This window comes from Canis lupus, chromosome 3, assembly GCF_048164855.1.
Source record: "Canis lupus baileyi chromosome 3, mCanLup2.hap1, whole genome shotgun sequence".
NCBI classification, from domain to species: Eukaryota; Metazoa; Chordata; class Mammalia; order Carnivora; family Canidae; genus Canis; species Canis lupus.
This window is the reverse complement of record NC_132840.1, coordinates 30,865,782-31,429,429: the sequence shown is the minus strand read 5'-3', so window position 1 is coordinate 31,429,429 and position 563,648 is coordinate 30,865,782. Positions and strand designations below refer to the sequence as shown.

At 57.8% G+C, this 563,648-nt stretch overlaps 4 protein-coding genes and 4 long non-coding RNA genes across 18 annotated transcripts; 4 read left to right on the top strand and 4 right to left on the bottom strand.

The window, feature by feature from the left end:
* Positions 1 to 128,167: 128,167 nt before the first annotated feature.
* Positions 128,168 to 129,586, top strand: ACTRT2 (actin related protein T2). Its single transcript, XM_072819977.1, has one exon. The coding sequence runs from the start codon at positions 128,369 to 128,371 to the stop codon at positions 129,500 to 129,502; it is 1,134 nt and encodes a 377-aa protein (XP_072676078.1). The 5' UTR covers positions 128,168 to 128,368; the 3' UTR covers positions 129,503 to 129,586.
* A 29,846-nt stretch (positions 129,587 to 159,432) lies between these two features.
* On the bottom strand, positions 159,433 to 172,149 carry LOC140630220 (uncharacterized). 3 transcript variants are annotated; one of them, XR_012028030.1, is made up of 3 exons: positions 171,229 to 171,984; positions 166,919 to 168,189; positions 159,433 to 166,375 (listed from the first exon to the last, which is right to left on the bottom strand). It is a non-coding gene; the product is annotated as an uncharacterized lncRNA (long non-coding RNA). The 3 variants fall into 3 exon arrangements; XR_012028029.1 differs by adding an exon at positions 172,008 to 172,149 and having other exon boundaries at positions 162,989 to 168,189; positions 171,229 to 171,510; XR_012028028.1 differs by having other exon boundaries at positions 159,433 to 168,189; positions 171,229 to 171,997.
* A 588-nt stretch (positions 172,150 to 172,737) lies between these two features.
* PRDM16 (PR/SET domain 16) lies at positions 172,738 to 486,975 on the top strand. 6 transcript variants are annotated; one of them, XM_072819974.1, is made up of 17 exons: positions 172,738 to 173,018; positions 274,434 to 274,783; positions 324,374 to 324,424; positions 437,444 to 437,578; positions 447,775 to 447,877; positions 453,948 to 454,158; positions 455,951 to 456,098; positions 456,582 to 456,735; positions 462,026 to 463,439; positions 466,213 to 466,297; positions 468,854 to 469,023; positions 469,579 to 469,656; positions 474,819 to 474,988; positions 475,162 to 475,336; positions 479,860 to 480,096; positions 480,963 to 481,137; positions 482,298 to 486,975. In XM_072819974.1, the coding sequence occupies exons 1-17, from the start codon at positions 172,982 to 172,984 to the stop codon at positions 482,430 to 482,432; spliced, it is 3,828 nt and encodes a 1,275-aa protein (XP_072676075.1). In that variant the 5' UTR covers positions 172,738 to 172,981; the 3' UTR covers positions 482,433 to 486,975. The 6 variants fall into 6 exon arrangements, with proteins under 6 accessions (XP_072676075.1, XP_072676073.1, XP_072676074.1 ...); XM_072819972.1 differs by having other exon boundaries at positions 466,210 to 466,297; XM_072819973.1 differs by having other exon boundaries at positions 453,945 to 454,158.
* Positions 271,751 to 273,789, bottom strand: LOC140624638 (uncharacterized). Its single transcript, XR_012024099.1, has 4 exons — positions 273,680 to 273,789; positions 272,914 to 273,049; positions 272,645 to 272,766; positions 271,751 to 272,142 (listed from the first exon to the last, which is right to left on the bottom strand). It is a non-coding gene; the product is annotated as an uncharacterized lncRNA (long non-coding RNA).
* LOC140630218 (uncharacterized) lies at positions 274,790 to 277,090 on the top strand. Its single transcript, XR_012028027.1, has 2 exons — positions 274,790 to 275,971; positions 276,581 to 277,090. It is a non-coding gene; the product is annotated as an uncharacterized lncRNA (long non-coding RNA).
* LOC140630217 (uncharacterized) lies at positions 444,059 to 451,428 on the bottom strand. The gene is made up of 2 exons (XR_012028026.1): positions 450,522 to 451,428; positions 444,059 to 444,458 (listed from the first exon to the last, which is right to left on the bottom strand). It is a non-coding gene; the product is annotated as an uncharacterized lncRNA (long non-coding RNA).
* A 12,640-nt stretch (positions 486,976 to 499,615) lies between the features above and the next one.
* ARHGEF16 (Rho guanine nucleotide exchange factor 16) lies at positions 499,616 to 520,524 on the top strand. Of its 4 annotated transcripts, XM_072819967.1 has the most exons (16): positions 499,748 to 499,770; positions 506,548 to 506,656; positions 506,950 to 507,554; positions 509,308 to 509,362; positions 510,272 to 510,441; positions 511,330 to 511,386; positions 511,776 to 511,936; positions 514,338 to 514,490; positions 514,613 to 514,742; positions 515,569 to 515,643; positions 516,133 to 516,225; positions 517,197 to 517,348; positions 517,673 to 517,861; positions 518,697 to 518,770; positions 519,246 to 519,347; positions 519,911 to 520,524. In XM_072819967.1, the coding sequence occupies exons 2-16, from the start codon at positions 506,605 to 506,607 to the stop codon at positions 520,048 to 520,050; spliced, it is 2,208 nt and encodes a 735-aa protein (XP_072676068.1). In that variant the 5' UTR covers positions 499,748 to 499,770; positions 506,548 to 506,604; the 3' UTR covers positions 520,051 to 520,524. The 4 variants fall into 4 exon arrangements, with proteins under 4 accessions (XP_072676069.1, XP_072676070.1, XP_072676068.1 ...); XM_072819968.1 differs by lacking the exon at positions 506,548 to 506,656 and having other exon boundaries at positions 499,616 to 499,770; XM_072819969.1 differs by lacking the exon at positions 506,548 to 506,656 and having other exon boundaries at positions 499,630 to 499,785.
* A 6,420-nt stretch (positions 520,525 to 526,944) lies between these two features.
* MEGF6 (multiple EGF like domains 6) lies at positions 526,945 to 560,961 on the bottom strand. The gene is made up of 34 exons (XM_072819966.1): positions 560,778 to 560,961; positions 555,166 to 555,288; positions 547,155 to 547,280; positions 546,478 to 546,600; positions 545,128 to 545,250; positions 544,644 to 544,781; positions 544,064 to 544,183; positions 543,587 to 543,709; positions 542,909 to 543,085; positions 542,548 to 542,679; positions 541,770 to 541,898; positions 540,109 to 540,237; positions 539,303 to 539,437; positions 539,085 to 539,219; positions 536,480 to 536,605; positions 535,794 to 535,925; positions 535,574 to 535,702; positions 535,346 to 535,477; positions 534,675 to 534,803; positions 534,467 to 534,595; positions 534,057 to 534,185; positions 533,540 to 533,668; positions 533,126 to 533,254; positions 532,755 to 532,883; positions 532,508 to 532,636; positions 532,221 to 532,352; positions 531,962 to 532,090; positions 531,542 to 531,670; positions 530,454 to 530,582; positions 530,159 to 530,287; positions 529,765 to 529,893; positions 529,546 to 529,674; positions 528,852 to 528,980; positions 526,945 to 527,587 (listed from the first exon to the last, which is right to left on the bottom strand). The coding sequence occupies exons 1-34, from the start codon at positions 560,938 to 560,940 to the stop codon at positions 527,526 to 527,528; spliced, it is 4,395 nt and encodes a 1,464-aa protein (XP_072676067.1). The 5' UTR covers positions 560,941 to 560,961; the 3' UTR covers positions 526,945 to 527,525.
* Positions 560,962 to 563,648: the final 2,687 nt, after the last annotated feature.

Below are 563,648 nucleotides of genomic sequence, written 5' to 3'. Positions count from 1 at the left end.
ATGCCAGAAGACACGGCAGGGCATGCCGAGGGCCTGCACTCCTCACTCTGTTCCGATGCACCTGTTAATGTCCTTCTGTTCCCGGAGCCCATCCTGGGACCACATGGCCTGCTCTCTGGTCTCTTTTGGGCTGTGGCTGCCTCTGTCTCTCCTTGTTTCTTATAACCCTGGCAGTCTGGTGAGGAATGGCCAGGAGGATGTCCTGGAGGACGTCCCCATTCTGGGTCCGTCTGAAGTTTTTCTCGTGGTTAGACTTGTGGTGTGGGTTTGGGAAGAACACTCTTGGGGTGAGGTTCCCCTCTGTCACATCGCCTGGGGGCTCCTGAGGTCTGCGTGACATCACAGAGGATGTGGCACTGGGTCCCTGGTGAGGGTGGTGTCCACCAGCTGTCTCCTCTGTAAGTTACTTGAGGGTGGAAAGATTCAGTGACATAGCCCACAGGTGGTGTCTACACAGCTGTTTCTCAACAAGGAAGATCTGTCACTCCTCCTTCCCGGCCTCCTGCCCAGGCTTCATTCATTGATACCTGCATGGACTACGGATGTTTATTTTACACTTTTGAGTTATAATCCCCATATTATGTTGTTTATATTTGGTTACATGTCACGCTGGCTCCGTGTCCCTTTGACATACCCCGTCCTTCCTTGGGAGCACTTTCTTACTCTTTGGTACCTAGAGATGCTCCAGGCACACCTGTGTTTCCCATTGCAGCCCCAGAATCAACCATTCCTCCAAGGATTCCTGGCTCCTTTACTGGGAAATGGAATTACAAATAAGATCTGGGTGCCAGGTGTGCTCGTTGCTGCTGGGGTGTCACAGCTGTGCCTCTCAGCAGACAGACAAGGTGAAATCTAGGTGTATATGACTACGTGTACAAGTATATATATGTGTAGTAAGTCACATATGTGTACATGTGTTGATCAACTCGTGTAAACATATTCATGTAGTGACCTGTGTATACCCACACACGTGCATGGACAGATATACGTGCATCTAGCAATTCATGCACGTACATGTGTGTATGTGAACCATGTATACACACATATGCACACTAATCCATGTGTACATGTGTGCACTAACATGCATGCAGGTGTGTGCACACTACCTGTGAACACACACATATCCATAGCTGCCTGGGTGAGGTTTAAAGGCCCATGAGAAGGCACTGGGGCAAAGACACAGGTGGGTGTAATGGGGTACCTGGGGTGGGAAGGCCCGTGGTGTTGGGGAGCCAGTGGCGACTTTGCAGGTGGTGGGTTTAAGTGGACCCTCAGGGATGGGTGGGGTGGGTAAGGTGTGTATGATGGGGAATCCTGGGGCCAGGGAGGGCCAGGACTGGGAAGACCATCGGGGGTGGTGAGTGGACCATCATGGGACATGAACTAGATGTGGATCCAGCCAGAGTGTGGGGGTTGAAGACGCTGGTGCAGGAAGCTGTCCTGTGGCCTTGTCAGCATGTTCCATGCCAGCCATTGCCCCTAGTCCTGGGGGAGAGCTGGGGAGGGGGTGGTGAGGGGCTTTCCACAGGACGAGAGAAGGGAGGAACAGGCTTCCTACAGAGGCAAAGCCCTCAGCCCCCAGGCTGCCTGGAGGTTGGGGGCCAGGTCCTGGGGCCTGGAGATCCCTGGGGCCCCACAACTGGCAGAGGGACAAGGGACAACAGCCTCTGCTTCTGCTGGCCTTCTCTGTTGGTTCAGGAGCTGCTTGGGCCTCTGCCTTCCCCCCACGGCCACCTCACCTGCCACACCAGGACCCCCCCCCCCCACCAAGGATAGCAGGGACTTCCAGACTGCAGTGTGGCTCCTGAGCACCCCAGGGGCGCTGTCAGTGGCAGTGCCCCATCTGACAATGGGCAGTGCCACACTGCCACCAGGCCACAGGTGGGACAGCGAGGAACCCAGAGACAGAGCCACCTGGCTGGGGTCACAGGGCAGGGGGTCTGGCAGTCTCTCTGCCCCCATCCTGCCACTGACCACAAGGCTCTGGCTCTTTACTCCAACAAAACCTTGAACTTTAGTGTCTGTGACTTGCAGCTTTCCTGTGTGAGGGGGGTGCGGTCCTGGGCCAGCTGGGACAAGTGCCCCCAGAGCCCAGGGACAACATGATTGCAGGGCTGGGGGGCACGGTCCTGAGTTGAGGTTCTCCCCTGGGGTCCTGGCTTGACCCCTTGCTCCCTAGGAAGCCTTGGGTGTGCTGTGGGAGGTGTATTTGCCTGGTTTCCTCATCCACGCGGTGGGATGATGTTGCTGGTCCCACAGCTGGCAAGGCCACCATGATCGGAGCAGGGGGTGAAGCAGGGGACACAGCAGGGAGCAGAGCAGGGCGCCTTGGGTCATTGGAAAGTGGTGACTGCGCTTATGTTGATGCAAAGTAAAAGAATCAACAGCCATTTTGCAAAGGGGGTAAGGGTGTCTCCTCCTCTGTCTGTCTGGAGAGGGAGCAGGTCTGTACAGTGACCGGGTCCTGGAAAGCCTGGTCCCCACTGGCCACACTGTCCAGCCGTGGGAAGGTCCCAGAGATGGCAGCCACACAGCTGGAGACAGGGCCACTGGAGCCTGGGTCCCGAAACCCCCAGCGGCTGCCTGTCTCCCAGGATGAGCTGGGGACCGAGGGGACACAGTCAGATGCACACATTTACTCCTGTGTCTGGGAAATCATGAGAACCACGTTTTCCATCCCAGACCAGCATGGACACGGCTTCCTCAGGGTCTCCCTGGTGCTGAGGCCAGGACGGTCAGGGACAGCTGCCCGCTGACACCTGGGTCCGCCTCTGGAGCTCCCCGAGGCCCCAGGTGCCAGTGCCCAGGGCGGGGCAGGCCCCTGCTGAGAGTGCGCTGCCCTCTTCTAGCTGACCACAGAAGCGCTTTCTCCAGGTGTCGCTTCTTCCTCAGAGATCTAGAAGCTTAACTAAACCAAACCAGCTTGAGGCTTTCTGTGTTTGGGACATGGATGGCTGCCGAGTTTTCACTGTCTCTGGGTATCAAAAAGCACGGCTTTCCTGTTTTCTTTTCTGTGCTCCCCTGTGGCCGTGGGCAGCGTTTTTTGTTCCTGGGGCTGGTTCCCATCCTGAGGGGAGTGGGAGGATGTGGATGCCCAGGTGCGGGAGTCCAGGCACGGCTGCCCACTGCGGCCTTCTGGAGTGGCTGCCTAGGGGGACAGGCAGGTGGCCCCGGAGTGCTGATGGGGAACTTCCAGCCCTGGCAGGGTCTGGGGAAGGCTCCTGAGGTGACCACCCCTGGTCTAGGGTGAGGTCTCCCTGGAAGGAGGTGTGGGGTTTCCAGAAATGGGCTCTGTGAGGCCCAGACCCCTTGGTATTTAGTGACGGTGGCCCATGCTTCTGGGGGTCACATCCAGGCCTAAGAAGACCCTTCCCTGTCTGGATGCTGGTGCTCGCTCAGGGGCCCTGGCTCCCAAGAGACCCTTCTCGGGCAGAGACATCCTAGTCCTTCTGAAAGTCAACGCTGAAGGGGCAGACAGCATCTGAAAGTCCCCAGCCTCCCAGGGAGCTGGTGGAAGGGCTGCTGGCCGTCCTGCCAGGGGGGTTCCCTGGGCCAGTCTGGAGCCCTTGGCTTGGCCTCTGCATGTCGGTTCTCCTTCCCCAAAGGCCAGCACTGCTGCCAGGCAGGCAGGGTCCATCCTCTGACCCACCTGCCCGGCCTCCACTGACCACCCTGTTCCATGGCCGTCAAGGTCCATCTCGTTGGAGCTGGGGGCCAGCTGGAGAGGGGGTGAGCCCAGGTGAAGACCCATGCACCTGCTCCTCCCACGTGGAGCTCAGTCAGAGGCAGTCTGGGCGTGGGCCGCAGGGAGCCGGGGGCCTGCCCGTATCTGCGTACGGGTCAGAGGACGCGGCTGAGAGCCTGCAGGACAGATGTTTTCTGGGGCAACAGACCCATGTTCATTTACTCTCCATAAATGTGGGCTGGAGAGGTTGGAGCTGCCTCGTCTGTGAGCTCCATCCAGTGTCCAAATGGAGGGACATTGATTTCTTTATCAGGTAGAAACGAGATACGAGTGCCTCCCAGTGGGGCAATTTGCACTCTGCTAGGTGCCCCGATCCGCACCCGGAGACGCCTAAGCACAGGGCTGACCCCGATACACTTCGGGAGCCACTTGTGGAGCCCCGCCAATGCCGGTGCCCGGGGGGTCCTGGCTGTCCTTGGTGCACTGGACCGGCACGGATTTCATTTGTTAAATTTAGTGTCAACTTTCAAGAGCGATCGATCCATGATTTTAAAGGTTCTGTTTGTTGGAGGCCGAAACAACAGCGTGTCAAGCTCTGAGCTGCAAATTCTTGAAAGTATATGCAGTAATGTTCACTTTGTTAGTGGTAGCTGGAAGGAGCTGCCCACGCCCCCAACCTGAGGTCAGGCCTCCCCGCTGCCACCAGCACCCATATGGTACATCTCCCAGTGATGAGATGTCCGAGGCCCACAGGGTGTCTGAGAAGGTGGTTTCCCGTCAGGCTGGGGCCCAGACCCGTTGTGGGAGGCCTACCCTTAGGGACCTGTCCCCCAAGGATGCCTCTTCCCTGAGCTGGGGCTTGGCCCTGGCAAGGTCTGTGGCCCCTAGGACGGGGGTGGGTGGGAGTGGGGTGGGAAGGGTGTGTGGGAAGCCAGGACACAGTGGAGGGTATGGGGCTCCCTCAGGTCGGGGCAGGACTGCAAAAAAGCAGGATCCAGGTCCTGGAGGCAACAGACAGTGGCTCTGAACCGGTTTGAAAATAAAATGCTGACTTATAAGAGTGGCAGTAGGAGTGTGTGCCCCATTCAGGGCCAGGGTGCCTGGAGGTGATGGGCTTTAGCTTGGCGTGGGGTGGCCGGGGGAGGGGGTGGGGCACATCCCCACTGATGCCTAATTGGGCCGCTGAGGTGGGCAAAGGCTCCGGGGGGCTTGTAGAGGGGCCTCTCTGCTTGGCACCCGAAGCCCTACCACCTCAGCTTTGAACCACGTGGGGGGGCGGGGGCCGCACTGCTGATTCCAGCCTGTTTCCCTGGATTCAGAGGGACTGCAGCTTCTCCAGGAAGGGAAATGGATATATCAACAAACTTCACCTGAAGATCAAACTGCTTCCTCCCGCCGCCCCGGATCTCACGTCCTCTCGGCCCCTGCCCCCAGCCCTGTGTGTGGTGGCAGGTGAGGGAGCCGGCCCAGCCTGCCTTTGTAACACCCCCGGTCCACGGGGTCCAGGCAAGGGGGACACTTGAGCCAGGGCCTTGTCCACTGGTGCAGGGTTGGGGGGATTCTGAAAACCCAGCCTGGGGAGCGCCTGGCCGACACAGCTAGGATCCTGCATCTCGGCCCTGGGCACCGGCTGCCCCGGGGGCGCTGCCTTCTGGGCAGCGGCAGGCCTGCCCCCCCCGCGAGTGGCTCCCCAGGGTCCAGGCGGCTCTGCACAGTCAGGCCGGGCTCCAAAGGCATTCTCCCCCTCACGTCAGCTTCCAGACACACTCGTCTCCGCTGGGGCTGCAGGGCAGAGCGCTGGCCTCATGCATTAGGGCCTCGTCCAGAAAGTGGGCGAGTGTGCCGTGTGGGAGGTGCAGCCAGCCTGCAAGGCTCCTGTTGTGACAGGTCCCTAGGGGCTGAGGGACATGCCCAACACAAGTCAGGTAGGGTGCTGGTGCAGTCCTGGTGGAGTGTGGGCCTGGCTCAAGACTCCCACCCACTCACAGTCCCCCCCTTGGCCTGGACGGAGGGCTCCTTGGGGCCTAGGTGCGTGTGGCAGACCAGGCCTGTCTCTGGAGCTCCAGTGGAGCTCAGGGCAGGGCAGGGGGCAGCGTGGGTTCTGAGCAGGAGAGGTGGCCCTGGACCCCAGTCAGTGTGGGCAGAGGGCTTGCGTGTCCCACTGGGGGAGGCCCTAGGGACAGGCCCTGCTGAGGGAGGGACCCATGGGAGGACCCAGAGGATGAGGGACAGTGGTGGCCCTCCCTGACCAGCCCTGGGAGTGCTGGGTGCCTGGGAGACTGCGAGGGGCTCCTTCTCACAGCTCATGCGGTGCTTGCAAGGAAGAGGGGCGCCCCAAGACCAGGTGGGAGTGCTGCCAGGCTGGCCTTCTACCACGTATGCCCGATAGTGGGGAGAGATAGAGATGTGGGGAGAGACAAGACAGGAGGAGAGAGAGAGAGACATGGGGAGACACAGAGATATGGTGAGAGACAGAGACATGGGGAGAGCCAGAGATACAAGGAGAGACAGAGATGTGGGGAGAGACAGAGACACAGGGAGACAGAGACACGGGGAGAGACAGAGACATGGAGAGACAGAGATGTGGGGAGAGACAGAGACACGGGGAGAGACAGAGTACAGGGAGAGACAGAGATGTGAGGAGAGACAGAGACATGGGGACAGACAGAGACATGGGGACAGACAGAGGAAGGGGAGGGAATGACGCTGCCCCAGATGGTGGTTCTCAGACCTGGCTCAGGGTGGCCCAGTCCCTGGGGTTCTCCCGACACATTGGGGGTTGCGGCTGGGGCTCCTGTCAGGCTTCCCCAGGAGATGGCAGGACCCAGACCCCCCACCCGTATCTGAGTGCTGGGAGGGCTGCTGTGGAGATGGGATGGGGTCTGAAGACCTTGGCCATATTCACCCAGCCCAGGCCTGGGTCCCGCTGGCCGCCTGGCTGGGGGCGGGGTCACGCGGGTTCTCTAATGCAGTGCTGGGACTGGTGACCATTGTGATGGTGACTGTGGCCAAGCGGCCTTAGAGGGAGGGCCCACTGAGAGCCTGGGCTGCACCCTGATCCCACCGCCCTGCACGTGCACTCGCAGAGAGGAAGGTGGCAGCTCCGCGAGGCACTATGATGCGCTTGGGGGGGTCACCGGATGCACCCCCAGGGGGTGGGCTCCCCCGAGTGGGCGCCTCCGGTCCTCTGGGCCAAGGCCGCCCGCCCGCAGGTTGACGGATTAGCTGGGCTGCCCGGCCTGGCTCGGTGTCCTCGCCCCTTCCTACGCCGGGGAGAGACGGCAAGCTCTGTTTATTTAGACTTTTCCTAAAGCTGACAGCTTGAATCAGGCTAATTTACCTGAAGTATACCAACCGTCCTTGTATTTATTTTACGATACTTCACCGGCGTAACCCAATCCCCGCCCTCTCCTGCCTTGTTTACGGGGGCCGCGCGCACATCTGTCTCCCGCAGCACTGCCGCCACTGCCCTTTGGTTCAAGGACAACAGAGAGGTTTCCAAAGGGGGGGGCCCGGGGTTGAGCTTGGCTGGAGCTGCACATGTGGGCCCCCTTCTGGATTTGGGGTGTGACCAGGCCTCGGGGTGCCCCGTGAGCAGCAGGAGGGGATTGGCACCTGCATGGCCTTCCTAGCCTCACCTGGCAGGGGAAGAACTGCAGGTGGGGGCCCAGCAAGGGAGGGTGGCGGCAGCCTCCCTGCAACACACTGCCGAGTGTCCCCCATGCCCAACGATTCCTCCGTGCTCAGCAGTGCAGGGTTGTCAGCTCCTTTTGCAGAAAGAAAAACCCTCCCCAGAGTCACACGTTAGAGTTGGATTCCAGCCCAGGCCGGGTGCTCAGAAGGCCTGGCCAGCATACAGGGTCATGCCCCTCAGGCGCAGGAGGCAGGTAATAAGTGGGACAGGGAGCGATGGCACAGTGGAGCCGAGGGAAGGCCTCACCCTTGGGCCAGGAGCTCCGGTTCAGGAGACGCTGCGGCACCCACCAGGAACACGCTGCTCAGCCACCTGAGCACAGTGATGCCTCCCCTGCTGCCACGGGGCCTGGGCATCAGCTGGGCATCAGAGGGGCCCTAAAGTAGCATGTGGACACACTTTTAGGCCCATGGACCCAACACTGGTGCTGGTCCTGACACAGGGGCGCAGCGACTACTGGGGCACCCCGTGCCTTGTACTGGGCCTGACCTGGGGGCAAGGCAAGCAAAAAACATGCCAATGATAGGCGGGCACACACTTTTCTAAGGGTGGTTAAAGGAAACAAAATGCTGGGGCCTAGGTTGGTGGTAGTCAGGAAGGCTTCCTGGAAGAGGTAACATTTGTGCATGGGTAGGTCTGGGCAGTTCTAGGCAGAGGTACAAAGGCCTTGGGTGGGACTCATCTTGGCATTGGAGGAAGAGAAGCTTGTTTCCCCTAAAGTATTAAAAACACACAAACCCTAGAGCCACCTGTTCCCAGATCCTGAAGTCGGAGCCCTGGCAGGGTGGGTGTTCCAGCTGGGGTGCTCGTCTGTGGGTGGCAGGGTCCAGGCTGCCTCTGGGGTCCCCAAGAACTCCCTCAGACCCTTGGCTGCCCTGGTCAGGCCCCCTCAGGGTCTGGCCAGGAAGGAAGATGGGCTTTCACTACCTCTCAGGTGCTGTGGATACCCTGAAAGACCCAAGGTTCCATGCCTCCCCCACCCAGGCCCCGGGGGCTGACCGAGGACTGCAAGGGGCTCCATAGTGGCTCTCGGATCACAAGCAGGGGTGGAAGCCTCCAACCCTCCCACCCTTCACTCCCTGCCCCCCACTGGGCCTGGCTTTCTACATTGGGGGATGTTGAGCGAGCCCCTCCCCCTGATGGGGTGGGGACCAGCAAGTGAACAGGGAGGTCCAGCCATGCCAGGGTGGGTGGGAGGGGGCCAGCCCCGGTGGACGCCATCCGGCCTGCCCGCACGCCCGCTCCCCTGCTCTGCAGCGCACTCCCCCCGGGAAGGGGCCAGGGCTGCACTGTGCCATACATCTCTGTCAAAATCTCTATGAATAAATTAACCTTTTTAAAGATTAGTGCACTCTAATACCTCAGGGTTTTTAAACAGAACAAATGCTAAAAATATTTTGACAGAGCTTGCCGAGTTTACGGAGCGGCTCATCGACAAAGCCTCGGACCCCTGCCCTGCTGGCCGGCGCTCGTGGGTGGGGGCGTAGGCCTGGACGCTGACCTGCCCAGCCCCAGCCCCGGGGAGAAGGCGCCCTGCGGAGGGGAGCGGGGTGCGAGGGAGGGAGGGATCATGGCTGTGGTGTCTCTGCCTCTGGGTCTCCACGTGGACCCGCCTCGCTGGTCCTGGCCAGCTGTCCCCGTCAGTCGTGGGCCGGGCGCCCGAGGAGCCTGCTTCTCCCCAGGGCCGGGGAAGGCAGGGTGTCCCAGGCAGGGGCTCAGTGTGGACTAAGGCCTAGACTCAGGAAACAGGGTGGGACTCCGGGGAGCTTGGGGAGGGGAGGCTATGCCTGGGGTGTCTGTGAGCCGCAGGGTGTGGGGGTCTCTGAGCAGTGGGACAGGAGGACAGGATGCAGGGGGAGTAGCTGGACTCTCTGCTTGAGCCCAAGGGAGCTGGTGAGGGCTCTGGAAGAGGGGGTGTGGGGAGAGTGGGGAGAAGGCATGGGAAGAGCAGGGGTGGTGTGGGCCCCTGGACCCCCGGGTCTCCCCCTTCCCCATAGACAGCTGACTTGTGCCTTTGTGGGTTCTCAGCACCCCCTGGTGCAGAGAGCTGAGTGTGCCCTGGGGCCTGAGGTCCTCCCTCTGTCTCCAAACCACCCATGTTCCTGGGGCTGGGGTTAACTCCCGGGGGTCCAAGTTCCTGGGGTCCTGGGTGGCCTGGGGGGCGACAGTGCTAACCCCCCTCTGCTCATGAGCTATCTGCTGAGAACCTTCCATGAACCATCACCTTAGCTCTTGCCCTGGTGCCCCCACCACAGGGACATGGCAGTGGGGGGCGATTCAGAGGAGTGGGGGTTCTGAGGAGCTCAGGGCCCATCAGCGGGACGTCCCAGGGTCCTCTCCTTGCTGCCAAGAATAGTGTCCAAGGGGTGGCCACAGGGGCCGCTGGGGGCTCTATCCTCAGAGCCCACGGGGGTGGGGGGGCAGGGTGCTTGGCCTACCAGAGGGCGCTCCTACTATCCTAGGGAAAAGGCCGACCCTGGGGGGAAAGGGAGGGACACAGGGCAGGAGGAGGGGCCTTGGGAACATTGGGGAGCTGGAGCCCCCCTCTCATGTGTGTGAAGCCTCCGGACTGTACCCTAGAGGGCCTCTACTGCCCACCTTTGACAAATGTTCTCTGCTGCCTGCTGGGCTCAGCTCTGCTCCTCCTGGGGTGGTGTCAGGACCCCTTTCTAGAGGAAGTGAGGCCCCGCCCCTCACTGCTGGAGGCCGTAGGGCCTGGCTTGGACCCCTACCTGTCCCCCACCTCGCACGGCCAGGTGCAGGCCCTCTCTGGGGTTTCCCATCTTCTGGATGTTGACTATCCTCCTCCCCACCTCCCCTGCTCCTATGTACCCAGCCAGCTATTCTCTTGCTTCCACCAAAATGCCTCTTCCTCCAAGAAGACTTCCCTGATCCCATGGGGCTGAGTTAGCTCCCGCGACATCTCCAAGAAATTACAGGGTCTTCTTTTAGAAGACTCCTGTCCTGGACAAGCTTTTCTGGGGTGGGGGCCTTGATTCACTGCCTTGATTTGAGGCCTTGATTCACGGCCTGGGGTTCCTCTGTGAGGCTGGCTGAGACCGTGCAAGGAGGCTTTCCTCTGTGTGTGTCAGGCATCTAGGAACAAGGCCCAGGCAGCCAGACAGAGGTGGGGCGATGGGAGAGCATTGCCCCAATGGGTTCTCCCAGGGAAGCTTCTCCGGGGAGCCTGCGGCCAGGCAGGGAGGGGCAGGGATTTGGAGGGGGTGAAGCTACGTGCACAGGTACCTCTTAGGCCATTATCCACCTGCAAATCTGGGACCCGGGAGCCAGCCTGCCCCTGATGCTGAGCTTGTGTTTCCTTGGGTGCTAGGGCGTGATGGCTGGCCTGGCCCTGCTGCCCGGGGCTGGTCTCCGGGCAGTTGGCGGCTAGCAGCCTGGGCACCCCCTTGTCCTTGGTGAAGCTCCTTCCCCTTAGGTCATGTGACTTCTGCCAGGTGGGGAGGTGGCATAGTGGGGGAGGGCCACAGCCTTCCTCCTCAGGCCCTGGGAGCCCAGCCTGGCCAGAGGGAGAGGTCAAGGTCAAGCCCAACCATCCTCATGTTTGCTTTGGAAGCCTTCCTGTCTACTCCCAGACACAGGGGCAGTCCCTGGAGCTGCGTCCACAGGCCACCCTTGCCCTTCTGGGTGCTGAGATACCTGCCCTCCCTGTGACATTCCCCAGCTGGCCACCCTGGGGAGGCTTTTAGTTCCTGAAAAATGTCCCAAATCGCAGCTTTAGTTAAAAGATGGCATGAATTTAGGGAACTTGGCATCTAGGCTGCAGCTCCACCTTGGGACCTCCCCATTCCCCCATCCCCCCTATCCTCCTCATTCTCCCCATCGCAGGCAGGCCTTGGCCCAGCCTCCCTCTGGTGGCCCAGCCACACCCTGGCCTACTCCTTGCTGTCTGTGTGTCCATCTGACTGCAGGTCCCTCTGTGTGTGTCAGAGCCTGGGGTTAGAGGCTCTCCCTGTCCTAAATTTGTCTGGGGTAGGTGCTCAGGGATTCCTCCCCCTGTGGGCATTGTCTCTATGGGGACATCCCCTCCAGGAAGCCCTCCTGGAAGCCCTGGGACTGGATCAGCCCTCCTCTTCGAGTCTCTGTGGACTGTGAGCTCCCTTGGGTGTGAGAGGGCCACCACCTTGCCGTGCCCCTCCCAGGCTGCCCTGGGGAGGACAGGGGCCACCACCACTCACATCCTGTCCACCAGGCCTGGGTATAAGGGCAGAGGGTGACTTGTGGATTGTGAGCTTGTGGGTTCACGGGACAGCCATGGGGCTGATAACAAGGGGGCTCACGACACCTGCCATTCCCTGTTCAATCTTGAAGAGCCTACCAGGCAGGTGCCATCACCCAATTGTCATGGAGGGGGACATATCTCCTATCCCAGCCCTGACTGTCCTGGGAGGGCCATGCTGGGGCAACTCTAACAATCCACACAGGGGGCAGATGAAGCCCCCAAAACCGTCAGAAAATGAAAATAGAGGTAGTCCCTGCTGGCAAGTTTGCTAGAGTTACTGGGAGTTGGGACCCAGATGCCAGGTGTGGTTCTCTGAGCTCCGTACAGGGGTGACGTCTGTCTATGTTGGGTGATGTAGGCTCGGCAGGACACGGGTACAGGGTCAGGACAGAGCTTCATTTGTGACAAAGGCAAAAATGTTTCATCCTGAGTTATTTTATTCTAAAAATGCATCAAACACTTTGATTTGGAAAAAGACAAGGCCCCTTGCGGTGTACCTTCTGTGTGCCAGGAGCTGGGTATGGGGGTGTGTGGTGACGGTGGCAGGGCTGTAAGAGGAATGAGGGACAAAAGCACAGAGCGGCTTGGAGTAGGAGGGGTGGTCAGGATTAGGGGTGTGAAATCAGGGAGGCTTCTTGGAGGAGGTGGCATTTGAGCGTAGGAGCAGCCTAGGCTTTTACTTCTCAGTGTTCATTGCCTCTCCTTCCTCAGGCTGTTTAAGCCCAGGGTAGAGAGGGAGGGTCCTTTGCTACCCACACGGTCAATGCTCAGATGTGCAGGGGAGGTGGGCAGGGGGAGATGCACTTCTGGACGTTCTGTTGGAGCAGGCACCATGGTGGGGCCGCACGGACGTCCTGGGCCCCACAGGTCAGGGTTTAGGACCAGGGTGAGGGAATGATGTGGGTGTTTGGGGGAGTGGGCGAGGGCTTCCTGAGTCCTCAGTTTTCTGTGGCATCGTGGTGTTGGCCCCTCCAGCTGGTCCTGGAGTGACCCGTCAGCGACGGCCACCTGCCAGCACATTGTCCTATAGACCCAACATTGCAGCGGGGGGGGGGGGGGGCTGGGCTCGGCCCACCAGGGGATGGAGAGACTTTCTGCTCCTGGGGAACTGCCCCCCCCCCCGTCCCCCGCCCCCACCCCTGCCAGAGATTTTCCGTCATTCACATCTGTGGGACAGCCAGATGGGGCACCGCCCCCCCCTCCCCGCCGCTGGCTCGGGCCAGGCGCCCTGGAGGGTCCCTCCAGTGTCCACCCCAGGCTGGTGGCAGCAGCCCATCTCACGGCTGCAGGCAGGACAGCGCTTTCCTGACCAGCTGGCTCCCGTCTGTCGACTGCCCTCTGTGCCTCGTGCCCCCATCCCTGCCTTTTGTCGCGCCGAAGAAAGAGATCCATGTGGGCTCTGGGCCTCCTGTGTGTCTGTGCTGGGGCGGGAACCCCCTGGGAGGGACGGCCCGGCGGGTCCCGTGGGGTGGGGCTGCTCTGGGGGGGGGCTGGCCGGCGTCCCCCGGCCCCACCCGTGACCGACACACACACAGGGAGTTCTCACAAAAGGTAATTCAACAAGCTCTGGACCGAATCCCGAAATTTGCTTACAAGGACCTCTATTTATAGAGCCTCCCTCTTCTCTCTGGGGTCGGTCAGCCATCCATACACTTTCAAGAGTTTATAACTCTATTATTAAATTTAAAGTTGGCTGCGGTTTTAATTCAGAGTGAAAACTGCATTCTGTGGGGGACTCACGGAATGTGTTTTAGGGTGGCTGCCAGCAAGTGTGTTTCCAGCGGTCCCTCCCCTGGAGGCGGCCCAGGTGGGTCCGGAGCCCCCGACCACGGGCTTTCCGGAACCCCCTGCCCGGTGGTGTTCCAGCAGCTTTTCTGACTAGGGCGTCTGCCGCCGCGGGCAGCCGGGAGGGTTTACGAGCCCGAGTCTGGTAGCTGCCGCTCTCAGGGAAGTTCCAGCCTGGACACTGGCTGCTTTCCTCTGCTTTGAAGGGAGCCTGAGAGCTTGTCACCGCTGGCTGGGGACAGGGGAAGCCGGCGGGCTCCGGCCGCTTTAGCGCCCGCTGTCTCCTTAGGGCCAAGCCGGGGGCGCGGGCCAGGCCCTGTGCGTGCTGGGTGTCGGGATGGGGCTCAGACTCTGCACCCGGGCCGAGGGAGTCCCTTCGGGTTCCCCCGGCCTCTGGTTCTTTGGGTGGTCACGGCACACCGCGTATGCTCTTGAGACCTCAGGACAGCCGTGAGGGGCTCCTCGGGCTGCCGCGGCCTGGGGTGGCCGGAGAGGCCGGCTGGCAGCAGCGAGGAGCCCTGACCTGGCACACAGTGGCCTGCTCCGGCCCCTGTCCTGGGCGGTGTGGATGGAGGCCGTCCTGCAGCCCCGACCCGACCCGACCCGACCCGGAGCCGCCTGGCTGTGGAGCCGCGGCTGCAGCTGCCGCGGGAGGGAGCCGAGGGACCGCTCCAGGCCGCCAGTAGGTGGTGTTCCCGGCCTGCTTTCGGGCGCCACTGCCTGCAGCCCGCCAGCCGGCACCTCCGAGCAAGCTGGGCACATCTGGAAATGTTTGATTTGATAGAGTGTCGCTTTACATTGCAGAAATGAGCGTAAGCGGTTTTTTGACCCACCAAGTGAGAAATGTGATCTGGGTTTTACTGCCGACCCTTTAAATAAAAAACAGATCGCTTATTAAACCATTATCTATCAAGGGTGGGGAGGGGCCCGAGTGGACCCGGACGGGCGCAGATGGAAGTGGACGTGGGCCTGTCTCCCGGTGAGGCGGGTAGGCGGGGGCGCAGGTCAGCCGGGTCGCTCCTCCGGAACGAGGGGACGAGGAAGGGGGCTGGCACCCAGCGGCCACCCTGTCGCCCCTCTGTCAGCCTCCCGGGGACGTTTGTCACTCCCCTGCCGGAAAGTGGCTATCACCACCCTGCTCACGGGTCCCTGGATCTGGTGCTCCGTTAGGGAGGCTGGACAGCCCTACCTGGCCTCGGTGGCTGGGGCCAGTGCCAGGGTCCCCACAGGCCCTGGAGCTGGGGGCTCACTCCTGGCCGTGCCTGCGGGTTTCCCGTGCCAGGCCTTCCTGATACCTCTGACCTCAGCCCTTGTGCACTTGTTCTCGGGGAACAGCAGGGTCTGGGTTGTGTGGACGGGCCCAGGTGGCCAAAGTGCTGGACCCCTCCGTGGCTGCAGGCACACCTTTGTGGGGGGGGGGACTGCTCTCCTGTGGCCTCCCCGCCCCGTCCCGGGGGTCCTGACTACTGAGAACCGGAGGTGGGTGATTGGCCCTTACTCTGTGGGGTGGCTCCCATTCTGAGCTGTTTTGCCTGATGAATTGGGTGTCACTTTCTCGTTTTACAGCACACTCTAAACGTGGTTCCTATATTACCTCCCCTTTTCCTGCAGCATTTTTGGTGAATGAGTCTCAATCTTGACTCTGTGGATATGTCCTGAGTCAGCTGACTGGAAGGCCACCTGCTGTCCTCCTTGGGCACATGGCAGGTGTGCCATGTTGTGGCCTGAGCAGACCCCACCCGGCACACCACGGTCCTCCCTGAGGGGACCTGGGGGTTTCTCGAGCTGGACCCAGAGGCGATGTGGCCAGCGTGGTCAGGCTAACCAGGCCAGGGACAGAGTTGGGTGACACAGAGACGGCAGCGTGGGGGCCTGTCCAGGAGGACAGACACAGAGTGGGTGGGAGAAGATGGGTCCAGGGACACCGGTGACACATGGAGGTGTGATAGTGTCGTTGAGGGAGCTGGGGACACATTCTGAGGACGGAGGCCTCAGGAAACATCGAAGGGACAGAGCCAAGCCAGCCAGGCATGACCCAGGTCTGCTCTGCTGCCCTGCCGGGGGCATGGCGGGTCCTTCATGTCCCATGATGACTGCTAGGGAGGGAGGAACCCCTGAGCTAAGGAGTGCCAGCAGGATGCCTGGCACTACAAGCTGCCTGGGAAGGACTCACTGGGAGGCTGGGTGACCCCAGGACTGGGCAGTGTGGCTTGGGGCACATGGCTACATCTCAATGCTTTGTTTTCAGCAAAGCCCTGTGGGGGTGGGGAGCCCTGAACTTGGTAGTCTTGGGGATGTTGAGGGAACCCAGGGCGCTGATCATCAAATGGCCCCTTTCCGGTGGGGACAATTTGTAGCTGCCCAGCCTGGCAGTTTGGGCCCATCTCTGGCTGGCTGGGCCTGGGTGCTGGTATTGGGGCTCCAGACATGGTGAGTGCTGCTGCTCAGGGGTCAGTCAGGGGCAGTTGGGCAGGAAAGGAAGTAGACCAAGGGGTGGGAGGAGACCCTATGGTGGGGGGGGGAACCAGTGGAGGCTGGCCTTCACTGGCCTCTGGAGAGATTTATGGAGTTCACATGTGGGGTGTAACTGCATTCAGTCTGACAGCAACAGTGTGGGGGGTCAACACCCCACCGTGAGGAGGAAGGAAATGTGGCCCAGAGAGAGTCAGTGACTGGCCCAAGGTCATACAGCCATTCTTAGCTGTTTGGGACAACTATAAGACAGGACCCCAGGGGTTGGGCACCCTGGTCAGGGACCTGAGTCCCACTCCAAAAAGGCATCACTGCTGGGACAGGACAGGCAGTGGGGAGAAAGTGGCCTCCATCAATGACACTGGCCACAAGGTCACGCCCCCACAGCCTCCCTATCCTGGGGGTCTTCGGCTTGCTAGCACCCACCTCAGGTGGCCACCACCTTCTCCGACACGGCCCGCTGCCCACGGTGGATTGGCCAGGGCAGATTTATCTCCGCTGTCATGACCAATAGAAATACGGCCCTGCCCGAGTCACTGTAGTTCCTGTGACAGCCGTGATAGGAACATGCGTGATGTATGGGCTGACACTCATGTGCCCAGATGCACCATGGTCCCCGCTTAGCAGACCTCACGGGGCTGCACTTGACCTTGAGCGGGGCCTGCAACCACGGCAGGGACTCTGGAGGGCAGGTGGGGCTGGCTGGTGCTCCCACACCAGCAGGGGCTGCTTCCGGTGGAGCTGTGGGGCATCCAGGCCCAGGGTGGCCAGAATGCGGGGTCTCCAGGGGGTGGCCTGGTCACGGATCTGCTCTGCTCAGCTAGGCACAGTCCCCGGGCTCCAGGTCTGGGTTTGCGTCAAGACAGGGGTTCCCCAATCCTGCCCCCTGTCTGGGATGCCCCCCTTGCTCCTCTGGCCCATTATTTCCAGCCACATGTCTATCTTAATTTGGGGGGTGCACAATGAGGGTCTCTCAGCTCACGGCCACACTACTGCTGTTCATCTGTCCCTGTCACCGAGGATGGTGGACCTTGGCCCAGGTGTGTCCTGCTGTATTGGCTAATCTGCACGGTGGCGGTGGCTGGTCGGTAACTCAGGCCAGTCAGGGGGCTTCCGGGCTCCAGGAGCACAGAATCCCATCAAAGCCTGTCTGGAGCCACACCGATTTGCTCCCTGGAGAATAAAACCCTGAGTGGTACTGGCTGCTCTGGGACAAGGCTGAGGAGTGTGGGTCCCCCGAAGGCCACGCTGCTGAGAACTGGGTGGGCTGGCAGGTGGCTGGGTGAGTGCTCCACAGGGCACTGGGAGGTGTGGAGAGGTCATGCCTTGCCCAGGAGGTCCCCTCTGCCTTCTGTGCCCCCATGGGACTTAGGGGGAGACATCCCAGCTGGGGCCTGGAGGCAGGCAGCCCCCTTCCCTGGTAGGTTTACCTCACCCACTGTGCAGATTGGGAAGCAGGATCAGGACCCCTCCCCACCCCCTGACCCCCAATGGCTGCTGTGGAGGGAAGAGGTCAGGAAGCCAGCATAATGGGGTCGGGTCCAGGCCTAAGTGGAAGCCCTGCCAGGGGAGCCATGGGGCTGGCACCCAAGCTATGCCAGGTGGGGCAGGGGCAGAGAGTGTCCAGGGGAGGTGGAGTGATCCCTGTCCCCGGAGCAGTGTGGACAATGTGGAGCCTGATGCTCAGTCACAGGGGAGACCCCAGGGAATGCCTCCCCCAATCCCCCTGCCCATGGCTCCTTGTGGATGGAGCAGCACCTGCCATGGCCTTGAGGTCCAGAGAACACAGGCACAGAAGGACACTTGAGCCCCAGGGCAGCCCCCCCAGGCAGAAGGGCAGTGAGGCCTCGGAGCGGGGGCGGGGGTGGGGGTGCTGCACAGTGGAGCCACCGCCTCTCAGGTTCCGAGGGAGAAGGGAATTTGATGTGGTGGGTGAAGCAGGTGATGGAGGGCATCCAGGGCTGAGGGGCAGTGGAGGCAAGAGTGGCCTCATGCACCACTGTGATGCCAGGCGGAGCTTGGGAGTGGCCAGTGGGTGGGCCAGCCAGAGCTGTGAGCTGGGGGGGCAGGGCTCACAGAGGGGCATGCTGCCCCTCAGGTTAGACGGTCACACTGGTGAATCATTCGCTGCTATGAGAAACTCTCCAGTGGGGTCCCAGAGAGGCCGTGACCGATATGCTCACTCACTAGGGACACCCTGGAGCTACAATAGGTGCTCAATGAGTGTTTTCTGGAAGCACCAATGGAATGGGATAAGGCAGCTGTCTTGGGGAGCCATGTGAGCACCTCAGTATCCTGCACAGATTCCCGAAGCCAGGGCTCTGGGGTATCAAGCCCCAGACTCCAGGTCAGCAGACATGGACATGGATACACACGCTGTGCACGTAGCACACTCATGCTATTCTTGCATGTGCACACACACTGTGAGGGCGTGCACACTCACACACCCTTGTATGAGCACACACAAACACTAGTGACTGCTCACGACCCACATGAATGCACACTTGTGCACATGGCACACTCATCACCATACCTGTGCATGCATGTGCTCGTGAGGGGATGCACGCTCAAGCAGTTGGGTGAGCACACATAACCATGTGCACCCTTGTACATGTGCACACTCACACACAATCTGGAAGCACACACACTCACATGTGCATGCTTTGTAAGCACAAGAGGCCTGGCTCGGACCCTCCCGCCACCGGCACATCTGTCTCTCTTACAGCAACCCCCCCACCGCCCCCATTCTGGCTCCAGCCAGTGTGCCTGGGTTAAAAACCGGAGAATATTCGGGACGAATGATTCTAGTGGGAAGAGCCTATGTCTATATGGGGAGACACCGCACCCAGAGGGTTACCAGGCAGTTCTGCTCCTCAATGATGGGGAACAGAAGAGATCAAGCTATTTCAGTGGCCAGACCCCGGGTGGGGCTAAGACTGCTGGAACGTCCCCCAGGGAATCTATGTGATGACTTGTGTCTGGGGGGAGGGCGGCTGTGGCAGGCAGTGATTGGGCAGGGGCTGTACTGTAGGCTCCTGGCCTGGCCAGAAACAAGGACACCCACCCTCTCAGGCCTCCCCCTGCATCCAGGGAGCAGGGGGGGAAAGTAGGTGAGGGGGACAGATCAGAGTGTCCGCAGTGGATCTGTGGCTGGACAGCAGGGCCAGCTGGAGAGGCCGGGCACCCCAGCCAGTCCCATTGCTTGGGCCTGAGGAGGTCAAGCCCCTCAGTGGGGAGACCCTGGCCATCCCTGAGAGACCCTCTCTATCCCAGGCTGAGCACGAGCCAGGCCCAGAGACCAGGAGGCTCCAGGACACCCAGCAGGGACTTGGCCTCCACCCTGCTTGCCGACCTCAGGGGAGGTCTGTGCTGAAACCACATTGTTGGGGCCTCTGGGGAGGGTGCCTCACCCTCCTTACTGCTGTGGCTGGGTAGCAAGGACCTGGGATGCACTGGCCAGTGCCAGGCTCTTGCTGGGCAGCCTGAGCGGTGTAGCCTTAGAGCAGGGTCCCCCCAGCCCCCGCTGTGTTCCTGGCCTGGTCACTGCTGTTGCCAGAGAGTGTTTGTTGAATGAAAGCACCATGAACAGTGTGTCTTCATCCCACCAAGATGTGGAGGGCAGAGCGAGCCCTGTGGGTCCACAGGGACAGGAGTGCATAGGGTCTTCAACATCCAGGCACCATGGAGCTGCGTGGGAGGTACATCATGGTCGCTCCTGTACCCCATCTCACTGAAGGGCTCCGGGAGCCCATGGGGGCTACGTGGGGCCCGCTAGCTCTGCTCCATCCTTCAGGGGCCAGGGTGGGCCACCCCGTGGAGGACTGGGACAGTGTGGGCGCCTGCTCCAAATGCATGTCCTGGCCTCCCCAGTCAGCAGCCCTGTGTTTCATTACTCCTGAGTGCCCCTCAGCCCCGGGAAATATCCCAAATGTAACCCATCCCTGCAGTGTGATCATATCGGGCCTCCGCAGGGCTGAAAACATGCTTCCTTCATCTGGTTTCCATACTTCACAGCTGTGTGGACGTGAGCAGGAGTCAGGTGGATGAGGTCTGGACACAGAACCTGGTCAGTGCCGTCCAGCCCGACCCTCCTCTGGCCACAGCAGAGGCAGCCAGCGGGGCGCTGTGGCAGGAGGCAGCTCAGGGCTCCCCCTTGGACTCAGGGCACAGAAGGAGAGAGCCCTGACAGGGTCGGGGTGTCCTCCTTGAGCCCCTCTTTCTGGCTGGGTGTCCTGTTTAGCTGAAAGTATATCTCCGGCTGGTGTGAACGGGCCTCCTGGAGAGCCTGGGTCGCAGACCCCTGTCACCCCAGAGGAGGGGGACACCTCGGGTCCGGAGTGGGTGTGTGGGTCACAGCCCGCGGCTGTCCCAGCCGCCCCCCGTGGGCACCTTGATTTACCGTCCCTGCCCCTTTAACGGCCTCCTCCGGGCGCGGGCTGCGAGCCCCTCCCGGCCGGGCTGCCCCGTGTGGCTGAGCTGGGAAAATCTATTACCGCCGAGTCATTAATCTGGGGCTGCCGCCGCGGGCGCTCAGGGCCCTCTGTTTAATGGGCTGCTTCCTGAGCTCCGGAGCCGTGCCGCTCGCCTCCCTTGATCAGCTTTGTTTAATTATCAAAATATTTGATGCAGAAAATTGACATTAGTTCTGAAGGTTCTGCCCTGCTCCCCCCGCCTGGCTCCTGGTGACATTGAGTGCCTCAGCCACTGCGCCCCTCACCTCGAAATAGCAAGTGGGCCGCCCAGCCTGCGCCCCGCCAGGCCACACGGCAGCTGCCCGCCCGCCCGCCCAGTGTGTGGCCGCGGGGACCCCGACCCGGGCTGCAGTACTCAGCCACACCCCACGAGCATCCCCCGTCTCTGTGTTGTCCTGGGGCCTCTCCCATGGTCGAGGCGGCCACTGGGGTGGCTGCAGCCAGGACGTGGCTTTGCCGGGCTGTCGTGGGAGCTCCCGTCCTTCTCTGGGCCTGCTCTCCCGAGCCAGAGCCCTGCCCGGGCTGCTCCTGGCGGTGGGCACTGGGCTCCCAGCTCGTGGCTGGCGGCAATGCCGGGTGCCAGCCTGTGTCCTGCTGTCTGGTTGTTGTCAGGACCTCACCCGTCTGCAGAGGCCCTGAGGGGCCCTCCCTGGCAGGGGCCAGGCCGCCCCTGATAGCTGAGCCCCTCCTTGTGGGACAGGACAGGCCCTCTTGGCCAGACACGTGGCCGATGCCCAAGTGGAGGCAAGGTAGACCCGTGAGAACCTGGCTGTGTTGTTCCAGGTCTTCAAGGCTCAAGCGGTTCCCTTCTGTTTGCTGAGCCTGGAGCCCCGAAGGCTTCAGCACCTGGGCTTGGACTGTGGACAGACAAGCGGCCCTCTTTGCATTCTGGTCTGTGGTGGGGGCTGCTCACCAGGCAACTCTGTGCTGGTCTTGGAGCCCTCTCTGTGTGCGTGCATGTACACGCGTGTGCATGGGTGTACATGCATGTGCATCTACATGTCCTGTGTGTACCCACTCATGTGGGCTCCATGTGTGTGCTGGTGGGTCCCGTATGTATGCACATGTATGTGGGAGACCACACCTGCATATATGAGCATGTGCAAGCCTGCACGTGCCCTGTGTGTCCTGGACACATACTCATATGTGTGCACACATGTGCCCATCACAGGACAGTTAATATCAGCCTCAGGGGGGCACTTGATGGGATGAGCACTGGGTGTTATTCTATATGTTGGCAAATTGAACACCAATAAAAAATAAATTAAAAAAAAATCTGCCTCAGGGAAGCCTGCTTCCGCTGCCTGATTCCTGATCTGGGGCCATCTGTCTGGGGGGTCAGTCTTTGCTTCCAGAGGTCAGTGGCCCCCAGTGGCTTCCCGGTGTACCTGGTGCACCTGGTCCAGGTGGGGGCAGTGGGAGCCACGACGGGCTTTTGAGTGGGGGCGGGCACACCAGAGCACCTGGAGAGACGTATTAGTCCAGTCTCACAAACAGCCAGATCAGCAGACCCGAAACTCATTTATTTGCTCATGGTTCCTCGGTCTTGGGTACACTGGCCAGCGTTTGTCCTCAAACGCAGATTATTTTTAGATGTCAGATAATTTTCAAAACAGAAAGTAGTTTCAAGGTTGAGAAGAGGCCATTATGGAAAACAAATAGTGCTCAAGCTCAGACTTGCGGGTTTCACTTGCACTCAGTGTCCCCCAGCAAGGGACAGGACTCAGGACGTTCTTGTGTTCAGGGAGGCAGAGCTGGGTGGCGACTTCAGGTCCACCTGTGGGAAAAGCAAAATAAGTAATGCACGTACCGTGGGCCACTGGAGGTGAGGGGCGGCCGCTGCAGTGGGCACTGGGGTCCCTCTGGGAAACCACACGGGCCTGTCTTTACCCCCATGCATGCTGTGCATTCGTGAGTCCAGGCATAGGAGACCCTGACCCTGTCTCCTTTCAGGAGCTGGAGTGACACTGTTTTGTTCCTGCCCCGTTGCTGGCTGGTGGCACCCACTGCCTGTCTCTGGTGGCAATGGACACACCAGCCTTCCCACTGCTACAGCAGCTCCGCCAGCCCCATTGGGTTGAGACCAACTGCCATGTCTGCCCAGACACCTCCACATCAGGGGCCCTCCCAGGTGCAGTGGCAGCAGACTGGGGCCTAGGAAGTGGGGGCCCTGTATTCTGGGGAGCAGGGTCCTGGGGCCCGGGAATGGGAGCTGGAGGGGGGGGGTCTGTTTTCTGCATCGAGTGGGTGATGTTCAGTCACAACGATTCCACAGGGCTGTGCTGACTTCTGTACAGCCTGTGGTGGGGTGGGGGGCTTGGGCAACCCGATGCTGGCAGAAATTCAGAAGGCAGGGACAGGCTTGACTCGGGCCACGCAGGTGCACAGGTAGGCCTGGCTGCGTCCTGTGCTGCCCTGGCTACGACCGTCCTGGGCTGCTGTCACAGAGTCATGAAGTGGGGACTTAAAACCTTCTCAGTCTGCAGGCCAGAAGTCCCAAATCCGGATGTCATCCCTCCAGAGGCTCAGGGGGGCTCCAGTGTCCCTCTGACCTCTGCTCCATGGTCACGTGGCCTTTTCCCGGTCTCCCCCTCCTCCATGACACCGGCCGTTGGATTAGGACCCACCCTAAATCCAGGATGATTTCACCTTGGGATTCTTAACTAACTACACCTGTAGGACCCTATTCCCAAATAAGATCTTATTGTGGAATTTGAAGTAGACTTGAGTCTGGGGGACCCTGGTCAACCCACTGCCCTGTGGGAAGTGGTTTCCCTGTGTTCCGGTGCTGACCCAGGGAGGCAGTCTGGGTGACGGATGGGGAAGCCACGGCTCTCTCTGTAGAGAAATGTGGGTACCGAGTGGCGTGCAGAAGGGAGCTCCCCCCGGAGTCGCGGGCCTGCACAGGGGTGCACGTGGGCTGCATCTATTATGGATACCCGTGCACGCATGGTGGCCACTCTCTTCAGTCCTGGTGGGACGGAGCAGGGGGTAAATGAACAAACTAATAAATAACCATGGTAGCGACCTGCCATCCCGCCCCTGGCTGAGGGGTCTTTGATCTCATTATTCTGGATGTGGCTCGGAGGCCATGGGCAGCTGACCTTTGTTAACACTCACTGAGGCCTCTGCATTTTCCCAGTGAAGGTACAGTCTGCTTGCCGTGTCGGGGCGTCTCAGTGGGTGTAAGGGGGGAGCATCTCCACACCCCCAATCCCTGCATCACTTGTATTCCTGACTCCCGAGTGACACTTCCAGCTGCCTGCATAGCCTGGCCCCTTCTGGGAGCGGAGCCCAGGGGTGCTGTGTCTGGGAGCCAGGCACTGCCCTGGGCAGTGGGGGGCATTTGGGAGGCTGCGCTCTTGTGGCCCTGGAGGGACAGCCTCTGTAGCTGTCTCCGGGAGGGCTGGTGCTCTGGGCCCCATTGCACTGGCCACCCGGACACTCGGGGGTTAAGCTCCTCGTGCATCAGCGCTGGCGCCCCGGGCTATCGTTTCCATATATATTTGTTTGTGGTCAGAAGTTGTCACAGACCAGGGCTACGGAGACCTTGACTTTTCCCTGACACTTACAATTACTGCCGCCCCGGGGACTCATTTTCTGTGCGGCCACCTGCTGACCCGGCCAAATGCAGGCCGTCCTGTTGCCCATAAGCCCCATCCTGTACTCTCCCCGTTGTCCCTCACCCTCAGGCCTGTCACAGCGGCTGGCGGCCTTGAGCCCCCACTACAGCATCTGCCCCTAAGATCCGCCCCTCAGGTACTGTGTCCCCCTCATTCCTGTTGCAGGATATGAGGAGACCCCTGCCCCCAGAACCTAACTGGGTCCCTGGGCCCCTTGGGCACCTCTGCAGCCTTTTCTAGCTGGTGTCACCCTGGTGTGGGGGGAGGAAGGGCAGGAAGGGGAGGAGAGTGTGCGGGATAGAGTGGGAGAGGGGGTCCTTCTCATCACCCCATTGTGCTGGTTCCTGGCAGCGACATGTACCCCTGCCTGGCCCCCGCTGTGGCACCCCTTCCCTGACACACCCGGTCACTGAGGTCCTGCCCATCCACACATCCAGGTTCCCCAGGATCCCAGTCAGATGTCGGGCACCCCCAAGGGCACCCCCAAGGCCAGCTCGGGGAAGACGGGTGCTGGGGGGCCAGGGCCTTGTGCCCAGGCATATGGTGGCCTAGCCTCCCTTTGGAGTTCATGTCTGTGGTCCCAAGATCCTTGCTGACCTCAGTCCCTGTGGGCTCTCTGCCTGGGAGAGCTCCTGCCCGCTTCCCCTCAGGGCTGCTGACAGTCCGTGGACAGACGGCCCCAAACCCCTGCCTGTGCCTGGGGCAGCCCCGTGTGGGGGACATGTGGAGAGGCTCTTTGAGGAGTGGCCCTCTGGGAAGGAGGGACAGCCGGGGCCTCAGCCTGACTCCAGGGATGTTCAGATACATCCTGTCTGTAGAGTGTCCTGTTCCCTCCACGGAAGGGGTGCCATGGCCTCTGCTTGGGCTAATGGGTGACCCTGGTGAGGGGCAAGAGAGTGACCCCCTGGGAGCCTGGCTCCCAGCACCCTGGCCACTCCTGTGATGTTTCTTTACCAGAAGTGCCAGCACGATTCACCAGAGACCATAGCTCTGCCAATAACCTCTTCCCAATGTCCCCCATGAGGCCCGAAACACCCCACGTCTCAGGCTGAGCTCGTCCCCGCCCCAAATGCCCTCCTGACCGACCTGAACCCTTGCAATGCCCTCCCTCCTGGTGCCCGGAGGGGGTGGGTGGTCGCCGTTCCTCTCCCCTCCCCTGTCATGTTGGGTTGGCTGCAGAGTTCTGACGTCCCCTTGGCTGCTTGTCCCCAGTCCAGCCGTCATTCCTGCAGGCTACACCTGGCTCGTCTGCCCAGAGTCCTGCTGCCCTCAGTTCAGCTGGCTTCCGTGTGTCACCCCTGCCCCACCCTGGCCAGACCCTCAGCTGTCCTCAGAAACTGGCAGGGCCCAGGGACACCCCAGGCCTCAGGCTTTAGCTGGCTTCCAGGGCCTCAGAGGTTGCCCAATCCCTGTCGTAGCCTTCTGCCCACTGTGTCCAATGGGCCTGATGGCCCAGCCTGGCCGATGGCTCTGTGTCTCCTGTGTCCCCACAGGGGTCATTCACTCGCTCTGGGCATGCCCAGCTGGCTAGCCTTTGCTCCCTATTCAAACGCTGCCCCAGAGCCCCCTGCCCCCCTCGCTGTGCATGTGGGAGCAAGGTCTCCCCCCCATGAGGGTGGGACTGACTTGTCCACTCTGATAGTTTCGTTAATCCACCCACTCATGTTTCTCCACAAGCACATACTGATGCCCCGTGTGTGCTGGGCGCACCCAGCCACTGGGGCCATGCGGTGTGTGATGAAGACTCCAGGGTCTGGGCCCGGGATCCCCCAGGCTCTCTGGGGAGGCCAGAGAGGGTCCAGAGATGAGGCAGCATTTAGGGGGAACTTGCAAGAGGAGCAGCCCTTTGGTATGGGCTGGGGGAGGATAGGTGTCCCTGAGGAAGGGACAGTAGGAGCAAAGCCACAGGCTGCAAGCCAAAGTGAGAACAGGATGGCTGCAGTGATGGTGTCACCCAGGCTGTGTTCTCATCTGTGAGCTGGGCCAGGGAGGATTCCACTTCCAAGCTCACCAACACACGGGCAGCACTCATTTCTTCATGATTATAGGACAATTGTCCTCATTTTCTTGCTGGCTGTCAACCAGGGGTCACTGTCAGCTCAGGGAGGCCACCTATAGCCCCTGCCCATGGGGCTCTCCCAACACAGCAGCTCGCTCCTCGGAGGCCCGCAGGAGACCACCCCTCAGGATCAAATGAGTCCTTCTTACCTAAGGGAACTACTGTCCCCTTTGCCATATTCCATCGGCCAGAAATGAGGCAAAGCTATGTGTGCATTCCAGAGGAGGAGGGCTCCTGTAAGGCCGTGACTCGTGGCGGGGGGTCACCTTGGGTGTGTCAACCACACCCAGTAGCACCCCCAGATTCCAGACTTGGGGAAGCACTGCCAGCACTGGAGCTGGGGTGGGGAGCCTGGTCCGAGGGTCTAGATGTACATAGGACTGGAAGCTGTAGTGACCTTGAGGATGGAGGCAGGAGAACAGTCCCCAGACTCTTGTATCCCCCCCTACTCTGGATGCCACCTCCCCCGAAGGCAGACAATGCCCAGGAACATGGTTGGGCACAGTCAGTATGCAGTGGGGACAGGGCCAGGGGCTGTTCCAGGTGGAATAGTCATGGCGCCCCGAGGCACAGTCTCCAAAGAGGCCAGCAGCGTGGTGAGGACCTGGCTCTGCAGACAGAGGCCCAGAGCTGGGCAGTGGCTGGGATGTTCCCCTGGCCCCCATACTCTGAGGCAGGGTGGGAAGCAATGTGGGGGCCTGTCTGCACCCAGTGTGAGAGGGAGGGCTTCCTGTCCTCACCCCAACTTCTCTCTCTGGTCCCAAGCCACTTCCTGATATAGATGGGGTTAGGCCCCATGGGGTCTCAGAGGGCTATGGGGTTCAGGTCCTGAGAGTTCTTTGGGGACATGTGTGGGGAGGAAGACATGGTGGGGAGACTCCTTTGGGGGCCCCAAATCAGGCAAACAGTAGAGGAGCCCCTCCTGTCCCCTGTCCCTGCCCTGAGGGCAGTGTTGGGGTGAACCCTGGCTAGGTGTGGACAATGGTGGCCAAAGCCCTGACACAGGCCCAACTGGTAACCCAGTGCTGGGGTGACACAGGCCATGGGGGCTCAGGTAGGGAGGTTGGCCCCTGAAATTAGGGGTCATGCTCATGGATGGGCTATGGAATTGGGCCGGGATGAGGCTGTGTGGACAGAGATGGTACAAATCTGGGTTCTGGGGACCCTACCAGAAGAGGTTGGGGAGATAAGAGCCCAGACCCAGGAGGTGGGGGAGGGGGTGGGGGGGCGTGTAAGCCATGGGAGGCTGTGTCAGATGTCACTGTGAGGTGACCAAGGAGAAATGGACATTGATTTGTGTGTGGAGGCCCCCACTGACCCTGCAAGGGTTGGGGGCCAAGGGGCTGGATCCCCAGGGACCAGGAGTGCCTTGTGGTATCTTCCCGGGGTGTTGGGGTGCCCAAGAACAAGACCTCATAGAGCCCAGGGGCCGGTGAGGCTCAAGGTGCAGGGAGATGGAGGGGCCCCAGCCAACCCCCTGTGGACTGGGCCCTCTGCGGGGACATCAGGGCCGTGGTGGGGCAGCTCCCTGGGAGGGCACTTCTGGCTCTTGGCGGAGCCTTCACCAGCCGGTCCAGCCCAGGCTGGTCCCTGTGGGTCACTCTCAGAGAAGGTTCTGATTTCTGTTTAAAGTTTCACAGGGTGGAGCCTTGGGCCGGCTCCTGGTACGCTAATCGAGCTGTGGGTATTCGCTGAGTGTGTTGGTGTGAGGCCGCAGGCAGGCCCACGCTGGCTGGCGGGTAATGGGCCCGGTGGGGGTCCCAGGCCTCATCCATCCGTGCCCAGACGCACCCCCACTGGGAGGCCTGTGCATGCACCAGCCCCCAGAGGCGAGAGGACTCACCTCACCCACATGGTGTTGGGAAGGGCCTTGGTCCTGGAAGCAGACCTGGTTCAGCTCCCTGTCTGGCCTTCATGGCTGTGTGACTCTGGCCCCACCACTCAACCTCTCTGAGCCTCCATGCCCTGAGCTCTGTTAGGGGGCCTTTTTTTTTTTTTTTTTACATATATTTTTTTTAATTGGAGTTCAATTTGTCAACATATAGCATAACACCCAGTGCTCATCCCGTCAAGTGCCCCCCTCAGTGCCTGTCACCCAGTCACCCCCACTCCCCACCCCCCTGCCTTTCCACCACCCCCTGTTCTTTTCCCAGAGTTAGGAGTCTCATATTTTGTCTCCCTTTCTGATATTTCCCACTCATTTTTTCTCCTTTTCCCTTTATTCCCTTTCACTATTTTTTATATTCCCCAAATGAATGAGACCATATAATGTTTGTGCTTCTCCAATCGACTTCCTTCACTCAGCATAATACCCTCCAGTTCCATCCACGTTGAAGCGAATGGTGGGTATTTGTCGTTTCTAATGGCTGAGGAATATTCCATTGTATACATAAACCACATCTTCTTTATCCATTCATCTTTCGATGGACACCGAGGCTCCTTCCACAGTTTGGCTATTGTGGACATTGCTGCTATAGACATCGGGGTGCAGGTGTCTGCTATGGGGCCTTTAACAGTACTTGCCTTCCAGCCTCACTGTGAGAAGAAGATCAGAGAATCCACATCCAGCCTCAGTCCAGCCCTAACACGCAGACTGGGGAACAAATGGTGCTGTTTTTACAGCTCGTGGAGCCCCTTGGTGTTCCATGGGACATAGTTTGGGAAGCACTGTCCAAACATGTGATTCCTTGCAAAGCAGAGAAGAAATGGCCTCCCTCACAGGTGGGCTTGGTGCTGCAGGGGCGCATGGCCACCAGCGTTGGGGGACCGTCCTCTCTGTGCATCTGGGACTTTCCGGAGGCTCCCCAAGGAAGCAAGCATGGGCTGGTCCTTTCCTGCAGTGTGGGTGCCTCTCCTCAGAGAAGGTCAGGTCTGTCCTGCAGCCCGAGAGTGCAGGTGGCTGGAGCAGGGGCACAGGCCCAGTGGGGGGTCAGCGGGGGCGCTGGCTGAGAGGCTGTTCCGTGGGGAGGGTCCAGGGCTGGGTCCTGCTTTTCCTCCATCCAGGCTTCATTCAAGGGCAATGGGTCCCTCCAGGTCAGCCTGGCACCACCGAGGAGTGTCTGCCCCTCCGGCCCAGCAGAAGGTCCGACGGCTTTGGAGGGAGGCCCTTAGCCTCTGTCCAGTCTGGTCACAGCACCCAGGACCCTCCATTAACATCTTCAGCTCCTGCTTTGGGGAAAATGTGAATCCTTGACATTTTTACACCCCCTAAGCACATTCTGCTATGTCTCCCGGGGTCTCCCCTGAAGGCGGCATTGTGGATTACTAGAACGCCCCCCACATGGGATTCATGTGCTAGTGCTGTCTGGACGTATGGCCTTGAGGAGGGATGGGAGATGGCCAGGTCCATGTCCCCGGCAACCCCTGGGTCCAGCAGTGGCCACATGGGCCTGGGCTCCTCCCTGCTTGCACCTGACCCGGGGGCTGTGCCTTGCGCTCCCCTCCTGTACCCTCCGTACCTGACCAATGTTTGTGGGGCAAATGCAAATATGAGCCTGAGGGATGAAATCTGTCAGGGCCTGGGATGCGGTGGGGTCCTTTCTCTGTCTTTTTATGGCCAAAGGACCTTAGGGTTCGGAATCCAGAGAGAACACCAGGCCACTGGGTCCAGGCTTTTCCCATATGGGGAGGAAGTAGGCCCTGTCCCACCAGGGTCACAGAGCAATGTGGGTGCCACTTGTTGTTCCAGAGGAAGTGTCTGATGGGGGCAGGTGTTGCTGAGCCTCCGGGAGCTACAGGCTCTCAGTGCCCAGCGTGAGGGGTTTGGGGCTGGGGGGGTGGGCCCTGGGAACCCGCCCTATTGGGCCCCGGTCATGGCTATGCTATCCTCCTGACAAGGGCTTTCCCCTCTGGTCAGCACAGCCCTGGGCAAGGGGACCCAGGGACCCCCATGTTGGGGAGTGGTCCCCACACCACGACAGCCTGAGGACATCTGTGATGGCTCTATGTAACAGAAGTCGGGACCCAGGCTGGGGAGTGTCTGAAACAGGATAGGCCAAAGCTTGGCCTTGGGGTCCAAGTGTCCTGCCCGTGGGTCCTGGGGGCTGGGGGTCCATCAGAACCCACCCGGAACAGAGTCTTTGGCGCAGGGAGGCTGCTACCCACCCCGGCATCCTCTGAGGGTGTCCCCCAGACCTGCCCTGAGATGGCCCCGAGCCCTTGCTTGCCCTGCTTTCAGCCTGTCTCCAGGACAAGTGAGTTCAGTCTTGTCTGGTGCGCTGGAGGGGACCCCCTGGGGGGGCCCTCTGGGGGCCAATGTAGTGGCTTACAACAGTGCAAATGTGTCTGCTCGCGGGAGGTCAGGAGCTAGACATCAGGGTGTAGGCAGGTCTCAGTTTCTCCAAAGGCTCCAGGGGGGATCTTTCCAGCTACTGTGGTCACATGGCTGCAGGGTCTGCCTCTCTCTACTTGTGTCTGCGTGTCTTCTTTAGGGAGGGCGTGAGCATAGGATGGGGACCTAGTGTGACCCCACCTTCACTCGATCACATCATGTTCACAGGTGCTGGGGTGGGGGCTCTAGTGGGTCTTTCTAGGAGATACAATTCAGCCCAGAGCAGGGAGTTCACTGTGTCCTCAGCACACAGCTCTGCGAGGGGTCCCAGGGGAGGGCTGCCCCCGTTAGAAGAAGAAACGGGGGCCTTTTGGGGCAGAGTGTACATGGGGGGCCCCAGGGGTGGCTGGGCAGCAGGAAGGGTGGTGTGCCTGGGTGCTCCTGGGCCCCAGGCATCTATGGAGAGAGGGGGCACAGCCCTGACTTCCTGCAGGTGGGGTGAGGTTGGCGGCCACGTGTCCACACAGGCCCCGTTCTTGGGAGGAGAAGCCAGCTCTCCAAGAGCATCCGGGGGCTCGTGTCCTCACCTCCTTCCAGACATCCTGGCTGGAGGAGGGTGGCGGCAGATCCAGGGAAATAAGATGCAGGATGCCCACTTGGATTTCTTGAGTAGAAGGACACCCTGATGTAGCACAGGACATACTTATGCTCCAATTCAGTGTCTCTTTGAGCTCCACACGTGCTGGTGTCCGGGGTGTTCTCTGGTAGCCCCGATTTGGACCTCACAGCTCTCCCAGGGCTCAGACCCGCTCCTGATCCTGCGACCCCCACCCCCCGCCCCAACTTCAGGCACGGGCCTGGGTCCCCACAGGCCTGGGGCTTCAGGTGGGGGCGCTGTCCCCCCTCCAGGGCTCCCAGCCAGAGCTCCGGGGCCGCGGCCCTGCCGTGTGGACCGAGGCCGTCCAGGTCGGGGTGGTGCCCGCCCGCCTGTCCTGTGGGCCTGAGGGCTCGCCCGGGCCCCACTCCTGACCCAGCACCCGTGTGGCCAGGACAGGGCAGGCCCCTGCGGCAGGTTCGGCGCAGGCGCCAGGCAAGTGCTCTGCTGCTGCCCAGGGGCCGCGCTGCTTCCTAAGCCACTGCGGCTGCTCCGTGGAGGCCGGACCGTCTCCGGGAGAGAAATGTGGAAGCAATTACTCTGAGAGCCGTCGTTTGAGTAATTCCCAAAGAGACACCAGGGCCGGTCCTTTCGAAGCCTGGTGCACGGCGCCCTAATGAAGCAATTAAGGCAAGGATCCTCCGACTTTGATCTCGATGGGGTAATTTTTACAAAAACATCACGGAGTGATAGATACCCATAACTCAGAGTCTTTAATTGTACTTAATTTGTTTGGAATACGAATGTGCATTTAATTAAAGCCCAGCTCGGCCCGCAAGCTTCAAGCAGGGCTGTCAAGGAAAATTAAGACCTAGTTTGCTTTCAAAGTTACTGGTTTTTATCAGGCAAGGACAGCGGTCTTCGAACAGAAGGTTAGAGATAATTAGGCTGAGAGCTCCAGCCGAGGAAAGTGGGGAGAAGGCACCGCAGCGAGGAGGGGGTGGGGAGATGGGAGACTCTGGCAGGGGGACTGGGGGGTGGGCTGGAGCTGGGGGGCCGTGTCCACGGCCGGGGGGCTGCCCAAGGCCAGGCCTTCAGGGCATCCACCCTCGGCGCCCCCATCACGTGGGACCTGATTCCCTGCCCGTTGGCCTGGGAGGGGGCACTCAGCCACCGAACCATTGCTCTGGGAGGGCTGTGATGACCCAGGCTGCTCCTCAGATAAGAGATGGGGAAGTTGAGGCATAAGCCAGAGCCTGAACTCACCCAGCTCACACGGGCCTTCCCCTCTGTCCGGCATCTGCCATCACCAGTATGTGTCCCAGAGCCGGCATCTTGCCTGGCCTTGGATGCTGGGCCGCAGTTGGTTGATCTCTGGGGAGAGTTGTGGGGTGGTTCTGAGCACAGGCAAGGGCCTGGGTTTACAAGGGACCTGTGGGGATGATGTCCCCACTCTGCTGGGAGAACCCAGGCCCGCTCGCCCCAGAGCCCAGTGGGGTGAGGATAGGGAGCCAGGTCCATGGGGGCAGGGGGATTTCTCTCCTCCCTCATCCCAGAATTCTGACAATGCCCCAGGCACCCCCGGCCCTGGAGGGGGGATGGTCCCACCCCAGGCTGGCCCTGGCAGGGTCTGCACGCCCGGCACCAGCTTGGGTTCTCCAGCAGTGCTGTCTCCACTCCAACCACTGCCCCCTTGTCCTTGTGATGTCATGCATCTTTGCTCCATGATGTCCCTCTCGAGCAACGATTCACAGGCCTGTTAGGAACCGTCTCCTCCAAGTGTCAGGAGGTTAAGTAACTGCCCAAAGACCCAGCTAGTGACCAGAGGAGACCCATTCCAACTCCAAATCCAGGGCCCCGCATTGCTCAAACTCCTCGTGTCACTGCCTCAGCGGGAAAGGGCTGGTCCTGAGGCCAGGACCATGGGGGGATGCTGTGCTTTGTAGGCCAGGCAGTTCCTGTCACTGTGACCCCTGAGTGCTGGCTCACCCCCACCCCCCCCATGGGAACCCACTGCCTTGTCTGTCTGTCTGTCCTTGGGGGCTGCTGCTTTGTTGGGGATGTTGTTAGCTGACCACCAGGGACATCAGTGCGTACCTGCTGACCTGTAGTACACAGCAAGCTCTGGGGTATGGAGAAGCTGCCAGTATCTAAGGGCACCAAGCACCGCGCACCTGGCTGCCCACCCTGGGCACTCTCTTGCTGTCCTAGAGGCTGAAGCCTGAGATCCAGGTATGGGTGGGCCTCCCCCAGCTGCTGGCGGTGTGCCTGCCATCCTTGGTCATCGTTGGCGATAGATGTGTCACCCCACCTCTGCTTCATCACATGGAGTTCTTCCCATGTGTGTATCTGTGTCCACATTTCCTCTTTTAGAAGGACACCAGTGATGCAGGATTAGGGACCCCTCAACCCCGTGTGACCTCATCTCAACTAATGACATCAGCAAGGACCCAATTCCCAAATAGGGTCCTGTCCTGGGTCCTGGAGGTTAGGGCTTGACTGTGTGGACTTGGGGGACGTGATTCAGCCTCTGACAGGATTCCTGGGCTGCTGGGAGGATTGAGTGAGGGGCGTGTGTCAGGGAGGCACACGGAGCAGTTGCTGATACAGGGACAGAGGCCATCAGTGTGTCTCCGAATTGCAATGTCCAAGGAGTGGGGCCTTCCCTGGTTGGCACCTGGCACAGTGGTCTGTGCAAGCACTGGCTTCCTCAGCACTTGAGCGGGGTCTGCTTGGCTGGGGTCCTGCCAGGAGCTCGGGAGCACCAGGTGCTCCAGCTGAGGGGTTCGGAGTGCTGGAGGGCGGGAAGGGCCCGGGGGTGGGGACAGACGGCCTGGGGATAGGAAGTGCAGGGAGTTACAGAGGACCCAAGGGGGCACCTCTTTCCTGAGCAGGAGTGCTGGTGCCTCTGAGAGGGCACCTAGGCTGGTTCTGGGAGCACCAGCAAAGCTGGAGGCCAGAATCAACTCTGCCACCAGGACAGGGCCCCTGCTGAGGCAAAGGTAACAGGATCCACACACAAATGTCCTCCTCCCACCGCCTGCCCTCCCTCCTCCCACGAACTATGTCCCTCCTCCCACCAACTATGTCCCTCCTCCCACTGACTGTGTAGCCTCCTCCCAACAAATGTGTACTTCCTCCTATTGCCTGCCATCCCTCCTCCCACCACCTGACCTCCCTCCTCCCCCTGCCTGCCATCCCTACTCCCTCTGCTCCTCCCTCCTTCTAGCAGAGCATAACCAGAAGCCAGCTGACAAGGGAGAAGCAGCACAAAGTACAGAAGGCTGGGCTCGGGGCTGAGGGACGGTGGATTGCATGGCAGCACCATCTACCTCCACGGCGGCCGTTTGTCTGTGCGTACCTTGTGTCTGCGTGCCAGGCTCCAGACCACACCAGCAACTTGTTCGTACCACTGCCTGACATGGTGCAATTACCGGTCAGAAAAACAGGCACCTTCCCCCTCTCCTGAAAGGGCATGAAATCACAGTCGTGGAACCATTTCCTGGTGACCGGGTGGCTCTTGTGTTGGGGTATGTCAGTTTCTCTTTTGGTTGGGCTATGAGGTGAATTCTGTATCTTTCTGAGTGAATATTTGCACATGAATATTTTGTAGAACACAGAATAAATTGCCAAGCTAAGCACTGCCAACAGCTCATTGGTTAAATAATAATGGAAGAGGAAATGGGAGGAAGAAAGCAATCCATGTGTACACATGTACACGCATATACACGCACACACAGAAGCATATGCACGCACACACACGCACGTGTATACACACAGATGCACACTGCCCACATGCATGCACATAGATGTGCACATGCATACACACATGTACATGCACACAGGTGTGCACCCACACACAGAGATGCACACATGCACACAGATATGCACACATGTGCACATGCACAACATACGTACAGGCCCTCCCCACACACACACGTACACAGAACAGTATGAACATGCACAGGTAGTTGTCGCCATGGTTTCCATCACAGGCTTGAGGCACAGCCCATATTTATGGAATTCCCACATCCTGCGACTCACTCTGTTCCCTTTGCCCTCCCCCGGCTTTCCCCTGTGGGGTGACTTGAGACTCGAGCTAACATTGCTAATGTGTCTGAGTCCTCAGGGGCCCTCCTTTTGCCTCCTCCTGGCTGCTGTGGTTCCCCGCTGATTTTCACCCCCCTGCATAGAAGGGCCAGCAAGCACAAGGCCTGCCCTGGGCTCTAGCCCCATCTCCCCCCCACACCCTAGTGTCCCAGAGGTGGCATGTCCAGGAGGTGGCATCAGTGGCCCCTGCTGGGACATGTGGGCTGGGTGGCATGCAGAGCCACGAACGGCCAGCTCTTTGTCTGGACCGTAGTTCAGAGGAAGCATCGGAACCAGCAGCTTCCAAGCAGCAGGGACAGAAAGTGAAGGCTCTGGAGGCGGGTTAGCAGGTGTCCGGGTGAGAGGAGCTGTTGGTTCTACGACCCGGAACTGTCCCTTCGAGACTGGGTCACACCTGATGATGGAGGCCCAACCTTCCGGGGAGTGACAGCCCAGCGGGTGCTGAAGCTCAGCCTTCCTGGGCCCGACAGGCAGTGGGGATGCAGCAGACTGGGGACCTGCAGGGGAAGAGCATGCTCCGGCTCCACGACTCCTGTGCTCACGTCCTTGGTCAGAAGCAGCGTGTGTGAAGCACCTCAATGGGGTTGAGGCTCAGTGCTCGTCCGTGGATGCGGAACACAGCGGGTGGGGAAGGCCGTTGCGGGTCCTGGAAGGACCACCATCACCAGCGGGTGGCCACGGTTCTCAGGAATACATGCCCCACGGTTGCCCGGTGGTGGCCTCTGCTTTGAGCAAGCAAGGCACATGGCAGTGGTCGTAGGAATCACCTGGGACAGACGTGAGGCCACGCATAAGCCTGGTCTTGGCTGCGATGGCAAAGCACCACAAGCCAGTGGCTCAGAACCACACAGATGGATCCTCTGACATTCTGGAGGCAAGAGGTCACTTCCAGCCTCTTGTGGCCCCGGGCTTCGGGCCACATCATCCTGTGTCTGCCTCTGTCATCACGAGGTGTTTTCCCTTCTCACAGGGTCCCTGGTCATGTCAGCTGAGGGCCCAGCCTGACAAGCTGCCTTCCCTGCTTACATCTGCAAAGACCCCACGTCACACCTGATTGTGCTGATGGGTGCTGGTAGTTAGAACTGGCCCGTATCTGTGCTGGGGACACAGATGAGTCCCTGGCAGCCACCATCCTTGCCACCACGGCCACCTTGTGAGGCGCCCTTGAGCAACCACCGGGGTAGCTGAGGGTTAGTGGCACTCCCTCCGAGTAACTTTGTCTGCCTGGATTTTGACAGCACTCTGGACCCGGGATGTCCTTTGGTGTCCTCCCACGGGGCGTCAACCTCTTCATGCCTGTGCTCTGCCCACAAGGCCCAGCCCACATCCTTCCCTCCTGCCCACCCCTGCCCCCAACCTCTTTCTAAGGCCCAGATCGTTGGGGCAACCAATGGTGCATCTCCTGACTGGTGTCCATCCACACCACTGTGCACCTCTCTGTCTGGACAGAGTGTACACCCAGGCTGGAGCTGGCCGTTTGCCTGGTGACAGAAACAGTTCAGAGTCATCTATAAACCAGGCCTGAGACTTTTGTCTTCGGTCCAAGGTCATCGGGGAATTCCCATGGGCCTGTGAGCATACGTGGGACGCTGAGGAGTGGCAATGTGTCAGGAACAGGGGTTGCAGGTGCCCTGGCACCTCCCCAGCCAGCATGTCTGCGCCTTCTGGGCCAGCTTGAGCTCCAGGTCACCGTTCCTGATGAAGAGGGACTGCTGTCACCATGCCCACCTGGGGCTTCCTGCCCCAAACACCACCGCTGGACAGGGAGCACTTGGTGGACAGGGAGCACATCGGGTGGAGGCCACCTGGTGTCCCCTGTTGGCATTTGATCCTGAGCACCATAGGAAGCCAGGAGTGTGTCCTCCAGAGAAGAACCTGGCTCTTTGGCCTGCTGGCCTCCTGGCTCTCTGGTTCCTGCTCCAGCTTCTTCAGGATTCCAAGCAGCATCTGCTGATGTGAGTGCTGGTCATGAAGTCAGCAGAGCGGGGTGCACGCAGCCCAGAGCCCCCCTCAGCTGGACTCTGGAGCTGCCAGGCTGGGTGTGGGATGCTTTTCTCTTATGGCGTGCCAGGCCTCCGCTTTGGAGAACCTGTGCTCTAGACCATGGGCCCCGGAACCCTCGCCCCTGCATCTGGGTTTTCATGGGTTTATCGCCCACCTCTGGTGCACGTGAGTCTTACTAAGTCATCCGAGACATTTGCCGGTTCCGATCACCAGCATCAGCCCATGGAATGTCGTGGCCGGATAGAGCAGGCCGTGCCCTCAGGGACCCCGGGTGGCTGAGGTCTTCACAGGTAAGAGTGCAGCAGCAGCAGGAGTTCATGAAGGTCCAGGGCAGGACGGCGGTGGTGGGCGTTCCGTGTTCTGGGTGGAAGTGAAGTCTCCACACAGGCGGGGGATAGCCGCCTCGCCAGGGCACTCGTGGGCCATCCACAGGGCTTTCGGGGGTTTTCTCCATAGAGCTTCCAGCTCGGGAGCAGCACCTACCTTGGTCACCACCTGATTGAGTGTAGAACAATCCAAAGCAGCGTTCCTGACTGGGAATGGCTCCCCCCGCAAGAGGGCACGAGGCAGTGTCGGGAGATTTAGTTGGTTGTCACTGACATTTAGTGGGGTTGGGGCCACGATGCTGCTGAACACCCCACAGTGCAGGGCATGGCCCCCACCACATGTCCATAGTGACACCTGTCAGTCATTGTCCCAGGCCTGTCTGCCTTCTGCATGCCCAGGCCACAGGGGTCACCACCTGTCTATGCAGAGAGTGGTTCTTTTTTTTTTTTTTTTTGATTTAAAAAAATTTTTTTATTTATTTATGATAGTCACACAGAGAGAGGGAGAGAGAGGCAGAGACACAGGCAGAGGGAGAAGCAGGCTCCATGCACCAGGAGCCCGAGGTGGGATTCGATCCCGGGTCTCCAGGATCGCGCCCTGGGCCAAAGGCAGGCGCCAAACCGCTGTGCCACCCAGGGATCCCCGCAGAGAGTGGTCCTAATTGGTCACTCTGGGTTCACGCTCGTGGGGACAGAGGAGTCCCAGGGCTTCCAGAGGCTCTTCCGGCGGTGAGACACGTGTCTCTGGACAGGTGCAGATGACAGTTCTGAGAGTGTCTGGGGGACGGTGGTTCAGGGTCCTCCCTTAGGGTACCCATCTTCTCTTAAGCTGGGGCTCAGACTGTCAATGGCCCCGGGGGCCTGAGTGGGAGATGGGACTCTCGATGGTGATGGTCAAGGCAGAGAGGTGTCCTGTGGTGTGCATCGGGTTGTGTTTTGCTCGGCCATCATTTTATCCCCAGAGACGTTGCCATCGACTAGCCTTGACAAAGGGCACTGAATGTTCAACTGTCACTCACTCACAGCTCAGGGAAGCTTTCCTTAAATGCCACCACGTGTCTTGTAAGAGGGGAGGGACAGTATAGAGGAGGGGCCACATGGACATGGAGCAGACGCAGGAAGTCAAGGCTGGGTGACGTGGCCACAAGCCACGGGATGCTGGCAGCACCAGGAGTGGGAATGGGGGACAAAGACTCTCCTCTCGAGTGTCTGGAGGGAGGGTGGCCCCACTGACACCTTGATGGTGGCCCAGTGACACCGACTTCAGACACCTGGCCTCCAGAGCTCGGTGAGAGTTTCTGTTGCTTTAGGTGGCCAGCAAATGGTCCCGTGTTACCGCAGCCCCAGGAGACCAGCTCAGGGAGGCCTGTCCCATGGTCCTGGCCTGCAGAGGATGGCAGTGACAGGCTGGCAGCCACACTGGGATCCCTCATGGATGTGTTTCCTTGACGGCCAAGGGCAGGCACTCCAAGCCCTTCCCCAGAGTAGGGATGCGGGATGCACGATAAATGCACTGCCTCCTCCTCCTCCGCATCCTCCTGCCTCTGCTGCAGAGTGTGGACACGTGGGCCAGCCAGTCAACTCACACAGCTGCTCCAGCCTCTCCAACGAGACCACCGTGTCTAGTGGGTAAACCCCGTCAGCAGGCTCGGGGGGAGTCAGTACCATGGCTGCAAGGCTCGGAAACCAGCTTCGAGGATTTCCCTAAAGTCTTTGTAGCAAAAAAAAAAAAAAAAAATGCCCTTCTTAGGGCATTTAGGCTGTGTCCTCCAGGTCAGCACCCCCTGTCCCTTGTGCCAGCTGAGTTGGGGGCCAGGGACAAGACAGCTGTGGCTGGGGCTTGGGGCAGCTGGGAATCCCACCCCAGAGCAACTGCCCAGATGAGGTTGGCACAGGATCTTCCATGAGGGAAGAAGAGTTTCCCAGACACGGGGCGGCTTCTCTTCCCGGCCAGAGCCGCAGAGACACTCAGAGCGCCAGGACTTCCGTCTCTGCCCACGGCTGTCCAGCGGTCCCGGCTCTACCCCAAGGCCCTGCCCCTTCGTCCAGGACGCCCTCATCTTCTTTAGGCTGAGAGTTTCAGGGAGGTTGTCCTGGGGACTGAGAGAAATGAGATTATTTGGTGCTGATGCGGGTGTCTGTCTGGGTCCCTGGTGGTGCCTGGAGCACATCAAATCCTTGGAGATGGAAGGCAGCTCCGCCTTCGTGCGGCCGTGTCCACTCCCACGTCACAGTGGAGTGCGGCCACCACGTGGTCCCCAAGGCATGTGCTTTGTGAGAACTTGATCACCGTCAAACAAAGGTAGACAAGTGCATTTGTTGCAACACCACCTTGTGGCACAGACGGCTAGTGTCCTGTGTCTCCTCGGCAAGGACGCCCTGAGCTACTGGGGCCCCGGCTCTGATTGTTTGGATCCTCGGGGAGGCACCAGCCAGCCCCCACTCTGTGCTTCTGTAGACCTCCCCCAGGACCACCTCTGCTCTGTTGCTGCCCTGGCTCCTTGTCCTTGAGCGTCACGCTTGAGGGTCCTGCAGGATGCACTTGCCCCTCATGGTGTGTAGGACTCGGCTTCACCCTGTCTGCCCCATACTAACCACTCTCTGGCGTGTCTCTCCTTTGTTTGCTGACCCTCTGTGTCTCCACACCTGCCTGGCTATGCCCCCAGAAGTGGCCCCGATCCCTGGGGCCCGGCAGGTGCTCAGACACATGTCTGCTGCTTGAACACGTGAATGAACAGATGAAGGGGTACAGGTACACACATGGTGGATCAGGGGACGCCCAGAAGGCCCTGCTGGAGGGACATGGCCTTGCTCTCCCCACTCCCGCTGCAATTCCCAGCTGCAGTCCTTGCTGACAGTCACTCACGCTGGGCACAGCAGGTCCCAGAGCAATGTGGCAAGTGGGTGACAGCCTCCAGAGCTGGCAAGCCCCCACCATGGACACACTGCAGCCGGACATTGCCCCTGGCTCTCCTCCTCCCCTGCCTGACCCCGTGTCCCCAAGGACATTGTGTCACAGGGATGCCTCTGGTTGTCCTGCCCTCGGTGTCCTACGGGGACTGGCTAGGGAGAGGCTCCAGCAGGCAGTCAGATGCAGGACAGAGGCTTGGGGTTGGGGGTGGACATGGCTGTCACTGAGTCCTCATCCCTCAACCTTGCTGCACCCATATAAGGGACCCTCACAACCTGCCTGGGCCTTCTCTTTCTTGTGAGGACCTTGACTCGTCAAGACGGGTTTGAAGGTTGTGCCCAGGCCATGGCTGACCCTCAAGGCCTGGGCATCCATTCTCTTCTCTTGATGGCAGCTCAAAGACGAGGCAGTTGGGGGGCTGCCCAGGGGCTGCTGAGGGCCCTCACAGGGATGGAGATGCAGGGCCGTAGCCCCTACCTGGAGCCAAGTGCCACTGGGCCACTTCCTCCTCTGCAGACACGTGGCCCTGAATCCACGGAGTGCACCTGAGCTCCCCGCTGGGGCTCATCTGCTGCTGTCAGTGCAAATGCTCGCCTGCACATTCACTTGGCTGTGGGGAGGGGCGGCCGGGGCGTGTGGGAGGGTCTGTCCCCACAGAGGGGCTCTTCCGGGGCACAGCCCCTAGTCCTGTCATCTGGGGATTTTCCTGGTGTGCCGCTTTTAATAGATGTTATTATCCTTTGGAGTCTGATATTCGGGCAATTATCTTCCTAGGCTCCATCCTGTGCCCTAATAATGCCATTAGGGGCTCAATGGGAGAGTCTTAAAATAGTGATTATTTATAGTGTGTGCTGTTCCATCTTGAACAATCCTGACTTCAGTGGCGCTGGGTCCCAGGGTGAGGCTGGGGCCCACGGTGGCTGTAGGAATCCTGCTCTAGCTCTGAAGCCTCGGTCAGGCCTCCGTGAGGCCGTGTTCACACAGATCCGTGCCCGAGCCGCTGAGACAGAGCCGTTTGTGGCCGGGCCCGGGGGTGCTGTGCGCTGCTTCCCCCAGAGGCCACGGGCCGCAGAGAGATCCAAAGCGGGGCATCCGCTGGCTGCACCCAGGCCCCCCGTGTCAGCTTAGCTGGCTGCTTTTCCTGTCCGAGTCTGTAGAATGGGCATAACCAGAACATCTTTAAAACTTAGATGCGTATGGCTGAGGGACAGGCCAGTCTGCCAAGGCTGCACGCCTCCAGCGATAAGGCATTCTGGAGAAGTCTGATCTCCGGAGATGGTAAAGAAACGAGGGGTGGTCAGAGGTTGGAAGGGGGAGGGATGGGATGCACAGGGAACCCCAGAGGACTTCGGAGGCAGGAGTCTGTTCTGCATGATCTCTGATGATGGGTGCATGTCCTTACACGCTTGTCCAAACCCACACACTGTAGGTTGCCACGACTGACCCCAGTGTCAACTGCGGGCGCTGGGGAATGGGGACGCGTCACCGCAGGCTCATGGACTGCCACAAACACCCTCTGCGGGGTGCAGATCATGGGGCAGGCTGAGCGCTCAGGCAGGGCGCACGGGGGCGTGCTCACATTGGCTCTGAACTTCGGACTGCCCGAAAACATAAAGTCTATGAAGAATAAAACCTACCTTGTCGGGGGTGGAGGAGGCCTGTGTGAGATGGTGTGTGCCTAGGTTATGTCACGGTGAGTCTCAAGGGCAGCGGCCGAGTGGTAGCTTGGCCCAGAAATCATTGCCTGTGGAAGCTGAGCAGGGGGTGGGGGGCGGGGACGTAGACCCAGTTGTCCATCAGGAGGCTCGCAGCATGGGGCCAGTGGTGATGCTCAGACCCTGAGGGCCGGGAGGGGCACACTGGCCCCCCCAGTCTCGCCCCCTCCTCTGCGCTCTGCACCAGGGTGACAGGCTGCAGAAAGGAGTCCCCAGGGGCCGTGGCACTTGGCGGCTCTCAGAATCCGGAGCTGGTTGTGGAATCTTTGTTAGCAGCTTGGACATACATCTTTTAAATTATAAATCGATAAATAGTTAATTCAATAATAGAACTCTCCTGAATATTTCATGCTGCCCGTGCACCACGGAGCTCAGCCTGGATGTTGATGGAGCAGGAGCAGCAAAGGGATTCAAGGCAAACTTCCCCCAAACTCCCATTAGAGGCTGGGACTCGGCGAGGGGCAGGTATGCAGCCCCTCCGCTCCCCCGGGTCCCGCCGGCATTTGTGCGGTGCCCAGGAGATGACTCTCGGGAAGCTCGGCATCTTCCCCATAAACCACTGCTGCTCAGAGGACAGACAGAGGTTTGATGAAATGAGGTGTTTGGGGGCTTCCATCCCCCAAATTTGCATGTTGAGGCACTCAGTCCCAGTACCCCAGGATAGGTGGTATCTGGGGCTTTAAAGAGGTGATCAAGGTGCACGAGATCTGCTGGGTGAGCCCTGATTCAATTTGATTGGCGTCCTATAGGAAGAGGAGGTCAGGGCACAGACACAGAGGGACAGCCATGGGGGGACACAGGGGGACACGGGGGGACCACAGAGGCCTCAGGAGAACCTGACCATCCCACACACAGCTCTTAGCCCCCAGTCTCCAGGACAGGGGAGAAAAAACTCGTGACGTGGGAGCTCACTGGTCTGCAGTGCAGTGTGGCCTCCGCCCCAGGACACGGATCCTGCGCCCCTCTCCCCGACCCTGCATCTGTCCATAGGCCTCGGCCAAGGTGGTGTCTGTCTCCCTCCCTCTTGGAGACCAGGCAGGAGACCAGGCCCAGACCCAGCAGAGGGGTCATGGCATCCAGGGAGTCCTGTCCCTGGGGACAGGTGGATCGACCAGAGTCTCCATTCCCGTCTGTCTCCATCACAGTCCCCAGGCCATCTGGCCCTGCCAAGGTCAACGTGTGGCCACAGGGAGAGAGAAAACCAGTGCTGGTGTCAGCACATCTGTGTGAACCATGCTCCCCTCCGTCCCTGCTCCAGGCTGTGTGGCTTGGGGTCACCTAGGAACCTCAGGTTCCTCATCACTTTCAACACATGCGACTCTGAGCTTGAGTTGAGAGGGAGCCTGAGGCCATCCGGGGCCTTCAGCCTGGACCGTGGTCCAGGAGTGGGCTCTGGTCAGGAAGGATAGGACCCGCGTGTATCTGCTGGGTGCCCATCCTGTGAGTCTGTGGAAGCCCTGGTACCAACTTGCCCCTATGGACCCAGGCTTTGCCCCGAGGAGGGTCCTCGGGGGAAGCCGCCATGACACGGGGATGGCCCCCAGGGATGGAGGGATTGGCGGTGTGGTTTGATTGAGCCTGGTGATTTTCTAGAAAGTCAGTGGGCCTGGGTCAGAGATCAGGCCCCTCATAGCTGCATGTGATTCTTGCTGGTGTACAGGGTACCTTGTAATGAGCTGTTTGCTGCTCACACACCTGCTTATTGCCTACGTCCCCAGCACACTCAAGGCCCCCTGGGGGTGCACCTGGCTGGTGGTAGGCATGGAGCACCTGGAAGGTGGTAGGCTTGGAGCACCAGGGTCAGTCCGGAGGTAGGTGCTGTGGGACTGGCCTATTGGTGGGGGATCATGCCAGGAGTTGCTTTCCTGTCTAGTCAACCTTTCTGGCAACCAGTCTTCATGGAGTTTTTGTCCACGTGGTTTGGATGGGGCTGCAGAAGCTCCCAGTTCGGGGCAAGTCACCCTCCTGCCAGCATGCCCCCAGGGTGGCCTACTGTCATCGGTCCCCCCAACTGACTCTGCTGCTTGTGTGGAGAGAGGGAAGGAAGTGACATTTGGAGGCTTCTGGTGGGCAGAGTGGACCCTGGCCTGGCACATGCGCCTGGGGTGGCCTCAGGTGGTGTCTGATGGCTGAAGAAGCCATGGAATGCAGGGTGCTGCCCAGGGTGGCTTGGCGGGTCATGCTAGGCTTGGGCTGCTGGTGTGGGAAACAAGGCCTGGCCCCTGGCCGTAGGACATGGGGTAGAGGAGCATCAGTCCAGGTGGGGGAGGGACAACCAGCACCAGGCTCCCAAACCTTTCACTGGGCCCATCAGGCTGGCCTATGCACCCCTTCACTGCCTGACCTCTCCCCTTCCCCCCAAAAAAAAACTTGAGAAGGATGTGCCCCCCGGACTCCTGACCACGGGAGGCACTCCCAGGGGAGCTCGGTTGGCGAGATATTCAGTCAGTACCACGTCACGGCCCCACATGTCACCTGCAGAGCACTCTGCATTGGGGATGCTCAGGGATGAGTGTCCAGACAGAAGCACCTGCCCCAAGGCTGGCAGGGGTGAGGATGCTGCAGGTGAGGGCCTCTGAGGCAGTCTGAGCCCCCAGGGGCCCACAGGTCCACTCCTGCCAAACTACCCTGGGTTTGCTCAGCCTCTTGCCCCTGTGGCCGGTTTGGATGCAGGTCTGGGATCGTGTGTGCGGGGATGCAGGGCGGTCCCTGGGTGAGCGCTACAGTCCGGGAGGGGCAGGCACCACCCCCAGAGACAGAGGGACCTGGGACCTGCAGTACTTCCTCTGCACCCTCAAGGCTGAGAAGGATGCACATGATGGCTGAGGGCGGCCTCGTCCCCGCGCAGGTATCCTCGGAGCAGAGCGTGCACCGTGTCGCCTCTGTGCGCCGCCGTCCCCACAGCAGCCCCGCCTCCCCGGCCTGTTAGCTCTGCTGCCAGCGCTGTGACACTGACAGTAGATTAATGTCTCTTTAATCAGCCAAAATGAACGCGGCACGCTGCTGACAGTCCAATTTTCTGCTAACAGATTGTAGCCTAGCGAAGCCCAGTGCTCAGCTGATTTTTATTTCTGCCAGAGATAATTCAGCAGGAGGACCAGCCACCGTCAGCCCATCCGCCGCCTCGCCGTTCAATAAATCTTGCCACTGAGGCGTTTCTTACCCACCTGTCAGGCGCCGGCTGCCGGGGACGGATCGAGACTCCGCAGGCTGGTGGCATTTAGAGGCTGCGGTGGAGCCGGGAGGCACGCGGTCTTGGCCGCCCACGCTGGGTCTTGCCCCGCCAGGGGTTGTGCTGCTGAGGATGTCACGGGGCACCGGGGCCTATGTGAGCATGGGCATGTACCTGTGTGTCTGTGCACATGTGGGTGTGCGTGCATGTTAGTGCACACGTGAGCATGTGTGAGCATGTACCTGTATGTCAGTGTGCTTGCGAGTGTGTGCATGTTAGTACACATTCGAGTGTGTTGTGAGGGTGTGTATATAACTGTGTATCTGTGCGTGTGTGAGTGTATGTTAGTGTACACTCACATGTGTGTACCTGAGAGTCAGTGTGTACATGCATGTCAGTGTACATTCAAGTGTGTGTGTGTGAGTGTAACTGTGTGTCAGTGTATAGTTGTGCGTGTACATGTGTGTTAGTGTACACTCGAGTGTGCATGTGTGAGTTTGTGTGTATAACTATGTGTCTGAGTGCATGTGAATGTGCGGGGTGTGTGTGATGTGTGTGTCAGCATGCATGTGCGTATTTGTGTGAGTGTGTGTGGCGTGTGTCAGTGTGCACCCCAGTGTGTGCATGTGAGTGTGTGTGCATGTGCCTGTGCACATGTGTGGGGCCAAGGCCCTCCCAGGTTTCATGTGGCTCTGTGGCCACCTCTCCCAGCTGTCACCTCTTGTTCCTGTTTTCTGTGGGGAGAGTGACCCTTGGTCCACCTGCTCCAAGAGGAGCGTCCAGTGATATGGGAGGTGGATGCTGGGCGTACAGCTGGGCAGGGCGTCTTGCCCGATGACAGACTCCCCAGGGGCCTTCTGGGTGCTTCTAGGAGGCGCTTCCCAGCAGCGGCCTTCACGCTGTGCCTCCAAATGAGACCATGTCACCAGCATGGCCCCTATATCTGCCTGCTGCTCCCCCCAGGGTGGTCTGGGCGCCCACAGTGTGCCAGCAGCCCGTCCTCTGAAGGCCCCTCCCAGAGGCTGCACCCCACCCGGCTTTGCCTCGGGACCTGGTTCCTGGCGAGTCAGTGGGCAGCTGGGGCCTCTGCCTTTGATCCTCCCCAGAGTCTGAGCCCTAATTCCCTGCTGTCTTTGCTGTGTGGGGTCTGGGCAGGGAGGGGCGCTCTGGGAACTGGGCCCAGGACCAAGTCATGAGAGCCCTTCGATGGGCCTGGTTCCCTGGGGAACTCAGGGAGCTTCCCTTCGGATCCTTGCCACTATAAATTCTTAAAAAAAAAAAAAAAAAGGAAATGATTGAGCACAAGAAACAACTTCGGAGGCCATGCTTCCAGCGTCTCTCCTCTGCAAGCTGACGTGTGAGATGCTGGTGCCAGCCTCTGGCTAGGCTGCAGGCAGTCGGGGAGACATGTGTGCCGCCTCTGTGCCCAGGGGCTCTGTCTTTCCCACCTGGAACAATCCCGAGCCCAGGCCTTGGGCCTGCCCTGGCTGACCTAGGGGGGCATCCACGGCAGCTCTGCTCTCCTTGCTCCAGCTTTGCCCTATTCCTCTGGGGCTGACAACCTGGAGGTGTCCCATCCCTTGTTCCACGGTTGCTCTGCCCACCCCCAGCGCTGCTGGACCTCCGCAGGTGGAACCCTCCAGAGAGGGGGGTACGGGACTGCTGGGGTGCTCAGCTGCCTCCCCACACACTGTCGATGGGCAGCTTCGCTCATTCGCTTGGCAGACTTCCCCTGAACACTCTGTGCTGGTGTCTCTGACCAGGTCAGGGTCCTGGGTGTGTTCATAGCCCGGCAGGGGGACAACACAGAAAAAGTGACTTCTCAGCAAACTGTCCCCTGCAGGGCTGCACAATTAGGGCAGGAAAGACTAGTAGGTAGAACTCATTATCATCTCTGCCAGAGAACCCGGCTGTGTGCTGTCCTTGCACTGGGGCAGCTCACCCTCCTTCAGAAGCCCAGAGCTTTGTGCCCCAGCTCGGTCCCCTCTGCCCGGTCAGTCCACGGGTCTCCACTGGGCAAGCATGATGCCCAGTCAAACCCAAACCTTGGTGGGGTGTGCACCATTCAGAACGTCTATGCTGCATACCTGCTGGCTGACAGCAGTGCTGCATCATGCTGGGCTCACCACAGCCCTCCCACCACCCCTGGAGATGTGACCTCTCACCCCAAAGGGGTCATGGGCCTTGCTAAGGTCACTCAGCTGGCACATGTGGCTGTGTGCCGAGGGCCAGGGCCAGGGACCTGGTGACAGCCTCTCTGGCCTCCTCCTCCCTTGGGCTCCTAGAGGGTGGGAGGGCTTCCCCAGTCAGTCCTGCAGGGGGCGTGAACTTTCTGGCCTCCCACCTCCCCTGGACACAGATTTCTGCCTCTGGTGCCAGGGGTCAGCAGCTCTCAGGGCCCATTTTCAGAGCTGGTCCAATCTCACTCTCAGCCACCAAGGGGACAGAGTTGGCTCTGCCCATTGGTGAGTCTGACGGCAGTCAGGCCCCTTTTGGGGGATTCCAGGGTAGGACAGCTTCACCAGGGCTCGCTGGGGCTGGACCAGGGGAGAGGAGAGCTGGGGTCCTTGGCCACTTGCGCTCTGGCTCCAGAGCCAGCTCTTGGGGACACCGGACTCCCCAGCCTCCTGGGACCACTGACCTCCTCTGAACCAAGTTTGGCAAGCCCTGCCTGCAGGGGTGTGGACCAGGGCTGCAGCGTCCTGGGTTAGGATTGGCAGGATTTAATGCAGATGACGCAGGACTTGGCTGACCACTGGTACCTGAGCTGTCCATGGAACTGGATCAGGGGCACCCCCAGCTGGAGACAATGACAGCTCCCCAGTTCATGTGCCCTCCTGTTACCTCCTCCACAGGCTCCTATTGGATGGAAAACTTCTGGAAACCATAGGACACAGGTGCCACTGCAGCCCCCACCAGGCAGGGGGCAGGAGTGGCCAGAGCACAGGTGTGAGGGGCAGAGGAGCAGATGTGCCCATGGTGAGGGGGGCTAGTGATGGAGTACAGGCCTCCTTCTGCCCCCAGGAGCATCTCCCATGGGCACACTGACCTTTGGACCCCCGCTCTGCAACTGTCCCCCCCATGAGGGTCCCACCACCTGCCCCAGGGACACCTGGGCTGTCCTCCTTCTGGGTCAGCAAAGCCTCTTGTCCTGCTCCTTCTCCCAGTGACCTCTCCTGAGCCCCAGCGGGGAGACCCTAAGTGGGTGATTCCAGTCCTGAAGGGCCTCCCTTCTGCATGCTGGCACTTGAGTGGACCCTGAACAGCTGGGCAGTGGGGGAGTCTACTAGCCACTTTATCCCCCCTGAGGACTCGTGCCAGGAACAAGGTGATGTGTCTGATAGGGACAATGCAGGCCCAGCTCTGAGCAGGGTGGAGAGGCAGGGCTGTGGGCAGCGATTCTCCATGAGGCTTGGCCCCCACCTACCCTGCCCACGGCCCTACAGACAGCAGCCAGCTGGCAGGACCCTCCAGAGTTCCGGTGTGAGAAAGAACACTGTTTCTCCAGAAAGATGAATGTTCAGGCCCAGCCCCCCACCCCTCCATGAAGGCCCCGTGGCCCGCCCAGCCCCCCAGGACTGCAAGGACACCTGCGGTGTGTGCCAGAAAGGCTGGGCCATGCTCCCTGTGGAGTCCTGAGTGCGGCCTTGGCTGGGCCACAGGCGAGAGGCCTTTCCAGGAGGGCTGCAGGCTGTGCCAGACCCTATGAGGGCGGGGGGCAGCCTGGAGCGGGCAGGGTGGGGTGGGGACCGGGTGGCATAGACAGACCACGTGATCGTCCTCACTTATTCTCTGGGACCCAAGTACCTGAGTTGCCAACTGGGAGCCCTTTGGGCGAGAAGCACCAGGTCTATTCTGGGATGTCTCCACCACATTTAGGTCCTTGGAGGGCCCGTCAGGTTTCTGGTTTGGGAAGCGCTAGAGGGGAGCACTGGCTTTTTTTTTTTTTTTTTTTAAGGGGATGACAGTTTTAATGACACAGCACGCACTCGCAGTCATGGCGGCTCCTCAGACAACCTGATCTTTGGGATAAGACTGTGCAGAGTCACGCTGTACACAGAAGCACCAGCAACGGAGGTGTTGTTCCAGCTTCTCGTGCGGGTGTGAGATAGCTACGATGTGTGATGCAAGTACCTGTTTATTCTTCTTAAATGAAAATCTTACTTGTTCTGGCCTCCGAAGGGGATCTAATCCCAGGCCCCCAAAGTCGTGTCAGACACTGTGTGTGTAATATTTAAACAACTCCGACTCTGGCCTGCGCTGCTCAAAGCTGTCTGCAGCCTAGGAGGCCTTCCTGCTCGGGTCCCAGCCCCGGACATGTTGCCGGCCCAGGGCCTGAGAGGCAGCGGCTGCAGAGGCTGGGGTCCGTCCACCCCTAGATTCACCTGTCCACACATGCACATGCACATGCACATGAGCAGCACACACCTGTACATACATACAAATGCACACACACACGCAGGTATGCAGGCAACACAGAGATGCACACTTGCACAGTACACACACACGTGGTCTCACATGCACACATACACACACACTCCTGAAGACCTCACCCAGGGCTCAGAGCCCCTCCAAGCCTCCCACAGATCACAGGCACAGATCCTCCGGGGGGCTGAGCACCGCAGGCCCCGCAGCGGGCAATGCTGCCAGAGGGCGTGGGTGTGCGAGACTGTAGGTCTGCGCGTGTATAAGTGCAGAAGGCAGGGACAAGCACACCATGGTGAGTCTATATCACTACAGGCGTGCACCCACGCGGCCTATCCTCACACACCTGCCGTGTCACTTCTACATGTCCTCATCCTGGACTTGTGCTCAGGTGCCCGGGCATGGGGCCGAGGCCAGTAGCCATTCCAGGCTGGGGGACAGCTGCCTGGGGCCCTCCAGGCCTGCGTCCACTCCACGGCCACAGTTCTGAGTCACCAAGGACGCGGGGCAGCCTCCCCTGCTCCCCCTGGGCTCTGAGCTGGCTGCCACCCAACCCAGGGTCGGGGGCCTGGTCCCCACGGCAGGTCTTGACCCCGAGCGGCACCCCGCCCCCACGGCCCCATCTCGACTGACAGGTTGGCATTTCCCTTCCTGTTTGCTCTTTCTTCTCCCTGACATGTCGACAAGCACAGCCGTGTTCCCTGACAGACGGAAATATCAGACCCCAAGTACGAGGACAAAGCAGGCTTTAAACTTTAACGAGTGGCCGTAATGGAAATAAAATGTAAAACTCCCCTTCAAATGTGGGGAGTTTTCCGTTTTATCAGAGAAAAAGTGCCCTAAATAATAAATAAACTACGAGTGTTTTGGTTCTTTTACATGCGTGAATATTTAAAACATGCAAAAATGTGGAAGACGCATTTGCTGGGAACACAAGGAAACGCTTATTTAACTCCAAAAATGAATAAATAAAGGAAGGTGTGGGGTGGGAGATGGAGAAAACAGAGCAGATCGTCCTTAGCGGGGTGGAAGGGCGAGGATGGTGGGAGCACCAGTTTGGGGACCTCCATGGCATGTCTCTGGGGTCCGTCTGCACCCCTCCAGCTGCTCCCCAGGCCTGGCTCTCCTGCCCATGGTCTGCTCATCTGTTGGCCACACATATGCCCATCCTGACTCTCTGATCTGCTTTGTTTTCTGTGTCCTGAGGCTGAGCAAGTTCCTATAACAGGAACAAAGCCCCACAAACCGGGAAACCGGGACTCCAAACAACAGAAGTGGACCCCCCAGTCTGGAGGCCAGAAGCCTGAAATCTGGGTGTCGGTCTCTCTGCAGGTTGGAGGGCTCCAGGTCCTGGAGCCCTCCAACCTCTGACCCATGGTCACGTGGCTGCCTTCCCCTCATGCCTCCTCCTCCAGGACACTTTGCACCCTGAGGACATCCATCCACAAAGACCCCATATCCAAACAAGGCCGAGTTCCCAGGTACCCAGGGTGAAGACATGGACACCTCTTTCAATTCACCATAGCACCGATACACCAGGAAGCTGCCTGGGACCTTCTCGGGTCAGGCTCCCTCTGCCTGTGGGTGGACTGGGGGGCAGAGAGCCGAGGTCCTCTGTGGGGTTCAGCTGGGGAGGCCCCGGGCCTCCACCTGCCCACCTCCCATCAGCCACGGGGCCCCTGAAATTAACTGGCATTTGCTGTCCCTTGGACACCTGGCATTCCACACCTCGGAATCTGGAGGAGAAGCTGTGGGGTCTGAGGACACTTGGGAACTGATTTTCAAAACCCTGTTAGAAGGAAGGTCATGGGGTATGGACGGAAGGCCCCCCTGCTCAGGGCCCTGTGCCAGCATCTGTAAGCACTTCAGAGTGGGCGTGTGGTGCATGGATGCTCTGTCCACACCCGTTCTTCGCAGTGCCCCAGGGCAGGTGTGAGAGCAGGAGGGGTAGTGGAGCCAGAAGCCCTTCTGGGGGGTGGGTGGCCAGCGGGGTCACCACGTTAACCACCTGCACCTGCCCTTTCCTCATCCCATGGCCACGGCCTGGCATCACTGCCTGCCATCCACCATGTCCTTGGTTAAAGGGAAGGCAGGTCGGCCAACGGAACCTGTGTTCTGAAATCCAGGTGGGCCTTGTCAGGTGTCCTGCAGAGCTTCCTACAGGTTTGCAAGGAGATGCCCCCGAAGGGAGTGATCATCCTGCTGCCTGATAAGCGGGTTCCCTACGGACGCTGGTGTTCTAGTTTTTTGTGGTTCCCGTGGCACGTGTGTGCAACGGTCCTCGACGTCCCCATCCTGCAGAAGAGGAAGTGGCGCCATGAGGCTGAGCAGGAGGGCAGAGCTGGGACGGAGAGCCGGTTGGGCCAGGTGTGTGCCTGGGGTCAGCAGGGCCCAGTAACCTGGCAATCCGCTCTGCTCCATTACCCCGCAATCCTGGAAACCCACTATTGCTTTTAATGATAATTCCTTTTGCTCACCCACCTGAGAGTTTTCACAGAGTCACCGGTCAATTATTCATCGCCTCGCCCTCCCCGTGATGGGAAGGCGGCGGAAAGGCTCCTAGTCTGCAGAGGGCTTTCTGATGTCGCTGCATTAAATTTTAAACTCCAGCGCGTCCGTGGCTGGCCCCTTCCAGACATCAGGGAGGTCAGGCCAGAGGGACTGCGTGCACTTGAGTCTTTGTGGCAAGGACGGCCCAGGAGGGGAGGAAGGTTCCAGGCCTGCGAGCATGCTGTTCAGCTAGAGAGGGAGCTCCCGCAGGCCGGGCCAGCAGGCTGTCCTCGGGATTATCGCATTTGTTCCTGCTCCCCTCGGAGGTCCGGAGGGAGCAGCCCCAGAGCCAGAAGCGGCCAGTTTGCCAGTGGGGGAGCCGAGGTGTGGCTTCCTTTGGAAAGTCCCCGGGGGCCCAGGTGGGGTGTTTGCAGGGGCCCCTGTTCCCACTCGCAGGCAGCGGACACTCCTCCGCGGTTCCGCGCAGACAGACGGGAGGCTCCGGCGGCCGGCCCAGCCCGTTCTCATTACGGCCGGATAGAAGCCCGTGAAATTCTAACACTAACAACATCATTTCTTTCAGCAGCATCGCGGCAGAACAGCTTTACAATGGTGTTTTACGCGCTACATGTGCACCATAAATATTTCCATAAAAACATGCATTAAAATATAAAAGTGGGCCCCTGAATATCAGAAGTTGGGAGGGAGAAAACCCACAGCCAAGCCATGTGGCGGCCTGCTTGGCGGGAGCAGCTGCACAGGGGCTTCTCTGTGGGTGGGGGGCTGAGTGGCGCCCCTTCCCCTCCCCCGCCCGGCCTCTGCTCTGCTGGGTGGCTGTGTCCACTCACTCCAGGGGCTGCCCCTCCCTGGACCCACATCTGGGGGGGTCCTGCCAAGCTTCTGCTCGAAGCAGCCCCTCCTTGGCCCCCAATAACCTACTCCCCCAGGTGAATGCTTCCCGGCCAAGCCCCCTGTCAAGGTGGCCCTGTGTGGCAGGGTTGGTGTCCCAGACCATGCTTGCTCGCCCAGGTGCCCTCCTCAGAGCCTGGGCTGTAGAACAGGGTGGTCAATCCTTTCACTGCACCCATGTGCATGTAGTTGACTCATCCATGCTCTATAGCTGCCCCATGTGGGAGGCTGGCACAGAGAAGTTAAGCAACTTGCCCAGGGTCACACAGCCAGGAAATGGGGGATTTGGAATTTGAACCCAGCCACCTGGTCCAGACCCCTCAGGCCCCTGAGGACCCCATATGCCCGGAGGCTCCTTCTCTCTGGCCACACCATGCTTCATCATTGCCGCCCCTCTGGGGGTCTCAGGCCAGGGCGTGGGACTTTGCTGCAGATTTGGTACCCTGAGGTCTCCCGGCAGCTGAAGGTTTTGGTGCACGGATGTCCATCTCTGCCTATTCCTCGGGGAAGGGGGAGCATCCTCACGGTGGCCCGGGCAAAGCCCCCCCTGCCCATAGCCTTACCCAGTGCTCCAGCCTCCCCTCCCACAAGTGCCAACCGGCCCCTCACACCCCTCCTTCCAGGCCTGGATGGTGTCCCCGACATAGCCTCTGAGACCCGCCCGTCCCCTCACACCGTCCCACTGCAACCCTCCCTGCCTCTTCCCAGCCAGGGCTGCAGCCAGAGACCCCACATGGGATGACGGGTCTGACCATCTGTCCTGTTGCCCCAGCCCCTCCTTTCTGTCCACACTTGCAGGACACTTCTCTGGGTCCCCAGAGGCCATGCTGTCGAGCTCACTGCAGACAAGGTTGGGTGCTGACTTGAGGAAACAAGGGGGAGGCGGCTGGAGGAAAGGCAGCTGGACCCCACCCCCACCCCCCTGGAGCCCCAAAGTGGACTGGAGAGCTGAGGACAATGGGTTTCCTGCTGGAGCCCAGCCAGGGGCAGGATAGCCTGGCACTCAGGCAGGAGTGGGGGGAGCTGAGCCTGGGTGGAGCAATGGTGCTGCAGGGGTGCTGACTGGGCATGCCGATGTCGCCGGGATCCTGGGATGACACAATGAAACCCACTTGGAAGACAAGTCAGAAGTCAGAAGACCAGGGAGCGCCCTTGGCACCCCTGGCACCCCGTTCCGCCTGCCGCAGGAACTTCGACCCCAGCCTTGCAGCTGAGTGCGGGATCGCTGGGGTCCAGGGGAGCATCCCCCACCCGGATCTCCTGGAGAGCAGCGCTGGGCTCCCAGCTGCAAATGCCAGAGAAAAGCTGGCACCTTGGCGGAAGCCACTGCCCCATCGCCCAGGCCTTACTGGGGACATGCGCCCAGGAAGCCTCGCTCCCGGAGCCCCCTGGTGGTGTGTGGCCGCCAATGCAGCGGGCTGTCGGGCCCAGACCCCAGTCTCAGGTCCACAGACCTCTGATCTCTGGTGTCTGCCTTCCCTGCGTCCTGGGACCTGAGCCCGTGGCCCAGGGCCGGGCTCCAGGCAGGACAGCTGGAGTTAGCAAATAAGAATCCGGGAAGCCAGCTAAATTTGAACAAGAAATGGCGGTTCCTTGTAGGCTGGTCCCTGCAGCATTCAGGACAAACACTGGGCAACTCCGCACCTGGCCATCCTGGACGTTAGCTGGCTGCAGTACAGAGGGTATGTGGAGAGGACAGGAGGAAGAGCCTGGGCAGTATGGGAGGTGTGTGAGCCCGAGCGGGAGCCAACCTCCCTGATTGAGGCCCTGGTGGGGGGCATGGGGTGGGGGGACGAGGAGGCTGCTGGGCTCTGTGCCCTGGAGCAGGTGTGAGCCTACGGGGGGGGGGGGGGCTTGTCCTGGCTTCTCTGGGCAGGGTCACAGCACAAATGCAGCTCTCCATCCTCGGGGGCATCTTCCTGAGCAGCTGGGTCATCATAAGTGGCACAGCACACTACACCCGGTCACGAGTATGCTTCAGAGCTTCCAGGACATTCATGGGTCTGCCCAACCATCACCACAGACAGTGTGCCAACGTGTTCGTCATCAGAAAGAAACCCGCTCCCCTCGCCCCCACCTGCCAGCCCCCGACGCCCGTGGCTTTACTCCCCGGAGCTCCATGGATCTGGAATCATACGGTGCTCAGCCTTGCAGAGCGGCCTGGTACTCATCTGCAAACACGGAGGCCATGGCCCTACCTGAGTGGACGAGGATGGGACACGCTAAGGCTCAAGGCCTCTTATGTTTGGGGGCAGATCCTTCTGTCCAGCCAGGAATCTCTTTCTAAGGTAAGAAAGTCATACAGGACCTTATGTATATACTATTACCATTTATAGGATTATTTACTGTGCTGCTTTGCTGGGGACAATTGATAGCTAAACCATGTGACACATGGGAGTTGGGGATCATGTCTGAGCTTCGAGAAGCCCCTGTGGACCCCACCTCACGCATGTCCCTTTTTACTGGGGGGAGGCATGAGGAGCCACATTTCCTTGCAGGGGACCCCCAGTCCTGTGCAGCCGGCTTCATGGAGCCCGTGTCTAGGCACAACTCCAACAGTGGGGGGACACCATGGAATTGTGCGGCTACCACTCCCAGGGGACCCAATGCGTCTGCAGGCAGGAGGGCTGGATGCCCCTCCTGTGGGTGCAGGAAATGGGAAGCAAGTCTCCCCCTGGCTGCTGGTGGGCTGCGGTCCTCGGGGGCCTGCTTCTGGGGGTCTGGGGTCTCAGGCTGGACAGTCTGCTCTGAGATTTTCCACAGCTACTTCCCTGGAGCCTCTCCAGCGTCCGGAGTGCACTCACCGGGATGGGCCTCAGACGGTGGGCGGGGTTGTATCTTTTGGGTCTTTTCTCTGCTAGGAAGAATTAGGCCTGACATGGCTTCGGAGCAGCCCCTCCCTCCTGGGGGCAGTGGGGCATCCCGGCAGTGGCTGGTGTGTGACCCAGGCCTCGGGGACCCCTGGCAGTCTGCCCTTCCTGCCGCTCACAGAAAGGACGGTCCTGCCTCGACAACTGTGTCCAGGAAGGTGCCTCGGCCTACGGCAAATGAAGGGCAGAGAAGAGCCCCGTGATCCAGCCTGAGAAAGACTCACTCCGTCTCTGGGGAGCAGGCACGGTCTCACAGGCCCTGGGGTTCCAGGGTGCCCACCCACCGTCCCATCAGCTCCGGACGAGAAGTAAGTGTCCTGGTGCACAGGGATCGTGGTTCTGTGACCCCTGCCCCTTCTAAGGAGAGTGCCAAACCAGCACCGATGCCCTGGCGTCTGTCATCAATCATCTAATTTAAGAAAGCGAACCCCCAAGAAGATGCCACACACCATCCTGGGGCCCCAGGGTACCCAGAGCCCCGCTGGCCCTCCCGGTGAGCACTGTGACCCGCTGGAGCCCGGTGCTGAGCGCCCCGCGCGCCCGGTGTCGGCAGCGATTCGCCACGCCGTGTAAAACCTCTTAGGGCCGTTAAGTTTCCCAGATTGTTTTACAGCGAAACTCGGTGTCAATGTTATGCTTTGAAACATTTAAGAAACAACAGTTTATGGTCTCAGATCTTTACGGTTTGGAAGACCAAACACCCCGCTCGCCTTGGCCCAACGGGTGTTTGAAATCCAGGAGGAGCGCCATCGTGTTACAATGGGGAGAATGTCCCGTGAAGAAAGCGCCCAAATCACTCCAACATGTTTCTGGTTTCACATCCCCGCCCTGAGGAAACATGTTTGTGTTCTCAGGCGTGGAGTCGAAATACATGGGAAGGGGATATTTTCAGATAAGCACAGTTGGAATATAATCTCGCAGGGCAGAGACCATGGAGGGTCCCATACGAGGATGCGCAGGGCAGCGCCCCCGAAGTGGACGGAGCCAGGCGGGTCAGCTCCCGTGTGGACAAGGTGTCCTCCCTGGCGGGGGGCTTGGGAGACAGGCCTCCTGGTGTGTGTGGCCGTTGCCCACTTGCACGGCCAGGCCTCCCCGCGTAGGGCTGCCGGCTTGCTTGGGTGGGGGTGGGCTAAGGACCCAGCTGAGTCCCCTGCCCGCTCCCCAGCTTCCCTTGCGTGGCCGTAGGTTCCTCGTGCCGTGTGGGGAACATGCCAGCAGACATCTCTGTGGGCTGGATCGTGCTGGATCGTGGCTCAGAGCAGTTGCCTGGTGTCCAAACTGGACATTCTCAGAAACTGTGAGCCCCTGGCCAGCCAGCATCTGTTTTCCTCAGCTCAGGAAATACCTGGAATATCATGGAGCATCCCAAGACTGGCACCTCTGCCGCAGAGCTGCAGGGCTGGACCTTTGTCTCCCACCAAGGTGGCTGGGGATGGCCCACGGCCAGCCGGGAACAGACCATGTGTGAGCCTCTGTCTCCAAACCCAAGCATGGCCTGCCCAAGACTGGCGCTGGGCACTGGGGGCCGTGTCTCTTGCCAAAGCGGCAGAGGTGGCTTGCGACTCTACCCTCCAGAGCAGGAGAGTGGGGCCGGCAGGGTGTGCACACTGGCAAAATGTGGATCCAAATAGGTAGCTGTTTAGCATAACTATGCGTGTTAGTTTGCTGGGGTCCTAATGGACACCGCAGATGGGGCCCACTGACGCGTGCCCCCTCCCTGTCCTGGACACTGGGGCCGAGGGGTGTGTGGGGTGGTTCCGTCCGAGGCCTCTCTCCCTGGCTGTGGGTGGCCGTCCTCTCCCCGTGTCCCCGCCTGGTCATCCCTCCGTGGGTGTCTGTGTTCCCACCCCCTTCCTCCTGAGGATTTGGGTCAGATTGGACCAGAGCCCATGCCAACAACCTCACTTTCCTTGGTGACCCCTGTAAGAACTCTGCTTCCAAAAACTCACACTCTCGGGTCCTGGTGGCGAGGGCTCCCACGTATCTTTTTTGGGGGAAACAATTCATTGGATAACAATGTGTCCTGTGCAATATTTTGGGCATCTTGGGGCTAAAATGCTCTTCGTTGCTTAAGTAAATTTCAAGAGTAACTGCCTCCTGTGTGTAGCTTTGCTAAGGCTGCCCACGGCCCTCACTGCCGTCGGTGACGGTGCCCGACGCACATCACGCCCTGAGGGGCCTCAGGGCTCAGACCCAGAAAACCCTGTGACCAGCCGGGCCAGCACTGGGCTTCCCCGGGGGTCAGCGAGCCTCTTAGTCAGAAAGGAGTTGTAGCTGGACAAGGAGAAAGTGGGTTCTGCAGGCCCACCCCTGAGCGCACGCACCCCGTGTTGGCACGCGGACGCACTCCGTGTCCTCGCACAGGGACCTGGGAGCCGCCGGGAGGTTCTCCTGGGCGCTAATGAGCTGCTCCGAGGCCCCAGGAGATCGGCCCACGCAGGTCGGATTTCGGATGGTTGATGAAGGGAGCGAGGGCCAGGACGGCCTCTGGTTACAGTTTAGGAAAAACATAGGGTGAGTCTCCAGTTCAAAAGGCAGAAACATGAAGGCGGCAGGGAACAGGCGGGCAGCCAGAGGGGTTTACAGTTTGGCTCCGCGTCCGGATGTTCCTCCTGGGAACCCCAGCCCGGCGTAGACCGGGGGGCCACTTAGAGGCTGGGCCCCCCACACGGCACGGTGGGGGTAGGGGGTCCCTGGGGGCCCGGAGCCTGAGCTGTAAGTGGGTGCTTGGGCTGGTGGGTCCCGGGCTGCGCCCCCAGCTGCAGCCGCCGCTCCCCGGTCTCAGCCAGAAGGTTGGAAAGGTCAATGCGAGCACGGTTTTCAGCTAAAAAACCTCCGATTTATTAACTTTGCTCCAGAAGCGAGCACGTCTGTTATTTATGCTACTTTGATCTAAAAAGCTGTTTGTTTACATTTTATTACGTTATAAATCCCCGGAGAGCAGGCATGATATTTTTATGATGCCCAATAAGGATCCTCTTGTGAACGCGTCCAGGGGTGGGGAGGGTCTTTCCTGCCCAGCTACCAGGGTCTTCCCTCCCACGGTCCTGCTTCTGCTGACCATCTGTCCACACACGGCTCACAGATGTGTCTCCTGAGGAACATCTGGGGTCGGGGGCGCAGCTGCAGAGCGTGGTGTGGCCTCGAGGACCACAGGGGCCCGCGGGCAGCCCCGGGCAGGCCTGGGAAGGGATGTCGGTCCCTAGTGTGGCCCGGTGGCCCCTTGCAGGTCCAGGGAAGGCTTCTGTGTGGCTGGGGAGGGGTCATCCTTTTGTCTCATGCAGGTGCGGAGCAGGGAAATCGGTCACTCCCGGGACTTCCGGCTCCAGGTCCAGGGGGCCCTTCACTAGACACAGAGACAGGTCAGTGGGGCAGGCCGGGGCAGCCACCCCTGTTTCTGTCTCCCCCGGGGACGCTGACTGTGCACCAGCCCTGGCTCTCCAGGTCTTGCAGACCAGTGTGGGAGGTGCCGAGCTGCTTAGGGCCCGCCGGCTGATGCTGATTTGTGGCCAGAGAAGACCCCGCCAGGGGCAGGGTGACTGGGATCAGAGGAGTAGTCAGACATTGTCCAAGCCGAGATGCCTAGGTGTGTGGGGCACGGGGGTCCGGGAAGGTCAGGGCCCCCTGAGGCAGGGAAGTTAGGGGGTGGGCACCTAGGTCCCTTCTGGGTCCCTCTGTTTTGGAGGAGTCACTTTAATCTGGGAAGTTTGTGACCAAGGAGCCACCAGGCTGTGGTGTGGTGCTGGCCTTGGGTTTGGGTTCTTCACGCTCCTACACCTATCATTCCTCACGGGACGGCTGTCGTTGCTGCCAGACCACACGTTCCTTGAGCACGGGGACGCGTTTTATTACCACGGCATCCTCAGGACTTAGCAATCAGCCATGCACAGAGTCAAGTAACCCTTTAGAGCCGGGAGGAAACCCTCTCTGGGCCAGGCGGTCAGTGTGAACATGGGGAGTGGTGCGCACAGGCAATGGGCATTCTGGGGACCACCGCGACCAATGGGGAGTGAAGGCAATCAGACGACCCCCAGTCTGTGAAACTGCTGACCCCATGGGGCCAGGGCACGGGCTGCACGTCGGGGACCTCCATCCCAGAGACGGCCGCTTCCACTGTCAGAGCCCCATGTGGCTCCACAGCCTGAGTGCCCCATCTTCCTGTGGGTGCACAGTAGGGTCTTCCAGACACCTCCTGCCCAGCCCTAGCTTTGCCACACATGGGCCTGGCCTCTGAGGGCTCCTCCCCACCATTCCACATGCATCCTTCTCAAGGGTGGGTGCACCATGTTTTTTGAACCCATCCTGCTGGGAAGCAGGAGCGAAAGTTCTGAAGGTCAGGAGTCCGAGATCAGGGCATCAGCAGGGCTGGTTTCCTCTGAGACCTCCCTCTTGGCATCACAGGGCTGTGTCCTCCTTGTCTTCACAGGCCTGCCCTGTGTGTCCCTGCTGGTCCTTAGGAAAGGCCCAGACTTCACTGTGTTTACCACGGCCAGGTGGTGTGGGGCATCATCATAGGACAGGGACCGTTGGACATGGGACAGGATCCCAGGATGTAGGACAGGGGCTACGCGGGGCACAGGATGGGGTGGCAGGCTGGCGGGGTGTCCTGTGACATGGGTGGGAGCCCCAAGTGGGTGTGAGGTGGCACCTGCCAGGGTTGTGGGGGACAGCGTCCCAGGCTGGGGACCAATGGGACCCCAGACGTGTGATGTGCTCTAGAGATAGCAGGGGTGGAGTAGCTGGCGCCTCAAGGGGCAGCATGAGGGGGCTGGGGAGCGCTGTGAGCACCATGGGGGACTCAGCACTGCCTCAGTGAGGGCAGGACCACAGCAGGGCCCAGCACGACTCTGCGGGCGTGGGAGACTCAAGCGTGGGGGCTGTGGCATGGGTCCCGGGGGAGGTGGGCAGAGGTGGGCTGGTCCAGATGTTGGCGGAAACAACCTGTGCTATGGGCTGTGCTTCCCACCACGGACGGGCAGTCCTGCTTCACGATGACGGAGCCATGGTTGTGAAGGTCACTCTGGGCGTTCTAGTCCATGCGTCTGGACAAAGGTCCCATGTCCACCATCACAGCATCGTACAGAACAGTCTCTCCCCTAAAAACAGGCGCCTACCTGTTGTTGGTCCCTCATCTGCCCAGCAGCCCCTGCTGCCGTCCCTGGGAATGCCTGGTGTGGAGCAGAGCCTGGGCTTGGCCTGGTCACCCTCCAACCCGGACAGGAGCACTGGGGTCCCCGCTGTGCCGACTCCACTATGCACACTTGCCAGAGCTTCCCAGGTGTACTTGAGGCTGAGGCCACCCTCAGAGCTGCTCTGCGGCCTCCAGCTGGGAGGGATGTGCCAGGCCCCCCGCCCCCATCTCCCAAGACTTGCTTGTGGCCGCCGCGGCATCAGAGGGTGAGTCGGACAAACACGAGCCCAGCAGAGGGTCCGGGTCATGGGAGGCCCTCAACACAAGTCCATTCTCTTCTTGCTCCCCATCTGCCTCTCTGTTCTCACTTCCCCAGAGCCACAGATCGGCTTGTCAAAACCAGGGAGCCCCGCTGTGGGCTCTGGGGTCTCTGGTGCCTGCCGACTGTGCCTGCAGGGGCTGTGGCCCGGAGCCCCTGGGGAAGGATGAACAAAGCAGATTCGGAGTGGGCACGGCATCCTCCGTCCAGGGGAGGAGTGGAGCCTGGTGCCCATTTATGGGCTCCATATGCAGTGGGGTCTATGGTGCTCTTGACCCTCCACAGCGAGGTTAAACCGTGGCGAGCCCGCGGAGAACCCTCTCTTCATCTTTTATGCTGGAAGATTTGCAGACAGAAAAGGATAAACCCAATACGGCGGGTAAGGAAAGCAGTGAGCGTGCACATCTGCGTCTGTGATCTCCAGGGCCGGAGCCGTGTGCACACACGCAATTATACACGGGCTCGACGGCCGGCCGTGGCTCCGGCGGGCCACCGACTTTCAGGAAACTGGAACCTTGGAGTAAGTATCAGATGAGTTGCTAATGTTGGAAAACAAGCAAAAACCATGTTTAGAGGCTCTGTTTTATGGCTGCTCTTGAAGTCAGAATTTGCGACTGTAACCCAACGCCACCTGACCGGCGCGTTGGCAGCATTGTCGGGGAAATTGAAAGTCCAGATGACTGTGGCCATTATCTCACGGAGCAGCTGATCCCACGTTGGCCCCAACGGCAGGAGCAGGGGGAGCTGCCTCAGGCGGGCTGTGGAGCTGTGCTGCCTCCCCCGCCCCCCACCCTGAGGTGCCGCGGCCTGGGCCCCCCACTGGCCTGGCGACCAGGACAGTGTGCACACAGAAGGTCCTCTCCCGTCCATGTGGAGGAAGCCTCGTGACTCTGTGGTGGGCCTGGCTGGCTTTGCAGCGGGACCCTTGGAAGGGGAGTTGGCCTGGCCTCCGTCTGGGTTTGCTCCTGCCTAGGAGGCCAGTGTCCCGACCCGCATGCTCCTCGCACTGGGCAGGGCCTTCAGTGCTCTGGGAGCCCTGGCTTCTGCTATGGGCTGAATCATGTCCCCTCAAAATTCTTACCTCGACGTCCAACGCCTCGTGCCTTGGAGCATGACCTTATTTGAAATCGATTCGTTGTCAATGAGGAAAACTGAGGCCACCAGGGAAGCCCCCGATCCCACACGATGTCACAAGGGGAGAGTAGGATGCAGACACATGTGGAGAAACGTGTGAAGGTGAAGCAGAGTCAGGGCGACGTGAGACGCCCCTACAGCCGAGGGGCGCTAAGGATTGCTGGCCACTGTCAGCGGCTGTGGGAGCCTGGAACACCTCTCCCGCGGCCTCAGAAGGAACCAGGCCCACCCACGCCGGGATCTTGGGCTCCAGCCTCCAAAACCAGGAGAGACTGGGTCCCTGTGCTTTAAGCCTGGCCCCGGTGCAGGGTCACAGCAGCTGCGGGGCATCACACAGTAGCCAGGTGCTGCTCAGAGCCGAGTGCACTTGGTCCGCGCTGGCAGACACAACCCCATGAACCCGCACCAGCCCGGCAGACATGCAGGCTGCATGCACCCCCCCCCACCCCCCACTCTGGGGGACACGGCCCACAGTCAGGCTGTGGGTAGTGCCTGGCCGGGGCGGGGGCAGGGGCAGGGGCAGATATGTGCTCCATTTGTTGAGATGCCTTTGCCACCTTGCTGACTTGCAGCCGCACCTTGTGGTTGTGTGGACACCTGACCCAGACCCCAGGGTCAGGCTGCATCTTCAAATCACATGATTGGGATTGAACAAACCCCTGTCTGTGCCTGCCTGCCTTCCCTGGTAGAATGAGAACGGCCCTTGAGACAACAGGAGGGGTGGACACCCTGGCACCCAGGCCCACTTGCTCGTTTACAGTGGTGGGCAGGCAGGGGAGGGCCATGGGGCCAACTCCACGGTTAGGGAGTCACCGGTGGCCTTAGCTTCTGTGCTAGAGCATGGCAGCTGCAGTGTGCTCCCCACACAATCCTCGGGTCCTCGCCCTGTAATCCCTGCCAGCCCTGCCCATGTCTTTTGTACAACCCCCTGGCTAGTCTTCCCTAACTTACCCCGCAGAGTGACCTGTCAGCACGCCAGGGCGCCCCCCATGCCTGCCCCACCACCCCAATCTCTGTCCTTCAGCTGCAAACCTCGTGGGACATTGCAGGACCTGCCTACCTCTCCTCTTCTTTCTCCAGACTGCTTCACCCCACAGACAGTCCGTGGGACTGAGGGCCACTGTGATGTGCTCACTGATGGGACCCCTGCCTCCCACCTCCAGTCTTTGTGGCCATCTAGGTGGCAGGACACGAGTGCACAGCCAAGGAGATGTCTCAGAGTGAGCCTGGAGAACCAAGGACGATCATGGTGGCAGATCTTGGCTTCTCTGTTGGAGGCCGACTGTGTGGAGGATGCCTGTCCCCTACCTTGCTGTGCTAGATGTGGCAGCAGAGGTGCTCCTGGAGGCCGGGCCATGGGCGCCCTGGGAGCCAGAAGAAATCAGACCCTCCCCAGGCAGTCTGCCTCTGTCTTGGAGGGAGCAGCTATGCCGCCTGCTGGGGGGCAGGCAGGACAGACGGCAGAGGGAGGCAGGAGTGGAGTGTGTGGGGTGGGGAGGGCATCCTCAAAGTTCCAGAAGCCTGAAGCGATGGGCAGGAGGGGGTGGGCTGCTGCTAAGAGGGGACACCACCCAAGGGTGCATCTCAGTGCCGGGAACCAAGGCATCTAACGGCACCAGCCTGAGGCCAGGGTTGCCCCACAACCCCTCCCTCCTGGGTCCTGGGACTACCCTGGAGATGTGGCCTAGGTATGGCAGGGAGGGGACGCCTCTCCAGACCCGGAGACAGCCAAATCTGTGCAGAATTGACCAAGATAAAACACACTTTACATGACTGGAGAGACTCAGGTGAAGCTCCGCCCGTGCTCTCTGCCCACGATGTTTGGTGGCCTAAGGTTCTCCTGCCCAATGGTCTAGGTGCATTTTCTGATGGGGGAGGGCGGGGGCAAACGCAATCTCTGAATCTGAGCAGAACCGCACACCGGGGTGCAAACCTAAGAGGAAGATTAAGTGGCCCGGAGCCTGTTTTCGAGGGGACGGAACCCCTCTGCTGCCTGCCCCCAGCACTGTGTGCTGGCATCTCCCTCGTGCCTGGATTCATTACCCCAGAAATGTGCCACGCTGGAGGGGCCGGCCCCTGTCACACCATTTAACAATTAGCTGTTCTGTGCACACCTGGCCTGGAATTCCAGAGAGGCAGGGAGGCTAGGAGACAGATGGGGGACTCGTGGGGTGACGGTGCACCTCCTGTGTGGATAAGAAGGCAGGGAGGACAGATATGCCTCTGGGGGGCAGTAGGGCCAAGCCCTGTCCACATGCACCCCAGCCTCCACCCCCAGCCTCCACCCCCAGCTGCGGTGGGTAAATCCCAAGGGGGCCGGTCGGAGGCGCAATGTGTGGTGTGAATCGCACCTTTATGAGCCTGCGGCACTTGCCTGGGAGATTCCTGGGCCCGGCGCCCTGGCCTCTGGGTTATGAATGGGGCCCTCAGCCATTTCCTCTCATTTAATTTATCATTTGTGCCATCTTTCAACACCAGGCCTCGGCTAGCAGTGCTGGAATGCGGGCCTGCCCAGAGTGCTCCTGCAGCAGCCGGGAGTGGGGAGAGGAAGCAGGGCTCGGGGCTGCCCTTCCCCCAGGGCTGGGCTGCCGCGTGGGTCCCCTCCAAGCCCACCCGTCGTGCGGGAGCCAGGCTCTCAGAGGCCGAGGTGGCGCCAGGGCCAGATTCTTCGCGCTTGGAGCCAAGACCCACAAGCGCAAGTTTCCAGGTGACATCACCGTCCTCCTTTCCCGTGCCAGTCACACCCACAGCGACCTCAGGACGGGCGTCTCCTCTGTTTGAGTGTTTTGTCATTTTTGGTTTAGGAAGTCAGGATTCCAGGGGTGCCTCGGTGGCTCCCTCGGGGAAGTGTCTGCCTTCAGCTCAGATCGTGGTCCCCAGGTCCTGGGATTGAGTCCTGGGTCGGGCTCCCTGCTCAGCGGGGAGTCTGCTTCTCCGTCTCCTCCCCCAGCTCATGCTCTCTCTCTGTCAAATAAATAAAATATTAAAAAAAAAAAAAAAGAAGTCAGAATTCCCCACTGTCGTGAGAAGTGCATGAAGAAGAAGGGGCCCAGCTTCCCGAGGCAGCGGGAGGACCTTGGCCCTGAGGAGAGATAGGAGGTCCGTGCAGAGGCCCTACCAGGAGGTCCCAGCTCGCTGCCTGCCCTCGTGGACCTCAGGGTGCTGCGGATGGCACCTCAGCTGAAGGACAGACGAACCCGTTCTCTGTCCTCTGTGTCCCTGTACCTTGTTTCCTGACACCTCACTTAGCATAAGTATGCACACCTATGCACACTCGCACCTATGCACACTTGCAATTATGTACAGGCGAACCTATGTGCATGCGCACCTATGCATGCACACCTATGCACACACATCCGAATACACAGGTGCACACACATCTACCCACACACATACGAACACATGTCAGCAGGAGGCCCAGCCTCTCCCAGAGGGAACCCCATTGCTAAGGAGGGTGGGAAATCAGTGCTAACCGTGGAAATGGGGGCTGGATACCCTGCAAGCTGGTAGTCGGTCCCCACGGGCTGCTGGAGGGTCTCTGTGGACATCAGGACCAAAGGCTCAGCTGAGCCCACTCGTGGTCCACACAGACCTGGCCTCACGACAAGTGAGGATGACGCAGGGCTCTGATGGTGTGAGGCTCTGACTTATCTCTGTGGCCTGACCTGCCGGCCTCTGGTGTCCCAGGAAGACCCTCTACATCCCCTCCTTCTGGAGTTTACGGTGGAGTTGACTCCACACCAGGACCAGCTCAGCAAGGACAGCGGCTCCTCGGTGTGGGTGGTGAGGGTAGAGCCCGAAGAGGAGGCTGGAGGGCAGGTGATGGAGGCCTGAGGTCTGAAATCGGCCCCATGTGCCCGGCTTAGTGTCACAGATGGTGGGCCCGCGAGAGGCTCTGTCCCCTCAGCGTGTTCCTGGGAGGCCAGCTGTTGGGGACCTTTTGGAAGCTCTGTCCGACCTGCCAGCGACCTGGCCTGGTTTTCCGCTCCTTCACCTTCTGGTCAGGGGGTGGGGGTGGGGGCTCTGGGGGCGGCAGAAGCTCCCTGTAGCATGGGGCATGTCTATGCTTCCCAGGGTGGGACCCAGGCGGGTGGGGACGCCCACAGTACGTCAGTTACACGTCGAAGTGTGTGTGGTATGACATGCTAGTGAGGACAGCAGGTGGCTACTTGCTCCTCTTGCAGTTTTCTCCATGCTCATCTTCGGAGTTTCCAGTGACGGCCTCACACCCCTCATCACCAACACATCACTTCAGGTTCAAAGCTTTCCTCTCCACTTGGCACTGCCGGAGGGGAAGCTCCAACCCTCTGGATGCTCGCCTGCCAATTCAATCACTTTGTTGGTCGGTCCATTTTCGGGTTTGATTTTCTACGAATATGCAGATAACATGGGCGGCCAGGGCACATGAAGAATGGATTTCGTTTCATCTCTGAAGCAGCTCCTTAGTCGGCCAGCATTAACTGTGGCCTTATATTCTCATTTACATTGGTTTCTACGCAGCTGCTATTGATTGATCCTTAACTACCCTACAAAACTAACATTTCTCACAACTCGGCTAAATGCATCTGCTTTCTGTTTCTCTCATTTACTTATTTTTTTTTTCTGGTGCTGTCCTTCCTTCTCTCTACACTGTTTTGAGTGCTCATTGAGTGTTATCCTACTCAGGACACATTTGGGAGCAAAAAGGGTGCTCATCAACATTCCGCTGGGGGAGACTCACAGCAGGGCAGTCCTGATTCCCCCATGCACAAGGGCCCCTGTTGGTCAGCCACCTGCCTTGTGGTTATCTTGGGAACTCCTCTGTGTCTTGTGTTTTGGATTCCTTGTTTCCTAAATGTTCCATTTCATTTATTTTAAGAAAAAAAAAAAACCCACATTGCTCGTTTGTTTGTTTATGCCCTTAGTTTCCTGGAGCACATGCTCAAGTAGCTTTCTGAGAGAGGGTTGGTGGGAAGGAAACTTTGAAGCTGCTTGATCTGTGTCCTCCCAACACTTCTGGTTGTGCATTTGCCAGCACACTGGACCCAAGAGTGCAAATCACCTCCCGTCAGAGCTCAAAGAGGGCTGCGCCCCGTGGTCCTCTCACTGTCAGGTGCTGTGAGGTCTGATGCAATCTCATCCTTGGTCTTTTGTTTATGAGCTGCTTTCTCCCAAGGATGGGGGTTGGCAATGCTGCATTAGGCAGGTGGGGGGGGGGTAAATTCTCATGCCTAAGTCTTACTTGTCTTTGTTCTCCCTTTCTGTTTGCTCTTCTGATTTTAGTCCCAGTCCCTGTTCTCAGAGAAGTTTGAGCAGCAGGTGCAGGGGATGGTGGGCTCCTGGGTGTGATGCCAATCCTGCCACCGGTTGAGTCACGTGGCATTTGGCAAGTTGCTTACATTCTTTGCCTTAGTTTCCTCATCTGTAAAATGGGCTCAGCCCATGGTCTTCCTTCACAGCGTTCTTGGGGTTTAAATGGAACTAATTCATGATGGTGATGATGATTTAAAGCAGACCCATCAGGGGCTTTAGAATTTTAAGACCATAAGGGTGAGATGCTCTGGGAAGACAGTGACCTTCGTGCCGCTGCGTCACTGTCTCTGCAATCCCCGATGCGGTGGGAGAGAGTGTGTGGCCCTACGGGCCCTGGTCTGATAGAGGGTTGTTTAGCCTTGTCCCCATTGCCAGGGGTTCACCCTAGACACATGGCCGTGACCTGTGACCTAGCAGTCATGCTGGGCAGCTTTGTCTGTCTGGGTCTTACATGTGGGTGTGCCTCTGTTCAGGCTCCCTGGGTGGGTGCAGGTGCCCACCCACCCTAGGTAGTGCGGGGGCTGAGTCTAGTCCTGGGGCTGCCCAGTGACATTTGTGTCACCTCTTGGTTGGCCTCAGTTTCTCCCATGTGTAACCAGAAAGGCCCAGACTTGCTGACCCCAGAGGGTCTTCTCACCTCTGCCTCCTGGATCCATGTTCACAGCCAGGGGACCCCAAACCCAGCAGCCCTCAATGTAGACATTCCCTTCGCTGATGGCACATTCCTTCCTTATAAACTTCCCACCCCAAGCTGACCACAAATTCTGGTCAGAGACAAATCTAATATGTTTCTCCCCTCGTCCCACCACCACCAGCTCCCGAGCCACTGTGGACACGGGGCTGCCGTGGCTCCTGTTGTCCTCAGCCCCTCTCTCCACCTTGGCAGGGCGCCAGTCTGCAAAGTTCCTGATTTATTGTCTTTGAAACGACCCGCAGATGTGGCTGCGTCTGCTGGCTGTTGGCAATTAAAGCGCTGGAGGGCACTGGCCTGCTTGCTGGATGGGCCTCCCCCCCCCCCCCGAGGGCCTGGGACTGGGCCCATCGTGAGCACCGGGTGGGCCCTGCAGGAGCTCCTGGGGGGTGCTGAACCCTCAGCCCTCAGTGGGATCACCTGCTGCCAGGGAGCCGTGATGATGGGACGATCCCATCATTGGAAGGAGGCCCCAGTGGTCTGCCACTGACCTGTGCCACCTGGACAGAGCCCCCTGAGGGTCCCCCTTGCTCTGGACACCTGCTTCCACAGGTCCACCAGACACTGGGTTTGATTTGGTGGTATGATTCCAACTCTGGAGAGAAAATGCAATCCCCGATGCGGTGGGAGAGAGCACACAGCATCTCTGTGCACCTATGATAACCCTGAGCCGTCGCCGGGACCGTGGCCATGGACCTCACATGCTAGGGCACTTGATGCCCTGCCGCAGGTGCAGTGCAGCTCCTCCAGGCCAGCGCCACCAGCCAGAGACACGCTGCAGACCTCCCACGCTGTCAATGTACCTACACACATGCTTGAAAGTAAGTGACCCATGAGACACAAGAATGCTTATTATGATGAAATCTAGTCGACTCTTCATGTTAATAAATCTGCTTGTTGGGAAAACCATCTACCAGGTGTGTGTCCCCTTGGGTTGACAGTCTGGGCGTCTGGAGAGGCAGCTGTGTGGATTTGGCCCCTAGGGCAGGTCCTAGAGCAGCTGTGTGCTCCCACGTTTACTCTAATCCTTCGGGAGAAGGGTCAGTTCCGCAGAGTGCAAGCGACCCAGGGCCCTCCCGCTCACCTCTGCCCTGGCCCTTGTCCCACTGTCCAGTGAGACAGCAGGTCTCCACTCACTCCTCTGTCCCTCGGGGAACACCATGGGGTGGCTTGTCCTCCATCAGCCCCTGGAGGAGAGCAGACCCCATGCTACTCCCTCTGCCCCTTGCCTGGACAGCAGCATGGAGGCTCAGGTCAGAGCGTGAGTGTGCTGTCGGCCTGGCTGCCCACCCACCGGGTGGCCGAGGGCTGGGATCGCAGGTGGTGCTCAGAGTTAAAGCTGAGCGTGGCCCCTGGTCTTCAGGATGGGATAACTCAACAGACTTTAAAATTCTCTTTTACTAAAAAAAATAAAAATAAAAATAAATAAAATAAAATTCTCTTTTACTAACAAGGGTGTGTGTGTGCATGAACACAGGTGTGCATGAACACGGGTGTGCATGTCAGTTGTGTGTGTGTCTGAACATGGCTGTGCATGTGAACATGGGTGTGTGTGAACACAGGTGTGCGTGTCAGTTGTGTGTGTGTGTGGCACTTGGCTGGCCCCGTGGGCTTCACCAGGTGCTCTCTGCAGGACAGGGGAGTCGGGGTTTATCCCAGTGGCAATCTGGGGTAAGAGTCTTCGCTGACAGATATATGACATTTGAGAACTTGGCTGAAATCCTAATAGCCACATAAAAGACTTTTTAATTTTTCTCTCCTGATTTAGCTAGTATTTTGTTATGAAAGTGTGCTCATGCACTTCCACACATGTACAAGGAGGCGTGAGCCTACAGTACCGAGGGGCTGTAGTAAGGGCTGGCCTGGGGGTGGGGGGCACGTGGGGGCTCAGGGGCGGGCTGGGCGTGATTTCAGTCCCTGTGCATCACAGAGTGCCGGCTGGTGCTCATCCAGAGTCCATGTGGGAAAGGCCCTGGTGCCCACCTCGCCCCTGGCCCCAGGAGCCCCCAGCCCCTCCCCCAGCTTGGCTCTGGGTCCAGCCTGGCTGCAGGTTGGGACGTAATGGGCACCCTGCCCCTTCCCAATGGGACCTTGTTGGGGAGGCAGGTCATCCCAGGGGAATCATCCCCCAAAGTACACGCCTGGAGCGTTGGAGCTTGTTACCCATGGAAGGGTCATTTGTAACCCACGGGCGGGTTGGCTGTACTTCAGGGTGGCAGGCGGGAGTCTTGGCTCTGGCCTTGCCCGCCGGGGAGCCCTCTGCTCTGGCTCCATGGGCACCAGTGTTGGCAGGGCCAACACCACAGGACCAAAGCGAAAGCGCCCTCAGCAGCCTCTTCATCTTGTCTGTGACCACAGAGTGGTCCACCTGGCTGTGTGGCTAGAAATGTTCAAAAATTGAATTCATGAAGAATTTGTCTACATGCAGAAGGACCCCAGACAACCAAAATGAAATAAAATTATCAGAAAACTGTGGCCACAGGTGCAAAACAGCGTGGATGAGGCCACCAGACAACACCCACAGGGTTGCATGTGTGGTGATGCTTTCGAGACTAAGCTGTTCTGCTCTTTTTTTCTTAAAGCACGTCCCCCAGCTGTATACACCGCCGGCCCCCAAGCCCTGGATCCATCCAGCTGACGGGGGTCTGCTTTGCTCAGGTGCCCAGGGCGTGATTGACCACAGGCTATTATTTTCTCGGCTTCAGGTGGAAGAGATCCACCGGACCTGGGAGCCGGTGGGTCCTGGCCGAGGGTGCAGCCTCAGGCACCCATGTCCCGGGCTCCCCCACATGGGGATGGCCAGGGTGGATGGAGAGGGATGAGCGGCCCCCAGGGCCAGGGGCGGCGAGGATGAGCACAGGGCCCCGGCCACCCCAGGACAGGCTCTAACTACCTAGGTCACTGCTTGGGGTGTTTGAATAATTCAAGGAGGTGGAGGTGCGGGGCGGCCGCAGCTTCTGTTTCTGATAGAGCCCTGGGCACCACGATTTAATGGATTAGTTAAAATGATGTGAAAAAATGGATCTCTGATTTATGACCTGCAATTTTTTGCTGACTGCGGCATGTTTTTTCCAAGCCCTGCGTTTTAAGGTCTTGGGCACATAAGGCCTTTTTTGTTTGCCTGGCTTTGCCCTCAGGGCTCATCCGCGGACCCTTTGCCCAAGGCCCCTCCAGACCTTTAAAACAGGAAGTTTAATTTTATAGAATTAAAAAAGAGAAAACGGTACTTAATTATCTGGCCGTGAAACAGCACTGCCCTTTCTTAATTTTAGTAGCTAATAAAATGTCGTTCCTGGAGTTAACTACTTCTGGTCCAAACGCCCTACAATTTTGGCTATTTGGATAGAATATTTTATGAACTGTTATATATTGCACTACGGTTTTTAAGCTCTGCTATGACATATTTCTCTCAAGATTTATTAGGAATTTTTATTTAAAACAATATATTAAATAGAGGGGAAAAAGTAATCTTAGGTAAAACTCAAATATTAGAGAAACGTAACAGGGACGAAAACCTCTTTTATTTGAAGTCGCCCCTCGGCCCCGCTGCCGCTCTAACAGCACCTGGGGAGCAGCGGCCCGCAGCTGCATCATTAATTCAACATGGCTTCCAACCCGACTCCAATCAGGAATCAATTTCAAGGCCAGTTGCCACTTAAGTGACTTTATGGAAACCGAACGGTGCGCAGCGCCCACCGAGACCGGATGCCTTCCTGGTTCGCACTGGCCGCTGAGGCTGCGCACGCAGGCCCACGGCCCTGGGGCTGCCTCCTCGGCCCACCTCCCCGGGGTGCCAGGATCCGTGGGACCCCCGCCCCCCTGCTCTGCTGCAATCCCGCTGCACATATTCTGTGTCCTTTGGGACACACGTTCTATTGTCCCCTGAGCGCTGGCCCTCATCTATGGAGGCGCCCCTGGGTGCCCGCGCAGGAGACCGGGGCTTGGTGAGATCCAGCCTTGGAGGCAGGGAAGGAGCTGAGGCCAAGACCCCTCGGGAATGACGGCTGGAACTCCAGGGATCCCCTCCTGCGTCGGGCACTGAGGCAGCACTAACGCAGACGGCGTTGTGGGAACTTCAAGCCGCCAACAGTGGGGCCCCATCCAGCTGAGGCTCTTCTGAGGGCCCTTCGTGTCGTGCTGTGACCCCGACCCTGCACGGGTCCTGTTGTGCCGGGGACAGAGGCGCTGAAGGAAGGCTTAGAACAGAGCCTGGGACATGGGGGTCCAGGTGGGGACATGCCCAGAGCCCCCCACCTGTGCCTCTGCTCTCCCAAGAGCCATCTGTTCTGCACCAGCCAGGTGCACAGGCTTGAGGGTGGGCCAGGGACCCTCCCTCGTGGGCTGGTGAGTGCGAGATGCAGCCTGTGGTCACTCATGGCGAAGGAAACCAACAGGCCAGTGACAGAGGGGCTGTTGGCGGGGGACGGTCCTTGACCCTCCAAGGAATTAGTATTTCTGCTGAGACCCCACAGGTTGGCCCAGGCAGGAGGTGTCCAAGGTGCGGGGAGGCAAGTGTGAACACTTGGCCCAGGCGGGGGGCAGGGGGCCGGGGGGAGGAAGGTGTGTGACAGAGGTGAGAGGTGGCGGCCTTGGGAGCTGGGTCAGGATCTTCGTTTGGACGAGGTGCTGATGCTTCTGCCAGGCGGGCCCCGTGCGGGGCAGGCGACCCTGTTTGCAGACGGGCCGCCCTAGAGGCCATCTCTAGGGTCACTAGGCGATGGGGCGGGCCCGGGGCCTCTGCTCCACTGCCTACGAGCCGGCAATTAGAAAGGAAATCATCCTCGTAAGCTGTGGCGATCGATGCTTCCGAGGAGTCCTCCTTCCCAGCTGTGTGCCGACCAGTTAGTCGTGTGTGGTTAGTTAATTGTTGGGCATTCAGGAGTTGGAGCATGTAGCGATCTTCTGAGCCGAATGGGCCCCCCAAATCTCTCTGCAGGGTTTTATTGGGCTCTCACCAGGCCTGCTCAGGTCAGCCCGGTGCAACATCTGTGTGCTGCGTGTTTAATAAATAGCAACAAGGCCATCTTTGTATGGCAGTGGGCGTGACACCCACTTGGAGGTGGCTGCAGGGCTGGGCTGATTCCCCCCGGGGTTGGCACTGGTGGGCATGTGAGTGGGTTTCACGGTGCTGGGGGGGGGGTTTCAGGAGCTCCGCCCATACAGAGGCTGGCGTCCGTCGTTATATGCATATTCTGGCCAGCCAGGAGCACTGAGGCCCCAAGGAAAGAGGGGTGCCCTGGTTCCAGGCCCCTGCCAGGCATCCTCGGCCAGTGGCCCTGTCACTTGTGATCCTGGAAGCCCCCTGCCTCTTGTGCCCACACTTAGGACATCCCTCCGCTGGGAAGGAGTCCAGCAGCAATAGGCCTGTGCTGCCTCTGGGTTCCAAGGTGTAGCTACGGGGTTTCAGCGCATGCCCTGGGGCTGCAGGCTGGATCAGAGCAGAGTGCTTTTGTCTTAGGGTGAACAGCCCCACCCCCTGAATTCATGTCCACCCTGAACGTCAGAGTGTGACCTTATTTTACTTGGAAAGCAAGTCTGTGCAGGTGTAACTAGTTAGGATGACATCATATTGGATTAGCGAGCCCGTGTCCTCTCATGATGAGACACAAGGGAGAGAGCGGCATGTGACGACGGAGGTGGAGGTTGGAGTCATGGAATGCACAGGCTCACCGCAGCCACTGGAAGCAGGACGGGACACCGCAGGGACCCCCTCAAGCCTCCCCAGGGAGTGTGGCCCTGCAGGTACCTTGACTTGGGGCATTTTGCTTGCAGAACATGAGAGAATAAATTTCTGTTGTTTTCAATCACTACATTTGTGACACTTTGTTACAGCAGCTCCAGGAAACAAATACAGCTCCAAACAGGCTCTGCTGACAGCTTTCAAAACCATCTCACAAGTTCTTGGGATTTTTAAAAATTATCAGATCACATGTCTATTTTATTATAAAAGAAACGGGGGGTGTGCTCCCTGGACTGCAATAGAACACTTGCTGTCTCTGTTCTGGATTCACTGGTGTCCTGGGCTGTTACCTCGTGCCCCAGTGCTGTCTGGGACCAGCAGATTCTCCTCTGCTGGCCTGGCTGAGCTCAAACCCCAGCTACGGTTTCAGCCATTGACAGAGCCTGCTGACCACGTAGACCTCAGCCTAGATCTCAGCCACTCCCCAGGCTGCTGGGGACATTCAACTCGAGAATACCTGATGTGGAGCCCGGTACCCTGTAGGGCCCAGGAAGCCTTGGCTCCAAACACTACACAGATGGCACCTGTTCTCTCATGGGCTGCTATGGGGGTGTGGGGGTGGAGAAATGCAAGGTGCTCATAAGGGGCTGAGTTGGAGAGGCCACATGCGTGGCACCCCATGGATATAAGCAGTTTCTTGCATCATATAATGCACAGGCCTTGGGGCTCAGGGGACAGGGGTTTTATCTGAGCTGGACTAGTCAGTGGGGTGAGGGTGTGAGCTTGTCCTGGGGAAGAGCTCAGTTGTACAGGGATGGGGGAGGAAGAGCAGGACCAAGGGCCCGGGGAGACAACTACTTGTGGGATGATACAAGCCTCTTGGCGATGTGCTAAATGCTACCTTAGAAGGTGGGCTTGGAGCAGGAACAGGACCCATGCCCAGGACAAGGTGGGTGGCAGGTGCTGGATTTGGTGTGATCACAGACCTCAGGCAAGGGGTGAGGAAGGTTGGTTGAGCAGCCGTGTGGGCTGGAATTTGTGCATATAGAGAAGCCCAAGTTTCCAGGGTGTCACCCAAGGTTAGCAACTTGCCCAGGAAATCACGGGCAGCTAGGGAAAAAGTGTGCTTGGCTGGTTCTTGCTTGCTTCTTGAGGCTGCATGCTGCCCAGCCCTGCAGAGATCAAACCCATGTGGGTGGGAGGGGCTGGAGATGCCCCAGAGCCGAGCCTGCACAGACACGGATGCTTGGAGATGCTGGGAACACGTGTCTGAGTGGAGCTCTCTGTAGCTCTGAGTGGCAGACACGGACCAGGAGGAAGAGCTTCTGGGCATCCCCCCACCTTCCAACCCCCACCCCCACCAAGCTCCCAGGATCCTCCCACTCCCCCACCCAATCCCAGGCATCTGGAATGTTCTCTATGGTCAAGCACATTGCAGTTGAGATGGTAGTTGGTCAAATGCCATATGGAGATCGTTACTGGTCTCAGGGAAGCTCGTTTGGGGCTCGAGTGTCCAAGGCACAGCCTGTACCACTGAGCATGTGGGGGACAGTGGGGAAGGGTGAGACTGGTCAGGAGCCCCAACAACACCTATGTAGAGACCTGGGCTTAGGGGAGAGCTTCCAGGCTGCGAGGTCAGTGACATGAGCAGGAGGAAAACAAGAGGCATTTGAAAGTGGAGAAGTGTGCAGGTGGGAAGTCAGGCCAGCCCAAGTACATGGGGCACACGTGGCTTTTCTCCATCCCTCGGCTCCTCTTCGTTCTGGCTGTCCTGTCTCTGCCTATACCTCTCCCACTCTGTGCTTCTTCCCCCCGATCTGCCTGCCTGACCAACCTGTGTCCTCCCTACTCTCCACTTCTGTCTCTGCCCATTTTCTCCCTCCTCTCTGCCTCTCTCCCTTTCTCTCACTCCACCTGCCCCTTACTGATGTCTCTCCCCTTTGCCATGAGGTTTGGTCTGATAGCGTCCAAAGTAGGTGACCAGGAACCATGAGCAGGTGGCCCTGGTCAGCCAGCGATGCTGGAGCTGTGGCAGGCTAGGTAGGGTGGAGTGAAGCTCCTGAGGGGCAGACGTGAGGATTTCTTCCCTCTACTGTTTCTTGTCATGGGAATACTTGCATCTAAATTCACTGAATTCCACAGTGTGGTTGTCTCCAGGCCACATTGGCCCTCCCAGTGGTGCAAGCAATGTCTGGACATAATGGGAGATCTCTCTTCATCATCCAGTCTCCCTCTGGCCTACAGCCAATGCCTTAGACTTCACAGCTTTTGTGTCTGTGCCTCAGAAAGTGAAATGCGGATGATAAGAGAAGGGCTTCTATGCATGGGGAATACACAAATAGATTATTCAGACTGACCATCCCACCAAGGACAACCATGGAAGACTGACAATCAGCTTGAATCAGAGTCAAGAAGGTAGTAGAGAATTTGAGGAACATGATGTAAGACAGACTCAGGGAGCTTAGCAATTGAAGCTACTTCTCTGCTAAGGGGATCTACCAACTCTGGAAGAAGCAGCTGGGAGACTGGGAGTCTTTATCTCAACCAGAGATTAGGTGAAGGTGATCCTGGATTACTAGTCTCTCCTTCTGCTTGTCAGAAATGAACATACGTCCTTGCTGGAGAAAGATGATACAATACTAAGCCTCAGATTTATAAATATATTTTTAAAAATATACAATGTCTGTCACTCAACAAAACATAACTAGGTGTATGAGGAGATAAGATGACGTAAGTGAAAACCAAGAAAACAACAAAAGATGAAAACAGATGCACAGAAGTCCAGACATAGACATTGAACTATCTATGCTTACTATGTTTTAGGGGTTAAAACAAATACATTAGAATTTTATCAGAAAGCCGAAAACTATAAAAAAGAACCAAACGGAGAAATTAAGAACTGAAAAATATAATATCAAAATAAGAAGCCAGTGGATAGGAATGCCTGGGTGGCTCAGTGATTGAGCATCTGCCTTTGGCTCAGGGCATGATCCAGGGGTCCTGGGATCGAGTCCCACATGAGACTCCCCGCAGGGAGCCTGCTTTTCCCTCTGCCTATGTCTCTGCCTCTCTCTCTGTGAATAAATAAATAAAATCTAAAAAAAAAAGAAGTCACTGGATATATTAGACAACAAATTAGACACACAGAGAGAATTAAAAATGAGAAGACTGATCAGAAAAGAAAATCCAGACTGCAACATGCAGAAAACAAACAAAAACAACTATGGAAAATACAGATGAAAATTTAAAAATTTTAAAAATATTTTGTTTATTTGAGAGAGAGAAAGAGGGAGAACACAAACAGGAGGAGGGACAGATGGAGAGGGAGAAGCAGGCTCCCCACTGAGCAGGGAGCCTGATGCGGGGCTTGATTCCAGGACCCTGAGACCAGACCCAAGCCAAAGGCAGATGCCTACCTGACTGAGTCACCCATGCGCCCCTTAAATTTTTTTTTTAAAGAGAGAGAGAGAGAGAAAGAGCAAGTGAGGGGGAGGGGCAGAGGGGGGACAAGAAAGAGAGAGAGAGAGAGTGAGAGAGAATCTAAAGCAGGCTCCATGCCCAGTGCAGAGCCCAGCATGAGGCTCCATCCCACACCCCTGAGATCATGACTTGAGCCAAAATCAAGAGTCAGATCTTAACCGAATGAAACACCCAGGTGCCCCAGATGAGAACTTAAGATTTACAGAAGTTCTACAGACTTCTCAATGGATCCAAGAAGAGAAGAGAGAGCACAGAAGAAGCAATATTGGCATAGATAATAATATCTGGGTGAAATTTTTCTAAAATTGACAAAATATGTTCACCACAGATTCAGGAAGTCCTATCACCCTGAGCAGATCTGTGAAAGTGGGCTATAAATGTGAGGAGGTCCATAGAAAGATGGCAGGAAGAGTCATCACATGGAAGGACTTTCTCCCATCCACGTTCATTGGGCAAATGTTGCCTTTCTGTTTCTCTGTGCCTGTCTGCCTGCTCTATGTCTGTCTTTACTAGGGCATTTCAGTAAACCGATGAAACCCTAAGAACAAAATAAATCCTAGAAAAAAACAGAAAAGGAGACCCCTTACTTTCAAAGGAGACACAACAAGGCCTAAAGCTAGCCAACAGACACAACAGAAGCCAGGAGACAGTGAAATAATGTTTTAGCACTCTGAAATAATATAATTGTCTATCTGGAATTCTACTTACTGCAAAAGTATATTTTAAGGAGGATATACATATATATACATACATGTATATATACATACATATATATATATATGATACATCATATCAAGACATATAAGTTGTAGGGAGTAAAATGGAATTAAAATCTTTTCATTGTTCTAGAAGATTGTAACAGTACCAAGTACCCTTACACTCTGCTAAGTCAAGGACAGATGCTGTAATCTTTAGAATAATCGCTAAATACATAGAAATAAATGTATAACTGATGAGATAGTGGGGGAATGGAGTAATAAAAAAATCTGAATTGACTCAAAAGTAGCAAGAAAGGAGAAGTAAAGGAGCATAGAGTATTCAGGGAAAATAGAAAGTAAGTGGAAAGGTATATTTAAGTCCAAATATATCATCAATCCCATTAAATACAAATAAATGCTCTGATGAAAAAACAAAGATTTATTTGCTCAGTAAAAGCAAAATCCAAATACATTTTGTTTATAAAATCTACACAAAGTCTGGGACATCTGGGTGGCTCAGTGGTTGGGTATCTGCTTTCGGCTTGGGGCATGATCCCAGGTTTCTGGGATGGAGTCCCACATTGGTCTCCCTGCAGGGAGCCTGCTTCTCCCTATGCCTATGTCTCTACCTCTCTCTCTGTGAATAAATAAATAGAATCTTTAAAAAAATCTACACAAAATCCAAGCATATGTTGTTTATAAGAGCTACAATCTAAATATAAGGACACAGACAAGCTAAAATAAAAAGTTGAAAAAAGACGTAGTAGGAAAGATTAAAATTAGAAAGTTGATATCATATAAATACTGAGATCGTCATATAAATAAACTTATGGCAAATAAATTCAAAGCAAACAAGCTTCAAGGCAAAAAGCATCACCACAGGGAAAGATAGACACTTCATGCTGATAAAGTGTTCAATTCACATGAAGATATATGCCTTTCCACACTAATACATAATCTTGAAATAAATAAAGCAAGAATTGATAGAATCAAATGAAGAAATTGACAGATCCGCAAATACAGTGGGAAATTTTAACCCAGATTTTTCAGTAACAAGTAGACAAACTATCATGAAGGGTATAGAAGATATAAATAATGTGATTGACAACTTAATCAAATGGACATAGATAAAGCATGTACCCCCTACCCCCATGACAACACATTATTTTTAAATTACATGTAGAACATTTAAAAATTAAATGTATACAGGGCCATAAATCAAGTTTCAAAAAATTTCAGAGGATTGAAATCATTTGGAATTAAATAAGAAATAAAATATACCAACAAAAAAATCTTGCAAGTATGGGAATTAAGAAAGATATTATAAAATAACATAGAAGTAAAAGAAAATAATCACTTTGGAAATAAAAATATTTAAAATTTAATGATGACAAAATATTTAAAAATGCATCCATGAAGCAAAAATCCTCTTTGAAGATGCATTTATATTGTTAAATGCATTAAAGAAGGACAGAAGAAAAATGGAAATATCCATTACATAAACCATTTTAAGACATTATTATAAAAAGCTCCATAGGAAATACAATTTTTTAGAAGATTTTATCTATTTGTTCAAAGAGAGAGAGAGAGAGAGAGAACACAAGTAGGGGGAGCAGGAGAGAGAGAAGCATGAACCAGGAGCCTGATATGGGGTTTGATCCCAGGGCCCTGGGATCATGACCTGCAGTGAAGACAGACGCTTAGATGCTTAACTGACTGAGCCACCCAGGCTCCAACTCCAACTCGAAGAAGAAGAAGAAGAAGAAGAAGAAGAAGAAGGAGGAGGAGGAGGAGGAGGAGGAGGAGGAGGAGGAGGAGGAGAAGAAGAAGAAGAAGAAGAAGAAGAAGAAGAAGAAGAAGAAGAAGAAGAAGAAGAAGAAGAAGAAGAAGAAGAAGAAGAAGAAGAAAATGTTAGCAGGAACACAGAAAGTACAAATGGGCAATTTCAGGAAGGAATTATTAGATCCTGAAGGCATTAAAAGAAAACTATCTTAATCAATTAGGAAATGTGAACAAAATGGACACATTTCTTGAAAAATAAAAGTTAAGACCATTGTAAGAACAAATAAAAATCTAAATGAATTGCACAACTGTTAAAGAATTTGGCTCTGGAATTAAAATTCTTCCCATAAAAAAAAAAAATTCTTCCCATAAAGAAAACTCTAGGTCCAGATTCACTTCCCTGTTCAATTCTATCAACAGTTAAGAAATTATGTCCACCTTACATAAACTCTTTTGGAAACTAGAAAAAAAGACTACTCTCCTCAGCTTGTTTATGAAGCTAACATAGTCTTGATACCAAAACCCGACATAGGAGTTACAGGACACTCCATGAAGATCAATCTATCCACCATTTCTGTTCTTGTAGGCAAAGACATTAAACAGATTTTAATAAAGTCAAAGTCATTGATATATAAAAATATTATAAGCTGACTATATTAGGTTTATTCTAGGAACAAAAGGTTGGGTTAACATTCTTAAAATTAATCAGTGTATTTAAGTACATAAATGGAATAGAGTGAAAAATTATATGATAATCTCAATAGATTCAGCAAAAACATTTGATAAAATTTAGTATTTGTTCATAATTTTTAAAAAACGTAGCAAACTAGGAATAGAAAGCAGATTCCTGAATATGAAAAAGTAAATATTAAAAAACCTATAGCAGATATTATCCCCAAAAGTGTATTGTTGAAAGCTCTCCAAGAATGCCTGTTACTATAAGTCCTATTAAATGCTGGACTAGAGATCCTAGCCAATGCAATAATGCAAGAAAAAGTGGTAAAAATTGTTAACTATTGAAGTAAAAGGTATAAAAGCTAACTTTTAGAAAACAGGGTACACTGTTGTTATAATTTGCAGGTGATATATGATCATGTCAGTAGAAAATTCAATTTTAGCAGATATTTCTTTACATATAAGCACTAAATAAAAAAATAAAAAACTGAACTGTCCTAATATCATCAGTAATATCAAATGCAGAGTAATGAGTCTGGTTAAAGGTATGCAAACTTCATCACAGAAAGCCTTCAGGAACATTAAAGAAAACATGAGTAAATTGAGGGGTATATCACATCTGTTGATTGGAAAACCCAGCTGGGTAAAGATGTTGGTCTTTGCAGAGTGATCTTACAGATTTAACACAAGCCTAATCACAATCTTACCCATTTTACTGTGGAAAATTATAGGATAATTTTAAAATATACATGAAAAACCAATGAATTTGCAAGAGCCAAATCATCCTCAAAGAACAAAGAGGACTGTTGCTCCATGAATGATGAAGTCTTATTACCCTGCAGTAACAGACCATGTGGTATCAGCACAGGGATGGAGACATGTCAGTGAAGACATGGGGCCACCCACAAGTGGACAATCACGTATGGTGCAGTTCTGGTGCCCTGGGCCCTGCTCAGGAGAGAGGTCCTGGTCTATCAAGGCCATCGGATGGGGACAGAGAGCCCATATCCCCCAGACTGCATCTGTGGATGGTGGGGTGACAGGCTAGACATGGCACGGCTGCTTCACACTGACCTCGTTGGCCAGAAGCCCTGCAATGAATAGGCATGTTTGATGACCAGGATGTGTGTGGTGACCTCAAGAGTTGTACCCCAGCCAGGAGGGCAGGGGAATGATCCTCCTTCCTCCCCAGGAGGAAGGTGAAATTACCTAGTAGGGCTGTGGGCTACCTTCTGCCCTACCCTGGCCAAGCAGTAGACTCCTAACAGAATGCTGGGTTGAGAGGGATCTTGGGGACCCACAGGGGCAGGCAGCAGTGGTTGGAGTGTCCCAGATGACAAGTGTGTCACAGCTGCACCCTGGGTGAGTAAGAAGGGTCTGTCATAAGGGTGCAGACTGGATGTACGTGACTGAGGTGTGGGCCTGAAGGACTGCCCAGAGGGTGGACAGGGATGTACAGGAGAAGAGAAATTTCAGAAATGTCCAGCAGCCCATCTCACTTAACTTTATCTTTGTGCTTTAACATGAGATAATATGGGAAATCAGCAGAGAAGATGCAAATATGGGCTAGTGAGACATTCCAGAAAACTCAGTCTTCCCTAGCTGGGAGGAGCAAAGCCCCCAGCCTGGGGTTCCATGCACGTGATGCCCTGCGCTCCACCTGCCCTGCACCTCTCACCTGCCCGGTGCTCCACCTGCCTGTGCTCCAGCAAAGCCTGGTGCCATGAGACCAGCTTCCAGAGTACCAGGCCTGGACAAGCCCTGACCACCCACATAGGGAGGCATGGACATTGTACATGGGCATTTTCATTTGTTTGCATTTTGCTCTAAATTACAGACATCAGATGGGACATTTTATTAGATATCATTGAGCCAAAATATATTTAGCTAACCAAAGTATTCAGCTAAAAACATCAAGGAACATGATCAATTTTTTTACCTACAATGTAAAGCCCCTAATCTTACCTTCCTTGACCAAGCCTCAGAGGACATCTTATTCTCTGAGGCTGCCCCAGTGACCATACACCAGGAGTCCTCACAGCCCCACCTGGTGACTGAGTCTCAGGCCGGTCATCTGTGAGTGGAGAGACTTGCACATGGGTTCCTGCATGAACTCTCCCTTCCCTGTGCTAGGGAAGCATGTGGTGGACACAGAGCAGCGGGGGGTTAAACCCTGGCCCTGCTCTCCCCACCTGGGAGGCTTTGGGCAGATTATACATTTTCTACCAGGACACCCAGGGCAGGGTGGGAAGGAAAACCACTTGGCCCCTGAAATTGTTGCAAGCAGCAAGGCTAGCTCACTACGAGGAGTTATACAGTAGGAGCCAAGTAAGTGCCACTTCCTTCTCACCAGCCACCTCACCCAGCTTCGTGGGTCCTAGGCTGGTCACCCCACCTCCCTGCAAGCAGGAAGGGACATCACCAAGGGGACAGATGGTCTGGAGTGGACTCAGTGAGGACCTCCTTGAAAGGACCCACAGCATGTGAGTCACGCAGGCCTACAACCCGGGGATGTCCTTCCCTCCTGGAATCCTCCTCTTTCTGTGTGGCTTGAGCAGGTGTGGCCATTGGCCTTGCGGCTTCCCATGGGGTCCCGGGGTGAGCAGACGTCAGACCCTTTGTTCTCAGCTTTGTGTGACAGAATCAGAAGAAGGGGGTTAGCCAGGTGAGTGAGGGGGCTCCGGAGGGCTGAGTTTGCCTGTCCTGCGAGCCCTCCTCTGGGCCAGCCCTGTTTGGTATAAACGAAGTTCCTAGAAAGATCCAACTTCAATCAACACCTTTCCAAACACAAGCCATGTTTTATGCCACATAGCGTGAAACAAGGCCTCATTAGCATGAGGCGTGATGCCCCCGGTGTGGAGCGTTCATGCTGGGAGCTTTCCCTCTCGTGGGGTGTCGGGAAGATCCAATTTGGGGCCCATGTGCTCTCTGAATGTCTTCCTTCCTGATCCCTGTTTCTGGGCAACGCTCCCCATGGAGGGCAGGGCTGCGGGTGCCCTCCTCAATCAGGCAGGTCTTTAAGGACCTGTCCACCTGCCTCTGAACTTGCGTATGTTGGTGTGTGAGTGTTTATTTCTTCCAAGCAACCGTGCTGACCAAGAAATGCAAATAATCAATACAGGGATGACAGCTGGCATTTTAAAGATTACACGATATTATAGTGACGGGTAAAAAGCAGCACGCTCGGTCCCCAGCTCTTTTCCGCTTCTCACAAACGGTGAGAACACTTTCCTCACTTTCCTCCCCAGGCTGAGAAGTCTCGACAAACTCTCGGGTGGCTGTGGGATTGTGCAGACCTCCTCCACCTCCATCTCTGCAGAAAGCCCCTGTGCCATGGGCTGGATGGTGTCACCCCGGCCACCCCCAAATTCACATGTTGGAGTCCTAACCTCCAGGACCTCTGAATGGGACAGTATTTGGAAATGGGGTCTTCAGGGAGATGATTAAGGTTACATGAGACCACAGGATGGCCCTAATCTGATGTGATCAGTGTCCCTAGAAGCAGAGGAGGTGGGGACACACACAGAGGGACAGCTATGTGAGGACTCAGGGTAAGGAGGTCCACGTGCCAGGGAGAGAGCCCTCGGAAGAAAGCAGCCCAGCACACGGCTTCCCCATGGATGTCCAGCCTCGGGGACTGGGAGACAGTGAATGACCGCTGAGCCGCCCGGTCCCTGGTGCTGTGTTTGGCCAGGCCCCGGGGCCTGGTGCCAGGTGGGACAGTGGTCATTCCTCCTCCAGCCCAGCTGCTGGGGGGACCCCAGGGAGAAATGGGGGTGGGCCATAATGTCATGTAAATGGGATCATAGACATCTGTGTGTCAGTCTCTTGTCAAACAAATATTTGCTCAGTGCTTTCTGGAGGCAAACAGCAGAGCCCACAGGCTATTAATGGAATTAATAGTCACTTAGAGAAACTAACAAGAACATATGTGATAGTTTGAATTGTTGCTCAGCAAACACTCACCCCCCTTCAGGGTGGGTGGGGTCGCGGCCGCTGTGAACTTTGGGTTGGACCCTGGGGCTTCTGCAGGTGGCAGTGGTATGGTGTCACGAACCCTGAGGAGTGCTGGCCCCGGGGACCACGCTGCCCTGTCCCAGGCCCTGGAGCATCCTGGGCAGGGCAGCCCGGGGAGCTGGCCCAGATTGGCCTCCTGACCGTGGCAGTGAGGGCCACGCCCACGGGTGGAATAGCCCAGCTCTAGGGAGCCCTGTCACAGGCCGAGCTTGCTAGCTGAATGCCACACGGAAGTGACTTTCACTTGAGTCGGGAGCAGTGAAGGGGGGAGTATGGCTGTGGTCAGTCAAGTCCTGAAAGTCGCTTATGGACTGAGTACGCACTTCTTTCCCAGACTGTAGATCATCAAGGGCAAGGGCATCGCCTTACTCTGGGGTAGAGGCGAATTCCATCCTGCAGACCTGGTCTGGCCAGCCATCTGCTTCGGGAGAGACTGTGACCTCAAGATGGTTCTCATATTTTTAAATGGTTGGAAATGACAAAAAGTAATATTTAATGATGTGGGCGCTTTATCCGAAATCTGTGTTTCAGTGTCCGTAAATAAAGTTTAAATAAATAAATAAATAAATAAATAAATAAATAAATAAGCCACACACACTCCTATGTGTTACCCACGGCTGTTTTCATGTTGCTGCAGCCACAGGGGTAAGTTGTTCAGGCTCATGGAGCCTACGCTCTTCCCTTTGTGGCTCTTCAACACGAGAACTGCATTAACCCCCCAAAAAGGAAGTCGTAGGGCAAAACTCAAAAAGTGTCAGCTTCCATATGGGAAGCACAACTGCAACATGGCCCTGGAGAAAGTGAAAACAGCCTCAAGGGCATCTTTCACAAACTTGCTCAGAGAGCCAGTGCCTGAGACCTGTGATGTGTTCAGCTCCAGGAGAGGAAGCCTGAGGAAGCAGGGGTGGGGGTAGGATGCCCTGCGCTTACTTCTGTAACCTTGACTTGAGAGTCCAAAGCCTCACTACTTACTTGTGTTTCTTCCTTCTATCATTCACTTCTGAAAATCTTCCATGTGTAGTGACCTGTGTTGGACCTGAAGATGCGACATTGAGTAAAGCATCTGTTCACTCATACACCTATCTCTCCATCCATCCATCCATCCATCCATCCACTCATCCATCCATCTCCCCATCCATCCTCTATCCATCTATCCATCCATCCTTCTATCCACCCATCCATCCATCCCGCTGCTCATCCATCTATCCATTCATCCTTCCACTCATCCATCCATCTCCCCATCCATCTATCCATCATACATCCACACATTCATTCAATAATTATTTCCCAATTGGCCATTAACCAAGTGCCATGTTGACTCAGGGATATGGTGATGAACAAACAGATAAGCCCGTGCCTTTGTGGAGCTCATGTGTTGCAGGAACAGGAACAGCCTAATCTATTATGACAAGTTATGATGAAAGTAATAGAGAAAATGAGTGGGAGGTTCTGGAGGGAGCATTGGGAAGAGGCCTTTTGGAGAGGGGATATTATGCTAAGGCTTTGCAGTTGAGGAGTTAGAAGATATTTTGAGAACAGGTGGTCTGAGCCTGGACTAAGATGCCTCTAAGGGCTTGGGGAGGGCCAAAGTGAGTGGAGGGACCCTGGAGAGATCAGGGGACCTGAACTTCTGGGGAGTGAAAGATGGGAGGAGTCACTTCCCTAGAAGACTGTGTTGACTCCCTGTAATGGGTTAAATAGTGTTCCCCCCAAATTCACATCCACTGGAAGCTAAGAATGCAGCCTTACTTGGAAGTAGGGTCTTCGCAGGTACACATCTACTTAAGATGAGGCCACAGCAGCTTAGGGTGGGCTGTAATGCAGTGACGGTATTTGTATAAGATAGAAATTCAGACCCACAGAGGAGGCACATATAGACCCACACACAGATGAAGAGGGATCTTTCCTCGCATCTTTGGAAGGAGTGAGGCCCTACTGATGCTTGCTTTTGGGCTTCTGGCCTCCGGAATCACAAGAGAAAATATTTCCAGTTTGTGGCATTTGTTATGTGTCCCAAGACACCCCCATCCAAACTAGGCTCTCCTCTTTCAAGCTCCAGGTCCTTCTTCCTATGCTGTCCTTTGTTGCTTGCTCAGGACACTGGCTGCAGCGCCCAGGCCTTTCTGACATTCTTGTGTCCTCATTTCATCCCTGCGGCATAGAGGGCCTCCTTGGGGGTCCCCACACATTTACACCTGGTTACTTCATTTACTGTAAGCATGTCTAGCTCCCAACCTCCGACCCTCTAGGAGAATCTGCCCCTTAACCTGTCCCCCATCTTGAATTGAGCTCTACCCTTGCCACTTCGCCAGGCCAGACCAGGTGGTAGAGTCTGATGAGAAATCTCCCTCATTGTCTGTAAAAAGGAGAAATTCCCTAATGAAGAAATTCACCCACTTGGGAGCCGAAATGTGGGTGGAATCCGGGTTTCCACTCCTGGAGAAAGGATTTATATGAGGCCTGGAGACCAAACAGGTCTCTGGATAAACAGACAATGGACAAAATCATCATCAGAAAATTCCAAGTGGGGCATCTTTGAGGGCATTCTGCACACAGCCTGGCCCTTCCCAGCCCAGGGACGGTGCTGGTGCTGCTCCTGCAGCCTGAAACTCCTGCCTGACCCCACCTGGCCACTACCAGCTTCGGCCGCTACCAGCTCCAGCTTTGGTGAAGGGCGGTTTGGTCACTATCACAGAGCTGTGACCTTCTCTCCAGAGGCAGCACTGTTCCCACTGTTCCCAAGCAGACACTTGATATTCCAGGTGGATGTTTGGCTCAGCGGTCCCATCTCCCAGGGCCCATGTACTGTAGACACCAGGCAGGCGAGGAGTCCAGTGTGACCAGGTGAGAAGAAGTAGGCTTACAGGTGAAATGATTCCCCCTCCTGGAGGGCAGTCAGGGAAGCCTGGAGTTTGGGGGAAATCAAGGCTGCATCTCCAGTGGGCAGTGGGGTGACTTCCGGGCCGTCCTGGGCCAGGCCCTCAGGTACGGGACGCCCAGGTGGAGCCTGCCCCTCCCGCATAGGCTGTGTCCAGACATCAGCCAGGGGGACTCACATGCCACTTGCAGAGTGGGTCCTCCATGACCAGCCATGCAGCTGAGGTGGCTGGAGTACACGGGGCCCCCATGTACCGCTGTGGAGTGACCGTCTCCAGGTTTGAGAGTAGCAGCCTAGCTCTGGGGGCTCCCTCTTCCTGCCTCCCCCGCCAAGCCAGCCCAGTCACAACAAGAATTAGTGCTTTCAGACCCTCTGGGGGTCCAGACTAGGCTCAGGCTTAGAAGAGGTCGCAGGTAAGTGCAGTGGTGCTCAGCCTGGGTTGAGCCAATGGGGCTTTGCCCCTGGAGCCCGGGGTGGGGGTTCCTGACACACGGGGCAGCATGGGGTTCACCAGGGTGTCTTGGCGCGCTCAGATGCCCCGTGCGGCCCGGGGGAGCCCTGACCGCCACGACGCCCGCCAGTTTGCGCTGCTACCGTTTCGAGGGCTCCATGCTTGACCTCCCGGCAGAAATGCTTCAATATGTCACCCGTGTCACACTCGATATTCCAGAATGGATGCTGATTTGGAAACCACTCCCCCAGACCCCAGTCTGCCGGGTGAAAGTTTCAATTTGGGAAAGAGGATTTTTTTTTTTCTCTGCATGAGTCACTTTGTCAGAGCGTGGAGAGATGGCCCGGCAGTCCTTATCTGTGAGCTCCATGTACTTAACGCTTATTAAAATCAATACCGTCCATTAGCCAGCCACGTTTCCATTTTTAATCATCTATTGATATACGGCCTGTGCTTTTATAGGACTAAACAAATTTCCGCTCTCCATGCCCCTTTGTAGCCTGGGGGCAGGCGGGTGCGCGCGGCCGCGGGACGTAAATGTTTATTTACTGCCTGCTTCCTGATTGAGAACATGCCTGGTCCGCGGGCTTCAGATGGCTTTTACACGGGAGACTTACGGCCACTTCCTGTTTTCCAGACACAGCACACCGTTTTTAAGGAGCGTAATGAATGCGAGGTATTGTGGACGTAATCGTCGGGCCGTGCCCAGCCCTATCGGGCAGGCAGCGCGGGATCGGTGGCTTTATTATTTATTTATCCCTTCGCTCATTTCGGGGGGCGGAGGGAGCTTGTCCCAGCTGGAGCCACATCCCCGCTCTGTCCCGGCTTCCACAGGGCATTTGTCCAGGGAAGGATCCAGGTAACCTCGGGGAAGGTTTTCACACCTGGGGATCCTTCCAGAATAAGGGGCCACACGGTGTGCTCCCCACCCTGCACCCCCCTGCACCCCAGAGGCCAGGAGCATTAGCGTCCAGGGGCCTCGCTTGACCCCTTCCTGCCCTGGCCCCACTGCTGACGTCTTTGAGCTTCTTTAGACGTTAACTGCTTATAAACATCTTTAGAACCAGTCCTATACTGGGTGCAAGAGAGTGAGAGACCCGCAGACCCCACTCTGGCCGCTCACCATTGTGGTGTAGACAGGAGGGATCTACATGTGGAGGCCACAGAGGAGCCCTGGCCGTGTGGGGGTCCCCGAGTCCCTGGAGCCTGCTGCCATTGTGGGCTTGGGTGGTCCATCAGGACAGCTGATAGCCTGTTGTCCGTGCCTGAGGGGTGTGTGGTCATGGAACTAGAGGGTCGGGGTTCCATGCCCGTCAGTGGCCCATTCACCCAGCTCCTTCTGAAGTTTCTGGTGTGCTTGCCTCCATTCACTCCCCAGGGAGGCCATGCCTTCCGCATTTGTAAACTCTAGCTTCCCAGACAGGTGTCACGATGGCCAGAGCACATGCTCCAAAGGCCAAGGAGGGCAGCTTGAGCAGAGAGCTCAGAAGATACATTTCAGGGTCGGGATGGAGGTGTATCTCAGAAATGGAGGCTTGGCTCTGGAATTAGCTACTCTTCCTGTGGCCGCCTGCCCCCCTGCCCATGACCTGCCCCTGGGCCCCCGGAGAGCTGAGCCGGCTGGTCCTGCTTGCTGGCTATCAGGGCAAGGCGGCCACCCCATTAGCATGGTCAGTGCGATGCTCAGAGCTCAAGTCTTGGAGCTGGGGCGTCACAGGCCTCAGCCACCAAGCGACATCCTAGCCACAAGGAGTCCAGGCATTCGGGGGCAATCCAGGGTGACCAAGTTCTGCTTTTGCAGAATCAGCTTCATTTCTGCCTTTTTCATTTTGTTTTTACACTATTCGGTGGTTTGTGGGCAAATGGAATCCTGCTGCTAAAATACGTTGAAAGTCACTCATCTGCTCAGACACCTGAGTCAAACGTGAGGACACTGACTCACCCGGGATTCTGTAGTAGAGGGAGCAGGAACCCTGGCCCCCATCCGGGGTCTGTCCGTGAGTTATACCCCTGGCTGAGAGTGCCAGGGAGGGGGGGTGGGGTCCGGGTGCAGGGGGGCTCCTCTCTGTGCAGACAGACCCGCAAGGCACCACCAGGCCACCCAGTGCACGACACCAGGCCCTGGCAAGCCAAGGCTGCGGGCTGGGTGTGCATCTGTGATCGGTGGCTTCATAAAACGCCTGCTAATGAAAGTCACACACGGCAGAGGGAGAGGACAGCCCTCACGTGGGGCTGTGTCGTGGAGAAATGTGCTTGTTAAAACGTGTAATGAGAGACATAACAAATCCCCAATATTGGGCAAAGCTGTCGTTAAATCCCTTAATGATAGCGATATTTTCTCTGGTGCACCGCACAGGTCTTTATAAACCCCTTTGGTGAAGGAGGTGTGTGGGGGGGCAGAGCCTCTCCTGGAGGCCAAGGCCTGGGACCCTGACCTGCCCCCCTACCTTCTCCCCTTCCCTCCTGAAGCCCGGGTGTGCACTGGGCAGGCAGAGGCACACCCTCCGTTGGTTGCCCTGGTCTCGATGAGCTCCTGCAGGGGGCAGGGCATTGGGTGAGGGGCCCTTCTCTTATGGCCTCCTCAGCAGATGTCCTCGGGCCAGGCACACAGAGAGCCTGCCCTAGCCCCTCCGCTTTCCAGCCGTCCTGCTCCAGGGCTGTTTGGGTGTGCAGGGGGCTGGGGGCAGGAGGGCTGTGGCCAGGCTCCTGGACTGTGTGTTGGAAGGCCCAGGGCTCCAGGGAGTGACTCTGGTCTCCCTGGGTATCCTTCCTATCTGGTGACAGGCTCCAAGAGCCATGTGAAGAGGAGGAGGGGAAGGAGGAAGAGGAGGGTGAGGAGGGAGAGGAGGGGGGAGGAAGGAGGGAGGAAGAGGAGGAGGCAGATTAGGGGGAAGAGGGGGAGGAGGGGTCTTAATCACAAGGGTCTTAATTAAGGCTTCAGGAGCCTCAGTTTCCCCATCCCCAGGGGGGACGTCCCAAGCGGAGGCAGCACCAGAAGGCAGGCCTGGTCAGGCATCCTGCCACACACAGCAGACTGGACCGGACTTTGAAGGGCTGTGTGTCAGGGAAGGAGTGCTAGGGGTACCCCTCCTTCAGGGGAGGCTGTCTGAGGCCCTCAGCCCCACACATCTCCACTGTGCCGGTTACTGGGGGCTCTACTGTGTGCAGCCCAGCACTGGGGGGCTGGAGGGCCAGGGGCCGAGAGAGGAGAGCTCACACACCCTAGGGCTCTCACACAGGAGAGCTCTCGGGCGGCAAGTCTTCATCAGCACGTTCTCATCCTTCCAATGCCTGGAAAGGAAGGCCTCCCACAGGGCTCCAGAGACTGGGCACAAATGCTTACTGGTGGCCCAACAGGAAGGGGGTCTCTCTTGGGACTGGGAGGGCCCTGGACCCATTGGCTGGCACTGTTAGGGATGCAGCTAGCCAGGTGAGGTGAGAGTCATGGGTTCTTGGGCTTCCTGATCCCCCAAGTGCAAGTGTCCAGGTGAGTACCTCGAACACTGCTGCATGTGGTCCCACAGAGTGGCCCCAGGACATTTGTTCCTCCCAGTGGAACTGCCAGAAAGCATCTGTGCTCTGGGCCCAGGGCGGGCTCCGCTACACACTTGAGGGCCAAGCCCCAGTGAGAGGTCAGGGCTGGGCTCACTGCCCCATCCCTCTCCAAGGCTTGCTTAGGCTTTGCTCTTACCTGTAAAGTGAGCCTTGAGCAGCACGCGGAATGACCCCGGTAAGGAGGTGGGCTCGCAGGTGCGGGTAGCAGCTCTGCCCTGTGCTGTTCTCATCAGGGAGGAGCTCACAGGAAACAGGCCTTTATGGCTGCCACTCCCAGGGGCTCTCAGCATCCATGGCCACCATCCTTCCAGAAAGACCGACCCATGCCATGCCTTGTCACCGGGCCCCAAAGGACCCCCCAAAGGACGGGGTTGCTACCCCCATCCCTCTTGGGATGAGGCCATGCCGCTGGCCAGGAGGAGGGTGGTGTGAGGGTAAGCAGTGGGCAGCTCCGGGGCCCCTCGTCTTCCTCGGGCCCACTGACCGAGCACACGCAGGCTTCACTGGCCTCCCCGCGGGCAGTGGTTTCCAGGCCGATGGAGGACCCAGGTGTGGGAAGTTTAATTGTCTGCGACCTGCCGTCCACTCTTGCCTGGGTGTTAATGGCCAAATGTTTTGCAAGTAAATTACCAGAAAGAGCTATTCCTGAGGGGGGCAGAGGCTTGTGGGAAGGTGTCAGGACACGGGACAAACGGCTACCCTTCCAGGCAGAGAGCCAGGCAGGGAGTGGTGGGGAGAGGATGGTGAATCTCCCCAGACAGACGGCCCCAGCAGCCTCTCCCACCGACGGAGGGACAGCAGCGAGCAGCAAAGGGGGAGCAGAGCTCTTGGGGGCTCCTTCCTCCAGTGCTGGGTGAACTGACCCTCTGGGCTTCCTTCAGAGGTGGTCCAGGCACAGCCAGGCACTGGGGGCAGGGGGGTCCGGACTGCCCATCTTGCCCATCATACGTGCTCTGACCGCATCTCAGGATCTCTGGTGGGAAGGAGGGTGTGGTATGTTTGTCCCCTCCTCGTCCCCGGGGGCAAGGGCATCTTCTCCCTGGCTGCCCGTCCTCGGAGGTGGTCGACAACTTTTGCCCCCAGCCAGAGAGGAGGACTCGGGCCTTTCAGCTGTGGTGACAACACGTGGCACCAGCCAGGACCCGCACAGAGGCTCCCAGTGGGGCTCGGAGCCCAGTGCGCAGGTGGCACAGCAAATAGCGTCCGCTGAACTCCCGCCCCATGACGTAGGGCATGGCCATGGGCAGACCGTGTGAGTGGCCGGAATGCTGTCTAGGAAGCGGTAGGCAGCCCCCAGCCGGCGAGCACTGTCACAGGGAGGCCCCTTGCCGTTATTGATCCCACCTCCACTGTGTGGGATCGCCGCTGCCCAGGGGTGATGTCACCAGCCTGACGTTTTCTGCCCAGAGCTCTGTGCCCCAGACCACACTCAGCCCACCTGCCGCCCGCACCCGGGTCCATGGAGACCCTGCTGGAGGCCACCCCAGGTGCGGGGAGAGGCAGCCACAGAGGGAGCACCGGCTGGGCACTACAGGCTCGGCTTCCCGGTTCCAGAGCCGCTTCCGGCCCCCAGGCAGCACTTGGTCTTGCCGTCCCGTCAGGGAAATGGGAAGGCGCTCACGTCGAGGTTTGGTGGGCAGCAACTGAAATGGGATGAAAGCGCCTCCCACAGCATCCTGGCAGGACGTGTGCTGAGGTAGAGCCAAGTGTGAATCCCAGGTCCTGCAGCCCCTGCACAGCTCGCACGGGCCCGTCCCTCCCGGGAACACCGTTGGGACCTGGATGGTGGACATGGCCACTGCGCCTCGAGGAGCAGGTGTTGCAGGCGCCGGCGCATCCGGGCTCACCAGGCAATGTCTGGCCTCCTGCAAGGGGCACAGCCTTCCATGAGCCCAGAAGAGGGCCAGGGCGGCGCAGGACAGGCTGCAGGTGAGCTGTGCTCGGGGCCGACCCTCTGCCCTCCTTGAAGGCCTCAGCCTGCGTCTTTAAGACGCTAATGGGCCCTCTTAAAAAAAAAAAAATGACAGTTTGCTTGCACACTAGCAGGTTCTCGTCTGACATCAGCAGGGAATCAAAGATATTTTATTATTTGGAGACCCCGTATAGGGAAGGCAGCCTTGGAAGTCTGTCATGCCTCCAAAACCCACACCTCCCCTGGGAGTTAATTATTTTCTTAAAATGCAACTTGTACTGTTAGTTTAAAACATTCCAACTGTGTTCACACTCTTTAAATCTTCAGTAAACCTTAGAGTTTAAATCACTTGCAGATAAGAGTAATTCTATTAGGGAGGGAGGGGGCAGCACTCAGAGGAGGTGAAATCAGATGGAATGAAAAGGCCATTGAGTGTGGGGTCCTCGGGCACCTCCTGCCCTCGCCCCTTGGGGCAGGCCGGCCATGCACTGCAGTCCACGAGGGCCCGGTCCCCGGGTGCCCCAGCCGGAGCGGCCCACCGTCCCTGTCTGAGGGCCAGACATGGGTCCTGGAGGCTGGACTGAGGGTAGCTGCATAATGGCCGAGGCGGGCAGCTCCTGGGGTGACCTGGGACCCTTGGCTTCGTTGGGGGCAAGCTCTGGATCTTGGGGCAGGAAGGCTCCTGGGGCTTGCACATCCACCTGAACCCAGCGATCTGGGGTGGGCAGCCTTGAGGGTCTGCCAGTTTCCCTGTCCTGGCCCACCAACACCCTCTGGTTAGTGGTGCTTCTGCTGCCCCCCTGAGCACAGCCCGTTTGCATTATCACTTGGGGGCTGGTGCTCCTTCCAAAGGGCCTCCCTTAAGCCAGAGAATCAGGTGGTAACAAACCTGGGAGCCAGCCTGCCAAAGGGAACTGGACAGGTAGCTCTCTGGTCTGCAGGCTCTGGGTTCCCAAGGGGCCCCAGGGGCCCCTGAGCTCTTGGTGACCACCCTGCCCCCACCCCTCTTAGACCCTACCTCCAGCTCTGAGGCCATCTCTTGCTCTCAGGGTGACGTCCAGGTCATTCTGCTCAGCTGCAGGCATTACCACCTCTCCTTGAGACAGTCTTGTCCCCTCTAGCTTTGTTCACCACATGGGTCCTCTGGCCATGGAACATGCTGTCCTGGCTGGATTGCACTCACCGCAGGGACAGCCAAGCCACCAACCCCTCCTGTCCTCCTTTTTTCTCTGCAGGACCCTGCCCCGGGGGCATGTGGGGGTGCTTCTTCCTCCCAAGCCCTCTGTGTCTGTCTGTCCCCTGTCTGGCCATGCTGGACTTGGACTGCCAGGCCACCAGGTTCCCCCACCCCCGGCAGGACTTGGGTCCCCAGACCCCACTCAAAAGAGGCCCTGAGAAGGGGCTCAGCACATGCTAGTGGAGGAAGAGCACTGGGAGCCGGAGGGGATAGTGGCCTGGGGGTGAAGACATGTGGCCTTCCACATGCAGATAAGAGTAATTCTATTAGGGAGGGAGGGGGCAGCACTCAGAGGAGGTGAAATCCTCTGCACTCAGACTCCCTTGTGCTGCGCAAGGAAGGCAGGGAGGACAGCCCAGGGATGGCCAGAGTGAGCAATAGGCTCGGTGGTGGGGAAGGAACCAAGAGCCTTGGTAGGCGGCTCCCCCATCACACACCTGTCCACACTGGTGGGAGTGGGAGCTGGTGCCATGGGGTCTCAGCTGCACATTGGGAGAGCGTGTTGAATGTCTGAGTGTGAGTGTGAAATGGAGTGTAGAGCCTGGCAGTGCCACTGTGCCGGAGCCTGTCCTCACGGGCGTCTGGGTTTCCAGCCAGGCCAGTGGGCAGGAGAGATGGGCTGTGTGTGGAGTATGAGGGGGCCACTCCTACCTTCCCACAGCCCTTGGCTGGGGGTCTGGCCACAGCCCTCTGAGCCCATGGTGCCCACACGCTGTCCTGGGAGCTGTTTCTACTGACTCCTTGACTGCCCTGCCTGCCTTGCAAATGCTTCACGCCCCATTTCTAGCAGCTTTGCAGCTACTTCAGGGTGGGGCGTGTTGATGCCTGCTGACCTGGGTCATGCTTCATTCATCCATTGGTGTCCCCCACTGTCTCCTCCCCATCCCACCATGACCAGCTGGACCTCTCTCTGCAGAAGGAAGGTCAAGCCAGGCAGAAGTCTCACACGCTGCCCAGAGCATGTCCCTGGACAGATGCTGCATTTTGGGTGCACGGCTGGGGACCGGCAGGGATGGCCATCCATAGACAGCAGAGATGCCTGCCCACTGGGATGCGTCTATTGGGTCCAGAGGCCAGGCTCACATTGGGACACCATGGACACCACCTCCCCTCCTTTCTGGGGACTACCCCCTGGGGGGCTGTTGGACACATACGTCCAGCCTGTGTCCTTGGACCGCCTCGCCTCTGAGCTGTGGGTCAGGCTGGCCTCAGGCTGCATCGGGGGTGCAAGATCCAATTTCCAAGTTCCCCAGACTTGCCGGGAAGAGGAACTTGTGCCGGCTGGGAAAGGCCGGAGCCCCGCACCCGGGGAATGCACCCAGGACACGGGGAAGGAGACAGCCATGCGGAGCGAGCATCCTCCCAGGGCGACTGGCTGTTGGCTGAGCCCTGAGCAGCCTCTGAACGTGGGCTCCGCAGGCACCCTCAGCCTGGTCTTGCTCTTACCAAATAGCATTTTGATGAGTTAAGTGTGAGAGAATTAAAAACAACCCGATTAAATTTCCTTTATAAATACACGTGGGTTTGCAAATCAAGGGAGACCCAGCTCTAGGCTAATAAAGTGCCGCGTGCGTTTTCCCTGCAAGTGTTGGGGGACGTTAGCTGACAGGCCCTCGGAGCAGTGTCCCCAGGCCGCGGGTCTGAGGCCAGTGAGCTCTAATCCCCAACCTCTAGCTCCTGGCCTGGTCTGGGGCAGGCAAGGCGCAGACCCACTGCCACGGTGCTGTAACCAATCCTGCTGCTCAAGAGAGTAAACTGAGGCAGGGAGTGTTGATCAGGCTGGCTGAGCTGGTGAGGAGCAGGGCCCCTTCCCATACTGGGACATCACTCTGATGGGGCTGCAGAGGTCCCCCCCCTCTGCCTGGAGAGGGAGGGAAGGAGGGGGCAGCTGGGCATAGGCGGCAGGGGGCGGGGTCCATGGCAGTGGAAGGTTTGAGGTCATTGGAAAGGCAAACAGAATCATTAACAGCTTCCCAAAATAACCCAGCGAGAGTAAGATTCCCGGGGGGTTCCTCCAGGCGGTGGAGCTCAGACCGGGGGCACACCTGTACCGGAGTGTGGCGGGCAGGGGTGGGGCTGGCCTTGGGCTGGGCCAGGCTCCAGCCAGTGTCCTGAGCCCCACAGAGCGCTGGTGAGGCCCTCAGCCTTCTGGGCTTCATCTGCAAAATGGGCGGGCTCGAGATCTTGCGGAGGATGGGTCGCCTATTCATCCATTTGGACAGGGCAGCGTTTGCTGGCTACACGACAGTATGGCAGGCACCACCCGGGTTCTTCTAATGCAGCTTTATTGGGATCTAGTCGAATATGGGAAACTGCTCTGCTTACATTGTGCAGTTTGAAAAGTGTCGGCACACATGGGTATGCCTGGGAAGCTGTCACTGTAACGGGGACAGTGAGCGTATCCAGGGCTCCCCAAAGACCCCGTGCCCCTTGGTGACCATGCCATCCTTCCAACCCGGCCCCAGGCACTGCTGACCCACTTCCCGTCCCTACAGGGTAGGCGGTGCATGTGTCCCAGTGCGTTATATGAACACAGTCCCACAGGACGGGCCCTTCTGAGCTTTACCGGCCCCTGCATCCGTCCATCAACAGCTGTGTCCTGCACTTTCTGGTTGTACGGCTGGCCAGCTGGTGCCAGATTCTGAAAAAGTCTGTGTTTCACTTTGTCCTCACAAAGACATTTTCCCTGGGCACAGAATTCTAAGTTCACAGGGCTTTAAATTTTTTCTTGTAGGATTTACCCTCCTGGCCGGCATGCTTCCTGACAGGAGCTCTGCTGTCACCCTGATTGCTGTGTGTTTTCCGTGTGTGATGTAGCTGCTTTTACCACGTCTCTGTGTTGCTAGTCTGAGCAACTTGATGGTGAACATATTCTCTTTACGTGTGTTAAATTATTAAACTTTGCAACCATCCTTTCAGATAAAAAATAAACACGGGTGCAGGGAAGTGAGGTGGCTCTTCTGGTGTTGTGCAGCTGGCCACTGGTCAACACGGACAGAATCTGGGTCACATCCTCCCGACTCAGGCTCCTAAGCCCCAGCTGGCAGCAGGGTCCACCTGGGGGTGTGGGTCAGTGGGACCCCAGGGCTGGAGGGAAGGACCCCTGGGAACCTCTATGCTCTTCCCATCTCGAGGCAGCAGGGCCCCAGACCAGTGGTCCCACGGCCCCATCGGCCCTTGGGGTCCTCGCACCTGCTCGGCAGACGCCTTGCAGACACTCTCTGCGTTTTATGGCCATGTCTTCTTTCCTCAAAATCATCTTCTCTGCTACCTTGTCAGACTGAGTCAGGCCAATGCTGCTGGCTTGCTGCCGTGATGGCTATCTCTGAGGGACCAGAGTGAGCCCAGTGGCCAGCACTCCCCCACAAAGCCATTCAGACTGCCCTCCTCAGCCCCTGCCCAGCTTCCTGTGGGCCATCAGGTTGGGGGAGGTGAGCTGACAGCTGTCCTCCTGGGAGAGGAGCGCGTGGGGAGTCCTCTCCCTGCAAGGGAAGCCCGGGGTCAGGCATGCCCAGGTCTGCCCTCTGGCCTGTACCCCCCGGCTGAGACCTCGCCCCTCATGCACCCCTGCACTCATGCAGGTGGGCGGCAGTAAGCAGCCCCTGGATGCTGTTGGGATGCAGGTGGAGCTATGAACTATCTAAAGGAACTTTAGATTCCTTACCATGTCCTTTGGGGCAGGGCAGCCCCAGTCTGGGGGACACACAGGGTCTGAGCCCAGAGGGGTGGTGGTCCGAGGCACCTGGGGGGAGGCCTGGCAGAAAGAAGGCCACAGGGAGTGTAGCCCTGAGGCTGGGGGAGTCATCCTGGCCTCCCTGTGGCCTCTGTCACTGATGTATCACTTACCTGGGCGGACAGGCTTCAGGCTCTGGAGACAGTCTGCCCCCTGCCAACTTCCAAGGGCAGCCTCTGTGCGAGTGCCTGAGAAGTCTTTTTTTGGGGCTGAATTGCCTGGGTTTTCCCTTCTCTGCTGGGCCTGCTCCAGGGCTGCATGCACACGAGTGAAGAGGCATCTTTGTTTCATTAATTTTGCCCGTTGGAAAACTGCGGTATTAATATTTATGAGAAATGACCTAATATCCACACTGCCTGCCGTGTGTTTGCTTAACATATTTAACGTGATTTGGGGGCTGTTTACTTTTTAACTGCCTCGGCGAGGGGGCCTGACCTGCGTCCCCCCCACCGTGGAGAAGAGGCAACATGCCCTCTATGGCCACCAGGGCTCCCCTTTCCGACGGCTCCGGGGAGGGGCCTGGAACCCCCACCCGGCTGGCCTGGCCCTGAGGAGGGAGTCCGGGAGGAACAGGCGGGCTGGCAGGGGGTCCGCTGAGCTCCGCAGATGTGTGCCATCCCGGGCCGCGCCTGGCACACTTGGGGCAGAAGGAAGGTGGGTTTCTCCAGGAAAAGAAGAAAAAACATTTGAATGGTTTCTGAAAATAGCTCCTTAGGCTGTTATAAGACAGCAATTTAAATAAGTGCTTTCTCCCTGTTTCTCCTGAACATAAAGGTAATTGTTTTTGCCCTGAAATAGATGGCCAGTTTTACTATAAATTGATTCTTTTCTTTAACATCCCTTTGTGCACTGCATTAGCTAATGTGGTGCGGCAGGCCAGCCCCCCGGGGGTGGTGGGGACCGTGTGCGCCCTGGCCTGGGCCTCCCAGCCTGATGCCGGGAGGATGTGTTGCAGGAAGACCCTGGGCCTGGGTGGCAGGGCAATGTCAGCTCAGACGCCTGCTCGGCTGCTTCACACACACCCCCCCACCCCCGCCCCGAGAGGGGGTCAAGCCGGTATGGGAATGAGGAGCCTCTCTGGACCGAGCCGTTGTCATAAGGGTTAGAAATCTGCCTGGTCCGCCCTGGCCCTTCTGCTGGGTGGTCAGATACACTTTTGGGTGGGTGTGGGGACTTGGGTCCAGTTTCTCCTACATGGCTAGGAACCTCCAGAGGGTGCGCCCAGGTACTCCATGGCAGGCCTTCCATCCTCCCCAGCGAGCCCGGAATGTAACCCATCAAAGCAGAGGCCACCTCTTGGACTCAGTCAGCCTGTGACCTTGGAGACCCCGAGGAGAATAAAGTTGGGGGTCTGGCAGGGAGGGGCCATGCCCGGCCCAGGGGTCACCATGCAGAGGTGGTTACACCCCATACGTTTGCCACGTGCCATCTTGAGCACTCCCAGCAGTGGGGTCCCCACAAAGTGTCCAGCAACATTCTAACTGTCCTGAGTACTCACCTAATGAGGAATGGAAGGGGCCATCAGGAGCGACCCCTCCTGACGTCACGAAGTGCCCTTTCCTGGGCATGAGACAAGCACTATGCATCCCCTGCTAGGGGCACGGAGATGACGTGGGAGGGGGAGGGGCACTCCAGCGGCCGGTGTGGGACGTCCACGTGATCCTCCAAACTCATCAGAGGCGACCAGGCTGAAGCACTGGCTGGCCATTTCCTGGGTCCAATTATCAAGCTGAATGCCTGTTGGACCTGTAGCACCCTTTGGGGTGGACACTGTTCCCATTTTAGGCCTTGGCATGGAGGCTTCAAGGAGATTCAAAGCCGGAGACCAGAGCTTCCTGGGCCTCTCAAATGCACCTGTTCGCTTGTGGTACAGCCTCAGACATAAACTGCTGCCCCTGTTCGAGAGTGTGGGTCAGCCACCTGACCCTCCTGACCCAGCCGCCAGCCTCAGCTCCCTCAGAGGCCCCGGGACAGCCTCCCCCAGCCTTCTCCATCATCTGTCTTCTCTTGCTTGGGGAGGGAGTAACACCCGCAGCCCACCCAGGGAGCAAGCTGGGTAGGGCAGGCAGTGGGGGCTTACAAGGAGAGGGGTGGGGGGCCTGGCAGGGGACCCTGCATGTGTGCCCTGTGGAATGAAAATGTAACTCCCAGCACTGATCGCTGGGGAGAGACACAACAAGCTGCCCACTGAGCCTGGCCCCAGGCTCCCAGGAGAGGACACCAGCGCATGATCGATCAGCCCCAACGCTTCCCAACATGCTTCTCGAGTTACACGCCATAGGGATGATGTCATAGCGGCTGCCAGCCCGAGCCAGAGAAGAAAGAGGCCCCTCTTTTTCAAACCAAGGGCCAGGACAGGCTAGTTTTGCAATGTCTCAGAATCCTTTCCCTCATGGCTTCAGGAAGGGGAGGGCTAGTGCTGAATCTTTGTTTCAGGTCATGGAAGCAACATATGCTCACTGCAGAGGACTGGGAAGATCTAGAAAGCAAGAGGAAGAAATAGAAAACATTCAGAATCTCACTCCATTACATTGCCTTCTAGTATTTTCCATCACATGGCTTTACTTCTTACTGACCTACCTACTACTCAACCGTCTATGCATCCACCCATTTTTACATCCATCCATCCACACACCCATCCATCCATTCATTTCTACATACATACATTGGTTCATTCGTCTACTTACACTTCCTTCCATCCAACTATCCAACCATCCATCCATCCATCCATCCATCCATCCATCCATCCATCCATCCATTTATCCATCCCTCATCTTTTCAAACATCCTTTTTTCTCGATCAGACCCCTAAATTTTCCCAGACGTATTTCCTAGATTCAGCATGTATGGAGAAAAAAAGCAGGCCATAAAATAATGTGCTGGTCACAGAAAGCGTGGGGGTGGGAGTGGTGGTAGCGTGATACCTTGTTTTGTACGTATGAGTAGGAGGGTGTGTGAGCGTGCGTGTGAGTGTGTGAATGAGAATGTGAACATGCATGTGTGTGTCTGAGTGTGTGCAAATGCGTATGTGTGCCCCCACAGAGAAGGAGGGGGGCCTGGAGGACTTGGCTGCTGGGTACGGTGTGAACTCTTCCTGGCTCTCCCATGACAACTCTCTCGGCCCTACCGTCACCCCAGACATCCATTCCTCAGGCTCCGGGGAGCTGCCTGCTTCGTCTGGCTACCTTGTTCGGACACGGGGCACAATCCGAAGTCAAGATGGATGAACATGTCTTTGCTTGTCACGGAGCCGGGTGTGCATGCTGGAGCCCGCTCTCCCACACATGGTCCACGTTAGCTGCCTCCCCTGACTTGTGTCCATGTAGCGCCTGGCCCTGGTGGTCAGTCCCCGCCCCCACCGCCAGCCCACCTCCACTTCTAATTGGGCCGCAAAGCTGTTTAATGGTGTCTGTGAGGCTGCAGGGCTGCTCCGGGCAGAACAATGCGCTATTCATGTCCAAACAGAACACTAGTGATCGGGCTAATATCTTTAAGCTAAAAAGCAAGGCTTAATTGGAACAGATGCTGCAAATTCCAGTGCAAAAGGCCAGCTCCTATGTGATCTAAACCAGGTATGTGCCAGGGGTTCATTTTAATAGTGGCTTTTATTTTTTTTATTGGCATATGCAAAAACTCACTAATACTTTGCACAACAGACCGGCAACAGTCTCTCAGAAAACCTCCCCAGGTAAGATCCCTGCAGATCTCAGTTGCCATGTGCGGGTTACAGTAAAGACCTCTTACCATTTGGCAGGCTGTGTCCTGGTGGACAATGGTCTCTCCTCTTCCCTGGGCCAAGACACGGGGCCTTTCTAGACCACTGCAGCCACTAGGGCATTAGTCCTCAGGGCTAACCTCCCTCCCCTGGTCCATCTGCCAAACCTGCTCAGAGGCTGTGGGTCCTCGCAGATGTGGCGTCCCCTTTGCTAGGCAGTCTCCTGCCCCCCCCCCCCCCCGACATCCACTGAGCTCCTCCTGCTGATGTGCTCCTGACCTGCAAACACCTGGCTTTACCCTAAAACTGCAGCTATTGGACAGAGCACTTTTGTTTTTAATATCTTAGCCTATCCTTCCATCTAGAAGGACAGTTCCTGAAGTTCCTGAAGGGCTGCTTGTGGTTTATACACAACTTCCAGGACCTTGCTGAGCAGAATGGGCTTCAGTTTTCATGACTTCCACTTTTTCAGAAAAAGATTCAAATCCCAAAGCCCCAGGCTCTTCTTGGGACTTAGGAAGAGCCTGTCTTCTTGTGTTCTGACAGGGCCCTCTCCTTGCCTGCCTCATCTGTCCAGAGAGGACTCAGAATATTCCTAAAAGCAAGCCTGAGACTGAGGTCTTGGAAGCCCCATCCAAAGCATGCTTCCACTCAGACAACTGAAGCTGTGACCTCCTGACTCACTTATCAATGTGTGGAAACTGCTTTAGATTCCTTACAAAATGATTTCTGTTGTAAAAGTTAAAATTAGTGTGGCTTCCTGGCTAGTGAGGACTGTTACTCCACATGCTGAAGCTCCTGAGACCCCAAAGGATCTATTGGTGGGATTTATCTGAACAAATGCCCCAGGAGGGAACCTCAGCTTCAGGTAGAGTCAAAAGCTGCAGAGACTCCCATCAATTTATTCAGCTATTAACCCTTTACTCATTCATTCATCCAGCCATCCTTCTATCACCCACTCATCCACCCATCCATCCGTGTGTCCACCTGCCCACCCATTCATCCATCCATCCATCCACCCATCATTCCAAACATTCACTCACTCATCCATTCATCCATCCACTCATCCACCCATCCCCTCATCCATCCATTCATCTACATACCCATCCATTCAACCATCTGTCCACCCACACACCCATCCACTCATCTATCCATCCATCTAAGAAGTATTTACTCAGTCCCTACTAAGTGTCTAGCTGATGCATGCATTCCCTCCCTCCTAGCAAGCACACAATACCACACTCTCTCTCAGGCTATAGGGTGGGCTGGGGGTGCCTGTGCTAGAGGCTGGTGGTTCAGTGGAGGCCAGAACAACCAGGAAGCCAGTGAATAAACTTTGCATGTGCGCAGAGGCAAGATGAAGAAGGAGTCCTCTGTCTGGGTCTGAGGCCTGGCACCTGGAGGCCCTTCCTGCAGGAAGGCTCTCCCTGTCCAACCCAAATCCCCCAAGAAATCCCTTTTTGGGCCTAGGCTCTGGAAAACCTCCAGATAATTAGTGGGCAGAGAGGAGGGGGGCTTAACACGGGGAAGTGAGAGTCAGGGGCCATTAACTAGGGGTGGCCCAGGCTCCACAGTCTTCCTCTCCTGCCCTCTACAGTGCCCCAGGCCAGAGAAATGTAGGCCAAGTGGGGTAATGGCCCTCCTGTGACCCCCATCTGAGGTCCTGCTATAGAAACCCAGGCCCAGCATCTCACGAACTTCAGGGTCCTACTACCAGAGCCTCCTTTGAATGGCAGCAGAACATAGTCACAATGGGGATGGTCAGTGCAGGCCATGACATGGCCCAGCTGGCCTGACCCTTGGGCTGACTGAGTGAGATATCAGCCCTTCAGATTGTCACCACTCTGGTAGAGTGGCAGGCTGTTGGGGTCAGCAGCCTGGGGACAGCCTCCCCGTACTAACACACATTTTGTGTGCTGCCATCGTGGTATCTTCTGGGTGGGGATGATGAGAGGGACTGGGAACATCACTGGGGCCAGGGAGCTGGTACCTTGCAGAGCTGGGACCAAAACCCAGTCCTGGTCCTTGCAGGGCCCTTAGGAAGACACAGGGCAGCATATCCCCCCACCCCCCCCAGGAAAGGGAGAGCCAACCTCCCACAGATGGAAAAGGTGGACAGACAGGGGGCCTCTCTCAGGAGAAGGGGTCAGGCTTAGTTCCCACTCCTGTTGGCTTCTTTGCAGGGTGTTTCGTCATGGAATCTTTCAAGCGTAGAGAAAAGTACAGAGAAAAATAGGCAGACACCCTACTCACACTCACACCCGCCTTTGTCAGATTTATCTCGTTGGACAGCCCTTGATTCTGTTCTGTTTCCACCTGGAATCTCTCAGACTTGGTATTTATCATTGCCAGGCCTGGTTTGTTCTCTTTCACTGGGCATTACACGTTTAGCCCTTCTTTGCATGTGGTCTGAACAGGATGTCAGTGGTTTCTGCACAGTGCACTGCCCCATGGAGCCCCTGTTTGGAGGCATGAGCGTCCACCCTGCAGTACCCACCCGCTCTCCCGGTGATGACATTTGGGGCCAGCGCTTAAACGGGCATGCTTGCACACACAATTCCTGTGTGCACACCAGTGAGCTTTGTTTCGGAAAAGTGCTTAATTTTGGAATTGCTGGCAGAGGATGTGTCTTTACTGACAAAACCTGCCAAATGACACGGGAAGTTGTTGCACCAACTTGGGGGTCTCTGACCTTAGCAGTGGGGGTGAGGTCACCCACGCCTGGTGCCTCAGACCACGAGTTGCTACCCGTCTGGCATCTGGGGAGTGGACTGTCATTCCAGCCTTAGTTAGCATCTCCCTCCACTGTTGGCGTGGAGCATCTCTGCCTCGTTGCTCAGAGATTTGTCTCTGCATCTATAAAATGGCCCTCTACGTAGCCCATTTATTACTCTTTTTCTTATGGTTAGTACTCTGAATGCTGTTTAAAATCCTGGCCTGCCCACGGTCATGAACACATTCCATGATATCCTCTGGAAGCTTTATGTTAGGGAGTGTGAGATGTCACTGTATCTTACAATGGTGATGTTAACCCTAATCTTTCGGGTACTATGCTCTTTGTCAGGGTTTACACTGCAAAATTATTTTTCCACTCAGATTTGAAGAGAAATACTTTAAAGCTCTACAAATAGCCTCTTTCTTCTTAAATTTTCACCTATTGGTTTTAGCTGCCATGGGTAGATCTTGCCTGCAGCAGTTATTAATATGGCTTTGTAAAGGTGATTTTAAAGTTTCCGTCCATCCAGTTGTTTTACATGTATTAATTGAGATGTTACTGTAAGGAAAAGTTGCCCATTTTCCCACATTTATTTATTTATTTAATCATTTGTTTATGGACTTGTAGGTATTTTCCCCTCTGGGTTTTAATCTAATATTACTATTATTTATTATATTATTCAAAATGTTTCAGCTTTGGCCATTGAGAGTTCTTTAGGATTGGTTCCTATGTCCTTGAGATATGCCTTGCTCAAATTTTTCCTTTTCTTTTCAAGATTGTGTAGACTATTCTTGGACTTTTGCATTTTCATGTGACTTTTAGGATCAATGATCAGTTCCTGTTGTTTGTTTGTTTTTAAAGAGAATTGATAATTTGGCAGGGATTTCACCGAATCTGCAGATCAATTAAGCAATAGTGCTTTTTGCAGGATTACAGCTCTGATCCTTGAACACAGGTGTCTTTCCATTTATTTATGTCCTTAATTTCTTCCATTTCACCCTGGTGTTTTATAATTCTCAGTGTGCAAGTAATAAATATCTTTTGTTGCATTTATTCCTGAGGATTTCATTCTTTTTGAAGACGTTATAAATCAAATGGTTGGGATGCCTGGGGGCTCAACTGGTCTGCTTTTAGCTCAGGTCACGGCCTCGGGGTCCTGGGATCGAGCCCCAAACCCCGAGCCCCGCATCAGGCTCTCTGCTCAGCGGGAAATCTGCTTCTCCCTCTCCTTCTCCCTCTGCCACTCCCCGTGATTGTGCTCTCTGTCAAATAAATAAAATATTTTTTAAAAATAGTTCTCTTAATTTCATTTTCAGACAGTTGGAGTGTACAGAAATATAATCACTTTGTGTATGTTGATCAGTGTTCTGAGATTACAGGTTTTTCTTTCTTAGGATTTTCTGTATACAAGATTATGTTATCTGTGAATAAATGTAGTTTTGCCTCCCCTCCAACCTGAATGCCTTTCATTTCTTTTTCTTGCCTATTTTCCCTAGCTAGACCACCCAGTACAATGCTGAATAGAAATGATGAGAACAAACATCCTTGTCTTGTTCTTAGTATTAAAGGGAAAACTTCCAGTGTTTTGTCATTACATATGATACCAGCTGTGGATTATTCATAGATGTCCATCAGGTGGGGAAGTTACTTGCATTCCTAATATGTTGAGTGTTTTCACCATGAAAGGGTATTGGATTTTGTAAAATGCTTTTTTTATGCATTTATTAAGATGGTCATGTTGGCTCATATCCTTTATTCTACTTTAATTTGGTATATTAGATCGTTTTTCATATGTTGAACAAGCCTTACTTTCTTGGCATAAATTCCACTTGACCATATAAGCTTTTTTTTATATCCTTAGATTCAAATTGCTAGGGGTCTTTTTGATGATATTTTTAAATTTAAAAAAATCATTTAAATTTAATTAATTTACATATAATGTATTATTGGTTTCAGAGGTAGAGGTCAGTTACTTACTCATCAGTCTTATATACCCAGTGATCATTATATCATGTGCCCATCACCCCGTTAACCTATCCCCCAACCCCTTCTCCCCAGACAACCCTCAGTTTGTTTCCTATGATTAAGAGTCTCCTGTGGTTTGTCTCCCTCTCTGATTTCATCTTTTTACTTTTCCCTCTCTTCCCCTATGACTTCTGTTTTGTTTCTTAAATTTACATATGAGTGTGATCATATGATAATTGTCTTTCTCTGATTGATTTATTTCACTCAGCATAATAGCCTCTAGTTCAATCCATGTCATTGCAAATGGCAAGTTTTCATTTTTTGATGGCCGAGTAATATTCCGTTGTATATATTCTGTATATACCACATCTCTTTAACCATTCATCTGTCGATGGACATCTGGGCTCTTTCCATAGTTTGACTATTGTGGACAATGCTGCTGTGAACATTGAGGTGCAGGTGTCCCATCGTTTCACTACATCAGCATCTTTGGGGTAAATACGCAGTAGTGCAATTACTAGGTTGGTAATTGCACTAGGTAGCTTTATTTTCAACTTTTTTGAGCACCCTCCACACTGTTTTCCAGAGTGGCTGCACCAGCTTGCATTCCTACCAGCAGTGCAGGAGGGCTCCCCTTTCTCCACATCCTCGCCAACACCTGTTGTTTCCTGACTTGTTAATTTAAGCCATTCTCACTAGTGTGAGGTGGTATCTCCTTGTGGTTTTGATGTGTATTTCCTGATGACAAGTTATGTGGAGCATTTTTGTGTGTGCTTGTTGGCCATGTGTAGGTCTTATTTGGAGAAATGTCTGTTCATGTCTTCTGCCCATTTCTTGGCTGGATTGTTTGTTTTTTTGGATGTTGAGTTTGATAAGTTCTTTATAGATCTTGGATACTAGCCCTTTATTTGATATGTCATTTGCAAATATCTTCTCCCTTTCTGTAGGTTGCCTTTTGGATTTGTTGACTGTTCCCTTTGTTGTGCAAAGGCTTTTTATCTTGATGAAGCCTCAATAGTTCATTTTTGCCTTTGTTTCCCTTGCCTTTATAGATGTGTCTAGCAAGAAGTTGCTGCCGCTGAGGTCAAAGAGGTTGCTGCCTGTGTTCTCCTCTAGGATTTTGATGGATTCTTGTCTCACATTTAGGCCTTTAGTCCATCCTGAATCTATTTTTGCGTGTGGTGTAAGAGAATGGTCTAGTTTCATTCTTCTGCACGTGGCTGTCCAATTTTCCCAGCACCATTTATTGAAGAGACTGTCTTTTTTTCCATTAGATATCCTTTCCTTTGTCAAAGATGAGTTGACTATAGAGTTGAGGGTCCATTTCTGGGTTCTCTATTCTGTTCCATTGATCTGTGTGTTTGTTTTTGTGCCAGTACCACACTGTCTTGATGACTACAGCTTTGTAATTCTGACATCCAGAATTGTGATGCCTCCAGCTTTGGTTTTCTTTTTCAACATTCCTCTGGCTATTGGGGGATCTTTTATGATTCCATACAAATTTTAGGATTATCTGTTCCAGCTCTGTGAAGAAAATCCATGGTATTTTGATAGGGATTGCATTGAATGTGTAAATTGCTCTGGGTAGCATAGACATTTTTAACAATATTTATTCTTCCAATCTATGAATGTTTTCCCATCTTTTTGCGTCTTCCTCAATTGCGTCTTCCTCAACATTTCCTTCATAAATGTTCTGTAGTTGAGTATAGATCTTTTGCATCTTTGGTTAGGTTTATTCCTAGGTATCTTATGGTTTTGGTGGAATTGTAAATGGGATCGTTTCCTTAATTTTTCTTTCTTTGATCTCATTGTTAGTGCATAGAAATGCTGTATGAGTTCTAGCAATTTTGGGGTAGAGTCTCTATACAGTATCATGTCATCTGTGAAGAGGGAGAGTTTGACTTCTTCTTTGCCAGTCTGAATGCCTTTTAGTTCTGATTGATTGTTGTTGTCTGATTTTTTGTTTGTTGTCTGATTGCTCAGGCTTGGACTTCTAGTTCTATGTTGAACAATAGTGGCGAGAGTGGGCATCCCAGTCATATTCCTGACCTTAGGGGGAAAGCTCTCAGTTTTTCCCCATTGAGAATGATATTCTCTGTGGGCTTTTCACATACGGCTTTTATGATATTGAGATATGTTCCCTCTATCTCTACACTTTGAAGAGTTTTAATCAAGAAATGAGGCTGTATTTTGTCAAATGCTTTCTCTGCATCAATTGAGAGGATCATATGGTTCTTGTCTTTTCTTTTATTAATGTAGTGTGTCACATTGATTGATTTATAAATGTTATGTTCATGTTTTTCTTGAAGATTTTTGCCTCAGTGTCAATGTTCATGAGGGATTCTGGCTGTCTTCCTAGATGGTAGTTTTCTTACCTTCAGATGTCTTTGTCTGGCTTTGTTATCAGGACATCATTGACTTCACAGAATGAGTTAGAAAATATTCCTTTTTTTTCTACTTTTGTAAGATTTTGGTGAAAGATTGATGTTAATTAATTAATTTTCTATTTATTTATTTTGAGAGACAGCAAGGGCAAGAGGAGGAGGGAGGATCAGAGGGAGAGGGAGAGAGAATCTCAAGCAGACTCTGCACTGAGTGTGGAGCCAAGTGCAGGGCTTGATCCTAGGACTCTGAGATAATGACCTGAGCCAAAAGCAGGAGTCAGATGCTTAACTGACTGAATCACGCAGGTGCCCTGATGGGTGTTAGTTATTTTTGAAATGTTTGGTAGAAACTGGAGAACCAGGAGAGCCAATAGAATAGTTCCATTCCAGAAACTGGCAGACCCAAGACCCAAAAAGAGCTGATTCTTTCAATTCAAGCCTGAAGGTAAGAAAACACCCATGTCCCATCTTATAGGCAGTCAGACAGGAATAATTATCTCTTGCTCCTGGAAAGGTCAGCCTTTTTGTTCTAGTTAGGCTTTCAATTGATTGAATGAGGCCCACCTACATTAGAGAAGGCAATCTGCTTTACCAAGTCTACTGATTCCAGTAATGATGTCATCCAGAAACACACTCATTGACACACACAGAATAATGTTTCATGGGATCTCTTGGCACCTTGTAGCCCAGTTGGGTTAATAAAAAGGTGGCTGTCATACCTTCCTTCTGTTCGTTTTGGGGTTTGTTTGCTCTTCTTTCACTAGTGTTTTAAGATGGAAGACTATGATATTACTTTGTGATCTTCTTTTTTAATGTAGTCGTTTTCAACTGGAACTTTCTTGCTGAGCATTGCATTAGCTATGTCCTGTAAGTTTTAGTATGCTATGCTTTCATTTTAACTCATTTCAAAGTTTAGTTTCTAATTTCCCTTGTGATTTCTTCATCAATTCATCAGTTATTGATGAGTGTGTTATTTAATTTCCACACATTTGTGAATTTCCCAAATGTTCTTTTTTTAAAGATTTATTTATTTATTCATGAGAGACACACAGAGAGAGAGAGAGGGAGAGGCAGAGATACAAGCAGAGGGAGAAGCAGACCCCTTGCAGGGAGCCTGATGAGGGACTCGATCCTGGATCCCAGGATCACTACCTGAGCCAAAGGCAAGCGCCCAACCGCCGAGCCACCCAGGTGTTCTGCAAATATTCTTTCCTTACTTTTATTCCACTGTGGTCAGAGATCACACTTTGTATAATTTCTATTCTTTTATATTTTGAGGTTTGTGTTATAGTCTAACATATGGTCTATGGGAGAATGTTAGCAGAGCATGTATCTTACTGTTGTTGGGTGGAGTGTTCCATAGATGTCTATTGGGTATAGTTGGCTCACTGTATTTTCAAAATCTTCCATTTCCTTTATGATATTCTTCCTAGTTGTTCTATTCATTATTAAAACTGGGGTATCGGAGTCTCCAACTATTCTTATAAATTGTTTATTTCTTCCTTCAGTTCTATCAGTTTTTGCTTCATGTATTTTTGGGGCCTACTTTTAGATACTTACATATTTATAACTGTTATGTAATTTTCTTTGTTTCTCATACAGTTTTTATCTTAAAATTTATTTTATCTGATATTAATATAGCTATTCCAACTTTCTTCTGGTTTCTGTTTGCATGGTACATTTTTTTATCCTTTTAGTTTCAAACCATATGTGTCTTTGAATCTAAAGTGTGTCTTCTGTGAAGAGCATGATTTAAAATTTTTATTCTGCCAATATCTGCTTTTTGATAGAAGGAGTTAATCCATTTACATTTAATGTAATCACTTATAAGGTAAGATTTATGTGTGCAATTTTGCTATTTGTTTTCTATATGTCTTATATATATTTTTTGTTCTTATGTTCCTGCATTAATTATCACTGTTTTGTGTAAAATAGGTATTTTCTAGGGTGCCAATTTAATTCTATTGTTGCTTTTTGCTATATTTTTTTTGTGGTTGCCCTGGGGATTACAGTTAATATCTTAAATGATTACAACCCAGTTAAGATTAATATCAACTCAATTTTAATAATATACACAAACTTTGCTCTCATATAGCTCCATTCTCCCCACCTTTGTGCTATGTTGTTATATCTTTATCTTTATACATTCTAAGCCCATCAACAGTTTTATAAATGGTTGTGTACAATTGTCTTTCATATCAAATGAAATAAGAAAAGAATTACAAACAAAAAACCACATTTATACTACCTTGCATATTTACCTTTGTAGTTCTTTCTATAGGTCGTTTTTATTTCTTTGCTTTATTTTTTGCTGACTTCTTTTTTTTAAAGATTCCATTAATTTATTTGAGAGAGAGACACAATGCAAGATAGAGAGAAAGATAGAGAGCACAAGCGGAGGGGAGGGGCAGTGGGAGAGGGAGAAGCAGACTCCCCACTGAGCAGGGGACCCCCCACCCCCAAGACAGGGCTCAATTCCAGGACCCTGGGATCACAACCTGAGCTGAAGACAAACTACTGAGCCACGCAGATGCCCTGCTTTATTTACTGCTGACTTCTGACTGATGAAGTTTATGATGAAAAGTCAGATGTAATCTCATTTCTAGGATGAGTTGCTTTTCTGTTGCCATTTTAATTTCATCTCTTTGTGTTTATCTTTTGACAGTTTGTCTAGCTATAGATCTCTTAGAGTTTATTCTACATGGAGTTCATTGATCCTCTTGGATAAGGAGATTGATGTTTTTCACCAAATTTGGGAGATTTGGGCCATTATTTCTTTCTGCCTCTTTATCCCTCTCATTCTCAGATTCCCATTATATGTATGCTGCCCCACAGATCTCCGAGGCTTTATTCATTCTTTTCAGTCTCATTTCTTTCTGTTTCTCAGAATGGATTATCTCAATTTACCTAGCTTCAAGTTCACTGATTCTTTCTTCTTCCAGCTTATATCTGTTGTTGATCTCAGCTGGTGATTTATTTTCATTTCAGTTATTGTAATTTTCAACCGCAGAATTTCTATTTGATGATTCTTTTTTAAGTTTATTTTAGAAAGAGAGCATTAGCACATGAGTGAGAGGGACAGAGGGAAAGAATCTCAAGTTGGCTCCATGCCCAGTGTGGAACTGAACACGAGACTTGATTTCGTGACCCTGAGATCATGACCTGAACCAAAACCAAGAGTCAGATGCTTAACTAACTGCACCACCTACATGCCTCTCTATTGGATTCTTTCTTAAATAATTTTTATCCCTATTGACATTCTCTATTTGGTGAGACATCATTCTCATACTGTCCTTTAGTTCTTTAGACATAATTTCCTTTAGTTCTTTTAACATATTTAGAATAGCTGATTTATTTATTTGATCATAGTTGGCACACAATATGATAGATGATTTAAATCTTTGTCTAGTAAGTCCAACACTTGGGCTTCCTCAGAATCAGTTTCTATTGATTATTTGTTTTCATGGTGTGGGCCACATTGTCCTCTTTGTGTGGTGTTTGATAATTTTTTGTTGAAAAATGGACATTTTAGGTAATAACATGGCAACTCTGGAAATCAGATTCCCCCCTCCCTAGAGCTTCTATCGTTGCTCCTGTTTACATAGTGACTTTCCTAAAACAATTCTGTAAGGTAGACTTCATTTATGTTTGTCATGGTAGCCACGGAAATCTCTGCCTGGTTGATTAGCAGTTGTCTTATGTTTTTGAAAGAGATTTCCTTATATATCTTGAGCCAATAAGGGCTCCAGACTTGGCTGAGGGGGATGTCAATGCCCCAGGAGGCAGGTTACAGTTCCGCCTTCACCTTCTATTCCTCCTTGTACAGGGTCTCAAGGTCAGCAGGGGTGAGAGATTGGGGCCCTCTCAGGTCCTTCCTGGGCATGTGTGTGGCCCTGCACATGCACATGGCTTTCTAACATCTCAGAAACATGCTGAGACTCCCTGCTTCCAGTCTGTAGGCTACTCTTGTTCACTGCCATTGTGGCTGACATCCTGTTGGTTTTCAGACCGATTCTCTGCCGGGGAGAGGGAATGAGTGGGAGAGGGGGAGTGACAATGCCACAAAACTCCCTGTTCTTACCAGGACTCAACCATTTTATGAGCAAATGCTCTCTTAATTGTTGGAGGCATTAGAGGAATTTCTAGAGTTTTAAAAAGTTGATTTTGTTCATTTTTTGAGTGTTCTCTTTGCTTTTATGGAGGAGCATCATTCTGGAAATGCATCTGCTCAGGAGGAGCTTCTATACTTCCTCAGTCCAGGTAAAGACTGGTAAGTTTCCTAGTAATATCCGTGTGCTGCTGGGTGGATTTTGTTAATGGATTCTTTCCACTGAGGTTGTAACAGGGACTGTGACTTTGTACAGAAGCTGATTCCTCTGCTAGGCCCCTTGGTGTCAAGGGGCCTCGTGCCCTGTCCTGGGAAGACATTTCAAGCCCCTCTATATCACGATCAGCATCTGGGAGCCAGCCTCCAGGCAGCCACAGCATTAGCTCACCTCAATTACTATTTTGGGTCATGTTATTCATTTTTGGGCCCCTGAAAATTCCATTACTCTTTTGCAAGCTCAGCTCTCTCTCTAAGAGATGTGGATCACATTTTATCTGACAACCCTAAGCTGTTTTGTAAACAGGACTGTTCTCAGGTTATCTTGATTGGAATATTCCTGGAAAGGAGAGCTCCATGTCTCTGTTTTAACACTCAAACAAACATACACATACACAGCTACCAAAATGCCACAAGCAGAAGCAGGACACATCAAGCTGCAATGGGGACAGTGAATGTGATTCTTCCGCATGCAGACAGGTAAGGGAGTCTGACCTGCATCCAGGGGTCTTAAGTACTACCTGCACCACCTGTGGCTTCCACCAGGTGTTAATATGAAGGGCATGAGGTTTCTAGGGTGTGTCAACAGTCAGGGCTCCACTCACCCAGACAGGGGCATGCCTGTCCTGCTCCAGGACTAAAGCTATGGGGGCTTCAGGAGCCTCCTCCACCAACCTTCAGAGATAGCAAAAGGTTCACTGAACCCCAGTTCAACGGAGAGCGTGCCAGCTCACCCCAGCAGATGCCAGGAGATATGAGAAGGGCAAAGTTATGGACTGAATGTTGTCCCCCCCCAATTCATATGTGGAAACCCTGACCCCTGAGGTGATAATGTTAGGAGGCGGGGCTATGGGAAGTAATTGGATTTGAAGGGTGGAGCCCCACCATGGGGGTTGGGGGTTAGTGCCCTCATGAGAGACCCAAGGCTCTCCCTTGGCCCTTCCTCCAAGTAGGGACACCTAGAGAAGATGCTCTCTGTGAACCAGGAGGAGGATCCTCACCAGACCCTGAATCTGCCAATGTCTTGACTCTGGGCTTTCAGCCTCTGGACTGTGAGGGGTAACATCTGCTGTTGATAAGCTCCCGTCTGTGGTGCTCTGCAGAGCAGCCCCAGCAGACACAGAGGGTATGTCCTGGGAGGAGCCAAGACAAAGCTGGTATTCCTGGAAGTTGACCCATTTTTTTATTTTTTACTTATTTTTTTTATTTTTTATTTTTAAGAAACTATTTTTTTTAAGTTCTATTTATTTATGATAGTCACAGAGAGAGAGAGAGAGAGAGAGGCAGAGACACAGGCAGAGGGAGAAGCAGGCTCCATGCACCAGGAGCCTGACGTGGGATTCGATCCCGGGTCTCCAGGATCGCGCCCTGGGCCAAAGGCAGGCGCCAAACCGCTGCGCCACCCAGGGATCCCTGACCCATTTTTTTAAAAGATTTTATTTATTTATTCATGAGAGACATAGAGAGAGACAGAGACATAGGCAGTAGGAGAAGAAGGACCCATGCAGGGAGCCTGAAGAGAGACTCAATCCCAGGACCCCAGGATCACGACCTGAGCCGAAGACAGACGTTCAACCACTGAGCCACCCAGGTGCCCCAAATCAACCCATTTGTATAAGAGAACTTTCTGAGCTGGGGATGGTGGTGATGAGGAAGGGGTAGCCAAGGACCCCTAGATGTGGGGAAAGAATGCATCTATCTTGTGGGGTTCAAATTCAGCAGGGAGAGATGTGTAGATCGAGGACAGAGGGTGGTGGAGTCATTCAGACAGTTGATGTTTTCTTAGAAGAAGTGTTTGGGGATATCCCAGTCACCAGGATATAAATACCACATCTCCCTCACCCCCAGCACTGGAACATATATACATATATGGTCACACAATTCTACTTTTCTTTTTTCCCGGCTTTCCAACCATTTAGTGATTTTATAAGCTCTAAATTTAGAAAGCAACAGAGTGTCTGGGATCAAGCCACAGGCACCGAGGTGACTGGGGCCCTGTTTCTGCTATAGTGGTTGTCTGAGCAATGGCTGAAGGATGAGGCCTGGGGTGGTGGGGCCAGATCTCATCCTCCTCCTCAGCATTGCTGCCCTCAGGGGCCACTGCTTCCCAAGCACGAACCGCATGGTGTCACTCAGACTTTCTGGCTCTAGGGCTTCCCAGTGCTCCCAACCCACTGCAGGGATGAAGGTCAGAGAGGGCAGAGGAGCTGGCTAATCGGGACCCCAGAGCCATGGTGATGAAGATCTGGGATTAGCACCAGGCTTTCCTTGCTCTGGAGGACATGCTGTAATTATAATAGTTTCTCATGGCACTTCTTTGAAGGGAAAATTCTGGTCATTCCACCCACAAGGCTCTGCCAGTGTGCCTTCCTTGAGCCCAGTGTCCCAGCCATGGGCACAGCTGTGGGTGCTCTCTCGGGGAAGAAAGGGTGGGGGACTGTCCTTTGACACCGGCACCATGAATCAGGGCCATATGCCTCCCCAAGGGATACCTGACTTTTGGGGCAATTCTGGAGGAGAAGTACAAGCCATCAGCGTCTGATGCTTGAGCAGCAGGGAGATAGAACACTCGGGAGATTATGGAGCAGTGTGGAAATGATGGAGCAGCGGGGAGACCAGGGAGCAGCGAGGAGATGAGGGAGCAGCAGGCAGATGAGGGAGCAGCAGGGAGACAAGGGAGCATCAGGGAGACGAGGGAGCAGCAGGGAGACGAGGGAGCGTCAGGGAGACTAGGGAGCAGGGGGGAGATGAGGGAGCAGCAGGGAGACTAGGGAGCAGGGGGGGAGATGAGGGAGCAGCAGGGAGACTAGGGAGCGGGGGGAGATAATGGAGCAGCAGGGAGATGAGGGAGCAGTGAGGAGATGAGGGAGCAGTAGGGAGACTAGGGAGCAGGGGGGAGATGAGGGAGCAGCAGGGAGATGAGGGAGCAGTGAGGAGATGAGGGAGCAGTAGGGAGACTAGGGAGCAGGGGGGAGATGAGGGAACAGCAGGGAGATGAGGGAGCAGTGAGGAGATGAGGGAGCAGCAGGGAGACAAGGGAGCAGCGGGGAGACTAGGGAGCAGGGGGGAGATGAGGGAACAGCGGGGACATGAGGGAGCAGTGAGGAGATGAGGGAGCAGCGGGGAGACGAGGGGGCAGTGGGGAGACGAGGGAGCAGTGAGGAGATGAGGGAGCAGCGGGGAGACGAGGGAGCAGTGGGGACTAGGGAGCAGCGGGGAGATGAGGGAGCAGCGAGGACACGAGGGAGCAGTGAGGAGATGAGGGAGCAGCGGGGAGATGAGGGAGCAGCGGGGAGACTACAGAGCAGCGGGGACACGAGGGAGCAGTGGGAAGATGGCCCAGCATCATCGGGCAGGGTGCCCCACACCTTCTTGCCTACATATTGTCTGGGTAAGTGTGTCTTCTGAGTCACAGGTGGGGTGTCTGTGGTCTCCATTCCTGGAGTGTCCTACAGAAAAGGGCTGAGCGGGACTGACGGCAGCCCCGCAGCACTGCAGGTGAAGGCCGTGACAGGCTCTCACCACGGAGCCTCCAGGCCGGGACTCCTCCTGGTCTCACTGAGGTGACCATCTGAGTCCAGGCTTCTGGGCTTTTTCAGGTTGTAAATACTAGCTTCCCCGTTGACAGCTCAATCCGGGTGCTGGAGTAGCAGCAGGTACCCGTGCAGTGGATGGGGTGAGCATGGGTGTACCCCAGCCCCCGTATCCCGCCACCCCCCTCAGGATCAGTCGCCGCTGCCAGAGCCCTGGCTCTTTCGCACCTGCTGTTCTGCTGGTCCAGTCAGGTGAGAGTGACCAGATCAACTGTTTTGTATTCATGGGGACTCTTCCTACTGTGACTCTGGTGGAAGCTCGTCCTCTGGGGACCAGAACCTCTAAACCCACACAGCTGAAGGCATGAGGACAGGAAGCTCACACTCCCAAAGTGACCACCTGCATGCCCGCTCGGTCCCCCAATCCCTGCATTCTGCTAACTGTGGCCCTGGCACCACATGCCTGCGGCAGGAGCATACTGCGAACGCAGGAGTGGCTCCGCATTCACAAACCACCATTTCCTTGCGACATCTCTAGGAGCGCGTCCTGGCGCTCTAGCAGGCTGGCCAGTGCTGGCTGGTGCGGCGGGCGGAGGGCCTGTGGGTCTGCAGTCAGGGGCCCCTTGTTAGGGAATCAGACTCTGAGTTCCCACGGGTGGTGCTGGAGGGGACGCCCACTTGTGGGAACAGCAGACCCGCGCCTGGAGCACATGCCCGCCTACTGGGATGAATCCTTGCTCTTCCCAGCCCAGAAATAGTCCCACACGACAGCTGGCCACCAAGCGGCTTGTTGGTATGTTTGAGGGGCGGTGTCATGGCAGGGACCTGGGAGTGAGAGGTTGGACACCCACAACAGCGGGGATCGCACCAAACTCAGGTCCATATTACTGAGCCACCAGGTGCCCTTCGTCCTCAAATCCTGGCTTAGACACAGGGGAAGCTAAGGGCGGAGGCCAGCGGAGCCCTGGTCCAGGCATCTGTCCACTTGGCTACGCGGTGCCCCTGGTGCAGAGGGGGCTCCCCAGTGTAAGCCGACATGTGACTTCGTGCCCATGCTCAGAGGCCCAAGCCAGGGCATGGGGACCACTTGACAAAGCTGCAGGCCATCAGTCAACCCAATGGTCCCCTCGGGCCTCTCCATGGGGGTTACAGCTCTCCTGAGAGTGTCTATCTCCAGAAGCCCACACCATGAGACCACGTCCTGGGGGAGGACCTGGCTGTGGCTGCCTTCACAAGGAGCACAGAAAGGGGTTGAAGATCAGGGTACCTGAGCCTGGGGCTTGGCCCACTGTGTCGGTTCCCAGCTACCCCAAACCCAGCCTGGCCCTAACGCCAGGCCTGGACACCCAGCCTGGCTGGGCCTAACAGCAGTGCCTCCCCTAGCAGGGACCTCTTTAATATGCCTGGTTGGGGCTGGTTAAAAAAGTACCCTAAACCAGAAAGCCAGTGCTCGGGACCAGCAAACAGCCAGGGAGGGTGATGTGATTCCTGCCACAGGGCCTTTGCACACCCCATGCTCTCCCTGGCCAGGCCAGAACGCTCTGTTTCCAGTCCCCCATGAACCCTTGGGTTTGGACTTGGGTTTGGGGTCTCAGCTCAGTGGGGACACCCCTTCCCACCTGGTTTAACTTATCCCTAGCCTAGCCTGTTCCTGACCAGGTTTGGTGTTATTTTGTTCACAGCGTCTATTCTACTCCGACACCATCTGGATGTGCATTTGTGAGCTCACCTCTGCCCCACCTCACCACCTCCAGACCAGCTCAGCTCCTACGGAGGGCAGGCAGCAGGTGGATAGGGTGCAGGGACCCCAGCCTCGTCCGCACTGAACCATTTCCACGATGTCCGCTGAGGGTCTGTGACTGGGGGGAGTGGACAGGGAAGGCCATCTGCATTTTGCTCCTGTCGTGGCGAGTGCATGGGAACCACAGCCAGTGTGGCCGACTGTGTCTCCTGTCCCCGGTGACCACCAAGCTCCCGCTCCTCGAGGGTTTGGCCGCTTCTGGCTCACCAAGCTGGCGGATATCTTGGGAACTCGGTGATAAGACCCGAGCGGGTAACGGTTACCTCCTGGCTGTCGTGAGAATCACTCAGGAGCAGGGTGGACGTTTCAAGTCTCTGCTGGCTGAGTCCAGCGCCCCTCTCTTGGGAGTCTGGGCAGTCGGCAGGGGCACGGGGAGAAGGGGCCGGTTTCTATTCTTAGGTTGAATTCCCTTTTGGAAAGCTCCAGGCATGTCTCTGGCACAGATGCCCGGGGCGCAGAGCTCCCTGGCTCACGTTCCCTTCCTCATGGGTCTCCTTCGTCCCAGGTCCAAGGGCCAGAGCTGCACTCTCGTGCCTCAGCGTGAGTGTTTCTCTGTGTTTACGGCTCCCGCGTGGAAAATACTGAGCACGCGCACACCCATTGCCACGGAGCTTATGGCGTGAGGCTGGTGACTGTGAGCGTCGCAACTGCAAACACAGGCTGGCCACACCTGAATTTCAGATAACTAAGAAAAATGTGCAGTGCGGACCTGTTGTCAGGGGGTCAGTGAGCCCACATATATCCAGCCAGGGAGAGCTTCAGAAATGCACGCACACGCCCTGACCAACTGGCCATGTCAGGGGCACTGCTGTCAGGCGAGGCCCTGGAACCCATGGAATATGAGCAGAGGTGACACATGTCCCTGCCATGTGGACAGAAGGCACGCGGACAGCAAGGAGGCCCCCCAGTGCCTGGGTCCCCGAGGGTCCATGTGGAGCTAAGCCTGCAGACTCAGGATGCTGAGAAGCATCCCGGGGCTGCTGCTGCCCGGAGCTGGGCCCAGCCTTTCCACACCATGTCCATTGCGATGGGAGCCCCCACTAGTTGCTCGGCACCTGTCCTGGGTAGAGGCCCCTCGAGGGAAGGGAAGAGAGAAGAAAGAAGTCACTGCTGTCCTGGGAGGACTGAGGGCTGAGCCACTCGACCCTGACAGAGCAGACTGGCTCTGCTGTTGCTCCTCCCCTGGGGTGAGCACCCCAACTGCCGCCAGCTGTCCTGCCAGGGGGTCCCCAAGCCCTGCCCTGGAGGGAGCCGCCTCCTCCTCAGAGGTTGGAAACTGTGTCTCTGGGAAGGGCCCACCGTCAGGACCCAGGGGCTGCCCAGGCACCCTGTTCTCACTCATCGTCCATTTGTCCATCCCAACGCTGCTCTCAGGGCAGGTGCTGGGCTGGGTGGACAACCATGCTCCCGGAGCACAGCCCTGGCCTTCCAGAAGCGTGAGCCCTGGCAGGAGAGACAGGCCTGGTCACGGTCAGAGACTGTAGCTAGAGGTGCTCGTAATTGCAAGGGCAGGCGTGGGATGCAGGAGTACAGCACTTCCCCTGTGGTGCGACCGCTGAGCCCTGGGCCCCGGGGCCCTGGTGGGCAGGCCTGCACCTGTGCGTCCAGCCTGGCAGCCGCCAGCCACATGTGGCTACTGTCCAGTGCTCTGGAGCACTGAGCATTTCATTCTAACAGACGCTGGTGTTCTGTGGTCGCAAGTGGCTGTGGGCACCTCCCAAGCTGAGGGTGTGGACACCTGGAAATTTGGAGGAAAACCTCTCCAGGTAGAGAGACCAGCCTCTGAACTCTAAGGAGCAGGGTGGGGGAGCAGGGTGGGGTTGGGGGAGGGCATATCAGGACTGGACAGCTCATCTTGGGCCCCTGGACAGGCAGGATGTGGATTTTATTCAGCCTGCAGAAGACACTGTAGCAGGTGGTACTGGCTAGTGACGCCAGCCGACTGGCACGCTTTCAGGATCCTTCTGACCGTGACTCCTCATCCCCCCGGGGCAGTGGATCGACCTCAGCACTTGGCGGCCCCTGCCCTGAGCAGGAGACAGTCATCAGCCCAAGGGAGCAGCATTGAGCAACTCAGGGGATGGGGACGTGGGACAGAAGCCGGCAGGTCAGGAAACCCCGGTGGTGGCTCCAGGGGCTGGGCTCCTGGCTTAGGTCCACCGACCCTCCCACACGCACCACCAGACCTCAAGTCCCATCCCACTGGGGATGCTTCCCCTGAGTGCCACGGGATGTCTCACTGTGTCACTCTTGAAAAGCAAGATGGACGTTTGTTTCTAGAGAGATCTTGCCCACACGCATCCTAGAACTGTGTCCAGTGGCCCAGAATCTGACAGCGACCCTGGCTGACATGAGACACGCATGGAGACATCCTAGAGATGCAGGGCATCATGGGTATGCGGCCTGGTGCCAGGACCTGGGTTGGGGGGTCTCCCAACCGAGAGGGGGTTGGGGGTCTCCCTCTCTGAGAGCTTTTCTGGTCTCCACTTCAGGGCCTCCATCGTTCAAACCAGGAATAAACTCTGTGACCATAGGTGGCTTCTTTGGTACCTTCTAAGGAGAAGTCCCATGGATTCTCTGACATAGAAAAAGCCAGAAGGAAAAACAGATCATTTTAGAAGATGAGCTGGGGATGCATTTCATCTCCCCGATAGTCAGAGGCTGCAGGGAAAGCTGCCGCAGGAGTGGGTCCGGGGCCTCAGAGCACCAGGGGCCCCCTCAAAGCAGCCTCCGTGAAGGGTGATGCTCTTGGTCGCTGTCACGTGAGCCCGGTGGATGCACATCATGGCACAGAGCACCCCCGGCTGAGGGTTCCTCTGCGAACCCTCCTGGGCTGTCCACCGGCACAGCAGATGTGCAGGGCTTGAGGCGACAGTAGGGGACTCTCCCGCGGTGTGGGGGCCAGGTGTGGGCAGGGCCGGCCACCTCCGGGGGCGCCGACGGAGGCTCGGCTCCAACCGTTGCGGGCATTGGCACGTGGTCCTTTCCCATGTCCGCTCCTCTTCTGATACACCAGTCCTCACGCTGGGGGCCCCTCCTAATCCAACACGACCTCGGTGTATCTGAGGGCATTTCCAAACGAGGCCAGGCTCTGAGGTTTCAGGTGGCCGTGACTCTTCGGGGGACGCGGTCACCCAGGGCACTCAGCTCTGCAAACCCTTCAAAACTGAGCAGGACCCTCAGGCCTGCACCACCCGCACCCCTGTTCTGCTGGGACCAGCTCCTGTGGCTGCCCGGGGGCTCCCTCCTCGGATGGGCCGTGGCCTTGCCCCGTCCTGCCCCGTCCACCCCCGTGACGGCCCACAGCATGTCCACGTGGAGACACCTCCGCCCTGAAACGAGCGCGTCTCCCCTGAGCCATCTGAGGGGCGGGCACCCGTGGAGAAGGAGCGGCCTCCTCTGCTCCCCTTGGCGGCCCCGCTGTGGACAAAAATCCTTTCACCCGGAGCAAAGTCCACGGAGATGATAAATCCTCTTCCCCCCCATGTCCGGCTTTCTGAAACGACGCCCGCCACTTACAGCATGAAAAATGCCGGCGAGCTGGCGGGAAGCAGCACATGGTAAAGAGGTTAGTTCCCGGACTGCGGGCTCGCCCCTGTCACCCCGCCCCCACCCCGAACACAAAGCCTTTTCTTTCTCCGGCTGGAAACACGACGGCACATGAATGCAAAGAGCTCTTTCAACATTAGATTTTAAATTATTTGAATTAAATCTGGGATCCTTCCGGGCCTTGCGCTTTCCTGGTTATTTATCACTGGCTAAATGTACAGGTCTGCTGAGCATCTCCAGGGACTGCCCTCACTTAGACGCTGCCCCTGAAATGTTATAAACTATTTAAAACCGAAAGCTTGGCCGTGTCCGGCTGAAGGGAGGGCGTGCACGCTCTGCTCGTCGGAAGCTCTTTGGGAAAACGGACGACTCACCGCCCCGCACGCCTGTTCATTTGCTTTGGCTTTCCTCTGGGTAATCTCTTTAATACACTTGAAAATAAGCCTTTTCCCCACCGAGGCAGGGTGATTTTTTTCCCTATTTAGCAAACATTGATTTTTTTCTTCCTCCCCCAGTGTCCTGCCTCATCTGAAGCTAACAAGCCTCCTTTTGTTCCAGGGACAGCCCCTGGCCACCCTGATCTTTGACACTTCCGCTGGGCGCCAGCAGGGGGCGTGAGACCCTCTTTTTTTGAGGGCCACAGCGCAGTGAGGCCACTGGACTGGCCACGGGGCTGGGGCAGGTGGGGTGACGTCCGCAAGGACACTCGGTGGCCAGGGAGGCCTAGATGGTTCATCCGGGAGCCTGCGGGGAGGACATCTCTTGTTTGGGACAGTTTCAGGTCAGGATGTGACATTCAAAGCGATGAGAATTGGCAGCAGTGATGGTTCAAATAAAAGAGGCAGCTGGAGAGCCCCCGGCTGATCTCTCGGGGTTGCAGCAGAGGCGGGGGGTGCCCAGCTAGCCAACTGGCCCTCGTTTGAGGTGCTGCAGCTTCTGGGCCACGCTCCTCTGGCAGCCACGATGCCCCCTTCTCCGTAGATGCCAGCAGTGCCAGAGCGTGGTGTCTTTGCTGAAGGCTAGGGAAACTGAGGCCAGACAGGGCAAGCAGGGGTGGCCCTCGGTCCCCATCCCAGCACTGCTCCATGGCCCCCATGGGGAGCCTCCGGGGCAGCCCCTGATAATCCAACCTCGCTGCACGTGCCCCTTCATGTAGCCCGCTCCCCACTCCCCGTAGTCTGGGCGGGCAGCCTGGCTCCTGGACCACAGAAAGCAGCAGAAGTGATGGCATGTCTTCCTGCGATTAGATAGAAGGGCTGTGGCTTCCGATCTTGGTGCTGGTGCTCAGGTGGTCGCTCACTCACTCTCTCTAAGGGAAGTGAGCTGCACAGTTGTGAGGCCCCAGGGTGGTGAGAGACCGAGGGAAGCTGACCCCTGCCCCGGCCTCCCCAAGGAGCCTTCAGATGACCCGATTTCCATGAGTGTGGGAGACAAAAAGCAGGAGGGGTTAGGTGGTGGTCTGGCTGCAGACCAGGTGACGGTCTCTCCCAAACAAGCCTGCCTCACCTTACCCATTCAGCAGTGTCTCCACAGAGCCACACTCAACTATGGGAGGCTCTGCCGAGGGCTCCCCAAGGCATGTCGGCTCAGCACCAATTCTTTCTTTCTGCCCCATGAACACTGACTCGGTGTTGTGTTGGCTGCAGCGAGCCAGACCTGCCCATCAAAGCCAGGTTAGTGAGTCAGGCTCATGAGAGACCAAGAGAGGAGCCACCTACGGATGTCATTCCTGACCCAGCTAGCTGGAAGAGAACAACAGCAGGCAGGACTCATGGGTGCTGTGCTCTCAGCTCTAGGGACCCCATAGGCTCTGTGGAAGCCTGAAGGCCACCATAAGTGAGGATGCTCACTTTAGCTACTAAGAGAAGAAAGGGGGATGGAAGGGAGGGAGAATAACTGAACAGGAGGTTGGATGGATAGATGGGTGGGGACAAATGAGTGGGTGAGTGGATGGATGGGTGGATAGGTGGATGGATGAGTGGAAAGATGGGTGGGTGGATGGATGGATGGATGTCTGGATAGATAGGTGAATGGATGGATGGATAGACGGATAGATGGGTGGATGGATGGATAGATGGGTGGATGGATGGATGGATGGATGGATAAATGGATGGATGGTGGATGGAAAATCAAAGAGTAGGTATATGACACAAGCTCCATCCCAGAAATCCAAAAGGGCTGGAACACTATGAAGACTGATCAGGGCTTTGGGCTCACCTGGGGATGACTGAGGCAAAAAGGTGGAAGATAAGACGTTTGGAGGCACCCTGCAAGGACCTGTAGCCCCTGGACTCCCATATTCTCCATGGACATGTGCACATTTCTCTCTCGGAAGAGGGATGCCCATCCTGCCACCTGTCGAGTTGCCCTGTTCCTTCAGGCTGCCGGCCCACACTGGACCAGACCCTATCAAACAGGATCTGGCCGCCAGATGTCAGCCACAACTAATGAGCCCGGTCTGCTGGTCACTAATTGGCTGAGGGTCTGGGCACCAGTGGCAGATGGAACCAGGGACGACGGGACGGCTAGGGCGGCCCCCAGCCCAGGGCTTGGGTGGCCTAGTCACGCTGCACCAGGGACCTATGAAGCAGGGGTGCCCAGCAGATCCAGGGCTGCCCACTGCTGTCTAAATGCCTGGCAGCTTTCCAAGGCTGCCTAGGGGCTGTGCACCTCCCACCACGGGCTGGGGCTCCTCCAAGGGCGTGGGAGGTGGCATCATGCAGGGGCTGAGGGGGGTGCTGGTGTTGGGCATGACCGCTGGACCAGAAATAAGTGAGTCTTCCTGTGTAAGACGGAAACGAGTGCCCTCTAGAACGATCACGGTGGCGAGCCGTGCCCTGCGGAGGGAGATGGAGTTACAGCCAGTTCGCCCATAAACTTATTCAAGCGATTGACGATTTACGAGGCATGGCCGGCACGGGCTGGGGGCAGGGCAGCCTCCAAACGCTGGCTTCCGACTGGAGTCCGAAGAGGGGTTCCGTCCTGGTGCTAATAGCAAACACAGCCTTCGCAGCCAGGGCTCAGCTACCTGGAGCGTCGCATCCACCCCAGTGCAAGGGCGTGGGTGGGCACCAACGTGGACCCCCGCGCACATGCTGTCCCTCCCAGACGTGCAGAGCCAGGTGGTGGGAGGCGTGGGGCTGTTTCCACGATGGCCACAGACGCAGGGAGGCAGCCGGGCCGGGACAAGGTTCCCAGGCACCTGAGCACCACGGGTAGCATTTCTGCCCCCGGCTGGGAGCTCGAAACCAACACAACATCACGTAGTTTGTGGCTCATAAACCCACTGGTTCTTCTCAGTGGCCACATGGTGTGGCCCCCAGAGAATACCCCACTTCTCGGTGGTGAGTCTTCTCTCCACTTCATGGGGGGGACAGAGACCCCCGCCTCAACCAGGGCCAGACTCCGACAGCGCCCCCACAAATGACAAGCAGTGGGGGTGTGCACTCGGGCTCTGGGCTGGGGCTGCTGGGGGGTATTGGGGGGCTTTGGGGAGCACTGGGGGGCGCTTCCCTGGAGCAGGAAGAGCAACAAGGTGACAACAGCTTCAGGCTTCTGGGCCACTCTGCAGGGCACACGGGTCCCCACGGCCATGACTGGCATCTGGTGTCGGGCAGGGCTGGCAGGTGCCAGACCCACGGCAAAGGGCAGCACGTCTCCCAGGCTCAGCAGGGAGAGTGAAAACACTTGGAAAAGGCGTCCTGGGAAGACTCCAGTGGCTTTACTCAGAGCCGCTGCCCCTGACGATGGCCGTGCTTTCCCAGCTCCTTGCAGGACAGCGTCAGCTTGTACGGGTCGGCAAGGGTCACAGAGGAGCAGAGAGCTGCCAAGGAACAGGCAACAGGTAGAGGTGTCCCAGACCTAAGTAGGGGGCCGGTGAGGAAGATGAGCCTAGGGAGCTCAGGGACAGGTAGGAGGGGCCGGGGGGTGTTTGTGTGACCTCGTGTGGGTCAGAGGCCGCTGGCCTATGGGGCGAGGCTATTGCATGTTGTTATAGCAACAGGGTGCCCAGTGGCCACAGAGTGCTCCTTCGTCTGCTGGGGCGTCACCCTTGGTCCTTTTCTCCTCTGACCCTGCTGCAAATGGCCAATGCCTCTGCCAGCCCCGGCCCCCTGGGACACACCCATATGTCACCCATGTGTCACCCATGTGCCTCCACCTGGCGTTTGAAACTGATGTGCATTGTTATATCACCTCCCACGTGGGCCCCTTTGGGTGCCAAAATTTGGAAACCCTAAGAGCACATTCCTTCCGATTCAGCTTGGAATGTTGGGCAACAATCAGAAAATTCTATCAAAGCCAGAGTCCCCAAGTACACAGGCTTTTTGTGATGTAAGCGGGCAGGAACCCCCAACACAACCTCCTGCTGACCGTCTCCTCACCCGCAGTGGCAGCCCACCACAAACATATACTCCCCTAATGTTGGACCCCACAAATAGTGGGATCCCCACGGGAGCAGTTGACAATGGCTGTGGGTGGTGCAAACTCTATCTGGGGCCATCCTATGGCACCAACCCCATCCTGTATGTGACTCAGTTTCTACCTGGAGGCGTCTTTTGGGGGAAATGTCCAATAAGACCAAGTTCTTATTGATTCTCCCCCGGGGCTTAGCCCCTAAGGGTGCCCACAAAGTCATGTTATCTGCCATTTGTCTACACCACAGACACACACCACACATCTATACCACACGACTAACATGTACTTTTTTAACTGGTAGGTTTAGAAGGGTGGGCAGGGCACACAGGAGCACCAGCAGAGGCAGCTGGGGGTTCTGGAGGGGAGGTGGTCCCCCGGGGGAGCTCTTTGGATTAGAAGTGCCGGGCGGGGAAGGATGGTCGGGTATGCTCATGTTCCACGACCGGCCTCCACCCTCTGGCACTCAGTGCAGCTGGCACGGGCCCTCTGGGAGTCCCCAGCAGGGGCCCTCCGCCTGGACTCTCAGGAAGGGCAGGACTGGAGCTGGACTTGCAGCCCAGCCACCTCCAGCCTTGGTGCCAGCCATGAATCTGATGACCTGGTCATTTTTGAGCATGTTCTCATCCATGTGGCCAACCACATGATGGTCCATAGACTCAGGTGTCCCCCACTCTGGGAACCTGAGAAGCACTGGCACAGAGTAACAGTCAGTGATCCACAGGGTTGGGAACAATGAGAGCAATGAGGGGCCCTGACCTCTGGCCAGAGCAGGGACATGCAGGCCTGGAGAGACAGCCAGCAGGGTGCATCTGTGGGACAGAGAGCTAGGGCTCGTGGGGGTAAAGGAAAAACAAATCTCTGAGGGCTTCCTGGAGGGGTCTACACATTCTGAGTGCCTGCTGTGATGGGTTGTGGACACTCTTCCTCCAACCTGTACCTGTACCTGGGGCTTGGCCATCTCCTTAGCAGAGGGGAGTGTGTCTTTGTCACCCCACAAATAGCAGCTCTGTGGGAGAGAGACCTCAGTCCCCTGGGTGGGCCCAGGCTGGGCTGCTTCCCTGGGTTCCAAGGCTGGGCCCCAGTTCACAGGTCCATCACCACCACCAGTGGGTCTGGCTTGCCCTATGCCAGGAGGAGTCTCACCAGGGAGGGAGCACTGGGGGCTCTGGGGTGCCACCCCCTGAAGGCCCTCAGCCACTGGCCCAAGACAATTGTTGCCTGGGCTGGATTGTTACACATGACACTGTCATCCCTGAAAAGGCGGTGGCCTCCCCGGCTGCCTGAAAGCAGAGCAGATCTGCGGCGAAGATGGAGGACTCTCAGGGCCCAGCCACCTGCTAGCCCCCCGCCCGGAGTCACTGCAGAGCTGTGGAATCCTGTGCCCTTAAACTTCCATAGGGGCCTCTTGCGTCACAAAGTGGCTGAGAGAGTTCTGTCTTTATTTTGGTGAAGCACAGAAGAGGATGCTGCAGACATGTTTAATCCACATGTATTAGATTCTCCAGCTGTGATTTTTGACAATGGCTCTGGACTCTGCAAAGCAGGCTTGTCTGGAGAGATTGGGCCCCGCCATGTCATCAGCTCTGTCATAGGGCACCCTAAGTTCAAGACCCCTTCGGCAGGAGCCAATCAGAAGAAGTACTTTGTGGGCGAGGAGGCTCTGCACAAGCAGGAGGTCCTACAGATGCACTACCCCATCGAGCGGGGCCTGGTCACCGGCTGGGAGGACATGGAGAGACTCTGCAAGCACCTGTTCGAGTGGGAGCTGGGGGTGAAGGCCAGCGACAGGCCTGTGCTCATGACGGAGCCCTCACTGAACCCCAGGGAGGCTCGGGAGAAGATGGCCGAGATGATGTTTGAGAACTTCAATGTGCCTGCCTTCTACCTGTCGGACCAGGCCGTGCTGGCCCTCTACGCCTCGGCCTGCGTCACAGGCCTGGTGGTGGACAGCGGGGATGGGGTCACCTGCACTGTCCCCATCTTTGAAGGGTACTCCCTGCCCCATGCAGTCACCAAGCTCTACGTGGCAGGAAGGGACATCACAGAGCACCTCACCCGGCTGCTGCTGGCTAGTGGGCGGTCCTTCCCGTGTGTGCTGGACAAAGCCCTGGTGGATGACATCAAGGAAAAGCTGTGCTACGTGGCCGTGGAGCCTGAGAAGGAGCTATCCCGGAAGCCAGAGGAGGTCCTGAGAGAGTACAAGCTGCCAGACGGGAACGTCATCTGTGTCGGGGAGCAGCTGTACCAGGCGCCTGAGGCCCTGTTCGCACCCGACCAGTTGGGCATCCAGAACCCAGGCCTCTCGAAAATGGTCTCCTGCAGCATCAGCAAGTGTGATGCAGACATCCAGAAGACCCTTTTTGGGGAGATTGTGCTGTCCGGGGGCACCACTCTGTTCCAGGGCCTCGATGACCGTCTCCTGAAGGAGCTGGAGCAGCTGGCTTCCAAGGGGACCCCCATCAAGATCACTGCTCCCCCTGACAGGTGGTTCTCCACTTGGATTGGGGCTTCCATTGTCACCTCTCTGAGCAGCTTCAAGCAGATGTGGGTCACCTCCGCAGATTTCAAGGAGTTTGGGACATCCGTGGTTCAGAGAAGGTGCTTCTGAAGGGCTCTGGGCAAGGGGTAGGAGTGGGCAGTGAGCTTGCCCCTTGGCATCAGCAGGATGTTCAATAAAAGACAAAACAGTGCAGCCTCCGGTCATGTCGGGCTGTTTATTCTAGGTGGCACCAGAATAATTTCTGACCCTGGTGGTGATTCCCTTCTAAGTGGCCACCCCCGCGCCTTTGAGGGGTTGAGGCTTTGTCCATCTGCAGAGTTTGTACCAAAGGTGGGGCCCTGGTTTCTCCATTTTAAATGTGTCTTGGATGGTCTGAGATAGTCCGCCCTGATTGGGGGCAGGAACACATGGGAATGCTGCCCTGTTCTGGGGGCCAACAGAGTCACCTGCTGGGTCCTTAGTACAGTAGGGCTTTCTCACTGCTTTAATGAGGTCAGCAGCTGAAGCAGGAGGGAGCCCTTATCCTGGGCAGACGGGGTTGGGCAGGAGCCGAAACTGCCATCTGTTTCGGACCCTCTAGCAGGGCCCCCGCTCTGAGCATCACATAGGCATCAACACCCCGACTCGGTGATTGTGATGTTTCTGCTTGTTTTTACTTCCAAAGACGTTGCTAGCATCGTTGGGGAGTGAAATCCTGGAGACCAAGTTAACAGCCATCAATAAAGTAATGGTTGAATAAATTATGCATAAAGAGAATTTTTCCACATTGATTTGGTGGAATTCTCCCAAAATAATATTGGGAGAGAAACAAAATACAGAGAAGCCTTTATAAAATGATTCCCCCCTTCTCTTCTGTTAAAGAAAACAGTGGCACTTTCCCACGCATATCTGTGCACATTTCGTGTAAGGCAACATGTGGTTTTTTTATAGGATTATAAGCACATGGAAAAAGAACAGAAGGGTAGACACTGCAGGCTGGTGGAGGCAGGAGAGAATGGGAAGGGATGCAGGGGAGGGGGAGAGGGAGGGAGAAGCCCTGACGGACTACGTGGAAGTTCAGCCCACATGGGATGCTCCCATCTATCGACACGTGTGTGCATGCTCCTCTCCTTTTGCTGTCAAACCACCTATGTCGTATCTCAGGTGAGCACACAGTGTCTATGAAGACAGCAGGTGTGTCAAGTCCGTGGTACCAATCTCTGCCTTTCAGTCGGCATGTTTGGATGCTTTACATTTAGAGCAATGTGTTCCATCTTGACTCTGCCACCATATTATCCTGTCTCCTGTTCCTATTCTTTCCCCGTCCCATGGCTTGTTGAACATCTTTTGGAATTTCATCTTGATTTATTGATAAGGATTTTCTACATATTGTGTTGTATTGATTTCTTGGGATTGCCCCAGGTGGACAGCATAATCTACCAGTAGTGACATCTTCCCACTTGGAGTGAAATGCAGAAAACTTCTGTTTAGGTCCCTTCAGCCTCCCAAATTTTAAAATAGAACTGTCCTGTTGCTTCTAACACATTGAGAACAACCTCAGACGGTATTACGATTTTTCCTTCCACCATCAAGTGATTTAAGAAACTATTAGAATACCCTATAATATGGTTACCCGTATTTTTACCCAACCTGAGGTTTTTCTGTGCTTCTGGGGTTCCAAGTCCTCTTCCGTCATTTCCTTTCTGTTCAGAGAACTTCCTTTAGTCTTAAGGGGAGTTTCATTTTTTTTAAAGATATTATTTATTTATTCATGAGAGACACAGAGAGAGAGAAAAGAGGCAGAGACACAGGCAGAGGGAGAAGCAGGCCCCCTGTGGGGAGCCCGACATGGGACACGATCCCGGGTCTCCAGGATCACGCCCTGGGCTGAAGGCAATGCTAAACCGCCGAGCCACCCGGGCTGCCCTCATTTTCTATCATCTAAAGGTGACTTTCTTTCTCCCTCATCCCTGAAGGATATTTTCTCTGGACATAGAATCCATAGTTAACCATTCCCTTTCAGCAGCTACCATGTTGTGAGTCACTTCTCCATGGCTCCTGTGGCTACGGATCAGACTCTGGATCAGTTATGCGATTGCTGCTCCCTTAAAGGTTAATGAACCATTTCTCTCTGCTTTTTAAAAAGATTTTTAAAAATGTATTTATTCATGAGAGACACAGAAAGAGAGGTGGGGACATAGGCAGAAGGAGAAGCAAGCTCCCTACAGGAAGCCCGGTGAGGGACTCGATCTCCCGACCTGGGACCATGCCCTGAGCCAAAGGCAGACACCCAACCACCGAGCCACCTAGGTGTCCCTCTCTGGCTGCTTTTGAGAGTTTTCATTGTCTGCAGTTCCCAGAAGCTTTATTATGTGTCTTGGTGTGGATTTCTATAGGTTTATCCTTCGGGATTTATGCAGCCTCTTCAATCTGTAGATTTATGTCTTTTGCTGAATTTGGGGATTTTGTACTATTATTTCTTGTAATACTTTTTTAAAAAGGTTTATTTATTTATTTATTTCAGAGAGAGTGAGTGGAGGGAGGGGCAGAGAGAGAGAGAATCTCTAGCAGAATCCCTGCTGAGTGTGGAGCCCAACATGAGGGCTCAATTCCAGGACCCTGACATCGTGACCTGAGCTGAAACCAAGAGTTGGATGCTTAACCGATGGAGCCACCCAGCTGCCCCTCTTGTAATAGTTTTTAAAGTTCTACTCTTTTCTCTCCTCCTGCATCTCTGAGGATACAAAAGCCAGCAATCTTGTCATTGTCACACAGGCTCCTGTGAATTTGTTTATCATTTTTTTGGTCTATTTTCTCAGTTGTTCAGATTGGGTAAATTCCACTTGCCTGTCCGGAAATTCACCAGAGCTGTCTCCTCCTACTGGGCCCCTCCAGCACATTTTCAATTTCAGTTATATTTTTCAGTTTGATAATTTGTTCTTTTTTTGTAAATTCTAATTCTTTGCTGGGATTTTCTGTTTTTGCATTTGTTTCAAGGGAATTCATAATTGCTTGCTGAAACATTTTTGTGATGGTTGCTTTAAAACCGTTGGCAGATAACTCCAGCATCCGATTCATCTCAATCTGCTTCAACAATCATGCCTGTTCATTGTCGTTTCTCATGCAGTCTAGGATTTTCATGGTTCTTGGTATGATGAGCGATTTTCTTTTGTACTCTGGACTCAATGTCCTGAGATTCTGGACACTCATCTTTTTTTGTAATAGTCAGTCCCCGTGTTGAGATGTAGCATGAGGGCTAGATAGGCAGTGTGGTGAGTTTTCTGAGGGGCCTCACAGCCAGCGCCCCAGAACATGGGCCCTGACTCACATGGCCTTGTGGTAGACAGGTGGGGTGCGGGTTCAGATCCCTCCTTAGCCCTACTGGCCAACTAACAATGCCTCACTGCTTCTGAGTGGGGGTGAATGCTTAACCTCCCCATTGAGTCCCACAGACACCAGGGAAGGGAGAGGCAGGGGGTCAGCTAAGTTACCTCCCACACTTCCTTCCACCATCTTATTAATGCCAGGTGGGCCTGGGGTCTCAGCTCATCCCTGGATGCCAAAACCACCCTGAAAGGGGACTGGAGCTCCTAGAGGTGAGCAGTTGGGTGAGGTGAGGTGGGGCTGGGATGGAGTGGTATCATTGAATCAACTCCCATTCTGCCTGCTGAAGCCCCAGAGGCAGCATGCATTTTTTCCATTGGTGTTTGGCTGGAGTAGGGAGGATATTCTCTAAAAGGTTCTCTGTCATTAGGTCATACTTTTCTCAGTGGCAACAGGCTTCCCTAGAGCTATTTTAGTCTGTGCCCATTGAGATTTTGTGTTGGAGGCTTCACAGCACCTGCTGGGGATCATATGGGAGACAACATGGAAGCTCAGGGAGCTCCCCACATCCCAAGGCCCCTTGCAGCCTGTCTTCTTCTTGCCTTTCAGAGCCCCCCATGTCTGCTTGTTGCATTACAATTAGGGATTTTTGTCATGAAAGGGACCGTCTGGAAAGAATGGGGCTCCTCAGGTGTGTTTTTATCTCTTTCCATCATACCTAAAAGTCACAAGGGAACTTGCAGAGGGCCACTGTCCCCTGCTCTCAACATCCTCCCTGTCAGTGTCACTGTTTTATAACTGAGAATGTCAAGCTTAGGACCTGCGACTTTCCAAAGCCATATAAGAAGTTAAGAGTATTGCTCAGCCCAGACGTCAGGGCTCTTCCCCTTGGTACACTCTTTCACCACCCTTCTCTGCCCAAGATTATCATCCTATTACCAAACCATACCTCAAAATAACTCAAACAAAGCCCCATTTTCTATTCAAGATGTTTTGCTTCTCTTATGATGGCCTCTGCTACTACTGCTACTGCTAAAGTGGTAATGATGGTGATGGTGGTAATGATGATGATGGTGTTGATGATAATGGTGGATGGTGATGATGGTGATGGCCATGGTGGTGTTGATGGTAATGATAGTGGTTTTCTGACATCTATGTCATCTTCAGCACTTTGTCCCTGGGCTGCTATAGTCATGGAAAGGGAAAGGGACTCTCCAATCCCTGGTAGAGTCCATAGCAGGAGATTTGTGCCAGGTCTGGATTCTAATTCTGACTTTCTTGAGGGAATGAGGGCCCGGGTGGGGGGGGGGTGTCAGGCAGGCTCTGCTACTGAAGGAAGCAGAGTGGAAGTAGCTGCGGTTTCAGCCTTCCCATCTGCAATTTGACTCTTGTGTCAGTCTGGAGTTGTCTAATGCAAAAGATCAGGGCTTGGGGCTGAGGTGGCCTCGGTCCTGGAGGAGGGAGAAAGACCTTCCTCTGGCTTTGGGCTCCTCAGCTCTAGCTTGCCAGGAGACCAAGCAATGAATCTGAGCCTGTTTTCCTATTTCTAAGATATAGTTCCCACTCCCTACATCTTGACAGAGGCCTCTTCAAACCCCTTCCCATCCCTTCCCATCTCTTCCCATTCCTTAGTCCCTTTGGTCCCAAACAAAATCCCTCTATGAAGCAACATTTGGCTGCAAAACGTAATGGAAACACTGGAGGCCGGCCAGCTCTGCTTGAGAGGAGGATGTGGAGCACAGAGGCCAAGTGTGCCCAAGTGTGGCCCTCCTTCTGGCCTGCCGTGTCTCTGGCAGAGCCCAGATGATGTCAGCTCTCTGCCTCCCACCTCCCATAGGACCTCTGCTGGTCCTGCCATACTGGTCATTCATGTTCAGAAGGTCAGCCCATGTGACTCCGGAGTCCAGGCTCCTCTGTGTTCTAGGGTGGATAGTGTCACTGATGCCTGCACTCTGCGGTGTCCCCACCACAGTGCTCAGCCCTGCTGGCCCTAAATCTCAGCTGCCATTCTAGGTGATAGTGCAGGCTTTGCAGAGCAGGACTGAGAAGCAGAGTCCACAAGAGATCCTGGCCACGACCACGCCTGACTCCTGAAGCTCTGTCTTATGATGGAAACTAGCCACAGAGAGTCAGTGTGAGGTGGACCTCAGGTAGGGCAGCAGAATATTCGCAGAAAAAACCTTTGTGCTCCTATCACCTGCCTGTCCCCTAGATCCCATGATCTCTGCTCTGGGGGTGTAACAAGACCTAGATATCCCCAATGGGGCCATGGGGTGTCAGCCAGTCACAGGGTCACCCTTTGAAGGTGTGGTCTGCGTGCCAGCCCTCTCCATGTCACTGTCTGGGCACAACACTGACCCTCCATAAATGGCTGTGGCTACTGCACAGCTCTTTCCTCCCACCTGGGTCTGGGGCCACTGGCCTGGGAGGCCAGAGTGTAGCTCCAAGGCCACGGCCAATCTCCCATCTCCTGCCTGGCTGCAGTGGGTGGGCCGAATTCTGCTTGGCCCCAGGAAAGCCATGTGGTTGCTCAGAGCCTCAGCTCTCTCATCTATAATGGGGTGATCGTCACCCCTTCTCCTAGGAGTCATAGCTTCTGCATCAGCCTCAACACAGGAATGGTGGGAAACATGGAACCAGTTCTGACGCCAGCTCCCAGGGAGCAGCCTGTTCTTGCAGGGATGGGGCAGGAGCTCCTACTCACAGATGCAGGGCAGCCCAGCCCAGCCACTGGGAGGAGTGGAGAGCCTTAGAGAGCCAGTGGTTTCTGTGTTGCTCCAGACCCTGTGTCTGCCATCTCCACGGCCTCCTGAGACCCTGGCCTCAACCCCAGGTCCAGGAGAGTGGGAGACCTCCCTCCCTCCGTTGGGCAGGCCTGGGAGCCAGGCTTCAGGGGAGGCCCTGTCACACAGACCCACAGCAAAAGGGCTCCCCACCTGGTCACTCTCTGCCCAGGATCATGGCCTCTGCCGAAAGGAGCTGTAGCCTGACGTGGCGGTGACAGCAGCACTCATTCATTCATTCACTCACTTACTCATTGGCTCATTCATCTCGCAGGCGCTGCTGGGAGGCCCACCCAGTTCTGGTGCTGCTTGGTGTGCTGTGGGTCCCACAGGGGAGCAGAGGATGCTGTTCCATCCCTCACGGGTCCACATGACTGCCCAGGAATGGGAAGGGACAGTGAGAAAAGGGATGTGCACATGGATCGAAGTGACAGTCCTGGTGCGTGTGGTGAAGACCCACTTGCTCCCCAGGCAACAGCACAGGACCCTAGGACTTATGGGTCTGGACCTCCTGGTCCTGCACCAGCTCACACTCTTCTCGGAGCACAGCACCAGACACGGAGCACAGCACTAGGGCTGTGAGCCACTGCCCAGACTAGAAGCTGCCAGTGGAGCTGTGGGCACCAAAGAGCCTCAGCCACCCAGAGGTCCCTGGCCCAGCACTCCCCTCCACCCTCAGCCCTGAGGTTTGAAGACTGGATGGGGCCCTGGAGGCCTCAGGGCTCACGAGGGCTGCAGGCTCCCTGCCCAGGTTGGAGGGGAACATGAGGACAGGACGGGCTGAGCTGCCACACTGTCCTTCCCCCAGACAGAGCTGGCGGCCCAATGCTGAACTCTCTTCTTCTGCTCCCCTGGTGTCAGTGGGCTGGGCCCTGAACCCATGCTCGCACCCCTCCCCCGTGATCCTGCACCCCTGCCCTTCCCTGAATGTGGGGGCAGGGTTCCTTGCCCCAGGGCTGGGCCTTACGGGCTTGTTGGGAAACCTGGCTTAGGGATCCAAGGCCCTGGTGCCAGCAGGGAAAACTTGTAAACAAATGGAGTACGAGTGTGGACAGTTTAAATATTACATGGCTCGCTGACTTCCATATGAGAGGGGATTTACAGGAGCTTAAGAGTTTAGACTCCAGGAATCCAAGGCAGATAACAAGAGAACCAGGGGCGGCTGGTGGAGTCGGTGCCACCCGGGAGAGGCCCTGGGCTGACACCCTCCCCCAGGGTGGCCCCAGCCTGGCCCCTGCTCCCTCTGCACTGACTCAGGGGGGCTGTTGTCCCCTCCAAAGCCTTGAGAGGTGGACTGTTCACCGGGGGGCGGGCGGGGCGGGGGGGCTGGCTGCATTCTGAACACAGGGCCTGAGGGGTGGCTTAGACACCTGTGAGCAAAGTAGCCTGATGGCCTCGACCCCTGAAAGGGATAAATCTGACTCTGCAGCCCCCAAAAGGCCCCATGGAAAAGGATTATGTGGTGCCGCTACTTCTGGACCTCTGAGCCTATATCCCGGGGCCTCCATCCCGGCAGTGGAGGCCCATGCATATGGCCTCGGCATCCTAGGCCTGAAGGGATGGCCACATAGAAGCGTGCAACAGAGGGGCCTCACAGGGTCGATGGGTCTCCTGGGGTGCAGGACGTGGGCTGCACAAGCCCAGCACATCAGGAAAGCAATGTGAGAGCCTGAGGCCCCAGGGGCAGGCACAGGCTGGCCAGAGCTCAGCCCTGCATCAGGGGTCAGGCCTGTTTCCTCGCTCAAACGCCAAGTGCCGGCGCAGAGGGCCAGTGCTCCCAGGAGCAATGGTCCCTGCAGGCCCATTTCTCTGTGGGGCTTGCCCCGGGCGCTGGGCAGAGTGGCACCCGCCCCTGGGTAAGCAGGTGTCTGAGAGGCCCGGCAAGGACTGAGACATGGGCTTCCCTGCCCACCAGACCTGGAGCAGGGGACAGAGGGAGGCAGGACAAGGGGGACAAGACTCAGCTCAGTGCTGCTGACTCTCTACTGCTCTTAGAAGGTTCCTGGGGGCGCCTACCCATCCCTGCCCGGCCCAGCATGATCGTTGCCTGGATTCTTGGAACATTTTTATCCTTAGCTCCTATGGTGCGGGACCTGCCCTGTGCTGGCTGTTGTCCCAAGAGGTGACCTCCTACAGCACGTCCACAGCTCTTGGGGCTCACAAGAGAGCCTGAGCTGGTTCCATCCTCATAGCTTCGCTGAGCCCCCACATGGGGTACCCACGATCCCTCCCACGGGCGCCTGTCCCTCTGCAGGTGGACCTGTCATGAGGCCATGATGCCCGGAGTCAGCAGCAGGTGGCGTGTCCCTTGCCCTCTTCCTGGTCAGTGTCCAGGGCCTCACCGTCCCGGTTTCCTCGTGCGTGCTGATCCCGTGTGTCTGGGGCTCTGTCACCAGACAGACAATGCCCAACGCGGGGAACAATATGCTCATTGTCACAGCTGGCCCTGGCTCAGAGCGTGGAAATGTAAGACGCTGTGCCCCCAGTTATCATGGGGAACGGGGCTGGGCTCCAGCTCACACGAAGACATAATAATTCTCGCCCATTATTCGGATCTCCTGTTTCCCTCGCTCCACCTTCTGGCGGCGGCAGCCAAAGGGAGAGGGTGGCTGGGCCGTAAGGGTGCAGGGCCGTGGACGTCTTGACACGGGGGCATCTGGCCACATCCAGGCCCTCGGGCCACGGCCAGGGTGCTGGACGCTGCCCTCCAGGGGGCCCGGCTGGCGGCAAGGACGTCCGGCAGAGCACTCCCGGGACCTGCTCCTCTCAACAGTTGTCTCTTGAGCCGCGGCCCGCAGTGCTGGCAGGGCCGGGGATGACGCGGGCAGGGACGCCTCAGAGGGTGGGGGCAGCCGCGGCCCGTGCCGGCCAGCTTGGTCAGAGGCCGCTGCTCCCGGCTCCCGGAGGCCCAGGGCGCCTTTGGCCACTAGCAGCCCGCCCACGGTCGGGGGCCTCCGCGAGAGACCCCCGAGCCCGGGCCAGGGAGTGTTGGAGGCTGGCCCGCCCGCCCAGGGCCATTTCAGGCCTCGCTTGAGGCGTCAGCCGAGAAAGCAGATACCTCACGGTTGTGCAAGCCGGGCTGCGAGGATGGCCGCTGTCGGCAGCCAAGACAAGCAGGGCCCGCTCCAGAGTGTGGGCCTGTGGGGCCGATGGAAGGAGGCGCGGGGAGCGGGGAGCGGGCGGAGCGCAGATCCCAGCCCCGTGGGGCAGGCCGTGTGCCGCCCCGGGGGAGGTGGGGGCGTCCAGCATCGGCTCCTTTCCCCCCAGTGAGACCTGCACACAGGCCTGTGTCTGGGTCTGGGCCGGGCCGGGATGGAGAGGCTTCCGTCTGCCCCCCCTGCCCCTGAGGGGCGCTCAGAGCAGGCGGTTTACTGGCGGATGCTGCTCCAGTGGACCCTGGGCTGGCCGTCAGGAGCCGCTCACAGCCTGGCCGCACGGGAAGCCCACTGTGAGGTGTCAGGTGCCACCTGCAGTTCAGGAAAGTCGGCGACCCGCCGTCCCTCGCACCAGGGTGCCATGGTGACTGTCTGTAGGGCCTGGAGCACGGCAGACACCCGCGCCATGGGGGCCGAGACGGGGCCGAGCCAGCGGCACAGGAGGAGCCGGGCCTGGCCATGAGCTGGAGGACGCAGGAGAAGGCTCAGGGAGGAGGAAGGTTATCTCTCTGCGGGGACCCCGCTTATATAGAGGCAGCCCCCCCACTTTCCAGCCAACGTGTCTGCAGAGCCAATGATATGCAGCAAGGGCTGCACGTCTAGGTGGAGACATTGCCCACCGGGGGTGGCCACACCACTGCACGGTCAGCAGGTGGAGGGGAACTCCATGGCCCCTTGTGTGGGTGCCCCAGGCCGGCAGCCTGCAGAGCAGGACGGTCCCAGCAGTGAGCAGACACCCCCCGCACCCTCAAAGGAGTCCAGCAGGGCCCAGAAGTACAGCTTTAGAAAGACATATGAGCCGAGGGAGGAGACTCTCCATCCCCGGAGTGGGGGGGTGTGAGCCTTTTATCTCAGAGGTGCTCAGAGCATGTTTCACATAAAACTCATCCCAGGACCATCAGTCAGAAAGTGGAAGTAAGCTCTGTAAAGACCTAAAAATATTGGCTTTGGCCTATGCACGTGGGAGGTAAGGGTCTTAACCAGAAAAACCTGTGAGTCCAGGAGAGGCACACTTGCAAAGCCCTGGGCACCATGGGAGCAGCGTCCCCTGCAGACACTCTCCCGTGCTGGCCATTGGGTCCACATGGACCAGCAAGGGGGCCCTGGGGTTCCTCCTCACCCCGAGGTCAGAAGCTTGGCGGGAGGGGCGGGCTTCAGAGAGAGCCAGGACAGAGCCGCAGCCATCCCTGTCAGAGCCCCCCAGCAGCCAGGGGCAGCACCCCCGCTCCAGCTCTGCTGGCAGGGCCCCCAGGGTGGGCTGGGCTGCGTGGCTTCTGTGCTGTGAGTATGGCCACTGAGGAATGGGACGAGCACAGCTGGCCTCCTGAATCTTCACAGCTTCCTTTCTCTTCTGGAGAGCAGACTGGGGGCAAGTGGCCTCTTTTATCAGAAAAAGGGCTACTCAGGCCAGCAGCTATGTGCAGGGGGCAGAAACACACCCCGCGGCCGTGCAACACTGGGCCAGCACTGAAGCTTCCCGCAGCAGAGACGTGGCTCCTGGGCTGGAGGGCAGGTGCACACCTGCGGGCCGCACAGACCTCCCAAGCAAGGCCCGGTCCTCTTTGGGTCCAGGTGTGTCCCTTGATGGACAGCCCGTCACAGAGGTGGTTGCTCACAGGCCTCGGTCCAGGGACCCATCCCTTTCCCTACATATCCACGGGCAGCAGCTTGGCCTTCGCCGGGGCTTCTACAATCCCAGAAGGCTCTGTGGACCCCACAAAGCACTGTGGGTGCCCGTGACCTCGGAGCAGGAGGATGTCACTCTCCAGGCCGGGCTCCTAGCCCCCATGTCCCTGGCTGTCCAACCAGGAGTCCTTGCTTTCCATTGGCAGAAGCACGGAGCAGAAAAGCACCGTGTGGTGGAGACTGCAGGGTTAGGGGTGGGCGTCCGGCAGCAGACACCAAAGAGTTTTCACCCTGGACAGACACGTGTTGGTGATAAGTGTGCCGGACATTTCCGCGGGCCTCCACGCACAGGGCCCAAGCCTCCCCATGTGACTCAAGCCTCCTTCCCGTAATTCTGGGTGGGTTTGCTTGGAAGAAGCGGTGCGGGGAGAGCCAGGAGAAGACGGACCCCTGCGAGGCTTTCCCAGAACCTCCAAGGAGCAAGAGCCAGGGTCCTTCTCCCTGCTGGGGACATTCTCGTGGCCTCAGGTCCAGGCAGTTGGGCTGACCCAGCCCGGTGAGCGCGTGGAAATGAGCCCTCGCCTCCCTCGCCCTCGTTCACATCCTGCCTCTGCTTTCTCTGAGAACTCCGTGCTGACTTCACCTCCACGGAAACTTGTGGGCATCGTTGTAAACAGGAGTGGCCTTATATGTAAGTAACCAACCTGCATGTCATGAATTCCCTTCCTCGACTCCACCGTCAGGACTCTGGACAACAGCCCCTACCGCGGGGTCTCTGGACAGGCAGGGCGTCCTGTCATGGTTCTCACAAGCCTGCAAGGGGCATGTGATGGCTAGGCTTGTGTGTCAGCTTGACAGGGCCACAGGGCCAGATGAGTCAAACACTGGTCTAGGTGTGGCTGCGAAGATGTTTTTAGATGAGATGAACGTCTGAGTCGGTAGACTGAGTAAAGCATACCTCCCGCACGCTGTGGTGGGCCTCATCCAATCAGATGAAGGCCTGAATAGAACAGATTGTGTTCCGCAGAGGAAGGAGCTCTGCCAATAGACAACCTTTGGGTTCAAGCTGCTTCAGTTCTCTGGGTGCCCCTCGCTCTGCATGTGCACTGACATGCTCACATACGTACACACACACACACACACACACACACACAACATCCTATTTCTTCTGTTTCTCTGAAGGACCCTGGCCAACCCAGATCACAGGGGAAAATGTTTACAACATTTGGTGCAAGATGCCTTCTGCTCAAAATACCCCTTGCCGCCAAGCACTTCCCATGGTGCACGGGTGCCGGGGACGAGCTTGGAGAGCCCCGAGGCCAAGCTGGGCAGAGCCGGGCTGGAGGCTGGCATCCTCTGGGTTGGCAGGTGGAAGGGCATGCTCCTTCGCTAGGGGTACCTTGCTCAAACCCAGCTCACCACATGCCACCAAGACTGCCTGACAGGTGCCTCTGAAGGGTCAGCTCTGCTTGGCACTTTGGGGTTGCATCTTTGCTGGGGACATTTTGGATATCTGGCCCCGTTGCCTGCACTGGCCATGTTCTGTTCTCTCACACGCAAATCTGTGTGGGCCCCAGCAGTGCTCAGGCCCAAACATGAGATGCAGAAGAGTGACATTTACCTGCTGAGGAGCCTGCGAGCCTGGACCTCAGGCAGGACTGATGGCAACACATGCAGCTCCTCCAGGCCCTTCCATCCCGAGCCCCCAGTGACGCTGACACAGACATCACACACGGCAGCTCAGGCCCCCCTGTGGGATATTAGGAAACCAACTCACTCTTCTGAGAACTGGTGAATAAAATATTGGAGCCAAGCTTTCAGAACAGAAATACAAATTCAAACTTCCTGCAACAAAACCACAGCAAAACCCAGATTTAGGGGGAAAAGTCACTCTAATGCTGTTGAAACCAGTCCATGTAACATAAGTTACCATGAGACTGATGAGCAGTTAGCGGAAAGGGTTGAGTGACCATTTGGCCCATGTATTGTCAGTGACTCAGTCTCTGGGCTGCGACTCTGGCCCTGAAGCACAGCTCTGAGGGAGCAGGCTCCTGGTCCTGCCTGCGTCAGCCTCCTGCATCTTGGGGGCCCTCTGAGGTAGTGGATGTGCCTAGTAGGCTGTGAGGATGCACACACACACACACACACACACATGCATGACATTTCCGACATGACAGAGGTACACATGCACATACATGTGTGCATGCACGCAGCACACATACACATATGAGAATGCATGCAGAGATGTGTGCACATAGACACAAATGCATACAGGTGCACACGCAGGGAGAGGCTCCACAGCTACAACCAGGTCCATGTCCACGTTGGCCCTCATTCCACACTGGCGCTGTGACAGCGATTCCCCTGCTGAGCAGATGAAGTGTCAGAGATTTGCAGAAAGATGCACGTGACCATCCAGTGACAGTGAAAACATGGACTCCTTGTCCTGAGTGTCCTGCAGAGGTGGGGTCTCCTGGACAAGCCCAGGCATGGTGGGAGCCTCAGGTCCTGCTTCGTCCCTGTAGCACGTTGGGCCACCAGCCACTGTGCACACATTCCCCTGCCATGTGGAACCGAGTGTGCTGTGAGGGTCCCAAGGGCCAGCAGGTCAGGGACGCCCAGGCAGCAGGAGCCTGCAGAGCGGACACCCAGGACAGAATGAAGGGAGGTTGGTACTGAGCCTGAGCACAGCATGAGGTGCTCTCTCCCACCAACCCTCTGCCCCTCACAGACGGACACTGGCATGAGGCTGGAGTCTGACACGACTGCAGCATCTCTGCTGGGGTCACACAAAACCAGAATCATTCTCTCCATAGGATTACACAATCGCCTTTATTCTGATGACAAGGAGCGAAACTTTCTGTTCCAAAACTTTGGCCTGAAGACAGGCTTAGGCCAAGGCCAAGAGGACAGATGAAGACCTGGTCCCTTCAGGCTCTGGTCTCCCAAGCCGGGTCCTCACCTCCGGGTACAGGATGCTGGGAGGCAGGGGAGTGATCTTCTCTGCAAGCACAGAGGTGTCATGGAAAGGGAGTGGGTTATCTGCCCACTGATGAGCTGCAAGATATGTGTCCCTTATGGAGGATGTGTTCCAAGTCCCAGGGTGTGCTTTGGGACGCTTCTGCACCGCTTGGGAGGTGGAAGCAGGGGGGCCATTGGAAAACATGCGGGTGAGAGCCAAGCATGGTGGAGGCATTGATGGAGGGCTGGGTGGGGTTTGCTGTCACCGCCTGTGGGGCTGTGGCTGGCTGTGCCGGGGCTCTGAGTCCCTTCATCTCCGAGGACGTCACAAAGATGTGGGACTCGAGGGTGGTGCTTCCTCGGGCAGCCTGGTGGGGTGCCTGCAGTCATCAGGGGCCTAAGGGATGCTACGGGCTCTTGGGGGAACATGGCAGCTCTGCGTGGGGGGGCCTGTGTCTGTGGAAAGCCACGGGACCAGCCCACCCCTGGGCCTGGGGCTCAGCAGGACCAATCCCGAGAGTGGGGGGGCATGAGTAGGAGGGGTATCAGTCCACTGCCAGCCGCCCCCACCGTGTCCAGAGTCGACCCGATTCTGCTCTGGGGTCCCCCTCCCAGGCTGCAAGGGCTCCAGCAAACCTGTGCTGCTGACTCCTGTCTGGGACAATTTCTCTGCGACACCCTCAAAACATGGGACCGGCATCAGGTCCCTCCCCCGAGGGGCCGGGCCTCAGGAGCACTCCTGGCTCTCCCTGCAGGATGGGGTCTTAGCTCCCAGGGTACCTATAACCTGTGGGCTCCCCATCCAGCCTGATACACCTCCTCACAGAGGCTCTTCTGGACGGGCAGCAGCTTATTCCTTCACTGGGTGCCAGCTGGAAGCACCCGAGCGCCGGGGTCAGGAGCCCAGACTCCAGGGCCAACCTGCTCAGCTCAGAGTCTCCTGCACTAATGCAGAAGTAGGCTGGGCTCCTCTGCTTGAGGACAGGTCGGGGAAGTGCAGGCCCTGCCCCCAGGTCTCCCTGAGGTTTCCGCAAGGCCAAGCAGAGAGCTGCTGTGGCAGGTGTGGTGGGCAGAGGCAAGGGGGCCTGACCCCATCGGGAAGACCATAGCCGGAAGCCAGGTGTCCCTTCTGGCAGTCCCCTCCTGGCTCACCTGAACTACAGGGTCTGTGCCTTCCATGGTCTCAGAGCCACCTTCCAACCACATACGCTGTGGGAGTGAGCATCTGTGCAGAGCTCTTGCCCGAGGAGAGGCAACACTGACTCTGCCCTGCTGAACATGGGCACATGAGGCATCTGCAGGCGGCCAGGGATGCGCAGACCAGCCTGCAGATGCCTGCGCTCTCACTGGCTTTGAGCCATTTTTACACCTTGTTGATTCCCTCATTAATTGGTGAACTAAGTCAGTTGATGCACATTGATTGAATATTTGTTTCGGAGCCACAGTTTTAATCCTTTTAAAAGATTGTACTTTAACTCCTCTCAGAGAGAGCTATCAGAGAAGACTTCTCCAAGGCAGTGACACTGAGCAGAGATGGGAAGGAAACCCACGTGCAAAGGTCCTGAGGTTGGGAACACAGGAACAGTCCAGGGATCCTGCCCGGCCCTGTGTTCCAGCTGGCAGCTGGCCAGGCCCGGGCACGTGTGCCTTTCCATCAGGCCGCACGCCATGACACCTGCCCCCAACGTCTTCAGATGGCCCTGCTTTCTTCACCTGCCTCCAGCAGCTGTGGAGGTGCGGCAGCCAGCCAGCCTTGGTTCAAAACTCAGCTCAACACTCACCAGCTTCGTGACCGTGCGAATGTCATCTAGCCTTTCTGTGACTCAGTTTCCTCATGTGAAAAATGTGGAAAATGTGAACAACCTACAAAGTGCAGGAAAGCTGCTGAGAGTCTGACAAATGGGTGACCCAGGTGGGGAGGAGAGTGGGAGCTGATTGCCAGGACATGTGGGGGGCTAGCCTCGCCTCCTGGGGTCTGGACTGCCCAGAGGAACACCAATGCGAGCCAGAGTTCACGCCGTGCTGCAGCAGGGGCTTCGTGTGGCCCAAATCTCTCCCCTGTCAGTGGCCCGCATACCTGAAGCCCGCAGCAGGTTAGACACTTGGTGGTAAGCCCTCAGGACTTGGGGGCTCTGGCCTTCCAGGGGAGTCAGGGCTGGAGTAGAGGCAGGAGGGCTGAGAGAAAGCCCATAGCCTGTGACGCCAGCGGGCACCGATGGCCATGCCCCTGAGCCCAGCTTGTCCCTTTGTGCATCTGCAGCTAAACTCTGAGGCCCCCAGGGGGCATCCTTGATGGCAGCTCCAGGGCCTGGATCCCAGGTGCCCTCCGATCTTGGTGGCATGGGGGCTGGAGGGAGCAGCTGGCTTCAGGGCTCTGGACTCCATGTCATGTGCACGCGTGTCGTGTGCATTGCTGCATGGACACCTGGGCGGCTGCCCCTCGCTGTTGTGTGGCTTCCCAAAGTGTGCATCCCCCACCCCATCCGCCCACCTCCCCAGGCCCGCACACAACACTCCCCATGGCCAGATTCCTTGCCTGATGCCCGAACTGTGGACACATCGCCTTCGAAGATGAGGCTCCTGTCCCCATGCACTCACCCGCACTCGGTGTTCTTTCACATTTCTGCAAATGTGGGGGGTGCAAGTGGAAAGTCTTTTCCTTTTCCTTGGCATGTCTCGGACTCCTATGGAGTCACACTCTGGGGCTTCAGCCAGTGTCTCGGCCCCTTCTCCTGGGGGTCTGGTGGACGAGGTCCCCTAACCGGACCACATCTCCAGTCAGCTGCTTCTGGGTCTGGCACACACTTTCTCTGCCTTGTAACTCTCCTGGTGTCCCTCATCCAACAGCCACTCTTATCTGTTCTATATATTTTTATGCCTGCTCATATTTTTAATTTGGATGCAGCCAAATCCCTTTGATCCCCAGCTACAGGGTAAGGATGTTAGGTCTAATTAGAGAAGTATTGGCTGACCCAAGTGACAGATACCTGTGCATTTTCTTTTGTGAGTGAAGCTCTCTTGCACCTGGGCCTTTCCCCCGCCCCATGCACACCTATGTGAAGAACTGACTTCTTTCCCTGCCTAGTGGGTCAGTTTTCCAAGCAGGTCCACAGAACTTCCCATCTTCTCTGCAGAGGGAAACCTGGTAGGAGCTGGGCCTCCAAGCAGGTCCCCACGGCCCCTCCGTGGTCCCTCTGCCACCATCGGGTCCCTCTGCCCTCCTCCCACCCTTCCTCCAGCTGTTTTGTCCCCACAGAGAGTGACTTCATCCCGTAAGTCTGGTGGGTCCTGGGATGGGTCCTGGGCTCCTGGGAGATTCTGTGGTTGGCGTGAAGAGCACCACACTCCCTCCCACTTCTTGCTGATGGCAGCTGATGGCTGAGTGAGCTGGCTTCTTTGTAATCTAGAATCTCACCCAACTCTCTTACTACTTTGTTGCTGTTGATGCTGTTTGTCTATTAGCCACTTGGGATCTCTACATAGTTGACAGGTAGATAGACGGGCATTCTTCTTTTCATCTTCATTCCCATTTTATTCCTTTTGTATTTGTATTCTTATGAGTAAAGATAGGTTCATTCTTTCCTTCCAACTGTTAGATGCTTTATTTCCTGTCTCCTTCTGATTGAGGAGACAGGACCATCCAGCTCCACTGACTGGCGAGGAGGGCGGGTGTCCTCATCGTGTCATCTGCCATGGACAGAATCCTTCTAAACCTCCCATCAAGCCAGAAACCTGCTGCTGGTGTTTTGAAGACCACCTTTGGCAAGTCAAGAAAGCTTCCTGTGCTCCTAGTCTTCAGAAAGACTGGAAACGCTAACCTTTATCTAATACTTCGTCTGTACTGTTAACTTTTCCCTTAGTCCATTAATATAATTGATCATTTTCTCTCTTTTTTTAAAGATTTTATTTATTCATAAGACACACAAAGAGAAGCAGAGACATAGGCAGAGAGAGAAGCAGGCTTCCCGCGCGGAGCCCCAATCCCGGGACCCTGGTATCATGCCCTGAGCCGAAGGCAGATGCTCAACCCTAGAGCCATCTAGGTGCCCCTATAATTGATCATTTTCTAAATTGAAACTGCCTTGCATCCCTGGGATGAACCATTTTTGATCATGCTGCATCTTTTCCAACATTTCATTATGAAAAACTTCAAGCAGATAGAAGAGTTGAATTTTACAATGAATTCCTATATACCCACCATTTAGATCACTATATTACTAATAAAATTTACTCATGTTTTACACCACTTATATTAACACTTTGCTAAACAGGCTTGATCACCTCTCTATCCACTCATCCATCCCTCTCCCTATCCGTCAGTTCATTTAATTTTAACTTGTAAAGGTAATTAATTTATTTTTATTGAGCTGTAATTGGCATGCAACATGATGAGTTTAAAGTTAGTACCACATTGAGTTGATGTATTTGCATATTGCAGTATGATTAGTTAGCATCCGCATTACCTCACTTAATTATCGTTTTCTTTTTGTGGTGACAGCAATTAGTACCTCGTCTCTTAGAGACGCTGAATTGTGTGATGCAGTGTTGTCCACAATCACTGAGATGTGCACATTTTATTTCTGATCCACATCAAGGTGAGTTGTGATTCTTAACTCACTTTCCTCTGAACGCTTCAGCAGGTTAAGTCATTCACAAGAGTTCAGTATTTCTGCCTGGTTCTTTTTGTTTGTTTGTTTCTTTTGAAATAAAATTTACATACAACAACTTTGCCAAATGCATACACCTGTGTGACCCAGACCCCACTGGAGATGCAGAACAGTCACCCTAGAACACTTCCTTATGCTCCCCCCGTGCTCCCTCATGCGCCACCCAGGGGTAAGCTCTGGTCTTTTCCCACCATAAATTAGTTTTGCCGGTTTTAGAACTTCACATAAACCAAATGACATGGTATGGTGTCTGGCTTCTTTCAAAAAGGGGCACCAGGGTGGCTCAGTCAGTTAAGTATCTGATCTTAGTTTCATCTCAGGTCATGATCTCAGGGTCATGGGGTCATGGGATCTAGCCCTGCACTGGGCTCTGTGCTGCATGTGGAGTCTGCTCGAGATTCCTGCCCCTCTCTGCCCTTCCCTGCACACACACTCTCTCTGAAATAAATAAATACATCTTTTTAAAAAAACAAACAGACATAGGATTTTGAGACTCGCCATGTCTCTGAGTGGACTGGTGGCTTATCTGTTGGTAGTCCATCCTCCAACTACATGCCAGCTTGATGATTGATCCTCCTGGTCATGGACTCATGGGATGTGTCCATTTCTTGGATACTATGAATAAAATTGCTATGAACATTCTGTACAAGTCGTTTTGTAGACATATGTTGCATTTCTCTTGGGTAAATGTCTTTTGTGGGGGCTGCTGCGTTGTGGGTTGGGTGTGTGTTTAGATTTATAAGCAACTACAAGATCTTCTCCCCAAATGCCCCATCAATGTTCCATGAGAGCCCTGGCACCTCCACATTTTTGTCAACATTTGGAGTTATCTGTCTTCAACTTTAGCCATCTTGGTGAGTGTGTATTTTAAAACCGTGGGATCCACTTAGCTAATACTTCATTCAAGATTTCCCTACCTGTGTGTATAAGGAAAATTGATCTTGTGTTGCCTTTACCCAGATTTGGAACAAATGGTCCCTAGTCTCTTAAAATGGAACATGTTCTTTTACCTCTATTACTGTTTTCTGGAAAAGTTTATGTAAGATAAGTATTATCTGTCATGGAAAAGAGGCTGCAAACTGTTTTGGCATAAGGCTCTTTTTAATGAGAAAGGTGAAAACTTTGATTCCCATTTTAAGTCTATTTAGTTTTTTTATTTCTTTTTGGGCCAGGCTTGGCACTTTGTATTTTCCCAGAAATGTGCTCATTTTCTCTCAAAGTCTTCCTTAAATATCCTTATCTCAATCTCAGCTGGGCATAAAGAGAGACCTGGGAACCCACGGGGGCCAGGAGACCAGAGGGAACTGCTCCCTGAGGTCAGAGCGGTGCAGCAACCATGGGAGGCTTCCAAGAAAAGGTGAGTTCTGGGGTGGACTCTGAGCTCCAGGACCCCACCACCCTCCAGACGTCCCTCCCTCTTCCCAACCTTGGAAGAGCTGATGTGATATATGAAGGGAGAGCAATTTTCCCTGGAGGGGGAGCCAGAAAGTTGCCTGCACTTAGAAGCTTTAAAGTCTGCAGGAATTTCTGGAGGCTCCTCAGGGTCCTCACCTGGGGAATGGGTGTGGTGATACCTGCCTCAGGTGTGTGCAGGGGATAGGATGAGGATTATGACACCTGCCCCAGGAGTGTTCAAGAGACAAGGTGGATTGTGGTGTCTGCCTCAGGTGTATACCAAACCCAGGTAAATTCATTGGGGAGTAGGTGAAAGCACATCTCACAGCAGGTGTATATTCCATCCACATTTGTTTCCTGTCTTCTCAGGAAATAGAGCAGTAGTGAGGTCGTGAAGGCTTTCTTTCTTCTTTTTAAAGTACAAAAGGGTAAGTCTCTGATAACACAATTCGAAGCCATGTGATCCGGAGTTGGAAGTCACTAGAAGCTTCTCGACGCTCTTCAAAACCACACTTATGTACCACCTGCCCCAGGCAAGTGTGAAGCACTGTGTCTCTCGGAGTGTGTCATCCATGTATAACTCCTCCTTCTGCACGATGGGCCCCAGATCACTGTTCAAAGAGTTTCCAGGCTATGTGCAGGGAGGGAAACCTAAACTGAAGTTCTTGGCGAGTTGAAATGAATTCAGTCTCCTAGACATTTCCAGTTGGTGAAACTCAAATGGAATCTGTGATAAGTTGATAGTATTGTATCAGTGTGAATCCCTTGGCTTGCATAATTGTACGAGGATTATGTAAGATGTTGGCATTAGGACAAGTTGAGCAGAGTATATTGGAACTCTGTGTCCTCCTGTGAAACTTCATAAAGAGTGAAATTATAAAACAAATCATTGTTTTAATTACCAGGCATGAAAATAAAAAACAGGAATATATGTCTCATGACCAAGAGATGGACCAATAATTTGAAATAGACTCAGAGGTGCCTGGGTGGCTCAGTCAGTTAAGCATCCAACTCTTGGTTTCAGCTCAGGTCATGATCTCAGGGTCTTAAGATTGAGCCCTGCATTGGGATCCACACTCAATGCAGAGTCCACTTGAGATTCTCTCTCTTCTTCTGCCCCTCCCCCCCGATCTCTCTCTCTCAAATAAATAAATAAATAAATATTTTTTAAAAAAGAAATAGACCCAGAAATGAAATAATAGAAATATAATAAATGAACATTAAAATAATTCTTACAAGCCAAATCTATGTTATCAAAACGGTAGAAGAAAACATAAATAGGATGGAGGAACAGAAGAGAAAAGACTCAAAATGAACTAGAGATGAAAAAATGCATCATCTGAGATGGGAAAACACACAGAATGGGATCCGCAGTGGATTAGATACTGAAGAACAATTTTTTAAAAAATCAGTGGGATCTTTTATGAGAGCAATATACGTTTTCCAAAATGATATGTGCAAAGAAAAATGAATGAAAAAAAACAAACAGAGCAACAGGGATCAGTGGGATAACAGGAAGCAATCTAATAGACATATCATTGGGATCTCTGATGGGGGGAAGAGATGGAGGACAGAGAAGTATCTGAAGAAATGGTTGCTGAAAATATTCAAAATTCCATTCAAAAAGTGCTATAAACTCAAATATCTAGTATCTCAATGAACTCCAAACAGAAAAAAAGCAAGAAGAAATTCATACCAAAATATATCATAATCAAATTGCTAAGGTGATAAAGGGAAAATCTGACAAGTAGCCAGAAAATAAAAAACATATTATACACAGACGAAATAAGTTTCTCATCAGAAACTATGCACATCAGAAGACAATGGACAGGCTTCTTTAAGGTACTAAGGGAAGAAAACTGTCAGCCTAGAATTCTATACTCAGCAAAAATATGTTTCAAATGAAGGCAAAATAAATAATATTTTAGCCAAAATGAAAGTTGAGAGAATTTATAGTCAGCAGACCAACATTACAATAAACATTGAATAACATTTTTTACACAGAAGAAAAATTATATCAGATGGAAATGTGGACTTATACAGAGAAATGAAGAATCCTGGAAGTGACAAATATGTGGGTAAATATAACAACATTTAAATTAATTTTTAAATTTAAAATAGAATGAACTTCTCAAAGGAAAATAACAATATATTAAAAGGTTAATAAAGTGAAGAAACAAAATGTATGAGCAGAGCACAGGACAGAAGAAGAGAAATGGAAGCATACTATTGTAAAGTTCTGCACTATATATAAAGGGGAATAACATTATTTGGAGGCACTTTGATGAGTTAAAAATGTATATTGTAAACTAGAAGAATCACTAAAGTGGAAAGATAAAGCTAATAAACCCAAAATGGAGGTAAAATGGATATTTGATAACATTCATTTAGTTCAAGAGGACAGAAAAACAAGAACAACAAAGAAATGAGACAAATAGGAAAAGTTAAGATGCCATATTTAACCCCAGTCATTTATATAATCACATTAAATGTAAATGGCCTAAACTTCCAATTTATTTTATTATTATTATTATTATTATTATTATTATTATTTATTCATGAGAGAGGCAGTAACATAAGCAGAGGGAGAAGCAGGTTCCTTGCGGGGGGAGCCTGATGCAGGACTTTATCCCAGGACCCTGAGATCACACCCTGAGCCAGAGGCAGATGTTCAATCACTGAGCCACCCAGATGTCCCTAAACTTCCAATTTAAAAGCCAAAATTTTCAGATTGAATTAAAAAATAATACAGAAGAATCAATAAAACCAAAACCTGTTCCTAAACAGGTTTATTGATAAACCTCAAGCCAGATTGATCAGAAAGAACAGAAGACACACATTATCAAAGTAAGAAATGAAAGGGTCACTATCAAGCCTATATACAGTAAAAGGGCAATAAGGGAATGTTATGAACAACTGTATGCTTTTACATTTGAAAACTAAGATGAAAAAAAAAAAAAGAAAACTAAGATGAAGGAAATAAATTTCTTGTAAACCACAAACTACCAGGGTTTACTCAGGGAAGAAATAGGTACAGATAACATATTTGTCTGTGTGTAAAATTCAAAGGAAACTACAAAAAAAAGCTATAAGTACTCATAAGTGAATTCATCAAGAGCACAAAAGGTCAAATGTACAAAAGGTCAATGTACAAATATTCATTGGATTTTACATGCTGGCAATGAACAATTGAAAACTGAAATTAAAAAATTTACAATGGAATAAAAATTATGATATACTTAGCAATCAATTTAACCAAAATTGTATAAGGCTCGTAAACTGAAAACAACCAAATATTGCTGGAACAAATTAGAGATCTAAATAAATGAGGGAGGGGCACCTGGGTGGCTCAGTCACCTAAGCATCAAAATCTTGGTTTCAGCTAAGGTCATGATCTCAGGGTCATGAGATTGAGTCCCACGTCAGGCTCTTTGCTCAGTTGGGAGTCTGCTTGAGATTCTCTCTCTCCCTATGCTACTCCCCCCATCTCTCTCTCTCTCTCTCTCTCTCACTCTCTCTCAAATAAATAAATAAATAAATAAATAAATAAATAAATAAATGGGAGAGATATATCATGTTCATGGAAGTTTCAGTATTGTTAGAATGACAATTTTCCTGAAGTTGATCTATAGATTCAATACAATAACAGCAACAAAAAATCCCAGAATGCTTTCTTATAGAAATTGACAAACTAGTCTTAGTATTTATGTGAAAGTATAAAGGCGCTAAAATAGCCTAACCAACTTTGAAAACGAAGAAAATGGTTGGAAGGCATACTGTATCTTAAAGTTTATCATAAAGCGAAAGTAATCAAGACAGTGTGGTCTTGGTGAAATAATAAAAACATAGATCACCAGAACCGAGAGTCCACAAATAGACCAACACATATTTGGTCAATTAATTTTTGACAAGGTTGCCAAGGCAATTCAAGGGGGGAAATCATCGACTTTTCAATAAATCATGCAGGAAAAATTGGACACTCACATGCAAAAAAATAAACTTCAACATTTACTTCACACCACACAAACAAACTCAAAATCGATCCTAGATCTAGATATAAGAACTAAACCCATAAAACTTTAAGAGGAAAGATGGTAGAGAACCTTGGGTTAGGCAAAACAGGACAGAAACAAAAACACTAAATATAAATAAACTGAAAAAAAAAAGCACATGGCTAAAATTTTAAAGTTTCCTTTTCAAAAGACACTATTGAGAAAATGAAAGGGAAAACCAAAGACTGAGAGGACATATCTACAAATCTTAGATCTGGGGAGGAGACATTGGATGAGAACATGTCTGGGGAACAGTAGGGAAACACTTCTGCCTAAGGCACCCATGCTCCCTGCACTCAGTGGCTGCGCTGGCACCAAAGCCAGGGGTCCCGACCCAGTGTGGTGGAGTGCTTTGACGTCATACCGAGCAGAATTGAATCTTCTAGTGGATTTGCATGTTCCAAGCAGCCAAGCCTCTCCTTAGGCATGCTCACTAGCCAGAGGGTCCTACCTGAGCTAAGGCTGCCCTCTCTCTGGGCTACATTCATCACAGTTGGCAAGGGCCCTAACCATCGCTGAGACAAAGAGGGCAGGTGGACCAGGGTCCCCTTCTTCCACCCAGCCAAGTTGTGTGGTCATCAGCTTGTCTGTCGGCATGTGGACCTCCATCATGCTGGACACTTGTCCCCCTGGCTGGACATTAGGAAATGGCACTCATCCTTTGCGTCTCTGGGAGGGGCATCACTGCCCTTGCTGGCCAAGGCTGGGGTGAGGGGCAGCTGGACAAACGCTTGAGGCGCTTTTGGAAGAAATCCACCTTCAAGGCAAGAGGGTAAATGATCATGATGTGGTTATTCTGGCAGAATTTAGAGAGAAAAAAATAATGTCGCCTTTATAAGGGAGTCAGCTGACTATTTTACAATTTTTCCCCAAATCGACCAAGCCATTTTCACAACATAAAACAAGCAAAAAAATGTAATTATTTCAAGGTGTCCCTTTCTGTACATCCTCCCTCTGCTCCAACCTTTACATGGCCACATGTTTCACACAACTGAGGACATTGCCAGACCCCAGCTCTTTCCAGCCCCAAGCTGGCCTGTTTTCTCTTGGGTGGGTCACTGAAGCTGACCCAACAGGGTCTAGCTGAGACTCTGAGCTCACCCTGCAGCAGGAGTGATAACCTGTGCCAGGGTCCCTCCTGAAGGAGAACCCATAGATTATCATTCCAGTCGGATATAAACCGGGACCCTGGTGTGGGCTGGAGCTGTCCTTGGCTAAAGATTTGCTGAGCATAGCACAGCCTCCTTCAGGGTCTTTGACCCTATATAGAGGACTCTGTGACCCATCAAGTTCCCCTGTGGGGCAGCTCTGGGCTCTACATAAATGAGGTACCGCAAGAACAGCTGCCCTGAGCTCCAGGGTTTTTATGGGTTTGCCTTAAAGATTTTATTTCCAGAAAAAACCAAAAGCAATTAATCCAAATTACAGAGTAGTCATTTGCAATAATATTTGCTTTAAATATATGTATTTTTTAAAACCCCTAAGCTGTGAGCCTCCAGTGAGTTCGAGGTGAAGGACACCTTGAAATAATTACATTTTTTTGCTTGTTTTATGTTGTGAAAATGGCTTGGTCGATTTGGGGAAAAATTGTAAAATAGTCAGCTGACTCCCTTATAAAGGCGACATTATTTTTTTCTCTCTAAATTCTGCCAGAATAACCACATCATGATCATTTACCCTCTTGCCTTGAAGGTGGATTTCTTCCAAAAGCGCCTCAAGCGTTTGTCCAGCTGCCCCTCACCCCAGCCTTGGCCAGCAAGGGCAGTGATGCCCCTCCCAGAGACGCAAAGGATGAGTGCCATTTCCTAATGTCCAGCCAGGGGGACAAGTGTCCAGCATGATGGAGGTCCACATGCCGACAGACAAGCTGATGACCACACAACTTGGCTGGGTGGAAGAAGGGGACCCTGGTCCACCTGCCCTCTTTGTCTCAGCGATGGTTAGGGCCCTTGCCAACTGTGATGAATGTAGCCCAGAGAGAGGGCAGCCTTAGCTCAGGTAGGACCCTCTGGCTAGTGAGCATGCCTAAGGAGAGGCTTGGCTGCTTGGAACATGCAAATCCACTAGAAGATTCAATTCTGCTCGGTATGACGTCAAAGCACTCCACCACACTGGGTCAGGACCCCTGGCTTTGGTGCCAGCGCAGCCACTGAGTGCAGGGAGCATGGGTGCCTTAGGCAGAAGCGTTTCCCTACTGTTCCCCAGACATGTTCTCATCCAATGTCTCCTCCCCAGATCTAAGATTTGTAGATATGTCCTCTCAGTCTTTGGCTTTCCCTTTCATTTTCTCAATAGTGTCTTTTGAAAAGGAAACTTTAAAATTTTAGCCATGTGCTTTTTTTTTTCAGTTTATTTATATTTAGTGTTTTTGTTTCTGTCCTGTTTTGCCTAACCTAAGGTCACCAAAACTTTCTACCATCTTTTCTCTTAAATTTTTATAGATGGATGAAACCTGTGCTCCAGAGCACCTCCTCTGAGCCTTCCTACTGACCTTGAAACATCCTGGATTTGAGGTTTTTCCTGACACAGGAGTCTGGTAAGACCCTATCCCAGGGAGGGGTCTGAGCATGGTCAGGTGGGAGGCAGATTTTTAGGAATTTTTAGGAATGAGTTGGAGGGGCATATGCAGTGCTGCAGGAGGCACAAGAAAGAGATGGAGCAGGGCCCATGCAGAGGTCTCTGGACACCTTGAGAGTAATTTCAGCAGAAGGAGGGGTAAAGAGCAGACTATCTGGCAGGGGCAGGGTATTGATGTCACATGACTACCATTCACCTGGTATGAAGGTATCATTTTATTTGCTCTGAGCAGCAGCCCTGAGAAGTGGGCATCATCTTATCATCTTTCCTTTCCTGGGTCCTGAGCCCAGGGTCTCACAGTTAAGAAGGACAGACAGGGGTACTGGGTTTCCTACAGGTGCACATGAACAGAAATAAGGAGGAGCATATCCTGGGGCCTGGAGGGCTCCACCTTGGGACCAACAATAGATCCTGACTGCTTGTCAATGTGAAACTCATAGTGCAAGCAGCTAGAGGGGGAGAACAGAGCTCTGGGGTCCTGGGGCAATTCTGTGGCCAATGTGTGCCATGATGTTGAACAAATTCTACCCCTTCCTCTCTGCTAGGCTTCAGTTTCCCAGTTCATTTCCAGTTTCATCATGAAACTCAATTTCTTTGGTTCATTGGGCATGGGGTTCATCTATCCACCTGGCCATCCAACCCCTGTGTATTTATCCTTCCATCCACCCATCCATCCAACCTTCCTCCCTTCCATCCATTCTTCCATCCATCCATCCATCTATCCAAAACCATTGTTCATCTCCCATGTACCACACTCTACTAGACCCTGGAGAATAAGAAGAAATAAAACAGGCAAGAAGTTGACTCCCTTGGCCCTGTGGACTGCATGGGAGGATAGACTATGATTTTAGGACCAGCAAGGAAGCTTTTGCAGTAAGGGAGCAGAGAGAGATGGATGTGGCCTGAAAGAGGTCAATGGCAAACAGCCCAGAAAGCAGCCAGTGCCTGGGAGTAGAAAACAGCTGCCCTCATTGGTGTGGAGTCAGTCAATCTATGTCCTGGGTCAGGCTGGGACCCCCCCCCCCACCAGACCACCCCTCGCATTGTGGCCATGGCCCTCTCCTGGATAGCTACTTCTGAGCAGACTCCAAAGTCCTCAAATACCCATGAGCAGGAGACATGGGGGCAGTCCACCCCAGGCTGTGCCTGCAGAGAAGGGTCAGGATGACCTTACCTTATTTTTTTTTAAGATTTTTATTTATTTATTCATAGAGACAGAGAGAGAAAGGCAGAGACACAGGCAGAGGGAGAAGCAGGCTCTATGCAGGGAGCCTGATGTGGGACTCGATCCAGGGTCTCCAGGATCATGCCCGGGGCTGCAGGCAGTGCTAAACCGCTGTGCCACCGGGGCTGCCCCAGGATGACCTTACCTTATCCTTATCCCTGCCACAGGGAGGGGAGATGTGTAGAAAACTCATCTAGCCGTCAGGCCCCTGGACCCCAGAGGAGGCTCAATGTGAGGCAGGGTTCCAGGTACTTCCTCCAGGTACTTCTCTATACAGATCCATCCTAACCACAGAGCCTTATACCCCTGCTCTGTGTCAGTAGAGGGTGGCTGTCAGCCTATGATCTCCTCCTGTGGGAACCCAGCTGTGCCTTGGCATGTAACAGAAGTCCACATGGGTCCTGGGGGACATGGAATGAGAGGCAATCCCATAGGGTTGGAGGGCTTCCTGGAGGAGATGACCTTGCAACTCTGGTAAACTCCCTGTCTGCAGTGCTCGAAGGGCTGCATCCTCCATGTCTGTGTGCAGGGTGGGTTCTACTGGTGGAATGGAAAAGCTGAACCACTGGTTGGGTTTGTGCAGAGGCCCCCGATGGTGGCTAAGTGATGCCTTTGAAGCCTGGGCTGCTTCTACAGTAAGGGCCTCCCTGTTGGTGCTCTCCTGCCTGAGTTTACAAACCCCTCTTTATCCCAGAGAGCATGCGGTCCTGTGGGTTTGTGTCTGTAATGCCTGCACCACCAATCTCAGGCAGTTATGTCTCCCTGAGGAGCAGAGCAAAAACTCTTGGAGCTCCTCTTATCACTTCTAAACAGTGCGATTCTTATGCCAGGAGGGAGCATTGTTCAAGGAGGTATTCTTTCCAGGGAAGGCTGGGTTCACTCCCCAGAGCCTACCTGAGTCTGAGGAGCTGGCCTGAGGTTAAGAGTGGGGGCTGGTGCTGGGTTCCTGTTGCCCGGGGGTCTCCCTGGGAGGAAATGTCAGGAACCCTGGAACCCTGGCTCTGGCTAGCCTGGCCATCTTTGGGGAACCACACCTGATTCTAAGGGTGTGGGAGGAGGCTAGTCTCTGCCTTCAAGCACTTGGATGGCATTCTGCTCCAGCCCCTGTGTCCTCCTGGGGTCCAGGACTAGGGAAAGTCAAGGACCTGGGAACAACTGGGGCCCCAGCAACCCTCAGGGTTCAGCCTCAGGTAAAAAGTGAGTAAGATCTCAAATAAAAAGCAAATTGTCTGCATTGTGATGAGTGGGGTCTTCTGAGGAGGCACCCATGCCACACCCATGGGGGCGGGGGGAATTAGATCAGACTCATGTGGCCTCGGGGAGGTCAGTGTCAGGAGGGAGAGGGCAGAAATATGAGAGGGAGAACCTGTCCCCCCAGAGAGGTCCTCCAAGGAGGCCCCCTGCTGAAGAAGTCCACAGCTTTCTATGCAGGGAAGCCTGGGGCAGAGGAGCAAAAGCAATCCCATTCCAACAAGGGATGAGAAAACACCACTGAGAACAACCTGGCGAGGTGGAAGCAATCAGGCATCCAGTGTGATTGGATGGATGAATGATGTGGGATAGTAGTCAGCTTTAGGAAGGAATGAAGCTGGGCACATGCTACCCTGGGGATGGACCCTCCCAAGGACATTGTGCTGAGAGATATCAGCCACACACAGGACAAGTTCCATGTCCTCACGCTCCTTGGAGATCCCCAGAGAAGGAAGGTGGGAAGGTGGGCACCAGGAGCTTGGGAGGCAGCTGGGAATTCAAGGTTTCATGGGGACAGAGTTATGATTTAGAGAAACAAAAAGGGTTTGTGGATGGGTGATGGTGGCTGCACAGCAGTGTGAATGTGCTTAATGTCCCAAACTGGACACCTGAAAATGGTTAAGATGGTCAATTCTACGTGTATTGTACCACAATTATGAATGAAACTAACAAAAAGCCTAGCCTGGCAGGGGTTTGGCTCCGTGCTCTGCACCCCACTCCAGTCCTCCTCAGGCATCAGGACCTTTGGGCACAGCAGCCCAGAGGCAGGCAAGTTTCTCACATCTGCAGTGGGGAGACTAGGGCCCAAGCAGGTGTGACTAGCCCCCGTGCACAGGGAGGCTGTGATGCACCCAGGCCATAGTGATGCTCACCCCAGAGCTGGCGTTCCTACATACCCTGTCACCTCAGGCTTGAAGCCTGGGGCCAGATGCCCCACCCCCATCAGAACAACTTGGGAAACTGAGTCCTAAGTTCATAGCATGTCCCCAGTCATCCATAGAGAAAAGAGTCGTCCTGAGAGAAAAGAGGCTTAAATTCAGAAATTAAATTGATATTTGGAAAATAAGGTTTTATTTAATGCCCGTCTCACATGTGGGGTGAGGGGAGCATTACCAACAGTGAGATCAAGAGAAGTTTCTGGGAGGTAATGACATCTAAGCCAGCTCTTGAAGGACAGGAAACATTTTGTTCTTAATTTTAAACATTGTAACAATTACATAATTAACATATAGTCACTGGAGAAAAACTGAAATTTACCTAAGTATAATAAAGAAAAAAGTTATAGTACCCTGAAATCTCATTGCTCAGTATAGATCACTGTTAATATTTAAATTCATATTCCTAAAGGTACCTCCCCATCCCATGTTTCAGGGACACATCAGTATGGGCAACACACACACATCTACATCATGTCATTGTCTACATGGCAGTCCACGCCACATCTGGACCAACAGATGTGGCTGGAATGTTCCATAGTGATGGGATCTCCAGGGAATTTGCTGGTCAGGACCCAGAAAACCTCACTCTGAGCCTCTGGACCCCACACAGCAAATGGACACAGCCTTTCTAAAATAGCCACACAGAAACTAAGAGAGGGAGTGGGAATGACACAGAAGCCCTGAAAGGTGCCGGGTGCAGATGGTGGATTAAACACAACACATATGCTCCTTCTGCAAAGCCCACTCCAACCACAGAAAAGAGATTTTAAGAGACATTTACCCATGAGGGTGGAGAGGACAGGCAAGGGCAGATCAGCCACAGATTTTTGAAAGCCCACTCGCAGATGGACCCACGGTGACTGGCTCACAGACCAGAGTGACAGCTCTGAACAGAGAGTGTGGAAGGTAGGATTTTACTGTATTTAATACAAGAGCATCCCAAACTCAGGACTGGCCATGAAAGCAAGCCTGAGACGAGGGATGCAATGGCTGCCATCAGGAAGACAGCATGAAATGAGGTCATGAGGAGACAGATGCCTAGATGCTCCCTGCCCCCTTCTCAGGTCCGCAAAAGTCTAAAGGCCTATTCCCCAGAGTGCAGGCAGCCATGACCTGATACTGACTGCAGGGATCTCAACTTGGCCCCCAGAGTGCCAGCAATTGGACCCGCCTCACTCCCCGGAGGAATGCCTGGGCCTCAGAGTGGTCCCTAAGGATGCCGATGCCCAGCGCTTCCAGAATCACCCTCCTGTGGGTGTCAAAGGCAGCAAGCTCTCCCTTACCTCAGATCTTCCAACCAACTCTATCCTCCCCACTTCAGATCATGAACAGGTGACCAAGGATCCACAGGAGACTAAAAGGAATAGAGCGAAGCCATCTGGAGCGTACACAGAGCACGTGAACAGAAGGAAACGTCATAGTAACCATCAGCTTCCAAAAACAAAGAGCAGAGCAAATAGGGGGCAGGAAATATGTAACAAAATATTTCCAGAAAACTTCCCAGAACCGAAAGACATAAGCTCCCAGATTGAAAGAACCCACAGTGGAGGAAACCAGACACACACCAGAGCGCAGCACTGGACACAGCAGAATGCTTGGGACACAGAGGATTCTGTAGGATTCCCAAGACGAAAACGCAGGTAGCACACAAGCCACAAGGGAATGGGTTCTCCTCACTTTTCATTGGCTACTCTGGAAGCAAGAAGACAAGGGGCGATGTTCTTATGGTTCTGGATGAAAAGCATCTATAGTCTAGAATTCCACACCCAGCCAAACTATCACTCCGGGGCGGGGGTGGGGGGTGGGGGAGGAATAAATGCACTTTCAGACATGCATGCTCCTAAAAAATATATCTCCTGGTTTATGAGAAGTTCCTAGAGGATGTGCTCCACAGACAGGAGAGTAAGCCAAGATAACGTGGGCACGGGGGAGTGAATGAGCCAGGGGAAGCCCACATGGGGTGGCAGCTTCGGCTCCTGGAGTGATGACCATGGCTGGGATGAGAAGGACAGGAGGGATGCAGAGGACAGCCGGTCCCCATCGGAGCAGCGTCAGATGTGAGGACAGCCACTGCCAATGTCCCTGCAGTGACTGACCCTAGCTTGTCTTGACCACGTGTGGATGAAGTCTCTGTCTCCCCTGCTGCCTGTGTGAATTTTCTCGTGGCTGCTGTGACAAATTGCCACAAACTCATTGGCCGAACTCAGCACACTTTACCATTTTGCAGTTCTGCAGATGGAAAATCTGGGCAAAAATCGAAAGATTTGCAGGGCTGGCTTCCTGTGTGGAGGGTCTAGCACACATTTGTTGTCTTTTCTGGCTTCAGAAAGCCACCTGCATTCCTTGGCTTGGGACTCTCATCCAATTCAAAGCCAGTTGACTCTTTTTGCCTCCCTGTACCACATGTCATGTCCCTTGTGACTCTATCGAGCCCACCAGGATCATACCGGATGAACTCCCTACCTCAAGGTTGGCTCATTGACTGTCTTAACTCCATCTTCAGGCTTCATCTGCACCACCTCACCCCCACCCCCCTGCACTGATTTCCTGCCCCCCTTCCCTCCCTCCTTCTGCTCCAGCCACCTGGCCACTTGTGCCTCAGGGCCTCAGCACTGGATGTTCCCTATGCCCAAATGCTGTTCCCTAGACACGCCCAGTGTTCTTGTCTTAGTTTGCCACGTCTCTGCTCAAATGTCACCACCACCCCAGAGATGTCTTTCTTGGCCATGCTCCTCACCTCGTCTCCCTCCTAAATTATCCCCAGCAGCATGCAGAGACTTTGCACCTGCCCTGCAGAGTCCTCAAGTATCCTGCTCACTGCTGCCTCCCCTGTGAGAACATGAGCTCCGTGGGGAGGATGCCTGTGTCTGTTTTGGCCACGGCTTCTTCCCTGGGGCTCTGGCCATGCTGGCACATGCTAGGTGTGCAGGGAATGTATGCTGCTTGAACTAATAAAAGGTCCAGGCTGTAACTGGTCAGCCCAAATTCACCCTGGCTTCCAACTGAGGGTCTTCTGTTAAAATCCAGGGGCTGGAGAGCTAGACTCTGATCTGGCTCATCCCTTGAAACCTTCACCTGCCCAAGCCACCACCACCTTTCCTTCCACAGCTAGGCAGACAACCAGCAACCTGCTTGCTCTTTCTCAGATCTGGACACTTCATATAAATAGAGTCGTACAACACATGGCCTTTTGTGACTGGGTTCTCTCACTAAGCACCACGTTTGCAGATGTCTCAGTGTCCCATTCTTTCCAGTGGTCAAATGACAATCCACAGGTGTGAATGGACCACATCTCACCTACCCTTTGCCATGATTTTAATGCTCCTGACTCATTTCAGCCTGATTAAACTCTGCAGCCAGACTCACGTTTCCAGGGATCTGTATTAGGTGGTGAAGCTTAAACCGAGTCAAGGAGATGGTTAACACAAAAAGCCGGGTAACACTTACCCCTGGGCTGGTGGGAAGGGGATGCAATTGTGGGGTGGGGGTGATGCACAGATAGGAATATGGTCATGTATTTGGACTTCCCCAAGGTGCTGGGCCAGCACTCACGTGATCCCTTTCACGCTGCACACAGACATCTTGTACACTCCTCTCCCTATATGCTCAGTTCCAAATCCAATAAGGATTTAAAGTTGAGCACGAAGCTTTTAAACAAATATGCTCAGGGGTGATCTTTTAATGCCAGGTGTATTGAGATACAATTCACATATCACAACATTGACCATTTTAAAGTGAACGTCTCAGTAGTATTTATACATCCACAGTGTTGTACAACCATCTCAACCAGCTGGTTCCAGAGCATCTTCATCACATGTAGAAGGAGCCCCATATCTATTATGAGCAGTCACCCCCCAACACACACTTACTCCTGCCCCAGCGTCTGGCAACCACTCATCCAACTTCTCTCCCTATGGATTTGCCCATCCTGGATATTTCATATAAATGGACTCATATAGCACGTGGCCTTTCATGACCAGCTCCTGTCACTGAGAATGATGTTGAGTTCATTCAAGTTGCAGCGTGTGGCAGGACTTTGTTCCTTTTTATGACCATAGATTCCTCCATGGTAAGGGTAAACCATATCTCATTCCCCCATTAATGGTGTTTTTTTTCTGTTCCTCATTCATTTCAAAGTGATTCCTCTGTAGCCAGCGTCACTGGAGACTCTGGAGAAGCCAAAGGACCTTCAGCTCCTGCTGGGGTCTGCAGAAATTCCCCGGGAAGCTTGAACAGTCTTCCAGCCTCCGAACTTACTGTTCAGAAGCAAAGCTTTACAGCGATTCATGGGGTTGAAATGGTAAGAACCTGGGCGAATGTAGGCAGGCCTTGCTGGAGTCCTGGGCTGAGCAGAGAGACAGGAGTGTTGAGGCCGAGGCCAGCACTGCCTCCCTTGTTTTGCAGAAAGCGCGGGCGCGCACACACACAAGGAAATCGGTAGAGGCTGATCTGATCGGGAAGGCAGCCTTCAATGAATGACATCATTCGGAGAACATAAATCTTGGTTTGTATGATTTATTTATGTTAAGAAATCCACATACGATGCTGAGTTCTCAATGGCTTTGTTTAAGCGATGGTTTTTCCTTTTTAGTGAAAGTTGGAAGATGGTAAACAGCTCCAGCTGTAAAAATTAAAGGCGGAGGTGAAGCCAAGGTGATTATTACACAAAAATGCTGAGTGGGGAGGGTATTTGGCCCTTCCATCCTCTAAAATGGAAATTACTCTCTGCCACAATGTGCCACGAACAATTACCTGCTGTTTATTAATTAACCCCTTTTAACAGCACCACATTTCTGCTAGAAACCGTTATTTCTCTAATGTGAAAACTGGCTTACTCGTGTTTATTAGAACAACTATGTCCCATGTGGTCCAGGCTCAACACACACTTAACTGACACATATTTTTTTATGATTGGAAATGCCTTGGTAGAAGCCTCGACACTGAGCATCACTTGCTTGGCATGTTAGCCTTGAACTGAGCCTGTGAAGCCACCGGCTGAGGAGGGGGCATGGTGGAGCCTGTCCCAGTGAGGGCCAAAGAACAGTTCTGGGGTGTCTGCCCTTGAAGGTATGTGTTGGGAAGGAGAAGGGGACCTGGACTTCCCAGCAAGGGCTGGACTCAGAGGAAATACGTATCGCAAGTGGCTCAGTCTTTCTGGACACCCACAAACAAATATCCTGGCGGTTGTCGGGAGCAAGTGGGTGACTGCGATGCCAGCACACCCTCTGGGGCTCACACTCCTGGCACTGCCAAGAAACTCAAGAAGGCACTCCAAACACAGATCCCTCTGCAGCAGTGGCTCTGTTGTGCACACACCCTGGAGCCCATCACTTGGCTGTGCATGTCACTGGAGGAGGGCTTTGTGGTCAGACAGATGGATCTCACTCTCCTGCCTTGATGACATGTCCCTGTACCTCTAAGCACCAGTTTTCCATTTGTAAGGTGCAAACCATTATAGTTCCTACCACACGGGATCATTGTGAGGGCCACACAGTGCCGTGACACAGCAGAGGCCAGCTGTGGGGCAGAGGCCAGCATCCTGCCTGGCACGGGAGCCCAGACCACCTGTGTTCCACCACTGCAAGCCAGAGAGCCCCACAGATAGACCAAGTTTCTCTTTCTGCCATCACCCTCTGCCCCCATCATCCCGCAGAGGCCCCCTTGAGCAAGCTAGCTGCCTTTTCCAGCATGCAGCTAGGGACCTGGGTGGCTTGCTCACTGCTGTGTCCCCATCACGTGGGACTGGATCAGGCTGCTGAAGCAGGGCAGCCCTTTGCAAGTCGGGATAGGTGAAGGACAGGTCACTAAGACTCAGGTGCTCAGTGCAGGGCTGCTGCCTCCACTGTGATGTCCAGTAAGATCACCGCTCCCCCCATTGCCTCTGGTCTTCGGGGCTGAAATCAGATCTAAAGATCACTTCCTTCTCACTCAGTGCTCTTCATTCATTACTGACTCATTCTTTTATTCATGAAGGCTCCCAAACTTGGGCCAGCCCTGTGGCTTTGTAGAGGCACAAGATGCCCTGGAACTGCAGGTCTGCTGAGGGGAAATAGGCCCTGTATTTACCAGTACTACAGGACAGCCAGTTCCAGGAGCACTCCACCTTATAGAGGGGCCTCTGGCCATATGTCAGTGTATACAAGATTGCTGCAGTGTGATCCCAGAGCCTCGGCCTCCTGGAGAGGAGGAGTAGACCTGGGGGGAGGGGGGAAGCACTGATCACCAATGCTAGGAGACCAGGTGAGACTAGGGCAGGTCAAGATTGAGAGGGTGGGGCCTGGCTCTGGGAGCCCAATAAGACCTGCATGGGTGATGGGATCTGAAGTCCCCAGGAGCCCTGTTCTTCCTGGTCTGACTTGCCCTCTGTGTCTAGCCAGGGAGTGAGCAGCTGCTTTCTGTGACCCCAACTCAGAGCTCCTAGACTGACCTGGGTTCTGGATGAGGAGGAGTTAGAGGGCGCAGGGATCCCTACCAATGACAGCTCCAACAACCGAGATCCCCCCCAGGAAGTGCCAGCCCTCATCTGCATGCAGTTGTCTCCACAATACCCTGCTTGTTTTCCCCCATACTACACATTATGAATTCAGGGTGCTCAGTAAGCTGGGGGCTGATAGCAGGGAAGGACCGGAAGGAGGGAGTCAGGAAGAAGTTGGGTCTGACTCCCTAAAGTTTTGTCTTCACCCTCCACCTGGACTGTCTTCTAGATCTAGGCCTGGAGGGGAACAGGGAAGGCCATGTGCCCAAACCCTTTGGAGCTCTCCACCCTGAACTCCCATCCTAATTCTGTGGCTCTCCTGGGGGTGAGGGGGTCTGTCCCATAAATGAAGAGCTGCTCACAGCCAGGACCCTGCCCTCTTCACCCTAGCACAGGCCTGGCACACAGTGGATCCTCAGTGAGGTCTCTTCACTGGCCTGGGCTGCAGTGGGTGCATGGGTCTGTGCTGGGTGCAGGTGTGTTCCTGCCATCTGGGCCTCCGGCGTTCCTTCACTGTAGCTTCGTCCAGGATGCAGAAGGGAAGGAGGGCTGGGGAGCTGGACACTGCAAGCCCTGCAGGTGTTAAAGTTTAGGCATCAGGCACCAGAGCCAAGAGAGGCTGGGCCCTGCTCCATTCCTAGAGCCTGAGGGTCATGGGCGCCTGGGGCAGGGGCAGGAGGCCGGGTCCTGGGAGACAGGGAGGGTGGGGCTCCCTGATTCCGGTTATTCTGCAGGAGAGGTAAGTTTTCCCTCCCCCAGAGGCAATCCTGGTCGTCATCAGCTCCGCTCCCCTCAGTACTAGTTTAGAATGGCGGCAGGGGAGAGGGTGTCCCTCCGGGCATCCCCTTGGCCACCGCATTTCCCTTCCCCTGCCTCCCTCCCTCGGACCTGCCCAGGGTAGAGCGCAGTCGGCCGGGCCCTCCCGTTGGGTCCCTACCCCCAGCCCCGCAGTCACCCTTAGGCGGGGTGGAGTGCGGCGACCGCAAGCCCAAGGTCACGCCTTCTTGGCCCCGCCCAGACGGGCCGGGACTAGCCTGCTCAGGCGCCCGGAACCTCCCGCCGCCCCAGCGTGGGGAGGAGGAGGGAGAGGGCGAGGACTCCCTTCTGGGAGCTCACCTGGGACTAAGGCCTCTGCCGCCCGTCCTCGCCCCTGCAGCCCCGGATCCGCCCTCCACGGGGTTTGGGGAGCCCGGTGGTACGGCCCGACAGTAGGGCGGCTGGGGTGTTCAGCCTCCCTGCATCGCGGCGCGGAGGAACGTGCAGGGGTGGAGAGGGGCCGCCCAGCCGGCGGGGCTGGATCCTCACCCCCTCCACCGAGCCCTGGAGGGGACGCGGGATGCACCGCGGGACAGGCCGGGGCCCTTCCAGTCTGGGTACCGCCTCGGGGCCTCGGCCGGCAAACGGCCCCAGGGGGTGGGCTGCGCTAGTCCCGCCGGGGTTCCCAACAGTCCGTCGGGTCTCCGACCCACCCGCTGAAGCCAGCGAGAGGGGCGCGGGGAAGTGGGGCGCCACTTCACAGATGCTGCAGCCGAGGCGGGAAGCAATCCCTGCAGGGCATTTGCAGGGTTACGTCTGCGTCCTGTCGGCCCGCAGGACGCAAGGCGAAATTCGGTTTCCAAACTAAGAGGGTGGCCGGTGTGGGAGCAGGGACCAGAGCCGAGAGAGGACAGAGAGGAGGGGCTTTGCAAGCCGGCCTGTGGATCGCGGCGCAGGCCGACCCTGAGCGTCTGCGAAGTTACCAGGAGTCTGGGCCGTGTCTCGGGATCTGGGGCGTTTGGGGAGGCGGAGGGCAGACTCCCCCGCAGCGGCCCCGGGACTCGGGCGCCGGGATAGCGACCCGGCTTGCCTTTTCCGTGGCCGCCACGGCCCTGCCGGAGCTCAGCGGGAACCGGGGCAGGAGGCGGCCGCGTCCACGCGGGTAGCGTCCTTCGGAGCCACGGCACCACCTCCGCGGCGCGAAGCTCCGCGGCGCTGCTGGGCCGGGCGCTCGGGGGAACGCGGTGGCTCCCGGCGCGCAGGCGGGCGGCCCGAGCGTGAGCGCCGCGCGAAGTCCCCGCTCCGGGCGGCGCAGGACCCGCGCAGGGGTCGGCGTCGGCGCAAACCGGCTGCGGCATTCGTTGGCGGGTGTTGAGAGGTCCGGGATGGAGAGGAAGCGTGGGAACGATTCGGTTCGCTACTCCCGCAGTAGAAGCCGGAGCCCGCGCGCAGCTGCAGGAGCCCCGCTGCGGAGCCGCCGCGTAGTCCCGGCCACCGTGCGCTCAGCGGGGGAAGCAGCATTCGGGGGCTTCCTGCACTTCGTGACAGCCGGCTTGGGCCCGGGATCCTGGCTGGAGCCAACCTCCTCCCCGGGAATTCAAATGGGGAGCTCAGGCCCACAGCTTCGATCTCTTAAATTAAAAACAAAACAAACAAAAATATTCCTGATTACGCCCCCAACTGCACGTGGCAGGCCCCAGGTGCCGTCGCGCACGCATCTGCGCGCTCTGGAGAGATAGTTGCCCCACCCAGGACTCGGGGATGTAGATTAGGGACGAGAAATCTTTTGGGGCCCTCCCAAGAGGCTGTCCATCTGCAAGGAACCATGTCCTCCTGCCTGTGAAGGAAGTAGGTTTCCAAACATCTGGGGTTTGTTCGAAATCGACTACATGGTTCGCATTCCTGGGACGTCTTGGTTGAGAGTGCCCCGACGCTCTCAGGACCCGCTCCAGAGCAGGGAGTGGTCGTGGGCACCCGGAGACCTTGACTGTGAGCAGCACAGGGAACAAACAGCCTTGCCACACCACTCTGTGAACTCGCTGGGCCAGAAATCAGAGCCTGTGGGCCCCGTTGTCCTCCAAAGTTAGCTGGGTCACAGCCAGCTTCCCTGGGCTCTGCGTAGGAAGAAAGGCAAAAGGGGGCCTGGAATATTAACCCCAGAGCCTTGGGGGTGGTTGTGGTGGCCCCGGTCTGGAGCTGAGGCACCCACTCTGGAACAGTGTGGAGGCCACCCTGGGGAGGACAAATTCTCCCAGAGACAGTCCATGCCCCAACCCTTCCCCCTTTCTAGACCAAACACTCAAGCTAGCTATTGGCCCCAGGGCTGGAAGGCAGGGCATCCAGTCCGCACTGAGCCCCCTGCTGGGTGCCAGGACCACCTCCGTTTCCGTGGAGTGGGAACCAAACCAGATTGTCCCCAAGCATCCCTGGTGGTCTCTAAGCCTTCTGTTGCTCAAATCTGGGAGACATTTCCACCTAACATAGGGCAGGAGAATGTGCCTAGAGAGGGAGACCCCCATCTCAGCCTGTGATGGGGGTGGGCTGAGGACTGGTAGTCTGGACCCTTTCAGGGCAGCAGATCTCCAGGGAGAGCCCATATGTAAACTAAGGGTGGTGTGCTGTTATTCTTTTAGCTACTCACTTTTTCTGAGCAGGAACTGGAGGGTGAGCAAAGCCTGACCTGGAATCCAATTGAGGCCAGAGACTGAGTGCCTGGAAGCCTTTGGCCAAATTTCAGGGGCACAGATAGGGCTAGGGGCCAGGGAGAGGGGGCAGTGAGAATCTGTCTGGGTCAGTGCATCTGGCCTACGGGGACTTCCCATTCCCACCTGCCCGTGCACAAGCTGAAGCTGGGCTCTGCGTGGACAGGTGACGGGGCTGGTTAGGACCCTGCACCTTCCGGTACACACAGGCCACAATGCAGACCTCTCCAGAGTCCAAGCCTTTCGAGTTGGCAGGGGGTGTGAGTCCTAGCCAAGCAAAGGGACCCTCTCACCCAAGACACTAAGCTCTGGGAGTCCACAGTATCGTTGGGAGTTCAGGCAGTATCATTACTCAAGGCTTCCGGGGCGTCCTGGAGTTGGTGACCTGCTTCCTGGCTGCCTGCTATAATGCTTACTGCAGCACTGAGGGCCAGCTTGCTCATGGTCCCAAACCCAGCCCCTTCCCAAAAGAGTTTAAATGGTCTTGGGTCTCCATCAGCACCTCCCTGCTGGCCGGAAAGGCTGTGTAGGCAGAGCTCCTGTCTCAAGTGGGACTCCAGGCTGTGGCAAAGGCAGGGGGAAAGTCCTCTGTCCAGTACCCTGGACCCCAGCAACAAAGTCGGTTCCAAAACCTAATAGCCTGAAGGATGTGTCCCTGTAGCCCACACCTCACGGGCCTCTGGACTGTGGACCACTCGGCCCACAGTAGGAAGCCAAGGTTAGTGGCAGCACTCCCACACCCCAGTGCCAGGTCCCCTAAGCCAGTCACAAGACTCCCTGAAGCTTGGCAAGGTTTGAAAAGTGCCCTCCAACCTTTCAGTATCAACAAGCTGAAAAGCACTCCTCTTCCTGTTTCACCCTCACCGGGCCCATACCTGTTCCCCCATGTCCCAGTCCCCAAATGTCTGCAACGTTGGGCTGCGGTCTGGACCCATGTCTGGTTCCCTCTTCTTCACCCTTCTCTCTGCGGACTCTGCATAGCCTGACCTGTTCTCGGTTCTAAATCCGGCCACGCGGGGGCAGGGCCCGGCCAGGCCAGGGCCGTGGCCTTGGGGACAGTCTGCCCAGGCTCCTGCAACAGCCTGGGGCTGATGGGAGTGAGTGCGCTGCCCGAGCGGCACCTGGGGATGTCAGCAGCTAGGTCATCTCCTGTCATTTCTGAGCCCTGGTTCTTTCTCCCCAGGCAGACCCGGAGCTGCAGCCCCTACCCCCGCCCCAGGGCCCTGGCAGGGGGCAGAGAAGAGACAGTGCAGCCTCCCACCTGCCCTCCTTCCCCAGGCCCTGGAAAGGGGTGCAGTCCCAGAGTCTAGAGAGTGTCCTGGCACAGCTTGGCCAGGATCCAGAAGATTTTAATCACCTTCTGAGCTGAGAGAGAGGGCCAGAGTGAGCTGGGGTGCCCCCAGAAGAAGATTGGGTCTTCTGAACCTTGGAGTCTACAGGGCTGCCTCCAGGCCAGAGGGAAAGGAAGCCTGAACTTGGGTGGGGAGTGGAGGATAGGGTAGGACCTTCTGTGCAGGTGGGAGTACTTCGAAGGCACCACCCTATTCCCCCCAGGTCTCCTACCCAAACTTGCTAGGAGGCTCCCAGCAAGGAGGACGAGGGAGGCTGAGATAGGAGGATGACCTTGTGTTGTTTCTGGCCAGTGGCGCGACAGCCAGGTGAGGTCCATGGGCTGAAGCCTGCCCTGGCTGGGGTAAGCAGAACAACTCCCAGTTCTGAGCTCCAGGTTCCTTCCTTCCTCTCCCAGTGACCCCTCACCTTGAGACTGAGTGGGTTCTGCTAGGGGTGGCCCACCCAAACCCCAGAACCTGGCAGCAAGGCCCAAGGAGCCTCTGACCGGGCAGTTCTCCACGAAGCCCACGGGGACAGGCAGAGCGAGGGGTGCGGGGGACAGACCCTCAGAAGGACGCAGGCAAGGGGACTGAGCTGCCCCTGGAGCCCCTGTTGGTGCCGGTGGTCAACACTCACCTAGGGCCGGAAACAGTGGAGGCTGCATTCAGTTCAGGGAGAAACAGAGCAGGGCGGAGAGTGCCTTCTCCGTCTGGGGCTGCAAGCAGAGTGCAAGGCTGGGCACCCCTGAAACCGTGGACGCTCCGGCCAGTTGAATTCAGACAGGAAGGCAGCTGTGAAGTGCGGAGGCGGGAAGGCCCGGCGCACCGCCGCTTCTGGCTCCCGCCAAGCCCTGTTCTGTGGAGCTCTTCCTCGGGGGTAGCACCGGCCACACACCCCTCGCCATCCTGAGCGCCTCGGCTAGGACCCCAGGGTCTCCGTGTTAGTCCTTCCGCCCTTACCCGTTCACCTCTCCCGTGGTGAGGGCTCGGGTGCCACTCGTCTCACGGCACGACAAATGGGGCACACGGGGAGTGGCGCACAGCCAGGAGCCCACCCGCGGCTGCAGAGACCCCAGCAAAGGCTCGACCTCTGCCCCGCTCAGGCTGACTCCGGGGAAGCTTTAGGTCCCTAAGCCCGCAGAGCCCGCGTCCCCGGCAGGGCCGGGGTCAGCGCCTGCGTCGGCCCCCATGTCCCTCTCCAATCTCAGACACACGGGAGGAGTTCCCAGGCCCCTGGCCCGGACGTTTCGAGTTCCCCTCCGCGTCGGAGGGCTGCGAGGTAGAAGCACCCGGTCAGCTCCCGCCCTCGCACTGCCACCTGCTCCGCCGGCCCTCCCGCCCGCTCCTCACCTGGGCCGCGAGCGGCCACTTCCCCGAGGGTGGCCCAGCTCGGGGGCTCGCGCGGCGGGTACTCACCTGGGGCCCGCCCCCGCGGTGGCCGGGTTCGGACGCCGGCCCCCCGCGCAGCCTCCCCGGTGCCCGCGCGCGCGGCTCTCCGCGGTTCCGCGCGGACGGAGCGCGGCGGGTCCGAGTGTCCCCGGCCGCCGGGATTGTGGCGGAGCGCGGAGCTGGCGGCGCCACCGCTGTTGTTTTTGAGCCGCGGAGCCCGGAGCCGCAGCGCTGGGGTGGGGGCGAAGGGGAGGGGCGGGAGCCGGGCAGGCCGAGGGGGGCGGCGGGGCCCGGAGGGGGCTCCGGAGGAGGCTTCGGCGGAGCCGGGATCGGCGCGCGCGGCTGGGACACCCCCTCGGGCGGGGGCGGGGCGGGGCGGGGGCCGCGGGGAGACGCGGGGAGAAGAGCAGGCCGGGGCGACGCGGGACGCAAAGCTTTTTAATTAGGAATAAAATGCCATAAAACGGAGCCAACCCAGCCAGACCCGCGTCCGAACTGTGGGCGCGTCCCCCCCCCGCCCCCGTCCTGGGAAGGGGCGCGGACCCGCGCCGCCGCCACTCCGCCCGCGGCCGGCGCAGGGGCAGGGTGGGGGCATCGTCACCTCGCCTCCGGGGCCACCTGGGTCCTTTTAAAGTGTCCGGGGTGCGGGCCCCGGGCGGGAGCGCAGAGCACGGAATGTGTTCTTAAAGGGCCAGTTCCGAGCTGCGCTGGAAAGGGGAGGGGGGAGAGGGGGCGGGGGGGGGAGAGATAAGTGAGAGGAAGACCGGGAAGGCCGAGGAGAGCCCCCCAATCCCGCGCCGAGGCGGCGGCGGCGACGGCGGCGCGACGATGAGGATGATGAATACATTGCAAAGTTTTTTTGGCCCCGGCAAGGGGTGTCAGATTGAGTGCTGTGTGCGCATGTGCGAAGGTGTCCAAACTGACAATGCTGGGGAGATGAAGATAGTGTGTAGCTGCTTCTGGACTCAAGGAGGAGGAGAGAGATTCCGCGAGCCGACACCATGCGATCCAAGGCGAGGGCGAGGAAGCTAGCCAAAAGTAAGTCTCCCGCGCTCGGCCGCGCCGCGCCGCCGGGTCCGGGCCGCGGGGCCGGGGCGCCCGGGCCAGGGGTGCGCGTCGGGGCGCGGCCGGCGCGCCCTGGGCTCCCGGCCCTCCGGTCGGCCGCGCGGCCCGGGGGCTGCTCCGCCTCCCGCGCTCCGGGGCGGCCGGGCTCGGCGCAGAGGCTCGGGGCGCCCGGGCCGCGCGCTCCCCGAAGGCGCCGGCCCCCTCCTCGCGAACCCCCTCCCCCCCCCAGTGTCAGGCGCTCGGGCCCGGGAACCCGAGGCGCGCGGTGGGGGCCGGGGAGGGGGGCGGAGGGGGAGGGCTGGGGGTGGAGGGGAGCGAAAAGCGAAAGTTAGCGAAAAGTTGACGAAAGGGGAGAGCAACTTTTTCCTCCTCGCTCGCTCTCTCCCTCTCTCTCTCGGAGTGGCTCTCAGTCCTGGTCAAATCATATTCCGGGCTTTTGAAATAGTGGGCGCTAGAGCACCGCCTTTGGCGTCCGCCAGCTGGGCGCAGAGGAGGGAGACCCCGAGCCGGGGAGGGGGCGGAGGAGGGGGCGCGGGCCGGCGTCCACCGCGCCTCGCGGGCGCAGGGCAGGGGCGGCGGCACGACAGCCCGGCCGCCGGGGCGGCAACACGGACACGTCCTCCGGGGCCGGCCCCGCGGCCGCCAAGTGTATTCCCGCCCCGTGCCCCGCGCGGCGGCGGGCGCTCCTCCGGGACTCCGGGACCCCGGCACCCGCGCGGCCGGCCCGGGAGGGAGCCCGTGCCTCCGGCGGGAGGGTCCCCGCCCGGCCGCCCCCGCCTCCCGCCGCCGCCGCCGCCCCCCTCGCCCCGGCCGCACGCGCAGCCCCGAGGCCCGGAGGGGACGGAGCTGCCCGCGGCGACGCTGCCCGGTCCCCGCTCTTACTTTCTCTTTCGCTCCGTCTCGGGCCGAGCCCCGAGCTCCGCGCGCCCGGCCCGCCGCCCGCCGGGTCCGCGCCGCCGGCCCGGTGCGCCCGCCGCTCGCCCCGCCGCCTGCCGCCGCGCCCGGGCCCCCGCGCTCCCTCCACTCCCGGACCGCTGGCGCCATCGGCGGGGAGGCCCGCGGGCCCGGGACCGCGGCCCCGGCGGAGGGCAGGTGGGAGCGGCGGAGCCGCGGCGGGGAGAGCGCGGCTCCCGAAGCCCCGGCCGAGGCCCGGCTGCAGCGAAGCGGGAGCGCCGCGCGGGGACGAACCGGCGCCGCGGTGCCAGCCGCCCGCTCCTCCGCCGGCCGCCCGCCCACCCACGCCGGGGGCGCCAGGCCAGCTCCCCTGGGATCCCCGCGCGACCACCAGGCCGCTCCGCCCGCCCCTCTCCCGCCTGACCCTGGCCGGCCGAGCCTCCGCACCGGGGCTGAGCCCCCGAGCACGAGCCTGGTGGGCTGGGAACTCCGACACTTTCCGAAGAAGTTGTGCTGTCGTGGTTGGGTCGGCCTGGCTCCCGGGACAGCGGCCCCGCGGGGCTAGGCCCGGCGCGCGCCATGGAGCACCGGGGAAAAGCAGCTCCCGGCGCAGGCAGGACGGCCCGGAGCCCCCGAGTTGTGTGGGGCTCCTCCTGGAGGCGCACCTTTCCGGCGCGTCTCCCTTGCCCGGTGCTCGGGGCCTCGGCCTCCTCCGTCTCCCCTGACCTCTGGCCCCTCTTGGTGCGAACAAGGCCCCAGTGTTTTGTGGCTGGTGCGCCAGGGCTGGGTGCCCGCTACCTGTGGGCCCGCAGGCCTGGGGGTGTGGGTGTTGGTGTGTGAGCACGGCGGCTTCCTGAGTCTCATTCCTGGGCTGCAGGCTGCCCCGGTCAGGCTCGGGCCGAGGAAGGACCTGCGGCTGGAGCCCTACGGTGGGACGTGCAGCCGCGCTCTGGCTGGGCCTTCGCTGTAAGCGAGAGGCGGCTCAGAGCCCCCAGCGCAGCCCTGGAAACAGCAAAGCGTCCTGCACTCGGCTCCCTGCCTGCTCCACCCCAACAGGTGGGGAAGGGGGCCCTGTTGGCTCTTCTCACCACTTGGAATGGGTGCCTGGCCCTGAGGCCAGGGGACCAGAATCGAAGATAGGGCAGAGCACAGGTCTCCCTGTCCTGGGAGTCCATGGTGAGAAGGAGCCAAAGCGGGGCAAGTGTGTCCGGCCCAGACCCCGCTGGAGCCCGCAGGAGCAAGCGCTGGAAACCCCTCACAGCCGGGACAGCTGTCCCCAGCCCTGCCCGAAGAGGTGGCCGAGGCCGGCACAGGGCCACAGCTGCCTGCCCGATACGGAGCACAGGATCCGCTGAGGAATTTCATTTCATAGGACAATATTTTAAGCAGATGTGGAGGTCCCTGGGGACCTGCCTCCATAACCTGAATCTGAGGCAGCAGGGCAGCCCCAGTGCCGCCAGGAGAACCTCCTCCTGCAAGCCACATCGCGGCCAGGGGCAGGGGGCTGGGGGAAGAAAGAGAGGTCACAGTTATAGGCCTGGGTGCAGGGCTGGGCTGTGCCTGAAGCCATGTGTGGGGAGCAGAAGGACAACCTGGTCAGTGAGTGAGTGAGTGTCACCCCTGAGTCAGAGCTTGAGGGCTGCCCCGGAGGCTGCATCTGTGGCTGTAATTTCGTTTGTGTTTCACTAGGACCCCACTCCAGGGGTCTCCCTGCGGGGCTTGCATGCAGACTGAGCTGGTGGCACTTCTGGGGCCCACCCTGGGGGCTGTGAGTTGAGCTTTCCAAGGACAGAGGGCCCTGAGGTGCTCACCACCTCACAGAGGGAGCCTAGGCAGCTGGGGACAGAGTGAAGGCAGGTAGGTCCAGGTCCCCTCACACAGGCCAGGGCGCTTGCTGGCCCGTGGGGAATCGGGGCTGTCCCTGCCCTACATTTAAACACAAAACGCCTAACAAAAGCTTTGTGTTTCTGCCGCTGTTGTGAACCAGATGGGCAGGTATGGGGGTCTACGCAGCCCAGGTGCCCTCCTGCCCTTGTAGCACAGCTGGGGGGCCCTGTGCACGAGAAGATGTGCTCTCAGAGAGCCCCCATCAGAGCCGCCCCGAGACCTGATCACCATGGACGTGCTAAGACAACTAGACATGACATAGTCCAGGCCTGGGGATAGTGTCCTGGGGACAACTGCCGCCTGGCCCCCTGGGGTGGAGGTGGGAGTGCTACCTCTGCTTGATGCCGGACATGGTGTGTCCTGTGTGTGCATCTTCAGGGTGACGTGTATGTGACAGGGTGTGGGGAGCCTGGCTGGAGGCTGAGCTCCTAGCCGGTTCCTTCTCCGAAGTAGAAAGCAGCGGGGCTCGGGCTCTGCTGGGCCCTGCCCTTCTCCCGCCGGCCAGGGAAAGCCTGCCCCTTCCACCACTTCTCTCCCCGCAGCCAGGACGGCAGCCTCCTGTCTGGACGCCTAGAAGGGCAGCAGTGCCAGGAAATGTCCGGCAGGAGTCGAGCGACTCGCCCCGCTTCGGGCGAAAACGCCGAGGCCACGGAGGAGGGGCGGGGTGCAGGGCTGGCGGCCAAGGCCAGGTGCCCTGCGGCAGTGCGCTGAGTGCCTGCAGGCTCTGGCTCCACCACTGGCCCCGCGGGTGTGCCTGGGCGCCCAGGCCTGTGGGCGGGGGCGGGTGCCAAGTCCTGTTGGTCGGGTGACCTCCGAGCGGGCTCCCAGGGGAAGGTCCTCACCACCGGACACCCACCGGGCCACCCTGCACATACTATTGGCCGTGGGCAGGGAGCAGGTGCGGGCTGAGCCGCGCCCCCCGCCCCCCTCCGGGGCCCGTGGCTCCTGAGAACCCTGAGTTACAGCACGGGGCTGCGGACCCGGTCCCGGTCCCGACGTTTCTGTTGGGAGGCCGGGTGCTGGCGGTGGGGCCGGCGGGAGGCTCCCCCCACTGGGCCCCTAGGGGGAGGCCGTCAGCTCACAGGGCCGCTGTAGGCTCGATTAGCCCCCTGTTTTATTCAATTAGGAGGCAATTAGGGATCCTTGGGGGGCTGGGGCTGGTAATTAAGGTGATGTATAATTAGAGTTTCAACAAAAATTATCCAGGATTAAAAATCTTTTGAATAATTTCGTTTAAAAATTTCAAATAGCGTTAAAGACAATTTATCAGGTTTTGAATCAAACCCGTGTAACAAGTCTTGGACGCTACAGCGGGAGGAGCGGGCGCGGGAGGACTAGGGACAGCTCGAGCACTGTCCCCCTGCGGGAAAGAAACTTGGCGAAGGGACAGAAGAGCCGGGCCTTGCTGCGCGGTACAGTGGCTGTCGCGCGCTGGGACGCGGGCTGCCTAGGGCTGCGGACGGCGTGGGCCAGCCTGGCCTTGGGGCCTGGGGACCCCGTGCTGAGCCAGCGTCGCTGCAGCCCCCTGTTCTCCGCGTACAAAGTCCCAGTAACTACCGCGCCGCCACGTGAACAGCGCTGCCCGTCTACACAGCGCTGCCGGTTCGTGGCAGAGGCTGCCGCCCCGGGAGCCCTGCACCCCAGCCCAGCCAGCGGGAGCAGCACCCTCCTCTTCCAGGGCCAAAATCGGCCCCAAGGGTCTCCGCCTCTTGGTTTCCTGAACGGAGAAGGGCAGACTCGGACTCCCAGCTCCGGGACTCTTGACCCTGACCCAGACTCTGCGGGCGGGAAGCCCGCGCCCCCATCCCAGTGGCTTTGCAGGTTTGGGCGCAGAGAGTCGGGAGAGTGCTCCCGGAGCCCGGGTCAAAGTCAGGGTGGCGTGGGGAGGAAGGAGATGGTGAGGGGATCCGAAGCGCCGCTGGGTGCTGGAGGTCGGGCTTTGCGGGATCAATCCTGCCTTCCAGGATGCGTGGAGGTGGAGTATTCGCCCCGTGCATTTGCCCCAGGCACCTGCCCACTGAGAGGTCCTACCAAAGTCGCAGCCCAGCCTCCGAGCCTCCCGAGCCTCCAGGAAACAGGAGGGGCCAGGGTCCCGTAAAGGCATTCCTCGACCACTTGCTCAGGCTGACCCCACTTCCCTTCATTGATCCTGGGGATGGAATTTGGCCTCCTGGGCACCACTTTTAGCGGCAAAATCTCCCAAACACAGAGAGGTTGAGTACCCAGTGGAAGTCACACAGCAGTTAGGAATGAAACTGAATGACACCGAAGTAAAGTTCCCCAAGCTTTCGTATTTCACACCATCACCCCCCCACCCCTTCCTTAGGGTTCCGCGGGTTGTAGTTAGTTCCATAGAATTTTCTTTTTTTATGTGTCAAGGTTTAAGCATTTTCCCCAAGGACAGTGCTATGCTTGTAACAGGTCTGGTGTTTAAAAGCAAATAAGACATCAGTGTTCTTACAGCTTTTGAATGCCACCAGCTAACTGTCCTCAGCCTCCTCCGGACCCGGTGTTTTTTGCTGGGATCTGGACTCTCCTGCTGCCCTTCCACCCCAGGCCGCACAGGACGCTCTGCCATGAGCTTTTCCAGCCTCTGGCTCTGGGTGTCCTCTCCCCAGGTCAGGTGCAGAATGGCGGGCTGTTGACCTGGGTCAGCCTCATCTGCAACCCCTCCCGTGTACTATCTTTTTTTGTGAGCAAAGGCAGGAGGTGTAGGGCTAGCCTGCTCACCCTCCCGCTGCCACCCCAAATCTGGAGGGAAATAATCAGCGCCCCTCCCCCAAGGCAATCAAGGAGAGGTGGAGCCGCCGCTGTGTGGACATGAGCCACCCTGAGCCACGGGGAAAGGAGCCGGCCGCTGTAGTCGCAGGTCTAGCCCCAAATCGGCTGCTGTTCCCTAAGCCTGGGCACCTCGCAGGCTACTGTGAGGGCCGGGGTGCTCCCTGTAGGCTGGCCAGTGCTCCTGAGCTCTGCTGGGCCCCAGGGCGATGGGGAGGGCCTCTTCCTGCCCTACCACTCTCTCTTGGGGTTTCTGCCATCAAATCCTTGGCTGGCCTGCCCGGCTGGCCTCTCCCGAGAGTCAGGAACAATGCCCCGGAGCTCGCAGAGAGCGGTGCCTCGGCTCCGAAATACATATTTGTTTAATAGTTAACATTCTGTGCAAAAAAGGAGGGAAGTCAGATTCTGGTGAAGGCTTTGCTTATTTTATATCCACTATAACTATTTCTGTCCATGAAAATTGGCTTAATTATATCAATGGAATGTTTCTTTTTCAATTCTGTATGCAATTAGTCCATCTTGCTGGCTGCAATTTATTTTAATAAAAAAATAAACCAGTGGTGTGTTCAGTTCCTCGTCCCCTGGGGACAAATGCGATTGGTGTGTTTAATTTCATTAACTACAATGCGGCCTACTGGAAAAATGTATAAAATCAGCTTTATACAGCTTAAACACTGGCATTTGAAACAAATCATTATTGCATTAGCTGTCACACTGGTAATTCTAGAATCTAAGGAAAAAAATATATTATGGCTGTTTTTATAACCCTTTGCAAATGCACTGTTAAAATAATTTATAATCATTTTAAAACATGGCTGGGTCCTAGCGAATATTTTACCTCCTCTAAATCAGGTTCTGCATTATCCCGTGCCCATTTTACTTACTGATGCTTGTGTCATTTCCAGCCCCAAATATGCATCTTTCAGGGTGGAGACGGTGCAGTCTGTCTTTAAGCAAAGGTGATAACATGGGTCACCTTTTCATTCTGGTCTGACCTGGGTCTCAGGTGGGTCTCAAGGTGAAATATTTGGTGTGACGTTTTACTCATCTGAAATGTGCCTGAGGCCAGGGGGGGACGGGGGGGGGGGAGGGAGGGGGGCGGGGGCAGAGCGGGTGCTTGCAGAGCCTTCCCCTTCACCACAACCCCCTCACCCCCAGTGGTGGGCGGAGGGATCTGGGAGCAGACCGGCTTTAGGGCTTTACTGACTTGGGAGCAAAAACATCCCAGGGCGGGTGTTCCCCCGCTCAAACTCGGGGACGTGAGGAGCAACATTTGCTCTGCTTACCCCGGAGACCCTGCTCAGGAAAGAGAACCGGTGACCCTTTCGCACATGCTTTCTGAACCTGACGTGAGAGTTCTCTGCAAAATTCACCAGACTCATGCTGCCTTTCGGTGGCAGCACACTTCCGGGAAGGGGGAAGGGCTTGTGCCTTCAGTCCGCATCCCTGGGGGAGCTAGGGGTGGAAGCAGGATCCACCTTATCCAAGGGAGGAGGGAGTCTGGGCCCAGCCTGACCTGGCTCTGCAGGTGAGGCAGGTGATGGGGTACTGGCGGGTGCTGGCCCCCAACTCCCTCCCATGGCCATGTGCCTAGAGGTGCTCAGCGGGATCTGGGAGCAGGGTGCTGAGAGAAGCCCAGGGCTTCTCGGATAGCCAGCTCCTGGCTGTCTTGTGCACTTTGGGGGTGACCTGAAGGCCCTGTGGAGTGGGCGCTGGCCCTTCCCAGCATGGAGGTGGATGGGCAGGCGTCTGGCTGGGAACAAGCAGAGACTCGGGGGCTCAGCCTGGCCTTGGGCTTCTTCCAGGCCCCTGGCCCCTCCCACCCCCAGGTAGCACCACTGGACGTTGAGAGGAGGAAGGCCACAGTCAAGCGTAGTTTGAGGTGGGGATCTGGCTGCTGCACAACTCAGGGCTTCCCAGTCCTGCAGGTGGATTCTTGGGGAGTTCCGAGAGATGCACTTGGGCATTTCTGGCCCTACCAAGGGTGAACCCCTAGCCCTGCCCCTTCACCTCCTGACTCACCCGATGGAATTACGCGGACTCTATCCTCTCCTTCTGATACAGTTCTATTCTCTAATGGATGCTACTGCGGGTGATGGTAGGGCACGAAGGGGGCCCCAGGCACACAGCGTCCTTGCGTCTGAAGCCCCTTCCTGCTCCTCAGGACCCTGCACGGTGGGGCTGGGTCTCCTGGATCCCTAACTCCATCTGTCCCAAAGTGGGTCCCCAGACCTGTGGGTTGCTTTCCATTCAGCATGCTGCCGAGTGGAGGAAGAATTGGCTTTGTCTACTTTCCTACTTTAGAAAGAATAACAAAGCCGAATGCTTGGTGCAAATATGAAGCCCTGGACCTGGATGCTTGGGGCCTGTGGCTAGGGGCTTCCTGTCCGGCCCCAGAACCCAGCAACCCCCACTCCACCTTCATACTGTATGTGTCCCACCGTTGCTGCCGGCAAGGCACCCCACCTTCTGCCACCAGATTGGTTCCCCTTACGCCTTTTGCCTCAGCAAGGGCAGGTATAGGGCCTGCTGCTCACCCTCCCACCACCCCAAATACCTGTGTGCATCTAGCTTCCACAGGTGTGACTGCATGGAAGTTTCTGGAAGGGTGCAGCGTGGTGTTTGGTGGGGCCCTGGGGCCAGGGGGATGTGAGTGAGGCCGAATTCTTCCTCCATCCGGACAGGCAGTGAAAGTTTGGGCTTTATCCCCTTGGTCTGCTTGGGGAAATGTTGTGTTGGTCCTCAGCATCCCAAGCCTCCCTGGGGCTCTTCAGGGTGGGGGTGGGGGTGGGGGCATAAGGATGGTGTGCAGGCCTGTAGGGGTGCGCCAGCCAGCCCCATGGTGTAGCCCCCAGCACGTGGAGCTGCTGTGCTTACCGCAGGGTGCCCATCATGCAGCCCTAGGGCTCAGCTGGACTGCCCAGCTCCAGCCAAGGGCTCACTCTGGTTCTTTCCCTACAGCTCGGTCAGGAAGTAAAACACTCACACAAGATGCTTAGGTCGTGGTTTTATTTTCAAACTGAGAAGCTCTGGTGCCCGGGTCGGATTTGGCCCCTCTGACATGCTGCCCAATGCCAGCCTGCTCTGAAGCTAGCCACCCCCTCCTGTAGCCTCCCCGGACCTTGTCCATCCTTCTATCACTCTCTGGGGTTTCAACAGCTCTTGGCATTTGCCAGGTCTTCTCTCCTCAGAGGTTGCCAGCTTCTGCAGTAGGTCAGGGTCTTTGGTGTGTTTCGGGGGCTCCATTCCATCTATCCATTCCTTCCTGCCCCTGGAGTGGAGCAGGCTGTCCTTGGGCCTACTGTATGGAGTGCTCTGAGACATGCCCGAGGTTCCCCACATGGCTACCCAGCTATGGGCCAGCCCTCCAGAAACAGACGTGGTCAGGTCACCAAGCTCGGGGCAGTGTGACGAGTTGGGGGCTCACAGGTCCTTGCTCTGAGATCTAGGCTTCTGTGTCCAAGCTGTTTGGATGGGCAGAAAGCCAGACCAACGGGCTAACCCCCCAACCTCATGACTTCTGGGGGCAACCCCCTCTCTGGTGTCCCTGGCCTTGGGTCTGTGTTGGCAGGGTGGCTGGACCCCTAGCTCTATTTCAAATTAGAAAGGCCAAAGAGAGGGAGAGGAGGGAACGGTGCTCAGAGAGGAGCTTTGCTCATTTGTCTTTGCTTCTGTGAGTCTCTGTGTTTTAGATTCAGTGGCTCACTTGAAACATGTGTGAGTCTCTGGCACCTACGGTAGGCAGGGCACCCCCGACGCTTGGGCGCAGCGAGGCAGGGATAAAGTGCTTGGGTCGCCGCATGATGAATGAGGACTTGCTATGGCTGGGAACTCTTTCCTGTGACATAGTTTAATCCCCGTATCTATATTCAGAAGCTGGCAGTCAATATTATGCCGAAATATGGATTTACATAATAGACTCCCATTGCTCCTTCTGGTTGCGTCTCTGAGGGAAAGGGGCATGCATTTAAAAGCGCTCAGACATTTGTATCTGCTCAATGGGCTGTAACAGCCTCTTCAGAAAGGCCGGGCCACATCGGTCCATAAAACACTTAAACAAAGACCGGAAATTATGCTCACGGGAGGAGCCCAAACGGTGGCCACAGGAAAGCCGGGCTGGCCCCAGGCAATCACGGGGTGTCGACCCTCGTGCGCCCCCCGCGCCTCCTCCCTCCTGCTGCAAAGCCTCTGTCACCCCTGGCACTAATGGCCCTTGATGACGACGCTGCTCCTTCGGCAGGTCAGGCGAAGGTCCAGACTCAGGCCATTTCTCAGCATCCACATCTGCGCCGAGCGGCCGTGATCCCCTCATACCCGCTTAGGTCTTTACCGCATTGGAAATGAGCATCTCTGGCTTGTGCTGACCTAACAGCCGTTTCCAGCCCCCTATTCAGAAGTGGCTGTGGGTCACTTCTGCTGGCCCAGCTACCATGAATGTGCCGGTGTCATCGGGGTCAGATCCCAGAGTGGTTCTGGGCACTGTTTCTGGGGCTTTGATGTGGAGAAGGGCACCATGCTGCCAGAAGACCCCAGGTCCCTTTCAGAGGAGAGCTCATGAGAAGGTCTAGGATGTCAGTTTTTAGGGAGCTGCTTTAGGCCGTGGTGGTACCCAGCATGGGGCACCGCGTATCCAGGGGGCTGTGCCACCTGCATCCAGGCTGCCACCTGCTCACTCCCAGATGCTTCCCTAAGGGGTCTGGCCCTCCTTGCAAACTTCTCCCAGGTCTTATTCTTGGGAAAGCCAGGGTGTTCTTGAGCTGTCTGAAAACCGGGGGGGGCGTTTCTATTAGCCAGAGCCGCTGCTGCTAGAGGGAGGAGCGGCCCCTGGTGTAGCCCCTGCATTGGTCTGTGTGTGGAGCTGGTCTTGGTCAGTGTGGATCTGTCCATCTGTGTGCAGGTGTACTATGCATGCATGCACAGGTGCGCACCTGTGTGCAAGTGTGGGTGTGACGTCTGAGTGAGGCTTACCCTCAGGCTGTTCTTTTTGTTTTGCCGATAATGACGTTGTACCATCCTTGCTCACTTATGCTTTGCACGGTTCCCCCCTACCAAACACACACTGCTTAGTTCTCTGCAGGGTCTGAAAGGCTGGCTGTGGGGCGGCCGGGCCCAGAGCCCTCCGTAGCTGGCCTTTGTGGAAGAAGGGAACGGAGAAGTTCAAAGGTGGAGGCAGGCGATCTGCGAGCATTTGCCCACACGTTTATAACCCCCGGAAGACACGAAGAGGAGAGGGAGCTGTTTGGATAATCCTGCCCTAGCGCTCACATCTAGAAAAATTAGGCCCTCTTGAAAAATTATAGAATTATGCCGAAGTGTCAAGTTCCAAGATAATGATGTGTCTGTGCGCGAAAATATTAAATTGCAATAACACGCCTGTGAGTACCTCTCTGAATAGGGTATTCAGTTCCCAGCTCGGGCTGAGCTTACAGCCAGTGACGGATAGAATACAAATGGTGCCGTAAAATGTGGGGGGCAACCGCCGGACGCTGTCTTTCCGACCGGGCTCTCCATCTCGGCCCATCCAGCCATCCTTTTCTTTTAATGAAACAGCCCGACGACGTGGCTAATTATTTATTTATCACGTTAGCAGGAGGAAAAGCTGTCAGAGACAGATCGATTTTTCCCAGGAAGTGATTTGACATTACTTTAGAAATCAGACCATGGGGCGATGCCGGGTGCTGCCCTCAGACCTCCCAAAGTTCATCTGCGGACCGTGCCGAAGGTCCGTGCTTCCAGACGCGGGTCGGAGGCCGGCGCTGACCGTGCACCTCGGCAGGGCAAGCTGTCTTTCCCACCAGGGAGGACGTATCGTGGGTTTGTGTTCGGAGGAGTGCATTTGACGTCTTCTTCCAGACCAATGAAATCCCAGCAGCAACAAGTCAGTCAAGGGACAGGGACGAGGGGAGACGTCTTGCGTCTCCACCAAGCCCTGGGAGACGTGGCATTTTTCATAAGACGCCGGTGAGATGGGGGCCCCTGTCCCGCTCTGGGCGCAGCTCTCAGTCCTGTTTGGGGAGCCAGCGTGTGCCTGCGTGTGCGTGTGACAGGCGACGGTGCAGTGCTGTGGCCTCACGCTCGCTGCCGGTGAACAAAAGGACTATACAGGCCGGTGGAAAGCAAGTCCTCAGAAACCCTGGGGGCAGAGCGCGGGCCCAAGAGGGGGCTCTCGTTTCTCGGCTGGGAGTCAGAAACGCGGAGCAAAGCCCCCGTGCCCCCCGCCCCGGTCTTAACTTTCTCTACATCGAAGGTGTTAATCTTACCTTCCGAAGGTTAGATAAAGCCGCTTGAGGCTGTTTGTTATTGAATCTCATCTGCTAATTATGGTGGTGGACTTGGTTCGAGGCCCGAGGCCTGTCCCGGCCACCCCGCCGGCCCTGGGGCTGGCAGCCCGCAGAGGGGCCCTTCTTTGCTGTAACTCAAGTGCTCCCTCACCAGGGTTTCAGGTTGCCTCCAGAAGCTGACAGACGACCCTCGCTGGAGGGGAGGGGCCGTGGCCACGGGGGTGAGAAGCCTGCTGCTGCTGCTGCTGCTGCTGCTGCTGCTGGTCCTGGCTGCTCCTGGGGGGGCGGGGGGCTTGACCCACAGCCTCTGCCTGTCTGGGTGCAGGAGAGGGCTAGGGCGGGAGGAGTGCAGCCTTGCCTTTCCTTACAAAGAACCCCCTGACTCTTTATTCACTGGGCCGTAGAAGAATACTCAGCCTCATGCACAAGGCCCATGGCTGGCTGCTGGGGTGGGGGGTGGGGGGTGCAGGAGGTCTCCCACAGCTCAGGAGGGCCTGCAGTGGGCTCTGCAGGACATCGGGACCTCCCGGTGGGATCCGAACCTCTTGGGAAACCGGGCCCGTGATGCTGATCCCCATCAAACAGTGGTAGTCGCCAGCAAATGGGCACAGTCTGGCCCAGGGTGCTTGGGAGGGTCACCGCTGGGACCTGGCCATGCAAGGCTGGGCCAGGAGGGCCACCTGGGGGCCACGATGACCTCTCACCTCCAAGTCCCTGACACTAACCGAATCTGTAAAAGCAATACCAGACCTTGGGTCGGCAGGCAGAGTGGGGGGCAATGGAGCCATGGCACCGCAGTAATGGTGGTGAGCACCCCTGTGAGCATCACCGCTGGGCCCCTCCCACTAGTTCCCAAGGCTTCTCAGGTCAGAGGGCCACCAGCCCCAGGCTTCAGAGTTGGCTCTCCATCTTCTCTTCCCAAATTTCAAATGGGAGATGCGGCTCCATCATCTCGCTGATCTTGGATGGAGCAGAGGAACTTGACAGGCCACCTGTTGGCCACTTGTTGCTGCCCCCAGGGTGGGAGGCTGGCCCTAGGGCCCCCAAGGCAGCCAGTGGAGTGCCCCAGGGAGACCTCCTGCCCCTTGCAATTTTCAGGAGCAAGCAGGCCCCCTAGAGGGCCAGGAAGAACACCTCCAGGCCAGCCTGACACTCTCCCTTTGCAGTCATCGTTGGCTCAGGCTGAGAGAGACAGGACAGCTGCTGGTAAGCAGGAACCTCAAAGGTGACCGGACTCCAACCTGCTGGGCTCCAAGGACCGTCCCCCCAAGGAAGGCCTGAGTTTAGCTTTAGAGAAGCTGAGGTGGGGACCCTGTGGAAGCATCCTTCATCCTTACCACGGCTGGGTTAGGACACACACACCAGGCACAGCCATGGTGCCCTGTCCCCGCAGGTCAGCTTCTGGGCTCCCTGACCTATCCCGTCTCTGCTGGGCCAGGATAGAGTTGGGGCTGATGGTTGGTGCCACATGCCCTCCTTCCCCAACACCTATGGCCTGTCCTGCAGGGCTGGGGGTGCCTCTCCAGACCCAGCGAGGCAGACATGGGTATCCAGTCCACCTCTGTCCCTTCCAAGCCTGGGAAGAGCCAACCAGATTGGAAGGAGGAAACTCCATCCTAGTGTCCAAGGGTGGGGAGCCCCACCCCTCCATCCTCTCCAGGGCAGGATGCCCACAGTGACCCCTTGCCCGACAGTTCTGCCTGGTTCAGATGGGATGTGGGGCAAGAGGCAGCAGGCATGTGATTGTGGTGTTATTATTGCTATGTCAGCAGCTATTTGAGGTTTCTGGAATTTTCTTGCACCTGGCTGAAAGCAGGTTCATATGTGAGTGTGGAGTAGTCTCGCGGGAGCCTCTGGATATGGCCTGCAGACTGTGAAGCTCCTCTGAATAATGTGATGAGGGGGACGTGATACGGGTCAGGCGGCTTTGCAGGGCTACACCATCCTGGCTGGAGGCACCTGGCCCGAGGCACTGCCTGCCGTCGTGGGGGAGGGCCGGTGATTGTCAGGGTGCCTTGGGCTCCTGAGCCCTCAGTGTCTTTACTGGATTTGGAGGCTCCAGGAGAAGAAGAGCTGGAGGCCCTGGTGAGCTGCCCTGCACGTCCCGGGGCACAGCACTGTCCAGGGAAGGGGTTAGAGTCTGTGGTGAGCCCTGTCCTCTGGGGTCCTTTGCTTAGCTTTGTGCTGGAGGAATTGGGGTACTGAGTGGCAGGTCCCAAACCTACAAGGGAGGAATCTGCTTTTCCTCTCTGCTGTTGTCTTGCTGACACTTGCACTTCTGAGTCTGTCTGCACATCTAGAGGGTCAAGCTTAGGACTTGCTCAGAGGACCACAGGATAGTGGGGCTTTCTGGCAATAGGTTTGTGTCTGCACTGCCACACACATGCCTGCCCACAGGTATGCAGGAGTGCATTCCCACACGTGTGATGCACACACATGCACACAAACTGACCTATGCACAGGCTCACACTGGGACAGGTCACTCCATGCAGTGTGTATACGTGTAACACGTACACACACATGCACTTGTGTACACATGTGCAGACTGCTCTGTGTACACACGCGCACACATACACATGCACAACTACATGAGCTGGACTCTGGGCTTAGCCTGGACAGCTCAGGAGATCCATCTGTAGACATCAAAGCAGAGCACATTTTTGGTGGGTGAAGGGACCCTCCTCCAGGGAGCTGTCACTGGGTTCCTTGGCCCCAAAAGAAGAGGAGAGGAAGGCTGGGACCTCTGAGTCCAAGCACTAGCCTGTGGGCCCCTGCAAGAAAGAGCGTCTTGGCATCTCCGGGGCTGGGGGGGGGGGCCTGTCCCTCCTCCCTTGCCGGGGTCAGCAGTCCTAGAAGGCCCTGGGGTGTTGGGGGGTGTGTCTCTCTAGGGTGGGGCAGGGGGTGGCCTCCAAAAGCACCACAGGACGGGCTGGATCTGGTGTCATGCAGACGCAGGAGAAGGGGCACAGGGTCCCCTCTGGCCCTTTCAAAGGGACATTTGATCTGAATGCTGGGGCCCAGTAAGGAGATTCCCGAGAACCAGTGCTGACTGAGTCAAAGCTCTCAGCGCTGGAGAAAGCGTAGGGACTCTGGCATGAGGCCCTTTGTGGGATTATCTGCCCCCCTGGGAGGCGTGGAATGCTGGGGGTGAGAGGCCATGGCGATATAGAGCTCACGCAGCCCACCGATAAAGAGGGATGCTTTCTGTGGCCGCTCCATCTCCGAAATTTGAGGTGTGGGCCCAGAGTGGAGGCCGCTGGCCCGGGACATTTGAGCCAGGGAGGCACCGTCCGCTCTGCCTTTGCCCTGGAGAATTTGAGTCAAGGCTGCGTCTGCCAGTGCGGAGACTCAGGGCTCCTGCCCACTTTGAGAACACAACGTTTGGAGAGACGGAGCAGACCAGGCTGTTGGGGGGGCAGGCGATGTCTTGGCGGGTCTCAGCTGCTGTCGGGATGTCAGGCAGAGAGGCTGACAGCTCCGGGTGCCTGGCTGTGAGCTGCAGGTGGGAAGTGCAGGTGCACCCTTGCACATCCGGCTGCAGGTGCTGGGGGGGGGGCGGCGGTGCTTCGGAGCGCTTGGAGTTTGTTTCCATTGGGCATCCGGGTCCCTTTACCCGCCACCCCCACCCCCAGTCCTCAATTCATTCCTGTGCCAGTGGACATAGGCACATCTAAATGTTCCAGGGTCAGTGGGACGTGAGCATAAACCATGCACGTGTGGGCGGCATTGTCGCCTTGAAAAGATGCAGACAGGAACAGGCCACCTGCCTTCTTGAGGGGGTTGCTGCAGAGGGCCCGAGGGTCTTCAGGAGCCTCGGGGGCGGGTGTGTGTGTGTGTGTGTGTGTGTGTGTGTGAGTGGGTGGGTGGTATCTGCCTCACAGGGTTGGAATTGCCCTGCAGCCCAAGGATGAAGCTTTGTCTTGCTATGTGCCTGAGCCTGGGAGGACTACGGATATGTCAGGTTCAGCTCGTGAGCATGACTCCAGGATGGGGGAGGGAGGTACCACAGCCCCAGGACCACAGCCGGATGTTCCCCCCACAGGGAGTTGGGTGCATCCTGACACTCCGTCCAGCAGGGATGGCCTCTGTGCTCGCAGTCTGCCCACTGGTCAGTGGCACAGGCTTGATGCTCGGCAGACCCCCATGGAACCCTGTGCCCACCACACGCGCTGTGTGATAGGCCTCCCTCAGCAATCTAAGCTCGGTGTCCCCATTGGAGAAACAGGAGATCCAGACAGAACTCGTAGGCTCATGACTGACTCAAGAACGGGCTTGCCTGTCCCTCCTGGAAGTCAGCATCCTGCTCCCATGCCAAATGGCTTTCTGGATCTGTGGAAGGGAGCCGTGGCTGGTCCCTCTGGGTGCCTGGGGTGACCTGCCTGCTTCATAGGGCAGGCAGGAGGCCCTTGGTTAGGATCTCCCCCCGGGTCTTTAGGGCTTCCAGGGGGCCCTGGCCTGCCCTGAGCTTCTCGAGGCCCAGAGTATGTCTGGTCCTGAGAGCCGGTGCTCTGTGCACATGGGTTGACCAGCAGGTCAGCTTCTCTGGAGCTGGAGCTCTGAGACTGTCTGCACCTGACCGCAAACGTGCTGGTTGGCATGCACCTGGCATCTCCTGTGTGTTCAGGGGCACCACTGCAGGCCACGGTGGCCTGGGGTGGCTGGACAGTCACCTCCCACTGGGTCCTTTTCTATTTCTACACCTCAGATCCCTTCGTTTCAAGAAGCAGGACAGACAGGGAAACTGAGGCACACTTAAGGCACACACCAGCATGAGGAAGTCTTTGTAAAGTTTGACATTTGCCTGGCAAGGTCCACGTGTAGGTCCTCCCAGCCAGGCCAGGCAGCCTGGACTCCAGGGTCCCGGGCTTAAACCACTTGGCTCAGTGGACTTCCGGCCTGGAGTTGGAATACCCAGGGTGCAGGGCTCTGGCTCTCCCTGCTCTGACCAGATGGCTCCCCATGCCCCTTGCCCTGTGTACCCTTAGTGCAGAGACACCTGGAGCCAGAGCTTGGCCTGGGCTTCCTCCCGCTGGGCCACTGCCTGGCCCCCTTGCCCAGGGGGCACTTGCCTCTGGACACCAGTCCTGTTTGGGCACAAGAATGCCAAGAGGGAGTCTTGGGGGCTTATTCATCAAACCCCGGCAGTGCCGACTGGGGCCTGGGCTGAGCAGACCCTCCTCCCTCGGGGCTCCTGGACCCCTGACCTCGCTCCTTCTGCTGTGGGGGCTTCCTTTCTGAGCTAAGGAAGGATTCCTGGCTTCATCTGTCCATGCTTGCCTATTTATTTATTTATTTTTATGGAGTGTGCTTTTAATTCGGCAAAAGATCTGCAGAAATGAGCCCACGCCTGGAATTTTCTGTGAAAAATGAGAACCACTTCCCCCCTCCCATGAAATTTCCAGTAGTGAAGCAATTAAGTGATGGCATTTGGCAATTGAAACATAGTATCATTCACCTCCAATGAAAGTTTAAAAAAAAATGAAGAGGAGACAAATCCAAGTGAGCGTCGCCCTCAGCCCATGGCCTCGCATGTGGAGTAGCCACAGGGCCACCGTCACTGTTGCTGTCACCGCCTCGGCCACTGCCTCGGCCACCGGAGACTCCGCGCGCCTGAGCCTCCCCTGGAAGCTCCGGTTCCTTGGAGGTGAAGGGTGAGGTGAGGCTTGCTTCTGAAAGGGGACCTCGGATGCCCCACCTGGGAAAGCTGGGCAGTGGGGCAGATCGCTGGCTGGAGGGGAGGGGGCTTCCCGCCTGCGCATCCAGTCTGGGGCAGGAGCCCCTTGGGTTGTAGTTCCCGTGGCACCCGCCGTGTCCAGGAGCCCAGAGCACCCCCAGGGCTGTGCTGTCCCCGCCAACCCGCCACCCCCGGCCTGGGGCTCCGCCAGGGAACCACTGTCCACATCGGGGTCAGGTCAAGGGTCCTTCCTTGTGCTTGGCAGGCAACTCAACCCCAAATGAGGAAATTCACATTTCTTGGGTTTGTGGGAGGGAGTTTTTTAGCTCATCAGAGATTTAAACCAACTTTGATTTTTTTTTTCAAATGAATTCTTAGCCAAGAATGCCCACTGTGTGCCGTTCCCTCGGACATTGCAAATCCCACACTTCCAGACTGTCAGCCCAGAGGGGCCCTCCTAGTAACCCTCAAAGTTGCAAGACTCTCCACTCTCCAAAAGCGTTTCTTGGGCGTGCGTGCCATTGTCGAGGTTTTTGTATTTTCTTAAAAAAAAAAAAAGCAGCAACAACCTTGAGATGCCTTTGGACGAGTCTCTGGTTGTTGACAAATCAATTTTCCAGGGAGGGAGACGCATTTCTGCTAGTGGCACTGGGGTCTGGCCTCCTGCTTGTGGTTGAGCAAAGATTGGACTGAATTTCCCGGCGAGCTGTGTTTCCTCCTCCCCCGTGGCTTCCCTGCTCTTTGGCCTTCATGCTACATTCTTCTTGCTCTCCTCATTTTGCTTTGTAATATTATTTCTCTCACCTTCTAGAGCTGGCCGGCATGCGCAGGGATTTATGAGCCCTAAATGCCCAACAGGATCATCTCTTTCCTATGTTCTCTGTACCACCCTGGCCGCATGACCTCGGCCGCCGCTCTCAGTATGAGGTGTATGTGCAGGGCTCCTGTGCGGTGGCGGGGAGGTCTCCTGGCGGAAGACAAGGGGGCTGGGTGCTGGGGTGCTGGCTGCATTAAATCAGGGCGCTAGGGCCTGACTCACGGAGAACAATCCAGAAACCAGTCACAACCCCGTGTGTTCCATGTGCCTGAGGAAGCTTGAAGCCAGACCCTTGGCAGGGGTGGGAACCCGTGTATGTCCAGGAACATCCCCAGCAACTCCTGCCCACTCCACATGCCCCATCCTTCCTGGGGTGCCTTCTGCTCTGGGTGAGCATGGACTCAGGCAGCTGTCCCTGCAGGAACGGAGGCCGTGTTCAGTGATGTCCCGCCACCTCCCATGTCTCTGGGCAGCTCACGGCGCTGCTGTCACTCACCCCCCGGGAGTGTCCATTTGGAGGCTGTGGCTGTCCCCTGAGCCCCCACCCCCAGTTGTCTCCTGCCTCTTCCTATTGGTGTGGGATTGACTTTTAGATTAGAACCCACTCCTGCTCTGGAAGGACCAGGGGCCCCCTCCCCTTGTGTGCTCAGAAGCTGCAGGTATTTCTAGGGTTGGCTGGCGCTCAGCCACTCTCACCCCATCCGTCCTGCCCTGGGAGATGCTGTGGCGTGAGGGAATTCTGTAGGCGTGGCACTGTCATGGGTGACACAGGGGGCACCTGTGCCTGCATTGCCCCTGGAGAAGATGTAGGGTGTCCCCCTAACTCCTCATACCCACCTGCCGGCACAGCAGTACTGCTGACACCTTGGCCAGGCATTGTCTTCTGAAAGGTGCAGACTCTGGGCCTCCCTCACTGGCCCTGGGTCTCTGCAGCCGAAGGCGCCTCCGCCTGGGCCTGCGCTCCCCACGGAGCTGGCGGGAGAGGAGCCCGTTCACCTACTTGGAGCTCAGGGGGTCTGTGAGCTCATCTAAGGCAGCAGGAGGGGACAGGAGGCTCTGAGCCCAGCAGCCTGCCCGTGTTCCTGTACAGGAAAAATAAAACATCCCCAGGCCATAAAACGCACATTGTTCAATCGGCCTTTTTATAGGACAGAGTTTACTCATTGAAACACAAGTGCCCCTGCCAGGCATGGGGCCAAACGCCGCTTTCTCGGGGCGGCTTTGCTCCCCGAGTGCCTTCTTCCCGGGGCAGCCACAGCAGCAGAGGAAATTCAAGGGAGCTGCATGTCTGGTGCCTGCAAGTTCCCCTTTTATTGCCTGTCCTCTGGGCCCTGCCTGATGCCAGGATGTCGAACCCGGCCCCCGTTGGCTCCCCATAGCCGTTTCTTTTGGTTTAATGGAAACGGGAGCATGGTATGGTACTTGTTGACTTTGCCACGACATCCGCGGGAGGCCAGGCTCCTCTGAAGTCACTTCATCCATTCACATCTGCTCACCCCCTCATTTGTTCAGTGGCCCTAGCAGGCGGGGTGCCCCGCTGCCCTTTACCCAGACCCCTAAGGAGTTCTGTCCCAGCCCCAGTGTGCACAGCCTACGTAGGCAAGTGAAATTAGAGCATTCCCCCCACTCCCGTTAGGCCTGGATACAGGGACATGAGGGCTGCCTCCTCCTGTGGCAGGTCCTCGGGACCCAGACCTTGCACCAACTGGGCCTGGGCCACAACCCCACCTCTTCTACTCCTCCACCACCCCTGGAACACTTGTCCTCAGTTCTCAAGTGGGGATTGCAAGGCCCACCCCGCAGGCCCCCGGGGAACTGAGAGGAGCATGTGGAGGAGCTTCTTGGCATATAGGAAGCGGCCCAGAGATATCACTGTCCTGAGGGGACTTTGGGGCCCCGACTGCCAGGGGTGCCAGGCTGGGTGGGGTGATGCCAGGGGCTGCAGCCACCACATCCCCAGGGGCTGCCTGTCTGCTTCCCCCCACCCTGCCCCCAGCAGATGCTGCTGTGCACCTGCTTGGTCCTGGGCAGGGATAGTCTCCATGCACAGCAAGGCTATGTGGGGCTCCTCTGGGCCTGTGCAGGGCCTGTGGACCTGGCCCCTGGAGAGGTGCCTGGTTTCCCTGGAGTGGCCCACCCAGTGGTGCAGTCAGTCATCAAGTGGTCGCTCTTGCCCAAAGAAGCTGGGCCAGCCCCTGTGTCCCTTCCAGGAGTGTGTCCCTCTCTGGAGGCCAGCCATGCTGGTGGGCTTCCTGCAACCGTGACCCTCATCCCAGGCTATGCCAGAGGGTGGCCTCTGGTGATCCCTTGTGTGTGGGGGGATTCCCAGATGAGGCCTGGCCACACCTGTCTCCCATTGAAACCCCAGCGCTTCCCCACCTTTGGCCTCTGGCTGAGTGAGGCACCTCAGTTGCAGATCTGTCTGTAGCCATGTGCCCTGAAAGCAAGCAGGACCTCTGATTTGGGTTTCCTGAAGCAGTGATGACATTCCTGCTGGACCTGGGGGCCTCAAGACAGCAGGATCTCCAGGACTGGACTCTGAGGGCCACGGGGTTGAAGTGCCTGTCTCTGTGTTCCCGAGTCCTGCACGTGGTCTGTGGGGAGTCCTGAGGACCAGGGGGGCAGCTCCTCTGGCTCCTGAGACATCCACAGCTGTGGCTCTCCAGTGTAGGCACTGGGCAGCCCCTGCCAGTCCCTGGGGGCCCAGGAGCAGGGCAGGGTCTGGCCACATGCAAGGGTGCTCGGCTCTCTCCCAAAGCCTGCACTGCAGTTGTGCATTGGGCTTAGGATGGAGCTGCTCCTCTTCAAAAGCTCAGACTCCAAGAAGCCTGGGGAGCAGAGAGAAATGGTGTCGCCAAGGGGTACACACTCTGCCTGAGGCTTCAGAACAGTTGGATCTCAGGCGCACAGGACATCTGTGCTTTCTGACACCTGTGCTGTGTGGATGGGGAAACTGAGGCCCACAGGAAGCAGAGATCACTGTGGACATGGCCAGAGCAGACCATCACCCGGAGGCATACAGCCAACGTGCCAGCTTCTCTTCTGCCTCCCAGAGATCATCTTCCTGGCTCTCTCCTCAAGGAGCCAGACAAGTCTGATTTCTCCGAAATTCTCAGATCCCCATGGGAGTTGGTGGGGAAGCCAGAGTCAGGGCCAAGGCCATTCATCCCCCTGCTCGTCCACCTGCTGGCCCCCAGGCAATGTCCCAGCCTTCCTGACATCCCAACCGGCAGCAAGGAGCAGGCCACCCCCCTGGGGCGTAGGGGACACAGCCACCCATGGAAGTGGCCCTGGGAGGCTCCTGGGATATGCCTGCAGTGGACTGTCCCTGAGTGGACACTGTTCCTGGAGTCCTAGGGAGCTCTGGCCCTGTTGTCCTACAGCCCCAGGAGCAGGAAAACAGTGTTGTCTCCATAGACACACAAGATCATATCATCTGTACTGCAGAGAGAGGGCGAGAGCTTAGGGCCAGAGCGCCTGCCGTCGGTGGACACGAGTTTATGGAGAGGCCCCCATGTATCACCGCAGAGTGAGCCACAGGGTCAAGGCAAGAACAAGGCGAGGCCCAACCTAGGGCCCTTCCTTCCAGGGTTGCACACCAACAAGCAGTGGGATATGGGACATCTCGGGTGCTAAGGTGATAAGGGTGGGAGAGCTGCTTTCCATGGCCTTGGGGCCTCCTGGGGAGGCTCGTGAACCAGGACTGGAAAGGACAAGACTGAGGCTGCTGCAGGTGACTGTTGACCACAGGTACTCCCTTTGCCCCCGTAGGGCAGGGGGCAGTGCCCTGGCAACCAAGGATGTGTAGGCCTGGATGATGCAGCACACAGCCACGGGTGGGTCCAAGCCTCTGACTTGTGGCTCCGCAGCTGGCCCCATACCTGTGGGGGGCATGAAGTCATGGCAGAGGGTGCTGTGTGCTCCCCAAGGGCTTCAGCCACCAGAAATAGGGGTGACCCGTCTTGCCACATCTCGAGGGCTCCTGCCCTGTGCCCCCAAAGTAGCCACCAGCCCTCCAGGCCCATGGATCAGGTCCAGGGAGAGGGCTTTGTGGTCATAGCTCCAAGGACAGGCCGAGGAGCATGGGAATGGGTGTGCTGGGCGAGTTCCCTTTCCATCCCAGGATAAAAGGTGCCACGTGCTTACAAAAAGCCCTACACTCACCACCTATGGTCCGTGAGCCAGAAACGGAAAGTGAGCGCAGGTCAGGGCTTCCGTGGATGGTTCCGTCTGCCCCGTGTGCTGGCGCCACCGACACGGGGCCCTCCTCCCTCTGGCTGGACGGTCCCTGCCTGAGCTCTGTGCCGCGATGTGGGCGCCCATGCACTGCGGGGTCGACCCGCTGCTCCACAACTGAGCACCTAGACTGGGGTTGCTGTCTCCTCTTGTCTCGACGCGACCGTGACATCTTAAGACAAAACCTTTAAAATCAGGGACGATGGGAAAGGATTGCAGCTGCCGCCCATCAGCATTTTTGAGGCAGGTGATCAGAAGAAGGCAGCAGCCCTGTGGGCAGGTCTGGCTGAGTGGGTCTCTGCGGATTGTGTGGAGGAATGTTCTCACCTCTGGAAACCTCTGCCCAGCTCTGCGATGGACAAGAAACAACAGGGAGCTGAGGCTGGTGACCTTGCTGGTAACCTCCCTGATTCTCCCCACCCAGAACCCACTCGCAGGACCCAGACTAGCCCGATGTCACTCGCAGACAACATTAATGTGCCTGTGAAATTGTGGGCGAAGTTCAACTCCCACCTGAGCCATAGGCTAGTAACATCCAGTGTGGATAGGCTCCAAAGTGTGGGGAAGGATCCAGAATGTTTACGGGTGGACTGGGTTATGGGGTCAGGCCTGTGCACCCCAAACAGGCCTAACTGGCAGCAGGTAGGACAAGGAAGGAGTTCTGGTAAATTCCCCCGAGTGCTGAGAATTTTTTAGTCACCGCAGCATTTGGACTTCTGTGATTCTGTGGTTGGGCTGCTGTGTTCCAGGAAGCACCAAACAGAAGTGGTGACTCTCTCTGTCCAGTCACCTTGGTCTGGGGAAAGCAGTGGGCACAGTCGGTGTGGTCTGTGGCTGCTGGTGACCTAGAAACCAATGCCCGGGTGCTCAGGGCGGGGTGCAGGCAGCCAGTGCAGCAGAGCCGGGAGGGAAGGGGTACTCACGGGGCCAGGGCAGGAGTGGCAGGGGCGCAGGGGTGGGGCGGGGTGGGCAGCAGGCTCCTGAGGCCCCCAGCCTGCTCCTTGCTCCCCAGGGCTTCGAAGCATCCCCAGGGAGGCAGGGGAATTCTCAGAAGAGAGGGACACACGCTCGTGTTACATCGGTGGTGGGCGACCCCTCCAGGATTAGAACCATGGGTCAGAGGGCAGTCGGGGCAAGTGAGAGCGGCCCTGGGGGGCAGCAGGGCTTCTGAGCTCCTTGGAGGGTCAGCATCAGGCTGGTGACCCTGTAGAGTGTGGCCATCACTTCCACTGGGCTCCGGGGAGCAGTGATGGGGAGGTGACTTTCACACTGGTGGCCCTTCTTGCTGTGAACAGACTGTTTTGGTGGCGCCTCTCCCGAATGTGGCTCTCCTGTCGCAGGAGTCTGTGCTGGACACAGCTGGCTGATGTTTCCTCCTGTCCTGCTGAAGTGATCAGGGACCCGGTACGGGAAGCCCGGACCTGGGGCCCTGCCCTGGTGACATCACCAAGTGATGCTGCTGAGCCCAGGCGGGGAATCCATTGGGTGTGTGCTACGCTGGGGGCTTCCCTTCGGGAGTGCTGCTGCAGAACCCCTGGGACCCGGCCGCCCAGCACTCATCTCTTCTACAGCAGCATGAGGGGATTTTCCGTGTTCAGCAAGAAAAGCCAGCTGGGGGTGAGGCTGGGGGCTGGGGCGCCTGGGACACCTGTGCTACTCTAGGCCCCTAGACGTCCCCACCTTGACATATGTGCACCAATGGCCAGCCTGCAGGTCTGCTGCCCCTGCCAGTGGGGGGCATGATGACCCGGGGTCCCAGGCTTGTCCTTCCTGGGTGCTGTCTGGGTGCTGGTGGGGTGGTTGGGGTCTCCCGCTGCCCTGTGTGCCTGCCTGTGAGCAGGAGCCCTGAGAACCCAAGGCAGCTGAGGATGGGGAGCCCCTCACAGAATAGGCCTCGGCTCTGCCTCTAGGGTTTGGGAAGAAAGTAGAATAAGGCAGGTGGATTTAGAGCAGTGTGGGATGTGGCAATGTGTGCAGCTGACCCCCCCCCCATGACTATAGTGGGGAGTCAGCCTCTAAGCGAGAGGACCCTGAGCAAGTAAGGTGATAGCGTATGGGGAGGGGGGAAGTGGGAGCGGGCAGGCCCCCAGACTCTGGAAAGCATGGAGGTTGGTTCTGGAAAGTGGAGTGAGGCCCTGAGGCCAGGCAGGGAGCTGCAGGAGGGGAGGCTGGGGTTCTGGTCCTGCTTGGGGCCTCCCTGGATGTGGCCTCTGCGCTGGCCAGTGGCCAGCAGGTCAGCCCCAAAGGCTGCCAGGGCCCCAGCTGCTGGGGTCCTCAAGGTTCTCAGTCAGCAGGTGGATTGTGAACAAACCTGGGTTCAGCATCCTTGTCCAGACAGCTTCTGGGGACCGTGTGCCCACTGGAGACGGCTGGCCCTGCAGGGTCTGTGCACAGCCCTGGGGTAGGGCTGGGAGAGCAGGGCCGAGGGGTGCGAGGGTCAGTGCTGGGCATCCTCACAGGGCCGGAGTGACGAGCAGGGGTGCTCAGGGCTGGGCCTGGAGTGCCTGTGGGTTGGGGACTGCCTCATACCGTTTCCCGACTGCACAGTTGGTCCCTGGTTTAAAAGCGAAGGTCCATTTCTTCACAGCAGAGTGGGCTTGATGTCAGGCACAAGGCGTCAGATTGGACCCCAGGTCAGGAGAATAATCACCCTCCCTCCCACACACCCCAGCGCCCTCTGTCCTGGGATGTCCCAGCTCCCGGACAAGCCCTAGGACCTGCCCTCCTGCTCGGCCTGGGTTAGAGGGGGCTGCAAGCCCTCATGCCACTGTGCTCTGCTGCCCGTGCTCTGTAGGCATGCGGCCGACCCCAGGCTTACAATGCCCCAGACCCAGAGGAGGGCACAGCACCAGAGTCATCCCCCCCGCCCCCCACATCCCCCTTCCCCTGGCCCCACATGGCGGGGGGTTCCCTCCGTGGCACCAACCCCAGACCCCCAGACCTCCTGCCCTTTTTCCTGCTCTGAGCCCCGGCCACCCTCCCTGCCTGAGGTGGGCCTCCAGGTGGGAAGGATTGAGGTCATGGAGGGGTGGGTCACGTGCTTAGGAAGGAGAGGGTCTGTTTTTAGAGCCCATACCTCACAGCTGAGGTCAGAACCCGTTGCGGAGCCCATGCTTCCCCTCCCGGCCTGGCTCTTCCTCTTCTGCCGGCATAGGTATCTTCCTGGCCGGCCCGAGGCCTCCATCAGCCCCACTGAAGGCGTCGTGGGCGCTGGATGTCAAGGCCTCCTTCTGCTCCCGGACAGGCGTGGAGGGCAGCCCGGGGCTCGGGGCTGGCAGCTTGGGAAGCTTCTGGAGAAGGCAGCTTTGCCTCTGAGCAGGGGCAGACGGTGAGTAGGCTGTGGCTCTGCCAGGGGAGTGGCGGGTGTGGGTGCAGGGCCCTGGTCCCCCATGCTGGCCTGGCTGTGGCACAGCCAGGAGGGCTGCCCACCCAGATGCCTAGCAAGGAGGCCACTGTCCTCTGCGGGACCGGTGGGACCATTTGCTGATTGCTTGGTGCCAGGCCATTCTCTACCATCAGCCTCCTCCTGCCTGCTGAGCCTTCACATTTTCCCTCAGGGAAACTGCCCTGCTGCCACCTCCAAGTGAGGCTCAACCTGTGTGCTGCAGACCTGCCCCTGGACGCCTGTGGTGTGTGTGTCCCTGGGGACCGTGAGCCTAGGGCTGGGGTCAGAGATGCCCCTTCCTGCTTCCTGGGTTCAAGAAGCTGCCTGTGGTTGCTGGGTCACAAGGAAGGTCCAGGGCAGGGTATGGACGCTCTCAATAAGCCAAAGGACAAGTTTTGGCTCTGTTGGAAAATCTTCAGATTCCAATAGTTGCTTTGCTTTTGTGGGGCCTGGGGTCTATGTCCTGATGGACAGGATAGGTGTGAGACTGTTTGCACAGCAGGGTGGCCTCAAGCAGCACCTCCTGCGCCTCGCAGTGCCCGGATATCACCTCTGGGGATGGCATCCCGGGCCATCCTGTTGTCCTGGTGTCTTCCCAGGGTTTACAGTGCAGGAAGCTGCTGCCCAGGGCCCGGGCATCCAGCAGAAGCTGGAAGCCGGCACTGTCCCCGGCACTGCAGCTGAAATGACCTTGAAACCACATCGCACCCTCCCCGAGCCCCCCTGAATGCTTGGTCCTGGCCGGCTGGCCTCCTGGTGCCACTGTCTGGTCCCTGGTGGGGGTCCCTGGGGGCCTGGGGGTCTGGCTGCTGAGCCCAGCTGCTCTGCCTTCGCGATGGAGGGCAGGAGGGGGCTGCCACAGGCCCGGCTGGGAGGGTGCTCCCCAGTGGCCTGACCCCATGCTCACAGGGCCGGAGGCCATGGGGGAGCCGTGGCCGCCCCTGCACGAGGTGTGAGCAGACAGGCAAGGGTGGTGAATGGGGTGGGGGAGGACAGTGGTTCTGCTACACCAGCCCAGGTGCCCATCACTGAGGCACGCAGGAGGGCCCCACCTGCAACGGTGTCCCCCCCTCCCCTCCCCTCCCTCTGCCCTGGTCCAGGCAGCACCACTTGGGCCCCAAGCTCTGGGCAGGGGACATGATCTGGTCCCCCTGGTGCAGGCTCTGGGTAATGATCCCCACCCCAGCCAGGGCCTCCTTCATCACCCACGCCCACCTGGTGGCCAGGGAGGGGTCTTCACCGAAACTTGGAGTCTCTCAGTTTGTACAGTGGTGCACCCAGCCCAGGATGTGATCCCTGGGGGGTGATTCTGCGCCGAGTCTCACTGACCTCCCCTGACCATAGAAGGAGCAGCCCCCGAGCCGCCCACCAAACCCCCTTCTGGTGGGAAGGGAGGGATTTTCCAGGAGGATGAGGAGTTAGGTCGTGGGAGCAGAAACCTTCTCCGTGAGCCAGGACCACTCACGAGCTTCTCAATCAGTTGCGACAATTTAGGGGAAGCCCCCGGCTGCTGGTCTACCTCGCCAGTGGCTGGGCTTCTCCCGGGGGCTGCCGGGCGTGCGCTGAGCCACACGGGAGGGTCCTGTCCAGGGCAGAAGCCAGCACCTGTGTCCACAGGAGGGTTCTCCTGACCTGGAAGAGACCAGGGAGGCTCCAGGGCAGAGAAGGGGCCCCGTGGGGATTTGTGCAGGAGAGGCGTCTCAGTCTCGGTTAGGGAGGTGCCCCTGGGAGGAGCCAGAGGGACAGGTAGGCCTGTGAGAGCCAGGGGTGCACAGGGGCGCCTCTCAAAGCCTCGTCCTGTGCCTGACCCTGGCAGACCCTGCCTCTAGAAAATCTGCCCCACTGGCTGTGTGTGGCCCTGAAAGGCAGTGGCCACGTCCCATTGCGGCTAATCTGCCAATTTCCCACAGGTGCTTGGTGCTTGGCACGGGCTTGTTGAGTGACCAGAACCCAACCAAGGAGGGTGGCAAAGGGAAGCTGTCTCCTCCTTGCTCCCCAAGCCCCGATGGGCCCACTTTCCCAGAAAGGCTGTGGGCATGGGAACATGCAGGTGCCCCCTGGAGCCCCGTTTGCATGGCACCGGGCCACCAGTGTCACAGGTGGGCTGAAGGGATGGCTTGGACATTGACCAAAGCGGGGGCTGAGGGGTGGCCTGTGGGTTCCTGGCACTGGTGCCGTATTGGTGCCCAAGCTAGCAGTTCCACTTGTCTCTGTTCCCATGGGGTTGTGGGGATGTTGGGCAGTACTCCCTGAGCACCACAGGGAGAGGGGCTCTCCAAACCCTGGGTCTGCTAGAGCCCCACATGTGTAGCTGGGGCCCAGAGACAGTCCCAAGGGTACATCCAGAACTGGGGGACACAATTGTTGCTGCCTTCTGCGCTGAGCCATGGGGCCGCTGCGTACCACAGGCATGTCAGGAAATGGGCATCAGAGGTTGTTTAAAAGGGAGAAATGCTCACTGCCCTCAAATGGGGAGGAAGGGTGGCCGCGGAGGTGTGAACAGTTGTGGGGATGTGAGCTGGTGAGGCCACCTTTCCCACATATCCTTCCCAGCTGTGGCCAAGGAGCCACCAGGTACCCTGGAATGAGGGTGGGCACACGGCTGAGATGAGGGGCTTCCTGGGCGCAGAGGGCTCCCGTACCTGGAGGCAGAGCAGTGGATACACCTGGAAGGGCCATCGTCAGCGATGGATGCCCACCAGGCATGGGGCCATGGAGGCCACGGGTAGAAGGGGCTTTCCTGAGTCCCCAGGGAGGCTTGGGGAGCTGGTCTCCTGGGCTCTGTCCTGTGTCCCTGACGTTGGCCGAGCATCTGCTCTGTAACCTGGTCCCCACACCTGTTCTGTGGGGAAGGGGCAGGTGGACATGCTCAGTTGGCTTCTCTACCTGATCATCTTCACAGGGAAATTTCAGGAATCGGCTCAGGTTTGGCTGATGTTGGGAAGGAGCCCTCTGCAGGGTGGAGCACTTATGTCTTCCTGCCTGTTGTGGCTTTGGGTGGGGGGGTGCTGCCTTGGGATGGCTGGCTTTACTCTTCAGTGCCAGACACCCCATTTCTTCTGCCCCTCCTTCGTCTGCATGGACTGAAAGTCAGCCACTGCGCTGGCATTTGTGGGCTTACATGGCTGGCTCACTGTGTGCTGGGCACGAGCCAGGGTGTCCTTGGCCCAGACATCCCACTCGAGGAGGCTGGGAACACCTGGACCCCAGCTCAGAGGGACAGGAGGATGTTGGGGGTGAAGCCGAGCTGGTTCTGTAGGGTGGACTGGCCGGGTGGGTGGCGGGCCGGAGAGGCTGGCACCTTGATCAAGTTTACGGCCACCTCTTCTGCATGACAAACCTGGAGTCATCACCAGCTCATCATCAGTCACCATCAGTGCTTTCTCGATTCTGTAGCTTTAACAAACCTTATGAAAGAAGGAACTCCCACTTCACTAAAATCTACACTCACCAGACAAAGCTACTACCTACCCTTTGCAGTTCTGTGGTTTCTCAGTTCTAGATCCTAAACCCAAGACCCCCACGCGGCAGGTGTACAGGCAGGATGGCAGGGCCTCGGTGACCAGCGGCAACCTTCCCTCTATGTTCAGGCAGGGGGGTGGGGGTATGAACTCCCTCAACAGATCCCCCGACCCCCCTACCATGGAACTTGCCCTCTGAAGCGCTTTGCAGGGCAGGGCTCACTCCAGGTGGAGCAGAGGTTGGAGAGAAGGGGGCACGGGCCAGGGTGAAGCTTCCAAGTGCATCTGGCTGACTCTGGTGGCTGCAGGAGTTGCTGGGACCATCGTGCACCAGTGAGTGCCCACAGGAAGGGCCTTCGATCCCTGGTGGAGGTTGGGGATGCCCGGCACATGTGGTGGTGACAGAGAACAGGTAGTCAGTTGCTTCTGTTGCTGCTTGAAAAGCTCTGCCTGGGTGCCCCTATGTAGCACCTCGGGCTGGACCACCCCCACCTCCCTGGCCTTGGGTCGTGGGCAGGGGGGTATGTGTCTGTGTCCAGGAGGCAGAAGCAGGCTGAATGGGAGCATAGAGTATGTGCTGAGTGCACTGAGGGTAGAGGTGCTGCTAGGGGAGGGGGTTGGTGAGTGTTGGGCCATCTCTGCAAAGCCAGACTCTCTGGGGTGACCTGTCGGTCTAGATAAACCCCTCTCTTCTGGAAGAAGACAGGGGATATGAAGGGACAGGGAGAAGGTTCTGTGTAGCCCTTTGGGGCCTGGTCCTGGGACATCCCAGGATTTGCGGTTGTGCAGGCTGGGCTGGTTCCCGGGGCTCCTGCCTGAGTGGGGGGCAGAGGTGGTGGTGGCCATGGAGGCCGTGGGCACAGTCAGCACCTGGCACGTAGTAGGTGCTGGAGCAATAAGCAGAAGCCCACACTGTACCTGCTCCAGCTTTGCGGTGATGGGTGATAGGCAGGTGACTCCCCCTAAGGGTGTAGGGACACCTTCTATGGGTGGACCAGGCTCTTCCAGGTGCCTCTGGCTGGCATCCTGTGGGTCCAGTCGGGCCAGGTGTCCTGGAGCCTTCCATTTACCCATGTGCTTAGGTCCCTCGACGGAGGCAGAAGACCCAGTCCCGGTCAGTGTTGAGGGCCCCTTGGTCATTTGGGGCGGGCGAGGGGACAAAGAGGAAGATGTTGGCCAGCTCTGTGCCTCTGAGGATTGACCTGGGCTCGGACTTTCAGGGGTGGATCAGGGATAAAAGTGGCCTGGGTCCTCAGAGGGGCGAGGCCGGCAAGGGGAGCTGTGACAAGTGCTCCTGACACTGGGCTGGAGCCCCTCCAAGAGGGAGAGAGCCAGGCTGGGCCGTCGCGGAGGGAGGAGCTCTGTCAAGGTGACCTCTGTCTCTGTCATGTGCTGAGGTTCTGGCCAGAGCCTGCAGGAGGAGGAGGGAGAGGGCCGGGACCTGGGCAGGTGTCCCGCTGGAGAGTGGGGCGGTCCCGCACTGTGGGCCGTGTCTGTGGGGGATGGGAAGGCTCGGGCGGCCCACCTGGCCTGGGGCACCCGGGAGGGCGGGCGCGGGAAGCCTCCTGGCGGTGCCCCCTTGGCAGGGCAGCGGAGATGGGCTCAACTTCCTTCCCCCACCCTGGCCCCGGGCAGACGCGCAAACACTCTTCCTTGAGAGATAGTGGCTCGCATCCAGTGCACCTCGGCTAATCACCAGCCATCGTGGGAACAGCCCAAGACGAGGGCCGAGAGGCAGCTCATTGTCTGGGGGAGATTAAAGCCCTAGCGCTGCATTGTCTGGGCAGGGGATAAATCTTGGTGCTGTCACTCAGACGCTGAATTAAATCCCTCCTCGTTTCTGAAGGGGCTTATCTGTGCTGAATGGGCGGCCACACCGCAGCATGAGCCGACGTGTTTGGGAGTGGCCGTCCCGGGCACCTCTGGAGCAGAAGCCATCTGGGGAGGGGGGCGTCATCTGTGAGAGGTGGCACCTGTCGCGCGGCAGGGAGGGTGGGCTCCACCTGGGGAGCAGAGAGGCTCTGGGGCTCCCTGGAAGAGCCATCCAAGGCAGGGGCCAGGTCAACCGGTGAGCTGGCGGCGTGAGAGGAGCTGCAGGGAGTCCTTAGGGTCGCTTGACGCTGAGAAGGAAGGCGGTGACGTCGGCGATCCAGAACTTTCCAGAGAAGCCACCCCATGCCTATCCTTTCCAAGCCTCCACAGCCTGGACAGTGCTGGAGGCCTGGGGTTGGGGTGGGGTCCCACCTGGCTGGGTGCCACTGGCGAAGCACAGCTGCCCTCAGCCACTGCCCCTCAGCCACCGCTGCCACCTAAGGCAGGAGGCAGTCTCCAGGGGTGGTTTGCTAACACTTTTAGCAACAGGCTTCCTTTTAACCTGAACCTCATGCTCGACCTTAGTTTATAGGGCAGGCAGTTCTCAGGACCCCAGAGCTCTTGGGGATCCTCAGGCCACAGCAATACCTTGTTCCATGCTATAGGCTCCCAATATACAGACAGAGGACCGCAGTGCAGAGAGGGTGAGCAGTCTTACTTTGGGGCTGGGCCAGGGGTCCAGGGGGGACGGCTGTCACTTGCAAGGCCACTTGGGCCTGGCAGGGCAGGGGCACCACAGGGTTGGTGCACTGGGTGCGGTGCTGGCTGAGACATCTGGTCCCCAGCTCTGACTGGCAGGTAGGGGAACCTCGGCACCCCTCCCTGAAGGCACCTGCATTTCTGCCTTTGGACGTTTGAGGAAGTACCAACTGGGGCTTTCTGTGACTTGTGCCAAGTTTCCCTGGTTCGTGAACATGGATGCTCCTTCCTAGAAATTCCTGGCTGTGGACATAGCTCCCATCTCCCCTCAGAAGGAAGCCCCGGCCGTTGCTGAATGAGCGAACTTGCTCCTGTTGTGACTTTCATGAGCCGAATGGGAGGCAAGAAGCTGTGGGTACAGAAGGCGGGGAGCCCACCCGCCCGGACCCTGCAGAGCTGCACCTGACATGGCCTGGTTGAGAACCTGTGGCCTCCTGTCTGGCTCTGCCCCTTCCCTTTACTTGAGATGCGCTTGTGCCTGGCTGGCCGATGACGCTCTTTCAGACATCAGTAACACGTTATGTTTCTGAACATCACAGTTGCATAATAGTAATCCCATGCATGTGCTGAATGTGTGAATTCCTTCGGAACTTCCTGGACCCAGATGCCATCGGTTGTGTCTGTGGGGTGGAGAGATGAAGTTGGGCTCGTCTGCACCTGTGCCTGAGCAGTTTCAACACGACCTCCCTAAGCCCAGCACCTCAGGACTGCAGTGGGCACTGGTGGGGAAGGTGAGGCTCAGTAGATGCCGGGACTGCCGCGGCCAAGGCCCTCCACCTTGGAGGCTGGGGGTCTGAGATCCAGGGTTGGCAGGGCTGGCTCCCCGCAAGCCTCTCTTCTGGCATGTTGACGGCTGTCCTTGTGCCGTTGTCCCTATGTGTGCCTGTGTCCCCATCCACCCTTCCTATAAGGACACTGGTCTTAGTGACCTTAATTTACCTCAGCGACCTCTGTAAATGTCCTGCCTCAAACGTAGTCCCATTCTGAGGTCCTGGGGGGGGGTCAGAACTCCAACATACAAATTTTGAGGACACATTTCACCCCAAGACCAAGCCTCTGCCACCATCTGTGTCCACCTGGAGCAGCGTGACGATGTGCCATGTTATTCCCACGCCCCGCCAGAAACCAGATTGCCCAGAGGCCCCCAGGAAAGCCCAGGCCTTGGGGGGGGGGGGACAGGCAGAAACACCTCGTGTGGGGGAGTCCTGAGTGCAGGGCCGGGAGGATGGAGGGGTCGGGCAGCGCTGCCAGCAGATGCACCGAGAGGGGCAGGAAATCTGCAATTAGCACAGGCTCCTTTCTGAAAAGCCAAATGGGCTTAAAAGAGAGGCCTTGAACCTGAGAAGCGTCCGTGAAAATCAGGGCTTGACTGGAGAGGACAATTTTTCTCATTTTTGTGGGGTTGAGCCTTTTCAATAAGATTCAAGAGCGTAAAATCAACAGGCCCCAGGAAATTTGCATACGGCTACTTAACATCAATTCTGTGTGTTTTTTTTAAAAAGAAGGAATAAACACCTCCTCAAAGTTCCCCATCCGCAGGGCGGGACTACCCTGGGAGTTAACGGTTCAAACCTTTACAATTTTTTAAAACCCAGCAGCTTTCCATAACAAAGGGCAAAATTCACAAACAAATTGCCTTCCTCCTCCCAGGTCTGCTCCTTGGCCGGGGGAAGGCGTGTTGACAACACACAGCCCCTTGGGTCACTGCTGAATGGCGGATCCCACGGAGACGAGGTCCCCCAGGGTCTGCTGAGAACAGCGTGGTGCGGGACCAGAGTGCAGGCTCTCCCCTTCCAGGCTTTTCAGAACACCAGCTAACGAGCCAGCGAGAGGCGTTGTGGGGACCCAGGGGGCGGCTCCCGGAAGGCCTGAGCTTTCTGGAAGGCACTGGAAAGCGTGATCCTCCTCCGGGCACTGGGACTTGCCCTTCTAGAGGCACGTGTGGGTAAAGCCCACCCCAGGACTGGGAGGGGGTCTGATGGACCGCTCTGCAGGGGCTGGGACAGTGTGGGACCCCTGCCAGCCAGGAGCCTCCCCCTCCCCCTGTGCAGGGGCCTGAGACACAGCACTGAGGACACCGGAGAGCTGCCTTCTCTGTGCTGGTCCACCTGCCCCGGGCTGTGCCTCCCTCAGGGGCCCAGGATGGAGAGAGGGAGGGAGGGAGGGAGTCCTGGGTGGACACCCAGCAGCCCTCCGCCTAGCGGGGAGGAGGGACCTGGCCTGGTAGACGAGGAGTGTTCCACGCGGCCCCGCCGGTCCCTGCTGCACACTCGGGACACCCATTCAGCATCGCTGGCCCTGACCCCTCTCCTCTCTACTCCTGAGCTCGTGGTGTGTGCTCTTCCTGGGAGACTCACAGCTCCTGCTCCTGTGAAGCCTCACCGGAGCCACATGGCCCCCCTGTGGTAGTATCACCTGGAACTTGCCATGCCCTTTGAGATGTGGCTGCCCTCCCGGAATATCATGACTCTGGGACACGGATGATCTTCTCCTCCTGCCAGCTCTTAGGAGGCACTCGATAAATGTTCCCTGGAGACATGGGTGAGAGAGTCCATCAGAAGGAAGGCGCCGATCATGCGGGGCAGAGGGCAGGGCAGCTCTGAAGTGGCTAGAACCCAGGTGTGCTCAGGAGAGCCCAGGCACCACCTTCCCCGATGCCCCCACCCCACAGAGTTGGGAAGGGTGTGGTGGGGGCCATTGGCTCTCCACTGATAAGCGGAGGACTTCCAGGGCCAGTGTCCTAGAGGCTCCTCCCTGGAGAAGGCCTCTTTCCTGCCTGCCCTACCCCCGGGCATCAACCGTGTCCACATGCCTCTGTGTGCTGATGGCCTAGTGTCCCTTTTGTGCTATCCACCTCTCTGGGCTCTTGTGGCTGTCCTGCCTCGCCCACAGCCAGGCCCAGAGCAGCACCCTGGCTGCTTATCTCTGGCCTAACCCTCCCCTTGTTCCCAGTATCCATTCCAAGGTGGACAGGAGCTCTGCAGGGTGGTGCATCCTAGGTGGCTGGGCGCCCTCCAGGCCAGCGGCCATCCAGAGCGCAGTAGTACACACGACGCTTAGACCTGGCTCGGTGGGAACAGGCCCTCCCGTGGTCACCAGTCTGGACCCCAAAGGGTTAAGGAGTGAGTGCGGGGGCTTTGTTCAGGCGGCTCCCCAGCTAACCTGCAGAGCCCCCAATCCCTTCCTCATGACCATGATTAGCACCGTACTGCACGATGAATAGGCCAGGCTGATTCCTATGGTAACCTTCAAAATGCATTCCTTGGGCAGGCTGGCCCCCTCAGTAATTACATTCCTAGCTGGGCCCACAGACAGCATGCTAATTAGCCCCGAGAGAGGGGGCTCTAGTTCCTCCCTGAGAAAGGGGCTGGAGGAGGTGCCTTCTGTTTACAGCCCACCCCTTCCCCTCCTCTTCCTCACACCGGATAGAAACTGGTGAGGTGCCTGGAGCAGCCAGGCCAAGCCAGCCACAGAACACAGAGGGGGCTCTGAAAGCCTCTCTCCTCTCCCTTGCCAGCCGGAGTGTCCCCTAGGGTTCACCTCTGCCCCTACTTGAGGTGTGTGTCCTGTAAGGCTGGCCCAGCCCCAGCCCCTGGGAGCCGCTATCCCCTATTGCCCATTGGGCAAGGCTGGAATAGGACCATGGCGCCTGTGGACGAGCCCTCCTGGGGTGGGCAGCAGACAGGGCCAATCCTGCACAGAGAGCTGTTACTCTTTTGTGCAACAGGACATCCAGTATGGAACCAGAAGACCCCAACAGGGAGAAGAGTCAGCCTTCAGAGGGGATGGGCAACGCTCAGCCCTGAGGCTTGGTGCACTGGAGAAGTTGGCTGCTGGCTACTGGGGTGTGAAAGGGGCCAGAGAGTGAGGGGCCAGCTCAGAGGCCAGCCTGTGGCCAGCATGAGGCGGGTGGGCTTTGCTCACGGTGTTGTGGGCGGCCACAGGAAGGGCTTTCAGCAGAAAGGTAACCTGAGCCTCATCCCATCTGCCAAAGGTCACTGAGGCTCCGGAACAGAGTGGAACAGAGTGTAGACTCAAGAGGAGCCTGACTGGGTGCAGGTGAGGGGGTGGGTTCCAAGGCCAGGGAGGTGCAGAAGCATCGGAGCATGTGGGGCTCAGGAAAGGAGGATACCCCCGGTTTCTGTCCTTGCCAGGTGGGCTATGCAGCCACCTGGCTGGGGCCTCACGGAGCCAGAGCCGTCCCTAAACTGGCACCAGCGGGCAGCAGTGGGGCTGAGGCTGCAGGTTGGAGGTGGCAGGGTGCTGCCTCCCACCAGCACACACGTCTGCTGAGGTGATACTTCCTATCCTGCCATGGTCAGAGGGGCAGGAGGCCAAGGGGTCTTCGGTGGCAGGTCCTGGGTCAGGTTGCGTGGGGTCATGCCTGGTGGTATGGCTTTGGGTGGGCAGCTTGGTCTTCATCAGAGCAGGGACAGTAGCTGCCCTATGAGGCTGGGTGCACTCTGTGGCTCTGGCCTTGGGGGTGAAGGGCCCAGGAACCAGGGCTAGTCACCTCCCAGGGCCATGGGGAAGGAGCCTTGTGCCCAAGAACAAAGCTGCTCTGTGTCAGGGTGGGTGGTCCTGCAGGGCTCCCAAAGCCCACCCTTGGGAGTATCCCTACTCTGCTGGTCTTGCAGGGCCCGGTCTGAGGGTTGCAGGCTGCATCCCTAGCCGGGTCATGCAGAGCCGTGGCAGAGGGCTGGGTGCAGGCGGCTGGCAGGGCTGGCTGGCTCAGAGGAGCCGCCAGCGCCTGGTTCTGCACCCAGGTGGTTTAGGCTCACAGAGGGATTACCGGCCCTAGGATTTGGAAGCCAGCAGCTCCTTGGTGTCAGTCTGCTCAACTAATTCTAATGTAAATAGACCAATCCTTTAAGTATATACCATTTAATGCTCAACAGGGAGCCCGCAGATCTTCTTAACACCAGCCGGCTCAAAATACCTGCCAGGTAACTTCTGTGCTCTCAGCCCATTTCCCTGATGGGCTGTGCTTGTGGTAATCCCCGGTAGAGTATCACACTAATTATGGGAATCGGCCCTGGTGGATTTTTACCCCCATTGTCCTCCCTGCTGGGCTGACACACCTCAGAACCACCTTCCCTTGTAAGGGGCACACATGATCCTGGGGGCTCCACTGGCCAAACCCAGACTCCTCCCCAAAGGCCCTGCTCATCGTCCACCCCAACCATCAGCCAAGACCCAGACCCCCATGGACAAGCCGTGTGGCCAGCCTGGGGCTGGGCACTCCTGAGAGTGCGTAAGCAGGACACATGAGACTCCAGCATGCAGGGGGACGGATGGCCAGGGAGAAGAAACCACAGAGGCACCGTGTGATCCCTGTGCCACAAGGAGTCTTACTCCATGCTGGGCCCTGCCAAGCTCTCTCCTCGCTCAGGACAAGCCAATTGCACAGCTTGGGAATGTGCCCATGGCACACAGAGCTTGAAATCTTCCATCTGTGGGCTGAGGGAGTGAGCATGTGGAGCTTGCAGCAATGGGGGTTGTCTTTTGTCCTCAGTGCTTTTGTGTCTTAGTTAATAAATCCTTTCCCATCCCCAGGTCAGATTCTGTTCTACTTCCTTCTGGATGTTTTGGAGTTTTGCTTTTCCAGATTTAAATCCCTCCGTCCTTCTAGTGGGAGCTGTGTACGGTGTGAGGTAGGGATCAGACTTTATTTATGGGCCACCTAGGCAGCCACAATCCCAGCCTGGCTCAAGGAGTGGTGGTGGTGGTCTCGGTGACCTGTGATGCCACCAGATAACCTGCAGCATCAATGTATGATAGGTCAGAGTTTCACACGCATGTGCGGGTCCGTTTCAGGGGTCCATCAGTTCATGCCTGGGCCGATGCTTGGTGCCTGATGGAATTCTGATGATAACCATGGTGAAGTAATAACAGGCATGCTGGCGGGAGTCTGTAGGGTACCAGGTACCCATGCTGCCCTGAGGGGTCGGGAGGGTGGGGCGTGGCCCCATGGGGCTTGAACCTGCGTCTGTCTGTACCACCTCACTCTGCACTCGCATATCTGGAAGCCCTGAGGCCTCTAGGGCAGGTGTCTGAGGAACTCCTTGCCCCCACCTCATCACTCCAAGAGGGCCATGGATTGTTCCAAAAGGTGTGATAAATTTTTTAAAAAGAGTATAACAAAGTCCTGCATATTAAAGATATAGGTGCATGCCGTGTGGTGCCCTCAGAAGGCCGTGGGTGTTGTCCTCTCTGAGTGCTGTGGGCTTTGTGGGTCCTGGGGCTCAGAGTTCTCTTTATCTTGACAACGGCTCACAGGGAGGGAGGCTGCCAGGTTCTTAGCTGTGACTGAGCTGGATGGACACTGATTTGTATTTTTATTATTAATTAGTATTATTATCTTTACCATAAGTCAAGAGGTGGCACTGTCTGGGGAGCAGGTGCATCCGCACAGCCCAAGGGACGCAGTCCATGCTCTCTGGCATTCTTGATCTGGTGCTCAGAGGACTCCAGTGTGCTGCGCAGCCAGAAGTCAACTATCTTTTAATAACTGTCTGATACTTAATGTACCCGAGGGGCCTGGGGAAGCATCACAAGCCATTAGACCAGGCGTTTCAGCTGAAGATTAATTGTGCGGTATTGGGAAATGGCTTCATAGCAGGGCAGGGAACCAGCGTTGTCAGTGAACAGCATGGAATCATCACAGGGGAGTGGGGGTAGCCGGGGGCGGGGGGGAGATGGTCTGTCCGGCGTCTGTGTGTGCGAAACCCAAAGCTCTGAAGTTACCTTGAGTCTCAAAAGTCTGATTTCCCCCAACCCTCCCAGGAGCAAACAGGTGTATCTGATCAGTGACGTGTGTGATTTGGGGGGAGGCTCATAAACTATCCAACTCACGGTGGCATCATCGCTTTGGGATGTAGGTGTAGTGCATGGGCTGGTGTATCCTGCGGTGGGAGATGGTGGAGGGTTGCGGTGGTGAGGGCTGCAGGGCTAGTGACTGCTTGTTCTCCATATAGACAACATGATGGTGGCATGAATGTTAATGGGGCGCCACGTCATACCCGGACCCTCCCTTGCCATATTTGCTCATCACCCACTATACACCAGGGTGCAGGATCAGCTGGGGGAGGGCATGCACATGGTTTGGGCAGGGTAGGGGCAGGTGTGAACTCGGTTTGTCCAACTCTGGGTCCCATGTCCTCTCTGGAGCCCATGGATGCTCTGGTGGACACCTTCTTCCATCTCACCTCTTCCTCCACTCTGCTCTTGCCAGGAAGGACCCCACATGCCAGGAAGACCTGGTGAGAAGTGGGAGCCAGAACAGAGGAGGGAGGGACCTACAATCCAAAATCTGCAGCTAAACCTGGCCCTAGGAGCCGTTAGGTGACCCCAGTGCAGTGCACGTGACAGCACCAGGACAGCCCTTGGAAAGGCCTGGGTGGCGACTTGTGGCTTTGGGGTACAGGACACATTTCCCTTTAAATCTGGTGCTGCTCTGACAAGCTCCACAGTCTGTCCATGCTGAGCGGAGAGGAGGCCACCTCCCTGGTCCCATTTCCTGGTCTGGCTTCCCCAGTGTCTCCTGGGCCGGCTCCATGGGCAGGCGTGTGGGTGGGCAGGGACCGGAGCTCAGGGGCCCTGTGGCCTTGGGAGGTGGGGAGGCAGTTTGTGCTGGGTGCTGGGAGGCAGCAGACAGCAGGCGGCAGGACCTGGAGGCGGCCTCTAGTAGGCCCCAGGCTCCACCTACAGGGCCACCTGCTCCAGGGGCCCAGGCCAAGCTGATGAGGGTGAGGTCCTCCACCAGGAGCTCCTCTATGTCCTACCGCAGGCCTTTACTGACTCCCTAACATCCGAATTAGCATTAGATGTGGGTGATTAAAGGTGGCCTCTTCTCAAGATGTCGTGACATCCAAACAGATGGCTTTTTTCCATGTGGGACTTCAGTCTCTGTGTGGCATGGCTGAGCAGTGGGCTCCCCGGGTTCCCCACGGTCCTGAAGAGAAGGTTCTGGACAGAAAAGTGCTTCTGTGTTGCTCTGGCTGCGAGATCTGGGCCCCAGGGTCGGGGAGGGGGTGTCCATGCCCTCCTGAGGCTCCCGGTGAAGCGGGGGGGGGGCAGTGCCACCATCGGAACAGCCAAGGACTGGCCTTGAGCCGCAGGGACGCCGGCCACCCCGGCCCACCCGCTGGCCCAGCTGGAGCCCCACGCCCATGGCCGCTGCCCGCCCTGTTGGACCCCCAGGGACGGGCAGACACAAGAGAAAGGGACTTGCCCTTTGCCACCCTTCGTGGGGGCGGTTCTGCACAGGCCTCTATGTGTTCTCTGAGCCGGAATGGGGGGCATGGACAAGATTCTCCCTCTTGGAGGGGGTGCTGACAGGAGGAATCTGCACACAGAGGCGGGATTCTTGTCCAGAGGGCTGCGAGCCAGACGATGACCTGTGTGCAGGACCCGGGACCCGAGGGGTTTCGGGGCGGGGGGTGGCGGGGTGGCGGGAAGGGGTGGAGGGGGAGCAGGAGGAAGGCAGGAGTGAGGCGGGGTGTGGGCGCCGCGTGGCCTGGGCACATGCAAAGGAGGCGGGTCGGGGGCGCACACACCCCCTCGGGGGACGGGGCGCGGGTCCGGCTTTCAGGTACCCGCCTTTTGTCTGCTGCCCTGAGCTCGCCTGTCAGCCCCGCCGTCAGAGGCCTAATCTTTTTTTCTTCGCAGGCTGAAAAGGCTCAGCATCACATCAGGCAACACACTGCTGCCTATTCTCCTTCCCCACGGAACCCAATCACTGGACAGCGTCGCTATAATTCACTCCCCTGCCCGCCCTTTGAAAAGGTGGGCGCCTCGGCGCTGCTCACCCAGCAAGATAAATCATGTACTCGAAATTAACTTCCATTGAAAGGCAGGGCGGGAAGAAAGGCTGATGGCCGTCGCGGGCGGGAGCGGCGGACGGGCCTTGATAAATGTCAGCGCGGATAATTTGGGGGCTGTGATTAAGATCTTATCTAGGTGGGAAGTAAATAGAAACGACTTTAATAAAACTCCGGCCCCATCCAGGCTTCCAACTCGGGAAGTTCCTTTTTCCCTTTGTCTTCCCTGTGTTTTGGGGCGGATATGCCCCACTCCAGAAAGCTCCCATGTAGGGGAAAAGTTGGATCTGGTGCATCACCTGAAAGGAGGAAACAGGCTCGGAGGAGCCACGGCGTGTCCCCCCTGGTGAGAGGGCAGAGGGAGCAGAACGGGGAGCTGCTTTGTCTGTGGGTTCCCCGCTCGGGAGAAATCCCGAACACACAGCGGGTGAGCATCCACACCGTCCTCGGGGATCAGACCTTGGGCCTCGGAGCTTTGCTTTTCTTGGTCACAAACGTCACTTGGGTGCAGGACAGGCTTTCCTCTGACGAACAAAATCGAACCCCTGTGTGCAGACGGGCTGGAGGCGTGCACGCGGCGCTTTTCCAGGGCTGCAGGCCACCCCGCCCTTGGGTGTTTGTGTTTGCTCCTGGCGGCTTTGCTAACCCACAGCTCGGACCCCTCACCGTGCAGCCCCCTTCCTGAGGCAGGCCCTTCCCTGCTGCTGACCTGGCTGCCGCATCTGGGCTCCTGCTGCCTAAGGAGGACGTCACGTTATTGACAGACCAATCTGAGGTCTGCGACACCCAGGCTGGCCCGGGGGGCATGGGGTCTCCTGGTGGGAAGGAGGTCAAATCTGTAAGGGCTGAGTCCGGGACCCCGCTAGTTCCAGACCCAGTAAAGCGTTACAAGGATCAGCATGTATCCTCAGCACCATGGGGACTTCCAGAGCTGGGGCAGCACCAGCCCTGGGCACGGGACCCCCAAGCCCCCCTCCAGAACTGATTCAGGGCAGCTTGGATCCTCTACAACTCGAGGCCAGAGACCCCCCCAGAAAAGGAGCTCCACAGTGGGTGGAAGAGGAGGGCTCTCCTCTGAGTTCTTCCGTGGTCCTGCTGGGGCAGGAGGAAGTGGAGGGTCCTGGAGGAGGGAGAACAGTGCAGGAGAGCAGAGCAGAGCCTGGGCACTGCGTCCCTGTCCTCTCAGCCACCCTCCAACCCAGGTCCCAGCGGGAGAGAGACCAGCCCCCAGCTCATGGTTGAGGCTCAGTGAAGGTGTGCAGGAAGGAAGAAACACAGGAGGGAGGCCGAGGTGGGGAGCCTGAGGCAGGAGGGGCAGCAGCCCAGGAGGGGTCGAGGGACGGCAGGGGTTCCCAGCCACTGGACGCTTTGTTCCCGGCCTCTGCCCCCGATGGCACCCGGCCGTGGGGACACCCCGCGATGCCTCCTGGCGTGGCCGCCGGGCACGGCGGGGGCGGGGGGCAGGGGGCTGCTGGGGGGCTGCACTCTGAGCCACAGCCCCGAGCTCAGGAGTTGTATTTTGACTTGATGATAGCGCCTATTTCTGTCTTTTATTCTACACACTTGGGATGTAAAGGGACAAATGCCGGAGCCATTTGAGGCACCTGCCAACATTTTGTTTGATTTTGTTTTTAAACCCACGGGTATCATGAGGAGGACTTTACGCGGCAAAGTTGCCAGGTTCTAAATTGTAGAGTGGCGTTTGGATGTTCGTTTAAATGCCACCGCGTGTCTTGAGACAGCAGCATTCCCCCCTGCACGCACATTCGCATGTTCACACATGCACTCACCTTGCTCACGTGCCACACACGTGCATGCACATACTAACACACTGAAATGTGCTCGTGCAAGTATGTACATGCTAACACTCATGTGCGCTCACACACATGCAAATACACATTAAGACACAGACATGTTCACAGTGTACTCACTCCTGCTCATGGTGCCACACACTAGCATGTACACATGAACACACTTGCACATGTGCTCATACTCTTGCATACACGCTATCACATGTGCACATGATCACACGCTTGTATATACATGCTAACACTCACACATATTCACACACATGCACACTCACTAACACAGCGATCACACTTGCATGCAAATACTAACACGTGTACAACCCTTACACACATACACTAACTCACACACATGGTTACACACACTAACATACATGTCCACACCTGCATCTTTGCACTAACACACACTGATCACACCCTTGCACACACACATGAACATACATAGTAACAAACTCACACGTGCTCACACATATCTGAGAGCAGGCTCATAGGGCTCCCATACTTGCACATGCTCACATGTGCTCACATAGGTACGTGCATACTCACACATGTGTTCGCACACGCACACTTGGAAAGCCAGCCGCCCCTGCTGCCAGGTGACTGTGGGAACCCCGACGAGGACCCCATGACAGGTGTGCCCCCTTGTGTCCATCCCTGAAGCTTCACCAACAAGGCGATGCTCTTCCTGCTGAATTAACCCCATGAGGGGCCCTAGGGGTGACTAGCAGAGTCCCAAATGTCAGGGATGGGGAGAGCAAGAGTTCTGTAGATGCTGAGATGCCCGCTGGACAGCATGGTCTCAGGTGTGAGGGCAGAGCCCCTACCTGCACGGCCGGCCCTGGCCCTGACTCCTCCAGGCACACCCCTACCCTGCACCAGCCCCTGCTGGGTGATGGCGTCTCCTGTGCCTGGGGACGCAGCCTTTGGCATCCACGGTAGTGGGTTCCGAACCTCAGCTGGGCCCTGGCTAGCTGTGTGACCCTGAACCAAGGGCTGCCCCTCTCTGGGCCTCATCATTGTCCTGGTGGTTGAGGGGGGATGGTGGCACCAGCTTCTCAGCGTGGCTAGGGAGACGTTTGCCATGGGATGACGTGGGCTGGGTCAGCACTAACGGGACCTGGTGTAAAGGTGTCAGACCGCAGACCTCTGTCCCGGTGGTGGGGGCGGGGGCCTGTGGGAACACGGCAGCTCTGTACGTGCCCGTCAGGGAAGGAGTGCCGTGGGGAAGCTTTGAAAGTGGCAGATAGAGCAAATACCCCCGCGCTCCTAAGCAAACCCAGCAGGACAGGACAGATGACAAACGATGGGATCCTGTCAGCTTGAGAGCAGATTGGACTAATGGCTCGCTGGACTTTGCACTCCCGGGATCAATATTCCATCAGGCAGGCCTGGGAGCCTGGCTCCCGAGGACAAAGGGGGATCCGGCGACGGTCCTGCGCACATGCACTGCCCACAGGGCTGACTTCGCTGTGAGCCATGTGTGGGCAAATGGGGGCAGGGCGATCCCACCAGAGCAAGGCCAGCAGCCTGAGGGCTGCACCCGGCCACCAAAGCTGTGTCACCTATGGCTGCAGTCGGCATGCCAGGGGGTGTCCGGCAGCTGACACCCAAGTCCAGGGGATGGTGCCCAGAAGCTCCACCTGGCTCTCCTCTGGCCTCCCTGGTGGCCGTGCTACAGAGTCTCAGGCATCTCGGGGCCAGCACTATGGCCTTTCTACCCTGTGCAGGCAAGCTGCAGCCCCCCGCCTTCCAGCCCCCCTGGAAGCTGAGTTCAGCAGCAAGTGCCACGTCCAGACAGGGGTGTGGCCAAGTCCTTGGGCCACGGAGGGGCTGCCCCAGACCTCAGGGCACCCTGTCTTCTAGCGGGTTACCCGAGAGAGGCTCCCCTCCCTGCATCTGTTCCCTGGAGTGTGCATTCCATCCGGTGTGAGTACCTACTGTTTACAAAAGTGCGAACCAGAGCCAAGGACAGAAGTATGTATGAGCGGTACAGGATGGAGGTGCCACGGGTGGTCCTATTCCATTTCCTTGCTTCTGTGGGAATTTTAAGGCATCTAGGCCTGAATGTCACTGACTCTTCCTGGGAGGGCAGCAGCCCTGCTCTGGGCTCGGTCACTCGGGGACGTGGGCCTTCCTCTTTCCCTGGTCATGCAGTCCCACCAGGCCTCTGTCTCTCTGCCTTGGACAGAGCCTGCCCGTGGGTCCAATCACAGACACCATGGGACCCATCTGCCCTCAGTCTGCCCAGCCAAGGCCAGGTGTGGAGAGGGTCTCCATGGCTAACAGGCTGACCTGGGGTGGGGTAAGAGGCAGGTCAGAGCCACCCCTTGCTGGCCTGGTCATCTGGGCCTTGGGACCCAGGTCGGCTCTGTCCAGTGGACCCGACCCTGGCTGGTGAGCCTGCCTGGGCTGTGAGCCTCCAAGGGCTTGAGTTTCTCAGCCCTAGGACAGGCCACCGTTGCTGCTTCTTCTTTTTTTTTTTCTTTTTCACTGTTGCTTCTGATGGGGTCTCACACAGCAGTGCCAGGCTCTCCACACCTGTATTTCAGAATAAACTTGCAAAAAAAAAAAAAAAAAGAATAAACTTGTGGTAGAGCACGGCCAGGTGCCCTTCGATGGGTCACCCCCAGCCGTCACTCGTGATCTTGATGGCACTCACACACAGCTGCGAGTTTGCAAGGCTGCACAGGGGAGGAGTTGCTGTCCTGTCGAGGTCCACCGGGGCTCAGGGCCCCATACAGGCTAGTGGCTCTGGGCAGGGCAGGCCACCCCCTACACACTCTCTGCCCCAAGATTTCTAGCCACTGTTTCCTCAGTTACCATCCACTTGGAACAATTAATTCCCGGTTTCTCCATCTCCATGCCCGCCTCTGTGAATGCTGCCCGAAGCCAGCCCAGGTTTAAGGGCATTGCAAGTACAAATATGGGCTCTGCCTTCTTTAGAGGCAGGAAATTGGATTAGATCATGCGGGGTCCTGCCAATTGAAACCAGGGGCTCAGAGAACACGTGCAAGGGTGGGTGGAAGCCCAGCGGTGGGGTGAGGCTGCAGCGTGCATGCACATCCCTCTTGCTCCTGTATGACCAGTCCTCCTGGGACAGGAGCAGGAGCTTTTGGTCTAGGGAAGAGTCCAGAGGCACTGGCGGTACGGGGTGCCCGGTGCCAGTGTGCACCTGCCACCGTGCACGCCCATCTACTCTGTGTTCTCGTATGTTCCAGCCTTTCCTAGGTGATTGGTTAAGTCACCCAGCCTGGAAAAGGACCCATTGCCTGGTGCTGCCCATCTCCAGCATGAGGAGCAGGGCATGGGGTGGAGGGCTCCTGAACATGGGTGTCGTCTGGTCAGTGTTGGCTAGCCTTGTGCTGGCTGGGGAGCTGGAGCCACAGATCCAGGTGGCTGCCCAGTGTGGCTGAGTTCTTGCCTGTCCCTCCAGCCTGGCCAGAAAACCTGAGCTCGCTCATCCTAGCGGAGCTATAAGCATGTTCATCTGCTTTGCCTTACCTTCCTGGTGTGGCTTTTGTCCCATGGGAGGCATTTGCCAAGGCCTCCAGTCAGACAGCAAACGGGATCCTGAGGACCTGGCTCCAGGTCAATGTCCAGGTCAATGGACTTGTGGCTCCAAGTCCAGGGTGGACTTCACGGAGAGACAAGAGCACGGGGAGAACCACGCCCACAAGCAGGGCTTTATGTGGGGGTACCAGCAATGCCTCTGTGGCTGGGGCTGCAGAGACGACTCGGGACTCCCACCAGAGGGGCGTCTGCCCAGCCTGCTCAGGTGCTTTGGAAGAGGGGACCGCTAGGCAGCCCGTCTGTGGGGTGGGGGCCTGGCTGCATGTCTTGGTGGGCCTGGGAAGCTGGGGACAGACGGCAAGTGCCCAGGACAGCCCTCAGCCACCCCAGCCCACCTCCACCCTGCTCCCGGTCCTTCTCTAGGGCCGAGGGCCGTTGTAGGCAAACGCACTGGCCTTGTGACTTCCTCCTGGATGCCCATCGATCCGCAGGGCTCTCGTGGACGCCCCCTGCCCAGCAGAGTCCCGCTGTTCCCTTTCATGAGCAGCCGGGCGCCTCTCTGGGCTGTAGGGGGCTTCCTTTCGAGGCGCGGGTGGAGGAGAGTGAGCCGCCACCCACCTCTCAGCCACGCAGGAGCACGGAGGCCAGGCCGTCACGGTGGTGGCTCTTTGTATGACCAGGCGGGGTGACTCAACGCAGGCTTGGCCTCTGGGGTCCGGTTAATTACCTTTCTCTGGACCCCGGCATGGAAAGTCATTTTCCTGAAAGGGCACGGAGAGGGGGCTGTCAGCTGGCCTCGGCGTCCCCAGCAGCCTGGGCCAGGCCGGGGACGTGGGCGAGTCTCCCCAGTGCTGCCTGGTGGCTCCGAGGCCTTGGCTCTGGTGGCTGGGGGGAGTTGGTGGGGGCTGCTGGTTTCCCCGGGCTCCCCTGTGCGTGCTCTGGGTTGGCCTGGGGGACCAGTCTGGGATGTGTATTGGGGAGAGGGTTCTAGAAGCCTGGGGTGCAGCCTGGCTGGCAGGGAACCCAGGCCCAGGGCTCGGGAACGTGGGAGAGTGAGAGTGGTGGGGGTACCGCGTTTTTGTGCCGGCACAATGAGATTTTGATGACTGATCCTTTTTCTTAATGTAAGCCATGGAGTTAAGTGTTTGAAAATTGTTCCAGAAGCTGAGAAAGGCCTGCCCTTCTGGTCACGCTGGATTGTCTCTTACTTAGCAGCTGACAGGCCCATCTGCAGAGTGCGGGGGAGGGCAGGGCTGGGGGCAGGGCAGCACCCCGATCCCTGGGGCCCCCAGAGCTAAGGGTAGGAAGGAGCCCCTGCCCCGCCACACAGGTCGCAGTTCCCATCTCGGGGGGAGGAAAGGGCAGCCCACCTTCCTGGCCCACCCACCCATCTGCCCTGTCGGAGCCCCCCGGGCAGTGGGTGCTGCTCGTCCTGCCTGAAGCTGAGGGGCCCGGGGAGAGGCCAGGGCAAGGCCCTTCGCATGGGTAGGACGACGGCCACCCATTGCCCGTCCTGGCCTGAGCCCACAGGTGGCTCCCTGAGCCGGTGTGGGAGGCCTGGAGCGGGCCATCCCCTGCCGCCCGGGCAGAGTTCTCAGTCCACAGCTTGAAATCCAAGTAATTAAGGGGACGGATTAAATCTGTAGGATGTCTCCTCCTGGCCCCATATCATGTTGTTCCGCAAATATCATGTGTCCCTTGCAGTCTGGCTGCCACCCCTCCCCAGGCGCGGGAAGGTTCCGGGGATGCGTCTTGGCCCGGCCCCTGCAGTGGCCGTCCACCCTAAGTGCCAGAAAAAGGACGAGGCCTCAAGGCAGCAGAGGAGCGACGCAAACCCCCACAGCACAGAAAGGGCACCCACGCTGGCCCTGGGCGGGGCCCGAGGACAGGAGTGGACAGGAGCTGAAGGGTGGCTTTGTTCATGGACTGGAGGGGGGGTAGCAAAGATCAACCCAACTTTCTTTGAATGGTCCCAAAGGGTCTGCCCCCACTCCTTCCCCGCAGCCCAAGGAAGGGGAGCTGGCTGTCAGCTGGACACGGTACCGTGGATGGCCCGTGTAAGGGCAGCCGCTGCTCCTGGTGCCCTGGGGACCCTGGGCGGGGGGGGGGGGGGGTCAACTACCCTTAGGGCTGAGGGCTGGAGCTTCTGCAGCTCTCACTCGTAAAAGCGGGGGTGGATACTGGGGGGTCTGGGAGCCAGGGAACCAGGGGTGGCAGGGAAGCCCAGGTCTGGCGCATAGGGAGGCCGCCGGCCCCAGGGAGGACCGTTGGAGGCTGACTTCCCACTTCTGCAGAGAACCCGTTCTGTGTTTAGATTAGAAACAGGATATAATAAACTTGTTAACATGTCAAAATCTTGTGTTGGGACAACATAAGTGGGTGTTTTCTCCTCTTTTCTTTCTGTTGTGCAGGAAAATGCTGCAATTAGTGCCTGGCTCTTGAGGCAGGGCCGGGGGAGGTGGTGGAGGCTTTGCGCAAAAGGCCGCGCGGTGGCGGTGGGCCCGGGGCCTGGTCCCCGGAAGCCCACAGCCACGGCCATGGGCCCAGCGCTCTGGGTGCTGGGGTAGGCAGGCCTGGGTCCCCGGAGCACTCTTTCCCGGTGACGCCCAGGGCACGGCAGCCCCTGGCTCCAGCTCCAGCCTCTGCTCACGGAAACGACCCCCGGGCGGGGGTGGAGGCTGGGGGGCCACAACGTTGTTTGTTTTTAAGAAAGTCTTTTATTTTAAAAGCCTTATGTCCTGGAGGAAAGCAACATGGAGCTATTTTCAGGAATGGGCTCAAAAAAAGATCAGCTCTTAATTAAAACAAAACACAGTGAGATCAAGCCGTAGCCCAGAGGCCCCGACCGGAACAAAACCGTTTCTGTCGAGGCCAGCAGGAGCCTGGCCCGCTCGCCCGCTCCGCTCGCGGTCACGGCTCCAGGCTGCGGCCAGGACCGCGAGGCGCAGGATATGGCGCGGCCGCGCGACACGGCCTCGGCCTCCAAGCCCGTGGAAACAGATGTGAGTCTGGAGCAGGATGGGGGAGGACGGGGCCCACGCGGGGACCAGGGGCCGGACCAAGGACAGCCCCCGGCCTCGGGCGCGGGGCGCGGGGCCTAGATGGCCGGCCCGGGCGGGCCTCCCCGCGGTGGCCGGAGACCCTGGAATGCGGGGGCCAGGGGGGCTGCGGAAGGAAGGAGGGGCGGCAGCCACGTCAATAACCTCGGTGATGTAGTGAGTGAAACGTCGTGAAAACTGAAAGCAAATCCCGCTGTAATCTCCCCGAACAAAGGCCTTTCAGTGGGACCAGAGCTGTGCGGGCGGTGGGTATCGCCAGATCTTTTATATTAAATGTGCACCCAGCGGAATATGGATCCTATTAGGGGAGCCGTGCTCACCGCAAGCCCCTTTACTGCACATGGTGTCTGAGGGGGTCAGGGGGACGCGATGCAGCTACACGGCGGCCCAGCCGGGACCTCCCGCCCGCCCGCCCGCCTGCAGGACGCGCCCGCGCCCTCCTGTTTGCTGTGGGGCATTCAGATCACCCAATCTCACTGCATCTAATTCCGAGATAGCCCGGCCCTGACACTCTCTGCTAACAATCCTTTGTGTCGCCGTGTGGCCCCCTGGCCCTGCGGGGAAGGCAGAGGTGGTCGTGGGGTGCGCGAGCCCTCACATGGACCAACCCCCCAAAACCCAGCGTCCTTGGGATTCTGCGGAAGGCTCGCACGTCTGACGGGGGACTTGCGCTGTCTCGTCCTTACATGCGTCACAGACTCAAAGCCTTGCCTTTCCCCAGCTCTGCCCCCATGGCCCGCATGGCCTCGTGGAGGCGCCCTGGGTGGCTCTGAGCAGCTTTGTGCAGGGGCTTCAGGTTTGGCGTAATAAACAGAACTCATTCTAAGAGGGGAAGAAGTGAACTTCTGGACCTAATAAGACCTCAGCGCTGCTCCTTCCCGAGGAGTCAGCCCTTGCCTCCAAAATCAGCCCCAAAATGGAAATCGAGTTTAGGGGTTTCCCCCACTGGCCAGATTGTTAATTCAATAAGGGGTGCAGGGATGCTGCAGTCCTGTCCCCCGGGGCCTGCTTCCAGCAGGTTGCATCTATCTTCCTGCAGGACTCTAGGCACGGCTGCCGGGAATGGAAACCAGCCCCGGCCCCACAAATTCAAACCAGCACTGCCTCCTGTCGTGCCGGGGACCATGGGGCCCACGTGAGGGAGGGTGGAAAAGCGAGCCCCCACCCCCACCCCAAGCCTGGCCTGGGGAGGGGACAGGGTGGGGGGCAGGGCAGAGGGTTAAGATGGGCCGGGGGAGACCTCAGGTTTCAGCAAGGATTTCAGGAAGGAGAAGTCAATCCCTCTGGGCCCCTGCGTACCTGGGTGCCCTGGCCCAGACCCTCAGGCTTCGTGGCCTCTGTACACAGTCAGGGGCCCCCGGTGCTCAGAGCCTCCTTCTCTGCAGCCACCTGGCTTCCGTCACCCACCTCGAACCATTGGCCTCCCCTTGCAGGTGGGACCAGAGGCTGCAGGGTCTTGGGCCACGATCAGGGAATGCATCTGTCTCTGCCGCAGAGGAGCTGGAAGGCTGACAAGCCTGCCCTTGGAGACCACCTCTGACTGGGTGGTGAGAGCAGTGTATCTCGAGGCATCTGTCGAATCTGTAAACCCCTAATCGAGGTGTGGGAGGCGGAGATAAAATGCTTTCCCCAGGTGTGGCTGGAGAGTGGTGGGAGTCCACGGGGACTTGCCGGAGGAGGCGCCGCTCTGTGACTCAGGTGTTCCCATCCACCTCGTGTGCTGTTTCCTGGGTCAGGGAGTAGAAGCTCCCAGGTGAAGGAGGCCCAGGGTGTTTCCGGGGGATATGGGTGTGCCTAGAGCTGGGGTGGCCCATGCCAGCCCCTTCCGTGCGTGCACTCTTATGGGTGTTGACAGCCATGGCTCCCATTCTGCTGGGATCTGGGAGAGGAAGCCAGGATGGGTTCATCCTATTGGCTTCTCAGGTGGTCAGACATCCTACCCAGATGGTCACTCTGTGTCTCCTCCTCTGGAAATGAAACTCATGTCTTCGTCAAGACTGATGAGGTGGTGGGATCCCTGGGTGGCGCAGCGGTTTGGCGCCTGCCTTTGGCCCAGGGCGCAATCCTGGAGACCCAGGATCGAATCCCACGTCGGGCTCCCGGTGCATGGAGCCTGCTTCTCCCTCTGCCTATGTCTCTGCCTCTCTCTCTCTCTCTCTGTGACTATCATGAATAAAAATTTTTTAAAAACATATATCTTTAAAAAAAAAAAAAAAGACTGATGAGGTGGTGGCTCACCCAGGGTGGGGGGGTGGTGGTGGAGTGGGTCACGGCCCTGGTGGCAGCCGTAGCAGGAATTGTTTCTGTCCCGAAGCAGGACATGGGGACACCTGCGGAGTTCTCCTGACTCCCTCTCAGGACTCTGTCTTTCTGGGGACTGCTGGGCACTTGTACAGGGTGGTGGGCTGGCTGCAGGGCCCCCAGGGAGGTCCAATTTCTTCTGGGGCCCACAGGCTTCTCTGCGTTGCTGTTGGCCTGGTGGGCTGGCTGCAGCCTTCATCCGGGGCCGGTCAGTAGAACAGTGGGTGGACCGGGCAGGATAGAGGTGGAAGCCTTTGGGCAAAGGCCAACCCCCCTTATTGGGAACTAGCCACCAGCAGCACCGATGTTTCCCAGGCCCAGCCTGGCCTCTCGGCCATGACGCCATCCTGCCAGGCCCCCGGGCAGGAAGGACAGTGAAGACCGGAACCTGGCGGACCCAGGCTTGTGACCCTGCGTGGCCCGGGACACCGTCGTGCCGGCCTTGGAGGGGGCAGGGGCCTCTCCTCACTGGCTGACTCATTCCCGCCCAGGGCCCAGCAGTGTTAGGAATCTGCAAGGTCCTGGAGGGGTCTCGGGGCGCTACGAGGAGGCAGTGGTGGTTTGGCTGTGCAAGGCAGCCCCGTACCAGCGCCCACCCTGCCAGTGTGCAGATTCCGGACGGCACCGCCTCCGCTGGGCTCTGGGCCCCTGGCATTCTCCGTGGCTCTCTCTGTGCCTCTGGAACCCGACGGCAATGCCTCACCCAGGCCGGCAGCAGCCGCGCCTCATGGGCTGCGCCCATTCTCCTTGGGCCAGCGGGCATCAGGCACCCTCAGATCACTCCTGCAGGTCCAGGCTCTTACTGTACAGCCCCAGCGTGGGCTCTGTGCCCAAGAGGCCACTGCGCTGACCGGGAGTGCGGGCCTGAGCCTGCCGTGAGGATGGAAGGACAGGATGGTGACCAGGTGGACGCTGTCACCCCTCACGTCTCCTGTGATGCCCTGAGGTATGCACTGTTAGCGCCAGGCCTCGAAGGTAAACCGAGGCCCCAGAGGCTGCTCAGCTGCTGCCCGGCTGAGCAGGTGCGCGCTTGGAATCTGGGCTGCAGGCCTGGACTGCACTGGCGGCTGGTGCTTGGAAAGGGTTCAGGGAGGTTGTGAGTTCTAGGGAGCGACTGCGGTCTCTGGGCCAGGCAGGGCTTTTCTGAAAGGAAGAAAGAACACGGTCTCCTGGCACCTCTCCTCGGCCACCGGTTGGTCCTGGCGGGTTCCGGCATTTGTAATGCATTTGGTTGGCGTGAGGGGCGCTGACCCCGGCGTGCCTGGCCCCTGGAGTGGCGCGGACACGGTGCGGACGCAGCGCGGGCTGATGGCGTCGGGGGTCCCAGCGCCGGCCGATTCATTACGGCCGCTCCTTTGTGGGCAGCGAGCCCCAGGCCCGGTGCTGTCAGGCGGGCTGTTACAGGCATAATGATGGGCATTAGAGCCCGGGAGCAATTAACAGGCTGCTTAATTAGCAAGAGGAATTAGCGTTTGAGTGGCTGATCTTCCGTGAAGACTTGTCGAGAGCGGGCAGTTATCTGATTAAGCATTGATCGCAGGGCTCGCCCCCTTAGGTCATCCCCTCCCCTCCTCGAGGTCTGTGAATATACAACTGTTTAAATATTCCGAACTGAACTGTCTCAATCAGCAAGGGGAGAAAGGGGCCCATTGTGGGCGCGGGCGCTGCCGGCCTCCCATCCCCGGCCCGGCTTCTCTGGCCGGGCGGGGGCGGCAGCTGGTCCCCAGGCCCGAGCCCGGCCAGCCCGGCTGCGCCTGGGAACAATGTCCATGGGGCCGGCCCCCAGCTGCCCACGGGTACCCTCCTCCCCAGGCTCCCTCAGCTCCTGGCGGCTGGGTCCCTCCCTGCAAGGTGGGGGCCAGGCACGGGCACACCCATTGTACAGGTGCATACAGTGAGGCCTGAGGGTGTGGTGGCAGCTGCATGGCAAGTTTCAGGTTTCGCTGCCTGTGGACAGGGTCTGGGTTCTCCCGAGCTTGTCAAGGGGGCATGCTGACTGTCGGCCTTTTCAGAAACCCGTCAATCTGACACCTGGTGTGGCTGTGAAACCCCCAGGTGGGCTCTGGAAGCCCCAGGGTGCTGGGCAATGCCAGGCAGCAGCCTCCTCCGGTGTGTGAGCTCGCTGGGAGATGAAGGCTGGCAGGGCTGGACCAGGAGCCCCCAGGCCAGGACTCTGCAGGGAAAATGCTTTCAGAGGGTGGGGAAGGATGGAGGGTCCAGCCCAGCCTGGACAGAAGGGTGCCCCTGGTGATGGAGAAAACCTCCTGCTTCTGCGTGACTGGAGCTCAGGGTAAGGCGGGGCCCAGATTCTCTGACGTCCGGCCCCACGCTTGCTTGGGGACCCCAGATGCCCTGGCTGTGTACACTGGTGAACCGAGGCGGGCTGGGCGCACCGAGTCCCCTGAGCCAGGGGCGGGCAGGACAGTGAGTGCACACGTGGGCTGGGGTCCGTCCTGACACCACGGCCCCACCCCACCAGGGCCTGGAGCTGGAGGCAGCGGTGGGAATTAGGCTGGGACGCTGGTTTTGAAACGAAAGGGAGAGTTCAGAGAGAGAAGATGGAGAGAGAGAGAGAGAGAGGCCCAGACGGCCTCTTGTTTTGCAAAACTCAAAATAGATTTCAGCACCGTGCTTTTTAAAGACAAATCTCTGCACTCTGCTGCGATCCTCGCTTGACCTCTCATGGTTTCTGGCAAAGGGAGCCTGTTACGATCTGGCATTGAGCGATTTAAAATGCACAACAGCGGTACGCAAACCTTGCCAAAAGCTGATCCGTGTTGGTTTCTTGAACTTTGCTTTTCTTGTTTGCTACATCAGATATCATCTTACCCAGACGATGCCCTCACGAGATAGACCCCCCCACCCCTCAACTTTGGGGGTGCAGCCAGCGCGTTCCATTTTGCTGCTCGCACCATCTCCGTGCCTGGGGAGAACTAACGCTGGTTATGCGCGGTGCAGTCTGGCTTCCTGGGCACTCGGGGAGTCTTTATCGAGCTCAAATGATTAGACCTGGTTTCTGGTTTCATTTTGGAAGACTTGCCGCTAAACAGATCCATCCTGCCTGGTAAAATGATGCAGACGCTCTGGGCCACCGCGCTCCCTCTGCCCCTTCTCCACAGGGCAGGGGACAGTAGGACCTGGGTCGGGGCCCACAGGGTGGAGGCCTGTGGCCTCTGTGAGTGGAAGCAGGGCACGCCTGGGGCAGAGCAGCAGTGGGGAAGCGAGCCAACCTGCAGCCCCTGGGTTGGGGAGGCCGGTAGGCCGGCCGCTCACCCGGGAGCCCGGGTGCCTGGGGCAGAGAGCTGGACGGGGTGATCGCGGGGAGGGGCTCAGAGCTGGGATCCGCACGCACGGCGAGCCCTCCCTGGAAGGCTCCTGGCATCCAGGACACTTCCTGCCTAAATTGCTAATCCCTGAGAAAAGCGCCAACATGTTTTCATCCACTTGAGACCGTGCTTGAATGGAAACCCCTGTCTTCCTGCTCAGCCTCACTGCTGAGGACTCAGCCTCTCACTGCAGCAGAGAACCAGTCCTCCTGAGTGTTTTTAAAATGGAGAGGAGGCTCCGGATCTGTCTTCCATTCATATTCTTCATCACGGTGGGCAAATAACTTTCAGGAAAAGGGAAGCAGGATGGGTCAGGTGTGGTAGGCAGCGGCAAGAGTTCCTGGGGAACTCAGGGGCCAGAGAATCCACTTGGATTCCTCTTATCCCCGGTGAAATGGACGTTAGAATGTACTGGAGCTGCTTCTTTTATCCCTTTATCCTGATCATGAAGCCACAGGCACAGCTCTGGAAAATGAGACATCAGAAAAGGACTCCATGGACCCGGATGCGGGTGGCCCACCTTGGGGACCTTCTTCCCCAGAGTGGTGGCCTGCAGACTCATGCCTGGGGCGGTCCAGACACAGAGGCATTGGCTGCATAGCTTGGGGGTGAGCACCCAGCCGTACAAGGAAGGGTCCTGGGAGGCGGAGGACGTTGGTGTGTTTTAGAACTCGTGGGTTAAGATGGAGGGCTGATGTGATGCCAGGCACTGTGTGTGCCCATATATGTGTGTGTGCAAGTATGAGGCAGGCCTCGTGTGCACACCTGCAGGTACAGGGCCATCTCCCCCACCTGGGGCTCTGCTCTGAGGGACTCTGCTCCTGGCTTGGACGTCCTACATGTTCTCTACCCCAGCAGGAGTCTTGCATGGAGTCATTACCTGATTCTGAAGGCTGCGCGTCCAAGGTGGAGGGAACACCTGGTGCTTCTCAGTCCTAGAGTGACAGTCATTCTGGGACACCAGGGCCCCGGGTCGGGTGTCAGCTCCCCTGCCCACTTCCTTCTCCCCACAGCAGCCACCGGAACAGGGCAGCAGCCACAGGGGAACCACATGTAACAAACACACAAATGCAGAGGGCAGTGTCCAGGGCAGTTATGTTCTTGAGACCCACGCAGACCCATCCCAGTGCTCATGTTCAGGGCCGGCAGATTCTCTGGTTTCTTCCAGGCTCTGTGGGAGGGCCCCGAGGGGCGTGGGTACCACGGGTTGGGGGGACAGACACTCCTGGAGGACGAAACAGGACTCGGTGCAGACTCCCCTGCCCCCATCCGACAACTCCTTTCTCATTTTGTTCCTCTCCTTGTTCTGCGCACACACGTATGCATGTACGCACAAGAATAACGTGCAGCATGCGGGGGAAGGCCTAACTTGTCTAGCCTCTATGACTTACCTAACAGAAGCTAATTTACATTGTAGTTCTGGCCATTTTGTCTTCATGAGGTGAGGGATCCTCTTTCTATAGAAAGCAGTAAGGGAGGGAAAAGAGAAAAGCTGGCCGGTGGAAGGAAGCCAGGTCCCCAGGAGCTATGAGGAGCCTCCTCCCCACCCTGGACCTGGGAGGGTCACACTCATTTGTATCCACCTAGGGGGCAGTGGGGGGCGGCCTCCTGGTGCAAGGGCCCTGCTCTGGCCCAGACTTTTTCTTACAGAATGAGTTGGAGAAAGATTTAAGGCACCGAGACTCCTGAGACATGCTAATTGGTTCACTGGAAGGCCCGGCAGTGTGCACGGGGTGGTGGGCCGACAGATCCTTCTGGCCCGGGCTCCCGGGGCCTGTGGGCAGCTGAGTTCATGCCTAGAGGCCACAAAGGGTTTGTCCAACCCCATGTGTGAGTCCCATATCCCATGTGCCCAAGCGTCACGGCTACTGTCACAGCTGCAGGACGAGGCCGAGTCCTCACGTGGTCAGCATTCAGGTACTTCCTGAGGCTGGGTACCCTTGCTGGGTGGCCTCCCTAAGCCGCACCAATTGCCACTGGGCAGTAGAGGGTGCTCCCTGCGCCCAGGCCTGGTCACTGCCCTGTCCCTGCGGGTCAGCGTGGCTGGGACCTCAGGGAGGCAGTGATTTTTCCCACTCACTGTACACTCCACCACTTGTCATAGGCAGTTTGACTTGTGATTTGCAGTGATGATGTGAATATTCCTGTGTGCTTCTTTCTAGCCATTTCCTGGACTCCCTAGGGGTGCTAGGGACTTGCCCCCCACCCCCGAGGGGGGTGCTGGTGTAGGGAGGGGAGCTCTTTCAGAGGCCCTGCTGGGGGCTGTGAAGATGCCCTTTCTTCTGGAGCATTCCATCCTGCTGGCGGGCTCTGCCCTCTGAGGCCCTCGGGCCCGCGTCTCTCCCCCAGGCTTCAGCAGCTCCAATTTTGTCTCTACCGTCTGTGCCATCCGCCATCCGCCATCCAAGAACACTTAAATTCACCGAGAAGCAGCATTCCCCTTCGATTTTCAGTGGTTCTCGTCCTTGTCAATGTTTACTTCTCTCCTTCAAGAAGAACACAGTCATTTTCCCAGTTAAAAAGATTTATTTTGCAACCATATTCCATCCTTAGGTTAAAGGTGAGGGACAGAAGTCTTCGTGATTTTTCACGCTTCCCATTTAGGAATTGGAGTGGTCTGTCCATTCAGTCAGGGTCTTTACCAAAATGGTTTTCACCAAACTTCCACAGCTGGGTTCGTAGACTCTCCAACATATTCGATTTACCTCTGAGGATTCTTTTAGCATGAAAAACAATTTTTAAAAAAGATTTTATTTATTTATTCATGAGAGACCCACAAAGAGGCAGAGACACAGGCAGAGGGAGAAGCAGGGTCCCTGTGGGAGCCTGATGCGGAACTCAATTCCAGGCCCCGGGATCACGCCCTGAGCCAAAGGCAGACGCTCAACCCATGAGCCACCCAGGTGTCCCGGAAAAAAATTTTCAAAGCAGAAATAATTCAAACTTTTACACCTTTTCCTGCTGCATCCACTTTGGAAAATAAATGGGAAAGAGAGAGCTCCAAAAACAGTAGGTACACCTTGGTGTGCCCTTGGGAAAGTAGCGGCTTTCCACTCTGGTGATAGGAGGGCGCCCGCGATGTGAGCGCCGTGGGCTGTGGGTGCCAGGGTGGCTCCCCAGTCAGCAGGGGGCACAAAGTGGCCGCGGCCCTGAGCTCCGACCTTCCCAGGGTGGCTGGTCTGCCCGGGGGGCGGGGGGGTGGGGTCCCACTGCCTCCCCTACGCAAGCGGGCACCCGTGTGGCCTTTCCTCCGCTGGATGCCGCTCTGGAGAAGGCCCGTCCTTCCCTCCTGGCCCTGCCCCTGTGGCCCGCGTCCTAGATAAGCCTGTTAAATTAGCCCCATAATACTTAAAATGCTAGTCCGTTTAATATGTAAACAATGACAATTTTTTTTTCAAAGGGTTTAGGATTTAAATTAGTTTTTTAAAAACCCAATTACTGCCATTTAATTCGGAGGCGAGCGTTCTTTATGTGCTAATTATATAGCTGGGAAATGAGCAATCAAGGGCACAATGGAGCATTACGGGCAGTTTTTAAAGGTTTGAACTTATTTATCCGAGTTTGGGGTTGGGTCTCGGCAGCGTGAGCAGCCTGGATGGCGGGTGCGGCAGAGGGTGGATCGGGGGCTGGATGGAGGGCGACGCGGCTGCGCGGCAGAAATCCATGTGGCCGCCGTTATGTCGTCTTATTATGTCGATGATGTTTACAAAGTGTTAGAACCTGGACACGGGCCCTGCTCTCTGCCCAGTTACCCTCTGCCCAGCAGGCAGGGAGGAGGGGCTGCCGGGTGGACGCTGCATAGGAAATCCCAGCCAGTCAGAGCAGTGCCTTGGGCCACTGAGGGTCCTTTCCTCATAGAACCGTCTAGAACTTTCCAGAACCTTCCAGAGGGACCCATGTACCCCAGGAGCCTGATAGGCTGCAGCACACGTCGCGCACCATCTCAGACCTTGGATGCTCGGTAAGCGTGGGAGGAAACTTCTCTGTTTCCATCATGCCCTCCTTCCTCCAACATGTGACTGGAATGTTCTAGAACCATCCTGTTCATACTCCTGCCTCGATGAGTCAAACCTCTGCTTCCTAAGAGAGAGGATGATTCATTTTAAACAGAGCTTATCTCTGAAGCAAGGTGACCCTTCTTTTGGACCAATGATCCCTGAGGAGCTGCCTGGGGGAGCAGCAGGCACATCCGGATAGGAATCATCTCCTTCCTAGGCCGGGTTGGAGACAAAGGCCCAGCCAAGTCCACACACCCAGGAGCCTGGCCCCTTGCAGACACAAATATTGAGCTTCTGCCTAATTTATGGAAAAATAGGCTTGTGATGAACACCAAGCCATGTGTAACACCCTGCGTGGTGCATGTTTACAGAAGACAGAACAGCGAGCTGCAGAGGACCTTACACACTGGCTGTCTACACTGATACTCAGAGGCCCTCAGGCATCCCGCTGCATGGCTGTGAGGCCCCAGTATGGTAGCCACACCTGCCCGTCCTGGCACAGACCAGAGGGATGGCCTTGACCGGGTGTTGGAGTTGAAACCACCGGAGCTCTTCGTGGGGCTGACTTTTAGTGGCTCCAGAAACTTGTTCCTTGGGTTGGAGCAGCTGGGTCTTCCCCAGAGGTTGGCTTGGCTGAAGTTGGAGCCTGTGGTCATGCAGGCAGGACCCTGCGGAGCTTACCAGGCCCTTAGCAAGACCCTGCCGGCCGGCCCGCAGCCCCTGCTTGGCATACCATCTAACTTTGGGGAAAGCCCACAACACCAGGCGGCTGTTCACCCATTTGCAGAGAGGCTAATGGCTCAATGATCCAGCATCCAGGAAGCCAGACCTCAGGCTCATGTCGGGCTGGGTCAGTGCCAGAGACTGGAGATGAGTGAGTCCCAGGCCTGGTCCCTCAGAGTTGGTGGCCAAGGGGAAGGAAAACCCCAAATCATGGGGTTTGCATGGAAAGGACCAGGGAGGCAGCGGCTGGTGGAAGAACATGGATGTCAAGAGGGTCCTGGAACATGGCTCTCATCTTGAGGCTTCAAGACAAGGAGCTGGCCAAGGGGCTGACAGGAGGGGAGGGGCTGCAAGGCAGAGGGCACGGCTGGGAGGCGGAAGATGGGTCCCAGCAGGCCCAGAGGGGCAACGCTGTATGTGGCCTCGGTGGCATCAGAACCCGCGACCATACCCGCCTGCAAGGCCGTCTGGGGCCTGTGCAGCCGGCCGCCTCCCCGCAGAGGGCGGGGGTCCGAAAAGACCGGGGAGCAGCAGGGGCCGTGACCTAATTGGTCCAGGAAGGTCAGCGTCGGCACCCAGAGTGTTCAAAAACAGTGAAGATTAATCTTAAAGCGATTAGACAACTTATTTTCTTTTTCAAGACATTAGCTGGTGAAAAATGACAAAAATGTCCTTAAGCCGCGTCGAGGCAGAGGCAGCGAACAGGCAGCCTTTTGTTCGGCAGCGGGGCTGCCCGCGGAGCCTGCGTGGGGCACCCGGGAGCCCACCTCCCCGCACGCTGGCGGAGGGGACCGGTGCGCATTAGCCGGGGATTAGCCGCTGGGCTGCCGGGTGGCAGGGGGGCTGCCGGCCACCCACAGCCCGGGGCCGGGGGTCCCGTGTCCACACACCGGCCGCCCGCAGGGTCGGGGCGGCCAAGGACAGGTGTCCTCCTGGCACGGCGGGGCCACCCTTCCGGCCCAGCAGCCAGGGAAGAGCCCCAGAGCCCGGGCCCAGCTTGGAGGGAGGCTGTGAGGCCAGGCGGGGCCCAGGGGCACCCATGGTCCTCGGTCCTTGGCGTGGGCGTGGGTGGGAAGGGTGGGCCCAGCGAGCCCTTTCCCCTGCGCCCGGCTCTTCCTGTCCTGCAGACAGCAGCCTTGGGCCGACATTTTCTCAAGAAAAGAAAACATATGAGCCCATATTTCTTATCTGAGGGCAAACAATGAGATTGCCGCCAGCCCGGGAAGGGGCTTTCATAGCAAATCCAGTGGACGGGGCCCCTGGGCGGCCCCTGCCAAGGCGGCGGGCCCAGCGTGGCGGGCTCTGCCCTCAGCCGTGGTTGTGCCCCCTTCCCCCTCCCAGGTGGCAGGTGACACGCCAGCTGTGAGCGAGGTAACTGGAGCCTGCCTGACGCAATGCGTGGCAATGACAATTGAAGGGTCTCTTCACCGGCTTCCTTCCGAGCACTTGCATTGTGGCCCTGAGCACCCCCCACCCCCAGGGCTTAGGTATAATTATAGGGTCGGGTTACCCCGAGAAACAGGTATTGGCATTGTTTGGTCCAGAGCTGGACCCTGGCCGCACCCCCCACCCCCCACCCCGCTGGTCCCCAAGTGCCGTCCCCTGGGACCCCTCCTTGGTGCCCTTCACCCGCCCCCGGATGGTGAGACTGGGGAGGGGGCTGGGGTACCTCTCGGGGTGCTGGGGAGCAAGCTGGGAGACTGAGCACGGGCGGCTCCTTTTACTTTTCCAGTAGTTGAAATTAAACGTCCAGGTGCAGCGAGACTGTTCTTCTTGCCATTGTCCAGAGCCACAGGACACCGGGCAGGCGGGGGCCAGGGTGGGGCCCAAGAGCGGCCACCAGGGAGGGCCCATGGGTGTTGGCCTCGCACTGGGCCCAGCTGCAGGGGGGATGGGGGGGCGCAGTGCCTGGGGGCACCATGAAAGCAGAAGGCCTCTGTGCCCCCACCCACCCGCCCTGGGCCAGGAGCTGCCGGCGGGGGCCAAGAGTGAGCCTTTGCGTGGGGACGCCCTGGCTCGCCCGCCGAGTGCTTACCACGTGCCAGTGAGGTTGGCTCTGGGGTCCTCAGTTTTACAGGCGAAGGAAAGGGGAAGCAGGGTCCCTTCTCCAAGGGTGGGTGGTCTCGGATGTAGTGAAGCGGGATTTAAAACCAGGCAGGGTCACGTCCGGGACCTGCCCCCACTGTTTTACTGACCTTGTCTTGCTGAGTGGTAGAGTGGGGAAAAGCCAGTCCCTGGATTTTGGGTGCCGTGGTCCCCAAATCCCTGTGTCCACAAACCCCAGTGGGTGAGTTCTGAGGACCCCTGAGCTTTCTGAGGGACAGGCTGGTTTCTCTGGCTGGACAGAGTGTGGAACAGCCTCCCGCACCCCGCCTCTGGGTTCTGGCGAGCACACGACTCTGTAGATGACTTCAGGCCCCACTCCCAACACATAAACCGCCTCCCTGGGGCAGCCGGCCATCCCCGTCCCCCCATTTTGTCCCGTGCTGGGTTCTGGGGCAGCCCCAGGTGCTCTGGGATGTTGGGAACTGGTTTGCAGAGTTCTTAGGTATAGATGGTGACCTGCAGCAGGGGCAGAACAGACCAGCTCCCCTGCTCCTGGCTCTGGGCTAGACATGGGCTGGTGCAGAGGGGGGGCCTCATCCCCAGAGGTGGGTTGTCAGGCAAACGGGGTGGACACGAGGACAAGCAAAGAAGTCTTATCCCATTTTACAGATGAGGAAACAGAGTCAGAGCAAGGCCACAGATGCAGGCAGGAGCCCAGCCCCAGCCTGGGATGTGCAGATAAGCCCTGGGACACCACCCCGGTTCTCACCCCTTGTCGGACGTGCTGGGAGCACCAAGGACGGGGCGGCTTCGGCCACAGCACCCTCGCATGGCCCCCAGGCCCCCTCTCCTCTCTCTCTGACCTCCCAGCTTCCAGCCTGAGAGCTGGCATGTGAGGCAGGTCACACGGTGCAGATTTAGATGCGTGCCTGTCGTGCAGGGAGCAAGGAATGCAAAGCTGCCCTCCTCCTTCCTGCAAAGCCCCATCATGTGTGAGAGATAAGTGCTGGGGACAGTGGTCGCTGCCAGGGGGACGCCACCGGTGCTGTCCCAAGCCCCTCAGGCAACATCCGTAGGATGCTTCTCTCCAAGATCCCAGAATGTTCTGCAGCAGCCCTTCTCCCTGGACTGCCCAGGTCCTGCTAGCTGGGGAGGTGCCCCAAGTCAGACCAGATGAGGCTGGGTCCAGAGGGGCCATCCTGGAGGGCTCCCTGGAGGAAGTGGCTTTGTGTGGATGGAGGAGGGTGGAGAGTTCTCCAACATGAACAAAGAAAGGCCTGAAAAGTCTTCCTTGTTGGTGCATAAACCCCGAGGTAGCTGCTCATCCCCACGCAGCAGCTGGGAATCAAGTTTCCTCCAAAGTGGGCTCATGGGAAGTATCCCTGACACTAGAGGAAAACCCTGCTTGTGGGAGCGCGCCTCCAGTGTTCCTGCCAAGGAGCAGAGCCGCCTGCCCGCCCCGGCACCGGCACCGCGGCACCAGCCGCTTGGACCTTGCACTTCCAGGAGCACCAGGCCAGCCCCTCCCCTGCAGCGTCAGTGGCTCCTGGTGGATCGGGGCCCAGGCCCCCACCAGTACTGAGATGTCACAGGAACTTGGTGGGCCGGGGCGCGGGCTGCAGTGGCCGTCCCTGAGTGGATGGGCAGGTGGGAGGACCAGAGCCCCTCAGACCTTGGCTCTTTGATGCTGTTCACAACGGGTTTACGTTCTCGGGACTGAAGCCCCCAAAGCCCTCTTCAAAGAACCATGTCGCCTGCCCATACCTGTTCTGCGTCATCACAGGAGCGGGAGGGGAAAGGGAGTGGGGCCACTTCCATCCCAATCAGACAGTGCAGCAGAACCCCAGCTGACGTCCAAGCTTCTCTGCGTCCACCTCTTACGGAACCGAGAGGAAAACCATTTGGCCATGACAAAGCACTTCCCAGGACCCACCACCAGGGCTACATTCAGGGCGCTCAGTCCACACCCTGGGTGTCCTCAGCATCATGCTGTTCACGTGCCTGTGTCCACTTCCCAGAGCGCCACATCCTGTGTTCCCATGTGGGCACAGCATCCTCCGCTACCCCTTGAGATGCCCTGATCCGAACCAGCCAATAAACCACATTTGCCTCTGGGGCCGAATTTCCCTCTTGCTCTGCTGCCTGCCCCAGGACTCGTAGGCAAAGCTCAAGTGAAAGACGACTGCCAGGGCCTGACTGCTTGTCACAGACTCTTTCTTTCAGAATATGGTGCTGGCATGTTAGGAGGTTTGAAATCTGTGGCCCAAAATGTTCCGGAAAGTTCCAGAAGGCTTCCCTGCTCTGGCCTCGCAGATGTCAGGACATGGACCTCCCAGCCATGTGGGGGGGGTGAGGGGTGGGCGTGGCCTCAGGGTCACTGCATGGTCCTTCTGTGGGCATGAGGAGGAGGAGGAGGTCTCACAGGACCCCGGGCCATGAGCCTTGTGTCCAGGCTTGGCCTGGCTGCTGGAATCAAAATTTCTCTAGTTTGGTTGCTGTTTTCATAATCCTTTGGTAAGAAGGAGGAGGAACGAGGATCGTTCCCTGTGCTGCCCTCTTACCTCCCCCTCGACTGGTTTTCCTGGGTGCCGTGGGCGGTCAACTCTGACCTTTGGGCGGAGAGAATGAGGCTTCTGTTCCCAGGAGAGGCCCTGGCCTGGTGCTCGGAGCTCCCGTGGTCTCGGGTGCTTATCCTCCCGGCAAATCTAAACACCGACACGTTTGCGCTTTTCTGCTCTCTCATTCCGGAGGGGCTGGCTGGCTGGCCCACGCTCCCGCCCTGCCTGGCTCTGGCTGCCCGTGCTTTCCCTCCCGGTGGAAACGGTACTCAGGAATCCTGCCCCCAACCCCCGGCCCCCAGGGCACAGCCATAGGTTTCAGGAGGGCTGCGGAGAAGCAGGGCTGGGCGCCCTTGGTGACCTGGGGGGTGGCGTGGGGTGGGGTGGGGTGGGGCTGGTGTTTAAATAATGGATCACGTGCCCCTTTGCCCAAAGCGGGCAGCAGATCGATTGCGGATAACTTGTTCCCTGGATGCCAGTCACCAGGCATGAGAGCGAGGGGACTGTGCCGCTAGTGGGGCGGGCGGGCATCCTGCTGGGGCTCCTGCAGCGCCACACAGGGGACGTCCTGCTACTGTCCCTGATGCCAGCGTGAATAATCGTCAGCATCCTTGGCCGGGTCTGGCTGCGGCTCACACTCTCTCTGCCCTGCTGCCCTGAGTCTCCTCACTGCTGAGAAGAGAGGTCTCAGAACGCGAGGGGCCTGCCTTGGAAACCGCGCACGTGTCCCTGTCCTGTTAACAAGAGAGGGAGCTGCTCCTGTTGCGGGTGGAAGAGTTCCGGGCTGAGAGTGATTTGGGGGCAGGGATGGACGCAGGGACGCCGCCATGGCCTCCGCAGGAAACGTGCCAGGACGCCAGCCACCTCCCATTCCTCATCCCTAGCTGTGACCTTGCACCCTGACCTTGGGCCCCGACAGCCCACCTTTAATTGCCCCTGCCAGACGAGCCCGCCCGCTCTGCATCCTCCGTCCGCAGTGGCCACGGGTCTCCCAGTGAGAGGGACTGTCGGCTTCTGGTTCTTGACAAAGTCATTAGCGCGACTAGCGTTTTAGAGCAGCGCATTAGAAAAGAGGCTCCGGGAGGTGATTATTTCTTTTATTTTAAACCCGACATCGGCAGCACCCAAAGTGGTCTCTCGCGGGGCGGATGCAGTCTCCGGATGGCCGCACTGGCCATATATCTTTGTTTAGGAACCTGGTTTTTATTAAATTTAATTGCTTCCTTTTCTGGCCTTAAATCAAGGGTGGCCTCAAAGCAGGGACAGCATCAATTTAATTTAATTACTCTGCACTGCAGCCTTCCGAGGAGAACGCGGCTACCGGGGGCTCACACAGGCCCCCGATCCGGGATGAGCCCCGCAGCCTCGGGAGGGTCCGGGCCCAGGGGCAGAACTCAGTCCTGCCCTCCCTGACTGGTGCTCCTCTCTGCTGAGACTCGGGCCCCAGACCGTGGCGCCCACTCACTCACTGGGGTGCTTATTTTCCATTTGCCATTAAAAGCATGTGGGGTTCTCTAACTCAGGGGCGATTCATTGAGGGTCATTTGTCTTTTGCAGCGATATTTCCCTGCGCTGCCCAGCTCAGGGCTACAGACGCTCATGGGCACCCACTCCGTCCCTGCGTGCCAGGTCATGGGGGGAACCCCAGCCCGGTGGCCCCTCCCTGCACCCCAGAGCCCCCTGCAGCCCATCCGTGTCCTCGCCTTAGTTTGCAGAGCGTGTGTGTGTGGTTGTGCCGTGGGCTTGGCCTGAGCCAGCCTGCACTGGATGTCCATCCCCACAGGGGAAGGCACACCGCTGTGCGTGCTCCAGCCACACCGGCATCTCCACGCCTCCGTGTCTCCAGCCTGCCCCACGAGGCATCACCGGCGATGGCGGGAGGGCACCGCAGTCTGGGCTCCCCGGAACTCCCAGCAAAAACACTGGAAATTATTAAGATGATTTGTTAAATAGTAGAAAATGTTTTTCATTTCCCAATTTCCAGCTCTTGCTAAAGCCATCCTCCAGCTGCCTGCTTCTCATTCCTTAATATTTAGACTTATGGGCCAATTTGAGGGTATTTTCTCTTTCTGCCATGATTAATGCTTCTATGGGAACAATGTCATCACAAGTCACCTACCTGCCCTGTCAGCTCGGCATCAATCTCGCTGGGCTGGGCGGTAATTTATGACTGGTGCCGGCAATTTGCAAACCTAATGGGGAGCAGGGGATGAGGAGCGGGCTCCCGGCTCTGTCTGCGCTGTCTGCGGCCTCGTCAGCCCCCCCCATTAGCAGAACAAATGGTGCGGAGATCAGACATCATCTCCAAGGCTCGATAAATATTTTATCAGCCATAATGGAAATTGTCAAATTGATCTAATTGTACAATACGTTATCAGTGAGCTATCAAAGCCGGGCCTGGCCTCGGCCGGGACCCTCCCGGCCTCCCCAGCTGCTGAGGATGGGAGTCTGGGGTGCAGAGCAGGGCCTGACGTGGTGTAAATAATAGCCTGGGCATGGGAGCCCGTTAAGGGGATGATAAATTTTGTGAAAACAAATGGCCTTATTCTGTTGTGCTTTGCTAGTCCTGATTTTTGAGAACCACAGGGGAACAGTGAGAAATAGGCAGAAAGACAGAGACGATGAACGGATTCTGAACTTTCCTGAAACGGGGGATTCGTCCTCACCCTCTTGGCTCCGGGAGTGGCGATGGTGCTTGGAAATCGGTCATTCAGACAACGAGTGAAAACCCAGGATGGCCCAAGCACCCTGTGATGGGGGTGTGTGCCGCTGTGCAAGGGGACTTTTTTTTTTTTTTTTTTTTACCCTCGGGAGCCAGTCCTGCTTGGGCTCACCTGGGGCAGGAGCGTGCATTATGCATGATGCTTCTTTAAGATTCGGGGTCATGCCGTGCATTTGCCACCCACGGGCGCGGACGCTGTGTGCTGAGCCAAGTGAAAACTTCAGCCCGCAGGAGCTGGGAGCATGTTCCAAAACTAAGCTCCTAAGGAACGGAAAGCTGTGTCGGCGTCCCCTCCCCCGGGTGCATTCACTGGGGGTCTGGTCCTGCAGGAAGGGACGGGGGAGGGACTCAGGGCGGTGGTGGTCAGGCATCTTTCACAGCCAGGCCAGACCTTTTGATTTCTAGAACAAACAGTGATGTTTTAGGCCTGGAGCACATTTGCAAAATCGAGTGGAAACATCTGTGAACAAGCTAAGACGAGCTGCCTGGCTGAGCGTGGGGAGCCCTGCCCCGGGCGCTGGGGGGAGCCGGGGCGGCCTTCGCAGCTCCAGCCGGGGTCCTGCTCACACCCTGCCCATGCCCTCACGCCCCTCCAGAGAAGCCTTCATGCCAGGGCAGGCATCTTCTAGGAGACACACAGGAGCGAGGGCTGCGTCCAGCTGGTACAGACGCAAAGGGCTGAGGCCCGAACGCATGCATATCCCGGGCATCGGGTAGCCCCAGGCGTTTGTCCCAAGCAGGGACTCCCAAGCCACACGCTCTTTGGAGAGTGGATGTTTGTCTTGAAGAGCCCTGCAGGGGCGGGAGGACGGGGCGGTTCCTGGATTGTCTGCCGCCGGCCCTGGCGACGAGCGTCCGAAAGGGCAAAGGGCCACAGCGAGAGGACGTCGCTGCCACAGCTGGGCCTGGGTGTCCTCCGGGAGGGTTAACTCCGGGCGTGGGCTCTGGTGGCCGCGGGGACCCCAGCTCATTGGCTCCCTCGGGGGCACGGTGCCCCGAGGCAGGATGTGGACCTGTCCGTGGCAGCTCTCGGCAGGGAGCCCTAACATTTCCCTGGACGCAGGCTGCTGCTGTGGTTCTCATTAGGTCACCGGGCTGCTGAACACGCGCGCACAGAAGCCTGTACTGTGTCTCCTTGGTCTCCTGTCGCTCCCAATAGAAATAAGAAGGGAGAGCACAGTGGTGAATGGGGGTGTCTTGTCTCCGACCTCCTTCCAGAGGGACCGAGCGGCCCACCGGCCCTGTGTTCTGTCTGCCCCACTGTGCCCGGGAGGCACATGGCGATGCTGGCACTTTGTGGCCCGCCAGTTGGGGTGTGAGGACGGGGCACAGGACCCCCACAGCGGCCTCCTGTGCCGAGCTCGTGTGAGTGCAGCCTTTTTGTTTCTCTCTCTTGCTCCCTTTCTTTTTATGGAAGAAACGGCCACAGTGCTTGAAACGATTTCTTATCCTTTTTCTTGAAAAGTGAGGCCCAGGGGAGGATGGTGTCCCCTGCGTGACTGTAACCCAATGTCAGTGTCGTGTCTGCAGCACCGAGGGAGGGAGCTCCCTGGGGTCTGTGCAGGGACAGCGGGAGATGGGGGGACCATGGACCTGGGTCATTGTGGCAGATGCTCCACGAGGTACTTTAGTTGAAGTGGAGAGCATGATGCTCCTCTGCTGGCACCAAGATGTTCGCTTGCCAGCCCCGTGCACCATTGCCCTGGCCCTCTGTGTCCCCTTCCTCTCGGGTCTCCTCTCCCAGCTCCCTGGGACCGCCCCCAGACCTCTGTGGACCTGGTGCTGGGTACATGGACTCCTCCTACTATCTGGGCCCTGTCTCTCTGTGAGGAGGTCAGAGAATACTGGCCACTGGTCCTGCCTTCACGTGACCAGCTGGCAAAGCCCGGCCTTCAGCGACAGGCCCGGTGTGTGGGTGAACCATCAAGGTGCTGGGTCCCACAGAAGCGCAGCTGCTTGTTGGTGCTCTGGGGTGTCCTGAGAAAGCCATCTCCTGCTGGGGCCTGGGCCAGGCACAGGGCTGGATTCAAGATCCCCCTGGGGGTGGGGGCAACCTGCTCCAGCCAGAACCTTGAGAGGTCACTGTTTATGCCTCGGGGTCGAGTCATAGGATTCTTCTGTTCAGATGTGAATTCTGGGCCTGATCTGGTCGAAAGCTCCCACCGCCCTGAGGCTCTCTGGTTCTGGGTGGACCACACACCTGTTCTGTGAGCCCTGTCCTGTGAGTTCTGCTCCCTTCTGAGCAGCAGCTGGGGGCACTGAGAGGAGAGGCCTTGCTCTGGGCTCTGGGGAGCTTCTCTCCAGTGCCCCGGTGCTCCTTCTGTTCCATGTGCCCGCACGCTGGCCCTGACGACTGCTCACGGATCCTGTAGCCACGGGATGGTGGGATGGTGTTGGGGTGTCAGGTCAGGACAGTGCCATGGAGGGGGCCCCCGATGGAGGGGAGGCAGGAGCCCCCAGGAAGTTAAGGAGTGCCCGATGGGAGCTGTCCAGGGGCCAGAGCAGAGTAGTCTCGCAGACGGATGTCCCAGTGGGGCCTGACTCTGTCTGGCAGGTGTCCCTCACCAGGCAACTCTGCACACTCCACAGCAGGGGATGCGGAGCAGGGCACATCAGCAGGGCATCAGAGTGGCTGTCCCACCTGGGGGCTGCGGTGGGCCATGTCCAGTCCTATCTCAGGGCTCCTTTTGCCCAAGTGTTCAGAAGTCCCTCTCCGCCTCAGTGTCCTTCTCTGCAAACTGCTCGGTGACCCCGCGTTCCCCAGGACAAGACAGAAGGCGAAGGGGCAGCCACCAGACAGGGTCTGCTGGCACAGCTGGATGGATGCACCACACATGTGCTAGTGGTCAGGGTCAGCGGTCCTCCATCCAGCCTGGGCCAGCCACCGCCAAGGAACCTGAAGCCTCCTTACACCAATTTGTCCCGAGGCTCCTCTGGACTCCAGGGTTGCCCAGGAAGCCCACTGCATGGTGTGGAAGCAGCTCCCAATCCTTGCGATCCCTAGAGAGTGCCCAGGGCGCCATCCCCCCCCCCCCGCCCCCGCCCCGGCACACAGGCTTTGCACATTGGCAGGAAAGCCGACAGGGCAGGGAGGGCCTGGGGGTGGGGTTTGCAGTCTGTGATGTGCTGTGTGTGCGCGTGGCTGCTGCTGTGGGCATTTCTGTCTGGAGTTCCAAATGTTCAGGGGCTGTGGCCAGGCCATGCCCAGACCCAGGGGCCCTCTATCGGCATCGAGATGGCTACACAGGTGTGTCCCACACTCTCCCACCTGCTGGAGGGTGCCCACGCCGGCCCCAAGGCGTGCTGCGGACTCCTCCGCCCAGCTGTGGCTCTCCCGCCCTGTAGCCTGCATGGGCTGTGCCCCCCAGGCCTCAGAGTTCAGGGGAACAGATTGACTAAGGTTCCTCGTAGGTTTAAAATTCTGCAAAAGCCGAGGAGGTGCCTTCTGAGGCTGTTCATAAATGCTGGATCAGTTGGAATAGCTTGAAAAGGTGTGTTCTATTGATCTGAACTCAGAAAGCACCCTCCCTCTGGTTCCTCATCTGGCCAAGTACCTGAGCAGCGGCTGGGGGCACTGAGAGGAGAGGCCTCGCTCTGGGCTCTGGGGAGCTTCTCCCCAGTCCCCTCGGTGCTCCTGCTCCATGTGCCCACACGCCGGCCCTGACGACTGCTCACGGATCCTGTAGCCATGGGATGGTGGGATGGGCAGCTCACGAGAAAAGCGGGACCCGTGGGGGCCCAGTGATGACTATGGTTAGCTAGAATATTGTTCCCCGGAGTGTCCACGGCAGCCCCTCTGGCTCCCAGGGGTGGCTGGGGCAGTTGAGGGCCACCAGGGGCAGCAACCCCCTTGCCGTCAGGGCAGCGGGGTTGGCTTGTGGTCACGGCTGCTGAGTGCCATGACTTTGAATGACCTTGAAAGCACTGGGCTTCAGTGGAAAGGTCATTCTGTCTAGGTCAACGGCATCACTCACGCGACGGAATTTGCCAGGAGAATGTTGAGGGCGTCCTTCACGGGCAGCAGAGCAGGCTTCCAGAACGAGGTGGCCAAGGGTCCAGGGGCCGCCCAGGCATGCCTGTTCCCTGCTCGGCCAAGCTTGGCCCTGCCCGGGGCTGCACAACGTGGCTTCCTGACCTCAGCCACCTGCTTCTCTGGATTCCTTCCTCCTCCAGACACCGTACCTACTTCGCAGAGTCCTGGCTCCAGGGGATCGGAGCAACGAGTGGCTTTTTAAGAGCTTCCGTTTAACTTCGGGTCTCTGTAAAATGAACCTAGATTTGGCCCCCTGGACCTTCCAGCTCTGCTGTGGCCATGCCTGGCGGGCCTGTATCTGTGAATGGTTCTGGTGTTTGCAGCAGGAAGAGATGACCCCTAAGAAAAGATCAGGGGTAGGAAGGGGGTGTCGACACCATTTCCTGGATGGGAGGCCAAGAAGATGAGAAGTCCACACCAGTTGGGGTTGAGCCATTAGGAGAAGCTGTTCTGCCCCAAGTCTGAACCCCTGAGTGTTATTGGCAGGGAGCTGAGCCAGTGGCAGGGTCGGGGGGTGTTCTCTGGGGCTGTGCCTGGGGGCCTTGGTGGCTCTGGTTCCCCGCAGCATCCTGCAGTCAGCACCCCTCCATCCACCCTGCATGTCAGAGTGGAAGACACCTGGATACCATGTTATCTGGCACCACTGCCTGTTGGCAGAGCAGAGCCTGGGGGGTGTGCCCTGGGGCACAAGCAGGACAGGGTTCCTGTGCCCTCCTGGCCCAGCAGCCCTCAGCATCCGACCCTTAGTCCAGCTGGACTCACCCTGCATGGGTGCATAGAGGAGTCTGGGCCTGGGGGCCAGCTGCTCCCAGGACACCATGGTCCCTCACCCCTGCCCTGCTTCCCCTAGGCACCGCCACATCTCGTGGATATCTTCAAATCCATTCCTTTTATTTATCAGTGTCCAAAGAATTAAAAGCCACTCGTGACTACCTTTTACTCAGGACCAGGTTCTTGTGGTTTGCCCTCGTGGAAAACATGTTGGCTCCAAGGCCGTAAGAAAGAACACTGTTGAAGCTCTGTGGGCTCTGGAGAAGCCCATAAGCCTCTGCCCCAGGGCTCCTTCAGGCTGATGGGTCATCCAGCACGGCAAGACTTAAGGCCCCGTCAGCGGTCCTGGGGCCACTTGTCTGCATCCTTGATCCCATGTCGCAGGGACGGGGAAGGGGGGGTCCATGCTGTCTGGGGTTTGCTCCAACGGCCAAGCCACTGTTTATGGGGCCTCAGGAGGCCACCTGCCCACTGGCACAGAACACCATTAAACACCAACACCCTACTGGATCTTTTCTTCCTTCCTTCCTTCCTTCCTTCCTTCCTTCCTTCCTTCCTTCCTTCCTTCCTTCCTTCCTTCCTTCCTTCCTTCCTTCCTTCCTTCCTTCCTTTCTTTCTTTCTTTCTTTCTTTCTTTCTTTCTTTCTTTCTTTCTTTCTTTCTTTTCTCTTTCTTTGTTTCTCTCTCCTCCCTCCCTCCCTCCCTCCCTCCCTCCCTCCCTTCCTTCCTTCCTTCCTTCCTTCCTGGTTTTATTTATTTAGAGAGAGGGAAGGGGCAGAGGGACAAAGAGAATCTCAAGCAGACTCCACCCTGAGCACAGAGCCCAATCCGAGTTTCGATCTCACAACCCTGAGACCATGACCTGAGCCAAAATCAAGAGTCAGATGTAGGCAGCCCCGGTGGCCCAACGGTATAGTGCTGCCTTCAGCTCGGGATGTGATTCTGGAGTTCCGGGATCGAGTCCCACGTCAGGCTCCCTGCACAGAGCCTGCTTCTCTCTCTGCCTGACTCTCTCTCTCTCTGTCATGAATAAATAAATAAAATCTTAAAAAAAAAAAAAAAAAAAAGAGTCAGATGCCTAACTGAATGAGCCCCCCAGGTGCCCCTGGACCTTAACATAATTTCTGCATTCAACTTAATTGCTCAAGAGGGAGGGTCTGGCCTGGGCAGCGGGGCTGACTCCGGCTCCAGTGCGGGGAATTGCATTTTCTGAGATGTGCTCAGGCCTACCGCCATCCTAGAAGCTAATGCCAGTTCCCTGGCCCAGGGCCCAGGAACAGGCTCCTCTTCCCATACTGGCTGGTGGCAACCCTGGATGTTGACATTCAGCCCTCTAGGGAGCCAGAGCCTAGGAGCTCTCTAGGCTCAGTCACCAATAGATGAGAGACCCATCTGAGTGCCCACTGTGGCTGGGATGTGTCAACTCTCAGCATTTGGTGCTGGGGTCCCCCAGCATGGTTCCTCCTCAAGATTGGCAGCTTCTAAAAGGAGAAGACACACCCCAGACAACCAGGTTGGGTATAGACAGCCCTTCCCAAATTGGCACAATCCAGCATCTAAACACAAGTGCAGGGACACTTGGGTGGCTCAGCGGTTCAGCATCTGCCTTCAGCCCAGGCCGTGATCCTGGAGTCCCGGGATTGAGTCCCAAATCGGGTTTTCTGCATGGCGCCTGCTTCTCTCTCTGCCTATGTCTCTGCCTCTCTCTCTGTATGTCTTTTATTAATAAATAAATAAAATGTTTTAAAAAATTAAAAAAAATAAACATAAGTGCAAGTTCTGCAAGTCTCAGCTGTCCACACTGATTAGGGAGAGGGCTTGGACTGGCCATAAAACCTCTCCATGCTTGTGAAGTCTGTAGACCTGGACATGTGGCCCCAGGCATTCCGTGAAGGGAGGCATTTACCCTCTGATCCCACACAGGCACCCCTTCTAGCACACAGCAAGTGCACTCTCTCTTGAAAGAGTGTGTTGTACACTCACCCTCCTGTCCCAAGGAATGGGGGCATCACCCCATCTCTGGACTTGACCTTCAAACAAATGGTAGAAAGGAAAGATTCTCAGGAAAGGCCAGTTCACAACCATGACATTTTAGCTGAGGCTGAACCTTTCTCTTTAACCTCTGGGGTGTGTGAGGATGTGGGAGATTGAGTGCAAAAGCCTCAGCTGGGCTGCCCTTGGGTGGCAATCAACCCCCAGCCTCCTGCCCTGTGCCACCATCCAGCAACACAGATGCCTTTGTGGACACAGGTGATTATGCTGGTATCTGTGGGAAAGGTGGAGGGTCTCTGAGAACTCTTGAGTCAGAATCAGGGGGGCAAGGCCACTTTAGGCACCATTTGAAACTTAGCACATGAGGCCCTGAGCCATAGACAGTGTTTACCCATCCACCTATCTGTCCATCAATCCATCCCTCACCCATTCATGTACCCACTCATGTACCTACCTACCCATTCATCCACCTACTCATCCAGTGATCCATACCCCACCCATCCATCCATCTCCCCACTTACCCATCCATCCACCTATCCATTCATCCATTTAGCCATCTCTCCGTCCATCTAACCATCCACCCCCATCTATCCATCCATCTATACATTCATTCATTTATCCATCTCTCCAACCATCCACCCATCCATCCATCCATTCATCCATCCATCCATCCATCCATCCATCCATTCATCCATTCATCCATCCTCCTGGCCAGTCATAGCCATCCATCCATTCGTCCACGGAGATGTACTGAGTGCCTTAACCTGCCACGCACTGTCTATGCTCTGCCTTGTTCATCCTCTCAACAGGGAGTATTATATCCCATCTCTGATAAGAAATAGACTCAAAGAAGCTATGGATCATCTCAGGCTACACAGGCTTTTCCCAGAGGTTCACACCTGGCCTTTTCTGAGCAGCTAGGAGGTGCCCCCAGAAGAACACATAACACTGGCCATTTATAAAGGGCCCTTAGTCAGCAGGTGTCCAGAAAATGCCAGGCCAGAGGAGTTAACCAGATGGCCTGTGGCTGGTGGTTAGTCCAGGCCAGACCTGGCCCCTGGGCAGTACTGGTGCTCATGTTTGCCCCTCTCTCCTTCTGAGTGGGAGACGGCCTTCACTGTGGGGTCTGCCAATGCCATGTTCTCTTTCTCCCTCTCCAGATCTGTCCTGCAGCCTCCCTGCTTGTCTGCGCATTTCTGTGCTCATGGGCAACACCGGGTGTGGGGCGGGTAGTGCCGAGGAGGGTAAAATTTGTGGGTGGGCTGGGCAAGGAGGGGTTAGAAGGGAATTATGAGCATGGGGCTAGAAACAGGGTGGGGCCCACAGTGATTTTGGGGGTTTTGGGCTATGTGTGCACATGTGTGCGTGCGTGTATATGCATTTGTGGAGGCTACCCTGTCTGTGCTAGGAACATGGCTGAATTTAGTGGAATGGAATGGACAGCTGTCACCCAGCCCATGGACAGTCAGCTCTCCCGGATGGAAGGTGATGCCCTTGACGACTGGCCTGCTCATATAGGAATGGCCAGCGGGCTGGGGCAGGGCACAGCTCCTGTGGACATAGCCCATGGTTCACCGTAGGAAAAACAGTGCTGTGTCTCTTTGGAGGCTGCTCCTCAACACTGGCAACAGCTTCTCTCCCTAATATTTGGTCCCGGAGAGCCCCGATTCACCCTTCCGGAAAAGGCAGTCCTGTTTGGATCAAAAAATAATTAGCAGGGCTTTAAGTGGGGGTTTGAAGTACACATTTAATTTACGCTGATTAACAGTCATATGCTAAGTAAACACCAGCTGAATTTCAAATTCGCACCATTGAGATGCAGCGAATGCACGGTTACATAGAAAACTCAGTAAATGTACCGTTTCTATAACCAGCAATTATATTAATAACATGCCACACTCCTAAAAATTCAAACGGATGTGTGCACATCTACACGGAGATCCACGCTCGGGAAATTCTGATTTGACGCATTGTCGGGGAGACGTCCTTTACAGGCTCCACTTGAAAGAAAGTCACAGCTTCTGAAGCCATTAGGCTGATGAACACAACATAAAGTCAGATCCACCTTGGGGTTTCTGGCCCCTGCAACCAGCCTCTCGATCTGCGAGCTCCTCCGTGAGTTTCTGATTTTAGAGCTTCTGTGCCCCACTGGGCCCTGCTGCAGCTTTCCCACGTGTGCCGCTGCGTCCTGTCACAGGGACCTGCCAGGGTCTTGCCTGTGATGAGTCATTAGGGTCTGCGGCGGCGATCCACCACCGGGTCCCTAAATGGGCTGATGAGGGCTGTCACCGCAGGCCAGAGCACTCTCCTGGGGGAGGGGGCACTTTCCAGTGGGGGCTCTCGTCCCAACTGGGAGGGCCGTTTCAGGGGGGGACAGAGCTGTCTGTGCCACCACCGAGGGCTTTTCATTGTGCAAGAGCAGCTGAAATCTGCGGGGAAGGGGATGCCACCAGGGGCTTTGTCAGGATGGCCTGCAGCCCAGGGCCTGAGCCACTCAGCCTCCTGAACCCCACGATCCCGTGGGTGGCTTGGGGGGCTTTGCCCTCACTTCCCATGTTGGTTTCCCCACGGCCCCAGTGGAGTCCCTGTGTTTTTTGTTCCTCCTGGAGGGCACACCAGCTGCAGCCTTGTGCTGATGGCTGGGCTTGTCCCCGGCCTGAAGGGGAAGATCTCAGTGTCCACTGTGGCTGAGAAAGGCACAGAGCTCTGACTAGGATTTCACCTCCCCTGCTGACCCCTGAGGCCACCATCACCTCCTGACACCAGGACCCCGGGTGTGAAGCATAGGTGAGGCCTGCTGCATGAGTAGCATGTATGAAAACTGCTGGAAAAATCAGCCTAAACAAAAAAAAAAAAAAAGAAAGAAAGAAAGAAAGAAAGAAAGAAAGAAAGAAAGAAAGAAAGAAAGAAAGAAAGAAAAAAAAAAGAAAAAAAGAAACCCAAATTCTGTAGTTAAAAATACCCACATGCACCACAAACAAGCTGATGTGGGTGAACAGAGGTCCTGTGTGATGTGGCCCCTCCATCGGTGCTGGAGATAAACTCTGCTCCTTCCTGACCTCCTGGCCCCCTGCCCCTACCCTAGGGCCCCCAGATCCGAGGGCTGCTGCTGCCCCTGTGGGGAACCCGAAGACAGGGGAAGCAGATCGCCGCCGTTGTCGGCCACGGCAGGTGGGGAGACCAGGCACTCGCAGCTTCTTTCTTGGAGCATTTCAAAAGAAGATTAAAATGGAGAGCAGAGTGGCTGCCGGGTTCGGCTGTGGCTGTGGCCCCTCAACTCAGGAAGAGCCCCAGCTTGGGCTACGACACGCTTGCTCCGGCATCCGTGTCCTGGCAGGTCGCTGTCCCTGATTCCCGGGCCGAGCGTTGGGGACCCGCCTGGGCCTCGCCTGTGCCACTCCTGAAACCCGAGACCTCTGCAAGCTGAGTCTTTCCCACTTCGCCAAGCCTGTTTGAGTTTGCGGGGAGCAAAGGATTCGTCTTTTATTTTAACAAAACCACAAACCTCGGTGGCAGGGAGGCAGCAGGGGCTCGGTGAGCACGCAGCCCGACCTCAGCTCAGGGACAGAGCTGGCTTTTTTCTCCCTCCCTCTGACCCTCACGTGCCGAAGCCATTCCTCCCTCACCCTGTCTTCCTCTTCAGAGCTGTTCGCTGTAATGGACTTCCTTAAATTAATAATGCGTAGAAGGAGATTTACAACACGTCGCTAAAATATTGTCTCTGCCTTTTATTCATGCGTTTGTCACTGTGGTCTCTAATCGAGGTGCTCAGGGAAGGGATAAATAATGAAGAGAGAAACGCTCTGTCATAATCCAGGACCATTTGCAAATTCATCACCGATATTCTGGGAGAAGGAAAGACAGAAGAGATGACAAATATCCCGCAGCACTAATATATCTCGTTGATTCCCTCTCCGTTTATTCAGATAACCTACTTGGGCCGTGATAGAATGAGGAGCTCCGGCAGCCCCAGCAACAGATGGGGCTGCCGGCTGCTCGGAGCCCGGGCCGCACGCGCAGCAGCCCTGACGCCTGTCCCAGGGGCTGGGTGCGGGGTCCATTGTCATCAGCCTGATTTTGGGTGACTTTCGGGGGAGCTCCTCTCAGAAGGAAGCAATGGGAGGCGACTCTCTCTGCGGGAGGAAAAGGAGCCGTCGCTCCTGTTTCTGTGGCTGGGTTTCATGAGGTCGATGACCAGTATTAAAGAGAAGAATTGGCCCAAACTCAAATCAATACCCCCCACCCCCCAAAGAAGCACAGTGTTTTTCTGGTTCAGCGGGATTTTGTTTGCTGGTGTCTCCCTCCTCTGGGTGAGGGCATGAGCCGCGCATTTGGAGGCTTTCTCTCCAGATGGGTTTTAAGTGACAGGGATCGGGAGACGGGAAGAAATAGGCTTGGGGAGATTTCTCTCCACTCCCAGCAGGGTCGGGAGCCTCTAGCTGCCCCTAGCCCAGGGAGAGCGGGCAAGAGCTGCAGGTCGGACCCCCAGGCCTGCTCCTTCCAGAGTGCTTTCTTCACAGGGTGGGAAGCAGAGGCGGAAGGCGCATCCTCTGGGCACCCAGGGGTGGGGGTCAGCTGGCAGGGCAGCCTCCAGCTGCTTCGGGGGGGGGGGCTCCCAGAGTGTCCCCGGTGCCGTGTGGTTTTTGTGGGTCCTGGGCAGTGCCTGGGTGGACAGGAGCCTAGTCCCCCTGGGCTGAGGTCCCAGGATGGGGGTCTAGCACCTACCTGGCCACCTGCTTGGCTCACAGGGCCAGAAGAGCAAAAGGGAGGTCCCTCAGCTCTGGGTGAGCCCAAGCGAATGTTCAGCCCCACGGGGAGGGTGGCTGGGTTTTGCAAATGGAAAATGGGGGATCCCTCTGTTAACTGGAATTCTAGATCAACAGCACAGAATCCTTCAGTAGAGGGACATCCCCCCGTACGGCGTGTGTTTTATTATTTATTATTGTACTCACTGTGTTTGCTGTATTGTATTTGTTGTCCTTACTGTATTTAACCTGGCTGCCCTGTCGCCACATCAAAACCAGATTCAGCTGCATCCAGTCGTTCGGTAGGGGAAGGCCCAGGGGGTCAGGAAAGACCCCCACATGGCAGGAAAGAGGGTGGCTCCTGGGCTGTGGCAACCGGCGGAGTCCTGACACTGTTCCGTGGACAGGCAGCGTGGCCCCGACGCGCCTTTCCCGAGAAGTCTGTAGATTGGATGGTGCTGGGGAGGGGGTCCTCAGATCTGGCAGCTGGATGTTGGGCCACCTGAGAGGACACCCATATGGCGATGCCCCCAGACACCACAGGGTCACCGTGGGACCCAGTACCCTCCCCTCAGCCTGCCGGGGTGGGCCCAGCAGCCTTGGCTTCTGGGACTCCTTACCCACCTAAACTTTTCATATAAATTACAGCATATATGATAAAAAGTATGCAGTCCTACAGAGGATGCTTGCTTACTGTTGAAAATACAGACACGTGGTTTTGAAATTAAAATCTCATGCCTCATCGTAGAGATAATGTGTGGTGGGCGCTCCCAGTCCAGTGTGTTTCACCTCTTATGTATCGATGCGCGTATATAATTAGATGATACGTGAATTACATAATCCTACATGTACGTTATTTTGTGTGCGTAGCAGGTGATGTGAGACGATAATTCCGCCAGACTTTGCCGCCTACACTTGGCTGTTTGCGTGAGCTGTCGCCACCAAGCGGGGTCCCCAAATCCTGGCAAAGTGAATTCTCCTCGGGTCACCCACACACTCCATGAACATGCGCATGAGTGCATGGCCCAGGGGTGCCCTGATGGTGCAGGGGAGGGCACGGGGCTTGTCCTCATGGGGGTTCTCTTCCAGGGCTAGAAACCGGACTTTAAAACTTGTTTTCTGTCAAAAGTGTACTATCATTATTTAAGTGGGAGGCATTCACATTTTTTTTAATGATTTTATTTATTTAGTCATGAGAGACAGAGAGAGAGAGAGGCAGAGACACAGGCAGAGGGAGAAGCAGGCTCCATGCAGGGAGCCTGACGTGGGACTTGATCCCGGGTCTCCAGGATCACGCCCTGGGCCGAAGGCGGCACTAAGCCGCTGAGCCACCCAGGCTGCCGCATTCACATTTTAAAAAAAACATTTTTCTAAAATTATTTTACCTATACCTAAGCCACTGATATTTGGGGGTTTTTGCTGAGTTGGTTCAATTTTAAAACTGGTATTTTCTTGAAGAGCTAAGCAGGCTGCTTTCTCTCTCCTGTGGCCCGGGGAAACGTGGGACTTCACAGTCGGATCAGTACAGGCGCGACCAGCGTTTGTGGGGCGGGGGGAGCGCAGAGGAATCTGAGCGTCAGGGTTTGTTAAATATTCTTCTTTACTAAGTGCAGGAATCTAGCCCCCTGGGTCTGCAGGAGGGTCCTGGGCACAGCCCAGGGTAAGCAGGTGCGCGAGGTGGGGGTGGGGGTGTCTCAAACGTGGCACAGACTTGCAGTCAGAATTCAGCCGTTGCGTCTCTGAAACTGAAGACCGGCGGGGTGTGCTGCGTTTTTGTCTGCCCACCCTGGCTGCGGGGCTCACACACTCGGCCCGGTGTGCAGCATCGCAGGCTGCTGCCGGCAGGCTGCCGGGGGTCCCAGCATGGCCCACAGAGCGGGGGTCCTGGGGGGACCCCAGGCTGAGACTGTAAGCCCTGCCCTTGGCCTCGGGGTGGGCTGGAAGGCAGACCCTCCTTCCAGGACCCCCGGTCCGGGTCCCCCCGCCCAGCCCGCTTCCACATCAGCTGCTCACGGGCTGTGCTGGGCACTGTCATGTCACACCCCAGTGTTCACGCGCTGCCTTCTGTGTGCGCAGCAGGTGCTTGGTGTCACAGTGGGCAGGAGGGGGCGAGGACCTGGAGTGCAGAGGGCTCCAGGGAAGACGATTAAGAACCTCCCGGGGCCCATGGAGCAAACGGGGTCCAGCTCTCCTGTGTGTCACCAGCATCAGGAGGCTGCTGTCGGCCAGGGTCCCGGAGCTGCCCCCGTGGCTGCCGACCAAGGACACCCTGCTGCAGACAGCTCGCTAAGAGACCGGCAGGGATTGTCCGGGTTATTTCTCTCACAGGTGGGGTGGTGAGGCTCAGAGAGGTCCAGCGCCCTCCCTGAGGCCACACAGCCAGGAGGAGGCCGGCCAGGTCTGAGCCCCTGTGCTACAACTCAGACAGAGCTCGCCCGTGGGCCTGTGGCTCTCCTTCCCTTCTTTTCCCGTGTGCCCACCACCGCGCTGTCCCTCTGTTTAACGAGACCCTGGACGGGAGATGCGACTCGTAGCAGCTTCTCCCCTGCCCACCGCTGATGATCCGGAGAGGGCACCCCGTCACCTCCCCGATGCTTTTCTGTCCCAAGAAACACAGGGGTTGCCAGGGAGCAGCCGACAGGTGAGGGAGGCCAGCCAGGAATGTTCCAGAAGAAAAAGACGGTTTTCAAAGTCTCTCAAAAGATGGCAGAGGAGCGCTTCAGATCTCAGCAGAAAACGCACCCAGAAACGCGCTGGAAAGTGGTCAGGGAAAAGTTTATTGGAAACTTGGCCCCTGGAGCCGGTGAGGGTTCTTTGTTTGCTGGTCACAGCCACACCAAGTGCAACGAGGTGCTTTCCCACATCTTGTCAAAGGACAGCATTTCCTCCCTCCTTTTTCCTCGGGCTGATTAGCGGGTCGGGCAGTGGCGTGAGGACATGTTGGGGGAAGGAGAGTGAGGGTCATTTTGGAAAACCTCTTTGTGGATGGGTCGGGAATGGGGAGAAAATGAATAGTTATAAGCTCATTTCCATAGAAACTGTCTCATTATCATGCTGGCTGCCCGCTGGACGAGGCAGGGCTTCCTGCCAGCAAACGGTCTCCACAATTAAGTGTCCCCTGCCCGCCCGGCTGCCAGAGAAGCCGCTCAGGAAAGATGGCTCTCGAGCCCCGCCAGCCCGCACAGAGGGACTGTCAGACTCCCTGTGTGCTCCAACAGCAGACATCTGGGGGGGCTGCTGGGCGCATAACAAAACACAAGCTCGCCCCGCCAACGACCAGGCCAGGGCCGTCAGGAGGCAGCTCCCGTTGCAAAATCGGGCGCTCGGCTCCCGCTGCCGATTTTGCTGGAAGCACACGGCCAGGTCTCCTGGGCACCCCGAAGACGACTGACAAAAGAAATTGGAACAATTAGGTGTAAAATCACTTCCTGGGCCGTGCCCTGTGTGCTCCGCGTGACACGGCCCGGTTCCCTCGAGCGCAGACGAGGCGCTTTGTCACCGAGCTTCGGGGCCGGCAGACTCATCGGGGGCCTCCCGCGGGGCCGCCCCCGGTCCCCGAGCTCGCGCGTGCCAGCCTCGCCCCGTCCCATCCTGAGCGGAGCCGCACCGCGCCGGCTTCGTCGCCGCCAGCCAGCGTGGCTAGGTCTGGAAGAGGGGACACACGTGTCACAGAAGAAACAGGATTTCTTCCAGAGAAGATGCAAATGAGCGGCCCGGAGGAGGCCACGGCATCCCGGAGAACCTTCTCTCCGAGAACCGGCCGGGTTGCTCGCCTCATGTGTGATAAAACAGACTCCAGGTAATATTTGTCAGGTCGGCTCCGGGGCAGCGCGCCGGTCCACCGCGTGGATGCATTCGTGTGTTGTGTGGCCGTCACCAGTCCCTGCCCCAAACTTTTTCATCCTCTGCAACAAAACTCCGTCCCCATTGAGCACCGAGCCCCCGCCCCCCTCCCTCCCGCCCCTGGCAACCTCTTCTTTTTTCTGTCTTTATGGATTTGCTGGCTTATCTTTTTAAGATGGAACAGCTTATCCCGGGGAAGCAAAGATTACCTAAGCTCCTCCAAGCTCTGCAGCACTCGGGAGCCGGGCTGGAGCAGCCTCTCCCTTGGCCGGGGTCGTCCTCTGTATGCATTTATTAATCACCCGTTTATCCTGGTTTTGTGAGAGGCCTGTTGGGACAGAAGTGACCCTGCCCCTGGGAAGTGAATAATTGGGGATTGACAGCAGTGAGATGCATGCCCACCGCAGAGGCGCTAAACCCCGATGGGCGCAGGGAACACCGGACCGTGCATCGAGAATAAGGCAGTGACACGGGACGCGTTGGAGGCATCACGCACAGGTCTGAGCTCTGCTGTCCTGAACCTTCAGAGTCGCGGACGAGGTAGGGACCAGATCGTTCCTGTTTTACAGCCTCTGACATGCAGGCAGCGGGAGGCCCAAGGTCAAGGGTCAGTGAGGCTCCGGTTCAAGAGCGGGAGCAGAGCCTCGGATCTGTAAATGCAGCTTCTAGAACGCTTTAGGAGCGGGGCGTGTGTGGAGACTCCAGCAGGTACCGTGGGGGCAGGTTTTCAGAAATGTAGTGCTGCTCCATGTCCAGCCGAGCATCCCACCGAGGTAAGAATGAGCTCTCTGGACTGTCTGCACCTAGTGGGCGCTTCGTCGGAACCTACAAAGTCTGTCAGTTAAGTTAATGGACGTCTTAGCCTCCTGGCACTGTCGTAATGAAGCGCCGGCGACTCCGGACTCCAACAACAGAAGTGTTACCTCCCACTGTGCCAGAGGCCAGCGCTCTGACGTCAGTGTGTCTGTGGGCAGGCTGTTCCCTGCTCAGGCCAGGGCAGAGTGGCCCCACACCCGCCCCCCCGGCCCCTGGGGTCTGTTGGTGAGTCTGCCTGCGTGCGTCCGTGTCTGGGTCTCCCCTGTCACAAGGACACAAGTCGTGTGGAATCGAGACCCACCTTAAAGAACTCCTCTCACTGGTTGCAGCCACAATGGCCCTATTTCCAAATAAGGCCATCTCCTGGGGTGCTGGGAGTTGTGGTTCAACCCACAACAGTGACTATTTCCCTACTTCATCCCACATGACACCATTTTCCCAAGGGGCCTCTGGGGACAGGTCCCAGGGTGCTGGGACTCGCCCCCCTCTGTCTGGCCAGCCTCAACATCCCCTCTAGAACAATCGTGGGGTGCAGGTCATCTGTGGTTGTGACCCCAAAACTCGTGTCTGCCACAGACCTTGGAGGCCTCTGACCTGTGGACTCCTTGCCACTCAGATGGTGACCAACAGCTTAAGTGGAATGTGTGATAAACACAGGAGATCACTCCCTTTTCGTGGTTTTCTAAGGTTTGAAAAGTGATTTGGAATAATTTTAGGTTGTCCTGGGGTTGGCAGACAGTGTGATAGGCAATTCGAGAAGACAAAGTCTTTAAACGGAAGCATTTTGCTTCCTTGTTTCTAATTTCTAGAAACATGATAAGTGTCAGCCGGCGAGGTCAGGCGACAGCCTCTGGGAGCCATTTGCTCGCACGTGGCCGGCCTGGGCCTGCGGGTGTCGGGGCATGGAGGCCGCAGCCCTTGTGCCGATGGAGAGCGGAGCCCGCCCCTGCACCCCACTAGCCGCCTGCAATCCTGTAAGCAATCTGTTGACCAGACAGGAAACTTCACTGTGTCCCTGCTGCGCGCGTCTGGAAGGGCCGGGTGTGAAGTGTGAGGAATTGGTACCTAAGTGCCAGCGGCAGCGGGTGGCCTGCAAGGCGCATGGGTGAGCGAGGTCACCTGCACGAGAATGAGGTCTCTGCTGTGTTGCTGGCACCAACAGGCCTTGCCACATTGACGGGATAAGACACCAGGGAGGCAGGCAGTTCCAGGGGAGAGGCTGTTTGGGGGTCCCCAGGGAAAAGGGGTGGGCCCTCTGGCTCCTACGGGGGCCTGTGAGCTGGGGCCGGCCCGTCAGACACCAGGTCAGCTGCTGCATCAGGAGCCCAGAGTTCCCTTTCCCCACCCCCTGGTGTTTTAGGGCCTGTGCCTGTGCCCCAGCATTCAGGGTAGGGCTCCTGCCCTCCAGAGGCTCCCCGACCTCCTGACTTCACATGTCTCTGATTGCTTGACTGGCCCTTGTATCTGTGACACCATGGGGAGGATTTGTGCCTCTGTGCCTGCTGGCCCAGTGAGTGAGAAAATGCTCGAGACCAGTGCGGTCGATGGACGGTCCAGGGTTGTCCTCCAGACGGTCCCTCCTATAGGGACTGGTGTCATGGGCCAGCAGCCTCCCAGGATGAGGTCCCACCTGGGTTCAGGGGCTGACTCACCCAGACTCAGGGGTGGGGACCCACCAAGACCCAGGAACAGGGGTTCACCTGGCTGGGCTTGGGGACCCATGTGGACCCAGGAACGGGGGTTCACTGGGGCTCCCCTTTTCCCCGTGACTGCACCACCCACATTACAGAACGCTTAGCAAAATGCAAGTTAAGAAGGGCCCCAGAGAGGGCCTTTGTGGTCATGGAAGGGGGTGTTGGAATGGCAGGGTGGAGCCCCCGTCGCCCCTGGCCCTTCCTGCGTCTGGGTCTGAGGGCTACGCTGGAACCTCACCTTGCTTTCCGTTTGGCTGAAATTCATTAACTGCCAGGAAATCATGGCTTTCCAAGCCCAGCTTTTCCCATAGCCTTCCACTTAAGCAGAGAAAATCAAATTGATGCAAGTAAGTAACAAGAAACAGCTCCCGGAGAACCCTGCTAGGAAGCCAGGCCGCAGCCCCTCCCGGCATGGCTAGTGGCAGACACCAGGCAGAGGTTACCGCGCCGGCAGCCACGGCCAGGTGTCCAGCTGTGACGAGCACACTCCGGGGGTGTGTAAGAGCACCTGGATAATTCTGGAAAGGAGAATGACCCCCCCACACCCCGCCCCAGGCCCACGGCAGCCCAGTTGGTCAGGGTTAGATGGGGCATTTACCAGGGTTCAGCCCTGGGACAGCGTTTCATGGATGGCCTGTGGCCTCCTCCTTAAGTGAGAAAATGCTGTTGGAGCGAAGCCCTGTGTGCATGGCTAGTGTGCATGGCAAGTGTGCATGGCAAGGCCCTGCTGGCCCCTCTCAAGGCCCGGCCCTGGCCAGAGCCTCCCTGCAGTTGTTGGGAGGTGGGTACAGAGTGGACGTTCAGCTCTGGCCACCTCCTTGGCCTTTCAGTGAGCTCAGGTCTTAGCTGTGACATGGGATGGTCACCAAGCCAAACGTTTTAGGTGCTGACTATGGTGCTTAGAAGCCCACCATCTGTGTTAGCTCACTTCAGGCTCCTGGCAGCACTACGAAGCAGGCGCACTTGTCACCCCACTGTGCAGATGCTGCCGGGAGGCCCAGAGACCTCAAGGCACTTGCCTGGGAACACACAGCAACACACAACCATACACTGTCGAGTACAACTGAACACTGTCCTCTAAACCATCCCTCAGTCCTGTGTCCCCGGTCGGCAGGGCTCCCAGGGATTTATAGTGAGCTGCTGGCAGCCAGTGAGGGCTCAGTCAGTGCTGGTCTACACCCCCCTGCTACCACCACCAGCAGCAAGCTTGAGAAGGTGATGTTCAAGGGTGTCATCAACAGAAAAGAAGGCGGAGATGAAAGCCTCTGTCCCTGGCCCCCATTCCGCATGAGAAGCTGTGATGTGAGAGGAATTTCTAACATGGGCCCTGTCCATGCCCAGCCCGCCAGTTAGCCATCAGCGGAACTTGAGGTTCCCAGTTCTCAGGGAGTCAGTGCCTGGGCTGTGGATCAGGCCACGGCCCGTGTTGGGAGTGCGTTTAAGGTCTGGCCCCACCTGGAGGCAGAAGGAGGTCGGGTGCCGTGCTTGTCACCAGGGGCATGAGAACGCTCAGGGGTGGCAAGGGGGACAATCTCCCCACCCTGATGGAGACAGGGAGGGGGTCCTGCCTCCACCCCCTGCCCCCCCCACATCCGCCACAGGCCACGGCCATTTCCAGTCCCACTGACGCGCCACAGCCATGTGCATGGTGTGTGAACAGGTGGGAAGTTGGTGAGACTTGTAAATTAGTTGCTAATGAGGAAGTTAGGAGATTTGCTGAGGCATAAACAATAAGAAGCCCCGAGAAAGAAGATAAATGGGTCCAGAGCTCTTCCCTCCCCACCCCCAGCCACCTGCCTTCAAACTCTGGGTTAGACGGGCCTGAGATACAGATCTGAAGGCTGGGTTAATAGGAAGAAATTGGTTGGAAATGTAGAGACAATTAATTGAATTAATATGCCAAAGTGATGAAGGTGGTGTCAGGGTACCGGGGGTGTGACTGGGCTACCTGCCGCCTACCCGACTCCAGGTCCAGGGCTCTGCAGATGACCTGTCCCTGGGCCCCGTGAGGACCTGACGGGAGCCCCATGGTTCTCCTCTGCAGAGAAGCTACATAAGCTGGTGTGTCATCCAGCTGACGCAGAGCCCGGGAAGCCCTCCTGATGACTGACCCCTCAGGTTCCAGAACCAGCAATGAGACGTCTGGGGGGAGCACGAGGTGGCTGCCCGGGCCACTCTGACCACAAGAGATGAGCTGTTCTCTTGAGACAAAGCCCTGAGGCCCGGCCTACTGTGTCCAGCCCAGGGAGTCTCCCAAACCCACCTGCAGTGAGTGTAGGTCCTGTCCCTAACACTGCGCGGGGCCATCTCGGGCAGATTTTCAGCTTGCCCTATAACAAAACCTGCAGATTAGGGAACTCAAGAGAAGCTGAACTTGAGGATGAGATCTGCCCACATAGGCCTAGCATCCTGAGTTTGTACGGCTAGAAAATATTCTCATAAAGCTGGTCAAGAGCCAAAGGAAACACTCTGTTTACTTGACTGAAGCCGACTTGCGACGGCGACTTTCTTGGGGACGTCGGGGCCAGGAGACATTTGCACGGGGCTCAGAGCCTGGAGCAGGGGCCTGGCAGACCAGAATCCAGTCCGGGCACTGTCGTCACCAGAGTACGGCCTGGGGCAGGTCAGACTTGTCTGTGCCTCGGTTTCCTGATCCATGCGATGGGGGGTAATATTGGGCCTTGCTCCTGCAGTGAATGGTAAGATCATTGGCGGGTCTTCCTGGTCGGCTCATGGATGTTGGTCGCTACCTGGATAAAGCACCAGGCAGGGTGCAAACCAGCGTGCCCACCTCGCCCACCGCACCCACCGTACCCACCGTGCCCGTCCCGGTAGCCCCTGTGTCGCCGCAGCAGCTCTTGGCGCCCTCTGGCCGGCGTCAGGTTCTTGGGGGGAAGGAAGGGAAGAAACCGGCGTCGGCTCCAGCCCCTGGCGCCTCTCGGAGCAGCGGGCCTCTCCTCTGGCTCCCGGTCCCGGGCCGGCCGCGCTCGGGTCAGCAGCAAGCTAACGCCTTTGTCAGGGTGATTAATAGTGCTGGGGATTGTCGTTAATTCACTGCCTAATGACTGCGGCCGGCGCGCTCCGAGTAATCGGGTGATGTATGTGGGGAGCGCCCACCTCATGGCAGAGGTGAAAATCATTTCGACAAGTCAAATATTGTCACAGGGAGCAAATGGCTCTCCCTGTTAATAAAAATTAATGAATTTTTTTCTTTCTTTCTTTCTTTTTTTTCTCTCGCCACTGGCCTGCTAAATGAAGCTGCAGAGTGGCTGAGCCGGGACGAGCTTGGCGGACTTAAGCACTTTATTTGATGGTTAAAACTATAAACGTCTTTATTAGGGAAAAATGCAGCCAGAGGGCCAGGATGGGTGTCAGCCACCGGTGGCCGAAGCTGGTGGCTGCTCGGGTGTGGGAGCCAGTGAGAGGCTCCCCCAAGTCTGCGGAGGGGGGAGGTGAGGGCAGGCAGTGAGGCTTCCGCTGGCTCTCTGGCATAGAGAGTGGGGGTCCTCCAGCTGATTGCTCATCCCTCCTGTCTGCAGCCCCGTATCTATGCAGTATCAGGAGGGAGCAGGTGCCTGGGCAGTGCAGCAACGCTGAAGGATCTTCCTGGCTCCCTGAGAACCGAGACACGAGAAGGCACCACTGTCCTGTAGGGTAGCAGGTGGCTCTGGCTCTCAGGGGACTGCACAGCTCTCAGGGTCCCAGGGAGCCGAGGGGGCCTCCAGGGAGGGCAAGGAGTGGGGAGGACCCATGACTGCCTCTAGCAGCAAGACATCTCGGACCACCGGTCTCCAGGGCTGGGGGGTGAGGGGATGCAGCTGACCCTCGGCCACTGTGTGCAAACACATTTTCATTGTGAGCAGCCACGGCCGTGGGGGTGCACCTGCCCTGCCTGGAGTGGAGGTCCGTGAGGAAGATGCTGCACCTCCTGAAGCTCTGGCTGGTGATGCCTCCACAGCAGGGCCACCTCTCCTCCCCTGCTTCCCCTATCCAAGGGCACCCTGGGCCTTCTGGGACCCTGCACCTCACACCACCCCGAGGAAACCTGACCTTCTAGGTGGAGGGGCAGGCGTTCTGGAGTGGCTTTATTCCTCTTGCGATTTTTATTTCAGGGCAACATTTGTTTACGTGCGATGTGGCTCGCTCTGGCCTGTGAATGGCAGCCATAGGCCCAGTTGGTAGGAACTAAAGAGATAAATATATCTATAAATAGTTTGGTGGCGGTTGTCGGGGGTGTTGTCTCAGGGTTAACCCGTTCCTTCTCTGCAGCGGGGCCCACAAAGCACAGAACAGAAATGGCAGGACGTGTCCTGTCCCTGCCATGAACCTGTGGGGTGTCCCCTGGGGGGGTGGGGGCTGTTCCTGGGCTGGGCCTGCAGAACCACCTAGGGGCCCTCAGCCACTGTCCCCCAAGCCCTCTGCACCCATGGCCTGCCACCGGGCACACCTGTCCCCTCCCAACACCCGGTTACAGCTCTTGGGTCTGTCAAGCAGTGTGCATCTGTGAGTGTTGGGAATCCTGGGCAGACCTTGCTCCTGGGTGCCTCCACTCCGTCCTCCATTGGGTGGAGGGAGGTCCAGAAATCCACGGTACCCTCGGGCCCGGGCCTCTGTGTCCCTGGCTGAGTGTGGAAAGAGCCTGAAGTAGCTTCCAGGAGAGGGAATAGCCACCAGGTCCTGCGACCAGCACAACCACCCAGAGCCCAGCTTGGAGGGGCACTCGGTGAGGACAGAGCCCCAGGGGCCCACAGGGAGGCACACTGGAGGCTGCTGTGGCCACAGCGCCAGGAGCAGTGTCCTCACACGTGGGTGCATTGTTGCTTTGAAACACCCACAGGTTGGGTGTGCCTCTCTTATACAGATAGGGAACCACATCCAGACAGCCTCTGTGAGCCAAAGGAAGAGCATGCCGTGTGTAGAGGCGTGGAGACTCAGCGGGGACGATGAGGGAGAGATCGCTGGACCTGGCCAGGGGCGGGGGTGCCGTAGACGGGGCCTCCTTCACTTTGGTGGGATAGCCAGTCTCGGGTTCCACTGCTGACGAAAGCCTCCTGTGGTCTCAGAGACGGGCACACCCACATTCATGGTAGCGTTACCCACGAGAGCTGAGAGCGGGATGCAGCCCAGGTGTCCGGCAACACACGGCTGGATGTGCAAACATGACCCGTCCATGTGACGGAAGTTTCCTCAACCTTACAAAGGAAGAGAATGCTGGCACCTGTGACGGCGCAGGGGGACTTTGAAGACAAAATATTCAGTGAAATAAGCCAGAAACAAAGGGACAAACCCTACAGGATTCCACTTGCAGGAAGTCCCTAAGGAAGTCCGGTGCAAGGACGGAAGGAGGAGGTAGGCCCCGGGGGCCGGGGCAGGAATGGGGGGCACATGTTCCATCAGAACAGAATCTTGGTTTGGGAAGAAGGAAAGGTTCTGGAGATGGACCATGGTGACGGTGGCCCAACAGTGTGGATGCACTTAATGCCCATGAACTGTGCACTAAAATGGTTAAAATGGTCAGTGTTATGTGTCCCTTACCACGATTTTTAAAAAGCCCACTCAGTTGTTGGAGGATGTCAGGGTACACACGGAGCCAGGGCCCGGGGCCTACCTCCCTCGATACCCGAGGGGTCCTGCTGGCTGGGCCTCCTCTGAGGATGGGACGGCTCTGGTTGGGGGGCACCCCGGTGCGGCCTCCAGCTCACACAGGACAGGCACGGGGGCCAGGGAGAGTTGGCTGTGATTGAGAAGAAAAACAGACAGATTTGAGCAATCCGTGGGCTACCTCGCTGCCCCCAGGGCTCGGGCAAGTGGTGTATTAACCAAGGAATAAAGGAGAGGAAGAAAAAAGGCCAAATCACATCTCTCTGAAACAAAGAGGCTTCGTACCAGGAACGAGCCTTGATAGAAATTGCAGTGGCATCGTGAGCCATTCAGCGCCTGCCCGGGGCGATGGAGGCAGTGAGCAAATAGGGATGGGGGCTCGGAACGGGAGCTCGCCGTCCCTGGAGCTTTGCGCGGATAAATAATCGTCCTAGAATAATGCACTCGCCGTCAGCGGGGGCCAGGTGGTCTGGGCTGCGGGCGGAGCCCCTCGCGGCCCCGGGTCAGCACAGCTGGAGCGGGGGCTTGGGCGCCAGCGCGGGGCATAGAGGCCAGTGGGCTCCCAGCTCTCCATCTCAGAGGGCAGCCCCTGGGCACCCGGCCTATCCGTGGGTCCACGCAGACGACAGGCCAGGACGGGGGCAGGTAGTATGTTGGGTGAAGCATGAGCACAGCCCCGTCGGCTCCTGTGCATGGTGGTGTGGCAAGGCAGGGGGAGCCCCTCAGCCCCCCCCTTCTGGATCCACAAGGCTCTCTGGCAGCCACAGGCGGCCCCAGGGGAGGCAGGCTGACCTGGGGGCTCAGCTGGGCCCTGGGTCACCCTAGTGTGTCGGTTTCTTCACTGGCAGGAGGGGCAGGTCAGCATGGAGCTGTGGCAGAGGAAGGACACAGGGGGCCTGGGAGAGAGGACAGCGGCCCCCAGGCCACCCCCTGGCCCTGCTGTTACAAAGTACCAGAAATGGGCTTAAAGCAATAGAGGTGGATTCTTTCACCTTCTGGGGGTGTCTGTGATCACTTGGCTGCCTCCCCCGTGTATCTCCCCATGTCTCTTCATCTAAGGACACTGGTCATGTTGACGAGAACCCATCCAATGCCCTCATGCTAACCTGCTGCATCTGCAGATGAGGCTGCTATCTCTAGATGAGACAGCTTTCATGGGACCGGGGTGATAGGACAAAACATATCTTTGGGGACACCCATTTCAACTCACATAGTCGGGAGCTGCTCCATCTTAGTGACGTCCTGGGTGACCGTCCTGGGTGGGATGTGGGAGGCAGTGGAGATCATTGCAACCAGAGTCAGAAGGCCTGGACCTGCCACCGTGGGTGCCGGACAGGCTGCTGGGTTGTTCGGACCTCACTCCAAAGAGGAGGCAGCCCCGTGGGCCGCCCCTGCCTCGCTCAGTGTTTGAGATGAAAGAAGAGCCTGCGTGAATGTGGCCGGGTCAAGAGGTCACCAGGCCTCTGGACCGGGGAGCTGTGGGAGGAAGCCCTACCTCTGTGGGGAGATTTCCGTCCAGGCGCCATCCCCGGTCTCGTGGGCCCTAATGATAATTCCGCCATCCGCCCTGCAGCTGGGGCTCGTCGCCCTCCGGTCCCTGTGGGCAAGGTCCCGGGCGTGGGATTGAGAATATAAATGACAATTGATTATTATTAATATTTAGCATGTTTGCAGAAACGTCTCTTCTCGGTGCTATTAATCTGTCGTGTTAATAGCAGCCGCGCTCCTGCTCTTGCGCTCGGCGGCTGTGCGGCGAGGGGAATGCCAATGAGCTGTGGGCCCGAGGTGGTGATGGAGGCCGGGAGGTGGCCCCGGGTGGCAGTGGCTCCCGGCGGGGAGGTGAGGCTGCTTTGCTGTCGTTCTAACGCCGAGGCCCAGGGCTGCGGGGACAGCCACCACGTTTGCTGTGGCAGATGAAAGCCTAAGAACACCAGTGAGACAGAACCCTCAGTTCCCACTCCCCTTTCTAGCAAACCATTCCTGGAGGCAGGTCTGCAGTCCCAAGACCCCTTCCACTGATGAGGGGGCCTCTCCTTTTTTTTTTTTTTTTAATTTATTTTTTATTGGTGTTCAATTTACTAACATACAGAATAACCCCCAGTGCCCGTCACCCATTCACTCCCACCCCCCGCCCTCCTCCCCTTCTACCACCCCTAGTTCGTTTCCCAGAGTTCGCAGTCTTTCCGTTCTGTCTCCCTTTCTGGAGGGGGCTTCTCCTGAACGGCTGTCCTCGACAGACGAACCCGTACCAAGATCCTCCACTAGAAATAAAAACATCCCTGTGGGCTCACCTAGAGCCAACCTGACAGATGGGCATCTCTCCACCCCTCCTCCCTTGAGCAGCAGACTGGAGGGTGGATGACCTGACAGCTCCTGTGGACTTACAGGCTCTGAACCTGGGGGTGCTTTCTGGGGTCTATGGGGGGCCCAGTGCACAGTACTCCTCCCTGCTTGGTCGGAGATGTGAGAGTCAGAAGATGAGCACTAAAGTCTCACCTTATGTCTCCAGAAAGGCTCAGGTGGACCATGCAGCTTAGCGAGAGGGCCAGGTATGCTTGGGCCGAGCCCCAGAATCAAAGAATGGTCGCCCCACCCCTGGAATGCTAGGCCAGGCAGGCCACTTCATGTTGGGTGGAGGGAGGGCAGCCCTGAAGGAGCAATGGAGAAACTGTCCCTTTCCAAGATGGGGGGTGGGTAGAGCAAACCCAGGTACTCATCCCAGATGAACTAATCAGGCAAGTGGGGTAAGAAGAGCCAGGGACTCTTGTTAATAGGGGTCTATTCTCAGGGAAGGAAGCACTGAGAATTCCTGCCTTCTACATTTCCTGTTAAGAATCATCCTCAAGATGATCCTCACATCCACTCACCCACCCACCATCCATCCATCTACCCATCCATCCATCCAACCAACCATCTACTCACCAACCACTCATCCACCCATTTTTCCATCTGTCCAGCCACCCATCTGTCCATCCACCCATCCATCCATCCACCCATCCACTCATCCACTTATTCACTCATCTAACCATCCATCATCTGCCCACTCATCTTTCTACACACCAACCCATTCATTCCTCCATCCATTAGTTTATCCATTCATTTCCTGTATGTCTTCTATGGAACATGAAGAAGGCCACCACTAAATGCCAGGACACTTTTCCAGGTGTGTTCTCACTGCATCTAGAACCTTAGAGGCAGGTGGTGTGGTGTCTGAGAGCTTTAGAATCAGGACTGAGATGTCCCCTGTTGGGCCCCTGCTGTTATGTGGCCATGAGCAAGTACTTACTCCCTGAACTTCCCTGCCCTGATGTAGGAAGTGGATGATATCTCCATTCTGTCCCCCCCCAAATCGAGGGCCCTGTTGGCTGCATGCTCCCTGGGCCCAGTCAGCACCAAGCAGCCTGTGGGACCCCAAGGGGCAAGTTGCCTCTGGTGTTCACAGCTGCACACAGCTGCCCACAGGCCATGGGCCACAGAACCAAGGAGAACTCAGTACTCTGAGCAGGTCCATCTGCAGTTCCCCAGCTGCTTCCAGAGCCCATCTTGGGTGGTTCTAGAATTGAGTGGAGGGCTTCTCCATGGTCTCAGGGCTCTGGCAGGGACATTTTGTTCCCTACATCCCCTCCCCTCTGTTGCCACATCCCTTTCATAAATTGACCCTTTCGAAGCAGTAACTTTAAATGCTTCTCCTGGGAGCCCCGCTGAAATGTCTCTTTACCCGAGGCCTGGAAACCTTGAGTTGGCCTTGGTGGAGGTGCTGTCCCTGCTCCTCTGGCATCGCCCTGACAGACACCCTGGTCTGAGGGTGCTGCAGCGCAGGGGTCTGGAGTTGATGCCGTGTGAGGCCCTTGTGCGGGCAGGGCAAGGGGAGCCTTCAACACTGCTCTTGGGCATCTATCTTGTGCATGGGGCTAGCCTTGTGGTGACCCCATGAGCCGACCTGTGGGGTTCTGCGGGGATGCAGGGAGGCTTCGTCGACTGCCGCTTCCTCCTTAAGTGTCTCCACAGGCTGTATCCCTCCTTTTGGGGCTGTACAGGCTACCAGAAACGTGAGCACCCTCCCAAACTAGCGTGGCAAGTTTGTAGGCTGGCTGGAGGGGAGTGAGGGGTAAGTCAGGGACCCACGGATGGGCACTGGTCTGGATTTCTGGAAACCTGGTCATTTTAAGGAGATGTGACTCCCCTCGTGTTAAACCCTATCTGCCCACGAATGTGTTCCTGCTGTTTCAGCCCTTCTGGGCTGATTCCCCACTTGCTAGAGCCACAGCAGGGGTTCTCATAGGCCTCTTTGCCTGCCCCGTTTCAGGCTGAGTGGGTCTGGAGAGGGGCCTGAGGGCTGCTGGGGCTGCTGGCCTGGGGACTCCGATCTGAGGACCCCTGAGCTACATAGGCAGGACTCCCCCAGAATATCCAGCAGCTGGGTCCACCTTACCTGATGTGGCAGGCCCGTCACCATCACTGGGAAACCTGCAGGGTTTGCCCAGAGTTAATGCCCTGTAGCCGGTCCCCTGCTGCTGCGGAGACTTGCCTTGGCACTCTCAGCGCCCTGGCCTGCTGGTGGCCACTGGAGGGCACAGGTTCCTTCTCTGGGTGCAGGGCTCCTTGAGCACCTGAGCCTGGCCCACAGCAGGATGCCAGCCTCCTATCTTGTCTGCAGTGACATTTAGGTCTGCCCTTGCCTCCTAAATACAACGGGGCTTCTTCAGACCAGGGGCAAGATCTTAGCTTCATTTCCAGTTCAAGACGTTGAATGTTAACTGAATTCTTTGATTCAAGTGTCCACTCAGCCCCAGCCCCATGTGTCCTCGTGTCTGACCCTGTCAGATCCAGGTTACACAGCTCTGCCAGGAGGCCCAGTCTGCCCACAAGAGACCACTGCTCTTCTGGGTCCAGACTCCCTTGGGGAGGGCCCACTGCTGTGCCTCTCGGGGCTCCAGGGTGTTCAAGAGCATCTTGACTGAGTGGCACATCCAGCAGAGGAGGAGGTCTGTCACCATGTTTAGCCCCAAAAGTGTTCCTGAAGAGACCCTGGGGTGGCTGGGAGCTTTGAGGAGCCTGCGGGGCTTGGATGTCATACCACTCCCCTTTAGCATCATTGTCACCTGCTACAGGAGGGCATGTTTATTCCACTTTACATCTCAGCTTCAACGGAGTGGGGGGTGGCTGATGAGTGGAGGGGCTGCCCAGGCCAGGCTGTTGGGGGTCCTCCTCTGAGGAGGAGGGCTGAGCAGGCCACAGGGCTTCTTGGGGCTCGGTTCTGTGGGATGACTAGGATGGTTCCCTGTATGGGCTCTGTGGGCTCTATGAGCCAGCTGCAGGGTGTAGGGTGGACCCCAGGTGGCAGCCAGGAAGCGGGTGGCACCCCAGGGCAAGGCTGAGGTCAGCCTGCATGTCCTCGCTGGGCAGGGCCATCTACCCCAGATCTGCGGGGCAGATGACATGCTGACTCTGCAAGGCCTGGATGGGGTTTGCTGCAGTTTTCCCTGGCCATCAGAGGAGGTCAGCACACTGAGGTCCAGTCCTGAGCAGCTTGGCTCCTGGGGTCGTGGCAACCTCTCCCCTTTCTCATGATCTGTTCCCCTCTGTTGGGGGACCTTGGTGCCCACCTGATGGTCATCATCAAATCAGCTGAGAACATCTTGCTTTTGACCCACAGACCCTGAGGTGATCACCAGATGGGCTCTCACTGGGTGGGGGTGCATGGGATGAGCTGCTGGTCTCCCGAGGCTGGGCCCACCCCAGGCCACCTGCCAGCCTGTCCTCATGTCAGACCCTCCTCAGGGCATTCTCACCTCTCCCGAAGTATGGCATGTCCACTCTTGCTTCTAACCCCAAATGATGGGGATGAAATGCAATTAAGCAGAAAAGAAAGCCAGACAAGGATGCGCTTCCCGTTTTACTACAGGTCACCCACCCGTTTGGCTTCTGAACAGAACTTGTTTCTTCTTCCGAGGAGGAAAGGCGACATCCCAGTGTGCGTGTTCAGGGGGACGGAAGCTCTGTGCCGGTGGCGCTTTGGGGTGAAGCCCAGCCAACACTGGAATGGTGGGAACTCAGCTGCCAGGCCCGACTTTGAAAGGAACCAGCTAGACTCCTGCAAGCACATTCTCCCCTGTTCTTAGGGTTCCTGCCCTGGTGGCTGTGGGGTGACCTATAGGGCTGGGGTGGGTGTGAGGGGCATAGCCGCTCCATCTCCCACTGTGGGACTATAGGCAAGCCACCTCACCGCTGTGTTCCTCTGTTTCCCCCTCTGTAAAGCAGGCAGCTCAGCAGCGAGAAGGTCGTACCCGGGGTAGGTGTGGGGGGATGCCCATTCTCCCATTGCCGATGGGGCTACCTTCAGGGCACTGACAAGAGGGTCAGGAGGTGTGGGGGTCCCATTTCTATTTCCCACACTCCGCCTACACTCTTCCATCCATGCTGCTGGGGGTGGGCCCATCTCAGGACTACGCTGGCCTGCCTGCCCCCCTTGGCCCCTCCTGAGACACCACGAAGGACCCCCATCAGAATTTCAGGGACCAAGAAGTCCAAGTGAAAGCCTCCCAGGAAAGCTCAGATTTGGGGGGGATCCGGTGACTGCCTTCAGCCCCCACTCCTCGCTGGGGTGTGCCAACCCCTGGGGACCTCCTAAAGGTAGGGTCAGCACTCCTGACCTAAACTAGAATGGCGGTATCACATGATTTTGTAAGAATTAACATTTTCACATCACTGTGGCATCTCGTTCAGATAACGCCCAGCCTCCTGGGACCGACGTGGACACAGTGTAGGATGCTGATTCACCCTTCCCCAGGGGCACTGACGTGGACACGGTGTAGGATGCTGATACACTGCTGCCCTCGGCTGTACACTAGGCTCTGTAACCACAGCTCTGTAACCTGGTGCCTGGTCCTCCGGTACCTCACGGCTGCCCACTCCTCCCATGAGTGCCTGGGGACCTGTATCCAGCGGTGGTGGGAGCACACCGCCCCATGGGTGGGCCAGGTCACATCAGGTGTCCAGAGGCAGAAAGCCCTGGAGCAAAGAAGCAGTGCTCTGGAGGGCCTGAGCCCAAGGAGAGTTGTCCCAGGAACTGGGCAGAGAGCTGGTCCTGGATAGGGCATGTGGGCAGGGCTCCATAATCCCTCGCTGGGCCTGTGGGCAATGGGCTGTGTCATCTGTCTCAAGATGACAGTGACATTGCAAGCTGGCATCAGGATGCCTCTGTGGGGTTCTTTTGGGACCACAATGGGGGCCACCCCAGTCCCTGAGCTGTGTCCCTCTGTCCTGAAGGAGCCAGGGCAAGGTAGCTCCTAGTTCTGCCACGCCCCAAACCCCGTGTAGAAGTTTTCTCACTCTCAGAGGTCTCCCGACAGAGGACAGCTGCACCCTCCCACCCAGAGGGCATGTGGAGGCAGGGGCTGGCCGACGAGCCTCCCTTGCACACCCCATACACACACACTCCCACTCACCCCCAGGCCTTAGCCTTGCCAGGCCCTGCACAGCACAGTGCTCCTGCCAGACGCGCCAGCAGGTCTCGGGGCATCTCCTCAAAACACAGTAGAGGCAGGACTGGAGCAAACCACATATGGACCTAGAGAAATTGTCCCCACCCCAAGCCTGCCGAGGTCAGGGCTCCAGTCCACCGACTCCGTGTAAGAGCAGCCAGGAGCTTCGGCTTCAGGGGCCGCTGGTCCTTACCCTGCTGATCACCGCCCTCCCAGCTCCTGCTTGTATGGCCAAGGGGACACCCTGCAAGGGACCCGCTGATCTGGGGCCGTCTCTCCTATCTCTCTCTCTCTCTCTCTCCAGACCCCTACCTCCTGGCTGCTGTTTTGATGTTTAGATGGGGTTGTCCGGGGAGAGGCTGGGGGTAGCTTCCCATCAGGGATTATTTGCTACCATTAGGGCAGGAGGGGGCACAAGGCTCCCATTGTGGGATCGGAAAAGACCAAGCCCTAAACTAAGGGTTCAGGGTGGGACCCAGGGCAGGATGGGATTGAGGATGTGGTGGCTCTCAGCCGGTGTGGTCCAGACCCAGGAAGCAGCTAGGTTTCTTCACTTCTCTGACCTGTTTTCTGAGACCGAATGTCCATTGTTCCTACATTGAGCAGCAGGTGACCAAGTCTCCAAGTGCAGTTTCAGCATCAAGTCCCCAAGAGCTCCGTGACCTGGCTGGGACCCTGGCCTACAGCAGGTGCCTTGGGGCCGTGGCTCAGGATGGCCCCGCTGGCTCACCAGCTCCTCCCCTCTGCTCCCTGCTTTTATTATTTTTTAGTCAGTCTCCCAAAAGAATTTTTAGGAATGATGGACTGAGTCATGAATCCTTAGCCTGAAATTACCACAAAACCCAAATAAAGGACCTCAGCTCTCCCAACGAGTAAACAACACACAATTGCACAGCCTATATTTCCAAAGTCATAAAACGCTCCCGTTCTTGGCTCTGCATCCTGACTTTTGAGAGAGTGCCTGCCGGCTGGAATGTGCCAACGGTCCTGGGGGTCTGGGGAACATGATGCCCACCCCCTGTCCGTGCCCGCCTCACCCAGGGCAGAGGGGCTCCTGGCTGGAGCTCCGACTGAGGAAGGATGCTCTTTCGATGCAGCCTCTCCGGTTATGCGAGGACCTGGGAAGCTGGGCAATTTGTGCCGGCCTGCCCCGAAGGCTCCGGCGGCCCAGAGCGGCTTACTGCCTTCCCCAGGGCCTGGGGCTGTTTCTGCACTTCATTTTCTCCAGATGTCTCCTGCACACTGATGAGGTCTCCTCACGCCACCTGTGAAAGAAGAGCTCCCTCACCCCCAGCATCAGGGGCCGTGGGATGGAGACCTGGCTTCTCCTGGTGGCTTCAGGCAATCACTTAACCCCTGTGCCCGCCGGGGGTGGGAGGCCAGCCTCGCGCTGCCTGCCTTTAATCAGCAGGAAACACCACCTTTCTCTCCCAAACTGTTTGCTCGGCCAGTAAATTAAACATGCCCTTACAGCACTGGTTTTCCTCCAGTAGGTGAGGAGTTTTGGGAAGTAGAATTCAAACAGAAAAAAAAAAAAAAAAGGCCAAGAAAGAGCCCTGAGATGAATATATATACAAGGGGATGGGGACCCCTCCCCACTTTCTGCCCCAGCAGATCCTAATTGTCCTGGAAGGCGAAGGCATCGCACCCCGAGGCGCATGGGGAGGGGGGCCCGGGGCTCCCAACCTGATTTTGTTTGTGAGCCTCGTGCAGTCACCAGTTCCAGATAATGAGGTGGCATGTTAATTACCCCCCCTTTTAATTTACCTTTATGCTGCACACAGTCACCGGGAAGGCTTATGGGGGTGTTCTTTCAAACCTAACGACTTGGATCTTTCTGGCGGAGGGACCAATAGCTGCCCTTCTGTTGTTGCATTTTTGAAAGGAGCCTACGAGTCAATTAGAAGGGAACCGTTGGCCACTTAAAACATAATAATTACTTCTGTGAATGCTGCTAAATTAAATAAGTGTTATCCCCGTGATTTTTTTTTTTTCTTCAAGACTTTGGTTTCTTTTGAAAGAAAACATTTTCTTACTTCTCAGCAGATCTGTTTGCAACCGGCGTGAGGATTCTGAAGTCACTTCTGTGCTGGAGAGGCTGTGGCCCCAGGGCGCAGGGGGGGCCCCGAGGCAGGGTCCCTGTGGCAGGGTTTCAGGCCAGCACACAAGGGGCTTGGGCAGAAACATTCAGGCCGGAGGTCAGCAGGCGCTCCCATCCCCCAGCCTCCCCTGACCTCCCCGTTTCCTCACTGTGCGATTCACGTTCACAAAACATACAGGTTCGGCCTTTGAACTGAGTGGTTCATTTGGAAGGTTTACCCAGGTGTGTGATCACTCCCTCCATGTCAGTCCTCCCCAGAGGGGACCCCGTGCCCATGACCTGCCACTCCCGGGGCTTCTCTCTCCCAGCCCCCAGCCCCCAGCAACCACTAGCATGAGCTCTGTCTCATGGACTTGCTTTTCTGGACACTTCCCGTAAACGGATCATGCTGTGTGGGCCTCTGCCGGCACCCTCCACTGAGTGTTGTGTTTGCCAGGTGCATCCCCGCTGCAGTGGGGGGAGAAGGAGGGGGGGGGTTGTCAGTGCTCCATCCCTCCTATGGCTGAGCACCATTCTGCTGTGGACCTGTTCACCTATGGATGGACAGGGGGCAGTCATGCCCTTGGGGATTCTGGACATATGGTTGTGGGCACCCAGCTGTCAGGGTCCCCACTTCCCATTCCTCTGGGCAGAGCCACTTTCCTGACTGAGCAGCTAGCTACTCCTTGCTCTTCCTATGCCTCCCTCAGCCCACAACTCACGATCCCCTCTGTGTCTCAGGCCTGGTGCACGTCCAGGTGGCACTATCTTGGCACCTACAGTCTCCTAGGATGGACCCCAAAGACAGGCCTGCAGTGGATGTCAAACTTGGTGGCCTGCAGCACCACAAACCCCTCATTTGTGACCTCAGCAGACCTCTGTCCTAACTGGCCCTTAGGCCACCAGGAGCTCGGGAACCCATCCCCAGGGCCTCTGGCCCCACCAAGGTGCCCTGAGCTGCCCAGGTTTTAGAGCAAATGTCATAGTGATCCAAATTCTGAGTCCCCCTGAGAGTCTGAAACATGTCCCTGACCCCTACTTTCCAAGGCTAGACACAAACCACAACGGTTCTGGAAAGAATATTTCACCACCAGCCCTGGGTTGGGTGTCCTCTCTGACGGCTTTCCCCAGGTTCGCAAACTCGTGGAGCGTGGGCAGCTCCTCTCTTTGCTTCCCTAAAGCAGAAGAGGCAGATGACGGGCCCTCGGGTGTCTGCATTGGGCCACGCACAACTCTGTGGGGGTTCTGAACCCCGGTTCCCAAAGGAGTATGGCAAAACCACGTCCCCGGAGTGAGGGCCACTTTGCTCGGGACAGAGCAAAGGGGACGTCTCCTGGGCAGGGGGTGGCGGTCGACCATGTCTGGGCCTCTGGGCACCCTCGGGTCCCGTTGTGCCCTGTTTCCCAGGTGGTCCCCGAGTGTCACGCACAGGGAGAGGGCGTGCCGCAGAGCCTGACGCTGCATTGTCTCCTTCAGGTGACGGCGACATTGTAAATAACATGCATGAGCCTGACCCGGACCTGCTGGCCGGCGAGAGCGCGGAGTACGAGACTGAGGACAGCGTGGTGTCCCCGATCCCCATGGGGCCGCCGTCCCCCTTCCCCACCAGCGAGGACTTCACCCCCAAGGAGGGCTCGCCGTACGAAGCCCCTGTCTACATTCCCGAGGACATTCCCATCCCGCCAGACTTTGAGCTGCGAGAGTCCTCCATCCCAGGGGCCGGCCTGGGGATCTGGGCCAAGAAGAGGATGGAAATCGGGGCGAGGTTTGGCCCTTACATGGGGGCGCCCCGGGCCACGTGGAAGGAGGCAGACTTTGGATGGGAGGTGAGCATTCCCGTGTGAGCGTGATTGATCACGGCCATTTATCTTGTGTTCAATCTATTTATAAAGCCGGGCTGAGCAGTGCTGCCCGAGGCGGGAGGCTCGGTCGGAGAGAGCGCTCGAATGTCACATTTCCCAGGCTTATTTGGTCCTGCAGCTTGCATGACGCGACTCAGCAAACATCAGAGGTCCTCGTGGGCGCCTGTCAGCCCCCATAGGCTATGCTTGCTCTCTTCCCGGAAATGTGTCTTTAATGAGCTCATGTCTTAAAACACTCCGTGCTCCGTGTCTGGATCTTAGGTGCTAAGGCTGCAGTCTCTGCAGAACCGAGCAGATTAATGGAATGTCCCGGAACAGGAGTCTCTACTCTGGGGAATGCTCCTGCAGATGGGGGGCAGCCCGAAAAACACGCCTGGTGGCCGTGCTGCCCCCAGCGTTCCCTACATGTCCATGCCAGAGCCCCCTACCCACTGGACTCTGGTCAGCGGGCTCCCGGGGAGGAGCCCCCACTTCTCTGATAGCGGGGGGAGCAAGCCTCCCTGCCAGGGAGGGGCATCTTGCAGTTTAGATTTCCCTAACAATCTGGGCCTGGACTGACAGTTCTGGGGGCTGCGTGTGGTCAGGAGAGGGAGGCCCGTCAGGTGAGGGTGCTGCTATCCCCAAAAGCATCCCTCCAGGGCTTGGGATCTTTCGAGGTGGTGTTGGTGGGGACCACAAGGCCCACAGAAGTGTTCTCCTTGCTGGCCCTGGCTGCTCTCCCAGCCTCACATGGCCGGTGCTTGGTGGTATTTCTGGCAGAGACCCTGCCTGGGCGGAAAATGCAGATGCAAACCCAGATTCCTTCTGGGTGCTTCACGACTTCCAAAAGTGCTTGCAGGAGGTCAGCTCTAGGAAGGGGCGAATAGTCCAAGGAGGGAAGAGGACCCTGTGTGGCAGGGGCCAGGGTGTGAGGGCCAGGGCAGGCCGTGCTCCCCACCTCAGGTGCCTCTGGGAAAGCCCCCACTGTTCATGCTTCAGCACGCTGCGTGGAGGGCAGGAGGAGCTTAGGTTTGTATTTGCTCTCACATGGGAGGCTTTACAATCTCTAAACCCTGCCCTCCTTCCTCAGCCCTGAGCACATCCCAGGTGCATGCTTCCCAAGGATTCCCAGGAGGCTGGGTGTGCTGACGGATGCTGCCCACCACCGAAGAAGTAAGATCTTTGCTCCCTCTCTGAGCACCAGCCACCTCGACTTTCCAGCAGGCAGGGGGATGTGGCCCGTGGTGACACATGGGGCATGGGCCCTGGGGACATGGGGTGCCAGCCGGAAGCCCTGATCTCCGTTGAGTGCTTTGAGGGTCTAGGCAAGAGGTGGGTTGACCAGACAGATGAAGGAATGGGAAGGCCAGAACCCCCCGTGGTGGGAGCATGTCCTGCTGTCCAGAGGCAGCAGACAGGGTGTGTGTCACTCAAGGACGGGGTTGCCTTCAGAGCAGACCAGCCAGGGGCCGGGGAGCAGGGTAGGGCTGGTAGTGAAGGAGTTTGAAATCCCAGTGGTTTGTGGCTTGTGGGGTCACCCCTCAGGGGACGGAGGGGAGCCTTGGGAGACTTGGCCTGTCCTGTCCTTCCTATGCAGCGATTCAGGAGGTGGACTTAAGGGTGTTTATTGGATACGCTCAGGAAGACGTGCGCTGTTTGGTTAGGAGGCTGCTTCCAGAGGGCAGAGGCAGACAGACCCTACAGGTGGCGCTTGGTGTGACCTTGAGGCAACTTCGCGCTTGTCTGCTTTGATACAAGTTTCTGTTTGCTCCTTTTCTAAAGAAATGGCCCATATCGCTTGTGCTCGCTCGGTGCCAGGCCTGGTACCGGCTGTCCCTGGGATCTGCCCGGTGCCTGTTGACTTTGCGACATTGTTTATTCTCCGTGTACGTGAGGGAACGTTCTCCACGGCGCGCCTCCTGTTCCTGCAGCGGGCTTTGTTCTGCGGTTGTGACCTGACAGCTGCCTTTCATGCCAGCACTTAGGGATATTTGCCCACAACCCAATGTCCTCAAATACTGTTCCAGACGCGCCCTGACACTATCTCAGCTGACCTTGCTTCCCTTGCAAGCTCGGGCGCCGGCTACCTGCCTTTATGATCTCTTTGGGCTCCGTGGCCTTCCATCACATGGGGTCTGAGCCACTGTTGTGTTGTCCTTGCATCTTAAGGACCAATGATGGGACGGGGCAGGAAGCCTCCGCCTCCCCGGATGCAGGAGAGAGGGGAGGAGGTGGGAACCCCGAAAACTCAGGGCAAACCCCGCTGTGCCTGAAATAAATAAAATCTATTTTTGTTTTGTTTTGTTTTTTTCTGGCTCCACAGACCTCAGTTTGGGCCTTTAGGGCAGGAGAACCAACCATCGATCCTCGTAGGGGAGTCTCCTTGCTGAATTTCCCACCTGTCCACATAGATAGTGTGGTTTCACATTGTTTTGGGTCTTCCTCTGGCAGGACCGGTGGCTCGGCCGCACCTTCACAGTTAGGCCCTGTCCTGGCCTCTGTAAACAGAGCCCAAGCCTGGGGTGGGGGTCCTGGGCTCCAGAGCCTAGATCTTCCTGTGGTTCTTGACGAGACAGGGGCCACCAGGGAGGTCCCTAGTCATGAACACTAACAAGGCACTGTGACGACCGCGGATGCCTGGGCCACTGTCCCACAAACATGCCGCCTGTGGGCTGGTGGGACCCTCACAGACAGCGGGATGCAGAGAACGTTAGTGCTGAAGTGTCACGTCGCCAGGGGATGCCAGCCAGACCCAGGATGGTCAGAGGCAGCGCCCAGGGGCAGTGCAAGTGTGCGCGTCACCTTGCGACATGCTGAGTCTCGGATGTGTAATTACCAGCTCACTCCTCACGCTGGTAATTAACTTTTATAAATCAGGACAATTTGATTTTACTGCAACTGACATGGTATTCGTCTACGGAGGAAGAACCAGTGAGGACAAAGGAGATGCACGGAGGGTCTGTACCCCTGGGTGGGCGGCAGTGGTCCATGGTGGGTCCAAACTTAGCAGTGTGGCCTCTCCTGGATGGCTGGGTTGAGGGTCCAGCATGGGAGGGAGAAACCAGATGCTGGTCAGGCGTCTCTTGGAGGACTGGTTTAAAATCAAGGTCAAATAGATTATTCTTACCGTCATCTTGGGACACCACAGAAATAATTTTCTTTCTACTCTGAGAACGAAATTCTTGCTCTGGACCATTCCAGAGAAATGGTTCTGTTTTCTTTTTTCTTTTTGTAATGGACAATGGTGCCTGACCACCACGTGGTTTCTGGTGACGGGACCCCTCTTGCAAAAGTGCCTCCACGTGACCTAGGACCTTAGGGTTCCAGGCCAGGGGGGCATCTTTGTTTCAGTAAAATGGGGATGCGTGCGAAGCTCCCTGCGTCCGTTCACTCACCACACATCCTTCAAGCCTCCCACACATGGCCTCTCCCACCCACGTGTACATCAGACAGTGACTCGAGGCCTCCCTTCTCTGCTCTTCAGGGCACATAAGAAGTGACTCCCAAGTCAGGCCTGTCCCCCTGCACCCCGGGCCTGGCCAGCCCTGTGTCCAGATGAGAGAGTGGGCCGCGTGGAAAAGGACCCCCAGGATCCACCTCAGAGGATGGTGATCTGCCTTCCTGCCTGCAAAGATGCCCAGACTCCCAGCCCCCCTGCCCAGATGCAGCCTGCCGGCTGACGCAGCCACCACTCACTCTACCCAGAATAAATCACCCCATGATTGCACTTGATTGCCCTGGGGTCTGAAAAAACAATGATTTTGATCATTTGTTGAGTAAATCATGACATTTATCATCGTGCTACTTATTTTGCTAATTAAGAGCTGGCTGCGAGTGACAGCCCAGAGGGAGCGGGCTCCTCGGAGGTGCCACCTGCCCCCGGGCAGGGCCTGCAGCAGGTGGGTAGCATCCTGCAGGACCCCAGAGGGCAGCAGCAGGAACAGTTGTCACCTTGACAGTGCTCACGTTTGGCCTGCTTCCTCCTTGTGAGCACATCTCCCCCAGAGAGCCCGCTGGAGGCTGCTTCTCCAGTGCCCAGCCATGGCCTGGCCGGTAACAGGCACTCTGACATGAGCCGTTGAATGAATGTGCCTGTCTCTGTTTGAGAAGCTGGTGGAAAATGTTAACGTGAATTGATGGGGTTTCATTTATCTGCAGAATTCACTCAAGTGGATGACCTCATCCCTTGGCTTTCATTTCTGAATAGTAATAAACGTGTTCATTTGTTCAATCAACAAACAGGCTGTGTCTGGACCAGGCGGGATGGGAAGCTCTGGGGTCACGGGGGAAAGCAGCCCTGAGGCTCAGGCTGCCCTGATGGCCGCTCTTCAATCACACAGCCCCCAAGCCCACTCCTCCTGGGTGTCCCCCGGGGCCTGCTGGAGGGGTTTGCTGGGGGTAGGACCCTCTGGCTCCTGTGGACCACAGGACACCCAGAGACTCCAGGCTAGGGGGGGTTGCTGGCAAAAGCCCCCCGCCCCCAGCCCTACAGTCTTGGATGCTAAGAGATTTTTGTTAATTTAAGATTATGTTATGATCCAGAATGTATGCCCTTGAGAAGGGCCTGGGGTTCAGAGGAAGCTAACTCTCTGGGTGTCCAAGCCTGTCCACCCACATGTATTTTAGAAAAGCAATGCTTTCTTTTCCAAGGTTGCTGCTGAGCATCCTTAAAATGAGAAGAGGTTTGGAGGTCTAATTTTGGTCCAGAGTGTAGGCTGGCACTGAGGCTGAGTGGGCACTGGGCTGGCTCCCTGGGCCCCGGGCTGTCCACTGTGGTGGCCATCCAGCCTATCACATCGCCAGGGTGGAAGTCTCCTGGAGGGCTTTTGGAGACACCGTGACACATACACAATAGCACAGTGCCAAGAACTCACTTCTCCAAGAACACAGAAAGGTTTCCTGGGGCCCCAGGCCTGAGGCCAAGAGTCCTGGGATCAGTGGCCTCTGCACCTTGGCTTCTCACTGGCCCTGCAGGGAGTGGCTGGGGAGTCACACCCCCCCACAAGGCTGCAATTATGTGGCCCCCAACCTGAGGCCTCCACCTCTTCCTGAGGTCCAAGCTCTCTGAAGGAAACCTCTCTGACATTCACCTTTGCCTCAAACACACTTATCTCTTTCCTCCACATCCAGATGCTAGCTTAGACTTGCTCCTGAGTGGTCGTGTGGGAGTGTGCACACGCATGCACACACACACAAGCACACACGTGCACATGTGCACATGAACACACATGCACAGACATGTACATACATGTACACGCACACAAATACATGTACCCACACACATGCACACACCTTTTTTTTAAGACTTTATTTATTCATGAGAGACACAGAGAAAGAGAGGCAGAGACACAGGCAGAGGGAGAAGCAGGCTCCATGCAGGGAGCCTGATGTGGGACTCGATCCTAGGACCTCAGGATCACACCCTGAGCCAAAGGCAGGTGCTCAACCACTGAGCCAGCCAGGTGACCCACACCTTTGGTTTTTGCTGAAAAACCTAGACTGGGCTCCCTGCTTCCAAGGGCAGGAGGTTCCCTGTCCACCCTGCCTGGATTTGGCAACTCTGGAAGAGCAGAGGGGATTGAAAACCGCCACCCCATTGCCCAGCGTCTTCAGTTCATGGGGGGTGGGGGTGGGTCCAGAGAGCATGGAGGGGGTGCTGCAGATGGGTGATCAGGGGCACGCAGGTATTGAGCAGATGCCACCTGCCGCTGCTCCTAAGGTCAGCGCTCACCGGGGGCCACCTCCTGCCCATAGAGGGAGGCACTCATGCTCCCTGTGGCCCATAGGCACTCACTTGTGCCCATACACAGTTGCTCACATGCCCCCATGCAGAGCCCATGCCTGAGCCTCCTCTGTGCGGCTCCCACCCTAGAGCCGACGCAGATGCGTGCTCTTGCTGGGGTGGCTCTTAGGCTGTCTCACTGTGTGTTACTCTTGTCGTTCCGGCCGTGGGGTAAGAGCTGTGGCGGTGTGCGTGCCGGGAGAGGGGTGGGCACCCATCCTGTACACACTCCACTCCGTGGCTTCCTGCCACTCTGATAGCCCCACGGGTTAAATATCTGAATGTGGTATTCTCGGGCCCAGATCTTGGCTGTCCTTTCTCTCTGCCCACTGGGGACTGTCGGGCGCAGCATCCCTTCCCCCCAGCCCCAGGAGTCTCAGAATCTCTCTGCTTTGCTGTCCTTGCCTGGCACTGACTCACCCCTGACGCTTTCCATTCTCTGTCTGGGCGGCCTGGAGTTTTATTTTAGGCCGAGATACACTGCAGGGCCCGCCCCCCACTCCCCCCCTCTCCCCCCCTTCCCCCGCTCCCCCGCCCAGTGACTTTCTGAATGTGCTTAGTGCTTAGGAGGCACACCATACATTCTGGAAGGCATCAGTGTGTGGTTCAGTGGGTGTTCACACCCCTTGGAAACACCTGGACAGGAGTGCGTTTAGGGCCAGTCCCCATGCCAGCTGATGGGTGCCCAGATCCAAGGGAATGGGCCCAGGTCTCGCTGTGCCCATGGAGGCTGTGGGGAGGCGCAGAGCCTCATGCATGGACTCCTTGCTCCTCAGGAACCACTAGGCACAGGCCCTGTGCTGTCACCCTCGAGTGCCGTGACACGGGGTCCAGACGTTTCTAGCCCAGGAATGCCATGAGATCCTGCACTATCTTAGGCCTGGCTCTGAAGCACGGGTATATAAGGAATTTCAGAAAAAAGGGGAGAGAATGACTAAGAATACCTCCTTGATAGCGCTCTCCTTTATTTCCTTAAGGGGTAATAACTCAGCCACAACCAGCAGAGGGTACTTTCTTTAAATAGAGCATTCTGATTCACAAGCGAAAAAGGAAATAAATATTTTCTTTTCATATTCGAGAGACGTCCCCGAATACCAACTTCTTAAATGGTATTTTACCCTGTGCACCCCCGTCTCTCTCTCACCAGCGACAACCAAGTCCACCCCTGCTCTGCAAAGGGCTGCTGGGGAGGCCGCACCGTGGAAAATCCTGACGGGTTGTCAGAAGGAAGCGGGCGGGAGCCGTGGTGGAGGGGAGGGTGGCTTCCCTTCTGCTCAGCTCAGCAGCCGTTCCCGTGGGGCCCTGGTCAGCCCCTCCTGCGGGCTCCAGAGGCCGCGGGAGAGCACAGTGCCTCTTCCCTCCGTCCTTTCTGTCTTTCCGTTGTCCTCCAGGCACATTGAGAGAATGTGACGAAGGCCCCTGGCGCCTGTGTTGGGCAGGACTGGCCATGCCGCGGCAGTGCGGCCCTGGAGCACAGACCCAGGGGCAGGTCTGTGTGAACTGGGCACCTGCTTTGTGCCACCCACGGTCCATGCGTCCTCTTTCTACTCCTGGTCCTCATGCTGCCATTGGTAAATGGATCCTACGTCCCAGCCCGTGGGCTGCAGGGGGCCTGGCAGGGTGTGAGCTCCCACCCCACAGTGGTCCCTGATGCTTGTGATGTGAGAGCTGGAGGGTCAGGATTTGCTGTGGCCCCTGAGTGCCCGGGGCCCCACTAGGGGGCTGACTCACACCCTCACACTAGGGGGCTGAGACATGTCCAGGCAGGAGCTGTGTGCAGGGTCTGCCCAGCTGGTCAGCCTCTGATGCACCATCTGGATTGCCCTTTACACACGAGGTCTTGTTCTGGCCCTGACAGGGTCCAAGGAGGGCAACCTCTTCCCCTTGCCACCTCTGAAGTCCCAGAACTTCATGCTGAGCATCCCCCTGTGCACTTTCCAAATGCAGATTTGGAGCAAATCTTCTGGATCAGAGTTCAGGTGCAAGTCCCCAGGAATGTGCACCCTAATGAGCCGTGGGAGCCTGGGCACTTGGAGGAGTCCGTTCCAGACCCAAGTCTTGGGGAAGGGGCTTAGCTTGAATTTCCCACCCCTGCCTATAATTGCCTTCCTCAACCCTGGGACCCCAGAGAGACATTTTCCTGTTGCCATGAGGACAGGTAGTAACAAAGCCTTTCTAACCACAGAGCTTGTCAGGGCCAGGTAGACAGAGTCGGAGTGGGGGCACCCAGGGGGGCTGACCCTGTGGGCAGGGGATGGAGGGGAGCTGAGGGTGCCGGGATAGCCTGGCCACCCACCATCACCAGGCTGAGCTCTGGGCCAGGGGCTCCCGGGGCTCTCAGCCTGCAGAGCAGGCCCCTCCTGAGGACATGGCTGCGACAAAACTTGGAGCATCGCTGTTCTTGCTCTCCCGGTTCAGGCAGGAGTCTGAAGCCCTACAGAGGGAGGGGTCACACACGGTCACACAGCAGATCGGCGCAGGGGCCCTTGATCAGATCCTGCCGAGCGCCCTGCAGTTCACGTAACCAGCTCATGCCTAGAGCAGCGACTCAGCCAACCCCTTCCCCCGTGCCCCTGGCCTGTGTGGACACTCCATCCTGCCCACCATGCACAGTGGGTGATGGCCAGGCCACGGCTCCCCCAGAGAAAGTGTGCAGTGCCCCTTCGTCTGCTCCCACCCAGCAGAACTCAGGCTTCCTGGTGCTGCTGGTGGCGCCCTCTGGGCTGACCCCATCTGCCCGAGGCACAGGCAGTGGTGCAGACCCACCTGCCAGGATGAACCAGCTGCAACATCCTCATGTATACAGAACTCTTTCCATTTCAGATACTCCCCGGCAACAGACCTCCCAGGGAGAAGAGTGGGCAGCTGCTGGCCAGGGGGCTCCCTGGGAAACCCCGTCATGACCTTGGCCGGCATACATCCGGCCTCTCCGCGGGCCTCCCTCCCGCTGGGTTGGACGAGAATCCCAGGCGTTGCAGGCCATAAAAGGTCTCTGGGTCATGGGACAAGGGCGTGAACCTCCCAGCCAGGCCTGGCCTGCTTATCAGAGCTTCTCTCCCAATTGAGAATTTCTGTGACCAGTCACCCCTGGGTTAGGAATGTGTTCTCAGCACGTCATGGGCCACCTCGGGCTCCGCCAAACCCGAGGGCAATGCAGCCACTCGCACTGCTGAGAGAAGCCACAGGTGTCTGCCCCTGCTGGGCTCAGGGCTGGGCTGGGGCGGGCCTCCATCCGTCCCGCAGAGTGCTGGGCACTTGACATGGCTGGGTGTGCCCTGACCGAGGGGCCGGTCAGCCCAGGGTGGCCTGTCTGTGGGGGGTGGTTAGTGTGGGCACGGGGCTGCACGCCACGGAGGGTGTGCTCCTTGCAGGCCCTCGCGCCTTCCGTACCGGTTAGAACACAGTGCATGAAACAGCTAAGAGGGACGTTGAGTCAGTCCTCGGGCTGCATGTTGGTGTATCTGGGGGCACCTCCTCCTCCTCCAGAAGAAAGATGTTGAGAGTAGTGCATCTGCGCGGCATCCTTGGGGGTGCCGGTGGCTCATCATGTGTGCGACTGTTTCCCAGGGAGGAGCTTCAGCAGCAGCCCCCGGGGCCTCCAAGGTCCAGTCTGTGTGTCCTTCTGCGGCGGGAGGGGCATCTCTGGGCTGGGCCCCCCACCCGCTGCACGTCTCAGCACCTCCTGCTCTCCTGCGAGTCAGGTGGCCCTTGGGACACAGTCCCTGACTGGGTCTGCACCCCGCTGCTTACAACCAGGGCATCCACACCAACGGCAGGGCCGTGGGCTCAAGGTTCCTTGCCAACCTGAGGGTGGTGGTCTCTGCTCTTACCACTCCCCCACCCCCTGACGCAGGTCCCAGCTCCCAGATGTCAGCTGAGCCAGAGCCCATGGCCTGTGTCTGGCTGGCGGCTGCGCTTCCCTGTCTGGGCGAATGCCCGGGGTAATTGCACATCCCATTGTGTGCTCTCCGCTCCGTCATGTTCTAGATACCCACATCACTCCTTGCCCATTTAGATCTTTCTAAAGTCCGCCGGGCTTATCAGCACAGCCATTTCACGAGGAGCTAAGATTTCTGCCGTTTAGGCCTGCGGCATTGTCTGTCCCTGCGGCAGCCGAGATAAACCCTCACCCAGAACAAAGTCGCCGTGACCTTTTACAAGTAGGAGCGGCCTTGTTTCCCTCTAGACTAATTTATCAGCCTGCCTTTCAGCCAGGCCCTCAGAGGAGGCCCCGGAGGCGGCTGCCAGGAGGGGGACAGGGATTAAGACGCCTGGCAGGTCCTCGTCTTCCACGGGCACCTTCAGGCTGGGGTGGAAGCGCAAGGGATGGCCCGGGACTTGTGGCCAGATGTTCACCAAAGAGGGTGGGGTCTGCGGATGGCCAAGCCTCCTCCTCACCTTCTGGGTCAGAGGGGATCCAGACTGCAAATAACAATGAGGATATGAAATGGCTTACTGGCCCCGGTGCCCCCAGGAGTGGCCACTGAGGTCCAGGATGGCAGCCACAGCCCCACCCCACTGCCCCACGGAGCAGGGGCCTCTCCTGGGCCAGACTTCACAAGAGCCACATAGGCAGCTCTTTGGGGTGAGGGCCTTCCCAAGAGCACATTTCTAGAAAGTTCCAGCTGCTCTGGCAACTGAAATTTGGATCACACGGGAGCGTCCCATGGTGTGAACTTGTAATAAGCCTCATGTGTGTGAAGAATCATGGGGACTGAGAAGCATGAGAATGGCCCTGCCCCAACTGGGCGTTCTTTGAGCCCTGAAGCACCCTGGGTGGAGCCTGTCAACCTCATGGACTTGCCAATCGGGGAAGAGTCAAAGGACATACCACTGTGGGTCCTGACCACCATCCGGGCTGCCACCGCCCTGCACAGTCTGGGGGCCCTGGACCACCATTTCTCAAATCCGAGCTTTCCAGGCTGACTCTGACCCCCGCAGGGCTCAGGGCTGCAGCTCCACCTTCTCTCTGCCTCTTTCTCTGTCTCCGGGGAAATTGGAGTCTCAGGCCTGCATCTCCTGGGCGCACACAGTGGCTGTGATGTCAGGCCGCCTGCCAATGTATCAAGGGAACCCTGTTGAGCCTGTCTCTTCACTGAAGCTGAGGGCTTGCCTCCGTTCTCCAGCAGGGAGACCCCACGGTGGTGGTTGCCGAGGTTCCCAGGGGCCCCTTTGTCATCCAGCTGCCCAGCCAGCATCCCCAGTCCCCAGTGAGGCCTGGCTTCAGAGGTGGTGAGCCCCCTAGTGCGTCACGGCACCAAGGTCTGGCGCACCTGTGGGACGTCGCCATGGATATGGCCCGTGCTGATGGCATCCTTTAGACTCAAGTGCAAGAGACCTCAGAGCCATTAGTGGGATCTGAAGCCTGAGTTCAGGACGTGGGGTGCTTGCCCTACACTCAGCGAGCCTGGTCGGGGCTCTGTGGGGAGAAGCCTGTGGGAGATGCCACCATGCCTCTGTTCCCCTGTTCCCCTGCTTTCCTTGAACATCCTCCCAGAGGACATCTTCCCGCCCCTAGCAGGGCAGGCAGTACACAGACCAGCAGGGAAGGGGAGACCCAAGCCTGGGCGGGGACCCGTGGGAAGCAGCTTGCCTTGGTGATGCATGTCCCTCTGGTAGATGGGGGACCACGAGCTCTGCACCTTCACATGGGTTGGAGAGGGTAGAAAAGGGACCTGGTCCTCATTTTGATGAAAGCCCCCCAACTCCATTCACATTATAGGTGCTGCTGCACAGAAAAAGACAAAATTTCCCTGTGTGTACAGTTGGCATTGTTGTGGGGGGTTACTTTCACGGAGCAGACGTGGAAGCCCGTCCAGGGGTAGATGCACAGCACAGTGGCCAGGAGGGGCATCTCTGGGCTGGGCCCCCCACCCGCTGCACGTTTCAGTACCTCCTGCTCTCCCGGGAATCAGGTGGCCCTTGGGACACAGTCCCTGACTGGGTCTGCACCCCGCTGCTTACAACCAGGGCATCCACACCAACGGCAGGGCCATGGGCTCAAGGCTCCTTGCCAACCTGAGGGTGGTGGTCTCTGCTCTTACCACTCCCCTACCCCCTGACGCAGGTCCCAGCTCCCAGATGTCAGCTGAGCCAGAGCCCATGGCTAAGGCCTGTCTGGAGATGTGAGGCTCTCCCCAAAACCGGGGCCACTCACAGCCTGAGAGATGAAACAAGAGCTCCTGACGCCTTGGGGTCTGTCTGTCTTGGATTGACTCTCTTGTTTAATCCTACTCGGAATTTAAAATACAAGGACCCTCAAAGCAGCAGGTGCCAGGTAACCCTAAGGTCTCCCTGGGCCTGACCTGCCTGCTGCATCAGGACAGTGGCACTGGAGCCCATAAGGGTGACATCTCCCACCCTCCCTGTCCAGCGCGCTGACCTGTAGCCTGCAGAGGACTCCCCTCCTCTGCGGCCTTCACAGGCACACCCAGCCCCTCTGTCTCCCTTGCTTTAGCGGTGCCTGTTCATAACACAGATGCTGTATGTCCGGTTGCACCATGTGCCCTCCGGGACAAAGGTCAGGAGGTCTTTGCAGCTGCCCCTGGCTTTAGGAGTACAGCACTTCCCTGGAGCAGGCACCTGCTCCAGGGCTATCCTTATGGTCCCTGGCATCCAGGCATAGTGAGGCCGAGGCCAATCTGCTCTTGCCTGCCCCCTCTCTAGGTGTGGCTGTCTGCACACTGCTGTCTGAGGGTCCCCAGGCTGCACAGATTAGCGGCCCCCACTGATCTCGGGGTGACGGCCCTGGGGGTGGCTCACTGGGGGGTGTCATCATGCCCCCCCACATTACCTCCAGGTGAATTTTTATCCTCTCCATTGCACTAGGGGAAACTGAGTCTCAGGAAGGGTGACTGATGCTGCTAACTGACCAGGTAGCCCAGGACATCGGGTCCAGCCCAAACCTGAGGTCTCTTCACTTTGCTTCACCTGTTTCCAGTAAACGCTGGGACACGTGGGAACATGGAGAAGCCTGCCAGGATGGCTCATTGGTGTGGCAGGGGTCTGGGCACTGCCATTGCACCCCTGTTCTGGGAGTGCAAAGGTCTAGCTCCACGGCCTCCTGTGTGTGGATCACTCAGCCTGCGTCACGCCCTCTAGTGCCCAGCAGTCAGGGGACCGAACGGCCATTTGAAGACTTTTTGTTTGTCCCTTGTCAGCATCAGACAGTTTGTAGGGTTTCCCGAGATGATGTGGGAGATGGAGGATTCTGCTGAGACTCAAGCCATTCCCTCCATCTGGCCTCATGGACTAGAGCATGGAGTCCAGTCGTCCCGAAGGCACCTCCCATCTGCAGCTTGTCCCCCAAATGCGCTGATCTCTTCAAGGCGGGGGACAGAAGAGCTGGGGAGAGTTTTCTCTGATGGACTGTGGACACGCAGGCAGTGCCCCTCCAAGCTCCAGGCCGTGGTCTCTCTCTGCACTGGCATTCTGTCCTCGATGAGTGAGTTGACCCTGTGGTTCCTGCTGGCGTCCTCCAGATGGATGCAGAAGAGCTGCTCCCCGAAACCAAGTGTTTCTCCAGGCCCTTGTGCAGAAGGGGGCACACTGCATCATCAGAAGTGACCCCCGGGTGGTTCCATGCACCCCCACCTGCCACTGAAGGCCCTTGGTCGGGGGTCCGGTTCAAAAAGAAATGGTTAAAAGTGGGCAGGCAGCAGGAAAGCAGGGCAGAGGGACAGAGGCTCAGCGGTTAGCTAATTGGAGTCCAGGACAGTGCAGGGGGCGGGCTGCACACCCAGAGTAAATGACGAGGCACCTCAGAAAAGATGACTTTGCTGCGCAAAATGTCTTGGCGAGCCTTCCTTCTATGGCGCTTTCCGAATATGACACCTGATGGGAAAGAGCTGAGAGGATAACAGAAGGTCCTGGGATGCGGCGTGCCCGACAGCGAGGAGGGTGGCTGGTGAGGGGCCCGCACTGTCCCTGGGCTGCCGCAGCCTAGTGCCCCTCAGGATCTGCCCCGTGCCTCCCCCAAAAGCAGCCCCTGGTGTGCAGACACACCACCCTGGGATCTCTGGCTTCATCTGTACTTGGCGTTGCCAGTGTGCACACTGTGTTCCTTTCTCTAGGGGTGCCTGTCAGGCTGGACCAGGCTGCTCCCCACCCCAGTGTGACCTCTTCTTCACCAATTCCATCTGCAGTGACCCTATCTCCACATAAGGCCCTGTTCCGAGGTCTCTGGGGTTAGAACTTTAACATGTGAGTTTTGGGGGAACAGAATTCACCCCATAGAGACAGACCCCTTAGAGATTAAACACTTGGGCCGGGTCATTCCCAGGTAGCTTAGGGGATAGGAGATGCTGCTGGTACACATCTGGTCCTGGGTGTCCCTGCATGCAGCACACGTGCCCAAGACCCATGGCCGGGGCAGGCCGTGCCTGACATGGAGCATGGTGGGGACAAACCCAGGAGGGTTTTGGTGAATCACAGCATAGATCCTAACTGTAGGATACTTTCTCAGGGTTAGCATTTGTAGCCAATCCCAGCATTTTCCATGTGGGGATAATGACAGTGGAACCAATGTGGGGACTGGGGTGGCCTCACAGACACACCACGTTCACCTGCGCCCCTGGCTTGTGTGTGCACGCACCCCGGCCAGCCTGCGACATTGCCCACAGGGCTCTGGAAAAGGTTTTCCTCAGGCAGGAGTGGCTGATTTTAGGGGTGAAGAGACATGGCATCTATATCTGAGAGGGGAGTGGTCGTCGAGACCAGAGCAGTGCGAGACCCCCACCTGCCTGCAACGCCCTGTGACCAGCTGGTCAAAGGGGAACACCAACCGTGGGGAGACAGGCCCCTGGAACCAGCCAGTGGGGATACCTGGACCCCCCCAACACCGCCTGTCCCCAGGAATCTCTCGGCTCCTTCCAGGATCAGCTCTGGGTGAGGCCGGGGGGTCAGAGGCCATGCAGACCTTGGGCGGGGGTGTGGACCAGCCTCGGAGGGGCCGAGCGGGCGCGTGTCTTTGCTCTGCCCGAGCCTGGGTCTCCTGACCCCGGCACCGGGGGTGCGCGCCCCCGAAGGTCCTCGGGGTCTGGTTCAAAAAGAAATGGTTAAAAGTGGGCGGGCGGCAGGAAAGCAGGGCAGAGGGACAGAGGCCCAGCGGTCGGCTAATTGGAGCCCAGGACGGCGCGGGGGGCAGGCCGCGCACCCAGACAATGTCCTCCCGAGCCGGGGGCTGGGAAGGCCCGGCGGGATTGTTATCGAATTAGCTGAAGTCAGAGCCCCCCTGAATGAGGCAAAGCAGGAAAGGGGAAATGAAGGCCCGGGTATAATGCGGCCTAAATGAGCGGCCCCATTCACTGCCCATGAAAAGGCTCGGCTGCTTTTCTCGGGAAAGGGGCGGCGAGCTCACTTTTGTTCGGCTGGGGGCGGGGGCTGCCCCGGAGGAGATACTTACCTACAGCCAGTGACAAGACAGAGGGCGGGAGAGGGGCATTGGGAGGGTCCCCGCGCCCGCGGAGCGGCAGCGCACGGTCACACGCACACGGCGAGGGCGTGCCACGGAGCCCCGTTGCCCCGGCCCGCACGCCGCCCAGGAGGCCGTGGCCAGGTCACCCGTGTCAGCGGAGCTTGCCCGCCAAGGATGCCTGACCCCCGGCCCTCAGTCGGGCCAGGCGATTTCTGTCCACCCCGAGCATGGGGATTTCGTACGCGCTCACGTGGTAGGGTTCAGGTGAAAGAACGTGTCTTCCTAGTTGACTCAGAGGACAATGCTATGGGAAGGGGCACCTGAACCCGTGGGACCAAGTGGGGCTGGTGGGCAGGGGAGGGGGGTACATGAAACATAAATGCCTAACAAAGTGCTATGCTCACAAAATATTTGTTGAGTTCACACATTAATTAATTTTCCAGATGAGATTTTCCTAATCCATTTTTTAAAGGAAATAAGGATTAAGCACAACGTGCAGTCTGGCTGTTAGGCCGGCCTGTGAAGGTGAAAAGCATCGTGGGGTGCAGGGCTGTGGCGGGACACGCAGCAGTGGGGCAGGGGGCCAAGGATGACGGCCTTCCCTGCCTCGTCCTCAGAGATGCTGATTTGCTGTTGGAAGCCCACCCATAGCGGGTGGCCACCTGCCCCTTGGCCCACTTGTGCCCCCTGACCGCGCATGGCATGTGCTGGGGTTAATGGCTGGCACCTCCACATCTGGCCTGCTTCACCCCCTCATGGAGTTCTGGGTGTCAAGGGGACCCAGGGGACCCCAACTCTAGAACTTGCCACAGAGCGGTGGTGAGGCACCCCTCCCACCTCACCCCACAAACTCCAGTGAGTCCTGCTCAGCCCTGACCCACTATTTCCTTAGTGCCCATCTGAGTTATGGACAGGTGAATGCCCCACCTCATTCCCCTTTGCCAGTAGCCCCAAGTAGCACCCTTGTCCTGGTTTGATTGGCAAGGGCCCTTGCCCAGGGTCACAGAGCTGGTTTGGGGTGGCCTTCTAGGGCCCGCTGACCCACACTAACCTGGGCCCAGTCACCCCTCTCCTGCAAGCACCTCCGCAGAACAGTTGCGAGCATGTCATGAGGTCCAAGTGTCGACCCCCCCAGTAAGTGAACATCTTGGAATGGAAACGGGCTTTACTGGTGCTGGGGGTCTGCTTCTGGGTGTCACCAGCCAGCCTGGCTCGGCCACTGCCTGCTAGGGCTGCAATGTCCCTCTTGCCCACACAGGAGAGCACAGCCTGTACAGGTGGCATGTTCTGGACCCTGATGAGGTGTCCTGTGGGTGAGTGTCACAGGCTCTATTCAGAAACCTCCGTGAACTCCTCACCACTGGGAAGAGCAGAACTCTGAGGGTTTTCGATTGTATCCAATTCTCCGGAATAGATTTATTCAGTTGCTAGAGGGAGAGAACACCCGTGTGTGCCCCAGGCTCGGTGGGCGCAAGTCTGACTCCTTGGGAGTCAGCAAATACACATTTATTTGCAACAAGGAGTTCCTTTTGAGCACCTGGGGGTCCCCTGGGATGACCCCGACCCCCATCGGGGGACGGGGACCCAGATGTTTAACGAAATGGCAGGTGTGCGTTTTACTTTTTCTGCAGACCATAAATCTGTTCCTGAGTAGCGTGAAGAAATCACTGGCAGGAAAGTGAGGTGATTGGTGTCAGAGGCGAGGTCCTGGCGCCCCATCAGAGGGGCGTGCCTTCTCAAAGGTCTGCAGTGACCATGGTTTGTGAGTGGGTCCAAGACGCCTGCTGGTCTCACACACCCATCGTGGTCACTGAGGAGGAGGGAAAAGGCAACAGCTCACACAGGGCACGCAGAGGAGGTCCGCGCTGCCCGTGAATCCCACTGTGTGCCAGCTCCCAGGGAAGCGGAGGTGGCCCCCAGAGCACAAAAGACCAGGGACAGGAGCCAGACCTTGGAGGAAGATGGTCTCGGGGTGGGGGGCTCCCAGGCAGGTGGACATGTCCACATGGGGGGTGGCACACCAGCTCTGCAATCTTCATCTCCAAAGTAATAATGTCCGGGAAAGACTTCTTGCTCAACGCCACTTATCCCTTTTTTATGATTTGGAAAGAAATCCGCAAGGTCATTTAATTATACCTCTCACAGCACCCCACCGTGCACGCTTCCCTGCCACAGGGGCCCAAACGGGTCTCTTCCTAACAGCAAACTTTATGACGTCAATGCCTCTGGCATCTGTGTGTGGCGAGGACACATGAAGTTGTGCTTCCCCAGGACGCAGGGCATTGCCAGGGACAGTTTGAAGCAGCCAAGCGCGTTTGTAACGCAGAGTTGTGGGCCAGCGCTAAGGCAGGAGAGGACTTTGCTCTAAGGTTTATTTTTAAGTCATGCTTGTGGGTGGTGGCAGCTGGAAGTCCCTTTGCCCAACGTTGTGGCCTACGGCAGGGTGGTCCTGAGACCAGTATCGACAGCCTGGGATTTGGATTGCAGCTCTGCCACCTGTTCGGGTGGTGGCCCTCCGTGTTGGGCCTTGGTGCACCTGCCTGTAAGGTGGTCTCGGCCTCTCCAGCTGTTGCGATGGTGGAGGCTGCCCAGATGGTGGGTCCATCTGCAGCATGTGAGCATGCCTGGCCCGCGAGCAGGCCACAAAGTCACCTCCAAGTGGAGTGACCTGCACAAAGGCCTCTCGTGTTCTTCATTCAAAGTACGTTTCTCCCACTGCCTTGACCTCCTCATAGGCCCAGGGAGTCTGAGCTCTAGGTGCTGTCTTGGGCACGCAGGGTGTGAGCACCACCAGTTGCCCGCAGCAGCCCCCATCTGGAGTCCTGATGACCAGACCATTTCCAGACATTGCCTACAGTCCTCTGGGCTACAGAACTGCCCTCGATTGAGAACCAGGAAGCATCGACCCCGGCCTCTTTCAGCTTCCTCTTGTCCATCCCGTAGGTGTCTTCACCGTCCGCCAGTACCAGGTGCCCACAGGGAAGTGCTGAGGGCATGGCAATGTCCAGTTCTACCTCTGATTGCATCCTGTGTCCAGCCCTCGGCAGCTTTTCTGCTGCCCATGCCCCTCGGTGCCAGTGAGCTTGGGACACAGCCTCCAGCCTGGGCACCACTCATTCTTGTCGGGGGGATCTGGCCTGAGCCCTGAGTTGGGCCCCTCCCCAGACTTGGAAAAGGTGGGTCTTTCTTCCTCTTGCCTGAAGCTGCTGGGCAGGTATGCAGGAGAGCCCAGGGGTCAGGGAGAGAGTGGGCGGAGAGGTCATTGTGTCCAGCCCTATGTGGGGACAAGCATGTCACCCACTTGCTGGATGGCAGCCGCCAGCAGGCCCTTGCAATGTGCCGGGGGAGTGGTGGTGGTGGTGGTGGTATGACAAGGCCGATGAGGGGGCAGAGGGCTTGAGAGCTCAGGGTGCAGCAGTCCTGGTTTGGCCAAACTCTGCTATGCCCCCCCACGAAGCCCCATACCCAAGTGGAAAGTCAGTGAGCAGAGAGGAGACCCCGGTGCACTGTTCAGGATCAGGCTTTCCTCTTTCCTTTTAGGGTTCTAGTCTTGATCTGTTGTTTAATGTGAGGGTCATCACGTCCACAGTTAGACACCTACTCCTCCTGCAGCCACGTCTGCTCCGGGGAGGGGTTAGGCAGTGGCCACGGGCCAGCTAGCTAGGAGCTCACACCGACCAGGCCACCTTGGCACTGAGCTCTGTGGGGAACTCCGGGCAGCGTTGCTGGGTGGGGCAGACCGGGCATCAGGCAGCCTTTGACTGTCTTCATCAAAAATAAGGGAAAATTCTGGTTCCAGTGACAAGAAAAATTAATCATTGATCCGGTAAAGGTTCATGCCTGAGCAGGAAAGCATTAAGATAAGGATACAAAATCCATCTTAGGCTGGGAGTTAGCAAACGTGGCCACGCTTAACGTCCGTGGGTGTCCAGGAAAGGTATCGAGATAGAGAGCAGAGGGTAGCCGCTCTGCGGGGGTCCCCAGGTCCTGACCCCTATGCCTGCCCTGTAGTGACCCTGGACACACCAGATTGGGCTGGGCTGCTGTTTCCTGGTGAGGTCCATGAAGGTCACGTCCATGCGCGTGCTCCCCGGAGAGAGCCAGGCAGGCGGCCAGAGCCAGGCATGGAAGTTGCTTTGCTGGGAGGCCTGGGCTCCCCTCCCGCACGTTCCAGTGGGAAGTGATGCAGGTGCACGTGGAGACGGAGCACCCAGGTGGAATGTCCTAGAACCCCAAGCACGGATACTTTAGGAGACTGAATTAGTGCATATGTGCCCCTGCTTTGGGGGGTCGTCCTGGTGATGAACACCTGGAGCCTCACAGCACCACCACCCACTTTGGGCGGGGCCCTCCTTGAGCTCTGGGCCATGGCTCTTGGCCTCCTCCTGGGTGCTGCCGCCAAGGACTGTCTCCAGAATATTCCAAACTGGGAGAGTAAGAGGACCTGGCTGAGGCTGATGCTCTGGGAAGATAGTGCAACCGTCTGCGTTCTGATCCCCAACGATCAAGGAGGGTTTTCCCTTTGTTCTCCAGCAAGTGCCTTCACGGGATCCTCCCACAGAAGCCCTACAGTACTTTCTAGACACAGTTGTAAGAAGATATTCGGCCCTGTGAGCCACTTTTCTTTCTCAACTACAGAAAATCAGTGACTATCAGTATATCTTCACTTTGAGAAGTAGCCCAGGCATGAATGTCCAGAACATGAATATATTGAATAAATCAACCTGCATTTGAAATTCCTCTATGGGAAAATAGTGTTCTGGATGCTGGATATGTTTCCACAGTAAAGTTTTGCTGTAGGTTTTGTAGGTTTATTGGGGTATCCAGACCACGGCAAGGGCAGCACTGGCTTCCAGGTGCTTCCCTGAGGTTTCAGGCACCATCCCTGGCACCATCATCTGGCTCTGAAATGTTGTGGCCAGGAATGTCCTTCCAGCGACAGACAGAGAAACTGAGGTCCAGGAAGGTGGTACATCCTGCAGACTCAGGAAGGGGCCTGGGTGGACTTGGCATCCAGGTGCCCACTAGAGCCTGGACCTCGGTCAGGCTTGCCACAGGCGTCGGGGAGGACTCTTGGAGGCGTGCGGGTGTTGTGGGTCCAGTAGCTCAGGCCCCAAGGGAAGGCTGACAGCACGCCCCCAAGACAACCTCTCAAGAGCAGACACCACAGTGTATGTTGAAGGGATCAAACATTAGAGAGTTTGCAGCTAGGTGTCTGCCCTGATTCGTGGGGCTGGAGCAGGCTCGTTCTTCAACTCCAGGTAGATACTATTCGTCAGAGCATTAGCCATTTATGTATTTATTTGCTCTGTTAGGCATTTACTCATTAGATATGTATTTATTTGTTTATTCACTCAGTAGATATTTGCGTTTTCCCCCATTAGAGATATATTTCCTTTTTCCCTTATTCGAGACTCATTTACTCACTCCTGGGATGTGCATACTGGGCACAGCCTGCCGTCGGCTGGTTCCCCGGAGGCTTGCTCTGAGCTATCAGGGCTGAGCAGCCCCTGGTACCTTTCTCCCTTTCCAAGCAGACAGGTCAAAACCATGTGAATCGTGTCCTCGAACGTCTTCCACCTCAAGGCTGAGATGAGTAGGGGATGGGCTGTTGTGGTGTCTGGACTTGCCGACAAGGGGGCGGTGGGCGGGCTCTGGGGAATGATGGCCTGGCATTAAATGAAGGCTCTTTGGTTGAGTTGAGGGCTTCCGTGGATTCGCGTCTCCAAAACAAGCCAGGCTTCCCTCGTCCTCCTGCCCCGCGATTGTGGGGACCTGGTCCCCGAGGGCCCCGGTCAGGCTGAGGTTTTCAGGGGAGTGCCTCAAGGCCACCCAGCTCTGCCTCACTGCACCCTGCACAGCCTCTGGCTGCAGGGTCCCAGCCGCCTGCCAGCCTGGGTGCATGCAGGAAACAGAGCAGGGTGCGTCTGTGGGACGCGTGCAAGCATGAGCGCGGGCGTGAGCGCGGGCGCGGGCCGGCGTGTGTGCCTGGCGCCCGGTGGCTGCGGAGAGCCTCATGGCCGTGAGCAACATGGGCGAACATGAAAGGGAGGCAATAAATAGTTTCCTACCTTGCTCCGATAATGGGCGCGTTCTTTACATTGATTAATCCTCACGTGGCCTCTGGACGTTAGTTTGGGAGTGACAGTAACAAGCCTCCCGAGGGCTCCGCTAATTTGCACTCCATTCACCCTCCCGTGAAAACCCGTCAGAGCCGCCGAGGACCTGCGCAGCGCCCGGCCTCATTCATTGGGGGCGCGATTCGGTGGGAAAGGGGCCAGTTTCCACAATGCCCAAAAGAGCAAATTGGCGGAAGCTTTGTTCCTCCTTTTTCCCCTTCCCTTTTATGTGGTCCTGCACTAGTTAAGCTCTCATTTGTCCCCGCCAGGGGCTCGGGGCTCGGGTCACCCTCGGGGCTGCCTTTCAGGTGATCTCGGCGCCCCCAGCCCGCCCTGGGGGGTGGGGGGGTGCAGGGAGGCCTGAGGTGGGGGCCTCTGCGGACACTCGGGGCATCCCCGCCGGAGTGGGGGCACCAGAGGCAGCCTGAGGCTCATCCATCCATCCACTCCTGGGCCTCGGGGCCTCTCTGAGGTCCTAGCTGGACATCCTGGTGCTTCCGGAGTCTCGGAGGCGGGAGGGGAAGTCCCAGCCTGTCCTCTGCTTCCCCACCTTGCTGCTGCCCAACTTGCCACAAAATACGGGTGCACCACAAATTAAAATTAACGAGGCAGTGTCCCTTTGGCTCCTACCCAACATTTGCTGGCTCCGTTCCCCCCACCCACCGCCCGCAATCTGTCCTCTCCTTGAAGCTCAGTATCAAAGGAGCACAGTTTCTGAGTCTCCCGCCTGGTAAGGAATCCTCTTCCTCGTTCTGGGGTTAGGGACCCTGCGCATTTTCTTTATTTCATTTCTTGGGGAGCCCCCACCCCCACCCCAAGCCTCCTTCCATCAGGGCAGCGTGCAGGGATCGTCCCGGCAACAGGATGCATGTCACCTGCAGAAGAAGGATGCTCCCCTCCTTCACAGGCCACCTGCTTCCTTGGAAGGCCTCAGTGTTAGGAGCTGCTGCAAATCACATCCTGTGCACCGCCAGCAGCCCTTCGTTTGCCAGAAAGGAGTCACCATCACTAACAGCGCAGTGCATGCGGACTCCCAGATCCCCAAATGAGCGAACCAGTACTGCTCATTCAGTGAGAGGGAGGGAAAAAGAAACCCACCTTCCCAAATCTTCATGAATTAAAAAGATGGGAAGCCCATTGGGTCATAGATAACAACCTTTCCTGCCTACTTTGCCGCCACAAAGGCGGCATTCTGCTGGGGAGAGGGTCGTGTGGGACAGGGTGGTGGGACCCCCATCGTCCCCGCTCAGCCATTGTGATTATAGAATTGTGATGACTTGTCATTTGCCACTGAAGCTTGTCATTGGCTGGGAAGCCGCAAGTGTTGTGGGCGGTGGTGCCCAGCATCCCAATGTTGGGGGGCTCACTGTGCGCGCTCTGTTCTAGAGAGCCTGTTTTTACTTCTGTTGGGGTACAGGCATGTGAAAGTCATCGGCTGGGGCACCTGTCCTCTGAGGAAGGGACTGTGCCAGCCAGAGCAAGAACCCATAGATCCCGGTGTCCTCTGGACTCCAGGAGGCTGAGCAGCACCTTGGAGGTCCCGCCCTCTCTACCTAAGGAAGCAGGGTTTCCGGGACGCCGTGTGCACCCGAGGTCAAGCACAGACAAGGTCACAGCCAGGGTTGGAACTGACGACTGGCAAGGCCACAGGGGTGCCCTCCCTGAGGCCTCCCTGTCCCCCATTAATCCTGCAGTTCCAGATCATTATCAAGGCTGCTCAGCCTGGTACATTAATTCGGAAGCACGCGGGGCAGAGGTAGCAGCCAGTGCACCACATGGAACAGCCAGGTGAGCTGCCTGGATGCATGTGGCCCCTCGGTCAGACTCGTCTGGAACCCTGGTTCTTACTCCATCACCCCCTTCTCTGGAGGGTGTACGGCAGGCGTCCGGCCTTCAACACTGCCTGGTGAAAATGTGCTTCTCCATAAACAGTTTATTACCAAAGGGGGAGAAATAAGAAAGAGGGATCACAGTCTCCCTGTTCAGATAAGTGCCTTCTTACTCCGTTCTGTTGGACACAAACCAGAAACTTCTGGTTTCTGACAAACCTGCCAACTTCCAACCCCACGTATTCTTTTTTTTTTTTTTTCAACCCCACGTATTCTGAGCAAAAATAATGCCTTTTCCATCCAAATGGTCCTAGGAGCCTAGAGCAAAGGCAGCTTCAAGGAACTGATTTCCAAAGTGAGGGTGCTGGTCCTGGAGCCTCGGGTCGGGGCAGGAGCACAAACTCCCCGGAGTGGCAGTGCCAGTGGAGGTGGCCACCCTGCCCTCTGAGCTGGCTGCATCCACATCAGACAGGGGAGAAATACTTGACCTTGGCCAGGCAGGCCATAGTGTACGTGTGCTTTGCTGGTGGACACTCGTCCTCTCACTGAGCAGGGCCTGGGCCCCTGGGGGAGTTGCCCTGGGCCTCCATCACCCCCCAGCCTTCTCTCGGGGGTCCTCTGACTCAAGATCTGCAGCAGCAGGCCTGATGGTGGGGGGGGGAGGAGGTGGGCATGGAGGGCATTCCTTTCACCCAGCTGGGCTGTTGTCACTGGACTGTTGGAAGACACCATCCCGTCTGCTCACCCATCGTGGATCCGCCCTGACAATCAGTCGTGAGCCTTAGGTTGAGAACTCGATGGCAATCAAAGGGATGTCCAAAGGCATTCTCTTCTGCTACTAAAAAGAAGTAGGTGAAAAGTGGAGTGTAACGGGAGGGGACACAGTAGGGTAGGATGAGGTGGGATGGACCTGACCCTTTTTTGGGTTGGCAGGTAACTTCGGGCCACATCGGGAAGAGCGTGTCCATCTGCAGATGCGAAGCAGTGCCCCAGCAGTAGGCAGGGTCTGCCATGCTCCCTTGGGACAGTCATCCTGGGTCAGGCCCTGTTGGATGGGGGACGGCACCTTGGGGAGGGTAGGAGCATGCAGGTGAGCTGCAGCGCCAGGGTCCCCAGCATGGTGGTCATGGCCTGCTGTCCGTCCGCCCAGCAGACCAGGGACCTGGGCCCCCTCCCAGTGCCCTGTTCTTGGAGGACCCGTCGGCGTGCCCGTCCCTGGGCGCCTGAGGCTTCCGCGCCGCGCGTCCCCCTCTGCCCTTTCCCGCTGGGCGTGGAGGGCTGGCTGTGGCCCTCTCCCTGCCATCCCCTGCCCTCGCCTCGGGGTGCCCTCGGGCCCTCTGATTTCCCCTTGGCTCTCACAGATTCTGCCCGTGTCTGCTCCCTCATTAATCAATGTCAGGCACGGCATCGCCAACAAGGCCTGCATTCTTCCGCGGCCCCCTCCGCCTCATACATCCCATTGTTCCAGGCCGATTCAGATGGCAAGAAAACAGCCCATGCAGCACATAAAAGAGATGAGACAAAAATGAAAAGAATCGAGGAGAAAAAAGAGGAGGCATTTTTCCCCCTGAAACACTCGAATAAATACTCGGCAATGATAATTTAAATTATTCATACATTTATGAAAACAGCCATTGAAAAGTGAAGTGTATGATGCTCTTTGTCTATTTTTCTTGTCTGTTGTTTGGGATTAATCTTTACTGTAATCCGGGCTGGCCATGCCCCCCTCACAAAGGCCACACTCTCTTTCCATGGGAAAAATGTTTCCGCATATCCCAGTGAAAAGTTGGGGGTGGGGGGTCGTTTGTGCTGATGTGGCAGTTGCCGGCCTCAAGACGCTGGACGGGCTGTGTCCAAATAGTGTCCGATGAACAAAAAGCACACAGTGGTTCTCACGTCTGCGTCAGCGCAGCGACACGTCAGTGCCAGGGGGCTGGGGCGTGGGGTAGCCATGGAGCATGCGTGCGGCCCCTGCCCTCCCCCTATCCCCCGTCCACGTGATGGCCCGCCCAGAGGGGACGCACGGCCGCCCCCTCCCTGGGTTTCCGCGGGATCCAGCTCCGATGGTCCATCTCCAGGCCCACAGGAGGGGCCTCTGGTCACACTGTCCGTGGGCCGCAGCTACTCCCAGGAAAGGGGGGCCCAGGCTCCAACCTGAGGTTGGAAACCTTGAGACCATTCCTGATGTCTAGGAGGGTGGACTCTGGCCAGCCCATCCTGCCTGCCCCGTCTCACTCCTGGGGTGTCCACTGCCCCCGCCCACGTCGTCCCACTCCGGGCTGTCCACTACCCCCGCACAACCCGTCTCACTCCAGGGGGAGCACTGCCGCCCCCGCAACCCTGTCCCACTCCCTATGGTAGGGAGGGTCCACCGCCCCACTGCCCCCAATGGCTCGAAGCCCCTGCTGGGGATGGCGCTGTGCTCCTCCATGTGACCAGCTCTGTTCGAGGCTGGAATGTTGTGAGGACAGAGGGAGAGGGAGAGCCTAGCCCCAAGCCAGAAATGTCGCGTTTACGTAACACCCTCCAGGGGCTTTCTGATCCAAGTTCTGGTGTTTTCAAAGCTCTTTCCAAAATGGGATAAAGAGCCCCAAAGTGGAATTCGCCCCCACGCGGGATTTCACTAGGAAGCTGTGGTTTCCAGTGTGTGTGACTTGTCCGGCAGCGATTTCTTTTCACTGGAAGGGACCCAGAATCCCCTTGGCTCGGTGGCCGGCGTGCCAGATGGCCAGCACGGGCCCTGCGCGGGCAGTTCGGTGCACGTAGTGGTGGCGAGGCAGCCGTGGCCCAGAGACCCTCTGGGTTCTGACTGCTGGGTGGGGCGGGGCGTCAGGCTGCCCGTGCCTGCAGCTGGTTCCAGGTCTGGCCCGCCTGGGAACGGCCCTCCTGGTTGGGGTTATGGCCTCTCTGGCTTGGGCCAGGTCAGGGAACCAGAGGAAAACCACTCCTTTCTGCTCCTCACTCGGAAGAAAAACCTTCCCTTGAGTGGCCAGAAGCGCAAATGAGCCACTGGGGAACTTGGCAAGGAGGCCAGGGGAAGGACTCAGGGCCTCCCAGCACGGCGGCCAAGCAATGACTTCTGAGGGCAAACAGTTGTCACCTGGGGTCACCAGGTCGCTGTGCAGCCCATCCTGGTACTTCCTTTGTTGTTGGGTTGTAGACCTGGGGATGCTCTTGAGGGGCTCAGAGCAGTTCCCTTGCCTTCCCCCCAGGTCCCGGTTCTGACTGGCTGCTGTGCCCTGTCTTCTGCCCCAGAGCATCCCGGGTGCTGCTTGTACACTGCCCTACCCCCACCGCCGTCCCCCCAAACAAGGTGTTAGGGCCCCTCGGTGATGCAGCCCTGCCCCCCCACCATCTCCCTCCCTCCTCTGCCACTGATGTTGGGGTCTGGGAAGGTGGCCAAGTGCCACCGAGGACACTGGAGCAATAAATCATCCCTGGTCCAACATCTGCAGGCCCCGGGGGCTAGCCCCTTGCTGCTGCCTATCCCCCCCACCCCGGCCCCCTCTGACAAAACACCTATTGTCGTGGGGAGTGAAGAAGACTCGTTTCCACTTACAAAGGGCCTCTGAAGCCAAGTCGTGGACGCCAAAGGAGATGCCTGGCTCTCGGCAGGGAGCCTACAGCACACTCTTTCTTCCTCCCTGGTTCATACTTTTCCTCTCTCGTGGGGGTCCCCCAAAGCCTTTCATTCCGGCTTCATATTCACATAAAGACATCAAGAAAAAAACCCAGCAGAAAGAATTATTAGGCAGGGCTGTCAAATGCTTTATCAGAAAAACAGGGAGGGGGAGCAGGGTAACCCTTTCCTTGCTGGCCCGATGGCCCTGATTCCTGAGAGACCCCGGACGTCCCAAGGAGGAACCAAGGCCACCGAGGAGCCACCGGTCAACACCACGCCCTCGTGCACATGCTCTCTCAGACACTTGCACGCGCGCATGCATGCACATGTGCGTGCACAGGTGGGTGTGCATGGGTCTATTTATAAGCAGATTTCCAAATCACTGCACTCTGTGGAAAGGTCCTGGCCCGCTTTCCTCAGGGAGGGATGCTCTGGGCCTTGCACGTGGTTCTTTGTTCCAATCAGGAGAAGACGCTGCATTCCCTTCTCCACCCCGGCAGGGGCCTCTACCCCCTGCTACCCGGGCACTGGGGTCTTTCCCACCCTCAAGGCCGGAGGATGTCCCTTCCAGGGTGCGCGCCAGGACGAGAATGGATGAGGGTGGGCAATCCTCAGTGCACAGATTCAGAAACAGATAACCCAGCTGTTTTTTGTTTTTTTTTCCGAGAGAGTGTTCTGTGCTTAGGAAAGGTGTGGGATGCCCCCAGCCATTAACCCCTGATTTTCTGCTTCCCTCCTGGTATGGGGCTCTCTCACGGGCTCGCCCCAGTTTCACCACCCACCCGACCCTAAGTGTTTCCCGAAGGTGCGCGGTAGCTGTGAGGCCCCGGGACTCAAGGGAGGCCCAGGTCCCAGGTGAGCCGCGAGGGAGGGGCGTGCCCGGCACGCTGCCACCACGAAGCCCCTTAGAATTTGTGTTGAGGGGCACCCCAGGGTGGGCAGCGCCTCGGGACGCATTTTCAACACAGCCTCCCGGTGCACAGAAACCGAAAACCGCATGCCGACAAACGGCTCCCTCGGCAAACATTTTTATTTCCAATTAGCAAAAGAAAAATTGCTAATTTGCTGCAGTTGGGCCAGGCTGACGTCTCAATCTGCAGAGTGTCAGTGCAGTGAAAGAAAATGTTTCACACTGTGCCGGCGAGAGTGAGCCTCTCTAAAGAGGGTCAGGGCAGCGGGCCCAGAAACCAGATTGACTGGCCACAGTGCTAAATTACTCACACAAGACACACATTGTCTGCCGTGCCAGCTCCCGGAGGACCTGCTTTCTCTTCCTTTCCCCTCGGAGCTGGGGCGGGGGAAGGGGTCCGAGCGTGGGAGGAGAGGGCAGGGGCTGGCGTGCCTTTGGTAGGGGCAGGATCATCTTCCGAACGGAGAGAGGCAGGAGCCGGGTTAATTATTACCCAGGGCTGTCTGCGGTGTTCGGGAACAGGACGATAAAATTCTCCCAGAGCCCGGCCACAGCCTTGCACCTAGGAGATCCAGTGCAAGATAATGTCCGATGGGAGTTAATGACTGAACAGGCCCAGGAGAGTGGCCGGCTCTGACACTGCTTTTCAAGGCGACCATAACCAACTGCCATCGCCTGTGACTGCGCCGCGGATGTGCGTGTGCTGGGGGGCGTCCTCTCTCCGCCGAGGGCAAGCCTTCGGCGGGTCTCCCAGGAAAGCCAGATCTCCTCCGGGCTTAAGGACCTCAGATCCACAGGGTCAGGGTAGAATGAGGATTCGGCCGATGGGGGCTCCTTGGGGGAATGAGGAGGCAGTCATGCTGGCCACAGATGTTTGGCGCTGAGGTAATAATGAACCTCTCCTGAAAACCATTGACCACGTAACCTCAGACAATAAAAGCCTCCGGGTAGCTCTTGGAGGACAGGTTTGCCTACATCTCCAGACATGAGCCTCATTTTGAACAGACATTCATTATGTGCCCACAGGAACTGGGGATGCAAGCACACTGTTCCTTGAGCTCAGCCCACGCCAGCTTCCCATCTACAGGGCCTTCCTCCACGTGGCTCTGTGGTTCTCCCAGCCTGTTCAGATGGGACCCCTCCCAAGAAGTGTCCTCAATGCTGTGGCACCGTAGCAGTTGTCTGGGGTAGCCCCAGAAACCGTGGTCCGACCTCGCTCAGATGCACCTGTAAGCCGGTCCAGAAGGTTCCTATGGGCATCCTCCATGTCCCCTGCCTCTGGTCAGCTCAGTGGGCCTTAGGGCAGCTCACGCAGAACCTGGAACAGCCCAGGGAGCAGCAGTGGGGCTGAGCAAGCTGGGACCAGCTGTAGATACCAGGGCCCAGGCCTCAGGAGCACCTGGCCCCACAGTGTTCAGGTCCTGCTGCCCAGCTGGGCTGGTTCTCTGCCGCCTGAGGGGCAAGGGTGATCTTTGGAGTGGTCTGAAAGGCCCAGCCCTGGAAGCAGTTCTTGTCAGTGCCAGATGGGGACGCTACTCAGTCCCCTGGTGGCCCCCCGGGGTGTCCAGGACCAGGGAAGCTCTGCAGTGCTGGCGATGGATAGAGCTCCACGGAAGCCGGGCAGACAGTGATGCCATGACAGAAGCGATGTGGAGGCTCAGAGGCCAATGCTCCATCTACACAGGGAAGGGCCTTGCCATCCTCTCAGAGACAGGCTGCCTGGGCAGGAAAGGGCAGCCAGCTTGGGACCGGCACGGGTCAGCCTATCAGCACTCTGTGCCAGGACGCTGGACATGGCTTGTCCGGGGAGCCGGCAACATTTCCCACCCCTCAGGGGCCAGTTAGGTGAGCGACCATGGCCATCGGGTCGGGCTCAGCCCCGGGATCGATGTCAGCAGCGGCTGACATCTTCGTCGGACCCACCATATGCAAATCTGGCGTAGAAGGAGACACTGGAGAAAGCTCGGGCAGGGCCCCATCACCTCTGTCACACTCTAGCTGTAGGCAGACGGATCCTCCGGGCCTCAGACAAGTCACTCAGCCTCTCTGAGCGTCTGCCTCGAATCGTAAGGGAGATGATCGACCCAGATAATGTATGTGGGACTTTTTGTGCAAGATGTGAAGCGCTGCCTGGATGCGTTGTCTTTGTGCAAATAACGGAAGAATGCTGAGCCTGCATCATGGGGAACCCTTTGTCCCGAGTGGACCCAGTCTAGGAACACTGTATTTTCTTCAGTAAAAATAAAGAGTTACTGCCAGGCCATCAATCATGGAAAAGTCTGGGCTCAGATGTACAATGCTCACAGCGCTGTTCCCAAGGCACAGCAGCAAGACAGGTGCTTGGCATTGGTCTCCTTCCTGCTCAGCCATGAGTTGTACAGAGCCTGAGCCCTGTGGGACATACAAACACACACACACACACACACACACACACGTGCATGCACATGCATGCACACACACCAGCACACATAGACATGTGTGCACAGATTGCATGTGCATGCATGCACACATAGATGCACTCTCATTCAGAGTCCCAGGACCTGGGAGCCCCGCTTGGGGTTGGCCTGGTGTGGATAAGTATGCATAGGAGATGCCTGAGGGTAGAACGTGGCACAGGAAACCTCTGTTCCCCGGCCCTCAGAGTATCCACTGCTTCCTGAGTCCTGCAGACCTGGTGCTTACAGCGAAGGAGGGAAAAGAAAGGTGGTCGCCGGTGCAGCCACAGGGCTGGGCATCATGGCAGGCCCATGACCTTGGGCTCAAGTCCCACTGGGCCCATTCCTCAACAGAGCAGTTAGCCCAGAGGAAGAGACCTGACTGCCTGCAGGAGGCAGGCTGACCCTGCCCTACCCCAGGTGTGCTGGCCCCTCCCCGGGAGGCCGGGCCCTGAGGTGTGTTTTTGTAGGTTCCTGATAGGGCCAGGCACTGGAGTTCCTCTTTTCCCTGAGGAAAGCAACCCTCCCCCATGATGGTTGAGGTTCTCAGTCCCTGGTCAACAGTCCATCTATCCTCTCTGGGCTGCGGGGGCTGGTAGCTGCTGGGTCCTGTCTAGAGAGAGAGCCCGCACATCCTCATGCCCCATGGGCAGGGCAGGGCCTGCTCAGTGCCCTGGCCATCCTCCAAGGTCACTGGGAGATTTCAGCAGCACAGAAGCTGGGGCCCTGGCTCAAATCCTCGACAGCCGGCAGGCCTGGACGTTGGCATTTGGCAAAGCCCCCCTGGGTGTTTTCTGTGGGCCACCGGAGCCAGGGACAGGAACCAGCATTCTCCCCATAAGCACTGTGGCTGCACTCCGTCCTCTGCCTCTTCTGCACATGTCTGCAATCACTTGGCTGATAGGTCCTACATCTGGAATTTTGGGCATTTTGTCTCCAAAGGTGACTAGGAAAAGTGTGCAGCCCAAGAACAACTGCTCTCAGCTTGAGCAGGGGGTAGCAATCGGACAGGCCATCGAAGCCGCAGCCCCAAGTGTTCCTGGGAGCTGGAATGTGCTGGGGTCAGGTGCCCTGGACCCTCTACCCGGGCATGCACCCTGTCTTTGGAGTGACCAGATGAAGCCAAGATGACCCTTCCTGCCTCTGCTGCTGCCAAAAGAAAGGCCTCTTTCTACAGTTAGGGAGTTACCACCTGGCGGTAGCTAGGGTACAGCTAATCACCGCGCGGATTACGGAGCCCTATCGATCCTCCTGGTGAGCAAACACTTCTGAGCTGGAGCTCCTGTTATCTTCTCACTGATGCAAGAGGCGCTGATGAGCCGAAGTTCACCCTTTGTCCCTGCTCCGTCCCCAGCCCGTGGGGTGGCACTTCCCATCACAGCTGTGCCAACACCGCTCTCCAGCACACGCTTTCCTTTAATGGTGACAAAAGGGAAAAGGACTTTCTGGCCATCTAAGTTTGCCATAGTGAATCTGGGGTAAAATTCCTTGGGTTTTTTTGTTTTTTGTTTTTTTCCCTTTATATCAAATTAAATTCACCCAAAGCCTGCTTCCTGTCTCACGGGTTGCCGGGGAAATACCCATCAATTTGAATATCTGGACCACATACTAATAATCACAGCCTTAGGAACAAATTCCCCAGTCAATCACAAACATGGTGCAGAGCATCGCACAGGCCCCGGCGCCTGGTGCACTCAGCCGTGGCCGCAGGCGCGGACCTGCCACCAGAGCGAGGAGCTGTCCGGCCTCTCGGCTCTGGGCTTTCCATCCCGCAGCTTTTCTCAAGATGCAAGCGGATGAAAGAGAATCCTTGATTTCCATCCGCATCCCCTTTCTCAAATATTAAGATAAACGGGTATCGCTTTCGAAAATTTAAAATATAATAGGAAATCCATTTCACCAATTCACCAATCAAGGGACTTGTCTTTCGGGGAAGCCCTTGTGTCAGAGAGAAAGGCAGCCATACATCAGCTTGCTCTGCCCCTCAAATAGATAATCAATTTCCCTGAAAGCATCAATAATCAGAGTGGACATTTATTGCACCTCGGATGGTTTATCTTTGGGGCTGGGGACAGCAGGGCCATGATGAATACCAAATCTGCCAGGGAACACAATTAAGTGCTGGAAGGGTAAAGGATTTTATATTGTGCACAAAAAAAAAAAGCAATCAAATTCATAATTGAACTCCATTGCATGAAATCAGCCAGAAATAAATATAACACCCCAAAGCGTATCACTTGAGTCCCTGTGTTATAGGTCAGGCAGTGGTGTTGCCGAGACTCTGTTTCTTTATCCCTCTGGAGGCCAGAGCCTGCCCTTTTTCCAAGTGACCCAGCCTGCAAGTGGCCTGCGGTCCCCCTCCAACCTGCCCATGCTCAGGCAGCTAATGCCACTTCTCTTCCTCACTGGACAGAACACACGTTCCCTGTCTGAGTTGGCTTCCCTGGCATCAGAACTGTGTGTACTTGCCCAGCACCTGCATGAGCCCGTCCTCAGGGGACCGTGAGGCAGGGGAGCTGAGCTGATGGGTGGAGTGAGAGGCGCTGCAGGCTCCGTGGGACCAGAGTGAGCCCCTGCCACCCTCTTGGGGAGAGAGAGCCCCTCCCGCCAGGGACAAGCAAGAGGCGGAGGTGGGGGGACATTTGGGGGGGGGGGAAGCTGCCCCCGAGGTGACCCTGAGCTGGTCCAGCAAGAGCGCTGGGAGACAGTAAAATCACATCTGGGGGTTCTCGTCCCTGGAAAATATGCTCATTCCCATGGGACCCAGCATCTCAGAGGCTCCAGCCTCGGGGTGCGATGGGTGGATGCCCTGCTTGGGTTAGAGCAAAAAGCCGGTAGGGCCTCTGCCACTGGTCACTGGGCTTTCCCGGGGGGACACCATTACTTCCGGTGCAGGTCTGTGTGGGCTTCGTGAACCTGATTTTCCAAAGAGCCTTGAAAATGTTAGCGTTTAAGGTCACATACACTTGGCAAAATGTGGCTTTTAGTTTGGAAGGGAAAAAGGCATAAAGGGCATTTTGGACACAAAATAGCTCTTTAAAACAGCATTTTGATGAGTTAAGTATAAATAAATCAGAAACACACGGATTTCATTTCCTTTAAAATACCCGCGGGCTCAAACACTAGCGGGAAAAGTGCCTGGCAAACGCGGTTTGGGATTCTGACAAACCCAAATATTTTGAAGAGGTTTCTGAAATGTTTGCAGCCAGGTCTCCTCGTCCGTCCCACCTTCCGTGAGCACCGGGTGGGCTCCTCCCCGTCTGCCCCTGGCAGACGGGCCGCCATGAGTGCGCACGTGTGTGTGTGTGAGGTGACACATTCAGATTTACAGATTTTTAACTTTATATTGACACGGAAGGAAAAAAAAATAAAAAACAAACAATGAGAATCCTACTGAAGATGACAAGAAAGGCCTCGGCCTAAAATGGGCCCTGGAATGAAGTCAGTGCCATCCACTCACTGCCCAAACATCTGGACTGATGGTGGGAAATCCAGATCCGCCCCCAGAGTGTCTGATCACAAGGACAAGCTCCTCGAGGACAGACGAACCTTGGGGACGGCCAGCCATGTGGGCATGGCGCAGTCACGGACATCGGCGCTCACGGGTGATCTCCTTTCCCTCTGCAGGAACCGAGCGGATTCGGTGGGGGTGATTTTCTTGTTCTCGAGCCGCCAGGGTGATGGTCCATTGGAGTGGCCACTTCCAGGACGGCCTTGCCCTGTGGAGTGTGGGCAGGTTTAAGGATGCTGTGGCGGAAAGCTCCAGCAAGTAGGGCAGGACCACGTTCCTTCTTGTCCAGAACCAGGGGATGGCTGGCTGGCAGGTGTGGGGGGGGCTCCTCTGGGGAACCCCTGGTTATGAGCTTGCTGAGCCTCCTAATAAATAAAATAAATACAAATAAAACAAGAGAGATTCGATATTGCTGGCCCAGGAAGTACCCGGGAGGTCACTCAGGTTCACAGAGCTTGCTCAGCAGCTTCATAAGCTGGTAAGATTTGGAGCGTCCGCGGGACAAGCGGAAGGCCCCAGGCACGTTGCCCTGCAGTCATTTCCAACACCGGCTCTCTGGGTGAACCTCCCGCCCCCTGATCACTCAGATGGGATAGCGGCCCGGTTCTTGGGTTGACTGTGCCGTGCACACACGCAGCCTGCAGGCCTGAATCTCTTATCTAGAACATCTGGCCACGGGAAGGCCGTCTCCGTGTCTCCGAAACCTAACTGCTCACTCGGAGACATAAACAGAAACGCTGCCTGGCGAACGGCTGCCCTGAGCCATCTTTCCCCACAATGTTCCTTTTGGCATCTGATTAGAAAAAAAAGCTTGCAATCCATACTCAAAGTTGGATTTTTTGATTTTCTGCAGAATTGGGCTCTGAGCATTTAATAACAAGGCTCCTCACTGCTCGGCCTCTACATTTATAATGAAAATAAATATTTCCCCTTCCTGATGGAGAAGGCCATGCCAACCGCAGAGAGGAGCTTAGACGCACGAAAACGCCTCGGACAGGAACCCCAGCGTGCCCTTGCACGGCCAGGTCCCCGGACAGGACCCCAGCGACCCAGAATGTCCCCTGCCGATGAGTGAGCACTTCCCCTAATTGTACGGCGCTTTTGCCGATCAAAGGCCAACGCCGTTCTCTTTAAGACCAAGACGGGACAAAGCCTCAAATTACTAATTACACAAATACAGTGTCTTTTGCTAATTGGATTGGTTAATGTTAGTTAATAAGGCACTTTAAGGATAGGGATGTGGTATGAAAGAGGCAATTCATACGTATAATAATAGGCTAATAACTGTCAGGGACGAATAATCAGCCGTGGCCGCTGTACCGACCAGCCGGCCAGCCGGTAGACTCTCTCCCCAGGTCCTTGGCCGCCTGCTAGAGATCCCTTCGCCCGAGCCGCTGGAGCCGCGAGGCCCCGCAGCCTGCAAGGGCTCAGCGCTGCCCACGGACCGCAGCCGGGCCCGCTGCCTCGGGAGCCTGCCCTTGAAAGAGAAAGTGAAGCCCTATTATTTCCATTATTTATGAAGGAGCCTCTGGTTAAGCGGTCAGGAGCAGGAACCAGAGTCCTGCGTCCTTGTCCTGAGGCCAGAGGCTTGGCTGTTTTACTCAGTGACCCCGGGCAAGCTCCTTGACCTTCACAGGCCCTAGTCAACTCAGCTGGAAAATTGGGTAAAAAGATTGTGGTGTCTTTCAGGCGTGAGCCGCCGAGCAGAGGTGCTCGGAGCGCAGAATTGTGACAGCCCAGAGCTCAGGGATGGGACCGTGACCAGGGTCTGCCGCTTACTCTAACGGCTGGCACCACAAGGAGAAGGGAACCTGTGCATCCAAAATCGGACCCTGGAAACCAGACTCAGGGCCTAACTCTGGGAGCAGCCGGGTGAAGGGCAAAGGCCAGGAGCCCTTGCTGGCTGTGGACAGTGTCTTGCGGGTGGCCGTGTCCCGAGCGTACTTGCTCCGTGCGCACGTGTGCTGGCCTGTGGCGACTTGCACCCAGTGGGTCAGGCGTGTTCCTCATCCAGTTCCTTGTTTTGAGATGCAGCCTCTTAGCTGCATCTGACTTTTACAGTTTGATTCAAATAAACCGTTTTCCATCGGGGAAAATGGGACAAAAAGAGAATCACCAGCCAGGAGGCCACCCCATCCTGGCAACGCCAGCTCCATCTGCGGGGCTATCCCTCTTCTGAAGAGAGCCTGAGGGAGGCTCTGACCACATCCGAACGTCAGATTCAAAAGTTATACTCAGAATTTCGGGGCATCGGCACTCCTAATCCCTATGCGTTTCAAGGCTCAACTCTGTTAAGTACCCAAATGTAATTAGATCATTAGGTCAAACAGAACAATCCAAACTGGAGGTCATGAGGAGAAAGAACTTTTTGCATCTCCCTGAACTGCTATCCATTTCTGTGGCCAAAAGGGAGCTTGTGGCAGCCCCCGAGAAGAGACGTCACAGCCCAGCCTAGAGTCCAGGAGGGATAAAAGATCAACCACAATGCAGCTTTCATCTCACTCAGCTTTCATCTCACTCCCTCATCCCAGTGGCTGAGGAGCAGAAGCTGGCCTGGGGAGACATGGGCAGGCATGTAGAGGCCAAGCAGGTGTCCAAGGATGGATGGTGTCCTTTGCCTAGGAGCCCAGGTACCCACACAGGACTCAGTCCTTCAGTGTCTACTTGTGAGACCCTCATCCGTTCACCCCGACATCCAGGGTCCCTGCCAGGCAGGGGTCTCCCTCTCTCCCTCCTCGTCCTTTCTCTGATTGGGTCACACACCAGCCCCCACACCCCCTGGTGGGCCCTTGGGTAGCTCCCCACCTGGCTGACCTCAGTTCTATTTTCAATCTTTGGAAAGAACGAATAAATTATACAGCTGGCCAAAATCCCCCAGCAACAAGGATAGAGCTTTAAAAACTCAACCGTGTCCAAGAAAATTTCTGAAAATGTGGTCGATGTTTTCCCGAGCCCCTTTATACCCGCACATGGGGCTAAAGCCCACATGTGGACAAGCTGCCCTGGAAGTGGATTGCTCATTGGGCAGCTCAAGAGGTCCTGGAGGGGATGCACGCAACCTGCTGGCGCCTGGTAGTCTTGTGCACACCCAGCCTGTGCTCCACTGTCCCTCCTGCACTAATGCAAGTCATCTTCCTGAGTGCACCCCAAAGACAGACATGACGTGGGCACATTAGACTTGACAGGTGCATGCAGCCAAGGAGCACCTGGTGCTGCCTCCACCCCCAGTGGGGCTTCCACAGGGAGGGGTTGCGTCCAAGCAGCGGGCAGCCTTGCTGTGGTCTCGAGGCTAATCCATCCAGATGCCTTCAGGGTCTATGAACTCGGTGGCTCATTCCAGTGGCAGGAAAAGCAGGGCTGTAAGAGAGAGGATGGAGGGAATCAAGCACACTTTTCCTGAGGCTCTTGACTGTGGCTGGTGGACGCGGGCCTCAGGACAGCAGTGGGGCTCAGACTCCATTCTAGAACTCGGGGTGGGGGGAACGGGGTGTCTCTTGCTTAAAGCAGCAACATGACCCAGGACCTGCCCGGGCGCCGGCCACCTCTGCAGGGTGGGCGAGGCGATGTGAATGCTTTGGTTTCTGTGTCACACTGCATGTACCCTCGGGGTGTCCCCACCACATCGTCATTAAGCGACACCGTTTGGGGCGCTGAGCTCTATAGCTGAGGGTCTACGGTGCCACTCCTGACGGTCCAGGTGGCTCTCCGGAAGGCCGTTGCGAGGGCACCAATTAGAGTGGCTTTCCAGACCCCCAAGGGTCATGAGCACCCCACTGAGGGATTTGTGGATAAGGATGTGCCCCCACCCCAACCTCCAGGCCACCACATCTGGCCCGGGAAGGGACCCACCCCATCACTGGGCAGTCTGGGCGGCTGGAGGCAGAAGTTCTGGGGGCGGCTTGGGACTTCCTTCGTGCCCATTCTGAGCGCTCTCCTTGTTGGAAAACAGACCGGGACAAAAAGAAAGAAAAGAACGCGAACAGGGTGGTTTCAAACTGCGTCCGATTTCACACGGTGCTTCCCTGGTGGGAGGCTACAGCTGAGAATGCGCTCTCGGCGGTCCCTGGGCTGGGCGCGGCTGCAGCTGTTGGCAGGATCAGGTGTTCTTGGGAACTCTGCCCGCCAGGCTCGCTGGCCGCCACTCTCCCACCTGCCGGGAGGGTCACCTCATGGTGGCCGCAGACCTCAGGCATCCCAACTGAGGGACCCACAGTATTTCTTACAGTGGGCCTCTGCCTTAGTTGCTGGGCATTGGCGGGGAGAGAACACGGGCAAAACTGCCCTGGGACAGTAGAGCTGGCTCTGTCCATCCAAGCCTCCCATTCCCACAGAACGTTCAGGAAGCTCCATGCCCGCGTCTCCGGTTTGCAGCTGGACCGGCTGCTGGAGGACGAGCAGACCTCCTACCTCCGGCCTCTGGGCAGCTGCGTCTGCCGTGGGCCGGGGGTCGACACGCTTCTTCTGTAAAGGGCCAGAGTGTAAACACTTCAGGCTGTTTGCGCCACATGTGGTCTCTGTCCTATATCGTTCTTTGTTTATTTTTACAACCCTCTAAAAATGTAACTTAGCTCGCTGTCCCCCGGAATAGGCCAGGGCACCCCAGGGAAGGCTCTGTGTCTGGCGCTGCTCCTGGAGCATCCGCGCAGGTTAGTGCAGGAGGGCTGCGCCCGGAGCCCGAGCTGGGTCATCTCTAGCAGAACTTTCCCCGTGTTCTTGTTGGAAAGTAAAGGGAGACTGGCTGGGCCCTGTCACTGTGCGAGTGGTTCTCATCACTAGGGTTGCTGTGGACACCGTGGACGCCCCTGCCTGGTGCATTCGTACCCATTTTACAGATGAGGGAGGTGGCGCTGTTTGTTTGGTGAGGGCTCCCAGCTGCTGAGAGGTGCCGCCGGGTTCATAAGGGGCAGGGCTGGCTCCGAGCCCGGGGCTCTTTGAGCCGCTCCTGGGGCCCCTCCCTGTGGAGGCACCTGTGGGGAGAGGGTGGGGCTCATGCTCCCTGTTAGCCAGGAAGCCCCTGAAGGCTCCCAGGAGGGCAGGCAGCCTGAGCCCTGGCCTGCCCCAGGCTGGGAAGTCCTCCAGAATTCCCCGTGAGCACCTTCAACTCGCCCAACCTGGAGCTGGACGTGCAGAAGGTGTGGCATGGGTGGGAGCGGCCAAACCTGGGTGCTCTGGCCTGCCCCCTGGGAGCAGGAGCAGCCGCGGGGTCTTGGCTCTGGCCGCAGTTGCGTGATGCTGCAGGATTCTGGGGGCTGCCCATTTTTCACAGTGGATCAGCACAGAATTCCCTGCCACAGCTGCTGCTGTAATTGGGTCCCGTTAGGAAAGTGTGCGGTCTGGTTTGGCGGCTCTCTGACCACCCCCCGCCCCCCGCACGGTGGTCTCAAGTTATCTCGGCAGCTGTGACCAAAGCCCAGGCACTTGGGCTCTGCTGCGCCGTCTCCTCCCCTCAGATCGGAAATATTCTTTGTGGGAAAGAAAGTCCGGCTCCTTTTCATGGTGCGCCCTCCCTCCGGATCACTGCCCCTGCCGGTCTCCAAACAGAACCAGTTGCACAGAGACCGTGTGTCCTGATGGCTCGGAGCATGGCCTGGTGGGGATCCAGGTCTGATAACCTCCCCACTGTGTGATGCTATGCAAGTGGCTTGGTCTCTCTGAGCTCAGCATTGCCAGGGATGGGGGGGTGGGGGGGTGGGGATTCCTAGCCAAGTGGCATGAGTGTGAAATCCGATGACACAATGCCGCCTACCACAGAGTTAGCAGCCAGCGTCACTTCGGTCAAGAGTGCAAATAGCCAGCTTCCTGGTTTCACTGACTTGCGAGTGTGCAGAACCCAAAAAGTGAAAGTCCACAAATATTTGGTGAATGAATAAATGGAATAATTAAAGACCAAGTCGACAAGACCAGAATTTGTTGGGGTGGGGGAAGCCTCCATCCCCCAGGTCATTGCCCCAAGGGGAGGGTGACGCACCGTGGCTACAATTTCATGATCCATCCCTCCTGAACCCCGGAAAGCACTGCCTGCCATTTTTAAGGGAACTAAAATTCAATTCTGCTCTGAAACGTGGAGTGGTGATCCCAATGATTAAAGGTCACCCCAAACCGCAACAAGAGGGTCGGAACTCAGAGCCCACAGGGAGCCCGAATCCTGGGGGACGTGCTGAGGGGGGGTAATTTCAGCATCGGCCCAGCACCCCCTCCCCCCGCCATCCGACCTTGGGTCTTGTGTGTCAGGGCAGCCATCGCCTGGAGATCTATGACCCCTTCTTATTCACTTATGGTTATTAAGGATTATCTTAACAAACACGTTATCAATAATAGGCAGGGTCAAGTTGAAGTGCATTAATATGATTCTGTCAATATCCAGGTTATTTCTATAACTAAAAAGGGTTGGGAATAAAAGACAAATGTGTGCATAGAACCAATAACTGACCCTGTGATTTATTTTCCCCCTCGGGAGACACTAAGGTGCAAGTCTGCTGGGGCCTGCCCTGGGGTCTCCAAGGCGGCTTCTCTGGGTGGGTGGTCACCGTTGCGTCCAGACCCAGACCTGCAGCAGCCATGCCTGTCCCCTGGCTGGGTGGCAGGTGCTGGACAGTGCCTGGCACCCAGCACATGGCCAAACGTGCACAGAGCTGTCAGTGCTTTCATGAGCGCAGGGAGGGCCAGCGGCCTGCAGGGGCCCTGGGAGGAGAAATTTTTCGGACACGCATTGGGAGAGCCGCTTCCAGTTTGCCTTCGGCAGAGCTCTGTGTTGATTGAAGGAAATGGGGAAATGAGCACCAAAGCCAAGGTGTACCTGGTATGCGGCTGATGCTCATGAGGGACAGTGTCCTGGGGCTTCCCAGGGAAGGTGGGCTCTCAGAACATGAAAGAACATTCTAGAATATCTGACAAGGCTATGAGAGGACAGTCCTCTCTTCAGTCTCTGAGTGGCTGCTGAAGAATGGAGACAGGTACCTGTCAGGCCCCTCCCTTTATTTGTCTTGGCAGAGCCCAGAGCCCTCAGCTCTTTGAAGCTCTTGCAAATGCTCCCATTAGGCTGCTGGATCTCCGGCACTTGCGTTAATTTGTCTGGGTGTCCCGGAAGCGTGTCGGTTAGACTTTAGGAGTGACCAGGGACTTGGAACCCAGGCCTGTGTGTGATTGTTGCGTCGTGTTCCGTTGAGGGGTCTTATCCCTAACACATACCCGCTTCCTGGGAGGGTGGCCTACCCTGGGTCCAGCCTTGGTGCCTTTCCTCCTGCGGAGCAGCTCCTGGGACCATGGGCTCCTGATGCTTACCCCAGACAGTCCCGGTCAGTAACAGGCTGGTCCGTCTGGTCCTGGGCTGATAGACATGGAGACCCTGGTCACCTGGTATCAGGGGTTGGGAGGATCTCCTTCACCCTAGAATGGTTCAGATCCATCCCGGGCCCCCTGTCCTGTCCTCCACCAGGCCACAAGACACCAAAGGAGCTGGACTCTGTGCTTCCAGACCCTGATGTCTGGTCCCCAAGCATCTGCCAAGTGCCCAGCTAGCAAGATGAGATGCCTGTTCCCACACAGCACAGGTACAGTTCCCAAGCACAGCTTCTAGGGTAGCTGCAGGAGCCACCCCGGCCCCCGGGATCACAGAGAATTGCCCCGGGCACAGGGTCCGGGCCACCCGCAGCCAGGATGACCCAGCCCCACTCTGACTTGGCCATCCCCTCTCAACCATGGAGCCAGCAATGGATGGGAGTGCCCAGAAAGGGGTCTCTGTGAACCCTCCAAGGAGGGGTCCGTATTCAGACACTTACTCACCCTTGGTTATTTGGTCAGTGCCATCTGGGGCCTAGAGTATTTCTCCTCCAGGACGACCACAGCGGGGCCTCAGGAGGCACCTGATCCAGTGGGAGCAGGCCAACTGGCTGGCAAGGTTGGGAGAGCTTTGAGATGCCATGTTCCCTACCAGGTGCTAGGAAACATCCAGAGCAATATAAGACAAAAGCGAGGGATGTTGGGTGAGGTCATGGGGGTCTCAGTGGGACCACCCACTTCTCACACAGCCTCCTTCGTCAGCCCCAGTCCCACCCCCCACCCCCTAGACCCCCTTCTGCAAGGGCCTAGAACCTCCCAAATCCACACCGCTCCTTCCAGTTCTTGGCTTGTCTCCTCTTGAGCCCAAACTCTCAGAAGGAAGCCCTGGGCCCAGATCCAGGAGCCAACGGCTGTGCAGAACCTTCTCCCCGTTTCCGGGGCATGTGTGTCCAGTTCCTGGAGCTGGCTATTGCAAGTCTCCTGGACGCACCAGAGCTTCCCTTTCTAATGCTGAAAGTTATGGCTTGTCATGAGTCATTGATTGGAAGTGCCACACGTCCCCCGGCCCTCATGATTTACACGCTCTTCCTCTGGGGCATCAATCTTCCGGAAGCAGGAGGAGGAAGCTGTCCAGTGAGGGCCAGGTGCAGTGCTGGGCATACCTCTCCTCAGGACTAGGGCCTGTGGAGGCTGGCCTGGGCCCCGCCCTCGGCTCACAACCGGGCAGAGAAGAGGCTCAGAACCCTGGGGCATGGCTGCTAATGCACATATGGAACCAGTGGCCTTCTCTCGCCAGCCCCGCCTGGTCGGCACTCCTGCCAGTGCTCCTCCACCAGCCTGTACCACCAGCATGTCCTCCCAGAGTTCAGACCAGGATAGGGGCAGGGGTCCCTGTGTTCCAGGACCCCAGAGACCTGTCCTACTGGACGCTGAGCATCGTCTGTGGGCTGGGGCCCTGAGATCTGGAGCTGTCCAGTGTACTCCGGGGAGAAGCCCCTTCCTGGCCTAGGGGGGAGGTCAGAGCCTGGGTGAGCATGGCCCAAGCACAACAGAGGTTGGTATGTACTGAGCTGGGGGTACCCTGCACTCTCATCTCTGGAAATGGAGCTTCAGGGGGTGGTCCAGAGAAAGAGGGAATCCTTGCAAACACTGTCCCCCGATGACTGCAGCTCCCAGGGAAGGTGGTTCAACCCCAGGCCTGTCCCCAGCTCTGCCTGTGTTCCTGTGGCATTAGATTCAAGGGGCAAAGCAACACCCCCAGGGCCATTCCCAGCCGGGCCCCCTCTTCCCATCTTCTGGGTGTGCTCTCCCCTCCACGCTTCCTCTGCTGCCTCCACCTGCTTCCTGCTTCAGGATCCTGCTCTTTCCCGGGAGGGTCCCTGTGCCTCTCACCCGGGTTGACAGGAGTCTGTGGGGTCTTCACTTTGCCTAACGCTTGCTCAGGCTCTTGTTGAGGGAGGGGTCAGTATTGTCCATTGCCCCAAAGTAGCTAATCCCAGACTCAGTGCCTTTCAAGATTTTGTTTCAACGTCTCCAGGACGCCTTTGGTGGGGCGGCAAAGACAAAAAGGTGCTCATCATGAGACCCGGCTCTGAAGTCCTGCCCTCAGGGGACGTTGGAAGCGCTAGACCAGACCCATCGCTGGGGAGCAAGGAGCCTCAGGGGCGGGGACCCATTCATCCTGGGAAGGAAGATGTGGGCAGCAGATGGCCCAGGGGCAGGCCAGGGGGTCCAGGCAGAGGGCACATGCCCACGACAAGGAGCTGCCAGCGAACAAAGTGTTCTCGGCCTGTCTGACGGCAGGCAAGCCGCGCCCAGAGATTCTGGGTCTGAGCAAGGCCACGCTGGCCAGGAACAGTGGTCCGCCCAATCCTCAGCTCCTGCGGCCAGAGTGAAGCTGCAGGCCCGGCCGCACTCCAGATGGGTCAGGAGAGAAGGCCCCACACCCAGAGCCGAGGTTTGGGAGGGGGGCCCCTGGGAGAAGCAGGCCGGGGGTGAGTCCATTAAGGACTCCATGCCTGGGGCCCTGGAGGCAGAGCGGCCACGTCTCCTCGGCCAACATAAAGGTCTGCACGGTAGGACTCTGCTGCTGTCCACACGGCCGGACATCGGTGTGGGCCCGCAGGAAGGCGGGAGTATAAACCCCCGACGGCAGGAAGAGCCCCCGGGGGAGGCGATGTGGGCTGGCCGTGTAAACAGCGGTATGGGACCTGTGTGCCTTCGGGGATGGGCCCTCTGAAGGAGCCTGCGTCCTTTCTCGTGCCATACTTGACTGTGTAAATATTTTTCTTAGGAGTAAAGAGAGAGCCTGCATTCATTGGGTAGATCTCACTTGAAAGAACTGAGAAGTATCTGTTTAGGCATAAAAGCTGAAAACAGTGTCCAAGGCGCCTTTCAAAAAAAAATCATTTTTGTAGCTCAATCACAGCCAAGCCGATTTTTTTTTTTTTAATGCAAAAAATAAATAAATATTACCCCGCTCCCAGTTGAGAGCTCAAGAGTTTGTGTCAACACCACGGGAGCCTCTGCGCTGGGAGCCAGGGCGGCCGCTGGTGACTAACCGCCCTTCCTGGTTCCTGGCGGAGCGGCCACAGGCCCCCACCCGGCTCTGCCCAAGCCCACCCTGGCCGCCGGCCTGCCCGTGGGGGGCACCCTCTTCCCAGAGGGTCCCAGCCAGGGGTCAGGTGCGGGTCCTGATGGGAAGGGACACCGTGTGGCTTCTTCCCACGGATCTTGCTCCTCCAGAGCAGAAGCTGGGATCAGAGACGGGGATTTGAACATGTCCCCCCGCCCCCCACTCCCGCCCCTTGGCAGCTTTGTGACCTCTGCCTGCCCCATCTCTGGAGCCTCTGCTTCCCTTCTGTAAAGCCAGGTATTGGCAGCGTTTGCCAGATGGGGTTGTAGAGAGAAGTGAGGGATGGGCCACCACGATGTGGGCCTCAGAAGGAGCCCCCGCTGGTCCCATCACCGCATCACCTCTGCTGTGGCCTCTGGGACCATGACCTCAGTGCAGCATGTCCACCAAGGAGGGTGGTGCTCATGGCAGGACTTTGATAGGATAGAAAAGTAAGGATGAGAACAGTCCTTTAAAAATCCCATCTTCCCAGAAAGAGAGGCCACACCAGTGAGGCTTCAAGCATCCCCAGCCGAGAACCAGATGAGTGTGAAGTATGGCCGTCTCGATATGGTCAGCCCATCGGGCCCATTCGAGCCGTAGAGGGTCCATGGCACCTGACCACCATCCTCCACCTTGGCCTGTCTATGCCTCCAGCAAGGGCCTGAGCCCCTGGTCCCCTCGAGGTCATCAGATGAAGGCTCAGAGTGGGGACAGCATGGAGAGGGGTCCCCATCCAGCCCACGGGCCCCAGCCTGCCCTCTCAGGACAGTGCTGTGGGGTGACCCACACAGACAGTGCTTGCCCCCACCCAGGGCAGCCCTTGTTCCAGGGGAGGGCTTAGGAATCAGCGTCCAGCCACTTCTAGGTCCTTGGGTAGAGACCTTGGCTCCATCAATAGAGGAGCAGGTTGGAGAGAGTCTGGCTGGAAGGCCAGGAGTGGGAGGTCAGGACATGAGAGTGTTGGGGGACCTCAGGGGCTCCGGCCAGCCTGGGGGCTTTGTCCCCTTCTTCCTGGGTTTGGAGGCCGGGAGGCCAGGGCTCCATCTGGGCTCCCTCCTGTGGGCATGTTCTCAGATACTGTAATAACGGAGCATTTTGAAGGGAAAGAAGCCTTCTGGGATCCATTTGTGACACCGACCAGAAAGCTTAGCCCCCCTCGGGGGACACACCAGAACACGAGAGCTGTGAGCGTATGAGATGTCTGTGTGTGCGTCTCCTCTGGGCTGACTTTCTGGAGAACAGAGGGTATTTATTTTAAGAGTCAAAAAAGATGTTTTGACCAACCCCACTTAGCTCAATCCTGGCACTGATACCCACAGAGAAGTGAAATGCCGGAGGTCAAACCTCCCTTTTTTGGCTAAAATGCTTAATCAAAACACACCTAATACTTCTGCCGGGGTGTGGAGGTGGGGTTGAGAGCAGCCACAGCCACTGCCAACAGCCGACCCGCCAGCAACGCGCGTGCTGAGGCTCAGCTAGCAAAATAAAGAGGTTTTTCAGCAAAGCGGCAGCCTTGGCGGGGAAGGCCAGGGCTCAGAGGCTCCAGGAGGGGTGCGTCTGGTGGGTTTTCACCAGGGTTAGTGGTGGGTGAGTGGCCCATGGTGAGGTGCGTGCCTGCCAAGGCGGGCTGTTAAACAGACAGGGCAGCAGAGAGGAGCTGCGGGAATGGGCCCCCCGAACCATACTCGGATGCCCGCTCTGAGAGGGGCACCTCTTTCTTCAGAGTCCTGGCCTCACCCCTCTCTGCATCACATGACTGTGGGGTAGGGGGCTCCTCCTGGCCACCTGCGGTCCTACCGCTGGGCATCTGGCCAGCCACACTGCAGCCCAACAGGGTCTGAGGTCCCAACTCAGGGGACAGTGCACGGACTCGGGTCCTGCCCGACCCTGTTCTACGCTCCATTCATTGGGTCTCATGCACAGAAACCTGACCTATTAGGGACCATGTGGTTTGGATGCCTGTCTCCGGATCCCTATCTGACCACAGACTCCTGGTTGGGTGGCAGCCGTCTCTGACCTGGTGCACAGACCTCGAGGGACTCTTCCCAGAATGGGGAGGCAGCATGTGACAGGTGGATTTCCTGGGATGCTCCATCTGTTTGGCCTCAGCCCCAAGCTTGTGGGACACAGGTGGGTGTGGATGGAGGCTGGCTGTGTAAGGGGCACCAGAGATCTAGGGGAGCGAGGCTGCGTTCATGGTGTGCCCCACCTGCTAGGCGTGGTGGGGAGTGGCCACTCCTATGTTGTGTGCTGCTGGCTGGGCTCTCCTGGGAAAGTTTCTCCTGTGGCCATTTGACCTGGAGTTTCTGGTTGAATCAGGAGTGGTTGTGCAGGTGCCTCAGATGCTGCTCGGGGAACCTATAGGACCGAGGCTGCCGGGAAGGCCTTCCTGAGCTCCCACACTGGGCGGGGGAACATGGCCTGCAGCACCTTCAGGGAGAGAGACCGCCATGTATTGTCTGGAGTCTGGGGCAGCAGGCCTCCCAGCACCCTCTCTCAGCAGGTTGGGCCTCCTGCCCTGGACACTCGCCACCTGGGAGCAGAGAGATAGAAGGTCAGGGCCATGAAAAATAAAAAACATGGCAGGGGTGGCACAGACACCAACAGAGGGGCCGACGGGCTGAGGGAGGGGGGCTCCCACCCTGGGGCCTGGTCTCCAGCATGCAACGTGCTGGAGACCAGAGGGCCCCCATGTGGAGCCGTGGTGCTGACAGGGTGATGGAGTAGCTTTCTCATTCTCTCCAGAGCTCTCCACCACCTACCCATTGGGAGGAAGAGAGCTGGGCACAGGGCTTGAGCTCCCAGAGACACACCCCCAACCCCCCAGGAGGAGGACGAGGCCTCCCTGATAATGTCTGACCAGAGGGCAGCAAACCCCTGCTTCCAGCCCACACCCGGTGCCATGGGGCTCAGGATGGGTGCGAGAGGGGGGCACTGTGCACAGGCCCTGCCCCAGTGCAGGCACACTGACCTCTCCTCAGGGGGAGAAAGACCCAGGCCTGGTTTCAACCCAGCCTTTATCTCAAAACATGATCCATTGTCCGTCTTCTTCTCCATTCATGAGCTGCACCCCAACTTCCTTCCGTACTCTAGGGGAGCCCCAGGGCCACCATAGGGTGGAGGAGTCCCTGTCACTGGACTCGGGCCTGTGCTCTTGGCTGGAGCCAAACCAGGAAGGATTCCACCCAAAATGGAGCTCAGCACTTTGCCTTCAGCACAGCTTGGGGCACGCAGGCAGCGGCAGCCCTCCAAACTTCTGTCCCCCTGTGGTCACAGCCGCCCTAGATGCCTGCAGTCGGCACTAGCGCTGCCGGTTAGGACAGTGCTCGACCTCCTGTGCAGGGCTGGAGGCCAGCTGGAGAAGGCCAGCTGACACTTGGTCCTCAGAGAGCCGGCAGCACGCTCTCCCGGGCTCTTCGGGCAACCGAGTGGTGCGTACACCCCGGTCCCCAGGGGCCATGACGCAGGGTTCCAGAGTTCCCAGGAAGGGAGATCGTCCCGAGGGGCACTATCCTCCTGTGGATGCTTCCCATGGTTGTGGGCCGGGCCGCAGGCTCTGCACCCCCCACCTAGTTAAAGCGCCGTGTTCTTGAGAATCAAGAACGTGTTCTCCCCTCCATGTGGGGTAGGTCCATCTGGTTCCAGGGACCTCGTGCCCCAAGCATGGAGCCCTCCATGCTATGTCCAGGGTGACAGACATCTCTGTGCTGTCTGGGGTGCAGGCCTGGGTGGCCCCGGCGGAAGAGTGGACCCCATCCCTGGCCTTCAGGTGGCGGTGAGCAGGGCCCCCTCCTGGAAGCCACGGCTCTGCTGAGACGGTCTGCCTCATTCTCCCTTACCTTGCTCAGTTGACCGAGCCACCGACCAGCCTTCCTGGCTCTGGATCCAGAGTGAAAAGCAGACACACGAGAGAGTAGAAATGTGGGCCTGCCTACCGACCAGACTTAGCCCCCGGCCTCTGAGGCTGCCCTTCCAGGCCCCCGTGGTCAGCACCTGGTGACCTCGCCCCTCGAGGGTGCCCTGGGAGGCTCCATGGTCTCCGTGGGGCTCACCTTCTCCAACTCATTCTCTTCAAATGCAGAACCACCTTCCAAACCACAATTTCAGAATCTATTAAAAGAAACATAAAAATCTCCAACTGCTTAGAATTCTCAACATTTAAAAATATGACTTATTGTTATTACAGCTGAGCCCAGCAAACGTGCACCGTGGCCCCTCAGCCAGCCTGCATGGGCACTGGCCGGCACTCCACGCTCTGGGCTTGTGATTTGGAAGAGCAGTAGTGTGATTTTAAGGGGAGGCTAAATAAAACCCCTGGATTTGACACCATTTCTCACATTGTTTTTCAAATATTAGTTTCAATCTTGGTTTCTATTCTTATGGAAATGACGTTGCAATTTATATATGCGTCTATGCCCAGATTTGTGATCCAGAAGGGAAAATCCCATTTATACAGCTAATTTGTCAGTTTGCTTAGCTTAGAAAGCACTCTGGGACCCGTCACTGAAACGCCGTCCCTCTGGAGCGCAGCTTGGTGGTTTTTAAGAGGAGACGCCAGGCAGGCAAAACGCTACAGCTCTCCAAAGCCGAGCCAAGAAAAGCTCCTGGTCAAAATTGTCAGGTGAAAGAAAGACCCAAAAGGGCTGGTATCTTTTCTCCCCATGACCCCAAGCCTGTGTCCACAGGCCGAGGGCAGGGCAGCGGTTCCTGGCACTGCCCACCGCTGGAGGAGCTGGTCGTTAATGGCCAGCCTAGGGTGCTTCCGTGACGTGGGCACTGCTGCTTCTTGCCTTCGCCTGGTTTCCTCTGAGAAGCTTCCTCCAAAAACCACATCCACTTCCCAGGGGCCTGGGATAAAGAGCAAGTTAAATGCTGCTCCCTCTGATTTGCCAAAAGAGAAGCAGCAGAGAAATGGCATCAAATCACAGCCCCACCAGCCCCACCGGTGACAGGCAGGTGGTGCCACGCTCCAGCCAGCCTCCACCCTCTCCCGTTGCTCCCCCACCGCGGCTTCCCTTGGAGGGCGGCTTGACCGAGCCCCAGGGCGAAGTGGGGTGCTCAGCGAGGCTTTGCCTCACCAGGCAGACTGCAAGCCCCATGCGGCCCGATGCCCTGCGTGCTCCTGTTCCCCCGGCAGGGCTGCACGGCTCACAGCAGAGTCGCATCTAGACAGGCCCTGCTGGCAGAGCTCAGAGGCCGCACGGATGCCTTGCTGCCCCCATGGAACTGTTTCTGGTAATATGTGTGACTTGCCTTAAGGACTGGGGTCAGAGCCACCAGGAACGGGTCCTTCTCTACCAGGAACCAGCTGCCTTCCCAGGGAGGTGACACCAGGAGGGGTCCTTGGCGCTCTCAACAAATGAGGAGACACCATTGGAATAAAGGACCAGACTTCTCAACAGAGTGCTGTCTTCCATTTTACAGAGAAGCCCTCGGTCTTACCCCCCTCATTTCAGAGAACATTTGATCTGCCCCCACGGTTTACAGCCAGCCGCAGCCTGAGGACAGCATCCTGTTGGTCAGAAACTAACGTCCCCTCTCACAATTGTTTTGCAGCAAATGCTGACGGATACGGAAGTGTCGTCCCAGGAGGGCTGCATCCAAAAGGTAGGAGAGCTGGTTCCACGCCTTCTCCCTCACCACAGGCCATGTGCCATCCTGAGCTCGCACGCACGTCGCCAGGTCCTTGGTTGCGGTCAGCCGTTCGCAAGCAATGCGTCGTGTGTGGTGGAATGCATGCCCAGGACAGGGGTTCCGATGATGTTAGGACGGATGCTGGCAGGTAGGGGGTCAGGGGGGCTGAACCACCCTGACTCCTGAGGATCTGGAGAGCCTGCACCAGTGGGAACACTCAGGCCACGCAGATGCAGGAAAATTAAATAAACACAGGTCATGTTTGTTTAACCATCTCCACTGGATACTCACATGAAAAGAATATGGAGACGGGAGAAGAAACCACAATTGGCTGCAAATTCCACAAAGCCTTTGCTGTACTCAGCCTCCAAAGAGGGCTCAGGCAGGGCGTTAAATAAGCAGCCCATTAGGTGAAAGAAAAAGTGTCAACGTGGGCACGGTCTCCTGCCCTCCTGGCGGGTGACGGACGGTAGCTGGGTGGTAGACGTTAGCGCTGCAGGATCTAGAGAGTAAACTAGGCCCAGAAAAAACCCCATACAGAGCGACGTTCCTGCATGCTGCTACGGGCTGCACAGCCAGCAGCGAGGACGGGATCCAGAAGTCAGCCCCAAACCCAGAAGCCACTCATCAGACAGGGTCGGTCCCACCCAGATGGGGTTGCCCATGCACATGCACACACACAGGACACACTACCCACACTCGTGCATGGTGGGTGTATGGATCTTCAGAAGAATTAAAACAGCGCCCTCATGTCGCGCTTGCCTCAAAGCACCACCCAGATGAGGCGGGGCATGGTGCCCATCTAGGATGTATAGACGGTGTCCGGACGCCTGGGCCCTGGGTTGTCTCGCCCCCATCAAGCGCCGTTGCTGCCTATGCAGATCGCAAGACATGTGCTATGGGGCATGGTCAGCCTCTCCTGGGGAGCCTGAGGCACAGCCGAGCGCCGCAGTCCTCGCAAAGGGAACAGTCCTGCCTATGACATCACAGGTGTACCCCGTGCCTGGCTCAAGGGTCTGAGCCCAGGACTCTGGGCAGAGCGCTCTGTCAGGGGCCAGGCACCTGCCCCTTCTCGCTGGGTTCAACCCCACAGATACTGATTTTGGAGGAAACCTTGTGAAGGGAGGGATGGTCCCACCCTGAAGTGACCCCCGGCAGGAGCTCTGGCAGGGGTGATCTTTTAGCTCATTCTTTACCCATGGTCTGTGTCTGGCCAAGGACTGGCCCGTCCCAGCGCCACTGCCCAGGGCAGCTGGGGGCCTTTCTTCCTTAAAACACAGCTGCCCTCCCAATGGCCCCCTTCCCTCCTCCTGCCTCTAAGGACAAACTTATACATCCCTAAAGGATGTAAGGTAGCCAGAGACTTAAAACAGCTTTCCCGTATTTCAAAGAATTGAAGTCTTTTCTCTCCCCTCGAGAAAGGACCTGCACTTCAGTACTTCTCTTAACTCCTAGAGAGAACATGAAATCTTCATTTTTCTCACCATGAGCAACCAACTGACCACCTGCCACCGGGTGACTTGCCCCTGACAGTGGGGTGGACGGATGAGAGGTTAGAGGTGATGATGCATTTACAGTAGGATGGGGGTGGTGGCCGGGGTGGGGGGCAGGCGGTTGTCCAGCATGGGTACCGGGGTCAAGGCAGAAGGCCCACAAGTCAAGTCTAAATGCAAAGATAGTGAGGCCAGTGTTGGATGCTTTTGAGGCAGGACAAAATGCAATGGGGAGAACCACAGTGCCTCTACTGCGCTCCTGGAGCATCGTGGTTCCTGACTCGCCTTTTCCTCTTCTAAATACTCAGCCCGTCAGGCCCTGGCTGACCTTTCCGGTCTGGTCAGAGGTCTTTCTGGAGAGCTGCTCAGGTTATGGGTGGAAGGAGCCAGCCACCAGGGACCCACCCACACTGTGGTGCACAGGTATCCCCTCAAACATGTTGTGTTTGGCCCTTGTGAGGCCGAGATGAGGCGTCTGAGGTTCCCTCTCCATGCAGAATCCTAACTGACCCAATGGCCACAGCAGCCAGATAGTCAGGGGGCCCGGACACAGAGCAAAGGGAGCCTGGGCGGCCGCCTGTTTCAAAAAAGGCCTCCAGACACCCAGCCCGGCACCTCTGCCTCTCTGCCTGCCGCCACCCTGCAGGCCCCTGTTGCAGGAGGAGGCTGCTGCCTGCAAGGGAGCCCTGCCACTCTGTCATGCGCACCTCTCCCCACGGCACTCAGCCATCTACTGAATTCTGGGATTTTTCCGGCCTCGCACTGACCTAAGACTTTATCAGCATTTGGGGCATTCAAGTGTGACGGGATGGGTGCCCAGGGTCACATGGGTGGGATGATCAAAACCTAGCCCTGGTGCTTAGATCTGGACCCATCCGGTTACGGTTCCGTGCCCAGACAATCGAGAGGGAGGGAGAGGGGAGGGAGATGGGAGCTAAAATGCAAAGCCAAATGGGTTCACGTGCTGAGGCTGAGAAAGGAGTAAATGCAGTGTTCTTTTGACCTTCTTTCCAAAACACAGGTCCCACCTTACCAGGAGCTGTGTGACTTACAGCCGTGGAGATCTGTGCGTGCACATATATTATAGAATATGACCACACATGCCTCTGTGTGCTGCTTTAAGGACACATTTAGTGAATTCCTTGGCAGGAGGATGCAGACCTCCATTTATCAGTTTTGTGGTTTGGGATTTTTGTGTCTGGCTGGATGGGCCTCTCCTTCCCCGCACATTTGGGAGCTGTCAAACACCTCGGGCAGTCGCAGGGGGCCTTGGGTGGGTCCATGGACATCTGCAGCTTTGGTCAATCCATCTCTAGGAGGATGATTCTTCCCATTTTTTATGTGCATCAGTGAAGTGTAACAAAAGGTAACAAATGCCATCAGCGACTTGACACAGATACAGGAAAATGTGATATTTTGCGGGCAAGTCGTAGTTATAAATTCTAAGCACTGGAGAGCCAGGTTGCTGGTGGTGCCGTGGAATCCCTCTGTGGGAGCTCAGGCGGGAGCCCAGACCCTGACCCCGGCCCTGGCCCTGGCCCTGGCCCAGGCCCAGGGAGTTTGGCTGAACCCATAGGCACTGTGAAGGCACGATTCGAACTCAGGAGTGGCTGGGCCTACAGCACAGGGCGGGCTCCGGTGGAAGTGATGGGCTGGGACCACAGCGTAAAAGCCTTGCCTCTGAGGTTCCCAGATGCCCCTCCCCGCCGCACCCCTCCGTGGCATCGCCTGCATCCCTCATGCCCTGTCCCCTCTACTCTGTGCCGCGATCCCACATCCATCCCCATCCCTTGCGCCCACATTCTTTCACAGCCTGCAGCTTCCCGCAGCCTTGGTGCTGGTGAGACTGGGACCCGCGCTTGCTACCCCTGGCACCCTTGCCATCTTGCATCCCCGTGCCCACCCAGTGTGTCCTGGGCAGGAACCCACACTGCTGCCTACAAAGTCACTTTGACTGCAGGTCTGCAGGTCTAGCTGCGTGGCCTCTTCCAGCCTCAGCGCCTTGGACCTCTGGGACTGCTCCCTCCGGTGGACTCTATTTCGTCTCTGTTTACTTAGAGGGAAAGCCCGGGGCTCCTGCAGAGCAAACATCTGCGGGAGATAATCTAGCGAGTTGTCCATCCATCACTCGGGTCGCCCGGCTCCCTGGAGAGCCCGCCGGAGCTTGTAATAAAAAGGCCCAGCGAAGAGGCTTTGGGGACGAATAAAGAGCCGTGTTAAGGGCCCGCTGCAAATGGATGGAAGACATTATTAAGGTTCAATGGCCGTCTTATCAAAATCCAATAGGATAGACATTTGGCAAAAGGCTTAAATTTATTCTTTGACTTTCTGGAGGGCTTGAATTTATCCGTTAACAAGAGTGTAGTCCGCCCGGGGAGATGGTATCAGCTAAAAGAATTTTGATTTAATCTCTCCGGTGATATGAAAAGGGGACACACAAGCCCCGGGCAGCCTCCCCTTTGTCCCAGTTTATCTTGTTTCCTTTGACCATCGTGAAAAGGAAGGACGTGTTAATACGGTACAACTGGGGGGAACGGCACACAAAAGGAAGTGACCTTCTCCTTTTCTTATTTTTATTTTTTCCTCTCCTCCCCTTCTCAGTCTGCCCCCACCCCACCAAAAATCAGGAATCTGCACCAGCAGGGCCAGGACCAGAAGGGGAAGGGTGCCTCTTGAGAAGCCATGAGGATGGCAGCCGTCTCGCCGCTGCAGCTCTGGGGGAGCCAGGGCGGAGGGGGGATGCTGGGGGTGCACAGAGAGTCAGAAGTAGAGGAAGCTAATGAAGTCCCGCTGCTGGAGGAGGGAGCACGATGGCTTCATAAATCTCTTCCCCGTCATCACGTGCAAAATGCTACAGGTCATAAAAGCCATCCGATAGCCCAGCCTGGCACTGTCCACACAGGGTGATGGATTGATAATTATTATAATTTGTGAAATGATTATTTGGATGTTAGAACCGTGGTGTGCATCGCTGGGCTGTTGTGTGTGCGCTCCTGTGTGCTCGAGCCTGGCCCCGGGGCGATGGCTCTGGTCTCTGGGATCCCTCCTGCGGCGGTGGGGTTGGGGGGGGTGGCGGTGGCTGGGGGCTGGGGAGGCCTGGCCAGTGAGTACGGAAAGACAACTCTTTGAGCCGCAGGAAGGTGGGAGCAGAGACCGCAGACAACTGCTGGGTGTGTGCAGGGATTCCCTGGGAAGCCCGCACGCCACCCAGCTGTGCCCCTGGGGGTTTGCAGGCCTGGTTCTTGGCCTGGCCCGGGTCGAGGAAGTGCCTCACAGCGCCGCGTAGCCAGATCCGGTGGGCACTGCTGCGATCTGCGGTCTGTTGCTCTGGCGCTGTTCTGGAGGTGGCTGGGGGGCCGGGGAGGGCGGTGCAGACAGAAGGGAGGTGGCTGGCCCAAGAAGCCACATCCAAAAATGCAGAAGCCCCAGCAAGAAGTGTCGATGTGCACACATGGGCTCAGCTGGCCTTAGTGGCCCTGGCAAGGTTCACTGGGTCCTTCTCCTGCTCTGGCGAGGACGGTTCCAGCAATCCTTTCCCTTTTCCCCTTCTCCCGCCAGCCAGCAACACTCAGGAGCCACCAGCACCCTAAGGCTCACCCAAATTCTACCTGCAAAGTCGCTCTATTACCCCAAAAACCATCACATCGGAGACCCCAGGCCTCAGAGCCCTGCGATCACAATTAATAATTTGCATGCGGGATCGGTTATGTCTTTATGAAATCAAAGTGTGTTTAGCTGCCACGGAGACAGCCCCGAGTTGATTTTGATAATCTGGGGCTGAATAGACTTGCTCGGATGCAGTAAGCCCCCAACAAAAGGCTGGGCAGTGGCTGAAAGCCCTCTGACGGCACGTCTCCCTCTCCTTTGTTCGGGGGCCGCTGATAAAAGAACCAGGAGTCCATTAATTCAGTGAATGAACATATAGTAAAGTCAGTGCCTCTTGAGAACAATAATGTTGAGGTCAGCTTCGGTTGCCATGGAAACTAAGTACTCCTAAGAAGTTTGCATCCGTGATTTTGCTGAATCAAAGGCTGCAAAGCGGAGAGGTGTAGGGGGCCGTGACCAGAGAGTAGGAGCGCGCCGCCTCCACGAGTCCCCTTCCCGAGTCCCCTTCCCGATGGCCCAGCCGAGTCTGGCTTCCGGCCCCACCCGGGAGGGCTCTGATTTCACAACTGTGACGCTTATCTGGAGAGGCCGAGAAGGTGTGACTTCAGTGGCTCCGGTTCCCCAGCACAAAGTCAGGCCCCAGGGAGGGGCCGTGGCCTGGAGGCTCTGCTGCCACTCGGAGGGTGGACTCTGACCTCGGGCCACCTCTGGGCACCTGAACTTGTCCCTGGGATGGGGGGGGGGCGGTGCTGGGGCCCCTTCCAGCCCCGATAAGGGTGATTAATGGGCCCACGGTGACAGCGAGGGTGAGCCACAGGCAGCTGCGGCCGGGCGACCATGTTACAAATGTGATCTTTCTGCATTTTCAGGCCCCTAAATGGAGCCGATTTCCCTTACTTCGCCCTCGCCCTGTCCTGGGGTCCCCGAAACCAGCTTAAAGCATGGGATCTGCTGGGAGAGGTGCAGGGGATTTATCACCTGCCCGTGGTGGGGGGCTCAGGGATCTGGGGATCTGAGGAAGGCCGGCCTGGGCCTGGGGGTGCAACAGCTCCCACAGACAGCCCGTGCCCCAGAGTCACACTTGGGGGGCGGGGAGAGAGTTTAGCTTCTCCTCTTTGCAACTGAGAAAACCACGTGCCAGTCCATTCTCTCCCCAGCAACCCCCCCCCCCCACCCCGAGAATTGAGAATTGGGCTCTGAAAGGCTGTGGCATGGGATCCACAAGGAGGACGTCCCCCTCGGGGCCCAGCAGCCCCGCTGGTAGGGCTTGTGAGAGCAGGTGACTGGGGGGGGGGGCTCACTGGGGTCAGGCCCTCCCCCTGCTGCCCTGCTGACACTTTCTGCCCAGACTTAAATCTCAAAGGCTGAGAACATCACACCTTTTGTAGAACAGACTCAGAAAGAAAAAATACCTTTAACCTGGAAGGTAAACAAGGAACTCCTCATTGTGGCTGGAGACCCAGTGCCCCTCTCAGCCCACCTTAGCCCCCCACACCTGGTCCTGCCTGGACACTGTGGCCCTCGGCCTTGAGCTTGGCCTTGTGCGTTTCCAGCTCCTCCTCTGCAGGCTGGACAGATAATCAGATAACACATGTCCAGGGCCAGACCTGCTCCAGGCATTCAACTGGGGAACAGGACAGTGGTTGGGTGCTGCTCTGGGCACCTGGGCCTGCTTACTGGAGTTGGGGATGTGGCTGCCTGGCCGGCATGGAGCCAAGGGGGCCTTGGGGGTAGAGGGCCCTGGGGGGGAAGCTGGCCTTGGGCCGAGGGTGTCAAGGCTGTCTGGGGTCCAAGTGCACAGGCAGTGGAGCGGAGGCCATGGGGCCCTCCTGGACACCATGCAGAACCTCGGGGTGTCCAAGGTGGCGCTCATAGGAGGTGCTAAGAGAGATCGTTTAGAGCAGGACGCCTCTCGCGCCGGGTAATGAAGCGGATTTATTATCTACATTACTGGCTTTATAGGAGCCAGATGGTGGTGTCAATAAACTCTGTAATCTTCAGGTGGGTGCAATACTGAGTTAATTAAATTGTGCCTCACTATTAGGAGAGAAAAATATATCAGCTCTGAGGCCTATTTAGCGGCTTCTGCTTTAAACACACAGACACTCACCTCAGCGAAGCCTGCGGCCCTGGTCTGGGGGGCCTCTCCCCTAGTACTGGCTGCTGCTCTCAGACGAGAAACCCACCCAGGGGCTCACCTCTGCTCTGAAAGCCCTGCCATTGTCCATTAGTGTGACTGTCATCATTTGGAGGGTAAGGCAGGCAGACTTCTAGTTTCACACAAACAGGGATGTCAAAGGGGCTGGTCCCTCTCAAGGTAAAAGACAGGATGGAGCATGAAAGATGCTGTGAAGCCCTCTGTCCGCCTGGTCACTTCTGCGCTGCCCACTTCTCTCTTGGGGCATACATGGGACATCTCAGGCCTCAAGGGAGGGCTGGCTCCTGAGGTCCCCTCAGATGGTATTCCCTGGGGAGGTCTCAGGGCCAGGCTGTGCCAGTGCCGCTCGCCAGAACCCAGGACCCCACCCTGTCCCTGCACAGGCCTGCGTGAGGGCTTGGGAAAGCCTGTTCACTTGGATACAGGAAAATGGGGTTGGATTTGGGGGTCTCTGGGGCCCACCGGGCAGTGGAAGCTCTCGGCCAGGGAAGGCTGGGCCCTCCCCACCCCATCTACAAGGGCACCTGCTATCGGAGCAAGTGGGCTCCAGCACCAGGTTTGCAGAGGGGACGAGTCCACCAGTTCCCCACCTTCTCTGGGCTGTGGCACTGGCTTCCTACGTCCGTGTGGGTGTGCATGTGGTGATCCCAGTGAGGGACACCAGCTGGCACTGTCGAGCCTCTGCCCTGCCCCACCCCCCAGAAGCTTTGAGGCTCATGCTGCTGTTGGGCTCAACCTGGTGGGAGGTCACAGGGCCAGGAGGAGGGTGCAAGGGAAGAAGAGCAGGCAGGTGCAAGGGCTATAGAGGGGGCATCAGGCCCTGCTTGGGATCCCAGTGAGGGGTCCTCTGTTGCGGTCATTTATAGAATGCTTGCTGCATACCAGCCACTGGATGTCCATCACGTAGCCCAGTTACCCCAACAGGTCTTGTTCTCTGTACTGAGTAGGAAACTCAGGCACGGAGAATTTAAGTCACTGAATTAGGTAGGGACACAATTCAGCAGAGAGGTTGAGGGTTTCCACCACCAGCCAGTGAGACTCGGGGGCACATGTTCCGGAGTTCCCAGTTGAACCACATGCCTCCATTGTTGCTCCCTGGACCCCAAGTCAGAGCTCACCTACATACCTCAGAGTTCAGAGGGCGCTGATTTCAGTAAGCCAGTGTGGGTTGCACACGTGGGAAGCAGGTGTACCAGTCAACCATTGCCACAATCCTGCTGCGTAGCAAACTGTCCCCAAACTGTGGCTTACAGCAGTACTCACTGGTTCTCATACGTGTGCAGCAGGCTGGTCCAGGCTGGGCTCAGCTGGCCATGGTTGGTTCTGTCGCCCTCCTTAGACCTGTGGGCTACATGGGGGCGTGTTGTCATCGTGATGGCAGAAGAGGGGATGCATGCAATCATCACGGGGCCTAGGCTCAGAATGAGCACGTTACACCCGCATCCACCACAGCCAATAGCATAGGGTGGGAGAATGAGCTCTGCCTCTCATGGATGCGGTCATGGGGCAGAGGGCATGGAGGTGGGGGCACTAGCATGTTCTACTGTAGCAGGCTTCTTGGAGGAGGTGGTCCTGGAGGTGACACATGACCCGTTCACAGGTGACAAGCTGATGTGAGGAGGGTCACTTGAGGTGTGTAGATAGAGAATGAATGGAGTCTGTGTGAGGCAAATACATTGTGAGCGGGCAGGAAAAGACGAGGACGCCTCGCTGGCACAGCTTCCCCGCCTCCCCAGATTCTGGGATCTCTCAGATGCACAAGACCCTAAGGGACGATCCCCTCTTCCCCTGGGGGCTTTGATCTGTGGTCTGGAGTTGCCGAGGAACAGCAATGCCAGTGTTGGGAGTTGTCCTCGTTCCCCTTGCTGGGAGGGACTCAGGAGCCCCTGTAGGGAGGCAGACTAGGATGGGGAAGGATAAATCAACTCAGGCCCACCCCGGGCCCTAAAAGAGGCATTTGGATAACCTCCCACTAGAAAGAGGGCTTTGCTCTCAGGCCACGGGAAGAACCTTAAGTACTTAGGACCAGGTGACAGAAGCCCAATCTGAGAAGGCTATGTATGCACTTTGTGATGCCAGCTGCAGGACATTCTGGAAAAGACAGAACCGTGGACACAGTGAAAAGATCTGTGGATTCCAGGGGTGGGTGGAGGGAGGGCTGGACAGGTGCAGAGCAGAGGACCGGTAGGTCAGTGACACTATCCAGGGGTGGCTACAGACACAGGTGTTTATCTGGATCCATAGAAGGTACAACTGACCCCAACAGCAAAGCCTAATACTGATCATGGGCCTGACTCAACGACGCGTCAGTACTGGCTCATCATTTATAAGAAACCATCGCGCTCACACAAGACGTTCATGTTAGGTGGTTGGGAGGGGTGGGGGTGATGGGAATGCTCTGCACTTTACACTCATTATCTATAAAACTAAAACTGCCCGAAAATATAAAGACTATTCGTTTCTTAAAAGCAAGAGTTTCGGAAAAGTGGACATGACAGGCATGCACGTTTTCTGTGAAGCATCGCTCACATATAAGGACGTGTGTATAGGAACAGGCTGCACAGGGAATAATACAAGCGTGATAATGTCACTCTTTGCTGTGACATCATGTCTGAGTTTGTAAAACTTAACATCCGTAGGGGGTGTTTTGCTTATTAAATATGCTGACTTAGGTGAAGTGCTTATCCAGGGCCTGGCCCACACCCACGCCAGATGGCGAGGGACACTACTGCTGTGGTCGGTGGTGTCGGCCAGATGTGGGCACTGTTCCCGTGTGCTGGATCATAAACCCCGTGTGGTCAGGATTCCCCTCCTGCCTCCACGTGGTGCCACTCACTGAATGCCCGAGCCTCTGCCTTCGGGGACCGCGGTCACACAGGGCCTTCTGCCCGCCTTGAATGGGATGGACCATCTGGCCTGTGGGCATTTCTACATTTACTGGCATGACGGCCCCCAGAACGCTGCTCCCTCCAACACAGCGGCCAGGAAATGCTGGATAGGTCCTGCGGCAGTCACCGTAGGCAGAGCCACCCTGTGAGCCACGCGAGGCATACAGGAGAAATCCAGCCACAGGCTGTTTTGTTAGGTGTCTGGGCTTTGGAGTCTGTCACTGCAGCGTGACCTTGTCATGCACACATTCAGCAATGCTGACCACGCGCCTACTATGCGTAGGTGCTAGAGACGCCAGTTGGAATTCCTCGAGGTCTCTACCCTCCCAGGGTTCATGTCTGTCTGTTTGAGACCCCGGTCACCCGCAGCCTCGTGCCTGGTGTCCCTGGCCTCTGGGGACACCCACCCGCCAAGTTCCCGATCAGACACTGCTCCCAGTGGTGGGGCTTCCGAGAGCCTCTTGTGCTGTTTCTCTGTTCATTTTTGGTGGAAGCGACCCCATCTTGCCATGTTGGCTCGGCCCCATCCCTGCAGGTCGGGGATTTGAGGGAGTCCTTTCTCCAGGCCATTATTCATTTTTATCCTCTGTTATATACGGAGGGAAATTGTAAGGATAACAAATTGATTTTGGCCAGGAAGAGTGGGCTTCTTAATTTAACAGATTCAGTGTGAGCGCACCGCTTTCTTGATAATATTTCCTTCTTTGAATAATACCCTCCTTCAGCCACGGCCTCTTTGTATGCTAACAGGATTCATTATTCTACGCGACACCCCCTTCCATCAGCCTAGGCTGTGTTGCCGAACGGTTTCTGCTTATCCAGTTAACAAGATGTTTCTCCAGTATAGTGTTGATAAATTAAGTAATAAAAAGCAAGACTTATTATTTTATGTTGGAACCTTGCCTCTGTTATTTCTGAGCAATGGCCAGGATTCAGAGTATTAGCCACAGAAATGTTTGCATTGCCGGAGATGGAAAATTATCACATAAAGAGGGTCTGATGTGGTGTTCATCACGGATCAGCTGAGAGGAAGCAGGGATTCAAAAACAAACAAAAATAAATAAATAACAAAAATCCTCTTCCCTGACCTTGCACTGGGTGGGAAGGGGACGGGTGGGCTGGTGCACCTCAGAGTTTCCCGCAGGGTGTCCGCGTGCCGCGGGCAGGCCGACACTTTCTTCGTGCCTCCCAAACCCGAGGCTCTGGGTTACCGAGGCCCCGAAAGGGCAGGTAATTATCAGAAGAGAATCTGAAGTGTGGACACCCCAGAGAGCAACAGAAATAAAATGAGGAGGAGGAATTTTGAATAGACTTCCTCCCTTTGTATTTCTGTTTTGGACAAGAGATGCAGAGGCAGGCGTAAAGGGGAACTGGCAAGGTAGAGAAAAACATCAAATTAGCCTTCAGAAAGGCCTGGCTTGGTAGGGGCCATCCTAGGTGGGGGAGAGCTGGGGGCATGAGGGGCATCTCTGACCCGTGTCTGCCAATGTGTGGCCCTCCAGGAGGGAGAACAAATCAGAAGGGTGGCCTGTGTCTGTCCCCACTCACTCATCCAAGAGGACGGTCAAGGCCAGCTCAGACCGGAAGGTGCTGGGGTGAGGCCTAGCTCCAGGTGCCACCGTGGGTGGCTGGGACAGAGCCAGTGCCCAGGGCACCACGATGGTGTCTGTCTGTGGAGTCAGGCCGTGCTGGGGCCAGGACCCAGGGGAACAGATGCCATGGTTGTCCCCACTCTCTCCTCCTGCCAGTGCACCAAACATCCTGCACCCCAGCCACCTTATTAAACACTAGGACTTGTCTTGAATAATCACTGTTTGGCCCCCAGTGTATCACTGTAATACTCCTCAAAGCCCTCACTGCTCTTTGGACCCCTGGCTTCCCAACATGATGCATCACTCATCTCCTCAGAGCCCCACCCCGATGATGCCATACAAGGGGAGCTTTGTGTCTCCTTGGCTCATCCCTCCTGGTCCCACTTCTGCAGACTCACTCACAGGGGGAGACTCTCTGCTCTGCCAGCAGGACAAAACAGCCTTGGGTGTATGCACCCCAGAAAGTGCCCCAACCTGCTGCTCCCGTGGGAGGACTTCCAGGGGTCTTCTGGTTCCTGTAGTTTTAGGGGCCAGATCCCCAGACACAGCTTCAGAGACATTCAGGATTTGCTCAGCTAACCCCAAAGGTTGCCTTTTTGCTCAGCCTCCACTGAGCTGCTAAGCAGCCACCATTAAGGCCTGTCCATGGCACTTTCTAAGAGCTTGGCAGGGGGGAGTCTGGTGGTGGAAGGATCTTTTTAGAAGGCAAAAGATTGTCCAAAGTTTTCTTTATCCTCCAGCACCTTGATTTCCTCATCTGTAGAGTGGAGGTGATAATAGCTCCTGCCTCAAGGTTGTGGTGAGTGATTACATGAGATGTTATACATAGAACACACTTAAAATAGCACCTGGTACATGCTCAGGGCTCAGAGTGAGAGCAAGGTGGTGATGATGGGGATGGTGGTGATGATGGTGGTGGTTGTGATGGTAATAAGGGTGATGATGATGAGGGTGGTGATGATGATGGTGGTTGTCATGGTGATAAAGGTGATGATGATGATGGTGGTGGTAGTGATGATGATGGTGGTTGTGATGGTGATAAGGGCAATGATGATGATGGTGGTGATGATGATGGTGATGGTGATAATGGTGAAGATTATGGTGCTGATGGTGATGATGATGGTGGTGGTAATAATAGTAAAGATGATGGTGATGACAGTGATGATGTGATAATGGTGATGATGATGGTGCTGATGATGATGGTGTTGATGGTGATGGTGATGATGATGGTGATGAAGATGGTGATGATGATGATGGTGGTGATGGTGAAGATGGTGATGACGATGATGATAATGGTGGTGATGGTGATGGTAGTGATGGTGGTGGTAGACATGGTGATGATGATGGTGATGATGGTGATGATGTGGTGATGAGGGTGATGACCATGGTGGTAGTGATGATGATGGTGGTGGTGGTGATGCTAATAGTGACTGATGAACCTTTGGGGTACCATCCAGACGTAGTCATTACATGGGGGAGCCAAGAGCCCAGGAGAGGACACTCAAGGAGGGATCAGAAGACCCCTGGAACTCCAGTTGTAGCTCTACATTAATTAGTGTGACCTGGGGAAAGTCACTTAACCTCTCGGGACCTTGGTTTCCGACCTGGCAACATAGGGCAGACACTCTGTACGCCACTCAAGTTTCTGGTCTGGGAGGGGCCCTGAGATAAGGCCTGGAGCCGTGTACTGGCGGGCCCCTCACAAACATGAGGCAGCACTAAGAGAAAAAACAACAGGAAGAGACGGAAAGGAAAGTCGTAAATGTCCCTCACATGCTGGCCCTCCAAGATGACCTCTCACACAGAGAAGCAGGCCTTGGGGAGTTAATAAGAAATACAGGACTTCCTGCAAGATAGCAAGTTAATTGTGAGCCGTGAATTACTTTTTTCCTTTGAAAAATGATGTAGTCAGGTCAAAATATTTTTGCATTTCAAACACTTGAGTTCCTTTGTCCTTGGGGCTGACATGACTCGGTTTCCATGCAGCCTCACAATGCGGGGAAACATCTTTTAACTGCCAGACGGCCCTCCCGATAAGCCCGCCAGTTCATAATGTGCGTTCAGAAAGCTGTAGCGGGTGAGAAAGCGGAGGCCTTTGCAAAGTCTATTTACACAGCAGTGAGAAGCCTTTTCACCCCCTCGGTAAACAGACCTGAGCACAGGCTGGTGAACCCTGGGGCGGATGAGGGCTGGGGGCACAGGACCACTGCCTGCCCAGCCACACTCTATGCCAGCTCCCGGGCAGGCCGGCCTGGGCACCCCTCCACTGACACACCGGGGACTCAGGTCCATGGACAGGACATTTCCTTCATAGCCAGTGTCTCCCTCCACCCTGGCCCCAATCCAGAAACATCCCCCATGGGGCTGGTTTCCTCAGCTGGTGGTGGGTCTGGGCTGAAGCCTGCTTGGCTCCTTGGCCAAAGGGAGCCTGTCCCGCTGCCATTCTGGGCCATGAGGCAGCATGATGGGAAGGGCCATGCTGTAGAGCCCTCCATTCCCTTTCCTTTCTAAGCCATCTACCCCACTGCCCCAAAGCTGAATTGAAGGCCCCATCACGGGGTGTTTTCTGGGGGAAAGACTTGAGCACGGGCTCTGCTTGTGCATGTGGCTAATGTTTCCTTGAGCACTTACACTTGCCAACACTCTAGATCAATCGATGCCCTTCTACAGGGATGGCATGAGCCACAGAGAGATTAAGTAACCTGTCCAATGTCACACAGCTGTGAGAGGTAGAGACAGGGTTTGAAGCCAGGTCATCTGGTTCTGTGCTCTTGAGCAGTATGATGTGATGCTCCTCAACAAGCATCTGCTCAATAAATGTGCATTTACTCACATGGGTGGGTTCCTGGACTCTGAGGACCCAGAGCTCCCTTCTTTCCCTGAGAGACTCAGCATTATTCTGTTAGCACAGGGGAATCTGGGGGGCAGCACCCCACTTGTGAGTTGGTGGGAGTCCATGCAAGCAGAGCCAGCCAACCAGGAAAAACAAACCCAGCAGATTTCAAGGCCCTGAGAGACCCACTGAATTAGAGATGACGTGAGTGCAAGCCTCCCCTGGTGCCCACACTTGCCTCTGCTCCCTGGTATTCTGTTCCCAACACTGGACAAGAAGGCTGGAGTGCCATCGAGGGGATGCCCTCTGCGGGGAAAGGATTCCGTGAAGCCCCTATAAGTGATGCTAGAACAATAGACAAGGTTGGGCCCCTGGGCAGGACCTTGCCTTACAGCCACCCGGTGTTGCCGCCGGCTGAAGGGACCGTGTGTGTGTGCACTCGCATGCAAGTGCTGATGGGGCCAGGGCATCGGGCTCCAAGCCACAGCTGTGAACAGTGAGGTCTTTGCCCATGGCCCTCAGTGGGCTCTGCCCTATGACAGCTGGCCACAGATGGGGCTGGCAAAACACAGACACTTCTGTCGTCTTGTGGTTCTGGGGGCTGCAAGTGCATGAGCAAGACCCCAGCAGATTGCAGGTCTGGGGAGGACTATCTTCCCGGTCTGCAGACAGCCATCCCTTCTCAGTTCCTCAAACGGCAAAGACTGGAAGAGATGGGCAGGAGAGCAAGGTGTCCAATGTCTTTCCTGTTCCCATGGTGAAGGCCCACTCCCTCCACAACTTCATCTAAACCTAACCACTTCCTAAGGCCCCACCTCCAAAAACCATCACCCTGGGAATAGGTTTCAACATATGAATCTGGGGGGACATAAGCATTCGGTCTATAATATCACCGAAGAGGCAGATAAAGCGCCAACACAAAGCAGTAAGCACATGAGCAAGTGACCAGAAGTGCTGCAGGCAGGATGGCAGATGTGGGCTGTGTGATAGGGACCCAGGCAGGTACCCCCAGGGCACCTCTGGGGGACACTGGAGGAGCTCCCTGAGGCCTAGGGGGCAAGACCTAAGAGGACAGAGCCAAGAGTGTTGCAGGACTGCATTGTGGAGGGGCTTACAGGTCCCATGCTCAGCCCATCACTGGGTGCCCAGCAGGGGTGAGGGGTGTGGGTAGGGAGATGGCTGTTCTGGGATACTTCAGTGGGAGAAGCCTCACTATATGGAAGACAAGTGGCCTTAAGATAGGTCCCGGGACAGGGGTGCAGAGGTGCCATTTACAGGGGGAACCTGGTCATGGGGTGGGGGTCATGCGGACAAATAGAAATGGAGATGTCAGCCTGGTACACCCTACTTTTGAGATGCCCCTTAGACAGATGTCCCAGAAGGGCATCAGGTATGTGGATGTGGATGGACAAGCTCAGAATCCCTGCACCTGGGGCCACTCCCCTAGGGTTGCAAGGTGGAAGCGGTGAGGTGAGAGCCCGAGCAGCTCTGGTGATGAGACCAGTGGAGAGCAGAGGTGGAGAGGTCACAGTGGAGAGCAGAGGCAGAGAGAACATGCCCCCTCATGTGGGGCAGCGTGACCATGGCCTGGACAAGAGCATTCATTCCTCTGGGGGTGAGGGTGCAGATGGCACTTTTCCCTGTGAAAAGGTGCATGGTGACCTGGGGTTCCTGGGGAGGAGTGTGCCGCTTCCAGAGGCCCAGAGCAGGTGGTCTGTGGGGTCCACCCCGGGAGGCCAAGGCTGGGGGCCAGGCGCAGTTCATGAGGACGTTGTGGTGACTGGCGTGCCACCTGGACGGCATGGAGCACTTGGCGGTCAGTCTCAGGTGTGGGCCTGGGACCCTCACTCTCTTTGATGCCCTCACCGCAGTGTGAGTCCCATGCTCACACCGTGCCCTCTACCCAGGCGTCCAGGAGCCAGGACCCTCCCTCCTCCCCACACTGCGCCCCAGGCCAGGCTGTACAGTCACTCTTTGCATGAGGTCCCCATTGTCTCCGTCCAGCCAGGGAGGCCTGCGGCCCGTTCGCTGAGTCAGCGAGCGCTGCCAGAAGCTCCAGTCGTCATAAATGCATATTTAATAACTACTTTCCCCTCACTGCCTCAGAAGCTCAAGAATAGGCTTCGCCCTTCAGCTGGTAATGAGAAGTTAATAAAAGTGGGATTTTGTGCAACGCTGGCCCTCTGACATCTTAATCTTTATTAAAGAGACATAACCTTGCACGGAACGGGCAGGCCTGCCCAGCACAGCCGGACGCCGCGAGGGCCTGCAGGAAGTGGCCGGGGACGCTGCACCCCCTAATCCCCGCAGAACAATGTGCGCGGGGCCTCCCTGCCCGCTCACCTCAGCAGACGCGCTCGTGTCCCCCCAGGAGCCTCCGAGGGGCCGCAGCGCGCGCAGTGGGGGCTGTGGTGGTGGCGTGCCTCTGGGGCCGCCACTTTTTTCAGTTTCCCTTTTTGGTGGAGGTGAAATTTATGAAAGCACAAATTCACCGCGTGCAAGCAACAGCTCAGTGGCATTTGGTACCTTCCTGGGTGCTGTGGGCCTCTGCGCTGACCTGTGCGCAGCCACTCTGCGGCCACTCCGCAGTCACTCTGTGGCCACCCTGCTCCAGTCCCAGGCGGCCACAGGCCCGAGTGCTGGCTTGGTGGTTCACCTCCTCAGGTCGGCTCCACACGTGGAATCACGACGTGTGGCCTTGGGGCTCTGGGCATCCTGATCGCCTTCCAGGCTCATCTGCTCTGGAGCACGTGTCAGGGCTTCACCCCCTGTCCCACGTGGGGACCCGCCCCGAGTCTTCATGCCCTCGCCTGCCCGCTCATGCACACGGGAGCTCTCGCCAACCTTTGCTCTCGTGAGCAGTGCTGCCGTGAACGCACGCTCTGGCATGTCGGTGTGAGTCCCTGTGTGCAGGTCCCCTGGGTGGGCCGCCAGCTGTGGACGTGCTGGGTCCTCAGGTGGCCTGGGGTCTAACTCTCTGAGCTGCCAGTCTGTTCTCCCCGCAGCCTCCCCATGCTGCTTCCCCAGGTGTCTGTGCTCTTGTGACTCAGAGTTGCTCCAAAACGAGAGTGGGCTTCACAGACTGGCCAAATGGTTGGCCCCCGCCCCTGGGCTCCCCAAGCTTCTGTTCCTCCTGCAAGTGGGGGTAGAGCAAGTCACCACCCCCTGCATCAGTGGGGAGTGGGCATGGAGGCAGGGACCCATCATGCAGGGCCTTGACGCTGGTTTTGGCCAAGTCAGAGCGAATGTCCCTAAGAGGTTAAACTGTGGGTTTAGGTCCTGCTTAGACTGGGGCTGGGACGGCCTGCCATTTACAGAGGACATGCACGCATGTGGGCTGACTCCCCCCGGCCTTAGGATCCGGCAAGCAGGTGCCTACATCCCTGTTAGCCTGTGCCCTCAGCCCTCAGACTGTGATCAGCTGTGGCTCCCATTGGCACACACGTGTGAACACACCATGAGCAGGCCCTGCATGCAAGCCCACCAGCCCCATGCCAGCCACCCGGGAGCACCTGACCCCAAGGAAGGGCCATGCAATCCTGCTGTGGATATAGACTCAGCCACTCAGGGAGCACAGGGTGGGGTGTGTGCAAGTGTGTTCGTCATCCACTAATCCACCAAGGGAAGGAGAAGAGCAGAGTCTTTGTCAGTCTCTGAGCAATTAGGATAATTAAAAAATAAAGCTTATTGGGTAAACATGCTCTCAGACTGTGACCCCTTAATTAATGGACTATGGGGAGAAATTATAGCAGTGGCAAGATAATTAACACGTGCGTTCATGAGAGACTGACAGACGAGCTATCAGGACAGGGGTTCTGGGCTATGCAGGGCAGGCCAGGAAGGTGAGAGGGCCCCACCGGGGACACATGGCTCCTGGGGGACCATGTGGCACGGTGGGCAGACCCCTTGGCCCCAGATCCCCCGGCAGGTCACAGAAAGCCCCAGATCAGCTCTGGAATAGAAACTCCATAGTCCTCAATGGAAGCCAGGGCCTCCTGGGCACTCAACACCCCCCAGCCCACCCAACCTGGGAGTCCACTGGAGTTGCTAGGATATCCTAATATCCTTAAGATGTTTGAGGTGCCAGGCCATCAACGATGACCTGGCCCTGGCCCCCCAGCCCAGAATCAGGGGCTGGTGCCCCCCTGTGCCTCTAAGGGAAAGGAGACTGGGCATAGGCTTTACCATCCACATAAGCCGAACCCAGCTTCTCTACTGACTTCTCGGTCTTCACCTGTGGTTCCACTCTGGTGCTGGCTGGGTGAGGGTATTGCCTCCTCTGCTAGGAGGAACAACAGAAGACACCAAATACCTGGACCTCCTCCAGGGGGGCACCAGCCCCTGATTCTTCAGGGCCTTTGACCCCATGACCTGTCACAGGTTCCCACCAGCAAATCCTTTCTGAAACCAAATACCAGGCTCTGCTAGATGTGGCTGGAAATGGGGGTCCTGAAAATGGGGTCTCTAGTGCATTTCTCGATTTCAAGGCAGAGAACAGAAGATCCCCGGTATAGGTTTCAGGGGCAGTTAGGATAAGGCACAAGGGAAAGGAGCTACTGGCAACAGCCACTAGGATTCATAAAGGTCAAGGCTGACCTTCAGACCAGGAGCAGGTAAGGCAGTGGGCAGAGGAACCCGAAGGTCAGGCCTGGGGAGGCCATGGCATGACCTTATGCCTGCCCGGAAGGTTCAAGGAGGCAGGCAGGCAGAGGGGGTGCACTCCCAGCTTTTCAGGCAGTGGTAGGGCACCTGGGCCTGCTTGGGGACCTAGAAGTCTCGAGTCAGAATTGATAAGGCCCACCCTCTCGTGCGGGTCCCCGAGGAAGGAGCAATAAGTTGTGGAGGCTCCCCACCCCTGCACTTCTAAACAGAGCCCTGGGGCAGGGCATCTTCCTGAACCTCTGCAGACCCCAGCCAGGTCCCTGGGGTCATTCATGGCCAGGAGAGCCCCTGACGGCTGCCTGCTTCTGCAGGGAAGACCCTGGGGATCTCTCACCTCAGAGAAAAGTGACAGAGGGAAGTTTGGGGTAGAATTCACTTTGAAGTCGCTGCTGACCAGCTCCAAGCCTGGCCCCACGGGTGATGAAAGCTCACGTGGGACCCATCCTCGGGCCTGTTGATCGGGCCTGCAAACTGCAGGGGGCACCTGCCTCGGCCTGCACAATGCTGGGCTGTGCTTCTCAGCTCCATTTCTGGGGCAAGGCCAGGCCATGCCCTGAGGTCAGTTGGAGGCAGAGCCGCATGGCAGGAAAGGCCGAGGACAACTCTGGCTTAACCTTGGCCTGGGTCTGCCCATCTCTGCCCCTCGGGCACAAGAGCACACGGTGGCCACCAGCCCTTAGAAGCCCAGGGTGCTATGGTCCCCTTCTGTCCTCTGCTCTCTCAGACCTCTACATGCCCACTGCACTCTTGGCTGCCCGCCTTGCAGGTGGATCCTCCCCTGCCCTGGCCCCAGCCCCTGTCCCCTGCATGACAGACAAGCCCTCACAGCTCCGCAGGCCCCCCTGCATATGGGTTTGCTTTTTCAGTGAGACGGCTGTCTGACCCAGGTTGGGCATAGTGCCCTGTGGGTTGCAGGAGGATGGCAAGTTCTGGGAGCTCCCAGAAGCTTCTGAAGATGGCCGGAGCCCAGGACATGCTTAAACCCACAGTTTCATTCAGGGCAAATCCTACCAGGCTTGAGATGCAGACCATGCTGGAGGCCAGAACCTGTGGCCCCGGTTCATGTGTTGCAGGTTCCACCTACAGAGGTAGGGTTCCGTTAAGAGGCAGGGCCTCTGGGGCAGGCACTGGACGTGTTCTCACTTGCCATTGGCAGGACACAGAGGAATGAACACCCCGATGCATGGAGCTGGGCTCCCCACCGAGCACAGGCATAGGCCAACCCTCTGGCCCCAGCTTTGGGTCTCCCAGGGGCCCAGCTGCTCCATCCATCCCAGGTCTGGCCCTCAGGGGCCTGGCAAGGTGCAGGGCTCGTGGCATGTTCTCCGGACACACGGTGTCCTGGGGCTCAGCTCCCTGTGGCCACAATATTCATGGTTTACCCTGGGATGGTGCAGGTTTGGAATAACAGTCACATGGCTACACGTCCTCAGTTTTGCATCCGTTGAGGGAGATCTAAAAGCTCCTGGTGTGATGCCCGGATCTTTGGGAGGTGCCAGGCCAAGACCCCTCGGCAGCTGCCTTCACAGGGCAGAGGGGACTGGTGTCCCAGGGCTGGAACATGGTTCCATGCCCTGCGCCCTGGAGGGTAAGGAATGGCAGTGGCCATGGGAGACCTGTGGGTGAAGGGACAGCAGGACACACCTAGGACCCCATCTGGCTCCCTACCCCCAAAGCCCCCAGTGCCTGGAAGAACAGAGGGTGCTCTTCTGTGGGAGGGGCCTCTCACCTGCCAAACAGTGGAGACTGTGGTCCTGGGGCCATGTTGTATCATCATGTGGGTTTGTGCTGAGCACTGAGCAGGACACATAGTCGGTGCCTCACAGACGAGTCTGTGGCAGGGGGCTAACCCTTGTGTTTCCTCTGAGAAGCTTGGGGGCCTCCTCTATGCCTTATCCCTTCACTGGGTCTGTAGGACACTGGGTGGCCCCTGCCCCCAAACAGGGAGACCCCACACTTGGTGTAGACAGACCCACAGTCAACAGAGCCCCACGAGGCGAGGCCCACAGCCTTCCTGGGAAGAGCCCAATGGCCCTACCTCTAGACTGTATCCAAGGTTAGGCAGGGTCTTCCCACACCCACCCATCCATCTACTTGTTCATTAGCCACACCTGCCGCAAGGCCTGCATAGCTCAAGGGGCCCTGCCCTTTCCATGTAGGGGTTCACACAAAGTCAGCTGATGTGGCCAGAGCTCATGGCTACTGGAGGACAGGGGCATGGCAGGGGCTGCAGAAAGCTTCCTGCTGGGAAGGCTTCACAGGACCTAAGAGGCAGAGCAGTAGGCCATCAGTCCAAGGAAGGACATTCCTAGGAGGGAACAGAATGTGCAAAGGCCCAACAGCATGGAATAACATGGGGAACAGGATGTAGAAAGTTGCAGGTTGTGGGGCACCTGCGTGGTTCTGTCATTTGAGCATAACTCTTAGTTTCTATTCAGGTCATGGTTTCAGGGTTGTGGGATTGAGCCCCGAGTTGGGCTCCACACTCAGTGCAGAGTCTGCTTGGGATTCCCTCTCCTTCGGCTTCTCCCTTCCCCTCTCTCTAAAATGGATAAATAAATCCTTAAAAAGAAAGGAAGGAAGGAAGGAAGGAAGGAAGGAAGGAAGGAAGGAAGGAAGGAAGGAAGGAAGGAAGGAAGGAAGGAAGGAAGGAAGGAAGGAAGAGAAGGGAAGAAGGAAGCCAGTTGCAGATCGCTCATGTTCGGGGTGTGTCTGGGGCCCAAGTGCACGTGTTCCTGGAGGGCAGCAAGCAGAGGACACAGCGGTGAGTGCCCCGGGGCACTGCCAGCAGCCGGGGGGTGGAGGGGGCACCTGCCATGGAGCGATGGGGTCTCTGGCTGCTCTGGCTGCATGTGGCCACGTAGACTGGCGGAGTCCAACCCAAGCAGGAACCCCCTTACATAGAAAGCTGTTCTTCCACGAAAAAGAACAATTCACAGCAAATAGGATAAAATGTTCCTAATTGTCAACAGTAATGTTTTACACTATTGCATGTGCTTTGCTGCTTTGTTCAAATCCCTCAAAACAAACCAAGACTCCGATAACATTTTGGGAAAAGACTAGGCACTGGAAAGCCCCTGCACACTGACCCACCCTCTTTCTTGGGGCTTCAAGTCCACCCCTGCAGCCCCTGAGAGTGGGGCAGGGATACCCTGGGAGCCCCAATGTGAGGGAGGAGCCACCCGACACCTGAACCTGGGCTTGTGTCCTGTGTGGGGTGGAGGCTGCCAGGAGGAAGGCCAATGCCTGAGTGGGAAGGGAGGTGCCTTTGGAACAGAAAGATGAGACAAAGCACCCCCAGAAACAGAAAGGTCCCAGGACAGGGCAGGGGCAGGGTGAGATGGTTCTGCAGGTCCTAACTTCCCTCCCCTCCAAACCCTATTTTCTCTGAACCGTGTGAGGGGGCCCACTGGAGGGCCCCCTCACACGATCAACAGGCCCGATCAACAGGCCTGAGGCCCAGGCGCCCAGAAGAACCAAGGGTGCTCGGCCATGAGAGGGGCCACTGAGGAGAAGCGGTGAGTGGGGGTGACCCCTTCCCATCTCTTATGATCCTGTCCACGGCATTGTGAGCACCCGTGACCTCCGTGAGCTAGAGTGCTTGTGCACATGTGTGTATACGGGGTGTGTGCGTGGGCGCGTGCGTGGGGAGGCAGGAGAGAGCCCCTGACGGTGAGCCAGCCACATCAGTCTCTGAATAATGAATCAGGATCCAAACCTTTAACTAATTGAGTACATTAAAAAAAAAAAAAGTCCCTAAAAAAGAAAAGAAAAGAAAAGAAAAGAAAGACTAGTACAGGACACTTTTCAAAGCTTCTCTAATAAAAAGTGTACCGGGGATTTGACCGTAATGGCTATCCTTGCTTGCCAAAACCTGACGCCCTGGCAGGTAACTTTCATCAAGCATATCTGAAATGGTACCTAAATGAATTAGCAATAAAATGGACTTAGACCGAGCAGTGGGGACCTCCATTAATCTCGGGTTAATCACTAAAGAGGTGCCATTCACTTTTCTTAAGAAGTCACATTTTTCTCCCCTTGCTGGCGACCAGATTTCATAAAGTAACATATTTCTAATGAAAGGTCTCTGCTTGAATTAAACCCTGAAGGTTTATGCAGATTTCGCGTTTGATTACTGCTGGCATGGGCTCTTAGCCGGCTGCGGAAGGAAGGTCCTCTCTGAAAGGACTCAGCGTGCAGTTCATAATATTCTTTGAAATAAAATAGTGCACTTGTGCTTAGTGGCTTTAATCAGCCTTGACTTTTGATAGTCAAACAATAGCTAATTACAGTAACACCTGCCTTGCAGGCCGTGTCACGTTGGCTCCTGCCGGAGAGAGGCCTTGTCTCTGAGCTGCGTGATTATTACAGACTCTCTGCACAAAGTAACTATAGCTGACACTCAGCAAGTTTGGTAGCCATTAGGGAAGGTTTATTTTGCTGCCGCATTGCTGGCTTTCCCGTTCCATTTTGCTCCTTTGTGTTTTTGGGGGTTGGCGGCGGCGAGGGCCAGGAGAGAAAAGGCGCATCGCGGCCTGCGTCCCGGGTCCTCGGGAGGCCAGCTGCCGCGCCGTCAGAGCGGGCGTCACAAGGGCGCCGCGGGTTTGCTCCTGGCGGCCTGAGCTGGAAACGGGTGCTGCGGTCGCCAACCGGAGACCCTGAGAGCTCGCCTCATGCAGGGGGCGAAGGGGGGACCCGCGCGGGGCAGCGGTCCGGGTCCGGGTCCTGGTCCTCGGCGGGAGGAGCCTTCTTTCAACTGCGATGCGCCGCCGTGCGTGGGGAACGGGCAGAGTGGCCCGGTGGAAGTCATAAATTACTATCTCGTTTACGTCTTTCTTTTCTCATTAATTTTGCCTGGCAAATGAGCCCGAGTCTTCCAGAACCCAGCCAAGTGAGTAACATCAGCTTGTCAGCCGTGGGCTTGACAGGCCTTGTAACAGGTTCCCGCAAATGAACAACAGGACGTCAGCGATGACAAGGTGGTGGGTGCCCCGTCCTTCAGGCCCCGCAGGCCCCAGCCGAGCCCCTGCCCACAGCGGCCTGTCACTGGCCCCCTGCTTGACCCATGGCCCTTTGGCGGGACCCCCGATGACAGACAGAGTCTGAGGGAGGAGGAGGGTCTGGCTGGGCCTGTCCAGGGGGCAGTTAAAGACTGCGGTCATCTAATGTGCTGCCGGCCAGCGTGATGGTGACCACGTGGGTCCTGAGTCACCCAGCTCTGCTCCAGGCCGAGACCGTCATTCGGGGGCAGTCAGGGGCACAGCCAGCACACCCAGGGCTACCAGGAAGTGCGTCGGGCCCTGGGGAAAGCATGCCCCATGCTTCCTGGCACTCTGGGTGACCTTCCTCTGGGGGTCAGGAGGATCGGGGGCATCACCCAGAGGGTAGGAGGGGGTTGCCCCCAACCAGGAGCTCCCCTGCAGCCGAACCGCACTCCTGGCCGCTCCTGCAAGGCCTGCGTCTCCCTGTCTCAGGGCTCAGAGCCTCTGAGGTGCTTCTGAGACGTCCGCGCCACGGCCAAGACCACGATCCCCCTCGCCTGTGGCCGGTGGCCCCGCGAGGGCGTGTGCGCACACGGGAGTGTTCGCGTGCTTCAGGGCCCCGTCCCCGTCCCCCTCACACTGTGGGTGCCACTTCCGTTCTGCTGGCTTTGGTCTCTGGACACGGCACCGTGTTGACAATCACCCGCAGCCAGGACTTGCCAAAACCTGGAGTTGAAAGGGCTTCAAGGCCGGGAAGAAACGACTAGAAATCTGTTTTCTGTTAAGGCAGGTTTATTTTTCCTCGCAATTATGTCTGACTAAAACGTCCTTGTGCGGGAGGCACTTCCCCAAGAAAGGTCTGATTCATCCTGCCCTGGACGGCCCGAGCGGGAAGCCGCTGCAGCCCCCGGCCCCCGGGAAGGCCGGGGCTCGGGTCCCAGGGAAGCCGCGGGGCCTGGTCCTCGGGTCCCGCTCACAGCCCACGCGCACGCCGGCCAGCGCACCGAGCGTGGAGACAGAGTCCCCGCTTACTGCAAGACCCCCCGTAAGGAGCGCACCCCATGCCCACGCAGCCCCGCAGCCTGCCAGTCTGGCCGGTTCCATCCCTGGGGTGGGGCCCAACAGGCCCCCGAGGCCAGCGTCGGCAATGGCCGAGGCGAGCACGGACCGCTGGGGCCTGGACCCTGGGCCGCAGTCAAGTTCAGCATTTACTACACCATCCTCTCCCGGACGCCCCGCCCCCGTCGCTGACCCTCAGCCCCCGGGGCCGGCGTCTGCCTCTCGTCTGCCTCTCGTCTCTCCGTGTTTGCCATCACCAATCAGTTTGATTGATCATCTCTGCGGCCACAGGTTGGTAATAAAGCCGTTTTGAGAGCCTCTCACATTTCCCCCAGGACCCCCTTGGCATGACAGGACTTGACACCAGCCATTCGTCACTTACTCTGTGGTCACTGTGCACGATGACCAGCAGACAGACAGGAACCAGGCTGGGACAGGGCTGCAGGAGGGGCCAGCTCGGGTGCTGTGGGCCAATGGCTATGTCTGCATGCTGTCGGACCTGCCAGAAGGTCGAACAGAGCACCCGCCACTGGGTCCGGTGCCCCCTGGGGACGTCACCAAGCGCCATGGGCTACTCTCTCCCCGTGGCTAAACTGACAAACCTCAGAGGGCAGCTGGGAGGCCAATGGGCACCTTGGCTGGGAAGGTGGTGTGGGCTCTCCGGAGTGCGGACCCCCTGGGTCCCCAGGCACAAGGGCACAAAGAGTGTGATGAAGGGGAGCCCCCTGCTGGCCCAACCCTTCCTTTTTGGGGAAGAAGGAATGGGTTTAGGAATCTGCTGATGCCCTTGGGGGTGTGGCCAGGCTCAGGATTGGCCTGTGTCCCATACACGGGGGCCTAGGTGAAACGGGGGCACTGGCCCCAAATGAATCCCCAAGGTGCCTCAGAAAGGGGGGTGAGTCCCCGTTTGCTCCATGTCCTTTCCACATGCACACGTGTGCACGCCGTCCTAAGATCACTCATCCGTTGTTTCTGGGAGCTGTATGCGAGCCGTCATGTCAGCAAGCCATGAAGTCCTCTACTCCAAGGCCAGAGCAGTGGTTTGGGGACGCAGTCTGGAGAACCCGGGAGCCCACTGTCAGGGCACTTGGCCAGCCCACACCCAGATGCCCCCTCAGCCATCACAGTATTTCCCCTGCCTTGTCCTCCTGGTGCCTACCTGGTTCTCAATCCCCCTCTTCCTGTAGTGGAGCGAACCCTCTGAGGCCTCATGGGGCCTCCCCAGACACCCCAGTTCCTCCCGTGGATTGTCTCCCATGACATACTTCCCCAGGATGGCCTGGCCAGGTAAAACAGCTGCTCAGCAAATGTGCTGTGCCACCAGGACCCCCTAGGCTGGCAAAGAAGCACCAGCCCTCAGACCTCAGGGTCCCTCGGGCCCCACCGTGAGCCAGGACACGCAGCGACAGACAGACCGGCTGGGGAGCCTGTAGCCAATGTTACCTGGGACATCTCCATGCAAGGCCCCCATCCCTAAGGTCTGGATTCTCCTTGACCCTTTGGAAACTGACCGTCCAAGAGCTTTCTCAACTGCACTGACAGATCGTCGGATGGTGCTTCCTGGAGGATGTGTGCAAACTCAGTAAACCTCTGCTGGCCCACAAACAGAGGCCCCAAGGAGAAATGGTGATGCAACAAAGCACATCCACCCATGTCCCCTCTCCCCGTGGCCAGGCCCACGAAGCCCTTGGGCAGTAATTGTTCAAAGCCCTCCTAGTTCTTCCTGCCTCGAGGGGGCAGCTGCAGCAGGTCTTGGGGAGAAGCTGCCTGTCATCTGTCCTCCAGAGTGCTGGATGCTCAGCCTTTGCGAAGAAACCAGGTGCAGACACCTCCTCCAATGGCCACCAGAGCAGTTCTGGGTCCCTGAAGTGTGGGACGTGCTGTGGGAACCTCCTCTTACCAAAGGGCAGAGGGTCCCTGCTGCCCAGCCCATCTACCCAGGACTGGGGGCATCTCAGAGAGAGGCAGGGCATGACCCCCGGCAGGCAGATGCGAGGCAGACAGAGCAAGGCCCAGGACACAGCGGGATCTGGGGGTGAATGAGATCGTGTCAGATGCTACAGATGGGCGGTGGGGGGTGCAGCACTCAGAGGGCCCTGCACACTTCAACTGGGGGGCTGGGGAGGGTGGGTCCCACAAGAGGGTCCAGAGTGGAGTGAGGGGCCGCAGAGGAAGGGAGGGAGGATGGGGCCAAGGGGGCTTCACCCAGGACCCCACAGAGGGGAGCCCACCCAGGAGCTAGGGTGGGGCATGGGGCCCACCAGGGGAGGTGACAGGGAAGCCAGCCTGTGCCCAGCACGCTCCTGGAGCAGTGTCACTCAGAAAGCCTGCCAACGCGGAATTGGCAGGTGGCTGCCCACTGCCCGCCACCTTCCTGTTCTGTCACCAGGAAAGCATGAGCCAGGTTAGGGCAGAAGCCTTGCTACCCCAAGGCTCCTAAAAGAAACATGGATTATCTTCTTGGGATCATAGTGTGTATTCTTTGTGAGACAATGGGGGAAAAAACCAAGATCACCTAAAAAGGAAAACCCCCATCACTCGTCTCCTCCACTGTACGTAAGGATGCATGCATGGGCTCCCGGGACAGACACACACCCCCTCGAGGACCCGTCCAGGCCAGTGCCAACCCGTGCACATGTGTGTTCAAGGGTGGTGGGTACCCACATGTGTGAGCTCTGCATAGTCACACCCGCCACAACAATGGTGTAGCATCACCAATGGCTGGCCCACCAGTGGCACTCTCTGGAGCCGTCACTCTGCGCACTGAGGCTCCCTGCCTCCCCCGGGCGGGGGTCTGGCCAGGTGGGAAGTTTTCTGCTCCACGCCTGTGTCTCCCACACGAGGTCATGTTTTCTGCCTTCTTCACCCTCAAGGCAGCGTCCAGTCCCACATAAGGGAGTGTCCACCTTAGGACCCCGGGCTCCCTTCATCCCCGTGTGTGTCGAGGCTGCAGGCGGCTGGGAGAGCCCCACGGGTCACCCTGGCTTCCACCAAGGGTCATGGCTTCAAGAAACAGTGGCACCAACTGAAGTCTTCTCTGAAATCTGAAAAGAGAAATTTACCTTTGGAAAAAGCATTCCAATAAAAGGAAACATGCGCAAGAGCCATTCCTGGGTAGGTGGGAGGCAGAGCTTGTGGGCCTCCTGGGGCCACAGGGAGTCCAGCCCAGGTCCCTTCGGCAGGCAGGGAGGGAGCGAGAATCGGCGGGGGCGGGGGTGGAACACAGATGGGGTCTGGGGAGGCAGGTCAGAAATAGTGAGGACCCGAAGGCTTGACTTACAGCAGATGAGGTCAGGTGCTCCCTCCCCAGTTGGGCCCCGGGGCTCAGCGAGCAGAGTGGGGAGGCTGGCTGTGGGCAGGTCCCTGACCTCATCTGTAGTGGGCATTCTGCAGTCAGCCCCACGGCTGCCGTGAGGGTGGAGAGAGGTGCCGCAGCAGAGCCCAGGGGGCTGGTGGGGGCGGGGAGCCTGCAGCATCGGCCAATCTGGGCGCCCAGGACAAGGCCGCAGGTGCCCAGAGATTCCCTCACTGAGCATCTTGTCAATCTGTGCTGCTGGCTCCCCACCCACCTCCGCCTGAGGACCCGTCTGTGGGGGGTGGTCCCCCAGGACCAGTTGGTGTGGACAGCCGTGTCTCAGGCTGTGGCCATCAGCCATGAACCCTGGGGTAGGTGGGCAGACATAGGGACCCCCGAGAGCCTGGAGGTCCTGACGTGGGCCCCATGATAGCAGAATCTGTCTCTCACATGGACTCTTGGCCCCCAGATTGCGGCCCGGCACCTAGTAGGTGTTTGGCAGGTATTTTCTGAATGGATGCCTAGAGGCCAGGTAAGATGGGAGGGACACCTCAGGGAGGTGGTTCCAGAGTAGACTGTTTTCTGCGGTCCTGAAGGCCCCTCAGGATGCAGGTCTGGGCCTCCCTCGGGGTTTTGCTTTCTGTGGGGCCATAGCCCATCAGAGGCCACCCAAAGGCCCTGCCGAAGCCCAGGGGTCCTCACAGGTGTTCAGTTGAGCTTGCATTCTGCTCAGGGCCCCGGTCCAGCCCCCCTGGGGTGCGGTTGCCAACCCCTCCTTTGCCAAAGAAGCCCCTTTGGACTTGCAAATGAAAAGCATCTGAAACTGGCATCCAACTTGGCTCCACCCGCCTACCTATAAACAGGCCTGATTCGTGAGTTCTCAGAATGTTCTAGAAGAGGAATGTGCTTGGGGCTGGCTTTGGCATGCAGACATCTCCATGGAGAGGCTGGTAAGTGCCAGGCTCTGGCACTTACCCTGGAAACGCAGCCTGGCTGGGTCAGCCCGGGAGCTGTCTGTGAGCCAGGCGGAGGCTCCCGACTTCTTGTCAGCTGCCATCCGTCCTTGGCCCTGAGACCTTGCCCCCTCCTGTGACACAGGGGCTGCTGGCTGGCCACCCCCATGGTCTAGGCCCTGGGATACCTTGAGAGCAGAGGCCAGCTCTACCAGGGGCCTCTGGTTTGAGAAGCCCCATTCCCCATCTGCTCTGCCCCTGCAGCCACCTCTGTGGCACAGGGTCTCAGTGGCCCTCCACATGCAGGCTGCTCAACCCACGGTGAGGAGGGCCACCTCCTGCCAAGATAGAGGAAGGTCTTAGGACCAAGTGGCCAAGGAGCTCGGTAATGGCCAAGGCCACCGAGGTCCCCTGGATCCCAATCTTGTGTCTGGAGAACACATGCAGTAAAAGCAAGCATCTAGAGCCGGCAAGTCCGCTTGGTCATTAGTGCCGGTTCTTACTGTTTCGTCACTGTGTGTGCCACCCTCGGTAACCTAGGGTTTACCCCATCTGTAGGGTGGCGAGAGCAGAGGCCACAGGGCTGGGTGCTCGGGGTGGAGGGAACCTTCTCCCTGAAGGCCCAGGTGAGGGCTGCGTCAAAGCAGAGGAACACTGACTTCCTTTCTTTCCTGCATCTCCCTCAATATTATCACCATTCAGTGGGGACAGCTAAGTGCTCTCCCAGCGGCGAAGGAGGGGGGCTCTGTGGGACCCAGGCAGAGGGGAGAGTTCGTCGGTGTAGGGGTGGAGTGGGTGGTGGTCGTTTTACTCCCTTCTCCCTGCCAGACACTTTATTTGGAAGAATTCGTCCCAGCAGTGGGGCATTGCCACCCATTGGCCCCATGATTGTCCAAGCGAGAGGGCTGGGAAGCCCTGGGCAGACACCCAGGGACGCAGAGTGAGGGAGCAGAGGGTCCTGGGCAGGACGACGCAAGGCCAGGCAGCCTCCCTGACCTGATGGGAAGCATGAGCATGTTGCCCATCGATTTCCTCCAGAACCTTCCAGCCAAGCCCCGGATGTCCAAGTCCATCATCTGCAGGAGACCAGGCATGTGACTCCAACTCTCTGGGGGGTGGATCTTGGCTCCCACTTGGTGGACGAAGGAGTGTCTCAAGACGCAAAGCTCAAGGCCCAGCCGCTGGTAGCGGGCCAGCTGTGTGGCGGGTGGCCGGCAGCCTGGAGGGACCCCAGGTTCTGGTCAGTTGGTGTCCTGCGGTCCTGGCCTGGGCAGGGGCTGCCACCAGGCTGCCCAGAGGCTGGGGTGAAGGCGCCCTCTGTCGCCTGCTTGGGGGATGTCTTTCCTCCAGAGCACCCCAGCGGCCCGAAAGCCTGTGCAAACCAACATCAAACGCCCCAGGTTCCCCAGACATTATCTGCCTTTTGGGAACCTTTAAAATAGACTCAAGCCTTTCCAGCTCCCGTCTGACTTAATATAAACCGCGTGGTTCTTGAAGCGTGAGCAGTTTTAAAGCGTTTAAGTGGCGCTGCATACCTGGGGGGGCGGGGAGGGGGGGAATGGACATTCTCCTATTAAGTCAGTGTTTGTAGAAAAGCAATCGAAGATACGGCCAAAATGATGAATTTGTTTCCCAGTGGCCTGGCATTCTGTCTCGGGCAAAAGCATTTCAGAAAGCTCTGGAAACAGAGCGGAGGCACACCTTCGCAGGGCCGGCTCTCCTTGGTGCTGTCCCAGCATTGCATCAAGCGTGGGGCTGGGGGGTCCCGGGGGCTCCTCCCAGGATGGGCGCCAGTTGTTGCCAGGCATCGGGCAGGCAGGGCTGCGAAGCCCTGTCTTTACGGTTTTCCGTTGCATGTTCCAGCTTAGAGAGAGAATTTTCCTCCCCAAGTTCAACACTGCCTGCGTGTATTCAAACATCAGATTTAATAAGCATCTTTAAATGCTTTATGGGGGGTGGCTTAGGTTCTGTGTGTGTGTCTCAGTGTCTAAAATATCAGTTTTCCACCTGGGGGCAAATATGCTATAGTTCTTTCCTTCCTCAGCAGTGATTTGTGATCATTTTTTTGACTCGAGGTGGGGACAGTTACGCCCTAGGGTGTCTGTATGGCTTTCCTGGCCAGACAAGTGGATGCCAGCCCTGCACGTGGGAAGCCCCAGGGTCCCCAGGGCTCCCTGAGGGGAGGCTCCATTCTTGAGGAGTGGGGGGCATAGAGGTCTTTGCCAGCAGGACAGAGCAGGAGAGACAGGTTGGTGGGGGCTGAGGAGAGGGAAGCATCACTGAGCTGGTCCTCCCCGAAACAGTGAGCCTTCCCTGGCAGTTCGAGTTGGGTTCTGGAGAGAGAATCTCGGGGACCCTCCCAGCTTAGAGGAGTTCCACATCTGTGGTCGCCTGGGAGCGGCCGGACCACCTTTAATCATCGGAGACCCTGCTGACCCCTGGGCCACACCAGAACGAGGCCCCAGGCTCACCAACAGTATCCCCACACAACCCACACCGTTCAGATTTCTAATAGCACTGGAAGGAAGCATTTCCAAGGCACGCAGGCTCAGCGCTGTTGGCTAAGATTTTGAGTCGCACACTAGAGAATTAATTTATGGAGGACCCAGCAGTCGTGGTGGTCGGGGTGGTGGGTGCATAACGTAGCCTGAGAGAATGCCCTCCAGGTGCCCTGGAGGGCCTGCTGGAATGCCGGAAGTATTACTGTCGTCCGTAGGTCCCTTACCCATCTGGGGTCAAGCAGTCAGGACGAGAACTCATTTTGTCACTATGTGGGTGGGTCCCACGGAGACCCCCTCGCCCTGACGGATGGGGATGTGGTCTCCATATGGATAAATGGTCTCTAGACAGAACTTGTAACCTTATGATGGGAAATTGAATGGTTCATCCTGTGCCAGGGACAGAGGGTTGCAACCCTGGGCAGTCAGATGTCTGTGTTTGGCTTCTCATAAAGGCCTTTCATGTAGGGAACTTCAGAGAGCATGCCGAGCCTGCACAACAGAGCTGCAGAAATGCAAAGTGTCCTGGCCAGGCCAGGGGCAAAGCCAGGGAGGACCAGAGCTGGAGCCTGGCGCCTGCAGTCCAAAGCACAGCTACTGATGGAGGCTTCCAGGCTCAGGCATCTGCGTGGCCCGTGCACCTGGCCACTCTATGGCGTCCCTGTCCCCCCAGCTGTGAGCCCTAGAGTGATGTGCTCAGGGGCAGATGGTGAGCTCCAGCCAGCATAGTCCTTGAGCACAGAACTGGAGGTCCGGGGTGTTGGAGGCGGCCTGGGACAGCCTGGGGTGGCCTGGGGTGGAGGCAAGCTGGTCCTCTGTGGCCCCAGCTCCAGTGGGAACCTCTCCCCCCAGCCCTTGGTGAGGTTTTCAGAGTCCACTGGGTACACTCAGGGGACCCAGGTGGAGGTGGACGTGTGAGCTACAGCCATCAAGCCAAGCCTGGCGCAGGCACCCTATCCCTCTGCCCCAGCCCCATAGAGGCCAAGCACCTCTCCCCTCCCGTTGGCCACCTGGACGTTCTTATTACGTCTCCAGGTGTCGCTGGGAAAGCAGCTCGCCCTCCTGCCTGCACCCCATTGTTCCCCGGACTCTCCTTTAGGTCATTTTACATTTTCACCTGATCCCTGTAATTCTGTAAAACGTTCCCAGGCCACAAGGCGACCCCGCTGCAGCTGGTGTCTCGTCCCTGCTCGCAAAGCTCAGACGGATGTTTCCTCCTGTTCTGTGCGGTTCCCCCGGGCGGGCAGGTCTGTGGCCCCCAGGTGGAACTCACGCACTCGCCCAGGCCGGGTCCTCCACCCGCACCCTGGGGTCAGCGTCTGCTGTGGGCACGGCCTGTCCGAGCCCAGGGCTCCCTGGGGCAGTGGGCACCTCGTCCACCGTGTGGTGCCGCACGGACATGGGGGAGGGGTGCCCGCCCGCAGCACCCACACGCAGCTGCGCTTGCTCAGGAAGACGGTGAGGCCACCCGGGCACCTTTCTCTGTGCTGACGGACCACAAAGCCTAATCAGAGAGCCGGGCTGCAAAAGCCCCTGCGGCAGGAGACAACAAAAAATAAATATCAAAAGAACATTTGAAGAGCTCAATAAATTGATCATATTCCAGTGAACCTTCACCTCATAACGATGGGACTATTTAAATGCTAATGTCATTTTTTAAAAAGTCAATTACAGGAATTTTGAAGCAATGAAGTCAGCATTCTCCGGGCCTCCTCCTGCCAGCTTGCTCTCCTGCGCCGTCCACAGGCACTGGAGTGCTCACCGGGGTCCCTGCAGGGAATACCCCTTCCATGTGGCCCCAGACATCAAATCGAGTGGATACAGACACCAAAAATATCCAAAGTCTTGTGATGAACAGAAAGCACGTGTGCTGCAGCCCCACCCTGTCCCCAGTGGAGCAGAAATACTCCCAAAGGTCCAGGGTGGCTGCAGATTCCGTCAGCCCCTGCTGGGCTTCCTCCATGTCCTCGGCGCCTACCCTGTGCGGCCCAGCCCTCTGGCTTCCTGAGGAGGCCCAGGGGCTCCCCTGTGGCTGGGAAGGGAGAGCGTGAGGGCCCCAGGCAGAGGGTTCTGAGCACTGCACCCCCACCACGGGGGCCTGCGGGTCTTCAGAGATGCTTAGACATCTCACTCCAGCGACACTTGGGAAGGCTGTCGGACCCGCCTCCACATCCACAGGCCTCTGCGTGCTGCACACTTAGCTCTCTCAGGGCCTTTCTCCAAAGTGGGAAGCAGACGCACAGAGGGGCAAGAGGCCTGCCCGGCTCGCGTGCTGCCAGGGAAAGAGCTGGGCCTCCAGGCTGGTCTGCTTAGGGCAATGCAAGCTACACACGAGCAGGCAAGGCTTCTCCCTGAGGAACCTGGCTGTCCCAGCCTCAAGGACAATGCAACAGACTTCCCAGCATTTCAGGGCCTTCCTGTGAGTGCTGACCTGTGACCCTCATGCCCAGACCCTTGCTTGGGGAGCAGAGACCCCGGGGGTGGGGGCAGCTCCAGGCAGGTCCTCGATGTCCTCTGTGGGAGGAGGGGCTGGGTTAGGCCAGGGCACAGCCGGGACCCTCTTTCCTGCTCTTTCTTTTGCTCTTCACCTGGTGGCTTCCAGAAGAAAGCGTCCTCCATGCTCTTCTTCCCTGTTGGCAGGGGAAGCCCACCCTCTGGGGTCCACGGGATCTGCACTGAGAAAGCAAGGTGACACCTATCAAGGGGGAGCATGTAGGCTCCCTGTCCAGTTCTGGGCAGAATTTCCAAAGTGGGGAGGGCCTGATGGGGGAAGAGCCGACATGCTGCCCCTGGAGTCACCCCTGTATGGAGCCTCGGGGCAGGGTGTTCAGCTGGCCCACTGCCTGAACACCGTCAGTCCCTGGCTGATGACCCCAGTCCCTGCAGCCGAGGGGGCTGGAACTGTGTCTGGGCCCTGCCTTCTTCCTCATGTTCTGGGCACTTGCTACAGGCCTGAGATGGGCGAACTCCCAAAAGGAGGGGAGTTTGCCCTTGTGGTCACAGGAAAGGCTTATGACCTGGGGATCACAAGGACTACAGAGAAGGTGGCCCCAGGACCCGGGGTACATGCTAAACATGCTGGACACTGTATGTGTGAGGGTGAGGGTGTCAGCTGTGGGATCTGCTCGTACAGGTTGACGAGCAGCCCCCTGGGAATCCTGGTGCCATCACAATCTGGTGGCCAGGCTATGATGACAAGGACTCTGCAGACAGACCCCGCAGGAGACCCAGCCCAGCCACTCAGCCCTGGGGCCTCATTTTAGACCCCTGTAAGACAGGACACCTACTGGGGCAATTAAAGTGGCTAATGCCCATATTCCTGGCCATGCAGGTACCATGCAGGTGCTTATGTACTGGGTCACGTCTGTGTGCTGGCAGCACATTTCTACCTCCATGTAGCCTGGACCTCTGGCCTCTGGCCCCTGTGCCATCTGTCCATTGGGTGCTTTCTAAACTGGCCCCATGCAGCCTGGCCCACAGGCAGCATCATGGTAATACTGACCAGGGTGCTGGGCTCCTGAGCTTTACCCCCAGAACTCCTGTGCAGGCCTCCTAAGAGGGCAGGCTCCCAGCGTTTGGGGGCAGAAAATGGAAACAAATACAATGTCACACCCGGCAGCCCAGCTCAGCTCTGAGCTTCCGAAAGTATCAGCTCCTTCCACCTTGCTACGGCCTGGCGACGGGAAGGATCTCAGTGTCCCCGCTGCACACATGTGGAAACCGAGGCAGAGAGGATGGAGCTTCCTAGAGTCCCCCAGAGCGGATGGGACATAGACGGCCAGCACCCCACATTCCCAAAAGTGCTCACGCGCTCTCCCTCCTGCTGGTCACTCCACATCTGAGCCCAAACCCAACTGAGTCTGGCAGCTGTGATGGGGACAGAGGGACGTGCTCTGGACAGCACCAGGGCAACCACAGAGCAGGGTGTGGCTCCCACCACTTGTCCTGAGTGCTCTCTATCCTGCTGACAGGCCACGGGGCCTGAGCCTGCCGGGTGCTGGCTACAGAGCACCATCCCCTTCGTCAGGGAAGAGGGGCTCCGGGAGGCCTCACAGAGGAAGAAACTCAAGACAAGAGCCACGGATCGCAAAATATTGCAAAATTTTCCAAGCAGGCCCTATTCGATCGGTGAAATGGGATATGTGTCCTGAACTTGGCCACATAATACAGCTCTGTCTGGGAAGGGCCGGGAGCACCGGGGACCAGAGCTATCTTTCAAAGAGCGATAGTTACGGAAATTAGTGGTGCAGAAATCCATCCCCGTCATTCATCGGGGCCTTATTAACTGTCCTGCAGTGTGAGAGGGCAGCCAGCCCCCTGACGGAAGGGCCTGGGAGAGGCTGTCTCATCCTCAGCACCGGGGAGGTGGGAGCGGCAGGGTCCCGGGCCCTAGGGGTACCAGCAGTGACGTGACTTTCAGAGAATTAGGAGTCAGAGGACAAGGATCTAGCAGAGAAGGCATCTGACCTTGTAGGACACTCAGTAAACATCATCTGCTGACAGCTGAGGGCCAGCCCTGGGGTCACATGTCACACAGACCGCCCGCCGGCCACCGTGGGTTAGGGCCTCCCCAGCCTGTTGCCTGTGGATGAAACCAGTGCCTATTTTAAATAAGTTCTAAATGGTAAGTATCAAGCATGTGATCGCCGAAGGTGGCCAGTCCCAGTGTCATCTGGGGACTCATAAGAAATGCAGATTCTCGGGGTCCAGCCCAGACTTCCTGGCTAGAGCTCTTGGACCGTGGTCAGCACTCTGTTCTGTTCTTATCAAGTCCCTCGAGGGACCCTGATTCTAGGGTGAGACCACGGGCTGGTACAAAGCAGGCCAGGCTGGGTGCAGCTGCTATTCCCCAAGGACCTTCTCCGTGGGAAGGAAGCAGGGGCCTCCCATTGCTCAGGATGTCCCCCCGGAAGTCCAGGCATGCATCCTGGGCCTGTATCTCCCACCTATGATGGGCACATTCCCACAGGGCTTCCCACAAGGGCCCCGCTGGGGCCCGGCACCTCGAGATGCCCCTGCATCCTCCCGGAGTGCGATGTGGCAGGGGAAGGCCAGTGGGAAGGCGCGTGACCATTTCAGAAAGGCTGCTGTAGGGGCCAGAGTCTTTGGGTCAAAGAGGCCTTGGCAGGATGCTTGCCTTTCAAGGTCGCGCTAATGACCTTCCAAGCATGATGGATTTATTGAGGGGAAAACATGTTGAGTTGTTTTGTCCAATGGCGTCACCAGAAGGAATCTTCCGTGGCCGAGCCTCAAGCCTGTTACTCAACACTCGCATTATTACGGGCCGAAGCCAGATGAGAGAGCGCGGGAAGGTGATAACGCAGCAGGGAGGGTGCGTGGCCTGCCCAAACCTGTTCATTTTTAGCCCCCTGTGAATCAAAGTAGCGTCCGGCCCCGTCCAGGGAGCCTTTGATCCTCCGGCCCGGCCACCGCGGCCCCGCCCCCGGAGAGACAGAGCCCGAAGAGATAAACAGCACTTGAGTGAGCCATGCTGGCCCCCTGCACCTCTCTCTGCCGCTCTGCGTGTTGACAAGAGCTCTCTTGGCAAGTAGCGCACACGTAACCTTCGCCCTTGACCGTGCTGTCTGGTGGCAGATAAGAAGATGGGGGTGTTGGGGAGGGGAAAGGAAAGGAAAAACATGCCTGCCCCCCACCAAGGAAGGATGGAGCAGACGGCCTGACATGCTGCGGGCTCCCTTGGGGCTGGGGGCGTCCAGGAGGCAGGACTCGAGGGTTGATGCAGAGGCAGAGGCAGAGACGGGGACCCAGGCTGAACATCCTCCACCAACATGTTGGCTGGGGAGGCTGGTGGGGGAAGGGTGTCCAGCCACAGCTGAGCAACGGAAAAATCGATCCCCTAGATCCCCAGCAGCTGAAAGGTGTGGTGAGCTCTGCAGGGAAGCCCCTGAGGCTTTCCTGCTCATCCTACTGGAATTGCCTCAAACAGGGGCATCTGTCTCATGACCTTGGACTTCGGCTCAGCCTCAGTTAGACTGTCTGTTCCACAACTAATCACCAGACCAGGGGCTGTGCCCACATTGAGTATCGCACAAGGACTATTTGACCCACGAGGATGGGGCGGGAACCTACTGACCCCATACCCCACCCTCATGCTTGACAAGTGGCCGGGGCTCTCCGGCATTTGCACAAACACCCAGTCATCAGGGGAGAAGGGAAGAGTCTTGTCCAGGAAGGAGGGGCCTCAGCAGAGCCCTCCAGAATGCACGGTGGCCCGGAGGGTTCTCTCTCCACCTGAGAAATGCAGTGTCACACCAGCGGGACCTCGGGGATGGAATTATGGTAACCAGAACCCACATTTGCATCTCCATCCCAAGCCCATCCGCTGTGTCGGAATGAAACCTTTGAAAATCGCCATGGACACTGGTTTTGATAATAATACGTGGGTAAAGGTTGTATTGCTATCTGAGCGGTGATTCATCCATCTGTGAAGCAGGACGAGGCGGTAATAGGAAGGAGCCGATCGCCGGGGGCAAAGTTGGAATGCTAGCTCATCAGAGGCAGTGAACTCCGGGCGCCACGTCGTTAAATAGAATTCCATTATTGTTTCATAAATAGAGAGATTGAAGTGCCCAGGCCAGGAACCGATGATCATAGGGGATTGCGCGTTAGCTAAACTCGAGACTAGTATTTGTTTTGAGTAAGTGGTTGTCTCGGCTAATAGTAGGGTATTTCATTGTTAAGAGCTTGTTGAACGGGATTTATGGAAGAATCCTGCGCGGCTGTTTGTGCCGGATGCTCGGCGGTTGCCGGGAGATGGGGAGCTAGTGGGTTTCTCACCGTCTCCTGGTTAACATCACCCCTAGGAAACGGTTTGGCTCCATCCGCCCCTGCAGAGGCTGGGGTAGCTGAAGGGCAGGGCCGCAGCACTGGCGCAGCTCCTAGTAGGTGCTCAAAAAGCACGCATGTGTGTGTGAGAATGTGTGTGCATGTGTGCAAGTGTGTGCATGCGTGTGCACATGTGCGGGATTTAGGGACAAGAGCCTCGGCTGGGCCATTTGCTTCCATTTCCTTCGGGTCCAGGGGCACCCCCCCCCCTTTGTATCCACCTGAGAGAGGCAGCAGGACATGACAAGCCAGATCTAGGTGAACAGGTGAAGTGTCGTCAGGTGCAAAGAGCTTCCCTGTCGGGGCAGAGCCCAGCTCAGAAGCACTGTGGAGTGGGGTGTCCCTAGGGTGGAGAGGGCAGTGTGCCCCTGGGCCTTCTCCATGGAGCCTCCCCAAAGGGCCTTTTCAGGGCAGAGAAAGCAGTTGACAGCTTGAATCCCTCTCTCCATGCCCGTCTGTGCTCAGCCTTCTTGGTTTGGGGGACATTTCCAGAAGACTACAGCCTGTAGTCCAGCTTTTCCTTCCCAGCTTGGCTGTGGGATCACATGGATTGAGGCCCCTGGGGTATCCCCAGAGAGTCAATTAAGCCATGGCGTCAGCACCCAGCTCCTCTACCCGGACATCCATGGGCACAGCCCCTCCCACCTGGGGGCACACTAGTGCCTCCTCTCCTCCTCAGCGGCTACTCCACCCCCAAGAGTGGAGACCCCAGAACAACCAGCGCCCCACAGCAAGCTGGATCTAAGGAACCTGAAGGGCAGAGACACTCCCCCCAATCACCTCCCAGCTCTGTACTGACCCCGGGCTGTACCTTGTTGGGCCATGTTGTGTTCTGAACTAGCAGACCGTGACCCTAGGATCCCACAAGGAATGCCCACAGGAACCCGGAGCCAGCACCTTGGGCAGGACCACACAAAGCCAGCCAGGTATCCCCGTTGTGGGAGGGCCAGCATGTGCCCGCAGACAGAGCCAGCCCACCTGGCTGGGAGTGCTGGGAGGGAGCTCTCAGCCCAGCATCCGGGATGCCCACAGCCGGGACAGTCCCCGTGGCGGGTTCTGGGGACCGTTCATCCCTGCACCCCTGTGTTGTCTTGTGTATTCCAAGAAATCTCCCACCTGTGGGGCCTAACTGGCCTTCAGAAATCTGCCCCCCACCCCAGGACCCTAGGTCTGACCGACCCCATAGAAGTCCTGTGTCCAACCATCTTTGCACTCATGGGAGCTGCTGATGCAGGAGGACTGGTGCTCAGAGGCAGGAGGGACCAGGCTACTGAGGGCAAGACCGCTACATCAGACAGCGTGCAGGACGGTGGGCTCGTGGGTTTCCCCCTTTCCAGCCTCAGTTTCCCCCTCTTTACACAAGGATGGGCTAGTCTCATAATAGGTCAGGAGGGGTCGTGTTTATGGGAGACACCTGAAAGGGTCCCTTCAGGTTCCTCATGCACGCCACCCCGCACCCCCACCCCCCCGTGCGGCTGGACCTCCTGTGATGGCTCATGCAGGTAACACTCGTGTCCGGGTGCCTGGCTGGTCCTGCGTCCCTGGCTCTGACCCCCAGGAGCGTCTGTGCCGTGGGGGATGGAAGATGCAGGCTTTGATGCAGGTGTGCAGCCCCCGCTCATTAAAGGTAGCCTGCACGTGTTTCCAGAGGAACAAAGGACCCCTTCACTGTCACCTCCCCGGGGGGCCGGGCGCCCGCCCCGCCTGCGACCCAGGAGCCACACTGCCTCCGCTCCCTCTGCACCGTCCGTCCGGCTCCCGAGGCCCGCACGCCGCAGCTCGCCCACTACACGCTTTGTTTAGTCTGAGTTTCTGGGCGTCGGGCTCTTTTTTTCTCCAAATTCTTCCAAAATTCTGTAGGCTGAAGACACCACTCATGCAGCCCAAGGGAAGAGTAAATAACCCTCCTCGATGGAGAAGTTCCTGTCTCTCCCGAGGGTGATAGCAAGCCGGGAGAAGGAGGGTCACTGAAGCATGACACCCCCACGCCCCACCGGAAGGCCTCGCAAGCCCAGGCAGGAGGAAGGGCGCCGGCAGTCCCCCTGCCGTCCTGAACTCAGGACTGCCCCTGAGACAGAGGGTGGTCTCCAAACCAGACTGAACCATCCACTGGAATCCCAGACCAAGGGCCTCACTCCCTTCGATTCTGAGTCAAGACCACGCTGAGGTGGTGGCTGCAGGCTGCCCGCCAGAGGGACGGTTCTCAGCTCTGCCAACTGGCTCTCGGTGGCATTAGGTCCTCGAGTGAAGCCCCGATTGATGTGACATCCAGTCCCCTGGGCAGGGACATGGGAGCCCCATTTCCCTCCTGCAAAAGATGTGGTCAAGTCACTATGGTCCCAGAGGTGGCACAGCCTCAGGGAGTGGCACAAATCTGCCCTGTAACCAGACAAATACGTGATCCCCACTTCCCACAGGATGCTGGGCTCCAGGGGGGAAGAGGTGAGAATCTGCTTATGCCACTGCCTGGCTTTCAAGGGATCTAAGAAGATTGGGGGTGAAAGGGACACATAGAAAGGTGACTTAGCACTTCATCTGCTTCTCTGTGCTCAGGGACCAGGGCCGGGGGAGGCTTCCAGCAGAGGCCCTGCTCCAGGGCCAGGGGCTCGTGCCAGTAGGCAAGGAAGACTGACGTGGGGTGGCTTGTGTACTGTCTTAAGCATAAGGAAAGGAAGGAGTAATTAGGGATTTGGGATGGATGACCCCACCCTGCACCCTGTCCCTGCCCCATCCATTGTCTGTGCAGCAGTTTTCCCGTGGGGGTATCCCTTCCCCTCTCCCATCTGTGCTCATGAGCTTTGTAGTCCGTCAGGACCGCCCTGCAGTGGGTGCTGGGATCTGCGGGGCCTCAGACCCCTCTTTGTGGCTCAATGTCCTGGGCTCAGGGAGCCCCATCCACATGTCTGAGGAGATCCTAGGGCTGGCGGGGGTGGGAGGATGGTGAGGCATGAAGGGTCAGGGAGGGGAACCAGTCTCCTGCATTAAGCTGAAGCCAATACACATGCACCCCTACCCTCAGGACCAGGGTCTGGGATGTGTTCAAGGGAACTCAAGAGTCAGAGAAAGGCTGCCCCAGGGTAGGAAGGAAGCAAGAGAGTGGGGCTCAGGAGTCCGGAGGAAAAAGGAAATGAAATGTAGTGGCCAACCCTGGGGTGGGGGTTCCCAAACATCCCCACAGCAGGGGGGTCTCCAGGGGCAGGGCTGGTAGACCAGTCCCCAAGAACCAGACATTGGGAGGCTGTCCCTTCAATTCCCGGATTCGAATCAGCAGGAGATGGCTCCCTCTGTCGACCTGGGGTCCCGGTCCAGCCTCCCTAGGGCACGACTGCCAGAGCAGAGGGCCTGTTTGCGATGAAGGACATGGCCAGTGTGAGAGCCACAATCCAGATGTGACCTCTGAGTCCACAGGATGAGGTTGGGACAAGGGAGTCAACCAAGTTTACATTTTCCCAAGTTTCATTCTTTTACATCAGATCGCGGGCCTCTGCTTCCCGGCAGCGCCTGGAGGGCTGTCACAGTGGACAAATGATGGTGGCAGAGGCCTGGCTTCGTGAAAGGCCGCTCCTTCCAGTCTGAGGTCTCGAGAGGCAGCTGGGAGCTCTCTGCAGAGGCTCCTCTGGACGAGAGGCATTCCCAGGAGGGCTTCCCCTGTTCTTATGACACGGCCGTCCTGTCAACTGAGGTCTGAGGCCCCTGCCTGGGACCCAGGGCAGACGAACTCCTAGCCACATGGGGCCTAGAGCATCCCGAGCCACAGAGGAGGGGCCCTGTCATGATGCTTTGGTTACTTCTGGGCAGAGTCATTCTTTTTTAGTTGTACTTCTGTTTTGCTGTAAGCTTTCCCTCTGGCTGCAAGGTCAGCTGTCCCCACAGTGTGCCCTGACCACCTAGACGGGGCACCTGTATCACTGGCCAGTCCAGCCAGGGCCGCAGGGTCGATGGAGCCACACGCCACGCTCCCGGACATTCCTGCTCCAACACCCACCTCCTCCAACACATCGACTCTGCCATTGGGGAAAATATCGTGTTGTGGGTACTCGTGTTTCAGATTTTTCCGTCTTTGCTGTTCGTGAACGTGTTTCTTCTTCCAGAAATGCCTGGCTCACTGGCTTCTGGAATGGTTGTGTCATTGGGGCGCGTGCATGGATTATCACACTCGGTTTTGTGACTCCCCCCCCGCCCCCCGTGGTCTGATCCTGCCGAGGCCTGTGTGCTGTCTTAACCTTTCCTCCAGCTTCGTTTCTTGTTATTTTTCGTTTTTATCCTGTGTGCTGCCCCCGTCCCGCCACCCTCCCACCCGCCCCACACATTTGTGTGTGAGATCCATCCACCTATCCACCAGGCGAGTGATGGGCAAGCACAAACAGAAACAGCTTCCATCTCTACCAGGTGCCCGTCTTTCCTGCAACGCTGCACACGAGGGCCGCACCTGAGGGCCATGCCCCTGGATGGAGGGAAGGCGGCTCAGTGGGGCCGCCTGCTTGCTTTGTGCGCTTACCACGCACAGCCGTTACTGCCTTCCTATCCCCCTGCTCCTGGACGAGCTTCCCAGGAACGAGGAATACCTGCCCACAAATGAACACACAGAAAAGGAACAGGTGCTTTTGTGGTTGGAGGTACATGCATCAGACACAGAGGGAAGTCGGGTTTGCATCACTTTACGTGGCTCCTTGGCCATCATTCCTGCCAGCGTTTCTGTTTTCCAAGGAAAACATCTCACGACCCCACGTGTAGCCCCCTACTAACGGCGGGATGCCGTTGGCCGTGACGAGGTTTTGTCCAAGCCCCAGCCACAGACCATGACCCAGGCTCACAGGGCCGAGAGCTGGTAGGCACAGGCATGCTCCCCAGTGAACAGACTGTAGGAGGCACGGCTGCAGAGCAGGCTTCACTCTCGGTCTGCTGGGTTGTTATGCTGAGCAAAGCCCCGGTCCCAAACGGGCCCCGGTATCCACGTGCTCTCAGACGTCCATGCTCACACCTGAACCAGCTCTGTGTTTCCAAGGCCGCCTTCTTAGCCTGAGCATCCTGGAGCGTCCTTGAGACTCATTCCTGCCGTTACCGGTTGGATGCACTTTGCACGGCACAGTGGAAGCCTTGGGGAGGGGCGGGGAGGGTCTCCCTAACTTCTCTGGCTTGGGGCCCTCCCTCAGGAGCTGCTGATATGCGCTGAGCAATTGGGTGCACATATTTAGCTCAGGCAAAATTTGGGGACACCTTAAACTAAATGAGAACCCAGATCATTCCCATTTATACAGATAGACAGATAGATGACAGACACATAACCAATCCTCATTGTTTGTGGAAGTTACGTTGTATAAAATTTCCAGGGACGCTGAATCTCTCACACTGTTCCTGGGTGACGCAGGGGGCTGGTTCCCACCAGCCTCTGGCCACATTTCTGTCAGCCCATCAGTACACAAGCCTGTTTCGTACGCGCTTCTGTTTACAGACACATCTGTGTGTAGCGCTGACTCGTGAACATTGAACTCCCAGACAGCAGCGCCGAAAGTCGGTGCATACACAAAGCTTCTCTGACACCTTTTCTCCATAAGGCACAGCAGAGCCTTCCGGTGCTTGGGACACTGGACAGCCCTTCAGCCCTGTGTGTAAGAGCCACTTTAAATAGTGAAATCAGGGATCCCTGGGTGGCTCAGCAGTTTAGCGCCTGCCTTTGGCCCAGGGCGCGATCCTGGAGACCCGGGATCAAATCCCACGTCGGGCTCCTGGTGCATGGAGCCTGCTTCTCCCTCTGCCTATGTCTCTGCCTCTCTCTCTCTCTCTCTCTCTGTGACTATCATAAATAAATAAAAATTTAAAAAAAAATAGTGAAATCACCACCACCACCACCAACAACAACAACAAAACACAAAAAATGCAAAACACAGAGACAAAATGCACAGCAAAAAGGATGCCTGGTTACAGTCTGGTCGCTTCACAGCAGACAGTGCCGTCCCACCGGCCTCCGCGGGGAGCGTGTGTGGCATCAGCCCAGGCTCCTCATCCATCCGTGCGCATCCACGAGAGACGGCACAGGTGTGCTGACTGATCTGGGGATCACAAATACATTTGAGTGAGTATGTGGATTCACAAGTACACAATGTGTGCACGAGGGTCAACTGTACATAAGACGATGGAACGGACATCAGCTTGACTGAGATATAACCCATGCACAGTAAACTTTACCCCTTTGAGGTGTACGGTTTGGGGGGTGGGTTCTGGATATGCACACGGTGGTGGAGCTGCCACTGCCCATTCTGAGAACATCTCATCGTGCCTTCCCCATCCCCCCACCCCAGCCCCGGGAAACCAAGAGTCCACCCTCAGCGTCTGCAGATTGGCCTGTTCTGGACACGCTTGTACATGGAATCATGGATATGTGTCCTTTCCTATCAGCTCCTTTCACTGAGCGTCCTGTGTTAGGTTCCTCCAGGCTGTGGTGTGTACTGGCGTTCGTTCCTCGTTACAACACAGTGATGGTCCACTGCATGGGTGGACCATATCGCTGCCCATCTCTATTCTGTGGACCCTCTGGTTGTTTCCAGGCTTGGGCTACAGTGAATGGCGCCGCTGTGAATGTCCTTGTACAAGTTTTTGTTTGTGGATATGTGCTGAATTCTCCTGAGTGCGCACCTAGGGGTGGATTTGCCAGTCATGACCTCCGTCTCCTGTGCGTGCTGTTTCTTGGGATGAAGCTCTAGGGAGTTCAAGAGGAGACCAGCTTTTGGGTGCTGGGGATGGGAAGGCAGGAGTCCAGCCAAGGACTTGCAGGGGGCTGGTCACGTCTGTGAACAACACTGCCTCTGAAGCAGCAGGGAGCAAAGAAGGCAATTTTCTGTGGAACTTTCTCTTGACAGGTTTTAGGCTGCCGAAACCAGATTCGTAGCCCAAGACAAATGCCCACCCTACGTTGTGACACAAAGAAGGTCTGTGCTTCAGCCCCGGCTCTGCAGAGCCACTGGGCTTGACTGGCCTCCGAGCACAGGTGCAGGATGGAGCCCGTGAAGGGCGGCAGCTCGGGAGGGGGTGGTTGTGCTCTCATACCGGCAGGGACAGGCAGGGCTCTCGGGGAGCCGTTGGACAGCACCCAACCCACACTCGCTGCCCCCTCCATCTCCAAGTGTCCAGCAGGACCCAGATCCTCTGCAGAGGCCACAGGTGGCCTCAGAGTGCAGGGTCACCTCCCAGGGTCCCTTTACCCCGGTCGCTGCACCTGGGGAGACAACTCAGCCCCAGGGGCCCGGCCAGTGCAGGGCTGGCCCACCTCTGCACTCTGACCCACGGAATGGATTGCATGGACCCTGAGCAGTGAATAAACACATATGAGAGTCTCTGTGGGCCAGAAACAGTGCGAATGAGGAAGGCCGCCTGCCTTCAAGCAGCCGTTCCACATTGTAGTCCTTTCGTGTGCGAACATTTCACTAACACTCACAAAGGATCCACTCTGGGAGAGGTCCCCATGGACGCTGAAGTAAGGAGATCCTGGCACAGGGACAGAAGGGCAATTGGACCCATGTGCAAAGCCTGCTGCATGGACAGCGCCCTGGATGGCGAGGGAGCTTGAGCTCAGGCAGCGCGGCCCACAGAGCAGTCCTGTCCACCCTCCGCTCTGCGCCACCTCTGGCTGCTTGCTGTTCTTAAACACCCTGGGCCTGATCAGTGGCAAACATCCAGCTCCATAATTAGGTGTAAGTAGATTTTCCTTTTTTTCTTCCTATTTGCTTACTTACTCATGGCCTCTTATATGTCACTAATGATTTTGGCTGAAGTTCATCAGTCGGTACAACACTGGTGTGGCTGACTGACCATCACAGCAGCAAAACGCCATGACACGCAGGTCTGAGAGCCACAGTCAGGGAGCCGAGCAGCCTGAGAATGGTGAGGAGGGTGCAAGGTGGGCGGGATTGTTGGGCCCATCACCGTGGCTCCCATGGGTTGTGGATCTGCTTTATTCACGTGCCTCATTAAGGCAGAACTCCACAACCAAAGGCCAGGAATCGGGACACAGGCTTAAGGAATCTTCCACGTGAGAGGCTGAGTGGTTGCCAAGGGATATACCCTCTCTGACCTGGAAAACGTCGTGGTCCGAGCAAGCCGGGCACTGAATGTTCTGGAAGGCTGAGTTTCCGTTACACTGAGACCTAGCCACATGGGGACATGCGAGGGCCATGGATAGAGATCACTCTGCGGGTGTCCGCCATGCAGCTCTCTTAATGCACACAGGGACAGGATGTTTGGGAGGGATTTTAAGTATTCCACAGGAAAATATGAATGCTGGAAGATATTTGCACTAATTGAACTTTTAAGGCGGCTTTCTGAGATATAACTCACCTCCCAAGCAAATTACCCAGTCACTTAATTGCTCAATTTGGGGAATGTTGTCTTGGGTTGGCATCACTCAGCTGTGGACAACCGTCTTGCTCTGTGTTTGCTTGGTGATCTTCTCCAAGGACAGTGATCGCTCCAACCTCACCTACCTGATCCACACTCACCTAGGGTCCTGGAGCCTCATCGAGGGGCCCTGCGTGCCTTCCCACTGAGCATCGGGCCGGGCAGCCTGCTGGCAGGCAGGCAGTGTCCTTCCTCCTCCAGGCCAACACTGCCTGTTCAGACCACACGCCACTATGTGTAGCCTCGGTAGGGCAGCAAAGGGTTCTGGTTCGCCCAGGACTTTTCCAGTTTTAGCACCCCCAGGACACTTCTGGGCTCCTGCAGGCCAGGATGGCTGGTCACCCAGCAGACCAGTGGCATTGGGAGTCCAACCCTGACTGTGGCCTGTGGTGCCCCTGCTCCCCAACCCAGATCAGCAACCAGGAGGACAAGTGTATGTTGGGGATGGAGAGCAATGTGCCACCTGCCTATCCAGTTGGGGAGGAACTCAACTTCTTGGTACAAATCACTGCTGCCACTTGGGTTTATGATATGTGTCCTTGTACCTGGGTTTCTTAAAGAGCAGCGCACCTGTAATCCCCGAGCCCCCACCTCAGGTGTGGCTTTGCTGTGTCTTCTGCTGCTCTGAGAAAGAACTGAACTCCGGCCCAGATGCTACCCAGGGAGGGGTCACTGCAGACCCAGGTTCCAGCCAGACCACTGGCTCATCTTCTGCCTTTGCCACTTCCAGGCTATGTGGCCCTAATAGCTGACACCACATCTCTGCACCTCAGTTTCCTCTGTCGGAGATGGTGCTAACAATGTCTGGGTGACATGCTGCAGGGACAGCTACAGTGGGGTCCAGGGTAGGTCAGTCCCTAACAAACCTGAGCATTCCCAGGAGGCTTGATTTTTCCATGGCTCCTCCTTGAAAAATACCAAGCACCCTACCCTCCAACCCAATTCCCCAAATCCCGTCTGTGCTGTCTTCTTAGGTTCTCACCGCAAGGATGGGGAAAACCTGCAGACACCAGGCTTCTTCTCTCCCTCTCAGCGCCTGGTTCCCATCCTGGAAGGCCTTCTGGTTCCTCCTTCCATGGACAAGAAGGCCCCCAGGCGCATCCTCCTCTATCGACAGTGCATCTGCCCTCTGCTTCCTCAGAGCAGTGAGGGTAGGAGGCTCACGGGGAGGAAACCGGATTCTGATCAGTCAGCTGGACCTCTGATGTGTAGTTCTACTCAGGATTCACAAGCCGAGCCTGGCATCTCCCCTCACATCAGGGTGCAGGGCTGGGTCTGGCCACTGTGTACACAGATGTGGGGAGCGCTGACATGGCTTAGTAGATCTACCATCCTGGCTCCGCAGCCTTGGGCAACATTCTTGACCTCTCTGTGCTTCATTTACTATCTGTAAAATACCATAGAGAGTAATGAGGACCAAGGGTGAAAAGACGAGCAGCAGCTGTACTTGGCATGGAGAAGATGCTCAATAAATGTAACAAAGCTATCGTGATGATGATGATGATGATGGTGCCACTTCCCATATCCCCCCAAGCCAGCGTGCCTTGTGCACACCTTAAGCGTGTTTGCTGTGACTCTGGAGCCCGAGGCAATCTGGGCTGAAGCCAGGGACCTTCTGGAAGCACAGTCTTCTCCTTGGAGGCCCTCTGCCATCAGGGACAGGGTGGACAGAGGGCCTGGCAGAGAAGAGGGTGGAGGCCGAAGCGAGGCTATAGGGCCAAGGGGTCAGAGTCTTCTGAGAATTTGTGTGGCATGCACGGTGCCATATTCAGACCACAGATTCTGAGGAAAGTGCAAGAGCACTTCTTCCTGCCAGCCCCGGGATGCCTGCAGGGGTCAGAGCAAGTCTGGCCCCCAGGCAGGGGCCCCTGGACCCGACCTCACCAAGGGTGCAGGCGCATGTATATGCATCACATGGATTGCACTTTGTTTTAATCATCTTCCACAGGGAAGGTGCATTTAATATAGGAAGCCAGGGTCTAGTCACATATACAGGTCCGTGTTAGTTTGAGACTTTACAGCAGAGTGGGGAGCCTGGACATGCAGGCACCAGGCTTTGCCCCTGCCCCTGCCCCGGGACAGGTCACACCATCTGGACGACTCACTGCCTCTGCACAGTGGCAGATACTGCCTCACTGCATAGTACTGGGGAGGGGGGAGGTTAGTTGGGAAAATACATACAGAGCCTATTCGGAGGCGAACCCAAAAGCAGGAAGTCCACCGTGAGTGAGAGAGTTTCCTCATCCCTCAGCCTCTGGAGCTCAGCATCCTACCACCCATGTCCCCAAGAAGCCCCAGGCACACTCACACACCCCCTCCTCTGCTAAGGCACTGTCAGTCTGGTGGGGCTACAGCACCTGCCTGCCTGCCCCCAGCTTTGCCCATTTCTGGTTATGTGGCCAACAGGGTCCCAGCCATGCCCAGCCCGGGTGAAGTCAGGCTCTCCAGACACAGAGCTATGAACCAGTTGGGCTACTTGCTTCCCAGTGCCCATGGCTGCTCCATTCGTCAAACCAGCCAGTGAGCCCTTCTTACCCGGAGGGACCTGGTCATGGGGATCTAGCCCCAGGCTCTCCCAGCTCCTTCCCTCCACTGCCCCACTCCTTCTTGCCCATTAATTATTTGGGTGCCTCTCTGCAGAACCTGAGGTGACAGCCCCAGGGAGGAGTATCCCTATGTATGTGCATGTGTGGACATGTGTGTGCACACATGTGTGTGAGCACCTACATGATCTGTCATTGGTGGCAGGGTGCAGACAGTCCTCACCTGAACCTGGGCCAGGACCGCCCAGCTCAGGCTGCCCGTACTCTATGGGTGAGGGCCATGAGGCGGGGAAGGGGTTAACCCACCGGGCCGGGCGCAGGGTCCTGTGCCAAGACGGCCCGTCACTTCCCGCTAATGAAAACCAGACCCCCTCCTGCAACAATTGAGGCAGTGTTAACCGCTGCTCCCAGGGACGCATCTTTGTTGTTACTCCCAAAAAGTAGGCTCGGTGTGTCTGCATTTGCTGCCTTGCTTTCTTTTGCTTTTGGAAACAAATAGGAGAAGCCAAGTCCGGAGAGAGAGATTCTTTATTTCCTCTCCAAATTGCCTAGAAACCTGCCCCTCCATGATGCGTGCCTCCCTCTGCCCCGTGCCCACCAGTCTGAGGCAAATCCTGGCTCCAGGGAGCCCTCCCGGCCAGTGTGCTCCAGGCCCGTTGGGCAGGTCTCGGGAGGTCAGAGATGCAGGGGAAAAAATGAAGGACATTGTCAGGGATCAGTACGGCCGAGGACCAGGCCAAGCATGGAACAGATCGGTCTTCATTGAAGCCTCCTTGATGGTCTAACTGATGGGGAAACTGAGGCACAGAGAGATTGGGAAGTTCCCCCAGGTGGGCCAGCCAGGAAGGGCGAGAGCAGGAGGCCAGGCCTGCCTGACCCAACAATAGCCCGTGACTTGTCTCTCGTCCTAGGAGACTGATCCCAGGTCCATCCCACCTCCTGCCCAGGGAAGCCTGGATTCAACATCTTCCTAACAAGCCACCAAACTTCAGAGAGCCTTGCTTACACATAATCAGAAGGCCCACACCCTGCTGCCCCCTTGCCCGTGAGTGCAGAGGGGCTGCCAAGCCAGCAGGGTCTACACGGTCCCACCCCAGAGTCACAGGTCAGCTCCTGGAAAGCAATGCCCAGGCTTCGCGTGTTGACAGTAGGTTCAAATTCCAGCTTGACGGATGCTGAAGACATGCTCCAGGCTCTGACCCTCACTTTCTGCCTCCTTTTCTGTGAAAGGGCATGGCGGCCCAGACTCCTGGTGCTGTGAGCATCACAGGACAGGGCAAGAAAGCGCCCGGGCTCAGCCTGGCTTTCTTGGGCCCTTGGTAGGCAGCAGGGGAGCCGTGTGCATCCTCACCCCCATCGGGCTCTCCTCTGCTAGTACCACACTCATATATGCCGGGGTCCCGGAGGGGAGGCACGTCCTGCACTTGGCAGTCCACACCCTGGACAGGCTGGGGAGAGACAGGTGTGCCATCGATGAGGCCACAAGATGTTCAGCAGGACAGGCGTTGGGGTGTGGGCCACAGGACCCCACGCAGCAAGAGGCTGCCCCTGCACCCTCTGCCGAGGCTGGTCCCTGAGCCTAGCTACCCACCCTTGCCAGCAGCGCCCCAACTGCCCCGCTCCCCCTTGCCTGCATCTGACGCCAGCATCTCTCCCCTGGTGGAAAGTGTCTCGAGCCGTCCAGAGCCCTGGGCCAGTGGGTCCCCTGAGCGGATAAGCTCAGTAAGGGGCTTTCAGAAACAGACCTTCCATCCTCCGCCACGGAGCCCACCGACAGCCACCCTGCTCCACTCCGAAGGCTGGAATTTCAAACTTACACAAATATTCCAGTCCTTTTCAAGCATGTTCCAAATAGACATTTATGTTGGCTCAGGCAGTGTTTTCCTTTTATTGCTGTTATGAGATTCAACATTTTTCCAGAAATAACTTCTGAAAAGTGTGCCTGGATTTTGAACACGTGTGATCCTGACATACAGGGAGAAAGGCTTTCAAGTCACATCCACATGGACGCGTGTACCCACACGCTGCGCGTGCCCCGGGCAGGCGTCCTAGGAAGTGCTGCGTACATTCATCCACGGGGTCTCTGAGGAGGGGCTGAGCCGTCCACACGAGGGCCATGTCACATGCTGCGGCGCAGGTGTGGGCTGGGCGCATGTTCCACATGCATCCCCTGAGTGAGCCCAGGGACCTCAGACCCTCCGTCCAGCCCCCAGAGTCAGTGCCCTTCCCAGTGTGCCGATGCCAAAGGGGCCGTGGTTCCGCTGCCTACTCCGCGGCCTTCTGCCCACAAGGGGGTAGGGGGTTGAGGCCGGAGCTGTCCAGGCCTCAGAAAGGAATGTCACCCTCACTGTCTCTGAAACACTCACTGGTCCGTGCAGCTGGCCCCATGCTGGCCTCCAGGATTAGTCATCCCTGAAGCCGTGAGTCAGAAAGGGAGAGCGCGGCCTCCAACCGCCTGGGACGGAATTTACCAGAAGCCTTTGTGAAGAAGGAACCTGGTGCCTGCGGAACCTGAGGCCACTCCGGGAGGCTGAGGCCGGCAAGGAGGATGCTCGCAGCCCCACCCCATCCGTGTCCAGAGCTCAGAAACCAAGTGGAGAGAAAAATCAAATGTTCACGGAAAATTTTTCCCAAAGTGAGAAAGTGAGAGCTGGGGACGTGCTGCTCACCCCGCACCCCCGGGATGGGACCGCCTCCCGGGGACCCAGCCCTGCCGCGTGCTGACCCCAGCAAACCTCACGCTCCTGCTGCCCTGGCCTGGGATCTGCGAATGTGTGAAGGTATTAGCTGCCAGTTGGAACTGGAACGCAGCCTGGGGCCTCGCCCTCCAGCAGGAAAGCTTGTAAGGCAGGGAGTCTGGACCCAGCCCAGCATTCAGAAACAGGAAGAATTAACAGGAGTAAATGTGAGTGCTGTTAGCACTCCCGGCTGCGATTTATTGCCGATGGTGGGGAAACATCGTTTGGTTGCAGAGTTTCGTCCATTTGAATATAAAATGTAATTAATGAGTCACCAAGTGTGGGGCACTGGGAAATAGGTCCACCTACTTGGTTTTCAGGGTGTAGGATGGGCTCCGGAACGCACCGTCCTCCCCTCAGGGGGCGGGGGTTGAGAAACAGCCCAGCTACCCCTCCATCCCTCAGACCTAGAGAAGGAAAGCTGGGGTCATCGGGTAGCCCACGAGGTTTTGGGTGCAGGGGTTCTTGGGAGAGTGACGGGACCCTGTACGTGATGGGATAGGACGGACACCTGGGGACAAGGCCCAGTGTGTCGGGGCCGTGGTTGGGGTGACGTAAGACACTCAGCACCACTCTTCCTGACTCTTCTCACTCTGTTGTGGCCAAGACTATTTTCCCATTGGCCTTGGAGAGGAGAGGGGGAGAGAGGGAGGGCCGGAGACTGTGCCTCTCTTTGGAGGCTGATCAGATGACCCAGAGCCTGCAGGTCACAGGGCCAGAGAGACCAGGACCTAGGGCGTCAGAGCCCCCTGGCCCGGTGCATCCCCTCACCACATTGTGTTCAGTTACCCCCGGAGCAAGCGTCACCTGCCACCTCTTCTCTCCCTCTGCTCATGGAAGGTTGGGGTCTTGTCTTGTTTCCCCTAATCTCCTCGGCCCTGGGGGCCAGTTTGTTCACAGAAAGCTCGACCCCCGCCTCCCCTTCTCCTGGGCTTTGATCTTCTGGTTCGGGTTCAGCTGCTTCGTTTTCTGCACTTAGCAGCCTGGAGGGAGGCTGCCCCTGACCTGCAGCCGCAGTCTGGCAGACAGATGGGACAGGAAACGGGGAGTTTCTTTCAGCCTTCGCCCCTCTTCATCTTGGATAGATTACAACAGTAGCAGCTCCAAATGTCTTCATAGCCCATTTATGATAAAGCGATGGTAACATCACACGAGAAGAGAAATGTGCAGATTAGTGATATCCGGGCAAAGATGGATTGAGTGAGTTCCTGAGATTGCACGGAGCAGACCCCTCCCAGCTCTGCTGGTGGGGGGGAGCCCCTCCTTGGGGCTGGTGGGAACCCCCCCATAGAGCCTGGGAGATACTTGCCGCAGCCCCTCACCCTCCCCACCGCTCCCTCCCCTCCCCCACCCATCCCTCCCTCCCTGTATCTCCTCCCCCATCCATCCCCCCTCCTCTTCCATCCATCCCTCCTTCCCTCTCCCCCTCATTCCCCCTCCCTCCCTCTCCCTCTCCCTGCATTCTTTGCCTTTCCAAGTTTTTGAAAGTCTACAGGGCAACTCTACAGCAGCCCAAATAAATCAAGCTGCCATGGTTACTTTGCAGAAGGCTGGGGGATTTATATTTGAATTTCAGGAAGAGGGGCAAATCCATCACCCTGGAATGCTGCATCTATAGATTTTAAAGTTTGCTTGAATTATTAAGGGGGGGGGTGCGGTGCAGAGTGGAAGGGGAGTTTGGAATAAAACCAGGGAGGACTGGCCAAGGAAGAGCTCCTAGCTGAAGGACATAGGCACATTTATAAGCCATCAATAGGAACCATTAAGACCTGCGGCTTTCTCTTTGTTCTTTTTAAGAGGAAACACTTAACAATTTGTTGGTTTTTGTTGTCGTTTTTTAATGAGCCAAGAGAACATTGCCCTGTCCCCGCGCAGCCCCCGAGAGGAGGGGTCACAGGCTTTGTCTTTTATATTTTTCATCTTTTTCGTTTACATGAAAACTGACAAGAAATCCCCCCATGAAGGAAAGCCGATCTGCCCGGGCTGGTTTCAAAGAGCTCCAATTTAGAGCATCCCCAGCGACTTCATTTCTAATCATGTTTTTACTTTCCTGGTCCACCAATTGGAGACCCCCCCAGGTCACTCTGGTTTCTATTGATTAGAGCCCGGCTCCGAGGTGAGGGCCCAGGATGGACTGGGGGCAGGGAGGGGTGCCTGCAAGTGGCGGTGGCCCTGCCAGGGAAGGTATCTGAGGATTTGAATGACATCTCAGGGGACAGGATCAGGCTTCCACATTCCTTTCATCCATCAGATGAGAGAACAAGCCGTGGCTTTCAGTGGGACAGGGGCTGGGGTTCTCTCCCGCGGTAAATGGGCTCGGGCCACACAGATAAAGAGCTTCTCCTGTTCCTCCTAAACCGTTTCAGGCAGGAGTCGTCTGTCACTGACTCAGGGCGGGTGGGGGTGGGGAGGGACCTTTCAGCTCTGATTAGAGAGCAAGTTCAGGGCCACAAGGGAGATTTCCAAAGTCTTTGCAGCCCTGCTTGCGGGGTTTGCCCAGCTGTGGGGGAAGGGGCGCCAGCCTGGCATCCAAAGGGAACCCTCGTCTTCCATGGCACCCGCATCAGGTACTGCCCCAGCGCTCCAGGTCCTCAGGTCCCTATTGCAGATCCATCCAGCTTCCAGGGAGGACTGGGTGTTTATTATTAAATACTGACAGTATTCATCAAGCACTGGGAGGAACCAGGAAGGGGAGCGATGGGGAAGAGAAAGGGGGTGGGCACTGTGGGGAGAAGTAGAGATGTAGTCTGTAGGAAAAGGATACAGTGTAGGAGGAAGCGGGAGACATTGTAGCAGGAAGATGGGAGACAGTAGAGCAGGAAACAGGAGACATTGTAGCAGGAAGCAGGGATATAGTGGTAGGAAATGGATACGTGTAGCAGGAAGATAGGAGACACTGTAGCAGGAAGCAGTGTGGCCAGAACCAGTGACAGGTGCAATGACCCAGACAGAGGCATGTGGTTCTTCACAGCCTGATGCACGGAAAGCATGGGATAAATGTTCCCTCAGGAACCCCCTGTGGTTTGACAATATGACAGAAGATGGGAGGACCTTATCTCTGGCCATTGGTACAAGGGATGTTTGCCCCCTTGGCAGCCTGCTCCTGTGACGTAAGCAGGCATGGGGTTGAGGAGGTGTTGCTGGCACTTATTTGGGCAGTGACAGTCATGAGTTGAGGAGCAAACAGTCCTGGCCAGTCTTGACTCCGTTGAGGGTCCCAGCACAGGATGCATGTTCTCTCTGGGCGCTGTCTCTTGTTGCTGGCTCCATTACGAAGCTGGGTACAGGCTTGGGTGGCCAGGGTCCTAGGGTCTACGGTGCGGAGCCATGGGAAGTCTCCAAGGGGGGATCACGGGGGTCCCCGCAGCATCTTGCTTCGACCCAGATCCAACTTCCTCCCATGAAGCTGCCATGGGGGGTGGGGGGTGTCCCTAGAGCCTCACCACTCCTCAGCAGCCCTGGCCTTGGGGCCCAGCAGCTCCGGGAAGCCCTCTGAGGGCAGGCCTGGTGGGACCAGCGTCACGGGCCCCACGCCTTCCACACACCCCAGCCTCCTCATTCCAACACCACCAGCTCCGTGAGGGACGCTCATTGCTCACAGGATTATTTCCTTTTAATAAAGACCAAAAAAGTTTCCAAAGGCAAAATGACAGGCTGGTTAACTTTATATCCCAACTCCAAAAAGATACATTTTCCTCTTTGTAATGCACTAGTTAGTGGTTACTGGCACATTACATTAACTAATTTGAGATGGAATTATCAAATTTGCTCATTGCTGCTAGCGCTAATTTGAAACCTTACAATAAAGAAGGGTTTGAGAGGCACATGAAAGGGCGCCACCCACGGCGGCTCCGAGCCCGGCCCCGAGCATCACAGCGAGGCTCGCAAAGGGTTCGGGGTAATTGCAGTCATGAGCCGGAGTTGATTGAAGAAAATTATACCCCAGTTTTTTACTACAAGTTTTTTTTTGTGTGGCTTTTCTTAAATTATGCGGTGAAATTCAATTACAAGGGAAGACACGTATAGGACTTTTAATAACTGTATTAAGAGCATCTTTCGAGCTCCTTTCTGCTCCATCTTGTCAGGTTGCTAACCTACAGCTTTCTCAGACTTGTTACTATTCTCAAGGAGGTTGGGTGTCCTATGAGCGTGTGCGTGTTTTTAAAGAAAATTATCTGCTTCGAATTTTTTCATTGTCATGTTTTCTTCTTTTTTCATGTCATGTTTCTTCTTATCCTTCTACAGCTTAAACCAGAAAGTGTGGGAAAGGATGCTTCAGCACGTCATATATGCATATACACACTCACACCCACACACGTACGTAAGCATGCATGCGCATGCACACACGCACATATACACACTTACCTATACACATGTGCACACCCACACACATGCACACACTCACAAACACACACTCACATATACATTCTCACACATACCTACACATGCGCACAGTCACACACTCACCTATACACGTATGCGCACATTCTTATACACTCACATAAATGCACACACAAATGTATGAACACTCATGCACACATACCCATACATGTGCAAACACACACATACACATGCAGGCACGCTCACACAATACACACACTCACCTATACACATGCACACTCACATATGCACACATATGCACACGCGCACAGTCACATACACACTCACACCTATACACATGCACACATTCACACTCACATATGTGCACACACTTGTACACTCACATACACACTCGTGCACACACTCATACACATATGCACACATATATACACGTGCACACACACATATACACGTGCACAGATAGATAATTTCTTTTCCGGCTTGGGGTTCTTTGCTCCATCCTTGCCAGCAAACTCTTGTGGCCTTGAACTTCCTTGTAGGGTAGGGAATCTCAATAATCACATTTCCAAACTGCAAGAAACAAAAGCAAATTTATAAATTCTGAGCATCATCTGGATATTTCAGGCATGCCAGAAAGCAAGAGAGGGTGTGTTTTCCCCTGCTTACTGAAAGATTTGTAACAATAAAAAGTAATCAAAACGCTGAGGGGAAAAAAAAAAAAACAAAAACGCTGAGGGAATTGTGCTTGTGGCCAGCACTTTACCCACTTCCACTGGAAAAACACGACTGTGAATGAGAAAGAACAGCCCCTGAGCTCTATAATTAATTCATTCACATTTTCAAATGTATTTACATGTTTAATGCCACAAGTGGCTACAAACGTGGCATGACATTTGAAGTGACACCCAGGAATTCCGACCCAGTGTGTCCTGCTTCCATTGTCTGAAGTTGGGAGGAGAATGCTCCTCCAGAAGCAAGGGAGCAGAGGCACTTTTGGGTGACATTTAGGAGAAATGAGGATGCTATGGACTGGGGGCTAGCAGGTCCAGAGGCCACCTCCCTGTCCTCCTGTAGCCCAGCAGGGGTGGAGGAACAAGGAGGTCAGCTAGGAGGAGGTCTTGGATACGTGGCTCCACACGGGATCCTACTGATCCCTTTGGAGGTCAAAGGAGAGACTAGAAGCTGGCAATAGGCTCGATATTTTAAGTGTGAATCAAAACTGGCCAGTTTTCTTCTGACATTCTTGGGCATTTATTTCAAATAGTCCAGCCTTCACTGGCTTGAGAGCATTGTCCTCTGGGGCAGTAGGGGAATGACAGGGAATGATGTGGACTGTGGCTTCTGGTTCCAGCGGAGTGGTGGCTGAAGTCTGAGGCCTTCAAAGCAGGTGCAGGGAGAGTGGGGGAGAGAAGAGGAGAGAGGCCCTCCCAGCATGGGCATCTTGCTGGCCAGCCCCTGGCTCCAGGGATTGGGGGTGGGGGGTGGGGGCTGAGCACCCATGTAATGACCCACCTCACTGCCTAGGTAGGGACCCTGAGCCCCAGGAGTCATACTGACTTCCCCAACTTCGGGGCACAGCTGAGGCTCAGCCCAGCCTTGCTGGCTCCCAGTGTAGAGTTCTTTCTCCTGTGTCACCCAGGCTACATACATGACACTAAAAGCCATTGTCCATGGACAGGTCGGCATGACCCTGCCTACATGTGGCAGAGACAGTGACAAGGCTGTCCCTTAGAGGAGGGTGCTTGGGACTTGCTGCCACAGTGGCCGGGTACGACCTTTTGAAAGACCTACTTCCTTTTTCCTCCATGCAGAGTAATGCAGGGTGTACACTCGTGCCCTCTACTGTTAATTAGCTGTACTGCGGTGCCAAGAGAAAATGCACAAGGGTGCAGAATTAAAAGAAGCATATAAATCAGGCCAAGACAAAAAAATAAATTGCTTGCTGTCTGTTAAGAACCAGACCCTACAGGTCCCTGGGAATTTGAAGGTGAGGCGTTGGCGTTTGCAAGGTCCAACGAAATGGTAGATGGTGCGCTGCATGTGTACCTATGTGTAAGGTGAGCGTGAGCGAAGGCGAGGGCTGCCTGTAGGGTGCAGCCATGGGAGGAGGGGCAGGTGCTGGGGGCTGGTGGCACACCTGGGTTCTGGAGAAACAGGCTCATTTTCCAGGTGGCCCAGGCCATTGTTATCACCCTCCCAGGGCACAAAGTCTGCATCCACCTTGACCCTGAGCAGGCAGGGAGAAGACTCGATAAGGTGGGCCTGCCTTTCTAAAGAAAAGCCTCCTGCTGAAGCCATCCTCCTGGGCACCGTGCAAAGGTCCTCCTGAGATAAGACAAAGTTCTTTGATCTCCATCGATCCCTCTAAAGTCTTCTCCCCAAGCTGAGGTGACTCAGAGACACCGCCCACCCAGCCCCACCCCCTGCCCCTGTTGTGACAGGAAGAGCTTGAGAGCTACACCTGCTCAGCCAGTTCCCGCCATGCCCTCCAAGGGGTCAGGTGAGGCCAGGCCCAGGGTGAGGGTGGGAGGCACTATTTAGAGAGGACACGCACCTCCCTGCCTGCTCCATCCATGACCCTGGCCAGGCAGTGCCACCCTGGCACCCAGGCACATTATCACACTGTCAGAGGGATGAAGGCTAGACACTGGGGTTTGCTTTTGTCACGCAGCTCAGGGGGCTGCTCCAGGTGCTGTGTGCGACACCACGGGGTCTTCACAAACCGAAGGGAAGGCGGGGAAGCCAGAGGATGGAAGAGTGTGAGGGTGGAGGCATGTGGGAGCATCCCTCCACGAAGCCTGAAGCTGCTTGGACCTGAGGGGGCCTCCGTGGGCACCTGTGTGTGCAGTGGGGGCAGGCGTGAGAATAGCAGTGAGCGTGTGTACACGAGTGTGTGGTTGTCTGGGAGGGCGCATGCTCACCAGGCTGCCTCTGGAGCTCAGAGACAGAGAGGAAACAGGGCCTAGAATAAGCCGTCCGTTGATTGACTCAAGTTACATCACTCTCCTCCCCTGGAGACCCTATAAATCTCCCGCTCCTTGTAAAAATAGAATTTAAAAACAATCGAGACTCCCAGCCAAGCCCAGGCCCAGCCCCTGTGGCCTGTGGACAGGGCGGGTGAGCGCTCATGGGCAGGTCCTGCCCCACCGGACCTGCGCTGAGGCCAGCGGCCCAGGCACCCCGCTGGTTTGTGGGTTCCACTGTCCTCCCAGCCCGGGTGGGCCCAGATGTCACAGGCAGGCAGCCTGCAGCCACCAGCTCCACAGGCGGGAATTCCTGTACCCGACGTCCCGGCCTCTCCATCAGACGCCACCCCTTGATGGGCAGAGCATCCTGTTACCCGGGTCTGGGCCACTGTCACCCATGACAGTGGGTGGATGTCCATTCATCTTCCCTCTTCCATGCAAAGCTCCACACCACTGAGGACCTCCCATCCCTGCCCATCCCCTGAGGGAGAAATGAAAGAAAAATCCATCTTATTCTAAAAGTGGACTTTCTACTTGCTGCCTGTGGCTCGCTTGAATGGCACTCCCCGCTCGAATGTACTCTGCTGAGGAGGAGCTCAGCTTCCAAGCTGAAGGATTTCTGGGCCCAGGGGTGCCAAGGGCAGGGTGCCAGCCAGTGCGTGGTGTTGGGGGGTGTGGTGCCGCCTCCCAGGAAGCCACTGGCTCCCAGGAAATGTCCCCCTGGACGGGACTCTGGATCCCCGTGCAACCATCCGGTGCATTGGCTTTGGGCAACCCAGCATCCCTCAGGCAGCGGTCGGGGGGGTCTGCGCACCTCTTGCTAGCACCTGCTGTGTGTGTTCAGCGTGGACGTGAGATGCTGTTGTCATCTTTTCAACCTGAGATTTGGGGAGGGTCTCTCTTGGGACTTAGCACCCAGGAACACTGGGGACTCCCGCCACAAGCAGCCCCATCCCTCAACGGCATTGGTAGTGCCACACCGTGAATCTGGGAATGACAAGACATCCGCCATCCCCAAAGGAGGCTTTGCTAGTCGGGCCACCTGGGCTTGGAACAAATTGGAATGTCGTTAGAATGCTGAGGCTGCAGTGGGCAGTGGTTTGAGTTTGACCTTCAGGCCACCTGGGGGGCTGAAGCCAGTAAAGTGCTCTGTAAGCTGCCAAGGGTGGACCCTGCCCTGCCCACCCGGGAAAGCCTCTCCTCCCCCCTCTCAGGAGGGGCTTCTGCCCTGGGACCCCCAGCGGGAGTTCGTGGGGACCAAGGGGCACCCCGCCAGCCACCTGTGGGTGCCCGTGAGCCCCTGGCAGGGAATCTCCACCCCCGCCGTCAGGGCTGGAAACCAAACGTGCACAATCAGAAAAAGCCCCTTCAAGGGCGTGTGGAGGTTCCCGGAGCCGCCGACTCTCCAGCAGGCCTGATTGCCCTTAATCCAGAGCAGTAAAAGCCGTAAGGCCTGGTATCCCAGAACCTCATCAACAAAGAGCGCCTTTTCCCAGAGTATTTACAACTTCTGGCAAGGCGGGTAACAATGTGACAGCTTATGTAATGATGTCAAGAGGCCTTTCCAGCTTAGAGAGCCTCTGATGGGCCCTGGCTCCACACGCAGAACCTCCCGCGGCTGTGGGGCTGCAGGTGGGCCCGGAAGCAAGAACAGCTTCCTCGCTGAAGAGGAAAAGAAAAAGACAGGGCAAGGGCGGGGGCAAGGACGGGCTCACGGTCTCCCCAGGCTCAGGAGGGAAGGGAGGCCTGGGCTGCAGAATGGATCTGGACCAGGAGCCCAAATGCGGGGGTCGTGGCAGAGGGGCAGGCGTCTCCCGGACACTTACCTCCCACAGCCAGAGAAACAAGCCTGCCTGGCCTGGGTGCAGCCAGGACAGGGTAGTGACCCCCTCCCTCCTCCCTAGCCGCTCGGCAAAGCGGGCACAGGGCAGGACTCTCACAACTGGGCACTCTGAGGAAAGGCTTTGCCTTGCAGGGCTGCCCTATCCAGGCCTGCCCAACCCCTTACCCCTTAAGCTCCGCAGACACATCTGCCCCTGCCTGGCCCGTCCTGCCCATCCTGGGCCCTCCCCATCCCTGCCATCCCTGTTCTGTTAGGATGCTTAGAATAGCTTCCAAGCAATCTCCCTTTGCACCGTCCACGTGCTGCCAGGCTGGAGGCCATCATAAGACACAGATCTGAGAGATTCATTCATTCATTCATTCATTCATTCATTCATCCATTCATTCCCTGAGGAAACTCTCTAGTCATCACCTGTAGTGAAAGCCGGGCAGCTCATGCACTAGGCCCGGGCCCATGCAGGAGAAGGGCCACTGGCTCCATGGAAGGATGCCCCAGAGTCCCTTGTAGGGGCACACTTCTCACCCCAGCCCCAGACAGGGGACCACGGCTCCCAGGACTGGTGGCCCCATGCCCACCCCTCCGGGTCCTCTGCTCTTTGCATTCAGACTTAAGGAAAACGCTTTCTTGAAGTGGTTGCCAGAAACCTCCAGACCTTCTCTGAGGGACATAGGGAGTAGCTTCCAGGAAACCTCTCACTGCCTGAAAGCCACAAAGCACCACCCCCTGTGATGACTAGCCCCACTGAGCGGGGTGAGTGGGGTGAGCGAGGCGGGTAAGAGGGAAGCTAACTGTGACGAGGCCGCAGGCTCCCAGGATGGGGTCAGACCCTCCCACCCTGGTGGGCAAGGCCTCAGGCCGGCTCCGTCCTGTTGGGTCAGCACTCTCTGGGGAGATAAAAGCAGTGGACACTATCCCTGGGGTTGGGTTCCCTGTGGCTGAGGTGGAGACCTGCCTGTGCCCCTGACTACTGGCCTGAGCGGGTGTCCAGCAGGGGTGCCTGGCGATGGCACTCGGGGACAGGCTTAGCGTCCTGGGGCTGCCATAACGACATGGCACACGCTGGGAGGTGTACATCAATACCCATTTCTCTGTGAGGGCTAGAGTCTGGGGCCGGAATCCAGGTGACCTGGGGCTGGTTCCTTCTGGGGGCTGTGAGGGGACCTGTCCTGGTGTGGCCAGCCATCCTTGTCTCACCGACCCCACACCCAACCTCTGCCTCTGTGCTCACATGGCTTCTCCCCGTGTGTCCACAAACACCCTACTTGCAAGGAAGGCACGTTTTGAGGTTCTGGGCAGACATAAACTTTAGGGGAACACTGTTGAATTCACTCTCGGGACCACAGAGAGCTCTGGGAGGTCAGGGTAGGCGCTGCCAGAGTTGGAGGCCTGTCAACCAAGGCAATGGCCTGGGTGACTGCTCCCCTCCTCTTTCTGAAGCCCCAACATACTAAACCTCACCCCTATGTCCTCACCCCATATATGTGTGTGGCTCCCACTGAGGACTGATCAGAAGAGCAGAAGAGGAAGGGGCCCAGCGTGGCCTAGGAGCCAGAGTCTGGGATGGAGGATGGCCCCAGCAGACTTCAGGGACACTGGGCGTGGCCACCTGCCCCAGCCACCTGTCCCAGCCCACCCCTGCCCAGCAGCAGCTCCTAGGCTCCTTTGCCCCGTGGGCTGCCCCCAGGCCTGACAGCAGGGGCGGCTGCTGCGTCTGTGGGCTGGGAGCAGGGAAGAGGGTCTCCTGCGCCCTCCAGGCCATGCTCAGCCTCACTGGCACCGCATCTCCCCCATCTCAGAGAGAAAAAAGCTCTCGGAGCCTCCAGGCCACTGCGGGCTGCCACAGACCACCCTCCGTGGGATGAAAGGGCCACACAAGCGGGGTAGGGAGCGGGCCTGGCCGGGCTGAGGACCCCAACACCTCCCCGGCCAGCAGGAAGGCTGAGGCCCGAGGGCGGGCAGGCAGGCGCCAACCTCCTGAAACCAACATTGGGCAGTTGAACTCTTGTTTCTACAGCCTCTTTTTTCTGAATTGTCTGTCACTCAGCTCATAGTCCCCTCGTGAGACTCCAAGTATAACACTGTCCGAATCCAGGCGTCTCTCTCCCAACTGGACTCTGCGCTGGAGATCTGTGCCTCAGGGGGAGGCAGCGCCTCGGGCCGTTGGAGGGATGGGCGCTAAGACATTGGGTCCACCTGTGAGGCCGCGGCTTGGCCGACAGCCGCTTCCCAGGCCTCTGCTACCCACTTGCCTCCCCACCTCCCTGGACATTAGCCCTCGGCCCCCGCGCCCCACCCTCCCTAACCACACACCCCGGAGGTCCTCTCCACACCCCATCCACGCAATGAGGACTAACAAACGCAGTGGGTCCCGCGCAGGAATTCTGTTATCCCGACAATAAGTTATTCGACCCGGACGCTGATCTGGTTTCTGATAGTGAGTGTATCAGCTCTCTGCCGGCTTGCCACTGCACACGGCTGTCACTTGCAGATATCTGGGGGGAGAGGTTGGGCCTCGCTGGGGAGGCCGTGTCGCGGTGGCAGGGAGGACACACGAGGCGCCCAGGGAGACACTTGTCCAGGAGGGAGGAAGGTCAGCAGGGAGGCCTGGGGAACTCCACGTGCTGGGGTCTCAGGGCGTCGAGGGTGAACCTCACATCCTCCCTGGGCAGCTGCTCCCGGCCCCCAGCCCTGACAGCACCTTGGCAGCAGATGTTCAATGGAGGGTCGGAGACCCAGGGCACTCGGGGCTCAGGAGTGGGGAGGTCTCTGGGCCTGGGATTCTCTAGCAGAAGAGCAAGCCTGAAGCACAAGCTGTCGGCTGCTTCTTTGGGTGCATCTCATGCCTCCAAGGGCTGGGCATCTGGGCACAGAGTCCCCGAGGCAAAGCCCCTGCTGGCCCAACAGCCTCCTGAAATTCCCCACCAGCAGTTGCATCCTTACTATTCCCTCATTGGGGTTTCTCAACCTGGAAACTGCTGATACTCGGGCTCAGATCAGTCTATGGTGGGGCCGTCCTGTGCGCAGTAAGACAGTTACAGCACCCCTGGCTTCCACTTATCAGATGCCAGGGACGACCAGAACTGTTTAAGACACTGTGAAGTGTCACGGCAGGTGCAGTGGGTCACGCCTGCCAGGTCAGTCTGGCTTCCGGGGGTGGGGGCGGACTTTGTCCCCCCAGAGCCCCTGCAGTAGGAAACATGCAGAGACTCTCCTCATTCAAAGAGCATTGGGCCGTGGCATCCTGCCTGGAGCAGACAGGACACAGTGCACACGCATGTCACCAGGCACTGCCACACAGGACAGCCCCTGCCCTGGGACAAAGAGGGTTCCATGCAGAGACATTTTGCTGCTGGAAGTGAGTTTTACCAGACACTGGGACAACCCTCCATCCCTCCTAGAGAACCAGGCTCAGGTGCTGGGACCTGGCAAGGACTCTGGGCGCCAAGAGCTGATTCACACTGAGGCTCTGTTGCTGGGTAGGATTGTGAACGCCTCAGTTTCCCTGTCACAAAGAGGCAAGAAGCACAGAGCTTGCCTGTCAGCTTCTTCCTCAGTGTACATAAGGCTGTGGACTGAGCACCAGTACTGGCAGGGCTCCAGGAAAGAGTTTGCAACCCCTCCATCGGCTGCTCTTCCCACTGAAGGGCCTCCCAAGCTCTCCCTGAAGCCACCAAGCACATTCTATTAGAGGCAGGTGTGGGTGCAGACATGGAGGGAGCTGCCGGGTGAGGGAGCCCAGATTGGACCTCGACACTTTGCCCTGGGAGGGGACAGGGCTCATCTCCTGAGTGTGGCCTTGACCTCAGGTCTGTGGAGCCTGTACCACACAGCTTAGGAGACTGCTCCCCAGTCATCCCCACCCAGGGGCCCCATTCAGGACCCTCTGGTATCTGTGCTGGGGCAGCACTGGCAGCTGGCGGTGGGCTGGGCTCCAGTGGTGCCTTGCAGGGGGGCAGAAAGAGGCCATCCTGAACTCCAGGCTCTAGGGTGGGAGGCAGATGTGCTGTGAGTCTGAGAACAGTGGGGCCCCTCCTCTCACTTCTTCATCTAAAGGGTTAAGCATTGGAGTGAGGCCCCTCCCACTGACCATCCCACTGACCCCCTCCCCTGTTCCCCACAGCATCCCACTGTCTGAATTTGGGAGTTAGAGACCCTGGCTGGCTAATCAATGCCGGACCACTGCATGGGGCCTACAGAGAGCAGAGCAGGGCCAGCCACTGATGCCGCAGAAATTCAAGGGGCCGAGGTGCTGGGCACAGTGTTTAGAATTGTCCTGACCTCAATGTAAAAGGAAAACCGAGTGAGGAAGGGGGCAGTGGGCTTAGCAGGAAGTGGCCTTTCCAGGGGCCCTTCTTGCTCCTAAGACCCACAGAGCCAGTGACAAGGTTCCCGGCACAGAAGGCAGAGCAGGACTCCCTGTGGGTTAGCTCCTGGGGGGCAGACATCCCCTGCCTCGGCCCCCATCCCCACCCCCAGCTGCCCAGCCTGGCAGGTGAGGAAGAGGTCCTGGGAAGAGGGGCGCCTCCAGGCTGTACAGGTTCCAGAGGGGGCACATCCTCCCCAGGGACCCTTGTCATTGCTCAGACGCTGAGCCCTACTTCGGGTTTGTGTGGGGCTGAGGGAGCTCCTCCAGCTGGGAAGAATCACACCCAGGTGCTGAGCCCTGGAAAGTGCACGTGCTCCCAGGGGAGGAGGTTCGGGGCTCACTGTCCCTTTAAGAACGCAGGCCCATCCTGCTGCCAGCCTCTCTGATTCCCGTGACAAGTGATGACGGGAGTCTATCTGGAGAACAACAGCTGGAATTCTCAGCCAAGAGGGGTTAAGGACGCCTTTGAGACTTCTGGCCACCCACTTCACCTTGGACTTGTCAAGTCACACCGCCTTGGTTAACCCTCGCCTGGCCAGAGCCCCAAGCTGCAGGCATGGGTGACGCTCAACTAGAGCCCTGGGGGACACATGCTCCAGCCCACAGAGCCTCCAGAATCCCTGATCTCCTCCTCGCTGGCTGCCTCTGCTCTCCATGCACCCACCTCCTGCCCCCACCAGCCCTGCCAGCCCCATCTCTGCCTGGCAAGGTGCCTGGCGCCTTTTCTGTCCCCATCCACCCTCAAAGTGCGCCCAGGCCTCACCCGGGGGCACAGACATGCCCCCCGTTCTCCGGCTGGCCCCCTCCCCAAATCCCAAGCCAAAGACACCCCCGTCCCAGGACCCATTCTTCCTGGCTGCACATGAGTCCAGTCCAGTGAGAGAAGACAAGCAAGCCCGGGGGCGGGGAGTGGGGGGCTCCCAGGGAAGAGTCAGACCCTGCAAAACCCTCCCAGGTCTTTGGGCAGAGTGAGGGACTTCAGGGGCCGAGCCGAGCTTGCAGTCCCCACCTCCCGGGGAAGGAGCCGTCTGTTCTCCTGCCCGGAGCTCCTCAGCCAGAGACTTTCTCACCTGCTGCTCTGGGGCAGAAATTAGAGCCGGCCTCCCATGCAGGCCGGGGTCAGAGGGGGTGGAGATAAGAGCCGGCCCTTTGTGCTGGGAGCCTGGCTTTCAGCACACAGGAAGTGGGCCTGAAAGGCTGAGAACAGCGCTCGGTGGGGGCCGGATTCCATCTGATAAGGAAGGACACTAAACCACACTTACAGGCCTGTGCCCACCCCAGCCCCACTCGGTCCCAGGAGGCTCCTGCCCACCAGCCCGGAACGGCCAGCCTGGGGAGCCTTCCCTGAGGAGGGGGCCTCAGCCTCCAGCCCCCTTACCTGGGTGGGCTTTGGCCCCAGTTGGATTGTGACTTCTCCTTGCCCCTTCCCCCTTGTACACCTGAGAGGGCCCCCAGGAGTCTGTCTGGGGGCTGCTTCCCCACCCCACTCCCTACACACTCCCCACTGTCTTTGCTGGCAGCCACTCTATCCCAGGGCCCCTTAGTTAGGACACATGGCTGCTCCCTCAGAGGAGAGAGAGCCTGTTGGCAAATCCCCCCCTCCCGCTGCCCCAGATGGACACCGCACTCACAGAGGGGTGCCAAAGAAACACCCTTGCCAAAGAAAGGAAGGGTTGGATGGACGGATGGACAGATGGATGGATGGATGGATGGATGGATGGATGGATGGATGGACCAAGGAGCAGATATCCTGGGCTCTATTTCCAGGCTGAGCCGCTACTGAAAAGGTGGCAGGAACTGGGGCGGGCAGCACAGGGAGGGGGCTTCTCTTGGCCTGTTCTTTAAGAATTAAGCCAAATCCTGCAGGAAAAACACGTTTGTCCAAAAACCCCTAATTAGCAGCTGAGCAGGATCCCGGTACCCGGGACACCGACAACCCCTCTGGTGGGAACAGGCAGAGATGGCCTTTCTCTCTGTTGCCCGGCACCCTGGGCCGAGGCGTTGGCAAGAGGCTGAGCAGCCGTCACCCCTGGGTCCCCTGTCCTGGGCTCTTGGCGGCTCTGTTCTGGGCTAATTGGTCCTCATTAGCAGGCTCCCCTCCTCGGGTAGCATAGCCATGAGCTGTCGCCTGGCTCCCCTTTCTGTCCGCTCTCTCACAGTCCTGGAGGGGTCTGGGGACTCCAGGCTTGGGGTCTTCTTTTCATGTGACACAGATGTCCCCTAGTCTCAAAGGATGAGGGGGGTGTGACCTCCACGTCCGTGTCTGGGCAGTGGCTCAACCACATCCCTGAAAAATAAGACTGAGGGCACCTGGGTGGCCCACTTGGTTGAGGCTCTAATTCTTGATTTCAGCTCAGGTCATGATCTCAGGGTCCTGGATCGAGCTGTGTCAGACTCTGTGCTCAGCAGGGAATCTGCCTGAGGTTCTCTTCCCCACCCCCTCCTGCACCCCCGCCCCTCCTCCCTCCCCCTGCTCGTATGCACTCCCTCTCTCCCTCTCTTCCAAATAAATAAATACCTAAAATCTTTTTTTTAAAAAAAAGGCAAATAAAGCCTGGCCCTGGGGCTGGATGGGTAGCCCCTGGGCTGGGGGCAGGCTGGGGGGACCTCTCGGGCTGTGTCCCAGGGGGACCGACCTGCTAGGGAATGCCAGCCCGCCCTGCCCTGTCTGCAGCCTCGCCAGCCCTGCCCCCCCCCTCCCCGCTCCAGCCCCTCCTCGCGCTCAGGTGGCCACTCTGTGGCATACGCCGGCTCCTGATTGGGGAGGTGTGTGCACTTGCAAATTGTAATTAGATTCTGCCTCACGTTGTGTACTAGTTCCCAAGAAAATCATCTATTAATTGATTCCAATTACTCTTAATTGTTTCTCATACATTTCAATTAGGCGGCCCCGTTGTTACAGGCGGGAGCTCCGGGTTGGACAAGCAATCATCACGCCTCTGATGGCGGGGGCTGCAGGGGGGGCTCTGCCGAGGGGTGACGGCCGGGGCCAGGGGCGGCCTCGGCTCCCGCAGCCCTCGGCTTCCACGGCCTGGGAGCACCGAGCCCCGTCCTTTCCCTTAGGACCTTGGAGCCTCCTGCCTCCGTGTCAGGCAGGCGGGTGGCCTGGGTCCTCACGGTGCCTTCCCTCCCCTCTGTCCTGCGGGGACAGCGACTTCACCACCCAGGGAAACGCCTCCCGGGCTTGTGGGGGCCGCTCGCGCCCCAGCCTGCGGTCCAGCCGCATGAAATGCCTTTGGGGACCCGGGAATCGCTGGGCAGGGAGGGTCGGGTCCTGAAGCTGTCGAAAGGCTCCGTTTGCTTCATTTTGACTTTTTTTGTTGTTTCCTTTCCGAATCAGTCTGAAGTATCAATGAGTAATTTTTTTTTTTATTGTGGTAAAATACGTAACGTAGATTTACCGTTTTAACCAATTTTAAAGTATACAGTTCAATGGCATCTAGGGCATCCCCAGTGGGTGTGACCAGTGTGTTCCAGAACATCTCCTTCCCTGTGAGCTTTCGCTGCCCCGGCAACCACTAATCTGCTTTGCGTCTCTCTGTATTTGCTCTGTATTTGTATGACACGCCAGAGAAATGGAGTCTCACCGCGTGCGGCCTCTTGTGTGCGGCTTCCTTCCTCTGTTTCGGAGGTTTGTCCATGATGCAGCAGGGGCGGCAATGGATTCCTTTTTCAGGGCTGAATGATATTCTGTTTTATGGAGGGACTGCATTTTGGTCGTCCATTCCTCTGTTGATGGGCCTTTCGGTTCTTTCCACCTTTTGTTTTTTGTTTTCTTTTTAAGATTGTATTTATTTATTCATGAGAGACCCAGAGAGAGGCAGAGACACAGGCAGAGGGAGAAGAAGGCTCCCTGTGGGGAGCCCAATGTGGGACTCGATCCCAGGACCCCGGGGTCACACCATGAACAGAAGCACACACTCAACCACTGAGCCATCCCAGTGCCCCACCTTTATTATGAGGTGGTCGTTGTGAATGGTGCTGCTGTGAACATTGGTGTTCAAGCATCTGCTTGAACTTCAGTTGCTGGGGCATCAAGGTCTAGGAGCAGTATTGCTGGGTCGTCTGGTCTACCTACTGATCTTAGAGTGACAGTATACACAGTTGGGCAGCAGGGGTGCAGGGAAGAAGGGCTGAGGTATCCTCAGGAAGTGGGTGCCCATCCTTCTGGGGACACTGGGAGGCCCTCAGGGAGGGGCCTGGAGCAGATGTGTCAGGAGCACCAGGGACCCCGCTCGGTGGGAAAACGGTCTGGCCTGGGAAATGCAAGGCCCTGTGTGCTCAGTGGATGCAGCAGAGAGGCCAGTCAGCACAGGAGGAGGGCTGGCAGGGCCAGGGACAGTGATCTGGATGAGGAGTCCCAGACTGCCTCTGAACCCGTAGATTCCAGAATGCAGACCTGGACCATTTCCTAACTTCGTGTCATCTCACTTCGTGATTGTGGGCTTCTGTGGGCCTCAAGAAACCTTCCATGATCCTCAGACCAGAGCACAGGATCAGAGAGGAGACAGATGACTTTGGAATGTACCAGGGGGCCTCTCTTCTCTGGGCTAAGGTGGCTTCCTCCCAGGTCTTCCGGTCATCTCTCTGTCAAAAGCCATCATGGTCTAGGTTGTAGATGTGGAGGTCTACTGACTTGGCCCACATCTTATAAACTGTGATTGTGCTGCCCCACGATCCTGAGCATCAGCTGTCTTACCCGATAAAGACAGGCTCACGGAGCAACTCTACACCTGAGGACGGCAGTCTGCATGGCCCCAAAGCAACGTGAGCTTCAGAGAACAGTGAGGACACAGCAGACTTGGACCATGGTAAGGTCATGAAGCTTCCACATGAAAAGCCAGAGTCCTGGATGCCAGCCTAAGGTCCAGGAGTCCCATCAGCAAGGCCATGAAGTCTAAGAGAGATGCCCAGGTTGGCGAGTAAGCCCTAAGCCCAACCGTCCCATTCTCTGAAGGGTGCCCTACATGTCACTCAGGTCATTCCCAAAGTCGACATGGTCAAATCCTCCACTTCTGGTCACTGTGGTGTCTCAGAGTTTCCCAGGTTTGCTGCCAGATGTGTGCCCTGCCAGCCTTACCCGCCCTGCTTGCTGGAGCTGCCGGCAAGGGTCATCGGACAAGAAAGCAGGACATGGAATCCAGGATCCCTACGATGCCGAGGTCACCATGCTGTGGTGGAAGCTGACCCGGAGTGCCCCCCAGAGACCGCCTGGGTGCCAGCTCCGGGATGCCTCCACTGCCACACTGACCACCACCAGCTGCACCTGAGTCCTGGCTTGGTCTGCCTTCTGCCATCAGTGGTCGTCCTGAGCCACCACAGGGCAGCAGGCAGGTGGCTCCTCTCAGCAAATTCAGGGCCAACAACCAAACCCAGGGTACAGAGGAAAGGTGGCTTCCAAGTTCATCAATGACCTGCCGTCCATCTCCCCAGCCCATAAGACAGCGCCCACACCACTGCTGGACACACCACCTCAGGGACCCTGGCCCCACTTGCACTCAGGCACAGGTGGGTGGGGAGGAGACACACTCCGTCTCCCACAGAGGACCAGGGACTCACTGCACGGCCCCGGCCCAACCCAGAAGGAGTCACAGTCACAGCCTGCGATCTGCTGTGTCCTGTGCAGAAATCTTAGCAGAGGCTGTGTTCCAGGAGCCCGGACTCCGGCGCAGGGCAGGCTGAGGTTTGGCAGCTGCGCGGGCCAGGGCCTTGCACGAGGAAGCTCGCCTTGCAGCCCTTCCTCAATCCTTCCGCTTTGAAAAGTGAATGAAAGAATGTTATTGACTCTGAGCGAGGGGCGGCGTGAAAAACTCTGAGGACGGTGGGAAGCCCCTCCCGTGAGGTGTCCACAGAGAGCGCGTTATTCGTGCGATCACGGCCACATGGCGTGTGTCGGAAAGTGTGCTTAATGGAGCTGAGTGTGTGTGTCTTGACTTTTGACTGGCCAACCCAAACAAATAAATAGCACATCAAAGAAGCAGGGTGGGCAGAAGGACATCTGAAATCTGACCCTAGAGGCTGAGGCTTAAAAAAAAACATACCCTCGGACATAAATCTACAAATAAACTTTCCAAAGGAAAACATCTACTTCTTTCAGAATCCACCCTTATTCCGTGTTCCACCCCGAATCTTGGTAGAAAACTCCACCTGGCACGAGCGAGGAGGGCAGCCACAGTGAGGCTCCTAGTACCTCCCCAGACATCCCGGAAGCCCCAGCCAGGGCCATGGGGGCCATGGGGGCCACGGGGGCTGCTCCCCCTCACCTGGGCGGCCCAGGGCCACTCTCCCTCCGGGCATCAGAACCTCGTATTCCTGGGACTCTCCCTCGTGGAATTCCAGATGCGGATCCCTCTACCTCTGACAGAGAAAGCCGTGACCTCTCCGTTGAAGATACTCTGACCCGTTACTAACCCAGCATGGCCACCCCAGTCCCAGAAGCTGTCTTTGTAGGGTTGTGGCAGTGAAGGCGTAGTGTAGGGTCTGACTGCCTGGCCCATCCATTGTGTGTGCCTTTTGGACACTCAGATCACAGGGGGTGTACACACATGTGCATGCATGTGCCCTGGGGTGGGAGCGTGTGTGTGCACCTGTGAATGTGTATGTGTGTGTATATGCCTGTGTGCATGCATGATGTATGTTTGGGTGTGCATGTACACACTCGTGTTGGTTTGGGTCTGCATGTGTGCGCTCCCTGCCGTCAAAGCTTAAATCAGGGGAGAGGAACAGAAGGAACCTCACAAGGGTGAGCATGTTTTTCTCCTCGATGCCTTGAGCGTTCCAAGTGTTTCCTGCACTGACAGTGTCCAGTTGTTGCTTCTCCGAGCCAGCAGCCTCCTTTCTGGGAGAACAGCCCTCATGTGAGTTCTTGGGAGCACCCAGATTTCTGAAGCCGCAGATTAGAGGGAGGGCTGAGGGCCATGGAGGGCTTCTCAGCAGAGGGATGCGCACACTGGCTCCATCCCAGGCTTTGCTCTGGGCCCAGGCCCTGCCGGCCAGCGAGGGGGCTGCCCTGGGCGCGCACCACGCAGCGTCACAGCTCTGAGCTGGCCGACTTGCCCTTGCGTGATTCGGGACAATCCTCCATTTGTTCTCTCTGCTTGGGGACCCCAGATGGCACAGGAGGAAAACTTCCTTCCTGATTGGCATTCCCAACCCCTCCTCACCTGGTGATCCAGAGCCAGACACCCCGAGCTTTGGTGTTGGAAAGAAAGAAGATGGGGAAAAAGATGAAACACACACATGCCCACGGACACACACAAGCCAGAGGTCATTTTTCCAGTTTTAGGGAAACAAACAAACAAATCCCCTTTGGGGGCTGCAGGCAACCTTACTTGGCGTTCCCTAGGGAGACTCCTGGCAGGGATCTGACAGTAAGGAAGGAGAACGGAACACGGTCCCAACATGACACAAAAGCCTCCGTGTGCCTCCAGAAACCCTTCACAATCCTCAGATAAGATGTGTCATCGGGGGCCAGGAGCTCCCCTTCCGCTTCGGAGCAGGGCTGGAGAGGCCCCAGAAGGTTCAGTTCTGGGACTTTCCACTGATGTCCTATCGGACCAGGATGCTGGATCTACTCCCCATCATCTGAGCAAACAACCAAGAAGCGAGAACCTAGGAGGTCCCTGGGCCCTTACTCAACTCACTGACTTCAGAGGCTCCTTTCAAAGTTGGGGTACTGGGACTCCTGCCCCATCTGCAGACCCAGGGAGGGCAGTTGATGAGTCTCTCCCAGGCTTGGCTCTGGTGCTGATCAGGCCAGGCACTTGACTGGCGGGGGAGGTGCCCAGAACCCAGGTGGTCCCCGCCACCATGCCCCCTGGGGGCTCCAGATGCAGCAAGGACAGAAGTTCTCTGAGTATGGACGAGGTGAGGGTCCTCTGTGGGCAGCACATGGGTCTCACCTTCCTGGTGCCATGCTGGGAGCTGGGCCAAGTTTAGAGCTGACCAGGGCAGACAGAACTCTTGTGGTTGAGCTGCTGAGAAAGCCCTGCCCAATGGAGGCCACCAAACCTTACTACCCCTCTGGGAGGACCGTGATGAGCTCCGCAAGTCCCAGCCAGTGGGAAGGACCCACTTCTGAGGGTGACGGGCAGCCCTAGAGTCCTCTCACTGCAGAGTTTGCCTCTTCAGGCCATCAACTGGAGCTTCTGAACCATTGGTTCACTCTGTCCTCCCCAGCCTCGCCTTTCCAGGTACTCAGACATCCCCTGATCACTCACCCCCTAAAGCCATTTCTGAGACACACTCTCCTCCAAGCACTGAACCATGTCTTGTGGGACATGGCCCCCAATGGAAACAGCCCCCTAGGGGTAGGAGGTGTCCCGCCCACCTCAGCTACCCCGGCCCTGCCTGGAGTGAGGCCCAGACAGGCGCTGGTGCATCAATGCATGGAATTGTGAATGGATGGACAGACAGACAGAGAAGTGACGACAGTCCCGGGCAGCCAGCCCTGGGAAGTGCTCAGAGCTCAGTGCAAAGGGCGCTTACCTCCCTGGAGAAGGCACTGCTAAGCGGGGAATTCAGAGGGCATCGAGGCTCCATCCTGGCCGAGGGACCCAGGCAGGGAGGCTGCATGGGCGTGGGAGGGGTTTCAGACAGACAGGCACCTTGGTCTCATGAGTCCCCACTACCAGCAGCAAAGGCAAAGGTGACACCCTCACCATGGGCGAGGAAACGGGCAAATGGGGCTGACTCCCTCACCTTCCCCGCATCTGCCAGATTGCAGAGAGCCATCCACTCCTGGGAAGAGCAAACCCACCCAGCAGGAGGCTCTGTGAGAAGATGTGGTTCTTCGGGGCAGCAGGCTAGAGTGGGAGAACCGTTAGACAGGCAGGTGCTGGGACCAAGTACGGTGAGCTCTGTCTGAAGCACCCCTCCCTCTCTGGGGTCCCAGCAGAAATCTGAGATGAGCCTTGGGGCAGACACTCATGCACCCACCCTCTGGAATCTGCCACCCAGGGTCCTCTCAACGGAGCTGGATCCTCATTTCCTTCTGGTGAAGCAAGCAGCGTGTATGGGACATGGGGGCTCCCGCTGGGTCCTCAGCGGCACCTGCCAAATTCCTACTGGGGTCCTGCTTATGCGGCCTGGGTTCCATGTCCCTTGTTTATCCTGGCTGTGGACGTTCCAAACCCCAGAGCATCCCCAACACCCACACAGATGTGGATACCTCCAACCCCGCAGTGCGAGTCCCCCGAGCTCCCACCTGCCCCTCAGAAGGCCGGCAGAAAGGACGTGCAGGCCATCGCCTCTCCTTCCCTTCGCCTCCGTCCTGAAACAATTTGGGGATAGGCCGTAACATAATGAGCACAAACATTTACCTGATGAACATCTCAGGAGGGGGCGGCCAAATGCCGATAAATGCCAAACTCCTGCTTCTGGAGAGCCCGAGTCACGGATCAGTGCATCCGGGGGTGTCTGGAACATTCCCAGGGAAAATAAAACAATTATTTTTGACAACTCGCATCAATACCATCTACATTTTTTCCCCAGTACAGTGTTCCCCTCCCCCACCCCACAGCCGTCTGTTCCCTGCTCGTCTGTGTCTTCAGGAAACAGAGCCGGGAAACTCAATAAGCCAATTGTTAGCCCCATCGATCTTATTTGGGGGCCTGAAAATTCAGCAGACAGCACAGTGTTAAATTATTAACTAAATGTTTCCACTCGCAGGGGACACGCTTCTGTAAAGACCATCTAGATGAACAATGGCCTCTTTATGAAATTAACGGCCAAAGGGATCGGTGAGGACAGGACACAGTGCCCGGGGGAAGGTGCCCCCGTGCCCCTGCGCACGGGGGGCAGAGGAGCACAGCGGGGCATGTGGTGAGAGGGGTGCTCCCAGACGGCAGAGCTGCTGAGGGCCTCCCGGAGGAGGAAGCAGAGCCTGTGCCTGGCAACACTCAGCCCAGAGCACCATCGGGCCAGGCATCGTAGGGCCAGAGGCCCCGGCTGGGCAGGAGGACGTTGGCCTACTCCAGTTAGCTACGGGGCTGACTGCTGAGCCTCAGTCCCCCCACCCTCCTGCTATGGTAGGAAGAGCACCCACGCAGCAGAAGGAAGCTGGGGGACCGCACAGGCTCACCTGGGCAGGACGCTCAGGTGGTGACCACCACCAACGCCAGGTGGAGTTTACAGGTGCACCCGCCCCGCCCCAACCAGGAGGTGCACCCAGCTAGTGTATGCAGGCGTAGGGGCAGTGACAAGAGCTCACGTGGCCTCCTGCTCACCCAGCAAGGGTCAGGCTGTGTGCCAGGGGCTGGCAACCCTGGCGGGGGGTGGAGCGTGTGCAGACAGCCGTCCCCTCCAGAAGCTTCCAGTCGGCTGAGGGAAGAGGCCGGTGCAAAGTGACAGCTGAGCTGTATGCCTGTAAACGTCTCCTGAAGCAAACAGCCAGGGACATCCCGAGATCTCCCTCAGCCTCTGTCAGTGTGTCCAGCCAGCCTGGCCATCACAGCCCACCGTGAGGAGTGAACAAAAACGAGGAAGCCAGGATGCCAGGAAGCGCACACACTTCCTTAGTTAAAAGATCAGAAATAGGGCAGCCCCTGTGGCCCAGTGGTTTAGTGCCACCTTCGGCCCGGGGTGTGATCCTGGGGACCTGGGATCGAGTCCTGCATCAGGCTCCCTGTGCAGAGCCTGCTTCTTCCTCTGCCTGTGTCTCTGCCTCTCTCTCTCTCTCTCTCTCTCTTTCTCTCTCTCTCTCTGTGTCTGTCATGAATAAATAAATTTTTAAAAAATCAGAAATAGTCAAAATGAGTAAGGCCTGCTTCAAGCTCAAGTTTAAAATAACTTTTCCAGGCCTGCCTTGCTCAGCTGATGGCAGCCCCCAGAGAAGCACAGCCCTCAGCCTCTGAGGGCAGCTCCTCCCTCTGAACCCTAGAAATAACCTCGAAACCCACAGTCCACACCGGGTCCTTGGAGGGGGCTTTGGGAACATTCCCCTCCCACTCCAGAGAGACAACCGGGGGTGTTTGTGAGAAGTTCCAGGAGAGAGAGACATGAACAACCACATATCTGGGGAAGCCAGAGGCCACCTGCTAATTCAGCGGCCGCTGCTGGAGCCCTGCTCTCGGCCTGCAGGGAAAGTGGCCGATGCAGGGCCACAGCTTAGGAATCTGCTCAGTGGGGTTCCACCCCACTTATATGAAAAATAGCAAGGGCTAGCAAAGGCTGAGCGCTTTCTTCTGTGCCAACACTGATTGAGGCGTTTACCTGAGTATCTCATGCACCTGTCACAGTGATCCACGTGGTTGACTCTGCGCCCATTTTATGAATCAGAGACCTCAGGCCCCAGAGAGGTATGAGAGTCTCACAGCTTGCCGTCCAGCCAGGGGTGAAGCCGAGATCAAACTGGGGCAGCCTGGCCTCAGAGCCCCACACGCAATCTCCATCACAGAGACGCTACACGGCACAGATCGCCAGCATGCACCCAGATGGCTGATGACAGGTGTAACACTGCTCGGGCTAAGCCAGAGGGCCTTCCCATCACTCCCAGCCCTGCCAGCTGGGACTCCCACGGGCAGACGGGCAATCACCCTCTGACTCCTCTCCCTTCACCAGATTAGTCTTACCTCTCTCTGAAATCCATGCGGAGAGACTCATACAGTCTGCACTCTTGTAGCTTCTTCTGCTCATCGTGACGGTGTTTGAGATGTATCCATGCTGTCGCATTTGTCAGTAATTCATTCTCTGTTATCATGGAGTAGCCTCCTATGACATAAATAGATCACAGGTGGCCTATCCATCGTCCTGTGGGCGGGACATGTGGAGTTATTTCCAGATTGGGGCTATTGTGAATATAGTCACTATGAACACTCATGTACAAGACTTGTGGACCAAAGTTCTTATTTCTTTTGTGTGAATTACTTGGGAGTAAAATGATTGGGTCATCGAGTAAGTGTATATCTAAGTTCATAAGACATCACCAAGTTGGCTTCTAAAGGAATGAAATATTTCTCATCCCCAGCAGCTGTGGTCGACTCTTCCAGTTTCTCCTTTCCTCGTTGACATTGAGAGTTGTCAATCATCTAAATTCTAGCCATTTTAGTGTGTAAAAAATAGTATCTCTGTGAGGTTTCAGTATGCATTTCCCTGAGGACCGATGAGGAGCATATTTTCATGTCAGGTGCTTATTAGTCTTGAGTGTAATTGCTTTTGTGAAATATTTGTTCAACTCTTTTGTCCACTTTTTTTATTGGATTGTCTTTTTGTTGATTGATTTTTAGAAGGTACCATATGGTCCTTAGTCACTTATATTTATGGCAAAAACTTCCTCTCAGCACATAGCTTGTCTTTCCACTTCCTTAATTGGGTTTTTGATTAGTGGATATTTTTTAATGCTTTGTGTTTTTGTTTGTTTTTTTTTTAGCCTTTTAAAAAAATTTTTTTTGCTGTTCCATCTCCCATCTCCTCTTTTCTTCTGGCACTTGGGTTACAAATACATCAAATAATATCCCACAGGTCACTGGGGCTCTATTCATTTTTGTCTTAATATTTTTTATTATTGTGGTTGGATAATTTTTCTGGATCTGTATCCAAGTTCACTTAGGCTTTCTTCTGTCATCTTCAATTTGTTTTTAAAGCCCATCCAAGGACTTGTTCATTTCACACATTGTCCTTTTCAGTTCTAGAAATTCTATTTGGTTCTTCATTACATTTTCCATTTCTCTGGTGGCATTTCCTCTCTGTGCACTCCTTATGATCATCTTTTTACTTAAGTCTTTGGACATATATGTAATAGCTGCTTTAAAGTTTTTGTCGCTAATTCCACCATCTGGGTCATATCAGAGTCGGCTTGTCTTGACTAAGTTTTCCCGGCTATGGGTCACATTTTCCTGTGTCTTTGTACATTTAGTGATTACCTTTTATTTTATTGTATTGGGCATCGTACATGGCACATTTTAGAAAGTCAAGATTCTGTGATTTTCCTCTGGAGAGTGTTGGGTTTTGTTCTAGCGGTCACTAGCTGCTCACCTTGAGCTCACCTTAGAGAAACTCAGCTGGTACTTGGCTAGGATGTGCCTGTTTCAATCTCACTCCCAAGATGTGGGCTTTGCTCTTAAGGTGTGGCCTCTCTAGGTTTTAGTAGAAAATCAAAGCTGTTCCCCAAGCTCCCCTGAGTTGGCAGGTCCCCAACTCCAGATCCCCCTACCACCACCACTGTGGTGGGCAGCAGCTGGAGTTATTGCTCAGCTCTCACAACCTTCCAGCTGTTGCCTTTGCCTGGGCCCCTTGCAGTCTCCCCCAGGCCTGGCCAGTTCAGGAGGAAGCCCAGGATTTGGGGGGGGGGGTTAGAGGCACACTGGGGACCACCTGTCTGGGGCCCCTTCCTCTCCAGGATTTCCTCCTTCTGCTTCCGGCTGCTCTGGTAGCTCCGACCCCCATCCTCTGACACCTCAATGTGACAATACTGTGCCTTTCCGCTGGAGCACTCACCTCCCCATGGCAAGTAGACAGGGTGGCAGCCTCGAGGACAAAGCCAGTTGACTGTGGACTTGACCAGTAGAGCTTTCTTTCAAGGGTTGATTCCTACCTCCTTTCACTTACTCCCTATTGCCTTTAGAGTATGTGATTGTCATTCGCAGGAGGATGAGGCCGACACAGCCTACTCTGCTAGGGGCTAGTCTGGAATCTGAGCCTCCAGAGCCTACTCTCTTTAGTGTTCCATGTCTGGCCTGGTGAAGTGGCTAACACAGACACCATTCTCCTTGTGTCACTTGTAGTAGTGATATTCAAACCAGTTAAGCACCTCACCCAAGAACTCCTCACTGGTAGGGAAAGGACTTGGGTCTTAAACCCCAAGGGGCTGATACAAGCTTCAGGCTCTTCTAGCTCTTGATTCTGAATGTGTTACCCAGGTTCCACAGGACCTCCATCCTGGTCACCCCTCAGATCCTTCATGCCTGTCACCCCTCACATCTCCATCGTGGTCACCCCTTAGATCTCCCATCCTGGTCACCCCTCAGATCCTCCATGCTGGTCACCCCTCACATCCTCCATCCTGGTCACCCCTCACATCCTCCATCCTGGTCACCCCTCACATCCTCCATGCTGTCTTCTATAGCTTGGTTTTTCTTGGCCGCCTCTACGCTCCACCCAGAGCCACTTGGTGCCCCCACCCCAGGTTCCCGGGAGCCAACAGAGCCCCACAGAGGCCGTGTGGCTGTGGGCCAGGGTCTCTGCCATGCAGGAGCGGTCTGAGGGGCTGCCTACGAACAGGAGTATAAAAGCGGGCATTGAGGGGCGGGCTCCAGGGAGACTCATTCTCCATCGGGGCCCCACAATGTGGGCTTTGTAAGGCCTGGCAGGGCTGAGCTGAGCGGGAACGTTCCTTTTTCTCCTAGGGAGAGATTATTTAATTTAAAAATAATTGAATGTGGAAAATGTTGGATATGGAAACTGTTTATCAGGTTTCCTTTTTTGTTTCTCCCACTGGCTTTGCCCTGCAGTGGCGAGTGGCAGTGCCCCCCCGCCCCATAGCACGTCGGCAGAGGTGTGTGTGCTTTGTGTTCTGTACAGAGCAGGCAGGGGGCTTCGGGTTTCCCAGGAGATAAGGCTCAGGCTGCTGAGATGGCTCTTGTGAGTAAAGGGGCTATGGAGAGTTGGGGGTTTGGGGGGGACGCTGGGGCCTTCCCAGCTAGAGGGTGTCCATCCGAAAGGGTTAAGTCTGACCCGCTGGTCCTCAACATGCCCACAGCTTGATTCCTCCTCGTTCCTCTTTGGGTGCCCATGGTCTCCCCAGGATAGCCAAAGCTTCTTTGTGAACCCTCTCCATTCTGTCCAGGGGTCCCCTTTCATCTCCATCTACCCCCATCTCCCAGGGGCTGTGCCAAAACCACCTCCTCCTTGAAATATATCCTGAGGGTGAGCCAGGCCCATCACCTTCATCATCCAAGTGCGCTTAAAACAGTGTCCACTGTCTGCTTAGATGCACACCTAATGCCTCATCCTGCCCAGGCTACACTGAGGCCAGAGGTCCCCTCTTGGCACCCTGCACAGAACCCCACTTTGAGTGGGCCGGTGGCCAAGTGACCAAGGGGACTTGCCTCAGATGCACACCTATTCTTGGGATCTGGCCAATGCTTGGCACACATTTGCGGGCTGGTTGAGCAAACCACACGTTCGATCGGTCACTTGAATTGGCTCTGGAGCAAGTCCTGCCAATTGTCTCCATGTGGCTCTGCCACCACTCTCCACAAGTGTCTGTGTTTTCACCTGAGACAGCCCATGACCTCTGTTTCAGGGGCTCACACTGCAACCATATCATTCCCCAGCACTACTCAGCACTGGCACGGGGGCACAACCAGGCTCAGGGAGGCCCAGAAGATGTCCCACAGACTCACTATGAGCTCCTTGAGGACCTCAGAAGACCTAGCTATAGAGTCTTGTTCCAGCAGGGCAGGAGGAGTCCGAAATGATGTGTGGCCCTGTGGAAACAGGAAGGAATTGGGGTTACATGCCCCAGGCCACTCACCCTGGGATTATGATCTCATGTGAGGTTGCGTGTCCAGCAGCCATGTGGACAGGCACCAGGGCAGCCAAAGAGCAAGACCCAGAGGTTGAAAGAGACTGCGGCTCCTGTTCTAGCTGGGGGATCAGGCCGAGGGAGGGAGAGATCCCTGGGAGCTTCTGCAGGTTCTGGCACAGAAGGAGTCTGGAGTGCCCTGGACCTCCTATGGGGGTGTCTTAGGTCTCTCTGGTAAATGCTGTCTATCGGCCTCTGCAAAGTCCATCCCTATCCCTTCTGCACCCGAGGCAGAGCTCTGCATACAGGGGGTGCACAACAAGTGCTGTGGAGTGAATGCAAGAGGCAGTCAGGGGCCAGCTGAGGGCAGGGCACCAAGGCGAAGTCAAAGTATTCTTGCTCTGCAGGGCAGGGTCAATTCTCGTTTGGGGCAGCTGAGCCCAAGTCAAGGGGAAAGGTCACTGATCAGTCTGGTGCATGACATCGGTGCCTCTCTGACTTCTGGGCTGTGCCACAGCAGACACGCGGGGCCTGAGCTGAGGAGTTGCTGGAGCTGGGGGCTGTATGAGAGCAAGCTGCAGGCTACAGGCTACTCCAGTGCTGACCTGTCCTTGGTCCTCATCACTTTCCATAGGCAAGCAGTGGCCACAAGGGCCCCGTGGTGGGAAAGACACCACCTGGTCCTGTACAGTGGTCCCTCCTAGCCCCATCCCATGGGGCTGCAGGGCCCCCCTGGACATCCCCAGCACTGGAGCTGGACTCCGGGTCCTCCTGAGGATTTGGACTCCGGCCTGTGTGTCTGTCCTGCCTTGGCCAAAAGGGAGCTGCAGCTCAGGCTGCCGGGCCGAGAGAAGCCATTTGGCGGCAGGAAGCAGAGCTTTGGATAGGACAGGAAAGGAGCACCGGAGAGTCAGAAGAGGAGTACAGAGAGCATGGGATGGAGCTCACGGAGGGCAGGGGTGGCCAGCCCCCGGCACCAGCCTAGTGGCCCCAGGCCTGGCCCCCAGAGGCTTCCATGCAGGTTTGACTGTGAGCATGAGGCCTGCTCGCTCTGCAGGGGCTCTGGGAACCGCTCCGCCCCCATGGCCCACCAAGCCTGGGCCTGGGGCCTGAGCTTTCTGGAGCAAACATTCACCGCCTGGTTGGGCCTTGTTAGTATTCGTGTGGAGGCTTGGGGGAAGCAAAGCAAGAGTGGAGGAGAGAGACGAGCAGGAGGGCAGCTATTCAGCACCGTCCCTAAAACCATGGGCCAAGGGCAGGGGACAAAGAGCCGTCTTCATCAGAGCAGCAGGCACAGCCTGCCTCTCACAAAGGCGCTCTGAGTGTGCAGGGCGGTGCGAGGGGCACGGGTGAGTGTCTTCCAGCCTCTCTTCCAGCTCCTTTTGGGAGGTGACCTTGAATGCCAGGTGCCACCCAGACACACCAGGGCTCCCAAAACCAGCCACTGGGTTCTGTGGAGGACAGTTGTCCTCCTGCCAGTGTGTGTGTGTGTGGGGGGGGGGGGGGGTGCCAGGGCTGGGGGAGCTCCAGGTGCTGGGGGCCAGTGCGCACCGTGATGGACAACAGGCCGGGGTTTCGTGTGCACCGTCACCATGTATTATTAAATTTCAGGAGCCAGAGGGCAATGCATGTTTGCAATGTTTTGTCAGCAAGAATCCATGGTCCATTCGGCCTGCCCCACCCCCTGCCCGTGTCAACAGCTGATGGCCGGGCTGTCTGGAGGAGGCATTCCCAGACCTGCTCTCTGGCTCCCAGCGAGGGTCCCCACCCCGAGGGAGATAAGATAGAGCCGTGTCGGGGAGGAGGTGCCGACGGGGCTGCACCGGCGCGCTGTGAGTGATAAAAGGGGCTTCAGAAAGGTGCTGACGTGGCCACCGCATTTAATGAGGTCATCGTGTAAGCTGCTGCCCTGATAACCTGGGGTCAGGCACCCACCAAGCGGCAGGGGTGGGAAGTGTGGCCGCCCGTCGCCACCCGTCAAAGCCCAGCGTCCACTCATTTCAAGCGGTCATCCTAAAGCCAGCAAGGAGCCTTGTCCCAGGACAGCCGAGGGGAACCCCGGCCGGGGCACTGGTGGCAGACAGCAGCAAGCAGGGGCAGCCTTCGGCCAGGGGGCTCAAGGCATCCGTCAAAGCCAGCTCCCACTGTGCCTTCTCCTCCCTGCCAGGTCAAGGGTCAGCTCAGAGGCCGCGTTGGGCCAGGGGGTGGGGGGGGTGTTAAGTCTCTGGGGCTGGGTGTCCCGCAGTAGTGCTGCCGTCTGGGATACACATAGAGCGGGGCCTGCCAGACACTGTGCTGGGCGTGGGGAATATAGGCCTGCCTGGCCCGGCTCTGGGTTGGCTCAGGTGCCCTCTGCTGTGAATGCTCAGTTCAGTGGCCTCCATCCAACCTGGGACCCTCGCTGCCTGCCCCAGCTGAGCCATTGGCACTAGACGGGGGCAGCAGAGGTCAGCCGGTGTGCACCCATCCCCGGGAAGCCTGTTCGTGAAGGAAGAGGATAAAAGTGCCAGGCACAGAGTGCCCTGGGAGAGGCCCCCCACCCCCATCTGTGTGGCCTGGGGCTGCGGTCAGGGACTGGCTTGGTGAGTGTGAGAGTGTGCGGTTTCAGCCCAGTTGGATTCTTGCTGAAATGTGTGTGAGTGCAAAGACAGAGCACCCCCAGAATACCAGCCAGTAGCCCTGGCTGTCTGGGGTTCCTCACGCTGAGGCTGTGGAAGGAATCTCTGCCAGGTGGAGGGAAGGCAGAGGAAGCAGGGGAGCTGGACCCTGCCTGGTGGGTCGGGGGCACAGCTTGGTCTCACTGAAGTCCCTGGGGTGGCCTGGCCTGGGAGCGCCTGGCCAGCAGCGCCCACGGCAGAGGCAGTTTCCCAGGTAGCACCCAGATCCCAATGTCCAAGGGGTCTCCCCCAGCTCAAAACCAGAGCCAGGTGTCCCAGCACACAGCTCCCTCGCCAGGCCAGAGCTTGGTATCTGTGAGGCATCCGCCCCCACCCCCCATGCAGTGGCCAGTGCTTTCCTCTTTCCAGGCTTCATTTTTATGCCCACGTCGTGGCACCTGGCCAGTCTTAGCCGTTCCGGGTCATATGGCCCAGCCCTTACAAAGCCTCTTCTGAAGGAGGTGTCAGGGCTGCACTTCGGCTCTTTTTATTCCAGACCTTGGGAAAAAAAAAAAAAAATCAGAAAACCATTTCCAAAAATAGCCAGCAGAGAGCGGGAACTGTCTGGGCCATTGCTCGCTGCCTGCTGGCCCGCTGAGGCTGATGGAGCTGGTGGGAGCTGTCTCTCAGACCCAGGACGACCAGGCTCGCTGGGCAGCCCCCACTGGGCCCTGCTTCCTGGGAATGGTCATCAGCTGGCTAGGGCAGGCATGGCATTTAGATGGTGTGTCCACTGGCTTGGGGACATCTGAGCGGGGCCGAGCATGCCCCACAGGGTCACCCAGGATGCCTGCCTGCATCCCAGCCACACCCTCACCCACAGGGCCGACAGCGGGAATGTCCCAGGTTTTGGCACAAAGTGGGACCCCCCCAGCGTTTCAGGAGGGAAACACCCTGATCTGGGTAGGTGTTCTGAAGCCCCATCTGGAGATGTCTGACTTGGGAACACATGTTCACCTGGCTATATTAGGAAAAAAACTCTGTCCTGGGACCCACCCACCCCAGGGTCTCAGGAGCTCTCCAGAGCCTGTCTCTATGGGAACTTGAGAGGAAGTGCCAGCAGGTGCCGGAGCTCTCCAAAGAGGGTGGTCTTCACCCCATCCCTTCCTGGTCCTGAAGCTGGGTGCCCAGGTCTGTGAGGGCCCAAAGGACTTAGCAAGCCCCAGACCGTTGCCTGCCCATCTCCTGTGGATGGTGACAGCTGGGTACCGGCAGGGACCAGGATCTGACTTCTGTTCAGATTGACTGGGTGATTTTTATATTTGTATTAATTAAAAATTCAGAGGAGGTTTCTGCCTTTTATTCACTTCCCCTCAACTTCTAAATGATACTGGCACTGACCCTGGAAGGTCTGAGCCCATGACGTCCACTTGTCAGAGAAGGAAGCCGAGGGTGAGGCAGTGAGGTTCCTGGGAGGCAGGGTGTCACTGCCTCCAAACCTATTTGCCCCCTTCTCCCCCAAACAGAGGCGCTCTGAAAAATTTTCTGGAAGCTTCAGCCTCATTTTCAGACAAAACCAAGCCTCCCTGCCCCTGGACTCCACCTTTTACCCTAAGGAATTCTTTCCTCTTGGAGGAAGCACATGGTCCAAACCACATCACGGCCCTCAGCAGGACCTGTTCCCCAGGGTGGGGCCCACAGGTGCCTGGAAGGGGCGGCCTTCTCTTGCCTGGAAGGGGAGGCAGGGCCCAGGGCCTCCCCATCTGCAGAGCATCTCACCTGACACCAATAGCTGCATGTTTGAGCCATTTTCTCACCTTCTCTGTCTCTGTCTGTTTCTATCTCTTTCTCTGTCTCTCTGTGTCTGTCTCTGTCTCTGTGTCTGTCTCTCTGTCTCTGTCTATCTCTGTCTCTCCCTCTCGCCCAGCCCAGTGTCACCCTTACCCCCACTCTCCAGCCCACTTCAGAGGCTCTGGCCCCAGTGAGACCTCCCTCTTCCTGAGCAGGAGCCTCACCTCCCAAGCCTGGGACAGGATTCTGAGGCCGTGGGGCCTGAGAAGCAGGTGCCCGAGGAGGGCCCAGCTGTGCCAGCACCGGCCTCCCCACCCCCAGGCCCCAAGAAGCAGGATGACCACACACTTGACGTCCAGAGGGGACCCCCCCTTGGGAAGGAAGGTGAAAGCGGCCATCCTCCAGGGGCTCTGGCCGCAGCCCCCCAGCCCAGCGTCCCCCCAGCCCAGTACCCTGCCCACCCACCCCGCCCCCTGCCCGGGAAGACCGCCCTGCGGCACTGTGGCCTCTGGCGGTGGCTGCAGTTTTAATTGTTTCCCTCCCTCGCTGCCCTCCCCGTCCCTTGTCCCTTCCCCTCTGCCTGGCCCCGGCTGCTCCTCGCTGCGCGTGGGGGGGCCTCCGGTAGCATTTCCGCCTCTGCGTTCTATCACTTTATTTGTTCTCCGTCCCCTTCTCTTTCTTCTCCCTCCGCGGGCCCGGCCTCTGTGATTAAGCCTCAAGCTCTCCTGCTGCTTTTAATAGGCCTGCGGGCCTGGCCATCTGATGAGAGCGGACTGGCGCAGCTCGTCCCAGTGCCGGCGCGGGAGCCTCCTAATGCACGGTATCAATCATTACTGTCAAGCCATTCAGGCCCTAAATACATCCACCCAGTATAAAATTATACTAAACAGGAAAAAAAAAAAAGGCCGTGATTGGCCGCATATTGAAAACAGACCCTAGCCCCCGCCCCTGCCTCACCTCCCCCCCATTTCCAGGGCCCCCACCAGGGCCTCTGCCCTGACTAATGAACAATAGGTAGCTCAGGGTGTGGGTCAGGCCACATTTGGTACTCATAAAAGTTCTGTGTCGTGTGCAAAAGTGATGCAGAGGCGGGGAGTGGGCTGCGTCGTTGAGGGGGGCCTAGGTGCAAGCACAGGGTGTGCCTTGGGGTGCTCGCCCTGTGGGCTTGTCCCCAAGAACAGCTGGGGTCTCCGCGGGGAGCTGGCAGGGGGCCGGGCTGAGGGCCATTTCTGGGCAGCCTCCTGAGCCGCCAGTCCCAGCAGCGGGGGCGAGGCGGGAAGAGCTCACACGCTGGCCCCCGGCCAGGCTCCTGCACCCCTGGGGTTCACCCTTGTGGCCAGGCCCGGCCTGCTCCCCAGCTGCCGCTGCTTCCTCCTGAAGGTTGTCATAAAAGTTAACCGGGTGTGAAATGTGGTAAAAGTTTATGACGGCGGATAATCTGCCCCTGACCTGCTCAGAGCGCAGGCTCTGCTGCTCACCTGCAGGCAGCATCCCCGGTCCCTGGGGCCACCGGCCGGGCCCCACTGCTCGGTGTGGCAGGGGGAGGCCCAGGGCACCTTGCTCACGGCTTGGAGGTGGACCTCTGTCCAACGGCCCTCTATGTCATCCAGGGTCAGGGTCATCCCCGGATGCCACTGTCGAGGTTGGCCCCCGGTGTCAGCCACTTAGGAGCCACGTTAAGTGCTCAGTTGACCATGGGCTGGTGACACGTACCCTCCACCAACATTTCATTTGTATTGCCTCCTATGAGATCTGCAGACAGACAGCTAGAAAGCCCAGTGGGCCCCACATCCTCCTGGGCGTCCCCGAGCTGCAGAGCCACTCCTTCCCCAGAGATCATGCTGGCTCCCAGCTGAGCCAAGAGCTGCTCCCCAAGCCCGCAGGGGTCTCTCCAGAGGCCACCCAAGGGCCTAGGAACCTGCACACAGGTGAGCCCCGGGCAGCTCAGCACACACGGGCCTGGCCACAGGTCCCCAGAGAAGGGGAAGCTGTGGTGTCCCAGGCTCTTGGTGGCTTTGCTGCCAGGTCCTTGCTTGTGGAACTGGTTCTTGGTCAAGAGACACTTGTCTGGGGAGAGCCTGAGTGAATCACTATAAGTGGGTGAAATGGCATTACCCATCAGGTGACCAGAGATTCCAAATTTTATGGCATTGGAGGGACTGTAAGAGATGTAGGACTTTGCCTGGTCTCGGCATGTTGTCCACTCCTTGGCTGCTGATGCCCAGGCTTGGGGGTCCCCTCAGACACAACACTTTGGAGATGGGTGTAAGGACTGGCTAGATCACAGTAGTGGATGGGGGTGGGGGGATAGGGCGTTTCGGTAGCAGTTTACCGTGGGTACAAGGAGGAGCCCAGAGGCCCCTTCCCGGGTGCAGAGCATCCCTGGAAAGAGGCTGTAGTTGGGACAGCAGGGGTGTTTGCAGACGGGCCTATTTGTAACAGGCAATAGAATGATTTCCTTCCCCTTTGAACTCAGTGAGTACACGCCTGCTCCACAGCTTTCTCCCAGGATCTGGGACACCGACGCCTGAAATCATGACCCTCCTTCCAGCAAGTCCCATTGGGTGAGAGAAGGCAAGAGGCTGTGTCTGATACGCAGTCATGTGGAGACAGGACAGGGACATCTGGCCGCTGAAGGCCGTGCACAGGGAGTGTGGGTGGGGCTCAAGGAGGGGAGCACCGGGGGTGCCAGGCAGGAAGCAGCAAGGTCAGGCCAGGCATTCCGGAACCCGCAGGAGCGTGACCACAGGCAGAAGAGCACCAGGGGCAGACAGGCCCAGCAGCACGGCAGGCAGGCTAGAAGGGAGGTGGTTTGCCAGGAGTGTCATGGGGAGCAACTTCAGACAGTGGGAGCGGTCCTGGAGGCCAGTTGGGGGGTGGTGGGAGCGGGGGTCCCAGAAGGCCCAGAACTGTGGGTGTGCAAGGGGTGCATGGGGCCTGGGATGCTGTGTCAGGGGAGGAGCTGTGGCCACCTGTAGGTGACACAATGCCGTGGGGCCCCTGGTCTCATCCTCTCACCTTCCAATTGGGTCCACACGCTCAGCCCACCCTCATACCTTCTCTGTCCATTTGGTCAGCGTGGGGGGAGCAGCTCAGCCTCAGTTTCCCTATGAGCACACAGAACTCTCCAAGGGCATGTGTGAGGTCTATGTATAGGAGCCCTGCGCCCAAGGACACACAGACTGTCTCTGCGGCCAGGATGAGGCAGGGTCCTGGGAGCAAGGCTGTTGCCACCCTTGCTCACTGACCTCCAGGGAAACAGTGCCAGAGGCTTTCCCGACAGCAACTCTTACTCTAAGGGGCCCGACTGGGAGAGGCCCCAGTCTGGGCAGGTGTGCGACAATGACCGTGAGAATAAGGACAGCCTCCACTCCCGCTGAACACACCACACTGAGTGCAATCCACACGTTTGCTCATATGACCGTCGTGACCTGCCACCAAGTGGGGACCCTCATTTCTCTGGGGTGACATGGATAAGAGAGTAGAGCAGGAGAAGCCTGAGCCCCTGCTCCAGGGAGACAGAGCTGGACAGCGGTGCAGGCCATGGCTCCTGACCTCTGGTGCTACCAGCTGGAAATCAGGGTGCCCAGCCAATCCCAGAGCCCTCCTCCCCCAAACACCCCCAGCTGTGAGATGGGAGATGACTGTGGGTGAAGACAGTCAGCTCCGGCTCCCTGGGCACCTCCCCACAAAAATGATGCAAGACGCTCTGCATTCTTGTGGACACAGTGCCAGTCGCTTCTCCCATGATTCCCATGCTGCGTTCACAAAACTTCCCTCATCTTAAGCAGATGGTGCCTCTGCCTACACCTATGACCTATGCATTGGTCCATCTGTGCCCCCAGCCCCACACATAGCCGGCATCTCTCGGCCCAGAAGCTAAAGGGGAGAGAGTCCCCCCAGGCCAGAGGGAGCCGTTCTGGGCAGGTGGAAACGTGGTCTGTTTGATGGTCAGCGGGGGAACGAAGGAGCATGCATGCCCGATTCCCACAGGCGGGGAAGGTGGGGTTTGAAACCCTCCTCCTCCAGCAGAGCAGCATTGTTGCTCTCCCAGAAGCCCCCGTCCCTGCTCCCCTTGCCTGTTTGCAGAGAGGTACAGGTGCGCTGGCCTCTCAGTCCTTGTCAGGTGCAAACAGGCAGCCCCACCAGACAGGCTCTGCCCCCATTGCACAGAGAAGCAAGCCCAAGGCCAGGAAAGTGACATCTGGGGGACAGGTCAGGCAGCTAGAGGTGGTGAGAGAGAAGCTGGATGGGGTGCTGCCCTGAGAGCAGGACAAAGTCTGGGAAGCCGGTCACCCCCTGACTGAGAAGGTCCCTAAACTGCAGAAATGTTCAGGGAACTAAACCACCTGCTGTCCCGGTAGTTGGGACGCTGGGTCTCCAAACAGATGGGGCAGCGTGGCTTCCCGTCCTGCCAGCCTTGGAGAAACATGCAGGCCAGTGGCTTGCCCAGGTGTAGAACCCACACAGACACAGAGGGGGGCCCAGGACCCCAGCCCCGACCCGTGAGAGCCACCACAATCCGCGGCCGGGCACAGATGAGCGGCTTCTGCACTATGTACAACCCCACGCCCAGAAGGAAGACGCGGTGCCTGCTGGGCGGATCTTACTCGCCTTGTTCGCGTGCCCCCCCTCAGGCTCCGAACAGAGGTTGGAGGGTAGGGGGCTGTGGTCAAGCCCAGCCAGCACCCACCTCGAAGAAGGAGGATCAGCCTGCCTGGAAGCCATGCTCTCTCTGCCGCCGGAGCCCTGCTCTGTTCACGATGTACTTTCTAGTGAGCAAAACGCCTTCTTCAAAGCACCCACAGCGGCTGTGTGCACCTGGTGGAGGGTCGGCTCTCCCTGAGAAGCCAGCCAGTCCTGGCTGGGCTGGAGAGGCTCCCACAGCCTCTTCCCCTCCTGGTCCCAGCACCGGCCGTGGGAATCATGATGCCATCACTGTGTGGAGCTGAGAAAACCCACCAAGGCACCTGGGTGGATGCCCTCCACATGGCTCACATGCAGAGTCTTCTAGAGCCTTGGGCCTCTGCCCAGCCCTCCTCTCTTCCCTGGATCCAGAAAGCAGTTTTTCCTCCAGGCCCCAGATTAGTGCCCATGGGAGAGATGCAGACATCTCCCACGGAGATCCCCCTCCAGATTCCACTCTGACAACTAACCCACTCCTCGGCAGAGCAGCTCAGGTGCTCCCAGGGGTCTGTCTGTGATGGCAGCGGAGCCTCTGCCTCTGCAGGAAAGACCACTGGTTCTCACCCACGGCCACACTGCCTTCCAGGAGACGCTGGCAATACCTGGAGACATTTCTGGCTGCGACCTCTGGGTAGAGCCGGGGGACACTGCTCGACACCCTACGGGGCCCAGGAGGCTCCCAGGAGCGGAGCATGGTCAACAGCAGGAAGGTAGAGAAACCGCATCCAAGGCCGTCGTCCTAACCAAACCAAACCACTGACATGTATTCATGCTGCTGTAAAACTGTGCTCCTGGGTGAATCTTGCTGTGCTCTTAACATGATGCCAGGATTTGAGAACATAGAAGCCATTTGGCTTGAAGGAAGACTTGTGAAGGCCATGTGCATGGGCCACAGGCCCTGGCCCTCCCTCTCAGGCCATGCATGTCTCTATCCTGTGTGCCTGTTCTGACCTTGGGGCCAGGACACAGCTGGGTCCGCATGGATGACACAGACACGGTTCCATGGGCCACTGTCCACCTAGGAGGACATGTGTCTCAGGCCCCCAAGTGCAGAGAAAAGTCACCACCAACCTCACAGGCTGTCTCTAGGAACTTGGGTGAGCAGATCCAGAAAGGAGTTTTTTTCAGGACATAAGACCTTCACCCACCCTAAGAGGGCACTAGGGCTGAGGCCCGGACAGAGGGACAGCCAGGGAACAGCCGTAGGGAAGTGCATGCTGCCGACCTTTGACCTTCGTGGCTACCTGGCTGTAGATGCCTTGCCGGGACCTCTGTGAGCAGCAGGGGTGGCGCCTGGGGCTCCCACCGAGCCTGGGAAGAGGCCGTCCCCCACTGACCACAAGGACAGTGGCCTCCCTGGGACCGCACACCAGATGGGGCATCAGAAACAAACATGCCACATGGGCAAAGCAGCACCGAAGGCTGTTTGACGTGACACTAGGAGACAACGTCCGAGTTCCACCTCATCCCATGTCTCACACCGTCCCCGTGTGGTGGTTTGTGCCCAGAGAAGAGGGGAGTTCCTTCCTAATTCAAACCATTCTGAGGGAACCAGAAGCTCCTCGGTGCCCTAGGAGAAGAGAACCTTGTGGGCTGAGCAAGAGCCAGCAGCCCTGTGGGGAGCCGGACGGAGGACGCCATCGCCACCACAGCTAATACTGTCACCGAGGGCTGGCCAACCCACGGCTCGGCAGGGCCCGCTGCAGCCCTGCCATGTGTATTTGTGCAATTTTTAAATTCAGCGCTGTGAGGCACACCCGGAAGATCAGGGACATAGACGGAACTACAGCCACCCCGCGGGGACCAGCTGGCTTCTGGACAGGGCGACCGCCCCCTGTCCCAGGCGCTAACGGGTGTGAGAGCAGCCCCTCCTGAGCCGTGCACACGAAGCCGCTAGGCCGGGCCTGCTGTCCACTGTCTGGGGCTCAGGGCCAGGGCTCTGGGAAGAGGCCACCGTCCCTGTCCCTCCTCCCAGGCAGCGGCCGCCATCACCCGGGGAGGCCAGCCCCACCATCTGCAGGAAGCCTCTCTCCCTGCAGTTACTCTGGGGCTCAGGTTTCAGTCCCCACTCCACCTGTCACCCCCGCTTATCCTCAGCAGCCCTCTCAGCGCCATCCTGGGGGCCTCCCTTTAAAGACAGAAAATTGTTGGCAATCCCAATTTCTTTCCCTTGGAAAAAAATGCGTCCTCAGTGTGGCCACCAAGCTCACACACTCAGAGAGTGCGGCCGGTATAGCAACGGCCGTGCTGGAAAGTCAGGTCTGTTTGGAAGTTGGCACCAGACGAGGGCTTCACGTGGCAGCATGTAAGGTCTGTTGGAAAACGGATGCCACGATGCAGGTCTTTGTCTGGGCTTGGACGCGACTTGGGCCTCCCGTGCAGACAGGCACACTCTGAAAGCAGACGATGCGGCCACCCGCCCCACCTGTTAGCACAGGGCTCCCGCGGCAGCTCTGCATCCGGTGAGAAGCACCAGGCACACGTAATTCACTGCTCACAACCCTATCAGCCAGGCCACTGTCCCTTGTCCCTAATTGTCACCTATTTGGAAGCTCTGGCAAATGAATCAAACATTCTTTCATCCCGCCATTCGGGACACGGTGTGCTAATGATGACCGTATGTGCAGAACTTGCGTGGGAGGCCCAGAGACTTCTGTCCAGAGATATCTTCCACTACAACAGGGCCGAGTTGCCTCTGGAAGCAGCCAGATTCTTCTAGAACTGTGCTGCTCTGTGTTCTTGGACAAAAGGTTCTGCTCTGCTGGGGTGGACGTCATTGTGCCGTGTGAGGGGTGGGCACCCTCCCGTCGGGGAGGAGGCCAAGTGTGTTGAGGGTGGCTTACATTCTTGTGAGTTGTGGTGATGTCCATCTCCTGCGGACAAGCCCCCTGCAGACAATGTGGAGCGCGATCCTGGGCTCCATAGAGAGGACACCCTGCGCTGCATGGCTGCTAGGTCACTGGCCGTCCCTCGGGGGTTCTCTCACTGACCAGGAGGAAGGGCCCACGTTCTGAGCTGGATGCCAGAGTGGCGTCCTCGCCGCCTTCCTTGGGAACCTGGGAGACCTGGACAGGCCAAACGCTGTGCCCAGCAGGGCCAGCAGGGCAGGGGCCCCAGTGGGAGGAGACCCTGTCCCAGCCGACAGCAGGGAGGCAGACCAAGCTGTCCTGTCCCAGCCTTGCATGTGGACCCACTGACTCCATTTCTCCAAAGTGGAACATCCCTGAAAAGTCACAAAAACAATGCCAGACACGAGGGGCTGCCTGCTGCAGAGGGCTGCGGCTCCATGCACCTCCTTTCCCCAGCAGACCCTCTTTGGGTGCTTGAGTGAAGACACCAGCTCAGCCACCACAGCTGCATCTGCAAAGCATGCGCCACAGAGCGTGGCGAAGAGCCTTTCCAACATGGGCAGCGGCTTAAACCATGGCATTCCCGGCCCCGGATTTCGGATCTTACCACTGTGGGTAGACAGGGTGCCAGACACTCCACAGGAGGTTCCTCCTTTGAGCCATGAACCTGCCTTAATGGTCTCCGCCTGCGGGGTCTTCTTCCCTGACCTTCCCCGTGGCCTCCCTCAGCCTGCAGGCCTCACCTGCATGCCAGCGCTCAGGGGAGCTGAGATGGGGGAGCAGATGGAGATGGGGTCCCAGCAGACAAGGAAGCCCCTGGGACCCGAGGCCAACACTGCAGCATCGATCACCTAGAACATTTTCCAATGCTGGGGAGCCCCACTCAAGCCCCTTCCAGGCTGTGTGTAGTCCAAGATGATCATTGTTTTGTTAAGGGAGGGAGGTTCACAGAAGGGTGGGGGGAGTTGTCGGGCAAAGCCACGTGGTTTGTCTGTCATGTAGTCAGATGTTACCCAGCTAACACCCTGAAGTTCATTTCGGGCCTAACACCTGGCAAACCCCGACTTTCTCGGAGGAAGGAGCAGTTGAAAAAGAGGATGGAACATGTCTCAGACTTTGGGAAAAGGCCCCAAACAAGCCAGGGAGAAGAATGAACCAGAAGGACTTTCGGCAGGTGGCAAGTGACAAGGCCCAACTGGCCCCAGCCTGGTGCAGGCGTCTGCTGGCCTCCAGCCAGCCCTGGGATGTCTGTGCTGAGGCTGAAGGAAAGCACCCTGTCCTGTCCGGGTCCCACCCCTCAGCAAGACATTTCTGCAAGGAGCGTGGGGTAGCCGCAGGTTGGTGACCTCGTCCTTCCTCCTCTAGCAAAGGCCTCATTCCCCTCCTGGTGTTTATTGTGCAAATGTCAAATCCTGCTGGAAACCCTGTAACCAGAGGGGATGTGGTGACACAGGGCTCAGCGGCTCCATGCACAGGATGGCCTGGGGGGTCTTCCACTGAGAAGCAAGGGGATATAGAGGGAGTCGGGTGTGCAGCACATCAGGGTTCCTGCAAGAAGCGGGAGGGATTTAACAGAAGACCTGACAGTGCAGCCAGAGTCAGGAGGCTCCTGGGAGGAGAGGAGCTGGGGACATCGAGGGCAGGTGGGGATGGTAGGGCAGAGGCTGCACAGTCACGGGACTACCAGCCCAGACTTGTGGACATGGGGATCCAGGCTCACCCGGATGGCCAAGGGCATCGAGAGCTTGATTTCAAATAGTTTCACCTCCTTCTAAAGAACAGAAGGATGTCTCTACAGAACTCTCAGAAAAGCAGAGATTTGAAGGCACCACAACGTGCAAAAGATGGTAAAGGGACCTCCCCCTGAAGGAAGGAAACCCAGGATCTGAGAGGCCAGCTGTAGCCCAGGGATGGCCTGACCCCACAGATGCAAGTGTGCAGAGATGACCCCCGGGGACACCTGGTTCTCAGCCGGGTCACGTGCCAGAGGCAGACCTCCAGCCCCGGGTGCAAGGCCCCCATCCTCCTCTACAATGGCAACATTGGAGGGGCTGCATGCCCTATGGGCTGGTGGTCCCATAACTGTTGTCCGCCTATTGTCATTGTCCTTTGACAACTGGTGTAACCATCAATGTGAAAAGGGCTGCACCATCCGTAATTAAACTTTCTGCAGGAAAGTATTCATGTCCAGGGGATTTCTCTCCCTGTGGAGGCGGTCACTGGGTGGATGGCCCGGAGGTCTCGGGGAGAAGTCTAGGGAGCACAGGCAAGCCGAGACGCCCAGGTCCTCCCTGGGCCCCACATGAAGCTGCTTCACCAGAGGGTCATTCACAGAGGTCTTCGTACAGGGGAGTGTGATCCAGCCTCTAGACTCAAAGAGGCATAAAGTCCTTGATAAGCTCCCCCAAACCCCAGAAAAGGCCCCTTCCAAAGAAGCCCCAATGCTGGCCACCAGGCAGCACAGCCATGACACTGCCACCTGATGGTCACCTTCCAAAATGATGAAGGCCGCCCAACAGAAATGCTCTGGAAGCTGGATGTTTGGACAAAAATCCTTTTGAAGCAGGAAGAGAGGAGGTGGAGGATCCAAAACAAGCCAAACCCAGATCCACACAGGTCCCACCTCCAGTGAAAACCCTCCATATCCAAGACCAGAGGCACCCAAAACAGCACCGTCCACTTGAGGCAACCTGGGAGCTCCTTAGAAGCATGGAGAAGCTCTACCTTCTTAGGGGCCGGGCATTATGTAGGCTCCTTCCTGGCAGCTGTAAGTGTTCCCATCTCCGAGGGCTTCAGGTGGGCGTTTGGAAGGGTGTAGGGCGCAGACCAGCCACATCTGTCCGGTTCTTGCCGTGGCGTGGGGGTTCCCTTGCTTCACAAGCTTTTCTTCCCGATGGGAGATCTGGGGTGCGGCTCTGTACTGCAGATGGTTTAATGGCTCTTCGGGGTTCCTGGTTTGCCATTATGTGGACCCCCAGACATCCCCGAATAGCAGCCTTCAGGGAGCTCACCTTGACCTTGCCACTTGGGAAGGCCAAGAGGCCTGGCGACAGCCCAGGAGGTCATCACACTGGGTAACAGCCACCCCAACCAGGGTGCTTCTGGACAAGGCAGGCAACTCACGTCCCGATTCCTTCTCCAGTTCAGCCCTGGTTAATGGAGCCTCTGCATCCAGAATATCCACCGTCCGAGCCACTCCCGCCCACTCCCTTGCCCCGGCAACACCCTAGTAATGACCCTGTGCTCCTGCACGCGGCCCCCTGGTGCAAGCACAAAATTAAACCCAGCTGATGGCAGCATAGTTATTTGCTGCCAGGGCGGTGACTTCCTTCCCCACCCCCACCCCCAGCTGCCCCTGGGGACAGGTGGGCCTTATGGAAACCAGAGCCAGAGCACAGTTTTAATTATCACGGTCCAGCCAGAAGGACCAGAAACCCGACATATGGGCCACTCCTCCCTGAGTCCCAAGAAGGACCCTTGTGTTGCTTCATAAGGAAGCAGAGAGGTTTAGGGCGGCTCAGTCTCCTTAGGGCACTTCCTTTCCCGCACCTGTGCAAGCTGTCTCTGAACCAAGCAGAGCCCCCCTCCCTCCCCAAGGCAGGGCTGCATGTGGAGACAGACAAATGTGTAGGGGTCCCCTGAATAAACAGGGTTCCACTCAGCCAGGGAGCTGCTGGGCCAGTGGGCAAGGCCATGCAGGGGGCGGGGGCTCCGGAAGCTGTGGTTCTGTGTGGTCCGCGCGGGAACGTGTGAGTTGAGTTGCAGAGTCAGCAGTGACCCAAGACCTTGCATGGCCACTCGGCTGGTGTGGGGGGACTCCCAGTTGGATTCCCACGGGCTCCACCGCTTCAATTCCTCCTCTGCCCCACACACAGCCCATGCTGAGCCACGGAATCCCCCCGAAGCACCTATTGTGCATGCTGCCAGAGATCACAGGTAGACCAGATGCAGTCCCGTCTCCAAGTTGGGCTCCATGGAGGCGGTCCACCCTCCTTGGAGGTCAGGGAGAGGAGAGGGGGTTGGGGCTTCTCTTGGGAAGCTTGCTGGCAATACAAGAGCCCCCCCTCCTTGCTTCTTTCCCACCCCACATCCCGAAGCCCCCTTTCCACCCTCTGCTCAGTTGTGCAGGAGGAGGGCCCCTGAGGCTGGCAGCATCCCTGAGGTCAGGCCAGGAAAATAAGCACAAAGGGCTCTGTGCTGGGCAGCCACGGCCAGAGGGGTCAGGACCCAGGGCTGCCAGCATGCACACAAGTCATAAATACCGTCTATGTGGCTCCTGTCACCTCACTGACACCTTATTTCCATTATGCAGCCATGAAAGTGATTAATGAGAATTATCATTAACTCGAATCAGAGCCGTTAGGAGGCTGCGCTGGAAGGAAGTGCCCTCGGTGGGGCCATGGGGACCGCTCCCCCGGGTGTCAGCTGCGCCCGTGTGCGTACTGGGGGCACACAGAGCACGGGGCCCTGAGGCCGGCAGTGGGACGGGTTCTGGGCAGGTGGGGAGGAGCCCGTGCTTAGAAACAGGCCGTGCCGCAGCGTGAGAGGCCGGCTCCCTCGAGGCTGCTCACGGCCCAGGATGTGGGCCTCACATCTCTGCCCCCGAGTGCGCTCATCACCTCACATGCTTGGCAGCCTGGATGGCATGTGCCAAGTGAGGCCCATGGCGCAGTGCAGGGTGGGCACCCCCCGTGGGCCCCCGTGGGCCTGCCTTCCTCCCTCAGTGTGCCAGGGACAGCCCCTTCCCGCCCATCGCCGAGGAAGTGGCAGGCCCGGCGACCCAGCGGGTTCCCTGCCCTCTGCATCCTCGCTCGGGGCGGGGGGAGGGGGGGCGGGGGGGGGGATACGGCTTAAAGATACAAAGTGTCCTTTTATTGGAAATATCAATTCAGAAAGGGGCTAGTAGTAAGCTGAGAATATTTGGATAAACTTGACAGCCCTTAGGACTAAGAAAGACCTTTTGTTCCCTCCGAGAAAAAGGCTGTTGCACCAACCTGGGCTCGCTGGAGCCGTTCCAGAAAAAACTGAAGTGGGAGCAGAAAAATGATTAGGGTGTCTCGTGAAGGATCTTTGCTCTAGGTCGAATGTTTATTAGTATTTATTTTATTTTATTATTAGAATGTGTGGTTAACATCCTATTGCATCACACCGGGCCGTAGCCGTGTCGTCGCACACCTCGCCGGGTCCTCCCCGTCGGCGGGCACACAAAGGGAACTCTGTGGCACTGGGGGCCGTGGAGGGCTGCGCCGGCCTGTTTTATCTCGCTCCACTTTATTTCTGAGATGACGGCCAGTTAAAGCAGCAGCACATGGCTTCTAGTGTTTGTGCCCCGACGAGCAGAGGGGTCTCTGCAGCTGGGGGTTTCTGGGTGTCCCTGGAAGGGGTCACCTCTTTTCCCGTTTCCACTGACAGGAGGTCCTGCATGTGGATGCCATGGCAGGTGTGGCCTGTGGCTTGGGAGGGGTCTCCTCCAGCAGAGGGGAAAGTTAAATGCAAGCTCTTTGCTTTGCTGGGTGGGTGGGGACCTTGAGAGAAGCTACCTTTCGGGTGACCCTTAAGTCCAGCACACAGGGCAGCCGGATGGTTCTTCAGGAGTCACTAGGATGAGATGCGGCCCAGACACACACACCCCGCCTTGAAACGCTGCACCCAGGCGTCTGTTGCCCAAAACATGCATGCAGCCTTGTGGTTCTCCAATTTCATGGCTGTGTCTCGACTTACCAGCTCCTCGAAGAGACCAGCTAATTCTCAAAGATCCCCGTGAAAGGACATCCCTCTAGAAGCCACAACACAATGAAAATCTCAAACCTAATTTGAATGCCTTTCCACCCAAACATGAGAAGGGAAGGAGCCCCTCCAAGGCGGGTTGTTGGAGGAGAAGCTGAGCCCGTATCAGGTAGGAGGTGATTCGGCCAAGCTGCAGAGTATTTTCACTCAGAGTTCCACCCGCCCAGCCCCACACCCCCAACACATGAAGCCTAATCGCTGTCTGCGTGTGAACTGTCCACTGAAACATTCCAGGAACTGAATTCCATGCAAATCCAGGAATTCCTCTACCAACCCCTGCAGAAAAGCCGAGGATGGAGGATCTTCTCATGAGCAGTTATGATGCAAGGACCCCTTGGTGTACCTGTGGAGCACACAGCCTGGAGAAGCCACCTCTGTGGAGTCTCGCCCCATGGCATGAGAGGCGGCAGCTGTGGGCCGGGTGAGCAAGCAGTCATCCTATGGGTGCACCTCCACGCGCCTGGTCCCTGCCCTGCCCCTCCCCAGAGCACAGAGAGCCGGATCCCAGGACCTAGGTTGGGGCTCCCTTCCCGGGGATAGCTCTGTGCCGCAGCCAGGTGTCCCCAGGGACCCTGACCAGGACCCCAGACAGCAGGCTCCTGCGGAGCCCTGGCACGATCCAGCCTGGAGTCCTCTGTCACAGCCAGCCTCTGAGGCTCAGAAGAAATACATTCGACCACAGGGAGCTACACCCGGTGGCTGCCTGGGACGCCCCCCAGTCTGTGCCAGTTTGTAAGGAAACTGTCTAAGGAAACACTGGGAGAGAGCTGAGAGGGGCTGCAGTGCTGGGCTGGGACACATGCGGCCGGGGCTTCGTTGTCAAACACACCCAGGTCGGCGTATCGCACCAACAAAATGCAAAATTCAGGATGCCCATCAGATGTTGCCTGTGGCTCCAATGCGCACCCCAGGATTTTAGGGAGAGAACGTTTTCAGGGAGAATTTCTGCTTCCACTGTACAGTATACATGTAAATGCGAAGTATCGACAAAAGTGGAGTTAGTCGTGCATTTTCAACCAGTTACACTTCTGAAGCTGGCATTCACCATTGGTAGTTGGTACGACAAACGAATCACTGTGATGGGAAGGATGTACTTAATCTTAAATGTTTCCATTCTGATGTATTTTTCATTATGTTGTTAGAAAATTATAGGTTGGTAGAACAAGAGAGCCTCATCTTCAAAACAAGGCTCTCGGGAAAGAATCAGCTCCTGACCTTCAAGGGGTCTCTGAGACCTGTCTGGCCAGAGCTACCCCAAACCTAGCCGGCGTGGGGCTGGGTGCCGGCTCCACGGGCAAAGAACCCAGGAGACCAGGTCTCCAGCATCTCTATCTGGAGGACGTTTGGGGAGACAATGGTCCCCGCCCCGGAGAGAGGGGCCTTGTGAGCAAGCCCCGGGTGGCCACCGCTGGCTGGGAAAGCGTCAAAGGAACTCCTCTGACCCATAGCTCTTCTCACCATCCGCGGGGGAGCCCAGGATCTAGAAAGCCAAGATGGAACAGTGACCAGCACGGCCCCTGGCCCCGGAGCCAGGGCCGGAGGAGGGAAGGAGCCTCTGCTCATACAGCTTCTCCTCCCCAGAGAGCGCCAATGCAATCACCTGCTGGAGGGCCTGCTCAGGCTCGGGACAGCTGACGGGGAGCCGCCCTAAGCCACGCTGTGCCACTTTAATTAAGCAAGCAGGGTGTTCCCTTTTCCCAGGGGTTTATATTCACATCCTGACAGCATCAATAGAAACAGATCTGCAGAATAAGTCATATATTCTTATATCACTCAAGGGAGGAAAGTGAATGCGCCCTCCCATCCTTTGCCTTTTTTCAAGTGGAAAAAAAAAACACAATAGCAGAATCTACAAAGAAAGATCCCCATTAAAATGTTCCCAGGCTCTTAAACACCCCCATTTAAATTCCGGGTAATCGGCTGCATTGTGCTGTCCCTGGGAGGGGCCGCGGGGTTGGTGGGTGCAGTTCAGAATCATTTGTGTCGTATAAATGCTTGTGATTAGGTTTTTAATAAACCGTTTCGATTCTATTTCCTGGGCTTGAATAGATGTTTGAATTTGGCTGGTGTGGACCTGAAAGGGACCCAGGTAATATCATTGTGGGGGACACACTTTTAATTCCTTTGACATATCTCGTCAGAGGTGGCTGGCTGTAGGAAGTGGCTGGAACGTGGGCAAAGAGGGAGGGCTATTGAATTTAATTGGTCCCATTTGTCATTCAAGACTGACTTTGCCCACTTCTGTCTATGAATCATTTTTAAACTTGCCAATCGGACCAAATGTGCCCCCAGCTTGGGAAGGAAGCTGGCTTCGGGCTCTGGGAGAGACGTCGTCTCAGGCTGAGCTTGCATCCAGGGGCAGGCCCAGCCTGTGGCACATGGTCCATCCCCAAGAACCCGGATGGCCTATGGCCAGGGTGACAGCGCCCGAGAAGCTTGTGATATCCAGAGTGTAGGCATTGCCACTCCCCATCTCTATCTTCCATGTCTGATACTCAGCAAGAGGGGCGACTGGGTGGCTCAGTGGTTGAGCATCTGCCTTCGGTTCAGGGCATGATCCCGGGACCCTGGGATGGAGTCCTGCATCGGGTTCCCCACAGGGAGCCTGCTTCTTCCTCTGCCTGTGTCTCTCCCTCTCTCTGTCTCTCATGAATAAATGATACTCAGGGAGCATTGGGTGTGAGAGGAAGGAAGGGCCCTTGGGTTACAGTCACGGGACCCCCAAGCCTCGCCCCACTCAACCAACGAGAGCGTGGCTGAGCTCTGCATCCCCTGGGAAGAAAGAAATCCTAGGAAGCAGAATCATTACAGCAAACTATTTGGAGGAAAGCACACCTCCAATCTCTAGAAAGCCAGAACAAAGGCCGGCATTTTTATGCACGCAGACCTGGGCCTTCTGTGGAAGGACCCAGTGTTGCCTATTTGCCGGGCCTCCAAAGACAACACCATCTGCACCAGAAGCCCTCTGCCAATGACCATTTTTGTATGTCAAAGAGCAGCGAGAAGTGCTCCTTCTGGGGATTGGCAGGTATTTGCTTAGATTTGGCCTATTGAGATTTGAGCTATTTGCAGGAGCTGATCTCAAAACACAAGGCCTGATATGGAACACAGTGAGTCACGGAGCTTCTCTAGACTGATGTGTCCCCAAGGAGGAAGAAGGATGGGCTCACAGGGACTGAGTCAACAGCAGAGAAGGCACTAAATATACCCATCTGGCTCCATCCTGGTCACCGCCAGAGCTCTGCTGAGTCCCCACTGTGTGCCAGGTCCCACAGGATGCTGAGATGGACAAGTGAGCATGGCCTCTGTCCTGGGAATAGGGTGCTGTCACATTGACCTGGGGGAAATCATACGGTCACCCTGGACCCGGGAGAAATTGCAACTCTGATTTCTAGTGAGGCAGAGTAGTCGGAAGGAGGGTGTGTGCTTCCTTGAGCAGAACCCATGGAGGAACAAGAAGGAAGGGGTCCAGAGTGGGATAAGGGGAGAGAGGAAAGAAAGACCCACTGGGAAAAGCCCTATGGAATATGGTGGGGAGGAGTCTCAGGTGTCCAGAAGCACCATACCCATTTGTCTCTCAAATATTCACTGAGCATCTATTGTTTGCCTGGCTCTGGGAAGCTGGCAGACGAAACCCTGAACACTATCATCATCCAAGGGTAAGAGAAAGTAATTATGTGGACAAGACAGTCATGACCCACCACAATCTGTACTATGGTGGGACAGGGGCTGTGAGAGCCCCTCAGAGGGACCCACCCTGATATGGGAGGGTTGTCCCTGTGTTCTTCTACCTTTATATCTCCTGGAAAGATGTTCCCTTATATCTCACTTGTGGAAGTAGAGAAGCCAAAATCATCTGGGCAGGTCTGGAAAACTGTGCCCCATCCATCCATCCATCCATCCATCCATCCATCCATCCATCTATCTATCCATTCATTCATCCAACAACCTATTCATCCATCTATCTGCCTACTTACCTACCAACTATCCACCCATCCATCCATCCACCATCCATCTGTCTACCCATCCATCATCCATCTTTCCATCCATCCATCCATCCATCCATCCATCTATCCATCCATCCATGAAGAGACATTCAGTGAGTCTCAACTGAACACTAGTCCTTGGCAAGGCTCTGGGAAAGTCTTAGTTGTTCTTGCCACCATCTTCAGGTAGAAGAGAGGTGAGAAGGATGAGACCAGCCAGGATGTGAAGCACTGGTCCCCAAAGATCATAAAAGGGGTGAGACAGGTGGCCAGTACCCATCATCCAGTGTGTCTGCCCCCTTCTTGCTGTGCAACATTGGGTGGGTTACTGAACTCCTCTGTGTAAAATTTCCTCATCTACGAAGGTGACTACAATAGTGACTGCCCCTTGGCAGAGGGTGGTTGAGAGCCTCTTGTGACTCGGTGGGGAGGGTCAGCAGTGGCTAGTAGCTAAAGCAGTGGTGACTACAGTGTCAGCCATCTACCAGGTGGTGGTGGCCAGAGGAACATGTTGCCTCCTCATGACAGAGTGGTGTGAAGAGCCCAGTGGGAAGCCTCTACAGAGAACATCTAAAGAGGAAGGGGTGGGGACACTCTGAGACACAACTCGGATGGCCTCTGGCCAGGATGACAGAGCCTGAGAAGCCCATGATATCCAGATACAGGGATGACCAAGAGGGTCTGAGGACGACAAGGCCCTGGACCTCTGAGCACTCCCACCAAGCTCGTGGGCTGGAAGATGCAGAAGTCCCAGCCAAGGCAACAGAGCTGGGCTGAGGGGTCCTCGGTGGGCTTCTCAGCCTGGCTTCCACATTGGCTTCCACACTTGGGGCTTTTGTCCAGCAAGAGAATGGTCCCAGGGAGCATGCCGGCTGTGCTTAGAGGTCTGCAGCCCCCAGGTTTGCAGCAGCTTAGCCACTGTGAGAATTCCTCCTGCACCTGCTGGGCAGGGGGTGCCGTTCATAAGCTCTGCAGTTTGTCACCGTCTGTGTGGCCAGAGAAGGGTTATGTATGTGACACCTCTTGGGGCCTTGCAACAACTTGCTGGTGGAACCGCTTCCTGTGGGCAGACCCCAGGCTCCCACCTACCCCTGGGCAAGGACGCTGCCACAAGCCTTTGGTTTTGGTTGTTTGGGCTTTTTTTTTCCAATCTTTTTTATGATCAAGAACAAAACAAAAGTGTCTCACTTCAGAATGTCACAGCTGAGTCTGTGGTAACACGCAGCCCTTAGACTCAGAGACTTCTGCTCCCGACCCAACTTCAAATCAAGTTAGGGTTGGAAAAAAACGTTTGGGCTGTTAGCAATTTAACCACATTAGCTTGAGGGCAGGGGTGGGTCGACAGGGGCCTGGGAGGGGTGGGTGTGGAACCTGCCAGTTGGGGGACTTTGGAGACCAGGCCAGGATTTGGGGGGCTTCTGGGCACTGGTAGCCTTTACCAGCCCAAACTGTTGCAGGTGATGGCAAGTCGCCGGCTCTTCGTGGCTCTACACTGCCCTGGGCATAAAATCTCCTGGGCAGCCTCCAGGCCCAGACAACAGCAGCCAAGTCAGGTGTAAAATTTCCACCTCACCAGGAGCAGAACCCCTGTGAGCTGGGGCAAAGTAGGGCTGGGGCCCTGTGTGCTGGTGTTTGCTGGGGGCCCTGTTGGGACTGTCCTGCACGTGGGCACCCACAAGACAGCAGTGCCAGGTTGAGGTGGGCAGGCACACAGGGACAGAGCATCAACACCCAGGTTATAGCTGGGTTGTTTGAGGTCAGAAACCTCTGCAAGACCTGCTCTGGCAAGTAGCCACCCTTCTGACACCAGTTGTCCTCTCAGAGGACCAGAAGGAAGACCCTGGGGCCTGAGGTGGCTTGCTTTCCTCGGTGGGTCAGGCCCACAGCGGGGGCAGACAATGAACACCCAGGGCTGCCCCCCAGGGGTGAGAGTGGCTGGGGCAGTGGGCATGAAGAACCCCCTCTGTCCAACAGTGACAGGGGCAGCAGGGGCTCCGTGCAGGCTGCCAGCCTGGCATACCCATGAGGACACAAGGCCAGTCCTGTGATGGTGTGCTCAGGACTGTCCACAGGGAGAGGACAGAGCAGGACCCAGGCGCTGGTAACATGTCATCCCAGTAGTTTTTCTTGGTAAGCGTTGGTAGAGTATGACCCACTCAGGTGTCTTTGTGGGGTCGGCTGGGAGGAAGTGATTGAGGCAGGCCCCCAGGTGACACCTCGGCATCCCCGCAAAGATGTGGAGAATGTTAGCACTGGGCACATCCATGGGAGTTCGGGCACCAGACACTGGGGTCCCAGGTGTCTCCCGGGAGGGGGCTGGGCGAGTCCCTCACTACTGCACCTGCCTCAATGTCCCCTCCCGCCTCCTCCCCACCCCGCTCCTAGCTGAAATGAGGCAGTGACACACAGAGCGCTCACCTTCTGAAGGAACTCTCCATTCAATCACAATGCAGAACATCTTTAAGGAGGACACGTCTGTAAACAGGGCCCCCACTACAGAAATTCGGTTTATAAACAACATCATAGGTGAGGGTCTCATTCCATCGTGTGATCCCATGAGTGACATCTGAAGACAGAGCTTCCAGGCCATCGCCCCCTGGGAGTGGCTATAGCAGCCTGCAACCCCCAGGGCAGGGCAAGGGGAGAGGGTCCTTGGGACTCCCACCCAGCGGCCTCTTGCTCAGCTGGTTACCAGGATGCCAGCCAAGGAGTGTGACAGGACCCTCTCTTCCTGGGGCCCAGGCTGGGCCCAGGGCTCTCTGCAGTGACCAGGGGCTTTCTCTTTGGGAGCACCCCGAGAAACTCTGAGAGTCCCCCACACAGACGGGCAGCAGGGCTCTTGAAGGAGGCAGGATGGAGTCTATCTGCTGAGTGTCCCTCTCCTATTCATAGCCAGAGCTGGTTTGTCCCCTTTGGGGTTCTGGGGCCACCCCATGACTGGCCACCCACGAGACCCAGAGAAGGGCCCTGCTCTGGCCAGTACCCTCATCATCCTATGGTGGGCAGAACCCTTTAGCCTGCCTCCGAAGAGCCTGTGAGCAGGTGCAGCCAGCCAGGGAAGCGGCCGGCGCTGCAGCCAACTATTTCTAATAATGCACCCCATGTGCACAGAGCCACAGGCCTCCACCCAGCCAGAAATCAGGAAAGAGGCTTTCTAGTTCCAAAGGAGAAACTGAAGCAGGACCCCAGACAACCTCTGTGTTGTCAAATGAATTATGCAATTTCAGGGCTGGGAAGACACATGGAGTTCAGAAAGTCCAACCTCCCTTCTGAGTACCCTGGAGGGAGGGGGCCATGAAGACCCCTTGACTTCCCCCAGTGATGGGGTGCTCACCCCTTGGCAAGGCTCCTTGCCTGTCTCAAGATGCCCTGCTGCTGGGCCTCCCCCATTGCAGGCCACCCTGAGGGGCTTCTGTATCTGAGTGAGTTGGTTTTCATTCATTTATTTCTTTGGACACTTGAAAGTGCTAGTCTGATCACCAGTTTGCCCGAGTGTCTCTCTTAGGTCAGGGCCACAGCCCGAGGCTGATGGACAAGATGTGCCCTTGGGAGGAAGCCCAGCCCCCAAGCATGTTCTCAGCCCGCAGAGTGCGGGGCACCCCTGGAGAGGGGTGGCATTCAGCTCACACCAAGGGCTGGTGAGCAGGGTTCTGACCCAGGTGCCCCTCTTCCCAGCCCCTGCGTGCTGTTGATGAGATCGGGGGTTGTGCACCCCACTTAGGGGGCCTGGGAGGGCTCAGGTGCTGCATGACGCCAGGCTGAAACTCTGCTCCGCCTCCAGTTTTCCGCAAACCCCACCGCTACTGGGACGGTCTCTCAAGGGGTACAGAGCCCATCTGGGCAGGAAAGTGGGGAGTCCATATCTGAGAATAATGGGAGCAGAGCGGGGATGGAGCAGAGAGGGCGGCAAGGAAACCCAGGGGCAGGAGCAGGCTTGGATGCCTGGGCATTTAGCAGGAGACGGGCTGAGAACCCTGTGCGTCTCGTGTGGCATCAGATGTCTGAGGAACTTCTGGGCTGTGGCTTTCATCGGATCCCTGAAGACATCTGTGGCTTCACGACACGATGCGGTCTGGCTCTCAACTGAGAGGCTGTGCACCTTGAGGGTACAGGAGCAAAGCCCCCCACGTGGACCCTGCTGTCAGAGCCCCTGTGGGGCACCCCAGCTGCCTCTTGCAGCACCCTCACCCTGCGCTTCACCGTGCTCCTGGGTTTCTGAGACAACAACCTTGGCCCTTGGCCCCCCAAAACACAATAGCCACTGCTCTGGAGGCAGTCTGAGAGCCCATCCAGCCTCTTCTAGGCAAAGGCCCAGGAATGACAGCTTTCTAGCCCCCTCTCCATGAGCTCAGGAGCCAGGCGGCCTCCATCTTAGAAACAGCTTCCACGAGGTTCTCTTTCTCCTGGAAACAGCCCCTCTGTCCTGCCTCCCTCCCCTCCTCCTTCCCAGTCAGAGCAGGTGGGGGCCCTGGCCCATGACCCGCCTGCCAGGACTCCCGTGTGCCTGGCAGCCGTGTGACCCCATGCGCCAGCCACACCGCCAGCAGTGCTTGGTCATATCAGCACCGAGCCCATAATGAGAGTTAGGACAGGGATTTATGAGCTCATCCAGGCTCCGTGTCCACACCCGGACAGAGGTGTTTCCAGAATGCTTTCCCCCACCTCCTTCCGTCACAAGAATGGACTTTCTGTTTCAGCTACGCGTGGACCTCATAAATTGTAACCACAGTGTGTGTGTGCGCCTGTGCACAGGAAAGAGACCCACACAGCTTGGTGGGCCTGTAGAGGAGGGTCAGGGTAAGAGAAGGAGGCCCTCCCCTGTTCCCCGGCTGCTGCCACAGGCTGACACCATGCCCGAGCTTCCAGGGTGCTGCCTTACAGCCCCAGGCTGTGGTGGCAGGAGGGCAGGCTTGCAGGCCCCAGCTTTGCTGCATTTGCTGCATGCACGGACTCCATTAGGTGAGCTAATGACAGACGCCTCGGCATGCCCGCCTGCGTGCACACCCCGGACGGGCCCAGTGGCCAGCCATACCTATCAAATGTGAGAGAGCAGCCCAGCAGAGAGCCCACAAATTAGAAGGGCAGGAAACCTCAAATGATGTGCAAAAAAAATCGTCAAGGTTAAGAGAATTTTTCCATCTTTTTGCTTCATAACTCAGCATTTCTGATGGGGGTGATTTATGAGCTGGGGGACCTGGCAGGGGGATCAGGGGCGTGGAGGCCTGTGAGGCCGAGTGAGGAGAATGGGTAGGAGGGCAGCTTCCTTTGGAGGCTCTGGGATTCCCAAGACTCAGCTCCAAATAAACCAGAGCAAGGCTTTGGAGTGGGATTGGGCAGGGGAGCCAGATTTCAAATCTGGAAAGAGATTCAGGCACTGTCTGCTAAAGGGGCCAGGGGCCCAGAGGCAAAGCCTAGGGGTTGGGCTCTCTCTTCTTTCCCTCCTCTTGCATTGTGCAGATTCACGGGCTCAGCCACCTTGCTGACACTCGTCCTCCTCCATCCACTTGTGACTCTTGGCCTCCTGGGGCCTGAGCAGGCCTCAACCCTGCCGCCCAGCTGGGGAGGGGTGGCCTCCACCTGTCCTACCGTTTTGGAGAATCTCACTGTAAAAGAGGCAGCAAGAGGGATCCGTGGCCGTCCAGTCTTGCTTTCCAGGACCCCGAGGAGACCCTCCCTCTGGCCCCTAACTCGGCTCCAGGTCTCCACTCCTGGGGCCTCTATCTCCTCTGATGGGAAACAGGATGATCCCAACCCCTGCCTCGGAGGCCTGTGGTGACCAACACAGAGAGACTTGCGCCCACACGGGCTCTTAATGTGAGCTTCCCAAAGGCCCAGCAGAGTCCCAGTGGGGAGGACGCAGGATGAAAGGAAGAGATACAAGAGCAAGATAAATGTCTGTACCCCGTTTCTCCCTTTTGGGAGTCAGAGAGGGCCTGGGCCCATCCAAACGCCTAGCAAGAGCCAGGCCTGATGTGTCCTGCTGTCTGAGCTGGAAGCAGGGCCCAGGTGCACCCAGGTGACGATGGTGGACACAGGCCTGGGCCCTCTCCCTGCTCATGCATTCTGCTTTGGCCCCCAGACCAGGACTTCTGTCTTCCCTGAAAGAAGGGCCAGTGCCTCACTTGATGCTGCTCAGAGGTAGTTTCAGGGAAGAGGGTTTCCTCCAACCCCTGGGGCTTGCCAGGAGGTAACTCCCACCCCATGACCTTGCAAATGGCCAGGTCTCCTGGGTCGCAGGGTGGGGACATTTCCCAGGAGTCTCAGGGAAGGAGGGCTGCTGGCCAGAGAGTGGACACACCCTGGAGCTGCACGCTGACAGGGACAGGGACAGGTTGGTGTCCCGTGTGAGTGAGTGACCAGTCCTTTAGACACGCTGGAGAGAACCAGAGACGTTCGCCGGGTCCAGGGAGGGTTTAGGACAGGGACCGTGCTCCAGCACCTATGGGACCAACCTATGGAGAAGGGAGAGGTCAGTCTGACAAAGCCCTAGAAAGCTCACCAGAAGGCAGGGTTTGCGTGCCCGGATGGCATTCCCCGTGATGCAGTGGGGTCACGGAGACCAGGAGAGCAGGCCGTAGGCAGCACAGGCCATGGTTCAGGGGGCAGCACTTGCAAGCGCCGAGCACCACAGGTGGTTCCACACGATCTGCTTTCCCTCCCCTGTCCCCAGGACACATCCGTGGTGCACCCAAACCCTCGAGCCCTCTCTTTGGGGTGACAGTGACAGGGGACCCCCTGTGTGGCACAGCGCTCCCCTCATGGTGGGAGGTCAGGAGCCCCTTGGGAAGTGAGCCTGCAGGACACGAGGCAGACCCCTGGTCCCTCATCAGGGCCTCGGACTGGGGCCCCCAAGTCTGTGTTTGAGACCCGCGTCCAGGGCATCCTCCTGGGGGATGTGGGGACGACAGACAGGAGCGTGGGACCGCGGTGGACGGAGGCACAGGAGGACTCAGGTGGGGAGCCCAGGCCTCTTGTGGGGCAGGTGGGCCTCCCTGCAGGCTGCCCCCGGGCCACGCCCTCACTGGGGCTGGTTTGTCTTTTCCCAAAAACACACTGCTGCCCCCCACCCCCCCCAAGTGGCCCCTCACACACTCATGCTCACACACACACACACACACACACACACACGTGAGCAAACGGGACAGGGAGGGGCTCCGAGGGCTCAGAGCAGGGCTCAGGTGGTTAGTTAGGGCTCACTCTTCTTGTAGCAACAATCTGGGGGGACGGGCCTATTGAGGTGAAGCAACACCCTTGAGGCACCAAGTAGGCCTGAGGAACAGCGGGGCGGGTGGGCAGAGCCCGCGGCTCGATGGTTCCAGCAGCGAGCACCCTCTGCCCCAGCCCATGGCACAGGCGGGTGTGGACAGAGCCCGAGGCTGGGGGTGGGCACCACAGGGAGCCCAGGCCCGCCGGGTGGGGTGGGGCCTGCGGGTCCTGGCTTCCCCACCCCTCCACCCCCTGCCCCGTTCTCCCCGTGGCAGAGGAAGGCAGCGGGGCTGCCCCATCCGTTGAGGTGCCACAAACCACAGGGTTTGCTTTGTGGGTCTTCTCTGAGGGTTTCCTGCAGTTGGGGTGGGAGGTGCATGGGGAGCCCTGGGAGGCGTTAGTGCCCAGAGAGGGTCTCTCCCACGTGGGCCTGTGTTCCTACCCTGCCGGCCAGCCCGTGGCGGCCTCCCGAGGGTCCAGACGCGGACAGCAGAGGGCTCGGGGCTGGACAGAGGGCCTCTGTGCCATGCCACCCCTCCAGCCCCACCCACCCCTCTCTCGCCCTCCCCCGGCCAGGACATCTGGCCTCGCTCCCCTCTCTCAGAATTAGACCCATTTGGGGAAAGCCCCCCATAAAGGAGAATCACAGAACTGAGGCCCCAGATTCGAAGCCCCTTCTGGATCAGACTCCAGAGACGTCAGCAAAGCTGGGTCTGAGCCATCAGCCCCTAGACTCGTCGTGTACAGGAGGGTCTCCAGGAGGGACTCAGGGCGCCCCAGGTGTATGTGGACAGATCGACCAGAGCAGGTTCAGTACCTCCCGCAACAATACACCTGCCTCCCAAAACTTCCGCTTCCTCATCGCTCAGAGGCCACCCTTGGCCACTCAGAAAGTGTCTGAGCACATCTAGGGAGCACTTGCACTGTTACAAAGTATCCTGAGTCGCTGGTCAGAAGCAGCTTCTCCAGGCCTTAGTGGGGACACCTCTTATCCTTCCCAGGTCCTTATTGTTCAGAACAGGCACTTGGGACACCCTCTAGGGAGCAGGGGCCATGGTGCCTGGAATCAGCCTCTTCCATCTTTGCTGGTATATGTCATTACCCCTTGTCCTGACTTTACTGGGTCCTTATGACACCCTGCTCACCAGGACACCCCTGCCTACCTGGATACCCCTGCTCACCAGGACACCTCTGCCCACCTGGACACCCCTGCCCACCTGGACACCCCTACCCACCAGGACACCCCTGCCCACCAGGACACCCTTGCCCACCAGGACACAGCTGTCTACCAGGACACAGCTGCTCACTAGGACACACCTGTTCACTTAAACATACCTGCCCACCAGGACATAACTGCTCACCAGGACACACCTGGCCACTAGAACACATCTGTCCCCCGGACACTCCTGCCTGCCAGGCACATCTGCTCACTTAAACACACCTACCCACCAGGACACAGCTACATACCTGTCTACCAGGACACACCAGCTCACCTGGACACACCTGCCCACTTGGACACTCCTGGTCACTAGGACACACCAGCCCACCTGGACACTCATGCTCACCAGGACACACCTACCCACTAGGACACAGCTGCTCACTAGGACACAGCTGCTCACTTAAACACACCTGCCCACCAGGACATACCTGCCCACTTGGACACCCCTTCCTATTTTGAGGCTTCAGCCCCTTCCTCATACCCTCTAAGAGTTGGGGCTGGACTGCCCAGGAAGCTGGCCAGATGCTGCTGGCTCGCATGCTCAGGATTCAGACCCGGAAGCTGGCACTGAACAGAGCAGGTGTGGGGATGGGAGGGGACTCTGCTGCAGCTTCGCCTTGGCATCCAGAGGTCCAGGGGCATCCCTCTCTCCAAAGGGGACAGCATTCAGGTCTCCTATGGAATGACCCACTCAGAGATGCACACCCTGAGAAGCACACTCAGAAACCAGTGGCAACAACAAAGTAGATAATGCCAGTCACTAGGGCGCTGGCCACTGAGGGTGCGCTGAGAGGCCGGGCCTCTGCAGGCCCCAGGTGTCAAGTGGAAACTTTCCACCTTTAAGAAAACTGAATGTTTTTCTTACATTTAGGGTAATGTGTACACACGCACACGCACACACACGCACACTCATGCCAACACATACGCAGCCACACACCCCAACAACACCTTTACCTTCTAGAATGGTTTTCTCCAGCCCCACGCCCCAACTCCCCTTAACAGAGGGCTCTGTTCTGAGACACAGTGACCTCCGCTTTCTCACATGTGGGACAGCTGTGCTGGGGGTTCTTGCAACACTGGTGGCTCCTTTTATTGCCAGGCCAGGGCAGCAACCTGCTTGGTGAGAAGAAGGGCCATCCTCCTGCCTCTCTGCCGGGCTCTCGGGGGCTCCTGGGATGGGCAGCTGGGCGGGACCAGGACCTCACCAGTGCCCAGGGGGTCTGCTTATGTCCAGGTGCTGGACTGCCCTCCTACTGGGCCCAAACAGCCGGTCCCTCATTGGGCAGACGCAGAGTGTGTAGACTCTCTCACACAGGATGCCTCTGACCCCCCTGGGTTCTCTCTCTCCCCGCCAGATCTCTGAAGACCTGAGCAGTGAGAAGCTCTGCATGGATGCTGGTCAGGCGGGGTCCGGCAGCTGGCTCAAGTACATCCGGGTGGCATGCTCCTGCGACGACCAGAACCTCACCATGTGCCAGATCAACGAGCAGGTAGGTCCAGGGCTTGCACACGGGCCCTCAGCGTGGTGGCTGGGGCCTCGGCACCCAGACCCACCACAGGGGGCCTGCCGAGGTCAAGGGTCAGCTGCGCCTCCGCCAAATACTTTTGCCAAGCCCTGTCCTACGGTTTGGGCAGCAATCTGATGCTTGGCCAGTGCTAAGTTTCCAGGAGCTCAGCGACACCCCAAGGCTTCCATCGGAGCCTTTGGTTGGCAGCTTGCCCAGGCCTGAGAACCAAAAGATGGTGGTTTTTGTGAAGCAAAGTGTTGGGAGGGGCAAGACCTGAACACAGGGTCCCCTTCCCCTCCTCACACCGCCCAGGAGGCAGGAGCGAAGTGGAGAGCTGGGCCCATCCACTTAGGAATCGTTGTCCTCATGGCTGTGTTTGGCCACAAAGCTGGCCTTGTCAGGGCAAAATCTCCTGACCTCGCTGGTAGCCAACTGATAATTTTCTTGAGCTCCATGGCCATGACTTCAGCTTCTGGCCCCCCAGGGCCAAGGGACACCTCACTAGTGCTGCCAACCCTCCAGAGGCCAAGCACGCTGTATCCTCGCTTCCTTGCTCCGGGAACGCAAGCATGGCTGGCTCTCCCTCCTCGTGGTAGCCTCCAGGCCGTGAGCTGAACAGGAGAGAAGATGCCATGAAGCGTTTCTTTTGACCAAGAAGGCCACATGTCCCCAGTGCTGGGAGTTCGTAGTCTGTGTCTTTCATTACAAGTTTGCAAATGGACCCTGGAGCCTGCACCCTCCGGAGCCAGGCCCCTCGGGTGCCTCTCCACCATGCTCCCAGAGCGCCAGGCTCCTCGGGATGCTGGGGGCCCCAGCCCCTCCCACCAGAGCAGTTTGCTTTTGCCTACAATATCTGGGGGTAACACTTGAGATTTCATCTACAAAAAGGATTCCACTGCTTTCAAAAATTTTTTCAGAGACCACATAACAAAGGGTACATTCTCCCATCGCCTGTGCAAACCATTAAAAGCGGTTCGAGGCTCTTGACTTCAGAGAAACAGTTATGCATGAAGAAACGCAGAACGCACACACCAGGGAGGTCCCTAGGACCCCCGGGAGCTGCCCCTGGCTCCCCCCTCTTCTGCTCAGGCTCCTTCTCGGCCCCGAAACTCTGCCTGGATTGAGCAGCTCCCCGCTGGACTCAAGCTGGTGCTTGCCTCACTAACCGGTGAGGTTTGAATCCACCTCTGCTCCTGGAGTGTCTACAGCTTGTACTTAAAATCCAGCATTTTGAAAATAAGATGAGGTTTTTTTCTTCTTCTTTTTTTTAAAGATTTTATTTGTTTATTCATGAGACACACATAAAGAGGCAGAGACACAGACTGAGGGAGAAGCAGGCTCCCTGCAGGGAGCCCAGTGAGGGACTTGATCCCAGGACCCCGGGATCACGACCTGAGCCGAAGGCAGACGCTCAACCGCTGAGCCACCCAGGCATCCCAGTATTTTTTTTCTTCTGATAACAAAAAATATTGCAGAAATTAAAGCAAAAGGATAATCATAAATATTAGAACTTAAACACTTTTTCTTCCTCCAAATGAAGGTGAAATGTGCGTGAAGGAGAATCAGATCTAGGCACATGGTGAGGATGGGCTCCCCAGCTCCCCTCCTTTGTGGATGGCATGTGCCCGTGGTCATGCATCCGGAAACTATGGGCCAGGCCCACAATGGCACTTTTGGGAGATACAGAATAGAAAGACAAAAGGATCCGGATCCTTTATTTAAGAAATAGATTTGTTAGAGTGTTTGAACCAAACTTTAGTAGCAAAGTAGATACCTTTTAGTGGCCAGCTTGTGGAAAAGCAAACAGATGCATAAGCTTCTCAAAGAGAAGCCTGTCTTCAAACATCTTTGTTTTATTATTAATCTTCCAGGGAAGCATTTATGCCAGCTCCACATGGAATCAACTGTTTTGCAGCAAAGCCTTTCCATCTCTTTCCACCAGGGGACAGAAATACTTGCTGCTGGGATAGAATGATAGTCCTTAATTCTTACTGATCCCCTTTAGCCCACACAGGTCCCCCAATGCTTACCCTCCTCGATTCAGGGTCAGAAACACTCGGGGCTCTTTTATTCAAAGCCATTAGGACATCGAAATTCCTGCAGACCCTCCTCACCTGCTGGATGTTTCTCTCTATCAAGTCCCTGTGGGATTAACTATCCCCATTTTAGCTCACAAGCTCTGAGGGAACTTGAGTTGCACATTTAAGCGTGTGCATCACTGGCATGGCCCAAAGCATCAGAATTCCTCTACCTGGGGCATTCCAAACCCCCAGCCCTCTGAGGGAGAGAGGAGCCCCCACCCTTGGAGCACCCCTGAGGACCACGAGTCCATCCTGGTGTTACAGGGCACCGAGGGGCTGGCCAGCATCCCTCCTGAGGAGGCACACCTGTGCATTTAAGCAGCCACATGGAATAGCCTCCGTGTCAGGCAGGGGAGAGGTGGAAGGCTGGCCGGCCAGGCCCCGGGTCAGGAGGTGCTCAGAAGGCTGTCAGGTTCCTCAGTTCTCATCCCAAAGTCTTGCCTCTGCATTTCAGATATTAAAGGAAAAATGAGGAAACTGTGGGGTATATTTTCCTTTGCAAAATAATAATAATTTTAAAGCCTAATGAGGAACTGCTCTTAGATACATCTACACGGGCCTCATTATTTGTTGGTTGAATAAAATGAATCTTACAGATAATTTTTTTAAAAGATTTTTATTTATTTAAGGAGAGAGAGAGAGAGAGAGAGAAGGCACTAGCAGGGGGAAGGGCAGTGGGAGAGGGAGAGAGAATTCCTAGCAGACCCCATGCTGAGCACGAAACCCACGGAGACCACGTGGGGCTCCATCCTACAACCCTGAGATCATGACCTGAGCTGAAATCAAGAGCCGGACACTTAACCAGACTGAGGCACCGAGGGGCCCCCAGAAATGTCTTCTTGAAAGGGATCTGATAGATTCCAAACTATTTTTTCAGCAGTCTCCCCAAGACTGCCTAGCGCTCTCTTGGGTGCGGTGGCCACGGGGCCTCCGCAGAAAGTGCTTCCATTCTTGTCCTGACTGTTGGGAACACCGGCTGCTATGAAGTGGAGCTGGAATAAAAACATCCCCAAAATATTAATAATAAAACAAAGATTCTTGAAGACAGGCTTCTCTTTGAGAAGGAAACATTACACGATGTTAATGGGGTTTCTCAGATTTCCATAATCCCAACGGTTTCTAACAGGATTTCCTGGCACTTATGGACACCCCCCCACCCCTGCCATGCACACACGCACACATGCATGCACACACACACATGCATGCACATGCACACACATGCACATGCACACACACATACATGTGCGCGCACACGTGCAAATACTGAAGCAAACAAGTCCCCTTTCTCTCTCTATCTCCCACACAAACCAGCTCCCGACACGAGGACACAGAGGGGCAGCATCCAGATGGAACATCTAAGATCCATAAAGCCATGTGGGGTTTGCCAGACAGCATTCAGAAGCTCAAGTCACATGACCTGAGCCCCAGTTTTGAGAAGACAGAGGGGCCTGGGCAGGAGGGACTTCCAGGGACCTAAAGACAGAGCCGCTAGAGTCTCAGCTCCCCGAAGAAATGACCTGAAGAGAGACAGCTCTGAGCAGGAGATGGTCCCTAGGAGAGAGCCATGCATCTCCTCCATGGACTGTGGGACCCACAGCCCAGAACTCAACCCTGCCTTCAGCTTCCAATTTTTGCCACAAGACCCGCTTTTGGTGCCCTGTGGCTCCGAGAGGTCCCAGCCCCAGGGGACATCGAGGATAGCTGACCTCTGGTCACTCTGCTCAGCTCCTCTGGCGGCCACCTCTATCCTCTCTGTGGCTCCAGATGGGGGGCCCAGGACAACAGAGGCCACGCTGGGCCTTGAGTTTCCCCTGGACTAAGCCCCATCAGCTAGGCAGTGGCTAGTGGCTTGCTAGCCCTGTGGAGGCCACAGACGGTCCTGAGAGACCCCAGGACTTAGGGCGGCCGGGCTGCTTAGGACAACATGTTCACCATAGCTGGCTGGGGGGACCAAGCTTCCCTCCGGGACTTTTTGGGGGTGGTCGGATCTCAGCTGTAGCCCCTGGGATGCTTTGTTTTACCTTTCCCACTTAGCATAAATGGAAGGCAAAGCCCGCGGATACCTCAGTTCACTCTGGGTGGTAGGACCCCTCCTCCAGCCCTGGGCAACTTCTCCCTTCCCGCTGCCGCCTGCTGGCTCCTGCTTTTCCTTTTGGAAAATCTGAGACACTCAGATCACCCCTGGGTGGTTCTTTCTCCCGCAATTATGAGCAAGCGAGTTCGTTTGAAATGTTTCGGGAGACAGACAAGGTCTGTCCCTGGATTGGCTTTAACGTTAAGAATGAAAACAAGAGCTGGGGAGTGAGGCGCCCACGGAGGGGGCAGGGGTGCAGAGGCCCATTCACAGCATGGCTTTTCCCTGTCCCACCTCGCCTTCACAGGGCAAGGATGTGGTGGCAGGGTGGCGAGCGGCCAGTGGGGCTGAGGACAGTGTGACACGGCGCCGGGGTCACAAACAGATGTCAGGAAGCACGACTCAGGGGCTCCGGACACCCTGGCGCTCCCAGCAGAGGCCGCAAGGCCCACGCCACAGCCCCAGGCCCGGCCGGGAGAACCCCGACAGCACCAGCACGTTCCCCCGGCAGACACCGCTCTGCCTGGGCAGAGGGGCCGGGGCTCCCCAAAGTGGAAGCAGACAAGCGTGTTAAAGAAAGGCATTTCGTTAGCAGATTAGCCGATTGATAAGCACGCAGCGCCGCGTGCATGCGAGCCAACGCTTGTTTTTAATGAAAACCTGGTGCTCCCGGCCGCGCGCTGGCCCTGGCAGCTTCTCTTTTGCTTTCGCTTCCTTTCCCTGCACGCGGACCCCTCAGCCGGTCGCCGGCGGGGCGTGCGAGCCGTCAGCCGGCCGGGGTCGGGACTGGCAGGATGGCATCCAGCACCCCGTCCCTGCCGCCCTCTGCTCTCGACCCCCACGACTTTCTAAATTCAACATTGTAAACGGGTTGGCCGGGACAATTAGATTCGCGGACAATTAGATACAATTTCCCCTTTGAAATGAGAAAGGCAGGAGATTCATTGTCGCGTTTCTTGGCCAGTTCACAAAAGGCTTCACGTATATACCAAACGCATTTGCGTCCGAAAGCTGCCGAATTTTCCGGCACCCTCTTCGGAGCAAAATGATCCTCTCCTCGGCAAAGAATGAGATCTGAATTCAATCGTGCCGTCACGATGCCAGCTGTAATCGCTTGTCAGGATGAATTGAATGGAATACTTTATTAGGAAAGCCACGTAAGAGCGGAGCAGACGTCTCTAACTGTGGCCGGTCACGTCTGTGAATGCATAGACGCGCTCTCCAGGCCCAAACTGCACGGCGATGGAAGAGAGCGGAGTGGACGATTTCTTCCCATGTTTGTGCTGCTGGGAAGGTGACGGGATACAGCAGCAAGACCATGAAGACTTGAACACAATTGCTTTGGCCCCACAGGGGAAGACGGGAGCAGGGCAAACCCCAGGTCACCTCTGTCGACCGGAGGAAAGAGCCGTCTGCATGTCCCTGCAGCCGGCCCAGGGCACCCAGCCCAGAAGTGCTGTCCCCGTGCTCTTGCTCAGCTCTGACATGGCAGGCACCTGTGCGGGCTCCCTCAGGGAAGGCCCAGACAGGCCACAGAGACACAGGCCTGCACCCCAGCCCCCAGTGGCCACCCCGGCCTGTCTGTGCTCTGGCCTGTGGCCCCCCCTCAGGGGCTTTGTCAACTCCAAACACTCCAGGCCTCAGGACTTAGAAATAGGTGGCCCATAATTTGGGGACGGCAAGTAGTGCAGACACAAACACACAGAGGCGTTTCCAGAGTCCGGAAAGCAATGAGGCAGCACGGGACCCACCTGGGGTCCCCGAGAGACAAAGATGCCCCAGGACCAGTGTCCTCCCTTGGGACGGACCAGAGGCGATAGATCACTCTGATTCCCCTGGGTGTTTGCCTTTTGTGAAGAGCCCCTCCCATAGCACCCCAGAGGCCTTCACAAATCCCAGCACTGTCCCCAAATCCAGGGCACAGAGAGGTTGGGTTTTTTTAAGATAAACACGCTGACAAGAGATTTCGCCCATTTTACTGAATTGCTCCTTGAAAGTGTCTCAAACTGGCCAAAGCGGGGAAGCAGTGGCATGCGCTTGACCACTGTCACGTCTCTGAAAACCTGTTGGCTCTGGGGCAGTTGAGGGCTGGTGGGGGATGCCGCAGCCCAGCCACCCAGGGTAGTTTGGGTGTGGAGTTTCTCGTAATTTCAATGGTAAGATTCTAAGATTAAGTAGGAATGAAAATGGTGGAACTTAAATCCTCATATTCAAAAATAGTATCTATCCTTGTGAGTTGATTGGATATTTAAAAAAAAAAAAAAACACATTGAAGGAACACGAGAAAGCATCCAAAACTGACAACCATTTTAAATTGAAAATACTCGTCTTAAAGAATGTGGTTAGGGGACAGTGATGTCTGTGTTCATGGAAGGGTCTGTCTGGATGAGCGTGGCCTGTGAAAGCCAACTTTCCTCAGTACGTGGCCGTTATTTGTCCCTGAGCCTCGTCCACCTGCAGGGAGCCACCTCTGTGTTGGGAGAGGGATGACGGGATGACGGGGAGGACAAGATGACACGGCAGTGGCTCTGAGGACCCGGGTTTGGTGTGGTTCGCCCCCATTTGCTGGAGTGAAGAGCCTGGGACTTTGAAACAGGACCTGACTTCAGGCCTGTCTGTTTGGCTTCATTCCTTTGAAAGCTCTTTGAGAGCAGACGTCAATCGGCTCCTGCGAACTCCACGGCGGTGGCTTCCCAGCTCCCGGATCCTGAAAGCAGAGAGGAAGATTCCAGCCGGGGCTTGCCGGAGCCCCCGGGACAGGCTTTCAGGGGTACGGGACAGCGGCTGTTGGGAAAGCGGCTGTCACCCCGCAGATCTCTGTCCTTCTCCCGCACGGACCTGGCAGCAGAGGAGAGGGTCTCTGCTCCTGGAGGAACAGACCTCTCGGCCCCCTCTGCCACGCTGCCCGCGGGGCCCTGGGGTCTGACCACCCCCTGAGGGGCGCACCATGGAAGGAGCTTACCGACCTCAACCCCGGCAGGAATCCAGAGTTGGCTTCAGTAACCACGCATCCCAGGCCCAGCGGAAGGGGCCGGCTCAGTAGTCAATGCGCAATTTGCAACGCCCCAGAGGCCAGGAGCTGCCCAGCCTGGGTCCCAAGGAAGCCGGCCTTTGTCCTGGGAAGTTGGCGCCCGCAGACCTGGAACTGTGGCTTTCTTCCTGAATCTGGCTGATGAGGCCTTTGTGCCAGTGGGAAGAGGTCATAAAAACGGCCGACTTTTGTGTGTCCCAGGGTTACCTTCACATCTCTGTGCCCTTAGCCCAGGCACCCCGGCTCTGCTGGTTCCTGTCCACATCCTGGCCCCCCCCTTCCAGGTGGAGGCAGGTTGGGGACACCCCCACCCCCCACCCTGCCATGGGCCCTGTAATGAGCTCTAATAGCGATTAATAACGTCTGCTGCTCAAAGTCCAGGCCGCCTCGGCGGGCCACTGCCCTCGTGTCCTGAGCTGCAGCCCAGCCAGTTGCCCCAGAACAGTCTTGCGGGTCCAGGCTGGGGTAGGGTTGCCTGCCATGCACAAAACTGCTCCCCGCGGCCAAGAGGGCTGACCATCCCTCTGCTCCTGCTGGGGACTGTGTGGGCGGCCGGGGTGTGGGTCTCAGCCTCCCTCCAGCCTGGCAGCTGGGGAGCACGGGTCGTGGGGCCTCAGGGGCTCCATAGGGGTCCCAGGAAGGTCAGCAGCCCTGGAAGCTGGGAGGGGTGTGGGGGCGGGGACCTGGGCAGCCTCAGAGCTCACGGGAGATTCCAGGAGGCCCACGGCCCTCAGAGCCGGGGTGGGGGGTCCCAGGAGAGCCAGTTGCACTCAGGGGGTGGGGGTTAAGGAGGGTGGGGGGTCCCGAGAGAGGCCGGGTGGCCCTCCGAGGGGGTCGGACAGGGAGGCGGAGAGGGGAGGCGGGCTGTGCGCAGCCCCCGGCCAGCTCCGGCCCCAGTTGGAGCCCAGCAGCCCGGCCAGAGGGAGGACGCGGCCCCAGGAGCCGCACACACGGAGCGGGACGCCAGGTCAGAGCGGGGCCTCCGGGAGGGTCATGGCGGGCGGGCCCACGTTGCCCTCTAAAGGGGCCCCTGGGAAGCCAGCCGAGGACCCGCCTCTGTCCCCAGCCGGGCCCCAGCCTGCGCACTGGGTGCTCAACGCACTTGCTGGCTGTGCTTGCAAATGGAAGCGCCTACCCCTGCTGATTACTGACCCACCCTACCCATTGCTCAGGGTGTCCCTGGGCTTTTGGGGGGTCCCATATACTGTGGACCCCATTTTGAAATACAGTGGCTCAAGTCTGATTTTTTTAAAAGTTATTTGGCCACCGTAATTTCTTTAGATAAAGTGATACAAAACTGAGGTCTTAACAATTGGTTAATTACAAAAGTTAATAAGCTCCAGGTTCTATTCTCCATTTTAAAATCTTGTCCCTAATTTAGCAACGTATCTGAGGACAATTGCCACATAAAATGAATGAGTGCAGGGGCGGGGAGGTTTGCCCACTGGGTCTTACATGTGCCGTGTGCAGTTCTGACATCTGGGTGCCCTGGGAATAAGTCCAGGGGGGCATTGAGGACCTGGGGGGGCTTTATGTGTCCTTTCAAGGGTTCCCTGCTGTCATTCTGGGGTCAGTTAGGACTGGCGGCTTGTGAGGGAGTCCACACGGATGTGACCCATCCAATAAGTGATGAGGGAGCTCAGCCCTCCGGATGACTCCCAGGGCCTGGGGGCAAGGGGCAAGGGGAGAGGCACAACTGGCGTGCAGGCCGTGTGCCCCGCTTAGGCACCAGGTGTCGGAACCATGTCCTGCTGCTGCTGGAAATTGTGGCTTAATACCGAACCCTCCAGGTCTTCCGTGAGGAGGACAATACCCGAGCGCCTCTGGGTGGGATCAGCCTGGAGAAGCCTGGACGCTTGTGTTTCCCAGGGCAGATGGAATCATCTTAGTCTTTCTCTGGCCTCCTAGACAGTCCTGTGGCCAGGCCTTCAGGCTTCTAGAAGCACTTTGTTTACTGTTAGTGGGACAGAGACCCAAATACGCATGTGCCGGGGTGGTAGGCAGTGGTTTGGCTGTGTGACATTTCTGGAATTGAGATGTAATATTCCCTGGGTAAGCCCCACTCATGTGAGGAGTTGGTACCTGCCCCCCCACACATACTCAGGGACATATGTCTCTGTTCTCCAGAGAGGGTAGGGGGTCCTGGGCAAGGAAGACCCTGGTCCTCTCCCACAGTCATCCAGGCCTTTCCAGCCTGTTCCCAAACGGCCTCTGCCCTGTTGCCCTTCTGAGCCATTCGGTTTTCCAGATCTTGGCCACACCTCCAGGGCAAGCTAAAGAGCTACGCTGAGTACTGAGGCTGGACGTTCTAAATTCTCCTCCCCAGACCTCAGAGTCTGCTGCTCCAGGCTGCAGTAACTTCCCTGAGCCCCATGCACCCCTCCTTGTTTTCAGGGGCTCCCCTATCTGGACCCTGATGGCTCCAGGGCACCAGGCTTGCTGCAGGCACACATGTTCCTCGGCTTCCCTTGTGAATGGTGTCCACACTCATGTGAGGCTCACGGCCTGCTGCCCCAGCCTGTGGAGCACTCTGAGCTCATGGCCATTTTCAAAACATCCAGATTCACTGTCGACCCCCTCTAGACCCCAAGCCCCCAGCCGCAGCAAAGGGCATCTCGCACAGACACTGAGCAAAGGAGCCTGAGGACCAAGCCAGGCCCTGCTCCCAACGAAAGGAGCCAGCCTCCCCGATGCTTCCCACTGGGACGCACCCTGCCTGGGAACTTTTGGGCTGATCTTCACAGATCTCAACTTGCATCCCCTTTACCGATATCCAACAACTGGATGAATCAAAATAAAAGGGACTCTAGTCCTTTCAAGCATCATCTACAAAGTTCCAGAGGGGAACCTCTTAGCAGCAATTAGTAGGCAGGTCAAGTGGCCAGCGGGGCCAGCCCCTGGGATGAGCAGCCTCGGCAGTGCGGGCCCAGCGCTGCTCTCTGAGCCACGAGGACAGTAGCGCTTACCCCTTCTCTCTGCTTTTCTGTCCTAGATTTATTATAAAGTCATCAAGGACATTGAGCCCGGGGAAGAGCTGCTGGTGCACGTGAAGGAAGGCGCATACTCCCTGGGGACAGTGCCCCCCAGTCTGGATGGTAAGCCCCCGGCCCGCAGGAGCTCCCGAGGCTTCCTGTCACGTCACCGCATATGACAGGGGCCTCACTGCTGGCCTTGGACCCCAGGCCGGCAGGACCAGCCCCCTTCACACAACCTCCCTGCCGAAGTGCTGTGCTTTTCCATTCTATGGGTTATATGAGCTACACGCCGTGTTCAAGATTCGACTTCAGATGATATGAGTGAATGGGTGTTGTGTGGCTTTATAGCTCTGTCGTAGTAGAATCCGGGGGGGGGGGTGCGGATTTAAAAACTGTATTATTATTATTATTATTATTATTATTATTATTATTATCAGCAGCAGTATGATTTGCTGTCCCCAGTACTTTAAAAAAAAAAAAAATCAACATTTTGTGGCTTGGAAACCGTCACCCTCCAAAGCTCATGCCATGGAGATGTTTTAGGGGCTCAGGGGGTCCCACAGGGGCATGGATGGTGGATGAGCCCCTCCAACTGCCTGCAGAAAGCATTCCTACGGCCCTCCGCCTCTGACCGCCGGTCCCTAAGCCCCTCGGTGCTTGCTTTCCTCCCTCATCCACGCCCGAGTGCTTCTCAGAGGATGCTAGGAAATTCCTGCTGCACGGAGGCTAGTATTTCTGAAATGCAGATTTATTTTCCTTCATCCACACTGTGAAGCAATGTGCCATTCACCTTGGGATTCTTGAACACTCTTTAAGTCCATTCGAGGAATGCTGTGCTGTGCCGGCAGCCGGAGGACTGGTCCATTAACTCCCCGAGTGCCGCTGCTGAGCACACCGCGTCTTCTCTCTGAACGAGATCCCGCGGGTGAAAAGAAAAGCAGCCTCCCCTTCTAGCAAGGCCAGGGCAGGGGGGGAGCTTGGTTTTCTCCTTCCTGTCTTTCTTTCTTCCCCTCTGAAGGCACAGAGGCTTAATGATTAACGCCACTTACTGCAAGTTCCGCTAATAGTGTCATGTGAGGGCATGGCACTGGGTGGGCCCGGGAGCAGATGCAGAGATCTCTGCCTCGGTTTACCCTTTCGATCCCTGAGCATGACCCAGCAGGGAGGGTCCTTCCTCCGCGCACGGCTCGTGTCTCTGAGCCTCTGATCCAGAGACCACGGAGCCGGATCCTATCTGTACGTGCCTCTAAAGTTTGGTTTTAATTAGGCCGTTGAGAAAAGAAAAATAAATGGCTGAGGGTCTGGGTCGTGAGGGGATGGTCTCGTTTTCCTTACAATAATTGTTGAAAAGACCTATGGATCTCAGGTAGCACACAAGAACTCCGAAAGATAAACCCACTTACCTCAGGGGAGCACCCGGCGACGAGATTTCGTTTGTATAATGAAACTTCTTTCTTCCAAAAGGTTTTAAAAACCTTGATTGCCATCCACCACCACCACCCGCTCCCCCCAGCCCGGCCCCCAATCTTAAATAAGCTAGGTCCGCATTTCCCTAATAATTCATCAAACATTTGTGGGCTAATTGCTTTCCACACATAATAGTCCAGCATCAAACGTCTGACTTTTCATACTCTCTGCTGTCACGGTCACCCCCTTGCCCCCCAACGGCCGCCCCCTCCCCAGCTAAACTCGGAATCGCACAGAAAGAAAATGCAAAAATGTTCCTCACTAAGATAATTATCATAAAAAATCTTTTATCCCAGCCCCAGCTAAATGCAGAGGCCCCTTATCACGGCAGGAATTTGGAGTGGGCTCTCGAGCGCTTTTGAGTCTCCAGTCTGGTAGATTAGCATGTAGATGCCACATAATTGTGTCCCCCTCGGCTCTCTGAAGCCATTAGGCACTGATTTATTTTTCTGTTACATTCCTGCTCTGCCATGAAAAGTTGCTGATGGAACTTCAGATAGACGGGCCAGACGCAGACCTGATACACGCCACGTCAGCGGCCACGCAAGGGTCCGGTCTGGTTTGGGGAGAACGTGGAGCTCCTGCCCCAGCCCGTGGCCCCCACGGGCCCCCACCAGATTTAGATGAAGGGAGTTCAGTTTCAAATCACAATTTTTTGTGTGTGCTGCTGTTGGGGGCAGGGGCCTTTGCTGGCGGGGCAGGGTACAGCATTCAGGTACCCCGGAAGAAACGGAGGCCCCCGGTTTGCCAGCCCGCTGGGGGCACAGAGCACCGGGCCTGCAGATCTGAGCCTGGGAATGCTCTTTCAAAGCCGCAGCTTTGTAAAGAAATGCACTTCCAATTTCCCCGCAAGTGACTCAGACCAGGGGGAAGCCACTTTCGGATTCATTAGTTCCAGCGACTTTTTATTTTGTTTTTACTCTCAGCGGAGAGAGGAAAGATTTCTCTTTCAGGAAAGCTTCTTGCTCTTGGGAGAAAATAAAGAAAATCATTTCCATTCAAATATGCTTTTCTTTGGAGAAAGGCTCAAAATTGTTAACTTTTCCCCCCTCTCCATAAAAAGTCAAGAGGATGCACTGAATTGCGTATAAAGCATATGAGACGGATTATGATATAATATAACAATGCAACAACATGATAGACGACAATGCGGTACGATGTAACATAATATAACCATATAGCATATTCTTTTAGTTTTTTTTTTTAATATGGAATTATCATGCTGGGCAGTGGAACCGCACGGGCTGTGCGCATCCTTCGTGGTGCATCCAGCGTCTGTGCTGTGTGCCAGCCTTACCTGCGTGGAGGATGCTGGGACACCTGTCCATACCACGGCATGGGGGGGGAGGTGGCGAGGCTTGTGCACAGCCAGCCCCCAGCTCCATCCTTCACTCAGGGTTGAACTTGGGTCCACGGAGGGATGAGAGGGCAGGGGAAGAGGGCAATGTTTACCTCCTCCCTCACTTCCACGACGTCCTCAAACTCAAATGCCGCCAGAGCGGGAATCGGGATCAGTTTTCATTTTAAATCCAAATTCCAGATCAAAACAGAGAGAGTAAGTTGACCGGTGTGATGGACGGGTGGGGTTGGCATTTCTTCTTGTCTTTGTGTTCAAATCTCAACCTCTGTGACTGTTCCCAGTTGGGTCCAGAAAGAGTAAACTGCAAACTGGCATTTCTCACTTCCTCACGGTGCTGGCGGTGGTGGGAGGGCCCCAGGAAGTCAGCACAAACCCACAGGGGCAGTTTTGTGGGTCTGTGTATCCGGCTCCCTTCTGAGATGGTGTCCTCGGTCCTCAGATGTAGAGGAAATCCACATTTCTAAAGACGAGGAGGGCCTGCAGGGGAATGCTGGGGCGTTCCGAGCGCACATGCCACGTCTGGCGCTCTTCTGGGCGCCCCGCGGGAAGCTGGGACTCTGCTTCCCTCCTTCCCGGGCCCCGCCCGGTGCCCAGGCTCTGGTTACACAGCTCTACCACCTCCTGTCTGGGTGCCCTGGGCCACTCACCCGGTCTGTCCCGGCCTCCATTTACCCGTCATAACACGGGCGTAAGTCTCCCCCCAGGGCACGCGTGGATTTGATGTGAGCCTCAGATGTCTGAGCACCATAGAGTTCCTAGCACGGTGCCTGCTGCGTGGCGCTTCCCAGACCTTGAGTATCAGCCCTGCTGCTCCATCGTTCCCAGTGGACCTTTCTCCTGAAGACTTCACACGCCCGAGTTCTACTTCAAGGGCACCACTCTGTAGACTTGCATCCTCCCTGCCCGCTGCCCTCTCTGCCTGCTTGCTGCCTGGCGTCCACCCTGGTGCCCGGGACCAGCCCAGTGCTTGGATGGCTTTTGTTTTAGAGTCTTCTCGGACTTGGCACTCGGGGCGGCCACGGGCCCCGCGGCGCACATTCCTCCCACCCCTGCTCTGCTCTTGCAGGGATGCAGGGTGCCGCCGGCCGTTGTGTTTGCAGACATACCCTCCCTCCCTGTCTCCTCCAGCCCCGTGTCTGTGGTTTGTGTGGACAGGCTGCCTTGCCTCCCTCCATCCATTTTGCAGCTCAGCATGTGTGTCTGGGCAAGCTCCAGGGATGGCCTTTCTGGGAGATGTTTGGGGCAGAGACTTCCGAGCCCCAGAGCCTGAACAAGGCCGGCCCCCGTGCTCTCAGCCCCAGTGCTGGCTGAGTGCTGTAACCTGACTCAGCGGGAGCTGCCTTTCCCCACTGGTGTTGTATTCCTCCAGACAAACGCTTCCTTGAGAGCGGGCTCTCAGCGGCGAGCAGACCACCACACCTGGCCTCTGAGCATCTGCCCGGCCTGTCCCCAGGGCCCTTCCCTGTCACCTGGATATCCACGTCCATGCATGGATGTGAACAGAAGTAATATTTGTGTCATCCAAGCACCCAGGGCCCAACCAGGTGCACCTCAGAGCCAGCTCCCATGGAGTCTGCCCCTTGGTGTCAGGGATCGGGGGGACCCAGGTGCCCACTGGTGGAGATGCCAAGAGTAGCCAGACACCAGGAGCGGCACCTCTACCATTACTGTCGGTGAAGCTTCTGTCCTGAGCAGGTGGTCTTCGGTCTCCCCAGCCTCCTCCCCTGACCCCCTGCCCAGGCTGCAAAGCTCCCCCACCCTCTCCTTGGCACTCTGAGATGTTTATGGTGTCCCTCTAACATGTCTGCGCCCCTCCATCTCCCTGCCTCCTTGGCTTCTACATCCCTCGGGGTCAGGCCATTTGGGGCCACATTTAGCCCGATATCACTGAGGCTTAGCCCAAGGCCACTGGGGCTCAACTCTGCCCATGCACACATGCTCACACACACATGCACAGGGACACATAGGCACATACATCCACACTCACACACATTCCCAGGTCCACAAAGACACATTCACTCCTGCACGCATCACTCCTGCACACATAGGCATGCTGGCCCACACACATTCATACGAACACACCCTAGAACAATCACACACATACAGTCACATGATGCGTGCATATTCACAAATACATGCACACATGAACAACTGCACACACATTCACACAGGTGCACATACCCAACTGCATATTCACACACATGTGCACACATTCAAATATGCACAAACATATTCACACTTAACATGCAGAACACATGGTCAACCATGCACAAATGTGTATACATAACATGTACATACACATGCATACAGCACACATGTGTGCATTGAAGCAGACATTCAGATTAATACACGACACATGCACCTGCCCTAGCACCCACACACACTTTCATGCACATGCATGCAAACATGAACATATGCAAAGACATAACTTTCACATATGTAGCCACATACAGAAGCACATGTACGCACTCACAGCCATGCACATGAATATATACGGACAGCAACACAAACCAGGGTAGATGTCCAAATATACCTACACATTCCCACAAAGATGTACAGACATGGACACAGATATGTTCAAATACACACACTCGACACACTGTCCCAGCTGCACACCTGGGCCACACAGTGCACACACACACAGCTGCACATCCACATTCACCTGACACACACATTCACACCTGCATAGTTACACGCCTGCACAGAAGCACACACGCATTCCCACATTTGCTACAAGCACACACATGCACATCTCTCCATTCATTTGTGCAAGAGTTTTTATTGCAAGTGTTCTCTCCCCACCTCGGGCAGGGAGGGGAACACCCGCTCTGGGGAGAAGCTACTGGTAGGCTGTTGCCTGGGGTGGGGCTGGGGATGGGCCCCCGAGGTCGTCTCCCCAGGGAAATTTACGGCTTTGAGCTGACTGTTTGGCTTGGCACGGTGGTCAGGATGCTGTCTCGTAAACTTAATAATAGCTGCCCCCCTTTTAATTTGTTTGACCTTGACGACAGTAATTTATGATATGCATTAGAGCTCTGCCGCGTGTTTTCTCCTAATTCATAAACAAAGTGCTCGCCAGCTTCCTTCTCTGCTCCCCGTTTGCAGGGCCTTCGAGAGCCCGGGGTGGCCTCCTGCCACACGGGGTGGGGCCCAGGGCTTCTCCGTGTTTCTGACAATGCAGACACAGGGTCCCCATGGTCCCAGGCTCCTGGGGCAGCCACACCTCGGTCCAGGAAGCAGCCAGGAAGGAAGCAGGAGCAGGAACAGCCAATGTGGGAGGCAGGGCCCGGGGTCCCCCTGCACCCGATCCTGGGCCCTGTGTCTCATGCTCCCCACCCACCTCCCCTGCTCTCTTCCTAGCAGAGGAGCCCACGTTCCGCTGTGACGCCTGTGACGAGCTCTTCCAGTCCAAGCTGGACCTGCGGCGCCACAGGAAGTATGCGTGCGGCTCCGTGGGGGCCACGCTCTATGAGGGCCTGGGCGAGGAGCTCAAGCCGGAGGGGCTCAGCAGCGGGGGCAGTGAGCAGGCCCATGAGTGCAAGGACTGCGAACGGATGTTCCCCAACAAATACAGGTGCCGCCTCCCCTGCCCCCAACCCTCCCCCATTCCCCTCCCCCAGCCTCCAACCCCAGGAGCCCGAGCCAGCACAGAGGGAGACCCGAGAAAGGCAGGGGTCTGTCCTTGTCTCTCAGTCCTGTCCACACGGATGAGCTGAGAGCTCCAGCTAAAGACAAGGGTGACCTCCAGGGTGGCACACCTTGGAGGCAGGTACCCCAGCCCACCCATCAGGCATTAGGGACAGAGCAGGCCCATGAGCGGCTGGCTAAGGCCATAGGTATTTCTGGCTCTGGCTGTGAAGGCCCGGTCCCTGGTTGGAGCCCCCCACCCTAGAAGATCCGCAGGTGGCCCGGGAGAGACATACCCAGCCCTGCTGTTCTGGAGTCAGAGCTCAGCTGTGAGCCGGGCTGGGAGGAGAGTGAGAAATGCAGGCCAGACCCCAAGGAGACTTCTGTAGCAAAGTCCAAGACCAGGATCAGGGGATGGCAGCACCCTGCTGCCCTCGGATCCGGGGGTGACCTGACCTCTAGACACACACTGGGCAGCAGCTGGAAGGGGTCACCCAGGGATCCCTTACCCACCCCCACACCCAGGCACTGGCCTCTGCTCCCTACGGATGGAACCCACCTGTCCCAGGCACAGTGTGCTGGGCCAGCTGTGAGACAGCTGGACATGGTCAGCCTAAAGCAGGCACAAACTGGCCCTCCCCTGGGAAGTGGGAGCTCTGAGGACCCATGGGAACCCCGAAGAAAGATGAGCCTCCTGGGCTTTGTGCAAAGAGCACCAGGGCTGCGGTCCCATTGCTCCAGGGAAGCATGACAACTTTTCCAAGGCCCCCTCCACCAGCCTTTGAGACTTTCTCTAGGACGGTCTGGCAAGGTCAGAGTAAAACCCCACCAAGTCACGCACTGGCTGTGGTGTTGCTGGGACCCGGTCGCCGATCCCACCACGGCCCCCCCAGGGATGGGAAACTCTCTGCCCTGAACAGATGCCTGAGAAAATAAGCGTTTGGGCAAATCTCAACCGAGGCCCTCAGCGGTAAGCGCCGCTCAAGAGGGTCCGTGTTTTCTTTACATAAACACATAAATCACAATTAACAACAGGGAAAAAGATACAATCTGCCAGTGCTCAAGAACCAAGCGTTTCTGATGTAAATGGATGGCTGGGCCCCGTAATTAACGGGCCGTGATGTATTGCTGCTTTGCTCATGGAGATTAACGGTCACACCTGGGACGGGAGGAGAACCAGGACGTCCCCCGAGAGGAGGGGGTCAGTTGCTGCTCCTTCATCCGAGCACAGCCGCCCCTTCCCAGCAGCTGGGATCTTCCCACCTTATCAGGCCGCATTAGGAGACCCACGCGTTCACCCCAGCCCGCCTCCTCGTTGCACGCGGTGGGTAGGCCAGGGCGGCCTTGGCTTTCCTGCTCCTCACCCCCACTCTGGGGATCGTGGCAATGTTGGGAGCTTCTGCACCCCTTTTCTGAGGGCCAAGGTTAGCCTCAAGGTTAAGATCATCTTGAAGTATAGCCGGGCATCGTGGGCTGGGGTCCTGCCCTGCCTCTGCTGCCTGGAGGAGTGGTCTCGGATGCTTGGTCTCTGAGCTGTGTGCAGGCATTGCTTCCTCCTCACGTGATAAGGGAGGGCTTCCCCTGCCCCTCCATCCAGTCGCCCTGTCTGGGGGCGGGGGGTGGACAGACAGGCTGCCGAGACTCACTCTTGGCTCCCAGCAGGGTTGGGGGGTCCAGGGAGCACAGTAGGCGGGGGGCAGGCAGGCCCCCCATGACTCCTGTCCCCTGTCCGTGCACAGCCTGGAGCAGCACATGGTTGTGCACACGGAGGAGCGAGAGTACAAGTGTGATCAGTGCCCCAAGGCCTTCAACTGGAAGTCCAACCTCATCCGACACCAGATGTCCCACGACAGTGGCAAGCGCTTCGAATGTGAAAACTGTGTGAAGGTAACACACATGTGCACCTGCTGCTCCCACCCGCACTCCCCACGGAAATGCAAATGAAGTATGCAGAGCAGACAAGACTCCTGAAGTCCTTTGGGTCCCTCAGGGAAGGAGGGAATGTGCCAGGTCACACCAGGTCACACAGCTAGGGAGCAGGCCAGGGGGACAAGACCCCATCCTCTCCGGGGTGGGCTTCTGCCCCCACCAGGGTGTCCGAGCTACTCTGCTTACAAAATCATGTTCTGAGCTCCCACTTCCAACATCCCGGCCACAGCTGCCCCAGGAATTATTGTCAAAGGCACAGAGTCTTGGGGGAGGCTCGGCAGCTCACCTCAGGTCATCAAGGGAGGGGGGTCACCCATCCCTACAGCAGAGACCCCTCCCAGCCAGGTTCAGTGCAGGAACCAGAGCAGCAATGAGAGCCCCACCCAGCAGAGGCCAGAAGGGGGCCAACAGGGGAGTGAGCAATGGTGTCTGTCCCCCCAGGTGTTCACGGACCCCAGCAACCTGCAGCGGCACATCCGTTCCCAGCACGTCGGCGCCCGGGCTCATGCCTGCCCCGACTGTGGGAAGACATTTGCCACATCCTCCGGCCTCAAGCAGCACAAGCACATCCACAGCACCGTCAAACCTTTCATATGTAAGTGGTCCCCCAGCCTGGCCTCCATGGGGGGTTGCTCGGAGGTCAGGCCAAGGCATGAAACCCCTGGGCTCTCCCATTCGCAGGACCCCTGCTTGCTCAGAAACCTCTGCTGGGTGAAGCCCAGGCCCTGGACACTCTCCTGGTACCGCCTCTTCACCACTTTGCTCTGCCGCACCTGCTCATCTTGTGATCCATCTCTCTTGCTGTGGCCTCATTTTTCCCTCCTGCTGTTCTTGGCTCCTCCCCTTGCTTACCCTACAGTGGCCAGAGGTGGGTGGTAGGCAGTGTGGTAGGACCTGTTCAGCAGCCCAACGGACCCCCATTCCCCTTCTCTCCCCTGTACTCACACCCCAAACTGAGCTCCAGGAGGCATGAAGATCCCAGTGACACACATGGAGTTCTGCTCATCCCCGCAGCAGCCTTAGGAAGGCCAGCCTGTGTTCCCTGTGCTGTCAGGGCAGCAGGGCCAGCTGTAAATGCCACTGTCCCCACGGAGCTTACATGCAGTACAGGAGATACATGCTAAGCCATATGAACAGTAATGACACGTGAGACAGGTATATCAGCCTAGAGATGGTGGCACAGGGTTAGGAGGCTCTCCAAGACCTCAGGCTGGCCCAAGTGGGTGCTCGTCCTGTGAATACAGTGGGGGGCCAGGATGGCTTGTCAAAGGGAGGCATTCTAGCACAGACCTGGAGGAAAGGCAGGTGTGAGCTGAGGGGGCGCTAGCAGGGGATGGGGACTGGGAGCACAGAGGCCTTGAGGCCAGCATGTTTTTGGGGAGGTGAGGGGGAGTAATAGGAGAGAGGACAGAGGTCACAAGGGCCAGGTCTTCGGGACCATGTGAACCAGAATGGGAGCATGATCCTTATTCTCAGTGAGTTTGGAAGCCATAGAGGATTCCTCTCTACCTAGAGGTGTGCTGACTCATTCACATAAGATAGTGCTAAGCCATCATTTCATGTGATTTGCACTGTCATCATCCACACGAGGTTGTTCACTGTCATCATTCACACGAAGTTGTGCAGGCTCATCACCCATATGAGGCTAGTCACTGTCATCACCCACACAAAATTGTTCACTGTCATCACTCACACGAGGTTGTGCAGGCTCATCACCTGTAGGAGGTTGTTCACTGTCATCATCCACATGAAGTTGTGCAGGCTCATCACCCACACGAGGTCGTGCAGGGTCACCATCCACACAAGGTTGTACAGGCTCACCATCCACTTGAGTTTGTTCACTGTCATCACCCACATGAGGTTGTGAGGCTCATCAACCACACGGGGTCATGCAGGATCATTACCCACACGAGGTCATGCAGGGTCATCATCCACATGAGGTCGTACAGGTTCATCACCCACACAAAGTTGTTCACGTGCAGGCTCATCCTCCACATGAAGTCGTACAGGTTCATCACCCATACAAGGTCCTGCAGGCTCATCTTCCACCCGAGGTTGTGAAGGCTCATCCTCCACATGAGATCATGCAGGCTCATCACCCACAGAAGGCTGTTCACTATCATCATCCACATGAGGTCACGGGCTCATCCTCCACACGAGGTTGTGCAGGCTCATCACCCGCACGAGTTTGTTCACTATCATCATCCACACGAGGTCGTGCAGGCTCATCACCCGCACGAGTTTGTTCACTATCATCATCCACACGAGGTCGTGCAGGCTCATCACCCGCACGAGTTTGTTCACTATCATCATCCACACGAGGTTGTGCAGGCTCATCACCCGCACGAGGTTGTTCACTGTCATCACCCACACGAGGTTATAGGCTCATCCTCCACACAAGGTTATGCAGGGTCATCACACGAATTGTGCTGAGTCCTCACATCACTGGAGACTATGCGAGGTGGTTCACGTGGATTGCAGGTAGCCATCATCCACACATAGCATATCATAACATATTCAAAATTCTCACCAAGCAAGGGCCACACTGTCTCCACCTGACAGAGATGGAAACTGAGCTTGTGGACACTAAGTGACCAGGTGCTCATGACCGCCCTACAGAGCCGGGGTTGCAGCCCCAACCTGACCCCTGAGCCTTGGCCAGGGGGCTGGAACCCCTCACACCCCATGGCATCAGTGTGAGAGGAGTAACCCTGGTTGCTTGGGGCCTGGGGTTGGGGTGGTATCCCCAATGATGTTCAGGTGCATGACACCTGCCCCAAAGGGACCATGCAGACTGGCAGGTCAAGCCTTTGTTGGGTGGCTGAGGCTGTGCCCTCCTCCTGCCCACTATCCCCAGCCCAAGCTTCCGCTGCCCAGCTAGAGGCAGATACCAGTCTTCTGGGGTCATTGCCCCTGTCACCTGCAGATTCTGGATAGAGACCATGAGCAGTGGTGCAGCAGAGCCTGTTCCCTTTGGGAGGGTGGGATGGGGGCTGGGAGCCATGACAGGGACCAGAGGAGCATGGCTTGCTTTCCATGGATGAGAGTCTCAGGAAGTCCCACTGTGAGACATCAAATAGTAGCTTGGAGTTTTTAGGTAAGCTTAGGAGCAGGAAACCGTGCATAGGTTCAGAAGTCACTACCTTCCTGGGCACATAGACAAAGTTTTGTGACGTGTCCTTGAAGTGTATGTAATAATGTAAGTTCCAGGAACCACGGTGCCTTCCGAGGATCTGAGCCCAGTGTTTCCATTGCCGGCACTGGGGACTCCAGTGGGGACCAGCAGAGCGCGAGCAGCCTGGCCAGGCCCACCAGGTGGCAGCACCCCCACCTCCTGTCTGTGCTGCACGCTTGCCTGGGTGCCTTGGCTTTTGGCTAAAGGGGTGAAGCTAGAGAGAAAACCCCACACATGAGCAGGTTGCTTGCATAGACATGTCACTCAGATAGGGTGGCACAAATTTCAAGAATGGGACATGTGAAATGTGACTTTGCACATCCTCCAAGCCACGGCTGAGCATCCTTTGGCCCCTGGTAAAGGCCACGTTGGGCTCTGCAAACAAGCAGGGGGCACAGACAACATGGCACCTCTCAGGAAAGATGGGTGGCTGGGAGGGGCTCAGGCTCACGGCAACACAGTCACTAGTGAGCACAGACTGCATCCACCTGCTGGGCACTGCCTGGGTGCACACACACAGCACACTCGGTCCTGCAGTCAAGCCTGCCTAGGAGCCCCTAAGCCCTGCCCTCGTGGACCACATGGCTGTGGCAGCATTCATTCCCTGGGGGTGCACAGGAGGGCATTATCTGGGCACACGGCTGGTCAGTCTCCTTGTGGGCACTTTGCACAAAAGAACCTTCTCTAGAGTGAGTGTGTGTGTGTGTACCCACTCACGTGCCCTACACAGAAAGGAAACACCTGTGAGCAGTGGCCGGGGCCCCCCTGCACCTTGCCAGGGCCTGAGGGCACCCTCTGCCAGGCCCCCCTCTCACGTCCAGTCCACTGTGGGCTGCCCAGGCCTTCCTCAGCCCCTCTGGGCAGCCACCTCCCTCCGCCGGCTCTGGGGACCTCAGGCTCTCAGAGGTGTCTCTGTAGCCCTGGCATTTCTGCTGGACCCCACCATCATGTGAGCGGAGGGGTGAGAGCTAGGGGTCCCAGGCTCCCCACAGCCAGGCATGGGGCTGGCCCAGGGCCCTTCGGGAAGCTGCCCCAGGTGGGGGTCCTGGTCAAGGCCAGTTTCCAAGCTCAGGTTGGCAGCAGCCAGTAACCAGGCACTGGCAAGCTGGGCCGGATGCAGCACAGTGTCACTTGTTGTCCAGCAAGGCCTGAGCTGAGAAATGGCCTTGCTCCCCCAGGCCGGGTGGGTGACCCGAGTGTATTTATGGACCGGCTACGTGGCCCAGCACCTCTGAGTCAGCCACCGCCCCCACCCCTCCCGCAAAGAGGGCAGATGTGATCCAATGAGGCCATGCTCTTGCCCCTCAGCCTTGAAAGCATCCCACCACGCAGACGACGGGAAGGCAGGGCCCTTTATAGAAATAGATACCGTGCTGAAAGGACTCGGCGATGTGGGGCCGGGGCGCCGGCTAGAATAGCAGGGCACCAGGCAGTCAGGATTTGTGGTGAACGAGAAACAGGCTGGATCCATTGTTTCCACCGGGCTGCATTTAGGAAGCAAATTGTCCTGCCGAGAGCAACGTGTGTGTGTGTGTGTGTGTGTGTGTGTGTGTGTGTATGTGCGCGCGCGTGTGTGTTCCTCCCTTTCTGGTTAGAAAAACAAGAGAAGGAAGAAAGAAAGAAAAGCTGGTGATTTTCTGACAGCACTCAACTCATAGGCCTCGGGAAAGTGGCGAGATGGGGTCCCCGGGGCCCCCCAGTGGCTCTGGCTGGCTACCGCCCATCTTGTCCAGAGCCCAGGCCAGTATCCATCCAACCTGAGCCTGGCGCCACTTCCACATCCCAATATGGGGAGGCTTCACTTAACTCAAACATGAAGCCAGCCCCACTCCACGCAGCCCTGCCTGGGCGTCCCTCCTGTCCCCAGCTTTAAGCCAGGCCCAGACGGTGGCCACTGCACGCCAGTGGGAGCCCAGACTCCCAGAGACTCCCCCGAGTGGGCTGGTCTCCCCAAGGCCTCTCTCCCAGGACAGAGTGCAGGAGAGGCAATCTGGTGGTTGGGGTTTCCCCCAACCCCTGCAGGACCAACCCCACTGAGGGGGACCAGTGCACATGTGGCTACACACTATGGCTTTATCCACCCTGGGAGTGATCTCAGAGGACCTCAGCTCCACGTGACAAACATTCCTGGCGGGGGATGGCACAAATAGCAGAGGTACCCCAGTTTCCACTGAGAAAGGTCGAGGAGCCTTGAGATCTATCCAGGTGGGAAGCCAGTGCTGGTCACTGGAGCTCAGCCCCAGGGTGGGATGCATGCACACACATAGGTGTGTGCACAGGCACACACTCATTCACACTTGCTGACACAGCACACACACAAAGTGCACATGTACACACATACCCATAGGTACAGGTACATGCACATACAAGCATGCAGGCAGACACATACGCACACACACTCATGCACATGGGCAGACACAGCACACACACGAAATGCATGTGCACGGACACTCATGACATGCACATACGCATACCCATAGGTACATGTACACGCACTGCAAGCATGCACGCAGACACATACACACACCTACACATGCACACACACATTGTGCACGCTCAGACAGGTCCATACACTGTGACATGTGCCACACCCATCAGCACTCACGGCTCCGGATGGCAGTGGCCGCCACCACGCCCAGCCCCCCGCCCCCCGCAGGGTTTCCTGGTAATTTCATATCGTGTTTGTGTTTGCTCTCTGCTGATGTTTTAGGTGAGGTCTGCCACAAGTCCTACACACAGTTCTCCAACCTGTGCCGACATAAGCGGATGCACGCCGACTGTCGCACGCAGATCAAGTGCAAGGACTGCGGGCAGATGTTCAGCACTACCTCCTCCCTCAACAAACACCGGCGTTTCTGTGAGGGCAAGAACCATTACACGCCGGGCGGCATCTTCGCCCCGGGCCTGCCCTTGACCGCCAGCCCCATGATGGACAAGGCCAAGCCCCCCCCAACCCTCAACCACACCAGCCTGGGCTTCAACGAGTACTTCCCATCCAGGCCACACCCCGGCAGCCTGCCCTTCTCGGCGGCTCCACCTGCCTTCCCCGCACTCACCCCGGGCTTCCCGGGCATCTTCCCTCCATCCCTGTACCCCCGGCCGCCTTTGCTACCTCCCACGCCGCTGCTCAAGAGCCCCCTGAACCACACCCAGGACGCCAAGCTCCCCAGCCCCCTGGGCAACCCGGCGCTGCCCCTCGTGTCCGCTGTCAGCAGCAGCGGCCAGGGCGCCACAGCTGCTGCGGGGCCCGACGACAAGTTTGAGCGCCGCCTGGACGACTCCTACACAGACAAGCTCAAGACGAGAGGCAGCGACATGTCGGACGGCAGCGACTTTGAGGACGTCAACACCACAACGGGTACCGACCTGGACACGACCACCGGCACGGGCTCGGACCTGGACAGCGATGTGGACAGCGACCGGGACAAGGCCAAGGACAAGGGCAAGGCGGTGGAGGCCAAGCCCGAGTGCGGGGGCGGCGCGGCGGCCCCGGGGGCCCCGAGCACGGCCGAGCTGCCGGTCTTCTACTCCCAGCACGCCTTCTTCCCGCCGCCCGACGAGCAGCTGCTGGCCGCCTCGGGCGCCGCGGGCGACTCCATCAAGGCCATCGCCTCCATCGCCGAGAAGTACTTCGGCCCCGGCTTCGTGGGCATGCAGGAGAAGAAGCTGGCCTCGCTGCCCTACCACTCCGTGTTCCCCTTCCAGTTCCTGCCCAACTTCCCCCCCGCCCTCTGCCCCTTCGCGGACCGCTCCCTCGCCCACAACCTCCTGGTCAAGGCCGAGCCGCGGTCACCCCGGGACGCCCTCAAGGTGGGCGGCCCCAGCGCCGAGTCCCCTTTCGACCTCACCACCAAACCAAAAGAGGCGAAGCCCGTGCTGCCCGCGCCCAAGGCGCCCCCGGCCCCGGCCTCCGGGGAGGAGCAGCCGCTGGACCTGAGCATTGGCAGCCGCGTCCGAGCCAGCCAGAATGGAGGGGGGCGGGAGCCCCGCAAGAACCACATCTACGGGGAGCGCAAGCTGGGGGCCGGGGACGGGCTGCCCAAGGCATGCCCGGCGCAGCTGCCCCAGCAGCCCTCCCTACACTACGCCAAGCCGTCGCCCTTTTTCATGGACCCCATTTACAGGTATTAACACGCCCCGCCTTTCCCTGCTCTCCCAAAGGGGCCCTGGCCTGGCTGGGCAGCTGGGCCAAGAGCCACAGGGGACTCCCAGCCTCCCCTCAGACCTCACCTGGGCCGCCCTTGGCCTCCAGCCGTCTTCTCTGGACCAGCTCTGCCTTCGGCAAAACTCAGATCCGTGCTCTTTCCTCTGCTCCCAGAGCCTGCACTTCCCTGAGGCTGCCCTGGTGGTCCCCACTGACCCCCTGGAGCCACCACTGGGGTTTCTGGTGGCCCAGGGAAGCCACTGGAGCACCAGAGGGGAGGAGAGAGGAGGAGGAAGAGGGGGAGGAGGAGGAAGAGGACGATGAGGAGGAGGAAGCTCTAGAGGGTTTGCAAAAAATAAGCACCCACCTTTGTGATAGCCCTTCTGGTGAGAGGCAAATTTAATTCCCCTCGCCAAGCTCTGGGCAGGTGCAAAGTCTGGGCTTTGATCAGGTGTGTTTATTAGGTGGAGGGGTCCAATCCCCATCACACTTGTCCTGCGGGTGCCGGGCTGGCCAAGCCTGGAGGAGAGAGGGCCGTGCATGGGGTGGGCCTGGGGCAGGCATGCAGATCCAGGAACCTGCGCAGGGCGCCGCTGTGGGGCTCAGGCCCATGCCCACGTGGACAGGCCCACATGCAGACATGCGTGTACACCCAGCGCTCAGGGAGACGGGCACATGTGGCCTGTATTCTCTGCAGTGTGCAGGTAAAGAGGCGGGCGTGCAGGTGAACAGCCCACAGCAGCTGAGGGTACTTGTGGGGCAGAATGAAGCCAGAGCAAGTCAGCGGCCGGTTGGGGACGCCTGTGTCCAGCCAGTGCTATTTCCTTTCGGGGCCGATATCTGCATCACAGGAGATGGAAAACATGCCTCTCTAGGTGTTTTGTTCAGAATATGCCATCCATAGATGGTCTGAGAGAGTTGACCAGACGCTTGTTGAGAAGTGGTGACTTGCACCTGCTGACGGTGCTCCTTAGCTTTCTGGGGCAAATGTGCCATCAGGGGGCCTGGGGAAAGACCCTCCAGGGCCCCATGAGACACGCAACCCTGATGTAGAGGACAGGAGGGTGACGGGAACTTCCGCTCAGGCCGCAGAGCTGGAATCAGCAGGCTCTGAGTTAACATCCTACTGCTCTGTCCCCAATCCCCCTGCCCTCTCCCCAGGCCCTCACTGCTCCCCTGCCCCCTCTCACCTTGGTTAGGGCCATGGGCCTTTGTCTGGAAGCTAGAAGAACAGATGGTGAGGTCTATCGGGGTCCCCTGAGACCCAGCGTGTCCCTGGCTATGGCCGTTGGATCTGAGGTCCCAACTGTGTGTCCCAACTTGGATCTGTGTCCCAACTTTGCACGTAGATGCCAGCAACGTGTCCAGGTACAGGTTACCCCCACATCGTCTCCCTACCACCCCCAAGCCCATCAAGGTAAACAAGCATGTGTGGTGTTGGAAGGTCCCTCTTCACACAAATTGTGGATGACCACAACTGCCCACAGGCTGGGCCCTGGAGCTAGGGGTTAGGGCCCTCCTCTGCTCCTGGGTGACTCCAGGAAAACTCCACACCAGCCCCACAGGCCAGACCCCAGATCCTGCTCACCCTTAACACACACAACCCGCAATCCTCCATCCCCCAGGCTCAGGGAACCCTAATACAGCCAGGCAGCCACCCCCTGGGCACTCAGCACACAGGGCCACCAGTGGCTGCCTGGGGTCAGCTGGCCTTGGTTGCTCAGGAGCCAGCCTAACACAGACCCCACACACCCCCTCCCAGGTGGGTCCCCCTGCTATAGGCTCATGCCACCAACACTACAGCGTCTTGCTGAAAGGCTGCATCCAACATGGCCCAGCTTTGAAGATGGCCCTGGGTAGGCCCTTCAGAGCAAGCTGCCCTCCACGCCAACTTCCCACACAATGGACACTGCCTCTCTGGGGGTGAGGGACCCTTCACACCCTCTCCTGCTGGGCCAGGCTGGTGGTCCTGCAGGGTTCCCTGTGGCCCCAGGCCTGGGGGGATGCTCCCTGGGTGGCTGTGCTGTCCTTCTGCAGCTCCTCTTCCTCTCCTGGTGCCATCACCCCTTCGTGCTCTGCTCGGTGTCCCAGCCGGTCCCTGGTGGGCAGCTGTGCAGCAGAGCCAGGCCCTCGCACGGACACGACGGGAGCGGCTGGTGTAGGGTTTGCGCAGCAGGGCCATGTGTGTGTGCGGAGAAGTGGCAGGTTTCCCTACATGCCACTCTGTGAACCCCCACCCCCACGAGGATGCTGAGGCTGGCTTTACTGGGAGACAGTGTGAAGAGGGACCTCAGCGCCCTGCCCTGGCTGCTTCCTCCACTTGCTCTGTGATGAACAGAGTTGTCAGCAGCATTCGGAAAATACTCTAGAATTGTCCTCTCCAGCAGCCATTGTGAGTTTGTAGGTAGACCCCACGTGGCAGCTATAGGGAGGCCCTGGGGACTCTGTGGGATGACAGTTGGGGTGGTTGGGGGTATCGGGGGAGCCTTGCCAGGGTCAGGACCTGGGTGTGGAAATAGGGAGCATGTAGAGGAGGTGGAGCGAGTGTTCAGGCCAGGTATGGGCTCAGAGACCGTGGAGGTGAGCAGGTGTGCTCGGTCATGAACCCCCCCCCACCGTCAGGGAGACACGTGGCCCCTGCATCCGTGCTAAGGCCCCCAGCCCTGTGACTGCCGGGGCACAGGCGGGCACCCTCGTGCACAGCCCCGGGCAGCTCGGTGAGGTACGTAACCCTCTGCGTTGTTGTCCAGCAGGGTAGAGAAGCGGAAGGTGACCGACCCCGTGGGAGTCCTGAAGGAGAAGTATCTGCGGCCGTCCCCACTGCTCTTCCACCCCCAGGTAAGACCCGTGGCATGCCAGGCCGGGGTGAGGGGAGGGCAGCGGGGTGTGGTCTCCAGATGGGCTGCCCAGACAGGCGGTCTCTGCCGGGGGCAGGCTCCCTGAGCTTCCGTTCAGACCTGGCCACACCTGAGGGGGGCCTCAGTTCCCCTGCCCGGCAGGTGCACAGGGAATTCTCTCCCTGCAGCCTTGATGGGTCCCCATGAGGCTGAAGAGGATGAGATGGGCCAGGACATGTGAGGAAGGAGCGTGGTGCTCTGTGGGCAGCCCGTGGGTCCCTCGGAGGTGACCAAAGACCCCAGACTGCAGAGCCCCTCACTGACCCACAGTTCAGGCACTAGGAGGAGCAGTGGACAGATGCTCAGATGCAGAGGCCAGGGATTGGGGATGAAAGGGACAGATCCAGGAGGCACGGGTGTGAGCAGGACACATACATAAGACCAGGAGAGCAGAGATCTGAGCACAGCAGACACCCAGTGGACACCCAGTGGGCATGGGGGATGGGGTGGGAGGGCAGGGGGAAGGGAACAGGACAGAATCAGATAGACTGGCCGCAAGGACAGGGGTCCAGCAGGTGGTGGGCAGGAGGAGCACCGCCCCCCAGGGCTGCAGGCAGTGGCAGGCCTGTCCGCCGAGACTAAGGATGGGGTTGGGAAAGAGAACCTCCCCCTCTGGACAGTGGCCACACACCCCCCACAGGCAATCCTGAGCACATGGCCGGCCTCATCCCCCCAGAGCCCACCTGTCCTGACTCCTTGGGGCCCAGCATCCTTCCCAGAGCCACAGACCTCCCCCAGCACACTTGGGGGTCCTGGGAGCTGAGTTGGTGGGGGCGGCCTGAGCCAGGCTGAAGCATTGTTCTGCTTCTTGGTCCTTCCCACCTTGGACAAACAGCCCCATGGTGAAACCTGCCCCCTGCCTGGGTTCACAGCTAAACTTAGGGCCTCCCATTGTTTCACCAGGCCAGAGGGTTTGCTTAATAACTTCCCCTGATTTTCCTCGGGTCGGGCTGGAAAGAGCCGGCAAGCCCGCCAGGCGCATCCTGTGTTTGTGGGAGCCCCGCCGGGAATATCTGGTCAGGCGGAGCAGGCCCAGCAGGCCAGACCTGCAGGCAGCCTCAGGGAGACCCACCCAGGCCTGAGGATGGGAGGCCTGGCAGGGGGCCGGCTGCCCATTGTCTCCTGCCCACGAACCCCCCCACCCCCAGCCCTGCCACCCCCACTGCCTGCCCCCCAGCCAGAGTGCCAGGCAGGGGGATGGGACGAGGACCAGGAAGCCACCTAATTAGATGGTCTGAGGTCAGGCCATCACTCAGGCATGATAACTGATGGCCTCTACAAAGTATGGGCTCACTACTGATGAAGGCATCAGCCCATGGTGTTGAGGTGCCAGGCAGGACCCTACCAGGGCCTTTGGTTGGGGAGACCTGACACACGTGTGTGCAGCCCCTGGGGGGCAGGGTGCGCCATAAACCCTCACCACCTCTGGAGCTCCAGGGGAGTCTCTGTGTGCAGAGTTCCAGAGCCTTTCAAGGCCGCGGCTAACACTGAGACAGGAAGCCGGGTGGGCAGCGGTCTTTGCACCCGGGTTCCATGTCCCGGTGCTGACGGTAGCTCCCACCTGCTGGGCAGCAGGGACAGGGTGGGCAGCCCACAGCTGGCAGCATCGTGCACCTGAGGAGGGCACATGCATCCCGGGGGGAAGGAGAGCGGAACAGGCCCTGAGGCCCGTGCAACCCCCTTCCCCCATCCTGTCCCAAACCTACGCCGTTGGGGATGGGCACCACTGGGGGCTCCGATCACAGCTCTGCCGACCAGGAGGAAGTGGCTAGTGCCGCACCCCCGAATCCTCCCCAAGCCAAGCCAGCCTTTGACATCTCCAGGGCCTGGAGAGCTGGCTCCTCAGGTCCATGTCACCATGTCCCGCATTGGGTCACATGGACATCGTCCTCCTGAGGTTCAGTTCAGTGTCTAGCCCTAGGCTGCTGGATTCCCCAGGAACTTTGCCGGCAATCGTGGCCTGCTGCCACGAGGGGACACTGCCCAGGCCCGAGGCCCCTTTTAACCCAGGATGAAGGGAGCTGTCTTATCGAAAGAGAGAAAGAGGGAAAGAGAGAGAGATAGAGAGAGGGAGGGAGGGAGAGAAGAGGAGAGAAAAGTGGGATGTGATTCTGTCTTTAAACGAAGCGAGCCCTCAGGAGTGCTGGCCAGATGTCAGGGGACGTGTCCCCTGAGGCCGGAGCCTGCCCCCTGCCCCCTGTATGCCCTGAGCCAGGCAGGGGGGCGTGCTGGCTGGCAGAGGCTGGCTCCAGCTCCCCCGGCCTGGGCCCTGGGCTGACACCGGGCTGCAGGGAAGGACAGGCCCAGGGCGGCTGCGGAAAGTGAGAGTATCCATGTGGTGGCCAGGAAGCCTGGGAGAGGCCTCTTCCACCCACAGCCTGAGGCTGCTCCAGCTTCTGGTCCTTGCCCCGTCCATGAGGACTTGGGATGCCCTGGGGGTGGGGCCGGCCTCCTCAGGGATCCCCCCGCCCCGTCTCTCCCACTGTCCTGCCGGCAGATGTCAGCCATCGAGACCATGACAGACAAGCTGGAGAGTTTTGCAGCCATGAAGGCGGACTCGGGCAGCTCCCTGCAGCCCCTCCCCCACCACCCCTTCAACTTCCGGTCCCCACCCCCCACGCTCTCGGACCCCATCCTCAGGAAGGGCAAGGAGCGCTACACCTGCAGGTAAGGTGGGGCGCAAGGGTGAGGCAGCCACAGGAGCCCAGGCTCCCTGGAAAAGCTGTCCCGGCCACAGCACAGCAAGTGGCCACACGCGGTCGGCTCGCCGATGGCAGCAACTGCCCACACGCGTGTCTGCAGAGGCTGGACGTCCCCTGCCCCGCCCCCAGCTGTGCTCCTGTGAGCACAGGGGACGTAGCGTTAGCCCTGCCAGTCAGGCCCAAGCCAAGGCATGCTGGTCAGCGTTTAACCTGGGCTCCTGGAGTTTGGGGGGGAAGCCCAGTGTTGGGAAGAGACTCCCGCTGTGTCTGTCCCCAGCTGCAGGAGCCTGTCCTAGCGGGTCCAAGCCAGCTCGGCCGCCTTCGGGCCCCCTGGCTGACACACTGCCTGGGGAAGGGGCGCAGCCCGAGCAGGCCAGGGTGGGCTGAGCCCACCTGCCCCCCTGTGGGGCCTCAGGCCCTAGACCTCGAGTTGGAGGAACCACAGCAGGAAAGCTCATGGGTGCCTGAACCTATGGCAGTGCAGCTGCCTAATGCCCCCCTCACCGGGCCTCCACTCCAGGTACTGTGGCAAGATCTTCCCCCGATCAGCAAACCTCACGAGACACCTGAGGACGCACACTGGGGAGCAGCCATACAGGTAGGAGCCTGTCCCACGTGGGTAGGGGGAGGCAGGCTTCTGGTGAGGTGGGAGCCAGCATGCTTGTGTCAGGGGGCTCCCTGGGCCCCTCCCTCCTGGCCCCACAGGGACCCTGGGCCCTGGGGTGTTATAAAGATTAGGCAGGAGGTGCTCAGTGGGCTTCCTGAAGGTTCCTGCCTTCTCCCAGAATGGGGTGCCTCGGAGTAGCTCTCCCACCTGGTGCTGTTGCCTGGGGTGGGGGGAGGGGAGTTCAGAGCAGCAGTAGCCAAAGCCAGGGCCCCAGATGGTCTGTGGGGGAAGCCTCGCTCCGCCCCAGCTCCCTCCAGCTCAGCTCCCATAGAGAGGGTGGTGGGCCAGGGCACGTGCCCAAGGCCGGGTGGACAGCGGTAAAGGACCTCCGTGCAACTGTGGGTCCCAGCCTGGGCTGGGGGCGTCCTGAGGGACTCACGCATCAGCCCTGCATGGAAGCCATGTGCCTCCTCGATGCTGGGCTTCGGCCTGCAGAGGAGCAGGCACACAGCGCGTCAGTGCAAGGACCATCACATTTCCCATTCACCGGTGCCGGCGTCGTCCTCGTTTTGAAGACACAGAGTCAGAGGCTTAGACCCCAGAGTCAGAGTCCACGGCGGCTCCAGCAGACCGTTCTGGCCTCACAAGAAGCAGATCCTGCTCCTTGGTCCCTAGAGCCTTTGTCGGGCAGGAGAAGGACTGAGGGGGACACCCTGGCTTTCAGGGACCCAGCCGAGGGAGCGGCCTGAGAGTTCTCATTTTAAATGAAAATGAGACACCCAGGTGGTGGAAACCACGAGGCAAATCAGAGAAAAAAGTTGGTTTAGATGCCAAGACCTCATTCTGTCCAGGGTGTGTCTGGTGGACGGCCACCGTTGAGAAAAAGGCTTTGCATGGTGTTAAGTTGGCAGCATGAGATCCTAATGACCGGCCATACAGAGCTCCAAGGCCCCCATCAGCTCCAGAGACTCGGTGTGGGTCCCTGTCCCTGGGAAGGGCAGCCACACGGGGTACCCACTGCAGGGCTGCGTCCTGTCCCGGCTGGGCGAGCGACAGCACATCTACTTACCAGCAGTCTGCTCGGTGCCCCCAGCCCATGCCCCATACACAGGCCTCCCGCCCCATAGAAAAGCGGCTCATGACTCCACAAAGGCTCGCAAAGAAAGGAATGACTCGGTCTGGCCTCCTCCCTGAAACGAGAGCCGCCTTCTGGACGGTGTTGCGCGGAGGAGCCCCCAGAGGGTCCGGCTGTGTTTATAGAAGAATTTCATTACCACTGAAACCTTTTTGCTCTCTCCAATCTGTGAGTTTCGACTTGCGTAACAATGATTGCTCGGAAAGTTTGCGTTGCAAATCCTGACGTTATCTGGCTCAAGGCAGCCCTGAGTTGGGGAGTTTGGCGTGTGTGGCTTTCCCCTTGACATCACTGGGGCTTTCTGGGCTCCCTTTGGTCGTTGGAAGAATTTAAATTGGAAGAGGAAAGTTTGTGTGTCCAGGGGACAGGCCCCACCAAGGGAGAAGGACTCCCCACCACTGGCAAACTGACTCTCACCTCCCAGCCACCCGCTACCTGCCAGGCGTGAGCTCCACTTTGGGCCCAATGTGTGCACGACTCCGTGTGCACCCGACCCTTGCAAGCAGGAGGAGCCAGGGCTCGTCACGGGCTGCAGGGTGACAAACAACACAATGCTGGGACACTCTTCCTCTTAAGTCCTGGCCGGAGATGACCTGAAATCACTCTGAAGGTGTGTCAAAGCCCTGGCCCTGGGAAAGAAAGACCCTTTCGTGTGACCATTTCCTGGAGGGACCCTCAAACCTCCCGCCGGCCAGTGTCCTCAGCTCAGAGATCTTGGCTGCAAAGTAGAAGACTCACTGTCCTGCCTCAGAGCTGCGGCGGGTAGGGCTTGTGACAATTTGGGCTGGACGAGCAGAATGCCGGACTCAAGAACAGAGTGGGGGGCTGCTTCCTGCACCCTCCCTGGCAGCCACGCCTGGGGTCCCTCCTGGATGCTGCCTGGCGGGGCCTTGGTCATGCTCCGGGTGCTAGCCCTCGCAGGCTGGCCAGCATGCTCCTGGCGGGACATGAGCTTCTGGCTCTGGGGACATGGGCTTCTCCATCCGCGGCTGGTCTCCTCCCCATGAGCGAGGGCAGTTCTCATCCCCTCAGGTGGCCCAAACCTGTCCCCTTGCTTTTCTACTTCTGTGTTTAGGGCTGGATTTCAAAAATCTCCTCTTTCCTCCCCTTCCCCTGCTTTCACAATGACCAAAAGCATCTCTCCCTGGGACAGCTGGTGTGGCAGGCTGGGTCCCGTGGAGGACACTGTGCCCTCCCCCACCCCCGGGCTTCCCTGGCGGGGGAGGGGGCCACAGTCGCGGCAAGGTCCTCCCCAGGCGCTCTGCTGCACACTGCCGCGGCCGGCCGGTCACTCCTTGTCGCAGCGGGTGCAGTGGCGTGCTATTTTACACAGCGAGGCCATAAATTTCACTAGCCACTTGTCAGCTTATTTACAACGCAAATCCCAGCTGCTCAGAGAACTCTGCTCCCCCAAAGCCCAGGGCTCACTGCTCCCCTAAATTCCAAATGGGCTTCTCTGTCTGGGCCATTTATTTAGATTAGAACCAGGAGAGGGCCACACTCAGGGCTCTCTGTGAGCAGATCCAATGTATGGCTCCCTCCTGCTCGCTCTTCACCCCCACGACTCTGGAAAGAGAACTCCATTTCTGGTAACAAGAAACAATCCTGCCCAACCCCATCTCCTCCTCAGGACTCCTACCGTTCAGAGTTTATGAGGCTGTGTTAGGTGGAACCTGTCAAAAGGTCCCTGTCTTCCCAGAGAAACAAGGCAGGGAATGCCATGCACAGTGCGGGCGAGCGCACAGACAGACGGGCCCCAGGAGTGCGGGTGAGCACACAGGCGGACGGACCCCTGGGAAGGCCAGTTGACTGGGCAGAGGGTGAGTGCCCAGACCACCTTGGCCTTGCACTTGGTCCTTCCTGAGCCATCGCCCTGAGAAGCAGGACAGTTGTCTGGGAGCCTGGCACTGTGGGGGCTAGAATGTGTCTGTGGTGGAGAGAGATGGACCATGGTGGAGAGGGCTCAACCCTCCGTCCCTGGGCAGGCTGAGACAAAGCAGCCAACAGCGTGCAGGCTTCCAGGACGTGTAGGCTTCCAGGACGGCGGGTCCTTGGGAACTAGTGAACATCACAAGGCGCGGGAAGAGGGGCCATGACCAAAGCCCCCTGCTCCTGGGGGCCTGGAGACAGCTTAGTGGGCCCATTGAGGAGCCGGAGCCAAGCCCAGGGGGCCTGGGCCGATGGAAAGAGGAGGCCAAGGACTGTGGCCCAGGACCTTCATTCGTGTAAAAATCACAGACGGCTCTTTGCCCACTGGCTATGGAGGAAACCAGAGTCCACGAGGCCGTGGCGGAGAAGGTCCAGACACGAAGAGAGGAGCTCTGGAGCCGTATGGGGGGTAGGGGAGCCACCTGGAGCCCCACTAGTAGGGACTCTGCCTGTTTCCTGTGGCCCCACCACCAGCCCCGTGGGGGCCGTGAGGCAGGACCTGGGCTTCCAGGACAGGTTCATCAAGCTGCCCCTCCGGGCAGGGAAAGGGCCCCTCCTGGCACAGCACTAACACCCCTGCAGGCACCGGTGGCCTCTAGGGGCGAAATCTTCCTGCCTCAGGGGCCCCTGGTATTCTGTGCTGGCCAGACGCCTGGGCAGGTGTCACAGGGCAGCGCCTCGGAGGCCAGCCTTACATGGCCCTGCTGGTCCGGCCCCGGCACCAACCCCGGGCGCTGCTCCATCCTGTGGCCCGGATGCAGGGCCTGTACTCTGTGCTGGTGTGATCAGGACGGGGTGGGGAGGGGGGCGGGCTCCATACTAAGGACAGGTCCCTGGTACCCTCCACGTGTGCGCCCTGCCGGGACCTGCTGTGCAGACCGGCTCCTGAAGACTCAGCGGGCCAGGATTGTGCCCACCTGCCTCCCGTCCCATTGCAGAAGCTTGTTTGTCTCCAAAGGTGGAAAATAAATGCGTAGACAGTGTTCGCAGGTTCACGTGCCTCTGACGCCCAGCGAAGCATCCCCGAGGAGGCGCGCTGAAGCCCAGGCACGGGGACACATGTGCATGCGCACACACAACATGTGTGTGCACTCGCCCACATCGGCACACGTGGTGTGACCTGGAAACAGCAGAAGCGAATCCCCTCTGCCATCGCAGGCCAGGGCGGCGGAGCGGCTACGAGGCCTCTGCTTGGACTTCCGCCACCAGGAGGCGCTGGCGCCCCAGCGAGACCCCGCCTGGGTCTGCAGACGTGCCCGCGGCTCCCTGGGCCTCCCCTCGCTCCTGCTCCGTTTCTGGCCCCTCGGGCGGCTGTTTCCCTGAACTGGGAGGCTGGTCCTCTGTTTCCCGCCCCCGGGGCTGCAAGCGAGGCAGTGAAGGCTGCAGCTGCACGAGGCCCGGCCCCGAGAGGACACCACTCTGGGCACCAAGGTCCTGGAGGACACGACTGAAGCGTCCGGAGGAAGGAGTGTCTTTTCAGGTTTTCCCAAAACCATGGGCAGGCTGGCGATCACCTTCCGCAGAGGGGCACAGAAATAACGGGATGGTGTGGGGCTGGTGGCACCCTGGCCCGAAGGGTGTGGTCACGCGTGGTCCGTGTAACAGAGGTGGTTGACAGATGGCGAGACCAGTGAGCCCCCGTGGCAGGGCGCCTACGGGTGCTGAAGAGGGCTGGGGCAGCTCCCCGAACCCACGATGAATGAACTGGGAGGCTGGGCCCATGTGCCCCAGGACCCACTGACAGTCGGCCAGGCCCCGGCCAGCTCTCCTCGTGCCAGAGTCAGGGTCTCCCGCCAGGAGGAAAGTCACTGGGAGCAGGTCTCCTCCTTCTCAGAACCGCCGCCCCAGGGTCTTTCCACAGTGCACGGCCGCCCCCTTGAGGCTGCTGGGAGCACACGGCCCAGGGCAGGGCCTCCGAGCTGGGGACCCAGATGCAGGGAGGTGGGGGGCTCATTCCAGCTCCACACGCCCTGGGAAACGGTGGGGGGGACACGGGGGCCTCTTCCAGGTTGCAGGCGGGGGCTGAAGCGCCATCTCTGGCTGTACGGGGTGGGGTCTGGGGCCCCTCTGAGATGCGTGTGTCCTCCAGGTGTAAGTACTGCGACCGCTCCTTCAGCATCTCCTCCAACCTCCAGCGGCACGTCCGGAACATCCACAACAAGGAGAAGCCCTTCAGGTGCCACCTGTGCAACCGCTGCTTTGGGCAGCAGACCAACCTGGACCGGCACCTCAAGAAGCACGAGCACGAGCACGCTCCAGGTATGGCCCCAGGGGCACAGGTGGAAGGAGAGGAGGGGAGGGAGTGGGATGACAGGGGAGGGGAGGAAGACAAGGGAGAGGATGGGGAGTGGGGACACAGGGGAAGGGAGGGAGGGGGAAGACAGGGCTCAGCTGAGGGAGGCCCCTCCTCTGATGCTCCCCTGTCCTCACAGTGAGCCAGCACTCCGGGGTCCTCACGAACCACCTGGGGACCAGTGCCTCCTCTCCCACCTCCGAGTCAGACAACCATGCACTTTTAGATGAGAAAGAAGACTCTTATTTCTCTGAAATCAGAAACTTTATTGCCAATAGTGAGATGAACCAAGCATCAACACGAACGGACAAACGGTAAGAAGTCTATTCTGGACCCCAAGAAGGCCTCGATTCAAACCTGTGTGGCCACACCCAGAGAAGGGGCACCCCCACCCCAGCCCCCGCCCCCTGAGAGGGACTGGGGTGCACAGCAGAGGGGAGACTGACAGGCATGCCAGCATCTGTCCTGGCCCCAACTCTGCCCCCTGGAAGGGGGGGCTTCAGCGATGGCTCCCCTCCTGCCTGTCTCTGGGTCTGCAGACGGTGAGGAGAGTGAGCACCCTGACGAGTGATGGGTACTGTGTGCTTATTGCCTCACCGAGGTGCTGGCCTGATTGGCTTGGGTGTCACAGATGTGCAACAAAGTGCAAGCCGGGTAAGGGCTCCTGACGTGACCTGTACTGAGAGCCTGACAGTTCAGAACATTTCTGTTTACTCCGAGGCACTGAAGGTTTCCAAACAGGAGTGCTGCCCCTTGAAACACACACACATACATGCACATGCACCCACACGTGTGCACATATACACATATAAGTGTGCACAAACCACACGTGCATGCACATACGTACACGTGCATGCACGTGCTCACACATATACACACATGCACACATGTATACATGTGTGAACTGGTGCACGTGCATATACATGTGCACAAACTCACACATGCACATGTACAGGTGCATGAAACCACACGTGCATGTACACTTATGAGTACACTTATGTGCATGCACATAAGTAAGTACACTTACTCATGCATGCACACACACATATACACACATACACTGGTGCACATACACACATGTATGTATGCACTCAAAATCACACATGCCTGCATGTGTGTATATATGTGTGCACACATGCATGCACTCAGATGTACACATATTTACACTTGTGCACACATGTTCACTTGTGCATGCATGCATACATGCATGGGAACTCTTCTACACTCACATGTAACCACACATACACTGGTGCACATGTGCATGCACATGCATGCACTCGTGGGTACACATACATGCATGCACACATACACATGTATATACATTGCAGTGCCACACAGGCAGTCATAATGCACACACTTATGTGCATGCACATGGAATCATGTGTGTGTACACATGCACATACACTCACGCGTACACAAACATGTAAAAACATGTGCAAACACACTCGTACACACATGCAGACCTATGCACATGCACACACGCATACACACGGTTGCAGGAAAACGGCAGAATTCAGATTCAAGCTGTGGAGACTGTTCCACACAGCCCTGGATCCCAAGGCTCAGCAGGTGGCATTTACTCCGGGATCCCTTCTGGAATGACGCTTCAGACCCCCAGGAGGACAGTCTCCTTGGGTGAAAGCTGGTGCCAGACCAGCTGGTGGAAAACCAGAGACACTCCAAACACCAGGAGCCTTCAGGATGCAATCGGCTGATTCTGCAGAAGAACACTGTGCCCAGCGAGGTGGGGGCCTTGCTCCCACCATAAAGCCAGGTCCAGAACCTGAAGCCAGAGCCCTGGCCCTCACACAGCTCTGTGTCCCACCCCCCAGGACCCGACGCCCTCCCTGCCCACCTCCAGCCGGTGAGGAGGGTCCTGAGGAGACACAGCCCCCTCTAGGGCAGCAGTACTGCTAGAGGACAAGGTAGGGGCACCGGGAAGGCCTGTCCAATTTATAAAGGAATGTGACACTTGGACGTTTTCTGGGCCACCACATCCTGCCATGCTCCCTGGAAGGTGATCTCACCTGCCTGCCAGGTAGGGCTGGGGTGAGCTCAGAGGAGGGGATGGTGGAGAGGCTGGCTGTGGGCTACGTTTGCCAGAGCCTCACCCTGCTTGGCAGTGGAGATTCTCATGTAGGTGCAGGCCTGCCTGCTCTGGGGTGGACAGAGTGCCCGTGTCCATCCTTGGCTCTGGGCACAGGCATGATGGTCTCACGGGAACCTAGATCCCTGCCACTCAGTGGGGCCCAGACCCGTTGAGGCAGCTCTGCAGCCTGTTTGAGAGCTGCCTCAGGTCTCAGCAGTGTGATCTCTGCCTTCGGAGAAGTCACAGATGAGAGGACCGGGTGTCAGGCCTTATCAGAGCCCCACAGACGGGTCACAACACATGTCCTGGCTGTTAAAGACAATCCTTTGAACTGGGACTCCCTGCACCCAGGACAAAGGTGGATGGAGAACCTACAAGAATCAGTGGCATCCTCCATGGGGCGGACAGTCCTCCAGGAGCACCAGAAAGGCCTTCACACCTCAAGCCCAGGAGGCAGGCCCAGCTCTTAGCCATAAAGAGGCGGGGGACCCTCCATGAGACTCAGGGGGACAGAGGGAAGAGGAGACCACACCACTGTAGCCCTCACCACCGAGGTCTCAGTCTCAGTGGGGCTTTCCCAACAGCCTTAGGGGTGGGGACAGGGAGCAAGGCTCAGATGGAGGACACTGGCCCCAAATCCCCCAGAAAGCCCTGGGGCAGAGCTGACCACAGAGCTGAACTTGGATGGCCTGTCCTGCTGAGGCCTTGTCGTGGGAGCCTCCGGGAGATGCCCCGGGTCATTGTCGGGAGCAAGAGCCACCATCATGGTTGACGTGAATCCACCAATCTGTGTTGAGTGGTGAGACATTGGCAGTTCTATTTGGGCCGATTTCAACATTATCCAGTTCTCATCCAGAACCAGCTTCTCTTGACCATCAAGGAGAATTTAGGGACAGTCAGGCTTCCTGGCCCTATCACCCCATTTAATACCTGGGCTGAATTGTGTCCCCCCAAAATCCTAACCCCTTGTGCCTCAGAATGTGGCCTTATTTGAAATCAATTCATTGTTGATGAGTGAGTAAAACTGAGGCCGCCAGGGAGACCCCCGATGCCACACCATGTCACAAGGGGAGAGTAGGATGCAGACACACACTTTGTGGGTGAAGCAGAGGAGGGGACGGGGCAAGATGTCCCCATAGCCGAGGGGCACCGAGGAGGAACCACTGCCTCAGAAGGAACCAGGCCCAACCATGCCAGGATCTCGGGCTCCAGCCTCCAGAACCAGGAGAGACTGCTTTAAGCCCGGCCCCGGCGCAGGGTCACGGCGGACACGGGGCATCACGCAGCAGCTGTTTGGAGGCCCAGACACTCGTGCAGGTACCCTACGTCTGGAGCTGCCGCCAGCCTGCTGGACCCCCCCCTCGGTCCTGCTGCCCCTCACTGGGTGCTCCTGCTTGAGGCAGGCCACCTGCCAATGAGCAGATTGGCAGTAAGGCCGTGGGCCCTGCTCCAAATAGGGGGGCTCCCACATAGAACCACACACACGCTCAGGTTCTATCAGACGTGCTCAGGGCAACCTGCTGTGCATAATCCAAGTTCCAGCCCCCAATTCACCCACCTGCACCGTTTATCCCATCCTCAGGGTGAGGTGTTCCCACATTGCAAAGAGGGCACAGGCTGCGAGCTGGCAAGGTCAGCGGGCAGAGAGCCAGGGAGAAAGGCAGCACAGGCCAGCAGCACAGGTGACCACTGAGAAGGGAAACGTCAGGCAGGGTACTGCCTATCTGGGAAGGCAGGGCAGGTGCAACATCTCCTACTTTCTCTGGGAAAGGCCAGGAGGGAAACTAGAGATGGCCGAGAGCCTGGCCCTCAGGGGCCTCCCGGGCCCATGTGCACAGGCCTCTGGTCTGGAGGCCAGTGCTCACTCAGGGAAGGGTGTTCCATCTGCCTCGATGCCCAGAGCAGGACTCCTGCCTCCCCAGACAGCAGTGGATGGATCTCTGTGGGCCGTGCATGGACCAGGAGGAATGGGGGCCCAGACGTGGGCTCAGGAAGCATGTGGCTGCCCTCCCCGTGCCCCTCCACCTGCATGCTGGACACCACCAGGTGGCCCTCGGGCTAGTGGATTTTCTGGAAGAAACAAGAAGCCTCAACCTTTGCTCAGCATGGATTCCTTCCTTTTAAAAACAAGAATCCAGGGTGGAAAATCTCAACCAGTTGGAGTGACCGTGATGGAAATGAGATGGGGTCTGGGCTGCAGGACAGAAGCCACCAGTCTCTGAAACAAACTCATCTGAGCAGGTTTCCCTGGCTGACAACAGCCCAGGCCTCATTCTGCAGAACCCGGGATCCCAGACCTTCCATCTGCAGAGGGGACCTGTCACTCTGGGTTGCCAGTCTCCCTATGTCCTCATGACTGACCAGGAGGAATGAGCAAGGGTCAATCAGCAAACCTCCCCAAGGGCACCCCTTGTGCAGTGCCCAACCCCAGCTCCAGCACTTGAGACCCCCATCCCCACCAGACTGGCCATAGCTTCCTTCCCTGACACACACCCCGAATATCTGATGGCCGATGTCCACTCTGGCATCACAGGAGCTCCACTGCTGAAGCCCCTCCCTGCCACGGCCTCAGTGGGCCCCCTCTTCTCCTTGACTCACTCCACAGGGGCCTCAGCTCTGAAGGTCCCCATGACCATGAATGCAGGCTCGCTTTGCAGGGGGTAAGGACAGCCTTGAGGGGAGAGCCAACTAGAGCCCAATCTCAGGCCTTTCGGGGTCCAAGGCCAACTCTCTCCCCTGTCACTTCAGGCCGGAGGTCCAGGACCTGGACGGCAGCTCCCAGTGCCCGGGCCTAGCCAGCGGGAAGCCGGAGGACGTGGAGGAGGAGGAGGAGGAGGAACTAGAGGAGGAAGATGATGACAGTCTGGCAGGAAAGTCCCAGGATGACACTGTGTCGCCCACGCCCGAGCCCCAAGGTGCCTACGAGGACGAGGAGGACGAGGAGCCGCCTGCCTCCCTGGCCGTGGGCTTTGAACACACCCGAAGGTAAGGACCAGGCCTCCATGGGTCAACATGGGCAGCCTCGTGTGCCAGGGCCCAGGCCAGGGAGGGGCCTGAGCATCATGGGAGCAACCTCACTCTCAAACCACCTGAGTCCAGCATCCTCCCCTCTAGACTCACCCCTATCCCCAGCAGGTGTCTCCTAGTGGGACCGGGAGGCGTCCCTATGCCTGCCAGCCCAGGTGAGGCCCAGCCCGAGGAAAGGGTCAGGGCCCAGCCCACCTCCCCACACGTACTTCCCCAGGCCTGGAGGCAGAGTGTGGGAGGGAAAGGCACCCTCCCGAGCTGAGAAGGAGCTGAGCCTGCAGCCACATCGTCTCTGGTGCCTTGGCCCGCAGTGACCTCTGGCCCTGGCCGGGCTGTGCAGAGCAGGGCTGGGCACGGTTGGAAGCGGTACAGGCTGGGGCCACCTACCACAAACCCCAACTGCCCACTGCCTGTGTTTGGTACTAGGGATGTTACCAGTGTTCCCCATGGTCCTGGGGGAGTCCTGTAGATCCAAGAGGCTAATGATCCCTCTCCCCTGGATGCTGGGAGTGGGAGCCCCGGGTCCCCCAGAGCCACCTCCTGATCTGTGCTGCATTCCCACAGACCAGGGCGCCCCGCCTGCTGCTTGCAACATGTGTGCACGTACTCACCCCCTTTTGTGACCCTCTGTCCATCCCTCTCCTGCATCCGTGTGGCTTCTGTCCAGGTGTCCGTGTGTCTGTGTGTCTGTCTCCTGGTGCATGTGGCTCGTGGAGACGCCGCGGCGTGCATGCAGGCACGGAGCCGGCCGTGGGGCAGCAGAGAGGTGGCCAGAGGCCAGACCAGCTAACGCCAGGCCCTCCTCTCCCCGGTCATTGGTGCAGGTGTATTGAGGAGCAACCAGGCGGTCTGTTAGCTTTGGAGCCGATGCCGACTTTTGGGAAGGGGCTGGATCTCCGCAGAGCAGCTGAGGAAGCGTTTGGCGTTAAAGATGTGCTTAATCCCACCTTAGATTCTGAGACTTTAAAGCAGACACTGTACAGGCAGGCTAAGAACCAGGTAGGTACCCAGCAGAGCCCCCTTCCCGGCACCCCCAGGCCAGATGGCAGGTGGCAGCCACGCCTCCTTTGGTGGTGGCCGTCCTAGGCCTGGGTCACAGCAGGACCAGGTCTAGCCATTGCATCGGCTAGAGAGACACCCGAGTGACTGCCGCTTCCCCATGAGCAGGGGTGGGGCAGGGAGAGAGTGAGGCAGAGGGATGTGAGCCAGGTGCTCACTGACGCTCTCGTCCAGGCGTCCATGAGCAGATGTCCAGCCTGGAAGCTGTGTAGGCCTCCCTCCCTCCCTCTCTGACTCGAGCAAGAACGGCCTGTAGCCCAGGCCTCTCTTGAAGGAAGCTGTCCATGATGCGGTCACTAACACCATGCCGTGACAGGGTCAGCGAGGGACCGGGGCATGCCTCCACCCCGGTCTCTAGTGCAGGTGGCCACAGGGCCCTGCTCCCTGCTGCCGTCCACTGGACAGGAGGGGTCTCCATCAGCCCACCCCCAGTCTCAGCAAGAACCGTCTGCGTGTCTGTCTGTGTCTTACTAATCCTGTCCAGGGTGTAAACCGGGTGGGAGGAGGGCTGGCCTTCCTCCACCCTGCTCTGCTATGAGCAACGGGCCCATGCCTCCCGCTGCCTCGTGCCCTACAGCGAGTGGCAGAAGGACGGTCCTGTGGACCAGCCGTGTGCCAGGCCCAGAAATATATCGGCTCTCAGCTCAGACAAGCCGGGCACCCAGTTCCCCAGGTAGCTCTGTGCTGTCCTCATGGTCTTGCAAACAGGCAGCCCCCAGGCCCAGCAGACAGGGACTGCCTCTGGTCGGCTCCTGCCGATGCCTGGGGCCCCCACGAAGGTGGGAGTGGGGCAGAGAGGTAACCACAGGAGGGGAGTACCCCACAGAGCTGCAGGAGCCCCAGGGTGTGGAAGCCAGGACCACAGCACCCTGGCACCCTCGTGCATGGGAGCCCAGCGACGTACACCCCCAGCCCTGCCACCCACATCGTCCTCTTCTGGGCCCCAGGGGAGAGTCTGGATCTGGGAGAGGCTGAGCCCAGCAAGAGGGCAAGTAGGGGCTGGCCTGAGAGGGGCCAGCCTGGGATCTGCAGGACCCTCAGCCACATGGCTCACCTGCCTGTCCTGTGTGTGTGTGTGTCCCCGTCCTCTCCCCGGCCAGGCGTATGCAATGATGCTGTCTCTTTCCGAGGATGCTCCTCTCCACACCTCCTCCCAGAGCCCTCTGGACGCTTGGTTGAACATCACGGGAGCCACGCCGGAATCTGGAGCCTTTAACCCCATCAACCACCTCTGACCGGCCCGGGAGGGGCTGGGGTCAGAGCCCAAGCCAGGCAACCTCAAGGGCCCCAATGTCCCAACAGAAATCCCGGCTGCAGAAGATGGAGAAGTGAGCCTCGGGGAGCGGCGTGGCCTGGGCCAGAGAGACACCCCCCTGCCCCGTCACCTGCGTTGACCACTCCTTGGCGCTTGTCCCCACACATACCACGGTTCAGCTCTAACTTTTCCCAGGAGTCCATGAGCTGTCCTGGAGGCCCACCGTCCAAGAATTGGTCTTAAGAACAGCCTTCCAGAAGGGTACAGCACAAGGCCGGCCACGTGCAGCTTGGGAGCTGCCTCGCGGAACCAACCCGGTGGGTGAGGGCAGGATTTTCATCCCAAACTGAAGGCAGTGGGCCACTTCGGGCACCAGTGTGGTGTCGCAGAGAGGATCGGACAGACACGGGCGTGCTCTGCAAAGGGAGACCGCCCAAATGATTTTTTTATAATGAGAATTACAAGAGTAACCCTTTTGGTAATCTTATTGACGACAGAGTCTATTTAAGCATGTGGTTTTAAAAATAGACAGTATTTTTTAAAAGATCGAAAGATGACTTGCAAATTGTTTTTTAAAAGTAATTTTGCATTTGCTTCGAAATCTCAGCTTCTTTGCAAACCCGAGCCCGCTTGGGAACTGATACCGTGCCTGGGCGTGTTCTTTATACTGTAGATAACGGAGAAATTTTCTATCCCTGACTGTATTTGTAAAGCCAACGTGATTCTGGGTGGCCCCGAGCAGAACCGAGGGGCCTGGGGCCCACTCCTGTGAGCAGTTTCAAACTGTGCCATGGAATTCTTAGACATGGTATCCTGGGCTGGCCCAAGGCTGCGAGATACGCCCGTGGCACACATCGCATGTGTGCGGCATGTGATTCATGCCTGTGGCCCCCAGCAAGACCCCCCACCCTGATTGTATGGGGAAGGTGAGAGCGGTGGCTCCAGTCCCCTGTGCAGAGGTGGGGGCCAGGCACCTGACACTCCTCCGGACCAGGTCTGCCCATCAGCTACCCCGGTGCCAGCCCCCCACGGCCGTTCTGCGGAAGGCAGGACCTGCCAGCTGCATCCACGTCTCCAGCCACACCCTCACCCACCCCATCTGGACAAGGGGAAGGAAGCAGGCATCCTATTGTGGCCACCCTGGGGTCACTCTGCAGCTCCTCTGCCCCTGGCCGCCAGGCTCTCCGCCTGTGTGAACCCCGGGCTCCAGGACACGACTGCCAGACCAGCTCCAGGACGGAAGGCCATCCAGGCGGGACCTGCCACGGATGCCATCGCCTCCTCCTCCTCGGGATGGGTCTGCTTCTCCACTCGGATGGGCTTTAAATTATTCCCATAGGGGCCAATTTCAAATCATGTTTTTCCCTGATGGAATTTACCTTAATCTGTATATAACTTGTAATTTTTTCTAATTCATTTCTTTTCTTATTTTATTTCTTCCTTAACAGTATTTTGGCATTAGACATTCTTATTGTGAAGAAATAATGTTAATATAAGTATGTAGTGAAGGACCAAAACCGTGTATAAGGTTGTGTGTTGTGTGATCGATAACCAGGGAGTGGGGAGGTTTTTAATGTGCCAAATACCCCCGCGCCCCCGGACGGATCCTGCTGCCCATCTCCAGACAATCACGTGTTTTTGTTAAATTAGAGTTTCAGTTACATTTGCATTTAAGACAAGTGTTCTATTTATTTGTTTTATTGTTTGGAAGGAAAAAAAAAAAAAAGAATAGCGTCCCAACAGGAAGAGAAAAAGATCCTCCAAGGTGCCCTTAGAAAAGAATGTAGATGCAAGCGATAGGGGCGCGGGCCGCCTGGGGATGGGGCTCTGGCGGTGCGTGGGTCCTGGGCGCTGGCCCAGGGGCAGCAGGCCGGTCAGAGCAGCCGTGTCCCCGTTTCCCCGCTGCTCCAGGCCAGCGACAATCGTGTGCTTCCGCGTGGGGGGAGCGGCCAAGGGCGCCACGCCACTCCGGCGCACCTGCAGGCTGGCAGGGCGTCCTGGGCAAGGAAGAGCACGTGCACCCCTGTGGGCAAGGCTCTGCAAACACAGCCCCTCACCTCCTCACCTGCATCCATCTCCACCGCCAGGCTCGCCGGGCGCTGCGTGGGATTTCCATATTCCCCTCCATCCAGACGGGACCCCTTTGCAGAGTCAACCTCAGATGCAACTGCCCGTTTCTGTAAACTCAAATTATATTTCTTCTGCTAAAGAATAAGGTGTGTGCTTTTTTGTGTGACATTACTCTCTCTGCCTAAAATAGGAAGTTCGGCCGGGTGGAGACCCAAGTGGCTGATTCCTGTGGCCCCAGAGCAGATCAGGGGCTGGGCCGCCGCCTCCAGGCTGCCCTACGGGCTGCGGCATTCTATCCGCTTCAGCTGGCCCTGGCCGGAGTCTTCTCTGCCCTCCTTCCCCCTGCACATCTTCAGCCCTCGCTTTTGTTCCCCCTGCAAACAATTAGAGCTAGCCCCATTTCTCTGAGACACTCAACCCTGGGGCCCAAGCACTGATAGGTTTGGGCGGGGGGGTCTGTCCTTGGACCCCTGACAAGGGAGTTTCCTCCCCACCCTGGTGTCTCCCCCCACCCCAGACCACAGCGAGCTGCCTCCCTGCTCTGTACCCAGGCCGCAGCACTAGCATGGACCATGGGGCCAGGGGGCTGGGTGGCCAGGATGCTGAGACCCCAGCCTCGGAACCTGGCTACAGCAGGCCCCCCAGCAGGCTGACCACCATGTCCACAGTTGGTGGCCAGGGTCAGGCCTGTGAACCTGGGGCCCTGCCGTCTAGCATCAACGGCATTCCTCCTTTGGATGGTTGACATCCCCAAATGGAAGCTCAAAAGGAAGATTCCTTGCTCTCCCCTCCACCGCCCCTCAGACCCTGGCCCCAGGCGGGCCGACACCAGCCCCCAGCCACTGCTCTCATTCCTGAGACAACCGGGTAGGATACACAGAGCTGCCGATCCTTTGGCCAACCGGACCCTTCAGGAGTGAGACCCAGGGACCCCCTGTTTTGAACCCAGGGTGCATGTGCCTGCAGCCCACCTGGGACCCTGGGTGTGGGTCCATGGACCAGGTGAGCCCGCATGGCCGTCCTGTCCAAGGCAGGAGCGCAGTCGGTCTGTCCAGACCCTGACTAGCCCAGCCCCTCTGTGGCCCGAGCATGGCCCTGGAAACTCCCAGGGCCCTCGGCCTTCTCTGTCCTAGCTGCTTCTTCAGTGAGCATTCACAAAGCACTTGCCCAAATACATATCACCCGTTGGTAGGCTTGAAGCCTCGAAGCACTGGATCGTGGTCCCCCTGCCCTGTCCCCATGCCCCTCGTCCCCATGCCCAATGACTGAAATCTACTGAGCTGTATTCACTGTGCTGTCCGGGGGGAGAGGTGAGGGGGCAACGCTACCCAGGAGAGCCAGGCACCTTTGCGCCCCTCCCGGCTGGGGTCGCAAGGCCGCGGCCGCTCCTGGTCGGTGGAGGTCAGCCGGGTATCAGAAGCCATGAACCTGTCTCCGCAGCAGCAGCAGCAGCGAGTGATACTGTGACAAGACATTCCTGCGTGATTCCAGGAGCTTCCCTCTCCTCTTTGCATTCCAGTTTGTTACGTTCTTCCTCTCTGTCACTGATTCGGATTACCGCTTTTGGAAAAAAATGAAATAAAACTAAAAGGCAGCTTGAGTTTTCCAAACGTGCAATTCACTTGTGAGCAAAGAAATTCCGGAGGTTTCTATCGGTGTGTTTTATATCGTTCATGTTCCCGCGGTGAGGGAAGCTGAGCCCCGGTGTCGGAGCGCATCACGCGGAGCATACGTGTGTGTGTGTGTGTGTGTGTGTGTGTGTGTGTGTGTACCTGCTGGCAAGAACCCCGTACCTGCGCGTCCACATCTCTCTCTTGCCATTGTTCTAGTACAGACTTGGTTCCGTTTGTTTTCGTTGTTTGGGTTTGTTTGGGTTTTTTTTCTTTTAGAACTGTATAGTGTTGAAAAAGAAATCAAATGTAAATGTCAGGTTTTCATATAATGTTTAAAAAAAAAAAACCATTGAGAAGGAGGCCGGTGTATGTCCTATGTCCCCCTGATTGTAAATTGCTTCTGTTATAAGTAAACTGTGCATGACTCGTGTTTAGCGGTCATTATTGTGTCTGTTTGTGAAATTTTTATGAAAAGGAAAATTCGGTAGATGCACTTGTTGAATATGTGATTAGGGTCTACGTCCTCCAGACTAGGAGCTCGGAACTGCTAGCGCGAAAGAAGCGCAGCTCGTAAGCAACGTGGAAACGGCTGACAGAGAAGGATGACGTACAAGCCACCCCATGTCGGGAATCATCAGATTGATTCTGCAGATCTCATTTTGATGCTTGTGATAAAGACAGATGTACTTGTGTAGAGAAGCATCTTTAAGATGAAGCCTAGGAGCAGCTGATTCGAGGTTAATGCTGTAGAATAGGACTGTACACCAAATGTAATCTTTCCAATGCGACAATGAATTTATACATGAGATTGATATGCAATAAACCCGTGTGCTTTTCTCAGTCTCGCCCTCGAGCTTCACTGAGGGAGAGTGGAAGCCCCCGGGTTGGGGGAAGGCCCTGAGATGGGAGCTTGGCCAGGGGCAAGGCTCACCAGCCTGAGTCCAGAGTCCCTGGGGACAGACTCTGAGATGTGCAAAACCATCACCTCAACACCACCCAGGGCAAGGAACCCTGCTATTCATGTTTTCCAGGAAAAAAACAAGCTCAGGGAAAGCACCAACTGCCCTGGGTGGCCCTGTAGTGACAGTGGTAGTCTCCAGGTATGCTCTCTCCTAAGTGTGTCTACTCAAGGCATATTGGCCTCCAGGTGTGTCCACCCCCAGGTGCATCCACCTCCAACTGTGTCCACCTTCAGGTGCATCTGCTTCCAGGTGCACCAGGGTCCAGAGCTGGCTACCATGAACTCTCACCAGGGGCCTCTTTGTGGTGGAGGAACCTACCCTGTAAGGCCAGTCCTAAACATGCCCCTTCCTAAGGGTGGACCTCCCAATGGTCATCCCTCCACATCTGCCAGCCTTCCTCAATGACCACCCTTCATAGTGGCTGTGCCTACTGTGCCCAGCAAGGACCTGAGGCTGCCCACCAGATGATGGCCAGATAGCTAGGGACTGAGCGTGGAGCCACCCCCTCTTTACATGCCACCCACCTTCACCCCTCAAGTGTGCAAGACAACCCTTAAATTCCAGGGCCTTATACCACAAAGTCCACCCTGTGGCCCCTCTCCTTTCACCACCAAGGCAAGGAGGTGGGGTGGGCAGTATGCCTTGCACACCCAGAGATGTCTCTCTGACAGAACAACCCTCACCCTCGCCAAGATGGCACACGGTCATCCCCAGGTGTGTGGGACAGGAAGAAAAGAAGATTACACTGTCAAATAAGAAATCGGGGGGGGGGGGGCATGCCTTCCTTTCAGCAGCTGTAGAAGTGTCTGGTCCAGAGTCTCCCCAAAGACAACCTCTTGGGTCCCCAGAAAATGCAGGAGCCCATGGGCTTCTGTTCCCTGATCAGAAATCACCACTGGCAATGGGTTTGGGACTGTGAGATAGAAAGTGCCAGGGACTTCTCTCTCTGTCCCCAAGACCTGGCCTGAAATACCCACTCAGTAGAAGGTGCATTACATAAGTAGATGGATGGATGGATGGATGGATGGATGGATGGATGGATGAGTGGATGGATGGATTATGGACGGATGGAAAGATGGATGGATAGATGGGTGGATAGAGGGATGCATTGTGGATGAATGATTTGCTATAAGGACCCTCACTCCAGGCAAGTTTCCATATGGATTCCAGGAACACCGGTGTCTCTGAGGGGCCTGAATATGCTCTGACGGAAGTAATGGGAGGGAGGCCTGGGGTCCCTGCACTAAGCAGTTCTGGTAGCCACCAAAGGGAAGAAACAGTTGCCCAGTGATGCATTGGTTGAGGGAGGTGTTTAAACATCTCAAGGCAGTTCTATTCCCAGATGTGATTGACGAAGTGTCAGTGAAGCATTGGTGAGGTCGTATGCCCCAATAGTCAGATGTGGGGTTCACCCCGGAGCTCCAGGCACAGAGGCAGCATGAGAGGCTTCTCTCTGGAAAGTACATTTCCGTTCTCAGAGGACAGATCGTGTGAATCATGAATCTGTTGAATGGCCATACTTCCAAGTCATTCACAGGGAAGAGTGACCATGTCCAGCACCCCTACCCCCGCCACGACTCTTCCTGGAGCTTGCTACCCTGGGGCTCCGGTCAGCTGGAACTATACTCCCTCCCACCCTCCTCAGCCTGGCAGCTTTTCTCTTAGTTAGCCCTCAAAGGGAGAGGGGAATCTCTGCAACCAGGGTGCTATCTGATAATGGCCCTATTGTCAGGGGGACCCCGGAGCAAGGGGAGAACAGAGAGAAACAGAACCCAGACAAGTGGACTCTGTCTTTCTGCAGCCTGGCTCCTTGCATAAAGGACTGAGAAAAAGCCTCCGTTTTGGAAACCAGGGGTGGGGTGGGGTGGGGGGGCTGGAAATCAACTAGAGAAAAATGTGTCAATGAGGAATCTGTTTTCTGGGAAAAGAGATGCTTTTGAATTCCTCCTCAGATTCATTTTGGGCCAAGTGAGCTTGTTGGTTATTTGCAGAGAAGCTATTTTGAGAATCGTTAACCTTGCTTCTCGTGGCAGCAAATGTCTTCCAAAAATCGAGATGAGTCCTGATTCAGGGTTAAATGGCCAGATGCAAGCTGGCTTTCATGGGCCCAGAGGAGCCAGAGGGGGTTCTGGGGTATGAGGTGGCGGCCAGTTTCCAGCCCGGATCACTTCCTGTGAAAGAAAATGTACCCGTGTTTATGATGGCCGGGCAGCATCTTCTGCATGGCTTCTTCCCCATCCAAGAAAGGGAGGCAGAGTTAGCTCTAGGGTCCAGGCCAGAAGAGGATGGACCTCCAAGGTTACAAGAAGGGGAAGCCTGGGCACCAGCTGAGATTCCCCCCAGAACCCCAAGGGAGGGGGTGCCCCCCCCCCCGAGCCCACCAGGAAGCCTTAGAGCTGGTAGAAAGCAGGAGCTGAGAACCAGCATCCACACAAAGACCTGTATGCCCACATTCAGGGCAGCTTGACCCGTAACAGCCCCAAATTGGGAAGAATCCAAACGTCTACCTACTGGTGAGTGAAAGCACCAACCATGAACACAAACGAAGGCCACTGTCCCACACACACACCGTGAGAGCAGGCCAAGGCCTTTCACTCAGCGCTCCTTGCGGCAGGGAGACACCACCAGCACCTGATTTATCGGGCAGAGATGCAGGCAGGCAGGGGAGTGAGGCAGCTTCGTGGTGGAAACAGGGAAGGTTCCAGGTGGGCCCAGACATCCAGCCCGGGGAGCCGGAGGCAGTGACGAGAAGCAACGTCCCAGCTGATTGGTGGGGGGGACCACGCGGCTTCCTCTGGCTGCTCCAGAGTTGGAGGCTGGGTACATCTTGGAGAAGCTGCCCGTGATAGAGCAAGTCCAGGCCTTTTCAGGCCCATTGTTATGAGTGCCACTGTTTGACTTTCTGGTTGGTTCTCATAGATTGTGGGTCAGAGGCCAGAGTCTTATTTTTAGGTATGGTCTGGCCGTTGTCTGTACACTCAGTCTCTGAAAACACATGGACGCATCTATAATCCCTGTCCCAGGGCATTCTAGGGGATGCAGAGCTGCAGGGCTGGGATATCGGTCAGGGGCAGGGGCTGGGGAGGGGAGAGAGGAAGCCACCTAGGTAGTGAAGGTGCTCTATACTGTGACTGTAGTTACACAGCTACACATTTGTGGAAGACTCAGCTAACCATTACTTTGAAGGGAAGGTCTTATTACAGGTACATTGTGCCTCAATTAACCTGACTTTTTGAAAACTTGTCCTGCCCACCCCCACTTGAAGGCATGGGTCCATGAGGAAGCTGGAAGTTCCTAGATGGGCTTCGCACTTCCGCCCAGGCTGGCAAGGGCTGGTCCCCACCCATCCCACCTGCCCTGGAGCAGCCCTTCCTCCACAGCACCCAGGCTGGAGCAGAGGGGCCTCTGGCTTAGCCCCCAAGGGCCAGCTGGGGGCTCCCAGTCTTGCTTAGCCATACCCTTTAACCTTTAGCCGCCCAAAACCTCACCTGGACCACCTACTGCAGAGCTTACAAGCACAGACTTTCAGCCGAAACCATCTGTGCAAAGTTTAAAAACGCCAGGAGCAGCACTGCAGGCTGGTGATGGTTGTATACATGTGCAGGAAGCGTGTAAAAACACGCACAAGGGGGATACGTTGTGGATACCAAACCAGAGGAGTGGTTTCTTCTGGGATGCCAGAGAGGCAGAGGAGGCAGTGGGGGGAGGCCAGAGAGGGGCCTCAATCCTATCTGCAATGACTTATAGACAATTTGGGGTCATTTAAACACACATCAGGTCATGTACCAAAGAGATGGGGGGAGAGAAACAGTTCTTCCTTTCCAAAATTCATGTGTTTTCTTGCCCCACTGCCCTGGCGAGGACCAATAAGGAGCAGAAGCAGGCAGAGTGGACCTCTCCGCCTCTGTCCAGAACTCCAGGAGGACGCCGTCCACTTCTCTCCACTTGCACGATGCCAGCTGTAGATGCCTGCAACTGGACGACACGTCCCTACGGCGCCCTGGCCTTTATCACTATCAAGGACTGGGTCCCGTCAAACACTTTATCTGTAACTTACGAGCATCTAACTCTAAGTGACATTACACCAGTTTGCATAAAACATATGACCTTTGCAAGAGTATAATTCTAACCTCTCCCTGTCTTTCGTGCTATTATCACAGTCCATGCGTGTTATAAACTCCATGATGGGCTGTTGTTACTCTTGCTTTAAAGAATCTAAGGAATTTTTTTTTGAATACATAGAGGAAAAATGTCTCTGGTGTGTATTCACGTGTTTACAGTTTCCAGCAGGCTTCTATCGCTTGTGCGCACCCGACTTCACTGCTCTCATCATTTCCTTTTGGCCCAAAACATTTCCTTTGATGCTTCTTGTAGCGCAGGTGTGTTGGTGATGAGTTCTCTCATCTTTTGCCTTAAAAAGTCTTGATTTCACTTGCAGTTTTGAAGGATATCTTCACCAGACATGGACATCGTGGTTGGCAATTTTCACACGTGAGAGATAGCATCCAGTTCTGCGGGCTCACGGGCTTTCCAACGACAGGTCAATCTACGAGGGGCCTCGGTGGGGCTTTCACTGTACTCGTGCTGCTTTGAGTTCGTTAAGCTCTTCAGTCTGTGGACTTGAGGGTCTCCTCATGCTTGGAACATCTTTGGCCATTATTTTGTTAAACACCTGCTCTCTCCCTTGCCCCCACCCCCAGGCCTCTGATCCTACGTAATGTTAGGTCGCTGCTAGGCCAGTTCTGTCCCCACACCAGCAGGGCTCTGCTTACTTTTTCCAGGCTGTGTTTTCTCTGTGTTTCATTTTGGACAACTCACATCATCCTACCTTCAAGGTCATGAGTCTTTTTTTCTGCAGTATCTAACCTGCTGTTAATCCCTGCCAGGACTTTTTTTTTTTTTTTTCAGAGTGTGTATCTTTGTCTTTAGAGTTTTCATTTGATTCAGTATCATGCTTTCTCTTGTGATTGTACTCACCATACATTTCTTTTTGGTTTTGTGCACGACTTTCTTTAAATCCTTGGACATAGTTTTAATAGTTTTAAATGCTTCATCTGCTAAGTCTGTCATTATGTCATTTCTGGGTCTGTGTCTGTTGCCTGCTTTTGCTCTTGACTATCGGTGACATGCTCGTGCTTCTTCCCAGGTCCAATTATATTTTATCAAGTAAATGCTAAATCATTGAAATCCTAGATTCTGTGGGCTTTCTTTTTTTTTAATGGTAATTTATTTATTTATTCATAGACACAGAGAGAGAGAGAGAGAGAGGCAGAGACACAGGCAGAAGGAGAAGCAGGCTCCACGTTGGGAGCCCGATGTGGGACTCGATCCCTGGTCTCCAGGATCACACCCCAGGCTGCAGGCGGCACCAAACCGCTGCGCCACCGGGGCTGCCCCTTTCTTTTTAAGAATGTGGAGGGGCGGCCCGGGTGTAGCACTGCCTTCAGCCCAGGGCGTGATCCTGGAGTCCCGGGATCGAGTCCCACATCAGGCTCCCTGCATGGAGCCTGCTTCTCCCTCTGCCTGTGTCTCTGCCTCTCTCCTCTCTCTCTCTGTCTCTCATGAATAAATAAATAAAATCTTAAAAAAAAAAAAAAAAAGAATGTGGAGTTTCATGCCAATGGGGTATTAAGTGATGGTAGAGGCCAGCCTGGTTTTTGAAGGCTTGTGGCAAAACTCATCAGGTCAGGCACAGAGCAGCCTTCACCCTGCACTCCAGGTGAGGATAGCCCCACACCTGGACACTGCTTTTAGTTCCCATCAAATGCCTGTGTGACCACAAAGCCCCTTCATTCTGGATGGCTGGCATTTAAGTGTCTCTGGCCCTGCGTAGACACTAGGAGCTGTTCATCCTAGCAGCTGCTCTGTGCCTGCCTTCTTGGGACCTCACTTTGCGCATGCACAAAATAGCACTTCTGGAGGGTTTCTGGAGCTCCACTGCTCTGCGCTGCTGCCCAAAGTCCCCTGTCCCCTGACCAACCTCCCTGAACCCCATGTCCATCCCCCTGACTCAGTGATACCACCATGCTCCATCTTTTAGAAGAAAGCCAGGCAGCCACAGGGCTCTCCTGATTTGTCTTTTTCTCCTAGGACCCATCCCTGACTGTTGTCCAATGTCTGAAACAGGTTTATTGTTGATGCTGGTGGGAGCTGCTTCATTGCAGCCAAAATTTTAAATTCTCAATTGGAGTCAAATACACACACTATCTTTCAATTCCCTACTCCTTTGGAAAACTGAAATAGCCCCCAAATTATCACACAGGGGCCTGAAGTTTGGAGACAGACAGACCTGGGTTCTTACCCTGGCTGCGTCACTCACTAGCCAGGTGATAAAAGGCAAACCTCACCTCTCAGTTACGTGGGGATGATGATGCACATGCCTCAGGGAATGTCTGTAGAATCCAATAAAATGATGCACACAGTAGGTGCCTAACAGAAAGTAGTGACCACTCGCTCTGTAGGGTACTGGGAGAGAGGCTGTGTGACCCCTGAGCTGAGCCCCTGGTCAGCAAGGCCACCCCAGTGGTTCAGAGAAGCAGCCAGCCCCCTTCGGCAACCCGGGCCCTGTACCCCCACACACACCCATCTGTGGACTCCACCCACCGGGGCCTTCCCTCAGCCAGCACAGAAGAGCCTCTGTCCTCAGGCCCACTCATAGCCACAGCATCATCCGAGACCAAGGAGACCTTTCCCAGCTGCCTGCCGGCTGGATGAGGCATCCGTGGGACCCTACAGCAAGTGATAGGTCAGCCCAGTGCCAGCGCCAGAGAAGAAAGGAGGCAGTTGTGCCCTTCCCGCCACCCAGCACAATCCTTGAGGCCCCGGGAGAGGGGAGGGGTGCAGGCAACTAAAGACACTGTCCACTTGGCCCTGGAGGGGAGATGGCCACACTCCACAGCCTGGTCCTCAGCCCTGGACAGTGGGATGGTCAGGCTGCAAGGCCTCCTGGGGGGCTACTAGCCCAGGGCATAGTCTTTCTGGGCTGTGGCCCCAGTGGCTGAGCAAATTTTGGGAAACTCAAAGCAAGCTGTACAGGTTCATGGGATGCTCCCCAGCCACAGGAAGGGGGCTCCTTCCCAGGGGAAATGCTGGACAGCCTTGGGGTTGGGGATTCACATCCTCCCCAGTGCTGGGGATGCTGCAGGGGGAAGGCCCATCATTTAGTGAGTGCCAAGCACACAGCTGACCCCCATCTTACCTTCCTAAGCTCAATGCTGGTGTGTAGGCTCCCGTTCTGGGACCCTGGTTCTAGGTGCTAAGGCAACCCACAGCTTCCATGGCCCAGGCCTGGGGCCCATTGATGGGACAGTGGTGTCACCCAGAGGCTCAGTGCGGGGAACCAGGAGCCACACAGCAGCTGCTCTTGCCTGCCTCTACCCAGCAGTTCTCAAGGGGGCTCCAGGGCAGGTACTGGCATCTCTCTCCCAGCCTCTGGGGCTGCTGGCCATCCTTCTGTCCCTTGGCTGTCCCTCCAGGCCCCACCCACCCACTGCCCCTGGCTCTCTGCCTCTGTCGTCACTTGACTTCTCCACTCTGCATCTACATGTCCCTCTTTTTATAAGGATGCTGGGGGATCCCTGGGTGGCGCAGTGGTTTGGCGCCTGCCTTTGGCCCAGGGCACGATCCTAGAGACCCGGGATCGAATCCCACGTCGGGCTCCCAGTGCATGGAGCCTGTTTCTCCCTCTGCCTGTGTCTCTGCCTCTCTCTCTCTCTCTCTCTCTCTCTCTCTCTCTGTGTGTGTGTGTGTGATTATCATAAAAAAAAAAATAAGGATGCTGGCTGCTGGATTTCAGGCCCAGCCTAATCCACGGTGATCCTGTCTTGCTCACATCTGCAAAGACCTATTTCCAAATAAGGGCACAGATGCTGGGGTTAGATTTTAACAATTTGAAGGGGGGGGGGTGTCTTAGTGCAACCCTCCACAGGGAATCAGGACACGGAGCTGGGGAAGGGTGTTTCCATCCTCCATGGGGTGGTGAACAAAGGCCTGGTTGAGTGGGTGCCCTGGAAGCAAAGGTGTACAGGACCAGGGGGCGGCTCCTGAAGACCTCGGAGAAGACTGTTCCCGGCAGTGACCGTGACATGGGCAAAGGCCCTGAGCTTTGGGGGCCAAACACAATTTTTTGCACCTGGGGTCCTTATTTTGGCTGTTAGGGGGCCCCTAGAGAGGATGCCATGGGCCTCCATGAGATGAGGACCCCCCTCTCTCAGCCAGGGCAGGGCCAGCCCGGAGGTCTGAGGTGAAGAAGGCAGGCCACGGTCTCTGCCCTCACCAGCCCCACATACTCACAGTCTCCGCCACAAGGTGCAGAGAGCTCTAGAGCCCCTCCCCTGCTGGTGGCCCTGGGGTCTCTCTCCAGCATCTATGACCTGGGCTGTTTCCTCCCGGGCACCCCCTGAGCACCCGCTCGGCGTTACTTCCACGGTCACCACCATCCCCTGCCCTGACCGCTGAGACAGCAGGGGTTTAGGCAGGACAAGCCACTCCATCTGGGTCACCGGGCCCCCACCACATACACACTGAGCTGGCTGGAGACTGGGAGATGCCCCCCAAAGCCTCGCAGGGTGGTGGCAGAGCCAGACTCAGGGTGCTGGAACCGCCCAGCAGGTGCCAGATGATCGAGGCAGGAAGAGGTGGGGTCGGGCTCAGCCTGCCACGACTGAGCCGAGTTCCAAAAGCGAGTTTCATAGGAAAGTATCTAGTGGAGGTCGGGCACCCACAGGGCCTGGTCTCCCCAAAGGCGTCCTGCCGGCAGCTCCCTTCCTATGGGCCGGGCCTAGTGGGTGCAGAACCCAGGATGGCCTCTGGAGGGCAGCAGCGCCCCACCTTTCCTCGGAGCTGCCCTGACACCCTAAGTCCAGGCTGGTGGCTGCAGGGCCAAGCATCCACCCACAGGGGTCAGCCACTAGCACCCCTACCCGACATACCCACACACCTGCCAAGGTGGCACCTGCACGTGGGCGCACACTATGCATTCCCCATTGCAGGACTGACACTGGGGCCCAGGGCTCTGATGCTGGGCAAGGACTGGGCAGCTCCCGGCGTGCTGGGCAGGACCGCCCTTCCCACCACAACACCCAAGAAAATGCCGAGCCAGCCACGTGAGGCTGTGGCCCCCTCGCCTGGCACAGAGCAGCTCACACAGTGGCAGGCCCTGCAGAGGTAGGTGCCAGGAGATGTGGAGGCGCTAGACCGTCCCCTGTGGCCAGCACGCCCTGGCAGCTTGCCCGCTGCAGTCGGGCCTAGGGTCAGTGAAGGGCCCAAGGTGCCTTGAAAGTTCACCCAAATGCACAGCCCGGGGGGGTCAAGCGGAATCCTGATGGTGACTCACTTGACAATAGGCTTTTCCTGCAAAGGGATCCCAGAGACGGATCGGAAGGAGATCGTCACACCCAGCATCTCTGGGGCTGAGTCCCAGGACCTCAGATCACATCAGGGACTCACCAGGCACTAGGCTGAGCACCTGCTGCATATAGGGCCTGGGGCTCCGTGCTGTGGGATGGACACATGTAAGAGCTGCAGCGGGAAGAGGCTGTACTAATGGAGGTATAATATCCAAAAGAGACACCACTGGCATGGCACTGGGTTCTGTTCAGAAGACCACATTCTAAAGGCTCCTGGGGGAACATGCCGGGATACTGAACAGCCTGGATTCCAAGTCATGTCAACAATGTCTAAAGAACAAGATTAAAGCAGACAATGGGGCCATCTATAGTGGGAGCTCCCCATCCCGAAAGTATTCAAGCGGAGGAAAGGCGTTAGCTTCCTTGGTCCAGGTGGGCACTCGAGGGGTCTGTTTTAGTCCTTCACTCTGCCCCTCCTCAGCGGCCAGAGGGGTCTTCCCACCAGATCCGATCACTTTGTCCCTTTGCTCGAACCCCCAGTGGTTCCTTGCTGCACTGAGGACAAATGACAGACCCCCACCCCCACCCCCTGATGGTGAGTCTCCCACTCCCACCTCCGTCCTGCTCCCTCTACCCCAACCCCTCAGCCCTTGGGCTGTCATTCTAACCCCAACTCCTGCCCAGAGCCTCTGCACCTGCTGTGACCCTGCCTGACACTCCTCTGTCCCCTTTCACCCCCCAGGTCTCAGGCCCACTGGCCCTTGTAGGAGCAAGATGGTAGTGTTCCCCCCCACCCTACAGCTTGCAGGGAGCTCCATGAGGGCAGAGAACACATCTGGTTTGTGCAGAGACATGTCTCCAACGCTGTGCACAATAGTCAGCACACAACAGGGGCTCAATAAATATCTCTTCCGAGCGGGAGGAGGAAGGAGAGTGAGGAGGAGGAATCTTGCTCTGCGGGGAGGCTGGGCTGGCCCCAGAGGAAGGGCCGGGACATGGGGAAGGAGAGAGGGGACGTTGGTCAGCTCTCTGACCACAGCAGGACATGCTGCCATAACAAACAGGCCCCATGCCAGGGGCTTCCAACAGGGGTGCTGGCCCCGCTCCACGCGCCTTCTCCTCCAGGGTCTCCAGCCGCAGGAGGGGTGGAGCAGGGACACGCAGCTCTCTTGGAGGAGGCCGAGGCCCAGTGACTTGCTGCCAGCACCCGACGGCTCTCAGAACCTCAGCAGCAGTTCACCAGCGGCTCAGTGGGGCGTGAGGGTGCTCCTCCCACAGGGAGGGCTGCTGGTCTCCTGAGCAGGAGGCTGCATTTTCCAGTCACACCGGCCTTCCCTGGAGGGGTCGGGGGCTGCACAGGCAGACTGTGAGGGACAGTGGCCAGCCTCCCGCAGAAGGCAAGGCCACTGCCCTTGATGGAAGAGGCCACCGGGAGCCACAGCAGTTCCTGAGCAGGGACTGGAAGCTGCAAGCACATGCTGTGGTCACGGCCCTGGGCTGACGGGAATGCTGGGTGACAAGGCAGGTCAGGTGACCAGGACGACCAGGATGGCCCTGCCCAGCGGGATGGCCGATTGGCTCAGGGTGGACGCCGACCTGTCCTGGCCCCCAGTGCCTCCCAGGGCACCAGGGACCTGCTTCCTCTGCCTCTGCCCAGGGCGCCCACTGCGAACAAAACCTGGAAAGGCCAGGCTTGGAGTCCAGGCCCAACCTTGTGCAGGCCAGCAAGCACCACGCTTCCTTTCCAAGCCTCAGGGGACCATGGAAACCACTCCCGGAGGAACAAGGGTAAAACACATTAATGAAACATTACATCTCCATGCACTTGGGACAGGCAGGGTGACCATCCTCCAGGAGCTCAGCTGCCTCGATGCTAATAACTCCACTAGAGGCAGAGGCGACCTTAGTCTCACAGGCCCGACAGCCAGGATCCTGTAAAAATCCCTTTGGAAACTTCCTTTATTTCTCTGCCCCTGCCCCTCCCCAAGATATGTGTTAGCAGTCGCCCCCCGAGCCCACGGCCCCCAATATACATCTGCAGGGTCTCATGAGCACAGGTTTATTAGGCAGTAGTAAACAACCTTCCCTTTTTATAAATTTTATTTTATTTAAATTCAATAAATTAACATACAGTGTATTATTTGTTTTCAGAGATGGAAGTCAGTGATTCATCGGTTGCACATAACACCCAGAGCTCACCCCATCATTGCCCTCCTTCATGCCCATCCCCCAATGACCCCAACCTCCGCCCCCTTTTTTTCCTAGAGTCAGAAGTCAGAGTCAGGGTTTGTCTCCCTCTCTAATTTTGGTAAAAGACTATTTATTTATTTATTTATTTATTTATTTATTTATTTATTTATGATAGTCACACAGAGAGAGAGAGAGAGAGGCAGAGATACAGGCAGAGGGAGAAGCAGGCCCCATGCCCTGGGACCCAATCCCGGGTCTCCAGGATCGCGCCCTGGGCCAAAGGCAGGCGCCAAACCGCTGCGCCACCCAGGGATCCCTAAAAGACCTTTCCTAACCGGCCAGTCCCTCCAGGTGCTGGGAACCTTGCTTCCAAATTCCTTAGAGACTTACAGTCTCCCTACCCCCCCTCCCAACTTCAAAAGTATATAATCAGCCCCTCCTCCTGACCCCAGGGCAGCTCTTTCTGCCTCCAAGGGCCTTTCCCCCAATGATTTAATAAAACCACCCTTTTGTACTGAAGACATCTCAAGAATTCTCTCTTGAATGCTCACGCCCGGACCCCAACAAGCACACCATAAAGGCAGCCAGAGTGCCTAGGGCCACGCTCGGCCACCTGCTGGCTGCCGCTTTTCAAAGAATCCTGAAGTCGGAGCCTTTTCTGCCTCACAAAGATCAGCTTCCGGGAGGGCTTCCCGAAGGAGGAGGCAGCCGAGCCAGGCCCGGAAGGAGAGCGGGAGCGGATTCCGGGTCACCGCCGGCCACCCCCGCCCCAGATCTGCAGGCCGGCCAGGGCAAGGTGGGCGGGCCGAGGGCGACACCGCGGCCTCTGGAGGTGAGCCCGCCCGCCGCCGTCACGTGAGCGCCAGCCAGGTGGGGACGGTGACGCAGGCGGCCGGCCAGGTGGCCAGGTGCCCCGGGGCCGCGCGGCCGGCCCCTCCCGCGACCTGGGCGCCCACCTGTCCGGCCGGCCGAGCGCCGCCTCCCGCGGGGCCGCCAGGAAGCGGGGCGGGGACGGGGAGGGACCGGCGGTGGCTCGAGCTCGGCCCGCGTCGGCCGCCTGGCGGGGCGCGGTGCCCGGAGGCCAGACCTGCGCGAGTCGCCGCCCGCTGGCCGCCACGTCCTCGCCCGCAGCGCAGGTGAGCCCGGGACAGGTGAGCGAAGTGGGGCCGGGGGCCGGGGGCCCTGGGGCGCGTCCCCCTCCGAGCCTGCGCGGTCGGAGGAACTTCGGGGCGGGTCCCTGGGCGGGGGCTGCGGCAGGGCCGGAGCGGGGGACTGGCCGGCTGGACCCAGGGCGCCGACCCACCCAGGCCGGACCCCACCCGCGGCCTCAGCAAGTGCCCTGCTGCTGCCCCCTGCCTTCCCTGGGGCCCAGGGGCAGCGTCCTCACTCCAGCGGGGATGCTTCTGTCCCGGGCTCCCCCGTGTAGACCTCAGCGCCTGAGACCCGTAGGGGGGCCCAGGACTTTTGCAAATGAGGGTCAGGATGGCGGCAAAGCCACTCTCCCCAGATCTTTGGATAATCTGCTGTCCAAACCCACGTTGGCCTCAAGAGCTAGCAACCCCCCAAATGAAGACTGTCCCTCCAACACACCAGAAAGAAATGCCCCCATCACTGGTGGAGGCGGAGGGCAGACCCAGGCAGGGGGTGTCCTGCCTGCTTATATCCAATAAGGGGTGTGGGGGCAGCTCCTGAGGGCCGAGGACCCCACTTCCTGCTGACCAGCCTCCGTTTCTGCATCGGGGAAGCAAGAATCCCTTTGGAGATTGAGGTGGACCTCAGCCCAGCAGCCGGACCGGGCGGGGATGGTGGGGAGCCTCTGCACCCGACCTGGGGCCCAGGAGTGCCTGACTCTCCCCTCTGTCCTTGGGGTGAAAGGTCTGCCCCTCCTAGTGTGGGGGCTCCGTGGGCACCTGCAGAGTCTGACTGGGACCTGTACACCTGTCTGCCCTGACAGCCCCGTGGTCCTTGGTTTCCATTCCTGGGTCCGTGTGAACTAAGCCCTCTGGGCCTCAGTGTCCTCATTCATAGAAGGGGACCAGTCAGAGTATCCACAGGCAGGGTGCTGGGGTCCGCTGCAGCCGAGCCTCTGCTCTGGACTCTGCTGGGACGATGCCCACAGCCACAGGCGCAGAACCTCTGACCGGGTGGCTGGGGGGCACTGCCCGGGGCTCCCTAGTCCTGGTGGGAAAGAGTGGCAGGAGAGGGGGTCTTAGGGGTTCCCAGAAGAAGTAAAGTCTTAAGTCACTTGGACAAAAGTGACCTGGAGAGTAAGAGGGAGCCATCTGCACAGAGGCCTGCCCCCTGCCCAGTCCTGGACACCTTTGGGGGAGTCACCTGTGCCAGGAGGGCTCTCCCCACCCCACCCCCTGGGCTCGTCTCCCACCCTGCACGGACCAGCTCTTCACACGCGTTTGAGGAAGCGAGGCAGGCAGGTGAGCGGCCCACCAGGGTGGCCAGGGTGCTGCCCCTGAGGACGGCAGTCTGTGTGTGTGGTCTGACAGGCACAGCCACTCACCCTGCATCTGGGCCCAGGATGTTAGTTTTGGTTTCCAGAAGGATTGCGGCTGCTTGTCTTCTTACCTGGGGCGGTTACCGTGCTCGGGCGACAGTTCATGTGTAAGAGCATCCTGACTTGTAGGGAAAATCCCTGCTCTCCCGCCGGCCTGTCGGCCTGTCGGAATGGGATCTAGGTCAGCAGGGGCCTGGCTCCTCCCCGGACTCTCTGGCGACAGGCAGCCTGACCCCACCTGGCTTCCTCACCTTTCAAGGCATGTACCCACCTTCCAGAAGGTCGGTGGAGAATGGCAGACAAGTGAGGGGAAGAGCTTCTGGAAGACACCTGCTGGTCACCTGGCTAGGCTACCTGCGGGAGTCAGGGCTCTGACTTCCCAGCCGGGGCTTCTTTGGGGAAGCACTATGAATGTCAGCCAAGGCGGGCCAAGGGCCAGGTTTATGGGACGTCAGGAGTAAGAGACAGGAGCTGGGGAGCAATTGGAGGGCCTGTGAGGGGCAGCCCTGCAGGCTGAGCCAGGAGGGTGGTCTTTTCAGTGACTGATGCCCACGCCTGGGAGCCCTAGAGCAGGAGGCAGCAGGAGGCTTCTACACTGGGCAGGCCCAGCATGACCCCTGCCTACTGCCAGACTGTGTGTGAGGCGGGGCCCGGCCAGGTGGGTGTCCCTGACCCCCACCACGAAGGAGGGGCCTCTGGTCAGTAAAGCCAGGCTCCCAGTCTTGGCACTGCAGGTGTCACTCCAGACAGTTCCTTATTGTGGGACCCCCATGGCCTCCACCAACACAGGCAGGCTGGTAACTCAGCCTAGCTGCCACCTCTAAGAATGTCTCCAGACCTTGCCAGGTGTCCCAGGGGCCTGGGGGGCAAAGCCGGCCCAGTTGAGAGTCCCTGCGAACCCCTCACCCCAGCCACCTTGCAATGGAACCGTGTGCCATGTGCTCTGCCCAAAAAGCCAGACACTGCCCCCAGATTCCATGTGACTCTGAGGTCTGAGCTCGGCCAGGCCCAAGGCCATCCCTGTGGCTCAGGTCAGCCTGAGCAAAGACCAGGCTCAGGCAGATGGAGCCAGACAGGCCGGGCCCCACCAGGCAGGGTGGGGTCAGCAGACCCAGAGACCAGGGCAGGTGGGACAGAGGCCCCATAGATGGAGTAATCTGGGCCCTGGTGGCTGTGGGAGCCGCTGTGGGCAGAGCCACAGGTCCAGGCCGATCCCGTCCACAAGGGAGTGGAATAGACAGTGCCAAGCCCACCCAGGTCCCAGGAAGCCCATCTGTTGGGAAGGACGGGGACGTGGAGAGCACTAGGCTGCAAGGGACCCACCAGGCCAGGCTGCATCATGGCCGGGGTGGTACCAAGCGCAGCTTCGGCCTGACCGGGTCAAGTCGGATCACCTGGTCCTTCCCGAACTCCACCTGCTGTCCTTCCTCCATCCTACATTGCAAGGACCCAACGAGTGACCGGCCTCCCCAGCCCCCCAGACACCTCAAGCAGAAACAGCAGGAAGTCACCTGAAAGTCACCGGGAAGGTGGCACGGCCAGACCTGGAAGCCCCCTGTGATGGAGCCTGGTGCTTTCTGCTAGCTTGAAGCTAAGTGCCCCGTGTGGGTGGGCTCCGGGCCTGGAACCCAGGGCCTCATAGAAGGATGCAGCACGAGGGTGAGGGGATGGAGCACAGCAAGTACCACGATGTCCAGCGGTCACTCCTCAGTTTGGGAATTGAGTCCACCTCCTGGTAGGGACGTGAACAGGAAATTGTCCCCACTCCCGAAGGACCCACAGACCCGTGAGAGAGACAGACTCACCACTTGCCACCCTCATCGCCCTGGCATCTCTGGAGGAGCTTTCCCGGGCCACCTGTGCTGGGGAGTGGACCCACCCCTGTGACGCGAGTGGTCACTGCAGGCCATCTGGCCTCCCTCTTGGCAACACTGTTGCCCAGACAGCGTGGCTGGCATCTGCCCTGAGGCAGCTGAGAGGAGAGTCTGCCCTCGGGTCCCCTGCCCCCGCACTGGCCCCAGGACACCAGGCGCAGGCCAGCAGCCAGTGAGGACACTGGGAGAGCCGCTCTGCAGAGCCAGCCAAGGGAGAGGCCCCGGGTACAGACGCTGGGGCAGCGGGTGCCCGAGGAGCCTTCGCTCACGTGCGTGTGCTCACCCCGCACACAGGCCTCCCCACGCAATGCCGGTCCTCCCTGCTAAGCTGAAGCAGCCCGCCCAGCCGGCCCACCAGGTGTTTGAGGACAGCCTGGTGCTGCCAGGAGGCAACAGGGGCCAAGACAGGCAGGGACTGGGCAGGGGCAGAAAGGAACTATAAACATCCTACAGTGGGAACTCGGGCTGCCTTGGGGGCAGGGGGGTGGAGAGGGACCAGAGGGAACAGGTTGGGGAAAGCGCGGAGGAAGTATCACCAGGTGGGCCCGGCCAGACCCAGGGTCGGGGTAGTAGGGAGGCAGGAGGCCATGGCTCGGGGGTGAGCACAGAGCTGTCCCCGGAGCAGTGGGACTCCACAGGCTGGGGAGAGCCTCGGGCCATCATCCAGGGAGGCGAGGCCAGAGCACATCCAGGGAAGAGGCCTCCTCGGTTCTGGAAGAAAGAATCTCCCAGGGGACTCAATCTCAGCCAGTTACCAGCCCGAGGGACAGGGATGTAAGCGAGCGAGGGAGGCTGCCTTGTACCCGGGGTGGGGGTGGGGGTGGGGGTGGGGGTGGAGGAAACAACCAGGCTGAGGACTAGGGGCGGGGTCCCAGGGAGAGAAGGCGGGGTCTCTGGGGAAACACGGAGCCGGAGAGGAGCCGATGCAGCGACCACATGGAGCACACGTCAAGGTCGCCAAGGCCTGGAAGCCAGACTGCGGGGTGGGGAGCAGGAGAGCCCAGGGAGGCCAGAGGGAATTATTAACGAGGAGGCGGGGCACTGGCGTCCTGCCGGCCCAGCTGGCTCTGCTCACACCGACACCCCTGGCTACGGCCACGACACTGGGGCTGGAGTCCCATCCCTGTGGCAGGCAGCAGAAGTCAGGGGCCAGCTGCAGAGCGTGGAGCGGTGGCCTCTGGGGGACCAGGCAGTGGGAGAGGGGACGTCTTTCTTTCACGAACAGCTTTTTGGTGCCACTGGAGTTCTGGACCCGTGTGTAGGGATTTCTGATAAACCAGATGTTCGGAGGAAGGAGACCCCGCGGTGCCCCTGCCGGCTGTGGCTCCCGAGAGCTGGCTGCGGCCGGCCCTGGTACCTGGACTGGTGGCACCCAGGGCTGTGGGTGCGGCCGCCTGGCTGGGAACAGGGGCCACACCCGGCAGTGGCTTGCCTGGCAGGTTCCTGCCGAGCACCTCCGGCCCCAGAGCAGACTTTGCCCTCCGCTGGGAGAGGCCGTGCCCCCGGCTGGGTCCAGGGTCCAGGCCCAGAGGACAGGGCTGTGAAGACCCACGCCTGGGGCTTAGGTTGGGGAAGGCAGGTCGGGGCCGGGTCCCATGGAGGGCCAGCCCGGTGCTGGCATTTCACTACCATGCTCCGTGCAGCAGTGTGACCTCCAGCTACTGTCACCTCTGGAAGAGGAGGCCTCAAAGAAGTTTCCGGGCTCCCTATGCTCTTGGGTGCACTTTGGTGGGAGTGCATCTAGCTCGATGTCTCCCAGAGAGCCCTTTCTGGGCCAGGCCTGGCTAGTGCAGACGAAGTTAACATGGGGGTGGGTGAGCGAGGATGGCACCACCCACCCTAGCTGCCTTTGATTCAGAATGTCCCCAGGAATGTGTGGGCCGTCCTCCAGGCGTGGGAGTGGCTGGGGCTCCACAGGCAGTCCCTCCCTGCGGCTGGGATGGTGTTAGCAGAGAACCTGTGTGCTGAGAGCCGGAGCACGGGCAGCCAGGCTTCCAGCTGCCGCTGTCACCCCGTCCATGCCGTGGTGCAGGTCCCTCCACAGCCGGGCTGCCCCTCAGGGAGGGATTCTGAAGCTGAGGCCTGAAACCTCCCCAGGGAAGCATAAGGTGCAAGGCTGGGAGGTAGGCCCGGGCTGGGACCTGCCTGGTGTGTCCTGGGACGATGCGGGGGCGTCCCTGGAGTCCATGGAGCCCTCGGCTCCAGAGGCCCAGCGCCCGCCAGCTAAGGCTTGGGCACCTCTGGCTGCAGGTGCCCTTGGGTATGAGCGAGCTGGTGATGCCCCTTCACCCACACGGGGCTGCTGGATAAACGGGATGTGTTCCCTCCCAGGTCTGCAGGGAACTTGGCAGAGGGCACCACGCTGACGCTCTGAGCTGAGTCTCGGCAGCCTGGGCTGGTGATTTGGAGACTTCATTTTTCCATCCAGAAAATAGGCTTCTGCCCTCGAGTGGCCCTTGTAACATATATAAGGCCTGCATCTGCAAGCAGGGTACGAGCAGTGGCTCTGCTTGCTTTTATCAAAACTAAAAGGAAAAGACACAGAGTGAGTTTTCCCCAGTCCTGCGAAGTCCTCCTAACCTGGTGCCTGTCCACTTGTGGGTGTGGTGCAAGGAGTGGGAGCATAAGCTGGTCTCCCGTCGCTGCCCCGGCTTGTCGGCTGGCTCTGGCCACACTTCATGCTTGGGAGCCTGTGAGACTCCTGTACTGCAGAAGGTGGGCCTCATTGCTACTCTGCCCACTTTGCTGATTTTGAGACAGAGGCACAAAAAGCAGCAGAGGGCGGTTACAGTGGTGGGCAGCCCCTCGGGATGGGTTGGTGGCTGGCCAGAGGCTGGTGCCTAGGAGGCAGGAGGCTTGTGTTGGCTCTGCCTGGCCCTGAGTGGAAAGGTGGCAGTGGCCCCGTCCACACTGGCAGAGCAGTGTGCCTTCAGCCAGGATGAGCCAGGCTGAGCTGAACCCAAATGCTTCCAGACACCGGTCAGTGGGGCTCCACCCGTCCAAGGCACTCAGGGTCCCAGGAGGGACGGGCATCCAAGGGAAGCACCCGAGGGATGCAGGAAGAGTAGGCTGGGGCTGTGGGCTTGGGCTCTGCAAATGCTTCCCTCCTACCTTGTGTCCACGCACAGTGACCATACCCAGCAAGGCCCTGGAGGAAGGGATTGTTGGCCCCGTTATGAGTTCATGTATGTGGGAAAATGCAAATATGTCCCTGGATGTGCGGAAAGGCTGGGTGGACAGCCAGCCGTGGTGGCATCACCACATGGGGCAGCCAAGAGAAAGGGTCTAGAATCGGCAGGCCTGGGTTCAGGTCCCCGTGAGCCACACTTCCTGGCTCACATCCCAGGGCCATCTCCTGGGCTTCTCCGGGCCTTGTTTCTTCCTTTGCAAAATGAAAATAAAGACAGTCAGTGTGTTTTGGGAGCAGGTGAGATCATGCATCTAACCCAGCACGGCGGAGCCTGGCCCTGCGTGCTCAGAAGTTGGGGGTGACACAGAGGCTGGGGTCACAGCCACGTTGTCCTAAGCAGGCCTCAGAAGAGCCCCACAGATGGCATCATCCTCATGCTTTCACTGACCAGGGAGAAATGGTGCTGAGAGGCCCTGGGGCTGACCCAACTTGGATCTGCAGGCCCCCAGGTCTGTGCACTCCTCACTGCCCATGCTTGCACCCCCAGTGAGGGCATACGGACCCACCAGAGGAAGCACACTGGTCGCCTGTCCTCTGCCCCTGTCCCAGCAGCCAGGTCCCTGCAGGCCTGAGTCTCCCGATCCTGCATGCACCTCCCTGGGCCTCCCCAGCCCTGTTCCAGGCATCCTGAGCAGGGTCTCTGGCTGGGGCGGATGCTGGGAAGCAGTGAAGGCGCTTGTGTGCAGGGGAGATGCAGGGTGGACGTCTGTGTGCTGCCCTCACCTCTGCCCTCTTGTCACAGGACACTGGCCAGTCAGCATGTCCCAGCGACACTCGGACAGCTCCTTGGAAGAGAAGCTGCTGGAATACCGCTTCCACTCAGAGCTACGGCTTGATGCCAAGGGGAACCCGGCGTCAGGGCTCCCGATGGTCCGGGGCTCCCTGCAGGTGGTCAGGGACAATGCCCCCTTCCAGGTGGATACCTCAGGGCCCCCACCTCTGTCCCCTAAGGACCAGGAGTCACGGACCGTGATCCTGAGCACGCAGAGCCCTGCAGCCCTCAAGATGGGCACTCAGCAGCTGATCCCCAGGAGCCTGGCCGTGTCCAGCAAGGCCAAGACCCCAGCCCGCCACCAGAGCTTCGGGGCTGCCGTGCTCAGCAAGGAGGCTGCCCGGCGGGACCCCCAGCTCCTCTCAGCCCCCAGCTTCTCCCTCGACGACATGGATGTGGACATGGGCTCCGAGGGAGCGCTGAGACGGAACCTGCGGAACCGATCATACAGGGCGGCCATGAAGGGCCTGGGGGCTCCCAGTGGGGACAGGGGCCCCAGCCAGCTCAGCCCCAAGCTCCAGGCTCTGGCCGAGGAGCCCAGCCAGCCTTCTGCGCGGGGCCCGGCCAAGAATAAGGTAGGGGGCCTGTCTGCCTGGACGGTGGGGAGGGGCTGTGCCTCGGGGGGCCTTGGGAGCTTGTAGGCGTGCCCCTGTGTACCCCTATGTGCCCCTGCGTGCCACTAGCCTTGGGGCCTCACCATCACATCGCCTGATCCTGCAGCTGGCACTCAGTGAGCACCTACTGTGTGCAGGCTCCTGACCCAGGTTATCCGGGTTAGGTGTGATGGGCAGGCTCTGAGCAGAGCATGAACGTCGCCGTTTTACAGAAAGGCCAAGGGGTCTCCCTTCTCTCAGCCGCCGTGGGGAGCATAGCCTTTGGGGGGACCAGCCTCTCTGCGCCCCAAGGGTAGCCAGCCCGTGTGAAGGCTGAGCTTCAGGGAAGGCTTTGGAGCAGCACCTGGCTCGGGTCGCCCTGCCCCAGGCGCCCCATCGGGGACTCAGCGGCCGAGCACATCTGGCTCAGGAGAGGTCTGATGCCCCTCGACACGCCCGCGCTCCTCTGCCCGCCTGACAGCCGCTCTACCTCAGTGTTCTCGGGCCAGCGGGCGGGCATAGGCCCGTGGGAAGGGCGGCCTTGCTCGGGTCCCCACGCTCAGAGTTGAAGTTCTCTGGCACGCAGAGGGGAGTCCTGGGACCATCTTGGCCGCTGTCCTCAGCTGAAAGGTGCCCCCTGAGATGCCCAGGCCCCCAGGAGCTGCCTCGGGGCCTCGGCACTCTGCAGCCACCCAGGCCCTGCCCGCTGCCCGTTTGCTCACTCACGGGTGGTTTCCTGAGCTCTCCTGCACCTGCTGCTGGGGTGCCAAGGGAGCCAGGGGAGCCCCGAGAGCAGGCCCCCAGGGAGCTCCCAGGGCAGTGAGCAGGCAGGGGTGCGCTGGGGTGCTCAGATCCAGGCTGGGAATGCAGGGGTGCCCAGGGTGGGGGGATGGTTCAGGTAAAGAGGTGGTGTGGACGAGAGACACAGGCCTGAGGCAGGAGAGGTGTAGAGGGGGGCGGTGGGGGGCAGAGCCAGGTGCGGCTGGGGTGCCACATATTCCAGCCCAGCAGTGAGAAGTTTTCAGGCCCCAACGCGTTTGAGAAACCAGCTCACTTTCTGGAACCAGCACGGCTTCGAGGTCAGGAAAAACAGAGTCCCAGCCAAGTAGGTAGGACCCAGTAGATGGTGGGTGGGGCAAGGGCTGTGCCTCCCCACCCCCGCCCCAGAGAGCCTGGCCACCCCCACCTTCCTCTGCAGCCCTGGCAGAGGCTGCTGGGACCCCAGACCTGCGCTGGGAGCTAGACACCATCCTGCAAGTCTTGGTCCTTCCTGCCCCCCAGGTCCCAGGCTGTGTGGGGCCCCATGTGTAGCCCCAGCTCCCACCCTTGTGCCTTCTCAACCCCCACCAGCCAGACCTGGGCAGCCTCCCGGGGCTTCCTTCAGACCCCGTCGGAATACCCCGCTGACCTGAGCACCTGTTTTGATTTGTTCGACCCTGCTGCCTCCTCCTCCAGGCAGCCATCCTGGATCTGCCTAGCTCTCAGTCAAACTGCCCTGCCTGTTCTGAGCCCCTGTGTCACCCCATCCTACCTGCCCTGGCCTTTGCTTGGCAGCCCTGCTTCCCTTGCTGAGCCTGCATTTATTGAGCAGCTTCTGAGTGCCCAGCGGAAACCCCTCCTGTTAAGCATGTGGTGCGGTGAGGTGTCCGGGCCCAGAGGCTGGAGGACCTGCTGCAGACTCACAGTGGCCTGCCCTCCCGGCTGACTGACTGCTGGTGTCTCTGTGTCTCTCCAGTTTGCGCAGAAGACGCTGGGGCGGAAGCGCGCCCACAAGGGCTCCTTCAAGGACGGTGAGTGTAGCCGAGGGAGGCTGGGGGCTGCCGTGGGCCAGGCTGGGGGCGGGGAGCCTGGTGCTGTGCAACAGAACCCGCTGAAGGGGCGTCCTCCTGGGACAGGAGGTCCTGGTGGCTCGTCCGGCCTGGTTGTTCTGAGAGTCTAGAGAGTTCCCTTGGGCTCCCGTCTGCACCTTACCAAGGGCAGGAGACAGGCAGAGGCCCCACACTCACCCCGGGAGGGGGCTTTCGCACATCGCATGCTCAGCCCAACATGGTTGCACCGCTGGGACCAAGGTCAGCTGCAGGGCGCTGGCCCTGGGTGTGGACACCTGTGCTGTGCGCATCGCCCATAATTTCCCAGCATGCAGGGGTGCAGTGTTGGGGGCTCAGGAGGGCTCAGAGCAGGGGAGGTAGGGGTAGGGGCCTGCCCAGCCAGGATGCAGCCCTAGTGGCTGTGAGGGGCAGGGCTCCTAGGGTGCCCTGGAGGGGGAGACAGGACGGCAGGAGGGGTGGGGAGGGTTGCCCAGGGCCAGGCGCCGCCCATCCCAGGGGGGCTGCTGCAGAGCTGAGAACGGGACAGGGCACCTGGGGGCTGTGCTCCAGGGAACCCGCACCCAATGCTCTCTGCCCAGCCAGGGAATAGCCCCCACCCCGGGAACAGCCCGCACCCGAGGCGGCTGCGCTGATTCGTCGGCTCAGCGCTGGCCTGACGGTGCCACATTCTGCACTGGGACGTCACCCCCGTCCTGGGCTGGGCCTGACCCGCCATGGGGGCCAGCCAGCCTGAGGGGAGCCTGCTCCGGGGGGCCCTGCGCTGTCTGACCCTCTCAGAGCCTCCTTGGGAGGCTTCAACCTGCAGGTTCCCAGGGGGCCCCAGCTGCTCAGAGCCCCCAGGTCGGCAGGTGACACCCCGCCTCTCCCCAGACCCCGGGTTCTACCAGGAGATCCGGGAGCGGGGCCTGAACACCAGCCATGAGTCCGACGACGATATGCTCGACGAGCCGCCCAGCCCCGATGGCACAGGAAGGGCAGATGCGCCCATCGTGGTCAAGAGCTACCGGCCTGCGCAGATCACCTGGAGCCAGCTCCCAGAGGTAGGGCCAGGATGGTGGGCGCTTGGCCCATCCGAGCCAGCCCGGGCCCCCCAGTGTGGGGAGCAGCCTTCCCAAAGTACCTACTATGCCCAGCGTGCAGGGGAGCCCCTTCCTGGTGCCCTCAGAGCTGCCCTGCCCCGAGGGCACTCTGAGCTTAGTTCCATGGGGTAGAGCAGTTAGGGCCGAGCGCTGTCGTTGTGTGTGTGACGAGCCTCCCTCAGGTGAGCTCCTCTCCAGCTCCCTACTCAGACCAACCTCCTGGAGCTGTGGGCAAGGGACCCCCTTCCTAGGGCGCCGCCCCCAGGAAGATGCCAGGAGGGCCTGAGTGGGGAAAGGGACGGGCCTTGGCTTCGGGAAATCCTTGTGCCGCAGGTGGGGTGAGGGGGCCCGGGGGAGCCTGGCTGAGACAGAGGCTCTGGTGCCCTGAGCAAGTGGGGGTGGGGGGTAGCCGTCCCTCCCGAGGGGGGCAGACATGCTGCTGACCCATTCCCTGAGAGCCTGCGGCCTGTGGGCAGGGAGGCATCGGCGTGTGCGTGGTCTCCTGGGTCAGGTCACCCGCCCCAAACAAGCAGCACTTCGGCCAGGGTGGCCCTGGGGACGCTGAGCCTGAGGCCATGGAGAACCAGACCATCTCCCAGGCCCCGGGATGGGGCGCAGACTCACCTGGCCAGCTTGCAGCCCATCCCTGCCATGGTTTTCCCACGTGGCTTTGTGTCTCTCCACGCCCAGACAACTCTGTGGGACAGAGGCCCCTCCCCGTCCTCAGGGGTCTGCTGGCCGCTCCCCAGGATGCCCGACTTCTCCCTTGGCTGCCCCGGGCTCTTCGGAGGAAGGGCGGGCTTCCAGGGAGGGCCGAACCCGTGATGCCCAGGCCTGTGCCCTCCTCAGGTGGTGGAGTCGGGCCTCCTGGACACGCTGCCCCCCGAGGAGCGCAAGAGGCAGGAGGTAAGGGGGCTGGGCAGGGGGCCAGCCCTGTGCCCCAGATCTGGTGGCCACACATCTGCAGGGCAGGACCAAGGCCACGGTGAGGCCTCTTGCCCACCCACCTGTTGGCCATCTCCTGTGCCAGCCCCTGGGATCATGGCTGATGCCCTTTGGGGGAGGGGGCTACCATCACCCCTCCTTGGATGCAGGTGGGGGTCCTCACCAGCATCACAGCTCATAAGAGGCCGAGCCAGAGCGCATATGGAGGCGTCGGGCCCTTATGCCCATGGCCGTGCTCACACCACCCCAGTTCTGGTTTCAGGGCCCAGGTCCAGCCTGCCCTGCCCCCTGCCCCCTGCTCCTGCCCCCAAGGTGCAGGGTGGCCCTGGCAGCTGCTGTCCCCCCTCCAGGCCATCTTCGAGATCCTCACGTCAGAGTTCTCGTACCAGCACAGCCTGAGCATCCTCGTGGCCGAGTTCCTGCACTCCAGGCAGCTACGGGCCACGATGACCCAGACAGAGCACCACCACCTCTTCTCCAACATCCTGGACGTGCTGAGCGCCAGTCAGCGGTGAGGCCTGCGCCCAGCTCTCCACCATGCTGCGAGGGCCACCTGGCCCTGAGGCACCATGGCCATGGGGTCTTGGGGGGGTGGGCAGGGCGAGCAGGGCTCCAAAGACTCAGTGTGGGACCATGGGCGGAAGGTTGAGAGGAGCTGCTGGCCGGGAGGGAACTCGACCTCCTCAGACCTCAAGGCCCCGTGACAGGCTGAGCACTGGGTCTGTGGGCATCCTGGCACCCCCCCCCAGCACCCCATCCCTTGGATGTTTGGGAGGGCAGAGTACCTGCCCCAGGACACTGCCCTGCCAGATGACACACACGTTCCCACTAGGACATCAGGTGCAGGAGGCCGAACGATGAGGTGTGAGGTGGCCAAGGGAAGGGGCAGGCGGGGGGACCTCAAGTTGCAGGACCTCATGTTCTGCCCGGTGGTGTCCGGTGCCCATCCCCAGGCTCCGGTTGCAGGGCCCAGAGCTGGAGGATAGGCCAGGTGTGCAGCTGCAGGCCTGCAGAGGCCTGTGTGTACACCCACATGCCAGAGGGAAGGTGTGTATGTGCTTGCACAGGTGTGTGCATGGAAGCCACAACCCCAGACGGCCCTGGGCCCCAGGAGACCCCGTGACACCCTCCCTCACGCCTCAGCATCCCCCCTCACCTGAGGAGGTGGGTCCCCTGAGTCTCCTCGCAGACCAGGGTAGGGGCAGGTGAGAGAGGGTGGCTCATTCATGTCGACATCGGGCCAGTCCCCTGAGCCCCACCCGCACCTGCTACCTGTGGCCTCTGTGAAGTTTCGGGGCCACATGGCGGGAGGGGGTGCTGTCTTGTCCCTGGAGATGGGTCTTCCTGCAGAGCCGCAGTGCCCAGCTTGCGGGTCCTGACTCCATGGGGGCCTGGGTAAGCGGCGGCCCCTCCACCCAGCTCTGCCCCTTTGCTCGACGTCCCACTGGCCACTCCTGTTTATGCTGAGCAGCCATCAGTTGCTTCTGACCCTCGGGGCCTCTGATCGGCCACCGCTGTCCCAGGGTAGGATGGTCCCACCTCCTCCCCCAGCTGGGTCCTGGCAGCTCCCAGCCATTCACAGTGGCCTCCCTGGGACTCGGTTATCCTGGGTCAGCAGCTGATAGCTACCTTTCCCAGACCCTCCTCAGAAGCCCACGGAATCGCCCGTGGGAGGTGCTGGCCAGCATGGCCCTGTACCCGGGCAGCTGGGGCCTCCGTACGCATCCCTGTAGCGCTGCCCACCTCTGCCCAGGCTGCCCAGGAGTATGACTCTCAGAGCTCCCCCTTAGGGGACACACAGGGCCCCTGAAGGTGGAGGTCAGGCTAAGGCCCCATGAGCAGGCCTTGTCCCCTGTCCCTGGCCTTACCAAGGGAACCAAGGCAAGGCCCCCATCTTCCCAGGGGGTCCCCAGATTGGTGGGGTGGCCCCCCCAGTGGTCCCCCCCGCCACAGGAGCTAGGTGAGGCAGGTGGCAGGCCCCTGGTGCCCTCACTGTTGAGGACCTGGGACCTCCTTCCCACCCTGGCTTTGTCCCCAAGCCCTGTCTCTGTCACTGTGCTGGATGCCCCCCCTCCCATCAGCCAGGGTAAATACTAAGGGCAGCGGAGCTGGCTGCCCTCGGCCTGGTCAGTCCCTGGTTGCTGGTCCGGGTTGCCTGGGAGGTGGATGTGTGCTTGGGGACACTGCTCTCTGCCCTCCAGAGGTCAGCCAACTGTCTTCTCTCCCAGACCGGACCGCCTGGAGCAGTCCCAGGAGCCCGCTACACCGGGCTTTCAGAGTCGGGTTCAGGAGAGACGCTGCCATCGGAGTAGTTGGAAGCCCAGGATGGGGCTGAGGAGCCTCAGGGAGGGGGTGAGAGGGCCTCCCAGCGGCCTAGGCTATGGCCTGGAGAGGTGACACTGCCTGGGGTCTGACCGGTGCCCTCGCATACAGATGTCCTGGTGCAGCTGCAGCCAGGCCCGGCTGTGGCAGCAGCAGTCAGCACGATCTCTGTGGCCAAGGCCCGGGTTACAGATGATCTCAGAAGGGGACCCCAAGAGGAAGTGGGGCCTGGTGGCCACCGCTGGAAAGTCTACCCAGAGCTTTCTCACACGGAGCTGGGCAGAGGACTCCAGGGCTCCGGGCAGGGGTGACCCAAGTCCAGGGACTCAAATCAGAGTGACAGCTTCTCAGTCCTGCCTGTCTGAATCCTGGGGGCCTGCTGGAGCCTCTGCCAGCCTCTTAGCAGGAAGTGGCCCTGGATTTGCCCAGTTATTTCAGGCATAAGAAGCTGATCTGCCCTGGGGTTTCCCCAGGAAGGCGTGGGCTCACAGCAGCCTGGGCAGCTGGTCCCCCACACACCTGCCGCGCTGCTTCTGGGGGCTTCACCGCGGTGCTGGACGGCCGGGCCCTCACCCACCCCGCCCCTGTAGGTTCTTCGAGGACCTGGAGCAGCGGCACAAAGCACAGGTGTGCGTGGAGGACATTAGCGACATCCTGGAGGAGCACGCCGAGAAGCACTTCCACCCCTACGTTGTCTACTGCTCCAACGAGGTCTACCAGCAGCGCGCCCTGCAGAAGCTGACGTGAGCCGAGCTTCCCGGTGCCCGGGGTCTGCTCTGGGTGCCTTGTGCCAGGAGCACATTCCTGCTCGCAGCCTGGCTTCTTGGGCACCCACTGACCTCCCACCACCGCATCTCTGTTGCAGAAGCAGTAATGCTGCCTTTCACGAGGCCCTGAAGGAGATCGAGAAGCGTCCCGCGTGCGGGGGTCTCCCCATGATCTCCTTTCTGATTCTCCCCATGCAGAGGGTAACCCGGCTGCCCCTCCTGACAGACGTGAGTACTCCGCACAGAGACCCAGCAGGGGAAGGAGGTCGGCCTGGCCCCCCTTTTGCGACCCCCTACCCCCCTCCCCGGTGCTGCTCAGTCTGAGACGGCTTGAACAGCTTTTGCCCAAGAGCTCCCTGCCTGGAGCTTTCCAGCACTTCCTGGAAGGTTCTCGAGGTTCGTTCATGTGGATGAGGCAGAAGCAGTGTCACCCAGGCCTCTCCTGAGCATGGGTCCTGGGCCACTGCCTCCCACCCAGGATCCTCGGCCCACTGTCCCGGGTGTGGGCCCCCAGGGCAGCCCGGGCACCACTCACTGCCCCTTCTGTGGGCAGAGAGAGGAGCTCATGCCTCTCAGATGTCTGCTCCTGGGGCCGAGGGGCAGGTGGGGCCAAAGGGCATTTGTGCACATGTGTGCACATGCACACATGCAGGCGTGCACACAGCACACACACATGTACATATGCACACATAAGCCCGCACACGGTGGGAGCCCGGCTAGGCCCCCAGAGGCAGCATGCGGCTCATGCTGGAGGATCATCTGTCTGGGCCTCTCACGAGTCTAGAAACAGGCTGCGGGCCGCCCCCAGACTGGACAGAGACAGCCCAGGACTGGAAGGGCTGGGGTCCTGGGACAGTGCCCCCGCTGCATTCCCACCAACCAGCCAGGCTGTGTACCCCAGTGGGGCCTGGCAGGAGCTGGACATGGGCTCCCCACCTCCCCGCAGCCCCCACCGGGGTCTGCTGTTCGTAGGGGGCGCCTCTGTCTACGCAGGCCCGTGAGCCTGGAGTGCAGAATGGTACTTGGTGCCTGACCAGCCGGGTCCTCTCTGCAGACCCTCTGCCTCAAGAGTCAAGGCCACCCTGAGAGATACAAGGCCGCCAGCCGCGCACTCAAGGCCATCAGCAAGGTGAGGGGTATCCAGGGGAGAGGAGGGGGCACCTGGACCAAGCACAGCCCCCAAGTCTGCCCCTACCCCACCCAGTAGTGGAGACACTGAGGGCAAGGCAGGGAGGGCTTCCACATTGTCCATCTCAAGCTTTTCATGGTGCTGATGGGGAAACCAAGGCCCAGAAGGGGTGAATCTTGAACTCAATCAGTGAGCCTGAGTTAGGGCAGCAGCTAGGACAGCCCTGGGGTAGGGTGGGGGTGCCTGGGCCGTGGGATGGCCAGGCCACAGCCCACAGCACAGCCCAAGGCAGGGCAACAGTTAGGACAGCCCTGGGGTTGGGTGGGGGAGGGGGGTTCCTGGGGTGGCCAGGCCACAACCCACAGCACAGCCCGAGGCAGGGCAGCAGCTAAGACAGCCCAGGGGTAGGGTGGGGAGTGCCAGGGCAGCAGGGCGGCCTGACCACAGCCCACAACACAGCCTGCTCTCCGGGTGCCCCCCCCCCCACAGCTGGTGAGGCAATGCAACGAGGGAGCCCATAAGATGGAGCGCACAGAGCAGATGTACACGCTGCATACACAGCTGGACTTCGGCAAAGTCAAGGTAGGCATCGGGCCTCCCCTCAGCCAGCCCCTTGGGGGTCGGGGTCATGGCCCCTGGGCATTTGGGCTGGAAGGAGGCCTTGCCCCAGACTCTCTGGGGGCACCATCCCTTGTGACTCCCACTCCCCTTGGCCGCAGAGGCTCAGCTCTGCCGCCCTCCTGCCTGGGGCTGGGTGGGTGTGGGGGGGTCTCTGGCCCCTGCCCCCACCCAGGGCTGCCCCAAGGGGCTGGGCCAGAGAGCATGCCCTGGTCCAGGGCTCCTGGCAGCACACTGAGAACAGGGAAAGGATGGAGTTGGGGCCTCCTGTAAAGCCAGGAACTGTCCCTCAGCCCCAGAGAGGGGGCCTAGCCAACCTGCAGGCCCTCCCAAGCAAGCAGGGCTCACACTTCTGTCCCTGAGTCCCTGCGGTGCTCCAGGCCATCAGGCTCCTGCTTCTGCAGGAAGCACCTCCCTGGGAGGGGGACATCGAGCCAGAAACAGACAGACACTTCCTCGTGGGAGCTGCTCTGCAGGAATTGGCCTGGAGGCAGCTCTGTGGGCTGAGCCTCCACTTGTCATCACTCAGGCTGGGCCCCTGACCTGGAGGCTGCCCAGCAGGCCGGAGCTTGGGGGAGCGGTTGCCGTGGGCAGGGCAGGGCACGAGGGCCACAGAGCGATGGAGGGAGGACCCCGAGGTCCAGAAGAAGGTGTGAGGGGTGTGTGGAGGCTTCCTCAGGACGGCCTGGTGGACTGTCCTGCTCGCTGGGCGGGACCTGGGCTGGGGACCTGGCACAGAGCAGCTGCCCATCTGTGCCTGCTGGCCACCTGAATAGCCCTTTGTCTGAGGCAAGGACACATTTCGCCCCCATCCTTGGTCCAGCCCAGGGCGGCCAGTCCCCCGGGTCCTGGGTGGTAGGGACTGTGCTGGACATCCTTGCCCGTCCTCCTCACCCCCACCCTGACTGAGGCAGCTCTCTGGTTCCTCCCTCCAGTCCCTTCCTCTGATCTCTGCCTCCCGCTGGCTGCTGAAGCGTGGGGAGCTCTTTGTGGTAGAAGAAACCGGGATTTTCCGAAAACTGGCCAGCCGGCCGACGTGCTACCTATTTCTGTTCAATGACGTCCTGGTGATTACCAAGAAGAAGAGGTGAGCCTGTGATGGGGCCAGGAGGGGCAGGGGGAGCTGCCCAGCCTCGTCCGACCTCAGGATTGGGAGAGGCTCCAAGCCTGGCTTGTCCATGGTGGCAGCCAGGGTCCCCCTCCGTGTGACATGGGGGTCCCCCTCCAAGTGACTTGGGGTGGCTGGGTGTTTCTCACTGTGGGGCAGGCCTGAGCCGGCCTGCCCAGGCCACAAGGACAAGGAGACACACAGTCTCTGTCCTGGGGGGCAGTTCTTGGGAGCGTCCAGCTGGGTGGGGACCCAGGCTGCCCAAACCCCCCCCATAGCATCCAACTGCCCGTCTCCCCGCAGCGAGGACAGCTTTCTGGTACAGGACTATGCCCAGGTGGACCACATCCGGGTCCAGAAGATGGAGCCCTCCGACCCCTCTCTGGTGGGGGGTAGTAGCCGCAGCTCCTTGGTGCCACACGTCTTCCAGGTGACCATGCTGCACAACAGCGAGGGCCGCCAGGAGAAGATCCTGCTGTCCTCCGACTCCGCGTGAGTTGGGGGAGGGCTCCCAGGGGGAGGGTGTTCATGCCGTTCTATTCTCGAGCACTGCCGTGTGCCGACACAAGGGCAACCTGGTCCTCACGGAGGTCACATCTCTGGGACAGCAACCCATCAGCCACAAAATGGGCAGCTGTGTCCAGGGAGTGCAGATTGAGGAGGAGCACAAGGTGGGGAAGGGAGTACCAGGTGGGGGCCGGTGGGGAGGAGGACCTGGCGGAGGCATGGCAGCGCAAAGGCCCTGAGGCAGGAGGCCTCTGCTGAGAAGCAGCCGATGCCGGCGGGGGCTGGGGGGGTGGAGGTCAGAACAGTCTGGAAGTGGGGTGGGCAGCACATGGGTGCCAGCACAGTAGGGGCTCAGATGACGGGGGAGGAGACAAGGGTGACTGATCTCCACAGTCCCTTCAGGCGGCGGGAGGCGGAAGCTGATGGTTTAAAACTGAATTGATAAGGGACAGTGGGCTTGGGGCCCAGCACCAGCAAACAGGGTGGCCCAGGTCATAGGGGTGTGTCTGCATGTGACCCCATGACTCTGGGAAGGTGAGACTCAGGGTTGGCCTGCCTGTGGCTCCTTCCTGCCCCGTGACTTCCCGTGTGTGGTCCCTCGGTGGTTAAGGGGGGGTCACAATAGGGCGCCGAGCAGCATGAACCTTCAGCACCACAGCCCATCACAGGGCTGTGAGGCAGCCTCACAGGGCTGGGGGGCATGCTCCAGGGACCCCCCCCATCTCCCCACGCTGCCAGGTGGGGACAGGGTCATGAAGCCAGAGGCCCCAAGGCAGGCAAGGTTGGCCCAGAGCCTGACGCAGCCTCTCTCCAACCCCAGGAGTGACCGGGCCCGGTGGATCACGGCGCTCACACACAGGGAGAGGCAGGGACGGGGCCCCACCAACAAGGGAGGTAAGCACCAGACGCTCCACGCTGAACGGGGCTCACAGCCCCAGCCCCGGGCAGGGGGCTAGCACGGAGCTGAGGCATTGTCCAGCCCTCTGTCCTGCCTGCCCCCCGGGGTGACCGCCCAGGTGAGGGACCCCACAGCCGGGTATGTATGTATGCACCTGTGCACAAGGGGCCTCCCCTTCTGTGCGGGAGGGAGAATGCTGCCCCATGCCCAACAACTGGAGCAGAACGGGCCGCAGGGGTGGAGTTAGATGGTGCTGTCTCTGCCGGGGCTGGTGCTTTGGCCCTGAGAGCAGCGGCAGTCTGTCTGGTGGTCTCTGGAGGGAAGCTGCCATGTGTCCAGAGCCCCCCAGGCCCCAGTGAGACCAGGCCACGGTGGAGCCATGCCTGACTCAGGGCAGCAGGACTCCTGGCCCAGGCCCTCCTGGGGACAGCGGTGTTGCTGACACCTACCCTCACCCCCCCCACCCCCCAGACCTGCTCCAGGTCGAGGTCACCAAGGCTTACTTGGCCAAGCAAGCGGATGAGATCACGCTGCAGCAGGCGGATGTGGTCCTGGTGCTGGAGCAGGAGGATGGTGAGCAGAGCAGGGCCGGGTGTGTGGTGGTGGCAGGATGTAGGCGAGGTGGCCCCCAGAGGGAGGGCCTGACAGCCCCACGAGGGAGCACACCAGATGCGGGCAGCTGACCCTGAGCCTGGCCCCCTGGAAGCAGTTTCTGCAACTGCCCATGGTGGGTCTGGCCCAAGGTCCCCTCAGCACCTTCCTTCAAGGACATCTTCAGACCTCCCTCAGTCACAGGATCAAAATCCGCTTCTTTTGTCATTCTGTGTCCTGAGCAGGAGGAGGGTGGCTCTGCTACCCCTGGGGGCCCCTGCACTCGCCTGCACAGGGCATGAAAGCTGGCTGAAGGGAGCTCAGCCCCTGACGCCAGTGTCCAGGCTGAGCACCTGCTGGAGGACCAGGTGCCTGTGTGTGACCTGGCCCCTGGCCCCCTGGGCAGGAGCGGGTGGTGGCCTGCTGCAAGGGGGCCTGGCCCTGGCGTCTTCTGGCACAGAAGCTCAGAGGGCTGGGGGTGCGGGTATGGAAGCCCCTCCCTGGAGCCTGGACTCCGCCCTCACCTGCCCCACATCTGTGTTCAGGATGGTTCTATGGCGAGAGGCTGAGAGATGGGGAGATGGGCTGGTTCCCTGAGGACTTTGCCCGGTGCATCACCAGCCGTGTGGCCGTGGAGGGCAACGTGCGCAGGATGGAGCGGCTGCGTGTGGAGACGGGCGTGTAGCCTGTTGTGCCCAGCACGGAGGCCAGGCTGCTGCTTCATGCCGTGCTCCAGGAAGCAGCCTGGTCCTTGGAGTGCGGTGCGCTTGTCCTAGGAGCCCAGACAGTCCGTGGGTCTCCGTGAGGCCCCGTGGTCCGCAGTGCCGGATCCAGACACTTCCAGGGAGGGCGATCACATGTGCTGCCCACCCCCGGGAGCATCTCCAAGCAAGCTCTCAGGGCCACAGCAGCCCGACCCCCGGCCTCCCCCGGCGTCCTGCACACCCCTAGGGCAATGGTGCAGGGCAAGTGATGCAGGATGTGGGCCCAGCTTCCTCCCTGTCCCCCCCGCCCAGCCCCCTGCCTGTGGGACAAAGGGCCTGAGCGTCCAGGGCGGCCCCACTTACTGAGCGGAGGTCCCCGAGGGAGATGACCCTACAGAGCCAGTGCTGAGATCCTGGGGTTTTCATACACATTAAAGTATTTTTTAACACCTGGATTTCCATGGGAGTCTGTGCCCAGAAGGCCAGATAAGCCCCTGCAAACTTCCCAAGGTGCAATGGGCCAGGATTGGCTGCACAACAGCGAGGGCCGCCAGGAGAAGATCCTTCTGTCCTTGTGTGGTCACATGTGTGGTCACTCATGTCGGTCCTAGGGCCTTGCTTGGGCCCCTTGTTCATGGTCACTCCATGCCCATCTGTGGCCTTGGCCTGACTGTCCACGTGGAGCACGGTGAGCGAGGCCAGGAGCTCCTGACCCCCATCCCCACACACTCCCTTGCAGGGCTCAGGGGGGCCAATAGGTCTAGGGACCCCGTGGGAATGTCCTCCCACCCCCACCTCCCTCACAGTCTACTTGCTCACCCAGGCCCTGGATGGGCAGGTGGGGAGGGGCAGGCTGGCCTGGGCTCTTGGCCACCAGGCCAGGTAGGAAGGCTGCTTCGTGCCCTGCCAGGCCTGCAATTCCTCCGTGCCTGCCAGTGCCCCTCCCGGCATGGGCAGTGCTGTCCTTGGGGTGGGGGCTCCCAGCACTATGAGAATCTGCCCAGATCCCACTGGGGCTCCAGCTTTGGTTACAAAGCCAGGAATGTGGCTCCTGCCTCCCAGCCAGAAGTGGGTGACTGGGTGGCCGGCCTTCTGACCCTCCCAGCCCTGGGCCTGGCCAGGTGGGGTGGGGAGACAGGGGTGTGGAGAGGGGCTGAGCCAGTAGGAGCACGGAGGGAGGAGGAGGGGCTGCCCTGAGCCCCACCCTTCGAATCAGGTCAAGGAAGGTGATCTGTACCTGGAGGGGTGGGCAGCTCCTCCCTAGTGACCACCAAGGTGACCTCCAGGGCTTCAGGCAGTCAGAAGGACCAGGCCTAGGTCAGAGCCCAAGCTGCACTGGTGGTCCTGGGCAGGGGCTTTGCATGATGGGGGGTCGGGACAGGTCAGGACTGCGGTCGCGGGGGTGAGCCCCAGGAGCTACGCAGGGAGAAGTACTTCCTGTACGGGTGGGAATCTGGGACCTGGACTTCCCCACCCATGAGCGAGGTCAACTCCCTGCTTTTTTCTCAGAGCTGCGGTGGGGGCGAGTGGTGGCCAGGGCCAGGCAGGTGCACGCACATGTGCATCCGTGTGTGTGTGTGTGTGTGTGTGCCAGGCAGGGGCGGCACCTTTGCGGAAGCCTGGCTCCCCCATAGAACTAAGCTCCCCCAAGGAAGCCCACCTGCTTGCTCTCACCGCTGACCCCCTGTCCCTAGCTGTCCCTAGCTCCCCAGGGAGGCAGGCCTGTCTGCTGCCTGTCCTCCGCCAGGCACACGTTCCTTCGGAGATTTGGGAGGCCCTGGGGCCACACCCTTCCTGTCCTGACCTGAGGACACAGCCTTGGGTCCTCTTGGGTCTGCAGAGTGGTTCCCAAGCAAGCAGGAGGAATGCTTAGCCCGGAGGGCGGGTGTTCAGGACGCTGTAGGGGCTGCCACCAAGGGCAGGGCTGCCGGGGGGGGGGGGGGGGGGGGTGCTGGGTCCACCAGGGCAGGGCCAGAGCTGGCCAGCTCAGGACAGACACCCTTCAAAGAGGGATCAAGCAGCACTAAATAAATAAATAAATAAATAAATAAATAAATAAATAAAGCAGCACAGGGCCCAGCTGTCTCAAGGTCTGGAGGGGCCCAGGTGGGTGGGCAGTGAAAGGAGGAAGGCTAGGGCTACCCCAACACCAGTGCCCACTTGAGACTGAGGGGACTCTGCTCAGCCCGGGTCCCTTCCTGAGGGGAGGGCAGGGCAGCCTGGACCCTGGCCCTTCCCAGGCAGAGGCTGCTCTGACCTGCCTTCCAGCCAAGCTCGTCCTAAGACCTCAAACAACCTTTCTGCCCCCTACCCCCACTCCCAGATGCCAGGGTGTCTTGGGGAGAACCCTGCCATACCAGCCCTGCTGGGGAGGGGCCTCCAGGGGCCCTCCAGCCCAGCCCCACCTCCCAGCCAGCTGCACTGCCCCTTCTGTTGCAGGCAGGGAAATAGGCCCCACTGCAGGGAGCAGTGGGCTTGCAGGGCCATCGGGGTTTCCTAGGACGTCATCCACCCCGGTGGGGCCCAGTGGGAACAGACACCAAGGTGTTGTGTTAGTGCTGTTAGAACCACTCCAGAACATCCCGGGCCCTTTCTGCAGGGAGGACCCACCTCCCGAGAGTGCCCCAGGCTGGGGGGATGAGGGTAGGGGGCTGGCGGGGGCACTGCAGCTGGGCTTGCAGCCCTGAAGGCATCCAGCGCTCCTAGGTGACCACAGTGGTGCCCCAGCAGCACCCAGGTTCCCATGCCCCGTGCACGAGAACCCCCAGACCCCCGGGCTCTTGCCCCTTAGGCATGCAGGTTGGCATCTCCATCTGTACCTTCTTGGGATGTCCATGAATCCCACACACTTCATCATCAATCACCCTTGGGTACAGTCACCGGTCCCGAGATCGGCCCCTGGCCCGTGTTAGACATCCCAAACCCCCCTCCCCAGCTGTCACCCACCAGCACATCACAGGGCTCTCTTAGGACTGGGGTCACATCAGACGGGGGCCCTCTACCCCTCGCAGGGCTCCTGGTTTGGGGCTTCATGCATCCTTTTGGAGATAAACCCGCAGGCATGGATGGGCCTTGCCGCGGCGGAGAAGGATGTCGTACGTGGCCGTTTCCTGGTTGGCCACTGCCTCTGCTGAAGCGCTGCGGACCTTCACAGGTTTTACAGGTGTCATAGGATACAGATGCTCCTCACACACCCCACCCCCGACCCCTCCACCCCACGCCCTGCTGATTCTTATAGTCAGGCTCAGTGTCTGCTGGCCCCACTGGCTCTTCCATGACTTTTCAAGTCCTGCCCCCAGGCCGCCCCCAGCAGGTTCTCTTTCCCACAGCCTCACACTAGTTTCTTGCTCTCACCGTGTGGCCTGGAGACTGCCGAGCTCTGCTGGGGTGGGGGTGGGAGGCAGGAGACAGCCAGAGTCCAGGGGGGTGGGCGGCACGGGGGGCAGACAGCAGGGCCCCGGGGGTGTGCTGGGTGGGCCCGCTGGCCCGCGTGGCTTCACTCACAAAGACTTGAGCCCCCTGGTTTCTCCACCAGACTTGCAAGAGATCCTTGTACACGACCATTGTCAACGAAGCCCTTGTCTATACCCACCCGGCCTTCCAAGAATGTATACCCTAAAAAGATGAATTCTATAGAATGCTCTTTCTGCTTCTGTCAGACAATCGTCCAATTTCTCGTCTTACCAAATACATCGAAGCACTTTGTGACGTGAGATTGTCCTGGCATCTTGAGTTCCATCCCCGCTGGATCAAGCTGGTATTTTTTAAATTTTGAGTAGAAGAGGCAACTGGGTGGCTCAGTCAGTTAAGCATCCAACTCTTGATTTCAGCTCAGGTTGTGATCTTGGGGTCATGAGGTCGAGCCCCACATTGGGCAGGGAGTCCGCTTGATGATTCTCCCTCTCCCTGGCCCCTCTTGCTCACCCACACACTAATAAATACATCTTTAAAAATATTTTTGTGCAGCTAATATCTAGGATTAGGATTTCTGCACACACATAAGGAGTCTGTAATCTCGTCTCCTTGTACTGTCCTCACCTGATTTTAGAACCAGGTTATACCAGCCTCATGAAATGAGGATGAGCCACTTTTCCTGCTTGTAGGGTTTCCAACATAATTCCTATTAAACGGCTTCACCGTGTCTGGAAACTGTGGCACAAGCACCCATACCAGCCGATGTCTCAGGCACTCCTGCGGGTGGTGACCAGCTCCAGGTCCTATTTGCATTTATTTATTTAGTTTATTCAAGTTTTTTCATTTCTACCAACACCAATCCTGGCGTTTCGTATTTTCCCTCAAAACCTGCCCATTAAAAAAAAAAAAAAAAAGGCAAGTTACTTGTATGTGGTCACTCATATGACTTTTATATCTCTGTCATGTTTGTGTATTAATTCTTCCTCTTGTATTTTCTCTGTGTTCAGAAAAATCATCCATCTCCCTACTTTTCTTCCTTATTCATTTTCAAAGGAATTTCGACTTTTATGTGGATCATTTCTCCATTTGTGTGAAGTTTAAATAGATATGAATTCTATGCATAGAATATAACAAATGCATGAATATGAGCATAGATACGTATAAACCATGTGTGTTAAATCCTACTAAAGTTTTATCACTGCTTGCGTCTGTTTGCTTAACCTGTTTATGGGTTGTGTGTTTTGGGGTTTCTTTAAAGAACACGTTAAAATCTCCAGTTGGGGGATCCCTGGGTGGTGCAGCGGTTTGGCGCCTGCCTTTGGCCCAGGGCACGATCCTGGAGACCCGGGATCGAATCCCACATCAGGCTCCCGGTGCATGGAGCCTGCTTCTCCCTCTGCCTATGTCTCTGCCTCTCTCTCTAACTATCATAAGTAAAAAAACAATTAAAAAAAACAATCTCCAAACTGAATCTCTACCTTGATTCATTTCAAAAAGATGTGGTGTGATACGTGGTGTAACCTATGGCAATATTTAAAAAAAAAAAAAAAAAAAAAAAAAAATCTCCAGTTGGCAAAGTTCATTTGAGCTCTTACAGCGTCAGTTCTATGGATTTCCAAGCCTCCGCTGTTAACGTGCATACATCCGCGCGTGGATTTATACACAGCCACTTCTCATTACGCTTTTCAGCCCGAAACATTAAAACTCCCACCCCAGCTTTTGATGGACTCTGTAGGCTTCCACGTCCATCCCTCTAGGGAAGTCTTTAACAGTGAAAATCCTGTTCAGCTGCATTAGACGCGTCTGGGTTTTGATCGTCCCTTGTACCCATTTGTGGGCTTTGCTGATGTACTTTCTCACTCTGCTCCATTCTTCCTCCTTCCACTGGAGCGAGGCTGCCCTGCAGGTGGCTGAAAGGCTACCCGTCCTGTCCTTGCAGGAGGACACCTGTCTTAGTAGGACATGTCTGCACACAGGCCTACTCGCCTTGCCAGCGCGACTGTCCATGGTCTGTCGGCGCCCGTCGCCAGAGGGAGGGACCCAGCACACTCTCTCCACCCCTGCCCTGCACGCTCGTGGTCACTGAATATTTGGTTCTCTCTGGGACAAGGTGATGCAGGAGACATCCTGGGGAATCTCTCAGCACATCTGCTGGGGTTCTCTCTCTCCTTGCTGGAGAGCATCCTCTGGGTCCGTTTCCAGGTCTGGCTCTGGAGGGTTAACCCCCAAGAGGAACCGGGTTTTATTTTTCAGATACTTCAACAGCACATACACATGTCGACTTTCAAAACTTTTTCTTTAGCACTGTGACAGCAGGACATCGGGGTCCTGGTTCCCAGGGTTTCGCTGTGAAGTCTGATGCCACACAGATTTCTGTTCTCCTTTCCTGGGTGCTGTAGGATTTCTCCTTGCTGGTGATTTCCTGAAAGTTCTTTAGATCGTGGCTTTTTTATTCCTGTTCTACGGTGTCGCATTCCTTCAGTCTGAGACCATTCACCTTCTGCCCTGAGACCTTCTGTGGTGGCTTCACCTCGATGTTTTTCTTCTTGCTCCAGAGCTTCAATTAGATGGATGTTAGGGTCTCCCTTCATTCATTTCCATTAACCTCCTGTGGCGTCCTCTCCCTCCGAGCCTCCCAACAGTGCACTGGGGATTAGAGAGCCCCCACCCCAGCTGCACACCCCCCCCCCCAGCAGCTCACCCCCCCACCCCCCACCCAGCACCACGGCCAAGACCAGAGAGCCTGCTGTCCAAGCAGTGCCAGGCCGCGCCCCACAGCTCCCTCCCGGGCCCTCATCACTGCAGCTCCTGGAACTGCTTCTTCAGCAGCCTGGCTCTCTTGTCCTGCAGGCTGGCTCCATGTCTCTTCCTGGGGCATTCACTACACTTATCTGAAACCCTTGACACTACAGCGCACGAACTTGGCTTTTTCTGCCACAGGCTGTTCCCTCGTCTGTTTGAGGGGCTGCGGCTACTAGAATCCTCCTTATTTTCCTCCCTGAGATCCTCTGCCTTGAGGGTATCCGCTAGCTGGGCTGGTGTAGACGTGGTGGACACATGGGACTACCGCCCAGACCCTAAGTGCCTGGTGTGGCCATCTGGGTCCAACCCAGCCCACTGGGCACCCCACCCCTGGGCCGCTCTTCACCCCCCTCTGCTGTTTCCACCCTGCAGACAGGAGGGGGTACCATGTTGCCCCCCATCACCACTGCCCTCAAGCCAGCCCCTCCCCATGGGGCCATACTCCCTCCCAGACCAGCCCCTCTGCAGGCCCCTCTAGAGCACTAGAAACCAGGACAACCCCCAACTCTCCTCGTGCGCAACCCCCACCCCCAGGGAGGGGCCAGGTGCCTGTGGGGCCTCCTTGGTCTGGGGGAGGTTCCTGTCCAAACACACAGGCTGGCACACTTGAGGGGGGTGCAGTGCAAGGAGCCCAAAGCAATGGACACACAGGCCACAAGGAAGTGGTGGCTTCTTTCTTAAGTTTCTGGGTTTCACATGTACCAGAGCCTGCCACCCAGAGGCCCTGCATGCCCCAAAGTCCCGCAGCAGGGTTTCCTGGGGCGGGCAGTGCCCGGGGTGCATGGGAGTGGCCAGCTGCCCATAAATACTTTTACATAAATACAGCGGCTGCAATTCCAAGGAAACAGGCTGAGCGCAAGGGTCCCAGGGCCTAGCACCAGAAGAACTGCCCCCTGCCTATAGCTGTCCCCAAGGACCCTGGGTCCTGACCCAGGGCTGTGGAGGGGTTGGTGCAGGGACAGGGCAGGGCAGGGGGTGGGTGGCCGGCTTCATCAGCACATGCGGCCCGCGCAGCTGTGTGGCTGTGCAGCCCGAGGCCTGGCACATGCCTGGGCCCCTTAAGCTAGGCCAGGCAGGGCCTCCCTCCCCATGGCCAGCTGATCCTTGCCCAGTGAGAGGCCGCAGGGCTGGGCATAGCCCCAGAAGACAAGGCTGGGGTTGAAGTCCTGGCCCACGGGCACCCCTCCTCAGTCATCACCAAAGTACTTAGAAGACGGGCCTGCTGGGGGCTGCCTCTGAGCTAGTGTTTCTCTGCCCCGCTGCTGAGCCTGAGTGCTGGTCCATGAGCTGGTTGTGAGGCCACTGTAGGGACAGGGGAAAGAAGGTCAGCTCCAGGGCAGGTGGACGTTTCGAAGCTGCCAGAGTTCTGGGCTCACACTCATGTGTCCCCTCCTGCCCCTTCAGCTCCAGCCCAATGGAGGGGAGATGGCCCCACTTCCTCCCCAGCTTCCGCCCGGCCTCATCTCTGAGGTCCAGGCTCTGGATCGCTGGCTGCCCTGTGGGACCCATGTTATATATGAGTGCACAGTCCTCCTCCCTCCCCTGGGCTCAGTCTGCTGGTCACAGGCCAGTGAGGCCACCAGATGCAGACACCGCTCTCCCCCTAGGCTCACAGGCCCTCTCAGCAAAGCCTCCCCTTCCCTCCTATGCAAATATAAGGGGGGGCCTCTCCCCCTCTCCAAATGAAAGCTCCCAGTGCCCCCAGCCCAGCAGCATGATGGGCTGGGAGGTGCTTTACTAGAAGCCAGCCAGTCAGTTTCAGGGCAGGGAGCAGGGGGCAGGGCCCAGGACTCCAAGCCAGCACAGCCTCAGGGGTAACCCGGGTCGCAGACCCCAGCTGCAATCCCTGCTGTCAGGACCACCCAGGGCCTGGGGCGCAGTACCACAGATGACCACCAGGTGCCGCCATGGGCCGCCCCAGCCAGGCCTCCACTGCCAGAGTGAGATCCCCCCACTGCCGCCCTAGGGCCCCTAACAGTCCTGAGCTGCCTCCCAGAGGCTCAAACACACACACACATGTCAGCCCACACTTGGGGTTCCCAGGCTGTGGACCTGTCTGGAATCCCCACTGTCTATAGAGCCGTCCTCACCGGCCCCAGACCCGACCCTCTCAGCAGATGTGTCCTGTCCAGGTCGGGCCTCGGCAAGCTGACCGGGGGACTCCAGGGCACCCCCCCAAGCTTGGCATGCAGATGCATGTTCCCCCCAGGCCGTGAGGGCTGACAGCCCAAGGTGCTGTCACTACACCTGCCCCCACCACCCAGGGGTATGGCGGACGGGCAGGTGCTGGCGTGCACACACAGGGGTGAGTATGCGTGCAGGGCTGGGTCAGAGCCCACCTACACGGGAGCAGAGGGCTGCTGGGGGTTGCTGGCGTGGCACAACCTTGCCCCACCATTCAGCAGCTGCGAGGTCCCTGCCTCCCCCGCAAGAAGCCACGGGCACCGACTGCTCAGGGATGGCAACACTCTCGCCAGCTGTCCTGCCCTGGCCAGCCCGATGTGTGTAGGGGGCAGAAATAGCGAGCATGTCATCCTCCCACCTCCCCCTTGGAAACCTGGCTCACCTTGCTGGCAGGTGGGGCCCATGTAGCCATCCACGCAGCGGCACTGCCCACTGACCGGGTCACAGGCAGCGCCACCCCCACAGCTACAGCGCAGGGCACAGCCCGGCCCGAAGAAGTCAGGTCTGCAGTCTAAGATGAAGGGAGAGGGAGAGACGGGCCTGAATGCCAGTCCTGCCTGCCCCCACCAGGGGACCCCAGGCCCTCTGTGCAAGGGTGCAAGGGAGCACAGGCCTCTCGGGCCTCACTTTGCCTGCCCTATGTGAGCTCCCATGTGGGAAAGCACCTGCCCGGCATCATCACCCCACGTCCCTGCCCAGCCCCAGGGGCTGGCAAAGGGGGCTCGGCAGCCAGGGACACTCCTCCCCGGGTCAAGCGACACACAACCATAAGGTCAGCTATGAGGTTGCATACACAGCCTGTGCCAGACAGTCCCTCCTATGCCCAGGCAGGCTGGCAGCTTGGGAGGGCACCCCTCCCACCTCACTGTGCCCCCATCCTGGCCAGAGAGCAGCATGTGGCCTTGACAACTCTGAGCAGGAGCTGCATGCTGGGCGCCCCCTGCAGAGGGACAGGATGGGCACAGGGGGCACAGTGCCCCAGCCAGAACACAGCTGAGGCTCCCCCTTATACAAGCAATGCTCACACCCCCGCTGAGGCCCGCCCCCGTGCCCTGCCAAGCGGGACCCAGACTCACCAAGGTCACAGGTGGCCCCTGTGCGCCCTGGGGGACAAAGACACTGGCCGGTGATGGGGTCGCAGGCTGCCCCCATCTCACAGTCACAGTGCTCACGGCAACCCTCTCCGAAGGAGCCTGGTTCACACCCTGCAGGGGGGCAGCAGACTCCGTGTCCCCTCCTGTCCCATGCCCGACTGGACAGGGCCAGGGGAGCACGTGGGAGCAGCGGGCACTCACCCTTCTCACAGAGCTGGCCGTAGAAGCCAGCAGGGCAGACACACTGACCGCTGACCGGGTCGCAGGACGCTCCATGCTGACACTCACACGCTGCCCGGCAGCCAGCCCCATGGAAGCCGGGGGGACAGGCTGAAGGACACCGCAGTTAGAGCCCCTACGTCCGTTCACGCACGGTGAGCAAAGGACCTGGTTCAGAGGCTCGTGCTCCCCCTCTTTCCACCTAGGCCCGGCCCCCGCATCATGGCTGAGGGTCAGGAGGGAGGTCCACATGCCCTCCTGTGACCCAAGCCCAGTGCCTCTGGCCTGGGAGTCCCACAGTAAGCGGGCCAGGCCTTAGCTCACCAGCCACCACGGGGAGGGACAGGGCCAGCGGCCTCCCCACCCCAGAACTCACCATGCTGGCAGGCCTGGCCGTAGAAGCCAGGGCCGCAGCGGCAGGCACCCGTGGTGGGCTCACATGTGCCGTTGTTTTGGCAAGAGCACTCCAGACGGCAGGCGGCACCGTAGTGACCAGGAGGGCAGGCTGGGGGAGAGCCAGCAGGTAGAGCAGGGGGCCCGAGGAACAGCCCCCGGGGAACTAGCCTGATTCAGGTGACCTTGGGGCCCTGCCCAGCCCTGGCAGCCCTCCTGCCCCCATAGGCCCCGACCCTCCAGCTGGCTCAGGGACGGGAGCGGGCCCGCACACTCACCCTGCTCGCAGTTTGGCCCTGTCCAGCCTAGGCCACAGGAGCAGCTGCCGTCGGAGGCATGGCACAGGCCCCCGTTTCTGCAGGAGCACACGTGCTCACAGTTTACCCCAAACCGGTTCTGAGGGCAGCCTGGGGGCAGAAGTCCAGCAGCGCTCAGAGCTCTGCCCAGGGCTGGACACACTCTGGAGACACGTCCCCACCACATCTGGCCTTCATTCCACAAACCCTCCCGGGGATTCCTAGGGCCAGTCTCTGCCCTCAGACACACACATGCCAGGGAGGGACACCAGCTGTGCCCTGCCCATCCATCCATCTTCTCAGCAAACACAAGGCCTCCCTGAGCGCCAAGGAGGGGCAGGGAGTGCCTGCCCAGGTGGCAGGAGCAGGTTAGGGAAGCCTTCCTGGAGGTAGTGGCCTTCTGCACTGGTGCATCCTCCAAGCTGAGGCAGCCAGGCTGCCAGGCGCTGCAGGTGGCCCCTGATCGTAATCTGATTGGCCTGCAGCTGCCATACTTCCCTGGAGGGATGTGGTCTAGCTGCTGCCAGGACACAGGGCTTATGACTGCTGCCACTAGCTAAGAATTGGGGGGGGGGGGGGGTTGGTGACTGACCCTTGATAAGAACCATAGGATGGCACAGCGCTCTATCCACCAGGGTGTGGGAACCAGGCCACAGGGCTATAGCTGTGGCCATGGGGGCCGGGGTGCCATCATAGGTGGGAGGCCCATGACTGCTCCTGGGGCACCCCTGTTCTCCACTAGGCCCTGTGCTCCAGGCTGCCCTCCACCTGGGGGCCCAGCAGGAAGGGCCAGCAGGACCCTGTGCCACGGGCACATGAGCCAGGGAGCCCACCTGTCCTCAGACAAAATAGCCACTGGCCCCTCCCACTAGAAGGCTCCGGGTTGGAACCTGTTCAGCCCCAACCAGCCACTTGAGGGGATCGACAGAGTGTTCATGTGACGGCACCACCCAGCTCTAGGGCCTGGCTCCCATCAGGGGACCCTCGGCTTCACCCCACCGGCGCCCCTCCCCAGGGCTGATCCAGCAGCATCTGTGACATGCAGAAGGGGGGGCCACGCGGGCACTCACCATGCTCACAGTGGGTGCCAGTCGTTCCCGGGGGGCAGGCGCAGCTGCCGGTCACGGGGTCACAGGTTACGGCCTGCCCACACCCGCACACATGCGCACAGCCGGGGCCGAAGTGGCCCTGTGGACAGGCTGCCGGGAGGGGACAGGAGGGTGTCCACTGCTGCCAGGTCCCCTTCCCTCTGCAGGGCGTGGCCAGTGGCAGGGAGGCAGAGGGGCCAGAGCTGGCCGGCAGGATCACTGGGGTCACACTGACCTCCCCCATACTTTAGCCCAGCCTGACACAGGCCCAGCAGGAGGATCAGGGACACAGATGGTCGGGGGGCTATCCTCCCTACAGGCTGGGAAGCCCTGAGCACCGAGGTGCAGGGAGCTGCCACCCTCTCCCTCCCCATCCATGCAGCCCTCTCCCCGGCCACTCACACAGACTGCAGTCGGCCCCCAGGAACCCAGCAGGGCAGAGGCAGGCCCCAGTGGCTGCATCACAGGAGCCCCCGTTGAGACACCCACATGGCTGCTCACAGCCAGGCCCGAAGCGCCCGGGGGGGCACCCTGCAGGGATAGGGGTGTTGCCAGGGGCTGGGCCTCGCCCCCTAGGGCACACAGCCCCCGGTGCCCCCCCACACCACCAGCTGAGCAGCCCCTCTGAGGACAGCCAGGGAAGAGGCAGGACAGCACTCACGTTGCCGGCAGCCGGAGCCGTGGTAGCCGGCGGCACACACACACGTGCCCAGGGCAGGGTGGCAGGCCTGGTTCTCACCGGGACAATGGCACTTCTGCCCACAGCTCTCCCCAAAGGTGCCGGGGGGGCAGGCTGGGTGCAGGCGGCAGAGGTCAATCCTGGCCCAGCTCAGGAACGCTGCCCACCGCACGGCCCCCTCCTGGGGGTGAAGGTTTCGGTGCGGCTCGGGGGTCCCTGCAGCCTCAGTTACCAGCCACTCTGTCCCCTCCCCAGGTGGGGTCACCTACCCTGCTCACAGCCGGGCCCTGTGAAGCCTCGTGGACAACGACACTCCCCGGTGACGTGGTGGCAGGCGGCGCCGGGTGGGCACTGGCAGCGCTGGGCACAGGCCTCTCCAAACCAGCCATGCGGGCAGGCTGCAGGAAGCCACGTGCAGGGGGTGGTGGGGAGCCCTGGGGCCAGTGCAGCCTGGAGGGAACCCCCCTCCACCCGAGCAGTCGGTCCCGTGGGAGCTGGCAGAGCCGAGGGGCTCACCGTTCTCACACCGCGAACCTCTCCATCCTGGGGGGCAGAGGCAGGCCCCCGTGACATGGTGGCAGGTGGCCCCCCGCCGGCAGGCACAGTGCTCCTCACAGCGTACCCCAAACGTGCCCTCAGCACAGACTGGGGTGGGTGAGACAAGGCAGAGGGTTGAGTCCTGCTACGGGGGTTTGAGCAAGGCCAAACCCCCCCAGCCCCCCACAGGCGACCCCTGGGAGCTTGGATGGTAGTCCCTGCCCCCACCTGCCAAGTGACCACCTCACGGGGCCCTTTACCCTGGAGCAAGGCTGAGGCCAACCCCCGACAGGCCCAGAGGGGCCTCCTGGCCTTCCCCTCACCTCCAGCTCCCAACCCTGCCCACTCACGGCTCTGACACTGGTCCCCGGTCCAGCCAGCTGGGCAGAGGCAGCGGCCTGAACGCCGGTCACAGTCGCCACCGTTGAGACACCTGCAACTGTGCTTGCAGCCGGCTCCGAAGCGTCCAGGGAGGCACTCTGCAGGGCAGGGCACCCCAGGAGTGCTGTATGCCCGCATGGCCAAGGAGACTAGCACCCCCGCCCCACCATGCTTCTTCCACCCAGACCCTTGGGCCCTGTGTCGTTGAAGAGAGGGGCCTGCATTGGTCACACCACAGACCTGTGGCCACAGCCAGGATGCCACCCCCACCGGGAGAAAGCCATCTTTGCCCACAGAGGGTGGGGGTGTGCCAGGATACTTCGGGGCACCCAACCCTGGCCCCGGGGCTCCCCCACCCCCTCCTCCTCCTGCCCTGTGCTCACCCTCCTCGCAGGCCAGCCCAGTCCAGCCTTCCGGGCACGTGCAGTGGCCTGAGACAGGGTCACAGGTGCCTCCGTGCTGGCAGAGGCAGGTGTGCTGACAGTTCTGGCCGTATGAGCCCGTGGGGCAGGCTGGGGGAGGAAGGGAGCACATGCAGCACCCCTGCAGCTGGACCCAGCGGGCCTGACACCTCTGCCCAGAGGTTCTGCATGTTCCAGTCCACCCCAAAACCCAACACCAGACTTTGTGGGGAGAATTCCTCTAAGACACCTGCCCCAGGCCACCCCGGGCCACTGACCTCGCCACCTTCCTGCCCATCCTCTGGTGCCAGGTGCCCTGTGAGGGGGTGAGTCACAGGCCCTCCTTGCCCATCAGTCCTTGTGAGACCCATGTCCCCAGCACCCCACGCCCATGTGACCCTGCGTGGCCCACAGAGGGGCAGACACAACCCTGGTCCCAGGCTGCTGGGGTTGATCCTTTGCTCCTAAAAGATTCCCTCCTCCGGTGGTGGGGGCTTACCTTCCAGGCAGGTGGAACCCATCCAGCCAGGGCCACAGTGGCACTGTCCATGGACAGGGTCGCAGGAGGCCCCATTAAAGCAGGAGCAGGTCTGGCTGCAGTTGTGCCCATAGGTGTGGGCAGGGCAGGCTGCAAGAGGGAGGGGAAGGTCAGGGGTCTGGAGGTCAGCCCCCCGGGAGGGGCTGCGGTAGATCTGGGGCAGCTGGGCAATCTTCCCTTCCCTCCAGCCTGGGCACCCCTCATGGCGGCCGCGTAGAGGGACCAACATGCTGGCCCTCGTGAGCAAAGCAGCGTTTCCAAAGTGGCCACCTGGCAGCTTCAGAACCCGGGAGGAGGCCCCAGAAGTGAGCCTCGCACAGTGGCCCTGGCCCCTCTCCCAGAGCTCTCAGGGCCACCTGGGCCTCACGCACCCTGGTCACAGCGGGGACCTTGGCGGCCAGCAGGGCAGAGGCAGGAGCCGCTCACAGAGTCACAGGGGGCTCCAGCGGCACAGTCACAGACACCGCGACAATCCAGGCCGAAGAAGCCCGCCGGGCAGGCTGCAGAGAGCAGGCGGTGATGGGAGATGGCCAGGGTGATGGGGTCCGCCCGCCAGCCCTGGCACACGCCCCAGCTCACCGCGTTCACAGAGGGCTCCCCTCCAGCCGGCCGGGCAGGTGCAAGCCCCGCTGACGTGGTCACAGGCCGCCCCATGCTCACACTGGCACTGCCGCCCACAGCCCGGCCCAAAGTGGCCCTGGGGACACCCTGAGACACACAACCCCGGCCCCAGTCAGCTGGAGAGGGTGAGACTGACCCGGACCCGCCTGCGCCTCCACCATCTGAGCCGGGGGATGGGTCTGTAGGGCAGTCCTGGGGAAGGGGGGCTCAACCACCTGCCTCGACCTCCTCCCTGCCTGGCTAAGGATTGAGGCCCCCCCACTGTGGGGAGGTAGGACCCCCAGGCATGACCCTTGGAGCTGACACTGGGAACCCCTGCCTCAGGGGAGGGCGGGAGGCATACACGGAAGGTCACGGCCCTCAACCCTGCCCCCCTCCAGGGACCTGCTCCCTGCTCTCCCTGCTTGCTGCTCCGGGTGCACCTGACAGGCTCAGGTAGGCTGGGGGGGAGGGCAGGGGCTGGGAGCTGGGCCTAGCGGGACAAGGGAGCTGAGGGAGCTCAGGGGAGGAGCCCCCTGCCCATCCCGTGAACAGAAGGGCAGGACCAGGACCCCGGCACGTGTGTGCATGGGTGCGTGTATATGCATGCCCGTGTGTGGGAGCGTGGCTGTGGGTGGGCCAGGACTCACGCTGTTCACACCGAGGGCCTGTGTAGCCGGCCTCACACACACACAGGCCACTGACTGCGTCGCAACTCCCGTGGCCTGGGCTGCAGGTGCAGGGGTGGCTGCAGTCAGGTCCCCAGCGCCCGCCGTCACAGGCTGCAACACAGCCCGCATCAGCCTTCCCAGGCCCAGCAGAGGCATGGGCACCGTGGCTAGGCCAGGCCCCCAGCCCCCACACTGTGTGCCACCTACCTCTCTGGCAGCTGAGGCCGGTCCATCCAGGGGCACAGCTGCAGTGCCCCGTGACCGGGTGGCAGAGCCCATCGTTGGCGCAGGAACATCTCATCTGGCAGCCAGGCCCAAACCAGCCTGCTGGGCACGCTGCGGGACCAGGGAGTGTAAGTGCGGAGGGGCGCCTGAGGGCGCAGGCGAAGGGCTGACTGTACTGCGGGTCGGGGGACACCATACTCACTGTCCTGGCAGCGGCTGCCCACGTAGCCGGGGCGGCACAGGCAGGCTCCAGTCCCAGGCTCACAGGCAGCTCCATGCTCACACGCTGGGCAGATCTCCTGGCAGCCGAGCCCCCAGCGGCCCTCGGGACAATCTAGGCACCAACCCCCCCCCACAAGCAGTCAGTCTCCTGCCCCATCCCAGGGCCTCCATCATAACCTAGGACTGGGAATTGCTGCTGCCAACTAAGCTGGCCCAGGGGAGGAGGAGGGGGGTCATGGGAGCTCCCAACTTTCATGGGCTGCAGAGCACCACCCCCAGAAGATGACTTTGCTCCGGGACAGCTCAGAAAGCAAAACAGGAAGCCCATCACAGGATGGGAGATGCCCATGTGGTGGGCAGGCAGCCTGGAGGGCAAACCACAGCCCCCGGGGAGGGCTAGGGGCTCTGCTGGCCAACCTGACACCCCAGCTGACAGGTTCCCTGTGCACCCCTCAATGGGGTGTGGCCACCCAGGTCAGCACAGACTCCCCAGCCCAGACCCAAGGGTGGTTTGGCGTGGGCTCCCAGCTGTTAAGGACAGGCCTGGGGTCTGCAGGACCAATCGTGGTCCAGGCTGGGGTCCCCAAACTTGGTCCAGGATTGGGACTACCCAGAGTCAAATGGCAGGGGAGGTGGGGGGTATCATAGGACACTGCTGCCACTCACCTGCCCCACAGTCATCCCCAGTTTTCCCTGGAGGGCACAGGCACTGCCCCGTAACCCGGTTGCAGGGGGCCCCCCCACAGTAACAGGAGCCAGAGCAGTTCACACCGAACGTCCCTGCTGGGCACTCTGCCGGAAAGAATGAGAAGGCCTCAGCCACCTGCTTGTGGAGCTGCCCCCTGCCCCAGCGGGGCTGCTGGGCACAGCCAGGGTCCCCTGGGCAACCACAGGAGCACACAGCCAGGAGGGGCCTGCTTGGGCTGATGGTGCACGGAGGGGAGGGGATGCAGGGCAGACTCTGCGGGCACCCAACACCATGGGGCCATCCTGGAGGGCACTGGAGCAAGCTGGAGGCAGCTCTGCCTCTTTCCTTCCCCCTCCCTGGCATAGCCTGCAGGCACCACTGTCCCCACCCTGCCAGGTCACCCAGGACAAGTCTGGTCCCTTGGTCTCAGATCTCCAAAGAGCATGGGGTGGGGTGGGGTGGGGGTCTGCATACACCACTTTACCCTCAGCCCTCTCCCAGCAGGTCGGAGGCAGTCATGGGCATCAGGCGGGGGCCTCCTAGAGTACTGGGTCCCCCAAACCTCTGCTCAGCAGAGGGTCGGCAAGACCCCAGGTAAGAGAGCAGAGACCAAGGAGTGAAAGCCTCCTGAGCACTGGCTGGGGTGCTCTGTGCCCACAGCAGGGCCACAGCGAAGAATGTGGGTGCCAGGACCCTTGTGCCCCCCCTGAGGACGTGCCGAACCCCTGGCGCTGGAAGCCCCTGACCAGCCTGGGCGCAACCTCTCCCACAGCCCACCAATCCCAGTAACCCTGGGAAGCCCTGCAGCTCCTCCGCTTGAGCTGCCAGGAAAGCTCTTGCAGGCCCAGGAAGGTGGACACAGACACGGAGCCGCTAAGCAGAACACTCCTGGGGGTGTGGGGGGAACACACGGTGCCCTGGGAAGGAGTGTCAGCGGGATGGGTGGAGTCCCAGCCCGGGGGCTTTCCACGACGGGCAAAGGGGCTCCAGGGAAGAGGGCACAGCCTAGTGAACCCCGTCCTGAGGGCACATCACCCACGGGCACCCGCCCGCCTCCACAGGGTCCACAGCGTCTACAGGATCCGCAGGATGGGAGGTGCCCACAGGCTTCCCCACAGCGGGGACCAGGGAACGGAAGCCCTCACAGCATCAGCTGAAGTGGTCCCGTCCGGCTGCAGGGAGCCTGGCAGACAGGCATTTGGGCTGTAAATCTTTGCAAACCTGACAACAGTGGGGAGCCCATCATTCCTAGGAGGCATTTCCTGCGGGGCATCCTCAGGGCACAGGGGACTGCCCAGAAAACAGGAGAAATGAGAGAAAGTAGACCAGCAGAGAAGGGTGGCGGTGGGCAGGATGGCTGCTTCTCCAGGGAGACCTCCTGGCCGCTGCAGGATGGGGAGCAGGTACCCAGGTGCCCATGGGCTCATGTGCACAAGCACTCCTGAGTGTCTACTGGGATCGAGGGGAGGCCCAGAGAAGGGTCAGGGGTCCGGACAGGAAGACAGGAAAGCAGGTGCTGAAGGGCACCAGACACCATGGAGCCCCTTGTGCTGCACGTGGGGCTGGGGGGGGTCTAGGCTGGGTTCCCAGCACCCCACACTCCTCTCCTGGACCCCTGGGACCCAAGAGCCCTGCAGGGGACCATCGCTGTGATCTCCAGGACCACACTCTGGAGGGATGTGGCCTGGGTGCAGAGGGAGACACAGACCCCTTGGCTCAGACTGGGGCCCCAGGGCCCCTCCTCGTTGCCCATAGGGGACAGGCCAAGGCTAGGGGGAGGTCGAGACAGTCGGTCCCCAGGCATGCTCACAACAGTCACCCTGCAGGTCCGGTGGTTCCCATACACCAGGGGTCAACAGGTGTGGACAGTGCACACACCACGTGCCATGGGAGGTCCCCAGCCGCCTGCACCCTGTGAATGGTGCTGGGCCACCCCAGGACTCCTGCTGAGAGTGCTCCTCCCCCCACATCTGCCTGGGGTGTGAATGTGGACCAAGCCTCCAGCCATGCTCACCATCCTGCACCCTTTCCCTCCACCCCCAGACCAGGGCAGCCATGCGGAGGGCCTTACTCATGCTCCAGGTTCCACGCACAACACACCACGCTCCATGCTCTGTGCACCAAGTTCCGTGCACCACACACCATACACTGCACTCCACATACCACGCACCACACTGCGTGCACCATGCTCCACACCCCACATTGCACCTCCAGCCCTAGTCTACACTTCAGGCAGCTTCCCAGGTCCCGCAAACGCAGACCCACCAGGAAGGAGTGCCAGCACCCCAGATGCCGGCACACTAGCGAGTGGAGGGGCGAGCAAGGAGACAACAATGTTGGGGGGCACGACCCCTTCCCTGGGCCAGGCCCTGGGCACACAGACCCACTCCTGTCCCAGCAGGCCCGACCAGCACACCGGGGATAGGCAGGCCAGTGCGAGTCACCACTGTGCAGCCACACAGGGCCAAGGCAGGTAGAAGCGCCCTCGGGACCAGGCTGCACGGCCAACTCAGCCTCCTGCTCAGAGCACTTCTGGGGGCCCACCCCTCCTGACCCTGGGCATCGCGGGGGCCCGCCACTGACCTTGGTCGCAGCCCTTCCCCTGGTAGCCGGCAGGACACTGCTTCTCACACTGGCCGCTGATGGGGTCACAGGCCACGCCCTGAGGGCAGGTGCACGCCTGCAGGCACCCTGGCCCAAAGAAGCCTGGCGCACACTCTGCAGAGGGTGAGGGGAGACGGGCCTTCAGGGTCAGCCAGCCTGGGGACCCCCACCCCACCACCCCACCACCCCGCACTCACCGTCCTGACATCGCTCGCCCTGGAAGCCTGCCTTGCAGGAACAGCTGCCGTCTCTCCGGTCACAGGCAAGCGTGTTCTGCTGCTCACACTGGCACTCCTCAGAGCAGCCTGGCCCAAAGGCCCACGGCGGACAGGCTGCACCCACAGAACCAAGAGGGGGGCCTGCCTGCTTGCATGTACCAGCCCCCAGGGCCCACAGGAGAGGCCCTGCCTGCCCCAGACACTGCTGTCCAAAGCAGGGGGCCACTGAGCCTGTTCTGCAGGTGAGACACAGGGTCCCAGCAGAATCTAGGCACCTGCCCTGGGTCATGCCACTTCCCAGCCAGGAGCCTCTCAGAATCCTCCTCGTCCCCCATCAAGTGACCCTTCTACAAGGTAGGGTACAGAGGACCTAGATAACATCTATTCATTGTCACCCACCTTTTCTCCACCAGCCCTACTGGGGATCAGGACTCATCTTTGCTGCTGGGAAATTCCAAGAGCCAAGGAGAACCCTGTGCCCCAGGGAGGGAGGCCTGCCCCTGCCCACACTGCTGCCTGCCCATTAGCCTGGTTGGGACCAGGAGGCATTAGAAGGCTGGGGATCACCCACCCAGACGCCCTGAAGGCCCCCACAGTCCAGAGGATACAGTTCTGCGTCCCTGGGGTGGAGCCCGCATCCCATGGGGGTACCTCAGAGCCTCACGTCCTCACCTGCAGATGAACGGTCACTCCCAAGCCATAGTGTGGGCAGCAAGGAGCAGCAGCCCTACTACAGTGTCACCCCCTGTCCCCACGGACACAGGCAGCCAGGGCAGGGGACTCACCCAGGTGGCAGAAGCGGCCGTAGAGCCCTGGATCACAGAGGCAGGCCCCATAGAGGCGGTGGCACCGGCCACGGTTAGCACAGTGGCACTTCTTGTGGCACTGCTTGCCGTAGAAGCCCTTGGGGCAGCCTGCGAGAGGCAGGGCCTCTTGAGTGCCCACCTGGACATGTCCCCTTGCCCGTGGAGATGCTCCAAGCATCCCCCATGCTGAGCACAGGAGCTAGGAGTGGCCCAGGCCACTGGGGCAAGGCCACTAGCAGCCTGAGGACTCAGCATCCTAGACAGGGAGGGGCCCAGGGGGGGCAGACAAAGGCACCACGAGGACAGGGCAGACACAAGATGAGCCATGGATGTGGCCATCTGCCCTGGCTGGCCTGGCTCCTCAGCGTCTGTGGTCTGGAGAACGGCCCAGGGCGTGAAGCCAAGCACATTCTTCAGCATACGCGTGGGAGATGCATAGCGACCTCACCCCAGTCTGCTTCTGACCCCCATCTGCATCCTGACTCACATCCCTCGGTGGTGACCTAACCCAACCTCTGTCCCCCAGACGAGGCCAGCGCCCCAGGCCCAAGCTCAGGGGAATGTGGGTCAGGAGAAGCCTTTTGGATTTCCTCCCCAGACTGCCTCCCTCAGGGTCACTCCTGCCCTGTCCTGCCTCCTGAAGGGCTGCAGGGAGCTAGACGGTCACCCCAACACACATCCATGTCTGAGTCCCTGGGACCTATGGATGAGACCCTCCTAGGTTATCCTAATCCTATGAGCGTCCATGAAGGAGAAAGGAGAGGAAAGCCAGACTCGGGAAGGCAGAGGCAGAGGCTGGAGGGACACAGCCCCAGACCCCGGAGAGCCCAGAGTCCAGGAGGAGCCCTCCCGCCCAGCCTCTCCCAGGACAGGCGCCTCAGGCTCACCTGCACAGGTGCACTTCCCCACAGGACCCTCATGGACACCCCCATGGAGACCCAGGCCCCGGGGAAGCCCCGCCATGTCACAGGCAGAAGCACAACATAAAACCTTAACCTGCCAGGAGCCCGGGATCCCTTCAGAGCTCTGCACACAGGCAGCTTCGAGTGGAGGGCAGATCTCAAAGGGAAGGGTGGCCGTGAAGTCCCACCAGAGGGAGCAGGAGGCCCTGCAAGGCCCAGCCCTACAGCTGCAGGAATGGCTTCCAGTGACTGAAACTACTCCCTCGCTAAGGCAGGAAGTTCTCAATACCTTAACTACGCTCTCCAATAAAAGAGGCAGAATTTTAAATGTCTGCAGACCTAAAGGCGATGCATCAGCTGCCTGGAAGACTTATTTACGGGGACCCTAGAATTCCTTCAAAAATGTAGGCGCTTTGCAGTCCGAAAGGACAGTGGTCTTGTCCCATGCAGCCATCAAAGAGATCTACTTGAATACTTCCAGGGACAGGGAGCTCACTACCTCAAAGGGGTGCCCGCTGCACAAGTGCTACTCTGCTAAGTCGTCAACAGGTGCTACAGTTGGGCCCCAGGAGAAGCAAACAGTGAAAACGCTGCACCACTCCCATCGTGCGGCCTTCCCCCTCTCCACTCCCACAGAAGGCAGGCGGCAAGGAGAAAGCTGGCAGGCCAGCTGCCGAGCTGTGTCCTGTCCCCTCCACCCCAGGGATGCTCCAGAGTCCCAGGAGGGGCTGCACCCACCGTCCTCACAGCGGGTCCCACCGACGCCAGGAGGGCAGCGGCAGGCGCCCGTCACAGGGTCGCAGGTCCCACCGTTCTGACAGCCGCAGGAGAGGCTGCAGTTCTTCCCGAAGGTGTCTGGAGGACAAGCTGCAGGCAGGGGCAGTGGAGCACGAGGGTCACAGCCTGCAGGAGTCTGGGCCCGGAAGGCCCTCTGGGGGACATCGAGACACCCTCCCAGGGAGTGAGCCACCCGCGCCACAAACAGTGCCATTGCGCCCCCAGTCCTGCCCCAGCACATGGCAGGCATCGCTAACCAGTCCCGCGTCCTCTCCCTCTGAACTGCGGCACGTCCACCTTCTCAGCAGGGCTTTCCACAGGCAGAGCCCCGGAGATGGTCACGACGGCCCTGAACCAACCAGCGCCGTGTGCCTGGCCCAGGGTTACAGGACAGAGGCAGGGAGAGCAGGTCCCGCTACCAACCTGCCAGGCGGCCTGGGTCGTGGCTGCTCTCACCCAGGACATGGACGGGACCGGCCCGCCCACCAGCTACTCTGTGTCACACCCCCTTCGCTGCCTTAGCTGTTGGCCTGCCTGACCCCAGACCATCCACGAGGGGCAGATGCCAGGCCCCACCAGGCCCCTCCAGGCCCCACCAGGCCCCAGGCTCCCCCAGCGCCTACAGCAGCGCCTGGCACTGAGTGGGCTGCCCATGGACTGTGGGATCGAGTGGGTGGGCCCACCGGCCCCCCTGCCCAGGGTCCCAGGACTCATGCCACCCCCAGCCCCACAGCCTCACTCTCATTGCAGATGAGCCCAGTCCAGCCCTCGGGGCAGTCACAGCCGTCCAGGCCCGGGAGGCAGGCCCCCCCATTCCGACAGTCGTCACAGGTGAGGCTACAGTCCTGGCCAAAGGAGGCGTCCAGGCAAACTGGGGGCAGATTGGGGTGTAGGGGGCATGTCAGGGCCTACCTGGTCCAGCCGGGCTCAGCCCCACACATGCTGTGCAAACCCAGCACCTTCTCTGGGCCTCGGTCAAACAAGACCACTACAGGGCTCTTCCTCAAGCTCAAGACCACAGGGTGGGCAGCGGCTGGGCCAAGGGGGCGCTGGCTGTGGTCCCTGAGAGCAGAAGCCCCACGGCTGGGCCCACCTCTCACCAAACTTCTCCATCAGCGTGTGTTCGCCCCGGGCCTCTGCTGCCTCCTCTTCCTCCTGGGCCCCGATGTAGTCGTCTTGGAAGAGGTGGGGCAAATCATCCTGGAGCATCGCCACATGTGGAAGGGGCCGCACGACGGGCAGCTGGCCGTCGAGGTCCACCTCGGGTATCTCCAGGGCTGGGTGGGGTCACAGAGGCCCCTTAGCCTCTGCCACCCACCTGTCCCCCCAGTACTGGACCCTCCTGCCCCTCGCTGCCCAGAGCCCACAGGTGGCTCAGAGCCTGAGCCCCACCGCCTGTGAGCTCCCACCTACAGCCCCTGCTGTGCCCATCCCTCCTCAGCCTGGTGGCAAGGGAGCATCCCAGTTGCACTCCTGACCCAGCACGGATGGGGAGGTAGGGGCAGGGGCAGCTGTCTTCCCTTTGGATGCTGTCCTCACTTCTGTCCCTTGTGTCACCTGGGCAGGGCAGGAGCTAGACCACCCAGGACCCCCTGGCAACACCCTGCCCTGGAGGATGCCCCTCTGGCCAGCCCCTTCCCGTACCCTGTTGCCCCAGGCCTGGCCCACAGCAGGAGGCAGGACTGAGGTGGGCCCAGCCAGCCAGGAGGGGACGCGTGGGGACACCAGGAGCAGGTGCCTAGAAGGCAGGGTCCCTGAGGTGAGAGGGGCAGACTCACGGACACAGCCCCTGCGGTCCTCATCCAGCCGGAAGCCAGCCTCACAGGAGCACTGGAAGGAGCCGGCCAGGTTGGCGCAGTGGTGCTCACAGCCGCCGCGGCCGGAGGCACATTCATCCACGTCTGCGGGCAAACCCGGGGTTGATGGGGTGGGGCCTATCCTCTGGGGGTCAGGGATCAGGGCCCTCCCAGCCTGCCTCTGCCCACTGGACTAAGGCCGTGGCTGCAGCTGCTGGAGGATGCCCACACCACAGCCGTCCTCCTGGCTCCAGCATCAGAGCAACAGGGAAAGCCGGGCCAGGAGCAGCCAGGGGTGCAGGCCTAGCCTGTGCATGAGCCACTGCTGGTGGGGGTCACAGGCAGGTCCGCACGGCCCTGTAGACACCAGGCACTCAACCAAGTCCTGGAGGCAGAGCACAGGGAGAGGCCAGCCTGGGCCCCAAGGGACCCCCACTCCCCCCGCTTCCCCTCACTCACCCTCACATCCGCAGCCATCAGTGCTGAGCCGGTAGCCGGCGTAGCAGCCACACTCATACCCGCCGGGGCTGTTGGTGCAGACCTGCTGGCAGCACGGTGAGTCAGCGCAGTCGTCCACGTCTGCGGGGCACACACCAAGGCCGCTGGCACCTGCTGGCTCGCATGCCCTCCCACACCCACCAACACACGTGCCCCCGCATGCGCTCACACATATCCATGCACTGTCCCTGCCCCCTGCACACACACACATAGGATGTATGCCATGGCCCTACGGCCACCAGCTGGCTGTAGGGGCCAGATTCGGGGGCTGCAGGGTGGTGAGGAGTCCAGCTTGTAGCGGGGTCCCTCCTGAAGAGGGGACCCCACACACCCCAGGGTTCCAGGTGCTGCTCCCAGCACTCGGGACTGAGCAGAGGGGAGGAGGGAAGCCTGGATGGGGTGTGGGTGGTGGGTGCTCAGCATCATCATGCTGCCCAGGGCAGAGCAAGCAGGACGGGGAGGGGACCCAGAAGCAGCTGCCCAGTCACAGCATCAAGCCCTTGTGCAGATGGGAGGCAGGTTGCGGGGAACCCGTGCGCACCGATGCACGTCTTCTGGTCCTCATCCAGCTCGTAGCCACGGGGGCAGGTGCAGAGGGGCCCCGCACTGCTGTGGCTGCAGCCATGCGAGCAGCCCCCGTTGTTGGCCTCACAGCTGTTCACGATCTCCATCTCGATACCTGCGAGGAGACCGCCACAGGGATGTGGGGTGGTGGCTAGGTGATCCCTGCCGGTGGTCCTCCCTGGCCCCAGCAGCCAGGTCGTGGCCCCCAGGCCCTTCCTACTGGGAAACGGGCAGCACACAGCTCCTGGGCTAGGGGGCTCTGGAACATCCTGCCGAGCTCCCCACTCCCCTCCTCAAGCCCACACAGCCCCACACCCAGCATTCCCCTGCCCTGGGCAGGAGAGCTCCTCCCCTTGGCCAGCCCACAGCATGCCAGTGACTGTGGGGAACTGGGGAAGTGAGCTGCTGCCCCGGGTCCCTCCACAGCCCAGGGCAGCAATGCCCGCCCACCATCCACTCACGGTAGCACTGCCGGCCATCAGCACCCAGCTCGTAGCCAGCGTGGCACATGCACTTAAAGGACCCCCGGGTGTTGAGGCAGCCGTGGGCGCACTGGGCCTGCCCTGTGGCACATTCATCCACATCTGGATGGGAGAGATCAAGTCAGGGGGGCTCTGGGCTGCTGGCCTGGGAGGGGCAGCCCCTGGGGAGAGGCCTCCGTATAGAGGGGTCTCCCTGGGGGTCCAGGCTCAGGCCCACTGTGCTGGGAGGGGTCCCCCCTGGGTGTCAGGCCTGCCGTGCCAGAAGGGGTCCCCCTGGGGTTCAGGGCTCAGGCCCTCTGTGCCGAGAGGGGCCACCCAGGGTTCTATTCCTACTTCCTGTTCCCCGGCTTCACGACCAGGGCAGCCCACCTGAGCATCGCCGTTCTCCTCAACAGGACCAGGTGCAGAGTCATGCTCCCTCTCAGAGCGAGGACACAGGTCTGCCCTGGAGCCCCACCAGCTTGCATCCCTGCCCGCAGCATCAGGGAGGGGGGTCCGTCTCTGAACTCACCTCCCATGACAGCGCCACCCCACAGTCACCAAGCCCGGTATAGGGCCTGACACAGGAGGGGTCTTTCCCAGGGGCTGTCTACCCACATCACTGGCCATTAGGGCCCAAACCCCGGTGTGCAATCCCCGCCACTGCTCTGGTCACAGCCCCTGAGATTCCTTGGGATGAAGCTGACCCTCAGCCCGACCCCTGCAGAGCCCATTGCGGCCCCTGCACCCCAAGCAGCAGGCCAACAGCACCTAACACACCCCTTCCTGGTGTCAGCACCCTGGGGCACCCCTGTCTCTCGGACCCCCGCCGGGAATGCCTGGGGGAAAGGCCACAGCCTGCCCTGGGTACACCCTGAGGGTTACAGGGGATGTGCAAGACCCCTGCTCAGAGCTGCATGTGCAGGGAGGAGGGAGCCCCCAACTCCTGTGATGGGATAATGAACACGGCCGGCCGCTCAGCGCACTCCCCTGAGGCAGAGGATGAAGAAGCACGTATCTAGAAAGTGGTGCCCAACTGGGACCTGGGACAATTCTAAGTGTGCATGCTAACAACCGGCAGAAACATCCAGAAGTTGGCCTTAGAGATGGCACCGGGGCTACAGAGATGCCCCTTCCTTTCTTCTTGTGGTCTCCTGTTTCCATGACAACCACGCACTACTAAGCTAATACAAGAACTACTTAAAAACACGACCCGAGATCTCCTGCTTACTTCTGCCAAAATAAGACTTGGGCTCCTGGTCCTTGTCCCCTCCCCATCTCCACCCTTGGGGCCCAGGACCCCCAAAGCTGTCCCCAGGGTGGGGCAGGGTACGGGGAGAGGCACCTTACCTTCGCAGGACCTGCGGTCAGCAGCCAGCAGGAAGCCCGCACGGCACTCACAGTGGGCAAGGCCCCGGCGCGCCTGGCACGTGTGCATGCAGCCACCATTCCGGTCTGCGCATGGATTCCTCCCTGTGGCCACAGGCCCAGAGGGATGGAGGCAAGGGGTAGGTGGGGTGCTCCTCAGGCCTGGGGTACCTCAGGCCTCTCAGGAGCCCCCCTCCCCATGCTCTTGTTCCTTTGGGCTCCAGTCCAATGGGCTCTCCCAGATGTGGGAGCCCCAAGACACCTCCGAGAAGACAGCTCCTCCTGACCTGCAACCCCCCAGCCCTGCAACCCCCCAGCCCTGCAACCCAAGGCCACTCTGCCTCCACTGTTCAGCCCCTCCACCCACCCTTGCTCCTGGCCAACAGGCGTGTGATCCCTGAGCCCAGCTGAAGGAGCTTCATCCCCAACACCCACCAGGGGCTAGACGATGCCCAAAACACGCCTGGGCAGCCAAGGGGGCCCTGCCTCTCCTGAGGCCCGTGTCCAGCCCCAGCAGCCAAGCAAGGAGGTGAATCCAATATCTATCCCGGCTCCTGCCCTGGGCTTGGGTTTCAGGGTCCCTGGGTGGGTCTGTGGCTGTGTGGGGTATGACGGTCCCAGTGGGGACTCCTGAGGGCAGGCAGCACACGGACACTCACGGACACAGCGCTTTCCGTCTTCCTGGAGCTGGAACTCGGGCCGGCACTGACAGCGGTGCTGGGTCACTGTGAGCTGAACACACTCGTGCTGGCAGCCACCGTTCCCCAGGGCACAGGAATTTATGGCTGGGGACACAGACAGGAGCACAGGTCAGCCTAGGAGGAGCCTCCTGTCATCAGACACAGAGCAGGGACGAGACACGACCACCTCCTGCAGAAAGACTCCACTTCTTTCCTGTGCGTGTCCCAGGAGCAGGGACTTTGAGAGGGTGTTGACGGGTTTGGCTTCAACTTCCCAGCCCAGAGACAGGGTACGCAGAACCACGGGCCGCCTCTGGATCCTTGTCCCCAGCTGCCCCAAGGACTAGGTGTAGCCTGGCACTGCAGAGCTACCCTGCATCACCTGGCATGGAATGCAAAACACCGGGCACGCTCTGAGAGCCAGTGAGTTCGGGACCCAGGGGCCGAGCGGACTGGGAGACTCCTGGAGGAGGTGGCGGAGGTCCAGATGTCTCCACCGCCCTGTCAGGCCAGCGCAGGGGCAGGCGAGGGGTTGCCATAGATCTAGCCTCCCACTCCTCGTGGAGCAGCCCAGCTCATGCCCACCCTGCATGGTTTATGTGGGAGCAGGAGCCACAGGAGCAGCCACGACATCCACACAGACTGGGTTGTGGCCTCGAAGCTCTGAGGACACTAGGACCACACTGATGGCAGAAGCAATGCCCTTCAAGGCAGGTAAGTTTGGAAAATCCAAAACAAGGCCCTTGTGAGAGCACTCCGTTTCCTCACGTGAGGCACACAGTTTGGGAGCCTCTGCCGAGGGTCCCCTCCAAAGCCAAGCCAGCCCTGGAGGGGGGTACACCAGGAAGGACACGACTCTGTCTCCTGGTTGCACCTGCCCTGTCATATGCACAGAGAAGCAGTGGAGACATGAGGCCTGGGCCAAATCAAGATGGTCTGCTGCCCCCTTAGCCCTTTCCCCATCCTGCCACCCCCGACTCTGCGCTGATCCCCCCAGGGCCCTGCCTGCCTCTCCTCATATGCTGTGCTTTAGGCACCACCATCAGGACGCCTGGGTGGCTCAGTGGTTGAGCGCCTGCTTTCAGCTCAGGGCGTGATCCCGGGGTTCCGGGATCGAGTCCCACATCGGGATCCCTGCAGGAAGCCTGCCTCTCCCTCTCCCTCTGCCTCTCTGTGTCTCTCATGAATAAATAAATACAATCTTAAAAAAAAAAAAAGGCACCACCGTCACAGACGTTTCTGAGCATGACCTAAGCCACCCCCATTCCTGGAGCTGTTTGTCCTCATGACTCCAAGTGCATCGCTGCTTGAGACTCGTAATGGGAACCAGAAGCCCCTCCTGACAGAGGGCCAGGCACACAGAGAGGGTCTTGGAGCCCAGAGGGGTGGTAGGGGGCACCAGGAGGACCCTGGGAGTGGTGGCCGGGCTGGAAAGAAGCCCCTCCCGAAAGGCAGAGCCCCCAAGTTGAGCCCAGGGGCAATCAGACAGAAATCACCAGCGGGTGGGCCAGGCAGGGGGAGCCTGGGCCCCCATCTCCTGCTCTGCTCAAGTCCTAACATTCCAGATGCTCCCAAGCTGTGTGCGTAGTGGAGCCAAGCCCAGTGTCATCCTGCACATCATGTGCCACGGGTTTCCAGAAAGCTGAACGGGGCGGATGTTTCTCAGGCACTGGGCTGTGCAGCGCGGGGAGGGGCCGGCTCTGGCGTGGCCGGTGCCCAGAGCTGGGGGTGAGGGTTCCAGCCCCCTCGGTTGTTTCTATTTTTTTTTTTTTTTCCCTCGGTTGTTTCTAAACCCGGCTGTGGAACCCACCTGCCAGCCCGGGCACTCCTGCAATTAAGGACTTGGGCCCAAAGCAAAGCTGACGGCCCTTCAGAAAATGGGCAGTTAGGGGGCTAATGCTTGTGTCCCTGCAGGATTCGTATGTGTACCCCTAACCCTGAACCCCCAGTGTGTCCCTGGAGACAGAGCTTTCGTGGAGACACTTAAGGTTATAGGAGATCACAAACGTGTGGCCCTGATCCAACAGAATCTGTGTCCTTATACAAAGAGATGTGAGATCTCTGGTTCTGTATCTCCTTCTGCGGCAGGAGGACACGGGGCCAGGGGGAGGGGGTGTCCAGGAAGGGGACCCCACCAGGAACCCCCTTGGCTGGCACTTCCCACCTCCAGAGCGGTGAGAAAATACATTTCTGCTCTTCAAGCCACCCTGCTGCGGCACCTGTTCCAGCGGCCTGAGCTCATACACGCTCCCTGCCCAGCTTGTGAATCCCAGGACCCGGGGCTTCAGCCCAGGGCTGCTCGGCCCCTTGTGGGTTCCAGGAGCTGCCGGCAGGGGCCACCACCACCCACGAGCCGCAGGGGTGAGGCGTCCACTCACAGAGGCACGGGGCCCCACCGGGTCAGGAGACCGGACACACGTGGGAAACACACGACACCCGGGGTGGAGGGCCCACTCTGCCTGGGCCAGCAGGTCCCTGCTCTTGGGGCCACAGGCGGCAGCCCTGAGCCCTGGGCGGGGATCCAGGGTGGGAGCCCAGCACCAGGTGCATCCGAGCGCCAGGGAGGAAGCAGCCCGGGGGGTGCTGTGGACAGCTGGCTTGGAGTGGCTCTGGGGCGAGGCAAGGGGCTGTGCCCTGGCAGGCCCCCAGCGGGACACAGGGCTGCCAACAGGACGCAGGGCTGTCAGGGGGACGCTGCACCCACCGGCCAGTTCTGCTGCAGCCTCGAAAGCCAGCCCTGTGGTTTCTGGGCAGGCTCGGGGGTGGCCCTGGTTCCCGCTGCCTTCACGGGGTTTGGTAATTACTGCTCTCAGACTGGCTTGGTTTTTAGAGGTCCCAAGAGTCTCACACCACGTGTGGTCAAAGGCCACCCACACAGTCCTTCCTTCTAGAAAGCCCTCTGTTGGGGACAGGACCAGCATGGCCGGGCGGGAGGGGGTGGCTGCCTGGCTGAGCCAAGGGGACCTCTCCTGGGCTCTGCCCGCCTCAGCCCCCCAGGCCGTCGTGGGTTGCCTGCTACTCTGCCTTGTGCGTGCTATCCTGTCTCCCACCCTCAGGTTGGGGCCTCTGTCCTGCAAGGCGAGCACGATTATTGTGGCTGTGCAAGGGGCCGCCCTCACCCACGTGCCAGAGGCTGGACCGGCCGGCCTCCTCACAGACCACAAACCCACCAGCCACCACCACTCCCAGGCCCAGCCAGGGAAAGACAGCCACGACGGCGGCCCCAGGGCCCCCGTGGTGCCTACTGCCTGCCCAGCAAACCCGAGGGTAAAGCAGAGAGGTGAGCCCCCGGCTCCGCTGCAGCCCCGAGGTGCATACCAGGCTGCCGTTCACACAGCCACCCAGCCCCCGGCCCCGGCTCCAAGCTCATTTCTGCCCTGCTTACACTCACCAACCTTCCCCACCGCACGGCCCAGTCTGTCTTTGCTTCCCCGCTGGGTTTCCTCATCCAGCCCAGGGCCTGTGACCACCACCTCTGGCTCCCCTGGCTTGGGGTATGACCATCCCATCACCCCTGGGTGCCGGCAGGCTGCACTTCTGGGGTCCTGGGCAGGGAGTCTCAGGAGCAGGGCTGCTTCTCCCATGGGCCCATCCAGATACAGCGGTCCCTTGGGGCTGGGACGGCACCCTCCTTTCCTGCAGCTGCAGCTCTGGAGGGTGCTGGAGAACATTCCCAGAACCGCATGTGTGGCTCTGCAGGGATGGGTATAGAGACAAGCCTGGAGATCTGCACCTTCCCGCTGCCTGGGGCTTTGGCATCAACCCCAGATGCTGCCAGCAGGGCCTCTAGGGGGGCCAGGCAGCCTCCCCAGGCCTCCCCTCTGGGGCTGGAGGGCCTGTGAAGCCCCTTGCTACCCTCTCACTGGGAGAGCCAGGCCTGGTGGGGAGAGGGGCTGCCCCAAGGCCATGTGGCACTAGTCTGACAGAGGCCCAGGGAAAAGCAGGGCTGGGGAGCCCTTCCAACCACCCTCCTAGGAGGGGGAGAACCAGGGCAGGGGCATCTGGCTACTGTTGAAGGCGGGTGGGGCATGCATGCTGACAACAGACTCCTCCCGAAGAGCTGGTGTTGGGGCAGGGAGGCGGGTGTTAGTCCAAAAGGCAAGCAGGGGCAGAGGCCAAGGGGAGGGGCAGGACGGAGAGCCCATCTCTTCCCAGTGGCTGGCCCAGAGCATCCCATGAGACCCTCTACTGGTTGACCCAGGGATGCAGTGATCCCTCACACGGACCCCCTAGTGCATTGCCTGCCGGGCTGGAACATGGAGAAGCATCCCTGTCCGAGGCCAGGGCCCAGAAGGGACCACTAGGCAGGTGTCCTGGTGGCTCAGAGCAGCCAGCTGCAGGGAGGAGGTGGGTTTCCCTGTACCAAATGTTAAACCACCCAGCGGCGGGTCTCCATGGGTTTACAGGCTGGCGCTGTGTGAGACATCACAACAAAGCTAGAATGACCGACCTTAACACATCACCTGACCAAAGCACTCCCAGGCCCTGAGTCAGGAAAGGAAAGAGGCCAATTCTGTGACCCAAGAGTGACAAGCAGGGTCAAGTAATCCCGAGCCCTGCTCTTCCCACCCCGGAGGCTCCCTGGCACCAGAGGGATGCCAGGCTACTTCTGCTTCTCCCAGGCCAGGCTAAGTGGGTGGTGCTCATGGGCCTCAGGCTGATGGCAAAATCCTTGCAAATTCTCATTTTTAAGAATTGAAATCTTTCTGTGTTTTATATCCACCAAATCTCTGCAAAGGAGAGATGAGAGAAAGCTGTGCATTTCCTGTCCTCTCCCTGCCTGGGAGGCAAGTTCCACAAGTGTTTCAAGGCCCCGCTTGTGTGTTTCAAGGCCCCCTCTCAAGCAGGCCTCCTCTGAGGACCTCCCGCAGCCCACAGGGCCCAGGGACATGCAGCACCCTAAGAGATCCCAGCACGCAGGACGGGGACATCCCCGGGGACACCTTCTCCACCCCCATCCCACATCTCTAATGCTCACTCCAAGCTGCTGGGTAGCATCGGGGGCCTGGGGCTGTTTCCTGCCAGCCTGCAGAGTCCCCCGAGAGCTCACAGCACCCCTCCCCCAGAAGAGGAGCCCAGAAGGCCCCAGGGGAGGGGTCCAGAGCAGCTGCACTCCAGCTGTGCAGCCTGCCCCACAGCTGCTGATACCTGTACGGATTCTTCCCATAATCATCTGCTGCAGCCCTAGGGTGGCCCAAGCTCAGAAGGCACCCTGTAAAGCTTGGACAAGAGCAGCTCCTCCCCATGTCCTGCACCCTGGGAGCTCCAGAGGACAGGGGGACAAGGCCCCACAGTTCTCAGGGGCAGGAAGTCCAGTTGCACCCCACTCAGAAAGCTTGAGGGTCTAGGAGGGCCTCCATCAGGTCCCCACCTTGAAGCCACTGTCCTATGACCTGGGATGCATGGCCACCCCTGCCTACCCACCCAAGACCACCACTGCAGCTGGGCAGGTCCCTCAGCAACCAGAAGGGTACCTTAGCAAGCAGGGAGAGGCAGCCCTGTGCAAACACTTCCCGCTCTGCCTGTGGAGAAGCTTCCTGGAGACCCCTGCCCACGGTGGGAGTTTCTCTGCAAGGCCCAGGCCCCTCCAGGAAGGGCAGCTCCCAGGACACCTGGGTGGCTCAGCGGTTTAGTGCCTGCCTTTGGCCCAGGGCATGATCCTGGGGTCCCTGGATTGAGACCCACATCGGGCTCCCTGCATGGAGCCTGCTTCTCCCTCTGACTGTGTCTCTGCCTCTCTCTCTCTCTCTCTCTCTCTCTGTCTCTCATGAATAAATTAAATTTTTTTTTTTAAAAAAGGAAGGGCAGCTTCCTGCAGGCTATGTCAGACAAACCCACCCCAATCCCAGACTGGGGACCAGCCTGCATCCTGGCAGGCTGCCAGCTCCCAGGAATTCCAGGTACAGAGAATTTACTAGAAATAGCCAGGTGCGTGTAGGTAAGGGGGACACAGTGTGCACTTCTGCTGGGAGTGAGGGTCAAAGAAAAGAGAAAGCCTGAGGTCAAACACCAGCATTGAGGAGACAGCTTACAGCGATGGGGGACTCCAGGAGCTGGGAACCTGCACTGAGGGAGCTGCAGGCCGTCTGGAGCTCGCCTGCATGTGCAGTGCTGGGGTCCCATGCTGGGGGTGCTATGCTGCGGGTGCCATGCTGGGGGCACCACATAGAGGGGCCGTGAGGTCCCAGCGGCTTCATGCCAGGCCGAGCAGACCACGCCCAGGAGCCCTGGCATCAGACCCCCAAAAGACTTTTAAAATAAGCAAATGGGATCCCTGGGTGGCACAGCGGTTTAGTGCCTGTCTTTGGCTCAGGGCTGGATCCTGGAGACCCGAGATCGAATCCCACGTCGGGCTCCTGGTGCATGGAGCCTGCTTCTCCCTCTGCCTGTGTCTCTGCCTCTCTCTCTCTCTGTGACTATCATAAATAAATAAAAATAATAAAAATAATAAAATAAATAAATAAATAAATAATAAAATAAGCAAATGCCACAGATCAAGACTTCTGGGGCCCAGAGCACTGACATCTCCCGGGGAAGGCTCCTACGTGGCAAGGGGATGGGCTGGGGACCACAGCGAGGCTGAAGGGCATCCCTCCTGAACTGCCCGCCGCCCATGGCTTCAAGCCTCTCTCAAAGGCCCCTCCCATCAGCACCCACATTCCTGCCATCCAGCCTCGGTGAAGGCCACTGTCAGCAGAGATGGGGAGGCCCTCGACAGACTGGGGGTGTCTCGGCCCCCCTGGACCAGCCCCCAGGGACACTCTCACCCAGAAGAAGGCTGAGAAGGGATGTCGGGGGGCCTGGGTAAACCAGCGGCTCTCAGAAGCCCCCTCTCCCAGCCCCCAACGGGTGGCAGCTGGGGGTGGCGACGCCATCGGATTTGTCTGGAAGCGCATTACAACACTTCCCACATCTGTTTCCACTTTCCGACCAGAGAAACTGCGGGGCAGCTGTCCCACTGCCCGAGCGGCGCCCGGACACGTGAGAGTGTGTGTGCCCTGAGGCCCCCCCGGGGCTGGCATGCTGCCCTGCCACATAGCAGCAAGGCACGCGGGACGAGGCCACTCAGAGCCCGCCGGGCCCGCTCCAGGCCTCCAAGGTGGAAACAAGGGATGTCCTGCCCCCAACCCCCCCCAGAGAACGACCACCACACGGCCTCCCAGACACAGTGGCCCCCTACCCTCCACCATTGCATCCAGAGCCAGCAGGGAGAGGGGCAAGGGAGGGTGGACAGCGAGCGCTGGACCCTGGCCTGCAGCCCCTCCACCTTCCACCTCAGCAGGTGCCCAGCGCTGTCCCTGGGAATCCTGTGCTTGCAGGGATGGCAGGCTGTGGCCAGGGCACCTCCAACAAGCCCACTGTCCACGGAATAAAGACCCTACAGAGGAAGTGAGGGTCGAGGTCCCGCTTCTTGGCTCCCTCTTCTCCGCCTGCCACCGGCCAATCCCTACACCTCCCAAGGCTGGGGTGGGGGGACCAGGGCCAGGAACCCTAGCTCCACAGGCCAAGACTGGCCTCATGCTCCCCTGCCCCTGCCCTCACCAGCCTCCCCTGCCACCCTGCAAGCACCCAAGTCATCCCTGAGTCTGGTCCCGGGCCTGGGACCCCACTGACCCACCACAGCTGCTGCTCAGAGAGGGCTCTAGAGTATGTTGGTGGCCCAGGGGCTCCCCGCAAGGAACATGGCCTCAGCATCCCAGGCTCACAAGGTTCTGCCTCAGCATGGGGGAGCCAGGCCCCTGGGACTCTTCTTTCCCTCCCATGCATGGAGGGGGCAGGCCGGCGAGGGCCCCCAGGAGCCGAACACACTCTGCACAATGGAGACACCATAAAAGAGGCTGCTGCTGAGCAGACAAGCCCCATAGGGTCTCCTCGTCCCAGAGTACAGGGACCCCAGCCCCATCCCACCGGGCAGACCCAGGGCAGGTGCACACCTGAGGCACGGGCCCAGAGGGAGGGCCAGCCACTTCCAGGGCCACAGGGCACTTACCCAAGCAGGTCCTGCCATCTGCATGGAGCCGGAATCCGGGCTTGCACTCGCAGAGGTAGGAGCCAGGTGTGTTCACACACCTTTGCTGACAGCCGCCATTGTGCAACTGGCACTCATCCACATCTGGATGGGGACACAGTGCCAAAGGTTAACAGCCAGTCGCCATCTGAGCTGGCCCCAGGGACCCCAATCTGGGCCCCTCACTGAGCACATGGACCCCTGCCCGGGTGCCCGAGCTCCGAGTCCATGCTTGCTGGAGCAGAGTGGGGAGAAGCCTGGGCCTATCCTCACACCTGGCCAGCCTGCACAGGAGGAAAAGCCACCACCTCTGGGGTGGCCAGGACATGGGGAGCAACTGAGAGAGTCAGAAAGAACGAAGGCAGCAGTGGTCTGACCAGTGAGGTGGCTGCAGTGGGTACTGGGCTGAGGTCAGGGGAGGCCTAGCTCCTCATGCCTTTCAAGGCTGAGCTCGGAGCACATGCTCTTTTCCAAAGCCCAAATCCAGAAACACCCTCAGGATGGTGCCAGCCGCCTCTCCAGAGCCCATGAGCCCAAAAGGAAAAGCCAGGAATTCATGAGATGCCCTTGCCCAGGCTTCGGCAAGGGGGAGGCAGGTCGAACAATGTGCCCCCAAATTCACATCCATCCTGAGGCTCAGAACGTGACCTTGAGAGGTAGGTATAATTTGTTATCCGTACTGGGTAAGATAAGCCCTAAATCCAGGACGGGTCCTGATAAGAGCTACACAGGGAGGCAGAGGGTAGACAGAGGTGGCCACAAGCCAAGGAACAGGAGTAGCCATGAGACGCTGGAAGGACGAGGCAGGGAAGCGTCTCCTCTGGAGGTTTCAGAGGGAGCTGTGGGTACCTCCATGCCGGACTTCCAGCCTCCAGAAGAATAAGAGAATATGTGTCTATGGCTGAGTTTGTTTGGGTCCCAGGAAACTAACTCAGGTGCCGTCTGCCTGAGGAGGGGGCTCCCAATGCTGGGGTCAGGAGCCCACCAGCCACATCCCCAGGACAGGACCTCGTGCAGGTCCCAGGCACTCCGCTTCTAAGAGAACAGCTCCCATCTGAGACCACCGGCCTCCAGGACAGGACACCTGTGCCCATGGTACCTCAGGCCACAGGGCAAGCGCTGACCAGAAGGGGATAAGGCCACCCCAAAGGCCTGGGGTAGCTGCCCCAGGAACCCAGCTGAGGACAGGAGAAGCAAGAAGACCCTCCCCAGAGCTAGTGGCCAGGAGGCCTGCACCCCAGGAGGGTCCCCTCCTTCTGCAGGAACACCTGCAGGTGAGGCTGCCCTCACCTCATCCCGGGGCACCAGGGGAGGCTGGGCAGCAGCTGAGGTGGTCAGAATAAGCTGCTGAAGACAACTGTGTTCCCGGCTAATGCCAGGAGAGACACAACTGTCGGGAGACACGGGGATAGAGGGAGGAGGCTGCTGCAGACACAGGGCAGCCCCGGCACACTGGGCATGGGGACGGAAGCCGGTGCCTGGGCCTCCGGCCAGCCCACACTGCAGACGCCAGCCTCACCGGCTGAGCAGCCAGCTTCCCCAACCACAAAAGCAGGGAGACAGACACACAGACGCCCCACGCAAACCTCTACGAGCCAGGACTCCACCCTCCAGTGCCCACCCGTGAAAATGCCCGCCTTCCATGCTCCCACCCTAACATGCCAGCCATCCGAGCCCACTTGTGAGGGGGGCTAGGCTCCCCCAAACACCCCAGCGCCTGCCCGCAGGCAATGCTTCCCACACATGGGAACCATGCCGCCAGCCAGCGCTCTGATATGTACCTAGACCCCCAGAAACGACACCAAACAAACCCCAGGAGGCCAGGGCCTCTGCTCAGCACACAGGCCAGGTCCACTCCAGGGAGAACCCCAAGGCCCTGCCAAGCCCTGAGACTGCCTCAGAGAGAAGATGAAGACCCACAAAGGCACTCCATTGCCTGTGGCAGCCTGGAGCTCTCTCAGAATGGAGTCAGGATGATTCTCGGGAAGAACCTTGAAGGCAGAGGTCAAAGGCTCCCCAGTAGAGCCCCAGAGAGGATGGGGGACAGAGAGCCCCAGGGCCCTCCCATAAGACAGTCAGCTGGGAGAGGGAGGGAACGGGGAATGGACAAAAGGGCAGGGCGGGCAGCACCCAGAGGGGCTCAGGGAGGAGACCCTGCCCATCCCTCCCAAGCTCAGATCCCTCTCTCTGAAAGGATCCCTAAGAGGTAAAGATGTGACCCCAGAGGGCACAGCTCTGGGCACATGGTAGGTGCTCAGTAAAGCTTTGGGGAAGATGTGCCAGGTGTGTGTAGTCCAAGGGCAGGTGGACAGCAGTCTCACAGTCTAGAGCAGCCCTGCCAGGCGTCATTCTAGCAGGTGTCATTCTGGCATGCTGCTGTGCTCCTGACAGGCCTTGGAGGCAGGTGCTGGGTGAGCAGGCAGGCAGGGCTGCTGGCTTCTGGAAACTCTGCTCTCGGCCAGCAGCTTCACGCTCATGCTCGGCTCACTGTAGACCCCCAGCTGGGGGACAGGCTGATTCGGGTGGCTCTATACCCCTGAGCCGCTCGGACACCTGGCTGGGAGGCCAAGCCCACCTGGAGGACCACATCCTCCAGCAACTCCTAGGCAGGTCCAAGCAAGCCGTCCAGGACACACTGGGAGCCCCGGACAGCATCCGAGCCTCCGCCAGCCCAGCTGCCCTGTGGGCCACAGGGACATCAAGTGGACAGTCTGGGAAGAAGCACTTAGACCTGGGGCAGGAGGTTGCCATCAGCCAGCAGGGCCCCACCAATGGGCCTGCCCCCACAGCTGAGGCCTCCCACCCTGGCTCACCCCCTGCCCACATGACCAGTGTTCTCCTGGTCCCCCCTGTTGCCCGCAAAGGGACATTCGGACACAAGTATCCATATCAGTGGACAGAAATCCTTCTCCTTGCTAAGATATACAAGGCACAGCTGCAAGCTGTCTCCCCCGGCGCTCCTCTTGGGAAGGACTGGCACACTGACTGTGGCTCCAAGCTCTCCCCTGGCCCTGGAGCTGCACTGGCCTGGGGGTCTGCAGTCCACCACCCATGGGGACAGGATCTGTGAACAGCAGCCTGACAGGTGTGACAACGCCCAGCCACCATTTCCAGCACCACTGAGTGCGGTCAGCCTGTGTGGGTATCGAGACACAGCCGGCAGCTGGAGGGTTCCCCCTCCACCTCTTCTGCAGAGCAGCAGGGCATCTGGCCACATGACCTCCTGCTGGGCCCCTTTACAGAGGAAGCAAGCCAGCACCTGGTTCCCTAACCAGCCCACCCCACTCCTGAAGCAGCCATGTGGGGGCAGAACAGTGCTGTCTTCAGCTGACGCCCACCACCTAGAGACCCTGTGACCATGGCTGTGACCATGGCTGTGGCCATGGCTGTGACTAGAGAGCCACAGGGTCCATGATCTTCAAGGAGAGTGGGGTCAGCTGAATAATGGCCCTCCAAAGGACCCACATCCTAACCCTTGGAGCCTTACCTGGCAAAAGTGACTGTGCAGTGGGCTTAAGTCAAGAATCGTGAGGTGGGCAAGGATCCTGGAGTACCCAGGTGGACCCAGGGTCATCATAGGGTCCTTAGAAGAGGGGGCAGGAGATCAGAGAGGAGAAGGTGGGGAGACAGGGGGCCTCTGGCAGTGTCAACGGAGGCGGGGCCACAGCCAGGGATGCAGTCCCTCCAGACACTGGAAGGACAAGGAAACCTGGGACATCCAGGTTTCTGAATGTGCACTCTGGCCAGCCTGGCCGCCTGACCCCCCAGGGAAGCCCACTGTGCTCTGTGGGGGTGGGATACACTCCCCTGGGCCCAGTCCTGCAGGCCCACTCCCTCCGGATATGCCAACTGGTCTACACATGGTGATTCCTGCAGTGGAACACCTCGAGACCCTCCAAACAGCAGGGCCCCAACTCTCCCAGCCAGCACAGAGGGAGGCCTGGGTCCCCTCCTCCGTCCCCTGACTGAAAGAACTCGAGGACCCCATGTCTCCCATGCTGACCCTATGGAGCCAGGAGATAACACCCAGCCTGGTGCAAACCTCCTCTGCTCTCCCCAACCTTAGGCCCAGCCACCACATGCCGGGTGCAGCCCACACCCACATGGGGAGGAGCTGGGAGCCCAGGAGCACACAGGTCCAGAGCTGGGCTATTTGCAGGAACAGCCAGGCCAGAGGCCCTCAGGAACGGGCACCAGTGCTGGTGCTGCCCTCAGCTGAGAGGTGTGGCTGGGGACTTCGGCAGCTCGAAGATGGGAACTGCCTCCCACACTGGCACTCGGTGACATCACTGTGCTGACACCGGGTGGCTCCCCAGGTGCTGCCTTGGGCAGTCCATCAGCATGCTACGGGGAGCCCATGGAGGCCAGGGTAGAGTCAGCTGCTCCTGCAGAAACCCCCCACTCAGCCCCCCTTCTGAAGCCTCGCCCATGCTTATGTGGAAACCTGAGCCTGCTGGGACGCTGCCAGGAAGCCCGCTCACATGGTTATCAAGTTCAGAATCCTGCTTTCCCCCCAAATATGCCACAGGGTCCTCCTCATGCCCAGAGATCGCACCCCGCCATCCACATCCACCCTTGTCCTCTTCTCTCCGCAAGTTCACACGGGCCCTGGAGCAGGGTGGGGGCTCCCCAAAGCCCAGCCACACACAGCCCCTGGCCCCTGGAGGCTACGCAGCCTCATAGCACTCAGTGTGACCAATGGACCAGTGACAGTGCTGGCCTGGCCTTGGCTGAGCCACCAAGTGGGAGGGCTGCCTACCCCGTGGAGACCCAGCCTGAGACCCAGCTGGCCAAGTGACAAAGCCAGGGGAGGCAGGAGACTACCACCACCAAGGGCCTGCAGCTCAGAGCTCCGTGTGTCCCACCAGAAGGGACAGCGGCAGAGACTGGCCAGGGCACAGCGGAGCAGGCCCCAAACCTCTAAGACCAGGTGCCCTGCAGAGCCCGCGCAGGGGCCAGGAACAGCCTGGAGGGCAGCACCCCGCCCCCACTGTGATCCGGGGGGCACTCACCGCATCCTGTCTCCCATTCCTGAGGATGCCAGCTCCAAGCTCTAAGGAGCTCCTGCGGGGAGGCTGGGCACCAGATCCAAGGGCAGGGAGAGGCAGGATCCACCAGGACAGGGGTGTATCCACTCTCCCTGAGCTGCCGGGGTCCTCGGATCACCCTGCAGCCCACTGGGCTGACCACACTCCCCGGGTTTGGGGAAAGTGACAGAAAGAGGATGGCACCTGCCACATCCACACACGACCCCCAAAGGGGCTCAGGCTCTGGGGACCCCGTAAGGGCAGACCTTGCCTTTAGGGACCCCAGAGGCTCTCTCTTGAGCCTGCCTTCTCTCGACCTCCAGGGGCGCCGCCGCCGCAGGCAAGCGCCAGGGCCCTTTCTCTTCCCTCTGGTGGGGACCATTCTGCTGTCAGCAGCCTCGCGGCCGGCCGGGCGGGCGGGCGGGCGGGGGGAGCCGCAGGGTCCGATGACTCAGGGAGCAGGGCCCGTCCCAGAGGAAGCGCCGCCAGCGGCACGGCCCCCGCCCCGCGCCCCCCAGGCTCTCCAGCCCCGTCCCCCCACCCCGCGCAGGGCCCGCGGGCGCCCACCTGGCCTGCGGTCCCCGACGCCCGCCGCGTAGCCGGCCTGGCCCAGGTGGCACGGGTAGCAGCCCCTCCAGAGGTAGCGGTAGTGCGTGCCCGCCACGCGCGCTAGGCCCCCCAGGAGCCCGAGGCAGCAGAGCGCGGCCAGGCCCCCGCGGGACGCCCCCATGGCCGCGAGCAGCGCGCCCGCCGCCCGCCGCCCGCTCCCCGCGCTCTGCGCCCGCGCCCCGCCCGCCCGCCCGCCCTTCAGGCCTCGGCTCTGCCTCCGCCCCCCGCAGGTGAAGGCGAATCCCCGCGGCGGAGGGCCCGGCCCGCCCCGCCCCGCCCGCCCCGCCCCCTGGGCCCCGCCCCGCCCCGCCCCCTGGGCCCCGCGGGGGGCGCACAGGCCCTCCTCAGGCAGGCACACGGGGACACGTGCACAAACAGACCCACGTGTGCAAATACACACACACGCCGGACCCTGCACAATGTACAGCCACACGCACGCACACACGCGTTCCCAGCTCCTGCACCGAAAAGACCCCAAAGCAGAAAAGGAGGCCACCCTGGCAGTGCCACTGGGGGCTCCAGAAAGACAGTTTGGTGCAGTTGGGTTCCGTCAAGGATGAGTGGGTGGGGAGCCAGGGACTTTGAGTCCCACCCACCGAAGTGGAAATCCCAAGGGGTTGAAGATGCCTACTGCCCCCAAGCCTGGGGTCCAGCACCCTGCACTACCGGGTCCTCTGCTGGACTGGATGGGGACTGGCACCCAGAGGGAGCCTGGGCAAGGGGAATCCCTGTACCCTGAGAGCAGAGAGGCTCAGAGCAAACATGGACTCCCCAGCAAGGACAGCAAGCCCCAGGTGGCAGGCTACAGATGCCCCAGAGGTGCGTCCAACCCCAAAGCCCGGAGCCCCACGTTGCTCAAGGGCACAGCTGGAGGCTCCAACTTTGTCTGAAGCAGGCAGCAGCCACTGTGCCTCATAAGGACCTCGATGAGCCTTGACCCTATGCTGCCCCCTGAGGTCGCACACCCAGCACCCTGCCTCAGCCGGACCTCCTCCCTGGGGTTAACTACCAGGGCCAGGGCCTTACTGGCCAGCACTCTGCCCGGCCCACCTGTGTGCAGGGTCCCAGGGGGCAACCGTGGGCCCGTGGGAGAGAGGCACCAGCTCATCTGGCCCAGTCCTGCCTGCGATGCAGAAGCCAGCCCTTCCCATTGGCCCCCTGCCTGCCAGGCACCTGGCAGGGCAGAAAAGGGCCTGCCTGGGGCCTGCCTGCCTGTCTGCCACCACCCCCTGGGTGAGCTTCTCTCCTGCCCTCCTTGTGAACTGCACAGCAGCCCCTTAACCCCAGCCTCTCACCCTGGGAGCCTCTGCAAGTCTCCCTGACGGGCACAGTCAGGCTGCTGTTGGAACCGTGTCTTCCCCACGGGTCAGCAGTTTATCACTAAACGTACATCTCATTTTCCACCAGTGCTCATAGAAGGCTGTAGGTCCCACCGTCTGCAGCCACCAGCCAGGACACAGGGGGACAGGAGGCCACAGAGAACTTCAGGTCAGAGATCACCCACACCGATGGGCAACAGGGCTGGGGTTCCTCCGCAAGCACCCATCTGGGGTGGAGGCCCTACAGAGGCCCCTCCAGGAATCACTAACTGCTATGCAGATGCCATTCTGCCATCTCTCAGGACTCGGCCCTGGGAGGGAGGAGAATCAAAGACAGGAAGCGGGGACACGGGCCTCGGTCCCCCCCGCCCAACCCCCAGGTCTTGCCCACCCTGGGCAAAGGCTCTCTGCCTTGTTCTGTGTCACAGGGGAGGGCCACAAGCCCCTGTGGCTACCAAGCACGTGAGCTGTCGCTCGTCCCCGTAAAACATGCCACTTTCTTGGTATGAGAGGGAGGTAAAGCATCCTCTCAATTGCTTTTTTATGAATTACACGTTAGAATGACTTTATTCGGATACATTGCATGAAATAAAAAAATACACGATTAAAATCAATTTCACCAATTTTTTTTTTTTTTTTTTTTTTTTTTACTTTTTTAGTGCTGCTTTGGGAAAACGTCGAACTACACGCATGGCTCCCGGCGTGGCTCACTGTCTACTCCCATCGGGGCACCCAGCCTCCAGCCCTGCTCCTCAGGGGCATCAACCTCTCTGTGCCCATTTCCTCATCTGTAACGAGGGATGACCATCACAGACCTGCCTTATATGACGACGAGTCGAGGTGACAGCGAAGATGCCTGGCTGAGTCAGTGAGGGTCAATAAAAGTTGGTAGTCAGGTCTACACACATGTTGCCCCATCCCCAGGCCAAGCAGCGAGACCCATGGCAGTGTCCAGAGCTGGGTCTCAAGGGGTAGCATCCTGGGACCCAGCCCCACCAGCCTGAGAAGAGTCAAGGGACCTGAGGACTGACCCTATCCCACAAAAGCCATCTCCCCGGTGCTCCTGCTGCCCCCTCCCCAGATAAGCCAGCACAGGGCAGGGATCCAGGCCCACTGAAGAGCCAGGCAGCACAGAGGAGGCCCAGGACCCCACTGAGCCTGCTTCCCTGTCTATACAGTGGGCAGGACACAGTTCTGGGGAACCAGCAACATCTCCCCACCCAACTGACAGCCACAGTAGGATCCTCAGAGCCCAGAATAACTCAAGGTATGGGATGAGCTCCAGCAGCAGGGCCCTGAAGGACTGGGGGTGTGGGTGGCCCTGGGCCTCCATCCCCACGAGCCCAGGCAGGAGGACCGGAGCATGGCCCTGCGGGGCAGGAGCCCAACAAGTGCAGAATGCCACCAGCCACGCAGACAGTGCCCACAGCCACCCCACTGCCCCCCCAACCCCGCTGGTGCCGCCAAGCGCATCCAGGCCCCAGGCTGTGGGGTCTGGAAGCTGTTTGGG

Coding starts and splice junctions, on each gene's coding strand:
- ACTRT2 (XM_072819977.1), top strand. CDS start 128,369: ATGTTTAATCCACATGTATTAGATTCTCCAGCTGTGATTTTTGACAAT.
- PRDM16 (XM_072819971.1), top strand. CDS start 172,982: ATGCGATCCAAGGCGAGGGCGAGGAAGCTAGCCAAAA. Junction 173,019..274,433: donor GGCGAGGAAGCTAGCCAAAA/GTAAGTCTCCCG, acceptor TGTCTCCTTCAG/GTGACGGCGACATTGTAAAT. Junction 454,159..455,950: donor ATGTTCCCCAACAAATACAG/GTGCCGCCTCCC, acceptor GTCCGTGCACAG/CCTGGAGCAGCACATGGTTG.
- ARHGEF16 (XM_072819967.1), top strand. CDS start 506,605: ATGGTGCTGAGAGGCCCTGGGGCTGACCCAACTTGGATCTGCAGGCCC. Junction 511,937..514,337: donor GTGCTGAGCGCCAGTCAGCG/GTGAGGCCTGCG, acceptor CCGCCCCTGTAG/GTTCTTCGAGGACCTGGAGC. Junction 514,491..514,612: donor CGCGCCCTGCAGAAGCTGAC/GTGAGCCGAGCT, acceptor TCTCTGTTGCAG/AAGCAGTAATGCTGCCTTTC.
- MEGF6 (XM_072819966.1), bottom strand. CDS start 560,940: ATGGGGGCGTCCCGCGGGGGCCTGGCCGCGCTCTGCTGCCTCGGGCTC. Junction 533,255..533,539: donor TGGGCTGGCCTGCGAGGAGG/GTGAGCACAGGG, acceptor CCTGCCCTGCAG/AGTGCCTCCCTGGACGCTTC. Junction 532,091..532,220: donor CGGCTCCGGCTGCCGGCAAC/GTGAGTGCTGTC, acceptor CTATCCCTGCAG/GGTGCCCCCCCGGGCGCTTC.